This window comes from Oryctolagus cuniculus, chromosome 13 (genome assembly GCF_051225735.1).
Source record: "Oryctolagus cuniculus isolate XC-2025 breed Fujian yellow rabbit chromosome 13, ASM5122573v1, whole genome shotgun sequence".
NCBI classification, from domain to species: domain Eukaryota; kingdom Metazoa; phylum Chordata; class Mammalia; order Lagomorpha; family Leporidae; genus Oryctolagus; species Oryctolagus cuniculus.
The window spans coordinates 76,200,832-76,777,547 of NC_142879.1; the positions used below are offsets into that span (position 1 = coordinate 76,200,832).

Here is a 576,716-nt window from a genome sequence, read left to right on the forward strand (position 1 = left end):
GAATGTGCCTCTCACAAAGGTGGGAATGACTGGATCACTGCTGCCCTGAGCTCTATGGAAGATACTTTATCCCCACATATTGTTCCAAATGATACTGTGGCCAGCAGCAGAAACCAAGATCCAGAGATAGGACTGAGCAGATCTATTGTCCAGTGATCAGCAAAGAAGAAATACATACAACCTGACACTCCATAACTGGGGAGACTGGGATGGATTGGAGAAAGAGTATGAACAGGTACACTGAAGCCCTGTTATCTGTGCCTGACTTGGGCTCTACCTGATCACATGCATTTCTATTATATGAACGAAGTCACTGAGCTCTTAGTTGTGTTCTTACAGCTAGAGCTTTGATGCCTCCAAGAACCTCCTGCCTACTTCTCATGTGTGCTCTATGACTTTCTTATTAGCTTCTGTTGTAAGGTTATAACTCAAACCTCTACATCTCTAAGTCAATGGAATTCATGGAACATTGAGGCCAACAGCATTTTAGGCAACCAACCACAGAAAGAAAGCATTCATCTAGGAATCAGGAGGCTTGGACTCCTTTCATGTCCACCAAAGCTAGAGCTCCAGAGAGACAGAGGCAGAGAGAGAAAGAGGTCTTCCATCCACTGGTTCTCTCCCCAAACGGCTGTAATGGCTGGAGCTGGGCCGATCTGAAGCCAGAAGCCAGGAGCTTCTTCCAGGTCTCCCATGCAGGTGCAGGGGCCCAAGGTCTTGGGCCATCTTCCATTGCTTTCCCAGGCCATAGCAGGGAGCTGAATCAGAAGTGACGCAGCTGGTCTCGAACCGGCGCCCATATGGGATGCTGACACTTCAGGCCAGGGTGTTAACCCACTGTGCTACAGCAAGGGAGGAATATTTTCTGATTGAAAATACTTGGGAATGGGGAAGATGATGGTTGGTAAGGTGCATACGGCAAAAATATCCTGACCTTCTAAGAAGTTCCCAAGGAATCATTCTGTTTCCTATCACTGATGCATTTCGGACTTAAATAAAGACAGATTATTTTCCATTTCCTGTCCTTTAATTGAACCACACAAATGATATCCACCAGTCTTCTCATAGTCTAAACTTCCCTTTGTGTCTCCATTATTTGGTGGCTGGCTCTCAAGGACAGGAAGCAGCAGAACAGCATTCCAAGTCACCCAAGTTTCCAGATATTTCACAGAAAAGTAGGGTAAATACATGCTCCAGGGGGAATACTCTGAAAACAAACAGAGCAAACTCCTGTATAAGACATCACAGATCTGCACCTCATGTGATCCACCCTCTGCCTTGTAGACATATTCAGTGGTTCTCTCATAACCTAAAGGGTTTATTATAGTATCGTGTTAAGGTCCTGGAAGAAGTCAAATGTTCTAGAGAAACATATTTTTGCAAAGGATAATGCATAGTTCTGTTGCCTCCACCACATCCTGTGCTGAGAGAATTGTAAGACCAGTTTCCTGCCCTGGCCTGCGTGCCTGGCTATGTGACTCCATTTTGTTCTCAGAAATCTTTCTGTAGGCACTTATGTTGACAAGGAAAAACACACTGTGCATCCTTAGGATCAGCTCCAGCTGAGGGTCTGGGATGCAGTCCAATAAAACCTCCTGACGCAGTGTGGCAGGGAGGCGAAGTCACCGCACCACAATGGAGTAGAATCAATCCTTGGAGCTCAGGCACTGACGGTGGAGCAGCCCTCTCCCTGGGAAGCTAAAATCCCCTTCTGCTTCTGCCCATTGTCAGAAACATGAAGGAACATGAGTATTAAGCATGTGACTCAAATTTACATATGGCAAACAGAGGAGTGGTGCTTCGGGGGCAGTGATTTGAAATCAAAAGCCAGCACAGGCAATTCTCAAATACTCATGGCAAAGGGAGGAAAGAGGTAACTCCTGAAATCCATGAAATTCTCCCAGCCTCAGATGAACCCTACTGAGGTTTCATTTGCTGCCCTAAATTATGTTTTGCCAAAAAAATCCATAAGTAAAATGAATCAGTACAGGTTTGCTTGATGGATGTGAGAATGGTTTGAATGTCAGTGACATTAAATATGTATCAGTGCTTAAAGGATATGCACTGGCCAGATCCAACCTTGCTCTTGGCTAAACCTCACCCCCTCTTCAATCCTAACCTATAGAACCACCAGAAATGCCACCCACGTTCTTCCCATAATCCAGCAGGGGTTGAGCAGGACAAGGCTGGTGGCCACCTTCTCAACCACTGCTCAGTTCAGGTCTTAGCTTGGGGAGTCATCTGGGAGAGCAGAATGGGCCCATTGAGGGTCACTGACAATACCCACAGTGTGTTCACTCAAAGACTCATGCTAGGCTCTTCAATGAGACTCTCCGGAAAGTTCAAAGTTCAAATTATTGAGACGTCATTACATCAGGGCTTTCAAATTTTAATGACCAGTACCACTTCATGACAAATACCAAATATCTCTTTATACAGCCCAAAAAACATGCTACAGTAAGCAATAATACCTTCCCATCTGTCCAGGAAGTCAGGAGGCATAAACTGTGCTGTTTTCTCAAATGTACTCCCTTGAGACCGGTGCTGTGGCACAGCAGGTTAACGTGCTGGCCTGAAGTGCTGGCATCCCATATGGGCACTGGGTCATGTCCCAGCTGCTCCACTTCTGATCCAGTTCTCTGCTATGGCCTGGCAAAGCAGTAGAGGATGGCCCAAGTCCTTGTGCCCCTACACCCAAGTGGGAGACCTGGAAGTGCTTGGGCCCCTGCACTCACGTGGGAGACCTGGAAGAAGCTCCTGGCTCCTGGATTTGGGTTGGTGCAGCTCCGGCCAATGTGGCCCACTGGAGATTAAACCATCGGATGGAAGACCTCTCTCTCTCTCTCTCTCTCTCTCTGCTTCTCCTTCTCTCTCTGTGTAGCTCTGACTTCTGAATAAATAAAAAAATATTTAAAAGAAAAAAAAACAAATGTATTCACTTGATGGGGACTAATTTCCATTTCTCCAAAAATCAGAATATTCCATTATGGTGGAACCCCAGGAACCTCTTTATTCTCTTTGGTCCTGCCTCAGAATCTACTTCAGATGACTTCCTGGTAGATCCTGCAGCTCTCCATGCACCCTCCATGCTGTTGTCTGTCTTTTGAACCAGTCAAAGCCCTTAAGGACAGCAATTCTTGTGCCCAGTGTCTTACACAGTATCTGACACCTGGAGGCAATTAATTCCCACCAAGTGGATGAAAAACAACCTTGAGTGGAGGACTGAAAGACATGGGTAGGACTGACCTTGATTCTGATCATTTTTTTTCTTTCAAGAACAGTGTTTCTTTTTTTTTTTTTTTTATAGATCTTTATTTATTTATTTGACAGGTAGAATTACAGACAGTGAGAGAGAGAGACAGAGAGAAAGGTCTTCCTTCCATTGATTCACTCCCCAAATGGCCACAACCGACAAAGCTGGGCTGATCCCAAGCCAGGAGCCAGGTGCTTCCTCCTGGTCTCCCACGTGAGTGCAGGGGCCTAAGCACCTGGGCCATCTTCTACTGCTTTCCCAGGCCACAGCAGAGAGCTGGACTGGAAGAGGAGCATGCTGGCATGCGATGCCAGTGCTGCAGGCAGAGGATTAACCTAGTGCACCACAGCACCGGCCTCACAGTGTTTTGTTTTTTTAATTATTTATTTTTATTTGAAAGGCGGAGAAACAAACAGACTGAGAGAGATCTCCTACTCATTGGTGGCTCCTAAAAATGCTCATAATAGCTGAGGCTGGGTCAGGCTGAAGTCGGAAGCCTGGAACTCAATGCAGCTCTCTTATGAAGTTAAGGATCCAACTACTTGAGCCATCACTAGCTGCCTCCCAGGGTGCACATTAGTAGGAACCTGGAATTGGAAATGGAGCTGGGACTTCAACTCAGCCGCTTTAGTATGGACTGTTGATCTCCCAGGAGGCGTTCAAACCATTGTACCCTATGCCCATTCCAATCTTTTTTACACAATGAAGAGAAACAACACTTTGATCAGCAGGGCCTGCTGGCTCTTGCTTCTTTGTCTCCTTTTTTTGGCCACTTTCCTCTAACTTCCTCCTGCGTAATCTTACAGTATGGTCCCCATACAATTATGCCTGGATTAATCTTTGCTTCCCACATCAAGGGGCACACACCAGCATTCTTTTTAGGTTGTATGCAGACATAGAAATTAATAAAGTGGGATATCATAGTGAAAAGTTATTCCCTCTTTAATTGTTTTTTTTTAATATTTATTTATTGGGGCCAGCGTTGTTGTGCAGCAGGTTAATGCCCTGGCCTGAAGCGCCGGCATCCTGTATGGGTGCCAGTTCTAGTCCCGGCTGCTCCTCCTCTGATCCAGCTCTCTGCTATGGCCTGGGAAGGCATTAGAAGACGGCCTAAGTCCTTGGGCCCCTGCACCCACGTGGGAGACCCAGAAGAAGCTCCTGGCTCCTGGCTTCGGATAGGTGCAGCTCCGGCCATTTCAGTCAATTGAGGAGTGAACCAGCAGATGGAAGAGCTCTCTCTCTCTCTCTCTCTCTCTCTCTCTCTTTCTGCCTCTTCTCTGTGTAACTCTGACTTTCAAATAAATAAATAAATCTTAAAAAAAAGAAGACCTCTGGGTCTTCGCACAGGGTGCAGGGGCCCAAGGACTTGGGCCATCTTCTACTGCTTTCCCAGGCCATAGCAGAGAGCTGGATCGGAAGTGGAGCATCCGGGACTTGAACCAGCACTCATAAGGGATGCCAGTACTGCAGGTGGCAGTTTACCCGCTACGCCACAGTGCCAGCCCCGTTACATTTTATTGATCAACAAATGCAGTTAGAAGAGATATCCAGCATTCTCGTTCGTCCCAACAGAAAATTTTTGAGATAAAATTTTACATCTTGATACCGAAAATACTAATTCAGTAGATGCTATTGGTTATTGTAAATTTTTTTTGAAAGATTTATTTATTTATTTGAAAGTCAAGCTACAAAGAGTGAGGGAGAGACATACAGAGAGGTCTTCCATCTGCTGGTTCACTCCCCAGATGGCCTCAATGGCCAGAGCTTGGCCAGACTGAAGCCAGGATCCAAGCGCTTCATCCGGGTCTCCCATGAGAGGAGAAAGGGCTAAGCAGTTGGGCCACTGCCTGCTGCTTTTCCCAGGTCATTAGCAGTGAACTCGATTGGAAGCCGAGCAGCCGGAGCTTGAACCAGCACCCATATGGGATGCTGGTGTCTAAGGCAGTGGCTTTACATACTCTGGCACAATGCCAGCCCCCACTGTAAATATTATCTTATTTTCTTGAAGGTCTGTGTCATGGAGGCCCCTGACGGCCCCTCTTCTTCCTTGATGGCCCCAGACACTGAGTTTCTTTCCACTGTGAGGCTCAAATGAGGGATTTAACATCTCAGCCGCCAGGTCTCTCATGAATCGATGGAGGTTTATAAAACTTAATGGCATACAGCCGATGATTAACAAATTACCATCCATAGAGCTGAAGCCTGCGTTAGTGCCAATCAAAAGCTTCATTCCGTGGCTTACACCAGTGTTAATTGTTTTTTAAAACTGTTGGTGGAGTTAGAGAAAGAGCGTGCCAATGCCAGGTTCTATTTCACTTGAGTGAAGAAAATCAGATTAAAATAATGAATGACAACCCAGGAACCGGGAGGCTTCCTGGGGGAGCTGGTGACGGTCCTCTGGGTCTTAGCATGAGACCTCCTCTGCAGCATAAATAGGGATGCATTTCATAGCAGCCCAGTGTCAGCAAATATGCTTTCAATTATCACTTAAGATGTAACCTGTCAGAGATATTAGTATCACTTGGGTTTAATGAGAATTGATTTTCAGATTGCATTACCCAGGAAGCCTAGGATAATGGAAAGCCCCAGTTCTTTCCTGAGACCTTTGGTCACCGCATGTCTCTCGGTGCCCATGCTCCCCCACATCAGCAGCCACCGGATACCTGAGCTGCCACATGTGGCCCAAGGCAGAGGCCTGCTTTGCTTGAAAGCGATTTCTGATGAATGAGATTCCATGGAGCTGAGCCTGGCATGGGAGTTTTGTTGCAAGATGAGGGAGCCTCAGGAAAAAAAAAAAAAAAACACGAATTAAGGGGTAAATGTTTCACTGGGGTCCACAGACTCTCCTTGTCAATGCAAGGATACAGGGCAGCAGCCGTGTGTTGCCAGGAGAAGCACCCTTGTGCCAAATGCCCACCTCTGGCTCCATCTTCCTTTTCTGAACTGGCCAAGCAGGTCCAGGAGGAGAGGCCATTGTAGATACGGATCAGGTGGTGTAGGGAAAGAAAACACGTCGGATTGCTCAAGTGTTTCCCAAATTTAGATCATTCCTACACGAGCTTATTTTTCCCTTCCTTCATTTTTATTGGCCACAGACTTAGGCTACCTTGACAGTATTGTACTTCATATTTTCCTTCACACTAACGTGGTTATCCTCAGACGTTTATTTTGCAAAGAGAACTTGAATCACTGCGGAAAACTGAGTAGTCTTACTGGCTGGACAATAGAATGTTTTGGGGCTGGCGCTCCTCTTCCAATCCAGCTCTCTGTTATGGCTGGGAAAGCAGTAGAAGATGGCCCAAGTGCTTGGGCCCCTGCACCCACGTGGGAGACCTGGAAGAAGCTCCTGGCTCCTGGCTTCGGATTGGCCCAGCTGCAGCCATTGTGGCCACTTGAGGAGTGAACCAACAGATGGAAGACCTTTCTCTCTGTCTCTCTCTCTCACTGTCTGTAACTCTACCTTTCAAATAAATAAATAAAATCTTTAAAAAAAAAAAAAAAAGAAAAGAAAATGTTTCCTGTTGTAGATGGTTTGGAGGCATGGACCCTGTGATTCCTTAGTTACACCAGGTAGTTGAGAGGTGCTCAAGGTATAGTAACATGATCTACAGCCTTCTGGTTTTTTCTTGTCAGAATCAGGACTAGAAAAGAATTAAAGAGGCACTGTGGTGTAGCGGGTAAAGCTGCCTCCTGCAGTGCCAGCATCCCATATGGGCACTGGTTGAGTCCTGGCTGCTCCACTTCTGATCCAGCTCTCTGCTATGGCCTATGAAAGCAGTGGAGGATGGCCCAAGTCCTAGGGCCCCTGCACTCAAGGGGGAGACTCAAAAGGACCTTCTTGGCTCCTGGCTTCAGATCGGCACAGCTCCAGCTGTTGCGGCCAACTGGGGAGTGAACCAGCGGATGAAAGACACCGCTCTCACTCTGCTTCTCCTTCTCTCTCCCTGTGCAACTCTGACTTTCAAATAAATAAATAAAAAATAAAATGTAGCATTAAGGCACAGGAATAAGAAAATAAACCAAAAATCTAAAAACATGTCCATTCTGTATTGCTTTCCTGGGTGTGCCATAGCACACCTCCTGCAGGCACGGCGGCTTAAAGAGACCTTCTCACGGTTCTCATGGCCAGAAGCCTGGAAGTCAGGCATTGGCAGCACCACGCCTCCTCTGAAGCCTGTCGCCAACACACCCTTCCTGGCCTCTTTCAGTCTCTAGTGGGCTCCAGAGATTTGTGGCAGTGTCACTCCAATCTCTGCCTCTGTTTCCAGACAGCTGTCATCCCTGTGTTTCTTTCCCTCTTCTTAGGAAGACATTAGTCATGTTGGCTTAGGAGCCCATACTATGGTATGACCTCATCTTAATTGATGACATTTGTAACAATCTTATTTCCAAGTAATTTACATGCCAAGGTACTAGGGGTTAGAACACCAATCTATCTCTTTTTTGGGTGAGACAACCAACCCATGAAATACGTGGAAACAAAGATTAGGTGTTAAATGACATTGGGATTGCTGGCTAACTAACAGGGAAGGAGAGATGAATTCTTTTTTTCTTTTTTAAAGATTTATTTTATTTATTTGAAAGAGTTAGAGAGAGAGAAAGAGGTCTTCCATCTGCTAGTTCACTCCCCAGATGACCACAATGGCCGGAGCTGCGCTGATCCAAAGCCAGGAGCTTCTTCCGTGTGGGTGCAGGGGGCCCAAGGACTTGGGCCATCTTCTACTGCTATCCCAGGCCACAGCAGAGAGCTGGATTGGAAGTGGAGCAGCCGGAACTCGAACCAGCAACCATATGGGATGCCGGCGCTGCAGGCGGTGGCTTTACCCACTACACCACATCATGGGACCCATGAATGTCTATAAATTATCCAATCTGTGATAGCAGCAGAAAATGAACTAGAAAATGGATAAGAAAGGCAAATATACAATTTAATTTTTTTCTTAAGGATTTATTTATTCATTTGAGTCTATAAGTTACAGAGTTACCGACAGAGAGGGAGAGAGCAATATCTTTCATCTTCTGGTTCACTCCCCAAATGGCCACAACAGCAGGGACTGGGCCAGGTCAAAGCTAGGAGCCTGGAACTTCATCCAGGTCTCCCATATTGTAGCAGGGGTCCAAGCCCTTGGGCCATTTTCAGCTGATTTCTCAGAAACATTAGCAAGAAGTTGGATTGGAAGCAGAGCAACTGGGACTCAAACTGGAGTTCTTATGAGGTACCTACCGGTGCCACCTGCAGCAGCTTAACCCACTGTACCGCACCCACTGCACCACAACCCCAGCCTCAGTTATTTCATTCTTTATCAGCTGGGGAAGCTTGGAAAAATATTCAAATATCCCCTGCATTTTAGAAATTAGGAGATGATGGAGTCAACCAAGACTAGGGGAGGAATGATGAGTTGGGGTTGTCTGGGGAAGAAGTCAGCCCTCACATGGAGAAGTAGTAGCATATTCCTACAGTAGCAGCAAGGGCAGCCATGGAAGCCAGCCACACCTTGACCCTGTCTTCTTGGAAGCCTCATCTCTGCTGCAGGTGGAATCCTTGCTCAGCGAAGGGACTCTGCAGCCAAGTGAAAGTTTTCTCTGATTCTGAATCAGGAGCAGCAGTGTGTCACTCTCTGGATACTTGTACTCCAATAGAATCATGGATTACAATGAGACAGGAGCCTACACATGCATTCCAGGCTGTGCTGATGACAGCTGGGCACTGTTTTCAATGGCTTATACAAACCCCAGATGGTGGGTGGCTGACCCCTGTCAAGAAACAAAAGATCTCCTTAAACTCAAGTGCAAATTAAGTTCCTGAATTCCTGAGTGCTCTTTTGTAGAAAAAGTAAAGTAGGAAAATATGCAAATCACTTTCTAAAACTTTGAGCCACAAAAATTATTCCTTCCAGTCCACTTGTAATTAGCTCACTGCCTTTTCTCTTTCATTCCACTCTCCCAGAATCTCATGGACATGAAAATCCTGACTGCCAAGACTCTCAAAACACTCTGAATTCATAAAAGTCCAACAGAAAGGAAAAAGGGTAGAACATATTCAAGACTTCCCCTTTTAGATCTTGGCCTTTGCTTATGCTTGGTTTTAGCCAGAGTTAAACTTTACACTCAAAAATCAGAGTCCCAGAGGGTCCTTGCTCGCTTTCCAGCCTGAGTAGCATCATACAGGGTGAACTGTCCAAGTTGGCTTCCCAGAATGTGGAAAGGCTGTGTTATGGAAACACTGCATGGCGCCATGGTAACAGCACTGAGCACACTCCATGCCTCCACAGCTGGCAGAATGTGTGCCCAAGACATCACTGCAAAGGACCAGCCATCCTCAGAGTTGACATTCTTCACTCAAGGAATTTCACTCCCGTGGCCTTTGGACAGCAAAGAGTATAAAGATCTCAAAAGAGACCCCTGTAGGTTTAGGAAATAACAAAGAGAAAGATGGATGGCGTATTCCAGCTCTGTCTTCATCTCTACTGAATATATGCTTTTGTTTCTTGGCTAAAAAAGGAGACTTTATGTTGAACTTTCATGCTGTTCTTGGCACGTTACTTTACTGAGTCCTCCTGGCCCACACACCTGCTATTGTGTGCTGTTGTGGGACATGTCAGAGTTTTTTTCTCATGACATCAACTCTCTCTGCCTTCAAGGAGCTTGCCTTCAAAAGTGAAAAATAGCAAATGAGGCTTCTCCTTGAAAACTCAATCTGCTATTGAAAAATATGAAGGCATTTCAAAAAGTTTGTGGAAAATGGAATTAAAGGATAAGTTTATTTTGATGTAATATATTGTAAAATCCATGCGTAGGAGGGGTCTTCAAAAAGTTCATGAAATGCATATTATGGAAAAACTATGGATGGAATTACAAAAACTTTTTGCACTAAAATTAGCTTATCTTCTGATTCCATCTTTCTATGAACTTTTAGAAATACCTGTTTGTGGAGGGAGTGAAATGATACATCTAACATTAGGATAAATATTTTCCCCCCTCCTAATCAATCACATAGCCATTGTTTGTCATCTAAGGATACAAAACAAAAGCAAAAACAAAACTCTGCTGTCTGTGAATGGATACCCGGTGGTATAAAACTGTATCTCTCCTAGGCCCAACGTACTCCCAGGGTGCATTTTACTGCCACAAGTTGGTGTATGTTTTAGACAATACAAAGAAAATTGTAATGCTGAGTAAGTAAAACACACCCTGAAAAGGGAAGTTTGACATGAAAATAGGACACTATATTCGGAACCGAAAAGAACCGAGTTTTGGATTTTCCACTCTTTTAGATTTGTGATACAACTGCTTCATTCCTCTACAAGTCAGTTACAGTTCTGACTCATTTCAGATACTCAATCTTTTTCCCCTTTAGCTCCAGGGTGTCCACAGCTGTTGAGCACATCTCATGGTCTGCTTCATACTTCTAAGCGGGGCACATTCTTCAAGTTCTTGGGGGTGGGAGGGAGGGTGTGTCTGCTACCTCCTCTGCTGAAGGCATTACTGAAACCAGTTGGGAGTGATATTCTTAAGCAAAGACATGGAGGAGAATGCACACAAATTCTCTCCACGTTGAGCTATTCAGATTAAGAAAGACATGCAACCTTCAATCCACAGGGAATAAAAATCAGAGCCTCAGTAAGTCAATGGATATTGCTTGTGACAAATCATAAGCATTGCATTAGCTAGAGCTGGAATGCTTTGTTGGAAGGTCTTTTAAACTCCTTCCAAACAAATAAATGCCAAGGCCCTTCCTCACCGATTTCACTAACTCTAACCAATACTAACTTGACCCAATAGCGACTTTATTCCTGTCTACTCCAAGTTTTTGGAGCAACTTGAAATAGCCATTCCTTCCACCCTCCCATGACCTGTTCTTCTCCCACACAAAGTGAGAAAGTGAGGAATATCCAACAAGATTCCATTAATTCTGACCCTTCCCGGCTGCTTCATTTTTACCACCTCCAGATCTAAATGTCTCAGTATGTTTTATGTCTAAGCAATTATGCAACTATCCAATTTTTCCCATTCCCAGTGATATGATGCCATGATTGCAAAAAGATCAGAAGAACAAGAAGACAAATCTGACATTTATTGTCTTGTTTTTGATGAGCAATTGATCACTCAAGTGAGATGTTACATTTTTATAATAGGTCATAGGGCTGCAATTGTCTTCTTTGTTGATATGTAACCCAGGGAGACTAACTATATGGTGACATCATTAATGTTTAATAGAAAATTTTGTGTTGAATACCCACTCTGTGCAAACCGTTGTGAGAGATGCTAAGGGCTTATTATCTAGTGGAGAGGAAAACATGCACACAAGAAAATTAACTCATAATAGGATGAAATGTGTATAGGGCCTTGTCAGTGATACAGAGAGTAAAAGTTCAGAGAAGGGAAAGAATATGGTAAACTAGACCAACCAGAAAAGTCTTGGGGGGGGGGTAGTGTGATGAGCCTTGAACTATGGTGGGATAGCAGAAGCTAAGAGGAGAAATAGACACGTTCAACACCACTATGAGAATAAAGCTCTTCCTCAAACAGATGGAAGATTGGCTTTGGAGACTGATGGCACAATACACTACCATGATTTTCAGAGTGTCCATCTTCCATCAAAGAGTGATGCTACTTCCACATGGCCTTACACAATGGAGCCTGGGGCAGGTTGTATTTTCCAATAATGTACACAGCAATGTGTCTAGCCCCACCTGCTCTTCTGGAACCTTGCTACCTCCTCCATGAAGAGGTAGAATCTATTTCCTTTTCCACTGAATTTGGGCTGGCCTTTGTGGGCTGCATTGCACTGGAAAGGATGCTGCAGGACTCCTGGGGCTGAATGGTAACCAGTGATACGGTTTCTGTTCGTTACTCTGTCTCAGGACACTCACCATTGGAATCCAGCTGCCATGTTGTAATAAGTCCTGGCAACATGGCGAGGCCACACGTGGGTGCTCTGGCAGACAAGCCTAGCTCACGTGTAAGCCAGTAACCATCAGGAATCACCAGACGTAAGTGTGAATGAGCTTCCACAGATTGCAGCCCCCAGCCTTCAAACTGCCCTAGCTGACAGCGAGTGAAGCAGGGATAAGTCCTTCCCTGCTGAGCTCTGCCCAAATTACAGATTCAAGAGCAAAATAAGTGTTTTTGTTGTTTTCAACCTCTGTGTTTTGGGGTGGTTTTTTACCTGGTATTTACCTAGTCCTGGGAAAACTCCAGCAGGAAATCAGAGTATCTGAAAATCCAGTGAAGTTGAAGTGACATTTGTTTGAATACTTACTGTTTTTCAATTGCAGTGATGCTGATAATTTTGTTTTCCAGGTGAAATTTCTCACATACGTTGCATTAGGAAGAGTGATCTACTTCCTTTTATCAATACTCTTCCTTCTGGCTCTGTGAGGTTGGTGCTGTGTCCACATTACTGCTGTGGCCTCTTGAGCTTGGCAGTTTCTAAGACATGTCTTTGGTGGATGAGACATCAAACTTTGCATCAAAATAAACAACAACCAAAAAATATTTCCAGTGGCAAGTTTCTGTGTGTTCTTCCATTGTCCTGATGTACTGATGTCAAGACCAGTTGCAAACCTTCATTATATTTTGTCTTTTAAGGAAGATGACTATAAAGAAATTAGGTACGTGAGAACTGGAGACCTTGGCAAGTGTCAATGAGACATTCCTGATTGATAAGGTCTATGTGGGAAGCTGGAATTTAATTCAAATTCAGTCCTAATCTGAAAATAACAGGATGGTGCCCGAATCCCCTTCCATAGAAGAATGGTCCAACATGCAACTCACAACAGTTATCCACTTACTAGAGCACTACAAATTTTTGTTTTGCTTTGCTTTTGCTATTCTATTCACTTAACAGAAAGGGACAACAAACTCCAAAGAAAAGCTAAAAGAAGCTTTAGTTAATACTTGCTTGGCTTCTCCTTCCAGTAGAATTTTAGGTAGGCAATAGTTATGGCAGAGTGGTTAAGGGCATTGCAGTTAGAGCCATGTGTCCTTTTGCCCTGGTTAAATTACTTAGTCTTGGAGAGCCTATCTTTCTTCATCTTTAAGAAGAGGATAAGGCAACTTACCCACTAGTGGCCAAGGCTGTGGCTCAGCAGGTTAAGCTTCCACTTGTGACCCCAGCATCCCACACTAGAGTGCTGGTTTGAGTCCTGGCTCCTCTGCTTCTGATCCAGCTTTCTGCTAATGTGCCTGGGAAGGCAGTAGAAAGTAGCTCAAGTACTTGGGCACCTACCTCTCTTGTGGGAGACCTGGTTGGAGTTCCAGACTTCTGGGTTTAGCCTGGCTCAGCTCCGGACATTGTAGCCATCTGAGGAATGAATCATTAGGTAGAAAATCTTCTTCTCTCTTTGTCTCTTCCTCTCTCCTTGTCACTCTGCCTTTCAGATAAATAATCTTTTTTAAATGACAGTTTACCCATTGGATTGTTATGAAGCTTAGGTGAGAAAATGCTACACGACAAGTACAAGGTCTAACGCACAGTTGGAGCTCAGTGGATGGTAGGGAACATTGCTTTGAATTGGAGAGGAAACACCAGGATTTCTTCAGGTCTTTTGTGACTTTCTAGAATTTCCTTCTAATATCCTGTTAACCAGTGTGACAAAGAATGAGTATCTGTGTATTTCAGCAATGTGATCACAATTTAGCCAACCTCCAATCAGATGAGAGAGTTTGAAACACTCCCTGAAAGACCTCACTAGGGCGAGTATGATGGAAGTGCTCCCATTGTAGGATATGAAGCAAAATATAGACTCATCTTTCCATCAGTATAAAGCGTATCATGAAGAAGAACAAAAATAAAGCTACTTTTAAGGCCTTGAAAATTTTAACAGAGCAGAGATCTTGGTCTTGTACCTAGGACAGTGCCTTTTATCATTTCCTGTGCATCAAAAATACCACGAAACCTCCAGACACTCTGCTCCACTTCAGACTTGCTGAACTCTATGAGTGAGGCCCAGACATCTGAATTTCCTAAAGCTCTCGGAGTGAGTCACACTACAGAGGTGAGGAGTAACTGCTGATCCAGGATGTCCCAAAAATGATGACTGAGGCATTGAGATGGAAAGCAAGGTTTGTGGCTGTACCAGTGGGAAAGGCAAAGCTTGAGAGCTGGGCATTGCTTTCAGGGCTGAAAAATCATTTAACAGAAACAGGCATGGTCCATGATCCTCCTGTTTCATCTTGCTTATAGGACTATCATTCATTCGTTCATTCATTCTTTTAGACATTGAACAAGTATTTGAGTGATTACTTTCTTTTTTTTTTTAATTTATTTATTTACTTGAAAGCCAGAGAGTTACACACAGAGAGAAGGAGAGGCAGAAAGAGAGGTCTTCCATCCTCTGGTTCACTACCCAGTTAGCCACAATAGCCGGAGCTGTGCTGATCCTAAGCCAGGAGCCAGGAGCTTCTTCCAGGTCTCCCACATGGGTACAGGGGCCCAAGGACTTGGGCCATCTCCCACTGCTTTCCCAGGCCATAGCAGAGAGCTGGATTGGAAGGGAGCAGCCAGGACTCGAACTGGCACCCATATGGGATGCCGGCACTGCAGGCGGCAGTTTTACCCACTTCGCCAAAGCACCTGCCCCAAGTGATTACTTATTTCAAAGACAACTATCCTATCACACAGGCACTAGCTAACCCCATTCTACATTACATACATGAAATACAAAGAAATAAATGACAGGATTCCTTCCTCTAAGGGGCTTACAACCTTAAATTAACATTATTATTACCTTAATTATTAAGATTGTTATACCCAGGGGGCTGGCATTGTGGCACAGTGGGTTCAGTCACCTCCTGTGATGCCTGCATCATACAACACCTAGCCTCTCTCTGGGGTTGCATCCTACACTTCAGGGAGTGGGTAAGAGAGACATTTGTTGGACTCCCTTGTGAATGGGCGTGTGATGGTTAATTTTGTGTGTCAACTTGGCTGGACCACAGTGACCAGACATTGGTCAAACATCATTCTGGAGGTTTCTGTGATGGCTTTTGAATGAGATTAGCATTCAGATCAGTGGACTTTGAGTAAAGCAGATTGCTCTCCAAAATATGGGTGGGCTTTATCTAACCAGCTGAAGCCCTAAATAGAACAAACATCTGATCCCCCTCAAGCAAGAACGAATTCTACCAGCAGATGGGCCTTTGGACTGGAGCTACATGATCAGCTCTCCTAGGTCTCCAGCCTGCCGACCCCCCCACCCCCACCCCTGCAGATTTTGGACTTGCCAGTCATTCATAAACACATGCACCAAATCCCTGTAAGAAATCATTTCTCCATATATCGTTGTGTGCCACATAACAATGATAAAAGTGCATATATGCTAGTGATGCCATAAGATTACCTAGCAACATCATAGCCATATTAGTTTGTGTAAGAATACGACACCTGGGGCCGGTGCTGTGGCGTAGCTGGTAAAGCCACCACCTGCAGTGCCGGCATCCCATATGGGCACTGGTTCAAGTCCTGGTTGCTCCACTTCTGATCCAGCTCTCTGCTGTTGTCTAGGAAAGCAGTGAAAGATGGCCTAAGTCCTTGGGCTCCTGTACCCACGTGGGAGAATTGGAAGAAGCTCCTGGCTCCTGGCTTCAGATCGGCATAGCTCCAGCCATTGTGGCCAACTGGGGAGTGAACCAGTGGATGAAAGACCTCTCTTTCTCTCTCTCTGTAATCTGTAATTCTGTCTTTCAAATAAATAAAATAAATTTTTTAAAAGAACACAACACTGCCTACTTATGCATTTTTCAGAATCTATCTCTGTTGTTAATCGATTCATGAATATCCTATTTGCTTTGGTTCTCTTGAGAACCCTGACAGAGAATAGCTGATATATTTTGTGTTTTACCAATCAGAAGCAATTGCTTGGAACTGGGAATTCTGAACTGAAAAAGAGAAAGGAGAGCCAAGGAGAAGGCATCTTGGTGCTACTTGGACAAAGCAGTGACAGTGGACTTCCTGTAACAATGGCAGGTCACTTTCAGATGATGCCAGAATTATGACTTCTTTGTGGCCCATTTTTGTGGTGTGGCTTTGAGAGCAGTTCCTGAAAACTCACCCTATGCTTTCTTCAATTTCTTCTGTCCTACAATGATTCTGTGAGTCCATTTAAAACCCTGTAATAAATCCTTCTCTGCTTAAACTAACCTGAGCAGACCTTGCTCTTTGCAAGTGAACCCTGACCAATATAGCACATTGGTCATTTTAGCTCCTGAAACTCCTATTGTTAGCTGAACACAGGAGTAGCAGTGATCCGACAAAGAACCTTCTATGGGAGCCCACAGTGTGAGAAATTAAGCTGAAGCTCTCAGTAAACAGAAACTCCACACCACTTTCTCCTTCTACAACACAAAGGCTAAATCCACCCAACCTAGATTTCCTTTGTTGCTTACCATACTCTCCACACACAAATAAGGGATAATCCCTTCACTCCAGGATCCAGGACACTAATTTTGCTCCAGGCAATATGAGTAATAATCCCACAATGGTGTCCAAAATAAAAGTCATTGGGTAAATATACAGAGCAAAGCAAACAGGTGCTGCGACACAAACGCTCATAGAGTTGTCCATCAAAAAAAGACTTATAAATATGTCTGCATAGTGGGAAATACGGCTTCTCTTTCCTGGCTGTCCATCATTAGAATCTTATAGAAATTTGAGTTTTCATATTGGCAGCCAGTTCTGTAACGGAAATGTCACTCTGTTTAAACGGACTAATCTTTCCCATCATTCCTTGGGTAAAGAACAAGTCCACCATGATTTCCAGACAATTGTTTAGAGAGGCACAGTTGGGTGGCATGAGTCATCTGACCGTGGAGAGGGGACAGGGATGACCACTGGGCCTGGAATCTGAAAGTGGAGGAGGGGCTGAATCAGCACAGTGGGGAAGGGAAGCATTCCTCACTCCCCCAGTGAGGATTAGCTACTGCGTCAGGTGCAAGGGGATAGGATGAGTTGAGGAAGGGCAGAGTTTGGGGCAAGATTAAAGAAAAAAGAGGGACAGGAGTCAGGCCATGGTGGGCTTTGTGGGAATTTCATTAGATGAAGTGGCAACATGCTCAGACTCACGTTCAGGTTTTGAAAGCTGTCGCTGTAGTGGGGAGAGCACACGAAGGGTGCCTTGCTGGAAGTTCTGCTCTGAGAGGAGTCATGACACATGGGCAAGAGCATAGGGGTGTATGTTCCTTGATACTTAAGTTAAATGTGCTGTGTTTTGTAGTCCCCCATGAGTTCTGAAGGGATAGTGTCAATTCTAGTGGTCTCCAGTGGCTGCCCTAGTCTTCATGATGCAATTTACAGCATTGACCATACTCCTGGGAAGGAAACTACTGGCACACAAATAAATACTATGGATTTTGTTAATTATCTTTCCACAAGGCAAAGAAAAAAAAATCCATGAAGGTACGCCATGAGCAAAATGGTAGGAAAAAATAATATTGTGGGCTCCCCAAATGCTTACTGCTTTGTAGATCACTCTCACCACAAAAATCACCTGTACCTCTCCTTCATAGCACCTGTCATGAGTGTCATTTTGCATTTGATTCTGACAATTCTTTGATTAACATCTTTCTCCCCCACTGAAGTATAAACACCAAGAGCCTGGAAAGATGTGATTTTGCTCTTTCTCTTATGCCTGAACCCAGCACGGTGCCTTGGCACATCATTAATGCTAAGTAGAGATTCATTGAATGAATGAATGAATTTTGAAAAGGAAGAGCGTTGAGGACTTGACTTTAATTAGGCATAAGCAGAAAAGGACAGGGCAGAAGAGTCAGCCATCTACACTTTTTCCAGAAAGCCAAGACCATAGGGCAGAGTATAATTAATTTCCATATGTCCCAAACTCAGCACAGTTTCTGGTACATAGTGATGGGTACGAATCAACATTTGTTGAATCAAATACTATTGTGCCAGTTTCATTTCTGACAGTCATCATCTCTCGAACAGCTTTAAAAAAAAAAAAAAAACTGACCAATCCATTTTCACACATAAAAGGCAATATGCAATGCAGCGTATCCAATGAAAATGAATTGTTTCCCAAAGACATGTTCACTTAATATTAAGTGCGATCAGTCAAGTAAGCACTGAAGAAAAGGAAAAGCTTATCACTGTGACATCAGCTTGTCCTGCTTAAAAACTGCTATGGTGGCAAAGAAAGACTGAGTATTAATTATAGATTCACTCAGCAATGCTAATTGCTACCCAGAGCCAATTTCATCTATATGGCAATGACTGAAAATGAAATATATTATACATATTTATTTACGTAGAAAATTCAATTAATTTTGGTTACACGGGCAATGGCATATTTCAGAGGCAGTCTGGGTGCTGTTGCAGAAGATGTGAAAAGTTGATGTTGGTGAAGTGGATGGAAAGGCTCCCATTGCTCGTCTTGGGACATCATGGAACCTAAATAGTAGGTTTCTTTCAGTCCCATAATACTAGGACTCTGGTCCACCCTACTGTACTATATCATACATCTGCAATTGCATTGGATTCTATATCATTCAGATAGGACAACATTTATAAACGAATGAGATGGGGAAGAAACAAATATAATTTGCTGGTGACTTCAATGAAGAAATTCCATTGCAATATTCATGTTGTAGTTATTTTCAAAATAACTTTAATCATAGGTAACAATGCCACTTTATTTTCACAAGATGAGGAAATTGAGGGAGGGAAGTTTAAGAAACATCTTCCGACTAATAGCAGGGCTGTGAATAAGCCACAAATACGAGTGACGTCCACATTCCCACACCAATGAGATGTGGAAAATACACTGAATGGTAGAGAAAAACCAGTAAGTATTTCTAAAATAGTTTTATGTGTCTTGCAAATAGCACATTTTCATATGCGATACGTAACAGGAATCAGAACAACTTACTTTGTTGTTCTTATTTTAAGGCTACTTTACAAACTAAGAAAAGTTATCTGTCCACCCCCATCCCCAAAGCATGTCTTATTTTGGATATTCATGAGTAACAAGCAATGTGAATACAAGCTATCACTGGAAAGAACATCTGGAAACCAGCGGAATCTTTCCCTTTTCTTCCTTTCCAGTGGTGAAGGCGGTAAAACCTAACCAAACGAACCTTTAGTTCCTTAAGATGTCTCTCTAGAAGCAAAGGAAGAGGAAAAATCAGAATCCGACACCATTTTCAGATTTATTGAGGTGGAAAAAGCCACAGACAAGGACGTAAAAATGAAAGCTCCAAACCTGTCCTGGTACCTTTATAGCCTGTTTTCTTGTTATTAATCACAAGGCCCAAACCTTTGAAGCCATCTCTGTTTTCTCCCCAGGGGGCACTGCCACAGCCTCCCTGGTCACTGAGGCTCTCTCCCTGTGGTCTGCTCAGTTTCAGTAAAAATATTTGAAGCATGTGGCATTGCAATCAAGCTCGTCCATTGTACCTAAAGCAATCCATAGAACAACAAATCTCGTGGTGGTGGTGGTGGGGGGCGACCCTTTTCAAAAAGCAGAAGGGCTGGGTGGACCTAGTCTTAATTGTGTTGTTTTAAAGTAACTTTTTCAGGGCACATGTACAGACCCAGGGATGCAGACATCATGGGAGGAGTCTAATACCTCCAGAAAAGTTTTCCAGGAGTATTTTGTAAAATGACTCCCAACTTGAACATTTTGATTTCTGGACAACAGAGCGCAAATCTTATCAGTTATACTCTCCATCAGGGTAAAACCTGTCTTCCTCCGGCAGCCAACTGCCCAGCAGAGTGCGCTTGGGTCAAACGATTCTCAAAGGGTCTCTTCAAGTCACAATGATGCTAACCTTGTCCCTCAAGGGTCCCCTTGAAATGGAGACGCACACAGGGTTCCATGGAGGTCTTATAAGACCGACTGTAGCACTTCAAGAAGAAATAATCGCGGTCTTGATTGTTTTGGCTCAGAATTTCTACTCTGCTTTGGAGGGACAGGGAAGCCCTGTTCCCCTCACAGAGCTGCCTGCTTCTTCCATAGCCTGCACCCATGGCCAGACCCAGCCTTCCCCCCACATTCCTGCAGCACCTGACTGGCATAGCTCCAGCTAGCTCATTTTACCCAAAAATGTGCAAACAGCTCTTTTTTTTTTTAGTGGGATTTCTCTATGAATTGAATTGATAAATTATTTTGCATTCCTCTGAATTCCCTTTATGATTATGAAAAATAGACCAGAGTATGAAGTTCAACTCTCCACCACATATGAGTGTCTATGCACCCATCCAACATCTTCTTAACCATCCTGCTACCCATCCTTTGGGTTGTCACATAGAACGGACACACCCCATCATCTCTTTCAGAGACTTAGGATGGAAAACGCCACCAGACATTTCCAGAGACTGCGGACACTCAGTCCTGCTCCCTACACCCTTCCTTGTCTTTAATTAAAAAGCAAACTAATAAAGCCAGTTGTGGAAGGCAACCCAAATGAGGGCTCTTAGCCACCTTGGTTAAGCAACGAATTCTTCCCTAGGCATACAACAAGCGTGGTAAAGACATAGAGCTGGGCTGGTGGCATCTGACACACTTCACATTTGTGGAGGCCACACAAGCACCGGTTGACTGGTAGGTTGGCCTGAATTGCTCTCAGCAGCATGTTCCCATCCCCTTCCAGGGCAGCGAGGAGTCATCGGCCTCATAAGGTTGACATTAATGAAACTGGACGCCCATGGGGTGGTCTGAAAGGCAGTGGTCATCTGCATCTCGTCAGCCTGGTGACAGAGCACAAGGGAGCGCCCCCTTGGCCGGCCTCGGCGACCTCCCTCTGCCCCCCACCTTGGGTTTCAGACGTGGTCACAGGCACGGAAGCCTGGAAAATCAACCAGAGTTCTCTGAATCGGAAACACCCATCCCCCCTACATGCCAGCCGACACCCGCGTGCACACACACTAATGACTATTCATTAAAATTTTGCAGGAAAATGTGAAAAGGCTAAACATGAAGATGATAAAGCAAAGGAAGAGCTGGGGGAAGGGATGGACCAGGCCGGCGGCCAGCGTGGAGGGGGTTTCCTTTTCTTTTTCCTCTGCAGTCACCACTGCCGAGACACCTACAGGCGGAATCTCCCGCATCGCGGTGCCAGCTCCCGCCCCAGGACAGGCCTGACACATGACCACCGTTCCCAAGACACGCCATCGAATGTTTCCGAGCGTGGCTTTTATGGCTTCCAGATGGCGAGCGGAGTCTTCCCTGGCCCCGTGGGGGTGGCTGTCTTTTCCCTCTCTCGCCCACGGTGGAGGATCCCTTACACGGATCCTCGAATATCAAAGAAGACGTTCGAAGGAGACGTAAGCACACGGATCCAAGACCTTTCCCCGGCAGTGGCAAAACTTCTGGAAAATTCTGGAGGCTTTTCCATGGAGATTTATGTTCTTTTCTGGGTATTTCCGCTGCTCACCTCTAGAACATTATTGCCCATATGTCGCCAAATTCCTTCACATCCACTGTCTCCTTGCTACAAGCTGAGTTTTGCAATTAGGTTAGATTGAGACCTTATAGAAATTTTCTCCTGAAAGGGATGAAAAGAATTTTTTTAAATTGATGTTATTTCTAAGGAAATCTTGCCCCCTAGCTTTCACATCTCAATATTGAATTCAGCTTAGTGGAAGACTCGCACAGTGTCACATAAACGGATGAATGCCACCATCTAGTGGGTAATTGTCGTATGACACCCTAGCGACGCAGAATCTTTTTCTTAAAAAAAAAAAAAAGTGGGGGCGGAGGAAGAGGTGGGGCGCGGTTCTGGCGCTGTACCCCAGTAGTAGGTTAATCCTTGCTCTGCGGGGCTGGCATCCCAAATGGAGGCGGACTCTAGTTTCAGGTGCTCCACTTCCGATCCAGCTCTCTGCTGTGGCCTGGGAAAGCAGTGAAAGACGGCCCAACTCCTTGGGCCCCTGCACCCGCGTGGGAGACCTGGAGGAAGCACCTGGCTCCTGGCTCCCCTTGGGCTGTTGCAGCCATCTGGGGAGTAAACCAGCAGATGGAAGACAGACGACCTCTCTGCCTCTGCCTCTGCCTCTCTGTGACTCTGCCTTTCAAATAAATAATGTTGAAAAAAAAAAAAGAGAGAAAGAAAAAGAAAGGAAAGGAGGACTATTGGATGTCCTGAGATAACATTAGTGGATTTTTTTTTCCATTTCCTAGTAAACCTCCATTGCACTTATTTGTAGTAGAACTATTTTCTGCTGCATCGGCTACATTTACTTCCCAAAGAGTCCTGCCCATTGTCGCTCATTCAGCTTACAGGATTACAAACAGCAGATGCGCATCTTCTTAATCTTTCCTACCGGGAGACTGGAGATTGTAGAAAGGGCATGTACTTCTGACATGGGCCAGAATTAGTTAGGGCAGCTAATCTATGGCAGCAGCAGGCACATGGACGACTTGAAGGCCTGTGGCTGTCAGAATGCATGGCGAGGGAGCAGAAGCAAGCAGCTTAGTTGCCAATGGACATTGGCTTGCTCGCTGGTGGTGTGATTAGACTTCACCTGTTGACTCAATGGCACCAGTTATTTCCCGTTGCTGAGTAAAGGAAGAGACTAGGTTTCTCCTCCATCGTGAAAAATGCAGACATTTTACAACCTAGAGGGAACTAGGTATGGGTTAAAGTTTGTCCTCTCTGAAGCTCATGTTGAAAATTACACTGTGGTATAGCCGGTAGGGCCGCTGCCTGCAGTGCTGGCATCCCATATGGGTGCCGGCTCGAGACCCAGTTGCTCCACTTCCAATCCAGCTCTCTGCTGTGGCCGGGGAAAGCAGAAGATGGCCCAGGTGCTTGGGCCCCTGCACCTGTGTGGGAGACTTGGAAGAAGCTCCTGGCTTCAGATTGGCCCAGCTCTGCTCGTTGCAGATCTCTCTCTCTCTCTCTCTCTCTCTCTCTGCCTTTGCCTCTGCCTCTGCCTCTCTGTAACTCTGCCTTTCAAATAAATAAATCTTAAAGAAAAATAGCCTTCACTGTAAGTACACATTCAACAGGTGGGTAGCTCGGAAGGCTCTGCCCTCACAGATTCAGGCCGTTCTCAGGAGAGCAGGTTGCTACAAAGCGAGCCTCGTCCCTCACACTTTGCCCTCTTGTCTTCCTGCCCTTGCCCCCCGGGATGGTGCAGCCTCAAGTGGAGGCAGCTCTCCCTCTGGGACTTGCAGCCACCAGAACTAGGAGCCTAACGTGTGGGTGTTCATTCTAACTTGCCCTGTCTCTGGTGTTCTGTATCCCAGCACAAAACACACTAAAATAAGGATGACTGTGAGAGAGAGAGTTGAGTCTGATGCTTCATTCAATCTCATTGCCATGGCTAGCATTGGGGAAACGTCTCAGTTTATACCTTCTTATGGATCAGAAAGTTGAATCTTATAAATGTAGTACTTTTTTTTTTTTTTTTTTTTTGAGAGCAGTGCTGGTACAGGGTAAGTGCTTGATTAACCAGGTTGAAAGAAATGAATGGGGCCAGCACCGTGGCTCACTAGGCTAATCCTCTGCCTTGCAGCGCCAGGTTCTAGTCCCAGTCAGGGCACCGGATTCTGTCCCGGTTGCTCCTCTTCCAGGCCAGCTCTCTGCTGTGGCCAGGGAGTGCAGTGGAGGATGGCCCAAGTGCTTGGGCCCTGCACCCCATGGGAGACCAGCAGAAGTACCTGGCTCCTGCCATCGGATCAGCACAGTGCGCCGGCCGCAGCACGCCGGCCGTGGGGGCCATTGGAGGGTGAACCAATGGCAAAGGAAGACCTTTCTCACTGTCTCTCTCTCTCACTGTCCACTCTGTCTTTAAAAAAATTTAAAAAAAAAAGAAATGAATGAATATGTACTTGTGGTAATAAGAACAATGATTGGACATGTTGAGGTCGCCATGTTAGCCACTGAAACCATGTAGCTTAGGAGATGGGCCTCACTCATTCCTCAGCAAACTATAGATCGTGCAGCCTGGAGGACTTCATCCATTCACCCCCGAAGTGCTTGCTGCTTGTTACTTTGCTCAAGATACTGAACTCAGCAGTGTGGGTGCACAGGAGAATGGGACAGAAAGTGCCTCCACCCCCGAGGAACCTCCCGTGGAAGGCAGACTGGATTCTCAGGGATCTCCCGAGGTGACAGCCGTCAGTGTGGGCCCAGCTCTCACTGGAAGTGTCACTTTTTAATGACAAAGTCATGAACTAATGAAGATGACCGAGTCACAGCTCTGCAGTTCCCACATAAAGCTGTGAGCAAAGTAGAGGAGCTTTGTTACAGTCCATGAGAAAAAGAAACTTCTAGATCATAGGGAACTGACAAGAAAGAAGCACCCAGGTCGTGACCCTTGGGTACCTTAAAGCAGCAGTGAGGGAGAAAGGTGTGGTTTTCCAGGGGTCGTCCAACCCCGTAGAGAACTCCTGTTGTTTCTGACGTTTTTATAAACGAACCCCATACATTTTCTTCTCCCCGTTGTCCTCTACTCTGCACCAAGGAAGGGAGTGTGAATAGTCAGAGTCCAGTGGTCTTCCCAGATTATGAGGCGTGGAAGTGTAGTTTGTCAGTGTTTATTGTAAACTGAACAGATTCACAGCATGGTGACATGGGGAACAGGTGACAAGTGGCTCAACCTTGACCTTGTAGCGCCCCTAAATACATGCTCAAAACTGACCCAGAAAAGAAATATGTTTGAGATGGATTTCAAAGGCCTGCAGTCCTCCTGAGAAAATGGAGAGCTTTCTCTGTGACCTCGCTCCTGAAGCTCACTTGCAGAAACAGACAACTCTAGGACTGTGACAAAGCAAGAAGAGGGGTATGAAGCGACGATAGACAGAGATGGTTCTGTGCGTGAAATCCCAGCTCTCTGCCACATTCAGACAGAGCGAAGTTCACTGCAAAACCTCCACTTCCGTTATAAGTAATTCCTCTGGGGCCCACAGGCCAAGGAAGTGACAAAAGCCAGGCTAACATCTCCAATGGGCCCTTGCAATTCCCCAAGTGTCATATATCAGAAGATGAGCTGCCCAAGTCGGAGACCACCCTTCTCACAAAGGCCATGCAGCACACGGCCTGCAACTTGGCAAGATGCCGAAAAGTAAATCCCAAAGAGATTCCCCAAAGCTACACCAGGAGGTCATTGGGTTGTACTGAGAGAGGAGATCTAAAGAAACAGATTCTTGACAAAGTGGTTTTTAAAATTTTAATTTCCTTATCTTCATTTTATTTGAAAGGCAGAGAGATGAGAGAGAGAGAGAGAGAGAAGTTGAGAGAGATCTTCCACCTGTTGGTCCAGTCCTTAAATTTCCACAACTGGTAGGGCTGGGCCAGGCTGAAGCCAGGCGTCCAGAACACTATATGGGCCTCCCACATGGGTGGCAGAGGCTCAAGTCCTTGAACCATCACCTGCTGACTCCCAGGGTGTGCATTAGCAGGGAGCTAGGTTGGAAGTGGAGGAAACTGGAACTTAAGTCAGGCACTGTAGTACAGGATGCAATTGTCCCTCAGAGGTATCTTAACCACTGCCCTAAAAATGTCCCTCTGATTGGTAGTGTCTTGAATCTCCATTTATTTATACCATGACTCATTCCAAAAGTAGACAAGAAGGAATTTTCCTATTTACTTTTTTTCCCAGGGTTATGTGACTTGGGTAACGTAGATAACAATGACCTCATTACAACCTCTAGACAACTCTCAGAAATATCATGTTATTGTTTTGTATCAACGGGTTCAGAGAGGGTAGGTAGTTTGTCTAAAGCATCACACAAGTAGTAAAAATTTAGCTAGACCCAAAATCTTTGAGCTAAACCCAGTGGGCATGAGAGTCCCTTTCACTATTTCTCTATCAGGGACTTTAATTATTATTTTTTAAGGATTTATTTATTTATTTAAGAGATAGAGTTACAGACAGAGAGAGGCAGAGAGAGAGAGAGAGAGAGAGAGATCTTCCATATACTGGTTCATTCCCCGAATGACCACAATGGCTGGAGCTGAGCAGATCCGAAGCCAAGAGCCAGGAGCTTCTTCCAGTTCTCCAACATGGGTGCTGAGGCCCAAGCACTTGGGCCATCTTCCACTGCTTTCCCAGGCCATAAGCAGTGAGTTGGTTTGGAAGAAGAGCAGCCGGGACATGAACCAGTGCCCATATGGGATGCCAGTGCCACAGGCAGAGGCTCAGCCTACTGCACCACAGCACCAACCCCTACCAGGGTCTTTAGAGACAAAACATTGCAAGGTCTTGAGAGCAGGGATTGAGGGAGAAGGCGTCCTTGCCTAGGGATCTTGTTACGAGGTAAGTGCAAAACCCAGCAATACAGGAGGCCCCGCACGCCTGGGCTGTGGGAAGGATGAGTGTTTACTAAGCACCATGGCTAAGGGCCCTGACAGGAGGTCACCTCACCCTGTTCTGCCAGCGGCCAGTGACAGGCTGCCTATCTGGCTGGAGATACAGTAATTGAGTGTGATCAGATGACAAATAAAGAGGCAAGAAGTTAATGATGTGTTGCCTTGTTAAGCAGAGCTTGCCACGCCTCATTAGATTTAAAAGAGTTATCTGAGACAGGGTAATTATCAGAGACAGTAAAACTGTTGTATAAAAGATTTTTTTAAAAAGCCAGCATCAAAGGGAAATAATTAACTACTTAATAGGGCATCTGCTGAGCTGGTTGGGCCAGGACTCTGTCCTTCCTCCTCTCAGTCCTCCATCATCTTCTAATCCTTTCTCTCTCTTTACCACCCCCCACCAACCTGTGTCCCCACCCAAGTCTTCAGCAGTCCTTGGTGCTGTGGCCCCTGCTCGATTCGGTTGGCAACGGGTATTCTGGGAGCTCCTCCTTGCTGAGAGCCTCCTTTTCACCCTCTGTGTTTCACAGCCATTGCAGCAGCGAGGATGGGACAGGTTGACAGCCTTTGGATGCCCACAGTCTAATAAAATTTATTTCACAAAAGAACTTTTTAAACATTTTTGAAATATATATGTATATATATTTTAAAGATTTACTTATTTATTTGAAAGTCAGAGCTACACAGAGAGAGAAGGAGAGACAGAGAGAGAGAGAGAGAAAGGTCTTCCATCCGCTGGTTCACTCCCAATTGGCCATAATGGCTGGAGCTGCGCCAATCCAAAGCCAGGAGCCAGGAGCCAGGAGATTCTTCCGGGTCTCCCATGTGGGTGCAGGGGCCCAAGGACTTGGACCATCTTCCACTGCTTTCCCAGGCCATAGCAGAGAGCTGGATCGGAAGTGGAGCAGCTAGGTCTCGAACCAGCTCCCATATGGGATGCTGGCACTGCAGGCAGAGACTTAACCTGCTACACCACAGTGCCAGCCCTGGAATATATATATATATATATATATATATATTTTAAAGATTTATTTATTTATTTACACAGAGAAAGAAGGAGAGGAAGAGAGAGAGAGGTCTTCCATCCTTTGGTTCACTTCCCAGTTGACTACAACAGCTGGAGCTGTGCTGATCCAAAGCCAGGAGCCAGGAGCTTCCTCCAGGTCTCCCAACATGGTACAGGGACATAATGGCTGGAGCTGCGCTGATCTGAAGCCAGGAGCCAAGAGCCAGGAGCTTCTTTCGGGTCTCCCACGTGGGTGCAGGGGCCCAAGGACTTGGGCCATTTTTTTTTTTTTTTTTTTTTTTTACAGGCAGAGTGGACAGGGAGAGAGAGAGAGACAGAGAAAAAGGTCTTCCTTTACCGTTGGTTCACCCTCCAATGGCTGCCACGGCCAGTGCACTTTGGCTGGCGCACTGTGCTGATCCTATGGCAGGAGCCAGGTACTTCTCCTGGTCTCCCATGGGGTGCAGGGCCCAAGCACTTGGGCCATCCTCCACTGCACTCCCTGGCCACAGCAGAGAGCTGGCCTGGAAAAGGGGCAACCGGGACAGAATCTGGCGCCCCAACCGGGACTAGAACCTGGTGTGCTGGTGCCGCAAGGCGGAGGATTAGCCTAGTAAGCTGCAGCTCCGGCCAATGGGCCATCTTCTACCACTTTCCCAGGCCATAGCAGAGAGCTGGATCGGAAGTGGAGCAGCTGGGACTTGAACTGGCATCCATATGGGATGCCGGCACTGCAGGCAGCAGCTTTACCCACTACACCACAGCGCCGGCCCCTGGAATATATATTTTTCAAAGAATTCAATAATCTCTTCTCAAAGAAAAACAAAATATGGCTACAGGAGGAGAGGAAACATCCAAGTTATTGTCAACACAGATTGTTTACTTAAGGCCTTGTAGTTGTACGTGGAGCATAGGACAGCACAAGCACACACGCCAGCTGGCCCTCTTAAGACACAGGCAGAAGAGCAGTCCCTTTCCTTTCACTGGCGTCATCTCTGGGTGTTTTTACAGGCTTCCTAAGTGTGAATTCAGGATTCCCACAGGTCTGTGTCAAGCACTCTTCCTTCCCGTCAGGTTCTATTCCTTTAACTCCCTGCTACTTATAAAGAATTGACATTCCTCCATCTACCGTCCCGTTTTCACCATTTGGTGCTTGTCAGTTCCTTGAAATGTTGCCGCCATGACTCATGGCATGGATTTCTTTTAACAGAAGCTAAAAGGCATTGACATCACAATTTAACAGTTGTTTTAAAAAGAGAAAATAAAAATGCACTTGCCAACTTCGAGGATTGTATGTATTATTGAATATTGTACTACGTTTCCACAGTGTGAATTTAGTAGTCTGTGTCATTTTCACGGCCTGAATTTTATTTCTTACTTGAGAAAACAAACTTCATTTCCAAATACTTATTTCATCTTTCTTCGGAATTGTCCTGGGAAGCAAAATAAATACCTTTCCAAAGAATAGCAAAGTCTTCCTTAATATGTCAATAATAATGAGGATAGAGTAGCAGTTTTTAAAATTTTGTGAAAGCTACTGTTATGACGATGGCTTTGGCCGTTTTGCAGATGGTCCACCCGCACTAGTCCTGTAATCAAGGCTATTTTCATCTTCTGCATCATCCTGCCCACTACCCTCCCACTAACTCCAGGGTGACCACTGACCTTCAAGATCACGCCACAAAGTCAAAAGGATTTTTCTTAAGACCAATACATGTAGCCTGTAAACTTTTAACCACAAGAGAAATGTCGTGAAAAAACACATAGAATTCCTTGGCACTGGTGTCAGAGTTCTAACCTATACAGCAGACATTTCAGAATTTGGGGTGCTCTTTACACGTATGCATCAAGCAGTTCAAATGCAGAACTTAGTTCAAGTAATTTAGCTAAGACAGTAGGAAAATATAAATGTTCTTGTCAGATTTTTAAAATTTTATTTGAGCTTTAAATATTTTATTTTAATATAAATTTTAAATTAAATAATGTTTATTTAAATTTTATTTAATTTTAATACAAGTTTCATGTATTAAAAAAATAAATCTTACATTATCAGTAAGTTTAGTAAGTTTAAATTAATACCTAGAACAGTAATTCTTATCCTTTTAGGAGTCATTGTTTCCTTTAAGAATAAGACATCTTAAAATTTCTGAAAAAAGAAGTGAAATGTCTACTCAGGAAAAAAACTGTACAGTTGTGGACACACATCTTTAACTTTATTCAAAGGATTCAAAACCTATTTTACATTCAGAGGGATGGTAAGCTCCTTAGTTGTAGACTATAAACTCAGGCTAAGAGATGTTAGTCTAGAAATACCTAGAAAGAAGCTAGTAAATAAATTCATATTTCAGTCTGTTGTTTAAAGATTGCCAGGGCTTGGAGTGGGACTTTGGTGCCGCTTGGGATGCCCACATCCCCTGTTGGGGTGCCTGGGTTTGAGTCCTGGCTCGGAGTCTAGTTTCAGCTTCCTGCTAAGGCACACCTTAGAAGGCATCAGACCCAGACCCTAGCTCAAGCAGTTGGCTCCCTGACATCCACATGGGAGACTCAGTTTGAGTTCCTGGCTCCTGGCTTTGGTCTGACCCAGGCCCAACTGTTATGAGCACTTGGGGATTGAATCAACAGGGCAGAGATTTCTCTTTGAGCCTTTCTGTCTGTTTCTGTCTCTCTACCTTTTTAAATAAATAAATATTTGTAAAAATCAACAGGAATGGAGCACAAATATGGAGGGGGAAGATTTATTTAAAACAAAATTAATTTAATTTAATTTATTCTAGGACTCGTGTATTGAATGCCTATCTTTGGGTGCCTAAAACAATTTGATTTTTGAAGCACAGCAAAACAAACATAAAAATAAAAGCTTCTCCAAAGACTTTATGTATAATGTGCTTGAAATAGCAGATTAATATATTGAAAGCACTCGTGATAGAAACTGGCCTCAGAAAATTACCTGGTTTCTCCCTCATTTCATTTCTTTCTTTCTTTCTTCCTTCCTTTCGTTCGTTCATTCGTTCTTTCGTTCTTTCGTTCGTTCGTTCTCTTTCTCTTTCTCTCTTTCTTTCTTTTTTTGACAGGCAGAGTTAGACAGTTAGAGAGAGAGAGACAGAGAGAAAGTTCTCCCTTTTCTGTTGGTTCATCCCCCAAAAGGCCACTATGGCTGGTGCTGCACCGACCTGAAGCCAGGAGCCAGGTGCTTCCTCCTGGTCTCCCATGGGGTGCAGGGCCCAAGCACTTGCGCCATCCTCCACTGCACTCCCTGGCCACAGCAGAGAGCTGGCCTGGAAGAGGAGCAACCGGGACAGAACCGGCATCCCAACCGGGACTAGAACCCAGAGTACCAGCGCCGCAGGCAGAGGATTAGCCTAGTGAGCTGCGGTGCCGGCCTCTCATTTCTTTTCTACAAAACATGTAAGGAAGGGTGAGACTTCCTAAGTGGAATGCCATGAGAGATGATGAGATGAGGGAAAAGCGTTAAAAGGTTTATTTTGTTGGCAGCTCCTATATATTTTCCTTATAAATCTACTCATATTTTCCTCAATTGCGAATTATAATGTTTTGAGAATATTTTGTTCCATTGTACATACATATTGCCAGTTGTACGTAGGTTTCTGCCATTGTCCTGTGGGAGAGAAAACTAGAAATCAGAACATTTTCACACTACAAAGCCTGACCTAATTCAACTTCTTTTTTATAGAAGTAGAGAGAGACGTAGTATGACTTGCTCAAGGTCACACAGCTACTCAAGGTCAGAGCCAGGATTCAAATTGGTGCGGCTTCCATTTTCTCTATTATGTCACAGATATGTTCCATGTGGTCCAAAGTAATGTCAACCACAGTGAATTCTTGGTACCAAGTTTACAGCTTGCAACATTTTTTTTTTTGTGGGGCAATCATTGCAACACAGCGGGTTAAGCCACCTCTTGGGACACACTTGATTAGAGTGCCTGGCATCAGATCCTGCCTAAGTTTCTAAAATCCAGCTTTCTGTAAATGCAGCTGGGAGGCAGCAGATGATGGTCCAAGCACTTGGGTCCCTGCCTCCCACGTAGGAGACTCAGAGAGATGAAGCTCATGGCTCCTGGCTTTTGCCTGGCCCAGCCCTGGCTGTTGCAGGTGTTTGAGGGAGTGAACCAATGGATGGACGAACTCTTGTGTGTCACCCTGCATTTCAAATAAGTGAATCTTAAAAAAAAAAAAAAAAACAACACAAGAATCAAGACAATGACCACAGTCATAGGGTGAGGTTTCTTCATGCAAGGATATTGCTGATGCTTCCTGAGAAGAAATGCAATGTTTAATTCTTGACAAGAAATCATTCCACATCTTTATAACCATCCTTATAACCATTGTCATGGTTATAGTGAAAAGTCCAATGCGGAGGAAACAGCACCCACGAATACTGGCTGTCTGGATTAAGCCAGAAGCTGGAGGAAACAGGATAGGGTGGAGGTGGGTAGTGATTATTCTAGGCAGAATCTTATTTTCTCAATCATACCAAGCAGCTCCAGCAATTTTTTAAGGATCTTAATCCTGTGAAGTGAGCATTTCTAGGAATCAGGGGAGAGAGGGAAAAAAAGGAGTGGAACGTTACAGGAAAGGAGGAAGGGAGGTGTACGACCACCTCACCACCTAGCACACTTGTCAGGGCCCAAGAATAAGGATATGCACAGAAGACTTTCCTATTTTCCTCATGTTTGAGAAACGCAGCAGAATTCATTGTGTCTGAGCTTTCCAATCCGTTCCTGCACCGACAGCCATGAGCCAGGGGGCCACAGCTGAGCCATGTGGTTGCCTGGCCCCTTTGCAAAACAGACCCAGTATTACTCATCCTCAAAGCTGAGAACTAATTATGGACACAACCAAAACCCCCAGATGAAAGTGCAGCGGCCACAGCTCTCAGTAATAGCAAGGGTCAGGCTAATAAAAATTAGCATGCATCCTCATTTTGCTTGAGAGACAGTTTCAGAATCCCTAGCCCCATCCGTGTGTCCTTTTGTCTTGGCTTGGCTTTTTATTTCAGATTGTGGAGAAGCAGGTTTAGGGAAGGTTATCAGCTCCACCTCCCTGGAGACACCAATATTGACTAAGACTAAACAAGCAAATAGTGTCAGATAACCTACTAAAATAAAGCAGGGAAAGTCATTATACTTTTACTTTATTGATCCAGTTCCTGGCTACAAGGGGGGGAAAAAAAAAACAACAACTTAGATTGTTAAAGCTGGAAATCTCTGCGGCTGCAACAGCATGTTGTTTAAAAGCATTACATTTATCTGCACATAGAAAACAAGACATTATACCAAGCAGGGCCCCTGCTGAATAGCTGGGCGATCTGCTTAACACCACACAAACAATGCTGCACAGGCTAGGAGGGAGAAAAACACCGCAGGGTGGGACACGTGCCTTTGGAAAAATTGATACACATGCTTTCTGAGTAGATAAATGGCTTTCTTTTGATGTAGTATTTATTCATTATTTTAAATGCCGTTTTTAAGAGAGCAGCATCCTTTGCAGAGAAAGGTCTTGAGAATGAGGTCCATTTGAGTTTTCTTTACAATCCTATTCCAAGCTCATGGAATCCAAATGATTGTGAATGAGTGAGTGGTATCTGTCTTGATTTGTTTTCTGTTGCTGTTACTGAATTCCACAGACTGAGAGATTTGTAAAGAATATAAAGGTTACATGGGTCACAGTTCTGAGTTCTGGAAAGTTCAAGATCAGGCAGTTGCATTGGGTCAGGTCCCTTGTTGGTGTGGGGACTCTCTGTAGGGCAGCACATTGAGAGGAGCCCAGTAGCTTGGGTCTCTGCTCCTTGTCTTGTGAAGCCATGGTGCCACTGAATTAGTATCCCAGCCTCAAAGTCTCATTTAATCTTCACTACCTCACACAGGTCCCTCTTCCAAACATCATGGTTGGATTAAGTTCCTATCCTCTTAATACCTCCCAATGGAGATTAGATTTCTTTTTTTTTTAAGATTTATTTATTTATTTGAAAGCCAGAGTTACACAGAGAGAGGAGAGGCAGAGAGAGAGAGAGAGAGGTCTTCCATCCGATGGTTCACTTCCCAATTGGCTGCAATGGCTGGAGCTGCACTGATCCAAAAGCAGGAGCCAGGAGCTTCCTCCAGGTCTCCCATGCGGGTTCAGGGGCCCAAGGACTTGGGCCATCTTCCACTGCTCTCCCAGGCCATAGCAGAGATCTGGATCGGAAGAGGAGCAGCTGGGACCTGAACCGGCGCCCATATGGGATGCCGGCGCTTCTGGCCAGGGTGTTAACCCGCTTTGCCACACTGCCGGCCCCTATAGATTAGATTTTAGCATGAATTAAGCCTTAGCCATACCTATTAAGATAATATCTAAATGTTAATATATTTCACTTTGACAATCGTGCCAATCTGTAAATCATCCCTAGAGAAAAGGAAAACATGAACTAGCTGGGAGATGAGCTCTTTCCTACTATACAGACACACACAGACACACATATACATGAAGAGTCTTCCAAAGGTTCATCACAGGCACATATTATGGAAAAACTGTGCATGAATTTCAAAATTTTACGTATAATAACCTGTCTTAAGTTCCATTTTCTACAAACTTCTTTTTAAATTTTATTTAATTTTCTTTGAGAAGGAGAGAGAGAGAGAGGGAGCAGAGATACTGTTCACGGGTACATTCCCCAAATGGCCAGGAGAAAACCTATGTGACCTTGATTTTGGCCTGAGTTTTTAGATACAATGCCAAAGGCATTATCTATGAAGGAAATAATTGACAAGCTGGTCTTTGATAAATTAAAACTCTGTTTTGAGAAAGATACTGCCAAGAGAATGAAAAAGCAAGCTAGGTACCAGGAGAAAATATTTGCAAAAGACATATCTGATAAACACAGTTTCCAAAATACACAGAGAATTCTTATAGCTTAATAAAAGAAAACAAACCATTTGATTTAAAAATGAGCCAAAGATCTTTGCAGGCCCCTCCCCAAATAGGATACATGGATGGCAGAGAACCACATGAAAGGATTCCCAATATCGTGTGTCATCAGGGAATGACAGATTAAAGCAACAAGATGTCATTACTCACGTGTTAAAGTGGCCACAGTCCAGAGCCTTGGCAGCATTAGCGGCTGGCGAACATGTGGGCAACAGGAACTCGCATTGACTCCTGGAATGCAACATGCGCAGCCTCTCTGGAAAACAGTTTGCAGCTTCCTACACAGCTGAACACACGTGTACTCTACAAGTCAGCAATGGCACTGCTTCGTATTTACCCAAAGGAGTGGAAACTTTGAGTCCACAAAAACTTGCATGTGAATGTTCATTGTAGTTTTATTCATGCTTGCTAACACTTGAAAGCAACCAAGAGCTGCTTCAGTAGGTGAGTGGATACATCAGTTGTGGGAGGCACAGACAATGGAATATCATTTAGCGTGAGAAAGAAATGAGCTCTCAAGCAATGAAAACACATGGAAGGATCTGAAATTCTTTCAGTGAAAAAAGCCAGTCTGAATCTTGCTGCGTGATCTCATCAAGTAGAGAGGGAAAATATGGAGGCTATAATAAGGACCAGGGGTTGTTAGAAGCCCCAGGGGGAGGAGGAATGAACAGGCAAACACAGAGGACTTCTAGTGTAGTGAGACTACTCTATGTGATACCACAGTGATGAATACAGGCCATTATGGATTTGCCCAAAGACATGGGATGTACAGCACCAACAGTGGATCTTTTTAAGGGTTTATTTATTTATTTTCACTTATTTGAGAGGCAGAGTGACAGAGGGAAAGATACACAGAGAGATCGATCTTCCATCCACTGATATACTCCCTCCAACAGGCAGGTCTAGGCTAGGCCAATGCCAGGAGTCTGGAAGTCCACCCTGGTCTACCAGGTGGGTGGCAGAGATCCAAGCACTTCGGTCATCATCTGTTGCCTTCCCAGATACATCAGACACTTTAGATAGGAAGTAGAGTAGCTTGGATTCAAACCGGCACGGATGCTGGCATAACAAGCCAGCAGTTTTTCTTTCTTTTTTTTTTAACTTTTATGTAATGAATATAGATTTCCAAAGTACAGCTTATGGACTACATTGGCTCCCCCCCTCCCCCGATGACTTCCCTCCCACCCGCAACCCTCCCCTTTCCCGCTCTCTCTCCCCTTCCATTCATATCAAGATTCATTTTCAATTTTCTATATATACAGAAGATCAGTTTAGCATACATTAAGTAAAGATTTCAACAGTTTGCACCCACATAGAAACACAAAGTGAAAAATACTGTTTGAGTACTCGTTATAGCATTAAATCTCAATGTACAGCACATTAAGGACAGAGATCCTACATGAGGAGTAAGTGCACAGTGACTCCTGTTGTTGACTTTACAAACTGACACTCCTGTTTATGGCATCAGTAATCTCCCTATGCTCCAGTCATGAGTTTCCAAGGCTATGGAAGCCTTTTGAGTTCTCCGACTCTCATCTTATTTAGACAAGGTCATAGTCAAAGTGGAAGTTCTCTCCTCCCTTCAGAGAAAGGTACCTCCTTCTTTGAAGACCTGTTCTTTCCACTGGGATCTCACTCACAGAGATCTTTCATTTAGGTCCTTTTTTTTTTTTTTTTTTTTTTTTTTTTGCCAGAGTGTCTAAGCCAGCAGTTTTTCAACCTGCCATCACATCACCAACCTCTCCTCGTTTCTCTTTTTCTGATTTCTTTGTCTCTTTGTTTTAATTTTATTGCATGTGTTTTCATGGGCTACGCCAGTCCTTTACCTTCCTTGCAACCTGTTAAGACCTTTACTTACTCTTTCTTTTCTTATTGAACTTCTCTGCATTATTGTTAAAAATCTCCAGCATGGATTCTGTTGTCTATCGCTCTTGGCCCTCCCTTCTGCTCTCTTTTCCTTTCTCATATTATCACCTGGCGAAGCTTCACTCTCTGCCTGTGCTTCCTGCCCCTGAGCAGGCATTTGCCTAGCGATTAAGGCACCTGTAAAGGTGCCTGTATCCCATATCAGAGTTCCTGGGCTCCAGTCCAGGTTCCACTGTACATTCCAGCTTCTTGCTAATGCACACCCTGGGAGGCAGCGGGAGATGACAGCTCAAGTAATTAAGTCTTTGCCACTCATATGGGAGGCCTGGATTGAGTTTCTAGCTCCCAGCTTCAACTCGGCCCTTAGCACTTGGGGAAGTAAACTAGTGAATGGGAGTGCTTGCTCTGTCTCTCTCTGTCTTTGCCTCTCAAATGGAAAAAAAATTATGCAAAATATGAGTTAGGAAAGCATCCACAAATAAAGAAAGTCAGGTTGAATGTTCCCTCTGGAGAAGACAGGAAAGGTGCCATGGGATGGTGGGACTTACACATTGTTGTCAAATTCTAGCGTTTGGCTTTGATGGGGGCTAAATGGAAATTTGCTTTATAATATTTCATTAAGTTGTCCATTTATGTTTTGTGCAGTTTCAGGCATATGTATTATACTTCATAAAAAATGATAGAATAAAACAAAATTGAGTTTACAATGATCAAGAGTGTTATACTTTTTTTTTTTTTTTGCCAAGTATTTGTTATATACCAAGAAGCCTATCACTAGTGAGTGTACAAGTAAGCCTTTGGTAGTGGAAGAAAATATTGCTGAACAAAGACTTCTTTCTCCAGGATACATTATATGAAACCATATCATGAGAAGAAAAATTTGATGATAAATCTGCTTACAGAAACATAAGCCTAACTTCCTCCCCCCATAACTTCAGGGATGCTAAAACTTCTCACAGGCTCATTCTCCTGGGGGATTTAAACTGTCTTCCATGGTTTTGATGTAGGCAAGAGGTAGCTAGCAAGGAGCTGAGGTCACCAGCCCCTTTCTGCAGCTCCACCTGCTCGGACCAACCTCTGCCCCATCCCATGCAGAGGAAAACCACAGTATAATCAACATGGCTACCAGTTGCTTCCCTCTGATGACCTTTAGCTAATTATAATATAATTATAATAAAATTTCCATGGCTGACACTCCTACTCCCATCATGTCCCTGACACCATGGCACTTCACAAAGTTCCAAAAAAATGACAGGGAAATGGGTAGTGTGCAAATTCTGTCCCTAAACCCCAACCTCTATGAATATTCAGTTAAACCCCAGCCCAGATACCACTCCCAGTGTCTCCAGATCATATAAAAGGATGGCTCCCAACCCATCTGAGTGCAGCTCATTCTTGGGTATGCCTGTACTTCCCCTCCAGCATGTGCTTTTGCTTTGAATGCAAATACATTTTGTTCCCATGTCTCATCCTCAAATTCTTTCTTGCATTGGAGACACAAACCTGGACCCACCCATCCCATGATGGTTGGCAACTGCCTGACACTTTGATGAACAGCCCAAGGGAAAGAGGACCTTATTTGGGGTGAACAGAGGAGGAGTGATGTCTAATCATGCGAATGAATACAGCCCTGTGGTGATTTAACCTGGGTATCAGGTACAGAAAGTGGGGGCAGGAGGGAAGACAGAAGAGAAGAAAGACAGTATCTAAAAAGCAAAGATGATAATCAATCTCTTCCATCCAGGCAAGCGTAGCAAACAGGGTGCCACATGCTCTGTCTACCCTGGAGAGATAGAGCCCACTTTCCTTGAGTAACGTATTCTCAGGGCAAAAAAAATGTAAAAGAAGAAGAGGAGGAGAAGGAAAAAAAAGAGGAGATGGGGAGGAGGAGAGAAGAGGAAGAAATAGTGTGTTGGTAATTTCCTGGGAAATGTAATTTACTGAAACCATTCCCCTGGTGTCGTTTCAGCACATTTGCTTACCATAGGTAAGGGTGGGAGTGACAGAAAAACTAAAAAGAACTGGTATAAACACATTGAAAAGAGAGCCATGGCTTCCATCTGCAAATCCAGCAGGGACGCCCGCTGTGACTTTTCTTCTTGACGTGCAGGATGGGCGTCTTAGTAAGGAGCTTCAGACCCAAAGGACCAGCTCTGGAGAGCGTGGGTTCCATGTTTGCTCTCAGGGCTGTTCTCTGACTTTTGGAATCCCTGTAAGGGTTTCCCGAGGGTGGTCCTGGGTGCTGTCTCTGCCCTATGATTGTGAGAGTCTACGTTCATGTTTCTTCCATTTCCCTTCTCTTCCCCCATCCCCAGCTGCTCCTACTACTAATCCAAACTCCCTCTGCCATATTGTGTCTGAAAGCACAGCTTATCAAAACATAAAGGTAAACTATTTTGAAATTGGCATTTTCCAATGGACTGTTAGTACATGAAATTTTAAGAATATATGAAGTTTTGATCACTTTACCATTAGGTATATTGTCTAATAACTTCTAATTACACTACATGGTACTCTTTCAAGCAGTCATATCCTGGGATGGCTTTTATAGAAAAATCTTATAATCTGTCCAAAATGGGTCATTTGGCATTCAGTTTATTACCACAAAGCCTGATGTGCAAGATAATTTTTATTTGTTGATGAAATCTTATCAAGAAATATATTTGCTGGGGGCTGGCGCTTTGGCCAGCAGGTAAAGCCCCCGCCTACAGTGCCATCATCCCATATAGGTGCCAATTCAAGTCTCGGCTGCTCCACTTCTGTGGGGAGCCATTGCACGGCGCCCTAAAGATGGCGCCGGCTCCTTTCTCCCGGAAGGACTGGCGAGAAACAAACATCTCCTAATAAGGAGATGGCTGAGCTCCCTTCCGGCTTCCGCATTGCTGTACCTATCAATCCTTGCCACTTGGCTGCTTTTGATTGGTGTGCTGATGGCTATAAGAGGGATGGGAGAGGGAAGGAGGCGGAAGAAGAAGCTTGTTCAAGGTTCCTGAATAAACTGCTTGAAGAAGAGTTCGGGTCGTGTCTTCCTTGCTGGTCGAGGGACGCGACAACTGGTGGCCAGTACGGGGAACCATCTCAAACGCGAACTCAGAACTTCCTGCAGTCAGGGCAGCGCTGGTAAGTCCCCCAGGAAAATAAGGTGGGGATCCGCGATAACAGCGGGCAGTCCTGCGACAATAGCGGGAGGATAGCTCTGCGATTAAAGCAGAGGAAGTTCTGCGACAAAAGCAGAAGGAGCTCTGACCCGTGGCCAGGGAAAGAGTACAATATTTGACGGTGGGTAATTCACAGTCCCATCCAATTTTTCTGGCGCTGAATGCGCTGCTTTGAGAAAACAGTTTGAAACTTAAGCCTAGTACATTGCATAGGTTTTTACGTAACTGCGATACCATTGCACCCTGGTATGGGGTTTCGGGAAGCCTTACTATCCCTTCATGGGACAAACTAGGCAGGGATTTGGATTTTGCATTTGAACAGGGTAATCTCGAAAGGGGAGTGAGACCAATATGGAAGTTAGTGCGAGCATGCCTTGAGGATGAGCAGTGTAGTGAAACTATTCTGAGCGGTCAAGCTGCCTTGGAGGAGCTTCAGGAAGAGCGCTCCGAGAGAGCTGCCAGTGAAAAAGGGAAAACTTTGAAGGAGAGTCAGAAAAGAACTAGGAAAAAACTGTACCCCGATCTTTCCGAGTTGCGCAGCCCCTCCTTAGTAAGTAGTACTAGTGCAGAAAGTAGCTCAGAAAGCAGCAGTGAGTCTGAAGAGTGTGGTGATAACAAAGAGTCTGGTATAAAGCAAGTACGGGAATTGAATCGGCAAATGAGGATTTCCAAAAATTACAGCCGCTGAGCCATTACCAGGTGCTCCAAATATATTTACGGATGGGTCAAAAACAGGCTGTGGCCGGCGCCGCGGCTCACTAGGCTAATCCTCCGCCTAGCGGCGCCGGCACACCGGGTTCTAGTCCCGGTCGGGGCGCCAGATTCTGTCCCGGTTGCCCCTCTTCCAGGCCAGCTCTCTGCTGTGGCCAGGGAGTGCAGTGGAGGATGGCCCAGGTGCTTGGGCCCTGCACCGCATGGGAGACCAGGAAAAGCACCTGGCTCCTGGCTCCTGCCATCGGATCAGCGCGGTGCGCCGGCCGCAGCACACCGGCCGCGGCGGCCATTGGAGGGTGAACCAACGGCAAAGGAAGACCTTTCTCTCTGTCTCTCTCTCTCTCACTGTCCACTCTGCCTGTCAAAAAATAAAAAAAATAAATAAATAAATAAATAAATAAATAAAAACAGGCTGTGGGGTTTATATGGTAGAGGCTAATGACCCGGTATTTCATCAGTTTCAGCCAGGCTCACCTCAAGTTGTGGAATTAAAAATAGTTATTGAAGTCCTTAAGCAGTGCTCTTTTGCCTTTAACTTGTTGTCAGATTCCTTATATGTGGTGAACGCATTAAAGATATTGGAAACCGCAGGACTGATTAAACCTTCTAGCCCAATTGTATCCCTAATGTCAGGTGATTGCTCATTGTCTGGATGCATGGGCCGCCTGGGGGAGACCCCAGGTGCTAAAAACTGATAATGGCCTGGCCTATACATCTCAAACCTTTACCACCTATTGCCAAAAAATGGAGGTTCAACTTGTCCATGGATTGCCATACAATCCTCAGGGCCAGGGCATAATTGAGCGAGCACACCGCACACTGAAAGAATATCTTTTAAAACAAAAAGGGGGACGCGACAGGCCAGGAGAAAGAGAGAGGAAAAATTCCACAGGTATCTTGACCTAGAGAAAAGTCTTAATTCGATAACCCTTTCCAACTTGATGGGTTTTTCTCTTTACAGTTAATAAAAACTTAAGCAATGGGCTCATACGCTAATAATCAATTCTTTTCTGTGCTGCTGTAGCTAACTTATCTAATGAGAGTTTTCATGTGTCTTGAAGGTTTCGCATTTTTCTATTGCCAGTATGAGTCTTGATTGGAAAAACTGCACCATGAAGCTGTTTACGTTATATCTTTAATGTTTAAGTGAGTACCTAACTTTGATCAGATCTAGTCCACAGCCTTGGTTAAACGTACTAATTTTTGACTAAAATGGTTTGACTCTCTGATAGTTTAAATTCTAAACCGAGTCTTTCAACTTTGGGGCTTCCAGTCGGATCCCTGGAACTCTCAAAGGGTGGGACTCTAAATTTGTTAAAGTAACAGCTGTTTGAGTCAATTCAAATTATACAAAGTGTATTAAAATGTAGTAAATGATGTCAAATCTATGTTGTATTCATGTTTTTGCTTTTCAGCTAAAGTAGTCTTATAAAAATGAGAGTAAATTCTGTGTATACAAGCCTTTATGTTGTTAACTCAAGTAAGCCAATACAGATTGGTTCAGAAAATTGGGTTAATGCAAACGCCCTTTGGTTTACTTGCTCAGTTTTACATTTACATGTCTTTGATATGCTTTAAACTTGTTTCTCTTAAGGATGAAGATCTTTTCAAAGTTGTAAATATGCACTAGTGACTGTTGCTGCCCAAGTGGTGTTATCCTTATGTTACTTAAAAGCATGGAAATGTAATTTTGACTTTTAATTCAGATAATGGTGTGGTATTCATTAATAGCTCAGTGTTTTAAGTTATCCAGGCGTCGGTGCTAAGTAAAATATGGAAAACATATTATGTGTACTTTTAACATCTTAAATTTGATAAGAGACTTTTAAGTTTGCCAGCATGTATTCTCATAGGTTGTCCATACATGATAATTCAAGACTGTAAAAGTAACTACAGGTATAAAGTTTCAGAAGGTGTGAGCAAGTCATGAAAAGTTGTAAAAAGTTTACGATTTTAAAACATTGTTTACAGAGTTTTCTATAAGTTAAATGTTAATGCCAAAATTACACTAACCTAAAGTTGAAGTCTGATCTTCTGTTATAACAATGGGATTTTTTAAAATGTGTACTAATGTTAGTAATTATCTGGAAATGGTCTCAATTGTAAATCTTAAAATCTGTTGTTGCAAAAACTGTAACGTCGCTTTTTAACAGTGTCTGCTTAATCAGTTACTCTGCCATTTCTAAAGTTAGGTCGTGTAAGCTCTTTTTAACTCTGTTAAATAGTTCTGAGTTATGTGATAATTTCATGTGCTAACTCTTATGTTCAAGGTTTTTGTATTTCTGGTTTACCTAAAAATTCATGTTCTGCCAAGTAAATGTGTACTCTACTGTCTGTTAAGTTATGATTGATAAAAAGTATTAAGTCTTAAAAAGTTATGTTAAATATTATGATCAGATCTGGTCTAAAAGTGTTAAAATCGCCCTGACTAAATGTTAAGGAATTCTATTTTGACCAGATACTCTAAGTTCTCTTGGCACCTTTAACAGACTTTCTGAAAATCAAAGTTCTAAATTCTCTGAACTTTTGGTATCTCCAGAGGGCCCCTGGAGATGTCAAAAGAGATATCTCTCATCTTGCAGAGATAATAACCAATCGGGCTGTTTAGATTAAAAGTGGTGCCAAGATGTGAAATGATGCTAAACTTCAGCTATAAACATGTTTCTTTCTAGCTGCTCCAGTCTCTGGCTCAGAAGCCAGATCCTTTAAAGAGGGACTGACAAAGTCTAAGAAGCATCCCATGGTCATGATTTGCATCACCTCAATGTCCAAACCTTAAGCTTTGGCAGATGGATGTTACCCATTTCTCTGAATTTGGTAAACTAAAATACATACATGTTTCTTTAGATACATGTTCAGGTTTTGTTTTTGCCACCCCACAATGCGGCGAGGCTGCCAAACATCTCTCATTGCCTTCAGGCCTTTGCTGTTCTAGGAACCCCTATACAGATAAAAACTGATAATGGCCCAGCGTATACTTCCAACTCTTTTAAGCACTTCTGTACTAACTTCCACATCTCATCACCGGGATTCCTTATAATCCCCAGGGACAAGGTATTGTGGAACGAGCACATGCCACATTAAAAAATTATTTACAAAAAATAAAAAAGGGGGAATACGGGACCATGGCATATTCCCCACAAAAATGGCTATCACATGCTCTTTTCATTTTAAATTTTCTAATACTGGATAATCAAGGGAAAACTGCAGCTGATCGTCACTTGCATCCTGAAACCAAAAGACAACAAGTCTATGTGAAGTGGAAAGACCCTCTAACTGCTCAATGGTATGGACCTGACCCTGTTTTAATATGGGGACGTGGACATGTTTCTATATTCTCGATGGTTACCTGAGCGACTGGTACGGCAAACAATGTCACAAAGCAGCCCCTCGATCTTCATTATAACATTGCTGATTGGGATCGTTACTGCAGCCGTTATAACCGCCATTTCCATTGCAGCTGTGGGCGCTACAACAGCTGCTATAGCGCTCACAGGGACAGTTCAAACTGCTAATACCCTGAATAATTTGACGGCCTCCGTGGCTGCTGCTTTGGATACTCAGACATCCTTAAATGTACATATAAAGGGAGGCTTGATGATTGTTAATCAGCGTGTGGATTTGGTACAGGAGCAGGTGGATACTCTCTGGCAGCTTGCTCAGCTAGGGTGTGAGTGGAAATTTTCAGGGTTGTGTGTGACCTCTGTTCAGTACGATAACATGACTCAGGCAGCAAATTACTCTAAACAGTTGTCTCAGATGCTCTTGCAGAATTGGTCCGCAGAATTTGACTACACCTTGAAGCAACTGTGCCTTGCCGTGGTCACCATCAACTCCACATGTGTGGATGTCTCCTTCGCATCTGGATTGTCATCCTGGATCTGCACAGCCGTCTCCAACCTGAAGGAGTGGGTGGGACTTGGAGCTTTGACGGGTTGTTGTTACTTGTGTTATTTTGCCTGTGGTGTTTGTGCAGGATGAGGACAGCTCATCGGCGGGAATTGGCCATGATAGCTCAAGCCTTTTATGCCCTTGAGGCTGGACAATCACCACAAGCATGGCTGGCCTTCCTTGAATGCTAGGCATGGGTGCAGGGTGCGAGGCAAAGCACTGCAGAGAGAACGAGCCATTACGTTCTCTGGAAGGCAAGTCTGTCTGCATGTGGGTTGGCATCCCAGATCCCACCCCCGCGAAAAGGATGCTGTTCCAGGTGGATGCCTGGCAGTGGGGGACAGACCCCTACCTTCTCCTGTAATCCTTAGATGCCTGGTTCTAAAACAAAAAGAGGGAACTGTGGGGAGCCATTGCACGGCGCCCTAAAGATGGCGCCGGCTCCTTTCTCCCGGAAGGACTGGCGAGAAACAAACAACTCCTAATAAGGAGATGGCTGAGCTCCCTTCCGGCTTCCGCATTGCTGTACCTATCAATCCTTGCCACTTGGCTGCTTTTGATTGGTGTGCTGATGGCTATAAGAGGGATGGGAGAGGGAAGGAGGCGGAAGAAGAAGCTTGTTCAAGGTTCCTGAATAAACTGCTTGAAGAAGAGTTCGGGTCGTGTCTTCCTTGCTGGTCGAGGGACGCGACACACTTCTGATCCAGTTCTCAGCTATGGCCTGGGAAAGCAGTAGAGGATTGCCCAAGTGCTTGGGCACCCATGTGGGAGACCCAGAAGAAACTCTTCGCTCCTGGCTTCAGATCAGCACAGCTCTGGCCATTGCAGCCAATTGGGGAGTGAACCAGTGCATAGAAGACTCTCTCTCTACTTCTCTTTCTCTCTGTGTGTGACTCTGACTTTCAAATAAATAAATGAACAAAGCTTAAAAAAAAGAAGTGTATTTGCTGAAACATTCTAAAAATGTCTCACTGAGAAAAATTCACTTATTTTCTGAATTCATCAATATAGCTGTCTTTAAATTATAAACAATGTCAATGACTGAAATTGCATCAAATAAGTTAAAAAGACTCTTCAACAGTGTGGTAGAAAAACATAGAACATTTTCTTTAAGTGTTAGTTCTAGTTCTTCCTTTTCTGAATCGGGGCATCAATTGCTTCAACTTCTACCTGCCACACAAAGGACTGTGAAGATCAAATCTTAGTGTGTGAATATATCCTTATCATTGTTTACCAAAAAATAAAGTTTTGACACTATCAGAATTACCAAGTGATTAGAATTAGCAAAAGCATGTGTGACAAACATTAAATTCCATTTAATGAGGCCTGACTTGGGGGTAGTCTGAACAGGAAGGCCGTTGTACTGGAGCAAGTCACATGGCTAGTGGGTGAACTGAGCCCAATATTTCTCATATAGCTCAATTTTGCTTTTCATCTTTGCATCTTTCAACCAGTATTTAAGCACTTTCTTCCTGCCAGGCATTGTGCTAGGTGCCAGGGCATGCAATTAGCTCTAAATTCACTTCCCTTGCTGAGAGCTAGAATATGCAAGCATCTTATGATCCAGCTTGAAAGATACTGAGCTTACAGATAGCTATGTCCTATGCTCTAGGTCAGGAGTTGGCACACTATGGCTCACAGGCCAAAGTTGACTCTTTGATTGCTTTTGTAAATAAGGCTTGTGTGCCATCTCTGGCTGCTTTTGTGATAACAATGGCAAAGTTGGGTAGTCAGTGTGAGAGAGACCAAATGGTCTACAAATTCAGAAATCATTCGATACCTGGCTTTTTATATCAGAAGCTTCCTAGCATCTGTCCTAGAGAACTGGCAGAGCAACCAAAAGGATGAAACCAGGTCACTGAATGACCACATGGAGCAGAGGCGCCTCAAGAATCTGAACCTTTCACCCTTGGGAAGACTATATGAGGGAGAAACAAGCTGCTGCGTCTTCTTTCTTTCTTTCTTTCTTTCTTTCTTTCTTTCTTTCTTTCTTTCTTTCTTTCTTTCTTTCTTTCTTTCTTTCTCTCCCTTCCCTTCCCTTCCCTTCCCTTCCCTTCCCTTCCCTTCCCTTCCCTTCCCTTCCCTTCATTTTCTTTCTTTCTTTCTTTTTGTTTTTGATAGGCAGAGTGGACAGTGAGAGAGCAGAGAGAAAGGTCTTCCTTTGCTGTTGGTTCACCCTTCAGTGGCCGCTGCAGCTGGCGCGGTGGCACTGATCCGAAGCCAGGAGCCAGGTGCTTCTCCTGGTCTCCCATGGGGTGCAGGGTCTAAGCACTTGGGCCATCCTCCACTGCACTCCCGGGCCACAGCAGAGAGCTGGCCTGGAAGAGGGGCAACTGGCACAGAATCTGGTGCCCCAACCAGTACTAGAACTGGGGTGCTGGTGCTGGAGGCAGAGGATTAGCCTATTGAGCCGTGGCGCCGGCCAAGTGTCTTCTTTTTTCATTATTTATTTATTTGAAAGACAGTTACAGAGAGTGGGAGAGACTCACACACACACACACACACACACACACACACATCTTCCAGCTGCTGGTTTACTACTCAAATGGCCACAACGGGTAGGGCTGGACCAGGTGGAAGCCAGGAGCTAGGAACACCATCGCGGTCTACCTCCGTGGGTCACAGAGGCTCAAGTACTTGGGCCATGTGCACTGCTTTCCCAGCAGCATTAGCAAAGAATTGGATCAGAAGTGCAGCATCGGGGCCGGCACATGGCTCACTTGGTTAATCCTCCACCTGCGGCACCGGCATCCCATATGGGTGCCGGGTTCTAGTCCTGGCTGCTCCTCTTCCAGTCCAGCTCTCTGGAAGGCAGTGGAGAATGGCCCAAGTGCTTGGGCCCCTGAACCCGCATGGGAGACCAGGAAGAAGCACCTGGCTCCTGACTTCGGATAGGCACAGCGCTGGCCGTAGCAGCCATTTGGGGAGTGAACCAATGGAAGGAAGACCTTTCTCTCTGTCTCTCTCGCTGTCTATAACTCTGTCAAAAAAAAAGTGCAGCATGCAGGATTCCAACTGGTGCTCCAATGTGAAATGCCAACATCACAGGCAGTGGCTTACACTATGGTGGCTCCTTGTGGAACTTTTTTAAGGCTACAGGGGAATTGCTGTCTCCAACAATTCCCACTAGAAAGAAAACTCTGCAGCAAGAGAACAGCCTACCGAGTGCATTGGGCCTAGCAAGGGTATGGAAGATGGGATTCGGGGTTGGTCTAAGAATGGGGAGGCATGGTGCTGGGTAGGTTACGTGTCAGTCATGGGAGTATACTACAAGTCAGAAGCATGAGGCATCAGAGGACTAATGTCCTTGGGGAAGTTCTGTTGTGGTTACAAGGGGTACTTGGATAAACATAACAAGAGTGGATCTGAAGTTTGTATTGCTGCAGTGTCAGGAACCAGGGACAGTACATGCAATGGAAATAAAGAAGTTCAGAATTCACAGGCAATAAAGGGTGAAAGATAGTTGTCTAACAGCAGATGAGAGCTGAGCTGCCTTTGCAAGAAGATAAAGCACATAATTTGCACTTACATTTTCTACTTGTCGGCTCAAGCACATTTCTCTGGTGTGGTTTTACTGATGCACCTCTCCAAGGTCCTTGCCACTCCTCCATCATCACTGGGTTTGATACACAAGCGTAAAAGGAAACAATTCATACAGCAAAAGTTCCCTAGCTTTGGGGTTAGAGCAAAGAGTAGCAGGATTTAAAAATGTTCGCCCACATGCTTTGGACAGGACCAAGAGCCAACACTCTGACTGGCTTATTTTCAAGACAAAGTCCTGGCTGTTGTTTACAATGTCTTGGTGTCACCTTCAATTACATTATGCAGCTTATTCCTCAGGAACTGAGGCTGGGCCACAGATGACCAAGCTTGGTGGACAAGAGGATGGGAGAGGGAGGAAATTGTTGCCTTTCCATGGAATAAAGATGGCAATGGCCATGAAGTGGTCAGAAGACATTTGTACCCTGAGTTTCCAGAGGGCAGACACACAATGCCACGGTCCCTGGAGAGCTGGAAAGTAGCAGTTGTCCAAAGCAGGCTGGATGTTGCCATTCAGGATGCAGAGGTGCAGTTTGGGAAGAGGCACTGCATCATTGGCCAGTCCGAAAGCACAGCTCTGCCTAGGACTGCACCTCCAGGGAGGAGACCAATGATCACCACAGGCTTGAGGCCAGAAATGTCTGCAGAAAGAAAAGCGGGTATGAGCCCCTCCAGAGCTGCTTTACCACTCCATTCTTCACACCAGAGCTTCACCCACTGTGGATCCAGCGATTCTGACTTTGCTCACAGGCAGCCACCAGGCTTATTCCTTGTTGGTGACTCTTATATCTACATTCTTTCCATGAATGCCAAGTATTAGACAAAACATGGGTTTTTAAGTCTGGTCCTCTGTACTCTGATTCACATGCATTTCCTGTAGGTACAGTTAGATTAACAACAATCTATTTCCCAACCTTGAGGTTTCCTCCACTGGGGAGATAAGAGTGTCTTCTGCATTTTATAAGGACCAGAGGTACAAGATTCTGTGCTGGCTGCTCTGGGGTGTTAAACAATTAAGGGGCTCTGTGACTCCTGCCATCAATGAATTTGTAATCTAGTAAGACATTTCCAAATGATGCAATTCGATGATGCATGGGCTACTTCTTGCTTATGCTAGAGACTCCATGTTAGGTGCTAGTAAGGGTATAGTCCTGCTCTTGATGAGTTCGCAACAGAGTAACTCAAAGACAAGTGGTAAGTGAGGGCAATTGATAACTTCTCAGTCAAAAAAATAAAAGAATCCAACAAAACGGAAGCTTAAGTGTTGGTCTCATGAGAGTGAAACTGATACACCACTTTGGAAACGCACCCTTTAATTAATAAGCAGTGCAAAATAAGGAGTTCACTGGTGTTGGTATTGCCAACAGAGCTGGACAAGGCACGCACATGTGGATGGGCTCAGTCCCTACACAAGAGTGAACAGGAAGCTCTTACGAGGTCAAACCCACTCTGTACCCGTAGACCTAGAGCCAGTAGCTTGCAATCCAGTCTTCTATATGCAACCCCGGGTCACTGAGAGTGGTAACCAGGGGAACAGTGCTTGGAAAATTTGAGGAGGTATCCTGGTATTTTCAGGATAAACATGACTATTCACCATGCAAAACCATCACACAAGGAGAGACAGGGTGACATGCCTCAGTGAGTCTTGTTTTTCCTCCTTCTTTGCTTTTGAAATTTTCCTTTGCTGTCACAACTTCCCAATCTATTTCTCTAAGCCTTTGACAAAATCTGAGAAAGTAGGAGGTCAAAGACTTGAGAGAGAAAAAACATATGCCAATACCACTTAGCAAATTTCCCTCTCAGACATCCACTTCCAACCCAGCCATCTGCTGCTCTGTCAGCCCAGTATTTATAGCCTCTGCTGTGTCCTCATTATCCGGCCCTGCTTTCAACGTGGTGAAAGGCAGCTTCGTCTCCCTCCTGTTCTGAAGCAACAACAGGTTAGAGTTCACTGCTAGTCATTGTGCGATTTCCTTCCATTTCAGAAGTTACGACAAACTTACTCTTAGTCTTGAAAGGATTTGAGTTATGTATGATCAATAATCTGCCACATATTCGGCCTTTGTAGAATAAAAATCACTTCTTAACCTCCCTCTTCTCGTTCTAAGAGACCCTCTCAGATGGACTTAATCATAGTCCAGTAGAACAGTGCATGGGAAGCAGTAGTGTTCAGTCCTATTTTTAAAATGCTGGATTTTGGTTACAATTTGGGAAATAATATTGTTGACCTAGAAAATCACAGGAGTAAGAACAAGAGATACGAACCCTCACAACAAGAAGCGCAATCAGAGCTATTCATTCTGGTCTAGCTGGAAGGCGCTCATCTATAAAAGAAAATGACCCCTCTCAATTTGGGACTGACCCAAGGACCGTGGGTCTGTGGGCCTTTGTAGAAAAACTTCCTGGCAACATCAGCTCCTCCATTCACAGCACAAACAAGCTGGTGGACTGAAGGTCTTTGGCAAGGACTCTGCTTCCTCATACGTCTTTCCCTCTGCTGGGGTCTTAAGTGGCCAAGTTCCAGGTGCTCATTCTTCACTCCATCAAAGGCAAACTAGCAAAGTAGTACTTCCCATCCATCCCGTACTGCTCACAACAGTACCACCCCAAAGCCTCCCTAATTCTCATTCAAACTGGAAACAAGAGCTCCCTAAACACTTGGAGACAGTGTCGCAAACAGCCTAAATCCATCATTTCTCTATTGTTTCGAGATTTTTTTAAATAACAGATCTACTCTGCAGGTGGGGATAGCAAATGGAAATTCTCTATCTATATATCAAGGTGCTCAAGGGGCTCATAGCCAGGAGCACTTGCCAGGTGGCTCCAGATTGGTCCATCGGTGCCTCTTTGTGGCAGCCTTGAAGTGGGGACACAGGGCTTGGCACCTACCAGCTTGGGAGACAGGTTTGCGGGAGGGGAAGCCCCAGAGTTGGGGCAGAGACACTGGGATCCAGAGTGGGTCAGATGGGGAGAAATTCCTAGGCCTCAGCAGCATCCAAGCCTGTGGTTAGAGGCTGGGGACCCAGAGATTTGAAAGACATAGTACATGCTTCTCCAGTTCTTTCACATATTCAGACAAGAACAGGCTCTCTGAGGTGAAGGCACCAGGTAAATGATCTTGGAAGTTGGCCTGGGATGCCCTGGGGACCGTGTAATCTCACCGAAAGCTACAGAGGTGAATCTCCAAACACTGGGGAAAATCTAGAAGAGAGTCCAAAGCATACTGCATTATAATTCTTAAAGGGGCTGAGGTTGTGGCATAGCAGATGAAGCTGCTGCCTGTGACGCTAGCATTCCATATGGGTGCCGGTTGGAGACCTGGCTGTTCCACTTCTGATCCAGGTCCCTGCTAATGGCCTGGGAAAAGCAGTGGAAGAAGGTTGGTCCCTGCATTCATGTGGGAGACCTGGAAGAAGCTCCTGGCTCCTGGCTTTGGCCTGGCCCAGGTCCGGCCATTAGGCCATCTAGGGAGTGAACCAACCGATGGTAGATCTCTCTTTCACTTTCTCTCTCTCTCTCTCTCCCTCTCTCTGTAACTCTGACTTTTAAGTAAATAAATAAACCTTTAAAAAATGTCTCCCTTATTCCAACCATTTTTGTGAATGTGTAAGAAGCAAAGTTATGTTTGTTTATGACATTTTTTAAAAATAGGAAGTAATCTGAATTTCCAACTACTTGGGTGCCAGGTGGGATAGTTCAATAAATTGTGAAAATTTAAGGAATATTGAAAGGTGCAAAAATGTTTTCACATAATTTTTTGTGTTGTGGAGGAAAATTCAAGACAATATTAAGTGAAACATGTAGCATTCTCTGGAATACAAAGCTTAATACCAGTATGGGGTTAGGAAAGAGGGCTTGAATGAGCTAGGTCAGGAACCTCCCAATATTCTGTAAGCTGTGGTTTGTAGCAGTTTCAAGGAGATTTCTTTGTTATAGTCTTTCTTTTCTAAATTTTCTCTAGGAAATTAAATTTATGATTGTGAAGCAAGCTGTTTAAACCCATTCTGTTATCAACTTCATCAAACCTTATAATTTATAAAGCCTGACTTTCCATGACTTAAACAGTTCATACATTGTCACATTTTATACCCAAAGGGCATGGTATTGACCAAGCCAATGTCTCAGTTTGTCCTGTGCTAAGGGACATGAGTCATTGTCTCTTAACATCTGTATTTCAACCGTTGGTGTAGTTGAACAAGGCAGCTTTACACAAACTCTCAAATTTGTGATTTACATTATTTCAATTATTACTGACATGTGAATAGCATTAACTTCTATTCCTGTGGTACTTAAACATTTATAAGGCCAAAATAAATGTATAAATCGACTGCAAAGAAACCTTAAAAGAGACTAGAAAACCTAGTTAGAATTGCAACTCTGTCAACTGCTGGTTGGTGACCTTCTGCACGTTCTTAATCCCTGCTTAGTCTGCTTCTTTCCTGGTCAAATGATAGGATGTTAGGGGTGGTAATTAGTCTTCATTGTTCCGAAGACTCTGAAACACTGAGCAGTTTCTCAGCCTCTTCCCTCTTCCCTCTTCCCTCTGAAGGGTAAGTCTTAACACTGCCCTGAGATGCTCAGCTAGATAAAGCCTTCTCCTAATCCAAAGTATTGTGCACTCTTTAATTAAAATGATATTGCACATCCTGAGGGGAAAACTCAAGCCACTTTCCTTCTCTGCCCCAGGGCTGATGCTGTTCTACTTTGGGCAGGGTTTGTAGTCTGCAGTTTCCACTGCTTTTCTCTTTGTACAGACGTTTGCATACAGATTGTAAACTTTCATCACTCAAGGACTATCTGAGGAGAAAGTTAGAGGAATGGGGAAGGTAAAACAACCATACATGGCATTAGGAGCTTCCTAAGGGAGTCAAGGCCACAGTTGTTTTCCAAGTCATGAACTCTGGAGAATGTCATAGCCCACCATTGGCTGATGCCAAGAACTCAATCCCAGTTTCCCATGTGGGTAGCAGGAATCCAGTCACTTGCCTCCCAATGTCTGCACCTGCAGCAGTCAGAGCCAGGAACCAAATCCAGGCATTCTGATGAATTCTGGAACAGAATCTTCATATCTAGTGTCTTAACCACCAGGCCAAACACCTGCTCCTTCCCCTCTCCTGCCCTTTGCTCTGTTTTATGGAAGATAAGAAGAAATGGAGCTCACGGGTTAAAAGATTTTCCAGTATTCTGAGAATGTGTACCAACCCATACAATCATAACAAAGAAAGAGAAGTAGAAGAGAAAAATATATGTATATGAGTTAAAAACATAAGAAGGGGTAATGCTGTGACGCAGTGGGCTAAAGCCCCAGCGTGCAGCATCAGCATCCCATATGGGCGCCGGTTTGAGCCCCAGCTGCTCCACTTCCAATTCAGCTCTCTGCTGTGGCCTGGGAAAGAAGTAGAAGATGGCCCAAGCCCTTGGACCCTGCACCTGCATGGGAGACCTGGAAGAAGCTCCTGGCTCCTGGCTTCAGATCAGCTCAGCTCTGGCCATTGTGGTCATTTGGGGAGTGAACCAGAAGATGGAAGATCTCTCTCTCTCTCTCTTTCTCTCTCTCTCTCTCTGTAACTCTTTCAAATAAATAAAGTAAATCTTTAAAAAAAATAAGAAATGGGAAATAGAAAAAAGCTAGAAAATGGAAAGCATGCATAGCATATTTTGAAAAGTGCATTTAATTTTACTTATTTTGAAAGATAGAGCTCTTGTCATGAGCCATGGTCAAAGTGGAAGTTCTCTCCTCCCTTCAGAGAAAGGCACCTCCTTCTTTGATGATCCGTTCTTTCCACTGGGATCTCACTCACGGAGATCTTTCATTTAGGTTTTTTTTTTCCCCAGAGTGTCTTGGCTTTCCATGTCTGAAATACTCTCATGGGCTTTTCAGCCGGATCTGCATGCCTTAAGGGCTGATTCTGAGGCCAGAGTGCTGTTTAGGACATCTGCCATTCTATGGGTCTGCTGTGTATCTCATTTCCCATGTTGGATCATTCTCTCCCTTTTTGATTCTATCAGCTAGTATTTGCAGACACTATTCTTGTTTATGTGATCCCTTTGGTTCTTAGTCCTATCATTATCATCAATTGTGAACAGAAATTGATCACTAGGACTAGTAAGATGGCATTGGTACATGCCACCTTGATGGGATTGAATTGGAATCCCCTGGTATGCTTCTAACTCTACTGTTTGAGGTAAGTCAGCTTGAGCATGTCCCGAATTGCACATCTCTTCCCTCTCTTATTCCCACTCATATTTAACAGCGATCACTTTTCAGTTAAGTTTCAGTACTTAAGAATAACTGTGTATTGATTACAGTATTCAACCAAAAGTATTAAGTAGAACAAACAAACAAAAATACTAAGAGGGATAACATATTAAGTTGTTCATCAACAGTCAGGGCGAGGGCTGATCAAGTCACTGTTTCTCATAGTGTTCATTTCACTTTAACAGGTTTCCTTTTTGGTGCTCATTTAGTTGTCACCTATCAGGGAGAACATGTGGTATTTGTCCCTTTGGGATTGGCTTATTTCACTCAGCATAATGTTTTCCAAATTCCTAACAGGGATCACTTTTCAGTTAAATTTAAACACCTGAGAATAATTGTGTGTTAATTACAGAGTTCAACCAATGGTACTAGAACAAAAAAAAAATACTAAAATGGATAAAGTATTACATTGTACATCAACCATCAGGACAAGAGCTGATCAAGTCACTATTTCTCATAGTGTCCATTTCACTTCAACAAGTTTCCCCTTTGGTGCTCAGTTAGTTGTCACCGATCAGGGAGAACATATGATATTTGTCCCTTTGGGACTGGCTTAATGCACTCAGCATGATGTTCATGACAAGAGCCTAGGGTGATTACTGATGCCATAAACAAGAGTGTCAATTTGTTAAGTCAACAACAGGAGTCACTGTGCACTTATTCCTCATGTAGGATCTCTGTCCTTAGTGTGCTGTACATTGAGATTTAATGTTATAACTAGTACTCAAACAGTATTTTTCACTTTATGTTTCTGTGTGGGAGCAAACTGTTGAAATCTTTACTTAATGTATGCTAAGCTGATCTTCTGTATATAAAGATAATCAAAAATGAATCTTGATGTGAATGGAAGCGGAGAGGGAGTGGGAAAGGGGAGGGTTGCGGGTGGGAGGGACATTATGGGGGGGAAGCCATTGTAATCCATAAGCTGTACTTTGGAAATTTATATTCATTAAATAAAAGTTAAAAAAAAAAAAAAGAAAGAGCTACAGAGAGAGAGAGAGAGAGAGAGAAAGATATCTTCCATCTGCTGATTCACTCCCCAAGTGCCTATAATAGCAGGGCTGGGCCAGGATGAAGCCAGGGCAAAGCCAGGAGCCAGGAAATCTATCCTGGTCTGTCGCTCCCCCTCTTCGTGGAGGAACGACACAGGACCCTGCGCTGTTCTTTCGTCTGCTCGGCCCTCCCCGGGTTTGCTGCTGGTTCTTCCCGGGTTGGCTACCGTCCCTTCCACCTCCGTGGAAGGGCGGTTCCCCCGGCCACTTTCCCCACTTCCGCGGGGGAGCGGCACACCACCGGCCAGCTCTCTCGGGGGCTGCACAGGTGTTCCCTCAGATGTTCCCCTCAGATGTTCCCCTTAGATGTTCCTGGTGCATGTTGTCTCTCTCCTCCTTTATAGTCCTCTTCACCAATCCCAACTCTGCTACCCACACGCCGAGTACGCTGCTCTCCTCCAATCAGGAGCAGGTCCTACAGTTTATTGGTTGAACTGGAGGCAGCTGTGTAGAAGCTGTTTCCCTTCTCAGCGCCATATTGTGGGAGAGCAGATGCATAGAATAAGTCTTAATTCCAGTAACTCAGTCCAGTCCGGGTTGCTCCCCACACTGGTCTCTTACGTGGATGACAGAGCCCCAAATGCTTGCTGTCTCCCAGAGTGTGCAATAGCAGAAGGCTGGATCAGAAATAGAGGCAGAACTTGATCCCAGGTACTCCAACACAGTGTGCAGGCATCCCACACAGCAGCTTAACCTGCCATATTACAACGCCACCCCTTAGAGTTTTAGACTTTGAGGTTTTAAAAGTGCTTTTCAAATGAACTCCTCCATTTGATAACTGCATATGCTTGTTAATTCAGTAGAACAGGAAGTTTTATCTTCACTATCCACAGCTCTGAGATGTCCAGAGATTAAATCATTAGACCAAATTCAACCCCACACATTCACTCACCCATATGCACAAAACGCAATCAGAATCATGATCTGAAGCCGGGCATCTTGATTTCTAATCTACTTCCTAGAACAGGGAGCCAAGTTGGAGGGAAATAGAAGAGTTTCTGAAAGTCTCCGGGGGCTGTGCCTGAGCCTGAGCAAGTTTTACAATCTCTGGCTGAACAGGAACATAAAGGTTAATGCTGTATTACACATCTCTTCCTTGTCGTATCAAAATCCTTCAGTCCTTGTAAGTAAGCGCATGCTGCTATATAAATACCAAAGCTGTCTATGTTGCCTTTGCTCTTTATTAACTGCTTGCAATGTTCCCAGCGAGTTTCTTTAAAGCCAAAGCTACAGATCAGTGATTTCATTGGTGTGCATTCATTTATTTGCCCAACAAATATTTATTGGGTTCCCAACATATGCCAGATGTTGTACAATGTTCCAGACTTAATGATGACATAAGACAAATCCTCTTCCCTGTGTGATTTAATGGCACTGAGAGTGGAGTTAAGGGCTCTGGCTAAGCCACTGCCCTTGTTACCATTGCTTCTACTGTCTAGCTATGGCTGTGGTCTCCAAGGATCTACTGCTCAGCAACCCACTGCCTCTCACCTTCCCTAGGGAGAACTTTCAACAGCTTTCTGACACTGCTGCCCGTTCTATTGTGGACAGAACAGGGACTCTTCAGACAAGGAGGCTGGCAGGTGGAATTCCCTCCTCATCCTGTGTGCAGGTTCAGGAGCCTTGACCTCTCCAGCGAAGGGGCTCTAAGGGACAGAAGGCTCCACAGCATCAACTGAAAGTTGTGGCATTAGAAAGTCTAGCTCGAGCCCTTAAGAGCTGTCTTCTTTTTCTATCTCTGCTAGATCCCATAGATCCCAAATGAGTGTCGTGATGCTAATATTTTACTGTGCCTCTTCCTGGTCTCAGTCAGGAGAGGAATGGTGCAAGTATACTCAAAGGGATAAAGACATGGTGGAAGTAGAAGATTCTATATGTTTTAGGCTTGGCTTTTCAAAGCTAAATGCTGTTCCTTTCAGGTGGGGAAGCATGGAGATGTGGGATGAGGGAGTGTATAAGGTCATGTGGGTTGAGGACTTCTCATCTCTCCCAGCCCTTCTGAGATGTTCAGTGCTGTATGTGGTGAGAAGCTACAATGTGAGAACCTGAGATAAATCCTTGGTAATCAGGGGTAAAGAAGAGAGTCTGGGAAAGACCTGAAGGATGAAAGCCGGGGCACACCAGTTTGGTGCCAGGATGATTGTTCAGGTTAGACTGGAACTGTCATTCATTAAAACAAAAATGGATCGGCATTTTCTAGGTGTCAAACTCTATGCTCAATGCTGGAGATGCAAAGAACAATAAGACAGAAACTGCTGTCTTGGGGCCTTTCAATGCAGCTTAGGTTCTGGGGAAAAGTGTCTGTGATGGAAAAGCAAATAAATATTTAAAGAATTCTTTCAAGAAAATTACTATATAGCTACTTAAGACACAGAAAGCAGCAAGACATCCTAGGTGTGGCTGGTGTCCAGACAGTGGTGGCTGGTGTCCAGACAGTGGTAACTGGAGCCTGGGGAATTGATGTCTAGGGGTGCAGCCTGGGCTACACACATAACCAGGGACAGAAGTTGCTCCTGCTTAGGCAGCTTCCAAATAGTCAAAATGCAAGAAAGGGAAATGTCATTAGGCAAGAAAGCGACATCAGAGCACTCATGTGACCCTCCTCTTGGGACTTGCAGAGCTATTGAGGGAGGAATTGAAAGGGGGTGCTGTTCCCCTTTTTGGTGTTCTTGAGGTCTGAGGAAATCACAGGTGCATAGAAAGCAGGTTAAGTTCCCTTTCTTGGAAATCTGAATGGTAAACCACAAAGAGCATGACTAAAAAAAATAAGTAGTTCTATCAGCTAAATCCTAAAGCAAAGTTGCCCTTACTCATTTTGTAACATAAAAGTTGTCTGCAATCTTCATGTCAGTGACTGTAAATGGTAAGCCATCATTGACATCTACTTGGGGGGTCAAAGAATAGACTTCTTGGTTAGTTAAAATTAGGTTGGGCCACACCCAACAGAACACCACAAAATAACAGTTGTTCAAGTAAGGTAAGAGTCTAGTTCTCTGTCACAAGCCTTGGCAGATGGGCAGTACGGGCTGGGACCCATATTCTGATCTTTCCACTTGACATTTTCAGGGCAGGTAGGACTTCAGTTCACAAGGTCCAAAATAGCTTCTGGGCTCCAGCTAACACAGCATTAAGGAAAGAAAGAGAAAGAGGAAAAGCAGAAATGCAAAAAAGGACTCTTCTCGGCAATCTATGCCTTTCAAGAAAACTTCCTGAAAGTCCCACACAACATTTTAATGCACACCTCATCAATCCCAGCTGTGTTAAACTGTGAGGGATGCCGGGAAATGTAACATTTAGTGCCCATGCCCAAACAGAAATTTTGTCTTTAAAAGTGGGAATGGTAGACATTGAATAATAACTGGAAGTCTCTACTACAAGACTTGCCTACTCTTCTTTGTCCTTCTATCTTCAGCTGCTCTCCAACTTTCAAATCTTATTCCACCCATAGGACAAATAGCTTTCAATAGTTTTCTAATGGGATAGATAGGTAGACACATTTGGTAGAAGGAAAGACTAAATAGTTAGAAAGAAGCTAACTAGCTAGCTAGATGACAGACACATGCTTCTGGAGAGAGAGTGAGAGGGAGTGAGAGAGACTAAATAGGTAGATAGATGATGGATAGATAGATACATAGAGAGATAGAGATATAGATATAGAGAGGTAAATGTGGCTAGATCAATTTACCATTAACAATATCCATATTGCTCGTGTGGTACATATAGATACAGATAGAGATCAAGATAGTTTGAGATAGATAGATAGATAGATAGATAGATAGACAGACAGACAGATAAACGTGGCTAGATCAGTTTACCATAGGGAATATCCATATTGCTCATGTGATCACGGAGACTGGGAAGTATTACGATCAACTATGTATGACGTGAAGACTCAGGAAAACCGGTGGTGAAGTTGAGTCCAAGTCCAAAGGCCTGAGAACAAAGGGAACCATGGTGTAAATCCTCATCTGAAGGCAGAAAAAGATGAAATGAGATGTCTGGACTCAAGCAGTGAAGCAGAAAAAAGGGACCAAACTTGTCCTGCTTCTGCCTCCCTGTTCTGTTTAGGCTTTCAGTGGGTTTCATGAGGCTTACCGACTTTGGAGTGTGCCCTCTGCTTTACTTCATTCCCTGATTTCATGTGCTGATTTCACCTTCAGGCATTCTCAGACACATCCCCAAGCAATGTTTAACCTGGGCACTTTCTGGCCCGCTCAAGATGACACATAAAATTAATCACCACCACCCACTTCCACAGAAACCACTTTCCCTCAATAGAACACAACAGACCCTAGCCCTTTGGATTTTGAATGGAGATACACAATTCTAGAACACTCGCGGTGCACTGAGCCCAATGTTAGGCGTGGTCATGCCCTCTGTTCTCAGGAACATGGTCAATGTATTGTGAGAGAATCCAGCTTATCACATGTTACATTACTCTAGAAATGCTGGGTCTTATTTATCTTTTTCTTGGCACATGGTGGCCACACAAGACAAAGGATGTCAGGAAGGATTGTGCCAATTAGAAGCCAGGAGCCAGGAGCTTCTGCCAGGCCTCCCATGAGGGTGCTGGAACCCAGGCACTTGGGCCCTCCTCTGCTGCTTTCCCAGGCAACTAGCAGAGAGCTGGATCAGAAGAGGAGCAGCCAGGACATGAAATCAGGGTCCATGTGGGTTGTTGGGGCCAGAGGTAGAGGCTTAGCCTACTATGCCACAGCACTGGCTCCCAGGAAGTTTTGTGAACATCTACCTTGCTCTTTTCCTCTTCCTCACTCTTTCTTCTTAGAAGCAGAGATAGATAGAACAGAATTGGTGTTGACTGAACATTTCAGCTGCTTAATATTGTCTTAATATTTTAATGGCAGCATTGGTACATGGGCAGCTAACCAGAGTCCATGCCAAGACTGCAAATAGAAAAGATAGTCTTTATCTTCCTGGAGGTCTCCCTGTACTGCCTTCTCTTTCACCACTGGGAGGGCTGGCTGCTTAGTGGGAGGAGTAGGGGAACACTGCTGAGCAGAGCTCTGCTTTCTTGTGGTTAGGACATGAAGAAATGCATGGGTGACATGAGTCGTACTTTGGAAATTTATATTCATTAAATAAAAGATAAAAAAAAAAAGAAATGCATGGGTGAGAGATTGGGGACGCCCCCTTAGCACAAAGCAAGGGTATCTCATATGGTGCCCAAGCAGAGTTTATAAGCCAAGACCTTTCCACTCCTTCTTTCTCTGGAATCCAGTCTGGTTGTTAGAAGGAGAAACCCAGTCCTACTTGAATGCTGCCATGACAACATTTCCCTGCTTTAAACCACTCAAGCTTCAGGCAACATAAGATTGCTGACACTTTTTCCCCCATAACATTTCAAATTATGTCTTCCTGCAATAAATGAATTATTTTGGCTGCTTTTTCAAAAAATTCTGAATCCTCCACCACAATAATTATTTGATAGGTGCTGGTTATTCAAGACACTAATAGAATCTATCTGAACAAGAAAAAGGAATATAAAAGAAAAAGAAAGACAAAAAAGGAGGGAAAAGACAGGCAATAATTGGGGTTATCTGCATAGAATTAGCTTCAGATTTTTGCCAACAGGTCTGTAGGTTGAATTTTTCCAAGAAGAAAATGGACATGGGGCCTGCACTGTGGCATAGCAGGTAAAGCCACCTCCTACAGCGCCACCATCCCATATAGGTGCTGGTTTGAATCCCAGCTACTATACTTCTGATCCAGCTCTCTGTTATGGTCTGGGAAAGCAGTAGAGGGTGGCCCAAGTCCTTGGGCCCCTGTACTCAAATGGGAGACCTGGAGGAAGCTCCTGGTTCCTGGCTTCAGATCAGTGAAGCTCTCTCTCTTGCTGCCTCTCTGAAACTCTCATTTTCAAATAAATAAATAAAATATTAAAAAAAAAAGAAATTGGACACATCCAACTGTTTTTAAACTTAGAGAACTTAATTACACTTCACATGATCTCTATACTAATCCTTTGAGTTTATTTTCTGTTATTGTTAGAAACAAAATGACTAAGAGTACTAAGCCCACACAAAGTGGCTTTCTTATGTCCCACGCATACAGGTCTTTCAGGCCAAACTATGACTTTAGATTGGCCTCTCCCATCTACCATTGTGTAGTACTGCATAGAATACAGCCATCTTTGGAAAAATTTGTTATCTCCCTCTCTCTCTTTCTCTGAGTGCTGCCAGAAGCTAGCATGCCCTACAATGTCCCAGGTAATTTTAGGGCATAGTCTATGCAGATGTGGGGCCATGCATCTCAGTCCTATGGTGCCAGAGACCACTCTGTCCCAACACAAGTCTTCTTCCCAAGAAAAAACAATGATCCAGCCAATGAGAAACAACCGGACTGATGAGCCTGCACATCCAGGTTGGAACACCAGCAAGTTCCTTATACCTGGCCCAAGGTGAGGCACCTGGAGCGGCCAATTTCTCAGGGCCTCTCTTGCCTGCTGTGGTCTCATCCTATGCATTTATGTAAAATGCAGTGAGAATGTTATGTCTTTGCTTCAGGTTTCTGGATTTCTTTCCCATTTTCACCAGATGTGTCCATAAGACAGGCAACAGGTGAAAGCATTTTTAGTAGTTTCCACTTTAGTGTGAATTACTTTTGAATCATGAAAAGTAAAGCCATAGGACTTTCAGTTAGCCTACCACTGGTAAGGTGGGTAGATTTGCAAAGAGCAGGCAGTAGAGTTACTTATTTCATGTGTGTTTGTTTTAATCTTTCACAAAGTGTGGATGCTCCTTCTAACCAATGCTTTGATGGTTTGCCTAGCACCTCCCAATCTAATTGCTTTGGAAATGGTGAACTGTAAGTACCAACAGGTCCTCAACATCTTCTCTGACTGTAGTCTTGGTTCCTGTGTACTGATTTCCAATTCAACCTTTGAAGATGATTCTCTTCCACTGAGCTCAGTTGGTAAGCAAGATTATGGCACTGGCAGCCAAAGTACAAACTTTTTAAAGTGTAACAATTTGCTACTTGCTATACTTTAAGAAAAAAAGCTTGTTTGATAGATTGATTTTTGAAAGAGTTATTACAGAGAGAGAGGGAAAGACAGAAATCTCTGGTTCACTCCCTAGATGGCTGTGATGACCAGCATTGGTCCAGGCTAAAGCCAAGAGCCTTGAACTTCTTCTGGGTCTGCCATGTTGGTGCAGGGCCAAGCACTTGGGCCACCTTCCACTGCTTTTCCCAAGTCATTAGCAGGGAGCTGGATCAGAACTGTAATAGTTAAGACACAAACCAGGACACGAACTGGCTCCCATATGGGAGTGGTGGTGATGACTTAACCTGCTACACACAATGCCAGCCCTTGTGCTTTTTTCTTTAAAATATTTATTTTGTTTATTTGAAAGGCAGAGTTACACAGAGAGAGGGAGAGACAGAGAGAGAGGGAGAGACAAAGAGAGAGATTTTTCCTTCTACTGGCTCACTCCTCAAATGGCTGCAATGGCCAGGGGTAGTCCAGGACAAAACCAGGAGCCTGGAACTCTTTCCAGGTTCATGGCTTTCCTAGGCACATTAGCAGGAAGCTGGATTGGAAGTAGAGCAGCTGGCACTTGAAATGGTGCTCATATGAGATGGTGACACTGCAGGTCACAGCTTAAACCACTGTGCCATAATGCCAGCCCCTACTTACTGTACTTCTTAATGGAAAATCCCAACATTTAAGCTCTTGCTATTATTTTCTTTGATGTCTTGAAAATTCTCCTGGGAAAGAGCCATCTGAATTTTTCTGTGGTCCTCTCAACTTTCAAAGTAGAGATACTTAAAGGGGTATTTTTCAGGGTTTCCATTGTTCAAGGACACACAGTCAGACAAGACCTTGGCAGTTTGCAACAGATTTGTGTTGTTTGCCTTTTTAACTCACAGCCATGGAAGCTTTGATGGTGTCACCAGTTCATCAGGCATTGTTGGTTTTCTCTCGTCTCCTCTCTGCTCCTCTCCACTTGTCATTTCCCTTCTCTTCCCTTCCCTTCCCTTCCCTGCCCTTCCCTTCCCTGCCCTGCCCTGCCCTGCCCTGCCCTTCCCTTCCTTTCCCTCCCCTCCCCTTCTCTCCCCTCCTCTCTCCTTCTCTCTCCTCTTTTCTTCCTCTTCCTCTGCCTCTACCCCTTATCTGTCTCTTAGCCTATTTGAAATGCTTAGTCCTGCTCATTCAGTCCTTGTACACAAGGACCTTGTACACAAGGTCGTGAAAGGAGCGAGGCTGGGTGTAGTGCCACCATTTCTTCCGCCGTCTGTCTCTGTGCCTCACACAGAGCTTCCAACATCGCTATGCTGGGAGAGAGCATCCAGAGGTTCACAACCATAGGATGTGAACCCATAGGAGCCACCATGAGGAGGGCCCAGGGAAGAATTAGTGGAGGCTGCTAGTTATGATGACTTTGTATTTTGGATCTGGATTTGCTGCACCTTTCTCCATAGTACAGCACCAACTCCTTAAGAAATAAGGATGTTTAAGGTCATCCTCTTAACAGATAACAAAGAGCATTTCAAGAAGTGCCATCTGTCTGAAAAATGGATCAAACTCTTGAACTCACAGCATACTAGATATGTTTCTAAATAAACTTAAGACATGGATGCATAATGCCTCTTTTCTGATGCAGGGAATGTGATAATATGAGCATATGCCTACTTTATTATTTGGATAATATTCCAGTATTAATTCCTTAGTCAAGATGTGTATGATTTAGCTTGTTATATGATTTTCAATTTTGAGATTTTATTTAATTTTTCCTTTTTTTGGATTAAGACATTGTTGGAAATTCAGGATATAAAGGACAAAGGCAAAGTTAGCTGTTGTCTTATAATTTCTTTTGAATTTAAAGGGGGAGAAAAGATACATTTCAGTCAAGTATTTAAAAGCTTCACTTTTTTCTAGGCCTATGGCATGAAACTGACATTTTTGACTTGATTATTGCACTGCTGACCAGTATTAGTCTTCTTTAGATTTAATAAAAAATAAAGTAGTCCAAACTTACTCTGCATCTTTGACTACAGTAGGAAGGGACTAAAAGGTGACAAACAGTGAAATTCTGCTTACCACTCAAAAACGTTTAGTTCCTAGGGTTTTGTTTTAAGCAGGGGAAAGTAACTAGCAATCGAATATTTTTGACAGTCTGGTCACTACTAGAATAGAGCAGAATAATAACGTACAGCAGATTTCACACTGGTAATCTATCTGACCTCTGAACTTTGGTGAGAGGATACTGTATTATTTTTAAAGCATGACTTTAGGGCCTGGCGCTGTGGCATAACAGGTAAAGCCACTGCCTGAAGTGCTAGCATCCCATATGGGTACCAGTTCGAGTCCCGGCTGCTCCAGTTCCAATCCAGCTCTCTTTTATGGCCTGGGAAGGCAGTAGAAGATGGCCCAAGCCCTTGGGCCCCAGCACATGCGTGGGAGACCTGGAGGAAGCTCCTGGCTCCTGGCTTCATATTGGCACAGCTCTGGCCATTGCAGCCAACTGGGGAGTGAACCAGTGGATGGAAGACCTCTCTCTCTCTCTCTCTCTCTCTCTGACTCTCCTTCTCTCTCTGTGTAACTTTAACTTTCAAGTAAAATCAATAAATCTTTTAAAAAATAAAGCATTATTTTAATCACATGAAACATATTTCTGGATTCTGGAATTGCAACAACAACAAAAATGAAATACTTAACCCTGGCTGCTGAGTGAGTCTTAGGCACTCTCAATACAGGTTGTCTGAAGAGGATGCTTTGCCCTTCTTCTAGCATGATATAAGGGAACACGTATTGGCTTTAAGATTACATTTATATCCTTCCCTCACTGAATGGCTTTGGGCAAATCGTATCACTGCTTTGAGCCCCAATTCCTTCATTTCTAAATGGGGAATGCAGATAACTGCCTTGCATGTTTGTTCTGATTTGACAGATAATAAGCAACTGAGGTGCCAAAAAAATAATAATCACACTTCCGTTGTTCGACACTTAATTGATCTTGGTGGTTCATTATTATAAGTAGTGTTGGGCTAAACTATCTGATAGCAAGGAGGTTCTTCAATGCACAAGAGGTACCAGGATTTTCCCATGTCCTGTCTGCTCTGGGTCCCTCAGAATCTCACCTTCTACAGTGGCCAACAGAACATGGCCCGTTGGGCTGCATGTGCAGAGATGTGGGGAGCAGGAATGATAAACATGTCGGGGCACAGTCCAGTTGCATGAAAGCCATAGGCTCAGTCATTTTGTGGAATGTGGAAACTTTGTGCTGATGTAGGCAAGGGGATAACTAGAAAGGAGGAGATGAAGTCACTAGTTCCTCCCCACAGCCCCACCAGTGCTGCAGCCTCACCTGCACTGACCAAACACCTACTCCTTTACATGCAACAGAATCCAAACAGCTGCTCCTTCCCATGCAGCAGAGAACAGCAGCTTCCATAAAACCCCTGCTTAGAACCACGGTCAGCCCCAAATAACCAACATGGCTGCTGGCTGCATCCCCATGATGACTTTTGACTAATTGTAGGGTCATCATAATGAAATCATTATGGCTTACACTCCTACTCCCATCATGCACCTGGCACCATAACATTTCTGAGATTTCCAAAATAATGGGTAAGGAAATGGGTGGCACCTCAAATCTGCCCCAAACTCCACCCATTATGAATATTCAACTAAACTCAATCCATACACTACCCCCAATGCCTCCAGATCATATAAAAGGAAGGCCCCAAACCTTATTGAGTGAAGCTCTCTCTTGAGATTGACCACACTCTTGAGTGTGTGCTTCCACTTTGCATGCAAACAAATCCTGCTTCTCTGCTGATCTTTTACCTACATCTTCTCCTTGAATTCTTTCTTGCATTGGAGACAAAAACCTAATTCAGTCACCCCACAGCAATGCCAGGGCTTCTGTTTAGTGGCTCAGGCCTACTGCACCAAAGATTTCTTTGCTGTTTCTTTCCTCTGCTCTGTAACAAAGACACAATTTTAACAGCAGTATCAGCCCACAAGCCTCTTAATTCATGATCATCTCTGTCTGATTTCTTACTGCTCTTAGCATCCCTCTCTGCTTCTGGGTGTGCTTATCTGTCATTTACCCCTGTAAGGGCAGTTACACTAAGCGTGGGAATCTGTACACAGGCCTACGAGTCCTGGGAGAGATGAAGGGATCCACAGCATGAGACAAAGTGAGCTTCCAGGATGATGGCACGCAGTAGGATCGGAGAGATCAAGACATGATGGGAGCAACGTAAGCATGCAAACAAACATGAAATAAACCAAGCCCCAGCACTTACAGAACTCCAGGGAAAGCAAAATGCATGGAGAGGAAGAACAGCAACCAGAGCTTATTACTTGTCATAGCAGTGAATGGCATTTGCCTGGTCGCAGTAAGGTAACACCAAATCCAACAAAATTATTATCAACTCTATTGAGAGGACAGGAGACTAGTAAGTTTGTGTGTGTGTGTGTGTGTGTTTGTGTGTGAGAGAGAAAGAGAGGGAGAGAGAGAGAGAGTGAGCGCTAGGGGGAGAAAGAGAAATTACATATTAAGTTTCTGGAGGAAGAAAACAGTAAAGCAAATTCTGAAAAATCAAGGAGTGAGGATGACTATTAGGCATAGAGGCTAATATGTCCCTAGGGATGCCCACATTCCATATTGGGATATCTAAACACCAGTTTCACTTCTGATAAGAGCTCACCCTGGGAGGTAACAGGTGATGGCTCATGTACTTGGGCCCCTGCCACTCATGTGGGAGACCCAGATGGAGTGCTCCTCTTCTGGCTTTGGCCTGGTCCAGCCCCAGCTGATGCTGGCATTTGGGGAGTGAACCAGCAAATGGAAGATATCTCTCTCTCTCACTTTCTCTCTCTCACTCCCTGCCTTTCAAATATAAATAAATAAATAGGAAAATTTGTTTAAATCCTTTTTAAAAAGTAGCATAAAAATTTTCCCAGAAAGATGAAACTAATTGCAAAATAAAGTGCTAAAATGATTAAGTAAGGGACCATCAATTTGACGTAATGGGTAAGGCCACTGCCTGCAGTGTCAGCATCCCATATGGACACTGGTTCAAGTCCAAGCTGCTTCACTTCTGATCCAACTCTCTGCTCCTGGCTCCTGGCTTTGGATCAGCCCAGCTACAGCCATTGTGGCCATTTGGGGAGTGAACCAGCAGATGGAAGACATCTCTCTCTCTGCATCTGCATCTGCCTCTGCCTTTGCCTCTGCCTCTCTGTAACAGCCTTTCAAATAAATAAATAAGTCATTTTTTAAAAAGAGGATTAAGGGCCAGTGCCGTGGCTCAATAGGCTAATCCTCCACCTGCGGTGCCGGCACACAGGGTTCTAGTTCTGGTTGGGGAGCCAGATTCTGTCCCGGTTACCCCTCTTCCAGTCCAGCTCTCTGCTGTGGCCCAGGAGTGCAGTGGAGGATGGCCCAGGTCCTTGGGCCCTGCACCCGCATGGGAGACCAGGAGGAAGCACCTGGATCCTGGCTTCGGATCAGCACAGTGTGCCGGCTGCAACGCACTGGCACTTGGGGAGTGAACCAACTGAAAAAGGAAGACCTTTCTCTCTCTCTCTCACGAACTCTGCCTGTCAAAAAAATTAAAAAAAAAATTTAAAAAGGGATTAAGTAATTGTTTCTAAGAAATAGGATAGTGTTTAAACAATTTTCATGTATAATTTTAATAAAAATTTGAATCACAGGAAAGAAGCATCCAAGTGAGAAATATCACATTATTTCTCGAATAAATGTCCCTTAAAAATAAACAAGCTTTAAAACTGCTAAGTTGTTGCGTTTGACTTATGTGACATGAATTTCCTTCCCTTATGAAAAATCAAAGGATGATTCACAACAGAAAATTATATCTCCAGCTCTAAAAGGAACAGAATTAAGTCAAAACTAAACTATGATGCACTCTAAAAATGTTTTGTGTCTTTTAAAGATTTATTTATTTATTTATTCATTCATTTGAAAGGCAGAGCTGCAGAGAGGCAGAGGCAGAGAGAGACAGAGATCTTCCATCTGCTGGTTCGGAAGTGGAGCAACTGGGACTTGCATCAGTGTCCACATGGGATGCCGGCACTGCAGGTGGCAGCTTTTACCTGCTGTGTCACAGCGCCAGCCCCAAATTTTGGTTTCTGTACTGAGGTGTAACTTACACACAGCAAAATGTGCCCACTTAAATGGCACGTGATTGACATCTGTGCAACCTCTATCACAATCCTGACAGTCGACTGGACATTTCCATCGCCCCAAAGTTCTCTCCACCTCAACTCAGCAGCCTCAGGCAATCCTCACCCATTTTCCGCTGCTTCGGGTCAGACTCGTTTTTTTCCACGAGTTTCACAGAAATGAAATGAAATATGTGGAATGTACTCTTTCATGTCCGGCTGCTGTCTAATACATTTGAGTGCCATCCGTGCCACAGTGTATGCTGTTCCTTTCATGACTGAGGTTATCCAAGATAAAACCTTTTTAATTTTTTAATTTATTTTAAAAACAGAGAGACAGATATAGATCTCCCATCCACTGGTTCAGTCCCTAAATGCTCACAATGCCTCTGACTGGGCCAGGCCAAAACCAGGAGCTGGGAACGTAATCCAGTTCTCCCATAGGAGTAGCAGGGGCCCAATCACCGTCACCTGCTGCCTCTCATGGTGTGCACTGGTAGGGAGCTGGATGAAAAGTGGAGGAACAGGGACTCAAACCAGGCACTTTGATAGGGGATACAGGCATTCCACATAGCATCTTAACCACTATGCAAATTGCTTGCCCTTGAGAAAAAAAGTTTTGGACAAAATTTGTAACAATGTTTTTTTTGTTTCTTTATTCTGCTAGTGTCTTGGTTACAAGCTCTTACTCCCTAGCAGGCAAACCCTCTCTCCTCAGTCAATTATGAAAGAGGGAACAAGGGACACAGAGCGGAGTCCGCTGCTTCTGGGTAACCCAGCTCAGTTGCTTAGCAACAAACAGAATAACTGTATTAGTTTAGTGCATTCTGAACAAAAAAGTAATCATCTTTTATCCCCAGATAGATAGAAGACGATGTTATTTCAAGTGAAGTGGGGGAAAAAATAAAAACCATGAAAATGGAAAGAAAACACATCCAGTTAATAGAGACCCAATGACACCACCTGTTCTCACACCTCCCGGTCCCACTGAGGACTTGCTCTGTGAAGACCAAGGAATCTGCATTTATGTGAAGTGCCAGGATGTGAGGAACCAGCATACAAAATCATTTACAAAGCACAAATAAACAATGCCAGAAACAATTAATAATTCATAACCGACATAAAGAGAAATATGTTAACCTTTATTATCATTAATACTGCAAAGAATTAGTGACATGAATGAGAAATTCTGTCTTATCTGCAATACCCCCTTGCAGATAGAAAACAAGACTTCCAATACACATCATTCTTGCACTCACCATGTTGAGGAATTGTATTCCATAGCAAATGGCTCGTGTGTATTTTCCTGATTCCTTAGTCTCTAAAAGAATCACGTGCCCTGAGCAGGCAAAGCTGCTGACAAAACTTTTTTCTTTTCCATTTCCTCAGGAGTTTTGCCAACTTGCCATTTCTACTTCCTTCTCATTATCAGTGTCTCCCTCCCAGCACCCAACAATATAATCTGGCAGAAATAGCCCTCCTAAAAAATTGCAGATTTAATGAGCAGAATATCCCCCAGCCATTTAATGCAAAGTGTTTAATAATCAATCAGAAATCGGTTTCACTTAGTTTTACAGGGTTGAAAGGGAGACAAAAACCCGTCACTATCACTTTTCAGTTATTCCTGGAGCTGGTCTCCTCTTCCCGCCTGACATGAGATTTCTGGTTTAAATCGTGCCCCCAAGGGAATGGATATGAAGCTGTGGTCGGGCAGTTTTCTGTCAGTGCCTGGATATCTGGTAAAAGACAGCTTTTGCAGTTTCATTTATCATAGGGGCAAAGTTGACTACCAAATAATTGGGTTTATATATCTTCCCCCTTGGGATTTGTGGGAATGAACTCTCTTGTAAATGTTTTTTTTTTAAATTGCAGTCTTCCAAAAGAAAAGAAGTAGAAGACCACATCTTCCGAGAGTTGCTACGTATACAAGTTTCAACCTAATTTAAAACGTTCTCCTTTTTTTCGGGTTTTGAACCGTTTTGAACCGTACAACGCATCCACTTGTGTTCTGAACTGTATGTGCTGTAAGAGCACACAGAGGCAGAAAAACAGGAAGGCAGGCTCTGCAAAACAGCTCGCAAAACCAAAACACATCCTGGGGCCCCACACAATTCATGAAAATCTTACTGACGCACAGTGCGAGTAAATGCACCTGCCGTTGTAGAACGGAGGTATAACAGCTTCTGAGCTACCAAGTGCTCACAGAGTGGTGCTCTCTGTTTGTGACAGTTTATAGCCATGGTTTCTGCTAAGGAGGATTGTTCAGTTGGAAGAGCAGACCTGATGGAAAAGTATGGTTTTGCAACTTAACAGACTCTTGTTCACAACGTGCCACAAATTACAGCAATATCCTGAAATTGATTCTTTGCATTAAAAGACTTTAAACTCCCAAAGAATGCATCTGTGTTGGTACAGTTTAAACTATGCAAAAGACGAGCAAATTCCCTTTTTATGTAATTTTTAACTTAGTGTTCCCAAGGGATACGTAGCGGTGAAGAAAAAACTAACTTAAGACTTTGGAATAGAGAGATGTTCTGTACAATTCAGATTTTGAGCCAACAATAGTGCTGAGGGTTCATTGGGTTCCATCTCATCTCTTTATCTTTCTGAGTTGTGCTTCCTTCTTTTGTCTCTGCTGTGGGTTTCTGGGGAGACGGTGAGAAATTAGCAATGCTAAGAGAAAATAAGAACAATTCTCTCTGCTGCAGTAATGAAATGGAAATTAAAACACTGCTACACGATTGAGCTATACGAACCAATTACAACCTAAAGCAATAGGATGCCATGATATTAATCTGACCTGAGGATGAGCAAATTGAGGTAGTAGATACTGATAGCAGATCTTTTATGCATAAGACACTATACACACTCATTATGGCTAATAAGTGTTTTGAACTATAGTTCTTAAAGAAACTCAAGGGTCTTCTAAGAAGAGTTATTTTTAGCTGTGTGTCAAGGAAACATGAGGCATGAGCTACATGAAGTGGCTCAGGTGTCTGGAGTGATCTGCCTTGAGCTGGAGCAGTGATCCTGCACACAGCAGGGCCATCTTCTAGAGACAGAGCCACTCAGAATGTTTCCATAATGGTTTTGAGGATTTACTACAATTCAAGTAGTGGAACAGATTGACCTGTGGAATTATTATCATAGAATCTGCGGTTTGGATGAATCTTTAGTGTTCGTGTGTGTGTGTGTGTGTTTAGAAAGCTTTTATTAAATGAATACAAACGTCATAGGTACAGTTTTAGGAATATAGTGATTCTTCCCCCCCAATATCCGCCCTCCCACCCTCACTCCCGTCCCACCTCCCACTCCCTCTCCCATCCCATTATTTATGTGGATTATGAAGACGGATGAGGGATTGAGAAAACCATGAATATAAAGCAAACGTTCAGAAGCAAGGAGCAGTATTGGAAAGCCAAGGGCGGGTAAAGGGGAGCTCACAGACTGCATCTCTGCCAGTCAGGGCCAGGGTTGCACAGTGAGTGGCTGAGGAGTGGATGGAGGGTCAGGTGTTTTTGCTCACAGGGCCTTTGCTCTGGCCGCGGGGGAGGGAGAGCTAACAACCTGACAAGCATGGAGGATCACCCTTGGCCAACCCTAGCTCAGATTTTGCCAAAACATTTCCTATGGGCTGCACCTGAACAAATGCAAGTCTGTGAATATCCTCCAATGAGATCTGTGAGGATAGTACCGGAAGTGGTTTCTTGAGTACATAGATTAGTTAAAAGCAAAGCCAGGATTCCAACCCACAACCCTTCTCTCTCCTGCCTCCCTGCCATGCAGTCTCAGGTATTCTTACAAGCCTGCAAATCTGCTAAAGCTACTGCCAGGGTCAGCACTTGGGATGTTCAAGAGCAGAGTTTCTCCACCTTAGGGGAGATCTTTGCAGGGAGCTTTGCTGCTCACTGTAGGATGCGAGCAGCAAGCATTCCCCGGGCTCTACCCGCTAGATTTCAGTAGCACACTCCTTTGCCGGAACTATGACCATCAAAATATCTTTAGATACCGCCACAAATCCCTTCAGTAGTCAGACTCACTCCTGCTTGTAAACCACACTGGTTGTATCTGCAAACCTGGTGGTGTTGCTCTCCTCTTTGGGTGCTGCGTGTCACCAGAGCCAGGGTGAAGCTGCTGAGGTGTGACTGGGTGTCTGATGTGCACTGTCACTGAGCAGGATGGCGTTGGAAGGACAATACTAGAATCCAAAACCAGCCTTCTCTTACCCTGGCTCTGGGACTTGTCAGCTGTTGGGGTAGCCATGGCAGAGTGGCTGGGGGAAGGGGGTGGGGTAGGGAGTCCCTTCATCTGTATCTGTGTTGAGATCATTTCTAATTCTCACATTTTATTGTGAAAGTGAAATGCCCTTGGACTACACTTTTCCGCCTCAAGGCACCCAAAATGAGACAATGCGGTCACATCCCTCAGACCCTCACCACTGACCACCCCAAGTCTCAGAGTATGGACTGGAATCCAGAAGGATGGAACCTCAGCAAGAAGGAGGATGTGCGCTGCAAGACGGGCTCTGGGTACCAGAGCTGCGTGACACCTGCTCCTTCCCTCTGCCTCTTCATTCTCCTCACTTCCCATAGCAGAGAGCTGGATGGGAAGTGGAGCAGCTGGGACTCATACTAGCGCCCGTATAGGCTGAAGCTTAGCCCTCTATGCCACAGTGCCAGTCCAATTCCCTCCCCTTCCCCTTTTCTCTTCTTCCATTCACTGAAAGAGAGAATATGACCACTAGGAGAGTGCCTGTGTATGTGTGTGTGTGTGTGTGTTGTATTTTAGTTATGATTCAAATATCCCAAACCGCTACTCAACACACTGGACACACACACACACTTACACACACGTATGTATTTCCAGTAATGAATCCACATGAAGTAGTTAGTTCACAAGGCCAAAGAATTAATCCTTTCTAGGAGCTCTCTCTTAGGGAGAGTGACATTCATTCTCCAGCATTCTAGAATCAGAATGTAGGATAAGACCATTGTCACAGGCATGTCCTTTTGCTCTGTAAAGACCTTACTCAAACAGAAACAGTCTGCATCTCACAGTTGGAAAAAAAAGCAAAGAATAAAGAGGGGAAACACTTGCCCAATGAAAATGGACTCCCTTGGAGGCCTATGGGCCTGTTTCAAATAAGGATTAGTGAAAATTAGACAAAAGAAGCGAGTTGCACTTTGGATGCAGTAATTTACAAAAGCAAAGACTCCCATTTCCTCTTTTCTAAGGGGAAGACAGCACACAGGCTAGGATCAGAGAGTGGCCAAAACTGCCTAGGTGTGCTGTGAGCTGAGAATTCAGGGCAGTTACACGGGAGGCATAGTAAGTGGGCTCATATCTGCTGATCTTGATCTATTTTGCACAGCTACATGTAATTTATTAATCAGCAGCGTTCACTCTACCAAGAGGAGTTCTACAGAGAGAGAGATGCTTCGTGCTCCTGGAAATGCTTTTATTTTGGAGGAAAAGCACGCAAAGAATTTGAATAGAAGTCAGCTGCTGGAGCTGCTCAGAGCATTTACATGCAAGCACTGTGAGGTGGAGGGGAAAGTGCAAAGCCCCCAAAGAAACTTATCTTTTTAATTCTGGGTGTTCTGAAGAACTGTATCTCATTGCTGAACAATGCTTGCAACCCTCAGTGCATTGTGTTTGCTTCTCTCACTGTCACAAGCAAAAAAAAAAAAAAAAAAAAGAGGAAGCAGAACCGGTACGAATTCACTGATGCCTGCGGTCTACAGCCTGGGACTCCGGACTCTCCAGGGACCGTTCTGCACAGGAGCCACGTCAATGGGGGAGCGCCACCAGCCACTAGATGACAGCGTTTCACAGCCACAGGACAGCTGGTCTGCGCCACACAATAGAGCATGGTCATCTGCAGTACTGTTCTCTCATCACTGCACGGCGCGGTTTTATCTTCAGGAAAGAGAACAATAATTAAAAGTCTCTGCTATCTCAATCACTTAATATTTGCCTGGCTTTTCTTTCCCTTGGTAATTCTTAATGGCTTAAATCATACGAATCTGAGGCAGGATGAAAAGGTGTTTAAAATATGCTCCAAAACTCCTGCTTTGTCTTCCTGTAGGTCCAGTGGCTTCATAATTGGTAACTTTGAAGACGCCTAAAATTTCAAGTGGGTTTGCTGATGAATTTTGGCTTTGTTTTAGTATGTATTGCTTTGTGTCTCCATTTTGTGGCATTTAAGTCTTTGATTTCTAATTGCCTTGAGAATTGCACAGTTTTTTAAAGTGCTCACTTAAAAAATGAAACTATACAGTTATCCAGTCTTAGGTAGGTGAAGTCCTTTGTAGTTATGACATCAAAAGAGTAAATCATAAGGGAAAATATTTCTAGGCAGGACTGCCCAGATGTATTAAAAATTACAAGTACAATTACTTGGCAAATGGGTATGTAGAAGATCATTTTAAAATTTGGGAATCAAAAGTTTAACAGCCCTCATTTTAAAAAGAGGGAGAGCACACCATCAAGAAGATGCAAATGAGAACAGAAACTAAGAAGAAAATGAGTAAAATCAGAACCAAGCATTTTGTAATGGAAGAAAAGGGACTGAGCAATAAATACAGGGAAGTTGTACAACTACATGAATTAAAGACATTCTGGGAGGCAACATTTTTAGGTAGATTAATTAGCAGAATTGTTTCTTTTTTCAATTGTCAATATTGGTAAGGATGTAGAAAAACAGGAATTTTCCAACATGTCTTATTGGGATTCGAATGCATATGTAATATTAATTTCTGTAAACTCACAATTCCTCATTTAATGGTCATCCTAAGGAAATATTTGTAAAGATTTAGCTACAACGATATTTATTCTAGTGTTCTTTTAGAATCATTAAGAAATAAAAACAATATCTAATCAAATAATGTATTAATGTATTGAGTTATATATAAATAGCAGAAAACTAGCGGCTGCTTAAAATGATATCATAGGTTGTCTTAGCTGATATTCTTCGGGTGAAATCTTCTCAAATGAGAAGAGTTCAAAGGCACATTATTGAAAGGTCAAAGCAAATGCCCTAAACAGCACTCTGGCCTTAGAATCAGCCCTTAAGGCATTTGGATCTGGCTAAAAAGCTCATGAGAGTATTTCAAGCATGGAAAGCCAAGACACTGTGGCAAAAAATGACCTACATGAAAGATCTCTGTGAGGGAGATCCTGGTAGAAAGAACGGGCCATCAGAGAAGGAAGTACCTTTCTCTGAAGGGAGGAGAGAACTTCCACTTTGATTATGGCCTTGTCTAAATAATGTCAGAGTTTGTGGACTCAAGTGGCTTCCATAGCCTTGGTAGCTCATAACAAGAGCCTCGGGTGATCACTGACATCATAAATAAGAGTGTCAATTGTTAAATCAACAACAGGAGTCACTGTGTACTGTTCCCCATGTAGGATCTCTGTCCTTACTGTGTTGTACTATGTGAATTAACAGTAAAACTAGTCTTTAAACAGTACTTTATACTTTGTGTGTCTGTGTGGGTGCAAACTGTGGAAATCTTTACTCAGTATAGAGTTGATCTTTGTATATAAAGATAATTAAAAATGAATCTTAATGAAGAATGGGATGGGAGAGGGAGTAGAAGATGGGATGATTTGGGGGTGCGAGGGTGGGTATGGGGGGAAGAACTGTTATAACCCAAAAGTTGTACTTATGAAATTCATATTTATTAAATAAAAGCTTTCTATAAAAAAAAAAAAGAAAGGTCAAAGCAAGTGAACTCAAGAGCACTTAAAGACCTGAGGTTCAACCAGGTCACGTGGGAGCTGGGAGGGGAATCGAGTCCCAAGACTATTTACTTTATCACCACAGACCTGTGATCTCATGTCCTTGCCTCTTTCTACAGGTCTTCCCTGTTGTCCTGCTCCTAGTTTTAGATCAGCTCGCTTGGCCGCCTCTGATACCTCTGCTTTCTCACAAATTCCATTTGCAAGGGGCATATTCTTCAGATTTTGTCAATTTCCCTGCCAGACTAGACAACAACTGCTCATTATAAAGGCTCCCCACCCCATCTTTGTCTGAGTGACTGGGCTGCTCTGGCTGCTGTAACAAAACACCATATATGGGCAGCTAATGAAAGAAACATATTTCCCACAATTCTGGAGAAAGTGCAAGGCCACACACAAACCAGCTAATCTAGTGTCTTACAGGAAGCTGTACCTTCTCACCATGTCTTCACATACTAGAAAGGGTGTATTAACTCTCTGGAGCCTCTTTTAAGAGGGACTAATCTTAACCATGAAGGCAGCACCCTCACAACCTTATCACCTCCCAATGACTCCCAACTCCTAATACCATCGCATTGAAGGAATAGGTGCCACTCCATGGCAACAGCCCAATTTCAAACTACCAAGAAAGAGAATGCGATTGGCCCAGCTTGAGTCAGATTCAGACCCAGCTGAATTAGGTGGGTGGGAGGGCAGACATGAGGGGCAGAGTGAGTGAAGAGTGGTCTTGAGTTGCGATCACAGAGTTCCTCTTCCAGGACCCATGGGGGAGGAGAAAAGGTAGGGTCTCCAGAGACAAATTTGGGGTCTATTACATAGAGAAATAATTAATGACATAAAGAGGTATTCTTGAGATCTCATGTCCCACATTAGAGAATCTGGGTTCAATTCTTGACTCCAGTTTCCTGCTAATGAGGACCCTAAGAGGCAGAGGTAATGGCTCAAGTAGTTGGATTCCTGCCACCCATGTCAGAACTTGGATTGAGTTTCTGGCTCCTGGCTTTGGGCTCTTGGCTGTTGCAGGCATTTGGTAGTCAATTAGTGAACGGGAGCTCCCTGTCTCTCTCTCAAATTAAATAAAATGATATTCACACTCCACCAAATGAAAAACAAAGTTTATACTAGATATATTGCAGTGCTGATTTAAATAAATACATAAATAATTATAAAAAATACTGGGGGAAGTCTGGTGGTGGAATTATGGAGGACTTTCATTTTCCTGGTTATTATCTCTGTTTTCTGAAATAAACCAGCATGATGTAAGTAATAAAACAATATATACTTTTTTTGCATTTATGTAAGGTGAGTAAGGAGAGAGATTATGGCAAGAGCTGAAGCCCCACTTCCCATCTCGTCTCACTCTGCTCTCTCCCCAGCACTTCTGTGTGTTGCCTCCAACAGTTCCGTCAGGGAGCACAGGGAGGTCCAAGGAAAGCCAGTGTCAGAAAAGACAGTCTCTAATTTTAAGGTTTTTTTTTCATCTTTTAAAAATTATTTTATTTCGTTACCTCTCTCCCTCCCACTCTCCTTCCTTGTCCCTTTCTTTCTTTCCTCTTGGTTTTTGAGATAACATATTTTAAATTCACATTACAGTAAAACAGCTTACTACTTCATCAGATAAGAAGTATAACAAGTAAAAAACAGACCGTAGTTTAGTGGCAGTATAGACATGACTATAAATAATAATTAAATGGAAAGTGGCCATTTCACCCATATACAGTAAATTTTAAAGTAATAACAGATCATTAAAAATATTGTGGTATCACATTCTTAACCATTGGTTTCACAAAGGTATAAACCAAAGTTTTACAAAATTATATTTGCAGCAATACTGATACACACAGACATTTCTCTCTCTCTCTCTCTTTCTCTTTTTAATATTTTACCTCCCACATATAAGGGAGAACATGTGATATTTGTCTTTCTGGGTCCAGCTTATGACACTCAACATGTCACCCAGTTGTGTTCATTTTGCTGCAAATGGTAGAATTTCATTCATTTTTTATAGATGAATAATACTCCATTGTGTATATATACTAGATTTTCTGTATCCACTCATTTGATTGGTCGATTCTAAATTTTGATTGTTGTGAACAGTGCTGCTATAAAACATTATGGTACAGGTATCTCTTTGATACATTGTGTTCAAGTCTTTCGGTTATATACCCAGTTGTGGGATTGCTAGATGATATGGCAAGTCTATTTCTAATTTTTTTAGAAATCTGTACACTATTTCCCACGGTGGCTGCACTAATATACATTCCCACCAACAGTGTATAAGTTTTCCCCTTTGCCTACATCCTTGCCAGCATTTGTTACTCTCTGTGATTTGTGTTTTAGCCGTTCTGACGGTGGTGAGGTAATATTTCATGGTGGTTTTGATTTGCATTTCCCTGATGGCTACTAATGTTGAGCATTTTATCATGTATGTGTTGGTCATTCGTATTTCTTCTTCTGAGAACTGTTTATTGAAGTCCTTTATCCATTAGTCCACTGGGTTGGTTATTTTTTTAGTTGTTGAATATTTAAAGTTGTTGGTATATTTGGAATAATAGTCCTTTGTCAGATTCTTATCATTTGAGGTCAGAAATACTCTCTTCCACTTAGTCTATTCTGCTGTTAAAACACTCAATCGTGGGGTTGGCACTATGGCACAGTGGGTTAATGTCCTAGCCTGAAGCGCCGGCATTCCATATGGGCGCCGGTTTGAGACCCGGCAGCTTCACTTCCAATCCAGCTCTCTGCTATAGCCTGGGAAAGCTGTGGAAGATGGCCCACGTCCTTGGGCCTCTAAACCCATGTGGGAGACCCTGAAGAAGCTCCTGGCTCCTGGCTTCGGATTGATGAAGCTCCAGCCGTTGCGACCAATTGGGGAGTGAACCATCAGATGGAAGACCTCTCTCTCTCTCACTGTCTCTCCTCTCTCTGTGCAACTCTGACTTTCAAATAAATAAATAAATCTTTAAAAAAACCACTTAATCGTATGTTTTATTTCACTGATAGAAGATTTCATCTTCAGAATTTCTATTTGGTTCTTCTTAATGAGTTCTGTCTCCTTAGTAATATTTTCATTCATGTCACTCATTGATTTCCTCATGTTTTAAATCTGTCTATCTGTATTATCTTGCTTCTCATTGAGTTTCCTACAATAATTACTTTGAATTCTGTATCTGTCATTTCATAGACTTCCTTCAGTCAGGGATTTAATTCTGGAGGAGTATTGTGTTCCTTTGGAGGTGTCATGTTACTTTGCTTCATCACATCTTCTGTGTCCCTGTGTTGACGTCTGCCCATCTGGTTTATTCATCCCTTCTTTTCGGAGTAGGTTTTATTGTAGAAGAGTTTATGGTGTAGGTGGTACTCAGGGTATCACTTGGCTTGTTGCTTTGGCTTTGGTCCTGGGTGAGCCCGGGAGTCTAGTCTCTGAGTGATTTCTTTTGTCTTAATCAATGTCAGCAGTGTCTATAAGTGATGCAGTGTCTAGTCTGCTGCAGTTCATACAGATATCAGTGTGGCTTTGAGGTGAATAAGGTTTCCTTTGGTGTGTATCTTTGGCCTACAGAGAGTTCAGTGCTAGTTTCCCTGCAAATGTGATAGCCATGGCCTTGTTCTTGGTGCTGAGGGAGGCAAGGATAGCTTCTTCCTTGTCCTAGTGGCATACCTGAGTAATGGTGGAGCTATAGGACCAATTGCTATGGCTCTAGGACTGTGTAATACAAATGGACCCTTATTCAGATCCTGCTAAGAGAGTCCAAGCGGTGCTGTGGCTTGTAATACTAACAGCCCTAGTACATTGCATAGATTCCAGTGGCTCTAAGAAATTTAAAAGGAATTGTTACAGTCCTGGTGTTGCAGGGTATAGTGGGGTCACTACCCAGATCTCCCAGGGTGGGAGTCAATGTTTTGTTGGGCTGCTTCTGTCAGCCCTAGAAGCTAAGAACGAATCCCCCTTGCTCACATAGAGTGTGTAAGCATGGCTTTGAGGCTAATACTCCAGTTGCAGGATCTCAGGGGATCTGTCCTCTGCCCCACATGTTGCCGTGACTCTGCCTCTGATGCTGGTAGGAGAACAGAAAGTTGCTGTGTGACTTTTTGCCACCATGTATGGCACTCTGCAGGAGGGGTAGAGGGAAAGAAGCAAGGCGGCTTCCCTGCTCCAAGCCCGGCAGTTCCTCAGACCCCAGTCAGCTCTCTAGGCTGAAGTAAAAGTCAGTGGATGACTATGGAATTTCCTTACAGCTGAAACTACGAGAAGTGGGGTGCATGGTGATTTCTCCCCACCTTGGCAGGGTAAGATGGCGGCTCACAGCTGGCAACTGGCTGCACCATGTGGCAAGCTACAGCGGCGTCTCTGTCTTCTCTCCTTTTGTCCCACAGAGTCTTTTTTTTTCCCCCACTGCTTTGCCAAGAATTTCCATCCATCAGAATGCTGGAAATGCAGTCCTCCCTTTGTTCTTTTCACTTCCCAGAGCAGCTTAAGTTAGTGTGGATATACCTAATTCAGCCATCTTGGATACCAATATATACATTTTAATAAAGAAAAAATCCATATGGTAAGGGCACATCCATGAGATAGATAGATATAAAAAGACATAGCTTAGGATTCTTGTTTTTAAAGGTCTATTTGAAAGGCAGAGTGACACACAGAGAGAGGGAGAGACAGAGGGAGGTCTGCCATCTGCTGTTTTACCAAGAGCCTGGAAGAGCTGGGACTAAGCCAAGCTGGAGCTCTACCTGGGTCTCTTGTGTAGATTACATGAACACAAAAACTTAGGTCACTATCTGCTACCTCACAGGTGCTTTTACAGGAAGCTATCTCAGAAGCACAGTAGCTGGGACTCAAACTGGGCTGTGGGTGAACCAAGCAGCAGCTTAATCTGCTGCACAATACACGCTCCAGGTTTATGAATCTAAATTAAACCTTATCAAAAGGTAATCAGCCATGTTAATGGGAGACTATTTTTAATCAGACCACTGTATCATGGTGAGTAATATTAGGGTTATCTAGAAACAAGGATATGTTTGTCCTGAAACTCATTATTTTTCTACTTGGCAGAGGTGGCTGATGGAAATTTAAGAATATACTTAATCTACAGGAAACTTTTCAACACTATTAAGCATTTTTAAAACTTTTAAATGCTTATTCAAATTAGTTATCCTAAAAGCATTAAGAGTACGTGTGATTTTAGAAGAGAAACAGAGTTTTTGAATACTCCAGTAGTTGGGACAAGACTTATGCCAGTAACTATTTGTATCATTTTAAAACACCTCTCCTCTCTCCCTTGCCTGATCCGTTTGCTCTCAAGCCTATTCCTGTCCACACAGTCCTGGTCATTAGCTTTGTAAGAGTTCCTCTACATTTCTCCCAGCACACATTTCAGTTTGCTATCAAGAATGGCCCGATACTCTATAAAAGAATGTTTATCTCCTAATGAAAATTTAAAAGATGCTAAAAGCTCCTACTTCCACTCCATTCTTCCTAGAAAATAAATACCCATTAAAGATTCATTTCTCTGTATTAAGGCAGTGCCCAGAAGCCAGGATTTATGGCACACGTCCCTGGTATAGGAATACATTTAACCAGAAACTCCTGAATGGGAATCCTTCTGCCTGAATGTGTATCCAGTCCCTTTCCTTATGGGAAAGAGGGGGCCCAGTGGTCTTTAAAAGAAAGGAACTTGAGAGTTGAATGGTTGCCAGGCTGCCTCTAGGAAGAAACAGCTGGGATCAGCAGGAAGGTACCAGACACTTGGCAGGAAGCTACTCTGGGCAGGAGACTGGGGAGCAAAGGTTCAGAGGCAAAACGTTGGAAGTGTTGATTTAGCTCAGAGCCGGCCTGGCATTCCCAAGAGGCGACCCTTACCTTTATATTAACTCTCTGGAGTTTCTTACTCTCTCCCTCTAAGTGAATCCAGAGCAGCTGAGGGACCTGGAGCACTGCTGTCACAGAGGAGAGGGTTGAGTGGGTCCGTGGGATCACCAGTGGGCCCTTTGGCTGCCATTGTGGTATCCCCTGGCATGGGGCCAGTTGCTTCTGCCAAGAGTCATAAATCAGCAGTTTCAACCTGTTGCTATGAAGGTAGGATCCACAGATATTTTTCCTACATCCCCCAGCTGGTCTCTGAGCTAATTACGCTCAGAGGAGCCTGTTAATTGTACACACTGAAATGCATCTCTAGAAAACACTGCAATACTTTGGCTGCATTCGGGATTTTATGTGTAAGATTTCGTTTCCTCGTTTAGCCTATAGAATGTAAATCATGGTTCTTCTCCCTTAACTTTGCATGAATACCTTACAAAGCATATTATGGGGTAATGGGTATGCCAAGATGAATGAGACTGTTCTTGTCCTTTAGCATCTTCCTAGCCAGTGTGAATGATAAAGCAAGTGTAGAATTAGTTAATTAATGTGAGAGTGTTCATAATAAGTATTCAGTAAGTGGGATGCAAATATCAGTGGAGGGAGCGATGGAGTGGTAGTGGGATATGTATGGGAGTAAAGAGGGCAAGACAGAATCTTGGAAGATGTCATGAAGGAGTTATCATTTTAGTGATAACCAAATGAAGAATAGAAAGAATTATCAAAAACATAGATGGAAGAGAGAACGTTACTGGAGAACAAACTGGCACTAGCAGAGGCCATTGGCATGAGTCTCCAGGAGTGGCAAATAGTCTATTGTTCTGAGACTACAGGAAGAGCAAACTCAGTTCCTACCATCCTCAAGCATTCTGCACATGTTCTGCTATCAGGAGGCTCTGAAACCTGTCCTTTTGGGATTTATGAAGGCTTTATTACATAGGCAGAATTGATTAAATCATCGGTGATCAAGTTAACCTTTGGCCCCTGTCCCCTCAACCCAATAACCCTGTCCTAGTCTTTCCAGTAACCAGTTCCTATCTTGAAGCTGCCCAGGAGCTGCCAGCCCTCACTTAACCAATTAGCATAAAAAAGGCACTTCCTACTGTGAAGATTGCAAGGATTTTAGGAGTTGTATGCTGGGAAACAGGGATATAGACCAAATATCTATGTCCCAATATTACAACTGGGGAGAGCGTGTGTGCAGGGGATAAATTCTGATAAGCAGGTGATAGGTATTATAAAGTACAGTTAAGAAAAGGCTAAGGAGTATGGAATTCCTGCAGAACAAAAGGAGGGACAACCATGTACAGGGCAAGACTGACTCCGTATTAAGAGACACCCAACTCTGACATAAACAAACCGTGGAAGTCTTCAAGAGAAACAAAATTCAAATCATGTTTACCAACATCTGCAAGGGTATAACATAATAACATCCCAAGGTGCAAACTTGAAACCTAGGAACTGAAGCATAAACAACAACACACCGATTCTGGCATAACCACTGACCTTCCAGGTAAGTCACAACACTAGACCAAGGCTTCCGTGACCAAGGCTCTGTCCAACTCATCACTGACTTCCTTCCGAGATGAAGAGGACTTTCCTCCCCTTCTCTCACTAGTTTCTTATCCTTATTTTCTTCCTTGTTATTGTGTGATATTATGTTAAGTTACCTATACTCGGTAATACGTAATTACCAGTATGTATGTAGCTGATATGCTTTAGTGATTGCTGACTCTGAGTGCCTTAGCAATTCAGCCCATCTGCTACTGAGTGGAACGAGAAAACCTGAGGTCACTGCATACTCATTGAAGCCACACAGCTCATAGCTAAATTAATGTGTGATTAATTACTAATAATTGATATTGTGAAAACACACAACTCGCATAGACAGTCTATTTCTTATAAACAGAATTGCCATTGACAAATGATGAACAATTTCTAATGGTGATTTGGAGAGATAGGGATGCTAATTAAGTGCTAGAGTAAAAGCAAATAGACCAATTACAGGCTTTTTACTTTAGTTTCTACAGTTGACTTAGTTGAATAGGAAATAAATGTCAGGAAGAACAAAGAGGGTTATGGGAGAGACTGAGAGGGAAAAGATACAGAGCTCTTGAGCATATTAGTAAATCAGAAACAACAGAGAGGAAATAGTTGAAGTAGGATCTGGAAGAAGCAAAGAGAATCAAAAGCATAGGTGGAGATTTCCAGGTTAAAACAGACTGAACTCGGGGCTGGTACTATGGCGTAGTGGGTAAGGCCGCTGCCTGCAGTGCTGGCATCCCATATGGGCGCCAGTTCGAGTCCCGGCTGCTCCAATTCCGATCCAGCTCCCTGCTGATGGCCTGGGAAAGCAGTGAAAGATGGCCCAAGTCCTTGGGCCCCTGCACCCACTTGGGGGACCTGGAGGAAGCTCCTGGCTCCTGGCTTCAGATTGGCACAGCTCTGGCCATTGCGGCCAACTGGGGAGTGAACCATCAGTTGAAAGACCTCTCTCTCTCTCTCTCTCTCTCTCTCTCTCTCTATCTCTCTGCCTCTCCTCTCTCTGTGTAATTCTGACTTTTAAGTAAAATAAATAAATCTTTAAAAAAAGATATACAAATCTAAAACACAGCTACTAAAAAAAAAAACAGATTGAACTCAAGCAGCTAGTTTTTCCTCCCTGATAACAAACTGAATAAAAGAATTAAAACACAAAATACATATAAAACCACATGGATAGGGAAACTGAAGTGAAGACAAAAGCAAAAGGTTTTAGATGCTGGAGAGCATGTGAAGAACTGGAAAACTGTCTCAGTGGATCTAGGAAAGTTGAATCTGAAGACAACTGAGAATTATGGAGAGCCAATTCTAGGTAAACCAGTGAAAAGGCCCAGGAACTGGCAGCAGGTACCCAGGAAGCCAGGTAAAGAGGGCAAAATGAAGTAGACTAGTGTGAATGCTGTTGGGGAAGTGAGTTCCCTGGGTTCACTCAACAAGGCCGGGGAACTGCTGTTCATCAACCAGCCAGAAGACTTGGGGAGTCCTATATGAGAAAGAGTAAAGCAGAGCAAGTGTATTGGTGTATGGCAGGCATCACTGATGGTGTGGGTAACCAAAGCTAGCATGCAGTGGCTGAATACACCCCCACCCCTTAATAATGGGGAGCTCCCAGAATGCTATGCACCAAACCCACTCTCTCCCTACAGGAGGGTAGACAATCATTACTGAGGGAAACTGTAAAACACCAGTATGAAGGAGTCCCCAACTGCTAGCCCACCCAAATCAACTTAAAGTGAAGGTCAAATTGACAAGCCCTGCTCATCTGTACAGAGCTTTGGTCAGCATTTTAATCGTTAACTGTTAGTTGTGGGCAGACAGCCAAGGGTCACTAGGTACCTGAAGGAACTGTCTGAATTGGAAAACAGAGTCAAAAACAAACAGAGGAAACAGAGGCTATTCCAGGAAATAATAACTTCATAAGAAAAAACTCCGGAGTTAGTATTCTCAGAGACATGAGCTACGGCACCCGTGCTCCCCAGGAAAGAACAGAATGTAGTAAAGGAGCTCGCAGGGAGCAACACTGACAACAGAAAAGCATCTTTTGGAAGTTAGAAAGCACTGGACAGACATTGAAAGATTTGGTAAAGGGTTGAAAAACGTCCCTGAAAATAGAACAAATTGACAGAGTTGTGAAAGAAAAGGAGAGAAAACAATTTAAAATGAGATGATTAATCCTAATTTGAATATTCTGAGTCTTCAGAAAGGGAGAACAGAGAGAGAAGGAATCAACAAACAGTCTGAAAAAAAAGCCATATAACCAAGAGGGAGGCGCTACCGATTCAAAAGTCCCTCCCAACGCCCAGAAACTGGATGGAAATAGACTGCTGTCAGGGTCTATCTCTGTTAAATTTCAAAATATTGAAACGAAGATGATTAGAGAGAAAGAACTGGTCACATATGGAGAACTGGGATGCAGAATGGCCTGAGATTTTTCAACAGTTTGAAAAAGACACCTTTGAAGTGATGAAGGGTCAAGCACAGCCAGTATAAGTCCATCTCTGTAAACCAACAACAACTTATTAGAAAATGAAATAAAAACAAGATACACACCGTGGCCCCAAATATACAAAATACACATTGATCAAGTTAATCAAGTATGTATAAGACTTCTATGTAGATGGTCTGAGCAAATGGGGATCCATTCCCTGATCTTAGATAAAATGACTTAATATTGTGAAATTTGTAAATCCAATCCAAAATTCTAGTATTTTAGAAACACATGTGGTTGTTAAAGGGTACAAGAACAGATAACTCAGTCTTAAATAGATGAGGAAAAAGGAAGAATTGCTCTACTGGTTACAAAGGTATACCACAAAACCATAGTAATAATAATAATGGTATCATGACAAAGGGAAGGGTAGATTAATTACTAGACGCTTTTGGGGAACTGGCTCACCTTTATAACACTTACTGAGTATATACTAAGTATTTGTTGAATTAATGAATGTGTAGTGAAAACACAGAGAGTGTATTTTCTTGGGACTTTTGAGAAGCAGATACCAAAGTGAGATGAAATGTGCACGGATATTATTACACGGTTGGTTCAGACTTGGAGGGTTCCAGGCTGCAGTGCCATTCATGTGAAGAAGAGTTGCCAGACTAAAGGCAAATCTGAACCCCACTGAAGGTTGGGTAGAGGCGTCCTAGACTGCTTTGTAATCTAAGAAAAGTTTGGCAAGGCTGATAGACAGTCCTCAGACTACTCATTAGGCATCAGAAAAATAGGCTCCTGGCAGTTGGAAGTCTGCGAGGCATTCCTATAGCCACTTAACTATGTAAAATTATAAATAACTTCAAACTCTAGATAGATTAAATAACTAAAATATAAAATAAGATTTATAAAATATAGATTCTGTAGATGAAGATGTGAAAAGTATCTTTGTGACATAAGATGAAAGACTTCTTGAAAATCAGAGTACATCTTAAGACAAAAGGTCTAATAAGCTTGATCATCCCCAAATTAAGGATTTACTTTCAATAAAGGTTATCATGGACAAACAGACCCCTTGACAGAATGGAATACGTATTTCCAAAAATTAAAAGTGGTTACAGAGGTGGGAATTTGGCAGAAGTGAGAGGACACTTTCATCCCATATCAGCGCGTCCGGGTTTAATACCTGGCTCTGACTCCTGACTCTAGTTTCCTGCTAACGCAGACGCTGGGCGGCAGCAGTGATGGCTCCATTGCTTGATTCCTTCAGACGTTCAGCCCAGCCATTGTGGGAACTTGAGAAGGGAGCAAGCAGATGGGAGTGTCCTCTCTCTTTTTGTCTTTCGTTTTCTCTCTCTCTTGCTCTCACTCTCATCCTCTGCCTCTCAAATTTAAAAAAAAAAAATTATTAAAATGATTATATTTAGAATAGTCAAAGAAAATCTTAAGAAAAATTTAAATTTTTTTTACAACTCAATAAGAAAATGGGAAGAAAGATGAATGGGTGTTTTGCAGAAAAGAAAATTCAAAAACTAATGAGGGGGCCAGCGCTGTGGTGCAGCAGGTTAACGCCCTGGCCTGAAGTGCTGGCATCCCATATGGGTACTGGTTCTAGTCCCAGATGCTCTTCTTATGATCCCAGCTCTCAGCTATGGCCTGGGAAAGCAGTAGAGGATGGCCCAAGCCCTTGGGCCCCTGCACCCATGCAGGAGACCTGGAAGAAGCACCTGGCTCCTGGCTTCGGATTGGTGCAGCTCCGGCCGTTGTGGCCAATTGGGGAGTTGAACCAACAGACAGAAGACCTCTCTCTTTGCCTCTCCTCTCTCTGTGTAACTCTGACTTTCAATTAAATAAATAAATAAATCTTTTTAAAAAAAAATTAATGAGAACACAATTCAATACTCAAAATCATTGGCAACAGGAAAATACACAAAGTGTAAATAAAATTATAAGGTCTCATCTATGAGTATTAGCTGGGCAAAAATCACAGAATTGGTTAACGCCAAATGCTGGTAGAGATACAAGAACATAAATAACTCATGATTTTCTTGTGTGAGGTAGACTCTTGTAGCTGTTTTGGAGAAAGTCTTGCATTATTTGTTCAAATTAAATACGCACATAATCTATTCATGGGCATAATATATAAATTCTCACACAGAGATGAAAGAGGAGGCATATATGGATATATTTGTTGCAGAACGATGCTTGTGTTGACCAAAACTGAAGAACCTGGGTAGTTGTCATTGAAAGAGTGCTTAGAAAAAATGTGGCAGCTGCACTCCATGCAGTAACACACATACAGATATCGTGATAATATAGATGGATTTCAAGATTGCTTGGTGAATATAAAACAGGGGGAAATTCATAATGAAATAGATACATGATACAAGCTATGCAAATTTATAAAAATTGGAAGAGTATTTTCAAACAAAAAGGATAAAGGACTGCAGTTTCTGGTTCGAAGTCACCGCGCTGTCCTAGCAAGTCCGTATCCGAAAAGTCTGAAAGAGCGACAACTTTTCTTTTTTTGTAACAGAGGGAGAGGACACAGAGCAAGCTCCTGCCTCCAAAATTAGAGAGACAGACAGGTAAATCCAGGCAGTCACAATTTACCAGAGCAGAGACTGATGAACAAAAACCCCTGTGGGAGCCAGTGCCTGGGCAGGAGAGATGAACTGTAATTGACAAATTGCTGGAGGCTCTGAGCTTAAAAATCCCAGCAGGACCCAAGCACAGGAGCTCTCTCCTCCCCCCATATATCAGGTTTACCTCCAGGAGCTCAAAGATTCTCACAATAATATGACAGAAAAATCCCCTGGGTTTCTGGCAGGAGGAAGGAACATTTTGAAATACTTGAGAGCACTCTGCTCTTACAGGCCTGCCCTCAGGAGAAGCTGGTTACTCAGAGCCGAAGCTACTGATTTAGGGAGTGGAAATACAAACTCCAGAACCACTCTAGCCCTCCTGTCCACCGCAGGGGGAGGAAGAAACCCCGAACAACAGCTATGAAACTCACAATGCAGAGTCACAGGTCCACTCCAAGCTTGACACTTTATCATAGGACTGTAGAATGCTTCCCCTGCACTGGCACCTTACCAGTGCAGTACTAAAGGCCTATTTATGGCAATTATTATTTTTTTGACAGGCAGAGTGGATAGTGAGAGAGAGAGACAGAGAGAAAGGTCTTCCTTTGCCGTTGGTTCACCCTCCAATGGCTGCCATGTCTGGCGCGCTGCAGCCGGCACACCGCGCTGATCTGAAGGCAGGAGCCAGGTGCTTCTCCTGGTCTCCCATGCAGGTGCAGGGCCCAAGCACTTGGGCCATCCTCCACTGCACTCCCTGGCCACAGCAGAGAGTTGGCCTGGAAGAGGGGCAACCGGGACAGAATCCGGCGCCCTGACCAGGACTAGAACCCGGTGTGCCGGCAACCGCAGGTGGAGGATTAGCCTATTGAGCCATGGCGCCGGCCGGCAATTACTTTTATCCAGTACATTGTATCTAGGTATCGAGAAAAATTACCAGGCATACTAATACTAAAAGTCAAAAAAAAAAAAAAAAGAAACCGTAATATAAAGAGACGGAATAGCATCCTTTTTTTAAAGATTTATTTATTTATAAATCAGAATTACAGAGAGAAAGGGAGAGAAAGAGAGAGAGAGATTCCATCCACTTGTCCACTCCCCAAATGGCCGCAATGGCCAGGTCTGAGCCAGGCTTAAAACAGGAGCATCTTCCAGGTCTCCCACGTGGGTGCAGGGGCCCAAGCACTTGGGCCATCTTCCACTGCTTTCCCAGGCACGTTAGGAGGGAGCGGGATCAGAAGTGGAACAGCCAGGAATTGAACCGGCCCCCATTTGGGACGCTAGCTCTACAGATGGCAGCTTAACCTGCTGTGCCACAGTGCCAGCCCCTAAGCATTAGATCTTGATGAGATACAGGTGTTTAAATTATCAGGGCAGGAGTATAAAATAACCGTGATTATGTTTGCTAAGGGCTGTAGTGGACTGAGTAGACATCAGGAAGAGACAGGCAATGGTAAGCAGAAAGATGAAAACTCCAAAAAAGAAAGATGGAAATAAAAGAGCACTGGAACAGGAATGAAGACCGCCTTTGGTGGGGCTTCCTACACTCGAGAGAAAAAAGCCTCTGATCTTGAGGGTATATCAATAGAAACATCTAAAACTGAAAAACAGAGAACAAAGATGGCAAATATACAGAACAGAGTATCCAAAAACTCTGGACAACTACAAAAGTACAATATGTAAAAGGAGGAAACATTTGAAATAACAATAACAGAAAATTTCCCCAAAATGATGTCGGGCATTAAACCACAGATCTTCAGAGAGCACCAAACGGGACAAATGCCAACTCCCCTTCCCCCAAAAAAGTCTACACCCAGGCATATTATACTCAAAGTATAGAAAATAGGTAGACAACCAGTTAAAATATATAGTTGCACATTTCAGCAAGTGCTAAAGTTAGGAAGTAGAATTGTGTTGAAAATTATGTTGCTGCAACCCAGATTGCTGCTGCCCCAACCACACTAATTGCTTAAAATTCAGAGAATGAGCATTTTGTACACCTGCATTCCAATATGCGCTCCTGGCTTCAGCCTGCCTCAGCCTGGTCATTGCAGCCTTATGGGGAGTGAACCAGCAGATGGAAGATTCTCTCTCTCTCTCTCTCTCTCTCTCTCTCTGTAACTCTGACTTTCAAATAAATAAATAAATCTTTTTTAAAAAAAAGAAAATATGTAGAGATGGGGTAAATGATAAGAATTATTCAGGTGAAAAAAGCCCAGGAAAGACCAACTATGTTAATACAGTAAGTGATTATAAATGACAGCCCATCTGAATGACCTGAGCTCATTTTGGAACACCCTTCTCTTCAAGGGACAATGGTAAAAATTATTTCAGTGTGTGAGATTTCTTCCCAAGTTATCAGGGTAGGAATTGGTTCCTGGAGAAATGACATGTCTTAAATCCATATATGTCTCACTTTCTTATGTACTAAAGGGCTTCAGGAAAGGAAATTCCTTCAAACTAAAGATCAGGAAGCCACACAGGCCATTTGGGTTACATGTTCAGGAATTTCAAGGGTTTTCCGTCCACTTACTGAAACTTACCACTTTTGCTGAACAAGTCTGCAGCGGTCAAGGTTAAGTGAGGAAGGAAATCACATTGAGCTCACACTGGAAAGGAGGCTCTGATGGAGACTTTGATGTAGGTAGGGTGGTGGCTGGCAAGGAAGAGTTGAGGTTGCCAGCCCCTCCCCGCCGCCTGTGCTGCAGCCGCCTGGCACCCAGCACCCAACTCCTCTGTTGTGTATGGGGCAAAGAGCAGCTCCTTGAAACCTGCACTTAGCATCAGTGCTGGCCAAAAATGACCGACATGGCTGTCAACTGCGTGTCTGTGATTGCCTTTGTCTAATTATAAGGTCATTATAATAAAATGAACATGAGGGGCACTCCTGCTTACGTCATGCACCTGATGGCTTGACACTTCTGAGATTTCTAAAAAAAAAAGGGGCGGGGGGCAGCAATCAAGCCCCACGCAAACCCACCCGTTATGCATATTCAGTTTCGCTACACTCCCAATACCTCCCTGTATGCCTTCCTTTTTTTTTTTTTTTTTTTTTTTTTTTTTTTTTTTTTTTTTGACAGGCAGAGTGGACAGGGAGAGAGAGAGAGACAGAGAAAAAGGTCTTCCTTTGCCGTTGGTTCACCCTCCAATGGCCGTCGCGGCCGGCGCGCTGCAGCCAGCGCACCGCGCTGATCCGATGGCAGGAGCCAGGTGCTTCTCCTGGTCTCCCATGGGGTGCAGGGCCCAAGTACTTGGGCCATCCTCCACTGCACTCCCTGGCCACAGCAGAGAGCTGGCCTGGGAGAGGGGCAACCGGGACAGAATCCGGCGCCCCGACTGGGACTAGAACCAGGTGTGCTGGCACCGCAAGGTGGAGGATTAGCCTAGTGAGCCGCGGCGCTGGCCTTTGTATGCCTTCCAATCGTAGAAAAGTATAGACTTAAACCTCCTTGAGAGTCTCTCTCTATTGAGCATGCCTATGTTCCTTCCTGAATATATACTTTCGTGTGCAAGTGAATTTTGCTTCTCTGTTGATTTCTTCCTTGAATTCTTTCTTGCATCAGAGACAAGACCTTGGACCCAGTAACTCCACAACAGCTTCATAATAGCGTTGCAGAAGGTAGGATTTTACACTGAATGGATCTGCTAGGTGGACAACAGGGTACCCTCCATGCCCTTTCCCCCAGCAAGTGCAGGTGAAGAGGAATGTTGCTCAACATGAAGAAGTGTGTGCATTCTTGAGAAGCCCAGTTGGATAAAACATTAATAAGATGTCTAGTTGTTTTTGTGCCTTAGAGATCAATTTGTGTCCTTGGTACAAAGGCAACTCAAGGCCCAAGAATAAACAATTCCACCCAGTACAACTCAGTGCTCCTGAAACAGCACTGGAGACTGAGGTTGAGGGAGCACCTCACCCTCTGTGTCCCTGCCGTTCTCCAGCCCTGGCTCTCACAGTCAAAAGCTTTGCTGTATTTTTAAGTGAAGATGCATATTTAAAACATAGGGAAACAACTGCCCACTATTGGTAGTCCTGTATTGGCATTTGGGAATGCAGTGCCAGACCTAATTCTGTCCTCCTTTCCCTAAATTACCTCTCCCTAACAGTGAGGCCCACAACGTAGCTTCAACTTGAACTTTCTGCTGCCTCTGATACATTTCCAAGGAGACATTTTCCAGGTCAAAGCTGTATCTTCCTGAATACTGAAGCACAGTGAGATGCACTCTCGACCCTCCGGTTACTACACAAATTTTCCAGTTTCTATGAGAATGTTGTTAGAATTCCTACAGAGCTTTTCTTCAGAGTCATGCGCCATGCTCACTAGGTTAATCCGCCACCTGTGCCGCCGGCATCCATATGGGCGCCGGGTTCTAGTTATGGTTCCTCCTCTTCCAGTCTTGCTCTCTGCTGTGGCCCAGAAAGGCAATGAAGGATGGCTCACTTGTTTGGGCACCTGCACCCGCATGGGAGACCAGGAGGAAGCACCTGGCTCCTGGCTTCGGATTTGGGGAGTGAAGCAATGGAAGGAAGACCTTTCTCTCTCTCACTGCCTAACTCTGTCAAATAAAAAAAAAAAGAAAGGAAAGAAAAGAAAAAGAAAAAATGACAGGACTAGAGCCCATGAGAGCATTTTAGGCATGGAAAGCCAAGACACTCTGATAAAAACAAACAAACAAACAAAAAACACCTAAATGAAAGATCTCTGCGAGTGAGATCTCAGTAGAAAGAATGGGCCACCAAAGAAGGAAGTACCTTTCTCTGAAGGGAGGAGAGAATTTGACTATGGCCTTGTTGAAATAAGATCAAAGTCGGCGAGCTCAGGAGGGCTTCCATGGCCTTGGCAACTCATGACAAGAGCCTGGGGAGATTGCTGACACCTTAAACAAGAGTGTCAGTTTGTTAAGTCAACAACAGGAGTCACTGTACACTTACTCCTCATGTAGGATCTCTGTCCTTAATGTGTAGTTCAGTGTGAATTAATGCTATGACTAGTGCTCAAACAGTATTTTTGCAAACTGATGAAATCTTTACTTAATATATACTAAATTGATCTTCTGTATATAAAGATAATTGAAAATGAATCTTGATGTGAATGGAATGGGAGAGGGAGCGGGAGATGGGAGGGTTGAGGGCGGGAGGGAAGTTATAGGGGGGAAAAGCCATTGTAACCCATAAATTGTACTTTAGAAATTTATATCTACTAAATAAAAGTTAAAAAAAGAAAAAGAAAGAATGAATGAGAATGAATGACAGGACCAAGTCATTAGTTATCAATAGTCACCTTGAATGTAAATGGCCTCAACTCTCCAGTTAAAAGATACAGGCTGGCTGAATGGATTAAAAAACAAAACCCAACTGTTTTTGCATATAAGAAACACATCTCACCAACAAAGATACACACAGACTGAAAGTAAAGATGGAAAAAGATATTCCATGCTAACAGAAAACAAAAAGATCTGGTGTAGCCATTCTAATAGCAGACAAAATAGACTTTAACACAGAAACTGTTAAAAGAGACAAAGAAGGACACTATGCAATGATTAAGGGATCAATTCACAGGAAGATATGACTATAATAAATGTATATATATATCTAATTATAGGGTATCTGACTATTTAAAAGAAATGTTAATGGATCTAAAGGGAGATATAGACTCCCATACAATAGTAATATGAGACTTCAATACTCCGCTTTCAGCAATGGACAGGTCAAGCAGTCAAGAAAATCAGCAAGGAAACAACAGTTAATAGAGACTATAGACCAAATGGATCTAAGGGATATCTGCAGTACTTTTCAACCTACAGTTGCAGAATACAAGTAGACCTATAGCTAATTACAACAGCATTATAATAAAATGACCTTGGCTGGCACTCTGATTCCCACAATGCACTTGATCCCATGACACATTTCAGACTTCCAAAAAAGGCTAGACAATGGGCAGTACTCAAACCCCAAGCCACAAATCACCCTTCTATGAATGTTTAGTTCCTCCAGAACATATAAAGGAATATCTCTGAATTTCACTGGGCATTGCCCACTGTTGAGTATGCCTGCATTTCCTCTGAAGTGCATACTTTTGCTTTGCTAGCAGTAAATCTTATTCCTCTGCTAACAGTTGTCTACATCTTGTCCTAGAATTCTTTCTTGCAACAGAGACAAGATCTTGGACCGAGCCATCCAATGACAATGTTAGTGCATCCTGTACTTGGTGCTCTCCAAATCGCATAACACAGGATTTCTCTTAGTGTCTGGCACCTAATAGAAGCTCTACAGTTATTCGATGAAGAGTTAGATCCAGGTGCCCTGCTGCCCCAGAGCAATACCCTCACCTTTATACCAGGATCCTGCAAATCTTAAAAAGTATACTTTTAGGGGCCAGCACTGTGGTCTACCTGTGATGCTGGCACCCCATATGGGTGCTCATTTGCATCCTGGCTGCTCCACTTCTGATTCAGCCCCCTGCTGGTGGCCTGGGAAAACAATGGAGGATGGCCCAAGTCTTTGGGCTCCTGCACCCATATGGGAGACCCAAAAGAAGCTCCTGGGTCCTGGTTTTGGACTGGCTCAGCTCAAGCCATTGTAGTCACTTGGAGAGTGAACCAATGGACTGAAGATCTCTCTCTGTCTCTCTAATTCTGCCTTTCAAATAAATAAATCTTTTTTTGAAAAAAAAGACTGACTTCTCTCTTTCAGAAAAATTTACTATTAGGACAGTTCTTTCTCCTGAGTAATTTTTTTAGAAAATTCTTATTTTTTTATCTACCTAAAAGGTAGAGCCAGAGATTAAGATATCTTCCATCTGGTGGTTCACTTCCCAAACGCCCACAACAAATGCCCAGGGCTGATCTAGACAGAAGCTAGAGGCCCAGAACTCCATCTAGGTTTCTCACATGAGTGGCAGGGGTCATAACTTAAGCTATCATCTGCTGCCTCCCAGGTGGCCTCAGCAGGAAGTCAGGTCAGAAGTGGAGTAGCTAGGGCACCCTATGGCACTCTAATATGGGATGCAGGCATCACAGGTGGCAACTTAACCCGCTTGTGCCACAATGCTCACCCTTCTCCTGAGTCATTCACGAGCAGAGATGGATTGCTAGTTTTAAAATCCTAAACTTGCGCCTTGGTTAATATAAAAACTCAAAGGTGGTCCTCCTGATGCTTAAGAATAGCTTAGAGACTAGACCGACATTGGCAAAGAGTTAAAGGACGGTTGTGTAGTGTTCGCATTCCACATGCAACATACTTCATGCTACATGCTGTGTGTCACTTCCACTGAAAACCCTCTCCTTGAGATACTCAGCGAGAACTTTCTTCTATTGCTCTTCCATTTGTGGAGCAGATGATAAGTCATTTAAAAATCTCATTCCATTTTGGGTTGTATTGGAAATCATGTGTTATTTTATGGCATTTCATCTATGTCACCTATTTACCCAAATTATGATGTGAACAGAAGGGCATTTTTGATGAATTGTATTATGAGAGGTTGACTTCTCCTCCATCCTTCTTAGTGTCTACATGTGTGTTTAATTTAATTTATTGCTGTGTTTAGGTTCCTCTCCAAAAGGTCCAACCTGAAAATCCTCCTGCAATTATTTAATCTTACTATACTAGGGAGAAAATGGAGATGTTAGCCATCGGTTTTACTCAGCCCGCTGGCCTTATGCGTCTTGTCTGTTCCACCTCTGCTGTTGCCTTCTCCAGCGTCTACTCTGTTGTCTGTGTGTTTGCTCAACCCAAGGACTTTCTGTGTTCCAGCTGCTGCAAATTAGTAACTCATCTAGAAATCTATACTTAATTATATTAATTAGTTCCATATATAATTACTAAGAGCATCTCATTTTCAGACCACGTTAGGTAGGAGAGTAATTACTATTTCCTTTTGTTTCTTCAGAGCTGCAATTTATGGACTACCTTTATGAAAAAACAGTAACAATCCAGCCATGAAGATACAGCCCTGGATGGTTTATTCTTCTCAGTGCAATTTAATTTACTTTATTTTTTTTAAGATTTATTTATCTATTTGAAAGTCAGAGTTACACAGAGAAAAGAGAGGCAGAGAGAGAGAGAGGGAGAGAGAGAGGTCTTCCATCTGCTGGTTCACTCCCCAGTTGGCTGCAATGGCCGGAGCTGCACTGATCCGAAGCCAGGAGCCAGGAGCCAGGAGCTTCCCCCAGGTCTCAAATGCAGGCGCAGGGGCCCAAGGACCTGGGCCATCCTCCACTGCCCTCCCAGGCCATCACAGAGAGCCGGACCAGAAGTGGAGCAGCTGGGTCTCGAACCGGTGCTCACACAGCCAGGGCGCCAACCCACTGCACCACAGCGCCGGCCCCTGAATTTACTTTAAATAAATGTCCACTACATTCAAGGCCTTGTGATGGCTCCTTGGAGCTATAAGGATGAATGTAATGGTGGTTATATGAGAGCATTTTTTTAAAGTTCATGGGAAAATGGAATCAAATGATAAGCTTAGGGGCCAGTGCTGTGATGTAGTGGGCTAAAGCCTCCTCTTGCGGTGCTGGCATCCCATATAGGCACCGGTTTGAGTACCGGCTGCTCTACTTCCATTCTAGCTCCCTGTTAATGCACTTTGGAAAGCAGCGGAAGATAATCCAAGCCCTTGGGCCCTTTACCCACGTGGGAGACCTGGAAGAAGCTCCTGGTTCTGTGCTTTGGATTGGCTCAGCTCCAGTCATTGTAGCCATTGGGGGAGTGAACCAGTGGATGGAAGATCTCTCTCTTTCTCTCTCTTGCTCTCGCTCTCTCTGTCTCTGCCTCTCTGTAACTCTGCCTCTCACGTAAATAAATAATTTTTTTTAAAAAAAAACAAGCTTATTTTGGTGCAAAAATGTTGAATTTCATGCATAGTTTTTGATAATGCACATTTTCCATGAGTTTGAAGACACATCTATACGTGAATCTCAGCATGTTTTGGTACCAGAATAAAGCTGTCCTTTTCAGTCCGTTTTCCACAAACCTCTTGAAGCGCCTCCTGAGGCTGAGATGGCAATCTGCTGTATCTTCCTCCTCAGCAAGCGCCCTCTGCCCTTCCCTCTGTGTGACCACTGAAGTTTTTGCCAGGAAGCTAACTTTCTGGGAAGGACGTGGCAGGTACTACCTGAAGATGAGCCAGCATACTGGAGTCCAGGGGAAGCCTGGATGGGAGGTGAGCGTTCCTACCATCCGTCCCAGCCACAGCCTGGAGGTGTGGCAAGTTTGCAGTGCACCACAGGTGTGGAACACTGTGTTTGTGGGGCCCATTTATCAAAGACAAGTTTCCCCACTTGTCCTTGAAGTGAAAACATAACTGCAGCAACTTGCAGAGTCTCTTCCAGGGGGAGCCAGCTGAACAAGTTGGCCAAGTAACTAGAGCAAGGACAAGCATACATCCCTGGGCTTGGAGGTGGACCTCTGCGGCTGCATCACTGCCTTGCAAGGTTCTAAAAGCCCTCAAGAGTCAGGAACTGAGTAACAGGAAATCACAGAGCTCCTGCCTGGACTTGTGGGAGAGAATGGAGGGCTTGGGGGATGCTCTGTGTTCAGGGCCTCTCTTGATTTCAGGGTGCTAGAGGTCAGTGTCACTGTTGGCCATAAGCCCTTTGACAATGGGTCCACAGCATCCGTTGAATGGCAGGTGTGTGGCCACATTATTGAAGATTGCAAACTGGCAACAGAGCAAGCTCCATGATAAAAATCTGGGTTACAGCATTGTAAAACACTCTCAGGCATCCTCTTGACAAATGTAACTTGGTGTGAATGATTTAAGAGAATGTAATAGTGTGTAGAAAAAGGAGAGCCATAGCAACAGGAATGAGTTGGGACTGGTGCTATGGCATAGCAGTAAAGCCTGCAGTGCTGGCATCCCATATGGACCCTGGTTCAAGTCCCGGCTACTCTACTTCCAGTCCAGCTCTCTGCTATGGCCTGGGAAAGCAATAGAAGATGGCCCAAGTCCTTGGGCCCCTGCACCCACGTGGGAGACCCGGAAGAAGCTCCTATCTCCTGGCTTCGGATTGATGTAGCTCCAACTTGTAAAAAAATAAGAATGAGTTGTATCTTGCCCTTGGGAAACTTCCCTCCTGTTCGGGGGCGTTTGCTTGTTATGGAATGCAAGGTTCGATGGCTGTTGGTATAAGGAAAATTTGATGTACAAATAAAGGAAGCAAGTCGACAAAATGCAGGAAGCCATCATGGAAGAAATCTGATGTTCATAAAAGTGCCTGTTATTGTACTGAATTTTCTTCCTACTGATCACATCGTGGATCTAATCCCATCGGTGAGATGGCGCCAGGTGCTTTGTTTATTCATTCATTTAATTATTTAATAAATATTTGCAGAAAGCTTATTGTGCCAAGCATTGTTCTAAACTCTGGATATAACAAAGTGGTAAAAAGAAAACCCCTAATCTCATGGAATTTGCTAAGCAAATACAAATTCTCTTTGACCTTTGAATATTTTCATTTCAGTGTATCAAGAGGGCTGGAGAGCGAATGAAGCACGCGACCGACATATCAGTTTAGGTCCTGGAGATTGATGGAGTTAAAGCACTTCCTACAATTTACCTGGCATGCCACTGAACTCTACATAGCTGTTTTTTGCCAAATGAGAAGTCAAGTTACAACATTTTTACAAAGTGTAATCTCATTTTAAAATGCATAGGCATAGAGAAGGGTGCTGTGGTGCAGCGAGTAAAGCCACCACCTACAATGCCGGCATCCCATATGGGCACTGGTTCTAGTCTCAGCTGCTCCACTTCCCATCCAGCTCTCTGCTATGGCCTGGGAAAGCAGTGGAAGATGGCCCAAGAGCTTGGGCCCCTGCACCCATGTGGGAGACCTGGAAGAAGCTCCTGGCTCTTGGCTTCAGATCAGGGCAATAAACCAGCATATGGAAGATCTCTCTCTCTCTCTCTCTCTCTCTCTCTCTCTCTCTCTCTCTCTTTCTCTCTCCTTCTCCTTCTCTCTGTGTGTGACTCAGACTTTCAAATAAATAAATAAATAAATCTTTAAAAAACATACATAGGCATAGAAAAAAACACCAAAATCCATACATTTCAATCTTAAAAGCAACTATGAGATAATGAAGGCATTTCACTTTCTTCTTTAGGCTTTCCTGTGTTTTTTAAAATACTGAATGTATTGCCTTTGCAATAGAAAACACTCTTTTAAAGCTATACAACTTTGCTTATTACTTTAAGAATAAAAGTAATAATAAATAACAATAATAATATAAAATAATAAAATAAACAAGATTTGCAAATAATTTCAGAATGACTCATCATTCCTTGTGATTTCCCTCAAATATTAGATTTTTAATTTTTATTTATTTGAGGGAAAGAGTAAGAGAGGCAGAAGCAGAGGCAGAGAGAGAGAGGTCTTCCATCTGATGGTTCACACCCCAGATGGCCACAATGGCTGGAGCTGGGCAGATCCGAAGCCAGGAGCCAGGAGCTTCCTCCAGGTCTCCCACACGGGTGCAGGGACCCAAGGACTTGGGCCATCCTCTACCGCCCTCCCAGGGCATAGCAGAGAGCTGGGTTGGAAGTGGAGCAGCCGGGACTCGACCTGGCATCCATATGGGTTGCTGGCACTGCAGGCGGAGGCTTAACCTGCTATGCCACAGCACCGGCTCCAAATATTAGATTATATAAGACTATTTTAGTGCTGGCCCTGTGGCATAGTGGGTAAAGCCGCTGCCTGCAGTGCCAGCATCCCAAATGGGCACCGGTTCAGGTCCTGGCTGCTCCACTTTCAATCCAGCTCTCTGCTATGGCATGAGAAAGCAGTAGGAGATGGCCCAAGTCCTTGGACCCCTGCACCCACATAGGAGACCTGGGAGAAGCTCATGCCTTCTGGCTTCAGATCTGCCCAGCTCTAGCTGTTGGGCCATTTGGGGAGTGAGTTAGCAGATGGAAAACCTTTCTCTCTGTCTCCCTTTCTCTGTAACTCTACTTCTCAAATATATGTGTGTGTGTGTGTGTGTGTGTGTATACACACACACAGGTGTACACACACACAGGTGTTGGTATTTAGCCCAGCAGTTAAGATGCCCAGTTAGGATACTGGCATCTCATAACTGGAGTGCCTGAGTACAGTACCTGCCTCTGGCTCCCAATTCCATCTTCCTGCCAATGCACACTCTGGGGAGCAGCAGTGATATGGGTTCCTGCTGCTCTTGTGGGAGACCAGGACTGAAATTCTGATTCCTGTCTTCAGCTTGACTCAGCACTGGTCATTTCAGGCATTTGGGGAAGAACCAGCAAATAGGAGGGCTCCCCCAACTCTCTCTCTCTGTCTCTCTCTTTCTCTCTCTCTCCCTTTCTCCTTCTCTCTCTCTCTCTCTCTCTCTGCCTTTCAAAAAGAAAAATATATATATATACATACATATATATATATATATATATATATACACACACTCTATCCTTGGGGCTGGTTCCAGGACCTTCCTAGGCAAACACTAAAACCCACAGATGCTTCAGTCCCTTATACATAATGATGCCATGTTTGCATATAATCTACACATTTCTTCTGTATACTCTAAATCATTCCTAGATTTCTTATCATCCTGAATATAGTGCCCACACATCACTTCAAATATGTGGATGCAGCATAACACTTAGGGTGTGGCAAATTCAGGATTTGCTTTTTGGGACCATCTAGAATTTCTTTTCTGAATATTTTGTTCCATGGTCAGTTGAATACACAGACAAGGAGCACATTAATATGGAGGGCGGATTGCCTATGTGTTATATTTATACATATGTATATATGAGTGTTTTTGAACCTATATAATACACACTCCATATGCATAAAAAGTTATAAGTGTATAACAAGACCCGGAAGGGTTAGAAATGAGTAGAATTTCCACTCTTGAGTGTTCTCTGCTTGCTGAACTACCATTTCCATCAATCTTCTTGCCCTCCCTTTGGAGAAGGGCGTTCATCTGTGCCTCTCCGGCCAGGGAGGCAGGTGTGTAACATCAGAGGTAAGCGAATGATGGCAGGACCTATGGGTTAAATCCCCACTCTCCAAAGGCTGTGGTAGAAGGAACAACACAGGTCTTGTTGTGAAGTCCAAAGAAAGCACAGGCCTGTAGTCAATCTCCTGTCACCCACAAGGCCATAAGCATTTCTCAGTTCTAATGTTTCTAGGGTGAGAGGGCTTTGGCTATTTATTATACACTGGGGACTAGTAAAGCACAGACCAATTAAAAAGCTGCATTTTCTAGCTAACAAAACAGTGTGTGGTGCCAAGAGACAGAGAAAGCTTTTTTCAGTAAGGTTTGCACCGTCAAAGACACAGAGAGAAGAAGCATAACTTATGAAACTCAGCTAAAAGAATTTGACATAACAGAAGCAGTCTTCCATCCAGAACCCAATTTATTTCAGAAAAAAAAATACTGGATGATGATTTCCTATCAAGTCCATGATCATATTTAATGGTTTCCATGACTTTTTTATTTTTGAATCCCTTATTCATGCATTCCTTTATTTGTTCATTGGTTAAAGATTTACTGAATACCGGTTCATGGGCCAAAATCTGGGCTGGGCTCTGGATCATCTCTTTAGGCTACTTCTGTCTAGACAGAGGAATCTCATTAAATCTGGCCAGTCCATAAGAGGGCTACTATGGGTTGACCTGGATTGTTCGCTGAGTACCAGTTCATGGAACAATGACCCACTGGACTCCTGTCCCCAGATCTACTGCTTTCTGAATTAAAGCAGTAAGAGTGGCCACTAAATTTCTGTTTTATCTCTTCTGCATCACAGATGACTGATAAATTTCTAAGGAATAATTTCCTATAATCAATGAGTATAAGAGGATATGTGACCTGATGAGGAATAAAGACCTAACATAGATTTAGCATTTTTCATACACTGACTGATGTAATCCTTCCAGCAGTACTAAGTGGAAGAACATGAGGATAGATGATTTTGTATCTACTGAAGGAAAACTATTTAAATTCTTATATCAACAGCACAATTGCCACTCCACTTCTTCTGTTAGAATGGAGTGTTACGGAAAATGGGATGGAGAGTTTGGAGTCCTCAGCTCCAATCAGAAGTATAGAGTAATCTACTTAGAACACACTATTTGACATATATGAACACTATTTAGTTATTCCTTTATTCAGTACAATAATTGTCTAACCTGTACTGGTATCTGGGAAGCAAAGATGAATATGCTTCAAGGAGCTCTTAGGCAGTGGGAAATAAAATTGTCTAACAAAATACTTACATTGAGATGACATAAAAACTACAAATAAAATATGTGGATGGTAGGAAAGGGACACACGTGAGGACTGGTAGTAATAACTAGCACTTATTGATGACTTAGTCTCAACTAGGCACTGTCTCAGAACTGAACATATATTAATATTTACATCCCTATTAACACGAATGCTATTGTTACCCCAACTTAATGAACAAGGCAAATGAGGTAGCAAGAAGTTAAATGATGGATTCAAGGCCATTGGCAAAGGTTTCCCACAAGCACTGAGTGTTTCCTTCATGATTTTCCTGGCTATTGCCTGACTGCCCTTTGTTTTGGCTCTTTCTCAGCATTGTGTTTGCACCAAGCAACACTGAAAGATGAGGTGACATCTCCTCCTGGGCAAAGGTAAAATTCTTTACTCACTTACAGAAGTGGGGATTCCCCCAAGGGTTCCTCTCCTATAATGCAACCCACTTTATGTGCAAGCATCCATAGAGGGCTCTCTGAATCACCATGAGACTTGGGGTAAACCAGCTCAAATACAACTGAAGTTACACCTACTGTCATCACAAGTAACAGCATCTTTTGTCTTTGAGTCTGGAGTCTCATGTCTCCAGCCATCATTTTTAAGAAAACTAACAGATCAACTTGACAGCTTGTAAGGAGGATAAAATATCAGACTCTCCATAGTTCTTTTTTAAAAAATGATTTATTCATTTGAAAGGCAGAGGGGGAAGGGGGGGGAGAGAGAGAGAGAGAGAGAGAGAGAGAGAATATGAATCCTTCATCCATTGGTTCACTCACAAAACAGCAATAGCAGCCCAAATTGGGATGGGATGAAGCCAGAATACAGGAATTTCATCCTAGTCTACCACATGGATGGCAGGGACCCAAGCACTCAGGCCATCTTCTACTGTCTTCCCAAGTACATTTTCAATTGGAAGCAGAGAAGCTGGTCTCAAACTGGTGATCTGATATGGGATGCCATCATTGCAAGCAGCAGCTTAACATGCTGCACCACAAACTTCAACCCCTCTGCATAGTTCTTGAGAAGACCACACAGCCAATAACTGATTAAACCTGGATTTGAAACTGAATAGCTTGGCCTTGAAGCCCACAATCTTAAACACTGCTAATATTGCACCAGTGATGGGCAGCTAAATTTTCCTTATTGATTAAAGGCACATTTTGAAAGAGAATGGGGTGTTTGGATGGGATTTTGAAAGACAAATGGGGATTTAGCAGAGGAATAATGAAGAGAAAGCATTCCAGGTAGAGGGAGCAATGGTCTAAAGGCTGAAAGCCAGGATGCACACAGTAGGGTGAAGACATTGCAAGAATGCTATCACAAGGCTGCAGTGCTCAACGGAATTTTTCTGGGGACTGGGGTGAGAGGTGAGCTGGCCAGGCATGCAGAGGCCAGAACATAGATGCGAATGGGTACGTGCTTATCTTATAGAAATCACTTCAAAGACTACAAGCAGGGAAGTGACATGAACAGATTTTTGTTTTCGAAAGATCTAAAATGGTGTGCAAAATAGACTGGAAGAGTCGGGGAGACTAATGGAGAAGCAGCTGGCATAATCTAAGTAAGATGTGACGAGGGCTTGAACTTTGTAGCATGTGTAGTTTAAGTGCCAATATTTTAATTTAGTGCCTAATGATGATAGTAATTAACTTGGAATTACTCCAGCCATACAGTTGTATATTTAGTTCCTGAATCTTCTCATTTTGCAAAAGAAGCGCGGGGGAGTCAACTGCATAAAGTGATCTTATTTCTGCAAAGTCCAGATAGAGGAGACTAATGAGGAGATGCTGGGTCTTTGCCCTCTGTGACAGAGGCACAAACAAATGACAAAAGGAGAGAGGATCAATCTGCTGCCTTCATCTTGGCACAGAATGGAGAAAAGCTAGCAGGAAATTTCTATCCAAGGCAGAGAGTCTCGAGTCTCTCTGAACACAGCCCTCTTAAAACAACATACCCCATAAGCACACAAAGCCCACTTTTCTTATCCCTCTTTTTATAAGAATAGCTCTGGTGACAACGGTCACAGGATTAGCAAGTTTGGAGGGGATCAGAGATAAGTGTGAGGACTGAACATTTCTCTGCTTTGGCAGTGAGATGTGGATGCTCACTCTTGGTTCCTAATGCTCATGTGTCTTGAAGTTGATGGATGGGAAAGTTGCAGTCTAAAATATTGAGGATGGAGCTGTATTTCACTATGCATTGCAGGCAGAGTAAAATAATGCCCCCAAAATCTAAATTAACGATAGTGAAACTAAATAAGCAAATTTGTGGCTAAAAAAACAATAATTCCAACATCAAAAAGTACGACTTGGACAGGATCCCTTAAATTGCCAAACACTCATTAACCATTCTTACCTGCCAAAAAGAGCACAGAACTTGTTGAGAAATCTAATGCCCTCTATTAAACAAGCACATCGGGAGAGGCTGGTCTCGCCCCAGCTGCAGGTGGTAGATGTTAGCTTCTCTAAGTAGATCAAATTCTCCTTGCTGTGATTGATCCAGGCACAGATAGGTGACAAACATTTGTCTGCTGTGTCTGAGGGCAGTGCCTGGAAGTGCTTCACCACCTCCTTGCTTTGAGAAGTGTCTGAAGAGAAAATTGATGCAGAGAAGGGAAGAGCAGAGAGGCAGAGAAGCATGGCTCCCCTAACTCTGAACGTACGTACTGCACACATATGGAAAAGAAAGGTTTAAGAGCTAATGAATGATACCTACTTTTAGACCAAGTCTTAGCAGAGGATAGAGTCTAAACGATATATTTTTAAAATGGCTTAAAAATAATGGGACATCCCACCACTGTGGAGTAGCAGGTGGCTAATGTTGCCTGCTGTTAACTTTTCCCAGTAATAGCTTCATTGATGTTTGTTGAATACAAGCTGCAGACAAAACACTGCTAAGTGATAACTGCCAGGGGACAGTTTATTATTGCAGTTATGGTAATTTATAAGAGTCTCATAACTTATCATTGGTTAGAATGCACATTCCAGTGAAAAATCCTTTAGCATCCTTTTCTTGATTGATTTTGACTCCCCCCCCCCCCCCCGCCCAGGACATCTGAATGAATACATTCTGCATCAAAAAATTGGATTGTTGGGGTGGGCCTTGTGGGACAGTGGGTTATGCCACCATGTGGGATACCCACATCCCATGTAAGAGGGCCTGGGATCGAGTAGTGCTCTTGCTTCTGATCCAGCTTCCTGCTAATGCACACCCTGGGAGGCGGCAGGTGACGGCTCAAGCACTTGGGTCCCTGCCACTCATATGGGAGACCTGGATAGAATTCCTGACTGTGGGCCTGGCTGAGCCCTGGTTGGTGTGAACGGGCATTTGGAGAGTGAACCAACAGATGGATGATTTCTCTCTGTGTGTGTGTGTGTGTGTCCCCTCTCTCTCTTTTGTTCTGCCTTTCAAATAAAAAGAAATAAACCTTTTTAAAAAAAGATTGCCACATCAAAGTTAAAACCTGCTTTTGTTTTTTTGATAAACCAATATGTAGTATTTCATTCTCTATTTTCAGACTTTGTGAAAATTTACATAATTTTAATTGAACTATAGTCCTCATGTGCAATGCCAAAATGGCTACCCGGAGGGCTGTGACCCTGGGAAGAGATCTGGTGCCATTTTCCTCTGTTGTTGTAGCTTCTCTGAGTTTTATCATGAATTGTTGGTGGGCATTTAATATTCACAAATGCTAAGTGTACCAAAATCTTAGGTGATAAGACTTCTTATCTGTGGAAGTATTTTAATTCAGCTCTTTCATACCATAGAGACTTTTCCTTATTTCAGATGATGGTTTGGCATTCAAAATAAAAGAATGTAAAACAGAAGAATGGGAAAATATATCAGCAACTGAGCAGCCACTACTCAAGATAATAAAGAACAATGGCTTCTTATCAGTTGGGACACAGCGCCCTCCTTAATGATCCAGTGGGAACTGGGACCAGGCACCTTTTTGTGCCCTCAGAATCAGACATCTGTCACTCCCTGCTTAGGATAGCCACCCTCGTGACATTGGTTTATTGATATCTGGTTTGCCCATCTGCTTCTTCTGAAAGATAGTTCGACTACATATAGAATTCTAGGTTGATAGTGGTTTTTTCTTTCAGCATTCTCAAGTCATCATTTTATTGTCTTTTGACTTGCATTGATTCTGATGAAAAGTCAGTCATAATTCTCACTATTGACAGCCCATTTTTTAAATTTTTTTAAAAACTCTGAGTCAAATCAATATCTTCACTGACCAGTTTCAGCGATGCTAATGCTTTTTTTGAAAATGCAAACTGTTACTAATATTATCCAAGGAATTTTTTAATTTCAGACATTGTATTCTTTTTTCAGTTATGGAATTTCCATTCTGTCTTCTTTTAGAGTTTCCTTTTCTCTCCTGAAATACCCCTTTCTCTTACCCATATTATCTTCTCCTGTGAATTCTCTAAAAATGGTTATAATAATTAAATTTCTTGCTGCCAATTCCAATAAACTGGGTTTCACTGGAAGTCTGATTTTATTTTTTTTAAGATTTATTTTATTTATTTGAAAGAGAGTTAGAGAGAGAGGTAGAAACAGAGAGGTCTTCCATCCACTGGTTCACTCCCCAGATGGTCACAATGGACAAAGCTGCGCCAATCTGAAGCCAGGAGCCAGGAGCTTCCTCCGGGTCTCCCACGCGGGTGCTGGGGCCCAAGAACTTGGCACATCTTCTACTGCCTTCCCAGGCCACAGCAGAGAGCTGGATCAGAAAAGGAATAGCAGAGACATGAACCGGCGCCCATATGGGATGCCAGCGCTTCAGGCCATGGCTTTAACCCGCTGTGGCGCAGCACCGGCCCTTGGATGTTTGATTCTATTGAGTATGGCTTCTTTTTCTTATTGATCTGCATGCCTCATTGTTTATTATTTCTAAGTTGTGTGCATAAAAATACAATGAAGATGCAAGTATAATAATATTTGACTTTTATTTCCCACAGAATGCAGACTCTTTCTCTCTTACAGGGTGAAGGGCTGGTCATTCAGATTCCTTCTAGAGTCCAGTTGACATGGGTATGGGCAGAAGGTCGATTATTACCTATGTTTAAGTCAGCCCTCACTTGCATCCCACGCTTCTGCTGTCTCTTGGATGCTTTCAATATTTGAGTTTATGAACTTCCATTTTAGATATTTTTCAATGACTTTGGATTCAATGCAGTGGGGCACTGCAATCCAAGCTTTGTGACTTTGTACTACACGTCACCCTTTCTTCACTGTTAACTTTCTGTCAATGTTTGAGGCATAACTGGGGATGTGAGAGTTATTGGCCCAATTTATTTTTGCCATTGGAACACCTCCAAATTCCAGTCCATCACTCTACCCTGCACTGTCATCTACAGATTGGTTGATTTCTTCTGCTCCCTGTGGAGTCCAGGGCAATGCCGCCATACCTCGACCAGAAACTCTTGTCCACAGTAGAAGCTGTCCTGGCTATTGCTTTACCAGTGATGGCCTCACGTCCTAAAATTCACTTCATTAAGTCTTCTTATGTTTCCTGGTTTTGCTAGTCCCTTGGGAAAGTATGACTTTTATTTTCCCTGGGTTTTTCTTGTCATTATGTGAACCAAGGTCTTTCATGTCCTGAAGTGCAAGTCTAAATCAAACATTTAAATAAAAAACTCACAAAGTCACTGTAAGAAAATATGGTAGAATTTGTTTTATAATCCTGGAGGGCAGAAAGTCCTTTCACAGCAAGTCACAGACCTCAGAAGCCTTCAGGAAAATGATTTAACCAATCTTTCTCTCTCTTTTCTTTTTTTCCCTCCTATTCTCTCTCTTCTTACTTACATGCAGTGTTTGTGTGTGCACATAACTTTAATACAGTAAACATACCAAAGTCACATGACAAACTGAAAAGAAAATATCATGTAACCCATAAGGCAAATGTTGCTTTAAAAAGCATATTAAGAGATTTTTATAAAGAATAAAGAAAAAGTTGGGCTGGTGGTATGGCGTAGCAGGTTAAGCCACTGCCTGCAACACCAACATCCCGTAGGGGTGCCAGTTCGAGTCCCAGCTGCTCTATTTCTGATCCAGTTCCCTATGAATGTATCTGGAAAAGCAGTGGAAGATGGCACAAGTGCTTGAGCCCCTGCACACATGTGAGAGACCCAGAAGAAGCTCCTGGTTCCTGGCTTCAGGGTGGCCCAGGCCAAGTCATTGCAGCCATTTGAGGTGTGAATCGTGGATGGAAGATCTTTCTCTCTGTCTCTCCCTATTTCTCTGTAACTCTGCGTTTTGAGTAAATAACTAAGTCTTTAGAAAAATAAAGAGGAAGTTAATGAACAAAGCCAGGTCGTTAACATAAAGATCATTATAAACAGAGTATCGAGATGAAAAGATGCTCATACTTACTGATAATTAAGAATTACAAATTGAACTACGACACTATATCTACCTATCGCCTTGACAAAGGTGCTAGTAAGGGTATGGAAAACCAACGCATGTGCACACTGTAGATGGGAGTGCAAATTAGCACAGCATCCTTGTATGTGTTTGTTTTGTTGTTGTCTTAGGGTGTTATTTGGTGGTGTCTAAAAAACTATAAAATTAGTACGCCCTTTGGCCCAGTGATTTCAGTTCCAGGAATTTATTTTACCTACATGCTGAAAATGCATATAAAAATGCATGTGAAAGTTTAACCATTGTTTCATTGTGTTCCAGAAAAAAAAAAAAAACCTGAAAAATAACTTTAATTAGGGTACTAGCTAAACATTTATAATTTATCATCTCAATGAAATATTCCACAGTGAGAAGAAAATTAAGAAAGCTATGTGTGCCGATGTAGAAAGACCAATAAGGTATATAGCCAAGTGCAAAACTCAAGATATAGAATAATATAATTTTATTTGCCATTTGTATAAAAAAGGAGATGCATGGATGTTTCTGCAGGAACAGTCTGAAAGGTTCACAAGGCATTGTTGAGGAATAGGAGTAGCAGTCTGGCACAGAGAGGGATTTGCTTTTCATTTCATACTGTGTTATTATTTGAATTTTTAAAAATCAAGAAACATGTTATTTTCATACATAAAGGAAATAAGTGATCATTATGTTATGGGATAAGGCATTAGCCAGATTCATTGCTAACTGACAGCCTGGTGTCATATCATAGACCACATCATATTACCTTTTGAATATCATCTTCGAGCTTGTTAGAAAACATTGCAGCCAGAATAGCAATGTATGAATCAATGAGCAGATAAAACTATATGTTTATAGACAGTATTGTGAAAGACGCACACTTGACGAATTTCATAAACAAGGTGCAGATAAATTTAGTAAGCCTAAAGTTCTTAAACTTGGTCTGATAATGGCTATTTTACTGGCATTAGCAAAAACAGCTTATGGTCATAAAGGCTTTTTAAAAGCCTCGATGAACTTTTGCTTTTGTGTGGAACTGATGGATTATTCTGCAAGAAAAAAGGGATACCTTTTCTCACAGGAACCCTGACAGCATGTTGGCAATCAAGGACCATTGCTCTGGGAATCCAGAGTCTGGGATCCTTAGTCTTTGCTTGGTCATTAGCTAGCACGTAGCTGTTACTCTTCCTAGCTGGGCTTTATTTGTAAAATGTTGCCTGGTGGCAAATTACCAAATTATGCAGTTGTAAAAAGGAAAACAAACAAAAAAGATAGAACCAGAACCCTCCACATTTTAGGTTTACTGAAAATTCTGTTTTCTGCGTAACATTCCTAACTCTTATCCACTTCTCCAGAGAGCCCCAGCGATTTTGAACCTGGCCTCTCTTTTCATTTGAGTCTGGGGTTTTGATCATCCCTAGAATTCTTGGCTAACGTTTGGTTTCTTCGATTACAGGAGGTCTATAAAGCGTAGAGACCTGCATTGAACACATATTTCTGGCTTTCCATATTATATAGGACAGACAGATGTATAACATATTTTGCGCCAAATTTTATCTTCTTCATTTAGGAGGGGCAATAGTTCCTTGACGGGTTCACTCCGGTCATCATTTAGAATCGGCTGAATTTTAGCAAGCAGCTAAAATAAAGCCCCATTCTTTTCCAGAAAACTTCAAACAAGGTTCCCCAGCGAGCGCGGGGAGGGCCACGCCATTGTCAGGAAAGCCATTCCCTGTCCGCGTCTCTGATGCTTTGGCCAATTTGCAGCGAATACTCATCGATCGTGAGACGCGCGGGACTCAGCAACCGGGGACACGGTGAGGACGCACAGTGGTTCATTCCGGGGAGTTCGTGCAGCCTTAGAACCAGACCGTGAAAGCCCATTTATCAGTAGGTGAAACAACTGTGCCGGCACAGAGCCAACAGGAGTTCAATTAGGCAGAGACAAATCAGGGGGAAAGGAAGGAGGGGACGGCGACCCGCTTTAAGCGGGAGCGCAGTCTCCTTAGAAACAGACACTGCAGAGCCACCGCAGCTAATGCGCTGCCGCGGCGGCCCCAGCCCCGTGGCGCAGAGAAGCCGCCGAGGAACCACACCCGCGCACCGCCGCAGCCTTCTCCGCTGGAGAAAACCAACGTGCAGCAGTGTGGCGGGTTTCACGTCTTTTAGGACAGAAATGCCGGCAGCTCGCTTTTTAGGGAGTAGCTTGCTTGTTTGGCAACAGAGGCAACCAAAGTACTACTCCTTTCAAACACAGATGAGGTCTTCGTTATGTCAGCTTTCCTTTTCTTTGGATCAGTGGTTTTGTTTTTGAACCAATTAGATAAATGGTGGAGGGACTGGGAACTTGTAATTACGTGTGGTTTTCTCTAATTCTCTAAAAACTCCCCCCCTCCTCCTGTCCCCTTTTTGGGATATTTTATGAGGTACCTGGTCTATTAGTACAACAGTGTGTGTTCTAGAAATAAACAAGCATGTGTTTAATGGAGAGCTTAGGCTTGATTTTTTTTAAATTTATTTTTACAGATAGGAGTATGATGCAATAATAAAAATAAACAAGTGTAGAAAGTGCTACTTTAGAGTCATGGCTTCTACCACTCACCCCTTCCTTCTTAGGAAGGTGACATTGAGAGTAAGGCAAATGTTGGATACTATGAGAACATGATCCACTCAATAACCCAGTCAAACGCTGTGAAATGTTGTGACTGAAAATACAACAAGGAAGCGCAACACAAGAGCTCAAGTGGGAGTCAGAAGAAAAATTCCATACGAGTAACAAGTATAAATTTGTAGAGTAAGGATGGCAATTGAAACGATCTAATGTTCCAAATTACCTGTTTCATTACTCATAATGTGTGTGTGTGTGTGTGTGTGTGTTTATTTGAAAGGTAGAGTTACAGACAGAGAGAGGGAGAGACAGATCTTCCATCTGCTGGTTCATTACCCAAATGGCCACAATGGTTGGAGTTGGGCCGATCCAAAGCCAGGAGCCAGGAGATTCTTCTGGGTCTCCCATGCAGGTGCAGGAGCCCTAGCACTTGGGCCACCTTCCACTGCTTTCCCAGGCCATAAGCAGAGAGTTGGATCTGAAGAGGAGCAGCCAGGACTTGAACCAGTGCCCATTTGGGATATCAGTGCTGCAGGCGGAGGCTTAGCTTACTACACCACAGCGCCGGCCCCACTCTGTGTTTTTTAATCACCCATTTCCTGAAATGGGGCAGTCCCCAGATTGAGGACTCTGATTCTGACCGCTTCGTTTGGCTCCCATGGAGAAGGACCTAGGGAGGATTAAGTCCCTGGGGTGCTCAGCTTGAAAATGGGTGGCCCACACCACTGGGCTCATGTTCAACTCATCCTCCATAGAAGTCATGTTCACAGCATTGAGCCAGGCATTTTCATACTGAATTCTTCCTTGGGTCGTGGAGGAAAATAAATAAGCTGGTGAAGCCGGTGGATGAGCAGACTCACAACCCACTCAGCCAAGTCACTGGTGTGGGAGTGGGGTAGGGGAGGCATAGTTAGGTCCCAGTATTTCTCCCACTTCTGTGTCGTGGTTCCCAGCTCCTCTCCAGAATGATGCTCACCACACTGACTCGTTGAATTTGCTCTCAGGCTGCATTCCCTCCTGAGGAATCCTACTCTGCTGTTTCCCCTCTGCCTGACCCTCTCCCCTGCCACCTCCCAAGTCCAAGTGCAGCTTAGTCTGCCGATTAATCAAGGACTTAAAAGCTTAATGGATGGAACATTTGCTAGGCAGGCAACACACACCCTTGCAAATACAAACCTAGGTAGTTTTTAGAGAAACTGGATCAATGGTGCCCTAGTCAGCCTGGGTATGGAGACTGGCCATAGAATTGAGTGGGTAACCCAAAAACAAAGCCAAACCCTGTTTACCTACAGAGAAGGCTACTGAAGCAGCTAACGCCCGACAGTCCCAGACAGGTGGCAGTGACCATGCCTACTACACAAGGACTGTTAGGGCCAGATCAACTGTTTGGGTTGTGTGTTGCTGCTTCTTACACTCCAACTATAATCCTACTCCATAAATCTCCTTGCAGGCTCACTGTTTGGCTATTGTAGACTGATGGATGGTCCCCAGTTGCGGTTATATTTCATTTCCAGTTTGTGACATATTAATATTTTACATGTTACAGGGATTTTTGGAGTGAGTGCTGTTTTCAGAAAGCAGGAAAGCCCAAGAATCAGTCTGTAGGAGATGTTCCAGGGCCCGTTGCCGCCTTTGCGTTCTGACACACTAAAGGGCTCAGTGCAACGCAGATCCCTGAGACAGTGAGATTTGCTTTGATTCTTGTCTTGAAGTGGGACTCCCTTATTTTATTTTTATTTTATTTTATTTTTTTGCCAGGCAGAGTTACACAGTGAGAGAGAGAGACAGAGAGAAAGGTCTTCCTTCTGTTGGTTCAGCCCCTAAATGGCCACTACAGCCAGTGTGTTGCGCCGATCTGAAGCCAGGAGCCAGGTGCCCCCTCCTGGTCTCCCATGGGGTGCAGGGCCCAAGCACTTGGGCCATCCTCCACTGCACTCCCAGCCCACAGCAGAGAGCTGGACTGGAAGAGGAGCAACTGGGACAGAATCCAGCGCCCCAACCGGGACTAGAACCCTGGGTGCCGGCGCCGCAGGCAGAGAATTAGCCTATTGAGCCGCAGCGCCTGCCATGGACTCCCTTATTTTAAATCCCTAATTTGAGCGATGGCCTGCCTCTTCAATTTCCCAAAATGATGTCAACCTTAAGCAGAAAGTCCTGCTCCAGCCCAGTGATTCATAAAGATTCTTCAAAGCACAAGTGAGCCCCAGATATCAAGTGCATGGTTTTAAAGCTGAAGCAACAAGGGAATAAATAGCAAGATGATTATTTTTTTCTCCCTGCTATCCTCCCACTCGGCTCCCTATTTTCTTGGAATTTTCCCACTGGCTGAAAGTGTAGCTTATACTGTTCAATCCGTGATGGATCACTTCATGGCTGGGGAGAAACGGAGGGAGGGACCCTAGGGTCTCCTTTTCCCAGTCTCACTTCTAACTTCATCTTTGTCCCATCTTACAGCTCTTTCCCATCTTTCTAATCACAGTTACTTTTATAACTGGTGGGGTGTTTAGCACTGCAAAGACAGCCCTGGGAATGTGCATTAGAAGACAGAGCAGGGGCCGGCACTGTGGCGTAGCTGGTAAAGCCACCGCCTGCAGTGCCGGCATCCCATATGGGCAATGGTTCGAGTCTCAGTTGCTCCACTGCCGATCCAGCTCTCTGCTGTGGCCTGGGAAAGCAGTAGAAGATGGCCCAAGTCCTTGGGCCCCTGCACCTGCGTGGGATACCCAGAAGCTCCAGCCGTTGCGGCCAATTGGGGAGTGAACCATCAGATGGAAGACCTCTCTCTCTCCCTGCCTCTGCTTCTCTCTGTGTAACTCTGCCTTTTAAATAAATAAATAAATCTTGAAAAAAAAAAAAAAAAGAAGAAGATAGAGCAAAGATTTGAGCAACAGAAAGGGAAACATCCAGGGTTGTGTGTCAGGGCCGCCTTCTCTCTGTTCGATTCTTTGGGATCGCTGTACCAACTCACATGCTGAAAGGTGTGTACTTTGCTGTTACTCCTGCTTTGAGTGAGAAGATTGCCAAGCTCCACCCTACCCTAGGCAGTAGCTGCTTTGAAAAGGAGGACAGAGCTGTGAAGAACACCGGTTTCCAGACTTCATCAAAGTCAGCTTTGAATTCCAGGCTCTGTTTCTTATTAGGGGGCGAATCAGTAGGTTTTGCTGTGCCTTAAATTTCTGATCCCTGAAATGAGGAATTGCTGAATGGATTGTGTTGATGATGCCAGGTATATATGTTAGGTTCTTTTTTTAAAAAAAAATTATTTATTTAAATGGCAGAGTGACAGAAAGAGAGGAGAGATAACAAGATCTTTTATCTGCTGGTCTCCCCTCAAGTGGCTGCAACAACCAGGTTTGGCTCAGGCTGAAGCCAGCAGACAGGAACTCCATCCAGGTCTCTCACGTGGGTGGCAGGGATCCAAGCATTCGGGTCATCTTCCACTGATTTCCCAGGTACCTTAGCAGAAAGCTAGGTCAAAAGCAGAGCAGCTGGGACTTCAACTGGCGCTTGGGCATGGGATGCTAGCAACACAAGCAGCAGCTTAGTCTGCTGTGCCACAACACCAGCCCTTAGGTTAGGTTCTTAATGTCTAGACCCAAAGAGCTGTTCCAATCATCAGACTGAAACTGTGGTGGGTAAGAAGATAAGGAATCAGATTTCTTTGGAGGGGGCATTCAAACAAGAAAGAGGAGTTGATACACTTTTGGATTCATCCTTTTGGGGCTTAGAGAAGGCTACAGTTTGAACATTTGAGTAACGGAATCCCATGTTTGCAGGAAACCTAAGAAGTGCCATGTGTTTTATGCATGTCACCCTTCCTATGACTCCTGTGTTTGCTCAATGGAGAGAAAAAGGCCCACATACTGTCAAATTAGCAAATAAAATTCTATGTCCCCCTGCTCCTGTTGCTGGCCTTGCCAAACTTCCCAGCCACAAAACCCGGCACACATCTTGCCAAGGTTGATCGTAAATACTGGACAGTAGTGGCAGAAAGTTTCCAAACAAGAAATTTCTCTGTAACCCAAATTATTTGTGATTTAAAAAAAAAAACACAAAATATGTTCCTTGCCTGAACCAATCCCCCTGTTAAGCATCTGCCTTCATCACTCATTTTTATTACCCGTCTAAACACAGACTGTTTCAATGGAGGCCATTTACAGCATACAATAAAACGGATTCATTACTCATTTTCCTCTTATTATCTTTCAATTGCTCTAGCTCTCCATACTGCTTAAAGTGGACATTAGGCCCCAGTAGCCAGTACTTTATGGGAACGCAATTGATGGTAATACTTAACACTCTCAAGCACGAAGACAAGGAAACGGTCCTCCCTAATCCCTGAGCTCACGCTGCATTTCATCACACTGCTTCCATTTTCATCCCATGAAACACCCCATTTTTCATAGGAATTCTCCCTCTCCTTTTTGATGCCGTGTCTCCCTCTGGGTCTGCAATGGTCGCGGGCCTCATTTCTTTAACTTAAACAATTTTCCCTTTTCAAAAAAAAAAAAAAATACACACACGAACACCCACTCTGTGACTCATGTAATTAAGTATAATTTCTCTAGAAACGAGCTGACAACAACCACTAAAAATTTAGTTGGAGATTGAATTGCAGTGGTGCATGCAAGTGATATTGCTTTTGGATGACAGTCAATGCTTAGGTCATAATCCAAATAGAGATAACAGCTCCAAACTATGTGCTGGCATTTATTGCATGGATTATTACCTTCTCACCAAGCCCCTCTATTTCTTTGGGATTGATTCCACTATACTTGTCCCAGCATTATTTTGATACTGCAGTACAGCTTATTAAAATTGGAATTACAGGGTTCTAGAAAAATAGTTTGAGAAAAAAATAACCTACTGGCATTGGTAATTCCATTTAATACCACTTTATTTGCAGATATAAATATTTATGTTTTTATTAATAATAAACATATGGCAGATTTCTCTTGGGAGCTCTAAACAATTTACAAGTGTCATGGTTCCTGTGGATTTGTTCTTCATGTACTTAACTAAACTTAGTAGTCTCATAGAAATCAGGTTCTGGATCCTCCATCTACCACTTACCATCTGTGGGACGTGTTGAGAGGGACACAAAGGATGGTTGTTAAACACTTGCTTCAGTATCTAGTGTGTTCCAAATGCTTCACAAATATTCACTACTGTGTCTGGAACCTTGAGTTATTAGGTGACTGTTATATGACAAGAACCTTTATGTGTTATATTCATGAATCCTTACAACACTCTGTATAGTCACATTATTTTCCATATTTACACATAGGGCTAAAAAATTGCTAGTATGTTTCAGGACTGGGTTTGGAACTCATGTCTGTCTAATTCCAATGCCTTGAAACTTCCCAGCCCACCATGCTACATGTAAGAGACTGAACCCAGGTTCAGAGAGAGTTGTATCTTGGCTTTGGAAGGCATTGGAATCCATGTCATAAACAGCCACACATTCTCCAGAGTTGTGTCTGTTGTGCACCCAACACGGGCATTCATGAACCCCTTCCCAATCTATGGAGGGACAGAGCTATTCCACTAAGTCTTCCTCTACATGGAGCAAAGGGAGAGGATCACTCAAGTAGCAACTGTTTTTCAGTGATTAAATAAGCGACTGCTGCTAGCTTCTAAGAGGATACACTCAGAACTTGAGTGATTTATGGTCCTAGGGGTAGTCAGGGGAGAGATTAACAGCAGATGATGCTGATATAAATTATTGCATGTGGTTGAAAAATACAGGAAAAAATATTGTTAGGGTCAATTTCAGTCATATAACATTTCTGCTTTTCATGACAGAAGTCAAGCATTAGAAAATGTGGTCAAGGTTTAAAATTACTTAAACACTCATTTTCTTAAAAGGTTGGCTTGGGGCCAGCGCTGTGATTCAGTGGGTTAAAGCTCTGGCCGGAAGCACTGGCATCCCACATGGGTACCTGTTGAATTCCTGGCTGTTCCACTTCTGATCCGGCTCCCCGCTAATCCACCTAGGAAAGCAGCAGAGGATATCCCAAGTTCTTGGGCCTCTGCACTCATGTGGGAGACCCAGAAGAAACTCCTGTCTTTGGATCAGCTTAGCTCTGGCCCTTGCAGCCATTTGGGGAGTGAACCAGCAGATGGAAGACCTATGTCTGTGTCTATACCTCTCTCTCTAACACTTTCAATAAAAAAATTTTTTTTCAAAAAAAATCTCGCTTACTTAGAAAGTTAAATTAGATTTCATTTCTATCCTTGAATAAATCATTACAGATGAGATCAGTTTTAAAAATCCAAAGTGTGCGCAAATGAACATCAAGTCATTTTGACTAGAAGGGACATCTGGCGGCATTTGGATTTAGCGCATCTCTCTAGAAATACCACTTACTCATCATTTCAAAATAATGTGGTTGGATCAGATTGAGTTTTGACAGCTTTCTGAGCAACTGATCTTGTCTATTTTATAGGAAGTAGAAAAGGAGGGGGAAAAAATGGAAGGATCCAGGTTATATTCCATCACATTATCTCATTTAATTCTTTCAGCTACTGCAGTGACCCCAGCAATATCCCACCGTTCCATCCCTGTTTCTCCACTAAAGCTTGTGTTTTAGAGCATGTATTGTCACACAAATTTAACATATAGTTGTTTTCCTGGCTGCACAATTGATTCTTCTCAGATTGTCTAACACTCCTTTCTCTCATCCGAAATTCCATCCTTGATTTTACCTGCTTCCTTTTCCTTCTCCCCTACTCCAGCCGGATGTCTCCTAACCAAGAGCTGATCTGCATGTCCCCCTATCACCCACTCTTTCTCAACCTTGAAAATAACTAGGGTACCACCTGTCAGCGATGAAAATGAAACTCCAAGGACAAAAAACTGCTCAAGCTCATCTAACCAGTTTTGGAGCCAGAATTTGAATTTTGAATTCATGTGTTCAACTAATTAAACTACTTAGCTAACATGTAAAACACAAGCCTTTGTATTCCAGAAATGAATCAGTTGCTCAGAAATGAATTTTAAGACCACAGAAAACATATAAAGGTTTTCTAATCATCAACTCTTCGTACATGTTTCAAGGTCTTAGTGGGTCCTGAGCAAAGTATCTGATGTGGGTAGGATTGCAATACATTGGTAGCTTTAATGAATCACAGTTTAAGAGAGAAAACATTTCTACTGGCAAAGATCACAGGCGAAAATATACCAATAGGGGCTGGCGCTGTGGTGCAGTGGGTTAAAACCCTGTTCTGCAGCGCCGGCATCCCATGTGGGTGCCAATTCGAGTCCCGGCTGCTCCACTTCCAATCTAGCTTTCTGCTGTGGCCTGGGAAAGCAGTGGAAAATGGCCCAAGTCCTTGGGCCCCTGCACCTGCATGGAACAGACCAGAAGAAGCTCCTGGCTTCTGGCTTCGGATAGGCATAGCTCTGGCCATTGTGGCCATCTGGGGATGAACCAGCGGGTGGAAGACCTCTCTCTCTCTCTCTCTCACTCTCTCCTCTCTCTCTCTCTCTCTCTCTGTCTCTGCCTCTCTGTAACTCTACCTTTCAAATAAATAAATTAATTAAAAAAAGCAACAGTAAAAAAATTAAAGAGAAAATGTAATTACTCTTTAGCTGAAATCAGTTAAAATCACTTTCATTGTCTATTCTTTCTATTTCTCCAATCTCAAGCCTGTATTTCTGTTTTTTTTTTTTTTTAAGTTAATACATGTAGACCTTTAAGCTGAGACTACTTTCCTGATGCTTTTATTCAGCCAGCAATTCCTCCTGTGAAAGAGGAGGAATAAGGGTGGTATTAGGACAGCCAATAGGTGGTGGATAACAGTCTGAATAGAGTGTTGGGGGACCAGATGATGGCAGGGGAGGGGTGAGGACTGCTCAGCAGGCTGGATCCTGCTGCGATCAGGCATGCTGTCGATTAGCCCTCTCTGTCCCTACTCCTCGCTCCTAGCCTTCCCACCCAAGCATCCTAGAAAGGGAGTTTGCAGACACAGGGGCTCCAGTCCATCTTCACTGCCAGCATCACCCATGCTAAGAAATCATCTGAGCTTTGTCATCAGCAGATACAAGCTCATCTGATGCTGCCTTCTACAAGCTGTGTGACTGAGTGAATTCCTAAACCTCGCTGTTTGTTTCTTCAACTGTCACTCTGCAGATAATAACGGCTTCCCATGGTCTGGTGGAGAATGCAATAAAACGACACATGTAAAAACTCCTTGCTTTCACAAACAATGAGAACACAGTAGATTTTCTAGCATGTGTTTGCTTCCTTCTTCTTTCCAAATCCAACAGAGTAGGAGAGACAAATGTTTCCTAATCCCAAAATGCAAACATATGCTCTAAAAATCACAGAGCTGTCACACTGCATCCTGTAGCCATCAGCATCATACCATGAAGTGGCTAGCCCCGGGGTCTTTCAGGAATACATTTTAAGCCTAAGTCAGCAAGGGAAACTAGGAGATCGGATCAATTTCTCTTTGTGGCACTTTCACCAAAGGAGTCCAGAGAAACTGGTTAACAGATTTCCCCAAGGGTAATCAGAATGTGGGAACCAAACTGGACAGCTAGGAAGCAAAAGAAAGAGGAAAACCGGCCAGATGCCTACTTGCTAGATTTGAGTTTCAACTTTATTAATCAAGTCATTTTCTTGGTTGCACACTCCATTAGAGAACTATGGGAGTTACTTATAAAACACTTAGCCTGTGTTCTTAATATAGCGTGAATAAGCCTGTAACAGTCGTGTAGGGGTACGTTACGCGACTCATTGGTTCCTTCAACAAGGAAGGCGTTTGTTCTCTGCTTTTTAAACACGAATATCTGTGGCGTCTCTTCATGTGCTTCCCTTGTGGTGTGCCGCTGCTGTTCTCTCTTTGTTTATGCTAATGTAATAAACTGTCCCTAGGGAGCTCCGGCTCACCATAATATTAAATAGTCAGCAACACAATCAATTATTTTACCAGCAGGAATGGCTTGTTTACTTAATCTCTCTTTTAAAAACAGTCATTTCTAGAAAGGCATTTAATACCTTACTTATTTTGACAGCATCAGGAAACTCCATTGTTAATCAGAAGCATGTTAAATCAAACAGACATACATAAAGGCAGCAGCCAAGATTTGTCAGCTGGATTGACTTTTACAGCGTAAAGCTGTAAAAACATTTTATAGGAGGGACAACCTTACAACAGCCATGGAAGCGAGCGCTGTGTGATAAAGCTCGACCCAGAGGAATCCAAAGACAGAAATGTGCATGAAATACCCAATTTCATCAAAGTATACTGCTTTCCTAGGGCAGGAGTACTTGGAAATTAAACAGTAATGATAGGAAAGGGTACAAAGAATTAATGAATATATAGAAAAGATAAAAAGTTATAGATGCTGAATCGTGAAATGTATTGGTTGATTTATTTTGACAGGTGCAGTTTAATTTTAATGATTTCAACTAACACTTCGTAGTGGATACTAAAAGCTCTGTTAGGTGTACATTTGTATATGGTAATAAAATCTTGGCAACATGATTTTTTTTTCTGTGAGTCTCAGTGGTTAAATCTGCATTAAGAATAAGTTGTTTTTCAGCTTTGCATCTCAGTGAACCAAAACCACATGGGTCTTTTCTGTTGGAGGATCTGAGGTTTCGGTCCTCATTATTGATCTTACGTTCGGCATATAATTTCTTCCTGAAGAGAGCACTGGGGGCTTTATCTGCTGAATAACCATACCAGCTCAGCGATTTTTTTACATGCCTTCAATATGTCACTTAGCATTTTGTTTCAGTTTCCTGAGAAAGCAAGGGGGGACAAGCCATGTCGTGGTCAAAGAATTAATGAACACCTGTAAGGACATTTACGTCCTCTTCATGAAATAACTCTTTGTGAGGGAAAATGTTATACCATCGGAGAGAAAAGAGCCAGGGCTGGGGATTTCAGAGTGCGAAAATTATCGAGGAATAAAAACCTCCAGAGGGTTAGAATTATCTTCAGACAGACATGGATCACCAGCCAGGCTGTAATACAGCAAGGAAAGAGATATCAAAAGGGAGCTAGATGAAGCCTTCAGGGATTTGGACTCCATGTCGTCAACAAGACTGTGGAGAGGCATACTGTAAAAACTCTGAATCAAATATGATCCCGAAGACTGAATGCAATGGGTCTGTTGAATCAAAGCCTAAAATGTAGACCCTCTCATAATCCCCTACATGGTCTCATGACTCATGATTGCTTCTTGCCCTCAACCACCCTTCCATATACTCTAAGTGTTGCTCAGTTATTATCAACTCTTACAGACTCGAATAGCCAGTTAATTAAGAAGCAAGTGTTGAACTCCTCACTCTGTCACTGTTTCCCTCCTGGTAATAGAGGAGGCGTCCACGTGTGGATTTCTACAATGCTGCAGTTTAAATGCAGCTTCTGCCCCATCGCTTCATTTTGTGCGTGGTAGCTCTGACTCAGAAAATGGCTTGGCATAGTTATAAATGCAGCAGTCTCCCCGATTCGTAGGAGAAGCATCCTAAGACTCTTGCAGGGTGTCTGACACTACAGATAGTATGGAATACTACATATTAGTATTCTATTGTTTCCTATGCATATATATCCATGGTAACACTTCATTTATAAATTAGGCACAGGAAGGGATTAACAACAATAAAATAAAACAATTATACAGCTACACTATGCTATGATAAAAGTTGTATGAAGGTGGTCTCTCTCAAAATATCTTATTATACTGTAGATCTTAGTACCCTCAGCATACAGTTTTTTAAAATTATTACTATGAAGTCAAGATCGTTTACCTTTTCACCCAAAGGAAGGGTTTTTACAGCTTCTCTTTGGCATATCCAAATTACCAGCATCAGTACTCTTGTGCTTTGTGGCCATTACAAAGCAAATTAAATGTTGCTAGAGCACAAACATTGTGACATGTGAGAGAATCCAATAACTGAGAAGGCTATTAAGTGATGAACAGGCAGGTACTGTATCCAGTGGGAGAGCATGCTGGACAAATGGATGCTGTGTGTCCCTGGGGGAATGGTGTGGAGTGGCACAAGGTTTTATCCTGTTACTCAGAAAGGCACACAGTTTCCAACATATATGAATTATTTCTGAAATCTTCCATTTGAAAATTGGGGACCTCAGTGTTCCATGGGTCGCTGTAGCTGTGGAAAGTGAAATTTAGGACGAGGGACCACAAAATACCACCCACCTTGCACAGAAAAAGAATCAGACTTTCGCAAAGTAATGGATAGCATCCTGTCTCACAAGCTCAAGGAACCAATAACCAAGGGTTCCTGCTGATGCTGATTTCTCACGTGCTATCAACACACCCACGTCACATGGACTTGTGTCTCGTCATGTGGACTTGCAGGAGGCTCTCATTCAGGGTGGCTCCAAGTGGTACTGGAAATGCCTCAGGTTCTGCATTTTACTCAATGGTGTTGATCAGGTTTTGAATCAGATGGAATCAGAAATTCTCAACTAACAAATCAATTTGAGCAATAAAAAAGTTTCTTTGGAATAGATCCCAGCTGAGGATCACTGAGTGTAGAAACATGAAACTAACATCAGTTCAGAGGTGAATGCTGATATGAGCAACAGTGTAATGATATAAATGCAAGTGTCAGGTATGGAATTAGGGTTTAAACTGATGGTCTGAGTAAGAGCTCAAAGAATATCAGCTGGGCCCGCACCACCGCTCACTAGGCTAATCCTCCACCCGCGGCACCGGCTCCCTGCGTTCTAGTCCCGGGGGCGCTGGATTCTGTCCCGGTTTCTCCTCTTCCAGTCCAGCTCTCTGCTGTGGCCCGGGAAGGCAGTGGAGGATGGTCCAAGTGCTTGAACCCTGCACCCACATGGGAGACCAGGAGGAAGCACCTGCCTCCTGGCTTTGGATCAGCGCCGGCTGTAGCAGCCATTTGTGGGGTGAACCAACAGAAGGAAGACCTTTCTCTCTCTGTCTCTCTCTCTCTCACTGTCTAACTCTGTCTGTCAAAAAAAAAAAAAAAAATCAGTTGAAGGGCCAGCACTGTTGCGTAGTGGGTAAAGCCGCCGCCTGCAGTGCCAGCATCCCATACGGGCGTTGGTTCCAGTCCTGGCTGCTCCACTTCCCATCCAGCTCTCTGCTATGGCCTGGAAAAGCAGTAGAAGATGGCCCAAGTCCTTGGGCCCCTGTACCCACATGGGAGACCTGGCTTTGGATTGGCCCAGCTCTAGCCGTTGCAGTCATTTGGGGAGTGAACCACAGGATGGATGACCTCTCTCTTTCTCTCTGCCTCGTCCTCTCTATAACTCAGCCTTTCAAATAAATAAATCAATCTTTTTTTTTAAAGAATATCGATTGAACATTTTGCATACAAGGAAAGAGGGCTTTATGCACTGTTGCTTATGGGCAAATTCAACAAAATCTGGCTATGAATTCAGGCAACCAAGTTTAGAAGTCAACCTCGACTTTTAAAATTTAGCCTTGATACAAATTTTATTTCAGGCGTACTATTTTACACTATCACTATGTTTGAATATTCAGGGAACTATTTTCATTTTTTATTTGCTTCTAAATACTAATTATTCACTAGCCCCTTTCGAAGATGCTGAAATTAAGATTGCACATCTTTAAATAATCTGTAATTACTGATCTCATTCATTGATAGAAGAGCAAATGCTTCTTTCTTTCAAAAGGAAAAAGGAAAAGAAAATTCTTGTAATTCCTAGCTGACTTGAAACTAGAAAACCACTGGAGAAACTGGAATCAGAGCACAGAGCTAAGACGTCGTATTTAACATTTATATTTTTAGAAAAGGATTGCATTTTAAATATAGCAGTAATTATCGTATCATGGAGAAGACAGCCAAAATTTTTGAGGTGGTTTTTCTTTTTTCTTTTCTTTTCTTTTTTTTTCCCCGATAGTTGCATATGAGGATGTGGTGGGAAAAACCCCAATGTCAGGCCGGCGCCGCGGCTCACTAGCCTAATCCTCTGACTTGCAGTGCCGGCACACCGGGTTCTAGTCCCGGTCGGGGCACTGGATTCTGTCCCGGTTGCCCCTCTTCCAGGCCAGCTCTCTGCTATGGCCAGGGAGTGCAGTGGAGGATGGCCCAAGTGCTTGGGTCCTGCACCCCATGGGAGACCAGGAGAAGTACCTGGCTCCTGCCTTCGGATCAGTGAGGTGCGCCGGCTACAACGCGCTGGCCGCGGCGGCCATTGGAGGGTGAACCAACGACAAAGGAACACCTTTCTCTCTCTCTCTCTCTCACTGTCCACTCTGCCTGTAAAAAAAAAAAAAAAAACAAAAAAAACAAAACAAAACAAACAAACAAACAAAAAATGTTAGGAAAGTTACCCTCAGCAAGGGAATATATTTTGCCTAAAGTACAATAAAAGTTTGTATAAGGGTGACAAGGGGTATGTTAATTGTTAATTACAGAGCTCATCTGGTTACATAGAAACTGAAGTTACTCCCCCTTTCAGCATCAGCCGTGACTCCAAATTTTGGCTCCCTCACAATACCCAGTTTTATTCGCTTGTAAAATAAGAGGATTAAATATGTTGGTGTTTTGGGTCTGGCACTGTGGTGTAGAAGGTTAAGCCAGTGCCTGCAGTATCCGCTTCCCATACAGGCACTGGTTCGAGTCCTGGCTGCTCCACTTCCTATCCAGCTCCCTGCTAATGAGCCTGGGAAAGCAGTAGAAGATGGTCCAAGTGCTTGGGGCCCTGGACCCACATGGGAGACCTGGAAGAAACTCCTGGCTTCTGGCTGTTTCCTGGTTTCCACCTGGCCCAGCCTTTGTGGTTACTTGGGAAGTGAATCAATGTATGAAAGACTCTCTCTCTCTCTCTCTCTCTCTCTTTTTCATCACATTGGTTCCTGACATTTAGATCATTTACTTTTTTTTCTATCATACATATTTTCCATAATCTTTTTTTAGAAAGCTTTTATTTAATAAATATAAATTTCAAAAGTACAACCCTCCCACCCGCAAACCACCCCATCTCTACTCCTTCTCGCATCCTATTCTTCATTAAGATTCATTTTTAATTATCTTTACATACAGATTTATTTCTTATCTTGCTTTCTCTCATCACTCTGAAGAAGGCCCAGCTTGGGTTTAACTTTTCATTGTTTATAACTTCTCTTTGGACTCTCCATCAGACACCAGGTAGAGTCACTTTTCATAAAAGCCACAAGCTCAGAAAAGAATAAATCTAACTCATCTAAGTTGAAGACTACAGACCCAGGCATTTATATGATTACCCTGGCCTCTAGCCACATTTCCTGTGATACCTTTTAACGCTTTCTGAATATTCAACGCCCCCATTAAATGACAAATATTTATCACTAGCTTTTCATTCTGCCTCTTGGGCTGTAGTTTGCCAACAACAAATGAGACAAGTCTTAAAGTTTTCAGGAGGAGGGAGTGTGGTGCAGTGGGTGAGAAGAAGAGCTGAGAAGCAGAAAAAAAAAAAGCACTTTGTACAAGGATTTCACAGCAGTTTTATTTGCAATGGCAGAACTAAAAACAGGTATTCATAAACAGGTGACTAGATAAACAAATTGTAGAATATCCTTACAGTTCAAGTTATTTAGTAAAATAAATGGATAAAAATAAAATAATTTGTTGTCACATGCAAAAAAAAAAAAAAAAAAAAGAATGATTGTAGGCACAAGAGCACCGACCCAGGGATAACACAAGCACCTCATTTATTTTTATTTATCCATTGTAAGACACTTCCTGGTGCTCAGTTGGAAAGGGCTGGCTTACTCTGGAGCTGGGCTGTCTGGGTCTGGAATCCAGCTCAGTCTTCTGTCCCACGTCATGATCCTGGACAAGCTCCTTATTCTTGTCGTACCTTGGTTTCCTTGTCTGTAAAACAGGGGGAAAGTCTCATAGGACGGTTAAGAAGACTAAGTGAGGCTACCTCTGTCAAGTACTGAGATGTGTATTTGCCCCACAGTGAGCACAAGAGACATATTTGCCAACATAACCACTCAAGAGCCAAGTATGTCACTGGATTTTGCATCATGCTCATTTGTCTACCTATGAAGCACATACAGCTTTTCTGTTTGCTGTGTGCCATTCTTTCAGTCATGATAATCCCTAGTATGAATAAAGCTTTGTAACTTACTAAATTTGAATAAATATTTTTATTGTGTGTGGGTTCTCTAGAGGATCCAAAGTTGTATGCTGCCAATTCTGTCCTTGAGAAATGTGAAGTCTTGGGATAGGCGTTTGGCCCAGTGGTTAAACTGCCAATGAAGATGCCCACATTCCACTTCAGAGTACCCAGGTTCAATACCTGCCTCCGCCTCAGACGCTCAGCTCCAGCTTCTTGCTAATGCAGACCCTGGGAGGCAGCAGATACTGGCTCAAGTAATTGAGTTTCTGCCACTCACATGAGAGACCCAGAGCAGGCTCCTTGCTTTGGCCTGGCCCAGTCCTTGCTATTGTAAGTATCTGAGGAATGAACCAGCAGGTAAGAGCTCTCTTTGTCTCTGTCTCTCAGATAAATAAATCAATCAATAACATAGTTTTTAAGACTTTTAAAAATGGTCAGGTTTATGGGGAGAACAACTCACACTTTCATGAATGCTTTATTATCATAAAGAAGGACCATGATCCACTGCAGAAATGGGAAATAGATTAGGTGCTTCCCGTCCATTGCTCTCCTGCCAAGTAAGGGCAAAAATCCAAGTAGTTATTTCACTGCTTTATCTCTTCCATTTTATTTAACTTCTAAAGACTTAATTTTAATCTTCTTGAAATTATTTTTTCAAAGTGGGGCTCCAGTATTATTATTTTTCTGATTATAAAAGCAATATATGAAAAAGCACTGACTTATCTCCAGGAGGTTAGGGAAGACAGAGGTAGCAGTAATTACTTTCTAGAAAAGAACATAGGAGGGAGAGGGTCTTAGTTATTATTTTTGCTCTTTTGTATTCTTTAAATTGTGTACCATGTGCAAATGTTATGTATTAAAGATAAATTTTTTTCTAAATTAAAATGCATGGTATAGAAAGGCATAAAGCAGGAAGTGAAGAGACTCATCATACTACCACAGACTTAATATCTCATCACTGTGTTTCCAGATGCCATCAAAATCTATGACTCCACAAAAAATGAGATCATGGTATGCACAGTTTTTGAAAAATGATATTTATGTAAAAAATGTCATCCAAAACATATTTATAATGTCTGTATTATGTTCTCTTGTATGCATGTAGCTTGGTTGATTTAATCATTGATTTTATCAACTCCTATAGAAGAATATATCCAAGAGTTCTGGTGGAAAAACCTTTATACTTGCATACTTGGGCCATTGTCTCATTATTTTCTTAGACTTTACTTCTAGAAGTTCAGTGGCTAGACAAAGGATCTATGTGTTGAGAGTTAAAAGAAGCCATAGTGGAAGTAAAGATACCAGCCAGTTCTTCCCAACTTCCCCTCCATGGAAGCAAGGGTACCCTGCAGTTTACTGGTAGAAGCAAAAGCGACAGGACTAGGCTGACACCCTAGTGGAAGAGATGGGGATTATTTACTCCACCACCACATGTCATGTGCCAGGTAGGAAAGTGATGGAAAGGGTGAGACTGGGATTTAACAGTAAATTCTGACTGCCATTCCTGGCTGGATTTCATTTTTGTTTCTCTGCTTTTCAAGGGGGGAGTCCTTATTTCATCTGTGAAACAGCTTTAGTGTTATTTCTATTAATGTACTCAAAATATTAATGTTTTCCTTTATGGGGAGGAGATACAATTTGAAGGGGATCATAATTGCTCTTTTGATCTCCAAACTTGGTGGCACCTTGCACCAAGGAAAGAGGAGAGATGGAAAATATTAAATTTATAAGGCTTGATAGTAACTTCAGTTTTGCTTTTGTTATTTTTCTTTCTCTTTGGAACCTATGAAAACTCAGAATGAAGGAGATTAGGCCACACATTCAAGATTATATAGCTGGAGAAAACCTAAGCAGAAAGTGGAATATAAGCCTGAATGGTGGTTTAGTGGTATTTGTATTACACGATGCAAGTCCAATTATGATAATGTAGAATTGCTAAGGAAGAGACATTAGCTAACAGAGAAGTTTACATTATTACATTTTACTAATCCTTTAGTGGTTACCTTTCCAGTTTCCCACTAATCATGCTTACCTCCAAAATAGGAGGAACATAGTTTGCGTGGGAGCAATTTTGAGCTGTATGTTGAGTTACATATGAATTGACCAGGAAGCTGATTTCCTGCTGTTTAAGTTGTGCAAAGTTTTCATTTTAGGATCTTGCTCCCCTGGACGCTGCAACAAGTGGAAGTTAGGTACCTCTCACTGATGAGCTGTTCTGTGCAATAGAAGCAGAGTTACTGGGAAAGCTTGGGGTAACACCTAGAACAGCCCTGACCTCTGTCGGCCTCCTGCATATGTCAGTTCTAATAGAACCCTTAGGCTTGTAGAGGTTCCACTCTCTACTCTGCAGGTGCTGGTGTGGAACTGTGGCATTATAGTCAGAGAGGACTGCTTTGGTAACTTATGGGATAAGGTTTGTATAATGCTTGCAGTCTACTTAGAAATCTGTTCCAAAAATCTGTGAGCCAAAAATACATTTAAGACTTTTTTTTTTTTCTTGGAAGTGCAGAAGTTTCAAGAGGAAAAGGAAGACAACTGGAAAGTTGGCCTCAAATCCTTCTGGAAACCAGGGCAAGGATCAAAGGAACAAGGTTGATTTTGTTTTCTTTATAAGGCAAAGTGGTCAGTTGCAAGAATCTCTTAATTTCTCATGTGCTTATGCAAAGGAGCCTTCCTCAATTACAATATGCACACCTCTATTCTCATTAAAGACTTGGGAGAGTACCTTGACCTTGAATGTGTTCCTGCTTTATGTGCAGGTACAGATTCCATGAAACTTATAAGTTGTTAAGACATGTTCACTTCAGCCTTATTCAGAGATAGACTTTGTATTTGTTGCATTTATTTCTTCTTTTACTTTGAAACTATTTACTGAGCATCTACTGTGTGCCAGACTGTGTCCTAGGCACTGGGGATGCAGCTATAAATCAATAAGACAAAGTGTCTATTCTCATGGTGTTATTGTACTGGGAGAGTTACAGCTCATGAGGAAGTAACAATATGACACTGACAATGATGATAACTTCTGGGAAGGAAAATACAGTTGTGGATGATCCTGTGCCTGGCTGGGAGACTGCCTGCCTAGCCCATGCAAGAGGTTAAGAGGGCATGGCACACCATGCCTCCAGGGAAAGACCCTGGTTGGGGGCTCAGCACACTGGGACCCACATATGACCTGACAGCTGGCAGGTGGCAGAAACCCCAGGCACATTTCCCCCACCCCCACTTCCTGTTGAAGGTCCTTGTAAAACAGCTCCCGGGTGTGGCCCAGACCCATAAAGACCCACATGGAAGGCTGCATAGGCTATGTGACCTTCAAGCTGATTGGAGAAGTGTAGAGGCGCCAGTATCTGCTTTATCCTATAGAATTAGGGTTATGGCTCTGAGCTAGCTACTCCTCTTTCCCTGTCCTTTAAAAGCTTGTGCCTGACTTAATAAATGGACGTGTTCACCAAAACTTGTCTCCAGTGCTTCTTGTTGAGGAACACCATCACTCCACCATCCTGACAGTGTGGGCCTCACAGGACAAGCCCACATACAGAAGCTTTGTCAGCTGAGATCCTTCCTTGGCTCTACCTAGCCACAGACTGGAGTGACTCAGCTGACAAAGCAGCCAGAGAGGAAGGGGGTGTGGGAAGAAATAGGCTGGACTAGAGTGTAGCTCTGATCCCAGAGAGAGGGGAACTCTCTGGAGAGCTTTGAGCCACAAATGGTGTGATCTCACTCCTTTCCACAGTTGGTTGTATAAGTAGGATCAGGGAGCCCAGTTAGGAGGCCTCTGGTGTGAGCTCACCCAGTCTAGGAGAGCTTGGTGGGCCAGACAAGGAAGGAGCAGAGGTTAAACAGATCAAACTCAGGGCACATTTTGAAGGTGGGGATCAAAAACACTCTTTAGGGGCTGGAATTATGGGTCAGTAGATTTAGCCACTGAGTGATACTCTGGCATCCCATATTCGAGTTCAAGTTCAAGTCCTTGCTACTCTACTTTGCATCCAGCTCCCTGCTAATGTGCCTGGGAAGCAGTAGATGATGGCTCAAGTACTTAAGTCCCTGACACCCAAGGGGGAGGCCCAGATGGAGTTCTTAGCTCCTGGCTTCAGCCAGTCCTAGCCTTAGCTCTTGATTTTTTGGGGAGAAAGCTACAGATAGGAGATCTCCCCTCTTTTCCTTCCCTCTCTTTCCTTCTCTGCCGCTCTGCCTTCCAAACAAATAATAAATAAATAAATAAATAAATAAGCTTTTTAAAAAGCATTCTGCAGCATCTATTGAACAGGACACCATTATTTACTAAAATGTATTATGTAAAATAAGAAATTATCAAACTTGCTATTAAGTTACAGTGATTACTGTTCTGGCAGCTTATGAAAATACCAATCAACTAAGAAAGGGTACATCTGTGTGTAGCAATTAATAATACAATAATATAGTATAGTAACATAATATGAAGACACACCAGAGCAGGACTCTGGAATCAAGTGGGCCACAGATCATACCCAGGGCTCACCCTGTTAAGGAGCAGCTGGTCCCAGAGAAGTGTACATTAATACCTGGCCAATCATGGCAGTGGCAACATTTGGACCACAGCACTGCATGTGGCTTATTGTAGTGTCTCCTGACTCCTTGCTACCTGGTTCTCAGTGTCTCTTCTGTGTGAAGGGGGAACAAGCATAGAGCATTATGGGCCTGGAATAGGTTCAGAGAAATGGGAGAAGGTCTGGTTTGTAGCCACAAAGGAAAAAATGAAAGTGATTTTCCTTTTTTTATTTTTTTAAGAATGAGACTGTGAATCTTGTCGCTCCCCGTCTTCGTGGAGGAACGACACAGGACCCTGCGCTGTTCTTTGTCTGCTCGGCCCTCCCCGGGTTTGCTGCTGGTTCTTCCCGGGTTGGCTACTGTCCCTTCCACCTCCGTGGAAGGGCGGTTCCCCCTGGCCACTTTCCCCACTTCCGCAGGGGAGCGGCACACCGCCGGCCGGCTCTCTCGGGGGCTGCACAGGTGTTCCTTCAGCTAGATGTTCCCCTTAGATGTTCCTGGTGCATGCCGTCTCTCTCCTCCTTTATAGTCCTCCTCCGCCAATCCCAACTCGGCTGCCCACACGCCGAGTACGCTGCTCTCCTCCAATCAGGAGCAGGATCAGCTCCTGGAGGTCATCACTCAAGTTGGCAAGAGGCAGCTGCGTAGAAGCTGTTTTCTCCTCTCCCAGCGCCATATTGTGGGAGAGCAGATGCATAGAATAAGTCTTAATTCCAGTAACTCAGTCCAGTCCGGGTTGCTCCCCACAAATCTCATTCTTTTTATTTGTTTAAAGATTTATTTATTTATCTGAAAGGCAGAATTACAGGGAGAGAGAAAGAGAGATGGGGAGAGAGAGAAATCTTCCGTCTGCTGTTTCACTCCCCAGATGACTGCAACAACCCTGGGAGCTGGGCCTGATGGAAGCTAGGATCCAGGAGCCAGGAGCTTCTTCCAGATTTCCCACACACCACTGGTTTGCAGGGGCCTAAGTTATAGGCCTGCTTTCCTAGGCACATTAGCAGGGAGCTGAATTGGAAGTGGAGCAGTTGGGACTTGAACCAGTGTCCATTTGGGATGCTAGTGCTGCAGGTCATGGCTTAACTTACTATGCCATTGCACTGGCCCTGGGAAAGTGTCTTTAATAAAATATACCTCATGATCACCAGTATTTGTCAATATCTCTGGAGAAATCAGTCAATAGGATGTGTACACACGTGTGTGTATGTGCCTGTGACATTAGTCTGTGTGTGTGTTTTAAAGAATCAGTTCACACAGTTATAAAGGCTTAATAGACACAGTAAGGCAAGTGTTTCGCATAGCAGTAGAGCCACCACTAAGAATGCCCACATTCCATACTGGAACGCATGGTTCCAGTACTGGCTACTCTGCTTCCAATCCAGCTTCTTGCTAATGTGCACCCTGGTAGGCAGCAGGTGCTGGCTCAATTATTTGGGTCTCTACCATCAAAATGGGAGGTCTGGACTGAGTCCCATGCTCCTGGCTTAAGCCTGGCTCAGCTCTAACTATTTTGGGCATTTGGGGTATAAACCAGTAGATCTCTCTCCATCTCTCCATCTGTCTCTCTACCATTCAATTAGGGAAAAAAAAAAAAAAAAAGATTGACACATAGCGAGAAAGAGCACTCCCAGATGCTGGTTCATTCCCTAAATGTCTGGAACAGATGAGGTTGACCCAAGGCTGAAGCCAGGAGCTGGAAACTCAATCCAGGGCTCCCTTGTGGGTGGCAGGAACCCAATTAATTACATGAGTTGTCATCACTGCCTCCCAGTGTCTGTAGGAAGCAGGAGTCAGGAGGCAGAGCTGCGAATGGAACTCAGGCACTATGATGTGGGACACAGACATCTCAATCTCTTGTGCAGACTTCTGCCTGACACCTTAGTTTTTAAAGCAATCCAATCAGGCTTGCTTTGGGATAAAGTTGCCAGTGCACTGGCAAGTAGCCTCACAATGAGAACCCAGTATTAAGAATGACTTCATTTTTTTTTAAGATCTATTTTATTTATTTGAAAGACAGCATTACAGAGAGAGGCAGAGAGAGAGAGAGAGAGAGAGAGAGAGGTCTTCTATCCGCTGGTTCACTCCCCAGATGGCCACAACGGCCAGAGCTGTGCCGATCTGAAGCCAGGAGTCAGGAGCTTCTTCTGGGTCTCCCACGTGGGTGCAGGGGCCCAGGCACTTGGGTCATCTTCCGCTGCTTTCCCAGGCCATAGCAGAGAGCTGGATCGGAAGAGGAGCAGCCGGGACTGGAACCGGTGCCCATATGGGATGCTGATGTTTCAGGCCATCCCATGGCAGCATGGCGCCAGCCCCCAAAATGACTTCATTTTGAATTGTTCTTTGAACCTGGCAAAGTGCTGCTAGAAACTGAGAAAGACTTCGTGATCCCTCCTTAGCATCACCACCAGATTACTACCTCACTAAAATTCGGTTTACCAAGATCGCTTTCTTATTAAAAAGTTAGCAATCCATTTGTGCCACTCCTATTGAGCAGGATCTATACTGCTCTTCCAGAATGACAGCACACCGAATAAATAAGCCTGAAGAGGCAAACCATGGATTCGTGGAGCACATCAGTCACCCAGAAGCCGTGTAAACAAATTTGCTTGCAAAAAACAAAGTCTGTATTGTCCTCTCTCTTCCAAGAAACACTCTAATGAGTTTCGTGCAATCTTTTAAAAAATGCACTGAGGATAATGTCACACTTGTTTACAGAAGTGAGAAGGAGTCACATCACAGCGTAGTTCATGTTCTAGTCAATGCCAAACCCAACATCTGATCCTGTAACATGCACTGTACTCCATCAATGTACAAATGACTGGGGCAGATATCAGCTTCAGGTTCTGGTTTTTATTGCTTTTTCACTACTACAAATTTGCTGAATATTTTTTAAAGATTTATTTATTTATTTGAGAGAGTTACACACAGAGAAAAGGAGAGGCAGAGAGAGAGAGCGTGCGCGAAAGAGGTCTTCCATCCGCTGGTCCACTCCCCAATTGGCAGCAATGGCCAGAGCTGTGCCGATCCGAAGCCAGGAGCCAGGAGCTTCTTCAGGGTCTCCCACGCAGGTGCAGCGGCCCAAGGACTTGGGCCATCTTGTACTGCTTTCCCAGATCATGGCAGAGAGCTGGATCGGAAGTGGAGCTGCTGGGTCTTGAACTGATGCCCATATGGGATGGCGCTTCTGGCCAGGGCGTTAACCAGCTGCACCACAATACCGGCCCCTGATGAATAAATTTTGATAGTTGACAAGGGGCATGAAAGAAAAGCACTAGCTTGATTTTTTTTTTTTAAACCAGAAAATATTGATTCATTCAACACGATTTGTATTGCTTAGAATCAAGAGAAAAAAAAGGTGGAGATATTTCTGTCTCAAAGACTCTTCATGGTTTTACAGATTTTCTTTCTTCAACTTGGTGTTTGTGTCTGTGTTTAGAGGTAAAGGCACAAGACTCACTTAGAAAGCTATTTGGAATTCTGCAGCTCTGTTCTTACTAAAAGCCAAAATAGTTTAAAGCCAGAAAACAAATGCAAAAGCAAATTGTGTCTAGGACAATGACTGGAATAAAGCAGTCAATAATCTACAACGACACAGGTTACAGCACTGCCTTCTAATACGCCTGAGTTAGGAAGGGACCAGCCTAACAGTGTTTAGGAGAGTCATCTTGCCTAGACAACTTCATAAGACAAAAAACAGATTAAGTTCTTCGTCCAGATTCACATGACTCAAGATTCATTCTGGGTCCTGGGACTTTCATTAGACCCTTCCATTTCAGAATTCTACTTTCTTGGCCTTCTTGGACTCTGGTTTGGGCTAGATGTGAACATTCAGTTTATTACTAAAGAAAAATGAAGAGTAAAAAAAGCATTTTAGTACCCAATAAAAATGCCTTACTAGTATCTGGGAGACTCAGCTCCTCTCCATTCTATAAAATAAAATGTCATCTCCATTTCATAGGTGGTAAGCCTATGAGACTAGTAGATACTCCACTGGTATATAAATCCAGGTCTCTTCATTCTTTATTCCTTTTTCCTCACCTCTCTGAACTGCAGTGTTCTGAGTGTCCAGCTCCTGTGAAGGGAAAACAGTTTGTTTAGGATCATGCTAACATTGCCATTGTCTGCTCTTGAAGTTGGACCTCAAAATTACTTACACTTTTAGCAATTGACAAAGATGAAGTATCTCTAAAGTAATAAACATTTGCATCTGTGAAGGCGCTGTTTTCCATGAGAATATAGCTTAAGGCCTTTTAATATACTATCAATCAACTGCTAGCCACATTCCTGTTTTAGAGTATTTTGTGCCTTTACATAAAGATGAAATCATGGAGTAATGGAACTAGAAAAAAAGAGAACAGGAGGAGATAGTAAGAAGGCAAGAAGAATGAAATAGGAATCAGAATGGGTTCAAGACCAGGGTAGTATAGAAGACAAATTTGGGGTATGACATGATTCTGTCCTTCAAGATATAATTATCAAACATGATTGAAAATAATGTAAGCTCATAGTGAAGTTTTATGAACAATTTGTATTTTGAGCAGTAGGCAGAGGAGCAGATGGGGAGCTGGAGCAGGTGGTATTTCTTTAGCCTCTGTTATGTGCCAGTCTCTGTATAGCTCTAGAAAAGACATGTAATCTTCACAATAACTCAGGGGCAGGACTGAGCCTTCTCAGTACCCTTTTTACACAGAACAAACTGAGGGAAGGAGGGGGCAGAAAGAGTGTGAAAGAGAAAGGGAGAGGAGCCGGTGCCGCGGCTCAATAGGCTAATCCTCCACCTGCGGCGCCGGCACACCGGGTTCTAGTCCCGGTCGGGGCGCCGGAGTCTGTCCCAGTTGCCCCTCTTCCAGGCCAGCTCTCTGCTGTGGCCAGGGAAGGCAGTGGAGGATGGCCCAAGTGTTTGGGCCCTGCACCCCATGGGAGACCAGGAGAAGCACCTGGCTCCTGCCTTCAGATCAGTGTGGTGTGCTAGCTGCGGCGGCCATTGGAGGGTGAACCAATGGCAAAGGAAGACCTTTCTCTCTGTCTCTCTCTGTCCACTCTGCCTGTCAAAAACAAAAAAAAAGGGGGGGCGGGAACTACTATGGCAGAGATGGGATTTAAGGGCAAGTCCTCTAGTATCCAAGTGCAAGCCTTTCCATTCCAACATGCTGCCTCCTGGGGAAGACGTGAATGCAACAGAACTGGAAAAGGTCTTCTAAGTCTTCCAGTGAATTCCACACACCAATAAGCACTTCTAGCATTGCTTTGGTATAGCCCAAGCTTCAGACTATTTTTGGCTCGTAACGAATGCGAATTTTAGAATATCCGTGTGCCATGAAATATAATGGCTCTGCCACTTGCTACCTGGCTATCCTTGAGCAATTATTTAAATTTTCCAAGTCAGAGTTTCCTCGTATGTAAAAATGGATCTGTTGACAGGATTTTATGAGGGTTAATTAAGACAAATGCATACAAAGCTCTTAGTACAGAGCCTGGAATGTAACATGTGGGCAGGAAACTTTATTTTTTTGTTTGTTTGTTTTTTTGTTTTGCTGTTGCTGCCATCATCACATTCAAAACATCATCATTAATTTTTCTTCTCCAGTTTAATTCCATTAAAGTCATGGTCATAATTCTCATTAAATTAAACTCAATTCATTAAAAAATAATATTGATATTGCTCATGAACTTGCTCCTCGCCTCGCTTGTCCTTTTGGTCTTCTTCCCCTATGACCGAAAGACCCAAGTCCCTTCAATTTCCCATTCCATAAATCATCCTTGGTTTCTGAGATCTCTAGTCTCATAAACAATGGGAATGTAGCTTAGGGATAAAGAATCCGGGCTCCGGATTCAAACTGCTTGAAGGTTCCAACTCTTCCTAGCTGTACACCCAAGAGGGGTTTGCTTAGTCATTCTCAGCCCCTCTGTTTCTTCATCTACAAACTGGGGACAGTAACTCTATCACATGCACTTGTTGAAGGGTTTGGAAGAAGGTTGGGCACAGAATAATGTCTTCAATAAGTGTTAACTGTTATTAATTCTCTACCTAAAGAAAGTTTGCCCATGGCACATGTACTGTATTGTTCACCTGGATACACCTGTAACTAGGCTTTCAAGGTTTTCAAATTGATGCCATCTCTAAGAAACCGATTTCTCAGAGCATAACTGAAAGGCAAGAAGGGAATAAAAGGGAGGTAGTTTAAGAGTTCTTAAAGGCTGAGGTCAAGGGAGTGAATTACTCTACTTCCACTGGTGTGAAAACTCTGAGACACTAGGAGTAAAAGTTCATGGAAAATGGAATTAAAAGGTAAGGTTATTTTGGTACAAGAATTTGGAATCTGTGCAGTTTTTTTCGTAATACACATTTTTGATGAACATATTGAAGACCCCCTAATATACACGAATTTGAATAATTATTTTTGCACCGAGACAAACCTATCTTCCAATTCCATTTTCCGTGAACTTTTTGCAGTACCCTTGAACATTTCCATTGTTGTGAGGACAAGATTCAAAACCATCTTGTAGGAGTGTCAATTTGTAAAGTCAACAACAGGAGTCACTGTGCACTTACTCCTCATGTAGGATCTCTGTCCTTAATGTGCTGTACATTGAGACTTAATGCTATAACAAGTACTCAAACAGTATATTTCACTTTGTGTTTCTATGGGGGTGCAAACTGTTGAAATCTTTACTTAATGTATACTAAACTGATCTTCTGTAAAAAAAAAAAAAAAAGAAGAAGAAGAAGAAGAAATTATCAATTCCCAACTTGACTCTCACTGGGATTAAACATGACAATAGGTCTGATCTGATTTCATCATCATTTAAAAAATCATCTATTATTTTTCACTTTATGTTTCTGTGTGGCAGCAAACTGTTGAAATCTTTACTTAATGTATGCTAAACTGATCTTCTGTATATAAAGAGAATCAAAAATGAATCTTGATGTGATTGGAAGAGGAGAGGGAGCGGGAAAGGGGAGGGTTGCGGGTGGGAGGCACGTTATGGGGGGGAAGCCATTGTAATCCATAAGCCGTACTTTGGAAATTTATATTCATTAAATAAAAGTTAAAAAAAAAACATCTTGTACTTGAGTTTTTATGTGGGTGAGAGCAGAGTAACGAATGATGACAAATGGATGCATTTCCAGATACAGTAAATGCATTCCTGCAAACCCATTACAGGATCAGCTTCAAGACCACAGGTATCAGCAAACAGGCAAAACTCCTGGACCTTTACATGGGACCCCTGCTCATGAGGGCCAGTTGCCAGTGAGGAGGAGTAAGAGGGAGGGTTCTGCCTTCTTCCACTGCCATGCAAGTCACTTCACAGTAGAAAACAGAGAAAGTCTCAGTTCAGTGTAACCAAGAGGAGTCACAGCAGTCCAAAGTTGGAATGAGCTATCTCTGGAGGAAATGGGGTATGGTGTGTTCACATGGATTGGATGGCCATATGTAGGGACAATTTAGGGAGAAGTCTGGCATGGGAGTGAAGGTAGACCAGAGGACCTTTACATTCATTTAACCTGAGAATATGATTAGATTGGGGCAACTCGTTTTGATCCCTTGGGGAACACATGGATTTCTTTTAAGCCTTTGAATTTATATTTGGCTGTACTAGTCTGGGAGTACTAGTACTCCTTGCTTAGTTTAGAAGTTACAAATTAACAGTTTGGGCTTATGCTGTTAAATAACATCAAGGTTTTGTATGAGAGGGCTTCAAGTTCATGGCAAATTCATAGCATATTTTAAAATTATTCATTTATTATGAGGGGAGAGAGAGAGAGAGAGAGAGAGAGAGAACGGTTTTGCTGCTAGTTCACTCCCCAAGTGTCTGCTCTGGCCAGGGCTGACCCAGGATGAAGTAGGGAACTGGGAATGCAGTCCTGGTGTCCCATGTTGGGGGGCAGTACTCCCCCATCCCCAGTTCTTTTTAAATTCCATTTTTCATGAATGTTTTAAAGTCATCTCCTGTAGTGTATTCTCCCTTTCAAAGAGCCAGGACCATCCCAGAGCCCTTATTTGTGGGAAGCAACTCGGACTAGACTAAGTTACTGGAATTAAGATTTATTCTATGCATCTGCTCTCCCACAATATGGCGCTGAGAAGGGAGAAACAGCTTCTACACAGCTGCCTCCAGTTCAACCAATAAACTGTAGGACCTGCTCCTGATTGGAGGAGAGCAGCGTACTCGGCGTGTGGGTAGCAGAGTTGGGATTGGTGGAAGAGGACTATAAAGGAGGAAAGAGACAACATGCACCAGGAACATCTATCTGAAGGAACACCTGTGCAGCCCCCGAGAGAGCCGGCCCGTGGTATGCCGCTCCCCCGCGGAAGTGGGGAAAGTGGCTAGGGGGAACCGCCCTTCCACAGAGGTGGAAGGGTCGGTAGCCAACCCGGGAAGAACCAGCAGCAAACCCGGGAAGGGCCGAGCAGACAAAAGAACAGTGCAGGGTCCTGTGTCGTTCCTCCACGAAGACGGGGAGCGACATTATTCTGTTGCCTGGAGCACTCTGCTCACACAGGGGCTCTCTGACCCCCTTGCTTGTAACAAGTCAGTCTGCCTCCTCTTCTTCACTCAGTTGTGTTCCACGCCTTCCCCTGCTTTGCTCTTTTCGCTGTACTAACCTCCACGTGACACATTATATAGTAACTGGGTTACCTGTGATCTGTCCTTGGTGAGACGGAGGTGCCAGGGAGCAGGGCTTTGTCTATGTTAGTCTCTATATTTCAGACCCTGGAACAGTGCCTGGCACACAGCCAGGGTGGGGGTCGGGGAGCACCTGGTAAATACATGTTGAATGAGTCAGTATAAGCAGATTTGTTTTTATTTTCCATTAGTTCATTTTATTATGTATCTAGTTTTAAAAACCTTTATCTCTTCCAGGAAGTGGTTTGGGGAGCTTTGACAAATCTTTGAGTATCCCTCCCTCCAAGGTATGAAATGAAAATGAAAACCTCTACAAATTCATCAGCTATATTCATTTTCAGAGGCACTTACAAGTGGAGAATAATCACTCTTTAAAGGGATAAGAGGAAAATGCTTCAATGGCTCATTTTTTAAAATGGAAGTGAGTTGACTTTTCAAAGAAACATGTAAGTATTCCACATGTCTATCACTCAAAGGATGGATGATTTAATATGAATATATTTTGGTTTATTTATTTTTTTTTTTTTGACAGGCAGAGTGGACAGTGAGAGAGAGAGACAGAGAGAGAAAGGTCTTCCTTTGCCGTTGGTTCACCCTCCAATGGCCGCCGCTGCAGCCGGCGCACCGCGCTGATCCTGGCAGGAGCCAGGAGCCAGGTGCTTTTCCTGGTCTCCCATGGGGTGCAGGGCCCAAGCACCTGGGCCATCCTCCACTGCACTCCCTGGCCATAGCAGAGAGCTGGCCTGGAAGAGGGGCAACCGGGACAGAATCCGGCGCCCCGACCGGGACTAGAACCCGGTGTGCCGGCGCCGCAAGGTGGAGGATTAGCCTATTGAGCCACAGCGCCGGCTATATTTTGGTTTATTTATAACCAGAGCTTCCAAGGCATCACTTGTAATCAAGTAGAATTAGGACCTAATTCTTCCCTAACCACTGATATCTATATCCCCCAACACCCTTTTCACTGAAAAATACACTAGTAAATAAATACAAACAAAAAAAAAAAAACAAAAAACCAGAAAGCAAGTCAATATTTATTTCCAGTAGATGGCACTGCAAATCAAGTCTTTATAAATGTAATAAGTGATTTCTTCTATCATGAAAATAATTGTTTATACTGTGGTAATATCATCTACAGCCACTTACATAGTAAAAAGAAATAGTTTGAAGATTTTGATGCTTCCATAAAGCTGGGACTGTACAGCGTCTCCAGCACGGATTTCTTTCTCTCTGTGTGTTTACATTTATATTTCAGTTGGACACTTGTGAAAATATTGGCTGTATATAACATAAATTGCTCACAGTGCTTATATGTGAAATAGTTTTTTTGATGTGAGGTTTTGGTTGCTTATTTTAATTTGTTTAGTCTGTTTTATGTAATATGCCCAATGGGAATCTGTGTACGTTTGTATTGTGTCAAATTCTGCCTAATCTATACCAGTTAAAATATACATAGGAGGCTGGCGCCAGGGCTCACTAGGTTAATCCTCTGCCTGCGGCACTGGCACCCTGGGTTCTAGTCCCGGTTGGGGCGCCCCATTCTGTCCTGGTTGCTCCTCTTCCAGTCCAGCTCTCTGCTGTGGCCCGGGAGGGCAGTGGAGGATGGCCCAGGTGCTTGGGCCCTGCACCCGCATGGGAGACCAGGAGGAAGCCCTTGGCTCCTGGCTTCAGATCAGCACAGCACGCCGGCCGGAGCGGCCATTTGTGGGGTGAACCAACAGAAGGAAGACCTTTCTCTCTGTCTCTCTCTCACTGTCTAACTCTGCCTGTCCAAAAAAAAAAAAAAAAAAAAAAAAAAGATACACCTAGGAAATACCATTCTAAGGTCACAGATTGCATCCCTCACTTGTACAGATTTTTGCTTTGGTGTGTGTGTGTGTCTGTGTGTGTGTGTGTGGACAGATATCATTGGTCATAAAAGTCACTGGATTAGAGAACATAAATGGTTTCAGACAAGGATAACCCACACCCACATGCAACATGACATAACATACATTCTAGTGTCAGTGATAATAGAACAAAACTCAGCTTTATGCGTAAGGGATGTATGGTTGACAGATATTTTTAAATCATTGAACAGTAATATAAGTAATATAGGCTAGAAATGCTACCATATATGTAAAAAGACATGGGATAGTGTCTGGTACAAATTAAGCACTAAATAAATCCTTTCCTTCCTCCTGACTTGAACAGGGTGGAGGAATAAAAGGCCAGTGCATCACAGCCAGCCAGCCACCACACTGTCATTTAACCTGCCTGGACTCCAGTTCTCGCAAGGGTTAGAAGTGAAGCTGCAAGATCTAAAATAGTATGACTAATAAACCCAGATGCACAGTCTACTATGTGATATTTTATACCAGGTTGTGAAGTCAGCACTGTAAGGTTGGCCTGACTTCTCTGTTGGGATATTCTTTGTTAGTGGAAAGAAGCCATTAGCCAAAAACCATTAGTCAAAATCCACAAGTAAACCATCTCAGCTCTTTCAAAACTGCCTTGGGAAGGGCCTGGCACTGTGGCATAGTAGGCTAAGCCTCTCGACTGTAGTGCTGGCATTCCGTAGGGGCGTTGGTTCATGTACCGGCTGTTCATCTTCCAATCTAGCTCTCTGCTGGTTCAAGTCCTGGCTGCTTCACTTCCAATCCAGCTCTCTGCTATGACATGGGAAAGCAGTAGAAGATGGCCCAAGTGTTTGGGCCTCTGTACCCAAGTGGTTGACTGGGGAGAAGCTCCTGGTTCCTTGCTTTAAATTGGCCCAACTCCTTCCATTGTGGCCATTTGGTGGGAGTGAGCCAGTGGATCTAAGATCTTTCCATTTTTTTTTCTGTAACTCTACCTCTCAAATAAATAAATACATCAATACAATATAGAGTTCAGATATCATACTTTTTAAAAAAATGCCATGTATTTTGCTATTTTTTCCTATTGTTGAGGAAAGCCTGAAATACCTTCAAATTATACAAAGAAGCAATAGCAATAAAAGTTCTAGAAATTTCTAGAAAAGTATGAGAAAGCACTCTACCAGGTGATAGTACTGGGTGATACTACCCCTCACTACATTCATTGGACAATCTTTAATTCTTTCAACAAGGCATCCCCATTAACAAACTTTTCTGAAAATCGCTCTCAGGGTATTCTCACCGGGTCCCCAACACTGTTATGTGTCACCCAAACCCCATGTAGGAAATACAGAAACACAACAGTTATCTAAGTGAGGCACAAGCACAACCTGAACAGTGCAGAGCAGTTGGTCTAAGAAGGCCCTAACACCTTTTCCCTTGATTTTTTTTTTCTTTCCTACCCTGGAGCTTATATATTTGCTGTATCAACTTGGCAGAGATGTTAGAAAATTATGGGAAACAATATGTGGCTTCAGAGTGAGGCAGATTGCTAAGTACTCTTAGGAGTTCGTAAAGACTTTGTAGAAGATCTAGTCCAACTTCATTTTGCTTGTGAGAGACAAGTGACTCACAGAGGTCACACAGATAATTAGTAGTGACGCAGGGACTGAGGTCATTTGACTCTCAGTATCTTAGCCACCTGCTTAATTGGGGATAGAGAGTAAGGACAGAGGATGAAAACGTTAAGGGCAGCAGTGTGTTTAGATTTACTTCTTGTGACCCTAGGAGGTTGATGGAAAAAAAAAAAATCCTATCTTATGTAGGATAAGAGAAAACAAATTTTGGATTAAATCTCCAGTAAAGAGAAGATGGCAAAAAATTTTTCAAATAGTTGGTTCTGACCAGCCCCTGTCCTTTTGTGCTAAGCTAGATGTCACATATTTCACTCGGAGTCTTTATATTAAGAAAGCACAATGTCTTTTCTTGTTTAGGACATGTCCTTTTCTCCGTGGGAAGCGATAAGTTAAACATGAAATAAGCATGAGCAAAGTGAGTAACATTTTTCTTGCTATGAGGTTTAATGCAACAAGACTGAAGCAACATCTTTATCATAAATAAAATCAGTAGTACACATACAACTTTTCAACTCTTCCATAATGATTTTTGTCAAGGAACACTTGGGAATACACAAAACATGTGAGAGAGTTTCCAGCTGTTTTTTTAGATCCTAATTATGCTGTATCATCAAACAAAAAGAAGAGCATTTAAATATTTTACAAGTAACAAATGTAATGTTAATATTTTGCATAAGTTAGCCTCATTTACATAAAAGACTTTCAAAGTCCCTTTGAAGGCACAACTTAGATCTAGAGCTGCATTTTAAAAGTGATGAAATTCATGGTTAAGTAATTTGGGGGAGTTTGGGAATGAAATAACATCTCTAGTTAGTTGGTTGATCAAAGGGTTATTTTTTTGCCAACATTTTCAGTAAATGTTAACAACATAGAAATTTTGTGTGGATCGTGGGGTTCCTATGGCTAACTTGCTGAGAGGGAGTGTGGGACGCTTGCCTTGAAAAAGCCTTCAAAAAAAAATTTTTTTTTACCAGTGCTTTATGCTTGGCTAACTATGGGGATTTTTCTTCCACTCCTGCTGCTTTAATTGATTTAGGGCGGATCCCACATCTGGATACCCATATCCCTGAAGTGTCTCGTTCTAAAATAAAAGCGAAAGTTGGAAGGTATTGGAATGGGATGAAGGGGCCAACTTTAATTGCCTCAGGGAATCTCCTAACTAATTTTCATTCGCCTCATTCGTGTCCTTGGCTAAAGGAGAATGGAGGGAGAGTGTAAAAAAAAAGCAAGCCAGGGAACTTTCCAAAAGTCACGTGCAAAAAGCAACATCAAAGTGGAAGGGAATCGAACTTAGAAGAAGTTTACAACAGAAAACGTTGTTTTTCCAGAACAATGAATCATGTGTGAATTATGGTTTCATGATTTTATTTCTTAATCACGGTATGTACAAAAGAAAGTCCAGCTCCCCCACGGTACTTTCTAGATCCATGGGCAAAGTTATACTGGAGTCTTAAGAGACTCAACTACTTGGCTTCAGGTAAGAAAGATAGTGCACGCACACCATTCACGTTTGTGATCCGGTGTTCTATTTGCATTTATTTTTATTTTTGATGAAATAACGTTCTGTGCATAATAATGACCTAAAACTGGTAAACAAGCCTGGAGACAAGCGCAATGGCAGGCTGCAGTTCACGTCGCCACGGCTCCTGGACAAGGACAACGCGTTCTCCTGCAAACAGGAGCCGCCCGGAGGTTCTGCTGGGGGTTGTTCGCTACGCGGCGCCCAGCCAGGCGGTGCACTCGGGGACGCGAGTGCGAAGGGGAGTAGCCAGGGCGCTCTTCGGGCCTTAGACACCAGGTGGGCGCTCTGGAGAGTCGGAAGAGGGGATCCGAGCTCCTGGCTATTCCTGACGCGGTGCGCAGTGCGCTCCGGCAGTGCGCAAGGAGGTGACCCCTACCTGGAGGAGTGTGGTGCGTGGGTTGGGTCCCCCGTACTCCCTCCCCACGGGCCTCCTCTGTATATTGAGGGGGGCATAAGAGGTGACTTCCGTGTTTGGGACCTGGGGCTCGAGGCTAGGGAAGTGTCCAGAGCCAAAATTCATCCACGCATCAGGCTCCACGTGGAGCTGCCTCAGGGCCGAGAAAGGGTGCTCAGGGGTACAGGTGGGAGGGTTAAAGTTTGGGGATGGGGTACGGTGGTTTGGGGAGTGTCGGCTTTCGGAGATCTTCAGGAGAAAGCTCAGAGCTCCGACTTGCTGTCCCCAAGGGTTGGAGCCTGGGGTGCTGGAGGGGGTCGCAGACTCGGGCAGGAGTTTATAAACTGTGGGACAAGACGGAGGGGCCGCGACCGAATCTCTCGGCCCTTCTGGGCCTCAGGAGACGCCGGCATGAAACAGGCGTGCCAAGCTGGGGGACGGCGCTTTAGACTCTGGCGAACCGCTCTCCAAGACGCAAGGACACAGGATTTCCGCGGATCGACCCTGCGCAGCGTTTGGTGGCTGCCAACGCTCGCCCTAGATCTCCTGGCGGAGGGACCCTCCTTTGGATTGCTGCTCGGCGAGTGGTTTCCCGACACGTGGTCCCTCAGTGCTTGGTGTAGAGCCGCTCGGGGCGTGCCGTCGCGGGGAGGGGACCCGGCCGGCCGGGCAGGATCCCGCCGGTCCCGCGCGGCCAGCCCCTGCCCCTGGCACTCACACTCCGTCGCCAGTCCCCAACCTTGCGGACTGGCAAACTCTAGACGCGGGGTCCCTACGGCGCTGGGGTGGGGGTGGTGCAGGGCGGGTGGAGCTGCTAACCCGGGGAAGCCAGTTCACGAGAATTGGGAGCCTGTGGAATTTGACCCTGTGGCACCAAAGCGAAAACAAGGGGGAAAGGTGTCTGTTCTCTGTTTTGTTTCTTTTTTGGGCACAAACGCGTAATCCAGCCCCCTTGTCAGCATCTTCCGAGTTTCTCCCCCAGTAAGGGCGAAGTCGTCTTCTGCAGCTCCGAATCCTGCCTACCGTGGGCGTCGCCAGTTTTTCGTTTGCGTTTCAGCCTGGCGGGGTCCGAGCCTTCGTTCCTCTTGGGGGACAAAGTGCCCGCGGGGCCCTGCAGACGGCCAGTTCTGCGCTGCCTGCGGTGCGCGGTGCACGCCTCTTAGCCGAAGGCCACGTTTCTCTAGGGCTCCGGGGAGCGTTCTTTTCCAATCAGAACCGGTCCCAGCCAGGTGGCCCTCGAGACGCCGCGGCGGGCGGCTACCCGCGCCTCGCCGGGGCCCGCGGATCTCCGTAGGTATCTTCGCTACAGCAGCTCCGACCTTATTTCCTGCCCACCCCCGCGGCCCACTCTCCCCCCAGCTCTGGGCGACTTCCCCAGGAAAACCTCTCCCTGGCCCTTTGGGCCCTCCCTAGGGAGCCAGGTACGGTTGGAATCTTCCTAGAAAGGCGCAATTTAAGCGCGGGCTGGGCGGAGCGGGCGCGGCCGACGTCGCCTTTGGGAAGGGATTTCTCTTCGCTCCGAAAGCTCGCGGGCGGATAAAGCGCAACTTTGGGCACTTGGCCGACAGAGGGATCGCAGACAGAGAAAACGGAGGCCAGGGAAACGCAGAGCGTGCTCTGTCGTCCCTGCAGATAGGTGTGCGGAAGCGCCTGCGATGTGAACTTTCTGCAGATCGTGTAAGGAAGGGAGGGGAAGCGGGGCCCGAGGGGGCCGCGTGGCGTGGACTGCAGGGCTCGTCGGCGTACCCAGGGGCTGGGGGGCGTCGCAGCAGGGGACAGAGCGGGGTGGTCGACCACCTTCCCGCAGTGTGATTGGTTTAAGTTTTGCAAGCGCTGGAAAAGGTCGTTGAAGGAGTTCGCTTGCACACTCACACAGACCCAAAAAAAAAAAAAAAAAAAAATCTTAAAAAAAAAAAAGAGCACCGGGCATGCGCAGAGAGAGGATGCCATATTGGAAGGAGGCTGTAGTGGGAGCCGGAGGACCGGAGCGGGTGCGCGAGGGAGGCGGCGGGCTGGGAGCTGAGCGAGCGAGCGAGCGAGCGAGCGAGGCCGGCGCCCTCACTGGCGACACTCGGGGCCAGGGTCCACGCCCAGGGCAGGACAGACTTCCCCAGGTAGGACGCCGCGTGGGCTGCAGTCCCCGGAGCCCAGCCTAGCCCCGGAGCGGAGCTCCGGCCCGCAGGTTGAGTGCGCCGGTCGGCGTCCTTTTAGCAGCTTAGAAAAAAAGGAAAAGGTGTGTGTGTGTGTGTCGGGGTTGGGGGGGAAGCCCAAGCCCAATTGGGGTGGGGGGTGCGGGTGGGGATGGGGGTGGGGAGCTCGGGACACGGTGGGAAGGAGGCAGAGAGAAAGGCTGGAGGAGAAAGCGACAGCACTTGAGCGAAGCCCCAAACTCCTCTCTGAGCCCCGGGTTGTCATTTTTTTTTTTTTTTTTTTGCTTCCCTCGTCCCCTTCCCCCGCGTCCCTCGGCTAGACTGTGCGGTTGTCCGTCCGGAGTTCCGAAGTGTCCTCCTCCTCCGGGTGCCGCCTGACCGCTCCCGCCGCCCACCTTCCTCGTTTGTGCACTCATTTTAGCGGCGCAGCCTCCCCTGTTCCCCACCCCTCGCTCCCGCGGCGCGCCCACACCGGGGTCTCCCCTCTTTGGCTGTGGGTGTGGAGCCGGGGATGTGTTGGGGGATGGGGGCTTTGACGATCTGAGGGGAGAGAGGGGCTTGGAGGTCAGTTAGGGGGGTCAGAGACCGCGCGGACGTTTGGAATCGCCCCCTTGGAAACATTTGCCTTTGCGGTGGAGATGAAATTGTCAGTAGGAGTTTCGGAGCGTGCTTCGGTACGGGTGCTCTTTTTGTTCATTTTTTTCCCCCTCCTTGAAAGTAAATATCCTGTCGCTTGGGGCTTTCCTGTTTGTCGGCTCTCTTGCGACCTCCTTTCAAAAGCTCCCGCACCTGATCTGGCCCTGGAGTTTTATTATTTTTATTGTTTGATGTGTATGTGTGTCTTGCTGAAATGCGCCAAAAAGCAACTGGAGGTAGACTGCTCGATGGAGCTATTGATTTTTTGCCCCGGGGCGGCGGGAGGGGATTCGCCGGGGAGGGAGGACCCTCGGGTGGGGGAAGTGGCGGATTCGCGGTGGCCGAAAGCGCGTCTAGAGCCGGGTGCGTACTTGGGCTTTCCTCAAAGCGCTGCCGCCGCGGGGAAGGGGAATCTTTAGAAAACCGTGCCAGTTTCAATATGGCGGGCTAAGGTGGCTTTTGACAAACTGAAAATAAAGGTTTTGAGGTGGGAAAAAACCTAACCGGAGTTGCCACCCCTTCGCGTCAACTCTCTTTGGTTACCCCAGGCGCCGCTGCAGCGAATTAAGTGGGAAGAAAGGGAGGAAATGAGTTGCCCTAGTTTTTTCCGCGGTTAGAGTGTCAAGTCCATTGCTCCAGGGGGGAAAAGGCGTGGAGGGGTATCGCGGGCTAGGAGTGACTCGGACGCCCCAGCCCAGGGGCACACGCTCTGGGTGCTTGTTGTGTGGGTGGGAGCCCTAGAGAGCCACCCCGAATGTGTGCGCGCTTCATCTACCCCAGACCCTGTCGAAATTTGACGTGACAAACTGCTGACACGTGGTGCAGCACACCGGAGACAGAGGGCATGATTTATTTCGGTTTTCGAGGAGACCGAATTCGCTCTCTCCCTCTCTGCGCTGGATCCTGTGCTTATGGATAAAGCTGCGAGGAAGTGCTTATTAAGGGAACTAACTGTCCCAAGGTCTTGGGTGCAATCCGGGTGTAGACGCTGGAGGGATGTTGTCGGTGCAGGGGGCGCGCAACGCTTCGTGCTGGGTTCCTGCTTCCCTCCGTCCGCCCCCGAGGTGCGAGATTGGGGGGCCGCGGCTAAGGCGTGGGGAGCACCCCAAGTGGGAAGGGGAGAAGGGTGGAGGGGAGGGGCGCGGAGCGAACCTTAGCCAAATAGCCTGTAGCGTGGAGGTGGAGGAGTTAACCCTTTTACTTTGGGGCTTCGCGCTCTAGGTTTGTGTGGGGAGATGGGCAAAAGCATTGGCCCTTGTTCAGGTTGGGCTGCCCCGGAGAGGTGCGTCCCTGTGCTGCGGCGCGCCCGCGGGCTAGGCTGCGGCCTGGGGTCCTGAGTGGGCGGTGAGGTGCCCATGGAAGACCACCATCGGGGCCTGAGAGGGTCTGGGAGTGGAATTGGGAGTGGGGGAACCGCAGCCAGTCAAGGGAGTGTAAGGAAAGCATGCAAACCCAAGCTGAGAGCCACCCGGAATTCGGGAACCTAGTTTAGCTGGGAACAGGGGTCCCCGACAGGGGTCGCCCGTGGCCAGGGCGCAGCCACAGCCGAGATCGCGCGGCAGTACCAGCCTGAGGGACGGCGGTGAGGAGTGTGTGGGGGAGTGCTGGTGGTGGTGGCGAGGGCCACATGGCGGTGGTGCGCGGTGCCCGGAGCCCGGCGAGAGCAGGTCCCGGGGTGGGGGGGTCTTCTCCGGGCACCTCTCGGCCAGTTGCCTGGGGTCGCTTGCAGAAATGGTGGGGTTAGGTAGGTAGTGTTGGCCAGGACTGCGGTTACCGCAGCAACGTGGTCTCCGGGCGTTTGAAGGCGCGAGTGTGTGTGTGTATTGGGGGGTGAGGGAGACAGGGGTCGATAGGGTCACTTGGATGGACGCTGCGCTGTCCGAGGGACCCGCCCCTTAGCGGTGTCCAGTAGGTGGGCGCTGGGGGCTGGCGGCACTGGGATTGGAGACCCTGAGGCAGGTTTTCCCCTCGGCGGCGGGGCTGAGCGCCGCTTGTTTCTGGGACTCGGTGGGCCCCCTCGGCCCGTGTGGACGCCGCCGAGGTGGTGACCAGCCTAAAATGGCTCTGTGCGGTTAAAACTGCCGTTTTCAACCGCGAACCCCTCCCCCCTCGGCCTCCTGACGCCGCCGCTGGACTAGCGCGCAGTTCACTCCAACGCCCCGAAAACCCGCGCGGTTCTGCACCAGGCTGTGGCGGTGGGAGCGAATCCACAGCCGAGTACAAAGAACATTCCACAGGATTCGCGCAGGGCCAAGTTGGTCTTCTTTGGTGGGGACGAGCCGAGGAGGGCGGGAACAGAGACCGCGCCAGCGTCCCGCCGACCACTGCCCCGCCACGGAGGGAGCTCGGGGCGGCGCCCCAGCGGCGCGGGCTGGGGACTTTTACGCGTACAGAGGGAGGCTCCCCGGGGACACGGGTGGCGGCCGTGCAGAGAGAGCCATGGCCACTGCCACTGGTGCGTGTCCTTGATGGCGTTGGCGGTGTTGGCGGGGCGGGGGGGGGGGTCCCGAGACGACGCCGGGAAGCCTGCGTGCGACCGTTTCCAAACTTCTGGAGACCGGATCGCAGTTTCGCTTTCGGAATTTTTGGGCTCTCTGGGTTCCTCGAGTTGGGTGGGATTCTGGGAAGGGCCGGACGGCCGCTGCTGGTTCCCGTGTCGCGCTGTGATCCGACTTGAAGCGCACACTCCGGCATCGCTCTGCTGTGCCTTCCCTGGACCTTGGCCGCGCTGCGCCGGCGGTCTGGGGCTCCCGAACCTCGCGCGCCGCGGCCGCGCAGCCGCGACTCCTTCGGAGCACAGTGGTGGGAAACCAGTTTCCAGCAGAGCCGAGGCCGCTGGGATCCGGGTCCATCGTCGCTGCCCACCGCTCTCCCTCACCCTTCCACCCTGGCACTGTAGCCCAGGGCCCTGAGGGACCGATTGTCGTGTCTACCCTAAGCGAATGGATCCGGGTTCTAACAGGTTTGAGGGGGAAAAAAAAAACCACGAAAGCAGGCTGGAGTTCCGCCTCTTTTTTCCTCAGGAGGAGGTTGGGGGAGGGGAGACGAGGGTAAACGAGGTGGGGGAGGGTTGAGGCCTTGGTGGTCACACGGAGCAGTCCGATGGATGGACGGTCCTTTGGTTCTGCGTGATTTGCTGTTTTCCCTCCTAGGGAACATTACATTTGTACATACCCCGCTTTTCCCCTGCTATAAACAGCCCCGGATCCCGATTTGAGCTTGTGGCTGGGATCAGGCTCGCTGCCGGCAAGAGGGCGGGAGAAAAGCCTTGCACACTTTGAAGCCCTTTGGGCTGCCGCGGAAGCCTTCCTGCTCACAGTGCCCCAGACACAGGGGGCCTCAGCAGCCCCCCATCCCAGGGAAGACAGCGATGAGGGCCTTGCTTCAGAGGTGCCGGCCGTCCTGGCCCTTAGCATATCCGTTAGCATACAGGCACCCTGGACCCCTAGCAGGCAGTCTGGCTGGAACCTGCCTTTCCCTCATGCTTGCAGGCACTGATCCCGAGGGGTTTTCTCTCGCGGTGTGCGCTTCTGGAAATCATGGACTATTTTTTTTTTTTTTTTCCTAACCGTGTTAGGTAGGTCCCAGAAATAGTTTCATGATTTTTGACTTCAAAAGGCCAGAATAGGCTCCCCAGTCTATGCTGCTCTGTTGTTAGGAGGCTTTCCTGGGACTTATTAAACATCTATCTTGCTCCCCTTGGTGGCTGGCTGCAGCTGAGGCTGCATCATTCTCTGCCTGCCTGGGTCCCCAGAGAGATGCCCCCTGCCTGCCTGGGTCCCCTGAGAGACGTCAGCAAGGCTGTGAGATTCAAGCTGATCCAAGATGCTTGTGAGGCCCAAGAACTCCATACAGTGCAAACCCAAGCTCTCCACGGCCTATGTGAGGCCTGAAAGTTTTTGTCAGGATATAAAAGTTTTTCCCCCTGCTCCTCTTTTCCCCAAATAGCTTGAGCAAAAAACAAACAAACAAACAAAAAAAACCAGGTTGGTGGTGAGCTCTGAATGACCTTCTGTTGCAGTACATGAAGTTTGGGTGCCTTTTCCTCTTTGAATTTCACTATTCAGGCCTTCACCTTAACAGTGTAGTGACTATTTTTGTACCCTGCTGTGAAATATTACCACATGAAGAAGTTTGTATCAAACCCATACTGGCTTCTGTAATTTAAGACATGTTTTTGTGGTTCTTCTAACTGTTCTTATATTGCCTCGGCAGTAACTTATTATTCTTATTGTAGAAATTAAAAAAAAAAATTAGGGATGCTATATATGGCTCGGCAAACCGAAAGGCAATCTGTGCATTCGGTTTGGTGGATCCAGACTCTCTGTAAGGAATACTCCTGACAGAGAGAGGGTGAAGCATCAGAAGGCCAGAGTTCTGGTTTCAAAGATGTGTTAGTCGTGGGATCTGGGGCGAGTACTGTACTCTTCCTGATCTACAAAGTAAGGGTGTTGGACTGGAATCTCCTTTAACCATCTCCGTGTTTCTATGGGGGGCTGTGGATAATATGATTCGGGACATCAATGCATATATGCCCAAGTGAGTCACCTTTTGGGCCACTGGTGACAGTTGTGTGACAGTAGCTGGTGGGCTGTAGTTGCCTGTGTAGAAGGGCTGTTATTGGATTGTAAGCTGCACGTAGATTCATGGGTTCATTTGCACTTGGAAGAGGTATAGGATTGAGAAAATGGAGGCACATAGGAATGTATCCTTCATAGGTAACCCCAGTCATGGCGTGCCCTGGGCTAGCTCAGCAAGTCTCTAATTAGAAGAAATACCTCCGCCAGCGCCGCGGCTCACTAGGCTAATCCTCCACCTTGTGGCGCCAGCACACCGGTCGGGGCGCCGGATTCTGTCCCGGTTGCCCCTCTTCAGGCCAGCTCTCTGCTGTGGCCAGGGAGTGCAGTGGAGGATGGCCCAAGTGCTTGGGCCCTGCACCCCATGGGAGACCAGGAGAGGCACCTGGCTCCTGCCTTCAGATCAGCGCGGTGCGCCGGCTGCAGCGCGCCGGCCGCAGCGGCCATTGGAGGGTGAACCAACGGCAAAAGAAGACCTTTCTCTCTGCCTCTCTCTCTCACTGTCCACTCTGCCTGTCAAAAAAAAAAAAAAAAAAAAAAAAAAAAGAAATACCTCACTTGATGTTGCTGTAGTAATTCCTTAAGTCTAGAAAGGTTCATTCTAAATTGCACTCTATCCTCCCATCCCAAACAGGGGAGGTGTTGGGATCTCTCTGACTCAGGTTTACAGTGGAGTTGGGTGACTGCAACCTTCTGGTAATCCGTGAGAGTCCACTTGGAAGCTCAGGTCTTCCGCTCCCAGTCTTAGATTTGGCCACTGCACAGCCCTACTTGTCTTTTAAGAGTGAATGTTCTTGTGGCTATTTCTAAGAAAAATGGTCTTGTTAGCTGAAACAAGCGTTGGCTGTGTTTAAGTCATTGTAAACAAGGTGTTTAACGGGCAGGACTGTGTGTTGTGAATAAGGAAGATACTGTGCTCAACCCTCTGGTGCAATGAGGAATCTTCTGTGATTCCTATGAGGTTCCCAAGCCCAGTTCTCTAGGACTGGTTTCACAGGTCAGCAGCGCTCCGATGGAGAGATACTCCCATAATGCTTCCCATCGGGTCTGCTGGAGCGGGTTCTAACAGGGGATCACTCTTCACCTCACTGCTGGGTAGGGCCCTTGTGTTGCCAGTGAGATGATAGCTTCATTCAGTTGGCTTCATTCAAGTGATAGGATAGATGCCTTTGACACTGATTCAAGAAAGAACCCATTGTTTCTGCTTCATTCCTTTCTGATTTTCTGAAAAACAAAATTGACACATTTTGGTAGATACAGGACTGGTTGTTAAAATACTTGATGCATTTGGGCAAAGCAGGGCAAATAATGTCAGCAGTTGTGTTCAGAGAAGTCACGTGGACCAAGGAAAATAGGGGGCGGGGGGAAAGACTTTTGAGCCTGGGAATTTTCCCCTGTGGTTTCATTAGCTGAGAAAACGCTGTCTTACAAGATTCATGAAAGTGTGTCTTTTCTGATTTCTGTTAACTTTGGCATTCTGGGGGGAGGGCACATTTCAGTCGAAACTGTGATGTGAATGGGATTCATTTAGGTATAACACTAAAGTTTGAAAGGCCAGATGCACATTACTGTAAAATGTCTCTTTAAATATAGCTTAAATGAGCACGAGGTGGGTCTAGAGATGAATGAAACGATTGTGGATTGTTCTGATTTGAAATTATTCCAAGTATGTTTTCAGTCAACATAGAAACTGCTTGTTTACACGTTAGTGTTTGCCAGATACTTTCTCATTCCTTTGTGTTTGTATTTCACTATTTTATGATAATTTTATCACCTCCATTCTATAGAGGAGGAGCCGAAGGCCCATAGTTCACAGTCTGCATGCAGCAGAGCTGGAATTTGAATCCTGGTCTTACTTTGTCTTGATGTGGTGGCTACCATGCATTGATTGTTTTACTGTCTGTAAGACACTACCAAGTGCTTTAAATGTGTTTGTTGATTTAATCTCTTTAGGTTGGTGCTGTTATCTTTATCTTCTTAATAAAGAAATTGAGTTTTTGGAGAGGCCAGGGTCATACAAATAGGCTTTTTTTTTTTTTTTAAGATTTATTTATTTATTTGAAAGGCAGAGTTAAAGAGAGGCAGAGGCAGAGGCAGAGAGAGACAGAGTAGTCTTCCATCCACTGGTTCACACCCCAGATGGCCGCAGTGGCCGGAGCTGCACTGATCTGAAGCCAGAAGCTTGGAGCCAGGTGCTTCTTCTTGGGTCTCCCACATGGGTACAGTGGCCCAAGCACTTGGGCCATCTTCCACTGCTTTCCCACGTCATAGCAGAGAGCTGGATCGGAAGTGGAGCAGCCAGGACTTGAACCAGCACCCATATGGGATGCCAGCACTGCAGGTGGCAGCTTTATCCACTACACCACAGTGCTGTTCCCACAAATATTTTTTTTTTTTTTTTGACAGGCAGAGTTAGACAGTGAGAGAGACAGAGAGAAAGGTCTTCCTTCTGTTGGTTCACCACCAAATGGCCACTAAGGCCGGTGCTGTGCTGATCTGAAGCCAGGAGCCGGGAGCCAGATGCTTCTTCCCGGTCTCCCATGTGGGTGCAGGGCCCAAGTACTTGGGCCATCCTCCACTGCCCTCCCGGGCCACAGCAGAGAGCTGGACTGGAAGAGGAGCAACCGGGACAGAATCTGGTGCCCCAACCGGGACTAGAACCCGGGGTGCCAGCACTGCAGGTGAAGGATTAGCCTAGTGAGCCAGGGCGCTGGCCGGTTCATTTTTAGTATTAAATTTTGAAATGGAGTCAATCTAGGGCATTTTCTTTTTGTACTTAATTCAGACAGTTGTGGGGGAGCAGATCTTTTAGAGGAATCTTAAATCCTTCCTTTTAAATGATGTGAATATATTCAGTGGCCCTGGATCAGCATAGAATGTTGTTTATGGTCACAAGTATTGACCAGTACAGATCTGGAAAGTGTTGAATTTCTGGAATTTTGCCTTGATAAGAAAAATAATTGGCTTTAATATAAAGCAGTTTTCTCCTGCACTAATGAATGTGAGAACAAGTTTTAAAAGTCCTCCAGGAGCTGGCACTGTGGTGTAGTGGGTTAAAGCCCTGTCCTGAAGCATTGGCATCCCATATGGGCGCTGGTTCTAGTTCTGGCTGCTCCACTTCCAATCCAGCTCTCTGCTATGGCCTGGGAAAGCAATGGGAGATGGACCAAGTCCTTGGGCCCCTGCCCATGTGGGAGACCCAGAAGAAGCTCCTGGCTTTGGATCGGCACAGCTCCGGCCGTTGTGACCATCTGGGGAGTAAACCAGCGGATGGAAGACCTCTCTCTCTCTCTCTACCTTTCTCTGTAACTCTGTCTTTAAACAAGAAAAAAAAAAAATCCTCAAGGAGCCGGTGCTGAGGTGCAGCGGGTGATTAAAGCCTGGGTCTGCATGCCAGCATCCCATATGGCTGCTGGTTGGAGTCCGGCTGCTCTGTTTCCAATCCAGCTCCCTGCTAGTGCACCTGGGAAACTAGTGGAAGATGGCCCAAGTCCTTGGGATCCTGCACCTGCCTGGAAGACCAGAAAGAAGCTCCTGGCTCCTGGCTTCAGATCGGTGCAGCTCTGGCCGTTGTGGCCATCTGGGGAGTAATCCAGCAGATAGAAGACCTCTCTCTCTATCTCTCTCTGTAACTCTGTCTTTCAAATAAATAAAATAAATCTTAAAAAAAAAAAAAAGAAAGTACTAGAAGAAAGCTACTAGAATTTTCCTTTCTTGCAGCCTTGGCACCTGATGATGGTATTTGAGGTTCAGCTTCAATTTTGGTCTTCTGCTGGATTACTTTCTTCCTATGTAGAAAATTGAGACAAAAAATAAGCCACTCTTCCAGGGAGCCCTGTGTAAAGTCAGTCTTAGGTCTGTCCTGAGGTCTCATCAGCTGATTGTTAACTCCTGTGGTACCATTGACCTCACTATGAAGCTTGTGATTTAAAGGGCCTTTGCTCTGTATTTCACTTACTAAAACCAGAGAAAAAGTCAAACATTGCCAAGTTGAAGTGGCTGAATCTTCATAGAAATTAAATTGCCTTCTGATAATTGGAAGCAGGCCACCAATATGTGGGTGACCTGGATAAAGTTCCAGGCTCCTGGCTTGGGCCTGATCCAGCCCTGCCGGTTGTGGGCACTTGGGAGTGAATCAGCAGCTGGGAGATCTCTGTCAATCTCTCTCTCTCTCTACCTCTGCCTCTCTACCTCTGCCTTTCAAATAAATAAATAAATAAATCTTTAAAAAAAAAAGGAGAAAGCACAATTAAATATGAGATCAATAAACTATTGTCTGAAGCAAGTTTTGGAAATTCAGAAACTCTGTTTTTTGGGTCAAATAGTTTTCTGTGTGACTGGCTAAGTTGGTGTGATCTTTTTTTCTTTTGATATATTTTACTTATTTGAAAGGCAGAGTTAGAGAGAGAGAGAGAGAGAGAGAATCTTTCATCTTCTGGTTTACTCTCCAAATGGCCTCAATGGCTGGGGCTGGGCCAGGAAGAAGCCAGGAGCCAGGAGCTTCATCCAGGTTTCCTATGCCTGTGCAGAGGCCTAAGTACTTGGGCCATTTTCTGCTGCTTTCTCAGGCACATTAGCAGGGAGCTAGATCAGAAGTGGAGCAGTCAGGACTCCAAGTGACACCCATATGAGATTCTGGCATTGCAGGTGGTAGCTTAGCAGGGCTTGCTACAATGCTGGCTCCTAAGTCAGGTTAATATTAGATTTCCCCTATTTTCCTTTTATTCCTGTGATGGATAGCCAAATAGAATTTTTGCTTGGCATGAATATATTTTGAAATTTGGTTTAACAAGTAAGAGATGTATTTACTCTCTCTCTCTCTCTCTCTTTTTTTTTTTTTTTTTTTTTTTTTTAAGATTTAGTTATTTGAAAGACAGAGTTACAAAGAGAGAGGTAGAGCCAGAGAGGGAAAGGTCTTCCATCTGCTGGTTCACTCCCCAAATGATCGAAATGGCCAGAGCTGAGCTGATCCGAAGCCAGGAGCCAGGAGCTTTTCTGGGTCTCCCATGCGGGTACAGGGCCATAGCAAAGAGCTGGATTGGAAACGGAGCAGCCAGGACTTGAACCAGCATCCATTTGGGATGCTGGCGCTGTAACCGGGGCTTTAACCTGCTGCACTACAGTGCTGGCTCCGATGTATTTACTCTTACAGCCTTGTTTTATTAGAGAAAAATCTCTTTTTTACAAGGTGCACACTTAACAATTGCAGAAGAAGCATTTGTGTTTGTAGTCATTTTTCTTTTTTCTCATCTCCAGATTGGATAGGATGTTTCCCTCCTAGAGTTATTTTTTTTTAAATATATTATATTCTCAAAAGTAGCCATTCTGCCTGTGTGCTAGGTGAAAATCCTTACTGGTATGCAACAACAGCAGAGAGGATCTGTCACTACATATAAATGGTACCAACTGGTGCATGGCTTAGGTTAGAATTCTTCAATTACAAAAAGACAGACAATTGTAGGAGACTGTTCTAAACAGCCTTCCAGTCACTACTGGTCTGACAGAGACAGCCCGCTATGCAGAGAGCTTGGAGGAACATCCCTGTAAATGGAGCACTATGGAGAAAGCCACAGAACAAAGGGCAAACAGAGCCAGAAGCGGAACTCCCAGCTGTGTTAGGGCCATTGTTTGCATTTGTTTCTGTGGGAAGGAAAGGAGTTTGCCTTCCTAAGGGCAGAGGAGTTCTTAGGAAGGAGATAGCCAGGAGCAAGTTGAGGGTTGATTCTATGATGCTTACCTTGCGGCTGTCCAGTAGGGGTGGGGTTGGGGGACAGCTCATGAATATTCATGAGTCTGTACTTCAGAAGGCAAACATTTACTTTTCCAAGCAGCCTATTTCATTAATTCATATTGTTAGTATTAAATCTCTAACTTAAACTTCATATGCTCAGAGTGATTTTAATCCCAGTTATTCTCTTGGAGCACAGATTCTTTTATTTGTAAACAAATCAACAGGAGGTGCAAAACCACTCCTCCAGCACTAGCTGCTCCTTGTGGGTTTGATCTTGGGCTTATTTTGCTTGGATTAATTTGCTTGGACTTCCACGGTCAGCTCAGCACTGGCTGTGAGCTTCACGTGTCTTCACTCATCTCCCTCACAGCACAAGCCGCATTTTGCATTCGGCCGGATGAAGACAGGGCTTAAGCTTCCAAGTGTAAATAGAGGCGAAGGTTTGTCTTCAAGAGACTTGGCTCTGAGGTTTTATTTTGGGAGGGGTGGGGATTTTTCGGATATTTATTCTGTGTGGTGGACGAACTGCTCAGGAACCTGTGTTTTTCTTCGGGAATTTCTAAGGAGAGGGCTCTTGTCACTGAAGAAGGGAGGGGGAGAGAGGAGGAGAGGAGGGGGAGGAGGAGAATGAGGAGCATCTACAAGCCAGGCCAGCTCTTCTGAGCTGTCATGTCCCCATGCTAATTAAAAAGAAAGGAGCTGAGCAGGATACAGCTGGTGGTGGTTGCCTATTGAAGCTGACAGCTTTCAAGGGCCTTTAAGGCTTCAGGCCCTGCTGTGTGTTCAATCCCTGCCACCTGAGCTCCCCTGAGTTTAACACAGGGTATGTGAGCAGTGGATGCCGTTGTTTTCACAGGAGGTAGGACCCTGGAACAACTCTCTCTTCTGTGGTCTCTGCTGTAATCTACCCTCTACAGCACTATTATGGAAAAGTAGCCAACTCTGGAAGGAGACACCAGTCAATGGCTCCCACACATTGATGTTCTGTAGGTGGTTCCGTGTAGGGTGACTTCAGGCAGTGTTCCTGGGGAGCCTTGCTGCTAGATCCTCCTGGTGGTTCATTGTCTTTAAAATGAACTTGACTGTGCTGTGTTCTTCCTAGCTTGCTGTCAGATGCCCAACACCCTTTCCCCCTTTTGTCTGGCTGTCTTTATAAACTGCAGTGGCTTTGTATAATTGATCAGATTAAGTCTTAGGTAGCCAGTGGGGCATTTAGGGCCACCTGTCAACTGGCCACCTCTTCTCTGTTGCGTGTCTCCTGACCATTTCCCAATCCAGACTCTGACCTCACCTCCCCTCCCTTCTTGGGCTCCCTACTGCTCTGGGTTCCTCAGACTTTCTGGTTTTCTGCAAGCACAGTCTGAGCCCCCTGGTTTTTTAAGACTTTTGTGATCCAGCTCAGACCAGGTAAATCATCCCTTTTTTGAGTTTCTATTCCATTCTAGTCAATGCTGTTTTATTCATTTCCTCTTCCCATATACACCTAGTTTTTTGTTGTTGTTGTTTTTAAGATTTATTTATTTATTTATTTGAGAGGCAGAGTCACAGACAGAGGGAGAGAGAGAGACACAGAGAGGTCTTCCATCCACTGGTTCACTCCCCTGGATTGGGCCCATCTGCAGCCAGGAGCCAGGAACTTTTTTTTTTTTTTTTTTTAAGATTTATTTTATTTCTTTGAAAGAGTTACAGAGAGAGGTAGAACCAAAGAGAGAGAGAGAGAGAAAGAGAAAGGTCTTCCATCCTCTGGTTCACGCCCCCAGATGACTGATTTCCCAGGCCGTAGCAGAGAGCTGAGTTGGAAGTGGAACAGCCAGGACTTGAACAGGCCCCCATATGGGATGCCAGTGCTGAAGGCTGCAGCTTTAACCTGCTGCGCCACAGTGCTGGCCCCAGGAGCCAGGAACTTTTTCCGGGTCTCCTACATTGGTGCAGAGGCCCATTTGAGCCATCTTCCATCGCCTTCCCTGGGCCATTAGCAGAGAGCTGGATCAGAAGAAGAGGAGCAGCTGGGACATGAACCAGCACCTATATGGAATGCCCTGCCACAGGCAGAAGCTTAGCCTACTGAGGCACAGGGCTGGTTCCTGTAGTTTTTGTTTTAACAAGGAAGGCAACCTGATGCTTTTGAGCAAGAAGTGAGACATGAGACTAGCCTTGCATTTGGTGGTTGTGGTTCAAAGGTCAGGAGAATGTGCTCCAAAAGTGATTAGTGATATTAGGGATAAACGCAGGTTTTCTGGTGTTCCTCTAAAAGTCCTTTAGATAGTCAAGTTTCCTGACCAAAGCAAATTAGGGTGCTCTTCTCCACTTTGCATAATGATTTGCAGCTAGATTCCAAGAAAAGAGGAAACTTTATCAGGCATTTAAATAATTTCCTTTCTGAGAGGTGCGCCCAACTTTGGGGATCTGTCCGTCTGCCGGAGGCTTCAAGTACACACTTGAGGTGCCCTCTGCTTCTGCGCATTCCCTGCTGGACTGCAGAGCTCCTCAGCCTGGGGGCTCTTTGGCTGCTGTCTCTCGGGCTTTGCACTGCGTGTTAATCGTCATGGCTGGTGTTTTGGTTGACCATGAGGCGATGCATCTGTAGGCATTTGGAAATTTGTGGCATCTTTGAAGCATTGTTTCTGCACGTCTGGCTGGCATGTGAAGTAATCAATTTATAAAATTCACGCAGAATATTAGGCACTGATTAGCAGACTTTTTATTATGCCTGTCTGGCTTTTGAGAAGGCGTCTTTGTAAGTCCCTAATTTTTGGTTCTCACGACTGTATAAACAACACATGATATGCTTATGTGTGTAATGACTCGCAGATACAAATGTATTGGGGGATATGGCTTTGGCTTAGCTTCATTACAAACTTGGGTGAGTTTTGAGATTTATTCCTGTTAACATTTGTAAGGGAAGTCCTATGCTTGAGGTTCGTTCAGTATGCCAACACCAAATGTGACCACATCTGTGTTGATTGTAGAAACTCTTTTTTTTTTTTTTTAAAGATTTTATTTATTGGCCAGTGCTATGGCTCACTTGGCTATTCCTCCACCTGCAGCACCGGCACCCCGGGTTCTAGTCCCGGTTGGGGCGCCGGATTGTGTCCTGGTTGCTTCTCTTACAGTGCAGCTCTCTGCTGTGGCCCAGGAGTGCAGTGGAGGATGGCCCAAGTCCTTGGGCCCTGCACCCACATGGGAGACCAGGAGGAAGCACCTGGCTCCTGGCTTCGGATCGGCGCAGCGTGCCACCTGTAGCACACTGGCTGTAGCGGCCATTTGGGGGTAAACCAACGGAAGGAAGACCTTTCTCTCTGTCTCTCTCTCACTGTCTAACTCTGCCTGTCCAAAAAAAAAAAGATTTTATTTATTTATTTGAGAGGTAGAGTTACAGACAGTAAGTGGGAGAGACAGAGAGAAAGGTCTTCCTTTTGTTGGTTCACTCCCCAGATGGCTGCAACAGCTGGAGCTGTGCCGATCAGAAGCCAAGAACCAGGTGCTTCTTCCCAATCTCCCACATGGGTGCAGGGGCCCCAAGCACTTGGGCCATTCTCTGCTGTTTTTCCAGGCCACAGCAGAGAGCTGGATTGGAAGAGGAGCAGCCGAGACTTGAACCGGCGTCCATATGGGATGCTGGCTCCGCAGGCGGAGGATTAACATACTGCGTCACAGCCTGGCCCTGATTGTAGAACTTCTTTCACATGCTTATGTGGCCCCAATACCAAGGTTGGTCTTAGATGCTTACCGAAGGGTGGCATTTACCTTTGTGACTTGGATGTAAATTTCTGGTCCAAGAACCACTATATTTATTGCTACCTGGATATGCAGACCTGTTATATTGTTGGGTATTGCCAAGCCTCATCCCAAGAAAGAGACATATGTTCAAGATTGTGCATAGCTGGTCTGCACTTCTGCACTTGAGTTGGAAGACCCATTTGTGAACTACTGCTGTCACTCAACTGTACTCCTGTGTCCTGTGTGCTGTGTGCATGCAAGGTTAGGAAGTGACCGTGTTCTTATGGGAGTGGTTGACTGCTGCCAACACAGCCCTGACATTTACTTCTTGAATGCATGGTGTCCTCAGCGTAACTTATTCCTTAATATGGAGGCAGGAATGGGATTGTAAAAAAAAAATTAGCCATTTCTGTTAGATGTCTGTCTCTTTGGAGTGAAAACCAATGAAAGCTGTTGAAAAATGGCAAGCAAAGTGCTGTCCTCATCAAGGTAAATCAAGCCCTGAGCACATGGTGCATGACAAAATTCCATGAACCCTTTGCCCCACGCAATCAGTTCCTCTCACTGGATGATAGATGGAGCCAGGGCCTGTCTCTTACGAAGTCTGAGTGGTGCCTAGTGAGAGCGGGGAAGACGTGTACTTAGCCATTATTAGCTGAGTGATCTGAGTGACAGGGTGAATATAAATAGAATGAAGCTTGGGTTGATAATAGCGCTTGGCACTTAGCACTGCTTTCCATCTTCATAGCCATTTACAGGTCGGTTGTTCCAGATACTCTTGGCGGTTCCAGGCTATTCACACGTTGCTTCTTAGGGGGAACAGAAGCCATGCTTTCTCAGAGATCAGGTTTTCTTGTTCAGAATTTGCTTGTGTAGCCTTCAGAATCCTTTGAGACTTTTCATTGTGATTGAAGTATTTTGCAAGGTCTTCGCTATAACCGGTTTCCTGTGCTCATCTGGAAATTCGTGTGAAACGAGGCTGTCTCTCTGCGATGGAGACAAGATAGATTGGCAAGGGCAGCAAGTGCGTGTCGAGTTTCACAAACTCTTAGTTTGGACCTTTGCATTTTGTTTTCTAGCTAGAGAATATTATCACAAGAAAAAAACAAACAATTGCAGGGTAGCAAGCCTGAAGTTTATGTTATTTATTCGATAGTTACAAAAAATTGTGTGAGTTTCATGAACTTCCTTCAGGCAAATGTACCTGGAAGGTCTGTGTCACTGGTTTGGTGTTAACTGTCGAGCATCCTTCCTGAGTAGGCAGGCTCTGGGGCCCTGCCAGGATTTGAAGGGAGGCAGGAGTGATGTTCAAACATCGTTGTGACCTCCATGTGAAGTTTCACTTTCTCACCTGAGTTTGGGCCATTCCAGTTGGCACAGTGTGTGTGAAACATTGCTGGTGTCTGATGAGACAAAAATCAAGAGGGAATACGGATATGTTAGAACTGGTTTAGGGAAATAGAATTTGTCGACTCCTAATGTGTAACTGGAAATCCACAGTTGGAGCTGGATGCATCTTTCTTGCTTTGAATTTAAGAGGGAGATCTTTCTTGTAGACTGCATTTGCCTAATGTCAGAGAAGAAACAAACTGAGTGTGTGGGATGGCTACTTCTAAAGCAGTGGCCATAGGTGGGAGACTCTCAGCCCTTCTGTTCTGGAGTATGGGAGGATCCTTTTCTGTGAAAATGGACCAAGCTAGGAGCAAACACTTGCAGTCAGGAACAGTGGGATTTCCTCACTGGATGCCTCAGCAGGTTCTGGATGGTGATTCCTGTAATCAGTAACCTCCACTAATATTCTCAGATAAGTCAGCCTTATTACTGTTACTTATTTGAGAGGCAGAGAAAGAGGGACAGAGAGAGAGAGAAAGACTAGAGAGAACTCGCATCCACTGGTTCATGCCCCAAATGTGCATAACAGCCAGGACTCGGCATCTTTACTGCTAGTCTAAATGCTCACTCCCAGTCAGCTTTTTGTTTGTTTGTTTAAGTTTTATTTATTTATTTGAAAGTCAGAGTTACACAGAGAAGGAGAGGCAGAGAGAAAGAGAGAGGTCTTCCATCCTCTGATTCACTCCCTAGTTAGTTGCATTGGCCGGTACTGTGCTGATCTGAAGCCAGGAGCTTTATTCTGGGTCTCCCATGTGGGTTCAGGGGCCCAAGGACCTGGGCCATCTTCTACTGCTTTCCCAGGCCATAGCAGAGAGCAGGATCGGAAGTGGAGCAGCTGGGTCTTGAACTGGCGCCCACAAGGGATGCCGGCACTGCAGGTGGAGGCCCCACCTGCTACACCACAGCGCAGGCCCCATCAGTCAGCCTTTTAATTCCCCCCTCTGAAACATGAGCAAATGACCAGGAATTGCCTGGCTGTTGAGACGAGGGGTGGATGTTGGGGGGTAGCAGGTTTAGCTGCTGCTCGGGTCACCTGCGTTCATTGTTGGAGCACTGGTTTGAGTCCTGGCTGGTCTGATCCAGCTCCTTGATAATGGGAAGGCAGTTGTAGATGATCCAAATACAAGGACCCTTGCCACCCAGTGGGAACCCTGGATGGAGTTCCTGGTTTCTGGCTTCAGCCTGGCTCAGCCCCACCTGTTGTGGCCATTAGAGGATGGATGGAAGATCACCCTTCACTCCTTTACCTTTTTTTTTTTTTTTTTTGACAGAGTTAGACAGAGAGAGAGAGAGAGAGACAGAGAGAAAGGTCTTCCTTCCGTTGGTTCACCCACCAAGTGGTCACTATGGCCGGAGCTACGCTGATCTGAAGCCAGGAGCCAGGTGCTTCCTCCTGGTCTCCCATGCGGGTGCAGGGGCCCAAGGACTTAGGCCATCCTCCACTGCCTTCCTGGGCCACAGCAGAGAGCTGGACTGGAAGAGGAGCAACCGGGACTAGAACCCAGTGCCCATATGAGATGCTGGCACTGCAGGCGGAGGAAAGTGAGCCAAGGAGCCGGCCCCCACTCCCTTTATCTTAAAACAACAACAACAAAACTAACAAAAAGGAACCAAAACTAACAAAGAGAAAAATAACTTCCTGGGGCTGGCATTGTGGCATAAAAGCAAAAATTATAAAAAAATCATTTAGGATTGATTTTGTACTCATGTATTAAGAACAAGATAGAATGAAAAAAAAATACTATGAGAATTTAAGAGCTGTTTGAAACTAAAATGTGAAACTAAGTAGAGAAAGTTGAGCAAATACCACAGATTTTCAATTAAAAAATAGCTGGGAAAATTAGGTATTTTAAGAAGATCTAATATTTGAGTGAATACTAGAAGGAAAGAAAACGGAGGTGAAGAAATCAGCAGTAATTCTAGAAAATTCTAGAAAATGTCTCAGAACTGAAGAGCATGAATTTCAGTTTGGAAAGAAGCTACTCTGTCCCCAGAGCAGATGGCCGCTGGACACCACTGTTTGAGATTTCAGGATATATGAAGACCCAGGCCTTCGGCTAGTATCAGACAGCAGTGGAGATAGAAGGTAATAGTGAGGAGCCATCCAAGTTCTGGGGGAGGGTCCTTTCCCAAGCTTGGAAGTCTTCACCCCCCTAGACCTTTGAGTAAAGTGGGAAAAAAGGTTAATGGCAGTGTTGGCTGTACAAGGCCTTGGAAGTTTTCCTTCTGAATAAATCCTTTCAACAGGGAGGAGATCCAGGGGATAGGGGGAGGCAGGAGAGACGCTGAAGGAGGGAGGCGAGGTGAGGTCTCTGGGTGACACCTGTGCTCCAGGCCTGGACACAGCAGAGAAGGCTGTGGGAAACATTGCTTCAGGAGGAAGCTCATGAAATACCTGTTTACCCTGCTGTGTGGAGAGGAGCTCTGGACCACTGAGTAGGTGATTGATGTCTAGAGAGTCAGGACCCTGGAAATCATGACTGTGGTTGTCCCCGGGGAGAAGTTGTGTAAGAAAGCAGAGGTCACCCCAGGCCAGCTGCATGGCCCGGCGGTGCAGTAAGGCAGTCACTTCTGTGAAGAGAGCAAGTGTGGCTGCAAGTCAGAAGGGAGTGCTGGTGACCACGTGCCTCATGGGGTAATGACCGGAACTGCAAAGTGGAGAAGTGACGTTTATTCTAGAAACAGTCTTTTCAAGTTCAAAGTGGTTGCCTCTGGGCATAGGAAAAGGGAGATCGCTTTGGGACACGGGTGATTATATATAAACATCATGGAATTATTTGGCTTCGTCAATTAGATGCAGACATGGATATATATAAAAAAAAAAACAGGTCACCTGCTGACAATGAAGGGCATAATGAGAAATGTCCTCTTTTATATTCCAGAGAGCAGAGGCCTCGGAAAAATAATTTTTCCAGGGTACTTGGATCCATTTAAGAGAAAGGCTCAGCCACAAACCACATGAGCAGTTTTTTTTTTTTTTCCCCAAAGATTTATTTATTTGAAAGTCAGAGTTACAGAGAGAGAGAGGCCTTCCATCCTCTGGTTCACTCCCCAACTCCTACAACGACCAGGACTGGGCCAGACTGAGCCAGGAGCCAGGAGCCTCATCTGGATCTTGGCCCAAGTGCTTGGGCCATCCTCTGCCACTTTCCCAGGCACATTAGCAGGGAGCTGGGTCTGAAGTGGAGCCGCTGGGACTTGAACCCATGGCACTCCAATGTGGTATGCTGGTGTCCCAAGTGCAGGATTAACCCACTATGCTACAATGCTAGTGATGCTATGGATAGTTTAAATGAGAGCTTAGAGCCCATACTGAGTACAATAGTAACACTCTAAATATCCTAATTACAAGATTATTTAAAAAGGAGTTCAGTATTTGTTAGGATTGAAATTGATGCAGTAATCTTGGAGTGAACAAAAGAGCCTCACTAACTCAGAGCAACCTTCCTCTGTCTTTTGCTTTGCTGTTCATGGGGGCTGGCACCTGTCTGAGCCCACTTGGCTCTGGGGAGTGATGACAAAGGCTTGACTCTTCCACTAATCCTGCAATCCTCCCGCTGGCTAGGAGTTTAGTGATTTGGCCATGTCTAACTCCAAGGAATGGTGGGAAATGTCTGTGTTGGTTATCCTGTTAATCTTTTTTTTTTTTATTTTTTTAAAGATTTATTTATTTCTTTGGAAGCCATAACGATAAAGAGAAGGAGAAGGGAGGGAGAGGGACAGAGAAGGAACAGGATGGGGAAGCGGGGAGGGAGGGAGAGAGAGAGAGAGAGAGATCTCCCTTCCACCAGGTCACTCTCCCAATGCTTACAACAACCGGATCTCTGTAGGCTGGAGCTAGTAGCCAGGAACTCCTTCTGAGTCTTCCACCTGGGTAGCAAGGAACCAAGTACTTGGGCCATCTCCTGTTGCCTTCCCAGGTGTATTAGCAGGAAGCTGGATTGCATGTGGGGTATGGGGTGCCAGCCTCACAACTGGTGGCTTAAACCACTGTGCCCTGGTGCCAGTCCAGCCAGTTACTCAGAGGGAAAAATGGGTATGAGTGTAAGAGAAGATGGGAGTCTCTGACACATACTAGTTTCTCCCTGTCTGTGCTTCCAGACATGTTGTATTCACAGTAGATCAGATGGTGGTGATAAAGCCTGAGAGACTGACTTCTCACGTCCTTTGTAAATCTACCTTGAATGCGCCCAAGTTTAATTATTGCTTAACCAAGAGGCATCTGGGAATGAATGGCATCCTAGTTTCTGTTTCTCTGACTTTTCTCAAAATTAAAGGAAACTTCAGTGCACTGAAATGAAGCCTTGTGTCTATAAGAGGTTCTTAGTTGATAAAGGTAGGATATAAACAGCCAAAGGGTAGGAATGGATTATTAACTGGGATTCAGGGAGAGAAAGATGAGCTCAGAGGTGCAGTATATTTGAACGTGAATTCCCCAAGTGCTACAAAAGTTAATTCTAAATCTCGAAATCTGCGAGCAGTTAGGCTTGTGGTGTCTTTGGAAGGGAGAAGTCGTTTCAAGAATGCAGGGTTTAGAAGAAATACAGCAAATCGATAGATTTGACTAGGTTATAAAGACATTCTGTATGTCCAGAGAAACCTTGCAAGGGAAGATATTTGCGATCGTTTTGGGAGATAAAATACTTAGGACTCATAAAGGTCCTTGAAAGATGCCAGTGGAGTTAAGATGTGAGAAGGATTGTGAAAGAATTGCAGATTTCAGAGGCAGGCTACTCTTTTGTGGTAATCCACTTGGAAAAGGTGAAAGGCTGCAATGTTTATAGCTGAGCAGAATATTGTGTTTGGACGTCTTCAGGCATCCCTGCTCGTCCAAGTGTAAATGAGTATAGCAGCCCTGGCAGCGCTGTAACAGCACGAGTCGAGACCTTTATATTCTGGTATCTGTTCCCAGTCATGTCACTTCTGGGATTCCCCGTTAAGGAGACATCAGCGATGTAGGATTTCTGGCTGGAGTTGATGACCACCGGACTGCTTATAATGGTGATACTTTAAACAAAACAACTTAAGTCTAGACACGGTAAATAAATTACCCTATTCATATTACAATGAACATTATGCATCCATTTCAAGTCATCTTTTTTCACTTGAGGAAGTGTATGTAATGTTAGATAAATAAGGGCTTACAATGATAAATTCTACATGAATACCCCAACACATACACACACACACACACACACACACAACAGAGACTATTAGGAGGAGATACTACAGATACAAAAGTGATTATGTCCAAGTGTTAGAATTATAACTGATTTTTATTTAATCTTCTATATCATCTTATTTCCCAAGATTTTGACTGACATTGTCTATTTTTGATAGGAAGGCAAAAGGTAAATGTGGGAAAAGTCCAAGTGTGATATGCCATTTGCCAAAGTAAATAAACTCTGCAGGATGTAAAAGAAACTTGTAAATGGAATTGTCATTTGTCCTTGCAGAGTAAAGTGAGATTTAACCCTGCCACTCCATTCACCTGGCTCTCTCTTTGGTGTGTATATCCTTACCCTTGAGTTCTGTTAAAAATGATTGATTTGGTGTGTTTAAATCAATGTTTTACTTTATAATCCTAGGTAACCTCTCTGTAGTGTCTGGTTAGAGGCAAAGAGAAAAGGAATTGAGTCACTCAGGAGTCCTCAGGATTTTATTTATTTGGGGCAGGGATAAAGAGCTCTGCCATCCACTCCTTCTGTACCCAGTTGCCCATAATGACTGGGGCTGGTCCAGGTACAGATCTGGGAGCTGGGAAACTAATCCAGGTTTCTCATACAGATGGCAGGAACCCAGTTACTGCCACCTTTTAAGATCTCCGTTAGCAGGAAGCTGAAGTCAGGAGCCAGAGCCAGGAATTGAACTCAGGTGTTCCAATGTGGGATGTGGGAATAGTAACCATTAGGCTAAACACCCACTCCTGTGCCTTGGACTTTAGCAACTTTTTGTCCCATTTGATAAGTGTCATGTCAGGCACTGATACTTAACTGTTTTATTGATAATTACATTCAGGGACTTTTTTTCAGCTTTTCTAAAGTGGAATGATTTTCTTGAATTTATAAATATTTATTTTTAAAAGATTTATTTATTTATTTATTTGAAAGGCAGAATTACAGAGAGGCAGAGGCAGGGAGAGAGAGGGAGAGAGAGAGAGAGAGAGGTCTTTCCTCTGCTGGTTCACTCCCCAGATGGCCGCAGTTATGGGAGCTGTGCCGATATGAAACCAGGAGCCAGGAGCTTCTTCATGGTCTCCCATACAAGTGCAGGGGCCCAAGCACTTGGGCCATCTTCTGCCGCTTTCCCAGGCCATAGCAGAGAGCCAGATCAGAAGAGGAGCAGCCGGGACTTGAACCATTGCCCATATGGGATGTCGGCACTACAGGTCGTAGCATTACCCATTATGCCACAGTACCGGCCCCATTGAATTTATAAATAAATGAGAAAAGGAAATAGCTTTAGTATGACACATATAACTTGGCTTCTAAGTTTGCTTCTCTTTGAAATTACATTGATATAAAAATATAGCACATTCAATAAGAACTGGCTATGTTAGGAAGTTTGCCATGAATCATTTGTGGACTATTAGTGAGAAACTGTTAATACAGTTCATTTAGGTTTTAAAATTCCTGCGTTCTCTTTAAAAGTAACTTGACATTATTAAAATACAGCTTTTTTTAAGGGGGCCAAGAATTGATGGTTATTGGGGGGCATGGTCCAAACTCTGAAATATGGCTTAGCAAATGCAGCCATTTAGTTGAGCTCTCTGCTGTGACAGCCACTAGCTGCATATGACTATTTAAACTCCAGTTCATTCAAATTAAGTTCAGATCCTCAGTTGCACCAGCTCCATTTCAAGGGCTTAATGACACCATGTAGCTAGTGGTTAATTTATTGAACTGCACAGATATAGAAAGTTTGTGTTTGGTGCAGTGCTTAAAATGTGGCCCGCATCCCATATTAGAGTGGCAGGGTTCACATCCTGCCTCTGTTCCTAATTCCAGCTTCCTGCTGTTGCTCTCCCCAGGCAGCAGCAGGTGATGTCTCTAGCAGTTGGGTCCCTGCCACCCATGTAGGGAGACCTGGATTGAGTTCCCAGCTCCTGACTGCTGCCTGGCACAGCCCCAGCTGTTGTAAGCATTTAGGGAGTGAACCAGTAGATGGGAATCGCCATCTCTGTTTCTCTCTCAAATAAATAAACTAAAGGCAAAAGAAAGTTCCACCGGTCTTGGTCCGTACGGACCTCGAGTCATTCCAATTAAGTAATAAGATCTCAATAATTTCAGGTAAGTGTTAGAGTAGTATTTTGGGAGAGTTCTTCATTTGCTTACTCCCTAACAAGACCTTGGTTAGCCTATGCTAAAGTTAGTCGTATTCTTTGATAGACCTTGGATGAAAGGAGACAAGGAGGGGTTGAAAGAATGCTCATTGTATTGAATTTGGCTCATGTCGCTGAGTGCAGGAAATATTGGTACATAGTTAACTGAAACCCCTGGTAGAGTCGTAGGATTGTGGATTTGGGATGAGTCTTTGATGTTATCTAATGAAGCTTTTTCTTATTTAACTGATGAAAAGTTTGAAAAACAGAGAGGTTAAGTGTCCAGTTTAAGTCACACAGCTAGGCAGTGGCTTTGTCTCTCCCAACTTCCAAGTTCACGGCTCTCTTCACTGGGCCAGCACAACCTTTGTGAGCAGGTCCAGTGTTATAGTTCTATTGTTTCACAGCTTTAGAGACCGGAGGAGTCACTTATAGTAGAATTAACTTTACACAGAAGCACAGAGTGTGTTCTGGACAATAAAGTTCTTTTTCTTTTTCTTTTTTTCTTTTTTTTGACAGGCAGAGTTAGACAGTGTGAGAGAGAGAGACAGAAAGGTCTTCCTTCCGTTGGTTCACCCCTCAAATGGCTGCTACGGCTGGCGCGCTGTGCTGATCTGAAGCCAGGAGCCAGGTGCTTCCTCCTGGTCTCCCATGCAGGTGCAGGGCTCAAGCACTTGGGCCATCCTCCACTGCCCTCCCGGGCCACAGCAGAGAGCTGGACTGGAAGAGGGGCAACTGGGACAGAATCTGGTGCCCCAACCGGGACTAGAACCCAGGGTGCTGGCGCCGCAGGCAGAGGATTAGCCTAGTGAGCTGCGGCGCCGGCCAAGCAGTTATTTTTCAAAAGCCCCGCCCTTGAACCTTCTGTCTATGTCTTTGGAAGAAAAGATCCTGTTTTAATTAATAGACAATTTTACCTTTGGTTTCGAAATTCCATATACTTTAGGAATCAAACAGAACTATTATTTCTTTTACAAAACTGTTTTGGGACTTTGAAAAATATTTTTTTAAAAAATATTCTTTTTGATTTTACAAAGCATGTGGATGGATCAGTTGTCACCGGTAAGACTTACCTCCCTCTCCCCACAAAAAACTCATTGAAAGTAATTAGAAATTCCTGTGAAATGGTTTGCCATTCTCATATTTCAGCTCTGTCCCCCCAGAATTATCAATTTCCATAGGTAGTGCCTAGGTTCCATTAGTTACTGAGAGGTAGCTGGAGAAAGTGAGCTCATTTATTCTAGAAATCGTGGCTGTGTGCTGTGAAAAGATTGCATTTCGCTGGACTAGTTCTGCCGCGTTCTGCTGATGCTACCTTTCAGATAACTCCTTAGCTTGTTTCTTTCGTTGTTTTCCTACGCTGTCTTAGCTCAGGCCCTCATTTGCACTGCCTTGTTTTCAGTCTGTTCCCATCCAGACATCCTGTGTGTCTGTCCTGTGGCTACTGGAGCAGGAATCCTTTGAAAGCAAATCTGGATTTTTGTTTCCTGGAAGGACACCCTACAGTGTCCCCCCAAGCTTTGTGTTCAGGTAGAAGGACACCCTACAGTGTCCCCCCAAGCTTTGTGTTCAGGTAGAAGGACACCCTACAGTGTCCCCCCAAGCTTTGTGTTCAGGTAATGCTTTCCTGAGGCCTTACCCGATCCTCACCTCCATGATTATCATCCTTCCTTTGGCTCACCTGCTCTTCTCACTGTTTTTTTTTTTCTGCAGCAGTTAACCTTCCAACAGGCCATAGAGCTTACTGTTTGTTATTTTATGGATTGGGTATTTTCCACAATTAATATATCATCTCTACTAGGTCAGATCTCCCCTCCTTGTTTCTGATGCCTTTTTTATTTTTAAGAATTATTTATTTATTTGAAAGGCAGAGTTACAGAGAAAGAGAAGGAGAGACAGAGAGAGGGATCCTTCATCCACTGCTTCACTCCCCAAATGGCCACAATGGCTGGGGCTGGGCCAGGCTGAAGACAGGAGCCACGAGCTTCTTCTGGGTCTCCCACATGGGTGCAGGAGCCCAAGGACTTGAGCCATCCCCCACTGCTTTCCCAGGCTATAGTAGAGAGCTGGATCAGGAGTGGAGTAGCTGGGACTCGAACTGGTGACCATATTGGTATGCAGGTGCTTTAGGCGATTACCCCTTGCATGTCTTCCAGTGCCTAGAATGGTGCCTGACACTTGAGCCCTGGGGGAGCAGTAGATAATTGGGAGTGAATGGGAATGATTCTGCTTATCCAGGTGGTCCTGCTTTGCATCCTTCACACAGAGACCCCGTAATCCTGTTTGATCTTTGGGTTTCCTGTTGTCATCGGCTCATCTGGCTGTTTCCTCTTGAGTCCTCATTTGCAGTTCCATTTCTCGTCTGATGTTCTGTTCCACTTCTGCGCATCCTCGGCACCCCCAAGCCCACCTCTGTAGTGACGTGGGTTCCGTTTTGGACTTCTGGATTAGGCTGCTCCGATATGTCAATCAAAGGTGTTTCCATGTTTGTTTCCATTGCCTGTTGTAGTGCCTGGCCTACCTAAATCAGTTGAGAATGAAATTAGATCCCTAGCTCTCACCATTCATAACCACCACCCTGGGGCCAGTGTTGAAGCATATCAGGTTAAGCTGCTACCTGTGACACCAGCATTAAGTATGGGTGCCAGTTTGACTTCTGGCTGCTTCACTCTGATCCAGCTCCCTGCTAATGCACCTGGCAAAGCAATGGAAGATGGCCCAAGTGCTTGGGCCGCTACACCCACGATTGAGAACTTGGATAAAGCTCTGACTCCTGACTGTTGAAGCCATCTGGGGAGTGAACCAGCAGATGGAAGATCTGTCTCTGTGTCTCTCCCTCTCTCTCTGTTAAATCTGCATTTAAAATAAATCAATCTTTTAAAAAAATGATGACAAAGAGTGGGAAATGTTAATTACCCTGAATTGATTAGTATGTGTTGTTACGTGTATTGAAAAATGTTAATTTTTGCTGGTGCCACAGCTCACTTGGCTAATCCTCCGCCGCGGTGCCAGCACCCTGCGTTCTAGTCCTAGTTGGGGCACTGGATTCTGTCCTGGTTGCTCCTCTTCCAGTCCAGCTCTCTACTGTGGCCCAGGAGTGCAGTGGAGAATGGCCCAAGTGCTTGGGCCCTGCATCCGCATTGGAGACCAGGAGGAAGCACCTGGTCCTGGCTTCAGATTGGCGCAGTGTGCCGGCCGTAGCGGCCATTTGGGGGGTGAACCAACGGAAAAGGAAGACCTTTCTCTCTGTTTCTGTCTCTCTCTCTCTAATTCTGCCTGTCAAAAAAATGTTAATTTTTAACATTTTTTTAAAAAGTAGAGTGAATACAAATACCTAACAATTTTTTTAAAGATTTATTTATTTATTTGAAAGCCAGAGTTACACAGAGAGAGAAGGTAAGGCAGAGAGAGAGAGAGAGAGGTAGAGACAGAGAGAGGTCTTCCATCCACTGGTTCACTCCCCAGTTGGCTGCAATGGCCAGAGCTGTGCCTATCCAAAGCCAGGAGCCAGGAGCTTCCTCCAGGTCTTCCACGTGGATGTAGGGGCCCAAGTCCTTGGGTCTTTTACTGCTTTCCCAGGCTACAGCAGAGATCTGAATCGAAAGTGGAGCAGTCGGGACTCAAACTGGCGCTCATCTGGGATGCCAGCACTGCAAGGGGCAGCTGTACCACTATGCCACAGTGCTGGCCCCAAGTTGTTAACAATTTAAAAGGTGATTTTTTTTCTAAATGTAAAAAAGTCATAACTGCATCATATGGAATCGCAAACATGTGGGAGAGGGAAGTACATCTGAACGGTTAAGGGATTGTGTGTATTCAAATCCCTCTCCGCTAATTCTCCAGCTGTGTGATCCTGGGCACGCTATGTCACTCCTTAGGTTCCTTATCTCTAATACGGTGACAGGAAGAAGACCTACATCTCAGGATTATTATGGGGAAGTAAATGAGCTCCTGGGGTACTTAGTAATCACCGCCAAGTGTTGGTGAAATAAAACAAAGGGGAGGGTATGCCTGCTGGCATTCTCACTATTTCTCTTTGTCGTGACAGAGGCGTCTCCTCTTAGCAGTAGCCATCCTGTGATGCCAGCTGCTCCCTGTGAGCATTCTCTCGCCCCGTGCTTGTTGGTGGCTGGGTGTTTGGTTGCACCGACACGCTTGCTTAGCACCCTAGTGGTTTGCTTGCGGATTGTGTCAGCAGTTGCTCCCGAGATCTGGGACAACAGTACTGGGTACTGGTACCCTCTGTGAAGTTCAGGATTAGGATACAGAGCTTGGGAGTCCCCCAGCAGCCTCCCTCTGCACCCCCTGCCTCACACTACCCCCTGGTTGTGCTGCTGTGAGCAGCCCCGTGGGGAGGATGCCTCTGGAGGCATGAGGGGCGGGCTCCTTCATGATGCTTTGACAGCTGACAGTGGGTATTGGTGAATGTTTCCATCTGTGCCAGCTTCTTGAATGGGTTCGTTTTGCTGAAAGAGTGACCACTCTTCATAGATTGGCGTGTCTCTGCTGTGTGTAATTCTGCAGGTCTGTCCTCCAGCCATGTAGGTTATTTTTAGCAAACTGATGTCCATGGGGTGAAATGACCCAACCCTGCTGGTACATTGCTGTTTACTGACGTTTTCCTCAATAATGTTAGATAGAAGCCACCTACCCATTGGACACGACCCTTTATCTGGTGTTGTTTCCCAGCTCAGCTCATTGAATGAGCCTGGGTTCGCATCTTTCCTGGGGATGCGTTTTCCCACCCAGTCTCCTAGGCGCACGCTTCTCCAAGGGCTGAGATGAGCACTTGCTTTACTTGCTTTCTCTGTTCTGAGTGAGCACATGTAAAGGAGTCCTTGGGTATGGTGTGGACCTGTCCTGGATGTGATTTTTCAAACAAATCAAATAAACCATTCTGTGCGCAGCCCTCTGCCTTTGCCCGAAGCTCTCAGGTTTTCAGCAGCAGTCCTGGTTGACACTGTTTTGATGTCTGCCCCTGGGACTGCATGCCCTCATCCTGGCTTCACATGGTGTGCAGGGCCCATGTGCCCAGACAGTGTTGAATGGATGGAGGATAATCGAGTTGTTTACAGGTGTCTGTGGGTTTGACTGTCATTCTGTTTGCCTGTTGCTGAACTCATCGTTGTAGTAGCAAGATGCCTACATTGCTGTTTAATGAACCAGTCTAAGTATGTTTACAGCCCCTGTTTTAAAATAGGTATTTTCCTTTCTCTGTATTTTGATTGAGAACTAGCTTTGTATCCTCCCCACAGTGTCTGGTGTAGTATTTTCTATACAACAGGTGGATAATTATATATGTGTTGTGTTCAATTTAGGTGCTATGTGTTTTGTACATTTCCAGTCTTTTTCTGGCTAGTTTTTTGGCATCAATTTCCAATCCCCACCCCCACCCCTGTTACACAAACGACTTTAACACACTCTTTCATGAATCATCAGTTTTGACAAAACCACACAGTCATTTTCAGGAATAACACCGAAAGGGTGTAGGTGTGTGCAGGTATTTGTAGGGGTGTGTTGTGAGAAGGGTGTGGTGTTCTTAACGGGTATTTTACTAATATGTGCATTGCAGACTGTTCCAGTGATAGGTATAGGGGCACTGCGTTCTTGCTCTGCTCACTCTCTCTTTATGGTTTGGTGTATTTTAAAATTCTATCTGTATGTGAAACCAGAGAGAGCGTTGAATGAATGAAGGATTGAAAGCACCATGTGGTTGTGTCTCCCTGCCAGAGCCTGGGATGGCTGCTTGTTACTGGTGACTGCTGTCACATGGACCTTGATGTTAGTGAACTGGACGGCGTGATTCTGTGAGAACCAGCTGTCATTCTACCTCTTTTTCCATCACTGCATCAGAATAGCAGAGCTATTACAGGGAATGCCATGTTCTCATTTCTGATGTGTAGAAAAGCATACTATTTGCGAATACTGATATTTTGGTTTTGGTACCACATCACTTGTGACACATGAGGACTTTTGATTATTGAACAGATTTAAATTTTTATTTTATTTGAGAGAGAGAGAGAGAGATAGAGAGAGATGGAGGAGTATCTTCCATCCACTGGTTCACTTCCCAAATGCTTACAACAGCCAGGGTTGAAGTCAGGAGCCTGGAACTCCATCTGGGTGTCCAATATGGGTGGCAGGGAACTGTTGCTTCCCACAGTGCATAGGCAGGAAGCTGGAGCAGGAAGCAGAAGAGGGATTCCATCCCAGGCACTCTGGGACAGGAGTTGGGTGTCCCAAATGGTGCCTTAACTGTTGCACCAAATGCCTGCCCCCTGCAGAAGGTCTTAACTGCACTGGGAGCTGTGCGTGGGGTGCTGAGGTTGAGGTGGGTTTGGTGCTCCACAGGATCAATGGAGAGGCAGAGATTGTGACCCAACATCACCATGATGGATTGGGGATTGAAACAGAGGTTCTGGGTTGTTGGTGGGAAATGTGTCCGTCCTTATGGGGGCTAATGTCTGTAGAAAATGGATTTTTTTTCTTTTTCTTTTTCTTTTATTTTTGGCTATGCTTGGCCTTTGGAGTTGACTTTGTGTAGAGATGGACTTGTTAGCCTCTGTTCAGGTATTTTCTGTTCTTAGCATTACACTGCATGCTAAATGTCAATGTCATAGTGAGTTGGGAACGACTTTGGAGAGCTTGCAAGTTAATTAATGTAACCTGCTCTGTTTTTTGTTTTTTGATTGCCTTAGGTAATTCTTCCTACAGGATGAATTAAGACCAGAGGACTCTCTTACTCATCAGGAATGGAGAGCAGTTTGTCAGTTTCCAACATGCAGGATCCTTCATCTTCACCCTTGGAAAAGCACCTTGGCCCAGCCAATGGAGATGGCGATCTTGACTCAGGTAGGATTTTGTTCTCCAGCTCCATCCAGCGTTTTGATGTATCAATCAGTATCTCATGCATTTCTAGATCTCACCTCCTGCCAGAGTGTGCTGTCCTGTTTCTAAGGAGATAACAGCTTTAAAGTTATGCAAAGATTGGGTCACGATTGATATGACTGCGTGAGACAGTGCAGTGAGGTGACAGTTATCGCTTCCGCATCTCAGTGGCTTAAGCCTGTGAATGTTGATAAATCATTACCTTTCTCCAGCACACATGCATGGTGCTCAGTTTAGCCAAGTCGCTGTGTACCATTCTACAGTGCCAATGCACAGGTTTGCTGTGACAGGCGAGGGCAGAGCCGGAGAGTCTTGAACCAGCAGTTCTGTTCCCTAGCTCAGAAGAGACAAATGCCAGTTTTGCTCGGCACTCCTCACTCGGAAGTTAGTCCCATGTTTATGCCACTACAAAAGAGGCAGGGAGATAGAATTTGTCTCGCCTGTGTGAGGGAGAGGGGTGGGAGAATCAGATCTGCCTGCACAAAGGATGCTGCTGATATGAGATGCTCCCCAGATGTTGAGCACATCTTCCAGGAAAATAGGCAACATGAAGGAAATTGAGGTCATGTGAATTTGTCATATGGTATTTTTCACTTTATGAAATCAGAAAGGACATAAACAAACAAAAACACAAGAACCCTGCCTTTGATTGAATTTAATGTTTAAGCCATGGATTTATAAGTGCATCTTTTTCTGAACACACGAGGGATTCATTTACAAAGGCTGCTTAAAAAAACTGTACTCTTTATACATAACTGTAAATCCGATAGGATAACTTACATCTCTGACTTATAAACATTTGCTTTGGGGGATTTATGGAAAATACATTGCTCGTTTACTCAGTGGGAAATTTAACCATTTCCCATGGAAGCTGCCAAATTTGTCTTTACATTTTGACGAGAACAGTCAACGATGGAGATTTCTTGATTGCACTGAACTTCGTACGTTAGAGTTCTCAAATTTTATCTCAATCTGGAAAACCCTGAAGAAGGCAGATGCCTTAATATGTTGAATTTCGTTACTATCCATGTCAAAATCAGCTCAGTTGTCCTCTTTTGAGTTTTTCTAGACAAAGGTAGGAGCAAGAAAAAAAAATCTCTTTTCCCCCAACCATTGTCCCCTAATGGAAACCTGGAAATTCTCTCTTGAGAAGGCACAGTCCCATAGGCTGAAAGTTCACCCTGTCATTCTGTGATTGCAGTGCGGATAAGCCTCTTTAGAAGGTCTCTTGCTTACCCAGAGAGGTTCTTTGTCCATCCGTGGAGTTCCTGAGCTTTCCTTGTACTTTTGCAGTACATCATCCCCACACACCCTATGTGCATTACTGTGTTCCTCTCCTCTCCTCTCCTCTCCTCTCCTCTCCTCTCCTCTCCTCTCCTCTCCTCTCCTCTCCTCTCCTCTCCTCTCCTTTCTAAAATATTTATTTTATTTATTTGAAAGACAGAGTTCCAGAGAGCGGTAGAGACACAGAGAGAGGTCTTCCATCCGCTGGTTTACTCCCCAGATGGCTGCAATGGCCGGCACTGTGCTAATCCGAAGCCAGGAGCCAGGAGCTTCTTCCAGGTCTCCCACATGGGTGCAGGGCCCAAGGACTTGGGCCATCTTCTACTGCTTTCCCAGGCCATGGCAGAGAGCTGGATAGTAAGTGGAACAGCTGAGACTAGAACCAGTGCCCATATGGGATGCAGGCGCTTCAGGCCAGGGCTTTAACCCGCTACGCCATAGCGCCGGCCCCTACTGTGTCGTTTTCAATGTTGAGTTTTCCAAACTGAATAAAAGCTAACTATGCCTGGGCTTTTCATTTTCGTGTAGCCGAGATACATTTAAGTCCGAAGCTCATGAATGATCATCTGGCGACCGGATAATTGTTTGCACTGACAGCTCTTTGAGGATGTGGTTATTCTATGGGAAGTTCGGGGCAAGTGTCATTTCATCCTTTGGGGCATACCACGCGGAGAGCCTACCCTGTACTTCTTAATTCCAGGCTAGTTCCTTGCTTTTGGGTGGAGGATGGCGTACATCATTTAAGGCATTCAGCTCTTTAATAGAAATAATATGTATATTTTAAACTACATTTTTTAAAGATTTATTTATTTTATTTGAAATAATATATATATTTTAAAGTATATCTTTTTTTTTTTTACAGATTTATTTTATCTGAAAGTCAGTTACATAGAGAGAGAGAGAGAAAGAGAGACAAAGATCTTCCATTTGTTGGTTCATTCCCCAGATGGCTTCAGTGGCTGGAGCTGGGCCCATCTGTAGTCAGGAGCCAGGTGCTTCTTCTGGGTCTCCCACATGGGTGCAAGGGCCCAAGCACTTGGGCCATCTTCTTTCTTCTTCTGCTTTCCCACCTGCATTAGCAGGGAGCTGGATCAGAAATGAAACAGCTGGAACTCAAACAGGCCCCCGTGTGGGATGCTGGCGCTGCAGGTGGTGACCCAATGCGCTGGCCCCCAGAAATAATTTTTTTAATTAATTTTTTTTTTTTATAGAGAGGGATAGAGAGGGAGAGAGAGAGAGAGGAAAGAAGATAGAGAGAGAATAAGCTCCCATCTGCTGGTTCACTCCCCAAAGGCCTGCAAAGGCCCATGGCTTAAAGCCAAAGCTGGGAGCAGAGTTCAGGCTTCCTATGAGGATGGCAGGATGCTGGAATCAGGAGCAAAGCTAGGACTTGAACCTAGGCACTTTGGTATGGGATGCTGGTGTCCTGAGCAGTGTCTTAACCACTAGGCCAATCACCCATCCCAGAAACAATACTTCTAAATAGCTCTAAATTTTATTTATAGTTTTCAGATAATGGCCCTGTCTTCTTTTCCTCCCCCATATGGCTATCTTTCTTCTTGCAACTTCTGTATATTCTTTTGGGTGGTGTTACAAAGGCAGGCACTTTAACTTAATTTATTTAAGATTAATCCACTGATTGATTAACTGACTTGAAAAGCAGAGTCAGAGAGAGAGAGAGAGAGAGAGATCTTCCATTTGCTGGTTTACTCCCCAAATGGCTACAATAATTGGAACTGGGCCAGGCCAAAGCCAGGAAACTGGAACTCTGTACTGGGTGGCAGGAGCCCACATATTTGGACCATCTTTCACTGCTTTCTGAGGTGCATTAGCAAGGAGCTAAATTGAAAGTGAAGCAGCCAGGACTTGAACTGGCACTCCCATATGGGATGCTGACATCGCAAGTGCCCTTAACTTGTGCTACGATGTTGAGCCTCAAGGCAGGCTCTTTTGAAGATGAAAGAAGGCGGGGCACTGTGGTGTAGTAGGTTAAGCCTCTGCTTGTGGCACTGGCATCCCATTTGGGCGCCATTTCATGTCCCAGCTGTTCCTCTTCTCATCCAGCTCCCTGCTAATGGCCTGGGAAAGCAGTGAAAGATGGCCCCAAGTGCTTGGGCCTCTGTACCCTTGTGGGAAACCTGAAGAAACTCCTGGCTCCAAGCTTCGGATCCACTCAGCCATTTGGGGAGTGAACCAGCAGATGGAAGACTTCTCTATCTTTCTCTCTCTCTCGTCTATAACGCCTCTCAAATAAATAAATAAATCTGTAAAAAAAAAAAAAATTCCAAAACAAACTTAAAGCATGGTCTGAAACTTTGTAGAGCACAGAGCTGACTTCATTTTGAAACTCAAATTTAGTTTAGAGCATTTAAATTATGAATACCCTGGTGAAGTATGATTTGTGAAATACCTTATTTTTTTTTCAACTTGTTAATACATAAAATATTTTTACTTCTACAGTCACCTGTGTGTGTGTGGATATTTGTTTCTGGGACCTAGTGGGACATGCTTAGGGCTGTGCAGAATCTTGTTGCTTGAGGGTGTTTTCCTGGTAAGAGTTTGCAGATGATGGTCAGATGTTTGGCCTAATAGTTAAAATGCTGCTTAAGGGGCTGGTGCTGTGGCATAGTGGGCTAAGCCTCCATCTATGGCACTGGCATTGCATACGTGTGCCAGTTCATGTCCTGGATACTCCTCTTCTGATCCAGCTCTCTGCCTATGGCCTGGGAAAGCAGTGGAGAATGGCTTAAGTGCTTGGGCCCTTGGACCTGTGTGGGAGACCTGGAGGAAGTTCCTGGCTTCTGGCTTTGAATTTGACCAGCTCTGGTTGTTGAGGCCATCTGGGGAGTGAACCAGTGGATGAAGACCTCTCTCTCTGTCTTTCCCTCTCTCTGTCTGTAACCCTACCTCTCAAATAAATAAATAAATAAATAAAACAAAATAAAGTGCTGCTTTAGACACCCATAGTCCATATCTTAGTGCCTGGATGTGATTCTTGCATTTTCGGCTTCCTGCCGATGTAGATCCTGGGAGATGGCAGGTGATGGCTTATGGAAGGGTTCCTGCTACCCAAGAGTGAAACTTGGATTCAGTTACCAGCTTCCGGCTTCAGCCTGGCCCAGTCCTGGCCCTTGTGGGCATTTGAGGGAGTGGACCAGCAAATGGGAGTTCTCTTTGTCTGTCTCTCAAACCAAAAAAGAAAAACAAACAAAACAAGTTTGCAGATGAGATTTACATATCAGAAGTTCAAGAGCAGGCAAGTTCAGTGCTCTGCTGTTTCTACACTGACTTGCAAGTGATGGACAGTGGCAGGCATTCAGCATTTGGAGTCCTTCATATGTGTTAACATGCTGATCTTTCAACAGCCTGGGGACGTAGCTCCTGTAGTTGACTGCATTTTATAGATGATACGAGGACCACAGGCAAAGTCCCTTGAGTGGTGTGTTAGAAGCGGATTGTATCCTCGGGCAGCCCTTATGCTCTGGAGCTGGTGCATGGACACACAGAGGGGACGTCATCAGGAAATCCTGGCTTGCAAACCCTCCCTGACCCACCCCCACTTAATGGGACTTGGTCATCAATCAGATTCTCTCAATCTTTTCTCCACTTTCCTCTTGTCCCCTGCGTTATGCCATGCCACAAGGCACCTCCCTCACCAGTGACTACACTTGTTAACTGCAGCTTGTCACTGAGAAGGGGCTGGGGTCAAAGGTTTGTTTTCTTCTGTTGTGGTGTTTGGTTCTTCCCACCCTCCACCCCCAGCTGCTGTGATTCCTTGCCGAGGACGTTTCCCTCCAGAAGGAAAACTTGAGCTGCCAACAATGGACTGAGTCTCATGACCAGGTTTTCTTGGTCCTCTCAGAAAGTGCAAATCATGGATGGGATCAATAACTGCCAGCCAAGTCTGTGTGTGAGATATGCACAGTGCAAGGTCACTCCTCCCAGGAGCACTGAGTATGAGGCTGGAACAGGCAGAGGAAATCGCCCAGGAACTGTGGGCCTTCCCAGCAGACAGCATGGGTAGCGTCATTCTGTGATACACAAAGGAGGACATGCCCCAGAATGCTGTAGCTGGAATTCTAGGCATCCTTAGTTGTCGTGATAAAAGCACCCAGAACAATGTGCTGACACGGTGATAAAGAGGTTGCTTCACATTATTTTTATAGGCCTGCTAGATGTAATTTCCTGATGACGTCTGCAGATCGAAGGGAGTTGCATTTAGACAGGGCAAGCCTCAGAGTAGAATTTTGCTGAAAATGTGGGCTTGGTGCATTTTTTGTTTCTTTGGCGTCAGGAATATATTAACTGGAGAACTACAGGCTCTTCTCTTTGGGAAGGAAAGGAGTCGACATTCTTCTTTGAAAAATTCAGATCCTACTCTTCATGCTGGAAGTACTTCTGTGTGACTCGATAGTATTCTCTTGTTCTGTAGCCTTGGTTCAAATGATCGCTTTCTCTCATTAGGTGGTTTTTCGGTGCTTGGTTTCTCTCTCCCTCCCTCCCTCCTTCCCTCCCTCCCTCCCTCCTTCTCTCTCTTTTCTTTTTTTCCCCCATAGAAATACTGGCCACGTGGGCAGCTGGCATAGTCTCAAGAACCTTTGTGTTATGATTTACTGTCCCTGCCCATGTGTAGACGTGAGCTCAGATCCAGGGTTGCTGGCTGGCCCCAGTTCCTTTCTCAGTTGTCGATGCTATTGCATCTGTTTAATATACTCACAGGTGAACAATTTCTAAACCCTATAATAGTATGAACTGATGGCAGTATTTAAAATAAGCAAGGGGGCTAGCGTTTGGGGCAGTGGTTTAGACACTGCTTAGGACAGTCACATCCCTTACTGGAGTGCCTGGGTTTGAATTCCGGCTCTGCTTCCAATTAGCCCCTTGCTCCTGCATGTCCTCGTAGGCAGCAGGTGGTGGCTCAAGCTCTTGGGTTCCTGCCTCCCACAGAGGAGACTTGGTTAGAGTTCCTGGTGCCTGTCTTTGGCCTTTACCAGCCCCTGTTGGGGGCATCTGGGGAGTGAACCAGCAGGTGGATGATCTCTCTCTTTCTGCCTTTTAAATAAGTGCAAATGAGACAAACAAGAAAGATTGAATGTCTTCTTCCTTTCTCGTTTCGTATTTTATCTATCACATAAGAAAATGCTCAGGGGGTTGGCACTGTGGTGCAGCGGGTTAACACCCTGGCCTGAAGCGCCGGCATCCCATATGGGTCCTGGTTCTAGTCCTGGCTGCTCCTCTTCTGATCCAGCTCTCTGCTATGGCCTGAGAAAGCAGTGGAAGATGGCCAGGTCCTTGGAACCCTGCACCCAGGTGGGAGACCCTGAAGAAGCTCCTGGTTCTTGGCTTCAGATTTGCGTAGCTCCAGCCATTGCAGCCATCTAGGGAGTGAACCAGCGGATAGAAGACCTCTCTCTCTGTCTCTACCTCTCTCTGTAACTCTGTCTTTCAAATAAATCTTAAAAAGAAGATACTCAGTAAGATTTGTTTATCCTTTTTTCTTTATTATTCACCTAGTATTTTTAAAGATCCCACTTTGGTTTCATATCTATTTATTATGTATATTTATATCTATTTTGGATAACCACTCCAATCTTATCTCCCACTTTCATTTTTGTTTTCTTTTATTGTATCATTCCTTCCTTGGGTCTAGTGCTTTTTTATTTTCCTAGCTTCTTAAATTGTACAGTTGGGTTTGTGATATATGATTGTTCTTTTTCTTTTTCTTTTTTTTAAAATATTTATTTATTTGAAAGGCAAGTTACAGATAGGCTGAGGCAGAGAGAGAGAGAGAGAGAGAGAGAGAGAGAGGTCTTCTATCTGATGGTTCTGCAACGGCCAGAGCTACACTGATCTGAAGCCAAGACCCAGGTGCTTATCCTGGTCTCCCATGCGGTTGCAGGGCCCAAGCACTTGGGCCATCCTCCACTGCCTTCCTGGGCCACAGCAGAGAGCTGGGCTGGAAGTGGAGCAGCTGGGACTCGAACCAGCATCCAGACTGGATACCGGCACTGCAGGTGGTGGCTTTTCCTACTACGCTACAGCACTGGCCCTGAGGCTGTTCCTTTTTTTTTTTTTTTTTTTTTTTTTAATATTTATTTATTTCTTTGAAAGGCAGAGTTACAAACAGGGAGAAGGAGAGACACAGAAACACTCCCCAGGTCATTGCAACTTACATAGTCTGGGCCAGGTGGAAGCCAGGAGCTTCCTCCAGGTCTCCCACATGGGTGCAGGGGCCCAAGCACTTGGGTCATCCTCTGCTGTTTTCCGAGGCATATCAGCAAGGAGCTGGACTGGAAGTGGAGCAGCCAGGACTTGAACTGGTGCCCATGTGGGATGCCACCATCATAGGCAGTGGCTTAACCTGCTACACCACAACACAGGCCCCAGCTTTTGTTCATTCTAAATCTGCCAATCTTCAATTCCTTTATTGGGTAGTAGTTCTTGGCATTAGTATCCAGCCTTGCTTGCAAAATTTGCCTCATTTCAGATGATAAAATTGTACAAGCTCAAGATTTTATTATTTAAAAAAAAAAAAGGCTATATGGGCTGTATGTTTATTCCAGGTTTCACTCTAAGGTCATCTGCTGTCCAGGTTTCAGTAAGGTTTGTTTTTATGTTTGTGTTTTATGTTTATTATGAAATATACTGTTCCCACACACAATGTTTTCCAAAATAGAACTGCTGCTCATGAACACGTCTGTTAACTTTGGAGTTGTGAAATTTTCTCTTTCTTTTTTTTTTTTTTTTTTGACAGACAGAGTTAGACAGTGAGAGAGAGAGAGAGAGAGAGAGAGAGAAAGGTCTTCCCTCCGCTGGTTCACCCCCCAAATGGCTGCTACAGCCGGAGCTGCGCTGATCCGAAGCCAGGAGCCAGGTGCTTCTCCTGGTCTCCCATGCGGGTGCAGGGCCCAAGCACTTGGGCCATCCTCCACTGCCCTCCTGGGCCACAGTAGAGAGCTGGACTGGAAGAGGAGTAACCAGGACAGAATCCGGCGCCCCGACTGGGACTAGAACCTGGGGTGTGGGCGCCGCAGGCAGAGGATTAGCCTAGTGAGCTGGCACCGGCCATGGAGTTGTGAAATTTTCTTAGTAGCTTTTCTTTTTCTTTTCTTTTTTTTTTTTTTTAAGATTTATTTATTTAGTTGGAAGCCAGAGTTACACAGAGAGAGGAGAGGCAGAGAGAGAGAGAGAGAGAGAGAGACATGTCTTCTATCCACTTGTTCACTCCCCAGTTGGCTGCATTGGCTGGAGCTGTGCTGATCTGAAGCCAGGAGCCAGGAGCTTCTTCTGGTTTCCCATGTAGGGGCCCAAGGACCTGAGCTATCTTCTACTGCTTTCTCATTCCACAGCAGAGATCTGGATCGGAAGTCGTGCAGCCGGGACTCGAGCCCGTGCCCTTAATGGGATGCCAGCACTGCAGGCAGTGGCTTTATCTGCTATGCCACAGTGCCAGCCCCCCTTAGTAGCTTTTCATAGTTGTTTTCCTGACGTCATGGGGGAAATGCCTCCCAGTGGTCCATTTTCAGGGCACGGGGCTGTCCGAGTTCCCTTGGTAAAATGTTTGTGGGTTTTGGAGGTTTCTGTGCATCGGCTGTGAGTATTTGCTCTGGGTTTAGGAGACCTCTCCTCATCCACATCCTGTGTGTGTTTATCTGTTGCCTATTGAATGTCTTTGGAGACTCAGCTGCTTGGGCCATAGCTTACACGTGGCAGACTGAAAAAGGCCTTGTTGTTAATTGACCCTACGTTTTGTATATGGCTTTATTAAGAAAACAGCATGGTTTGATCCACCAGTGCTGGGCACAAGGGTTTTCTCTTCTAAAATTCCATTCTAGGTCTGACGTTAGGGCACTTATGAAGCTGTTTTCTGTAGACCGGCAGAGAGTGACAGAGCTTGCTATTCATCCTGACTCCTACAGTGGAGGCACGGGGGACTCTCTGACCCCATGGCCAACTTTGCTAAATGAGTGTGCGTGCCCAAGAATGCAGGGCCTCCTCTGCTGGGAAAGAGATGGAAATGTAGCCCCAGCGGCATACTCAGCAGCACTCGGGAGAAATGTTGGAAGAATAAAGAATCGCAGCACATGGTCTCAGAGTTGAAGTTGAGAAGTTTTAGCTCTGGTCACCCTTGGTTTGATGCAGTGGAATCCTTGAGTCTTTTTTTTTTTTTTTTTTTAATTTGACATAGTTAGACAGTGAGAGAGAGAGACAGAGAGAAAGGTCTTCCTTCTGTTGGTTCACCCCCCCAAATGGCTGCTACGGCTGGCGTGCTGCACCGATCCAAAGCCAGGAGCCAGGTGCTTCCTCCTGGTCTCCCATGCAGGTGCAGGGCCCAAGCACTTGGGCCACAGCAGAGAGCTGGACTGGAAGAGGAGCAACCGGGACTAAAACCTGGCACCTACATGGGATGCCGGCGCCGCAGGCGCAGGATTAACCAAGTGAGCCATGGCACCGGCCCCAAGGAATCCTTGAGTCTTAGCAGGTGATAGGGACAGGGTTTGTTAAGGCCCCTGTTCCCTGATTTCAGGTACTGGCCTGATGCTTCAGCCTCGGTGTGAATGTTTCTGCTGTGAAGAGTGAGTTGCTCGGCGAGAGGCCCTTGCTGCGGTTTTCAGCAGCTGTCGTCCTCACGTGACTTCTTCCCAAGAGCCCTGCTAGGACCCCTTGCCTTTGTAGACCTGGGACTGAGAACACTTGAGTCAGCCTTTGAAGCTTCCCTAGGGTTGTGTCTGGGTGCAGATTGGCTGGAGGCGGAGGGTTCTGATGAGCGATCCGGGCAGAAGCATGGGACTCGTGGCTCTGAGGCTGGACACCGTGTGACTCTGGGTGATTCCCTCACCTTGCTGAGCTCTCATTTTCTCTTCCCTGAGTACCCCGAATTTGTCAGGGTTCTTGGAAAGATTGCTGAGTGATGTGTGTGAAGCCCCTAGCTGACACCCAAACATGGGACGCTGTGCTGAGAGTGTGTGGTTGCCTTGTGGAGCTGCAAAGGTGGACGCAGGTGAGGGCAGACAGATTCTTCCAGACAGTGTGGTGCGAGCTGAGGCAGACAAGCAGGGTGGACAGAAATTCTAGTTGTTTCACAAGTGCTCCCCCTTGCTTAGTGGATCAGAAGCAAATTGGGTAATGGATGCCCAGCACTGTTTGGGGCAAGATGGGGCAAGACCCGTCTATGCTGCCCTGAGAGGGTTTCTGGAACGGGACTGCTTTCTCTTTGAGTTTGCTTCATCATGTCTCAGCAGTTCTAAACCTCCTGGTGCCATTCTTTTATGGTTGGGAGGGCTGTGGTACCTATTGGCTTTGTTCCTGTGACAGTGAATGTTTGGAGACAAAGGAAAGACTTTCTCTTTAGACAGCTTTTCCTTTCTTTCTTAGACATTCCCGTATGAGTCACTTTGCTGGGGAAAAATTTGAGAAGGCAACTCTGACTCAGAAGCCAGCTTTGGGAGTTGGTGCTGTGGCATAGTGGGTAAAGCCCCCACCTGCAGTGCTGGCATCCCATATGGGCACCTCTTCGAGTCCTGGCTGCTCTTCCAATCTAGCTCTCTGCTATGGCTGGGGAAAGCAGTGGAGGATGGCCCAAGTCCTTGGGCCCCTGCACCCCTGTGGGAGACCTGGAAGAAGCTCCTGGCTCCTGGCTTCAGATAGGCGCAGCTCTGGCTGTTGTGGCCAATTGGGGAGTGAACCAGCAGATAGAAGACCTCTGTCTCCCTCTCTGCCTATCCTTCTGTCTCTGTGTAACTCTGTCTTTCAAATAAATAACAATCTAAGAAAATAAAAAAGAAACTATATGACATAACATTTATGCTGTTTTTACCTTAAAATGCATTATTTGGAGCTTTGCAGGTATATCAAATGATATCAGTAGTCCTCAATATTTTGAGAATGGCTTAATTTCTTTCAGAGACTGGGTGTGTGCATCTGTGCGTATTTTGAGTAGTTATAGTTTTCAGAGCTGCACTGTGCGTTTATTGTAGTTCTCCTTGTTGCTTGTGATGGGAGAAGTGCACTCTGTTGTTCCTGCTGGTGTGTCTTGCCCCTAGAAGCCTGTCCCAGCAGGAGTCAGGAGATGGTGGCCCAGGACTGAGTGGGCAGCAGGGGTGACTGGCAGCTGGCCTGTTCCTGTTGCCAACTTCCTGGTTGGCCTCACACATTTTTGGGTCTCTCTTTTTCTCCCTCTCTTAAAATGACGTTGGAGTCAGTGCTTTCTAAAGCTCCCTATGGTGCTAGCAGCCTTGGCTGTTATTCTAGCTGTTATTCTACAAATTTCCAGCTACACTAAGCTGTCAGGGGGCACATAGTGTGAGCGGAGCACTCTGTGTGCAGGTGGGCACTTAGTGGTCAGTGGTCTCCTCCCCCTTGTCCTCCAGGCTCCCCAAAGGCTGGGGTGTCTCCTGCGGCTAAATTCCAACTAATCTGCAAATAGGCAACAGATATGCCTCCAAACAGGTCTCTTTTCATTTTACCAGGAGCATTCCATGTCACTCTTGATGGTGACAGGGTAATCAGAGCAGAATTTCCACAATGTTTCTTTTCTTTCGTCACCATCTCCCAAGTCAACAAATGGAAGCCTTATAAAGAATTCAGCAAAGTCTTCCTTAGCCATCACATGTATTTGTCTATCGCATTAAGGATTCTCAGGTCTCAGTTGAAGGCCACTGCCTTCCCAATCCTCATTTGACGACTGATGGTCTCTCTTTTTCCCACAGAAGAAGGTTCGAGCCTGGAGGAAATCGGCTTCAACTGGGGAGAATATTTGGAAGAAACAGGTGCCAGTGCAGCTCCACACACATCATTCAAACATGTACGTAAGAGAGCTTGTCTCTTCTCACCTGCCTCTGGAGGGTGGGATGGGAAGAAAGGACCATGCAGGGAGAAGCCAAAGAAGTGTTCCAAAGCAAGGGAATGGAATGAGAAGAGGAGCCCAGCCAAGATGTCTTAGGAATAACACGGAGATATGGCAGTTGGTTTGCTTTGCACACAGAGCACCAGGTCAGGTGGGCAGAGCAGGTTGGTTTGAGTAAGTAGAGTACCAGCCAACTAGGCAGGGAGGTGCAGTGTGTAATACCTTCTTTGTGGATGTAATGGCTGTAAGTTTTTATTTTGGGTTGCATTTTTGACTCTGAAGGGACGCTTCAAAGTTTCACAGCCTTTTGGGCATAGATGATTTGGAGTCCAGGAAATAAACATGCATATTCTGAAAACATTTGGCTCCAACCAAAAAACAATTCTCATGAACACTATTGCTTTGAATAATGCAATAGCATGCCCACCAGAGGGCAAGGCCCAGAAAACAAAAAATTGAGGGTTTAATCAGATTTTTGCTTAGGTTTGAGATATTGGGGATCTGTCATGAGCCAGGAAAAGACTAGATTTCCAGGACTCAAGCTCTTAGGCATTACTGTTGTAATGGAAATGGAAATTTAACTCTGAGAAACATTTTTTTCCCCCACTGGGCTACCCAGAGCAAAGGGTCGGTCTGATTATCCTAAGCAAACTGGGTGACTTTCTTAATATGCTCTTTCTTTTGGCTGCTTGGCTGAATGAGGACGCCAGAACATTGATTCTTTATTTTAATGAAACATTTTATTTTATTTTATTTTGTGGAGGTGAAGTGTTCTTTTGAAAGGGAAGTTAATACCTTATTAAATTTGTGTGACCTTATAAAGGTGAATTATATTCCCCTTTCTCATTTTATACTCATCATGTTATAATTATAACACGGTATATCATGTATTATGAATGTAATTCTGGTTATGTAATAGAAACCAAGAGTTAAATATTAAAACAAAGCAGAACCAATGCTTTCTGGGCATGTGACCAGGGATATGGTTCCGGAAAGCCAAGATGATATAAACATCCTAAGATTTTGGAGTGAATCTGGTAGGTTCCTTAAGGCAGTGCAGGAAAGAGGAGTTGGTTGATAATTTTTCCAGCTTCTCTTTAGCAAGAGGTTAGCACTTTCCCTTTGTGCAGAATTTCCCGGGCTCCCTTTGACTCTGTCAGCTCTCCTGTCTCCCTTTCAGTCACAGAGAGCCCTGGAGGGCAGCAAGGGCAGCTGTCCTTTATGATGCAAAATTTCCCCAGGCCTGTGTGCTGTGCTGAAAGGAGAAGTAGCACTAACTTCCTGGACGAGTGGTTTATAATTCCATCATCTCCTGGAAGCACCTGCTGCCCAGGAACCCCAGATAGGTCAACTTTGGGACATAATGACCCACCAGGCTGGAAAGCTTCTTTGGTCTGGGGAGAAGGTCCAGTGAATGTCAATAGACAAACTCTTACTTAAGAAAAAAGGAAAGAAAGAAAACCCATCCTCTAGGACAGTGCTGAGCACATGGGAACCATCCCAGCTGGGCCCACTAAGCACTGGGCAAGTGTGTAGTCCGAGTTGCGTTGTGCCCTCCAGGTAGAATAGAACACCGGGTTTTGGAGGCTTCACTGGAAGAGAAGGTCGAATATCTCATTCACATATTTTGTGTTTGTTATGTGTGGAAATGATAATATGATAGATACATGGGGAGAGATGAAATGTGGTTTGAAGTATAGTTTCATCTTAAAAATTGTGGCTTCTAGGGGCCAGCGCTGTGGCATAGTGGGTAAAGCTGCCACCTGCAGTGCTGGCATCCCATGTGGGCACTGATTCAAGGCCTGGCGGCTCCACTTCCGATCCAGCTCTCTGCTATGGCCTGGGAAAACAGTGCAAGATGGCCCAAGGCTTTGGGCCAGTGCTCCCACATGAGAGACCTGGAAGAAGCTCCTGGCTCCTGGCTTCGACCAGCACAGCTCCAGCCATTGTGGCCATTTGGGGAGTGAACCCACGATGGGAGACCTCTCCTTCTGTCTGCCTCTCCTCTCTGTGTGTAACTCTGACTTTCAAATAAATAAATAAATCTTTAAAAAAATTGTGGCTTCTAGAGAACTTAACATTATGTTGCTGGCTTGCATTGCATTTCTTTTCTCTTTTAAAAGATTTATTTATTTGAAAGGTAGAGTTAGAGAGAGAGAAATCTTCCATCTGCTGTTTTACTTCCCAAGTGGTTACGATGGATAGGGTTGGGCTAATCTGAAGCAAGGAGCCTGGAACTCTGGGTCTCCCATGTGGGTGCAGGGACCCAGACACTTGGGCCATCCTCTGCTGCTTTCCCAGGCGCATTAGCAGGAAGCTGGATCGGGAAGTGGAGCAGCTGGGACTTGAACCAGTGCTCAGAAGTGATGCCAGCATCACAGACAGTGGCTTAACCACACAACAGCAGCCCATTTTATTTTCATTTTTCTTTTTGCATGTATTTCTGTGGGTGGTGTCGTGCTGTTGTGGGTGGCCAAAATATTCCAGTGCTCTTTTTTTTTTTTTTTTTAGTAGTTCTTGTAACCTTCTCTGAGATCTGTGTCCAGCGTGGTAACCGTTTTTCTACGTCTCTGATTCCCCAAGGTTGAAATCAGCCTGCAGAGCAACTTCCAGCCGGGAATGAAGTTGGAAGTGGCCAACAAGAACAACCCGGACACATACTGGGTGGCCACGATCATCACGACGTGCGGGCAGCTGCTGCTTCTGCGCTACTGCGGTTACGGCGAGGACCGCAGGGCGGACTTCTGGTGTGACGTGGTCATAGCGGATCTGCACCCCGTGGGGTGGTGCACGCAGAACAACAAGGTGTTAATGCCTCCGGACGGTGAGCCACGCTGAATCGCAGCTGATGGGCCTTCCTGGTGGCTGTCCACACTGGGAGGAGCATGTTGAGGACCCCTAGTGGATTTGAGTAGGAAGGTCTTCCCGGCTCTTTCAAAATCGCTTCTGGGGCTTCGGGAGCCCAGGGCGCCCGGGAGGCGGGAGATGGCGGGAGATGGTTTCCCCATGGTGGCGCTGGTCCTGGCCGTTGAGCCAACCACAGCTTGGAGACTCTTGGTTGCTTTCAAGAGATAGGGAAGGGAAGGTTGAAGGAGTGCCGAGAACCGAGGTCATGATTCTGCTTGGTGATTGCGTTGCTCCTTTTACGCGTTGGTGTTGGCATGTTGAACAGGACTGGGGAGCATTTTAAACGGACTTCCTCCAGTAAGTTTTCACCTGTCGTGCGGTGGGGAGGCGGTCAGGGTGGGAAGCCTTTGTAAACGGAACAGTTGAGGAGAAATGACATCGCTATCAAGGGGGCGCTCAAAGTGTGCAGAGGCAAAGATCGATCGGTTCAGTGGCTCCCAAGCACTGGGTCTCTGCTGGGCCAGTTTTATCCCGTGTGTATGGGGCGGGGGAGGGGGGACATGTGGCAATGTGTGGAAGCAACTTTGGTTGGGGGAGGGATGGATGCCACTGTGGATGTCCTGTGGGTGGAGACCTCAGATGCTCCTAAACCTGCAGCACACACAGAATGGCCCCATCCCTAAGGAATGCTCAGGCCTAAGCTGGCAGTGGGGTGAGATGGAGAGACCCTGCTGTGGCAGAAAGGGCTGCATAGACAATTTGTTTAAGGCTGTAGGCATGAAAACTGAGTTTCACCAAGTATTTGGATCTGAGCACCCTGTTGTGTGTGTTTCATTATTTGATTGTGGCAGCAGTGTGGCTTGAAGACTTTTTTTATTTGAAAGGTGCAGAGAGAGAGACAGAGAGAGAGAGAAAGCTTCCATCTGTTGGTTTACTGCCCAGATGTCTTCAGTGGCCAAGACTGGGTCAAGGCTGAAGCTGAGAGTTGGGAACTCCACCCAGGTCTCTTATGTGGGTAGCAGGGACCCAGTTATTTGAGCTGTTACCTGAAATCAGAAGTCAGAGGTGGGTATCAAGCCCAGATACTTTCATAACAGGCAGCTTAACTGGTGCCTTGACTGCTAGGCCAAATGGCTGCCCTGTAGATAACATTTTCAGATTTGGCTCTGAATTAAAACCACCTCTGAAATGAGAAGATATGCAAGGCAACATTTGATTTTTTTTTAAATTTCCCATGACTGATTTCTGGTCTGGCATTAAAAAACCAGTCCTGATGGGATATTGGGAAAATACCAGTTCTAGTTAGAGAAAGAGAGATATATGCCCACCCCGAGCCCAGCTCTTCATACACATGCCCCCCCCCCCCACTCAGGGGGGTTCCATCCAGATGCACGCACACACAAGTATACACACACACACATACTTGGGGACACAGAAAGAGGAGGAGTCTAAAAGGGAGCCCCAGCGCCGTACTTTCATGATTCACTCTTCAGGTTTGACCCTTGAGTAGCTAAATGCCCTTGGGGAGGACGGAGGCCGCTTCCTCTTCACAATAGCTTCTCCCTGAATGGTTTTAGTGAGAAGTTCCAGGCTGCTGCATTGTAACCCGCCCAGATGTAATGGGTTCATTTGGTAAAAAAACATGCTTAGGCTCAGGAAAAGAGGGCAGAGTTTATTAATCAATCACCCTTTCTCACTTGGAAGAAAAATGTGGCAGCAGTCACAGTTTCAGAAACACCATCAAATTTGTATCCTGCCGACTCTGTGCTATTAGGCAAGACACAGACGTGTGTCACAAGACACGCTCAATGTGAAAAATGAGGAAACCCTGGGAAAAGGGAAACCATTAAATGTGACTGAAAGATCTGAAGTCTGTTCAAACAATAACAAGTTATGCTAATTTGAGAATTTCTTCAGTGCTCTTTTTTAAGGAGCTTTAAAAAATTTAGTAGGTAATCAATATGACTTGGAAATCTTTAGTGCAGAGAACACTCAGGAAATAGCAGGTTCATGGGGTAAGAGGTTTTATTGATTGCTGTAGGACAGGATCATTATTGCTTTGTAACCAGAGGCGGCAGTGGTTCCATAGGGAATAGTAGAATCTATTTTTGAACAAGAGTTTTTGTTTGTGTGGTTTTCTGTCTTAGCGAGCTAATATTGTTGTAAATTCTGCAACTGAACTCGGTTGATCTTTGTTGTGGTTAAACTTGAAGGGCCTCGCAGAATATTAATACGATTTACGGCCACCCAGGACACACAGCGTTTCTATCTGGGAGGTGTCCTGGTGATACAGAGATTTTCTTACTGATCTCAGAAATGATCAGAGTGGAATAATGTGGAATAATCTCTGTGCTTGGAGCCAGAGATCTGAGTTCTTATCTGGCTGTGCCATTAAAATAGTTCCTTGGATACCTCCCCTCCCAGTTTTATTATGCTTGAAATGAGAGGATTATAAAGTGTAATCTCCAAAGAGCTTTCCAGTCTGGAATGCCTTGGTTTGCCATCCTTGTGAAGGAGGAAAGATGTGGTGCTAGTTTTCCTGTTTTGTAACATGAGGACTGGAATTCGCTTTAAAATTAGGCTCCATGGACGTTTAGCCCAGGAGTATCTGTCCTAAGCAGAGAAATGAAGTTTCCTGTGTAACTTATTGGGGAATGTTGAGGTTTGAATGGATTAGGGAACAGATGAGCTACATCGGGAGATTCTTGTGAGTGCCATACAGAATCAGAGACTGCAGTTCCCTATTGTGACTCAGAGCTAAGCGAGTTGGGTCCTAGATGGAGTGACCCAGTCGGAGAGGAGTTGAGGGGGGTGGGTAGGGAGGGAACTGCCTGGCAGTGTTGGGGGGGGGTTGCCTGGTATGTTTCGTGAGAGAAGAGAGAGAGAGGCTGGCTTACTTTGCCAGAGTGAGGTTGAGTGGTCTTCCTTCTTCTAAAGTCACTTCCTTGAAAGACAGTGACGTTAGTATTTTTCAGGATAGTTTTACAAGGCACACAGGACTCTGCAGTCCCGTATTTTCCTGCCTCACTGTTAAATTGATCTTCAAATTGTCATTATTATTATTAGATTGAATGCTGTGAGGAGGATAGCAGCGGCCCGGTGTGTGTTACTCGAGTGCCGATTCTGATAGCGTCCGGAGAACTCCGTTCACAAGGACATGTTCCGAGAAACCCGGGTCAGTGGCCAGCTCAGGAGCTAATCAGTACTAATCTCTCGTATTAAATGTATTCAGGAACAGACTCCGTTAAAGCATCACTGAGTGTAGCGGCGGATTATGGCCCTTGGTAGTAGAGTAAAATGTCAAACATTTTGGCTTAGCGAATCAATAAGGCCCGATTTATTCACAGGCGCGTGAAAAACTCGCAAAGAGCAGCTGCCAAATAATCATTGTTTATGGTGATAATGGACGGAAGTCATTTAATCCAATGACTCTTTCATTGTTATTTATTGGGAAGTAGTGACATTACTATCTCTTTAGTGTCTGGGATGGGGGCGTTCTGCCATCCTCGCCCGGGCCTGCTGAGTCCCTGGAAGGAGACTCCCGTAAGACTGCAGGTGACAGCGTGTGGTGGCTCGCCTCCAAATCAAACCCTGAACCTCTACACAGTGGAATATGTCTGTGCACTCTCTCTTGTTGCAGTGAAAGTACTGGAATTACAGTGCCTTAGGAATCACAGTGCCTTAGGAATCACACAGCTAATTTTTATTTTCCCCTTTATTAAAATTTCTGTAATTTGAATTGCAAACTCTGCAGCCTTGCCAGATTACTGCATCAGTTCGTATATGACGTATTGGAATCAAGGAATCTTTATTCATTACATGTTAGGAGGAAGTGTGAAGGTGGCCTTCTGTGGTGTGGGAAGGTCCTGGCAAACTCTTGAGCCTGGGCCCAGGGCAGTGCTGGGGAATTGCTGGTTTTATAGGAGGTGACTGTGGAGGAAGAGTGGCTGGCACGAGGTCCATGGAACTGTTAAGTGATCGGAAACCAGCACTTGCCTGTCCATGGCCACTGGTGGAATTTGGTTGGGTCTTGAGAGATTACTAGTTGTTCAAGTTTGTGTTTCACTATTTAAATGACATTTTCGAAATACCAGGGAAAATTTATCACATTGTTTTCTTTGGTGGTTTTAAATTGTAATGGGAATTCCATTTGCTTATTCATAAGAAAATGCAGTAAAATTCTAAAAACTCCAAGAGTAAAATGAACCCTAACTGGCTAGAGCTGAGAGAGAAAGAGAGTGAGCCTCTGGGCTGGCGCTGTGGTGCAGCAGGTTAAAACCCTAGCCTACAGAGCCGGCATCCCATATGGGCACCGGTTCAAGTCCCGGCTGCTCTTCTTCCTATCCAGCTCTCTGCTATGGCCTGGGAAAGCAGTAGAAGATGGCCCAAGTCCTTGAGCCCTGCACCTTTGTGGGAGACCCGAAGGAAGTTCCTGGATCCTGGCTTCAGATCAGCTCAGCTCTGGGTGTTGCGGTCATTTGGGGAGTGAATCAGCGCAATGGAAGACCTTTCTCTCTCTGGCTCTATCTCTCTCTCTAACTCTGTTTAAATAAATAAAACAATTCTTCTTCTTCTTCTTTTTTTTTTTTTTAAGATTTATTTATTTTACTTTGAAAGTCAGAGTGAAACAGAGAGAGAAGGAAAGGAAGAGAGAAAGGTCTTCCATCCGATGGTTCACTCCCCAGTGGCTGCAACGGGCCGGAGCTGCACTGATCTGAAGCCAAGAGCCAAGAGCTTCCTCCAGGTCTCCCACGCGGGTGCAGGGGCCCAAGGGCTTGGGCCATCTTCTACTGCTTTCCTAGGCCATAGCAGAGAGCTAGATTGGAAATGGAGCAGCTGAAACTCAAACCAGCAACGATATGGGATGCCGGCACTGCAGGCGGTGGCTTTACCTGGTATGCCACAGCACCGGCCCCTAAAACAATTCTTTAAAAAAAAAAAAAAAAAAAAAAGAGTGAGAGCCTTGTTAAACATTAGGTAGTTTGAAGTAAGAGGAAGAAAACACATTGGGATAAGAAAGGGTAAGATGTGTTTGATAATAAGACAATAAGTAAAATAAAAGTCACAGTTATACATTTTAAGAAGTGAGTTGGAGCTGACAATGTGGCATAGCAGGTTAAGCCACCTGCTGCAATGCCGGCATCCCATATCAGGGCTAGGTGGAGACCTGGCTGCTTCACTTCCTTTCCGGCTCTCTGCTAATGTGCTTGGGAAGGCAACGAGGATGGCTCTAGTGCTTGGGCCCCTGCACCCATGTGGGAGACACAGATGGAGTCCTAGGCTCCTGGCTTTGGGCTCTCAGAGTTTGCAGTCATTTGGGGAGTGAACCAGCAGCAGCTAGATGATCTCTCTGCCTGTGTCTCTCCCCCTCTCTCTGTAACTGTGCCTTTCAAATAAATAAATCTTTTTTAAAAAAATTAAAAACTGAATTGCTATCCTATTGTTAAAAATCCATCTTTGATTACAAATATGTGAAAGGAACATGCAGGTAGGAAATAGATGCTTTTTTTTTTCTCCATGGGCACTTAATGGACCTTTTGAAAAATTCGCATGGTTTTGTTTTCTGTTTGATCTGGTGGAAAGCCTGTGTAGACATTCACTGTGGTGTATGTAGATCAGGGTGGGCTTGGATGGTGAATGCACGGGTGAATACATATGTACATGTTTGTATATTTAGATACAAACAGTACTGGGAAGTGATTTTAGTGTGTAGGTTACAATCGCATAATTTAAAAATCTGGATTATCAATGTCTCTTGAAAAATGAGAAGAGGTAGACTGTTGGATCTGCGTCGCCTGTGGCAGTAGTGACTGCAGCACCCCCCCCCCTTTTTTTTTTTAAGATTTATTTATTTGAAAGGCAGAGTTACAGAGAGGCAGAGGCAGAGAGAGAGACATCTTCCATCTGCTGGTTCACTCCCCAGATGGCCACAATGGCCTGTGCTGTGCCGATCTGAAGCCAGGAGCCAGGAGCTTCTTCTGGGTCTCCTACGTGGGTGCAGTGGCCCAAGGACTTGGGCCATCTTCCACTACTTTCCCAGGCCACAGCAGAGAGCTGGATCGGAAGAGGAGCAGCCAGGACTTGAACTGGCACCCATATGGGATGCCGGCACTGCAGGCAGTGGCTTTACCCACTGTACAGCGCCGGCTCAGCCACCCCCCCCCCCCAAAAGCTCATTTGTTTACTCTCTGCCTCTTCTTCCCTGTGCGTGCTTTCTTATCTGCTTGGGCCCTGTGCCCCAGTGCCACGGGTGGAAGCAGGAGAGCTGCCAATATCCTTGTAGGGTCTCTGAGCACTTGACCCCAGGGCTCCACTGAGCCAGAGGGCTTCGCAACCCCATCTCAAAACACTCCCAGTTGGACCACTGCTTGCCAAGGCTCTTGCTAGTTCAAAAAAATGTTCTGAGTAAAAGAATTCAAAGAAGAGTAAGGGGTGAGATTTACAAAAGGAATGCTGGAATAAATAGGCTGCTACACACAGAAGTGAAGAAGTCATGGTGGTACATGTAGCCTTTGGAAGGAAAAGCAGAATGAAGACCAAAAAAATGAAGGGGATTTTAAGGGTCTTCATACAAATCAAAAACTTTTTATGGTAATAGTAGGTGACTGTTTATGAAACAAAAAATGAATAGTCCCTTCCCCTATAAATCATTGTTTGGAGCTTGTATTTGTTTTTGCAGTCACTGGATCCCATATTCAGGGGTCCCACCTCATCTGTGACTTCACTCTCCATGGTTTCAGTGACTCATGGTCTGAAAACATGAAATGGAAAATTCCATTAACAAACAACTGATAAGCTTTAAATAGCACTTATTATAACATTGTTATAATTGTTCTTTTTTGTTAGTGATGACTGTTGATCTCTTACTACGCCTCATTTTGATATTCAGCTTTATCAAGGAAATCAGTGTATAAGAAAGAACATCGTGTATTCGAGATTTGGTACTCTGTGGTTTCTGGCATCCGCTGGGGTTTTTTGAATGCTTCCTCCAAGATAAGGGAGAGGGGATAACTTACTCCTTTATCATCCTGCTCTGTGGATGAACGAATCATGAGTTTTATCTTGTCTGATTACAAACTATTTCTCTCACCCACAAAGTATTTCTGGGGCATGCAGTCCCACAGTACCAGACCATCCACCGTATCCTATCCTGGAGTCAGCCTTGTAAAGTGGCTAGTGTTATTCTTATTTTACCTTTGAGGAAAATGCATCTGTTCTCGGGTCGGGCAGTGTAAGAGAGATTTCAGGCTAAGAGGGAATCCTCTCTGTTCTGACATCTGTGCTTTGAAAGGAGCAGTGGGGTCAGTAAATATTTGTTCGCTGGTTCCGTGACGTCACTAAGGCTTCGGATTAGCGCGTGCAGAAAGAGCTTTAGATGTGACTTCTTGGGATTTTTCTTTTCTTTTCTTTCTTTTTTTTTTTAGGGATAGGATAGAAAGTTCCTTGTCCACAATGTTTTCCGTTTTGTCTTTTTTGGCAGCAAATACACGGAAGAGATGGGGTCTGGAACTTCTTTGCTGAACGGTAATCATGAAATTATGTAAAGTTATGCAAATTATATCAGATGCTATTTGGGTTTTTTTCTGCACTACTTGAAAACTGTAAGCACAAAGCAGTGACTAGAAGATTTTCCTTTTTAGTGCCAGTCATAAGTGAATTTATTTTCTCTTACTTCTCAGTCCAGCAATGGCTGGAATTTAAATCCTGCACGTGTTTGCTTCTATGCGGAATACAAGGGCAAGTTTGTTCTATGTTTCCTTGGCCTCTTGTCTACATCTTTTCCTTGGCCCTTCTGTCCGTTCTCCCCCTTGCCTTCCTTTGTCGAGGGACCCTGGCTTACTGTGTCTGGAGGACCCAGTGCCTGTGCAGACCCAGTTCCTGCTCTGGGTGGGCCCTTGGATATCTGAAGGATCCTTGTCTATAGCCTGCAAGGGAAATCCCAAATCCTGTTTGGACAGAGCAGTCCCTGTGGGCACTGTTCCAAGCTTGACCCTGCCTCTTTGACCTTCTTTGATTTCCTGCTTTGAGCCTGGAGCCCCCCAGCTCCATCTGTCCACTCTCATGCTGCCCACCTCCCTCCAGTCTGTAGGACTCAAGAGCCTCTCCCACTGCCTTTCCCCCTCTGCCCTTCTTTATAAACCTTTCTCGTTCCCAAGACTTCTTATGAAGTCTCCTGTCTTGGCTTGATGTTCCAGGGCCATCCCTCCATTCCATGTCTAGCTCACTTCTGCAGATCCTTGGTGGGAGGTGGTCCTGCCTTTTTGACCACAGCTTTAAAGGCATGATTGATCTGTGCGCAGATTTGTGCCCTGAGCCTAGAAACTTGGTGAGTATGAGATTCAATTCAGAGTCCTGGGAGCTTAGATTCAGTGGCAGCTTTGGTGTTACATAAGTTAGGGCTCTCCAGAATGACAGAACTGATAGAATTTGTACATAGATAGAAAGAAATTGATTTTTCTTAAACCTAGAAAGTTTTTATTTAAGGTATGCAAACTTCATGCATTTCATATATACAAATTTAGAAACATAGTACAGGAAATTGATTTTAAGAAATTGTTTTATGCAACTGTGGCTATCTGGGGAATATAAACTGTGATGGGGAGAATCCATAGGCTGCAGACTTAGAAGAGGTTGCAGGTAGAGCACCAGGCTGTCTGCTGTAGATGCCGGAAGAACCGGTGCTCAGATGACGTCCCAAGGCTACTTGCTGGAGAATTCTCTCTTGCTCAGTAAAGGTCAGTCTTTTGTTCTGTTTAAGCCCTTGATTGACCAAGGAAGCCCACCCACCTTAGGGAAGGCAACCTACTTTGCTCCAAGTCTGCAGGTTTAAATGCTCATCTCATCATAGACAGCGCTAGAAATATCCAGAATAGTGTTGGGCTAAATATCTGGGCACCCTGGCCCCACCAAGCTGACCCATGAACTTAGCCATCACGGTATGGGTTCAGGGATCGAGCTGAGTCAGCAGATCTGTTCTCCTCTGGTGTCACCTTTTCCAGGCAAGGGGAGCTTTGTGTGTGCTTGGAGTCCCTGTACTAGTTTTACCTTCACAGACGATATTCAGTTGATAGTTCAGAGTACAGATGCCTGTAACGGGAAGCTCTGGGAGAAGCACGGGTTATCTTGGAGTTCTATGAACGTACACATGCCAGAGATTTTCTTGAAAGCCAGCACAGAATGTGTGGGAAGAAGAGGGGGAGGCATTTAGTGTGCCTGTTCTCCTGTAGGGCCCTCGTGATTTATCTGAGAGGTAGACAGGTGCTACCTGATTTCAGTGTCCACGTCCACAGCCCCCGCTGCTCTTTTTTCTGTTTTTAAAATTTTTTAAAAGAATTATTTTATTTATTTGAAAGACAGAATTACATAGAGAGGTAGAGCCAGAGAGAGAGAGAGAGAGAGAAAGAGAGAAAGGGAGAGGTCTTCCATTCTGCTGGTTCACTCCCCAAATGACCGCAATAGCCAGAGCTGAGCTGATCTGAAGCCAGGAGCCAGGAGCTTCCTCTGGGTCTCCCACGTGGGTGCAGGGGCCCAGAGACTCAGCCATCTTCTACTGCTTTCCCAGGCTGTAGCCGAGAGCTGGATCAGACATGGAGCAGCTGGGACTTGAACCGGCACCCATATGGGATGCCAGTGCTGCAGGCCCGGGCTTTAACCCACTGCACACAGCGCTGGTCCCCCTGCTGCTCTTTAGAATGCATGACTTCCAGGGGATTTTGCTGATGCTGATGTTCATCCAGTCTGGGTACAAGGTTCTGTGTCACACGTTTAAAAAGGTGGTAGCTAATGTGCCTTCATCCTGGGTCGCCTTGGGCTTCTTTGAAAGCATGCATCTTAACAATTAGACAGCCTCTCCTCAACTCCGCGCGATAGCAGACATGTAAATGGTTTTTGCTGTGAGCACTGCAATTACTCCAGGACAAGAGGGGCCTCCTGCCTGGGCTCTTCCGCTAGAGTCACAAACACAACCCCATGTATTAAGGACCCCTGGAGCTGCCCAATGCCCAGGATCTGGGATTCAGGGTTGCTGCTGAGGGACCTGATTCTCTGCCTCACTCGAGCCCTCAGCACAAAGGCAGCTGCTCCGAAGGCTGCGAATGTTGTGGGTTGGGGCACAGTCACTGTCAGTGGACAGGATAATGGTCAAATTGCTTCTCTCTGTGACCCGCAGATACCATGGATCCTTTTGCATGATGATATATCACTTTGCAGGAGTGTTGAGCCTGTTTTTGGCGTTCCAGCTTGTGATCCTGGAGGCATTTAGTTATTAAGTACAGAATTGGTGAGAATCGTACATTGGCTGGGGAGTCTTTTATAATAGCAAACAAAGCTTAACTTTGTTTTATAAAACCAAAGCAATCCATTTTACATGACAAATGCATGTTGCTCACATGTGTACGTAGCCTTGGAGGTGAGCTGGGTGAGTGCCATGTTGCTTTTTTTTTTTTTTTAAAGATTTATTTGTTTATTTGAAAGGCAGAGTTACAGATAGGCAGAGAGAAAGAGTCTTCCATTCACTAGTTCACTCTCCAGAACATTGGAGATGGCTGCAATGGCCAGAGCTGTGCTGATCCAAAGCCAGGAGGCAGGAGCTTCCTCCAGGTCTCCCACGTGGGTGCTGGGGCCCAAGTGCTTGGGCCATCCTCCACTACTTTCCCAGGCCATAGCAGAGAGGTGGATGGGAAGTGGAGCAGCTGGGACTTGAATTGGCACCCATATGGGATGCCGGCACTGCAGGTGGTGGCTTTACCCGCTGCACCACAGCGCCAGCCCCCCATGTTGCTTTTGTATGTTGCCATTTAGGTGCATACTGACGGCTAGAATTGCGCTGTGTTTATAAAACTTTATGAGACCCCCAAAATTGTGTTTTATTTATAAAGCTATATAAATACAGTTTTATTTGTTTATCTTAGTATTTATTTATTTGAGAGGCAAAGAGAGTGAGAGAGGAGAAAGAGTGCTCCCATCTGCGGGTTCACTCTTCAGATTCCCAGGACGGCCCCTGAGTAGGAGTCAGGAATGCAGGGCAGGTCTCCTGTGTGGGTGGCAGGAACCCAGCCACCAGCAGTGTCACCACTGCCCCTCAGTGTCTGCATTAGCAAGAAGCTGGGGTCAGGAGCAGAGCTGGGTACCAGACCCAAGCACTCCAATGTGGGACACCAGCATCCAATCTGATGTCTTTGCCACCACGCCAAGTAGTTGTCCTTATAGATTTATTTATTTTGTTAAAGATTTCTTTATTTATTTGAAGGGCAGAGTTACAGAGAATAGGGGAAGAGAAAGAGAGAGGTCTTCCATCCGCTGATTTACTCCCCAGATGGCCACAACTGCCAGAGCTGTGCCGATCCGAAGTCAGGAGCCAGGAGCTTCCTCTGGGTCTCCCATGCAGGTACAGGGGCCCAAGGACTTGGATCATCCTCTGCTGCTTTCCCAGGCCATAGCAGACAGCTGGATAGGAAGTGGAGCAGCTGGAACTCGAACCTGCAACGATATGGGATGCCGGCATTGCAGGCAGCAGCTTTACCCCCTACGACATAACGCTGACCCCAATATAGATTTATTTTTATAAAGACATTAAAAAGATTACATTCTGAAAAGCTAGATGTTTTACTTTAAATGATTTAGATTAAAATCTTGATATTCACTAATTATCATCTGTATTTTACCTATTAATCCTATTAGCTACTTTTAGAATATTAGAATAGTAGACCATGTGGACTAGTAAAATATTTAGAAGGAAAATAATATTATTGAAAACACATAATATGATTTAAATTTGATTTTTGCGTCTTCAGTTTACAAAGTGATCTAGATTGGATATAATTACACTTTATTTTTTATCCTTTAGGAGATTTCTTGAAGTAGAACATGAATTATGTGAAAATCTTGAGTTTTAAGTAATGATTTTGCTGAAATGAAGGCAAGGCAAAGAAATCACGTAGAATAAAGATATAATTCTTTATGTTTTATGTAAATATTCATTACTCATTGGAACGCTGCTGACTTGTCAACAGAATACCCAGACAAATGTGAGAATAACTAAAGTTACTCATCTTTGGCATTTTGCCAACTTTCTGTTACCTATGAACTGTAATTTTTGCACACTTTTTTACTGTCATTGTGAAAATGTGCTTATCACAGTAGGATAGAACACGTGATATACACAGCCTGTTTGCTTGGCTGATGACTTTGTAAAACATACAGACTGCATTTGGACTCTTGCCTCAGACCCTGCACATGGTACAGGTACTCCCTGAACTTGAAGTCTTTCCTGAGAGTCATTGGGCATGGATGGATTTAGGAAGTCAGTTTTCACATCCTCATGTGTCGTCTCTTCCGTGGAACTGATCTCCCTGATGGTGTGCACTGGGTACTTTCCTACATCTGAGTCCAATCTCTCTGCTCCCACTTGGAGAAGAAGGTCTCCATGGTACATTGCCCTTAGGTATAAATGTCTTTGTGCCACTGGACACAAACTATCCGTGTTTCAAGTGAAGGTTCCTTTATTGTATACATCATACCCATTCTCCCAAATCATAACATTAAAGCACAACCGTTCACTTTGCTGTGTTTAATCATTATACTTTGTCATGCTGTTTATATTAATGATAGTATATATATATGAGAGAGAGAGAGAAAGAGCACGTGTACTTGGGGAGAGATAGAAAGAGTGCATGCTTCCGTCTGCTTATTCATTCCCCAAATACCTGCCATAGTTGAAGCTGGCCAGGCTGAAGCCAGGAGCTGAGAACCCAATCCAGATTTCCCATGTGGATGGCAGGAACTCATTTATAGGGACTGTCTCCCAGGTCTGCCTTAGTAGAAAACTGGAGTCAGGAGCCAGAGTCGGTTATTGAACCCAGTCACTCTTATAGGAAGGCGTTTTAACCACTAAGCCATGTGGTTGGTGCAATAATAATATTAATAATTTCATCCAAAAATTATTTACTTTTATGATTAAAGAAATTTAAAAAATTTTTTGATTATATTCTGTAAGTATTTTGGTTGTGAAAAAAATGGGATAAAGTGATTAAAAACGTGTTTTATTAGGATAAGAGGTTGGAGGATGAGTTGGTTCTGTAATTTGGTGGAGAAGGAGGAGGCTGATTGTTAAAGTAGCACTGACTCGCATGTATTTTAAAGTGCACAGTGGGCCAGCGCCACGGCTCGATGGGCTAATCCTCCGCCAGCGGCGCCAGCACCCTGGGTTTTAGTCCTGGTCGGGGCGCTGGATTCTGTCCCGGTTGCTCCTCCTCCTGTCCAGCTCTCTGCTGTGGCCCGGGAGTGCAGTGGAGGATGGGCCAAGTGCTTGGGCCCTGTACCCGCATGGGAGATCAGAAGGAAGCACCTGGCTCCTGGCTTTGGATCGGCGCCGTGTGCCAGTTGCAGCAGCCATTGAAGGGTGAACCAACGTTAAAGGAAGACCTTTCTCTCTGTCTCTCTCACTGCCACTCTGCCTGTCAAAAAAAAAAAAAAAAAGTGCACAGTGGAGGGTATGTCATTCTATCGAGTATATTTGTGGGAGCCAGATCCCAGCTTTATTCAAGATGTCACTTTAAGAGTACGCAGGAAATGACATCCTTTGAAACCATTTAAATGAATGAAAACATTTTCAAATGCCAAATTGAAAATGCATGCGCAAGGGACATTGGTTTTCACTCTTCTGGGAAGGAGGTACGTGGGCAAGAAGGTCACAGACTAGTTTTCACAAACGGTTCTTCTTGTTCACCCAGTAGCACCTTTTCCCCGTCATTTAGAAGTTTAGATGTCCTCAGGGCTTTGAAAGGACTTAACACCAGACTCGTGCTTTTGCTGAGTCTCTGTTTAAATCCTCAGGTTGCTGTGAGGTGTCTCTGGCTTTCTCTGAGTGCTTTGCTCACAGGAACACTGGAGCCAGCAGAATGGAGAGCTTGTGTTGATGAGGGAGAAGGCTCTGCTGGCTACCATCACCTATCTCCATCCATGGACTGCCCAGGATTACGGTCGCTGTAGAAATGGGGACAGTGTTGCACCAGTTTGTGAAGAGTTATTTACTGAGGTTCTGCTATCTGTTTGAAAACTTTTTTTTTGGTGGTAATATATGATTTGGTGATAATTAAGCACCTGATATTGAAGCACATTTGTAATGTAAGCAGCTTCTGGCAATGAGACATGCACAGATGATGAACTTGTTTTGGGAAATGGATATTTTGTATAGCAGCTCCCACCACACTTATTTATTTTCTCTGTCTCTACAAGATGGGTCTGAAGTTAATCTGAAACTCATTTTTGGAGACAGGGGGCCGTGTCTTTCCTCTTGTCCTGGCGGAAACTTTTGTATTATTTTTAAATTTTGTTCATTTTGTGAGAGTTACAGAGAGAGGCAGAGACAGATAAATCTTCCATTACCAAGTGGCCACAATGGCTGGAGCTGAGCCCATCCAAAGCCAGGAGCCAGGAGTCTCTTCCAGGTCTCCCACACAGGTACAGGGCCCAAGGATTTAGGTCATCCTCTGCTGCCTTCCCAGGGACATTTAACAGGGATTGGAAGTAGAGCTGCCGGGACTTGAACCATCGCCCATATGGGATGCCGGCACTGCAGGCCAGGGATTTAACCCACTGCACCATAGTGCCAACCTCTCTGTTGAATTTTTAAAATAGATCCTTATGCGAAATGTCTTTAAAGGGCTGCTCACCTGTCATGGGACATTTGTAAGAGGCGGAGGCAGACTTGAGAGTGGAACGTGAGCCCTAACTTCTGCAGCGATCTGTCAGCAGTTACAATGAAAAGTCCTTGGGGATTGTATTATCCTGGTATTTAAGCAAAACCTTGCTCTCTTGGTGGCAGATGCAGGTGCCCTGTGTAACCTGAAGAGCACTGGCAAGTGGGAGGGACCCTCAGCATCCTGCTTTTCCTTTTCCTATATATATATATATATATATATATATATATATATATATGTATATATTATATAATATATACAATATATAATAATATATAACATATATTATATAACATATTCTATTCTATTATATTATATATATTCCCTATATATAAATATATATTTTTTTCCCCAAATGTGAGAAGCCCAATAGTCTCTGGCGTGGGTGGTGACAAAGGGAGTTGAGTTGGCAAGCACTGTGAAAGGGCAGCCTAGAAATATAGTGCATAAGGCTCAGTGCCATCTCCTTAGCTGGGAGCTTATCACTCAGCTCCATCCACTGTCCCCAATACTGATAAAGAATGGGACTTTTATTTGTTTATTTATTTTTTGCTGTGCTCTTGGAGAATTTGGGTCATACTGCCTTTGGTCCCATACTGCCTCCCGGATCCCATAGTCTCACCCACTTTTTTTTTTTTTTTTAAGATTTTATTTATTTATTTATTTGAGAGATAGAGCTACAGTCAGAGAGAGGGAGAGACAGAGAGAGAGGTCTTCCATCCGCTGGTTCACTCCCCAGATGGCTGCAATGGCTGGAGCTGTGCCCATCCAAAGCCAGGAGCCAGGAGCTTCTTCCAGGTCTCCTGCATGGGTGCAGGGGCCCAAGGACTTGGGCCATCTTCCACTGTTTGTCCAGGCCTAGCAGAGAACTGGATCGGAAGTGGAGGAGCCGGGACTCTAACCGGCGCCCACGTGGGATGCCGGCACTGCAGGCGGCAGCTTTACCCACTATGCCACAACACCGGCCCCAGTACTTCAATTTTAAATTTGTGACTTTCTATCTTCCTGTAGGTAAACTAGAGATAATGATAGTGGCCTATAGGATGTTTATGAAGGGGGATTTGTATAAATACCTTCGGGTAGTGCCAAGAAACGTAGATGGTAAGAATGTCCGAGAAACCCAGTTTTTTTTTAATCCTTCATCCTCTGGTTAAGGATAGTATTTTATTTACCTTTTTATTATAATGCCTTGCACATAGTTAAAGCTTAGTAGTTATTTAGTGCTGAATGAAGAAACCTTCTGAGATAAAACAACAAAGCAACAAGGGAATTGGTGCTGGTGTATCTGTATTATTTGTAGTTTTAACTGTGTTCATATAACCGTGACCACATGGCTTGATTTTGGAGCCTAGCGTACATTAGAAGCACTAGATGAGAAGCCGGAGATGACACTGTTGCTCATGGCTCCACGTACCAAGGGTAAATGATAACTGACAAGCTGATTGCGGGGAGAAGAACTGGGAAAAGTGGATATCAGTGTAAGAGCCATCGAGTGCCATTTATGGCAGGAGCAAATAGGGATGGCAGTGCATCTGGCGGGCACGGGTTATTAGGGAGTGTAGTGCCGGCCATTCCATAGTAAAACAGAATAATTGATTTATATGACTGTCGATTCTTACAAAAGTTCTAAATTTATTTTATATCTACCAAATACATGGCAATAGCACAGGCTAACCCTGGGGAAATGGTGCGGAGAAAATAAAAAGGTTGCAAAGAATTGCCAGTCTGTGAAAGATACGTACTCTGTGAATTGAACCGTTTTATTATTATAACTATGATAGAACTTTTCTGAGATATCCAGAAAAAACATGAAAAAGGCTTTTACAGCATAAAAGCCTTTGTTCTGGCTCCTTAAACACTGGTAAAGCCTTAAGCCTGGAGCTTGGGACCAGGAGGCCTTGAGCTGGCACATAGATAATTAAAGAGTTTTGTGTATCAGGATGTAATGAACTATGCCAGTGGGCTCATGGCCCCCTGGGAAGGCACCTCGCAGGTGTGGGACAGATGCTGGGGAACTCGTGCTTGTAGAACATAAGGCCAGATGGGGCCAAGGTTGAGGAACAGCTCTGAGACAGCTCAGGTGTCGCTGAGTTTGATTTCTAATATGCAGTGATAAGATCCCATCAGGTGCCTGCTGCCTCCAGATGGAGGATCCATGTCCCGTGTTGCAGGCCTGCGAGGGAGACTGCCCAGACAGCCAAGACCCTGGTCAGAAGGCTGCATCCCATGGACAAATCTAGAACCTAGAACGAGATTGGAGGCTAGGCTGGGAAACTTAATAAGATGCCTTGACCTTGCCAGTGTGGAGTAGAGCTAGGTGGGAAGAGAGACCTTTGGAATGAGGCATGCGTAATAACTTCCTGGGGCCTGAAACTGCCCACGTGGGTGAAGCAGGCTTGGAAGAGGGAGCAGGTATGTGTTGCCTCTGCCTCCTCTGCTCTAGTCCCGGGTCTCAATGGTGTATTTGACTTCAGGATGTACTGATACAGTGAGAATGTAGGCTTCTTGCCTGTTTGAGAAGTGGCTTCTATTTGAATACAGCCACCCTATAGGTGGGACAGTTTTTGCGTTAGCAGTGGCAGTCCTTCAAAGATAGTCTTTAAAATACAGAGGTCCTAGGCTGGTGATTGATGGGGCGGGCATCAGTGAACTTGCTCAGAGGGTCTGAGAAAGGCAAAAGGTGAATGGAAGAGGCGGGAACTAAAGGTAAGAGAACCCCAACAGCACCCTGTCTGACTTGTGATTGTGTGTGGTTCTGTGCACTTTGAATCTTTTTTTTTTTTTTTTTATTTTTTGACAGACAGAGTGGACAGTGAGAGAGAGAGACAGAGAGAAAGGTCTTCCTTTGCCGTTGGTTCACCCTCCAATGGCCGCCACAGCCAGCGCGCTGTGGCAGGCGCACCGTGCTGATCCGAAGGCAGGAGCCAGGTACTTCTCCTGGTCTCCCATGGGGTGCAGGGCCCAAGGACTTGGGCCATCCTCCACTGCACTCCCTGGCCACAGCAGAGAGCTGGCCTGGAAGAGGGACAACCGGGACAGAATCCGACGCCCCGACTGGGACTAGAACCCGGTGTGCCGGCACCGCAAGGCGGAGGATTAGCCTAGTGAGCCGTGGCGCCGGCCGGTTCTTTGCACTTTGAATTGAACTGGTGGTTCTAGAACCAAACCTCGGTCTGTCTGGGGATTAAACTCTGGGGGCCACAGGGTATAGATGATGCGAGCATTTGGAAACTGAGCTACAGCAGCGTTTCTGGACAGCTGGTGGTTTTGTGTTTAGATCATTTTCACATTTCTGATCTCTGGGGTGAGGGGAAGCAGGTGGGATTCTCTTTGTTGTTGTGATTTTATGAGAAGGGACTGGAAAACGGGTAAGGAGGGTAAGGATTCCGGAGATTGCAGAGTCTGAGGGGAAACTGGGGTCTGAGAGGTGGAGAGAAAGGACCACTTACCACCACTGATTCAGGGATGCCGGTGTCCAGGGCTCTTTTCATTACACGTCATGGTTTCCTCTGTGGGTACATCACCTGATCATGGTGATGAGAAGACGCTACGCTTAACCACTGCGGAGCACTTAAAGACCCCAAGGTCGAGAGGCTACCAGAATGACTTTGTCCAGTGTCCTGCTAATCTCAAGAACTTGAGCGTTTCAAAGAGCACACATTCAGAGCAAGCCTAACAGTGGGAGCGTTGGAGAAGTTGCCTTTACCCCAGGATGGATGTTGGGCTGGCATGGTGCGGGGGGTTAAGCTGCCACCTGTGACACCAGCATCCCATAGGAGCCCAGTTTAAGTCCCGGCTGCTCCACTTCCAATCCAACTCCCTGCCAGTGTGTCTGGGAAAGCAGTGGAAGATGGCCCAAGTGCTTGGACCCCTGCCACTCACATGGGAAGACTCAGGTGGAATTCCTGGATCCTGACTTCTGCCTGCTTCAGCCCTAACCTATGACCACTTGGGGAGTGAACCAGCAGATAGAAGCTGTCTCTCTCCCTTTCTCTCTGACTGCTATCTATCAAATAAATGAAATAAATATTTTTTAAAAGAGGTTGGATGTTAGCATTTAATTAAATTAATAATTTAATGTTCAATGAACTTAATTTAATAATTTAATTAATGATTTATGAGGTAGAGAGAGTAAGAGAGCTTTCATTTGCTGGTTCAAGCCTTAAATGCCTATTATGACTGAGGTGGGCCCATGGCCCAAACTGGGAGCCTGGACCTCAATCCAAGTCTTCCATGTGGGTGGCAGGAGCTCAATTACTTAAGCCATCACTTGCCGCCTCCCGGAGTGTGCACTGATAGGAGGCTGGAATCAGGAGCAGAGCCCAGACTCAGATCCAGGCGGCTCTGATAGTGGATGTGGACGTTCCAGCCAGTGGCTTAACTCGCCTTGGATGTTAAGTATTTTTTAAAAAAAATTTGCCTGCTCCCCAAAGATTAGCAGGCATTTCATTACTTGCAAATGCTTTGAGGATAGAGTGATTGCACAAAGAAAGAACTGTTTGTTTTTTAAAGTGCTAGAATGGTATGCAGCAAGAATTTATAGTAGCCACCCTCTATTTCTAGGGAGATTTTAACCAGAGGAAATACTGAAGAATTGACGAGAAATAGGATTTTATGAGTTTTCTTAATTCTATTTCTGTTTCTCTCTTATCAGCTCACAGAGCTGTTAAACATAGTTGATTAAACAATGTACATTTTTTTTTAAAAGCCCATCATGACATATTTGCACAACGGTTACTAAGAAAGTAATGTACTCCCGTCATGGAGTACAGAACCTATTAAAAGAATCTATAATTTTTTTTTTCCTAAAAGGTAGTTATGTCAAGGCTTTTAGCATTGGTTTGGCTGATTTCTTAGAGAATTATGGGTTGAATAGTGTTGAGACCATCTCATAGCAGAAGCAAAACAAGTTCCCAATCCACACTCACTGCTCCCTAAGAAAGATGCAAAACAAATTCCTGGAAAATCTCCAAAGAAAATAAAATGTGCTTAAAACCTACTTCCTTGTTTAAATGTTTTATTGTTCTGTAGCGATCAAGAGATGATTTATGTGCCGTGTTTAGTATTATTTGGAGTACGATAATCAAATTTGTAAAGTCAAACCAGCAATACTCATTTTGCGTTTTTCATCTATATGTCTAACGTGTAATTTGTTAACCCATCAAAATTAATTTTAGATCCCCGATGTATAGGGCCTTTTAGATTTATAAGTGCTGTTAATGGTTCTTTCAGTTAAGTGTATGTATTTATGTGCCCTTGCTGGGTGGATTTCTCTGAAGGATTATGCGGGCAGGATGTTAACATAAATAACCAACCAGCCAATAAATGTCAATTAAAAATCCTATTAACATGGCTGGCAGCCGTCCTTCAGCAGTTAACTACAGTATGTTTAGATCAAATTTAATTTTTTTTTGAGATGCTTGAGTGCTTAGTTCTCCAATTTAATTCCTCTTTCTACTAACAAAAGAAGCTGGTTTACATTGGAGGGGTACAGATTTACTCTATGTACATGGGAATGTGAGGTGTGCAACTATTATAAAGATCTTTGCGTTGTTTTGAAGAACAAAGGACTTCAATCCTGTTTGAAGGCTGGTCCTGTTTGGAGCAGCCAGGACTCAAACCAGTGCCCACATGGGATGATGGCGTAGCAGATGGCGGCTTAACCTGCTATGTCACAGTGCCGGCCCCAATACAATTTTTTTGTTTTTATTTTATTTTATTTTATTTTTTTAAGATTTACTTATTTATTTACTTGAGAGGTAGAGTTATAGATAGTGAGAGGGAGAGACGGAGAGGAAGGTCTTCCATCCGCTGGTTCACTCCCTAAATGGCTACAACAGTCAGAGCTGCACTGATCCGAATCCAGGAGCCAGGAGCTTCTTCTGGGTCTCCCACACGGGTGCAGGGGCCCAGGGACTTGGGCCATCTTCTGTTGTTATCCAGGCCATAGCAGAGGGCTGGATCAGAAGAGGAGCAGCCAGGACTTGAACCTGCGTCCATATGGGATGCCAGCACCACAGGTGGAGGATTAAACTACTTTGCCACAGCTCCAGCCCCTACAATTGTTTCTAGAATAGCTATTCCTTCCTTCCTCCCTCCCTCTCTCCCTTCTTTCCTTCCTTCCTTCCTGCCTTCCTTCCTTCCTTCCTTCTTTCCATCTTTCCTTCTTTCCTTCTTTCTTTCTTTTTAAAAATATTTATTTATTTGTTTGAAAGGCAGAGTTACAGAGAGGCAGAGGCAGAGAGGGAGAGAGAGGTCTTCCATCCGCTGATTCACTCCCCAAATGGCTACAGTGGCTGGAGCTGGGCTGACCCAAATCTAGGAGCCAAGAGCTTCTTTCAGGGTCTCCCACGTGGGTAGCAGGGGTCCAAGCACTCGGACCATCTTCTGTTGCTTTAGCAGGCACATTAGCAGGGAGCTGGATCAGAATTGGAGCAGCCGGAACTCAAACTGGCACCCATATGGGATGCCTGTGCTGCAGGAGGTGGCTTTTACCCGCTATGCCTCAGCACCGTCCCTAGAATAACTATTTCATCCTTGAAAAACAGCTCAAGATGGGGCTGGCGCTGTGGTGCAGTGGGTTAATGCCCTGGCCTGAAGTGCCCGCATCCCATGTGGGCGCCAGTTCGAGACCTGGCTGCTCCACTTCCTGTCCAGCTCTCTGCTATGGGAGGGCAGTAGAAGATGGCCCAAGTCCTTGGACTCCTGCACCTGTGTGGGAGACCCGGAAGAAGCTCCTGGCTCCTGGCTTCGGATCGGCGCAGCTCCGGCCGTTGCGGCCATTTGGGGAGTGAACCATCAGATGGAGGATCTCTCTCTCTCTCTCTCTCTGCCTCTCCTCTCTGTGTGTAACTCTGACTTTCAAATAAATAATAAATAAATATTTAAAAAAAAAAAGAAAAACAGCTCAAGAAAAATGTGAACATTGTAAAGTTTTGAAATTGTGTCTGTGAGGAGTCTTCAAAACGTTCATTGAGGGGCAGGTTTTTGGCCTTACAGTTAAGCTGCTGGTTGAGTCCCCTTGCATCTCCTTTCACAGTGCCTGTGTTTGAGGCCTGACTCTGCCCCAGCAACAACTTCCTGCTAATGTATATACACCCTGGGAGGCAGCAGGAGACACTCAGAGAGCTGGAATCCTGCCACCAAGTGAGAGACCTGGACTGGGTTCCTGCTTTGCTTTGGCCTAACCCTGGCTGTTGGCTGGCATTTAGAGAGTAAACCAGTGGATGAGAGCTTCCTCTCTCTCTCTCTCTCTCTTCCTCTCTCTCTCTCTCTCTTCCTCTCTCTCTCTCTTCCTCTCTCTCTCTTGCTGGCATTTAGGGAGTGAACCAGCAGATAGTAGTACATATTCTCTCTCTGTCTCCATTCTTCTCAAATGAAAAATAGCAGAGTTTGTGGAAAATGTGTGCTCATTTTTTTGCAGTAAAGTACTTTTAATTCCATTTTCCATGGACTTCTGGAAGCAGCCACATACACCACCTGGAATAGAAATCCCATGAGAGTGGAGAGCTGATGAGTTTAGTTCACTGTTTTACTTTAGGTACCAAGACAAGTCCTCAACACTGTTAAATACTGAGTAAATCACCAGTGCGTAGCCAAACACTCCGTTCCTACCACATTTGAGAAACAAAGGCAGCTCATCTGTTCACTTGATTTATCCCATGGGCCAGGAGAGGGTAGAGGACCAGACTTCCATGTGTGTGGTTATTTATTTCTGGGTACCTTGTTGATATTCAACCTGTTCTATAGTTGCGGGCTTGACTATAGATAATGTAAAAAAAGAATCGGAATTACTGTTTCATTCAACCGAGATTTTCTTGTTTCTACTCCTCTCCCCCCAAAAAGGCTAACAGATTCCTCAGAAGACATTTAATTGTTAGTAATAGCAATTTTGTTTTTAATTTGCACAATAGTGGCTTATAAGTTCCCCAGACCTTTTGGGTAAAACAAATGAAATAGGGCCGTTAGCGGCTATGTTTTTAAAAAGTAGAGATGTAAATAAGCATGTTTTCTCTTGTGATGGAAACAACCGTTCCTGTATGATAATGTTGCTTTGTGGACTCTCATTTCCATTCACTCTGGAAAGTTGTTTGGGCTTCTCATTGCATCAGTCCTGCAAGTTGGATTTGCTCAGGCAGGCACAAGATGCGTGCATAGTAACCATAAGACACTGATGATGGCCTAACAGATGTAACCTAAATCCACGTAATGCCACAGTTTGCTCATTGTTAGCTTAAACACGCATAACACAGTCACATTCACAAAATACTTCCAAAAAGTTCATGCAGAATGGAATTAAAGATAAATTTATTTTGGTGCAACGAATTTTTGAAACTCTTGCATTAAGGGATCTTTGAAAAGTTCATGGAAATGCATATTACAAAACAACTAGGCATGACTTTAAAGTTTTCTGGACCAAAATAAACATACCTTACAACTTAGTTTTTTAATGAACTTTTGAAATTCCCTCATATATATGTTTAGGACCACTTTGTTGTTATAGGGTTGTTTCACTTGGAGACCTTGGAACCTTCTCAATAATACATGGTAAATTCTTTTTTTTTTTTTTTTTTTTTTTTAAGATTTATTTATTTATTTGAAAGCCAGAGGAACAGAGAGGGAGGGTGAGGAGAGAGAGAAATCTCCCACCTGCTGGTTCACTCCCACAAAAACTGCAATGACTGGGGCCGGGCCAGATTGAAGCTAGGAGCCAGGAACTCCAGCCGGGGTCTCCCATATGGGTGGCAGGAAGACCAAGCAGTTGGGCCATCTTTTGCTGCTTTCCCAGCTGCGTTAGCAGAGAGCTGGATCAGCAACAGAGAGCCAGAACTTCAGCCACTGCTCAGTTAAGGGACGCTTATGTCGCAAGCTGAGGTTTAGCCCAATGTGCCACCGTGCCAACCCCAAAGTGGTAAATTATTTTTAGTGAGAGACTATGATCTGTGGACCAAATAGAATTAAGGAGGAAAAAACAATTAATGATGAAAATCTTTGATTTCTTAATTCAGTCTACATTGTTGTGCTCAATTAAAAGCTGGAGCTCTAATAGTTTCTTGCTGTGGTTCACAGCTTTCCTTTTTCTTAATAAATGGCAAAATGCTCTCTTATTCTAATTTGATCACTCTCTTATTTTGGGAAATTCTGACACACCAAATAGTAGACAGAATATATAGTGAATTTCATATGCTCTCGCTGAACTTCAACCTTGATCAACCTTGTTTAGCCATTATTCCTATCAAATTTCCCTAACGTGTATTTTGTAGCAAACTCTAGATTATATGGTATCATTTTATCTGTAAATATTTTCGTAGGTGTCTCTAGAAGAAAATTCTGCCCATGCATATATAGAATCATTGAAAAGCTGTGGTGTGCAAAGAAGGGGCCTTCAGAGAAAGAGGTACTTTTCTCTGAAGGGAGGAGAGAACTTCCACTTTGCTAATGGCCTTGTTTAAATGCTGACGGAGTTTGTGGACTCAAAAGGCTTCCATAGCCTTGGCAGCTTGTGGCAAGAGCCTTGGGTGATCACTGACGTCATAAGTAAATAAGAGTGTCATTTGTTAAATCAACAAGAGGAGTCACTGTGCACTTACTCCCCATGTAGGACCTCTGTCCTTAATGAGTTGTACTATGAGAATTAACAGCAAAAGTTGTTCTCAAACAGTACTTTACACGTTGTGTGTGTGTGGGTACAAACGAAATCTTTACTTAAAGTTGGTCTTCTGTATGTAAAGATAATTAAAAATGAATCTTAATGAAGCATTGGATGGGAGAGGGAGTGGGAGGTGGTACAGGGGTGGGGTGGGACTGTGGGTATGAGGGGAAGAACCACTATATTCCTAAAGTTGTACCTATAAAATTTGCATTCATTAAATAAAAGCTTTAAAAAAAAGAAAAGAAAAACTGTGGCATAAGGTCTGGGGCTGTGGTGTAGTGGGTTCATCCTCTGCCTGAGGCACTGGCATCCAGTATGGACGCCAGTTCTTTTCCCAGCTGCTCCTCTTCCGATCCAGCTCTCTGCTGTGGCCTGGGAAAGCAATAGAAGATGGTCCAAGCGCTTGGGCCTCTGTACCCATGCAGGAGACCTGGAAGAAGCGCCTGGCTTTGGGTTGGCTCCAGCTGATGCAGCTGTTTGGGGAGTGCATCAGTGGATAGAAGACCTTCCTCTCTGTCTCTCCCTCTCACTATCTGTAACTCTACCTCTCAAATAAATAAATAAAGTCTTTAGAAAAAGAAAAAAAGAAGAGCTGTGGCATTCAAAGAAATTTTGTTCATTTACAAAATTGTTTTTCGAAAGCAGAACCAAAAATTGATTTAAGAATATACTGCTAGTCGAAGATAAATCCAATATATCTTCTTCTACAACCTCAAAAAGGAATGTCCTTCTTTTATGTTTTTAATGACTTTCGAACTGAGAATTTGCTTTGTTCTTCTCTTGGTAGACCCAGAATAAATATTTTCTTTTTTTCTGTGAGATTTATTTATTTATTGGAGAGGCAGAGTTACAGACAGAGGTAGAGACAAAGAGAGAGAAAGAGAGAGAGAGAGAGAAAGAGAATCTTCATTTTCTGGTTTACTCCCCAAATGACTACAATGGCCGAGGCTGGGCCAGGCCAAAGCCAGGAACCTGGAACTCCATATGGGTCTCCTACATGGGTGGCAGGGGCCCAAGCACTTGTGCCATCTTCCACTGCCTTCCCAGGCGCATTACCAGGGAGCTGGATCAGAAGTGGAGCAGCAGAGACTCAAACCCACTTTACTACAATGTTGGGCCCCCAGAATGAATATTAGATTAAAATGTGGTAGTTTGGAGTTTAACTCTTGTGACAAAAATGGCTTTGTGTTACTGGAGAGCTGTGGTGTTTCCATGTTTTGCAATGCCCAATGAGGTTGGCACACATCCTCAGTGTCCACAAAGGGACAATCTAGCTATGGTCCTGGAATGACTCAGGATAGCAGTGAGCCCTGAGGAAGTTCATTCTTTGCTATGGATAACGAACTGTATGCTAGTGCTCTGTTCACTATTTTTTTGTTGTTGTACTTGGGGGAGGAGAGAGAGGAGAGCGGAAAACAGAGATAGGAATAGAGAACTCCCATCCACTTAACCATTAGGCTAAATTCCCACTGCAGGTTTGCTATTTTCATTTGCTTTGAGTTCAGCAGTTAGGCCTGCCGAAAAGTCTTCTATCATGGAGACTTTCAACCTGGCGTTTGGATATGGTTGTCTGCACGGGCTTGGTTAAATCAAGTCATGCCTGTAGTTTCTGTGTACCTTGGAGAAGCCCTGCAGTTCTGCTCCACTTTGTTGATTAGTTTACTCCGGCTCCTTTCCCTTCTCTTTGCCCTCCCTTCCCCTCCCCACTAAGTAATTGACCATGCATTCCTTCCTCCCCCTCCCCCACACTGTGTTGGTAGGATGGCCCCATCTGCTGTTTCTAAAGATGAGATGACAGGTTGACCCCTAAGGGCATTGCACCTCCTGTATGTATTGTTTTTTAAAGATTTATTTATTTTATTTGAAAGGCAGAGTTACAGAGAAGCAAAGGTAGAAAGAGAGAGAGAGAAAGAGGTGTTCCATCTGCTGCTGGTTCACTCCCTAGTTGGCCGCAACAGCAGGAGCTGTGCTGATCAGAAGCCAGGAGCCAGGAGCTTCTTCCGGGTCTCCCATGTGGGTGCAGGGGCCTGGGCCATCTTCTACTGCTTTCCCAGGCCATAGCAGAGAGCTGGATTGGAAGTGGAGCAGCCGGGACTCAAACCAGTGCCCATATGGGATGCCAGCACTGCAGGTGGCAATTTTACCTGCTATACCACAGCACTGGTTCCACCCCCCCCCCCTTTATTTCAAAGGCAGAGTTACAGAGAGGCAGAGGCAGAGAGAGTGAGAGAGAGACCTACACCTATTTTGACTGCCTAGAAGCTGTTGTTTGCCTACTTTTTTTTTTTTTTTTTTTTTTTTTTTGACAGGCAGAGTGGACAGTGAGAGAGAGAGAGAGACAGAAAGGTTTGCCGTTGATTCACCCTCCAATGGCACGCTGTGGCCGGCACACCGCGCTGATCCGATGGCAGGAGCCAGGTACTTCTCCTGGTCTCCCGTGGGGTGCAGGGCCCAAGCACTTGGGCCATCCTCCACTGCACTCCCTGGGCACAGCAGAGAGCTGGCCTGGAAGAGGGGCAACCGGGACAGGATCCGGTGCCCCGACTGGGACTAGAACCTGGTGTGCCGGTGCCGCAAGGCGGAGGATTAGCCTACTGAGCCGTGGTGCCGACCCTACTTTGTTTTTGACAGTGAAAGATGGAACACTTTCTCCTGGACTTGGGCCTTGTTGCTGGTGGCCAGGGCTCTGTCTGGAAGGCACTGTGCTTTCACCTGTACCCCATGTGATATGTCAGGGTCCATATAAACTGTAGGATGTCCTGCAGCTGATCAGCAGCAGCTTTAAGACCCTGTGCTTTCATCTGGGTAATGAGAGCCTTTAACCTGGAAACCAGCTCGTCCCGCCATGGGGCCTTTCTGGGTCCTTGCGTGGCGCCTGCTGTGGAGACTGTGTGACACACTGAGCCATGGGGCGCACAGAGGGTTTCCACGAGCCTGTGCCTTGTTGCTGGAAGCCGGGAAGCATTTACATTCTTAAGCTGGTGACGTGCTCAGTGCTCCTTTTGAATGAAAAAGCTTCCCTGCACAGGGCAGCTTGAATGTCAAGGCATGCAGTTCCCCGACTGACTTTGGTTTCTATACAGTCAATGATCCAATGACTTGAGGACTCAGTCTAGTTTGTGAAGAATGACAGACAGAGGAGTGGGGATGATGAGCATCATAACTCTGTACACTAAAGCCGGTTTTAGAGCTGCTAGAGAAAAATCTATCAAAAGATACATTTCTGGTGGGAAGATATTGTGGCAGCGCGCCGGCCATGGTGGCCATTGGAGGGTGAACCAACGGCAAAAGAAGACCTTTCTCTCTGTCTTTCTCTCTCACTGTCCACTCTGCCTATCAAAAAATTAAAAAAAAAATAAAAAATATATAAAAAAAAAAACAAAAAAAAAATAGAAGGAAAAAAAAACTGTCTTGAACTCGTGGCCTTTTTTCCCTGAAGTTAAGAACATACCCATGTCTTTGTTTACGCTAAATTAACTCTTTTGTATGGAATCGGTTTGAGTATGAAGCAGAAAACCAGTTCCATCTTCACAGTGCCAAGCTTGGAAATTAAGCAAGCATGCTTGGGTCTTAACAGCATCTGTCCAAAGAGTACTCCAGGGAGCCTGTTGGTCTTCAACAGCTGGTAAAGAACTGGTGTCCGAATGATGTAGGGACTGTGTGTCACTCGAGGTGGGAATAGAACAGAATGTCAGAAAGCATGGACATTTGATCAGGTCATTCCAATGAAGTTCACACATGTCTCCTTCATTTTATCCTCACTGCTGGACTGTGGGAGGCAGCAGGAGACAGTGGGTTGGCTTAGCAGGGCATTGGAGTAGAGGTCTGCGTTCGCTTGAATGTGGCAACATAGAAGGATTCAAATGTTAGTGGGAAACAGTGAGTCCAGACATGGTGAAGCAGCATGTGCCGTGGTCTTAAACTTGGGAGATGAGGAAGAGCCATGTTTTGTTTGTATTCCAGAAGGCGTTTCAAGATGTGACTGTGATATAATCTGAAAACCAGAGTGGCCATAACTGCCGGTGTCCAGGAAGGGCTTCTGTCTTGTTTTGTCCTCAGGTATTCTCAGGACAGGGACAGAGGAGCCAGTAGGAGTTTGAATGTGGACAGTTAGGGTTCTGATGGCCCCGCCAATGGACCTTGGAATAGAATAAAAGTGATACCCTTCCAATGAAGCCCTATCCCCATCAAGAAGAGCAGGCTACTTTTTATGTCTGGGAGCCTAATGACAGGAGTTTGGGAAAGATACCTATGCAGTTAGTGGGGCTTTTGAGTACCATGTCATTTTGTATATTTATAAACTGTTATACACATCACAGTGGTTTTTTTTTTAAGTTATTTGTTTGAAAGGCAGAATTAGAGAGAAAGGGAGAGACAGAGTGAGAGAGAGAGGCAGAGAGAGAGATATATATTATCCATCCCTTAGTACATTTCAAAACCAGCCACAATAGCCAGACTGGGTCAAGCTGAAGCCAGGAGCCTAGAATTCCATCTGGGTCTCCCACACAGGTGGCAGGGGCCCAAGCACTTGGTCCATCCTCTGCTGTTTTCCTAAGGACATTAGTAGGGGTTAGGTTGAAAGTGGAGTAGCTGGGACTCGATCTGGGGCTCATATGGAATGCTGGTGTCTCAGGTGGTGGCTTAACCCGCTGTGCCCCAATGCAGGCCCCTAAGCCACAGTTTAAATAGGATTGGCTACCCCATTAACTTGCTGTACTTATTAAATCAGTGTACAAATTAATTCATGGTGCATATTGTCAGTGAAAAGAAATGGCTCATTTTATCCTTTTCATTGGGTTAAATCTTATCGGGTACAGAATGTGCTCTAGCAATTTAGTGTAAATAGTTGGGTCTAAAGGTCAGTTGTCTCTGCTTCCCTGAGTGTTTTTCATGAATACCTTCTGTCTCTGTTTCTTCTTCACTTACCTTATTCTTCAGTGCTCAACTTTTCTGTCCATTGTTGTGCCAAAATTGCACTTTGGGGTCATGAGCAGCTCTGTCAGTGCCAAGTTCAATGATCTTTTTTTCTGGTAACATTCTCACGGACCTATTGCATTTGTCTGCCATTCGAGTCCTCTCTCCCCTTTCTCTCAACTTTCTGCTTTCAGTTCCCCACCATTTCCTATCCTGAAATCTCTTCACATCTGATTTTCTGCTGTCTCACTTTCCTACCTAACAGTACCACTGTTTTAATTTGCTAGCATAGCACAAGATAGCACACAGCTTTCTCCAAACAGAGCTTTGGAGTGTGGGGACATGGCTCTGTGTTTATCTTCTTTTTACTGCACAATCTAATCCTGGGTAGACTGCTTGTGTCCAGCGAGGGGCTATTATAACACTCTTGCAAGAACCAAGTATTGTTACTGTATCCTGATGGACCTCTAGCTAATTCTAGTGTAGAGAGATCAGTGAGTAGAAAAGTAGAACATAATTATGCAGGGTAATAGGCTTTTATGACTCAATTAACATATTTTACACTGTTTTATTGTTTTAAGGCAATATTTAATTTACAGATGACTTAGGAGTTTTAGAAGAGTTGGAAATGAGTTAGGATGGGTTGAATTATTAAATACTTCAGTTGTTTGTGTATGTGTGCCTGATGCTCTATACCATAGGGTAAAGAAGCATTTGTTCTCCCTTTGTGATCTTTCCTGTCTAAGTGACTGGGTCCACTGCAAAGGTCAGGCCTGTGTATCATGCCTTAAGGTATCAGCCTAAAGCGTTCTGAGAACAGGTCCAGTAGCTAAGGCAGTCAGCTGAGTAGGCTTTCGCTCACAGTCACTGGCTGGTTTTAGGTTTCATCCTTTCTTCCTTTATAGTACAAGGACCTTGCTATCTTTCGTGAAAAATGTCAGTTCTGACTTGGTTTGGATTTTAGCCCCTTTATGGAGCTCCTATACTATAGAGCAGGATGGGTACCTTTTCCGAGTTAACGTGAAACGTTTTGTGCACACGCACTGTATGGTGTTTTGTCTGTCTGTTTTAATTTTGACTGTGGTGGTCGGCAGGGCCTCTGTAACAGCCCGGCATGTGTGCTTCCTTCTGAACCTTGTGGCAGATAAGGGCAGCAGAGACTGCTGTTGTCACCAGATTACACCACTGGGCTGGGCCTGCATTTCATGCCTTCTAAGACAGTGAGACATAATGGAAGGTATCGCGTTATGTTTTTTATTCCTGATGTTTTAAATTTTTTTTTTATTTATTTGAAAGCAGGGGGAGAGAGAGAGAGTGAGCTCTCATCCACTGGTTTACTCCCCCAAATGCCTGCAACAACCAGGATTGGGCCAGGTCAAAGCCAGGAGCCAGGAACTCAATCCAGGTCTCTGGTGAGAGTGGCAGAGACCCAAGTACTTGAGCCATCATCAGTTGTAGAAAGCTGGAATGGAGAGCGAGTCTGGAACTGCAAACCAGGCACTGGGGTATCTGGGGTGCAGGTGTTTTAACTGCTGCGTCAGATGCCACCCCTATTACTGATTTTTAATTGTAAAATGCAAATAATAGTGTTTACCATTTTCACCATTAGAGTGCATTCTGTGACACTAAGTATGCTCACATTGTTGTGCAACGCTCAGCACTGCATCTCGGAGACTTTTCTGTCTCCCCTATTGAAGATCCGCAGCCGTCAAACACAGCTACCCATTTCTCCCCGCCAGCCAGCTACTATTCTGCTTCAGTCTCTGTGAATTTGACTACTCAAGGTAGTCTCTATCCTCAGCTTTGTCCAGTTCTCAAAAATCCAGTTCCTCTTCCCACGTCCATTTCTTTGGGACATGTTAAAAATTGTTTCCCAGGCCGGTGCCACGGCTCAGTAGGCTAATCCTCCGCCTGCGGCGCCGGCACACCGGGTTCTAGTCCCGGTTGGGGCACCAGATTCTGTCCCGGTTGCCCCTCTTCCAGGCCAGCTCTCTGCTGTGGCCAGGGAGTGCAGTGGAGGATGGCCCAAGTGCTTGGGCCCTGCACCTCATGGGAAACCAGGAGAAGCACCTGGCTCCTGCCATCGGATCAGTGCAGCGTGCCGGCCACAGCGCGCTGGCCACGGTGGCCATTGGAGGGTGAACCAATGGCAAAGGAAGACCTTTCTCTCTCTGTCTCTCTCTCTCACTGTCCACTCTGCCTGTCAAAAAAAAAAAAAAAATTTGTTTCCTGGGAAAAACTCCTGGATGGATGGCAGGTTTGAGGTTTTGTTCCTCATATCCCTGGCAGTTCACAGTCGTCCGTGATGTGGAGCAGGTGAAAAAAAAAAATCAAACTGAATTGTACAGGCAACCGTAAAGCGCTTGGGTTCAGATGTCACACAATGGAAGATGGCAAGTCATGAGAAAGCAGTTTTCAAATTCAGCCGAGTCATTGCGTGTTGGTGAAGAGCCATGCAAATCCTTGTGTTCTGCCATCCAGAGAATAACACTGTAGAATTAAAGTCTATACTGGGCATGGGCCAGCATTTTGATTAGCAGCTTGCTGTTGTGGACTGAGTATGATCATAGTTATGGAATTTTTTAAAAGATTTATTTATTTATTTGTTTGAAAGTCAGAGTTACACAGAGAGAAGGAGAGGAGTAGAGAGAGAGAGAGAGAGAGAGAGAGAGAGGTCTTTCATCCGCTGGTTCACTCTCTAATTGACCACAATGGCTGTAGCTGCACTGATCTGAAGCCAGGAGCCAGGAGCTTCTTCCATGTCTCCCACATGGGTACGGGGGCCCTAGGACTTGGGCCATCTTCTACTGCTTTCCCAGGCTGTAGCAGAGAGCTGGATTGGAAGTGGAGCAGCTGGGACTCATACCAGTGCCCACAAGGGATGCCGGCACTGCAGGTGGCTGCTTTACCTGCTACGTCACAGCGCCAGCCACATGGGATTTTAATGATGTGTCTATGCTCCTGTTCAATTCCATTTTGCTACACTAAGAATACGGAGATAATTCCAAACTGAAGTGTGATCAGCTGTGAGTTGGAGCGTCTGAAAAATGCAGCTACTTTGAAAATGGGAGGCAGCACGGGGCAAGCGGTATTATGTGTGCAAGTATCAGGTTTCTGGTTGTGGTTTGGGCTTTATTAAGCAGGGGGCACACAGTGGTTTTCTGTACCTGGTTTTCCTGGCCAGCTGTATGTGACAGTGACCAGCTGTGCCAGCTTTGGGTTACATTTAAGCGTTTTCTCCTTATCCGTCATTATTTGAGCCCATCATCTTGTCAATCAAAGGTGATGTTACTAGAGGTAAACCACAAGCTCTCAGATGCTATAGGAAGAAGTAGCAGAGAGCATGGAATATTCCTGCTCTCCTCTGTGGAGGCCGCCGCACATGACACAAGGTTAGGAGTGAGGTTTTTCAATGAATGCTGTCCTCAGATTTTATTTACTTATTTATTGCAAAACTCAATTCTCTCCTTTAGGTGTTTCTGTAGCACTGCACTTCCTATTGTCATTCTTTTTTCTTTTTTTTTTTTAAATTAATCTTTTTTTTTTTAAAAGATCTATTTCCTTATTTATTTGATGGGAGAGAGAGAGAGAAAGAGAGAGTCCATCTTCCATCTGCTGGTTCACTCCTCAAATGCCTGTAGTAGCCGGGACTGAAACAGACTGAAGCCAGGAGCCAGAACTCCATCTGGGTCTTCTGTGTGGATGCTGAAGGCTCAAGTGCTTGGCCCCTGATCCACTGCCTTTCCTGACGCATCGGCAGGACGCTGGAGTGGAAGTGGAGTAGCCGGGACTCGAACTGATGCTGCAGTATGAGATGCTAGTGTCCAATGTAGAGGCTTAACCCGCTGTGCCACAACTTCCACCTCCCCCACTGCCATTCTTAAAGATGAGTTTTAAGGAAAAAAAAAAAAAAGGACAGCAACAGCAGCAAAAATGGGTGGGAGAGGAAAGGAAAGAAAGAGAGCAAGCACACACCCACAAGAGGACATCTTTGTCACCTGCTGCATTGGAGGGGATGTGGGGAGGTGCCTAGAAGTGTTAATTATGGAGGTGAAACCCAAGGGAGCATCTCTCAACACCTCTGCTTTGGAAATCCACCTTTAGAAGCTTCAAACTTGTTCATTCACCAAATATTTAATCTGTGCCTGGCTTTATTATAAGTCCTTAATTTGAAGTTTGATTTGAAGACATTATTTGGGCTCAAAAGATTATATTTAAATTCATCTCTCCGTATTTTATTTGTGTTAGTCCTCTGTTTTCTTTCTTTCTTTCTTTTTTTTTTTTTTCTATCTCAAGCTGATAACATTGTCATAAAGCAAGAATAATGGGGCCAGTGTTGAGGTGCAGTGGGTTAAGCTGCTGTCTGTGACACCGGCATCCCATGTGAGCACTGATTTGAGTTCTTTCTGCTACTCTTCCCAATCCAGCTCCCTGCTAGTGCACCTGGGAAAGCAGCAGAAGATGGCCCGAGTGCTAGGGCCCCTGGCACCCATTTAGTGGAGTTCTGGGCTCCTGGCTTGAGTCTGGCCCAGCCCTGGCTATTGTGACCATTTAGGGAGTGAACCTGTAGATGTAAGATCTTTCTTTCTCCTCTCTCTCTCTCTCTCTCTCTCTCTCTCTCTCTCTGTCACTCTGCCTTTCAAATAAATAAGCAAATCTTACAGGAAAAAAAAAAAAAGAGTACCATCAGAAAAAGTTACTTTCCCTAGTCTTTGTATTAGTCTATTTTCTCTTGCTCTAATAAAATACCCGAAGCTGGGGATTTCGGAAGAAAAGAGCTTTGTGGAGCTCACAGTTTGAGGCCTAAGTGTATGATTGGGCAGCCCGATCTTTATTGACTTGAAAGGCAGCGTTACAGAGAAGCAGAGAGAGAGAGGTTTTCCATCCTCTGATTCACTCCCCAAATGCCACAACAGCTGGAGCTGGGCTTGTCCACAGCCAGGAGCCAGAAGGTTTTTCCACGTTTCCCATGTGGGTGCAGGGGCTCAAGGACTTGGGCCATCTCCTGCTGCTTTCCCAGGCGATGAGCAGGGTGCTAGATTGGAAGTACAGTAGCTGAGTCTTGAACTGGTACCCAGTGTCTCAGGCAGTTACTTTACCCAGTATGCTACAATGCCAGCCCTTAGTTTAATTTTTAAAAAATGAACTTACCAAACAGTTTTTACCTTTTTCCATCCCTTGCCTCCCCAGGTAGCAAGCTGTGAAAGAGTAAGCTTTCCGAATTGCTATTAAGGCAAGTGACACCATGTCAGATTTCTTTCATCTTATCTTGCTTTGGAGTAAACACTGTTGTCTTAGTAGCACTCGTATTTGTAGCATTCCTCTTATACATTTGAATATGGATTTAGATGCCCATGCAGCCACTCTTATTTTATTAAAGCTCAATGTTGGAAAAGCTTGAAAGAATAGATTAAAATCTCAGTTCTGTAAACTTGCAGTCAAGTGTAATTTGACGCAACTCAATGTCCATCAGTCACAGGCATCAACACAGGTCACTTCTGTAGGTGACCACCTCTTTATAGACAGGGTAGGCTATAGTTGACCTGTAGTTCCTGGAAGAACAGTAACTGTTCCTTCTTTTCACTCAAGAATGCCTGTGTGAGGAGGGTGTTAAATGGGGATTAAGAAGCTGGTTGGTTAGGTTGCCCACTTTCCATATGGGAGTTTGCATTCAATTCCTGTCTCCACTCCGGACTCCAGCTTGTTGCTGAGTCCGACCCTGAGAGGCAACAGTGAAGGCTCAATTCCCTGGGTCCATTTCACTTGCTTAAGAGACTTGGGTTCAGTTTCTGTCTCCTAGCTTAGGCCTGGCCAGGTCACAGCCATTGAGGTTATTAGGGGAGTGAAACAGTGGAAGATGAGGTTGGTCTCTCTCTCTCGCTCTCGCTCTGTCTCAATCAATCAATCAGCAGGTAGATAGATAAATAGAGACATAAATAAGCAAGTAGGCATGTGGAGTTCCATGTGAATCCAAAACCATGATTCTTTGGAACCTTAGTTACTTTGTGAATTGGAAGGATTTCACTAGATCATAAGTCTTCAGTGTTGGTGATAGGGTAGAAGTCGAGGAGTACATGAATGACTTTTTAAGAAGACACAATTCAGACTTGACACAATGTGTGCATGTATGAAGCAGCACGTGGTTCCCTGTTAATATGTGTATGTACAATTTTTAATACGTCAGTTCAAATAAAAGATGCCCACTGGGGTTTCCATAAGGTTAAAATGAGAAGTGGGCGTAGGAGACAAGTGCTGCTCCACCGGAGCTCTGCACATGGGGGTCTCCTTCTACCTTCTAGTCCGCCATCCCCTCCTGGGGAAATGCCTGCATTTCATGGACTGAAGTCACTTTGCTGCTCCAGCAGTCCATGTTTGTAAGGTAAAGACCACTGGATTCAGGAGCATAAATGAATGCACACATTTCCAGTCTGTCTTTCAAGGTTATTGTACTGATCACAATTTTCACCTGTTTTTCCCTCTGCAAATGGATAGTGAGAATTGTTTCCCTATTTAAAAATAACCCATTGACAGATGTGTCATGGTTGGGCAGTGTGCTGAGAATTAATTGTTTGTCCCGTGGAGTGATGGAAGCAGAGATATGATGCTAGCAGACAGGAGATTTATTGGATGGAGCTCACACTGTCATCTTTATTTCCGTACAGTAACGTGGTTTGTAGTGAAGGTTAGATAGCACCTGTCTCAGAGTACAAGTATTAAAGAAGACGCAGGAATAGTCACTAAGCAGGTTTTTAAGGAAAAAGAAGTTGCCCACCCTTGCTCTGGGCCAGGTGTGGCGAGAGTGGAACTGATGCTGGGCTGGGTACAAGGTGTGCAGATCCGAGCTGCACCGGGGCAGGGTTTTACAGATGACCTCAAAGGGCTGCCAGTCTCCCTTCTTGCTGAGGACCCTTCAGTGAAATGAATCAGATGCAGGGAAAAAGCACCAGAAGGCAGAGATGCGAGACTTTGTTTTTGCTCCTCTGTTTTCCTGACAGCAAAAAATATTTGGCTTTGTGGAAGCAACAAAAGTTAAGTGAACACATCTGCCTAGGGAAGGGACACGTTGTAGAGGAAATAAAGGGTTGGGAAAGAGAGAGAGAGTGATAGATGGAGAGAGAGGGAGATACGGGAAGGGAGAGAGGGTGAAGAGCTGCTTTGTTGTGTTTTTAATGTGAGATAGAGATACAGGTGGCAATAGAGATTTGACAATGATCTTTCATCTGCTGGTTCACCCCCCACCCCCAAATGCCCACGATGGCCAGGGCTGAGGCTGGGAACTTAATCCAGATCTCTCACTTGGGAGGCAAGGATCCAATGACTGGAGCCATGACCCGTTGCCTCCTAGGGACTGCATTAGCAGCAAGGTAGAATCAGGAATGGAGCCAAGACTTGAACTTAGGAACTCTGGTTTGGGACACAGGCATTTTAACTGGTGTCTTAACCACTAGGCCAAATGCCCACTCCAAGAACTGCCTTAAACTCAGGTGGCTTGATGGAATTTTCCTCGCTTGCTCAATGATGATGACTACCAATTAGCATGTCCTTCTAGAAGAATCCACGTCCATCTTCCTAGATGACCCTGTGTGGAGGTTGCATGGTTAAACATGAAGAGGTGGGTGGTGGTTGTCCCTTAAGGTGATGGTCTCAGCTTCCGTTTCTCCTCCGTGTGGGGACTACAGGGATTATTTGATGTTTGATCTGAAAGAAGTCAGGTGGTGCAATTCAAATTAATGGTAAGTTTGTGCAGAAGTGAGGCTGGGCCTCACAGGGAGGCAACCTCTAGGGGTTGTGGTCATCAATCCTAGTCACCTTCTTGGGCATGGGAACAAACAGGCCTTGGGTGATTGCAACCCTGGCTGCCCTTGGAGTTCTCCCAGCCAGGCCCCCAGTTACCACGAAGTAAACGTAAGCCAGCCTTGTTGTGCCCTTGTCGTATCTGACTACGTAATCAGTGAGCCTTGGCCCACTGAGTGTTGAGGCAGTTAGTTACAAGGCAAAAACACCTGCAACAACCACAGCACCTCCTCACCCCCTTGGCTTTTGGTTTGTGCTTCCCTGCATGCTCTTGGGTTCCCTTGCCACTCCTGTGTGTGTGGACAAGTCCTGGGAATCTATCCTGTGCTGTGGCCACCACTGCAAACCCACGACTCACAAGAACCTCTCTACAGGAAAGCTCATCTCCTGCTAATGAACTTAAGGACAAACAGGCATCAGCCACATGTCAACAATTGCCCTTTCTGGCTGTCTGTTGTCATTTTAATCTCAGCCATTACTTTGACTAGTTGTCTGTGCAATGCTGCTGTAATTATACTGATAGTTGAGGTAGTATTTTGGACCTTCCTACCTCTATGATATCTGTTACCTATAAAAGAGCTACACGATGAAATTATGTTTAGAGAGTTCATAGGAAGAGGGGCCGGCATTGTGGTATAGTGGGCTAAGTCTCTGCTTACGATGCTAGCATCCCATATGGACGCCAGTTCAAGTCCTGGCTGCTCCACTTTGGATCCAGCTCCTTGCTGATGTGCCTGAGAAAAGCAGTGGAAGATAGCCCAAGTGCTTGGACCCCTACACCCATGTGGGAGAACCAGATGAAGTTCCTAGATTTGGCTTGCCTAAGCCCTAGCTATTGCAGCCCCTGAGAAATGAACCAGTGAATGGAAGATCTCTCTCTCTCTCTCTCTCTGTCTCTGTCTCTCTCTCTCCGTCTCTCTGTAACTCTGACTTTCAAATAAATAAGTCCTTAAAAAAAAAGGTTCATGGGAAGAGTAGAAATCAAGATAAGTTTATTTTGGTGTGAACAAAGTCTTGAAATGCATATATAGTCTTTTCATAGTTCACGTTTTTATGAGCTTTTTTTAAAAGCCCTCATACGTGTGGAGTTCAACACTTCTTGACTCCAAAAATAAAGTTATCTTTTAATTCCCTTTTCCATAAACTTTATGAAGTACAGTAGCAGATGTGTGTTGCCTCTTAGCCTCATGCAAATTCAGGAGCAGGCTGGGAGTTCCCGGGAGAAATGAGAGATGAGATAAGCTTTCTGCTTTGCCAAGGCTTGTGGGTCCTCTCGGTCTCATGTGGCAGGTGTGTATCCTGGGAGAGATGCTTCAGTGATTGTCCGGACGGGGGTTGCCTCCCATTCATGACTAAGCAAGAAGTTGCTCAGTGGAGTATAAATCAGCAACAACAAAGTCCTGTCTGGATATAGCTCATTGTAGAAGGCAGCCTTATTCTCTGTGTAGTAAAAATAAACAGGAGGCTTGAAGCATTGCACATGTAACCTTTTCTTAGTCACTTTTTTTTTTCTAGTGTTCATTTTTTCTTCTCACTTGGAGGACAGAATGACAGAGAGAGGGAGAGGAAGAAGGGGGGGGGAGAGGGAGAGAGGGAGAGGAGAGGAGGAGGAGGAGGAGAGAGAGAGAGAGAGAGAGAGATCTTCTTTCCATCTGCTGGTTTATTCCCTGCATGGCTGCAACAGACAGGGGTGGGCCAGGCCGAAGCCAGAAGCCCAAACTCCATCTGAGTCTGCCAGGTGGGTGGCAGCGACCCAAATACTTGACCTATGTTCTGCTGCCTTCCTAAGATGTGTTAGCAGGGAGCTGGATCAGAAGCAGAGTCCCCAGGACTCCAGCCGGTGCTATAGTATAGGATACTAGCGTCCCAGGGGGATGCTTAACCAGCTACAACCAACATGACTCCTGCCTTGCTGACCTTGATCTTACAGATTTTTTTTTAAGGTACAGATTTCTGCTCTTCAGGAAACTTTTATATTTTAAGCATAAAGAAAAGATGACCTAGAAAGCAAGTTCCTTCTGGGCTGATTAAGATTTCAGCACTGATGTCATCATAAAGGAAGCTATTTTATTCTCAAGGCTACAATGGGATGGCTGTGTGCAAAAAAGTGAAAGTGGATGTAAGTCTCACACGCTGGATGAAAACTAAAACAGATCATCACAAGTTTTGCTGTGAGAGACACTGTTAAAGGAATGAGAAGACAAACAACAGACTGGGAGAAAATACTTGAAAATCGCATGCCTGACAGAGGAACTTGTTTCCAAAATAAAAAGGACTCTTAAACTGCAGTAGGCAGGGGCAAGTGTGTGGCACCCTGGGTTAAGCCACTGTTTGCAGTGCCAGCATCCCATAACCGGAGCACTGGTTGGAGTCTCTGTTGAGGCCCTTTCCAGCTCATATGCCTGGGAAAGCAGTGGAAGATGGCCCAACTGCTTGGGCTCTTGCACCCATGTGGGTGACCAGGATGTAGTTCCAGGTTGCCAGCACTGGCCATTGTAGCCATTTGGGTAGCAAATCAGTGGATGAAAGCTCTCTCTCTTCCTCTGCCTCTCTGTAACTCTGCTTTAAAATAGACAAATAAATCTTTAAACAAAAAACCACAATGAAATAGGATTAGACACCTATTAGGATTACTAAAATAAAAGATTATTGACAGGGGCCAGTGCTGTGGCTCAGCTGGTTAGGCTACCTCCTGCAACACCACCATCCCATGTTGCTGTGGATTCGTTCCGAGAGGAGGAGCGCGGTGGGGGCAAGAGCCGCAGAGTCACCACACAGACCCCGGGAATCGGGTGAAAGCGGGCCAGAGACGAGCAGTGCTCAGACTCCTTTATTTCAGTTGGTACAACAGCTTATATAGCTGAGGCAGCCAATCCGGTAAGGGGCGGTTTACGCCCTAACCAATCACAGCCTGTTGCCAGGCAGGTTCCGTTGCCATGTGATTTCCAAAGCCATCCAATCACAGCCTGTTGCCAGGCAGGCTCTGTTGCCAGCGGCCATCTTGGCATGGCCTTCTTATTCCACCACAATTAGACACCTATTAGGATTACTAAAGTAAAAAGATTATTGACAGGGGCCAGAGCTGTGGCTCAGCTGGTTAGGCTGCCTCCTGTGACACCACCATCCTATGTGGGTGCTCATTTGCGTCCTGGCTGCTCCACTTCTGATCCAGCTCCCAGCAAATGCACCTGGAAAAGTAATGGAAGGTGGCCCAACTCCTTGGGCCCCTGCACCCATGTGGGAGATCCAGATGAAACTCTTAGTTCCTGGCTTTGGCCTGACCCAGCCCTGGCCATTGTGGTCATTTGGGGAGTGAACCAGCAGATGGAAGATCTCCTTCTCTGTCTCTCCCTCACTCTCTCTCTGTAGCTCTGCCTTTCAAACAAATAATTTTTTTTAAAAAAATCCACACTTTATAAAAAAAATTACTGACAAATAACAAGTGTTGGCAAAGGATATGGAGCAGTGGGAACTCTTGTGCATTGCTGGTGTTCATGCAAAGTGGGAAAGCTGTTCTGCAAATGCATTTTACAGCTTCCTTTCAATTTAAACATATTCTTGCTGTATGACTCAGCAGTTCTACCCTAGAAAAATGAAAACTTACCTGGCATATAAGACCCACGTACAAATGTTTATAGCTGTTCTATAAATAGTTGTCCCAAACTAGAAAACCAACCGGGTCATCTTTTAGCAAGTGAGTGGATAAATAAACCACGGCACATCTGTGTGATAAACTATTGGTCAGCAAAAAGATAGAGTGAGTAGTTGATATAAGCAACCACATAGAAGAATTGCAAGGATATTTTGTTGGTTAAAAAGCACTTGTTTAAAAAATTGCATGCTGCTTGATTCCATGTATGCGATGCTCTTTAAAAGGCTGAGTTACAGATCAGTGGTTACCAAGAGTAGCAAGGCTGTGACTGCAAGTGATCCTGAAACAGTTTTGTTGGGGCGGATGATGGAACTTTGCTAGATCCTGTTGGGGATGATGGTAATGGCAATCTCTACAAGTGTGAAAATTCATGGAGCTATGCTCCCAAGAGGTCAATATTATTGAATAAGACAACGTAGAGAATCAAAGGGGCAAGTCTAGTGATTTCTTTTGTTAATGCAAGTGGCATGGGGAAGATAGTTGGATGCCAGGAAAACTTGATTTACCCCAGCTAGCTGGTGGCTCCCTTGAGAGAGGTGAAGGAACGCACTTGTTCCTGTTGAGGGATGGTGGGGTGGGAGGGAGGTGATGCTCCCCCTTGTGGTAGTTGCCAGGGTACAGAGACAGCCTCAATCTTGTCTTCTGTTTACAATTGCGTTCCTGAAACAGGACCCAAAGAACTACATGGAGAAACTGGAATGTGGCTCACTTCCCCAGGGGGAAAGAGAAAGGGATCAGAACTTTCAAAAAATGTATTTATTTATTTGAGACACACACACACACACACACAGAGAGAGAGAGAGAGACCTCATTCACTGATTTACTTTCCAAATGCCTACAAAGGGGGCCTGAAGCTAGGAGCAAGGAATGCAATCCAGGTTTCCATGTGGGTGGTAGGAACTCAGTCACTGGATCCATTACTGCTACCTCCCAGAGTCTGCATTATCGGGCAGCTGGAGCCAGCAGCTAGAGCCAGGATTTGAATCTAGGCCTTTCTGTGGGTGTTGTAAGCACGAAGCCAAACGCTTGGTTTGATTGTAAAGAGCACATTAGAAAGAAAAGAGAGATTGCTTTGAGACAAGGAATCCAAGGCATGGCTTTTTTTTTTTTTTTTTTTTTTTTTTAAGATTTGTTTATTTATTTGAAGGGCAAGGTTACAGTGAGGCAAAGGCAAAGAGATGGAAAGAGGTCTTTCATCTACTGGTTCACTCCCCAGATGGCCGCAATGGCCAGAGCTGTGCTGATCTGATGCCAGGAGCCAGAATCTTCTTCAGGGTCTCCCATACGGGTGCAGGGGCCCAAGCACTTGAGCCATCCTCTACTGCTTTTCCTGGCCTTAGCAGGAGTTGGATCAGAAGTGGAGCAGCTGGGACTTGAACCGGCGCCCATATGGGATGCCAGCACTGCAGGTGGCGGCTTTACCTGCTACACCACAGCGCTAGCCCCAAGGCATGGCTTTTAAATGATTCTAAAGATTTAGATACATGAACTTTTCAATTTCCAGTGTGCTCTGTAGAGATTTTAGGACATGATTCAAAACTGAGGCTGATCAGATTCCCACACACTGCTGAAAAAAATTAAAGAGTAAGCTCCAAAGTCTAATATGTGATTTGAAGTCTGCTTTATTTCGTGATCATACAAATAGTTATCACTAGTCTTCATACTGCTACTAAATATTTATTGGGATGCCAGGAGTGTTGAGGGTGGTGAGTCTAAGCTGCTTGTGGAGATGTGTTCAGAGCCAGAGCTTCTGAACAAGACAGACCAGCCATTCCCAGGGTTCGCTCTTGCAGCTCAGGGGCTGTTGGGAGTGTGTGGGGCAGTAAATGGTGACTGGATGCTGCTAGCATCCCCTGCACAGGGGCGAAGGCTGTAGGATTTCCTGCAACCCCTGGGTGAGTCCCCTGCTGGGAATTGTTGCTTGTGACCTTGCGATGTTCTGCTAGAAGCCAGGGTGCAAAACCTGTGTGTAGTGAGGGGTGCCTGGAACCTCTTTCAACTCTTCAGTGGTTGTTCCTGTATAGTTGTAGAATGCATTCATTTTTCAAGAAGGCAGCTACTTATTGAAGAAAGATTGCTCTTTGCTTGTTTGGATCCTTCACAAGAGTTGTTCAGTCTACTAAAAAACTGTCTTTCCCCTGAGCACAGTGTCACGGGTGGTATTTGAACACCTGTCACACATGTATGAGAGGACATTTGTTCTGGTGGCATACTGGGCTGTTTTACCAAAATAGCCTATTGTATGGTGTGGTGACTATAGTTAACAATAATCTATTGGAAACCAGAATATTGCTAAGTAAGTAGAATTTTAAATGTTCTTTTTTTTTTTTTAAAAGATTTATTTATTCATTTGAAAGGTAGAGGCAGAGATAGAGAGAGAGGTCTTCCATCCATTGGTTCGCTCCTCAAATGGCTGCAACAGCTAGGGATGAACCAGGTTAAAGCCAGGAGCTAAGAGCTTCTTCTGGGTCTCCTCTATGGGTGCAAGGGCCCAAGGGCTTGGACCATCTTCTGCTACTTTCTCAGGCACATTAGCAGGGAGCTGGATCAGAAGTGGAGCAGCCGGGATTGGAACTGGCACCCACATGGGATGCTGGCACTGCAGGAGGTGGCTTAACCCGCTACGCCACAGGGCAGGCCCCTAAACCTTGTTTTTTGTGAAGCACCTGCGTGAGGTATTTAAAGTAACAGAAAGCTGACCAGTACAATTACTGTGTTCTGTCTTCTGGTGGAGTGGAACCTGAGCATTTACAAGTCAGAAACACACTTTATTTCGCTATCAATTACTTTCCGTTTGTTTTTCTGTTATTTCAAAGTTTGGGTGTTTTCGTGATGAAGAAAACATTATACTTGCAGGTAGGATTTGTTGCCCATACGCGTCCTTTCATGACAGTAAAGGCGACCTTGGAAAGTGTTTCTGTGAAGACAGAGCGTTTGTGCTGGTGTGGTTGAGAAGCTGGCCAGCAGAGCTGGAGGGTTCAGTGTGGCCAGAGGTGCTCCCATGCCTTGAGAGCCTAGAAGACCTTTCTGCTTCTCCGAGGAAAACTTTGTTTCCTACTTTGCTTTGTGCAGCGTGCTGAAAGTGTGCTGCGCCTTCTCCAGTCCTGCGTCGAAGCCGTGACTGCAGTGTTGGCTGGTTTTGGAGATGGGCCCTCTAAGGAAGTAACTGAGAACATCAGGGTGGTTCCTTGATCCTGTAGGGTTAGTGTCATCATAACAAGAGACACCAGAGAGTGGGCACCGTCCCCTTTTCTCCCTCCTCTCTCCCTGTCTCCTAATCCCCCAACCCCTTTCTCCACAGTGCACACAGAAGAGATCAGGTGAACGGACGCAGTAAGGTAGCCCTGGCCGCAAACCCAGAGGAGAGACCAAGATAGGTCTTGCGGGAAATGAATTTCTGTTGCTTCAGCCACATGGTCTGTGGTGTTCTGTTACAGCAGCCCGAGCAGCCTAATACACAATAGGTTTCTTTTAGCTGGTGAAAATAGCCATTCCCTGGGCCTCTGGTGAAAGGGAGTTATGACCGTGTCTGCGTAGGACTCTGGGCGTGCTCCAGGTTGAGAGGTAGCTTGGGCAGTGAGACCTGAGTGTGGCTTCGGGGCCTCGTGCTGCAGTCTGAGCTTGGTCTCTTGGTGTCAGGAGCTCTTGCCTGGTCTCTATTGCCTATTTGTTTTCACTCCTGCCTGTCCCTTCTCCACTGTTGCCTCTTACCACCCTTAGTCCTTTATTTTTCAACCTTATGTTGTTACTGAAACACAGTTTTGGCAAACACTTATTTTCCGATGAACCGAATACACTGTTGGGATAGTTTTTTTCTCAGAAACCACATCAAAGGTGTGTGTGTGTGTGTGTGTGTGTGTGTAATTATAATGATAACTCGTACTTGTGAAACATCCAGTCGGTTTAGGAAAGGAGAGTGCTCATGAAATATCACTGTGTAGAGACAGCCACTGTCAGCATTTTGGGATTATCCTTGTGGACAGTTCTCTGTGCACGCATGGGGCACACAGAGTTTTACATTCTGGAGACCTTGGATACCCTGTTTTGTGTCTTTGGCAGTACAGACGAGAATATAACATTTTAAATAGGTGTACAGAATTCTGTTGTATACACACACACACACACACACACACACACACACTGGGATGGATGGACCTCATCTCTATTTGCTGAGCTTTTGGGAAAAAAGCATACACGTATGTACATGCATGGATATATACACATGCAACACTCCAAAAAGTTCATGGGGAAAGTATATTATGAAAAAACTTCATGGATTTCAAACTTTCGTTTTAAAGATTTATTTATTTGGCCGGCGCCGCGGCTCACTAGGCTAATCCTCCGCCTGCGGTGCCTGCACCCCTAGTTCTAGTTCCGGTTGCTCTTCTTCCAGTCCAGCTCTCTGCTGTGGCCCGGGAGTGCAGTGGAGGATGGGAGACCAGGAGGAAGCACCTGGTTCCTGGCCTTGGATTGACGCGCAGCCACTTGGGGGGTAAACCAACGGAAAAAGGAAGACCTTTCTCTCTGTCTCTCTCTCATTGTCTACCTCGGCCTGTCAAAAAAGAGAAAAAAAAGATTTATTTCTTTATTTGAAAGGCAGAGTTACAGAGAGGCAGAGAGAGAGAGAGAGAGAGAGAGAGAGAGAGAGAGAGAGGTCTTTCATCCACTGGTCCACTCCCCAGATGACCACAATGGCTGGAGCAGCACCGATCCAAAGCCAGGAGCCAGGAGCCTCCTCTTGCTCTCCCACGTGGGTTCAGGGGCCCAAGGATTTGAGCTATCCTGTACTGCTTTCCAAGACTACAGTGGAGAGCTGGATTGGAAGTGGAGCAGCTGGGACTTGATCTGGTACCTATATGAGATGCTGGCACTATAGGTGGAAGCTTTACCCGCTGTGCCACCGCATCAGCCCAAGATTTTAAACTTTTTTGCACCAAAATAAATTTATCTTTTAGTTCCATTTTTCTGTGAACCTTTTCCAGTACCCTGATTGTGTATTTCAGATATGATGTAATAGTGGGAGTGTATATGTGTGTATTTATGTAAATACGTACTTTTTTTGTTAAAGGAAAAAGGTATTCTCAGGTAAGGTTCTTGTTTTTTAAAAAAAAAAAAAAGATTTGTTTATTTGAAAGACAGATTTACAGGGAGAGGTAATGATAGAGAGAGAGGTTTTCCATCTACTGGTTCACTTCCCAAATGGCCGCAGTGGACAGAGCTGAGCTGATCCGAAGCTAGTAGCCAGGAGCTTCTTTCAGGTCTCCCACATGAGTGTGAGGGCCCAAGTACTTGGGCTATCCTCTGCTGCTTTCCCAGGTGCTTTAGCAGAGAGCTGGATCAGAAGTAGAGCAGCCAGGACTTGAACCAGTGCCCATATAGGATGCCAGCACTGCAGGCCAGGGCTTTAGTCCGCTGCACCACAATGCCGGCCCTGCAAGGTTCATCTACACTTTGAGTATCTCTATCGTCCACCTTGTTTCAAGTGGCATTTTATCATTATTTTTAAAAAATTAAAAAAGCATTTTTGGGTATATCACACATGAAGAAAAAAGAACAGAGGTTAAACTAAAAGCTGCCTTCACAAACCTGTATTGCTCTGTACATGCTAACATTTTGACATAAATCAAATTGAAAAATTAGTACCAGTTGAGGCCCCGTAGCATCGAGTCCCTTGCTTGCACCCTTTCTCTTCAGGGGTAAGCTCTCTGCTGAATGTGGTGTTCATTTTTGCCGTACATGTTTTCGATTGTGTTACATCACTCCACAAATAATATATAATGTTGTATTTCACTTTCAGACTTTACATGGATGATATCAGTATGAATAGTTCTTCAGTGTGCTCTCTGTGAAATTTTCTACATGGAAGATATTTAATTTTTTCCACATTTTCACTATTATGAGTAGCACCACAATGACTATGCTTGAGTAGTATTTTGGTATTACAGTAGAGAAAATTTCTCTGATTATAATAAAAAAATTGTTTTTCATAGTGCTTACATTCTAACTAGAAGCATGCAAAAGTTTAAGCTTCCTAACAACATTGTTAGCTTTTAATTGTTGCCCATTGGACAGATGTGAAAAGCAGTATCTTTTTTTTTTTTTGGTGAATTTTTGTCTGTTTTCTCCAGTTACTAGTATGGTTTATGTCTCTTCATCGGTTTGTTGGCCATTTGGGTTTTCTATGCCCATTCTACTATTGGCCATTCTCCCTACCCCATTTTCATATAGTTTATATTATTATACCTGTCCTTTGTTTTTCTGCCTTTTCTAAAAAGGATTATTTATGTATTTGAAAGGCACAATGATATATACTGAGAGGAAGAGACAGGAGAGATCTCCCATCCACTGGTTCACTTCCCAAATACTTACAACAGCCAGGGCTTGGCCAGGCAAAAGCTGGGAGCCAGGAGCTCCATGGGAATTTCCCACAAAGCACTTGAGCCATCATCTGCCATCTTTCCAGGAACATCATTAGGGAATTAGATGGGGAGTGGAGGAGCTAAAACTTTAACTGGCACTGCAAGTTGTAGCTTAACCTACCGTACCACACCAGCCACTACATGTGTGTGTGTCCTTCTAGAGTTTATAAAATATTAAAGATCTAATCAATCTGGAATAGATGCCTGTGTGTGGGACAGTTGTTCAATGCTAATTGCTTTCATCTGGAACCTTTCTCTTTTAGTACAGACGAGTACAAATATGACCTCTTCCCAGGTGGACTAGGATGTGAAAAAGTTTAGGATGTACCGATCCTAGTTATTCCTGGTTCTGACATTCCACATAAATGTAGAGGTCAAACATGTCAAATTTCTTGAAAAACCTCACTGGAATTTTGATTGGAGTCATGTAGAACTTACAAATTGGGAGACTGAAAATTTTATGATGCTGAGTTCAGTTTATTTTTATTTTAAAGAAGCATCACAAATGTGAGCAGTTGTAGTAGTTTTTACAAACTGTCTCATTTGAAAGGAGGTGGAGGGGCTCCTATCTGCTGGGTAAGTCCCTAAATGCCTATAACGACTGCAACTAGGCCAGGTCAAAGCCGGAAGCTGAGAAGGAAATCCAGGTCTCTGGGTCTCCCACGTGGGTGTCAGGGACCCAAGTACCTGAGACATCACTGCTGCTTCCTGGGGTGTGCATTAGCAGGAAGCTGGAATCAGGAGCAGAGCTGGAGCTGCAGCCCAGGCACTCAGATATGGGGTACAGGTGTCCCAAGTGACATCTTTATTTGTTACAGAGAAAGAGAGAGAGAGAGAGAGAGAGAGAGAGAGGTCTTCCATCCACTGGTTCACTCTCCAAATGGCTGCAATGGCCAGAGCTGAGCCATTCTGAAGCCAGGAGCCAGGAGCTTCTTCCAGGTCTCCCACACGGGTTCGGAGGCCCAAGGACTTGGGTCATCTTGTACTGTTTTCACAGGCTATAGCAGAGTGCTAGATCGGAAGTGGAACAGCCAGGACTCGAAACGGTGTCCGTAAGGGATGCCGGCACTGCTGATGGCAGCTTTACCTGCTACGCCACAGGGTTGGCCCCCCAACTGGCACCTTAACAGCTAGGCCAAACAGCCTGCCCCCGCAGTTCCATTAACTGTGAAAGACTCAGTGCTAAATGTTGAACAGCATCCCAGATAAGGGACAGAGCCCTACCCTCAAATAGCTCACGGTTGACAGCTGTATCTTAGGAAGTGGACCAGACAGAGGTGCACCATGCTGGAGGCAGACTCCAGTGATTGTCCTAAGAAATACATAGACGTTAGGGGCCAGCGCTGTGGCGTAGTGGATAAAGCTGCTGCCTATAGTGCCGGCGTCCCATATGGGCACTGATTGGAGTCCCAGCTGCTCCACCTCCAATCCCGCTCTCTGCTATGGCCTGGGAAAGCAGTGGAAAATAGCCCAAGTCCTTGGGCCCCTACATCCATGTGGGAGACCTGGAGGAAGCTCCTGGCTCCTGGCTTCAGATTGGCTCAGCTCCAGCCATTGTGGCCATTTGGGGAGTGAACTAGTGGATGGAAGACCTCTCTCTCTCTCTCTTTCTCTGTCTCTTTCTGCCTCTCCTCCTCCTCTCTCTGTGTAACTCTTTCAAATAAATCTTAAAAATAAAATACATAGACGCTCATGGAAAGAGCTCAGAAGACACCAGCACCTGAGCATCAGGTTGTGTAATGATTTACTGAAAAGCTCCCTTGTGTGCTGTGAGCTTGCACATTTTACCCCGACATGATTATGTCCTGAGTCATCGTTGTGACCCTCAAATGCTTTAGTGAGACGTGGACTCCCTTCTTTGTAGAAGGGGAGAGGCACTTTTCTTCTTAAAATCAGAGCCTCCCTGCTCTTGCCTTCTGCAGAGATGGCTAATTTGTTTTATATATGAGTACTCCTGTAATAAAACTTGTCATCTTATTAATTAAAAAGAATGGGAGCTGAGTCCTACGGGAGCTCAGTTGCGGGGAAGAGCATTCCGTGAACTTTTAAATAGGAATGTTCCTTTTTTTTTTTTTCAAGATTTATTTATTTATTTGAAAGGCAGAGAGAGAGAGAGAGAGAGGTCTTCCATCCATCCACTGGTTTACTCCCCAAATGGCCACAGCCAGAGCTGCACTGATCCGAAGCCAGGAGCCAGGAGTTTCCGGGTCTCCCACGTGGGTGCAGAGGCCCCACTTGGGTCATCTTCTACTGCTTTCCCAGGCCATGGCAGAGAGCTGGATCGGAAGTGGAGCACCTGGGACTTGAACCGGCACCCATATGGGATGCCAGCACTGCAGGCGGCAGCTCTACCCACTGCGGCACAGTGCCGGCCCCAAATAGGAATATTTCTTAGGCTGTGCCTTCAATTCTCTTTTCCGTTTCCAACCAGTAAAGGAACTGGGTGCTTGGCAAGTTGAATAGGTTCTCCAGTGGGAATTGCGGAGTCTTAAATGAAAGAGCATTGTGCAGTTACAGAATCCATAATTTTATTCACCCAATGACACATGGTGTTTTGGAGCTGGCATGGGTTAACCGAAAAGGTCTTTGGGATCAGAATGAGCCCCAAATCGAATCTCTGCTTATACTCTTTAATCTTAGTTTTCTTCATTTGAAAAATAGGGACACTGTCACTTAATATCTAAGAATGGTGCTAAGAATGAAAAGAAATCACCCACGTTGTAAAGATAGTGGCTACTAGCAAACGTGGCTTTTCCTTTTCCCTGCAGTGTATTTTACTTCCTATAGTGAAATGGTTCGTTAGCTAAAAAAATGCTGGAAGGATTCTCCAGGAAAAAAGAGGGAAGGAAAGAAGGCTTCCACGTAGAAGCTTGTTTCTTCCAGTGCTCAGTTGTTCTCTGGATGTGTTGGCTGCCAACCTGAGACCCACCGGTTTGCTTCATACGTACCCGTGGGGCGAGATAGTAGAGAATGCTTCGCAGAATGATTGGAAGTCCTTTGAGAAAGAACTAGATAAACGTGAGTCATTAATTAATTTTTAAGAGTCAGCAGCTGCACACACAGGCATCTAGTTTGATAGGAAAGGAAAACAGGTTCAGTGAGTTTAAATTGCCTTGCATGTGTGACAGCATATTAAAGTAATGAGGGCAATTCATCTTGCCAACTTGGGGGCTGTCAAGCGTTCATTTCTCTCTCCCTCTCCCCTTCTCTCCCTCTCTCCCTCCTCCTTCTCCCTTTTCCCCTCCCCAGTTTAATTCCTATGGATTTTATACTATAGAAGGATGAAACAGCAGACACAGCCAAACTTCATAGTGCACCATAACCAGATATCCACGACTGTTTCTGAAGCTCTCCCAAGACAAGTGTACCATTGAGAATGTTTGTTTTTTCAAGGTTTGGTTCACAGAAAAAACAGACCTGTGTCCCGTTCAGTTTGAGCTAGGCTGGTTGGCTGTCACGTTCCCTCCGGGACCTTGTGCTTGCATGGGGACCCTGTTCAGTTTTAAACTTTGATTTTCTCTCACCTGAATGAGCCAAACTAAATGCTTTTATAGACACAGAGGAAATCATTATTGCAGTGATTTTAGGAAAGGCAACTTGCACAGTTCCCAGGTCTGTATTCTTCCTTGATCCTCAGCCTGCTGTGAGTGTGATGATTTTGATTTAATAACTTCTTCACAAGCAGATGTACTTTTTTTATGGATGTATTGCCTCGCCTCAAAATTCTGAGGTGTACAGTTTACCATGATCTTCTGTGCACATGGTTAACGAGTCCACCCCATGTGTATTCTGTCTCCAGGTCTCTGACTTGGTCTACCATGATCCATCTTTGTGACCGAACTTTGATGACTTTCTTTCCATTCCTCAGATGTGCTAAGTTCAGTTATGCCCCAGGGCCTTTGCATGGGCTGTACCTGCCACCTAGAACTCCTTGTCTCAGATAATTGTGTGGTTTACTTTCGCTTCAATGCTCTGATAAAATCACATGTTTCCTCCCCTCCCCTCCCCTCTCCTTTCCAAGACAGTTGCAGAGAGAGAGAGAGAGAGAGAGAGAGAGGTCTTCCATCTGCTGGTTCCCAGCGGCTGGAGCTGGGTCAATCTGAAGCCGGGAGCCTGGAGCTTCTTCTGTGTCTCCCATGTGGGTGCAGGAGCCCAAGCACTTGGGCCATCTTCCACTGCTCTCCCAGGCCATAACAGAGAGCTGGATCAGAAGTGAAGCAGCCAGGACTTGAGCTGGTCCCCTTATGGGATGCTGGCACTGCAGGTAGTGGCTTTACACAGTACTAGCCCCCAAAATCTCATATTTTCAGTGAAGACTTGGGGAGCTATGTGTACAGTCTGCCCTACCTTGGCAGATTTATTGCTCTATAGCATATATATATATAATATATATATATTTTAATCATCTGACATGCAATATATTTGCTCCTTGACTATTCCTCCCTGCTAGCCTCGAATAGAAGGGCATGGAGACAAGAACTCTCACTATTTTCTCACTGAGCTTCCTTGGTACCCAGGAAAGAGAGATTGAGTAGATCTCATGATTGAAATGTCATATCATGGCTGAGGACATTTTTAACAGAGCAGCTATGTTAAACTACTAATGAAAGGTAAATATTGTTTAGTTCTTTAAAGTTATAAAATTGGGACTGAGCCTGGGTACTTGCTAAACCTCTGAGTACTTGGTCACTCACTGTCCTAGGGATTCAGGTCATGGGTATCTAAGTAAGGGGGGAAAAAAAGAATACCATAAAGCACTGAAACAAAATGCTGTATATAGATACAAAGTATATCTGTGGTTTTAAAATGTCATTGGGTGAGTCAGAAAAAATGTCTAAAAGGACTTCTTAGGTGGGGTGATAAAGAAAAACCAAAAAGGTTGCAAAACCTTGATCTCTAGGCAGAGGGCATCAGTGAGAACAGGTATGACAATATTGGGGAATGGCTTCTACATCCCCTGAACTTGCTAATGGAGGGTTTCTTTTCTTGATGTTAGCCAGAATTTTGTCCTATATGAAGTAATTCTAGTGTATTGTATTTTCATCATAGTTCTCAGAAGAAGCTTGTCCAGATGATACATGTTTTGTGAGATTGTGCTTGCGTTTTGGATTATCTTCCAGTTACAACGAGGGCAATCCTGGGTTTTGGTGCCTTTGAGTTGCTTGTTGATCACAAAATCAAATCTTTTTTCCATTCAGAAACATAACATTTGTCCTCCACATCATTCTCACCAGGGTTCTTCATGCATTTGCTTGTGAATTTAATAGAATTGGACACCTAGTATTCGATGTCATTTTGGTACCTAAATTGGTACTTTTCTGAAGCAGTTTTCCAGAGGAGTCTGACTCTGATCCTATAAATTCTCCTCTGTTGACAAATATGGCCGTGAGATTACAGTATTGCTGATAGGTACATTTTTATGTTATTTTCTAATGATGGGGACTCGTGACTACACCGGCAAGCTCCCGTTCGTTTCAACAGTCCACTTTGTCTGCTATGTTGACAGCTCTGCTGCAAGACTGCCTGATGCTCCCAGTCAGAGCCTAGGTTGGATCTAGCATGTAGTTCTGGAATTTGTGTTTCCAGGTCCTGGAGTTGGGGTGAATACTACTTCTGGTGCTTTCTACACTGTGGGGCTACTTTTAGGTCAAAAAACTTCCAGGATATAATATTCCTTCACATCTAAATACACATCTTCTTTGGTTTTGAAATTGTTAACCTTTTTTGATGAGTAGCATCCTGAAGGGTTGTTAGGACTTTGCTAAACTGGCCATCCACCAAATATAAATAGTTAATGTGGGCTCATCCTGTGAGGCCCATACTGTCTGGATGCTGGGGTGATGGTGTTCTTTGACAAGAAGCACTGGAGACAGTTTCAGTGAACATGTCTATTTGTTAACAGACAGGCACAAGGTTTTATAGGGCAGGCAAAGGGGAGTAGCTAGCTAAAGGTAGCAGTGCTAATTCTATAAGGTAAAGCCAATACTGGTGCCTCTATGCTTCTCCAATCAGCTTGAAGGTCATGTAGCCTACGTAGCCTTACAGGTGGTCTTATGGGTTTGGGCCACACACCCGGGAGCTGTACAAGGCCCCTCAGCAGAAAGTGGGGGTGGGGGAAATGTGCCTAGAGCTCCTGCCGCCTGCCAGCAGTCAGGTCATGTGTGGGTCCCAGTGTGCTAAGTCCCTAACCAGGGTCTTTCCCAGGAGGTATGGTGTGCCATGCCCTCTTAAACTCTGCATGGGCTAGGCAAGCAGTCTCCCAGCCAGGCACAGGATCACCTACATACTGATAATAATGAATAATAATAATGATGATAATAATCATCACATACTGATTCTTAGTTGTGATTTTCAAAGGGAGAGTTTGAGAATCAGGTGAGACTAATGAGGGTACTTGGAAAATAGAATTAAAAGATTCCATTAAATTATTTGGAAGCAAAAAGTAGTTTTGAAATCCATGCATAGTTTTTTTTGCTTCATAATATGCCTTTTTCCTTGAGTTGTTTTTTTTTTTTTTTTTTGAAGTTGCTTCACATGCTTGGATTGCAAAACTTTTTTGCACCAAATTAAAGCTTATCCTTTGGTTAAATCTTTTTCATGCTCAGTGCCTCAAAGGTACCTCAAAGAACAAAACATACAAACCCTCCCACACACACACAAAAAGAGAATGAACCATACAAATTAGAATATGGAGATGTAATAATAGGACAGTGGAAATGATTAACAGGGAGGCCATAACAACTAGTTTTTTCTTTTTCTCCAAGGCTGGGACCTTGCTGGATGAGCAGGTGTTACTGGGAGACAAATTCAGAGGTGATAAAAGGAAGGCTTTTTAGTGATCATGATGTATAAAACCAGAAGTTTGTAATCACTTTGATTGTTTAAATGGAAACTGGGTTATCTCATGTGGACATCCCACGAGTGGCTAATCTAGTAAATTAGTGGCATTTAGACTTTTTTGACTGTCACTCAGCACACGCACAAAACAAATACTTCCCTGGAGAAGGAACCCTATGTGGTGTTGTGTCGTGTGCAGAATAGTGTGGGTGCTCCCAGCAGTCTACAGTATGTGAACCACTGCCCTTGCAGCAGTGACTAAATTCAAGTTGAGCTCTGATCCAATCTGCCTGGGGTCCTTGGGAGAAGTGGAGAATCTGCCATAGACTCATGCAGAGGGATGACCCACCCCGAGAGGATGCTGGGATAAGTCAGCCTTGGTGCAAGCCAAGAGCTCTTAGGAGCCACCACTCTGCTAGCGCCGTGGTCTTAACATTTCCAGCTTTCAGAGCTGCAAGGACACTGATTTCTGTTGTTTAAGCTGTGGTCCAATCTGCAGCACTTTATCATGGGAGCCCTAGCAGACTAGTGCACATTGTGTTATTTTCTTCGTCATTCTGTTTTTTTCCCCTCCAATAAGGATGCTAGGCAGACACAGTGGATGGAGTTCGTGAGCTACTATGTATGGAAGCCTTGATTTTGAAATAAGTATCCAGACCTGCGTGGCTCCAGTTAATGTTCAAGGCTCTGATACTGAGGAACACACTCTGCCTCTTTTAAGTGGTGGCTCCATGTATTAGTCGGCTCTTTGTTGCTATCACGAAACACCGGGGCAGCCTCATGTTGCAAGCATAAGAGATTTATTTGGGCTCCCAGTTCTGGAGGCTCACGGTGCACGCTTAGGTGAGCCCCACTGGTCCATCCTCTGGAGACGTGTTCTTGCTGGCAGAGTCCCCAGGTGACACAGGGTATCAGGTGGTACAAGATGGGGAGCTCACTTTTCTGTCAATAGTGAGGTCTGTATAAAGCCAGCAGAACTCAATCGTGTGGTCTCCAGTCTAATGACCTAACCCGATCTAATGATTCCCCAATCTGATGGATTCCCATCTCTAAACACCACAGTGGGATTAAGCATCCTCCCTCTTAGTCCCCCACAGCTATGACTTGGGCCGGCACTGTGGCATAGCAGGTAAGGCTGCCGCTTGCAGTGCTGGCATCCCATATGGATGCCAGTTTGATTCCTGTCTGCTCCACTTCCGATCCAGCTCTCTGCTATGGCCTGGGAAAGCAGTAGAAGATGGTCTAAGCCCTTGGGCCCCTGCACCCAGATGGGAGACCCAGAAGAAGCTCCTGGCTCCCAGCTTTGGATCAGTTCAGCTCTGGCCGTTGCGGCCATTTGGGGAGTGAACCAGCAGATGGAAGACCTCTCTCTCTCTCTCTCTCTCTCTCTCTCTCTCTGCTTCTGCCTCTTTGTAGATCTGCCTTTCAAATAAAAAATAAATAAGTCTTTAAAAAAAAAAAAACAGGTAAAGACTATGGCTTCTGTCTTGGGATGTCCATTTTTCCTCCTTAAATCCAGGGCTCTGGGGGAAGCCCTCTGCCTTCTTGTGCCATTGAGGGGGTTCCCTTGGTGACCTCTATGAAGAGGTCCAGATGGCTGGGGACAAGGCCAATGAAGAACTTAAGGGTTGCCAAGGGGGTGTGTGAATGGGCTTGATGAAGTGCATTCTCCACCCCTTGAGGGGATAGCAACCCCGACGGATAGCTTTTCTGCAGCCTGGTTAGAGACCCTGACCCAGAACCAGCCAGTTAAGCTGCTCGTGGATTTCTGACCCTCAGAGACTGTGTGACCCAATGAGCATTTGTTGTTGGAACTAGTAACTGAATTTGGAGGTCATTTGTTCCACTCTGAAGGAGGAACTAGTGTGTGACCATAAACTCTTAGAAACATAATATTGCTAGAAGGGGGATTGTTTTGGGAAATTGATGTTAGAGAATTAATGACCATGGAAGCTGTTCACTGGGATCAACCGCAGGAAGAACAGCAAAAACATCCTCACAAGCAAGGATTATGTGCTGTGTAAGCACCTGAGCACCTGGTACCTTGTTAATCTTGGCACAAAGACATTTCACTGTCCACAGAATTACTTAAAAGGAGATATGTGTTCAATTCTCACTGCCAGTTTGGTTCATACATGGATATAACCTTGCTTGTCCATTTGTTAACAGACGGGCACAAGGTTTGATAGGGCAGGCAAAGGGGAGTAGCTAGCTCAGGGTAGCGGGAGAGGGGAGAGAGGAGAGTAGACTTAAATTGTCTCCATTGTCTGTAAGTGTGTACTCCATACTTGCGCATCTTGCTAATTAGCAGCAGTATTTACATAGGCTTAGCATGTGTCAGGCTTGGTTCTAAATGTTCTATGTTACGCCTCGCTGCAAGCCTGCGAGATGGGGACAGTGGTTATTACCATTGTACAGATGAGGAAACTGAGGATCAGAAAAGTCACACAGCTAGTGAAAGATTCGTGTGTGTCCTGGACCTGAACAGTCTGTATTAGTAACAGTTTGAAGCTATTTGGTGTATGTATTAGCCAGGGTTCTTTAGAGAAAAAGAACCAGCAGGATGGAGCTACCTAAAGAGGTTTATTATAAGGGATTGGCTTATGTGATCATGGAGGCTGCTGAGTCCTGATTGCTGGCTGAGTCTAGAGGCCCAAGGACCATAAGAGCTACTGACCGGTACAGTTTAATCTGGTGGCAGGCAGACTGGAGACCCAGTGGGAGCCAGTATTTCAGTTTGAGTCAGAAGGTAGGCAGAAAGCTACTGTCTCAGCTTTTTTTATATATTATATATATATATAATATATTACATATATTTTATATGTGTATATATATATATATATATATATATACTCCCCAAATGACCTCAGCAGCCAGAGCTGTGCCGATCTGAAGCCAGGAGCTTCCTCCGGATCTCCCACATGGGTGCAGGGACCCACAGAGTTGAGCCATCTTTTAATGCTTTCCCAGGCCATAGCACAGAGCTGGATCGGAAGAGGAGCAGCTGGGACTTGAACTGGCACCCATATAGGATGGCAGCGCTGCAGGCTGGGGCTTTAACCTGCTGCACCACAGTGGCAGCCCCTGTCTCAGCATTAAGACAGATGGGTAAGAGGGATTCTCCTTTCCTTGGAGTTGTGTCAGCCTTTTTGTTCTATTCAGGCTTATGCCTGATGGGCTGGGGTCCACCTGCACCAGGGAGGGCAGTCTGCTCTATGCTTAGTTTCTTGACTGAAATCTTCATCTTAGCCAGAAATGCCTAGAATAATGGCCCAGCCAGATTGGTTCATGGTATTAACCCTCAGAGCGTATCATGGTGTTTGATACTCTTGGTAAATTGGATCTGATTCTTTCTGCCCCGTTTAGATCGAATGCCCTTGCTGTTTCACAGAGCTCTAGCTACAGAAAGGCTGGGATGATGCAGGTGCCTCTTGCTTCAAGGGTACTTGAGCTGTGAACTGTGGAGATTGTATCACTGTGCAGAAATCTTACAGGCAGTGCTTGTTCCTTCTTCAGAAGGCTCTCCTGCGTGGTTTGCACAGTTGCCCAGGGGCTCGTTATTGTGGGTTTCCAATTGTGGAGCAATAACACAACAGCAGACTTGGGGCTAGTAGTGTGTTGCGGATCTTTCTATATCTGATGAATAGGAAATTCAGCCCCTTTGCAACTAAGAAAGTGGAAAACAACGAAAGCTGCTCTATGTTAATATTTGGATTAGCCCTATCTCATCTACCTCATATAAGAACTTGTCTTTCTTATTCTGTTAAAGATGAAAACTAGTTTGGAAATAAGAGTGAGACTTAATAGGTGATGATTCTACAGACTTTTACTAAATGCTCTGATATATATGTATTTGAATCCATAATAATTTCTTTTTTAACATTTATTTATTTAAAAGGCAGAGTTACAGAGGCAGAGAGAGAGAGAGAGAGGGAGGGAGACAGAGAGCGGGACAGAGAGAGAGAGAGAGAGAGAGATCTTCCATCTGCTAATTCACTCCCCATATAGCTACAATGGCCGGAGCTGGGCCAACTTTAAGCCAGGAGCCAGGAGCCAGGAGCTTCTTCTGGGTCTCCCACACAGTGCAGGGGCCCAAGGACTTGGGCCATCTTCCACTGCTTTCCCAGGACCATTAACAGGGAGCTGGATCGGAAGTGGAGCAGCCAGGACTCGAACCAGCACCCAGATGGGATGCTGGCACTGCAGGCAGAGGCTTTACCTGCTATGCCACAGCGCTGATCCCTAGAATTCCATTTTCTTCTTGACTTACAAGATGTGCAGGTTTAGCAGGGCTCAGCCCCTTGCTTGGAAGTGGCGTATGGTTGCTATGAGGGCAATCTTCCTAGGCAGCCTGGCTTCAGGTCATATTTGGGAATGAAATTCAGTGTTTCATTTAGCTTCCATCTCTAAAGGTGGGTGGAGGACTTCATGTCATGACAGTTCAACCTTTTGACAAAGCCAAACTTGGAAACATTCCCCAATTCAGGAAAGTCCGTCCAGTTTCACTGCTATCGAAAAACCTTCTGTCTTCTGGAATTAGGTCATGAAGTACATTTACCTGGTAAGTAATTAAAATCTCAGTCTCAGGGTTTGAGGATTAATCATCCGGGAAAAAAATAACTCCAGCTAACTTTCTCTTCTGGGAGGCTCAGTAAATACCGTTTTGATATGCTCACACCCCTTATAAATAAGCTCACCCTATAAATGCAACAGGCCATTAAGCAGAAGAGAAAAATCTCAGAGCAGTTCCAGGCTGCCGATTTGCTAATTATTGATGGCTTCTTACATCAGGATGTACGACTAAAACCGCTAAGTTGCTTACACACTGAGGCACTTTCTGGCCTCATTGTCTGGTGTGTGGGATCTAGGGCAGAATTCCTGGGTTCTCAACAGTCGTCTTTTCTCTGTTAATCTGCTCCACTTCTGGCTTCAGCACTCCTGTCCCTCCCAATCTGTGCCGCCCTGATGTCCCTTGTGTGTATCTTGTGAGAATGTGGCTAGCAGCCTCCCGGCTTCAGCAAATGCCCCTCTTGTTCTGTAGGAGTAGACTGGCTGCTCTGGAAAGTGGCCGTTGTGCCTGAGATCCCCTGAGCACCTGCATGTGTCATTATCAGTGCAGTGACCTGCGGGAAATAGTGTACATTGCCTATGACTTATGCTTTAAGCATAGTCCAGATTTTTAAGTGGCTAAAAAAAAAAAAAAAAGAAAGAAAACACCATTGTGAGTCAGGCAAATGAAAATATTTTAGCCAGTGATTTACACAGAGAAAAGAAATAATTTGAGTGAGTTGCAAATGATCTTTCCAGGAGTTGTTGCGCTAGCCCCTCTTCAACTGCCTGCTGACTCCAGCGCTCAAATAAATCCTTTTTTAAGAGGCATTAAAAAGTGCAGTGACAAGTGTAGTTACAGCAGATAAATTTAGCACATGTATTTTATCTACATAATCTGATTGTAATTTATATATCTCCAGCCTAGATAAAGCAAAGCCATTCCTTAGTGCCAAATTTTTCTTTTTGTCAACATGATGTGAGTGGGATATTGACTTTAAGTGAAGGGTAGTGATGAATCACAGCAGCCTGCCGGGAGATCATTTATTGCTCTGTGTAGCAGAGTGCATGCTGGTGGAGCTGTGAGTGAATCAGGAGAAACTCAAGTGGGTTAGTCACTCTTGGGTGACGATGGATGATATGAGGAATTTATTAGCCAAATTCTCTTCTCAAAAAAAAAAAAAATCGCTTAACATTCTTAGCGGGTGAATTTACAAAGAGAAAAAATAACAAGTTGCCATCCGTGGAAATATCTGGTAGATCCCAGAGTAGAGTGGAGCCAGTTGGATGTCATCATAAAAGATAAACAGCCATAAATAGCCACTGGAAATGTTTAACGCTAGATGAAGCCTGTTAAGTTCCAAGAGGGCAACTCTATCCTAAGTAACTCAGGTGTTTGGTAGACTGGGCAGAGGAGATTTGTCCTATATGCAGCTGCACAGATTGTGTACCAGTTTTTTTTTTTTTTTCTGTTTGTTTTTATTTAGAGTTAAGGGGCTGGCGCGGTGGTATAGTAGGTTAGGCGCCAGCATCCCATATGGGTGCCACTTCGATTCCCGGCTGTCCACTTCCAATCCAGCTCCCTGTTATGGCCTGGGAAAGCAGTGGAAGATGGCCCAAGTGCTTGGGCCCCTGCACTCATTTGGGGGACCTGGAAGAAGCTCCTGGCTCTGTTGTGGCCATTTGGGGAATGAACCAGTGGAAGGAAGACCTCTCTTTCTGTCTCTCCTGCTATCTGTAACTCTGCCTCTCAAATAAGAATAAATAAATCCTTAAAAAAATTTACAGTTAAATGCTGTTTATTTTTAGGGGAAACTTTATAAGCCAGCTTAGTGCCCTTCTCACACTTGGCCTTTGTCAGTCTACTTTTCTCTTACCAGAGCTAGTGTGCAGTCAAGATCTTTGTAAAAAGCAGTTCTAAAGAATTTCCATTTAGGAAGGAAAAAAAATCAGATCTTGGCAGAGGCAAATGTCAGCAATTCCTGCATTATCCACTCCTTTGGTCCACTCTCGTGGCTATTTTTCTTCATTAGAACAGATTGAGAGTGGATTGCCTTATTAACATGTTTGGCATATCAAATAACATGTTGTAAATGACCTGTCACTGTCAAAGCCTTTCCTTGCTTGAGGAGTTAGGACATCAATAAAGTCCTCCTTTCTCAATCATGTCCTCCTTCAACTCAGCAAGAGAAGTGTGTTGAAAATGGACTGCGTTTACTGTGAGCGTGTGATGGGGCCGTGTGGGAGCAGTCATCCTGCAGCATTGAGTTCTCAGTGCCTGCCATTGGACTGGTCTGTGCATTTATTTATTTGAAAGGCAGAGTTACAGAGAAAGAGAGAAGGAGGGACAAAAGAGAGAGAGAGAGAAAAAAGAGAGAGAAAAAGAGATCAATCTTCCATTTGCTGGTTTACTCCCCAAATGGCCACAACAACTAGGAGTGGGCCAGGCTGAAGCCAGGAGCCAGGAGCAGCATCTGGGTCTCCCACATGAGTGGCAGGTGCCCAAACATTGGGAGTTGTCCACCTCTGTTTTCCCAGATGCATTAGCAGGGAGGTGGATTCGAAGTGGAGTGGCCTGGACAGTAACTGGCACCCATATGGGTGCCAGAATTGCAGGTGGCAGCTTAACCTGCTGTGCCATTACACTGCCTCCTGGTCTTTGCATCTTGTTCCAGCTGGGGCATTTCAACCCCCGGGCTTTGATAGCATGGTGTCTATTTACTGGAGAACCCTTTCCATGGATCAAGGAAACCTGTGATATTTAGCTAGATATCATGCCAGCGTTGTGGCATGGCAGGTAAATTGGCTACCTGCAAAGCTGACTTCGCATATGGGTGCAGGTTCATGTCGCTCCTGCTCTACTTCCAGTCTGTTTCCCTGCTGATGGCCTGGGAAAAGCAGTGGAAGGTGGCCCAGGTGTTTAGGCCCCTGCCGTCCACTCGGGAGACCTGGATGAAGCTCCTGGCTTTGGCCTGGCCCAGCCCTGGGTTCTTGCTGCCATCGGGGAAATGAACCACCAAACTCAAGATTTCTCTCATTCTGTCTCTCTCTTTAACTTTGGTTTTTAAAATAAATAAATCTTTTTTTTTAAAGTTGGTATAAATGTTTTAAACTATTAATCAGGAGCTCTGTCTAAACCAGTATTTTCCAACCCAGGAGGAGTTTTCCTTGAAGGTTACATTTGGCAACATCTGGAACAATGTTTGGTATCATACTGGAGGAGTTATTATTGGTGTGGGCAGGTAGGGGCTGGGAATACTGCTAAACCTTTACAACATACAGGGCAGTTCCCCCAGAACAAAGAATTACCTGGCCTGAGATGCTGCAGTGCTGAGCTTGGGAAATCTTGGTCTACACTGCTGACGATTTTCCGGCTTACTAAGGGCGTATTTAGGTCTTTTGGTCTTTACTGATTTTCCTGGTTGAATTGTTTTTGGTTTTTCCATTATTATAGACATGTGTCTCCTACTTTTTCTGAAATGATTATTATATATGTAAAAGGCTGTAGGATGTTTAATGAATTATTATTATTTTTGTAGTTTTTTTCTTTTTTCTTTTTTTCTTTTTATTTTTAACTTTTATTTAATGAATATAAATTTCCAAAGTACAGCTTATGGATTACTATGGCTTCCCCCCAATAACGTCCCTCCCACCCGCAACCCTCCCCTTTCCCACTCCCTCCCCCCTTCCATTCACATCAAGATTCATTTTCAATTCTCTTTATATACAGAAGATCAGTTTAGCATATATTAAGTAAAGGTTTCGACAGTTTGCACCCACATAGAAACACAGAGTGAAAAATACTGTTTGAGTACTAGTTATAGCATTAAATCACAATGTACAGCACATTAAGGACAGAGATCCTACCTGAGGAGTAAGTGCACAGCGACTCCTGTTGTTGACTTAACAAATTGACACTCTTGTTTATGGCATCAGTAATCACCCTAGGCTCTTGTCATGAGTTGCCAAGGCTATGGAAGCCTTTTGAGTTCACCGATTTTGATCATATTTAGACAAGGTCGTAGTCAAAGTGGAAGTTCTCTCCTCCCTTCAGAGAAAGGTACCTCCTTCTTTGATGACCTGTTCTTTCCATTGGGATCTCACTCATGGAGATCTTTCATTTAGGTTTTGTGTGTGTGGTTTTTTTTTTTTTTTTTTTTTTTTTTGCCAGAGTGTCTTGGCTTTCCATGCCTGAAATACTCTCATGGGCTTTTTAGCCGGATCCACATGCCTTAAGAGCTGATTCTGAGGCCAGAGTGTGGTTTAGGACATCCGCCATTCTGAGTCTGCTGTGTATCTCGCTTCCCATGTTGGAGCGTTCTCTCCCTTTTTGATTCTATCGGTTAGTATTTGCAGACACTAGTCTTGTTTATGTGATCCCTTTGACTCTTAGTCCTTTCATTATGATCAATTGTAAACAGAAATTGATCACTTGGACTAGTGAGATGGCATTCGTACATGCCACCTTGATGGGATTGAATTAGAATCCCGTGGTATATTTCTAACTCTCTACCGTTTGGGGCAAGTCAGCTTGAGCATGTCCCAAATTGTACATCTCTTCCCTCTCTTATTCCCACTCTTATATTTAACAGCGATCACTTTTCAGTTAAGTTTCAACACTTAAGAATAACTGTGTATTGATTACAGAATTCAACCAAAAGTATTAAGTAGAACAAACAAAAAAAATACTAAGAGGGATAATGTATTAAGTTGTTCATCAACAGTCAAGGCAAGGGCTGATCAAGTCACCGTTTCTCATAGTGTTCATTTCACTTTAACAGGTTTCCTTTTCGGTGCTTGGTTAGTTGTCAGGGAGAACATATGGTATTTGTCCCTTTGGGACTGGCTTATTTCACATTCAGACTGGTTAAGCCACTATGGAAGTCAGTCTGGAGATTCCTCAGAAACCTGAATATAACCCTACCATACAACCCAGCCATACCACTCCTTGGAATTTACCCAAAGGAAGTGAAATTGGCAAACAAAAAAGCTGTCTGCACATTAATGTTTATTGCAGCTCAATTCACAATAGCTAAGACCTGGAACCAACCCAAATGCCCATTGACAGTAGACTGGATAAAGAAATTATGGGACATGTACTCTATAGAATACTATATAGCAGTCAAAAACAATGAAACCCAGTCATTTGGTGGAGGAATCTGGAAAACATCATGCTGAGTGAATTAAGCCAGTCCCAAAGGGACAAATATCATATGTTCTCCCCAATTGGTGACAACTAACTGAACACCAAAGGGGAAACCTGTTGAAGTGAAATAGACACTATGAGAAACAGTGACTTGATCAGCTCTTGTCCTGACTGTTGATGTACAATGTAGTACTTTATCCACTTTAGTATTTTTTTTGTTCTAGTACCATTGGTTGAACTCTGTAATTAACACACAATTATTCTTAGGGGTTTAAATTTTAACTGAAAAGTGATCCCTGTTAGGAATCTGGAAAATATTATGCTGAGTGAAATAAGCCAGTCCCAAAGGGACAAATATCATATGAATGTTATTTTAACATGAGAATAAGGGTGTATACTTGTATTCCTATATACAAGTTCAGTAGGATAAGTAGCTAGGGTAACTCTGTGCTATAGACGGTGCCTAGTAGCTGCTGAAACAAGTAAGCCTGCAGTCTCCATGGCTTGATGCTATGATTTTCATTTATTTCTCATGTCACAGTCCAGGGTGAATTGGCAGGCACTCTTTGCTGCACACCCCCATTCATGGACCCACCCTGGCATCTTCCATCTGTGGCTTTTGCATTCTCTTTAAGTTACGGCTTCTCCTCCATTAGCCAGAGATGGGAAAGAAAGACCTTGGAGAAAACCCAGCTTCACTTTTCAGTGATGGGAAACCATTTGTATGGCTCCAGCAGAGATGCACGAGACCTGAGGAGTCAATGTGAAGACCAGGGCCAAGCATAGAGTGTGTTCCTAGTGTTGGTCAGTCAACAAATCTTTCTGAAGTTCCTACACCAGAGAGATGAAGACTGGTATTCTAGCTGAAGCGACAGTCAGTGGGGCGGAGTTCTTGAAGATCAGCCTTTTGTCCTGTTGGGGTCTTCAAGTGACTGGTTGGGACCCAGCTACATTGGGGAGGGCCATCTGCTTTCCTGAGTCAGCAATTCAGATGTTCACATCAGTCAGACACACGCTCACAGATATACTGTGCTTGCCCAAGTATCTGGACACCTGCAAGGTCAGTTGTGTTGACGCATAAAATCAGCTGTCACATCCATTTGGATATCCTTTTCTGGGAGGTGCTTTTTGAAGTGCCTTGCCCTGTTTCTATTTTTTTTTTCTTTTTCCTAATGAATTGTAGGAGTTCTTTGTTTATCCTACATTCATTGTATGTTACATGTACAGTTGGATAGTTAACAAGGCAAGTTTCTATAGTGTAAGGGTTCACAGGGCTCTGGTAGGTAGGGCATTTATGGGCTCACAATGTAAAAAAGTGGACAGTAGGCTGGGCTGTGCTACAGGTTCCCCAGCATGCTAGCGTCTTATACCGCCTGAGAGCAGCGGATCACATGACGTGTTAACACAGCTGGAGCGAGTGAACCGCTGGGGTAGCCAGGGCTGTTGTCCATCCACCTCTCATTCTTCCTGTTGGCAATGTTGGGCCAACATTCTCATGGACATTCTTATGTCACTGTCCCCTCCATCACTGGCCTGGGTCTTGTCTCCTTTCTTTTTTTTTTAAGATTTATTTTATTTATTTGAAAGACAGAGTTACAGAGAGAGGTAGAGACAGAGAGAGGTCTTGCATCCGCTGGTTCACTCTCCAGATGGCCACAACAGCCAGAGTGGCGCCGATACAAAGCCAGGAGCCAGGAGCTTCTTCCGGGTCTCCCATGTGGGTTCAGGGGCCCAAGGACTTGGGCCATCTTCTGCTGCTTTCCCAGGCCACAGCAGAGAGCTGGATCAGAAGAGGAGCAGCTGAGACTAGAACCAGAGCCCATATGGGATGCTGGTGCTTCAGGCCAGGGCTGTGCCACAGCGATGGCCCCGGTCTTGTCTCCTTTCATGCAGCATTACCAACCCTTCTTCTAGGTCTCCTCTGTAATGTTACTTTAACTTTTTAATTTTTTTTAAAAGAAAATTTCTATATTATGGTGCTTGTTAGGTATATAACATGTCTTTAGTTTTTGTTTAAGCTATCTATTTGAGAGGTAGAGAGACAGAGACACACCGAGCTCTCCTGCCTCTGGTTCATTCCCCAAATGCTGGGGCTGGGCTAGAGTTGAATCTGGGAGCTGGGAACTCAATCCAGGTCTCCCATGTAGGCGGCAGAAACTTAAGTCACCACTACTGCCTCCCAGGGTCTGCACTGACAGGGAGCTGGAGCCAAAATTGAACCCAGGCACTCTGAAATGGGACAGGGATATCTTAACTGGTGTTTTAACTGAGAGACCAACACTCACCCCCAGCATGTTTTCTCACATGTTCTAATATAAGGACTATTATTATTGTTGTTGTTGTTGTTACATAGCTTTGAGAATTCTTTCCCCAAACCCTAGTTTTGTTATTTTCGATACACAATTTTGCAAAACGTGAAGCTTTTCAGAAACACATGTGATATTACAGCAGAAACTCCTGTTTCTTAGGATTTGTGGTTTGTAGTCTCGCTGTCTAAGGATTTTTTGGTGAACAGAAATTATTATTTTACTAAGCTGAATTGATCGATCTTTTATGCTTCTGTTTCTAGTGAGAAGCCGTTTCCTGCAGCTGGATGGCATAAATGTGTTCTCCATTACTGTCACCCAGCAGCTCTGTCACTGTGTCTTTTACAGTTAAGTTCTTAGTTCAGCTGGAATTGATTTCTGTGCAGAATGTGTGGTGGAAGACTAATTTCTTTTTTCTCCATATGGATAAGCAGTTGTCTCAGCACCATTTATCCAAAAGACTCTTCTCTCCCCACGGATTTGTGGTGCTAACTCTAGCTATTAATCAAGTCCAAGTTCAGATGAGTTTGTTTTTTCTCCATTTCATTGGTTTGTCCCTTCCCTTTACTAATGCAAGGCCTGTAAAATTATTATAGTATTACCACTGCTGTTAGCTGTGTAGCGAGCTCCCTATAGTTGGTATTCTTTCAGGATATTTTGACTATTCTTGGCAAACTCTTCTTCCATATGAATTTTTTTTTCAGAAAAAATTATCTCTTTATTTGAAAGGTAGAGTGATGGGGAGAGAGAGAGAGAGAGAGAGTGAGAGATCTTCCATCCACTGGTTCACTTGCTAAATGGCTGCAACAGCTAGGTCTGGGCCAGGCTGAAGCTAGGAGTCAGGAACTTTATCCTGGATAGCAGGACCCCAAGTACTTGAATTGTCTACCATTTACTTTCCTAGGCACATTAGTAGGAAGTTGAATTGAAAGCAGAACACCTGGGAGTCGAACTGGCACTCTGGTATATGACGGTGGCCTTGCAAGTGGTGGCTTAACCTGCTGTGTCACAACACTGGCCTACCGTTTAAATTTTTGGGTTGGATCATCTAGTTCTACAAATCAGACATGTTGGGATTTGGATTGAAAGGACCTTGACTAGATCATTTTTGGGAAAATTTACATCTTTATACTATTGAGTTTTCTAATCCATGAACATAGTACATTTTATATCTTCTTTAGTATCTTTCTATAAACTGTTATAATTTGACCTTTTACCTTTTGCAAAATTTATTGAATTTCATGTTTTGGAGCTAATGTAATGGCATGTTTAAAAATTTGTGTTTTTGTGAATGTTGAATATATATTGCTAGTTTTATGGAAATTGTGAGACTTCAAGGAAATTTTGCTCTAGGGTGTGCCATATTCACTGCCTATTGTTATTAGGGATGCTGTAGGATTGGTTATTTGAGTTCTTGTCCCCATACCTGTATTGAATACCTATGCACTTCTAATTTCAGCCAGCACTTGGTTGTATTGTATAAAATGTTCTGAAGCAGTAACAGTTAATTTCTTAGTTTGTCTTCTTCTCTTTCCCTGCCTTTTCTTTCTCCCTCCCTTGCTTGCTTCACTTTCTGTATATGATTTTCCCCATGGTGCTAGGACAATTCCTATTTTAAAGTGTTTCTTAATTTTATGCCTTCTAACATTACCTGAACTTCTATTTCCCACCCTTTGGTGCCTTTGTCTTATGGGAGCTCTACAGTAGTAGTTAGCGAATGTTTTCTGTCCAAGTTCAGTTAGTAGATGCTTTAGGCTTTGTGAGCTATGTAGTCTCTCTTGCATCTGCTCAGTTCACTGTTGTCAGATGAGAGTAGCCCAAAGTGATATGTAAATGAATGAGCATGACTGTTCCAGCAAACTGTATTATTTATGGACACTAAAATTTGAATTTCATATGATTTTCGTGTCATGAGATAGTGATTTTTCCAACCATTTAAAAATGTAAAAGCATCCTTGGTTCTGGGCTTGCAAATACTGGCACGTGGAAAGATCTGGCCCTCAAGTCACAGTCCATAATCTTATAGCATCCTGTATGTAACTGACAACTAAGTTTCATTCCATGAGCTTGTCATTGACTGATGTTTGTCTAGCGGCTTCTTGTTGGTCCCTGTGGTCATAATTTGAATCTTTGTAGTATTAAGGTATAGCTATATTTTAATAGTGGACTGTCTTTGTAAGTCAATTGGAAAATGAATTCAGGTTAAGTTGATGTGAGTGTTGAGTAAATAGGCAGAACTCATTAAATGTATGTTATAGAGAAGGCTAGTTTCTTTCAGATGCTAATGAGAATCATGTATAAATAATTGAGGCAGCCCTCACAAATGGTTTGTGTGGAGCCTCTCCACAGTACCCCTGCTTTGTTATTGGCATGGAAGCTAGGATTTGGCAAGGGTAAGTGATTTAACCAGAGCTGCAGACTTTGGACTATAACCTGTTAAAATCCAGTGCTATTCCTACTTTTATCACATTGCCTCTCCTGCATCCATATAGTTAGAAAATTTGAATTTCCCCAAAGGATTTAACTTTTGGACAATCCATGGTGCATTGTTTGTAGGCTGCCCAAATCTGTCAGTTATATATTTGCCTTTTCTCATGTTAATTTTACCCATGCCTGGAATATGTTTCTTTATCACTGGATGATGGCTGATTTTACCTAATACTTAACATAGTGGAGCAGCCTGAAGGTGCTGTTTGCTTATGAAACACTCATGGAGCACTTTGCCTTGAGAGACTATGTGCTTGGTGCTACAGATGGGTACCAGTAAAATATCACCCCATTTCTCACAGGGATATTTATAGTGCAGTGAAGGAAGTCCGCAGATAGTTCATAAAAGAGAATGAAGGAGCCTGGGGAGGGAGACACTGTTGAGTTATTGTCTTGAGTGTATAGGAACTAGAGTAAAAGCAGCTGGATATCATTTGTAGAACATAGCACATGGGCTTTGACACTGACTGTCATTTAATAACCATGCCCAGGACTTTACATGTTGAAAGGGGAGGATTTCAGGTGATGCTGCCTAATTGTAGGTTGTTCTTGAAGGGGTATTTTTGAGATTCAGTAATTATCCAAGCAAGTAACATGTGTACTTTTTTTCACAATTCATTTTTTCCCAGTTTTCTTCACCAGAATAACTTCTCACATACTACCTTGTTCATAAACAGGCACTCCATCTGTAGAAAGAGTGGGACTCTGAGCTAGGAGCTGACACCCCAGTTTTCATTGTCATGAAGAACAGCAAGGATAACTATTTTTTTCTATGCTTTTTCTGGAGCCTCTCTTCCCAACAATGCAACTGACCCATTTGTTCTTCTCACGTAATTAGGAGATGATTGACAGGAAGAGCTGCCTTCCCTGAGGCATGTTAAATTGATTAAATTTGGCCTAAACTGGCCTTGTACATTGGTAATAAAGCTTGACCCAAAGCAGCCTGCATACTTAAGTGAACAATAGCCTAGCTTAATGTGTAAGCAGGCTGTAACCTCACTTAAGAGCATACTCCTGCAGCCAAGCCACCGAACCTCAGTCAATAACAGCAGCTGAAGCCTCAGCCAATCCCAGGCAGACGGCTGCCACATTATACCCAAAGAAGAGCACGGTGACCTGTACCGTTAAGACAACCTCTGTATATGATTCCAGTTTGTCTGGCTATTAAATTTAGCTCATGAGATGGGGGCTGGATTCTAAGCCATCTTGAGTCTAGAGTGTTGCCTGATTCTAGAATCTTTGCTGCTTAAGTAGACTTTGGTAAATTTAACTGGACTTAGGTTCTTTTTGTTTTTTCCCCAGTAGGCACAGAAATAGGACTTGCCTTATTCATGAATGTGGATTAGTAATACGTTGGTTCCTGGCAGTGTCTAACCCCTTTTTGTATTTCCTAGGAAAGATTTCCTTCTTTCCTGAACTGATTTCTGTCATCACGTCTGGAATTAGAAGTATTTTTTATGATAGATGGCATTGGCAGGATATTTAGGCATGGTTCACATACTACTCAGTAATTTTTTATATCTGTAGACTCAGTGAGTTGACCTGGCAAGCCATTCCTCACAGCCGTATTGCTCTTACTGCAAATGTGTTAGGAGGTTCTGAAACTGATTTATTAAAATTCCCTTGGAACAAATCAGTTCAATTTGAGAGTTCCTTGTGATTGCAGTGAGAAAATGTAGTCAGTCTCTTGCCCAGGCTCCTTCTGTTTCTTGCTGCCCCAACAGGAGAGCCATTTCTGTGGCCCCAATGTAAGGACCGGTCACTGACCGTGGTCCCTCCGCCCTCTGTCGGCATCTCAACAGCGTGCAGAAAAGAGGACTGGGATGAAAGGAGACTGCAAAACTTTGGATTTTCTTTACTCCTGTATAATCTGACTTCTTCTGATGTCATCAAACAATTTGAAGTTCCTGTCTGGTTTTGGGGGGGAGTTGACTGTGTTTATATTACTGATTGAAAAAATCATCCTAAAATGACGCTACACATATTTTTTTCCTTTGTATTCACGAAGGAAGTACTCTCAAAAAACATAAGAATTGTGAGAGAGGCGTGCGTCTATATTCATGCTATTTGGGGCTGATTTTAAATCTTAAGAATGTATTGGGTTAGAGTTATTGAAATGCTGGGTAAGCTGACAAAAACGCCAAGAGCTTACGATTATTGGGCAAGTGAATTCTAGGTTGCGGTTAGAATGAATGTCTTAGTGAGGTCCTGTTTTATTACACCAGGCCCCCCCCTTTTTTTTAAGTCTCAAATTATCCTATCTTCCCCTGGTGGAAGGAATAATGGTTACAAAATGAGTAGGAAATTTATTCCTCTTTACTCATCTGGTATGAATTGTTTCTCCACATATGTTGATGAATTACTGCTTCCCAGGCTGACATAATCGTTGTTGTTTTGTTAAACAACTATAAATCTCATCTAATATGGTGTTAGTGTTAACAGGAAGAAAACTGTAAGTTAGTATCTGTTACATTTCAAAGCTTAAAAATAATTGTTAGTAGTAAGGCTTCGCTTTTACTAATGTAATTTGGTCTTTTGCAATTGATAGAGGAAAACTTAGGGAATTTGTCCCAGCTCTGTTTACAGCTAACTTTTTCAAGAACTGCCACATGCAGTAATCCAGATGAATTCTGTTTGTGCAATAAAGCAGGCAGAATTTATAGCCAGCATTCAAAATGAATTACTGGCCCTGCAGGAGTGGCATATTCTTTTATAATATTCTAGCCCTTTTGCATATTTTTTATTGAAATATTTTCTGATGTACTATGGTAGCATTCTTGCTTCGTTTTCAGAAGTACAGAGGGATTAGGCTTTTAGCTGAGTGGTTAAGATGTTCATATCCCATATGGGAATACCTGGGTTTGTCCACTGGCTCTGGTCACTTGACTGTAGCTTCCTGCCAATGCAGACCTGGGGAGGCAGTGGTGAAGGCTCAGGTAATCGGATTCCTGCCTTCCCTGTGGGAGACCTGGAATGCATTCCTGGTGCTGGATTTGGGCCAGGCCCAGCGGTCACCATTGTAAGCATTTGGGGAGTGCACTAGTGGATGGGGGCGCTCTATTTGTCTCTGTCTATGCAATAAATAAATACTTAAAGAATTACAGGGGACAAAATCTGAATGACTGAGGCTTTCAAAGTTTACTAGTTATTGAGACGAAAGATGTATATGGATTGAGTGAGTGAGTTAGTCTTATTACTTCTGGTGGTTAGAAACCAAATGCAGCTATTGGTTCAGGCACTGGGACTGCTTGACTTTTGCTAAACTGTGGGGAGCAAGGCATGCTGTAGTTTCTGCTCTCTCTGAACAGTTTTCTTTTATTAGCAATCTGATTTATGGCCTTGAATCATGATTCTGGAACTTTGGATATTCCTTATAATCAATCACTTGCACTAGATCATCATTCTCTTAAAAACAAAACCCAAGCTGTTCAACTTCTCAGATATCTTTGCTTATGGAATAGCCAAGGAAACTCCTGTTTGTCATGTTCAGGGACTTCACTGGGATTACACTAGGGATCAAGGATCAACGTCACAGCCAACTTTGGGGCTGTGAGTGCTTTACTCAGCTATCAGTATTATGGTGTAACATTTGATGTATGCAGAACTAATTAATGCTAATTAATTTCCACAACATTCCCGTTGAAGCAGATACTATGATTGGGGTAATGTTAAACTTTCGAAGATTAACCCACATTGTAAGAACTGAGTTTATTACTGCAATATATCAGCTATTTGAGTGGAAAAGGTATGTGCCTAGAGTCATATTTGCAACAGTAACTGCTGGTGGCAGGGCAGGGACTTTGGAAAAGGAGATGGGCTGAGATGACAGGCAAGCAGTGTTAGGATAGAATTATGAAGGCGTATCTTGTGAGTGCAGAAATGGAAGCAAGTTGCAAAGGTAGGTCCTAAAATTACCTTGCCAGAAGATTTCTTCTGTTTTCTGTTGGTTTTGAGTAGACCGTGTATTATCTGACCTGGAACTCTAATCAACCTTTGCTGGGGACTCTGGTAAGTCCTATAAAAAATTCTTGTTGCTTCCCCAACAATACTTTACCTCTCCTGTTTCTGTTGTCAGAGGACAGTCTAGTCCACATTCCCAGACTAGGTTAACACATAGTGTTCCCTGCCCAGGCCCAATTATTAAAATAAAATTCCAAACCGGTGATTTTTTCCCCTCTATGGATAATATTCCATTATAGCCCCCTCTCATTCGTCAGCCTTGGGAAGAGCAGGGCTGAGGACTTTTAGGGTGCGTAGAGAGGCATGACTGAGATGGTGTGTAACTTTTGAGGAGCCTCTTTCAGGAAATGCCAGTTTGAACGTCTCAGAACAGTAAGGCTTGGCGTGGGAGCCAGGGCTCTTCCCCCATCGGTACAACCTCTGTTCCCGTCGAGGCGACGTGGACACCTGTGGCTCGGGTTCTGTGACTCTGTGACCCAAACGTTCCCGGCTCCTGTGTGCCAAACCTCAGTGCCATCCCCACCCCATGTTGTGTCACTGATTGCTAATGAACAGAAATATAGATAAAGTGCAGGCCTTACTCACCTTTCAGACTCATTGACTACACCCGGCCTGGACCACAGGGCGGTCTCCCATGCCTGATTTTCTGCCTCTTTGGCGAGTTCAGGTGTTTTTTCATTTCCCCCTGGAATGATTAGAAGAGGCCCCTCAGGGCCGGCGCCGCGGCTCACTAGGCTAATCCACCGCCTGTGGCGCCGGCACACCAGGTTCTAGTCCTGGTCGGGGCGCCAGATTCTGTCCCGGTTGCCCCTCTTCCAGGCCAGCTCTCTGCTGTGGCCCGGGAGTGCAGTGGAGGATGGCCCAGGTGCTTGGGCCCTGCACCCCATGGGAGACCAGGAGAAGTACCTGGCTCCTGCCATCGGATCAGTGCAGTGCGCCGCCGCGGCGGCCATTGGAGGGTGAACCAACAGCAAAGGAAGACCTTTCTCTCTGTCTCTCTCTCACAGTCCACTCTGCCTGTCAAAAAGAAAAAAAAAAAAAAAAAAAAAGAGCCCCTCAGCCCACCAGCCTTTCCCTAGCATCGCTCCTCTCCGAGTGATCTTGTAGGGCACAAGTAAATTTCACAGGTTAACTTGGCACACGATGTTTGTTATGCCAGCAGTGCGCTTTCCCAATATTTCATCGAATGAATTTCTGTACCTTTAAAGCTCGATTTTCCAGCTACCTTAGACGGGAAGCCATCCCTACAGCTGGCCTTGGGGCCCCTGAAATATTTGGGGTTTGCCTCTTCCCTCTTCACTGTCCTATTCCTACCACCGTACTACCATCTTCCTATATTTAGCCGTGAGCTCCCTGCCACGCCCTGCACAAAGACTTTTGCGTGGGTTACTTCACTTCACTTAATGTCCAGCTGGTGAACACTGTTAAAAAGCTTATTTTATAGGCAAGAAAACATACCTAGGGAGCTTAGGTGGCTTTTCGAATATCATCCAGACTGTGCAGGATGGAGCTGGGTTCCAGTCCAGGCTGTACCTTCTGGAGCCAGTGGTCTGGCTAACTGCCGAAGCTTTGGACGAGCAGTAAGAGTAGGATGGGGGTGTGTGCATGTGGACACTCTCGTGATTGTGGAGCCTTGGCAACTCCTAAAGCTGATGAGAGCGGCTGACAAGCCGGAGACTCAGGAGAGAGTTGCAGTTCATGTCTCTCGACCGTCTGCCGTGGAACCGGGAAGAGCTGATGCTGCCGATGAAGTGCAAGGCCCCTCTGCTGGCGAGTTCTTTTGTGCTCTGGGAAGGCCAGGTTTTTGTTCTACCCAGGCCTTCAACTGACTGGATGAGGCCATAAGTGTAAGGCTCATTTCAAAGCACCCTCACAAAAAACATCCAGAATAGCATCTGATCACGTTTGGACACTTTGGCACGGCAAAGCCGATGCATACAACGGTTGCACAGATGACAGTTGGTTCTCTCTGTGGGTCTTGCATCTGTGGATTTGACCAAACACATATACAAAATTTTGCAAGGGGCTGGTGCCGTGGTACAGTAGGCTAAGCTTCTGCCTGTGGCATCAGCATCCTACCTGGGTGCTGATTTGAGTCCTACTGCTCCACTTCTGATCCAGCTCCCTGCTAATAGCCTGGGAAAGCAGTGGAAGATGGCCCAAGTGCTTGGGCCCCTGCACTCATGTGGGAGACTGGAAGAAGCTTCTGCCTCTTGGCTTCAGATTGGCCCAACTCTGGCCATTGCAGCCATTTTGGGAGTGGACCAGTGGATGGAAGACTTCTCTCTCTGTCTCTCCCTCTGTGTCTGTAACTCTGCCTCTCAAATGAATAAATAAATCTAAAAAAAAAAAATACTTGGGAAAAATGCATCTATACTGAACATGTATAGACATTTTTTCCTTGTCATTTCCCAAACAGTACAGTATAACAGTTTACATATTTTTAGGTAGTATAAGTGGTGTTAGACATGTGTCTAGGTTATATGCACTTATACTGTTTTATGTAAGGGATTTAAACACCCATGGGAGGGTTTTGGTCTTTGAAGAGTCTTAGATCCAGCTCGCTATGGCTACCCAGGGTGGACTGGATATCAAGATCATGTTCTTGTCAATTTTTTTTGCAAGATGGCCTTTTTTCTTTCTCTCTCTCTCTCTCTCTCTCTCTGTGTGTGTGTGTGTGTGTATTGTGTGTTTAAGCATATACCTAAGAACATTGGGAATAATTTGAATGGAGGCTCTTGCTCCAGCAAAGAAAGTAACTTTATAGAAAGAAGTAAGTCAAATAGAGAGGGAGAAGAGAGACCTAGGAGAATAAAATCTTTAACGAGCAAGTGCCTTATTCCATTGAACTTAAAGCCCTGGACTTGTGTGATATGTCAATTCCATCTTGACAGTTTCTCTGCAGTGGGAGTTAATAAAAGAGCTGTGGGAAATTTTTTTCCTAGTGGAAAGGGAGAAAAAAAAAGTTGCTGCCTCTTTGGAAGGGAATTCTTTAAATGGAAGAAGATGTTTAAAGCAGTAGCAGAAATGTCTATAAAACTGAGATACTGGCAGGTGGAGAAGAATGGGAAATGTACAAGAATGAGAGAATTCCATGTTTTATTGGGTAAAAATATCTAACCAGTGAACAACGATAAGGTTTTAAATTTCCGCTTAAGAGTTTTGCAGCTTATCTTCCAGGCTCTTAAAGATATGCTGCAGAGCAATGTGGTTTATACTTTGAGAATGTCATAAGTAGTCCTTGTCTTCATGGCTTTTCTATTGTTAATCTTGGTTGTTTCTAGGGCTGCGAGAGTCTGGAGGACTTTAGAGAAAGTGCTTGGTCCTGTGGGAATTAAGGTACCCTTGTGGAGTACCTTAAAAAAAAAAAAAAAACAAAAAAAAACGGTGTTTCTTTAACCCCTGCTGCTTCTCTTGTCTGTAGTGAGCAGTGTGGGGATTACCTAGTGGCATCCAGCAGGAGAGCTGCAGAAAAATATTACTTGTCCATTTCTACTGCACAAGACACTAACTCCCGCATCTTAAATGAACCCATCCCTGACTGTCTGGGTCATATAGGCTCAAATTGCAATAAGTGTTAACTTATATAAGCAGTTATAGACTAAGGAAATAAAAAACAAAAACCCAAAAGATACAGAGGTGTATTAGTGACTTCTTGTAGAATGGGTGGAATCCTATTGCAATGAAAGGTCTTTGTAATGAACATTTATAGTAATAGTGGCTCTCCATCCACATTCTGTTAATTCATCAACAGAATAGTAAAACAGATAACAGTTTATCAAGCCGTCTGATCTGTCTGCGACAGAAATTCATCAACTGCCTACAGTGTGCCAGGGATGCATCCTACCTACAGGGTTACATGTTACTGCTCAAGACAGAAGTTTCATTGGAGGAGAAAGAGAGAGAGGTGTACTTAGGCCAAGAGTTTACAAAAGGCAGATGCCATTTTTTATCTCCTGGGGACAGCTGCTGGGCATTTGGGTATGTATTTTGGTGGAAGGATTTTTTTCACCTTAGGCTTTCCCTGCTGGTAAGATAAGCATAGGAAAACAGCCTCGATATTAAAAAGAATCAACAGTTAATTCAGGACCACCACAGGCCAAGCAGGAGAGGAAGCGCCCATTCCGTAAGGAATCCAGATGAACTTGGGTTGGGTCCTGCTCACTCACCCTGTCCCAGGGACCTCCTGGCATCATCGTGGGCCACCCTTTTGTCCTAAAAGTTAGGGCCACATGCAGCTGGTGCGGCTCTGTGTCTATGTGGGTAGAGCAACAGTGAAAATGATGTTGGAAGGGAAATTGTCCACCCCTCACTAAGATTCTTTCCCCAGGCTGGAATACATATTGAGCGAGCTGTAACAGTGCCCTCACGTACAGCAGGCAGTTCCACAAGACGGAAGGAACCCTGTGTTCCTGGCACATCTGTGAAACAGAACCACCTGTCACCCTGGATCCGCTCTCTTTGCACTGGTTCCAGAGAGAGAGACTTTAACTTGTTAAAGGTGCCTTGTACATTGCTGCAGTAGATAGGCACTAAAGCACTTGCCTTAGCAGGCAATTACAACGCGTTTTCATAACTAAGATGTGACACTTGCCTGAATAGTAGGGATAACTGAACTGATGAAAAGTACACTTGCCAGGTTGGTGTGTAAGTGCGTGGGAACCTGGTTTGAATTCTGAGTGTTGTGAGTTGTTTTTCTTGTTTGTCTGTGCCCTTGTGCATTCCATGAAGAGAAAGAAGAGCTTAGTATGGATATGGAAGAAATCTTGATTATGGGAACTTTTTTTTTGCGGGGGGGGGGACAAGCAGAGTTGGACAGTGAGAGAGAGAGAGGCAGAGAGAAAGGTCTGCCTTCCATTGGTTCACCCCCAAATGGCTGCTATGGCCGGCGCGCTGTGCCAGTCCGAAGCTGGGAGCCAGGTACTTCCTCTTGGTCTCCCATGAGGTGCAGGGCCCAAGCACTTAGGCCATCCTCCACTGCACTCCCGGGCCACAGCAGAGAGCTGGACTGGAAGAGGGGCAACCGGGACAGAATCCAGCACCCCGGCCGGGACTAGAACCTAGGGTACCAGCGCCACAGGCGGAGGATTAGCCAAATGAGCCACGGCGCCAGCTGGGAGATTGCATTTCATCACCATGTAACAAGTGATCAATTTCCTAACAGTATGAGGCCAGGGAATTGAAGCCAAAGATGAATTTCCATGGCAGTTTATATTAGAAGTTCTGGGCCGGCGCCGTGGCTCACTAGGCTAATCCTCCGCCTTGCAGCGCCGGCACACCGGGTTCTAGTTCCGGTTGGGGTGCCGGATTCTGTCCCAGTTGCCCCTCTTCCAGGCCAGCTCTCTGCTGTGGCCAGGGAGTGCAGTGGAGGATGGCCCAAGTCCTTGGGCCCTGCACCCTAAGGGAGACCAGGAGAAGCACCTGGCTCCTGCCATCAGATCAGCGCGGTGCGCCGGCTGCAGTGCAGTGGCCATTGGAGGGTGAACCAACGGCAAAGGAAAACCTTTCTCTCTGTCTCTCTCACTGTCCACTCTGCCTGTCAAAAATAAATAAATAAATAAAGAAGTTACTTTCTGTAATATATTCCATTTTGCTACCAGTTTTTAGATGCTTGAAGAAGTGATCACAATGACAATATTAGCATTAACACCCAAGGTGGACAGGGGCAAAAAAGAGACCAGAGGTCTATAAAATGTCATTATAATCTAGAAGAATTTTTACTCTAATTGTAAGTTTTAAAGTTAATAAAATATTACTGCAGGATTTTAGGCTCATGACCAAAATTCTATGTCTTTGACTTGATGTATAGGTTTACTGAAAGTTAATTTGAAATTGCAACAAATTGTTGACCTGATAAGAAAATATCAGCATAAAACATTTTATACATGTTATTCAGCAAAGAACGCTTAGTATATGACACAAACATTGGAATGTATTGGTCCTGGTTGATTGCATTACTAAAGAACGCTTTGGCTCACCTGAGTAAAATATATCTGGAAGTTTCTGTCTAATCCTCAGAACCATTAGAAGAAGTGGTTGTCATTAAAAGTCAAATAAGACTCCACAGTAAGCTCATTTAAATAGAAAATGACTCTTATGACTCTTCTGTTCCCATTCCCACTACAGAGGGTCAGCATTCATAATGATCAAAGTTCTAATGATGGTGGTATAAATATTAAAAACTCAGATTACATAGATTATTCTGAATTTCACCATTTATTTTTCTTTTTACCCTCGTGCCATCATTATATGGGATCTCATTTGTTCCCCCAATTCCTAGATAATATCTTTGTTAATGCTATTTTTAGAATAAAATGAGTTATTTCTGCCATCATATACGAATATTTACAACCAAGCCTCAAGAATTTGAATGGAAACTTCCTCCAGCAATCTGTATATAATAATTATGTAGGAATGTGTAAGTGTGTGTGTGTGTGTGTGTGTGTACGGACACAGTTTTGGTGACATTTTCTGCAGCTTAAGCCTTCATCTGTTATTAATGGCAGGGATACTTTTATATCTGTGTGTTTGAAGACTGACAGTGTGTAATGTAGCCCACTGCACATAGTAGGAGTGTCTCCTGTTGAATTGTTTTATGCCTTTTTTTCATTTGTGGGAGTCATTTAATTTGAACCCTATATGAAAAATTAATATAGATTCTCCTTTAGAAATCTCCAAGGGAAAGGACTTGATAGTTTTTCCTTCCAAATAGTAGAGTGTTTCTGTTTATACTTTGGGATTTATTTCCTCCTGTTTTCTTTGCTTAAGTCAGTGTTAAAACATCTTTTCCTGGTTGAGTCAAAGGCTGCTGTTGGGAAGCCTGTGTTCTCTCGTGAGCCAGGAGTTCCAGTGGATTGAGCACCTTACTTGCCTGTTTCCTCCAGAGACTCATTAAAATGATAGGGACGGAATAGCAGACACACAGAGCAGCCGCACAAAGAATGGGAGGGGAACCAGTGTAGAAGGTGTACTTCCGGATGTTTCTGACAGGCAGAACCCTCAGGAAGTGACTGAGTTGATGGCTTGATGATTGATGGTGGGGGCTGCTGCTACCCAGACACATGTGGGGCTGCAGCTGGAGGGGGTCACTTTGGAACCTCCAGAGGCTCAAGACTTTGAAGGCCAGGTGGGTGAGGGTCTCGGGTCTGCTTGTAGTCAGATCACTTCATGGACTCTTCCCACCCCCACTGGTACAATAGGACCAGAAACTGGATGTCTGTCCCCAGGCTAACCCCTGAATGAACTGACAGCTTGTCAGGGGAGAACAGTGGACACTGGTTTTGAAGCTTCTTAGGAAGGGGTCGCTGCAGTGCCCAACCTCTGAACTGGACACACATCTCTCCTCCAGGTCCTCCGTTGTCTCAGATTTAAATGTGGTGACGGAACTGCCAGGACCATGTCAAGGCAGTGAATTAAAAAATGTGTCACCCCTCAGGGACAGCACCTCACAGGAGAGTAGTTGGCGGATTGGAGCTGTGGGAACAACAGAAATCTTCAGTGGCCTTCCAACATTTAATGTGTGGTTGGTGTGTCAGTTTGAAGGGAGAGGGAGAGATAAATGGTTGTAGGACACGAGTTAGGTTTCCTTTGGAGCAAGGTCACACTCCTCACTTTGAGTCTTTGAAGAGAAATGTTTGGCAGAATAAAAACTTACAGTTTGAAAATTTCTAGTGAGTACGTGGGGGTAGGGTGGGTTTTTGGTGCCCTGCGTTAAGCTGCTGCTTTAGATGCGCACATCCGATTTCAGAGCCCTTAGATTTGAATCCTGGCTCCATTCTCTGTCCCATCTTCCTGCTAATGAGGCAGCAGACAATAGCTCACATAATGGGGTCCCTGCCACCCATGTGGGAGACCTGGACTGAGTTCTGAGCTCCTGATTTCAACCTGGCCCAGCCTTAACCGGGAGTGAACCAGAGGATGGAAGGTCTCTGTTTCTGTCTCTCTGTCTAACTTTCAAATAAATAAATGAATAATAGTGGACACCTGGAACACTGCTGATCAAGTGCAGTGAATTCTAAGGAATTCCCAGGTGACTTTTAGTACCTGGAATTTAATCAGAATTGACTTGATTAAAAATAAGTCCATCGACTGAATTGTAAGTGTATTGTGCTTAGATTTTATTTTATGGTGATGTTTATCATAATAGGTTTATCACTTGTTTGAGAATCTAGAGCCTTGAGAAGTAAACGTTGATTGAAACAGTTCTTCCTTTAGAATTAGCAAAAGTCCCGAGAACTGGTTCCTCTATATTTCTTTAACCTCAAATGGCCTGTGTTCTTCTATGGCTTTGTGGATATATTTTCTGTGGAGAGCAATTTATCTAGATATTCTGTGGCACATAAAAGTTGACTTCAGAGTCTTATACAGAAATATATTAAAGGGAAGTTTGTAGGATCTGTGGAATGTAAGGCTCACAAGATGTGAATTTCAGAGTCATCTCCAATGGTCATTTGGTGTGATGTAGACAATTTTATTTCAACATTGCACAGTGTCTTTAAATATAAATTTCAATGTTGATTGTATGCATGTTAGAAATAACCCTTAAGTGGAAGACTGAACTTCTCATAATACATATAGGCATAAGTTCTGTCAAACGCGGGAGTATTTGTTGCTCAACTGTGATAATTGTTGTATTTTTAACGCTATAAAACACATACTTAACTGGCTACAGTTACTTTCTATGCATCATGCCTACATCTTAAATTATTGGTTCATCTGTTTACAAAAACTTGCAAGAGTCTTAGATCCTAGTGAGAAAGACTGTTCTGTAAGATTGAAGGCTGAATATTCAGGAGTAGGAAACTAGCTCTGCTCTTAGTGTCTTCACTTTGGGAGAGTTAAGAGCATCTACCTCACAGCATGGTTAAGGGGATTAAAATAGGAAAAAAATGAAAAGTCTTTGTAAAGCATAAAGTGAGTACAGATTTTTACTAATTGATCTACCTTTGTTTTTGTCTTAATAATCTTAGTTATGGAGGAGAGCTAATTTTAAAAAGAATGTAGCATCCAAAAATGGCCCATGCATTTGCAATTGACAGAAGAGAACACAGCTTTTTGCTGCAGAGCTATTTATTTCCATGGGAGTGTGTATGTGTAAAATAAAAAAGGTGGTATTTTATTTGGGAAAAGTCAAAGCCAAAGGGATGAGTTGTTCTTTGCTACAAGTGTGGCAGGGGGTAGAACGTTGTTGTTGTAGTACAGCGTAGAGCTGGAATTCCGAGCCCTGCTTGCCTAAGTACCTACCTTCTCTGTTGGTTTTCCTCCTGGCCTCATGATCATTCACGGGTAGTGGGCAGATATTGACTGAAAGGACAATTAGTGATGGAACTGACACCATTGCCTATTCTGTGAACACTTCTGCCCAAAACTGTTCAAAGTTTCAAGTGGGGGTTTGTGGGAATGGTTCAATAACTAATGGAAATATGTGATTATTTAATGCATACTTAAAACAAAAGCTACTGTTTACTAATTGTTTGGTGTATGCCAGGTATTGTTATGTTTTTAACAAGTTATCGCTAAAACTATTTTATAAATAAGGAAAGATTCTAAGGGAAATTGAGTGAAATATTGAAAGTTGTACATCTGATGATGATGACAGAGCCTAGCGTGGAACCCAGTCCTACCCTACACCCCATGGTCATCTTCCTTTTGAGCTAGAAAAGATTGCATCAGGCCTCTCAAGAACCCAAGCAATGCAAAACCACTTGGGTCTGGGCCCTTTAGGAAAAGGCTGAATATCCAGTAGATCTTGGGCCCCTCCCCACATGTGCTGTGAAGATCAGCATCACAGTGTGCACTCGTGGAATCTGGGGCAAGCGTGTTGCTCTCACAGGTGCTGACTTTGCAGATATCTTAGTGTCCTGAAAAGGTTCAGACCCTCAGGCATATGGGTGTATCCACACGGAACCTTTGGAGATCTGTAGATTGGGAGATAATGCCAAGAAGGTAGGTTTTCCTTGGGTTCTGAGTTCTAAACCTTTACAGATTGTTGGCCTCCAGGGTCCGTTGGTTCCAATTTTTTTTTTTTTTAATACATTCTCAAATGTATTCCTTGCTTCTTCACAGTGCTGTCATCCCTTGTTTGGGGCCCTGTCACTTTTGTACTCAGTTGCAGAAGCCTCAAGTTACCTGCTTTTAGACTGGTTCTGTTCAAACTTTCCTACTGCCAGCTTGTCTCCTGCAGTGATTTCCTGGTTATTAAACATCGATGCTGACTGTCTTGAGTGGCTGTGGTTATATTCCTCCTACTAGTCATTTCCCGTAAAGCAGTCTGTCCAGTTTTCCATAGTGTTTCTCCATTTCTCTTGACTCCACGACTCTTGTTAGCAAATGTCATTTCCTCTCACTCTGAAAATCCCTTCTCTCCCTGTGTAAAATCTAGGGCCTGGTTTTCTTTTTCCACCTGAAGCCCTTTTCTTTGATTGCTCTAGCCAGTGTTGATCCTTTTGTCCTTGGAAACCCCTGGATTATATACTTATTTGTTATCAATGAGAAGGGTAGATTGGAAGACTTTTAGGATCTGATTCTTTAACTTCCTTGATGTCCAGGCCCATGGTAGGTATGAGGTCACCACTTGTTGATGGATTTGTTGTCCCAATTTTGATGTCAAACACAGAGCTTAAAATTAAGAAAACTGTTGGAACAACACCTACGTACAGGAAACTGTGATTTGAAGTTTATTTGATATCTCACTGCTCTGTTGAAGTGGTTTTTTGTGTTTTTTTTTTTTCTCCTTTGTCTCATCAGCAATCAAAGAGAAGTACACAGACTGGACAGAATTTCTCATACGTGATTTGACTGGTTCACGGACAGCACCTGCCAATCTACTGGAAGGTGTATGTATTGTTCTTATACGTCTATGTTATTTCTGAAGCATCCGGTTATGTGAATTCAGACCTAACAGCATCTTTGCATATATCCTTCTGCAGATACATGTGTGTACCTCTATCCAAGTAGCCTAACTTCCTGTTTGGTCCTGAGTTACTTGGGTGACTGATTCAAATGGCATTGGTGTATCTTCCCCTGTGGGATGATCAGTACATGGGAAATTTGCTTTATTCCAATGCATTTTAAAATAATACTGTGTTCACAGATCTTTCCAGAATTCCATAAGGTTAAGCTCTTCTCCTGTATTAATGAATACAAATAAAATTCTGTAACTCTTTTGATCAGTTGACAACTAAGCATATGTATGCACTTAAGCCATCCTTTTGAGAACATTGATAAGTAGTTCTGTTAAGCAATGCATTTTAGATGCTTAAGTGCAAGATCTGAACACAGATAATAATAATTGAATTAGCATCCCTCATAAAAACAAGAGGAGAAATGGCTGACCATACGTAAATGTAGTTTCAAGGTACTGAAGAAAAAATAGTTTGACCTGAAATTTCGATAGTTCGTTTGAAAATAATTTTGGGCTGAAACATTTTAATGTTCAGTATATATAATAAAACAGGAGGAGAAAGGTACGGTGTCATAAATAATTACTGAATTGCCAAATTTGTTGTTTAAGAGTATTCCTAAGAAGGGGAAAACTTAATAAATAGCAGGGAAATAAGGTGTGAATTTTGACGGTATCATTATTGTCTTAACCTTGGCTTTCCCTGTGCTCACAAGTAATATTGATACTTCAGAGCACCACTGTGTAATGTACAGTTATGGGTTTTGTTTTGTGAACATCTTGCCTGGCGTATTTGTTAAATATCTTTATAGATATTATTTTAATTGTTTGGTTAACAAATCCAAATGATGGTTGTTCACCCTTCCAAAGGGACAAAATTGTCTTATTATGTTAATTTTCTTTTAATGTATTTGCCTACAGGGCTGGCTGAACAAACACCCTTTTCATATGCTAACATATGCTAAGAAGGCTTCTTAGAAGGAGCTCTAATTGTATATTCTCTAAACCAATTATCAGGTTAAGTGTGGAAATAACTTTACATAATAGTCTAATTTAGCTCATCATTAACGTGTCTTAGACATGTCATCTACACATAGTCATACTTTGTGCACGTAATCCAAGTATAAGATGATCTTGGTTAATAGAATAGTGGCCATTCTAAGACGAATGTCTGTTAAACAGTCTTGGTATAAATGTTTGGCCTAAGCTCATTATATAGACAGACATCTTGCTAGCATACGATTTCTAGCTCCAGGCAAACTGGGTATAACTGTTCTTAAAAGCATGCTAATTTCAAACAACTGCAATTTTATCTGGGAAGGGTGCTTTGTTTGGTGAGAACGTAGCCCAAACTGTTATTTTCTATTTACTTGTGACTTTTGTTGTTGGATGCAGAATTGGGTACATGAGTGTGTATGAGGGATGATGGGTGGGCCATGGTTGTGTTGAGGATGGGGGGTGGAGGGGAACACCGGACTGTTTGCCAATAGCTTGGATGATGGTGTGAAAAAATATTATCTTCTGCTGTCATCTGTTTCCATGAGAACCTTAAAATAAAGTTTAAAATAAGGAGTTTTGCTTCTGTTTAAACAGCCTCTGCGAGGGAAAGGCCCTATAGACCTCATTACAGTTGATTCCTTAATAGAACTTCAGGATTCTCAGAACCCTTTTCAGTACTGGATAGTTAGTGTGATTGAAAATGTTGGAGGAAGATTACGCCTTCGCTATGTGGGATTGGAGGACACTGAATCCTATGACCAGTGGTTGTTTTACTTGGATTACAGACTTCGACCAGTTGGTTGGTGTCAAGAGAATAAATACAGAATGGACCCACCTTCAGGTAAGGGCCAAAGCTTTTACTGCTGGAAAGTGTTTCAGGGAAAAACAAAAAAGGTGGTATTTTCCTGGATGTGTCTCTGGAGAGAGCATCAGCTCTGTGATACCTTTTGTGTCCAAGTACGTGAACATGAAGCACGTGAAGTACAGAGTCCTTTCTACAGAGAGGAGAACCCAAGAGTTCCAGCAGCAGTGTTCTGCAAGGAGAAATACTGTGGGAGCTTTAGCAAAGGGGATCCAGTGCCTTTGAAACCACTGGCTCAGAGATGAAAGCTGCGGCAGCTTGGATTGTGAGCATGTTCTGCATTTATTCTTCAGGGATTTTGAGAGTCTTGCAAGAAGATTCCAAAATCATCATCCATCCATCCATCCATCCGCCCATCCGGTCATCCATCTACCCATCCATTCATCTCCGAACTTCCTATCATCCATTCATCAAAATATCCAAACCCTGTGGTCCTCATTATAGTAACCATTCTGACCGGGAAGTAGCACTGAGAACATCATCAAGCTTATTTTCCTGGCACATCGCAGATTTTCGTTAGCTTCAAACGACTTTGCCCAGGCTTAGTTAGATTGAAGAGTGCGTGTATGCTTTCTGACAAAAATCTCAGTATTTACAAAATAACCATTCTTGAATATTTACCATGTGCCAGGTGATTTTACATCTGCTGTGTTGTTTATTTTGATTCCAAAAAACGTGTTGCACGTTTGGGGTGAATTTTACTTCATGTCAGAGGAAATTGAGACAGGGTTAAGTGATTTGTCCAAGGTCACCCAGCTTATAGGTGGCAGGTGTTGTAATTCATATTACCAAGGCCTGTGCCTCTTTGACCCCACTCGCCCTTGCTCTCTCTGCTCGCCTTACCAAGCTTTGCATGGAAAATCTCAGAAAAAAAATGTTGAATTGTTTTTTTTTTCTTTTTCTTTTTAAATGCTGAATTCATATGGAATTAAAGATTCCAGGAAGAAATGTTCATTGCTTTCTGAAATTGCCGGTTTTCTTTCTGGGCAGTTTTATAGGAGCATTTGAAAAAAGAACTATTTGTCTTTATTATAATCACCAGAGCATTGTATTTCTCTGCTGGTTGCCACTGTTAATCTTGAGTACATGCGGGTGAGGAGTTTTATTTAAGTTTTATTTACCTTTTCTGTCACTCAAAGTTCTCAGCGGAAAAAAGCTTCCTGGTTCTATATCCTGTGTACCTGCATCTGTGTTAAATTTGACAGGTGTAAAGATGTGTGGTATGGCATTTTATTATATTAGTATTACTGTTGTCAGCATTTTGAGAAGAAGCCAAGAAATCCATTTGTACCCTGAGTAATTGGGACCATGATGACAAGCAAAGGGCCCGTTGGTGTCATGGGAAAAGACTAGGTTTGCCTTGGGATTCACAACCTTGCAGGGAAAATTTACTTTGTGGGGAAAGTTGAGTATATAAATCTCAGCTTTGTACCTAATTGCTGTATAAATTTTAGGGGAAACATATACTTGCCAGTGTAAAAATTTATGGCAAAGCAAAGAATTTCTAGTAGCTTCTTATATTCTCGGTGGTGCTTCTTTCCTGGGAAGTCATAGGACTCGCATTCAGAAGCAAGAATGGAAAAGTGTCCCTGTAGAAACTTAAAGGTATTTGTTCATCAGCTCTCTCCCTCTTTAGATAATTTGGTCTTTTTGTCATATAAGAATCAATTATGCTTGGGGCCGGTGCTGTGGCATAGTGGGTGAAGCTGCTGCCTGCAGTGCTGGTATCCCATATGGACGCCAGTTTGAGTCCCGGCTGCTCCACTTCCAATCCAGCTCTCTGCTGTGGCCTGGGAAAGCACTGAAAGATGGCCCAAGTCCTTGGGCCCCTGCACCCAAGAGGGAGACATGCAAGAAGCTCCTGGCTCCTGGCTTCAGATCCTCGCAGCTCTGGCTGTTGTGGCCATCTGGGGAGTGAACCAGCTGATGGAAGACTTCTCTCTCTTTCTCTTTCTCTCTCTCTCTCTCTCTCTCTCTCTCTCCCTTTGCCTCTCTGTAACTCTGCCTTTCAAATAAATGGATAAATCATTTTTTTAAACGAATCAATTATGTTTATTTACCTTAGAATTTTCTGGACATGAGTTGTCTATTTCTTTGATGAGTTCACAAGGGTCTCTAAAGACTGGAATAGGCTCCCATTGTCAAGAACTTCCTCAGCACTTTTTTTTTTTTTTTTACAAAGATCTATTTATTCATTTATTTAGGTGAAAGGCTGAGAGGCAGGGAAAGAGACTGACAGAGGCAGAGGTATCTTCCATTGCTGGTTCATTCCCCTAATGGTTCCAACAGCCAGCACAGAGCCAGGCTGAAGTGCGGAGCCAGGAACTCCCTGCTGACCTCCCACACAGGCGGCAGGAGCCCAAGTACCTTTGCCATCTTGTGCTGCTTTCCCATGTGCATTAGGAAAACTCCATGGGAAATGGAGCAGCCAGGACTTGAACCAACACTCTCATATGAGATGCCGACATCGCAAGCCATGAGTTAATCCACTGTACCAGAGTGCTGGTTCCTTTCCCCAGCATTTAAACTGTCAGCAAGAAGATGACATATGGAAAGAAGAAAATCAAAGTCGGAAAGACGTTGAAAATGTGGCTTTCTGTTTTCCTGTGTTCTTCAAATGCAGTAGTTCTAAGATGGACACTGGAGTCTCTCAGCCTGGTTCAGTGGTGTATCGTCATGGAGAAGCAAGGCACTTACTACTTTGGTTTTACACATGGGAGCAGAACCTAACACTTGAGACTTGGGTACATTAATTCCCAGTCTCAGTCTGACTTGTACAATTTACACAACACCACCACTTCCTTCACTGAAACATGGGAGGGAATAAAATTTCTGATTTGTGTAGAAAGCATTAGGCTGATATATTCCCAAGCACCATTAAACCAGTGAGAAATGTTCAACACTAATTGTTGGTGAGAAGTTAGAAGGATGGTGGTAGAAGGGAAAAAATATAGTGTGGATATACTTTTTTTTTTAAAGATTTATTTATTTACTTAAAAGTCAGAGTTACACAGAGAGAGAAGGAGAGGCAGAGAGAGAGAGCAAGATCTCCCCAGGTCTCCCACACGGGTGCAGGTGCCCAAGGACTTGGGCCATATTCCACTGCTTTCCCAGGCCATAGTAGAGAGCTGCATCAGAAGTGGAGCAGCCAAGACTTGAACTGGCGCCCATATGCGATGCCAGCACTACGCCACAGCACCAGCCCCTGTATATACTTTGCAAGTCAGGCTGTGTGGGCTTACCCTTTGCTCAGGAATGAAGCTCTGTTGTGCACACCCAGTAATGCCAACACCATTGTCAAACATTATCATAATTCTTCCTTGAACTTCAGTTATTCTTTTGCCCTTTTAACGGTCAGACTACTTCTCAACAGAGAGATGTCATAGACATAGAAATTGCTAACAGAAAGTAGCAAGGAAGTTAGTCTTCAAAAACTCTAGGCAAATGTGCTAGGATCCACACGTACATAATCAGTTGAGCCTTCCAGCGTCTGGGCTGAATGAGCAAATTACATTTTGGTGCTTGGGTTGGGAGGAAAGGGAATTGAGGAGAAGCCACTTCACCCTGTGAAATGGAAGTAAATGATATCTTTGCAGGGCTGCTGAGTGCATAATGTATATCAAGTGATTGGCATTTTCTGGGCATTCAATCTGCGATCAGAGTAGTACAGACATACTTTGGTTTTCTAAGAAATTTCATTAGGTCATTGAGATGAGAAGTCACTGAAGAGACCCCACTTGCTGTCCTTTTTCTAGATGTTGGAGAGGAACCTTTTAGATATCTTTACAGAGTGATGAAACTTCTTGAGTTTTTTCTTCCTTCTGTATTTCTAGAACTTTTTTTCCCTTTTTTTTTTTCCTGTTCAGAATCCTTCCTAGCTTGTTTTTTTTTTTATTTTTTATTTTATTTTATTTTATTTTTTTGACAGGCAGAGTGGACAGTGAGAGAGAGACAGAGAGAATGGTCTTCCTTTGCTGTTGGTTCACCCTCCAATGGCTGCCGTGGCCTGTGTGCTGCGGCTGGCGCATCGCACTGATCCAATGGCAGGAGCCAGGTACTTATCCTGGTCTCCCATGGGGTACAGGGCCCAAGGACTTGGGCCATCCTCCACTGCACTCCCTGGCCACAGCAGAGAGCTGGCCTGGAAGAGGGGCAACTGGGACAGAATCCGGTGCCCCGACCGGGGCTAGAACCTGGTGTGCCGGTGCCGCAAGGTGGAGGATTAGCCTAGTGAGCCGGGGCGCCGGCCACTAGCTTGTTTTTTATTTGTTTAAAATGCTTGTCTTAGGTAGTTCCTGGAGTTGGGTAGTTTCTGAATCTAACTTAAATGCTTCCTGCCTGCCTATTTCATAGTCTCAAAGACTTGATGCTTTCTGTCAGGGCTGCCGTAGCGACATGCTGCCACAGACGTTGTGGCTTAAGCCACAGACATGGATTTTCTCGTGGCTCTGGAGGCTCGTGTTTGAGATCGGAGTGCCAGCATGCTCAGGTTCTGGTGAGGGTTCTCTTCCTGGTTTGTAGATGGTCGCCTTCTTACTATACTCTCACCTGGTAGACTGAGAGTGAGTCCTGATCTTTCTAGGACAGCCCTCTCTTCTTAAGGGTTTCACACCCATAACCTCATTAAACTCTAATCCTCTTCTGAGTGCCCTACTGCCATACCATCACGTTGGGCAGTAGGCTCCAATATAGGAATTTTGGGAAGTGGGACACACTTTCAATATTTCCCAGCATTTTCCAATATTTACTGTCTCTTAATAACCGTGAGTGGTCTCTCTTCCCTAGCAAGAACCTGGTGGAGAAGGAAGGAAGAGAGGTTTAGGGTTGTGGAATATGAAAGGGATAGCCCCTCTTTATTTGTGATTATTTTACTCATCCCTTCTTCCTGTATCACTTATGATAAAACCTGCTGAGTACTTGCATGAGAGGATATTGCTTCATTTTCTTGTAGGTGTCTAGTTACAGATAAGTCAGAACACATCTTTTTTTAAAAAATTTATTTTATTTACTTGAAAGGCAGAGTTACACACACACACACACACACACACACACAGAAATATTCCATCTGCTTGTTTACTTCCCAATTGGCTGCAACGGCTGGAGCTTCACCCATCCGAAACCAGGAGCCCAGGAGCTTCTTCCGGGTCTCCCACATAGGTGTAGGGGCCCAACTACTTGGGCCATCTTCCACTGCTTCATTAGGCACATTAGCTGGGAGCTGGATTGAAAGTGGAGCAGTCGGGACTCAAACGGGCGCCCATATTGGATGCTTGCATTGCAGGCGGCAGCTTAGCACATTACGCCACAATGCTGGTCCCAGGACACGTCTTAATTGCTTCTGACGTCTCCACAAACAGAAATTGACACAATGCACTCTGGTAAGTTATAGCTGCACTGCAATCATCTCAGGAAAATGTTTTATGTCCTTTTAATGATGCTGTTTATTGTCCATAAACTTGCCAGCATAGCCAGAGTGCCCCTGTCTGCTGACAAATACTGGGAAATGCTGCTTAGTGCTGGTGCCATTGTGTAGGTGTTCAGCCTAATGCGGGTGGTGAAGCAGACTGCATGTAGGTTTCAGCTTTTCAGAGAACATTCTGTTTTGGGATTTAATATCCTCAGAAAAAAGACACAGATTTTTTTTTAAAGATTTATTTATTTATTTGAAAGGCAGAGTTACAGAGAGGCAGAGAGAGAGAGAAAAAGAGAGATCTTCCATCTGTTGGTTCACTGCCTAAGTGGCTGCAACAGCCAGAGCCAGGCTAATCTGAAGCCAGGAGCTTCTTCTGGGTCGCCCACGTGGGTGCAGGAGCCCAAGGACTCGGGCCATCCTCCACTACCTTCCCAGGCCATAGCAGAGAGCTGGATCAGAAGTGGAGCAGCTGGGACTCGAACCGGCGCCCATATGGGATGCCAGCACTGCAGGCGGCAGCTTTACCCATTATGCCACAGCGCTGGCCCCAAGACATGGATTTTTAAGCTTGTGGGACCGAGCCAGAAATCACCCAAAGCCTGGGCTACTCATTGGGTTTGTTTCTGGGATGGAGGCACAGAGAACCAGCGTCTCCTATGTGGACGTGTCAGCTCTATGAGGATTACGGGGTTTGATGATTCTTTATGCCATGTGTGAGGCTGGGGTCAGAGGGACTCTGCCAGCCCTGCAGGGACCCACATGTTGCTGCGCTGAGTTCTGATAGTTGGACTTAACTTCAGTGAGGTTGAGCTTGCATCCCTAGTGCCCTGGGTCGATTTCCTGTTGTGCAGTCTTTTACCCCGTTGCCCGTCTCAGGGGCGCCCACCCTCCATGACCACAGACAAGGGCATAGCTAGTTGCGGTTCCTGTTTGTCTTTTTCCTTCCTTTCCCCTTTGTGTCTTCAGACCCTGCCTTTGGTCTCGGCTTTGGACATCTGCGTCGTTTTTCACAAGTTGGTCCTTGTCCTACAGTTCCTGTCCGTTACTCCCAGATGGTGGGAAAAGTCGGCTTCTTCATGTCCCACCATGAAGCCCATCCTCTCAAATGTGCTGTTTCTCTCCTGAGCTCCCGTTCTTGAACAGCTGCATCAGAATGCTCTGTCATTTGCTCCCTGGAGCCCCTGAGTTGCCAATCTCTTCGCTAACATTTTCATGCAGTGCACTTGAACCTGAGCCATTAGCGCGTTCCAAGGTATCCTTCACAGCCTGTGGAGCAGTCCATAGGGCTCTGTGAGCTGGGCCCTTTGCTACTTTGGGGGACCTTGTGACAAGCAGTGGCTTCCTTCACACCCCCTTTCTTACCCATAGAGGTGAAGGAGCGGTTGATTCAGTCTGCAGAAGTGTTGATTGTGGTCCTACTGTGTGTCCCAACATAGTCAGACGCTATGAAGGAGAATCACATTCTGTTTTTATTCTGACATAGAAATGCTAGCTAGGAAAATAAAAATTCTCAGAGGTTGCAGAATCTACACGGAACGCTGGAAACCCGAAAGGATCACAGACAGTAAATATACATAGAGGGTATTTTGTCGTGAATAACCCTTTGGGTATCTGTGTAACAAACAATGGCAGTGGGTAATACATTGAAAACTTTGCTAGTTCTGGCCAATCTTAACACCTGACAGAATCATGGCAGAAAAGCCTAAATAAACCTCTAAAACAGAGGAGCTTAAAGCTCAAGGTGAGTTCAGAAGCTATGAGGATGAAAATATATAGCTCCATGCTAAAAAGCAGACATGCAAGAAATTAAAAATATAACCCCAAAGGCTGAATGTTACCTTTAAACTGTGCTTAAATTCATATTCATATCCTAACTGTCTGTCTGAAGTAGCCTGGGTTGATATAGTGAAGGTATAAACAAATCTACTTCCAGTGAGTGCTTCTGCAAATCCTATTTTGATAAGGTCTTAAATCTGTTGAGATCAGGCCATAAAATTCTCCTGCAGTTTCAGCAATAGGTAAAAACAGTGCTCAACAGTTTTTTTTTCCTTTTAATTTTGCATTCAGACTGCGTAAGCCCCATCCATAAATATCTCACCCCCACTGCCTGGGAAAAAATATGGGCAACATGTGGTGTTAGCAACATTTCAAGTGTAAATATGAAAGTTGGTTGGTAAATTTTAATTTACCTTTTAATAATTTTCTGACTTACACGGGCTATTTTTAGCACAGGAGAGCTTAGAGATTTAGTGAAAAATATGTTGTAATAACTGCAAATGTCAGACAGGAGTCATTTGTAGTTTAGAAATTTATCAGATAATAAGTTCTTCATCAGTGGTTATTGCTGCCTAGGTGATATGTGGATTTTTGGGCCGTGGATGACTGAGGGTTTTGCTAATGTGATTAATCCCATTAAATTACTTACAGAATGCCAACAAAATACATACAAATATTCCCCGAAGAAGAGCACTATTAAGTTTATTCTTCGTTTCTGATAGCTGAATCCCAAGTTGCTGCTTAATTTTCAGAAGATCCTTTTAGCAGGTGGCTGTTTACGGTGGGCTGGGTGTGCACTCTGATGGGGCCTGGATGAAGGCCTGGAAGATACAAATTAAAAAAAAGAACCACCCAGGAGGACATTTTAGTCCTTAAACTCTTATGTGCTTTGCTGTTGATACAGAAATCTATCCTTTGAAGATGACCTCTGAATGGAAATGTGCTCTGGAAAAATCCCTTATTGATGCGGCAAAGTTTCCTCTTCCAATGGAAGTGTTTAAGGTAAGATGCCAGCTTTTTACAATCGATCCACTCTGTGCAAGCATAAACTGCTTATGAAGTTTTCTCTATCACATTGCTTTCCCATGATTTAAAAACCAGTCTTTTTGGTCACTTTCCCCTTTAAGTGTTAATCACTTTATCTGTTCTGTTTTGCTATTTTGGGGGTGTTTTTCACAAAAACTTGTATTCCACCATGCTGATTAAAAGTTTTTAAGTTTATTTTGTTTGTCTCTGTAGTCTATCACTGTGGGAATCTGCTTTTTAACTTTCTCACTTCCTAAAGTCTCATTTTGTTGTTTGTTTGGTCAAAATGACAGAAAGTGATGCTTCACGTGATGGTTCCATGTTCTTGATGGTTCAGGAAGCTTGTCCTGAGTGTCTGTGGGGTCCTAGGCTGTTGTACCATTAGCTCATACAAAACTGAAGGGCTTCATAATACATATCTTAACTGAAAGGGATTGCCAGGTACTAAGCGCTTTTACAATTATGCATCAAACTTCTCTGTTCCCACCGTCTTCAGAGAAGACTGGGAGCAGGGGTTGGTTCTGTGGAGGGGGCTGGGTGGGAGCATCGTGGTGTCTGGCTGCTGCTGGGGGATTATTCGATGAGCCCTGATGCACCCCAGGTCCAGGCATGTTTTTGCGTGATTAGTTTCAGAGCCGTGGAGAATTCTGCAGCAGGAATTGGGTTGGCTCTTGGCTTTTCTGCTGAAGGCTTTCATTTGGCTCTGCTGAATATGTAGTTACTTCTTGTTCATCAGCATTTTGTAGCTTCCATATCTTTGTAGCTGTTGAGTGGTTTTGTGTCTTTAAAAAAAAAAAACAACTCTTTACTATAGTTCTGATCGCTTTACTATAGTTTTGATTAGAGTTTAGATGGAGGTAAGATTAATGTGGGTTTTTCATCTGACATCTGAACCTGGCACTGCTATTTTAAAACTTCTTGTTGTTTGGATTTTAGGGTAAAATACAGCTTGCGTACCCCTCAAAGAGATGCCAAGGCTGGTGCAGCTTAGCTCTGCTTCCGCCTGTGGTCTGGGGTTGTGCATTCTCCCTCCTCAGTGTACTGCACTATTGCTACACTGGTCTTTTTTCTTCCGATGCCTTTTGTCCATTGTGTTAAATTCTTACTCGTCCTTCAGACTCAAATATAAATAAATATAAATTCTCTAAAAGACTGTTTTTCTGGATCTCATGCCGCTGAACTCAGGGGGTGTGAGCCTGTGGCCCCAGCAGGAGTCCTCATGGTAGTCTGTTCTGTCACAGTTACTCATAATCATTGGTGCGATTTCTTGCATGATAGCCATCTTCTCTGGCTTAGTGTTGACGCTCCAGTCAGCTAAGGGCCATGTCTTTCTGGTCCATCTTTGGAAACATAATTCCTTGCCCATAGTAGTAGTCCATAAATATTTGTCAAATAAGTAGACTAATTCTTGAACATCCATATGTATTTAACTCATTGGCTTTACCAATTTTGAGTTAATGTAGATTAAATGGATATGCAGGCTTGTTATTTAGAACTGTGAATACTAAGACTTGAAAGGTTAATATATAACCATTAATAATCCTAATATATTTCTAATTAAAACTTAACAAATCCATTAAACATTTATGGAGCAGCTATTATTTGACCTGATTCTAGAGTTTAATGCTTTGTTTCTATTTCCCAAAATGCAATTACCTTCTTCCCTCACTTTTAATTTCTTCCTATGAGAACTCGGACTATTATTTTGATAAAGTACCTGAGCATTCTCATCGTGTTCAATATTCTGTTCATAACTGAGAACCGCTTTAAGATGCTGCGTATTGCTTTTTGGGCCTAGTACAAGGCAGGGTGCGTAGGCTTGGAACTTCATAAATAAAGCTTGGTTGCATTGAATTGTATGTGTTCTTAAAGCATGCAAGGTAGTTCTGGGAGGAGGGGAAGGGGCAGGTTGTTTTTAGCCATATTTTGTATGGAGTGGCTATTTGTGTGTTGAATTTTGAGAGCAGGAGCATAAGCAGTTCCTTTTCCCTAAGCTGCTGTAATGAGTCACCATGGTGGCTTGGGGTAGCAGGAATGTGTTCTTCTGTACTTCTGGAGGCTGGGATTTGAAACCAAGATGTCAGCAGGGCCGCCCTCCCTCTGGGGGCCCTGGGGGAGAAGCACTTCCTGGGACTTTTCTAGCGTCTGGTGGTTGCCTCCGCCTTTGACATTTCAGGGCTTGTGGCAGTGTCACTCCACTGTCTGCCTCAGTCTTCACTTCACCTTTTCTTCTCGGTATGTCTGTCCAGATTCCTGTTTCCTGTAAGGACACTGGTCATCTTCTTTTTAAGATTTATTTATTTTATTTGAAAGTCAGAGTTACACAGAGAGAGAAGGAGAAGCAGAGAGAGAGAGAAAGAGAGAAAGAAAGAGAGAGAGAGGTCTTCCATCCGCTGGTTCACTCCCCTATTGGCCTCAATGGCCGGAGCTGTGCTGATCTGAAGCCAGGAACAAGGAGCTCTTCCAGGTCTCCCACACAGGTGCAGGGGCCCAAGTACTTGGGCCATCTTGTACTGCTTTCCACGGCCACAACAGAGAGCTTGATTGAAAGTGGAGCAACTGGGACTTGAACCTGCGCCCATGTGGGATGCCCTTACTGCAGGAGGCAGTTTTACCTGCTATGCCACAACGCCGGCCCCAGGTCACTAATTATCCTGATCGAGTATGACCTCATCTTGACTTGGCTGCATCCACAAAGTCCCTACTTGCAGGTCACATTTACAGGTTCAGGTAGGTAGAGTTTTTTAGAGGACACAGTTCAAATGTAGTGCCACCAATATATTGTGTGTGTTCGGTAATTTAAGGAATAACAGACTAGCATTCTACCGAGAGTTTCTCTACTTTAGAGAAATTACATGTGCATAGAATGAGGATCAAACTATCTTAGCAGTTGCTTCATTTATTTAAAAAAAAAAAAAAAACAGAAATTTTCTCTCTAAATTTTAGAAGTTCAAACAACTGATATTCCCTTGCAGGGTTCAAAAATAGAAGACACACACACACACACACACACACGAGTTTTTTTCTTATCACCGTTTGATCATCACTGTTTCTCAGCAGGCAGACTTATTTCTAGTTTCTTTCATTATGGTGAAAGGAATATGTGTCTGAATTCAGCAGTGAATCATCTGAGATGCATGTTATTATGGAAAATTGCCATAGTGTTTGCTGTGACAAGACAGAAGTCAAAGCTAAGCGCATTTAATGGCCAGAGATGAATGTATTTCCAAGCAATTCTTTTTATTATTTTTAGACTTTAGAGAAAATGAGTATTTTGATGGAATGAATCTCATTATGCTGCAGAGTTTCTCACTTTGGGGGATGTGTTTGCCACCTGTGTTGTTTTTGGTGTGTCCGTGTCTGTGCATACAGTTGGATCAAGCTCGTGTTCAGTTTTCCCCATCTGTCTTGAATCCCAACAGAAATGCTGTAAAAGTAAGGTCATAGTTACTATTTCTGTTATTTGCTTTTGATTTTGAGAGTATATTCTGAATAGCATTGAGTTTACGGGGAATTTACTGCCAGAGTTTACTGGGAATTCTGATTTAATTTGGAAAATACAGATAATCTTCAAAATGTGTACTCTGTTAAAAGGTAATTAATGAAATGATTAGAAAAAAAAAAAAACTGAGGGGAGAGGTGGGCGTTTGACCTAGTAGTTAAGGTGGCAGCTAAGACACTTCACATATACGAGAACCTGGATTTGACTCTTAGCTTTGTTCCTGATTCAGCTTCCTTCTAATACAGACCCTGGGAGGCAGCTAGACTAGAATTCAGCTAGTTCAGTCCCTGCCACAGCGTGGGAAACCTGTAATGGATTTGTGGTTACTGGCTTTGGCCTTGGCTCTGTCCTGGCAGTGGTGGCTGTTTGAGGAGTGAGTCAATGGGTAGGCACTCCATCTGTCTGTCTGTCTCTCAGAAAAAAAGAGAATCAAAGAGAGATTTAGAAATTTCATCTTATTGAAAATAATGGAATTTTCAAGTGGCCAAGATAGATAAAAAGTGCTTTCTGAATATAGGAGTAGCTTACCATGCCTCAACCATTAATACTAAATACCTGGTTTCCTTCTGGAAGTCTGGCTTTTGGACAGGTGAAAATCAGCCTGAAAAAAAATCAGTCTGAAAAGATTTCCCAAAACTATCCATATTTTAACACTAATTGACTCTTCAGAAATAATCAGTATATGGAGGTGCACATCATTGTATTCTCACTGGGCTTTAATTTAGAATAGTCCTGCCTTCATCACACATCTGGATGATTGTTAGCTCTCAGAAGAAAACAAAATCTGTTTTGTAAGTATCAACTTAAGGGGCTGGCGCCGTGGCTTACTTGGTTAACCCTCCGCCTGCAGCACTGACATCTCATATGGACACTGGGTTCTAGTCCCGTCTGCTCCTCTTCCAGTCCAGCTCTCTGCTGTGGCCCGGGAGGGCAGTGGAGGATGGCCCAGATGCTTGGGCCTTTGCATGGGAGACCAGGAAGAAGCACCTGGCTCCTGGATTTGGATTGACGCAGCGCCGGCCTTAGCAGCCATTTGGGGAGTGAACCAATGGAAGGAAGACCTTTCTCTCTGTCTCTCTCTTTCTCACTGTCTATAACTCTACCTGTCAAATAAAAAAAAATCAACTTAAGATATCTTAACCAATAGCTACAACCTTGTGCAATCCTGTTGTACTTATCTATTTTTGAAACCTCTGTAAGCTATCACCTTGATCTTCAACTGCCAACTAAAGCAAAATTTCCCAGTTTCAAGAAAAGCTTTTTATTTTGTCATCATAGAGAACCATTAGGATGGGTATCTCTGAGTTTGTTTCTGCCATCAAACAATGAAGCTATTACAGGATTGACTTGGTTTTTTGATCAACAATGCCTTTCTTACTCTGGTTATCCAAGTCACTGTCTGCCTAGATACTAAGAGATATGGGGGAACTTGGAAGTTTTAAAAACAGAGCCCAGGAGGCTAGAAGATGACTGTGGGTATTACTGAAATGCTTCCTATGGCCACCTTCATGCGTCACCTGTAGTTACTGTGACTCTTCATTTTCTTCAGGTCTTGTAAATCTTAGTCTGCCCCTGTGATCCCACCTGTTTGCCAATGTTGAACTGTAGAAGTTTCCCCCACAAGTCACATATCCATCAAAAGGCTAGACAAGTGAGAAGCAGCGCTTCCCAATGTGCCGGTTCATGGAAACCAAGAGTCCTGGGGAACACAAGTACTCTCCTACCAACTCTGTTCATGACCACACTTTGGAGCAGTAAGGAACGAACACATTTAACATGTCATTAACATACGTGATCTGTTTTATCCCATACAGAAGGAACGTTGGCCAAACGTTTTGTTTTCATTCTTTACATAAAATGTTGAAAATCTGAGTGTTTGAGATTCCAAACAAGCTATGGAGAGATTTGCAGGAGAATGAAGGAAATTGTAGTTAAAGACAGTGGAGCCTGGGTGCCTGTGTTCTCCTCACACCTCTGTGTTGGGATCCCCTGTTTGGCCCCCACGTTTGGTCATTCGCCAGGACGTAGATGTTGCTATACTCATGGGTACAGTTTCTTCCAGTGCGAGGATGCAGCACAGTCAGCAAGGGTGTGTTCCAAATAAGGCAGCTCTTTAGAGCCTTGGTGCTCAGGGTTGTTTTGGGATCCGATTCTGCAAGTACCTTGTACCCTAGCAGCTGCCCAAAAGCCAGACTTCCAGAAGGAAACTGGGGATTTAGTATACACTCCATCGTTGGCAGGAAAAGGTGAGGCATGGTGAACTACTCCTATTTTCAGCAAACGTTTTGTATCTGTCTTGTCTACTTGGAAAATAAGCCCTGCTTCCGTCTCTTTCTACAGGTCTCTGCTTAAAATCAGAAACACTACACTGTAGGGCCATCTCCCCATCTGTGTGCTCTGCCTACCCCCTGGCTTTCTTTGTTTTCCTTATTCCTTGCCTTACTGTGTATTAATTTTTTTTTTTTTGCATTTGTCTGTTTCTTAGTAGAATGTGAGCTCCAGAGAACACAGTGTTTATTTTTATGATTGCTTTTTCCCCAGTGCCTTGAACAATGCCTGGGACAAGGGAAGTTCTTTCAACAAATATTCATGAATGGATTAGTGAAGAAATTTGTCCACAAATTAACTTAGAAAAACAAACACTTGGGAATGGTCTTTAGTACAACTTTAAGTGAACCTCCCAGGTGTGGTTCTGATAATAATGGGGATGCCCATGGAAGAGGAAGAAAGGGTGATTTCACAGGTAAGGTAGGTAATTTTATGGTGAACTAAAAATACTCCAGGGCAGCGCTTGGCTGAGAATAGGAAGGCGTTGGGAGTGACAGATGCATTGAAATCAAGAAAAACATCTGAGCTTTAAAAACAACAGCAAAACATCGTGTCCTAAGAATTCCCATTGCTCCCAAAATGAAATGCCAAGGTTTGATTCTTGCTGGAAATGATCACTAAGACTAGGCTTAATATTGACTCACACGTGTCATGTGAGAGTTGAGTTTTTTTCCCTTTTAAAATGTGCATCTCATTACCACTTTTGATTCGTACAGCAAACTGCTGCTATGCTGTTGTATATCGTTTGCTCATTACACAAACAGATCAATGGAGAGACAATGAACTTGAAGAAGGAGCTCAAGAGAGAACGGTTTGGTTCCATGACAGAGCTGACACTCAGTGCTGCTTTCTGCTTTGTAGCCATAGCCAGTTTCTTCTGTGCTTCCCTGTTGTTCCTAAAATGACACACGTTCTCAGCCATGTGTTATACCTGAACAGGTGCACTGTGGTTAGGTGGCAGCCACCTGTTGCTTCTGGGTTATTTCCTTTGATTTGAAGCTGAGAAGAGGGGTATGTGTGCGTGTGTGTGTGCGTGTGTTTGCAATGATGTGTACACTAAATACCATAGCTACCATTCATTCCATTATAGCCTTCCTAACCAATTCCTAGTCAATATTGGTGGCTATGGGGGAGTTTCTTTTTTTTTTTTTTAATATGGATATATTTTATTTATTTGAAAGACAGAGTTAACAGAGAGAGGTAGAGGTGGAGAGAAAGGTCTCCATCCGCTGATTCACTCCCCAGATAGCCACAATGGCTGGAGCTGTGCTGATCCGAATCCAGGAGCCAGGAACTTCTTCCAGGTCTCCCACGTTGGTGCAGGGGCCTAAGGACTTGGGCCATCCTCCACTGCCTTCTCAGGCCATAGCAGAGAGCTGGATCAGAAGAGGAGCAGCTGGGACTAGAATTGGCACCCATATGGGATACTGGCATTTCAGGCCAGGGCTTTAACCCGCTGCACCACAGCACCGGCTCTATGGGGGAGTTTCAGTAGAGCTAAAACCATGTAACTGAGGCTTGTACTGAATTGGCACTCACAGCCTATGGGGAGTATGCCTGGTATGAGTGCAGTCATGTACCAGGTAATGACATTTCAGCCAATGAAGCGGCTTTCTCGGGACAGTGGACCTATAAGACTATAATAGAGCAGAAAAATCGCCACCTCCTAGTGACTCCGTAGCCATCCTAAAGTCATAGTGCAAGGTGTTGCGTGTGTTCATGGGGAAGCTGGTAGAGACAAACACACGTGGCTGGTTATCTTAAAAGTATAGCAGGGCAGTTATGTGTAGTACGGACAGTTGATCATGATAGCAAACAACAGTTATGTGTTACGCCGTTTACTGTACTGTTCTCTTTATCACTGTTCTAGAGTGCACTCCTTCTAATTATAAACAGAAGATTTCCAGGTGGCTGTGTGGCCTAGCAGTTGACATCTGCATCCCCTATTGGAAAGCCTGGGTTTGAGTCCCAACTCTGCTGCTGATTCCCACTTCCTGCTAATGTGAGCTCTGGGAGACAATGGTGATGCCTCAAGGAGCTGGGTTCCTGCTACCCATGGGGGAGACCTAGATTGACAATGTTCCTGGCTCCTGGTGGTTTGACCTGGCCCATCCTTTTGCTGTTGGGGTCATTTAGAAGTAAACTAGGACATGGGAAATTTCTTTCCCTGTCTTGCAGATAAATAATACAATTAAAGAAAGCTTAGTGTAAAAAAAAGATCCTGTAATACACCAACAACACTCTTACCAATTTCAGGTTTACAATGTTTTGATTGCCACATCGAGTAACCAGTCCACCTATAGTAGTATCAAGATTTATTTAAGAATATTCTGTCACATATGAACAGTGACAGAATTGTATAGCCATAATGACAACAGGGACACTTTTTTTTTTTAAGATTTATTTATTTGAAAGTCAGAGTTACACACAGAGAGAAGGAGAAGCAGAAAGAGAGAAAGAGAGAGAGAGAGAGGTATTCCATGTGCTGGTTCACTCCCTAATTGGCCCCAATGGTTGGAGCTGCACCGATCCAAAGCCAGGAGCCAGGAGCTTCTTCTGGGTCTCCCAAGGATTTGGGCCATCCTCCACTGCTTTCCCAGGCCATAGCAGAGAGCTGGATCAAAAGTAGAGCATCTGGGACTTGAACTGGCACCCATATGGGATACCAGCACTTCAGGCGGTGGCTTTACCCACTATGCCACAGTGCTGGTCCTGCACTTTTCAAAATATCCTCCAATATCGCTAAGTAATACATGACCTGTCCTTTGCTACACTACCCAGTCTGTTGGTGGTTTCCTTCCAGTAGCTCATTTTTATGTCATCGTTGACATAGGTATCCGTCAAGTAGATCTACGGTTGTGTGTGTGTGTGTGTGTGTGAGAGAGAGTGAGTTTGTGTGTGTGTGTGTGTGTGTGTGTATGTAACTGATAGGTGTTAAAAGGTACCTACCCTTGAAATGTATGAAGAAAGCGCTTGGAACCGTGGCACGGCAGGAAGTTCATTCTCGTTTGCCCCAGTCTCAAGCTGTGCTGCAGTGCTCAGTTCTCCGTACCTTGCTGTCCCCATTTGTAGGCGGTTAATATGTGAAGAGAAGGGGCAGTAGAGACAAGGCTGACTGATGAAGGCAGGTCTCTGTGATGCATTATTTGTTCTTTACACAGATAAACCTAAATAAAAACATCTGATACACACAGTTCCACTCCGTAAGAGTGTTCAGTCTGCTCAGAACATCGAGAACTCTGCATCCTGTGATGTCCTTTAGTTCTTCTTTTTTTTTTTAAAGCTTTGAGTGATATATTTTTATCAGTGTGATGATAAATTTAACCCTTCGGAGGGAATCTCTTCTGCACATTAGCATCTGAGAACAAGGAGGTAGAGGCTGGTGAGAGAAGATGGAGTGTTGCAAAGAGAGAAAAGCCTTTCTTTGTCCTTGCAGATGGTACAGCCAAGGGGGTAAGAAAGGAAGCGAGCTGCTCTCTTCTGATAGATTGTGAGGTTGCAGTTTCTATGGTGACTGATTTCTTTTTCTCTTATTCAGCAACTAAATACAGCAACAATAAGACGCTTGTAGCTAAGTTTGGCCTTCAGGTAGGATACTTAGAGTCTCCCAGAATTTGCTTTAGGATCTTTGTGTAGAGACAGAAGTTAATCTCTTTGTCCAAGTCATTTAGCAGGAAATGTTAGTGGAATACGTGGTTGATCTCTCCCTTCTCATCAGGTTACATCCAAACGATGATTCTTTTACAGAATGTTTTAGCAGTCAGTCGTCTTGTTATGAGGCTGGTTGCTGACTGCTCCATTGTGAGTTTTCTTTTTAAAATTTTTTTTTTTATTTCAGAGGGAGGGAGAGTGGAAGAAGGACAGAGAGAGAGAGAGAGAGAGTGAGAGAGAGCGAGCGAGCGAGTGAGCATTCACATCTGCTGGTTAACTCTCCAGATGCTCACAGAAGCCAGAGGGCCAAAGCTGGGAGCCCAGAACTTAATGCAGGTCTCCCATATGGGTGCCAGGAATGCAGTCCTTGGAGCCATCACCACTGCTTTCCAGAGTCTGCATTAACAGGAAGCTGGATTCAGGAGCTGGGTATTGAAGCCACACACTCCGATGTGGCTCAAAGTCATCTTAACCAGTAAGCCAAATGCGTACCCTCACTCATGAGTTTTCTGCCCAGTGGCCCATCCCAGGCTGTCCTCCACTTTGAGCCAAAAAAGCAGAACTTCTGCAAGGTCCCAGTCTTCTGACCTCCTCCTGCTGTGCTTAGGTCTCTGCAGACCTGAAAAAGGTTGCTAAACGAATCTCGATGGGATGGGTAGTCACACAGTTCAGTTTACTCAGTGCCCACCCGTTGCTACTTACAGAGACAATGGGTAGACCTTCTTTCTGTGTCTCAGATCCTTGAACTGAACCTTGTGAATTGCATATCCAGAAAGGACTATAGGGGCCATCTAGTTTTTATGGGTATTGCAGAAAATCTCATAAGAGATGCAACCAAGAGGGCAACTTTGGTCAACCAATAAGTATTAACTGTAAAAAAAAAAAAGCCCCCAAATCCAAATATACAAAGAGCTCCCTGCAACAATTGTTTGATCACAGGGTTGAGCACTGCAGTCTGCTCCATGGTGACTTGCCTTTAATTCTGAACATTAAGAATTTAACAATATCATCAACTTTCAGCTATCTGCTCTGCAAATTATCGCTCCCAAGTGGCTCCTGTTTACCACCGATAATTCTGGCTCCTGCCTGTTATCTACAGTTGCTGAGAAGGAAGATAATATTAATGTGAAGTTAATGTCAGTGGTATATGGGGTGTTGGTGGGTGTGTGTGGGCAATAAATCTCTTGTTTTTAAAACCAGACACTTTTTGAAGTGGCTGTTGTCCCATATTCTAATTGTTTTAGACTTTTTCTATTCTACTCTTCCTTAGTAAGAATCATTAAGGATAGGTTATAATACTTTCATCTATGGAGAATTTTCTTGTGGGCTTTAATATTAAATATTCTGGATTTAAACCACCATAAAGTGGTACAGAGGAGTTCCTCCACTCCCGCCTTCCCTCCCCGCTTCTAAATACAGAAGGATCTTTTGCAGGTTAGGCCATTCTTTTAATGTCTGTAATGCCTTTTATGAACAGATAGTTGCAAGTAGCGGTGTCTCAGGTGGGAAAAGCAAGGTAAAGAGAGGTCTGAACTCTTCTTTTTTAACTCAAGGCCCTCGAGGTTTAAGATCTAATAAGTGTGGGACCCTCCGTAGCAATGTTTTTGTGACCTTGGCCTCCAGTGTCTTCCCTCTTGCCCCGAGGAAGGGCACTCTGAGCAGAAATAGCTTGTTTTGCTGGATGTAAATGGAAGGTGTGGAAATTGTTCAGTCCTGTATTTTCTCTCTTCGCTGTCTCAAACAGCCACCTTGCTGCCAGTCTCCTTTCTTTTTTATTTTATAAGGTCACGGATACATTCCAGTCTGCTTCCTGCTTCATCTCCAGCCCCATTAATAAGCAGAAGGGTCAGCATAAGCAAATCAGGCAAAATTTCTCATGAATATATATTCTCGTGGATGTTCTGTGTTTACCTTGTTTCTAAAAAGGAAATAGTGGAAAACTGAGTAGAACCTCTGAATATGGGGCTGGCATTGTGGCATAGCACGTTAAACTGCCACCTGTGACACCGGCATTCTGTATGAGCGCAGGTTTGAGTCTGGCTGTTCCACTTCTGATCCAGCTCTCTGCTGATGTGCTTGGGAAAGCTGCAGAAGGTGGCCCATGTGCTTCTGTCCCTGAACCCATGTGGAAGACCTGGATGGAGCTCCTGCTTCCTGGCTTAGGCTGGCCCAGCCCTGACTGTTGTAGCCATTTGGGGAGTAAACCAATAGGTTTCTCTCTCTGTCTGTCCCTCTCTCTCTGTAACTCTGCCTTTCAAATAAATAAACTAATCTTTTAAAACAGAACCCCCTTAGTAGCCACTTGGAGGATTATGTAGATCTCAGCAGGATTAATGTTTTTCCCTTGGCATTCTAATTTTCCTAAAAGTAACTACAGTAACATCTGTGTGAGTGCACAGTATGCAAAAGGATTCTTAATTTTGTTGTCTTGCTTCTGATTTTGTACAAATCCAAGTACTCATTGAGTTCAATAACAGTGATTCTGAGAATGGGGGTCTGTACACTAGGGGACATGAATGAGCATGGCTGCAGTGCTGTGTATCCTGGCTTCCTGGGTGGTGTTACTCACCCTGGGAACATCTTTGAGATAATTACTGACTGTTTCTGATCCCTTGGGTTAGCATCAAAAGTCAGAGAAAGAGACCCATAATTGAGAGCATGGGCAATTTCCATGCACAGTAACATTCCTTCTCCAGTGGGAAGTGTTGCAGTAGATTTAGTGATGACTTCTAATTGTTGAGCACCAATAGAGTGGCAGGTATTAAGCCAGGCATTTTCCATATACCATTGCATTATCCACACAATAACCTGACACGATAGGTGTTCCAACCTTAACAGTTGAGACCCAGGAAGCTCAGGGCTCAGAAAAATTCGCTTATTTTTGTGGCAAGGACAAAAGCCACATTGGGGATCTCCAGATCTGGTTGGATAACCTCAGTTTGACCCCTATATGTGTGTGCTGGGGCTGAGTAGCTCTGTTCTGGGGACTGAACACATTTCTCACCTGGAAACGGGTTGGTTAGTTAAAGCCTAGGGCAGCTGTGATTGGAGGGAGACTCTGGAGACCGGAGATGTTGTTATTCTGTCTGCCCCCAGGGCCTGCTGGCAATGGGGCACTTTCTAGTGTAAGGTCTTCCCCCACTCCAGGCTGAGCATCACTGAGGGGCTCAAGAGCTCCCTGTGTTCAGTAGCCACAGTATCAGTGTCCACAGGGGGTAGAACAGAAAGTCAGTCTCCTTTCTCTGACGGGTGGTATCCACAAACCTGGGGACACTTCGGGGACCTTCAGTGCCCTGTGTCATGTTTCCATGACAACAGTTGAGCCCCTCACTTAGGAGCAGAGGGATATCCCTCAGCCACTGTGTCTACTCCATTCTACCAGTGGGTGTGGAAGCTGGGAGGGAAGGGGACCCAAAGAGCTGCTGCCAGGCCCTTCTTGAGCCCATAGACTGCCCACAGCATTGCCATAGAAACAGGAGAAGCCATCCTAGCTTATAAGAAAAGTTAACTAAGCAGGAAAGAGAAGAGTGCGTTGCTGTACTGTGCACCACAGAGTTAGCTCTGGGTGTCTGCTAAAGGTGCCACAAGGAAGGTTGGAATTTTTTGCCACTTGGTAAGTGTTTTTATGGTGCTGAGTGTTGTTCAGTGAAAGACATTTTCATTGCTCTTGGGTTTTCACCATCTAAGACCAGTTTCTGGACCTGTGAAAGAGGCCGAGGATCATTACTGGTTACAAATCAAGCAGTTCCAGCTGCAGTGTCTAATGCTACAGCACCGCGTTTTCTCACTGCTATTTTTTAACTTGATTGAATGCACAACCAGTAGATAAAATTACTATTTACAGCTGTTGGAGAGAAATGGAAGTGCGTATCACGGTTTAGTTTATAGATTTTTTTCCACTGCATTTTTTGGTTATAAATATTTCACTGGCTATATTTAGACAGTGTGGTGGAATTGAAGTGTAATTATACTATTGATTTAATAAATACTGGCATCCTAATGTCTGTTTTCCGATGAAACTAATATTACAAGCATAATTTCCTGATGAACGTATAAGCACTTGATCATTAGTACGACAAAAAGAGGAACCATTTGATAAGTGGCATGGGACTGTTTTATTTAGCATGACATGTCACGCTGATATGAATACAGGAATTAAAGTGTATTTTATTATATATCAATTTGAATATAATACTAATTAAAACCTTCCATTGGCTTCACTGAAGCCTATTCTTAGAAATTATGCAGATTAATTGGGGCCTTGACAAGAAGCATGTGCATTATTTTGAGCTCCCTGTAGACCAAAAAAACTGGCACGTTGGAACTGAAAAAATCATGCTTGCAACAGTATTGTGTAAGTACAATACACAAAAGCATTTTGGTACTTCAGAAAAATTGGGGTGGGGTAACTTGCATATCTGTGTTTTGCCTCTTTTATTTCATATCAACATATGCAAAAAAGGAAGAGGCAGAATTAAAACTTGAAGCTCAGATCGCTGCTATAGAGGGTAAAAATTCCTGTGGCCTCCAGGAATATTTCTGGGATATTTCTGGAGTCTGATAGGCACACACCACCTTTGAAAATTATTTATTTATTTGAGAGGCAGAGCAGAGAGAGAACCTTCATCCGCGGGTTCACTCCCTGAATGTTTACTGTGCCTGGGACTGGGCGAGGGGCTTGAAACTGGAAGCATGGAACTCAGTCCAGGTCTCTCTGGTTGATGGCAGGAGCCCAATTACTTCGAGCCCTCACCATTGCCTCCAAGGTTCTGCACTGGTAGGAAGCCAGGTCAGGAACTGGGGCCAGGAATTTATCTCATGTCGTGGATGTGGGTCGTAGGTGTGTAGTGCATTTTACTAGCATCACCTGCATTTTCTCAGGTTAATGTGGAGATGAGTTAAATTCAGGTAGGCATGTGGGACACCAGTGTTCTTTCTTTGTCTTGTCTTTCTTCTGACTGGTAGTTTTCTGTGGTAGATGAATACTCATCATAATTTGTATATTCCTGGAGCTTTATCAGTCGGCCAGGCAAGTTTGGGTTGCTGCATACTCGCAGGGTCTGCTGTCAAGACACTGTGTGGCCGGCATGTTTCCTAGAGAGCTGTGTTTGCTTCCTCCACCCCTGCCCTTTCCCCAGTGTGGCAGCCTCATCCAAGGCAGCGACTTCCTGGGTGGCTGGTGTTGACAGCTGTGGATGGCCACGGGGTAGTGTGTCCAGGGTGTGTTCTGAGATTAATGCAGCCTACTGATCCCTACTTCTTAGGTGAAGAGAGACATAATCGGAACTGCAAAGCCAGAACAGCCAATACAAGTACACTGGGATTTGTCCAGCGTAACACTTAATATTTCTCACTCTGCACAGAATTTCGAGCTTCTCGGTGTCAGGATCCACACCATCTCCTTTCCCCTTCACTCAGTGTAGATCAGTGCTTAATACACTGTGTTTAATATCAGCGACAATTGTGGGTTTTGTAGCCGGCCACATTTGCTAGAGTAACCACGTGAATCCCATGAACCTGTCTTGGCTAATGCTGACAACGTTCAGAGGAAATAGGTGTCAGGAAGAAGTGCCTTCTTGTCCACGTTTCTCAGATCTTCATTTCTTTTGGACACATGCAAGTAGTTAGTACAGGTAGCTGTTCCTTGTTGATGAAGACTGTGGCTGGCAGTTGATAAACACTTTGGGGATACTGTTAGTGTCAGAAATCCGACTTTGCCCCAAAGCTATTGAAAAGTGCTGTGAATTAATGACCAAAATGAGAGGCTTTAAGTAAATGATCAGTTTTAATAGTTATTACCTTTTCACTTGGTCACAACTTTGTTTGAAGTAAATGCTTGGAATCTGTGGATTATATGAAGGGGTTTTATTTGTCTTTTTTTTTAATTATTGGTAAAAATGCAAGGTGCTTTCCGACTTGCTTCCCAGCCTGTTATTTAATCTGATGGCTAGGTCACAGACTTAGGGTCAGGGGGCTTAGCTCTGAATTCTGGCTCTGTGTCCTTGCTTATGTAACTTAACCCCTCTGTTTCTTAATTTCCCCACCCCCAGAGTCTGTGATGGCAAAAATGATTCACACAGGGGAGTTGGTGCTTTCCAGTGTTCCCCACCTGGTCCATTGTGGTCATTTGCCACCACCTGATTGCAAACCCAGTCACTGTGTCTAAGGAGAGCGTGGGAGCTGCTTGGCTTCTGAGGGGAGTGTGTATCTGGTGAGACCTGAGCAGAGAGAGGAAGCTGGTGTATGCAGAATCCCTTTTCCAATGCCATTTGATTGATAATAAGATCCCTCGAAGAGAGATTGCTACTGTAGCCTCCAAAGACAGTCCTCCAGGAGAGTGAATGGCATTTTATGTTTGATCAATATAAAAGTACTTTAGGGCAGAGATAAAAATGGATAGTGACGAATGTTCATGGGAATGGCAGTGCTGAAGATTATTAAAGAAGAGTCCGTTTACCTGGACTCCAGTACATTTCAGTGAACGCCATTTCTTGCATGTGGCAGATTGTAACTGCACTGAGGATTTAATAATATATCCTGATAGCAGGGAGATCATCATTCATGATCCAATAATTGTGATGTATGAATGATTCTGTGCTTCGGCAAAAGCTGGAATGTCTTTGAGACCACAGCAAATTTTTCCACTTTCTATCAATAGATAACCAGTTGTGAATCATCTTCAGGAGCCAAGAACTCTGTCTCTTTAACATTGAGAGTGATTAGCTGGATGCCTGTGTAAGCAAATGCACACACTCTAACTGCTTCACCAGCCCAAAGTAGATGGTCTGGGGGTGCACATTTGATTTTCAGTGAGATTATCTACACTGTTTCTCATAGACTACTATGAATGTACATTTCCACGCACAGCTAATGTTGGCTTATTTGGAAATTTGCTGTTGTTGAATCCTTGCATCATCACAAAAACTTCACGTTTCTCAAGAGTATCAGATACCTTCTTTTCCTTTTGGATCCTACTCAGATGCCTTCATTCAGTGTTTAAGGTCCAGCCTCCCATACTAAATTCATATGCGCCACCTTCCTAGAATCTTCTCTTTATCATTCTGAATTGCATACTTCAAATATTCAAAGCAACATTCACTCCTAGGGACTGTTTGACTGCCATGATCACAACAGTCCTTTGTTGTATTCCATGGAGCATTCGGTATCCTACTGTGTAGTCCCTCTATGGTTTCTGATGAAGGCTTATTGAGTGAATCATAGAACACAGAACTGAAATGGATGTCAAGAACTTGTGTCTAGTTTTTGTTGTCATTTCAGGTTTAATGCAATACATATTTATGGAGGTCTTTCTTGGATGAACCACATAGCATAAATGGGTTAGTTTGGCATTTGCTAGGAAGTGGCTTACTTCTGTGTTTCTCAGAGTCCTCCAAGATCTGAGGCTCCGGATGCAAGCTCCTTTGGAAAATATTATCCCTCTCTTGCAGCGAAACGTTTTTGACATCCTTGTTCATGAATAAAGTCAATGTTAGATTAGTGGATTTAATCAAACCCTTAATCATTATGCATTTTTACTCTTGAATCAAAAATTTCCATTATGTTGATTTACACTGGAGACTGATGGGGTATCTACATGGTCAGAGAAGGATTTTTAAAAATTCTGATTAAAAGTTATCTTCAGAAAGTAGAAATTAGGGCTGGAAGATAAAAGAATATATTGGAAGTTCAAAGTTCACAGGAAAGTACAGATACTTGTGGTATTTGTGCCCAGGTTCCAGGTGCCTGTGTTTGGGTGCTACTACCTCTCAAAATGTCTGACTTCTTTTTTTGGTGTATTAAATTAGAGAGTTCAGGGGTTTTGAATAGTTTGAAACAATAACAGATGTGTTTCTACAAGTAAGAGGGTTCCAGCTTATGAATTGTTTTTATTCACAACACTTCTGATGGCACTTGTGTGGGTTTTTTCTACAGCAAACAGATTCTCTGACTCTGAAGACCAACAGCATCCTACGATTCAGTTCAGTTCTGACACTAACCAAGCCCTGGGTAGCACAGACCCACGGGTTAAGGGCTCAGTTCCACCAGATTGCCTTCACTTTAGACACCAAAGACAAGTCCTGGGCCTTTTGTACCTCATCTTCTTCTTTTTAAAAGATTTATTTATGTATTTGTAAAGCAGAATGGCAGAAAGAGAGAGAAATCTTCCATTTGTTGGTTCATTCCCCAAGTGGCCACAACAGCCAGGACTGGGCCAGGGCAAAGCCAGAAGCCAGGAGCTCGATCTGAGTCTCCCACATGGGTGTCAGGGGCCCAAGCATTTGACCCATCTCCCATTGCCTTTCCAGCTGCATTAGCAGGGAACTGGATGGGAAGTGGAGCAGCCAGGACTTTGAACTGGGGCCCAAATGGGATGCTGGTGTTGCAAGTGGCAGCTTAAACCTCTGTACCACACCACCAGCCCCCTTCTCATGCTTCTGATGGTTATAAATCAGGGTTCTCATCACCACCGCCTTGGACTTTGCAATTGGCTCACAGAACTGAGGGAAAACCGTTTACTTATATTTACTGGTTTATTGTAAAGGATTCTATAAAGAATGCGGGTAAACCACTAGATGTAAGAGGTACACAGGTTGAGGTCCAGAAGGGTGCCACGCATAGGCATCCCTGTTCCCATAGAGCTGGGGTACACCGCTCTCCTGGGTATGTTGACCAACGGGGAAGCTCTCTCCTATGGTTAAAGGTTTTTATGGTGGTTTGATTATGTAGGCTTGGTTGATTGACTCATCGGGAATTGGTAATTAGCTTTAATCTCTAGCTTCTCATTCCTCCCCAGAGATTAGAAGCTGGGCAGAGAATTGATGGGTGCAACTTTTACATCATAGTGTTTATGTTTGTGGTCATCAGGCCTGAAGATGCATAGGCATCTCCCAGGAGTGACTTCATTAGAACAAAAGATGTTTCTAATCATCCAGAAAATTCTAAGGGACTTAGGAACTGTGTTCCAGGAACCAAAGACCAAATACAGATTTCACACACAGCTGAAGCTTAGTGCAGGTTGAATATCCCTTATCTGAAATGCTTGGGACCAGAACTGTTTTGTATTCCAGATGGTGGAATATATGCATAGACTTTACAAGTTGAACATCTTTAACAAAAAAAAAAAAATCCGGATTTAGAACTGCTTCAAAATGCAAAACTTGATGGGTGTCACATTGGGTTCTGGGCAGCTATGACCTGTGACAACAAGCTCGTAGTGCAGAGTTCCTGGAGCCTGTTTTCAACCAGCTCCTTGTGGTAGAACTTGGAATCTGGGATACAGGAGGGCTGGGGACTTGGCTCAAAACTTCGGTCAGTGGTCAGAGGCAAACAAAGAGCCTGGGGCTGTTGGTCAAGTCTGTTTAGACAGCTGGCTGCGCTCAGAAAGCGAAGAACAGGGCAAAAGTGTATGGAACAGAGATTGGGCACACCAACTGCAATGGAGAGGAGTCAAGTGGCAGGTAGACCAGAAGCCCAGATTGCTTTCAGGCCACCTCTCAAGCAGGAAAAAAACCATGAGGCACAGAAATGCAGAGAGAGCTATGGCAACAGAGACAGTCAGGCTGAGGCAAGAGGCGACCCCTTTCCTATGATCAGTGAGCTAGATCTCAAGGCTCTTTGGCCTTGCAGCTGTGGGTGTTGAGAGGGAAATGCTGAAGCCTGGAAGGGTATCAGCAGCAGAGAAGGAAACAGAGGCATCATGAGGCATCCCATGCATCTGCGCCACTTATTATGGCTACAAATGTGTCCTTAGTGCCGGAGCCATTTCTGTGTCATCAAACAACTTGATAAAGTCCGTTTAGACTTGGTGAATGCATTCGGGCCAGTTTTATTATAGTATAATTTAAAAGTAATACCGCTTTTCAAATAGTAAAGGATTTTGTGCTTACAAGGAGGAAAATATTTACTTGCAAAATCCACAAATGTGACTTTGTTCCCACTGAGAGGTATTAGGGGCTTTGGTTGCTGACAGAAGCGTTAATTAATACAAATGTCGGTTAGTCATTTTTGGTTTAATTCTTCTGTCACCACATCTGCGGATTATAGCTCTGGCATTGTGGTTGGTATGTGTTTATACGCATTAACTCTCTATACCATTGCATTTGATTTTCTTTTTCTTTTCTGACCCACCTCCCCTGGCTCCCTTTAAAAGTAAATGCTTTATTTGTGGCATAAACAATGAAAATCATCACCTACACCTAAGAGTATTGCCGTGTGCTTTTCCTTATGCATATAATTTTTATAAAGAGTTGATTATAAGATCTTATGGAATTTATACAAGTAACAGCGTGAACAAAGAAAGTCATCACTTGCACCTAAAGATATTTCCTTTTGGTTTTCCTTATGCTTATAATTTTTATAAAGTGTGATTGTATGTTCTCAAGGAATTTATACAGGTTGCAGCTTGAGCAATCAAAGTCATCCCTTGCACCCAAGAAAATTTCCTTGTGCATATAATTTTTATAAAGTGTTGATTGTAAGTTCTTACGGAATTTATGAAGATGGAGAACATGCCAGTTCCTTTGATTAGTTTTCGTCATATTTGACTGCAGCCCTTCTTGCTGTGGTTAACCCCCTTCCTAGGAGGTGGCACTATGTGCTCCACCGAAACCTAACAGTTCTTGTGTATCCCGGTGCATACAGCTCTTTGCAGACTGCACTGCGGGTGTGAACATTGGAAGAGTCCTTGTGTTCTGTACCCCCTTTGGGGAAGCACTGGTGCAGTGGAGAGTGTGATAGACAGTTCCTCCTTTTGGGTCTCCTGTTGGAACGTGATATGACCAGCTCTGGAAATTGAAGGTGGAGTGATGAGCAGACACAGCTCACTTGGGCTCTGTGTGGCCCTCAGATATAGAATGTCATCACTGAAATAATTAAAAATCCACTTTAGGTTTGCAGAGAAAAGAAAGTAAGTGATCGGCCCTTGGATTTTTTTTTTTTTTAACATTTCGTGCCTAATTGATGTCTTTGGAAGAAGTAGGATTTATCTGCAGTTATCATTTCCTCAGGGACAGACTGCAAATTCATTTAATTATTCACTACTGTTGGTGCAGACTGTGTTATGAGGAGACCTCCATCTGAGCATGATCAATTCTGGTATCCAGAGTCCAACCAACCTCATCGATTGCTGTATGGCTAACATGGATGTTGAAATTTGTTTTCCTGGGGAGAGAGGAAAGCCCAGCTCTCCCACACAAGGTTGCTGCTGAGTGGGTTATAAAGCTGGCAGATGCCCATTACAAAGGGGATGTTTCCTCTGTGTGCAGTAGGAATCAGGTTCTGATTGTCTCCAGAGGTTCTGGATTCTTATGTGCACACATCTGCAAGATCTTGGGCTCACTGCTGTGACTGGTAAGCCATATACTCTCAGACACAGAGGGTGGGGGGAGACTGTTACCCACAGGGTACTCACAGAAGCCCTTGTGTCATAACTTCCGTAGCAAGAGGCCACATAGTCCTGCTATGTGTGTGATGCCCGATCACCTCCTTTCCTCCACTGTGTTACTTCTGATGGCACTTGGGAAGATCAAAGTGATATAATGTGAATTTTTTTTCCTTAGTGCACATTTAAGCATGGCCACAGAGGCTGGTTGCTGCTCCCTTGGAATAGCTATTTAGCCTGCAGAAAAGAATTAAGCCTGCAGTATTTTGCAATAATTAGAAATCTGAAGCGGGGAGAGTGAATGATTTCCATCCCATCTCAGTTGCCCAAGGAAATGCTCAAGGACAAGTTGCCAAGTTAATTTCACAAGAACATTGCTTTCACTATTTTTCTCTTCCTCCCTTCAGGATCATGCAGATTTGCGAAGCCATTTCTTCACAGTTGGGATGAAGCTAGAAACAGTGAATATGAGTGAGCCCTTTCACATCTGTCCTGCATCAGTGACCAAGGTGGGTTTTCCTCCCTGGTGCTTTTGCCTTGACCCCCAGAGTGGATCAAGTAAGACTTTCAAATCAAAGCCTATTTTCATGAGAGGATACTCGGCAACACCGAGGAATCCAAAGGAAGATAGCTGTCTCTCCAGCCCAGTTCTAGTCTGAGTAGTCGATGAGTGAGTCTGATTAGATGCCTCTCTTCTAATGGATAGGGCGAGTTGTCCTTGTCTTCTGATGGCTGTCTCCAGCTGTTGTAATCTGCAGTGTTGTAATCACGGTAAGAATAACTTGCCCCTGCTTGGATGGTGGTGATTAGAGTCTGGTTTTGAAAATAGTAAAAAGCAAATTCTGCCCTCTGTGAGCTGGCTTTTCTGCCTCCCTTTTCTCATCTGCTTTTATAGACTAAGGCAAAACTTACACTTCCTAGATTTATAGTCCAAATGAAATTATTGTTTCATTTAAAAGCATTTTTTGAAGATCTGATATCATTTTGTAAGATTAGAATATCCTGGGGCCGGTGTTGGGGTGTAGTGGGTTAAGCAGCTGCCTGCAATACCAGCATGTTATATATGCTCCATTTCTGATCCAGCTCCCTATTAATGAGCCTGGGAAAGCAGTGGAAGATGGCCCAAGTGCTTGGGCCTCTTCACCCACTTGGGAGACCTGGAATAGGATACTGGCTCCAGCTTTGTTCTGGTCCAGCTCTGGCTGTCATGGCTATCTGGGTGGTGAACCAGTGAATAGAAAACCTCTGTCTCTGTAACTTTGCCTTTGAGGTAAAAGTAAAATAAATAATAATAAAAGATTAGACTATCCTTTCCCCATAAAAAACAAACTCAATGAATTCACTTATAGTAAAATCCAAATTGCCAATTTCTACCTTAAACATCCTCTTGAAATGGCGGGACAAACCAAGAAATTTAGCATTCTTAGCCAATGTGTATTTTAGTTAATGGCCTTTCATGTGTTTTAGTGGGAGAATTTAATTAAAGATTTGAAAGTCAATTCCATTTTACTTTCTTTTTTTGAAGGAACTATAATTGTTCATGCAGTGATTAGTGTTTTAATGTCTTTTGTGTCATTTAAAAAAATTTATAATTTGGTAAAATTTGAGAAATGTAGTGGTGATAATCTATACAAAATGGACAATGCTTACAAAGAAATGCTTTTTTCTTTTCTAAATGCTTTTTCTTCAATGAATAGGAATTATTTTTATAACTTATTTAAAGAATAATAATTTATGTAAAGAAAAATATATTGGCTTATGCTTTGTATGATATCATAGATTGGAAACTCACATACTTCCTTCATCTGGCACCCACTAAAAATGTTTTTATGGAACTGGCCTTTGTGTTTCTTTACTGTGGCTTCTGAGAGTTGCTGTGTATTTTTGCAAAAGTGCAGACTTGTACCTTGTTGAAGCCTGGCCAGAATTTCCCTCTATTCCAGCAGCAGGTAACAAAAGTGATGCCAGCTGCCCATTCTTCTGGAAGTGTATTACATTGTCCTCATTCTGAAAGGCTAGGATGTCAATTTCACCTGGTATTTATAAAATAAATGACACAGAGCTGATGGGCTTATTAATAAGCCTGTCAGTGGTTGCCTCTCTCTCATTTTTATACCTTTAAATAATCATAATATGTAATGTTTGGATGTGACATACTAATTATAGTTGGTTTCAGGACAAATATCTTTATCTAGATGGATAGATTTCCAGTGACAATTATTTGATTTTCACAACAAGCAATTTTCTCTCTAAATAGAGTTCCTTGGAGAGAAAGAGAAGGTATTTTCACACTTTTGGCCCACACTTTCATTTCAGTTTTCTTTGTTCCAAACATAAAATACGTAATACATAAGTCATTCTGTTTCATGTATACTTTTTCTCTCTTACTGCCCGTGTGTTGTAACGATGCCTGTTGGAAGTGTGTGCTTCTGTCTCATTGAAGCTGGGTAGGCACCTCGCCAGATTGAAGACTCATCTCCGTGTAATGAGGCATTAGAATATTCCTACTTTAGAAGATATGTACAATTAAATGTGTTTCTCCACACGCTGTAAAATATTTCAGAGTGCTATGTTTGAGAATCATATGTAGCACACTGCTATCATTATACATCATGATGACGATCTTACTTTTCTACCCTGTGGTTTTTCTTTGAAGATATAAATAAACAGTATTAAGGAAACAGGAGAGAATGCAGACAAGTTACATGGATCTGGTATTAAATGAGCAACCTTGATCAGTACAGCACAGTTTCGTTTTTGGTGTTCCAAAATGGAGCAAGATATTGACAGATGACAATGATGATGATGACATCATCTGTGTAGATAACATATATTGTATTGTTTAGATGAGTGGATACTGGAATTAGAAGTCTTGGGTTCTGTTTCCATTTTGGCCAACTCTAATCTGTGCAGTCTTGGGCAAGGTGGTTAGCTGCTTTGGGATTCCTTTATGAGAGCTGAGGGTTCTGTACCATTTAGGACCATGGACCCTGATGGATTTGATGAAACTTAATAAGGTTTTCCTCTAAAGGGTGTCCAAATGAATGCACCTTTTAATGGGTTTGGGAAATCCTACAGAGCCCCTAGTTCTAGGGTCCTGTGGTGCTGAGAGAGGCTGCCACCAGAATTACATTCTTTTTGTCTATGTGTCTATGTGAGTATGTGTGTGTAGGTTTGATAGAGTAGATCACAGTAATTTAACAAACATCTACGGAGCACTCAGGCAGGATTCTGGGAACAAAGAGAAAGCCCCTGCTTTTACAGAGCATACATTTTAATTGATGGGACAACAGCAATAGAAAAAATTAATGAGTAAATAAATTTAGTATGTCACATGTTAAGTGCTAAGTAGACAGATACATCACAGAAAGAGCTAATGGAACATTGGGATGGAGGGAGGAGGAGGATTTCCAGCAGGGCTTTGAGGAACAGCCTCCTTGGGAAAGCGTCATTTGGCCCTTTGCTTTCTAAAGTTGACTTTCAAAGGTAAAAACAATCCTGTGGCAATAGCATTACAACTGCTTGCTGGAATCAACATGGAGAAGAACAGAAGTACATTTCTTCTCTTTAGCTTTGAACTTAAAAGGTTGCTTCCTTGTAAGGAGGGGCTAGGAATCCAGTTTAATAAGTTGTGTAGTTTCTTAAGGAAGACTGGTTTATGTCTGTTGAATTGGGAAAGTAGTCTTTTTCTTCCAGGCTTGTTTTACCTGGGGCAGTTTTAAAATCTATCGTGACCTTCAGTGTTCTCGTCCATCTGATTTTGCTATCTTTCTTCTTTTAAATCAACTTTTTTTTTCCTACTCATATTTCTTCACTGATTTTTTCTTATTTTTATTTGCTATTTATCCAGTTCCTATGCATTTATTATTTATTATTTATCCTTTTCTATGCGTTTGAGAAGACTTTTGCTGCATCAGAAAAAGACCACTGTCCTTGAACTACTTGAAATCTGTTGAGGGAGACAGATGTGCTGTCAGTTCACGGGAAGGCGTGAGAATTTTCCAGAGAGAGGCTTGAGTTTGATAGTTTGGGAACACAGAGTAAGGTCCTTTCTTCCAACCAGATCAGCAGTATAGAAATTGGAACGCATTTTGAAAAATGCACTTGGTTTTGATGAGGTAACAGTGGAGTTGGGATGTTGTGGTCTGTCAGACACTGAGTAAGGATAGACTTGGTGTGAATCATTTCCTCTTTGGCAGAAGAGGTGGAGTGTTTGAGGGATATGTTGCAGGAAGAGGCAGGACGTCTCCCAAGCCGGATCTCGGAGGATCTTGAATGATCTGGTCTGAGGAGTTTGGTGCTTGCTGGGGACACTGAAAAATGGCTTTAACATTCCACTCTCCATCTTGGCTTTCATCTGGGCTGGGGTTTGCCTGTCTTATTTTGCCTGTTGGTTTTTCCTCAAGCTGTGGCCATTACTTCCCTGAGTCTTTGTTTTTTGTTTTTTGTTTTCCTTGTTTTCTAATTATTTATCTTTTCCAGTCATATGACCACAATGATAAACTCTGAATAATTTTACAACCAGGTTGTGTCAATTCATGCTCAGATCATTTTGAGGAAATGTATTGATTATCTGTGGAAGCTGTGCTAATATTTCATACTAACAGAATTAATGCTTGACTCTATTTGTTTTTTTCTTCCAGGTTTTTAACAATCATTTTTTCCAAGTGACTATTGACGACCTAAGACCAGAACCTAGTAAGGTCTCAATGTTGTGCCATGCGGATTCATTGGGAATTTTGCCAGTACAATGGTGCCTTAAAAATGGAGTCAATCTCACTCCTCCCAAAGGTTTGTATTCTGAAAACTGCAGGATTTAAGTGAATCAGGAGGGTGTCTTTTTTAGTTTTTAACAGGTTCAGGATAGTTCATATATATAGCTCTGAGAATATAATAATATTTGCTTTCTCCCTCCCTCCCTCCCTCCTGCCCTCCAGGAAGATCTTATTGTCATGGGAAAGGTGCCTTTGTTAATCTGGAAGAGTTTATGCTGTGAAGAATTTAGATGTGTTAGAAACAAAGGAGTCTTCTTAGTTCGCTTGACATAGGCATGGATTACAGTGCTACCCCCTGGTGAGGTGTGATGTTGGACTTCTTGGTCAACTTCTGTTAACCTTATTTTCCTCATCAGTCGCTGTATGATGGACAGGCAGTGGTGCTGCCATTGTATGCTAATAGAATTGCAGTTTTGCCCAGTGACTGCGGTTAAAGACATGATAATGTCTGGGAAGTTTTTTTTTTTAAAGATTTTATTTATTTATTTGAAAGGTAGAGTTCCAGACAGAGAGATGGAGGGACAAAGAGAAAGGTCTTTCATCCGCTGGTTCACTCCCCAAATGGCCATAATGGCCAGATCTATGCCCATCTGAAGCCAGGAGCCAGGAGCTTCCTCCGGATTTCCCACAGGTGCAGGGGCCTAAGCATTTGGGCCATCCTCTACTGCTTTCCCAGGCCATAGCAGAAAGCAAGATTGGAAGTGGAGCAGCCAAGACACGAACCAGTGTGCATATGGGATGCCAGCCCTGCAGGTGGAGGCTTTACCTGCTACACCACAGCACTGGCCCCCTGAGAAATGGTTTTTTAAATTCACCAAAATCCTGGTAAAGCATTGCTTTACCTTTTTAGATTTTTTTTTTACTCTCATAAGTCGTATTTTCTCCAGGGCCCAGTTACTCCCAGATATCCAACATATGATGTTATAATACATTAAAAGAATTAAATTGAGTAGCTACCATACTTATAATTTAATAACGTGGTTTGTTGGCCCCTGTAAGTCTCAGGTTTATTCAGGAAGGAGAGCAGTAAAATAAAAGGTTAAAATCTGAGGAGGAAAATAAAGGGCATGGTAGGAAATTGAAGAAAGATTAGAAAAATAAACATGGCAGGTATTACTAGACAACCTCAAATAATAAGAATTTTTTTGTAATAACCTTTTCAACTGTCTAGAGATCCATTTACTTGTGGTGTTAACCACATTGGAAGAGCAATTTAATATCCCCAGGTGATGCCTGGTAGGCATCGTATGCTGAATGCATCACTTGATTGTACTGTACCTAGCTCACCAATAACCTAACTGTACTCCACTGGCTTTTATCCCCATTTTTCCTCCATGTTCATCCCCAAGGAGGAGAGGCATTGGAATATTTGCATTTCCACTGCTTGCAGTGGGGCAACCACGGCATGCGGTCTAATGATAATAGGGTGAGCTTTCACATAACTGTTGACCATTTGCAAGTGTCTAACTAAATTAGTTCTCACAATAATGCTATGGGGAGACCTAGTTGCAGAGAGTGTATGTGAGATACCCACGGTCAGGTGATCCTCAATGTCGGGCAAGAGGCCTGGCTCCTGAGTCTGCATTGTTGACAGTGAAAAGGACTTCAGTTCTCTGTGACATAAGCCAAAGCGCTCTGCATCACTTTTCAGGATTGTCACATGGGGACACCCATGGATAGGAAATGTTATTTGTAGAAGACTGGGTCATGTTGGTTAGTACCTTCCAATAAGGAAATCTCAATGATAATTCTTTTAAAACTCTTAAAGCATTGAAGATGTAATAAATGTCTTTAGTACAGGAGCCACTGATAATCTGTAGGAGTTATCTGGTGAACATGGGACTGTTTTCTTGAAATAGTAAGAGTTTTAACTGATACACTAGGAAGAAAAAGATTCAGGAACTGATGGAAAAATGGACAAGGGATATGGACCGATTAGTACACAAGGGAAAGCAGTGACTGTTATACAGGCTCATCATAATATTTGAATTACAAATTAAAATCATATTGAGATGCTAGGTATTTGCCGGATGTGGTAGAAATCCAGGGCACAAGGAACAGAAGAAGTTAGTTTTGTTGAGTGTAGAGGAGCAAAGATTCTTGGACTTCCCTGATGAGATTGCTGATGGGTACAAACTGGATAAAAGGTAGCTTGGCAATATTTAGTAAAATTGTAGATGCAGTTGCCCTTGACTCAAGAATTCTACTTCTGGAAATTTCTCCTAAAGGCATATATACATACTATGCATACAAGGTTGTGTCTTTCTGCAGTATTATTTATAATTGCACAAGACAGAAAAATCCAGGTGCCTGTTAGTAAGGAATTGGATTCCATCTATTGATTTTGGTTATCTGTCTATTGAAAACTGTACCACTTTTGAGGAGAAAGAGACTGATATGGAAAATTCTCCGAAATATTCTGTGAATGCTAGACACCAGGAGGTGTGGTGAGATGTGTTTTTTGTTAGAGAAGGGGTAAATAAGAGTGTGTATGCATTCAGTGAATGCACTGTACTGTTGAGGTTTTTGCTAAAACCATGAGTACTGCTTCAATGACAGATCGTTGATCCCCAAAAGATATTAAATGGGAAGTAGTTTAAGAGACCGAAGACATTTAGTATTATTGGAGAGTTGTGCAATGAACATAGATTTTCCCTTACACGGTTTTAACTATTTCCACTTTTTTAAAAAAAGTCTGTCCCCAGACCTTAGAGAAAGGTAGTCTAAAATAGACTGGACACAAACTTTTCAGAGTGGCTGTCCATGTTAAGAGTTTTCCTGGTCAGCAAAGGATAAAACCTTAGAGATTTTACCCCATTAACTTAAGCACAAAAAAGGTCAGTGTTATAGGAGCAATGGAAAGTAATAAAAGAAGTAAATAAGTAAGGCAAGCTGATCCTACTGCCTTGATTCCGTGGATGCTAACTAACATTTCGCCATGCTTGAGTCTGATTCTTATAAAATGAATTGTGAGGCATTGTAGATGGAATTGAAGCCAGACTCATCCTGGGCTTCTCAGTTTCTCACACCCTATATCTAACCCAGCAGTGAATCCTGTCCACACTGTCGGAAACTGACCACGCGGTCAGGCCCAGGCCACCCCGAAGTCTCACCTGGCAGACTCCCGTTTTCCTCGTGGACTCAACACAGCAGTCAGGCGATCCCATTAGAACAAAAGCCACATGTCTCCTTCCTCTGCTTAGACTGTGGAATGGATTAATTTAGAAAACAGGCATAATATTTTATTATTTCTTTGTTACATACAATATTTTTTGTTAGAAATTTTCTGTTGTGCTCTATCCTTTGTTGTTGTGAATTAGGTTCTTTTCTTCTTTCAGTATCTTATTCACTGCCATTGGTTCATGCAGTAGCACTGATTTTCATATACTTACTTCATAGTCAGCAACTATGTAAGTTGTCTGTCTTAAGAACAGTTTGTATAAGATCTAGATCATCTGATTCTTGAAGGTTTGATGGGACAACTTGATAAAACCATCTGGAGTCAGCACTATTATTGATATTTCTTAAGTGTGAATTTATTTCCTTTCATGATCATAAGTTTTGTCAGTATTACCATTTCAGTTTTGGTTATGTATAAATACTTGTAGTGCTATCTATTTTAGCTATATTGTAAATTTTATTGTCAGATAATATGGTCAAGTTAAGCTCATTAATTAAATTTTGCATCACTATGTTTTTGTTTGCTCTACAAATTTTCAAAAGCAAAATGCTTTCCCATGGAAAAAAGAAAAAGTCAGTATGTCTGACTCTCCATGTTGGTTTGTTTCCTTATGTGGTTGGTGATTTTTTCATTGTGAATGATTTCTATCTAATTGGAAAGCAGAGAGACAGAGAGAGCGCGCTCTCTCATCCACTGGTTCACTTGCTAAACCCCTACAAGAGCCAGGGCTTGGCCAGCCAGAGCCAAGAGCTGGGAACTCAGTCCGGGACTCTCCTGTGAGTGGTCAGGACTCTGCTTGAGACATCACCACTGCCTCCCAGGGTGTACCTTGTCAGAAAGCTGGGATGGAAAGTTGAGCTGGAACTTAAACCCAAGAACTGTGATACAGGATTCAGATGTCCCACGCATGCCTTAACCACTGTGCCCACTTTCCACTCCTGGGACCTGGTTTGCAGTGGTGGTTATTATTTAAATAGTAGTTCCGTGTGTCCTGGATAGGTATAATTCTTTCCACCTAGTTTTCTATGATGATCAGCCTGCTGTTCTGGGGCTGTCCTTGAACCTTCATTTGTTAAACGATTGTTCCCCAGGGCCAAGGGTTTTGATCTCTTTTGTTCAGTATCCCAGCCATCAAAAAAAATGTCTGATCTATGCAAGGATCTGGTCTTTAAGGGGTGAAGGGCTGACTCTTGTACCAGTTTCTCAGTCTGTTGCATCCAGAATCATGAAATTGGACTCTACGTCCGTGTGTCCCTATGGCGTGGAGGGAGGAGTGACAGTTCCTGTGGCTTTCTTCTCTTAACCAGAGGCCCAGGCGTGAAGCAGCCATCTCTGCTGTTTCTCTGTTTCTGTGCGTGCAGCTGTCTGGAGCAGGCAGCCTGTCGTAGTCTCAGGTCCTGCTGCCTACCTCCTGGAGCCAGGTCACCTTCTGCCCTTCGTGAGCTCTTGGGCTTCTCAGCTCTGACTTTTCAGGAACTTTTTTTTTCCTTTGGTATTTGGGGATTTTCTTCTCTTTTGAGTTTGGCTGTGTAACTTTTAAAATTTATTCCATTGGGTATCGGAGAGGAGCCTATCATAGTAGGACATCTGGTTCCTGGACTTTGGAAGTATGGCTCTCCAGTTCATTCTTGAGAAAAATGGTTGCCTTTGATTGGAATGAAAGTTGGAGTCATAAAACTTTCTGGGTCATTTTTAGTATCTGAAAATTATTTCTGATTGTTGAAAAATAAGGATCCTATCTGTTCACCTTTCCCGAAATCACTCTTCATTCCTCAGGATTTTTAAGATGCTTTTGTTAACAGTTGACATTTATATGAGATTAGATTCTGTCCTGATGAAACCTAACGTAATGTCTGTAATTCAAAATAATAGGTTTAGCATGCCCCCAGAGTGGGAAATATGTTATGTCATGCTGTAAGTGATATCAAATCCAATATAATTATTATTCTAAAAGTGCCTGGCTTGGGTTTATACTAAATTGACTTATTTTTCTCATCTTTATTTTTCATTATTTTTTTCCCCTGCACCAAACAATAACTCAACCGGGAGTGAGTGAAGGTATAAATTTTAAAGATCCCTGTTAGGTACCTGTTAAGGCTGAACTTCAGCTGAGGATATGGAGGTAGCTGGAAGATTGCAAAAGGGGAGCTTTTAGCAAATAGCATGAATGAGAAGAAACTCTGTAGTCAGTTCCTGTTTCAGGCCCTGCCTGTGAGCCTGTGGGGTATCAAAACCTCCTTCATGAAACACAGAGAGAGAATGTTGAGGAGGGCTGGCTTCAGAATAGATGGACTGGCTGCCCTCTGTGCAGTGTGGCTTCCTCACTCATGCCCTGTGGCACCCATCCCTTGAGGCAGTATCATGGAGTTCATGGCCTCTGTAGCTATTCAGGAAGTATTGATTGTTTCAAAAACACTAAGAGCTTGGGTTGAAGGTGGAGAGATCAACTTTCAGTCAGAGAGCAGGAGGGCATTTGACAAGTGCCCTGTAGAGCTGCCCAATGAGTTGTGGAACTCTGCTAAAGAAATGAAAACCTGCTCATCAAACCATGAGTTCTCTTGTGTCGTCTTTCCTTTCTATGTCAGGATCCTGATTTTGCTGATCTTTAAAGATTACTGTATCACTTTGCCTTTCCGAGGGAGGTTGAACTAAAAGCTAAATAAGCTTGCTATTTACTCACACTGTTCCAGCATTTAATAAAGGAGACACTCTCTGAAGCAAAGATCTCTCTGTTTGCTCGTCACTCATTCCGAGAGAGAGCCTTTGCGAATTTCCATGTCTCTGTCCATCCTTGCCTTTGCCAGGCCACGTTGGGAGGGTCAGGCTGTTGCTCTCAGAAGCTAGAGCCCAAGAAAGCTGGGCCAAGGATAGACATTTGGCACAATGGCTTAAGTTGCCCCTCGGGACACGCACATTCCATATCAAAGTGTCTGGTTTGACTCCTAGCCACTCCACCTCCAGTCCAATTTCCTGCTAATGCAACCTGAGAGGCATCATAGGATGGCTCAGGTGCTTGGTTCCCTGTCACCCACATGGGAGACTTGGATGAAATTTCGGGCTCCTGGCTTCACCCTGGTCTGATCCAGGAATTTGTGGGCATTTGGGGAGTGAACCAGTGGATTAAAAAATCTTTGTCTCTCTGCCTTTCAAATAAAATGCAAATTTAATTAAAAAGCTGGATCAGTGTCTTTTCTATCTTTGTTGTTCCAGCAACTAACCTCCCCAGGGTTCAGCAAAGTGGAGACAGCGGTGAATAGTTCTTGAATAAATTGCAGTTCCTTGTTTTAGAAAATGCTCTTGCTTTATTGGTTCAGCTAGCTTAATTGTAAAAGGATTTGTTAAGGGCTGAGTGTTTGGCAAGGCAGCTAAAGGCACTGCTTGGATAGCCACATCCTGTATGGAGCCCTGACTAGTGTACACCCGGGTAATTAGGTCCCTGCCAGCCACATGGGAGACTGGATTGAGTTTCTAGCACTTGGCTTGGCTTGGCCTAGCCATGAATTTTGTGGGCATTTGGGGAATGAATTAATAGATGAGAGACAGACTCTCTCTCTCTCCCCTTCTTTCAAATATATAAAAATAAATAAATTTTAAAAATTTGCTTAAAGATTAGTTTGTTAAAAGGATGTACCGAATTACAAATCTGATATGTACTCACTTGTTAAGAGTTTTAAAAAGCTGAGAGCAACTTTTAGTATGTATTCTGTCTGATTTCTGTTTGCTTATGTCTACAACTTTGCATACCTACTTAATTATTCTATGCACACTGTTTTGTGAACCATTGTGTTGCTTATTTATTGTTGTGTCCTGCCAGAATATCTTCTACTTTAAATGATTCTGCAGAGAACAGCCATGATTTGTGGATATTTAAGTGCTTTCTTTATTTAAACACTTCTCTATTGTTCATGTTTGACATTCTCATTTCTGCTTTTATACATAGAATGTTTGCACAATTTTCCTCTGAAGACTCCAGAATACAATTTCTGCTTTCTTTCCAGCGGTTTGCCCTGTTCCAGCCCCACTGTCGTTCTTGGTGATGCAAGAACGCTCCAGATTCACTCTGGGGCTTGGGCTTTCACGATCAGTGGTCTCTATTCTGCGCATGCGCTTCCTTACTTCCTTAGCTCGTTGATCCCCTTTGCCATGGATTACCTCCTCCTCCAGGCCTCCCTGGCCTTTAGTCCTAGGTGCAGCATCCCTGGGTACCTCCTCTTCCTTCTCTGTGACATTGTGACTCTCACTCTTTATGTTTCTGCATCTTCTGCCTCCTCTCATCAGAATGTAAGCCGTGTGCAGTTAAGGATTTTTTTGCGGTAGTACATTTCTGTATCCCAAGGATCAGAACCATGCCTCGCACCCAGCATACACTTGATCAGTATTTCTGAGTGAAGGAATATATGTAGGAGCAAGTGTCTAGATTGGAGGTTGGGCACATTCTTGAAGATTTGGACACAGGACACAGATGTCCAAATTGACATCTGCAGTGGTTCTTTGAGTTATATCCCAACCCTAAATGCATTGAAGTATCTCTTTACCAACAGCTTTTCTAATAATGAATTATTAGGATTGTTTTCCATTTTGCCAGTCAAGTAGACACCAAATATGTTATTCTTTTGCTTTTTATATCTTTTATTATGAGTGCATTTTTCATTTAAAATTTGTATTTTATTTATTTGAAAGGCAGAGAAGACAGAGAAAGGGAGAGAGAGAGAAAAATTGTCCTTTTGCTGGTTCATTGTCTAAATGTCTGCTCCCAGCTAGGGCTGGGCCAAGCACAACCAGGAGCCCAGAACTCAACCCGGCTCTTCCACCTGGGGAGCAGGGACCCAAGTTCTATAACTGTCACCTGCTGCCTTCCAGGGTGCACATTAGCAGGAAGTTGGAATTGGGTGCTTAGCTGGGACTGGAACCTAAGCACTCCCATATGAAATGTGTGCATCCCAAGTGGAGTCTTGAACACAGATCCAAACACCTGCCATTTGTAGTATTGTTTTAAGTAACCACCCAGCACAGGGAAGATATTCCTGTGTATCTCTCTTATTGGGAGAAATATTTTTGTAAATTATTCCCCTATCCCTATCCCATGCTGCAGGCAAGGGGCATGAGACCACCGTGTTTATTTCAGGAGTGCTTCTGATTCACTTCATGCTGAAGAGAGGCCAAGCTTCCTCTAGAAGCTGGAGTAAATCAGGATTATGTTGGTAAAGAAGAGGGACTATGGCTGTGGGGAGGCAGCCATGGTGTATTCAACATGCTGAAGAAACTGATCCTTGGTTGATTGGCCATTGGTTTGCTCTTCTGTTAAATCAGAGATGCTATGTTTTCTAATAATTTGTATTGAAATAATTTCATGATCATTGTTGAAAACGTGGAAAATACAAAGAAGCTGAAGAAAAATGTAGTCATGAGTCTTTGATATTTGTGATTTTTTTCTTACATTTCCTCTGATCCTTCCGTATCTTATATAAATTAATTTTTTTATGTTTAGGTATCTTTTCATCGAAAGCCCTAGTACTCACTTTTTCATGACTTTTTTTTTGACAAAATACGCACAATCTCATGCCTGCGTGGCATTCTGTGGACTTGAGTATGTTTTGTATCATTTCCTACTGATGGAAGATTCTTTTGTTTTTGTTGTTTTTTTTCCATAGTGCAATCAATTGTCATGCCCCAAGTCTCTTAATGTTAACACTCTTCTAGTTTTTAGGGTCATTTTTATGAGATAGGTTCCCAGAAGTAAAATTGTTATGTCGAAGGACATGAAAATTTTACTGCCAGATAATTTATCAAAAGAATTGTCCATTTACACTGCCAATAGTCATGTTTGCAAGTGGAGCTATTTTATGTCAATTAATTTTTGTCATCTAGAAATGGGTCATCAGCCTCTTCCCTTTTGGAACTGTAACAGTTGGAGCTTCTTTCAGAATAAACACCAATAAAAGCTTAACCAACTCTAGCTCTTGTGGTTGATGGTCTCCCATGGCAGCTTGTTGCACATTTTAATAGCCTGAGGGGTTTTGTTTCCTTTTATTTTCTTCTCCCCTCTGCTGTTTTCCCCCCTCTCTCCAGGTTTCAAACATGTTTTCCTGGCCACAGTTAAGCCTTAGTTCTTGTTGTTTTGTCTTTGTTGATTAATGAGTCTAATTCACCCCTGTTGTCTCCATTATACAATCCGCAGCAATTTGTTTTTATGTAGAAGTTGTTTTCTGAGCTGTCACAAAACTGCCTTACAAAGAGAGCTCATTATCAGCCCAAAGGAAACAGACTTTAAGTAATGAAGTGACTAAGAGAAGGAGGAGGAGGAAAAGTCTGTACTGTTCCAGTGTTTGAGGAAGTGAGCGGATTCTAAGGGCAGAGTCATTAATTACAGTTTAGAAGATACCCAGCAAGACTTAATTATACCTGGAAATTATCAGATTAAAAGTGGCTCCCCACGGACTGAGGACCGGCTGTATAGAAGGATGAGGAATGACATTTTCTGACGTGGGTTAAGTCCATTGGAAGTTGATTATAGAAAACCCGGCTAAGTCGGAAAGGTTTATCCGAACAGATACTGACCCTAAAGAACATGCAAATGCCATGCTCTTCTGAAACGACGTTACTGTTAATTCACGTGGGTGCTCCTGTCTGCCCTCCCCCCCATGATCTCATGACGCTTTCTGCAGCCCATATGCACTAAGGAAGTAGCAGAAGTCCAGGAAGGGGATATCAGGACAGAAGGGAATCTTGACTGTCACACACATCAGTTTGCCAAAAATCCAGGACAGCTGGGATCTTCGTGTGTTGCAGGCATTTATGTTGTCTTTGTGGGTTGAGCTGGAAGGTCTTCCAGAGGCTCAGCTGGTTACCCAACATCTCTTTTTCTTTCTTTTTTTCCTTTTTTTTTTTAAAAGATTTATTTATTTATTTGAAAGTCAAAGTTACACAGAGAGAGGTGAGGCAGAGGCAGAGGGAGAGGGAGAGAGAGAGAGAGGTCTTCCATCCAATGGTGCACTTCCCAGATGGCTGCAATGGCCGGAGCTGTGCCGATCTGGAGCCAGGAACCAGGAGCCAGGTGCTTCTTCCCAGTCCCCCATGCGGGTGCAGGGGCCCAAGGACTTGGGCCATCTTCTACTGCTTTCCCAGGCCATAGTAGAGAGCTAGATCAGAAGAGGAGCAGCCGGGACTAGAACCAGCACCCATATGGGATGCTGGCGCTTCAGGTTAGGGTGTTAACCTGCTGAGCCACAGTGCTGGTCCCCCAACATCTCTTGCTCCCACCTCATCACACTTTTCTCCTTGGAGAAGAGGGGGAATTGACCCCATAGAGGAGAAAATCTGAAGTAGCAGCTGTAAAACCATGGAGTAGCTGTGGCTCTGGATTGTTGAATGCATCAGACAGGGTCTTAGAGGTGTTCTCTTTGTTTCGGGAATTTGTAGCTGAGGAAAGTCGGGCCTGGAAGATCTAGTTCACTTTTACCTCGGTCCATCTAGTAACCCACAGAGCCGGGTCTAGGCCCCGATGGCCTGTTTTCAATTTCAGTTACCTGTGCACTGTTAGGTAACTTCTCACCAACCCAGTGTGAGGTGTCTGGAGTCAGTCTTCAGTTCTTCATACGTGAACATGAGGACTTGCTCCAGAACACTGCCGCAGAAGCCGCACTCAAAGTGCAGGGTCCTAGAGTTGTGAACAGACTCACATGACAGTACCTTGTTGAGGACGTGGACTGTTTTGTTTAGAAATATTCGGAGCGAATTTGATTTGGTCCATTCTAGAAACTTCTGATGTAAGAGCGATTTAGCCAGGGGTGGGTGGTGGGCATGCAACTCCGGAGAGAAGAGTTAAGGGGAATGGCTGCCGGAAGACTTGAAGAACCAGCGTCTCTCTGCCTTCTTGGAAGGAAATGAGCTGTCAGTGCTTGTAGAATGGAAGTCTTAAGAAGGAAGGAGGGCCACCCTTGGTGCTCACGGTTGACAAGGTATGGAAGGGTCAAAGGTGGATCTCTGGGGCCACAGAGGAATAGCTGCCTTCTTGGTTGAATGCCCGCCGTCCACTGTGCTTGCTTCATGACAGTAATTACCGATTTTGCTTCCTACACGGAGGTAGGATGCAACTGGTGTCTTGAGTTTGTTTCGTGAAAAAGTTCTGTGGACACTAACTGTGAGATTTCCTGAAAATGTCTCCATCTCAGGGGGGATTTGCAGTTGGAGAATTTATGACAATGTGGGGAAAGGAAATGGCAGCAGTTGGGTCAAAATGTACTTAAACAATCGTATATAGATTTGTTCTACGTGCACATTGGCCCATAAAGAGTGCACTAGGTACAACAACACAGTTTCGGCTAATCATAGTTGGTCTGTAGTTTCTTGTTAGCGTTCAGGATATTTTTAACTTCTCACTCCCTTCTCCGTGGTATGCCTGCTCAGTGACTTGTCGTTGTGCAGGTGATTCTCCTATGAAGAGGTATTCTACTGCCTAGGATATGCCTCCCCTGGTTATGAATCAGAATGGTTTTCTTCCATGTCTTGCTGTGTTGGAGAGAGATGCATAATTCATCCCTCCTCCAAAATGAAGAAAGGCAGGGATTCATACAGGGAGGGTTGAGACAAGTCACTTTGGTATGGTCGGTATTTAATTGAATTCATTGTATAGAAATAGTTGTTTTTCTAGATCTCTTCCCTCTACATCTCTGATCTGTCCCCAAAATCTCACCAGAGAGGCCCATCGTGCCCAGTTGTCTTTTTCCTTCCTCCTCTGCAGTTCAGTTCCAAGGCAAGGTTTGCATTCCTCCGCTCCCTTCCTATCTTTCGGGGCTGCTCTATCTCCCAAACCCCTGCTCCTCATTTGCCATCTGATCTGCCTGTTGTTTATTTTTTAAAAAAAAATCATCCCCCAGGCTGGTGTTTTCAGTGAAGTCTAATCATTTCCTCGAAGACACTGAGAACTCAGAATTTACATGAAGGAGGTATCATTGTCTGTTCCTGTGAAGTGGATTGTGAGAATGTGTTCTGTGTCACATTCTGCTTCAGCTGTTCTCTTCCCGGTAGCAGGTTTACCCACTGGCAGGTGCCAGCAGGGCCGTACAGGTCAGTTTGAGCCTTCCTCAGGCTTCAGGTACCTTGTGATTATGATGGTGTCCCTTACCTATGTGTAGTGCTGGTAGGCTTACAAGTGTTCATTCTTCGGGGACCTGGATTGGCACCTCTTATTATCCTAATCACTCACCTGCTTGAACCTTGCTCATTTGTGTGACGTGGTTTTTGTGTCTGTGTTTTGTTGTTCACAGGCTACTCTGGCCATGACTTTGACTGGGCAGATTATCACAAGCAGCACGGGGCAGAAGAAGCACCTCCATTCTGCTTCAGAAATGTAAGGCTTCCCTCTTGCAAATGTTCTTCCTCTTAAATTCTGTAAGTCACAACTCTTTAGTGAGCCAATTTGGAGGACTGCTAAGGCCCTTAGGTTCACAAAGCTCCCATAGGTTTTGAAAAGTCCTCCTACGTGTTAGGAGCCTGGGCTGTGGTGACACAGGGGGTCATCCATCAACTATTAAGTGCATGTTAGCTTCGACAAGCTCAAAGTTTATTTCTCTTTTAGGAAAGAGTCCAAAATATTCAGTGGGTGGCTCTCATGGTGGTGTTGGGTTAGTTTCATCATCCAGATCCAGGCAGCAGATGGGAAAGCGACCAAAGAGAAGGTATCCTAGTTCCAAGCCCTGTTGTCTGATAGTGACAGCTCTTCTGCTCACCTTCCACGTGCGAGAATGAGCCTCTGAGCTGCCATCAGTGTGGCCAGGGAGTAGATCCTGGCTGGCTCCTGTTCCCTAGCTGTGAGTCTGCCCTATGGAAGGCAGGGGACAAATTTGAGTGGACAAAAGCCACCTGTGCCATTAGATATGCACTTGCTCTGTGATCTCATATTGACAAGCCTTGTTAGTAGGAGATTCTTTGTTCCACAAGTTCACTCTTCAAATAAAACCTTACTTTGTTATTACCTTAATAATAATTGATTACTAGTAAAAGGTACCTCTGTTACTGCCAGCTGCTACCATGTTTGGAAAAGTTTTTTGGTATAGGAATAGGATTTTTGTGATACATAAAATAGCAATGAATGTATATACAGGTGTGTGTCTGTGTAGTGACAGGAGGTGGTTTTAGAAAAATATTGTAAAATTATTAGTTTAAACTCCAGCAAACCTAGGAATTCTGAAAGGGGATGGGAATTATCTCTGTTTTAAGAATGAGGCACGATTGTATAGCCCAGTGTGTTCACCATCCTTTTTGTTCTCAAAGTCAAGCGCTCCCAAATCAACGACTTGTTTTCTGAACCCGCGCTCCTAGAGCTGCTGATTCCTTGCCGCCCCCACCACTCATCTGTGCAGCACGGAAAGAGAGATGGGGGGTGCTTGGCTGAGTCGAGAGACGCCCAACCCTACACATAAGTCAAAATCTGATTTGGGAGAATTCAGGAGGTTGATTACTGGGTCAGCTTGTACTCATAAATGCAGAAACAAATCAGCGGTGAAGTTGGAAATCAGGACTCTGTAAATGATTACATGACCTTTCCACGGGATGACATTGCTTGTGCACAAAAGCACTTTCTCTCTAGCACTGAGGAGCACGGGATGTGTGTTCAGGTGAGCTGACAGGGAGAGCTGGGAATAACCATGCTCTTTAGAGAACAGCCAGTTTGCTATGAAGGCTTGCTGAGTCCACTGCTACCTTCCTTGACTTTTCGCTGTGCTGGTATCACCGCCGCAGGATCTGCTGGCCTCCTGCCTTTCCTGTAGGACAGCCTGCCCAACAAGAGAAGTATTCCTTCCTGTACTCCTTGGCCTTGGAGGAACACATCCTCGAGTTCTCTATTTATGGAGCTACTTGGATGCCAACAGAGTTCCACGAGAGCCTCTTTTGTGTCTGTCCCCCGCCTCCAGTCAGCCAGGAGTCATCCAAATGGCTTTTAACTGGGAAAAAAGTAGTCGCATCCCCAGGTGGCTTCTGGGCTTTCTGGGTTTAGCTACCAAGATCAAGTCTATTTTAATGACTTTGCTGGTATACTCATTAGGAATGCCTTTGTTTCTGGCTGTCTGTTTATCTTATAGACAGGATTGTTGCTGTCCGCCTGTTGGCATATGCATTGCATTACTGGTACTTTGCTGAATTTGTTAGTTGGCTACAAGTGCTCTTTAATGGACTGCTTATTATGAATTCATTTTTTAATCACACATCTCATGTGTACTAGAGGACTGCAGTGTAGGGTTGGATGCATGGAAGACATTTCCCCAGGGATGTTTAACAATCAGAGGCAGTTAGGAAATGGATTGACACAGCCAAATGCTCAGTAAAGCAAACTCACAGGTAACAGTTTTGCTATTGATCCTTTATGAATTACCCTCAAGCAGTGAGCTGAAACGAAAATAGGTTATGTGGTTGTAGCTTTTCCCTTATTAAATAGGATAAAATGCGTTTTAACTTACTTAGAAGTTTTTCAAGCTGCCTATTGAGTGGTATTATCAGAAAGAAGCTCAATACATAATATGTGTGGATGAGGCAAGATGACTTGCAGGAAACATAGCCCACTTAGAATATCTTTGGTTCTTATTTCCAAAGAAATGGAAGAAAAAGGAGCATAATGGATTTTCTTGAGGTGCACTGGGTAATTTTTTTCTGGCTATTTAATGTTATCTTTTAATAAGTATTATACAAAGACATGTAAATGTGAATTGCCTTGATATCTTCCCATAAGTCACATAAAGATGTAGTCTTACAGGAACCTATTTATTTTGGCTTGTAGGTTTTAAAATAAATATAATCATATAGTATTGTAACATGTGTGATTATAATCATTGGTGATTTTGGAAAATTTTATTTTCATTTTAAAATAATGTTAGAAGGGACTTTTGCTTCCAGTGCTGGCTGAGTAAGTTCAAGTTGAATTTACCTTCCTGTGTATAGCAGCTTTAAACTCTAGACACGTTACCAAAAACTACTTAGTGGAGAATGAACAAAAAACAGGCATGTTCTGGAGGGAAGCAGGCTGTTGGAAGAGAGGAAAGCATGGGGGTGAGTGTTCCATTTTTTAGCCTGAGTGTGGCCAGAGTGGCCAACATGTGGGCTAACCAAATGAGTGACATGAAACTCAGTCCTTCTGGCCTAGTGAAACAGATTATAATATTTGGGCAAACACAGGTACTGAAAAGTGGGGGAGATGTAGACAGGAGAGAGCCTGGAGGGGGCCCTACCTAGCTCCTTGGTTGATCCCCAAATCATGTGGTGCCAGGCAGACTCCAAGAAACGTAGGTAAGAATAAAAAGACTGAACTGAGATTTGAGCTACTACCTGATGCAGAGTTTGTATTTTGAGACTAACCATGTTAGTTACTTGCTAAAACTGAAGAATTGACTGTTGGCTAAAATATAGTACAATTCAGAGTCTCTCCAGTATAACATTATAATATCCATGTTTGAATCCAAAAGTTGCTGAAGATGTGAAGAAATTAGAAAATCAGAAATATTCTCAATATGAAAAATAATCAGAGACCAAACCAAGCATGGCCCAGATGTTGGAATCCACAGACAAGCTCATATCTTTTTTTTTTTTTTTTTTAACTTTTGACAGGCAGAGTGGACAGTGAGAGAGAGAGACAGAGAGAAAGGTCTTCCTTTGCCGTTGGTTCACCCTCCAATGGCCACCGCGGCCAGTGCGCTGTGGCCGTCACACCACGCTGATCCGAAGGCAGGAGCCAGGTGCTTCTCCTGGTCTGCCATGGGGTGCAGGGCCCAAGCACTTGGGCCATCCTCCACTGCATTCCTGGGCCACAGTAGAGAGCTGGCCTGGAAGAGGGGCAACCGGGACAGAATCCGGTGCCCCCACTGGGACTAGAACCCGGTGTGCCGGCACCGCAAGGCGGAGGATTAGCCTAGTGAGCTGCGGCGCCGGCTGACAAGCTCATATCTTAAAGCACCTATAATAGCTAAGCTTGATGATGTAAAACAGGACTTCTTAAAGTGTGAGTAATAGATCAATTCCATCAGCCTCATTTAAAAATTTGCTGGAAACACCAATTCTCTGACTCCACTTGTAATCAACTTTGGGGTATAGCCCAGCCGTCTGATTTTTAAAGACTAGGCAGGTGATTCTAGTACAACCCAAAGTCTAAGAACTGTAGACATAAAGAAAAATATTCACATGATGAACCAAAAAGATAGGATGTCCCAGAGAAGCCCTTGAGACTATTAAAAAAAGAGCAATTCTGAAACTGAAAAATACCACCTGAGACAAATAAATTTGTTGAGGTGGCTTAATAGAAGGATGGAAATGACAGAGGAAAGAGTCTGTTGCCTTGAAGATAGAAACTGTTGTATCTGGAGAACAGAGAGTAAAAGGTTGTGAGGGCAGAGAAAAAGTCAATTGGATTCTTAGGGCTCAGAGGGACAGTGTCATGTATAATTGGAGACTCAAAGTAAGTGGCTGAAGGTAAAAACTGTCAGTCCACCAGAGAAGACATGTAGCTGACAGAGAAACATGGGACAACTACTCTGTCATTAGTCAGTAGTGAATTATTAAATGACTGCAATAGTGCGAGTGAAACCATAAGAAGATACCACGAGATACCTATCAGAAGGGCTACATTTTCAGAAACTGGCAACACCAAGTACTGACTAGGATGTGTAGTAACTGAAACTCTCATATACTGCTAGTGGGAAGGCACACTAGCCTAGGCTCCTTTGAAGCATTTGACAGCTTCTTAGGAGAGCAAACATTCTCTCACCATGTGTTCCAGCAATCCCCTTCCTATGGCAAGGAGAACTTAGTGTTATGGGTGGAGTTCTTCTCCAGATTCATGTGTTACTCCTCCAGTACCTTAAACTATGCTTGTATCTAAAGTGAGGTCCATAGGGTGAGCCCTAATCCAAAGTCAATTCGGTCCTGGGAGAGATTAGGACTCCAACAGATGCAGGAAAGGTCCCACGAGAACCCAGGGAAGTGACCACCATCTACAAGCCAAGGAGAGAGGCCGCAGAAAGAGCTGACCCTGTCAACACATTGATCTGTTCTACCTCCAGGACCAGGAGAAAATAAATTTCTGTTGTTGAAGTCACCCAGAGCATGATGCTTTATTGTGGTAGCTTGAGAATATTAATATCCTTAGGTGCACACATACACACTTATGTGTGAATGTCTGTAGCGTTGTTATTCCCAACACTGACAACAACTGCCTGTCCTTTCACTGGTAGATGGGTAAACTACCAGCCATCAGACAGAACAAACTACGGATACATGTGATAGCACTGGGGAATCTCAGATACATTACGCTGAGAGAAAGAAGCCGGCCTCAAAACGCCACATCTAATAAGATCGTGTTTATATGACATCACAGTATAAAAAGGCAACATTATAGGAACAGAAAACCAGGTTTGGGGTGTCAGGGAGGGTCTCAATACCAAAGGACCCCTGAGTGCAAGGCTGTTGGGGGTGAAGGAACTGATTAGTATCTTGATTTTGATTATGGATGGGGGCTGTAAGTGTTGGCCTAACATCCCTATCCCGATGGAACACCGTGTCCCAAAGAGTATACCTTACCCTGCGTAAAACCTTAAAAGTGAATTTAAAAAAAAAATTCAGTATGGGTACACAAAACAAAAAAGAAGACAGATTTCATTTGAGGTTTCAGATGAAAGAAAACAAAGGGAACCCATCACCAAGCAGACCTGCACCATGAGAAATGCTACAGGACACCCTCCAAATTTCCTTCTCAAGGAAAATGAGCCCAATGGATACTTGATCCACCTGCTTTTGCACCCTCAAATATGCCCAAGTATGATTTTAGCAAGGAGTAGAGGAGAGTAGAAGAAATGACGTGTACTTCAGTAAGCCTGTAGAAGTGTGGGTGAGTGTGGACCCAGAAGTGGAGAGTATACTCCTAGTCTCACTAGTAAGCAACCACCAGACCCAGCATTGTCCTAATTTTTGGTGTACAGGAATGAGTGCTATAAGCTTCTTTCCTCATGAATGGTGGGGAAGACAGACATACAAAAGCCTGGGTGTGTGGCCAATAAGTCACATGTGCGTGCGTGTGCGCGTAGCACGTGTGTGTGTGTCCGTTGCTTCACGTGGCCAGGGCTGCTCCTTCCTGTTATCCTACTGCTGTCGCTGCTGGCTCAGAGTTAGTTCTCTTTCTCTTTCAGACATCGTTCAGTCGGGGTTTCACAAAGAACATGAAACTTGAAGCTGTGAATCCCAGGAATCCTGCAGAACTCTGTGTGGCTTCGGTCGTCAGCGTGAAGGGCAGGTTGCTGTGGCTTCACCTGGAAGGTATGCAGTTACTCGTCCTTTGGGAGAACTCTGGGCCTGTCTGTAAACAGCAGTGTACAGAGGAATTCGAAATTTCTCGGAAGTGGCCCCTCTGACTTCCCTTTTATTGCAACCAATCTTAAATTATTCAGTGTTCTTAAATAAGTGAAACTAATCAAATATGAATTCACTCAGAGGCTCTTATCTTAACTAATAATTTCATGAGTTGAGATGCTGGTGAGATAATTATGTTTGGAACACAGTGGTCTTTTTTACATCTGTGATTATAAAAGCTAATGTCACAACCAGATTAATACAAGTCACTCGAACTGATATTTGAGGTCTTGGTTATTATGGGAATAAATTATATATTTACATTTTAATATGAATAATACTCTTTACTTTGGATTCTCCTGTAGATGCTTAATTTTTCCTTAAAATATTGAGGATGACAGTCAACAGAATTTCAGCTTGTTTGTTCAATGGTGTTAATGCTCTTCTTTGTAGCTATGGTTATTCTTTCCATGATTTATAACTCTGTAGTTTTAGGTTAAGGTTTCATAGTACTAGTTATTTAAAAAGTGTATATGCAAAAAAGAGAGAGGGGAAATAGATAATAGATATGTTAACTCTCCTGGTCAATAATTTAAATCTTATAGCATGCTCATACCACCACTGGAATAGAAAGTGTGGAAGGAAAATCAAAGAATTGATACCAGCTTCTCCACCCTTACTTCCTTAATAGGCAGAGGCATGGGAAGGCTTTAGATCAGCCCACAGTCTAATTAACACCATAGCCCAAGAGTGTGGGAAAGATAGACAGCAGTCACCTCAGCTGACCTCCTTGTGTTGTTTATTCCTGGCAAATAGCGTAAAATATGACCGCGGTTTAGTGTTTCAGAGTCCCTTTGAAATAAATGGAAATTCTCAAAAAGGTTGATTGCTCAGTAGGGTTTTTAATCGCATGGCCCCTACTGAAAAGGAAGGCACAAGCAAGTGGCAGTATTTCCAGAGCTACAGGAATAGAACATGACTATTTTCATTGCTGCCTGTAGTAGGAGTCAACTGCTGTTAAGAGAAACAAGATCCCTTTGGTGATTTCTAATCACTAAATTTAACCTGCTCTCTAACACTATACTAAGCTGTGTTAATGAAGTTGGAGTTTTGCTCCCATTATTAATTTGAAAACAAAAATGGTGAAGTTAGAAGCTCATGTTTCAATCGTTATTATTTACTACATTATGGTTAAAAATTCTGTGGCAGTCATTATTTATTTAGCAGTTTCTACTTTCAGTGTGCTTTACAGCTGTTAATTACCTAACACAAACAGCAGTAAGAGTGTCCTGATTTTTATAGATGGAGAAACCAGCTATGCCATTAAGCTCTGCCTGGGGTTCGATTTCATTACTCTTGACATTTTCTCTGCTGCTTAATTCAGCAGACCCTACAGCTTCCCACTTCTTAAAAAGACTGATGAGCAACACTTAGTGTAGATTCAACATTTTTGACAGCGCTTTCTCCTTTTGCTTGCAAAGAAATGAAAGTCAGCTCATGTCAGTTCTTTTTCTCACTCCCTGGAGTGCTTTCATCATGATGAAAATTAGTTAGCATTAGGAAATAGATCAGAAAATACACTGTCCATATTGTCAGACTTTACTCATTTAGAATACGTGTTTACAAACAGTCTTTGATACTACCTACCAGATGCTATACATGTTATCTCTTGAATATTATCTGGAATTACTGACCATCAATCCTATCACTTAAAAAATAGATTACACACAAATAAGGTAAAATTCCAGTCTGTTGGGTCTTGCTTGAATTTTTTTGGTTGGTTGGTTTGTTTTTGGGCCTCACTGGGCTGATGTACATTGTTTTCTTTACCCAGACCAAGGGATAAAGCAACAGGGACTCATCGTGGTCACTCTGCGACTGTTAAATTCTTTTATATGATGATGATTCTGAGTATAGGCCATTAATTGGGCACTTTACATTTCTAAAGTGCTTCATGACAATTTTATTAGTTATTTTTCTGCATTAAATTGATTTGAAGCCATTTTAACGCATTGCTGATTGACCACTTTTAGGTCATTAAAATGATCATTTCTAGTTACTGTTTGACCCATTTTGAGGTCCAGTGTCTCTAAAAGCGGCTTTTGTTGAAAGGGGAGCAATGAATAAAATAAATGAGATTACTGTGATATTATTTTGGGTGTACATTTGAAAAAGGATCTTCAGGTTTCGCAGACTGCCGCTAGGAAGGACAGTTCTGGTGGCGGGGTTCAGTGTTCTGGAATGCGTCTTGTGGTGCTTTCGCTCATCTCAATATTCGGTATTCAGTCACCTCTGCAAATACGAACGGTAGGAAGTCACGTTCAGCTTTAGTGCCTCTAGCACTATAGCTCGCTCACCGGTTCACATACCCAGGTCTGCCTTCCTACAAACCAAGTGACTTTATATTCACGTCGACGCGGGCGTTTTCCTTGCTCTCACAGCTGTTCGACCCGCTGAAGGATTTACATCTTCCTTGGCTTCTCTTGCGAGATCCACTGGCTCAGAATCCTTTTCCCTGGACATTTTACTAAATATAAACCCAAGCAAGACTTCACTTTCTGCCTCAGATGAGAGCTCGTAGAATTCTGGGTTGCATTTCCAGAGGTTAACAGATGGCGATGGATTAACAGAATTTTGAATAGTTTCTTACGGCTAGTTTGACAACAGAAATTTTATGGAAATTTATGGAAAAAAAATTTAGTTTTAATAGATGTGGTAAAATGTATGTAACATAACATTTAGCATTTCAGTTAAACCTTTTTAATGTAGAGTTCTGTGACATTAGGTACATTCATATTGCTTTGCAACCATCTTCACCATGCATCTCCAAATCTTTTTCACCTTGCCGAATGGAAACTTTGCACCCATTAGACACAACTTCCGATTCGCTGCTACCCTCAGCCCCTGGCCCCAAGTCTTTTTTAAAAAATTAATTAATTAATTAATTAATTATTTGAAAGAGTTACACAGAAAGAGAAGGAGAGGCAGAGAGAGAGAGAAAGAGAAGTCTTTCCTCTGCTGGTTCACTTCCCAGATGGCCACAATGACGGAGCCAGGAGCTTCTTCTAGGTCTTCCACGTGGGTGCAGGGGCCCAGGCACTTGGGCTGTCTTCCACTGCTTTTCCAGGCCATCCCAGAGAGCTAGATGAGAAGTGAAGCAGCAGGGACTCAAGCCTGCACCCATATGGGATGCCAGCACTGCAGGTGGCAGCTTTACCTGCTATGCCACAGCGCCAGCCCTGGCCCCAAGTCTTATACTTTCTGCTTCATTGACATTGACTAACCTAGGTATTTCATATGGCTGGAATTGTACAGTAGCTCATGAAAATTATAAAGTATTTTATAAAACTGATTGCTTTGCAAGATTTGTTACTAATAATAGTTTCAGGTTTCTAAACTACAATTTGCATGCTGTCTTTTTGATCCTCACAAACCTGGCTACCTTATCATCAAGAATATTAAGATATATAAATCTCATAGTTTCTTCTGAATGAAGGAGTTAGCTGTAAAGTCGTAACTCCTGATTCCTAGTTGTACAGATACTCTGTCTCAGATTTGTCTTTCCAGCTTACTTTCTTTTATGAAATTCTTTTGGTTGCCAGTATTAGACAATATGAGAAAAATATCTATAGTTGATGGTCATCTGAACTAAAAATAGAAAACTGAAAGAAAAATCTGTAGTCCTCCCAGGATTTTTACATGTTAGAATGTTGTTGAACAGAAGGCAATAAGACAATTAGTAATGGCTCAAACCAGTGCTGCGCCAACTTACTGGGCCTATGAATTACCTGGGAATCTTATTAAAATTAGATTATGATTGAGTGAGTAGAAGGTAGAACCTAAGATCCTTCATTTCTTAAAAAAATTTCTTTATGGTGCCTAATTAGCTGATCTGACATCACGTGGCAAGGGATTAAATATTTGTTTCAAGCAGCAAAAATCTAGGGGTAATTGGAGAACAGCTGATTGTTGGCTAGAGGACTTTACTCAGTAGCAAGGCGCCTTCTACCTTTCTGCTCCATCATCCTTTTAGTGGGGGCATTTGTCCTAATTACACAACAACTGCCTCCAGGCATTGTCCTCGTGTTCCAGGAAGCTAAAGCCACATCATCTGTCTCGTTCTGAAAGCTGGCTTACAGGTTTCACCAGTGACACGTGCTTAAGTCTCATTGGCAAAAAGGAGTTCCACGGCCACCATGAACTCCAAGGAAACTGAGTGATGTTTTCCAGCCTCTAAAGGAAAAAGAAGATGGCAGGTTGGCTTTTGGGCAGCCAGTCTATAGTGTCTGCCACATTTTTCAACACATGTGTCACATGTATCCCAGAGAGTAAGGAGGCCCAGAGCTGGCCAGCAGGTTCAACGAAAAGGATGCCGTCAACTAAGGCACGTATATAGATAGGGAAGGGATTGAGCACAGAGGTACTGATGGACGCGTGGGAGAATTGGCAAGTCAAGTATTTTCTGTGACTTCTAGCTGACAACTCTGCCCTTCAGTTGCATCTCCTCCTGCAGAAAGCTTCTGTTCTTGATTGAATGCTTGATTATGATCTTGATGATAATTTTACAGTTTCTTGATTGTGATGCTGTTTTCTGGTTCTAAAGGTGCAAAAAAATACTTCAACAGACTGTTGGCCGTTTTCGGTCCTGGCAGTGCTGAGTCCCAGTGGAAGACACGTGTGCTTAGTGAGACCCTTACCCATCAGAGCAGTATGGGGTCCCCACTAAGGTGTACTATTTCTGATTCTCTGAAGAGAGCACCACTTTACTCTAAGAGTCCAATGGAGTAGAAAATGACCTTGAGAATAGTCAAAGAATTTTAAATTGTTCTTCACTTACAAAGGTGCTAGAAAATGGAATAAGATGTGACACCTTTTTCCCCCCCTTTTTAAGATTTAAAAAATTATTGGAAAGAGTTACAGAAAGAGTGGTCTTCCATCCTCTGGTTCACTCCCCAGGAACCAGGAGCTTCATCTGGGTGTCCTATGTGGGTGGCAGGGGCACAGACACTCGGGCAGTCTTTTGCTGCTTTTCCCAGGCCATCAGCAGGGAGGTAGATCAGAAGTAGAGCAGCTGGGGCACAAACCAGCACCCATGTGGGATGCCAGCATTGCAGGAGGCAGCTTTACATGCTGTGCCACAGTGCCAGCCCCAAAACAGGACTCTTAGTGCTAGTACTTATTTCTGACCAATCCAGCTTCATCTATATTTGTTTGCCCAGGATTAACTAAAGCCTTAAGTAGTCTGGGTAGGGTGTTTAGCCTCCAGTTTTCTTTGCTAGGGAAATAGTCTCTGGACCCTGACTAAAAGGAAGGGAAAATGCTGTATCTTATCTGTGTGTCCATGTCAGAATGAAGAGTTCCGTTTCCCTCCCTGCTAAGGGATGTGGGGATATGAGCGAGAGCCAGCTGAACGCTGGGCTGAGATGTTGCTGTCAGATGCACCTGTGTTCAGCCCGTGTTCCTGCAGGGACACGTCTTCTAGAGAAGCCAAGTTGGATGCCGTGGAGCGGATAGGAATGAGCTGACACAGTTCTTCAAGTGGTGATGTTAGACTGGTGTGCAAGCCACTGTAAGTGATAGGGGATTCTAAAATGTGCTAGGCATTTATAGGGAAGGGAGGGAGGGAGAGAGAGAGACAGAGACTGACAGTATCCAAGGTGTAGAATCACAGAGACTGGAAGAGGTGGCATTTGGGGTGAGACTTGAAGAGTGGGTGCTCAGGGGAAAAGATGTCAAACTTGCCAATGAGATTTCAATTCTTGGTGACCCAGGAGGAGATGGGGCCTCATTAAAAGGAATCAGGGACTCAGGTTTAGAAGGGAATGGGGATACAGGTTTAGAATGGAATATGGGTATTTTAAGATGTGGATAGCATTCCAGGTGAAGATGATTGGTCAGCAGCTACAATTTGGACATTTGAAATCCTGATCAGAAGCTACAAAACATATGGGCCCATGGGACCGGCGCTTCAGCACAGTGGGTTAACGCCCTGGCCTGAAACGCCAGCATCCCATATAGGTGCTGGTTCAAGACCCGACTGCTCCGCTTCCAATCCAGCTCTCTGCTATAACCTGGGAAAGCAGTGGAAGATGGCCTAAGCCCTTGGGCCCCTGCACCCACTTGGGAGACCTGAAAGAAGCTCCTGGCTCCTGGCTTCCGATCAGCACAGCCCCGGCCATTGAGGCCAATTGGGGAGTGAACCATCTGATGGAAGACCTCTTTCTCTCTCTCTGCCTCTCCTCTCTCTGTGTAACTCTGCCTATAAATAAATCTTTTAAAAAAATTTAAAAAAAAATATGGGCCCAGTGACCATATACTTTGTTTAACTGATACTGTCAGCAAAAGAGGTACTAGACAGTGTGCTTGGGCTGCTCCCTGGTGGCTATGCCTGGCTGGAGCTAACTGACAAGCGCTCCAGGGTCTGTACTGCGAGGTTCGCATCCCTGTGGCCTGATAGAGTGGGGATGGGAATTGGGAAGCAGGCAGGATCCTGTGTGTGCAAAAGTGGAGTCAGTGAGTTGAAACCCAACAGCAAACCACCCTGTGAGGCCAAGGACACACCTGCTCCCTGCTGAATCCGATGCAGCCTCTCGGGTGCCTGGCCCCATGGCTGTGCTGTGGGGTGAATGAAGCTATGCAGGTGAGCTCAGGGCCTTGTCGCTGAAGGGAGCTGCCAGGGCTTGGCTGAGCAGGGCAGCACCCCTGGGCACCATTTATAAGATGGGAGGAAACACTGCCCGTGTCCTAAGACGATTGTGACGTTAACTGACTCGTGGAAATCAGTTAAAACCATTTTAGACCCATAGGAAAAATTTAGTAATGGTCTCTATTATTTTTACCCTCGTTATTATTCATATTAATGCCTTGCCTAGAAGAAATGTACACGTTCTGTGTTCTCGAGCATTAAGTATTTTAGCCTATTACCTGGGGCAGGAATTGCTTTTAGAGGACAAAGGTTGCAGTGACTAGCAAGCTTCATTACCACTAAATTATTCAGCTCTTTTAAAACAGTTGCTGCCGTGGTAAGAGTGTTTTGAAGAGAGCATTAGAAGTGAGTGGCAGACAAAATCATGTTTGGAAATGAGGAATCCTGTTACAAGTTAAAACAGGTGGGGAATTTGCAATTAATGGTTATGTCATTTTTCAAAGATGTATTTATTTGAAAGGCAGAGTTACACAAAGAGGAAGAGACAAAAAAGAAATCTTCCATCCACTGGTTCATTCATTCCCCAAATGGCCACAGTAGCCAGGGCTGACCCAGGCCAAAACCAGAACATCCGGGACTCCCATGTGAGTTCAGGGGCCCAAGAACTTGAGCCATCTTCCGCTGCCTTCCCAGGCCTATTAGCAGGGAACTGGATGGGAAGGGGAGCAGCTAGGACCGGAACCTGTGCTGTCTGGGATGCCCACATTGCAGGCAACAGCTTAACCCGCTATACCACAACACTGGCCCTGTATTTAGTGTCTTTGAATTTAGTTTTATTTTATTTTTAAAGATTTATTTATTTATTTATTTGAAAGTCAGAGTTACAGAGAGGCAGAGGCAGAGAGAGAGAGAGAGAGAGAGAAAGAGAGAGGTCTTCCATCTGCTGGTTCACTCCCCAGATGGCCTCTGGCTGGAGCTATGCCAATCCGGAGCCAGGCGCTTCTTCCAGGTCTCCCATGAGGGTGCAGGGGCCCAAGCACTTGGGCCATCTTCTACTGCTTTCCCAGGCCATAGCAGAGAGCTGGGTTGAAAGTGGAGCAGCTGGGACTCGAACCGACGCCCATATGGGATCCGGCACTGCAGGCGGTGGCTTTACCTGCTATGCCACAGTGCCAACCCCTGTCTTTGCATTTTTAATTTATATACAGAATGATGACTCTTAGGATTTGTTATCAGCTTCTTTCTGTTCTGGTTTGTTTTAAAAAAATAAACATAATAATAAAGAATAAAAATAAAAACATGAAGAAGACCCAAAGGGTGCATATCTGTGTAGAAGTACTGAAATTTAAATTCAGTCGACTTAGCTCAAGGCATCGACATATGCTATTAGCAGTCCCTCATGATAGTTACTTTTCTGCTGCCCACTGAAAGGACATCAAGAGAAAATGAAATTGTCCCATAATCAATAACAGCCAAATACGCTCCATAAACTTCCGCCTGTGAATCTGTGCTGTGTATAGCTTTGGAAAGTGAGATTTCAGAGTTCAGGAATTGGCATCCATTACACACTGACAGGCCCATTATATGCAGGACCCCATCCCTGCCTGGTTCCTCATTTCTGCGGGCGCCGTGAAGAGCTCTTTAAAAAGCCAGTGGCCTGTCTGCATAGGTGTTCACAAACGAGGAGCAGTGACGATTCAAGAGGACATAGGATCTCTCCTTTGCCAGTCTTGAGAGATGCCTGGCATTTTGGAATGGTCCACTGGCGTTTTCTGGTTAATTTGGGTTGGGTGTCTGTGTCTTGACTACGGTGCTACAGGATTCACACACAGGCTGCTGGGCTGGCTTCCCTCTGTGCTCTGCCTAGAATGTGGCCCCGCCACCTACAGGAGGACCCCTCTGCTGGCTAGCCTTGTTGGGGTCATGCCCCTGGCGGCTCACCTGTTGCTCTCACCTGCTGCATTCTGTGTGTTCTGGACAGGGATAGGGGGAGGGCTTAGTGGGTTAGTGCATAATCCCCATCTCTTGCTTTGATTGGTTATTTCGTGTGTGTGTGTGTGTGTGTGTTTTAACTTACAGCATGAACGTTTTTCTCCATTCATTTGTAATTCTCATCTCCAGGTTGTTTCCAATTCTTGCTTCTTTGCTGCATTTGATTTTCCCTGGCCCCACCTTCAAAGTCTCTTTTCATCTTCTCCAGAATCCTGGGCCCAGCGGGTTACTCTTCCCGCAGACCCCTCTTTTCTCCATGAACTATCTTGGTTGCGCTTATTCACACAGAAAAGCCAGAATTTTTGAAAGTTCTTTTCTCTAGTGCCTGAGCACAATCTCATCTCTCTCTGTGACTTCAGTGGCGTGGAGCGGGTGACCCACAGTCACGGCGAACTCAGCCGTGGCTTCCATTGTTACCCACTGGCAGAACACGTGCACTTGGCTACCAGCATCCCCAAAACTGAGTGCATGAACACTCTGGCTACTTTGGCCTTTTCTTCGAGGGTCTTCCCTCAAACTGAATGGCAGCATTATTTTACCCAAGTTGGAAACCAAATTGGAAACTCCACTGCCTCCTATCACCACTAGTTACTCCAGGTCCCTCCTCACTGCCACACACCACTTCAGCTTTTGTTCCTTGTTCTCATGACATCAGTACTCTCCCCACTGCACTCTGTGCCAACTTCATGAGGCTCCCAAAAGTCATCTCTGAAATACAGTCCTTGCTTTCGTCCTCATTTTCAGTGAGCCTGTATTTCTTTTGGAGTAAAGATGAAATTCTGTAACGTGGGACTCAGCAGCCTTGCATCCTGGGTATGTGCTCTTGGGTATCTTAGGAATTTTAGATCTCTTTTATTTGTACACACTCTATCCAGTGTAACTTATCCTAGAGTCTACCTTGCAGAATGGTTGAAGAGATTGGCTGAGTGGCATCTGTAAAGTGCTCACCATCATGGTTGGCACATGATAGTAAGAGCTCAGTAGATGGAGCTTGTAGATGATGTTATTCGAGGCAGCACCTTTTCTTTTCAGATTTGCCACTCTGTAGGAGCATGTGCCCCAACCAGTGGGACCTATTCCTGTCTGTGCATCACGCACAGTGCAGTGTTTATACAAGACATTCTGTGCACTTTGCTCGCTAAATATTTGCTGGCTAGGAGGAATAAATAATATGTGCATTTCTGAACAAAATAGCAATTTTACAGCAGTTCCCTTGGAACTGCTGTTTTGCCAACCAAAATTTGAGACAGTGACAATTTATCTTTATAATCTAAAATTTAAAAACTCCTTGATCAATGTGTGGGTATGCACTTGGCTCAGTGCCAAAAAAAAAAAAACATTCTGCACAACATAATCAACAAGAGTCCTATTGAAATACATATTCCTGGAGCCCACCACAGACCTGGTACATCAGATTCCCTGGGAGCAAAATATGAGAATCTACATTTTTGAAGTCCCCTTCCTTGAATCTTCTGCACACTGGAGTTTGCAGACTATTCTAATAAGGGCCCCTTAAGCCTTCCGTTTATTCGTGAAGAAGTCAGGAGGCTAATAAGCATTTTGCAGACACTTGCGAAAAACGAGACAAGGGAAAATGCAAATGTGGAAATAATTGTATTTCAGGACAGTGTGGGTCGCTTGCAGATCTTTAAAAGCAGGCATGGGCTGTGTGCAGCTTTTGTGGGAGAAGCTGCTTCAGCAGATCAAGATGTGGGAGCAGTATTTCCTGGACAGATCGAGGAGGTGGCCCCAAAGGGGGAGCTGTCTAGGGGACGTGGCTTTCAGTACCACCACATGTGTGCTCCTCAGAAAGTCGGCGCCTCTGAGGTTCTTGCTGGATGGCAGTGGAATTGACTCTGGCTCTGTTAAGTAAAATGGAAATGAGTTTGGGAGGCTCTTGATGAGAGAATGGGGAATCATCTCTGCGAGGACTTGTCAGAGGGCCCAAAGCAAAGGTTGGTTCTTTTTTTAAGCTGCCATTGAGAGGAATGTGACTTCACAGTGACCGTGTTCTCACTCTGGAGGCCAGACCCCTGGATAGAAATCCTGAGCTTCCCCCGCCTGCCTTAGTAGTGGGAATTCTGCAGAAGGGCTGTGGGACCCTAATCGGAAGGAGTGAGTGGTCTCTTCCCCTTCCAAAATAACAACAATAGTAATAATAGTAACGATGATAATAGTAATGTGGGGAGCAGCCCGGACTGGACTGAGTTACTGGAATTAAGACTTATTCTATGCATCTGCTCTCCCACAATATGGCGCTGGGAGAGAAGTAAACAGCTTCCACACAGCTGCCTCCAGTTCAGCTAATAAACTGTAGGACTTGCTCCTGATTGGAGGAGAGCAGCGTACTCGGCGTGTGGGCAGCCGAGTTAGGATTGGCGGAGGAGGACTATAAAGGAGGAGAGAGACGGCATGCACCAGGAACATCTAAGGGGAACATCTAGCTGAAGGAACACCTGTGCAGCCCCCCAGAAAGCCGGCCGGCGGTGTGCCACTCCCCTGCGGAAGTGGGGAATGTGGCCAGGGGGAACTGCCCTTCCACGGAGGTGGAAGGGATAGTAGCCAACCCGGGAAGAACCGGCAGCAAACCCGGGGAGGGCTGAGCAGACGAAAGAACAGCGCAGGGTTCTGTGTTGCTCCTCCACGAAGAGGGGGAGCGACATAATGGTGCCGTGACTCGGATATGAAGCCTAGGCAGGGTTTAGTGTCGTTCCTCCACGAAGAGGGGGAGCGACAAGTAAGAATAAGGAAGAGGAGGAGAAGGATTTAAAAAAGAGAACCATCCTCCTCAAGTGCTTACCAAGGCTCTGCAGCCTAATTGCCCACACTCAGAGCCTCCATCTTCCACTTAGCTGCTGGCTGACCTTTTCTTGACTCAGCTTACTCATCTCTGAAATGGGAATGAAAATAGCCCTGTCTCTGAGGGTTGTGAGGATTAAACGTTTCAGTGCTGTGAGTTGGCGCTTAGGTGAATGGAGCTCTTTGCACACACACAACTTTAACTCTGTCTCTGTTGTTTCCCTTCAGACTGTTTCCCTTCATCCCTTGGTCTTATCAGTCACAATGATGCTCATCCTGTTTTTCCTTAGGAATCTGGCTCTGGAGCTGGCAAAGGGATGCTTTAAGAGCTTGCCTGTGCAGAAGCATTTGCAGAGGGTCTCCAGCATCTGGTTCTTGCTTGCTCCTGGATAATCAGACTCACTTCTCTTCTAGTGTTTTCCCTGTTCATCTCACACTCGGACCTGTCAGCACCTGGTCCACCTTTTAATTTCCAGTGGGGACATGAAACAAAGTTAACTCATTTCCTCAAATGCCACTTAACCTTTCTTTCCATCCCAGCTTTAAACAGAGACAAAGAGGTTTTGTCAATTCTGTTACTGAAATAAATGAACACCCTTGACCTTCCTCATGGTTGATCCAGCCTCTGTCCCCTCACATCCCTCCTGCCTCTGGGCCTCTGGTTTCCCTGTAAAATCTCCACTCTTCAGCTTACCCATTCTTTTTAATTATTTTTTTTTTAAAGATTTATTTATTTATTTGAAAGTCAGAGTTACACACAGAGAGAAGGAGAGAGAGAGAGAGAGAGAGAGAGAGAGAGGTCTTCCATCCGCTGATTCACTCCTCAGCTGGCTGCAAGGGCCGGAGCTGCTCCGATCTGAAGCCAGGAACCAGGAGCTTCTTCTGGGTCTCCCATGTGGGTACAGGGACCCAAGGACTTGGGCCATCTTCCACTGCTTTCCCAGGCCATAGCAGAGAGTTGGTTCAGAAGTGGAGCAGCTGGGACTTGAACCAGTGCCATGTGGGATTCCTGCACTGCAGGCGGCGGCGGCTTTACCCTCTGTGCCACATCGCCAGCCCCTCACCCATTCCTGTTCTCTGTCTTCTGTGATTCACTGAGAGTGAATCCATCATGAATGAATCCCTCATGTCTGTAGGAGTTTGATAGGATTGTGGTCCAAGCAAGACACTTCAGCATCCGGCCAAGTAATCTCCTTTTTCCATCCTGATGTTCTGGATAGAGCAGGTCATCAGGTGTTGCAGGTAGGTACCCTGTACCATCCGTGGGCAGCAGCTGTGAACTGGTCTCTGCAACCTGAAAGTCCAGTAGAACTTTGTGATCTGCTGCTTTCAGGACAGGAAGCAGGCCTCAGGAGGTGGCAAATTGCAGAAATATTGTTAATATTTCAGTGTGATTCTCATGGATTTCTAAGCATGTAAATTTACTGTATGAGTTTAGAAAGTCTCTTGTCTTTTGGTAGCAATGAAGTGATTCACTGTGGTTGTTTTGGTTTGTTTTTTTTTTTTGTTTGTTTTATTTTGTTTTTGACAGGCAGAGTGGACAGTGAGAGAGAGAGACAGAAAGGTCTTCCTTTGCCGTTGGTTCACCCTCGAATGGCCACCTTGGCTGGCACGCTGCGGCCGGTGCACCGCGCTGATCCGAAGCCAGGAGCCAGGTGCTTATCCTGGTCTCCCATGGGGTGCAGGGCCCAAGTACTTGGGCCATCCTCCACTGCACTCCCAGGCCACAGCAGAGAGCTGGCCTGGAAGAGAGGCAACCGGGACAGAATCCAGTGCCCTGACCGGGACTAGAACCCGGTGTGCCGGCGCCACAAGGTGTAGGATTAGCCTATTGAGCCACGGCGCCAGCCCACTGTGGTTGAGTTTTAATTTGTCTTACGGGAACTTGCCCTTCATTAATCTGAGCCCTTGGCAATACCTCATTATATAGGAGATTCTTCTTTCTTCTCTGGATATCTTTGCTTGTCTTGTTATTGTTGTGGGGCTTGTGAAGGTGGTGGTTGCAAAAATAGACAAAAATTCAGAAAAGTATCTTTAACTAGATTCTCCATTCCACTTCTGCAGCACCCCCAGCCATAGCCACCTAATTTTTTTTTGTTTTAATTTTATTTATTTATTTGAGAGGTAGAGTTACAGAGAGAAAGAGGGAAAGGCACAGAGAGAGGTCTTCCATCTACTGGTTCGCTCCCCAGGTGGCAGCAATGGCTGGAGCTGAGCTGATTGGAAGCCAGGAGCCTCCTCCGGATCTCCCACACAGGTGCAGGGGCCCAAACATTTGGGCCATTTTCCACTACTTTCCCAGGCCATAGCAGGGAGCTGGATCGGAAGAGGAGCAGCTGGGAATTGAACTGGCACTCATATGGGATTCCAGTGCCATAGGCAGAGGCTTAGCCCGCTACACCACAGTACCAGCCCCATCTACCTGATTCTTTTTCCTAATGGATACCCTCTTTGTTAGTATTTTTCATCCCCTTCCAGATATTTTATGCACATGTGAATATATGTTATTTCCCCCTCTTAAACAGGTGGTAGGTAGTGTTCTGTATTTGCACAATTTCTGCCTGTCTTTTCTTTTTATTAGCTTCCCAATATAGTTTGGAGATCTTCACATGTAACTGTATAAGAAAATCTCACTTTTTCATAAATGCACAATATTCCTTCATTTGAAGGTTCCCTAATTTCCTTAAGTACTTTCCCATAAATGGAGATTTAGGTTTCTTGATGGTTTTTGAGGTGGTTTCCAGACGAGAAGAAACAAGGAGAATACATACTGGCTGAAGGCAGCCTACACAGAGTCAGAGATTGAGCATGGTTTTATGATGTTCAAAAGGAATTTATCGGGGCCGTTATTGTAGCATAGTGGGTAAAGCTGCCACCTGCAGCACCGGCATCCCATGTGGGCGCTAGTTGAGTCCCGGCTGCTCCACTTTGGATCCAGCTCCCTGCTATGGTCTGGGAAAGCAGTAGAAGATGGCCCAAGTCCTTGGGCCTCTATACCCGTGTGGGAGACCTGAGGGAAACTCCTGGCTTCTGATTGGCGCAGCTCCGGCCATGTGGCCAATTAGGGAGTGGATGGAAGACCTCTATCTCTCTGCCTCTCCTTCTCTCTGTGTGTAACTCTGACTTTCAAATAAATAAATAAATCTTTAAAAAAAAGGAATTTGTTTATAAAGAACAATGCAATGAATTTTAGTGGCACATCCAATTTTGCCTGTGTACTTTTGGAAATTGTTTAATTATTAAGGAGATAAAACCTTTATCTTAAAAGATTCTGTGCATCTGATCAGATGCATTCGTATTGATAAGGTAGAGAACTGGTACCCATCATTCAAAATGGGGTTTGAAATGCTTTGAGGTCAAGAAAACTTCCTTGGGAGATAAATAACCCACTTTTCCACTGGTTTTATTTAATAGATATCTTAATGGAATGGATTTCTGGTGGGAGGAAGGCAGCACTATAACTCTGATGAAAAGGTGGCTGACACATCTTTGCTCATAAATATTTGTGTAATTGAACAGGAAGCTTGATCAAAGAATTGTAAAGTATGATAAAGACAGCTGTGGCAATATATTAATGTATACATTGTACAGAAGTGTATATATTAAAGCAGTCATGTACACAATGTTTAAACTCAAAGAAGATTGGAAGATGAAAGTCATAATTTAGGAAGGAATAAGCTGTAAGGTTCATTTTATGCTTCCTTTTGAAGTACTGCTTCTAATGACCTTGAACATTTTATTTGATTCTAAACATAAATCTGGAAACGCAAAGGTCTTTAGGAAATCAGTTTAATCTGGTAGCAGAATCATTGAGAAGGCAGGAGATGCTGTTTTTTGATTTTGAAGAGGAGAAAATGACCTGGTGTGAAAGGAAATAGCCTGGAGACCTCTTTGCTGGAAGCCCTGGTGTGCCAACTGCCCTTTAGGAAAGGGAGACCCACTGGGAGGGATTGTTTGCCTTTCGTCTGTTTTTGGAATATTCTTTGTTGCTTATTTAGTAATTTCTTTGGCAGTTAGGTTAAAGATTGATGGAGTCATATTATACTAGACAGAAACAATTTCTCTTCATTTGACTTTGTGCGAAAATAAACCCTGTAAACCGCCTTGCATTCCTTTCATTAATATGCCACTCAAAGTATGGGAAGTTAGGATTGGCAATGTTGAGCGTGGATTTCTTGCAGGAGAAATCAGAAGTTCAGAGTGACACATGGTGATGATAACATGCGTGTATAAACATCTGTCAGTGTGCAGAGCAGTGTCTGTACACCAATATATTGGTTTAACACTCAATTAGGAGCTGACACTCACCAACTAACTTTCTCATCATATCTGCTTTGTGTTAAGCAGTGGGACATAGGGAGCCCATGAAGCTAACATTGGAGGTGGGACCATTTTCTGTTTAGCTGATGGCACTTAGCACGCAGGTTAGGAAAGGAGATAGGATTCAAAATGCATCAGACGTTATGTGATGATCTGAATGTGTGATAGGGTTTGCTGTGTTATTTTTATCTTGGTTCACTGTGAAGAAAACAAAGCAAAGCAACAGCTATTGGCTGGAGTCACCGTCTATTATTAGAGATCTTATATTTTGATTATTGGTCCAAGAATGTCTTCTCTCAAAGTATTTTGTCTTAAGAATTAATGATTTCATGTAGCACTTTGTTGGAGCCAGTTTGCTGAGTTCCACATTTATTCTCTAAGGAGGCAAAGCTCCTTGAAACTTTTGCAACCACTATTATCCAGATTTCTTGTTTCTGAATTTCTCAGCTGCAATGCTGGTTTATCAGAAGTATTAGTTATTGTGATTACAAAACAGGGTGTGATAGGCAGGTTCCACTGAAAAGATTTTCCCACATAAAGAGCTTTTGTGTGACATAACCAAAGTCTGCACACCATAAAGTGAGTTCAATGGAAGTGACTCCAGTCAAGCTGATGAGTGAGTAAGGAATTGTCTTGTCTCTTGTCTGCGCGGCTTGTAATTGCCATCGCCTTTTACTGGATGCATTTAGCTGTGATGTTTGCCTTTCTTTAGTTGAAGGTTGATCTTTGGTGTTGGCTGAAGTTTGTCATGGCGGCTTACTACAACTGTTCCTGTGGCTCGCACCCCACGCTCTGTCCCATTTCATCAATTTCAAGGCTGTTCTTAGGATAGGGACTGCCTTCCCTTTCCAACCTGTCTGCCCAGATGCCAACATTTGCCAAGGTTTTCCTCACTCCCTCCCCTTTAGAGGAAAGTATCTGTTTTTTTCCACCTCCTACTTTTGTTGAATCCTCCTGCGTTCTCACTCTCTCATATAAAACCTTGAGTATTTGGGTCTGTCGTGAGACTACAAACCCCTATAATGTCATACCTTCCATGTTGCTGTTATCTCTTTTTTTTATCTTTCAGAGGAATGTTTTTTTCAATCTGAGGAATGTTCTGCTATTTGTTTTACTTCTCTTTCTTATTTGTACCCATGACCTTGTCTCTTCCCAATGCAGGCCCGCAGACTCCTGTCTCAGAAGTCATTGTGGATGTGGAATCCATGGACATCTTCCCCGTGGGCTGGTGTGAAGCAAATGCTTACCCGCTGACCACACCACACAAGACAGTCTGTAAGTGTTGCCTGTGTGTGATCTTGGTGAACAGATAAGAAAGGCACAACCCAAAAATGAAAATCAAAAAGGTTTGGATTTCGGCCGGCTCCGCGGCTCACTAGGCTAATCCTCCGCCTAGCGGCGCCGGCACACCGGGTTCTAGTCCTGGTCGGGGCGCCGGATTCTGTCCCAGTTGCCCCCCTTCCAGGCCAGCTCTCTGCTGTGGCCAGGGAGTGCAGTGGAGGATGGCCCAGGTGCTTGGGCCCTGCACCCCATGGGAGACCAGGAAAAGCACCTGGCTCCTGGCTCCTGCCATCGGATCAGCGCTGTGCGCCGGCCGCAGCGCGCTGGCCGCGGCGGCCATTGGAGGGTGAACCAACGGCAAAGGAAAACCTTTCTCTCTGTCTGTCTCTCTCACTGTCCACTCTGCCTGTCAAAAAAAAAATAAATTAAAAAAAAAAAAAAGGTTTGGATTTCTCCATGGAACACCGGTACTCTTGTTGTCTGGGTATCCTTTAAGCATGTGCTTGAGCTCAACAGTCAGAGTGAAGTCACAGCCAGCAGGAAACTGAAGGTTACGGGAAGGAGGCAGACAAGCACATGGAATCTCCGCTTTGGTGTTTTTATTTTTTTTAATACAGTCCATTATTTTGATTGGGAAAAAATTTAATTTAAGAGGCTGTATTTTCTTGTTACAATTTAGCTCTTTCTAAAGAGCTAAATTTTCTTGTGAGATTCTCCCTAAAGTTAAAGGGCTCATAATTGGTCCCAGCAGTTTATTTAACATCCTGACAAGCACTTAACCTCCTCTTAGCACTGACTAATTTCAGCTGCAGTTTAAACAATGTATTACTTCACATCCTTTTGATACAAGAAATACCACATAAAACCAATACTAACAGTTAAACAATCCAGTGCACACATATACACTGAAATAATATAACATATTTTAATATATTATAGATGATTATCATGAAATGGTACACTGTAAAGATTCAAACTTAACACACCTTTGCATTTATTATTTTGTTCTAATGTCTATCAACAAATATTATTTAAAATTGTGGGTACTTGGGGCCAGCATTGTGGTATAGTGGGTTAAAGCACAATGGGTTAAGGATTCACTGCTGCATCCCATGTGAGTGCTGGTTCAAATCCCGGCTGCTCCACTTCTGATCCAGCTCCCTGCTGATGCTCCTGGGAAAGCTGAGGAAGTTGGTGCAAGTGCTTGTGCCCCTGCCATCCATGTGGGAGACCCGGATGGAGTTCCAGGCTCCTGGCTTTTGCCTGGCCTAGCCCGAGCCATTGTTGCTGTTTGGGGAATGAACCAGCAGATGGAAGAGCTCTCTCTTTTCTCTTTCACTCTCTCTCTAACTGGTTTTCAAATAAATGAATAAATCTTAAAAATAATTGTGAGTACTTCCACCCTTTGTGACAGACTGTATTTCTAATACTCCCTTTCTGGAATTTATCTGCCAGCTTTCCTCCTTTCTAACAACCTGTCCCATGGCACACTTCTGTGGATTCTCAGAATGTGGCTATAAACCAAGTTCCATCTCGTGCTTGGCCTCATCGTTCCCAAAGTCAACAGATTTGAAGGGTTGCCTGCTCAGTATTCACTGAGTACAGGAGTAGGACATGACGTGCGTGAAATAGAGTGGGCAGTTCAAGTTCTGGAGAGGTGGATTATAGAGAGGGATTCTTCTCTCCCTGATAACATCCTACTCAGTGCACCCAACCCAGTTAGAGTAATAGCTTTTCATTTTAAGCTGTTCCTAGAGCTTGGAGCATAGAATAGTCATTTTGGTATCAGAGACACCCTCTTCATCCTAGTGTTGCTTTTTCTTATCTCGCCCAGCCAGCCTGGCCAACAGTCAGATCCTCCCTGGGATCTGTCATGGGGTTGAGGCTCAACCCTCTGTGTCGTTCAGATAGGACCTAGAGGCCTAGAGGCCTGTATCCTCTTCCTTCTTCCTTCACATGGATACGGGAGGTTGCAGGTGCCTTGGGCTTTTCTGATGCAAAGTCACATGTGAGTTAAGGTAAATATAGTAACATTTCCTGTTTGCTCTATTACTTATTTTTTTATTTAAAAATTATTTATCGATTTATTTGAAAGAGAAGACAGACAGATAGACAGAGCTCTCCCATTGGCTGGTTCGTTCTCCAAACGCCCACAACAGCTGCAGCTGGACCAAGCTGAAGCCAGGAGCCCAGAACTCAATCTGAGTCTCCCACATGGGTGTCGGGGACCCAAGTACTTGAACCGTCATCTGCTGCCCCCTCAGCGTGTGCACCAGCAGGAAGCTGGACTCCGGAGCGGCGCTGAGACTCAGTCTCAGGTGCTCTGAAACTGGCTGCAGGTGTCCCAAGCGATGTCTTAATCACTGTGCCAGACACCCCCACCATGCAGTTTCCTCTTGGTCTTGCATTTTGCTCCCAGGTCTGTTGGCTCCCAACCAGACCTGCAATCAGACCTCCTCACCCTTATTAATAAAGGCTGAGTTGGACAACCTACTCTGTACTCATTTTTCAGCTTGGGAATCACAAAACTTAAACTTTTTGTTATAGTGCCAATGAGAATTAAATACCAAATAAAGTCCAAGGTGCTTGAAATTTTGTTAATTCTCTTATCTGTTCTTGTAAATACTTCCTACATGTACATCTTGCTTAAAAGAGGCTAACTCTAATAAGCCTGCCAGACGGCTAACATTTTGGAAGTTTGTGCTTCTGTTGGAAGATGCAAAATTATCTGAGCCAACATTAATAGGTGCCAAAAGCTCTGCTGTATTTTTCTTACGGTGATCCTAATTGTTCTAATTCAGAAAATCAGTGCTTGGTGGATTATAGGCGGCCACAGTTGCTAGTCACCAATTCTCCTTTCAGCATGAAAATGTTTTAGTTCGAATGCATGCCTGTGGTCCTAATTTGGAGTGTGCTGTTAAGGTAAAATTTTCACCTTATCACAGTTTCTATGGGGAAAAAAAACGTTCTGGAGAATTGTGCTCGCAACCGTTTGTCTTAATATGTGCATTTATTCCAGGCACAGGATGCACACTCTTTTTCTTTCTTGTTAAAAGCACATTTTAAAATAAAGTAGCCAGTGTAGGGATAAGATTAAATGTACCAAGTTCTATTCAGATCTCATGTCTGATGACTCAACTTTTTTCTATACTATAAGAAATTCATATAAAGTTGTGGCTTCATTGAAATAGCGTCATTGTTTTAAATTGTTCCTTTAAAAAGACATTTTTATTCTAAGCCAGCTTTTAAAAATGTTATCTGCCTCACTGCCAAAGCTGATTTTCTTTTTCTTTTTTCCTTTTTGCCCATCACACAGCACAAAAGAAGAGAAAGATTGCAGTTGTGCAACCAGAAAAACAGTACGTTGTTGTTTTGTTTTTTTCTTTTCTCTCAGAGTTACATAGTAAACTGTAGAATGTCTTTATGGGGGTCAGAAGCATGACTTTTTATTAGGGAGTTAGCTTGCAATTAGCTCAGTAATAAAGGTGATAGCAATGTGTAGCTGTTGTTACTTCTTGTGCACCTGTTGTATGCAAGATACAAAGGCTGTTGCCAAAAGGACCCTACAGCTTAGATTGTCATTTCTCAAAGAGCCCAGTCTCATACACAGAGAGCAGTGGCTGTCATCTCAATGCCCCCAGCCACCCCGTGTGGCAAGTGCAGTGCGCGTGTACAGCCCCTGCCCCCACCCTTGAAAGGTGAACTGCGTCTGGCCTGCCTCCCTGGCCACGGTCAGGCCTGTGTGGGGGATGGCTTCAGTCTTACTGCAGCTCTGCCACTTTCCACCTGGATGAGTTTGAACAAGTTGCTTCAGTCCCCTGCATCTCAGTGTCCTCATTTGTAAGACACCTGTTCCTAATGGTTCTTATAAGGATTAAATCAGATCACATTAAAAAAAAAAAAAAAGAACTTGTGGGACTTAGATTGTTGGGCAAATATAGGTCCCCACCCTGCATTTCACTTTTAAGGAGAAAAGAGATGTTAGGGCAGAGTGTGTACACAAAGGCAGTGTGTTTTTGAAAAGCTGTCACTGCTGGTGGCATCTCTATACATTGAAAGACACTTAAAATAGACTAAAGGGTACGTTCCATGCCACGTGGTTCTGTTTTCTTAAGTTCATAAAGTTATATGAATGGAAAGGGAACTGAAAACAGTGTTTTTCAAGTTTGGGATTTAAAATGGAATAGAGCAGTGCTTTGGTTATTTGAATGAGCATGAGAGTTTTGCGGCTACTTTGTGTGCATTCATTTCTAAATGCAGTGTATCAGGTTAATAAACAGACTCCACTGCACTGGCACAGCATTGAAGTAGAACATTTACTGCCGTCCCATGACTGAGTCCAAATTCGCACTCCTGACTTTACGTCTGCAGTCCGTGGGCTAAGGGTGCTCACCCTTTACACTGATCAGCCACCCAGAGAGCTCCAAGAGACACGGATTGCTTTCCCTGACCCCAGATTTCTGATTCAGGCTGCCTGTGGTGGGACCTGAGGCTCTGTATTGGTGACCCTGATGCTTCAAGTTTGAGAGGCTGTAGTTGGAGAACTACTGCCATAGATGACCCCGCTAAGATCTCTCGCACGAACTTCGTTTGAGTTTATGTAGCCAAATTTTGGATTCTGTACTTTCTGGGCAGCCACAGTATTACCTGTGGATATACCCGATATACCTCTCTTTGCCTAAGGCCCCATGTTAAAAATATTTTTTCAGCAATTTTTTAAAATTTAACTGTAACAGATTTCTGTCTTGGAATAAGCCTACTTCACATATTCGGAATCACAAGTTCAATCGTTTTCTTTTAAGATCGTTTTTTGTGTGGCCATGATCCACATAAGCACGGGGATCAGAAATCAAAGGTAGTGGAAAATGGTTTTCAATTAGGCACTGAAGTGGAAAAGTGCGACTTGAAGTGTAAGGTAATGTTTTCTTCATGCCTAAGATATAATGGAAGACATTATTCCAATTCTGTAACAAGAGACCAGTCGGGCAGCGACCACACTCATGGAACAGTGATGGCCACTCAGCGACAGATGTTCGTAGGGTTTTCAGGGTCATCAGAAGCGACTGAAAATAACTCTCCTGAAGTAATCTTCTTTTATGTGGTCTTATTGCTGGTGCTTCTATCCACACCTGCTGTCTTGAGATGCTCTTATCTTGGATTTATGAAATGGTCCCTCACGTGATTAACAGACTTTGGAATGTGATATTTTCTCCTGTAGTTGGTGACCCTTTGTAGTTTTGTTTTCTCTACTGACAGATTACCATCCACAGTGCCTGTAGAGAAAATACCTCATGACCTGTGCTTATTCCCTCACCTGGACACGACAGGTAAATGATACCACTGAGGACTGTCTTCTTCTAACTTGCACCTGTGACTGTGGACATGTATATATTTTTAGTTCAGTAGGAGATTATCTCAACTTTGAGCGTATTTATTTATTTATTTATTTATGGGATAGAGTTACAGAGAGAGGGAGAGACAGAGAGAAACGTCTCCCATCTGCTGGTTCACTGCCCAAATGGCCACAACAGGAGGAGCTGAGCCTATCAGAAGCCAGGAGCCAGGAGCTTCTGCCAGGTTTCCCACATGGGTGCAGGGCCCAAGGACTTGGGCCATCTTCCACTGCTTTCCCAGGCCATAGCCGAGAGCTGCATCAGAAGTGGAGCAGCCAGGACTTGAACCAGCGCCCATATGGGATGCTGACCTTGCAGGTGGTGGCCTAACATACCACACCTCATCTCAGGGCCAGCTCCTTTGTAATTTCTTCTTCCTTCCTTCCTTCCTTCCTTCCTTCCTCCCTCCCTTCCTTCTCTCCTTCCCTTTTTTTAAAGATTTTATTTATTTATTTGAGAGGTAGGAGGAGCAGCCAGGACTAAAACCGGTGCCCATATAGAATGCTGGTGCCACAGATGAAGGCTTAACCTACTGTGCCACAGCACTGGCCCCTCCATTGTAATATCTAAGCTAAAATTTCCATGCTATTTTATTTTTCCCCCTACTTCTTGATCAGTATCTCTAGATAGTTCTCCTAGTCTGTGGGAAAAAGGGTGCATGGGCTGCTTTGAAATTCCAAGCCAGATTAGGTCTGTGGATCATGAACTACCCTGTGGAAAAGAGTTGAAAATATCATCATTAGGCATTTTTGTGCCAAGTCCACTTGGATTTTTATACTTAGGGTGAATACTTAAGTCCCTGCTGGCTTTTGGATTGCTCCTTAAAACCCTCTGAATTTGAATAGCTGGTTATGAACAATATATGTTATTTCATGTGTAGAGTTTTATGTCTCACAGCAGCCTTGGGAAATACAATTGTCAGTTACGGTTTGATGACCGAATCTGACAATAGACATTTGTACAATAAGTAATACTTGATAAGGAATTTTATTTCCTAAACCAAAATGAAACCTGTGTTGGATTCTAGGATTAAAGGAACTGGGAAACTGCTGTCAGTTGAAATTTTCTTTGTAGTCAAAAGAGAGTTTTGTGAGTAGACTTGAGTAAAATTGTTTTTTACTGAAGGAACAGGCAAGGTAATCCTGCCAAAAAATGTCCACAGAAATGAAGCCATGTCCTTAATTATTTTTGCCTGTTGTATAGAATTGAAACTTGAAGGTGATTTTTAAAGAACTATGTCAGCTATGCTGTCATAGCCTGTAATTGTTAGTTTGCTCCTTTTTCTCTTATATCTACAAGAGTGATATTTTTATCTCCTACCAGTTGGTTCTTTGCTGAAGTCTTTATGAGAACAAGTGTTCTTCGACTATTAACTTACCATCCCAAATGAATAACCATATTTATGCAGAAATAACACACTGTTGGTTAGCTTAGGGAAGAGCTTAGAGAGGAGCAGGGTTAATCTGGGGAGTGAGTCCCTTAGCCACAAGTGAAACCTCATCCTATTTGTAGACATGAAGAAACCGCAGAGGGAAATCCCATCATTTCGTTTTCTTACATTTTGCCCATGGCAGCTGGAGACACAGCAAGGAAAACAACCTGCCCTGTTCTCTGAGTTGAAAGAATACTGAGAGTAATGCAGATTTCAGCCACATGGAGGGAACATTTTACCTTCATCCGATCAGTGAAATAAGGCCATTTAACAGTATCTGGTGTTGGCCTTGGGATAGCGGAGGGGCCTACTCTGTGCTCATAGGGGTCTGTACTCTTACTCATGAAAGCACCATTGGCATATTCCGAAAACGTAGAAACAACTGAGTATCCACCCATGAGAGAAGGAGTGATGAAAATATATTGCTTGTGTGTGTCTATGATAGTGTGTGTTGGGGGGAGGGGAGGGGAGTAAGGTTTATGAACTTGTGTCGGAAATGACAAATAGCAAATTCAGGGGAGTGGTTATTTCTGGAGGGCAGCTGGGAGGCGAGAACCACTGGAGCACACAGGCAACTGAGCTGATACTCAGTGGTTTTATTCTCAAGATGCATCGTCATACCTGAGTCGTCATCTGTCTTGAATACTGCATAATCAGTGTAATAGATGTAAATAAATAGGAATAAATCATAACCGAAAACTTTCTGTATGTATGTAGTGGACAAAGGAAACAGAACTTCTGCAACATTATTGTAGATATACAGTGTCCTGAGATGAGGGCGCAATGGACCTTCCTCCCAAGGAAGAAAGTCCTGTTTTTCTCTGCTGTGTCACAGTTTGGAAGCACAGCAGGGCCTCCTGATTAGAGGCCCAGCAACCCTGGCTCTCACAGTTGCGGTGACCAATCTAAGCCCCGTGTCTTTGGTAACTGCAGAGTCCCCGTCTGTCAAGACATCAGACAGCCCCTTGAGGTAGTTTTGCTGACAAAGTGGATTAAGCATGCATCTTGCGGGGTGGGAGGGCCCTCAGGTCTGGAGTTGTGACCCTAAGCATCCACCATTTGCGCTTTCCCTGCAGGAACCGTGAATGGGAAGTACTGCTGTCCTCAGCTTTTCATCAACCACAGGTGTTTCTCAGGCCCTTACCTGAACAAAGGAAGGATCTCAGAGCTACCTCAGTCCGTGGGCCCAGGCAAATGTGTGCTGGTTCTTAAAGAGGTGAGGCACGTGCACACTCACACTTGCTTATTTTATCGGGATCTTTTCGCTGTATCTCCAGGAGACATTTGCACCAGCTCAGTGCACAGCCGCCATGCAACCCCTTTCTTTGAATCCTGGGACTTCGGGAAGTGAAGGTCCACACGTGGAAAAAATGCTGTTCTTTCCCATGGACGAATCGAATACACCACAATCGAATATGCCAAGGACAAACAGTCTTCCCATTGAGTTGGGGGAGAAATGTTGCCCTAGATTGGGCTAGAAGTGCTTTGGGAAGACAGACAAGTGATAGGGTGTGGAGGGAGGGCTTAGGGTTGAGAACGAGTCAAGATTTCGTGAAGAGGGGAGCAGCCCAGTAGGGCAAGAGGGTCTCGGGCAGTGTCGAGTGCTGTTGAGAATGGGGGGCTACATGGCCAGATTGCGGACGGCACCTTTTTATCTCCCATGTCTCCACAGCACCTGGCCATGGGAAGTAAAGGGCAATGGTCTGGTCAGCTCTGGCCACATTCATGAGGTCTGTGCCTGGGCTGCATCCAGGCCAAGCCTGAGGCCACACACCCCTTGGAGCGGGGTTGCCATTTCTCTCCCTGCCTTTGGGAGGCGCCCTTGAGGGGACAGTGGATCCTGGCCCTGCTGAGTGGGGTCTCTATGCTGCCTTTTTGTAGCTGAGCCCCAGACGGTGCTTGGAGAGAGATCGGAGTCTTGGAACAGCTTCTGAATTTTTCTTGGAAGGCTATCTCTGCCCTTCCTTTCACATGCATCAGTGGGGGCCGTTCTCTTAAGACAGAGGCCGCTGCATAGATCTCCTTTATTGCTGCTGCACTGTGGTGGATGTGTTTTTAATTCTGTGGGCACTACAATCCATGTATCCATGGAACAAGGAGCCAGGGACTGTCTGAACCACTGGGTCAGAAAATAAACAGTCTGGCCTCTGCCTGCTTGGGTTTCCCATTCCTGTTGGGGAGATAAATGAATCCAAACCCAGATGTCCAGTATCCTCAAAGGAGGCTGGAGCAGAGGAGAGGAAGTGACAAATACATGACACGTGGTGTTTGATCTGACTTAGGCGAAGTGAGCAGAGTGGTGACTGCATGGCCCGCGCAGGCCACACCTGGGTGGACATTCAAGGTGTATTTCAAGACGGATGATGGTTATGTTCTTATGGCTGCAGCATAGAAATCTAGACTGGGAATAAGCAATAGTTTAAGAGGGGTGTGCTGTGTTTTGGAAAGAAAAGCAGAAAGGAATCTGGCTTGCCTGATGCTTCAGTGGGACGCAGGGCTGAGCATGAAGGATGGGACCTGATGCAGTCTTTTTTTTTTTGCTTTTGTTTTAAGATTTATTTATCTGAGAGGTAGAGTTACAGGCACAGAGAGAGAGACAGAGAGAGACAGAGAGAATGAGTTCTTCCATGTGCTGGTTACTCCCCAAATGGCCACAATGGCCAGAGCTGGGGCAGTCCAAAGCCAGGAGCCAGAGTTTCCTCCAGGTCTCCCATGTGGGTGTGGGGGCCAAAGCACTTGGGCCATCTTCTACTGCTTTCTCAGGCCATTAGCCGGGAGCTGGTTAGGAAGTGGAACAGCCAATGCTCAAACCAGTGCCCAGACAGGGATACCAGCGCTGCAGGCAGCGGCTTTACCCACTGTGCCAGGTAGTGTCCACTGTGCCCACTAGCCCCAGGACCTGATGCATTTTCAGCCACTTGCACTTGAAGCTCTGGATGATAGGGACACTTGAGAGAGACACCAGGCTTAGATCTTTCCCGCAACACAAGAACTTCCAAGTGGTCTCAGATGTCGTGCTACTCAGAGAAGTCCCATTAGTGATGTCAGAGGGTATGTGTGCCTTTTCCAGGCCATCGGTGATTGTAGTAGTTAAAGATTTTGCTACATTGAGAGGGGGGGAAAAGTCTGTTTTGGAGAGAAAAATGGAGGTTACTGTTTAGAAGAGACCTGTAGGGCAGTGATGTAGTTTATTATCCAGAAGCAATTAGCATGGAGAATGTTTCACTGGGGGTCTTATCCCTTAAGAAGCTTCCAGCCAAGTGGGCAAGACCGACCAGCAGATATGTGCCTTGGCAGGTGCTGTACAGATACCGAGATAGCAAGCAACTGTTCACAGTCTGTGTGGATGCTGATTCAGCCACCTGCTCCAGGTAGAGGGTCAGGTGTACACAAGGCTGGCGCATCAAGCAGCCAGGGAGTGATGGAAAGGAAACAAGAGAGGGTGGTAAGAGCACCTTCAATGTAAGGCCCAGAAAGGGTCCAGAACTACACTGAGAACCTCCTGGGGGCCTGGCCATTGTGCTGGGGTTACCGGGCCCATGCTGACTTTCTCACGTAGTGACAGCTACTTGCATTTCAGGTAGCTCACCTTAACACAGCTTGGCATTCCAACTGGAAATCAGCACGGATATCACACTCTGCTTAAGGGCCACATAGGTTCCTTAGATGACAAATCTGATAGTTAAAAAAAAAGTGAAAAAAGTGATTGGAGGGGAGGGCAACACGCCTTGGAAAAGGGTCCCATGATCCAGGCAAGTGCTTGGGCCGCTGGTTCACTCCAACTGGACGAGTTGGCAGAGACTGTGGAGCTCTGCAGAGAAGCTGGTTCCACGAAGACGTCGAGCCTGTCATGGTAGGAAGACAGGCTCTATGGTGAGAACCGACTTTCTTCAGCCCCCCACGCTCTCGGGCTGGGAATGGGTTTCTGCAGTGGGAATGGCCTCTGCCTGTCCTGGTGCCTGTTGGCATTGGGAGTGATAGGATGAGGACCCAGAAACTGACAAAGCCATGGTGAGCAGCTGCGTTTCTTTGAGGCCGCCTGAAATCCTGTTTCACACGGCAAGTTCCTCCTGTTAAAGTGAGGGCCTCCTTTATCGCCAGCTGCTAAGACACAGGATGACCTTGGCGTTCCTTCGCTTTAGGACCTGGCTCTTTTACTCTACTCAAGGTTTTACTTTTGAGTCACAAGTAGTTATCCCTGGTCAGTTCTCTGGAACTTTCCAGCAGCCAAATTTAAAAGCCAGGCCGGAGCAGTTTTGTGATGACAAAACTCATTTTTTTTTTTTTTTTGGCTAATATTTGAAAAATGCACGCAGCAGGAAGAGAGGAGAAAAAAAAAAAGAAAAGAAAAGAAGCCAGGGCTTCCGTTCTGTGAATGCAAGAAAAATACAAGTTCCACCAAGCCAATATTTATGCTAATGTTCTTCCTTCAGCCAGCAGAACCTCTGTATGGCTTCGAATTTCATTTTACTTAAAGAGAACGAGGTAATTGAAGCAACAGCGGAGGGCGTTGTTTTTTGGGCCACTGGTGGCATTAGAGATTTAACAACTTGGATGTGTTTAGAGAATGTAACATGAGCGTTGTTTTCCCCTGTCTGGTCTGATGGGCGTAGATAATGTCTGGGGGGTGTGGACGCAGAGCCGCCCTCTGGAAAGGTTACACGCCGGCTCAGACGTGGGGTCCTGAGCTCAGAGAGGCCCATGTGCTGGAGGGGAGGAAGTCTGGCCACAGTGGTCATTAATCTGTGTCACTGCTCACTTGCTGGGTTTGAGATTAAAGGTGGCTTGGAGGAACTGGCCTCAACTCCAGAGGGGGCGCTCATCGAGGGGAGGGAGACAACCTGGAGGAAGCCAGGACGAGAGTCAGCAGGTGCTTCACTCAGGACCCCCTAAGTGAACTCAGAATGGGGCTGCTCAAACTGATGGCCCCTCGTACGCTTTGGCATTGATGAGCTGTCTGGGCTTGCTCCTGTGGCGGGTGGAACCTGTTAGTACAGACAGTGGCCACCGTGTAGTGTTCATCATAAATCAAGCCCAGAGCCTCTTCAGGATCCCTGTCCATCAAGGTCATCCTTTTCGCTGTTCCTGCTTCCTCCTCCAGTGTGTCAGGGTCCCCGGGATGATAAACAACAGCTCTGTGTAGTATCATGAGATTGTTTGCATCATGCAGCAAAGAGTTATCATTGTGTTCTAGTAAATCGCAGAAAGGTGTGCAGGCAGTTTTTCCCTTAATACATTATGTAGCATTTCCTGAATCACCAGGCCTGTGGTGCTGCGTATGCTGCGTGTCAGGCTGCTGTGTAGGATGCTCCTGTCTGTGCCAGCTGGTGAGTGAGCCAGCAAAAGGCACTTACTCAGATCGGGGTGACCTGTGCTTCTAGATAGATGAGCATAAGAGAAGACTGGCCCTGCACCGGTGCCAACAATGACTCTGGAAACACCCGCCGGGGAGGCATGATAGAGACTCTGCTTTATTTTTTTATTATTATTTTTTTTGACAGGCAGAGTGGACAGTGAGAGAGAGACAGAGAGAAAGGTCTTCCTTTTGCCGTTGGTTCACCCTCCAATGGCCGCTGCGGCCGGTGCGCTGCGGACAGTGCACCACGCTGATCCGATGGCAGGAGCCAGGTGCTTCTCCTGGTCTCCCATGGGGTGCAGGGCCCAAGCACTTGGGCCATCCTCCACTGCACTCCCTGGCCACAGCAGAGAGCTGGCCTGGAAGAGGGGCAACCAGGACAGAATCCGGCGCCCTGACCGGGACTAGAACCTGGTGTGCCGGCGCCGCTAGGTGGAGGATTAGCCTATTGAGCCGCGGCGCCGGCCGAGACTCTGTCTTTAAAGAGATGCCTCCCAGGAGAAAATGCTAGGGTGGCTTCCAGAGATTTGGGGGAGCATCAGTGCTGTTTCTCAGAAATCACTTGGTTTAAAATATGTGCCGGTGCATAACCTGTTGTTTTCAGGTAGAAAGAGAGAGAAATCATTTCTAATGGGAGGTCTTCAGGGGTCCCTTTCCCGCCGTGTTCACCCCACGCTCAGGTCTGTTAGCGGTGGCCGCTGTGTGGTTGCCTTACCTCCACAGCAGACGTGACCTGTGCTTTTTGGCCTTTTTGGCGTAGGGTCAGGAGTTTCAGAGAGGAACCTTTATGGAGGGGGAATCGACAAGTTGTATACTTTTCTCTTGAAAGGTAAATATAGAACATGTGATTTTCCATTGCCTCTTTTTTTTTTTCTCTTGTTTTCCTCTTCTGGGTTTCAAAGAAGGCTTAGGACAAAGCCACGTGAAGGCAAGGCACGCAGGGCACTTACTGAAGTGCCAGGCTTCCGTGGGGCTCCAGCCGTGAGTCTCCACCCTCGTTAGCTGCGGGTTTGTCAGAGAAACTGATGAGAAACATGGACTCTCCTGTAATCATGAGGCTGAGCACGATGGTGTAGACCAGCGAGAGAGGAGAAGTGAGGTGGAACAGAGCTTCTGCCCTCAGAGAGGAGTCTTGTTCCTGATGTGAAAACCGCATGCATGCCCATGCCCTCACTCCACACTACCCCGCTCATCTGTCTACTCACCCATCCACCCTCTAGCCAGCTTCCTGCCCATCCACCTGGATATCACCTGTCTACATCTTCATCAATACCTCCATCCACCTCCCTTCCTTTCTGCCTACATCTCATCTGCCTGTGTCTAACATCTACATCTGCCGTTTATCTATCTTTTGTCTGTCGAGCGCATCTAAAAGTGGCGCGTTGATACTCTCATCAGCGGCCTCATCGTGGAGCACAGAGGTTTAAGTCTGAGCTGTTGTTAAGCCTTTTCAGGTGTTCAGGAGAGAACAGTTGCAGCTGAACATTATTTTCAAAAAATGTAGAAGCGATTCAGAGCTGCAAGCATGGTCTGAGATGTCAGAATTTGGGGGTGCTAATTGGGCTGCCGAGCAGAGACTGGGTGCCCACTCTTTTGGGCTGGGATCTGCTTCTGTGGTCTTTTCTCCTTCGGTGACCGCAGAACAAGCACCAGTAACTGATGTCGGGGAGACCGCAGGAGCCGGTACTGGTCTCTGCGTGTCTCTTTTCATCCATCCACAAAGCTCGCTGGGGTCTTCCAGACACAACAGCCCTCTCTAGAATATTCGAAACATTTAACCTCCAAGAGAAACTGAGCATCTGCCTTGTCCCAGATACCCTTCCAGCTCTGAAAACACAGACATACAGGAAACCTCATTCATTCATTCGTTCGTTTGGGCCCTACGCAGTCAATGTGGCAGGCACTGTGTGGGAGAGCCAGGGGTCTCACGGTGAGCAAGAACTGTGAGGTCCCTGCCTCAGTGAGCCAAGAGCCATACGGCAGAGAGGAGGGAAGGGGTATCCTCTCCGAGACCCCCATAGGCCTGCCCCATTCTCATAAACCCACACCAGTACAGTGCATGAGCAGAGAGCTGTGTCTGGGTCACAGGTCTGGGTTGCAGGTCTAAGCGATGGGGAGTCAGCATGAATCATTGTTACAGGCTGCTGGTAAGTCTGGAACCCATGCCACTTGTTGCTTTGCAAGTACAGGGGTAGGCAAAGTCGTCTTGTTAGAGAGGAGCCCGGGTTCTGTGCCCCTTTTCCAGTCATTTCATTTCCAGTCTCCCTTTTACTGTTGCTTCCTCTGCTTTGTCCAGCTCAGGGCCTGGTCACAGCCCCCTTTCCCTGGCTCTCAGGAAGTGAGGAAGGAAGTCAGCTCACCAGGGGCATCTAGCAGTTGTCTCTGACTTTGGGGGTCCCCCCGTGAAGTACAGCGGAATTAAGCCAGTCAAGGGAGATGCGATTTTGAACTCTGTAGCAGAGGCTTCAAACACTGAGCATAGGATCTTTCTGAAGCAGACCACTGCTGTCCCGAGGGGTCTGGGCCTTGCACCTGCCCTGGGCTAATTCACTGGTGGGTGCGATAAGTGGGAGCAGGAGGTGCCCAAGAAACCTCGGGAGTTCCACAAAGCTGCACCCTCAGTTGCTCAGTCTCAGAGGGTCCTCGCCTGGAATTCAGTGGCCCTTAGGTCAGTGATGTGAGTCCTCCCCAGATGCGGTGACTGCCTCTCCGGCTCACTTCCCAGTTTGGAGCTTTCAGGTAGGGCCCAGAATTTGGAATTTGGCTTCAGTTGCTGAGGGAGGGGGAGGAGGGCTGGCCAAGGTAAGGACTTGCTCCGAGTGAGAGGAGAAAGCCTCTGAGCAGAGGATCGACCTACGCTGCCTCGGGGGCCTGGATCACACTGGCTGTCGTCTTCATGAGCGACTGTGCAGGGTGAGGTAGGGGCAGGGCGGGCAGCATGGACACAGGTACAGGGTAGAATAGGAGCAGAACACAGAACTGCCCCTCCTCTGGCAATGCAGCACTCCCAGTGTCCGTGCTCAGACCAGTTTCAGGGAGATGGGGACGCAGTCCCATTGGATTGGAGGAGAGGGGAGGAGAGAGAGAGAGAGAGAGACTGCAAACTCCTCCAGGTCTCTTCTCACGAGAGCACTAATGCATCACAAGGGCCCCATGCCATGTCTTCTAGCCCAGATCACCTCCCAAAGGCTTCCCCCCAATACCATCACCACGAGGAGTACAGCTTCCACCATGTGGGGTTTTTTTATGGAAGGGGTTAGGAGGGAGGCAGGTAAGGCATAATTTAGTCCCTAGAAGAAGGAAAAACTCAAGGCCCAAAAGAATATTCCAGAAAGAGGTTCAGGATATAGGCTGTTTTGCTGATGGTAAGCCACGAGTTCAAGAGGGCTAAATTACAGAAGGGTTTGGGGAGCGGGGAGGGGTTTGAGACTGGGTCTGGCCAAGAGAGAATACACAGCATGCGGGAACTGGATCCTGAGCAATAGAGATGGCCATAGTGTTGGTGGGCTGCTGGTGACTGAGGTGGGTGAGGATTCAGGACATGATGAGGGTCTTCCATTAGTCGGGGGTAGGGGCCCGGATTATGGACAATTCTGGAAATTATAGCCTCTTTCAGGAGTGGACTCTGAACAGGTCGAAGGGATTAAAAAGCAGGGGGGACGTGGAGGGCCTGACTACCTGAGAAGCAGCACTGGTGGGGGCTCCTTGCTGCTGGCCAAGGATAGTTCTCTCTAGGGGTGGTGGGTTGCCCAAGGAGTCACATACATAAAGAATGTAAACACAGGGCACACAGTGGCTCAGGAGTTAAGACACCTCTTGGGATGCCCACATCCCCTGTTGGAGTGCTTGATTTCAGGTGCCAGCTTTGCTACTGATTCCAGCTTGCAGCTGATGCAGACTCTAGGAGGCAACAGATGCTGGCTTAAGTACTTAGGTCCATGCCACATGGGAGACCTAGACTGAGTTCCTGGCTCCTCTGGGCTTTAGCCCAACCCAGCCCTGGCTGCTGTGGGCATTTGAGGAGTGAACCAGCGGATGGAAGATCTCTCCTTCTCTGTCTCTATCATTCTGTATTTCAAGTAAACAGAAATGGAGGGGCTGGCATTATGGCACAAAGGGTCAAGCAGTGACCTGTGACTCCAGCATCACATAGGAGCCTTGATTCCAGTCCCAGCTGCTTTGCTTCTGATCCAGCTCCCTACTTATGCATGTGAGAAAGCAGCAGAAGATGGCCCAAGTGTTTGGGCCCCTGCCTCCCATGTGAGAGACCTGGGTAGAGTTCCAGGCACCTGGCTTTGGCCTGACCCAGCCCGGGCCACTGTGGCCATTTAGAGAGTGAACCAGTGGATTAAACATCTTTTTCTCTTTGTGCGAATGTGTAACTCTACCTTTCAAATAAGTAAATAAATCTTTAAAGTATACATATGTATTTTGGGAAATAAAGAATGAAAATAAAGGCGGAGATCAGAGTTAGCCGAAGTGACCAAGTTCTAGATTTGGATACCTCAAATTATTATTATTTTTTAAAGATTTATTTTATTTATTTGCAATAGTTACAGAGAGAGGTAGAAAGAGAAAGTCTTCCATCAGCTGGTTTACTCCCCAAATGGCTGCAATGGCCAAAGCTGGGCCAATCCAAAGCCAGGAGCCAGGAGCTTCTTCTGGGCCTCCCACATGGGTGCAGGGGCCCAAAGGCCTGGGCCATCCTCCACTGCTTTCCCAGGCTATGGCAGAGAGCTGGATTGGAAGTGGAGCAGCCGTTACTCAAACTGGTGCCCATATGGGATGCCAGCCCTGCAGGCCAGGGCCTTAACCTGCATGCCATAGCACTGGCCCCTGGATACCTCAAATTATTATTGTTATTGTAAAAATAGTTTGTGACTAGAAACAAAGGGAGAGTTGAACAAAATGGTTGCCATAAGATAATTGTTTGAGAGTACATTCGCTGCCACCATGGCACTACCCTGGGACATATGCAAAGCTGTTTTTGAGAAGAAAAAATGAAAACACCCACTTCTAAGGGGTTTTCTTTTCAAAACTAGCTTTGTGCTTTTCTCTGGCTTCCTTAGAAGGTTAAGTGTGCAAGAACAAGGTTCCTCTTTGGTCTTACAAGCACAGCTTCCTTCATCTCCAGCTTTTGATGGTGTGCCCATGTCAGGTTTTTCAGCAGTGATGTCACCACAACACAGGTGACAAAAGCATGGCGTGACCCAGGAGAAAGACACAGCACTGCCGCCATTCTTCTGAAACCCAACCTCTCCTCTTGCAAAGGAGCCATTTTTTTTTTCATTCATATCCTGCATTTCAGTGCCTCTGCCCTGCCACTCAGGGGCGCTGTGGTGGTAATGGCAACACCAAGTGCTGAAGTCTGTGCCTTCTCTCATTTTATTCCTTTCACAACTTTGCACATAACAGAAGCCCTGTTGATGGAGAAATTCCGAGTAAGCAAGAAAAATACTTATGGGTGAAAAAAAAATAAAAAGCTTTTGTAAACTTAGCTCCATTCACTCTGAGTTTGAAGTTGAAAAGAGGAAATCTTTTAGCCTATGAGAATCCTCACCGTGCCTTGATTTCTAGGAAAAGTTCACGGTAGTAACCTTAGCCCTTGAATAACTCCCAAAGCAGACAAATCTGTTGAAATGGAGTGAGTGTGCAAAAGAGGCTCCTCCTGGCCTAGACTTTTTTCCTGACCCCTGAAGAAGAATGTTCTCGTTCATGCCCCCCCCCCGGGGGGGGGGCTGGGCTGCCTTGGGACGTCTGACGGCAGAGGGGTCTCTCTCCAAGGTCACCTGAGTTCCACAGATTGCAAACCTACAAGGCCCAGTATCTTTTTCTCATTCGGTCAGAGTCAGCCTCTTGGAGCAAGACCCTGCTACCCCAGTAAGTTGATCACCTGCACTTCAACGTTACTGCAGATTTAGTCATAGCATAGAGTTGAGGTTGGGAATCTCTAAATTTCAGTGTTTTGTAAAAAGTTTTCATGACAAAGAATAGGAAAGCAAATCATGGTTTAACAATGATTTCAAAACGTGAGCAGAAGAAAAAGACCCATTCTATTTGCATAATAATCTTTTTTGGACACTGACGTGGTGGTGGTGTTGCACATGAAAGGGAGGGAGGGGAGTGAGGGGAGGATGTTGACTTTTATGGGGTGGCTCAGTGAGCCAGGAACTATCTGATGTTTGGTCCTTTTTTTGCTAAATTTTCCATCCAGCACCCAAGCTCTGTTCTTGTCTCTTCGTCCCTCTCCATGCCCTCCGCTCTGCTCCCGTATCCTGATCTGCCCACTCCTGAGCACATTTGGGGCCTGGTGGAGCAGAACCAGAGGCAGACACTGTGCAATCATTTTTGGGTCCCTCTGGGACCAAGTGCTGATTGGGTTTGATCATGAGGTCACTGTGTGGTGACTGGACAGGAACCATGATTTGGGTAGCTGAGAATTCCAAGTGACCATGAAAGAATCTAAAAGTATAAACTACTCTTTTGACAAGTCAGGTTATGAAAGGGACACAGTAACTTGAAAGTCAGGGAGTTTCAAATGAGAGTTAATTTCCAAAGATGCAAGACAAGCACAAACACGAGCCAGGGGATGGAGAGGTAGAAGGGACTGGTCAGGGTTACCCCACTGTTTGATGAGGACCGCACTGATAGCAAGAACGGGGGACTTTTGAATATTCTTTTGAGGCCAAGATGTTTCCTTGTGTATTTGCCCTCAGATATAGTAAATCAGATAAATGGCAGTAACCCCCATGTACGAGTGAGGAAAGACAGCTAAGCATCTTGCCCAAGGACCCATAGCTTCTAATGAATGGGACGACTGGGATTTGGACCCAGATCTGTCCAGCTAGGAAGGTCATTGCTTCTGCAGGAACATGTGTGTAAAAGTATGTTCTCAACAGTCATTTCATGAACTCCAGGAAGTTCAGTGAGGCATTGTTCTTTCCCGTGAGTTTCTTTCTGGAGTCATTCAAACCCCCTTTAGCAGTGTATTGGGAATACTCTTCATTGTTTCACACCTACGATCCTGATAGTTAGTTGGGGGCCAGGTCCTGGCTTACACTCTCATATCAGGACCATAAAGAATTGAATCTGGACCTTTTGCAACATATGGTAGTTTAGCTCAATTCTGTATGGTCTTAGCAGCTATTTTCTTAGTTATTTTCATAGAGTAACTATAATACACTATGTGTCATGTGCACAGAAATTATTCAGCTTACAATTCCAGAGATTTATAGAGAGCCTGCTGAATTTGGAGGCGAATGATGTGGTGTTGGGAAAAGCCGTGGGAAAAATACTCAATATCGGATGCTTTTTATAATTTAATTGCTGCCTGTTCCCAGACTGAATTAAACTCTGGAAGGCATTTTCTTTTCACAGTCACAAAAATGCATTTCTATATGCAGCAAATAACACGTAGCTCTGGGGGTTTCTCAGCTAAACACAATGAAAAGAATCTGTTGAAATTTTATTGTCTGTTGATAAATACTTGGTGTGTTATTGCAGCCAGTTCTAATTAGATTTATTTTAAACTCAGTTTCTGTAAATTGTTCTGACAGTAAACAATAAAATCAGATGATTATTCTAATGCAGAAAACATAAAAGTACCAAAACTGCTTGTACTGCCTTGTTGTGGTTTTTGTTTGTTTTGTTTTGTTTTGTTTTTAGAGCCTTGGCTGAAGCATGTGTCTTATTTTGGGTCATTATGGGGCCTTGAAACACAGCAAAATGCTATTCAAGCCAGAAAGGACAGTTGCCACATGGACTGCATAGCATATTTGAAGATGGAATCGTTTTGTTATAAAATTATAAAGTTTTCAGAAATAAATCCGGGTCCAAACCTGAAACATGAAAATCACATTCATGAAAATCACAGCATGCCGGTTCTGCAGACATATTTCCATCCCATTGTACTGGGCCCAGCAGAGGCAATAGGCGCTTTGGCAGTGATGCTACTCTGCCATCTCACTGAGGCATCTTTCTCAGTTTCTCAGTGGTGCTTTGCTCTAAAACGTGAAACCTGAGCTCTGAGCCTGGTGTGTTCCTTTATACCCTGTCTGAACTGGAGCAGATTTCAGGAGGGACAAGTGCCTAGCGGAGCCTGTGATCACATAGCAGGTGGCCCATTTACTGAAAGCCAACCCCATAGATCTAAGTTCTGTTCCAAACAGCAGCAGCCTGGACTCTCCTTGGAACTCAATAGATGTTAATAGCTGGTGATTGTTTATTGAAGGGTAAGTAGGCCAGGGGGTCCGCATTCCCTGTGCTTCATCAGAGAAGCAGGTTGAGGTTGACAAGAACATCTCATCTCCCCGCAGCCTGCCATTGGGAATCTCAGCGTGGAATTCTGTGGTCTTTCTGGAAGCAATGAGCAGATAGTATTAGACCTGGACTTGGGAGTAAGCAGGTGGCTTTAGGAAGTGTGATGCTGGATGGTGTTAGGTGTTGCAGGCTACCCCTTGAAACACTCAAGTCTCTGAGGATTGTTCAAGTATTAAATGTCCATAAGTTGAGCCAGCATGTGGTGGATTTTGAACACATTGTTACCATCCTTACAGGCACCTGAAATCCCTCTGGAAGCATTGGCCCAAGAATGTTGTCTGAGTTTCAGTGGCTCCTTATGAAATCTACTTTAAAAAATAAAAGAATTTTCAGTCTCGTATCCTGCTGAAGAATCACGGATTGGTCTTTGGAGGAAATCGTTCAGTTTTTCCGTAACCGGAAGAATTACTGAGATTGTACCCTTTCTCTAGCGGGCAGTTCTCACTTTCACAGCCCGAAGGATTGGATTTTACCATAGTTTTTAATCCCTGGATGGTGACTGAAGCCAGTGTTGGCTTGGAAAGTGTTCTGTTAAGCTTAATCACAGCCCTTCACTTAATTAGGATATGTAGCGCACACTTCTCAAGTGTCAGCCGCGTGGTTTACAAAGCATTCTTGTTTCAGCAGGAATGAAGGCAAGTGTAGTTCACTGCGGTTATTTTTTCCCAACAGGTTCTTAGCATGATCATCAATGCAGCCTATAAGCCCGGGAGGGTATTAAGAGAATTACAACTGGTGGAAGATCCACAATGGAATTTTCAGGAGGAGACCCTCAAGGCAAAGTAAGTGTTTGAGAGTCTGCAAGTTAGGGCTCTTGTAATTCTTCCCCTGCTGTTTTGAAACTGTGGCATGCCTCTTTTTGAAATGGCCCCAGAGGAATGGAAGCAGACTGGAAGACAATTCTTCTGCAGTTCTGTGTACTACAAGTCAGCTTTAGAAAGTGTGTGGAAAGGGGCAATTAAAAGATAAATGTAAAATGGTCCATGGGCTGATGTTAGGGTGCAGTGGATTAAGCCACCTCTTGGCTGAGGTCAAATCCTGCCTCAGCTGCTGATCCAGCTTCTTGCTAGTGCACATCCAGAGAGGCGGCAGAGGATGCTTAAGTACTTGGGTCTTTGCCACCCATGTGGGAGATCCAGATAAGTTACTGGCTCTTGCATGCGGCCTGGCCCAGCCCTGCCTGTAGTGGTCATTTGGGGAGTGAAGCAGTAGATGGAAAATCTCTCTCTCTTTCTATCATTCTGCCTTTCAAATAAGTAAAACAATATACATAAAGTTTAAAAAAAAAAAAGAAAGAGAAAGCACACTAACTTAGCAGTGCCAAGATGGAATCATTTAGAAAGAAATTTTTAATGTGTAAGGATACAAAAAATTTGGAAATCTATACATAGATGTTTTTATAAGTCATTTTTCATGAACTTTATGAAGATGTCTCATATACGTGGATTTCAGAAATTTTTTGTACCAAAATAAACTTCTAATTCCATTGTCCACTGACTTTTTGAAGTACCTCTGAGGGTTGCATTAAGCCTCGGATTTCTGCATTCAAGTAGAGATTTTCTTAATGCTTTTTTCATGTTAAACATTCAGAATAAAATTTACTGTCTTCCAAAGCCAATAGATAATTTGTTTTAAAGAAAGGGTATCATTACTAAGCCATATGAATTAACAGCTCTTAGTATTTGGTATTATAAAGAGTTTGTGTCACATGCAAAGGTTTTCTATTCTGGGAGTTGACTGTTTAAAAAAAAAAAGGAGCAAGTGTGTCTGTGGTTTGAGTTGAGCAAAGTGGCCATGAGTCTTGGAAATAGGCTAACATTTTGCCTTGCCTTGCGTTTCTTGACCTTGTAGTGGAGAGCAGGAACTGTATCAGTGCACTTGAACTTGGTTGTTTAGGAAGTACATAAAAAAAGACATATTTCTGAAGATAATTTTGTGTTGAATAATTGATATTTGGAGAAGGCTTTTGATGTCATTTGTGATTTTCAAATAGAGATTGTACTGGTTAAATTCTTTCAGAACAGTGTCTGAAAATACCGTTGGAATGTAACATATGAGAAATGATGCCTTGTTTAAAAGCGTTTGTTGTTTTTTTTTTTTAACTTTTGGAGTACACCTAGGGTCTTCTTTAAAGAAGGTACCTGTCCTATTCATTGTGAAAATTGAGAAATATTAAATAATGTTATATAGTTAACTCATACTGCCTCTCAGACTTTACTGTGTCTTATTTTTTAAGGATTGATTTGTTGGGGCTGACCCCATTGTGTCTCCTTTGAACAGCTCTGTAATTTAAGATTCTGGAAAAGTCATTTAAGGTGTAATGATACTCTGACAAATCACAGAAGGTAAATGTTAATGAGGGGGAGGGTCTGAAATAAGGGGAGGGATGTTGCCCTTCTTTCCCGACAGATAGTGCAGTGGGCTTCACCCGTAGCTCAGAAGTTTTGTCTGATATTCTATTTTTTCTACTTTTCAGTGGAGATCAGAAAAAGAATAGAAAATTTTCTTTTTTTTTTTTTTTTTAAGATTTCTTTATTTGAAAGGCAGAGTTACAGCAAGTCAGGGAGAGAGAGAAAGAGAGAGACAGAGAGAGAGGAGAGATATCCTCCATCTGTTGGGTCACTCCCCTAATGGCTACAGTGACCAGAGCTGGGCCAGGCCAGAACCAGAAGTTTCATCTGGGTCTCCCACATGGAGTGGAGGGGCCCAAGCATTTGGGCCATCTTCTGCTGCTTTCCCAGGTGCGTTATCCGGGAGCTGGATTGAAAGTGGAGCAGCTGGGTCTTCAACCGGTGCCCATATTGGGATACTGGCACTGCAGATGGTGACTTAACCTGCTGTGCCACAGCGCCAACCCCGGAACATTTTCTCATAATGTCCTGTTAGTAGTGATAACAGAAAATTTGAGTGTGTGTTTATATGGAGATGTTCTAGTTTTATGATATTTCTGTATAAATTAATGTAGCCCAAATATGCCTGATGGATATGGAAATAGCCCAAGTACAAGATGTACTTCCATTAAAATCCTGCCTGTTCCTAAATCAGCCAGAAACTTGTTCCTGATACCACAGTGACAGGGAGAGTTCATTTTACAAGTGTTTGCACTCATTTTCATGTTACTATGTCGATCAGAGCTTTTATTAAATCTAGCCCGATACAATCAAAACAGATATGGTGAAATCTTGCCTTGCTGAATTGTAAAGGCAGCATATTACCTGTTATGTCAAAGATGGCAGTAAATTCCATAGCAAAACCTTACACAGCAACTTATAATAAGAAAATGCCTGTCTGAATGGGTTTTTAGCGATGCTAGATCACAGTGGTGTCTCGAGGCGGCTGCTGACGATGACAGGTTTGCAGTCAGCAGAAGCCTTCCCACAGAGCATCCTGCACCGTCACCCCTCTGTCTGATGCAAAACGACAACTCTGTAGATCTTGACAACTTTGCTCTTTCCTTTGGTGCACAGGAGAGGAGAAAACGCTGGCTTCTTCCCACTTAACTGAAAGGCGAAAGTGCTTTCTGACATGAATAAATTAACGTAGCAGAGGAGAGGGCTGCGTGGAAGGCATTCAGTTGTCTTGGCTGGTTATGGGAGCTGGAGTAAACCACAGAGTGTTGCCAGGAAGAGGGGCCATGAGGCTGTCCGTAGGGCAGTGTGATTGCTGTCACTTACATCTGGGATTTCTGATTGGTTTTTTTCCAGCTCCAGAGACTAAAGACTAATTTACTTGACAGGATAAAGTACCTGTGAAAAAGGCTTGACTTGTAAATATAAAATTTCTCCCTATTTTGCCAACAACCATGCCTTTTATAATAAACTAGAAATCCTTGCAATATTTTGAAAAGTTTTTTATTATGGTTACTGGCACTTTATTATAATTTGTTATAATTATTGTCACTTTTTTGGAGGGCAGAGAGACCAGAGTCAGTGACAGACCAGTGGAGATTGCTCCTCCATCTGCTGGTTCATTCCCCAAAATGCCCACAACAACCAGGATTAAGTCAGACCGAAGGCACAAGCCCAGAACTCAATCCCAGTCCGTCTCCCACGTGGATGTCATGGACCCAAGCACTTGAACCATCACCTGTACTACCTCCCAGGTGTGCATGAGTGGGGAGCTGTATCAGAAGCAGAAGAGCCAAACCTTGAACGAGGCACTGTCATATGGGAGTCAGGTATCCCGAGTGGCATCTTCACCACTGTGTCAAATGCCTACTCCTTTTATTGCAGTCTTTGAACATGGCAAGGTTCAACATCCATCATATTATCAATCTTGAACATGCATTGAAAAGCAAAAACATTCTAGCTGTAGTGCCAAAGGAAAAAAAAAATGGATCGTAATGTAACATATTTCAGCTGTTCTAAAAGAAAAAGCTTCTTTCTTTCTGATTAATTTAAATATATATACTAAATTAACTGACCTTATTTTGGACTTCAGGAGGAGGAATTTAGGTCATTACCTTCAAGGGATTTCAAAAAAAGAAACCTCTAACTGTGTATCTAGAGACATTTAAATATGTTTCTCCATATGCTATAGAATTTTCTGGAGGAAAAACATATTATATTAACTCTTCTTTGAATGGCTTGCTTTGTAATAATCCTTGTAAAAGTAAGGTGGAGGCTTAATAGATTTTCCAGTCTTTTGTTAACAGTTATTCAGAATACTTAAGGTGGAACTATTCTGGCACAATTCCATGTGAATTAGACTTCATAGTAACTTAGACAGAAGCAAGGAGATAAAATCAAGTCCATCTTTAAGTAGAGTTGTGCTCATCTCTTTGGAAATACTTCGGCTTTTCATTTTCATAAGCAGTGGCTAATTATGTAAGTGCTTTTATGCATTTGATTTTTTTTTTAGCTTTTTACTCAAGCCTGTGTTTTATGAACAGTAAGATCTAATGTTTGACTATAAAGTGATTTATGTGAGAAGGGATTGCCAAACTCAGAGACTTTTCACTGAAAAGGATCTTGTTTGTTCATTTGTTGACTTGTTTACCTTGCTCAAGTGGGCGCAGTTTGCTCTCCTGAAAACGCATGCGTGGAACTTTACATGCAGCCAGCAGATGAGCCCATCTAATCGAAGAGAAGGCTGCCTCTCTCCTGTATGAACTTAATTAAATGCATCAGTTTACGGCATGTGTTTCTGGTACAAATACAGATGAGTTAAGGGTGCTCTGAATGAGAGAAGTGTTCTTTCCTAAAAGTAGCACACACAAATCGTTTGTTGACAGAGTCCCTGTTATTTGAAATGCAGGAGGAAGCAGGAAAGGAGAGAAAAAACATCTGAAGCATCAAGTGCCATAAGACTTTAAAAACCAGCAAGCGAGCTGGGGCTTTTGACACCACTTGGGACAATCCCATTCCATATCAGGGAACCTGGGTTCAAGTCCCAGCTCTGCTATCTCACCTTCCTGCTAATGCACCACCCCCACCCCCACCTGGAAGCAGCAGGCGATGACTAAAGTGATTGAGTCCCTCCCACCCCTGAGGGAAACCCAGATTGAATTCTGGGTTTCTGGCTTTGGCCTGGTCCAGCCACAACTGTTGTGTGCATTTGGGAATTGAACCAATGGATGGGTGACCTCTCTCCCTCTCTTCTTTCTCTCTCTGTCTCCCTTTCTCTCTGTCTTTCAAATGAATAAAAACCAAGCAAAATGTTTAAAATTTTTTTAAAAAATCAATGAATCATTATATCAGACCTAGAAGTAAGAGCTTATTTTGTTGGTTTTTTTTTTTTTTAATTATTTATTTGTTTGAAAGGCAGAATTACAGAGAGTGGGAGAGAAATCTTCCATCAGCTGGGACACTCCACAAATGGCTGCAGTGACCAGAGCTAGGTCAAGCCAAAGCCAGGAGCCTGGAATTCCATCTGGGTCTCCCACATAAGTGGTAAGGGTCAAGTACTTGGGCCAACTTCTGTTGCCTTCCCAGGCACCTTAACAGGGAGCTGGATGGGAAATGGAGCAGCCAGGACTCATATCAGCACTGAGATGGGATGCTGGCACTACAGGGAGGACTCAATCCACTGCACCACAACACTGGCCCTGAACATGTGTTTTGATTAAAAGCAAGATCATGCCTTGGGCTGCTAATGAGAAGACTTATTTTCTTATATACAAAGCTTCCCTATCCCTGCAGGGTGTTCAGTATTTGCAGGTTTGAATTCGGCTTGAAGAACTGGACTTTGTCTTCCACTGTCACACTTGTGTCACTCTCAGACAAGATTTTGTGTAAAGGTCTTGGTATCATTTTGAAGACAAATGACACAACTTAGGCCAAATGGAAGCTATCTCATTGAACTATGCAGTTAGTTATGAACAGATCGTTAAACCAGTGTTGGGTTTTTCACCCTGTATTCCTTTGGACTCAAAATCTATTTTGATTTTTCTTACCTCTAATTATAGCTCCTTGTTTCCATCTTTCTTCACCCCTGATAGAAGCACTCACATGTGGAAATAAATCCCTACTTTCTGAATGAATTGGCAACTCATGCACACTTCCTTAATGTTAGTAAGGAGGAAAAACTTTTTCTCTACATGCTTATGATCTGTGACTGGCGTCTTGCTCATGAAATCAGAAGAAGCCAGGCGAGCAATATAAAAAGCCAGGGGTATTTATGCATCCAAGGTGCATATGCATGTGAGTGCTCAAAGGGGTGGTAAGAATTCAGGGTTTATATACCTAATCAGTAGAGAAAAGGGAGGGAGGAGAAAAGGCTTCTGTGAGAAGCCTTTGGGAAAGATAAATTGGTCTCCAGGAGAACGAATGGGAGATAAGAAGGTTTGTGATAATGTTTGTTTGTGTAGGCGTGAGTGCTGTTTCCGGCTTCTTCATGGCCTGGAGACTTCCCCAGAGAGGGGATTGCTGGTAGGCTGCCTGTTGTCTTTCTCCTGGGAGTAGAAGCTGCCCCAGAGGGAATTTATGCAGGGCCTCTTTGCTCAGAAGTCTCTGCTTTCATGGAGATAACGAGAGCCCCACGAAGGCTTCTTTGTGCATTTGTGCAGTTTCAGATGTCTGAAAACCATCTCGATTCCAATTATGGGGTTCTGGATGGGTCCCCATGTTGACAGCCAGGAAGAGCACCTCCTGCCCCCGCTGCCCTCTGTGGGTTTGTGACTGCCTTTACCATTTCAAAGTGCACCCGTTCAGCATCTCCTTGTGCGCTCAGCTGGTAGAAGATGACTTTCTTACTCTCCGAGGACTGCCTGAAATGAAAGATCTTTCTGGACATCTTCCTTACAACTGTTCATCAGTTCCAACCCGGGGATCTTTTCCTTGCTTCTTCCATTTTCCTTCCTCCTTTCTGAGAGTATTTCTCAGTTCAGGGAGTTTCCCGTTGTGTACTAGCTCGGCTGTCTCTTTTAATATTTTTCTCTTATATAGTTTCCACAGGACTTGGCCATATGTGCTCTTGGTGTTTGCAGTAGCCTTGCTGGGCCATGTGATAGATGATAGAAGTGTTCTCCCCTCGGCACTGCCACTGTCAGTATAAAGTGAACGGCTTTATCCCGTGCTTTTTGGTTATTCTCTTCACGGATGTTGCCTACAAACATATGTCGTTAGTACACTGTCAGGCTTTTGTGGCTGGTGAAACTACAGAACAGATTCTTAGTTTCTCTATGGGTGAAATAAAGAGCTAGGAGACGCTGATGGTGGCTTTGGGTCATCTCTCGGTTGTTCTGGGTGATGCTCCCCCATGTCTCCATGGTGGCCGTGTAGACCTCAAACCACTATGTGTGCTGTCTTGGAAGATAGTGTAGGATGTATGTGAGCCCCCTGATGGCTTTTCTTTGACACAACCAGAATTGCGATTTTACATAAATGCAGTTGTACCATTAAATTCCAGAAATTTGGTCAACTCTTAGCACTTCCTTTTCCTTTCTTTTTTATAGACCAGTATCTTCATCTGTTCAGTATAGTATGTCTTTGAAAAAAAGAGTTGTTTGCCCCAATTTGCCAACCAGCTCCCAAATAATCCAGTTTATTGGTTCAGAATGGAGTTAGACATTCCAAAAAGTTTATGCTTCACATTTTGATAATAGCTGAAAGTGTATGTGTGTGCTAAACAAGTACTGCTCAAAAATACACATTTGATGGAAAGTATGTTATATGGTAAGTTTAATATACTTCGAGTCATTCTTTAATTACATGGATTTATAGCATGTTTTTTAAGTGTTTGTTTTGCAGCAGTCTCAAAAACATTGCAGGTCTAGAATAAACGTACTGTTCTTTCTCGTGGTAGATTTGAGAATAAGTTCTAGGCATGATGTTCCATCACCCCCAAGTGCTTGTGTGTTTTCTACAAATAAGGGTATATCCCTACTAATCACAATCAGAAAGTTAATACTGACCACCCTGAAGTCCTCAGATTCCACTCAACCGATAGTTACCCCAATATCGGCATTTCTGTTAAACACATCCTGGCCAGAATCACATGTCGCAAGGCATCGCCATGTCTCATTCATCTCTTTCCTCCAGATGAGTTGCTCAGGCTTTCCTGGGTGCTTGTGACCTTGGCATGCTTGAAAACCATGGTCCATTTATTTTAAGAGTGCTACTTCATTCTGGGTTTCTCTGAGGTTTCCTTATGCTTGGATTTTATTGTCCATCTTCAGCGGGAGTATCACCAAAGAAGCATTTTCTCTTTACTGCCACCTACCTGGCGGCACACGGTTTCAGTTTATCTCCTCACTGATGCTGACTTTAGTTTCCTAATTAGGTGACATCTGCCATGTTCTCCACTGGAGAGCTCGTTTGTGTGGAGGTACTTGATGCTTGTAAAGATCCCTGTATCACCGACCTTTCAGCTCATTCATTCCCTTACTTACATTGGTACAAATTGTTGGATTCCTGTGTTATTCGTGGGCCATCATGCATTCTGTCGTCTCTGATTTTGATGCATAGATTGTCCTGGGTTTGGTCAGTGGGAGCCACTTCAAGCTGGCTGCTGCGTCCCTTAGACATCACCTCTGTCATTCTCTGATAGGCCTTTTTACCTTTTGCCCCAATAAGAGGTTCTGGTCCATTTTCTCCTGTCCCAACCACAGTCCTGGAATTCAGCCACTTCACCAAGTGACTCTGATTTTTCCCCTCTGGTTTTGTGCTGAGTTTTTCTTTTTTTTTTTTTTAGTGGAAACAAAGACCAGGCATTAGATGAGCTCACTGCTGGTAAGGTCACTGTTGCAGACTCTTTCGGTGGACAGAGTGAGACTGTCTGTGTACGGGCATCTCCCTGTATGTACATCGATGTGTGTGCCTATGCAGGCGTGTGTAAAACCATGTGACATTTGTGGTGTTTCTACACCTATTGGATCAAGAGTTCCTGGCAACTCTTCCTATTCGGAGAGTGACTAAGCCTGTCCAGCTTAGATCACGTTGTCCGTGCCATTTGGACACAGTAACACGCTTTTACTTACAAGTTCAAAACCCAGGTTTTCAGATACCAGCCAAGGGCCCACCTGCATGTAAGCTTTGCCTGCAACCTTTCTATGCGCACTCATGGTCAAGTCTAGGCTCTGACCCCAGTGCCAGGCTTCAGCCCAGCCTGTTCCTGCCCTATGTTTGCAGCTCCTGCCTTTGGCAGTGGAAGCCTGACTTAGGCTCTCCAGCTGCAGTGCGTTTATTTGATGAGGCCCCACTATCACCCCAGTATTCTGATTCCCTTGACTCCCCACTCTGTGCAGATGGGTGGTCCCCACATCGCCGCGTCGCCACCATGCTGCCTTGCATGCTTGGCCTGTCTCAGGTTGGGTTCCTCTCCAATGGGTTTCATTAGGGAGGGCCCTTGGTCCCAACAGTTCTGGAAGGCAGCCGAAGACAGCAGGATTGGGCAGATGGAGAGGTCTGATAGGCAGCTCTGGAGTTGGAAAGGCCTTCCTGGTTGACCCAGCTTGGGCCTGAGTAGCCAGGCCTTTATAGTCACTTGCTGGATGGGCGCTGTCATGGAGAGACGGGGGCAAAGCAGCTTTTTGAGGCTAAGGCAGATACCGCAGGGTCGGCAGCTGAAGGCTGTCTGCCTGCCGGCCTCCCTCCCAGCAGCTGGACAGGGAACCTCTTCTTCCCCAAGGGGCTCTCCTCCCACCCAGCCTGTGTGCCATCCTGGCTCAGTTCCTCCCCGCCACTGCCATGGCTGCTACGTGGAATTTTGCAGAAACGGCCATCAAGGGAAAGGAGTGTAGTTCATTATTTCAAACTGTACTATAATTCCCGTCTTCATACATTGTGGATGGACTTTTCCTAACCATGAAAGATTTCACTACAGCACCTGCTTCTGAGGAACCATCCCAAACTAGGGATTCAAATTAAATAAAGAAGGTCATCCTTATTCCCCTTTGCCACAGGAAACCTCCGCTTCTCCCAACCCCCCTCTGGTGTGTCAGGGCACACGCGGGCTGCTTGGTCATTTGGAGCTGGGCAGACATAAATATCTTCTCTTTGAGCTGTTGATCTGCAGTTTGATGTCTGCCCAGGTTTTCATGTTTCTCCTGCTTTTTCGTGTCTTGTTGTTTCATTTGTTCAGGGACTTTAAGAATCTTGGTATTGAGCTCTTTTAAGCAGAACCCCCTGGGATCATCAAAGATGTAGAGGATAAAACTGCAAGGGAAGGTGTACCCGGAAAGTGTTTTTATTTTATGTTGCCGGTAACCTGAGGGATGGACTGTGTTCACCGTGTTGCACTGTTTTAGTCAGGAAACAAAACAGAAGCAGTGAGTGGGAACCATCCAGAGGTGAATCCTGGAGGCCGTCCCTGGGGACATGGAGAGGGAAGTTGCTACACGTAGGGTCAATAGGGGTCTTAGAAAAACCCACAGTTGTGCAAGACTGTAGGGTTTAAAGCATGCTTTTACCTACAAAGGATTGCTTTTTAGTTCTTACGACACAAAAAGTCCAGGTTGCAACATCAGAGAAATTGAAGAAAAAGGAGTATGAGGGGCTGAGATCTGAAAGACCAGCGGATACATATAAAGAGTGATTTTTCAAGTTACAAGTCTAATGTGTTTGCTGTTGATACTTTAAAAGTGACATATTAGGGGAAAATATATTTTTCCAGTCCTTAGATATTTTTTCAAAAAATTGAAGTAGACTCCATACCAATTTTTTTTCCTATGGATTTCTAACGCCCTATGATTTGTAAACCAGATTAGCTTTTGAACTTGGTGTTTTATTTGCCAGTGACAAAAGTGATGGGCTCCCTGTTTTATACCCAAATTTGCACACACTGCTTGTCTGATGTTCCTGTTGGATTTCACAGTGGATTGTTGGACACCTGTGAGAGCATCTTCACCATTCTGTTAGGCAATGGCAGCTTACCTTGCAAGTTCATTCCTCTTCAAAAACTAACACCAGGCCAGCACCGTGGCTCACTTGGCTAATCCTCCGCCTGTGGCACTGGCACCCCGGGTTCTAGTCCTGGTTGGGATGCTGGGTACTAGTCCCGGTTGCTCCTCTTCCAGTCCAGCTCTCTGTTGTGGCCCGGGAGGGCAGTGGAGGATGGCTCAAGTGCTTGGGTCCCTGGGAGACCAGGAGACCAGGAAGAAGCTCCTGGCTTCGGATCGGCGTAGCGTGCCAGCCATAGTGGCCATTAGGGGGGTGAAGACCTTTCTCTCTGTGTCTTTCTCACTGTCTATAACTCTCTCTCTGTCTCTCTCTTTCACTGTATAACTCTGCCTGTCAAAAAAAAAAAAAAAAAAAAAAAAACACCAGTGTTACCTGCCAAGGTTCCCTCTTCCTATTGTTTTTATGCAAAATAAGTTATTGCCGGTTTCAACTTGCAAATTAAGAGCATACATTGAGAGGAAAGCTTCATAGGTACAGCTGGACTTTGGGTGTGCTTTAATGTAGTTGAGAGGCAGAGAGAGAAAGAGAGAGAGAATAAACTACGACCCACTAGTTCACTTCCCACATGCCAGCAACTTCTGGGACCAGGCCAGGCCACAGGCTGGAGCCAGGAGCTCAAGTCTGAGTCTCTCTTGTGGGTGGCGGGGACCCAATTAACTTGAGCCTTCACCACTGCCTCCCAGGCAGTGCTGGCAGGAAGGTGGAGTGAGGAGCCAGAACCAGGTATAAACACAGGCATTGTGTGACACAGGACGTGGAGGGCCTACGTGGTGTCCTAATGGCTAGGGCAAATGCCTGTGCCAGTACTGCGGTTTTGGTGTGTTCACCTGTGAGCAGCCTCTGAGTTTCGTGAGATGTGAACCGAACAAAGACCTATGATCAATTGCCAGTTAAAAAGTTGACCATCGCTTTGCACCTGTGATATCCTTGAACCATGCACTGAAAGGTGGTTGAAACCAGTTTCCAAGTGCTCATGTTTCAACCAGCCATTATTCAGATCCAATTCCCGTGAGTATTTGAGTAAAGGCACAAGGACCTATTTTCAAACCATCCAATCTGCTTTTTGCAGATCTAGTTCCAAGTTTTATGTTGGTGATTTCATTGTGCTTTTTCTTGGATAGAACATTCTTTTTTTCTCAAAAGTGCTGAATGCCATATGACAATAGCTAAATTCTAGAAGCACTCTCACTTTAAATTCTTTGTCACATCAGTGGGTAGAGAGAACCAGGGAGATTTAATTTTCATTTTTCACTGAATAGTTTTGCTTCATGAAAGTAATATTGCCCTCTCTTCTGTTGCTGTGATTTCATGATTAATTAATATTTAAGTTTCATGGCAGTAAAGTAACCATTTCTGTAAGCAATATTCATTGTGTTTTTGGGATTCTCTTACCATAAAATCAGTTATTGTGGATAAGTTAAAAAAAAAAAAAACACACACACACATTGAATTTCCAGGTCTCATTTTTCCTGGCATAAGGAAAACAGATTTGGAGAAAACTTCAATACCCTTAGTGTAGACTGGCCTCCCCCTAAGAGGAGAGAAAAAGCTCAGAAAGATGACCTCAGACAGTTATTAGAACTTGTAACCAAGAGAGCTGCAGGTGCAGCAGCGGCAGCTGTGACAGGCAGGAAGGGCAGCCTTGGATCCCCTGAGCTCTCACAGTTGTGGCCGTGGGCTCAGGCTGCCCTGACAGAGTACCGCAGGTGGGAGGTTTTAGCAACAGACATGTCCATGTGTTTTTTCACAGTTGTGGAGGCTGCAGGCCCATGAGCAAGGGCTGGGGTGGTGTCTCCTGAGTCCTCTTCTCCCTGGCCTGTGGGTGACTGCCTTATCCCTGTGTCCTGGCATGCCTCTGTCTGTGTGCTCACAATCCTGGTGTCTCTTCCTCTTCTTCCAAGGCCGCCAGTGCTCCTGGGTCAGAGCCCACCCTTAGGATGCCCTGTTCCTTCATTCCGTCTCTAATTGCAGTCACAGTGAACTGAGGGCCCCAGTGTATGAATCTGAGGGGACACAGTGTGGGGCATAAGAAGAGTGAGGGTCTCCTGTGTGAGGTCCCTTGGTCAGATATACTGCTTTGATAATTGGTTGTTTTGTGTTTTTTTTTGTTTTTTTTTTTTTGGGTTAAGATTTATTTCTTTATTTGAAAGGCAGAGTTACAGACAGAGAGGGAGAGACAGAGAGAAAGGTCTTCCATCCGCTGGTTCATTCCCCAAATGGCTGTAGTGGCCAGAGCTGGGCTGATCTGAAGCCAGGAGCCAGGAGCTTCTTCCAGATTTCCCATGTGGGTGCGGGGCCCATACACTTGGACCATCTTCTAATGCTTTCTCAGGCCATAGCAGGGAGCTGGATAGGAAGTGGAGCAGCCGGGACACAAACTGGCACCCATATGGGATGCTGGTGCTACAGGTGGGGGCTTAACCTGCTACACCACAGTGTCAGGCCCCTGATGATCGGTTTTAACTAGAAATATGTATTTTATTATTCCTAATACACAAGTGAAAACCAGGACTTCTCAAAGAGCATGGAGTAAGAAGTGATGACCTCCATGACGATTGGTGTTCCCAGTGTCTGTTCTCTGGGTGTTGAGACCTCACCCACTGTCACGAGGTTAAGATCTGAGTCCCTGAGGAACTGCTGAAGAGGTGCACGTTCAGGAAGGATTGGGTTTAGTGCTTTGTAGAGAAGACACTAACACCACCATGGGAGGGCCTGGAGAGCAGATGGCTGCTGTGGAAGCAAGTTTTCACGCACGGAGCCACCCATCAGTGTCCCAACAGGGACAAGTGGAGAGGTTACTCAGATGGGCAGGGTGTGGAACGTGGTGTCGCCATGTCACATTGCTCCTTTCATGATTGAGAAATGCAGAGACCTTTTTCTTTAAAAACAAAACAAAACATTTGTTTATATACTTGAAAGGCAGAATGACAGGGAAAGACGAGAGAGAGAGGAGAAAGATCTTCCATCTGCTGGTTCACTCCCCAGACGGCCACAATAGTCAGAGCTGGGCCAAAAGATAGATGCTAGGAGCTCCCCTAGCTAGGTGGGTGGCAGGGACCCAAGCACTTGGGCCATCATCTGCTGCCTTCCAGGGTGTGCTTTAGCAACAAGCTTGGTTGGAAGCACACAACAGCAGAGTCTCAAGCCAGGCTCTCCTGTGAGCATCCGCTGCGGTGGCTTAACCCACTGCACCAGGACACCCGCCCAGCAGCTTCTTCCTCGAATAGTTGATGGTTCACCCGAGGCCCATCAGGGTGTGGTCCCTGAAGCCACTTGCCAGCATCTGTGATGCCAGAGTTCTTACTCAGACTGCCTGTCTCCTGTGGCTGCTCTGTATTCTGAGTTTTTGTTTTTGCTTCCTCTTTATGAAACTCATTGTGTTCTTCCCCGTTTAAATGTGACCTTGCTTACCTATCACCAGGTGCCATTTATGAATAATGCCAGTTGTCCCCATTTCAACATCATATGCTGTCTTGACAAAGATATCTTTCCCGTTGTCTGAATTTGTGTGGCTTTCAAAGCAGAATTATGATCCCATATGCACTCAGACTTTTCAAAAATGAAATATTACAGCCCCAGGAAAATGCCTATTATATTTTGTTAACGTCATCTGGAGAAGCATACCCATTAGGTATGCGCCATACGCTACTCATCATTGGTATGAATTATATAGAGCACAGTGAGAATATGCTAAATGGATGTCTCCATTCAGTGGATTCTGGCTTAGCACTGTTAGCACATATTTTGTGCATAAGTGAGATCATTTTTTAAAATTAGTGTTGTGAAATCCTAAGGAAATAGAAAAACAAATGGAACTTCACAGAGTCCTCTCTGCTGTTAGAACATGCAGTGCTGCTTTCAGAATACGCGGTTCACCTTCGCTCACAGTACTAACGTGGTCTTCTCGCTGCTTTCCCGTCCTTGTTTTCTAGGTATAGAGGCAAAACGTACAGGGCCGTGGTGAAGATTGTGCGGACATCCGACCAGGTGGCCAATTTCTGCCGCCGAGTTTGTGCCAAGCTAGAATGCTGTCCAAACTTGTTTAGTCCCGTGCTGGTTTCTGAAAACTGCCCCGAGAACTGCTCCATCCACACCAAAACCAAATACAGTGAGTACAAATTGTGAAAAAATATATATACTGGATGAACATAGGCCTCCACTGTAGCATGATGGATTTGGCTTGTGTCTTGCAACTTTCTGAACAATTTGGTGCTATGGACAAGTTCTATAAGATTTGTTGCCTGGCATACTCAGAAGGCCCTGGGGGTGATTAAAAAACAGGAGGAGTTATCATTGTTAGGCCTTGGAAAATATGAAAAAGCGTTAAGTGTTGTGAATTGTGGTAGATTGATTGATTGATTCGGAAGCTGTGTGAGTGGAAGACATACATAATAAAACTGGTTGGTGATGGCTGGTGACCTCCTGGGTTACTTTCCCGGCCTCTGCACTGACTCTTCCATGCCCTTCTTCACACGGGGGCTACATCCTTATCACACCTCGTATCTCCCCACCTTAGACACATTCCTTGTGTCTCTCACGAGCAGAGTCCTCCAAGGACTCTGACGCTGCTCGCTGCCTTTGCTGTCCACCATGAAGCAAAGCCAAGTTCATACTTGCTGACACCTTTCTGACCTTTGCCCTTTATACTTGCCTCTTCCACCACCAATCCCTGCCCCAGTCACGTTTGGTGACCTCTGTCTTGGGCTGGTGGCCTCTCCCAAGCCTCTTCCTCTGTTTTCCTGACATTCTTTTTCCACCGCGGGGCACCTACCCCAAGACACCCCCACCTCGGATATCTTGAGCTCAGACCTTTCTCGGATCCACAACTCCCGAGCTTCTGCATCGCCCTTACTGATTTCTAACCCAAGCGACAGTCACCTGGAAGTCAGCTCCGCCTGTTGGAGACCCGTGCCATGTGGATGTACCCTCCGAGCTGCAGTCCCTTGTGGTTGGTCACCTCGTGTTTGAGAATCAGGAGTCTAAAAGTCCTTGAGACAGCATTCGGTGTGTGACGTGCCTTTTGCGATGTCTGTGGCTGTGTTTCACCCCCGTTCCTGTGGAAGTGTGGCCACCCTGTCTCACGCTGGGCCCCGTGTCGGCCTCAGCAGCCACAGGTGTGTTGGGGGAAGCACATCCCCTGCTTTTTGAGCAACTTGTTTCCACGTGACCTTACCTTTGGCCCCAGAGGAATTCACTGCATAGCTGCTCTTGCATAATACTAATTTTTTAAAAATATAGACTTGGCTGAGGGTTACACTTGGCCTGAAATGTTGATCTTAGAACTGGGCTTCCGTGGACTTCTAGGACAGAGGGAGGAAGAAAGAAGGGGCAGAGTTAAACACAACCGAAATCCACGTAAAGATTTTTCTAGATTTGGTATTATTATAAAGCTTCAAAACCCTAAGATCCCTAGGGTTCACTTCCCATGAATATTATCGCAGTTTGAACCAAAGCTCCCCGGGAGAGTCACCGACAGTGTTTTGGTGGGATTGAGAGCAGTAAAGTTAGGGCTTACCCGAGACTGTAGAAGTGCACTGAAACCTGTGATTGCGATCGCCAAAGCCGGTCTGATCACCGGCATCCCGCCCCTGGCTTACCACAGCTGCTTGAGGTTTCAGGGTGTGAACAGGCGCTCATTCATTTGTACCTCAAGATAACCACGAACGGCACCCCCCCCCCCCCGCCACATTCATTCCATAATCTTTGTCCAGTTTGTGCTCATCAAAGATTGTGGTCCCGCATGGGATGTGAGGTATTGTCCCAAGCTCTCCTGCAGTCAGCCCAAAGGTTGATGAGAGCATTTGACTTCCCAGAGCAGGTGCACTTTCTGTGGGTTTACAGCAGTTCCTATAGCAGCCATCCTAATGACCCACATGCCAGTGAGAATTTCAGGCCCCCAGGACACCTACACTGGTAGTTCTGTGGTCTCACTTTGCAGATGAGAAAACTGAGGTGTATAAAGATGAGGCAAGGCGCAAGGAAGCTGGGGGTACAGCAGCATGGGGATGCTCTCCACCCCGCCTCACTGGAAACCAGGACCTACGTGTTTCGATGCTTTCTTTTGGCTGCCTCCATCCGTGCAGGGAGTTACCCAGTGGGACTCACAATTAGTGAGTCAGCCGCCTTGATCGTGATCCTGGCTGAATACTGCTGCCTCCTTAGTCATGGTTTTAATTAGTTGACGGTGCACCTGATGTGTAAAATACATTAGTCGTTAATGTAAGTAGGTAAACAGTTTCAGACTGATGTGTGAAGTGTTAATGTGTACATACGAGGATACTGCAAAAGGTTCACGGAAAATTGAATTAAAAGATAAAGCCTGTTTTGGTGCAAAATAATTTTGAAATCCATGTTTACAAGAAGCCTTCATAAAATTCATGAAAGGTGCGTTTTTTGAAAAAAATAAAGTCATGGTTTTCAAAATTTTGCACCAAAATAAACTCATCTGTTAGTCCATTTTTCTATATTTTTTCCAAACAGTGTTTCTTAAAGGTATGCAGGCAAGGGTGTTGGGCGATCTGTTTCAGAAGACAGGCTCCCGCTGTGGGAAGCTTTACTGTCTTGGATACAACCATGATGAAGGAGTTCTGTCAGAATAGGATTCCGGGGGAGGGGGCCTGGGGGACAGCAAGCTAGGAGGTTAGGTCACATATGAAATTATCTGGGAGATTTGTGTCATACTTGTATTTGAATGCACATTTTTGGAGTAAGCTGATCCCTCTCTTTTTTTAAGATTTATTTATTTATTTACCTGAAAGAGTTACAGAGAAAGAGAGAGATATCTTCCATCTGCTGGTTTACTCCCCAAGTGGCCAGGTGGCGGTAAGAGCCAGGGCTGAGCCAGGAGCTTCATCCAGGTCTCCCGTGTGGGTGGCCAGAGCCCCAGATACTTGGGCCATCTGCTGCTGCTTTTTCCAGGCCATTAGAAGGGAGCAGGGTGGGAAGAGGAGCAGCCAGGACACAAACCAGTGCCATACAGGATGCCCGCGTCACAGGGGGCAGCTTTACCCACTACCCCACAACACCGGCCCTTAAAAAGTTTTTAATCATCTTTCCTTCTACAGCCTATTATTATGGAAAGAGAAAGAAGATCATTAAGCCCCCAATTGGGGAAAGCACCATTGAGAGCGGCCACCCTAAACCAGCCAGACGAAGAAAACGACGAAAATCCATTTTCGTGCAGAAGAAACGGAGATCTTCCACCGTGGACTGCACAGCAGGCTCTGGGGAGGTAAGTTCTGCCCTAGAGCACCTTCCAGCCTGCAGCTTTGACGCACGGCCCTGGCTGGCAGGTGGCCCCGCCTTACAGCAAGAGCTGCCTCAGGTTTGCTGCAAAATGGTCAGAAATGCAGACTAAGAAGCACCCCCCTGACTTGGTGGAGGCAGAGTTAGCGTACTCAGCTCAGAAAGGGACCCTCAGCTGTCCTGGTGCAGTGGGTTGCCCTGAGCCAGCCTGGAAAGAAAACAGCCATCACCAGGGGCCTGCGTGTGGCTGCTGTTGCCGGCCACCTGGATGCCTCCGGCCAGCTCCCTTTACGCCTACTGCCTTTGAACACATTTTCCTTCTTCCCAGGAGAGTGAAGAGGAAGATGCAGACGCCATGGACGATGACACCGCCAGCGAGGAGACTGGCTCCGAGCTCCGAGACGACCAGACGGACACCTCATCTGCAGAGGTGCCCTCGGCCCGACCCCGCAGGGCCGTCACCCTGCGGAACAGCTCAGAGCCTGCACGCCGGCCTCCCGTGGAAAGAGCCCGAAGGGGCCGCCCAGCGCCAGCCACCTCCTCCGTGGAGGAAGGGGAGAAAGGCCTGCCTGCCGAGCCAGAGGGGGCAGAGGTAAAGCACGGGGAGTATCACTCGTGCCACACAGCTCAGAGCCGCGATTGGAGGGAACCTGTTCGAAATGTCAGAAACAGCAGCAGCCTCAGGGCTGGAGGCAGGAATGGCGTCTCCTTTTCCTGGTGGCTCTAACACCACCGGGGGTATCTTCTGAGGTTTCCGAAACGCCATCTCTGCGTCTTCCATCACCCTCTGCCGTGACAGGGACACCTCTGTGATGCTGTGAAATAATCAGTGGTTCAAGGCCTGCCCCCAGCCCGCAGGTTGCCTGTGAGCTGCTGGAATGGTCATTGGCACTATCGTCACAGGTCAGCGGGGACAGCTGGGTCTCCCTTGTATACACTGCCTGTGCCCCTTACCAGTTCTTTTCCCTCTGTTCTGAGGTGCTTCCTGAAGAAGCAGGCCCAAGAGTCCCTGGGTCAGGATTCAGAAACGGCTGCCCCTGTGGCCAAGTCATTACCGAGGGGAAGTGTAAGAAACTCCCTAGAGACTGGAAGTTTCTGTGGTTTGTTCAAGTGCCCAGGGAGGCAGTCGCTCCCGGTCTAAGAAGACAGCTCAGGCCCAGAGAGTGTTACAAGGGAGCATGCTGGCCATGCGTGGGTGTAGTGAGCATCACCTGCCTGTTTCCTCTGCAGGAAACGAAACAAGAAGAGGAGGAGGAGAGACTCGTTCTGGAAAGCAACCCGTTAGAGTGGACGGTCACGGACGTTGTGAGGTTCATTAAGCTCACGGATTGTGCCCCCTTGGCCAAGATATTTCAGGAACAGGTACAGTGGCTTGCTGTGTGTTTATTGTTCTATGAGATGATTCCTCTTTCCCTACCTGGCTTCCTTGTGACTGTCAAGTAGGAAGTAGACATTCAAGTGCTGTTGACACCCAAATGAGGCTCTTGTTGGCACTGCTGGGAGACCAGGCTCCCTGTGTAGCCCCCACTGAGAGTTCCCAGGCAGGGAGGCATGGGAGAGCCTTGTTCCTGCTCCTTGCTGGCCTCGGTGACACCACGGCAGGGGTTGGTGTTTCTCCACCAGGCTTTTGTGACATCACCAAGACGGGACAGGGGAGGGGATGGGGTGGAAGGCTGGGCTACACCCGCGGTTTGCAGCAACCCCAGAGAAGGGATCTCCTCACTGCCAGGTGGGAGTGAAAGTCCCAGCCCTCCACTTGGCTTTCTGAGATGCCACCTTGTTGCAGGGTTTGGGGTGCCTGGCTGCACCCTGGCTAGGCTGGAAATCAGAGCTGCCTGCTGGGCCTTGGCTGGTGTGAGTCAGGCTAGGGCTGGTTTCTCTGGGGTGTTTGGCTGCAGGAGAACTGTTGGTGTCTGCAAGGTTAGGGTCTTGCTAGCTCACCCCTATGCTGGACCTATGTGGAGAGGCAGGCCTTCGCAGGGGTGGTCTTTCCATCAGTGTCTGATGGCTGTAGGCTTCTCTGGCTCCTTGGGCATATGAGGCACCCAAATGGACAGCAACAGAACTAACCTGATGACACTGGCTCAGGTCCTGAGATCTCTGCCCCTCCACTCTCTCCTCTCCATCACTCAGGGACATCTTCCACTTCGTTTGTAGACGACATCCAAGGTTATTTAGCCATGCTTAGTTGGAAAAAATAGGCAAAACATGTCTGTCTGCATTGCTTTCTCCATAAAATATTTTAAATCCTATGACATTGTGATGGATCAGTGCAATCACAGTTGGTGCAATTTATACCTTAAAGGAGTGTATGATCTAGCAGATGGATCCACCATCGTGAGCTAAGACGTAGGATGCATGACAATGGGATAAGAAACAGGAGAGATTTTATTTACATTTTCTCAAAAATTAGTATGTAAACAAATTGCTACTTCCTTCACACATATACCATTATTTAAATTTATTTTATTTATTTGAAAGGCAGAATAACAGAGAGAGAGGGAGAAATATACATGTTTATTATATACATTATATATTGTGTGTGTGTGTGTGTGTGTAAGAAAGAGAGAGAGAGAGAGATCAAACTTCCATCCGCTGATTCACTCCCCAAATAGATGCAATGGCCAGGGCGCTGGGCCAGGCCAAAGCCAGGAGCCAGGAGCTTTCTCCAAGTCCCCCACGTAGGTACAGGGGCCCGAGGACTTGAGTCGTCTTTCACTGCTTTTCCAGGTGCATTAGCAGGGAGCTGGATCAGAAGCAGAGCAGCCAGGACTCACACCAGTGCCCACATGGATGCCAGCATTGCAGGCAGCAGCTTAATCTGTTATGCCACATAGCCAACCCCCACACTTAACACCGTATTGTATCTTTCTTCCCTTATTGTGTATGAAGATGTCAAGTTTAAGCTAGGGCTCTTGGTGTTCAATTTCTCAAAATTTGTTGCAAAGTCCTATAGTATACATAGCTGTCTCTCTAAGACTTTGTGTTAAAAATACTTTTTTTGAAGTAATAAAGACATTTTATTCAGTCTCATCTTAGATTATAGAAACTGATAGTCTAGAACGATTATATTTCGGGTGATAATAAAATCAGGAGAAAAAACATGATCTCTGATTTTCCACGCATTCAGGGATTTTGAATTGTGAACAAGGAAATTAATGCAGTTCCGGTCCACCCACCCCCCTGGGAGAGTAGTTCTTTGAGTATTCAAAGGCCTCCCACCCTGTGTGCAGGAGGTGAAGTGGTTCCTCTGAGCAACCTCTGGACTCCTGCAGACACCTGGGAAAGTAATGCCACAGTGATGAACGAAGGCCAGAGGCCAAGGTCACCTCCTTGCTTTCTGACACTCACTGCACTCCCTCTCCAGGTAGCCCCGAAAAGCAGACAGGAAGAAGCTCAGTGAGACTTGAAGAACCTGAGTGATGAGCTCATGCCTTCAGGGAACTGTAAGAAGTGCAAGGGTTTAGGCAGCTGTGGCTTGCCAGTGAGCCACAGCTTCATCTTGAAAATAAAAATAAGTGGCAGGTGTTTGGTACAGCCATTAAGATGCTGCTTGGGACCCCTACATCCCATACCGGAATTCTGAGGTTCGAGTCCTGACTCCACTTCCAACTCCAGCTTCCTGCTAATGCGAACCCTGAGTACCTGCCACCCACATAGGAAACCCAGGTTGGATTCCCACCTCCTGGCTTTCGGCCTAGCCCCACCCTAGCTGCTGAGGGCATTTGGGGAGGGAACCGGCAGATGGAAGAAGCCTCCTCGTCTCTCTCAGTCCCTGCCTTCCAAACGAAATGAGAAAAAGTAGAATTGTTAAAGGAAAACAAAAATAAGGTAACGGAATGAAATCCTGTGTAAAGCATTTTTCTAGTCCACTATTTATTGATGTAGCACTATAAAAATACTGGATCCAGATGCATGAGTGGTTTTAAAACGCTAATGTGTGTCTCTTGATTCCTGTGTTCCTTCAGCATGTACTGATTGAGTGGTGCCTGCCAGGTACCTTGTGTCCAAAATGTGGACGTGCCATTTGGCATTTTATATCAGTCTACAGTTTGTTTTTATTTTATTTTTGTTTTTAGGCTCAAAAACCCACTTTTAGCTAAGAAACATTTTTTCAGCTGAGGCAAAACAAAGGACAGGTTTTCTGACTTCTAGACTGCAAGTTAGGTGCAGGAGCTCAAGACCACTTGTGCTGTGCAAGGTTAGCAAGCTGAAGGAAGTGAAACAAAGGGAATTTAGGGGAAAGACTGGGGAATTCGGGGAAATACTGCTTGTGTGAAGTCTTCCTCTCTTGCGCACCTAAGCCCGGTGGATAACAGTACTGTAGAACATTTCCTGAGTGCCCGAGCTACGATTTCTAAAACACACTATGTTACTGGCACATTCCCATTGGTCAGATCAATCGGTAGGCTGAGACCTCCCTCCAGGTGCCTCTTCCACAATCAGTGACAGCTTGGTCCTTCCTGCCTACTCATTTCTGTTATGAGAGAGAAAAAATAAGTAGTCTTTAATTGATAATAGCCTTATGCTATTTAATTCTGCATTTCACATTGGGCAATTTCACCTGTCATAAAAAAAAAAAGCATTACCTGCTGGGCTGTCTGAAGTGCATGGGCACTTGAGTCCTTTTCCCTTCCATCAGCCCTTTAATTACTAATTTTTACCAATTTGGTCTATCCTCGTTTAGCCCAAAGGGCAAGGCTCCGGATTGGTGAGGCCTCCAGGGGGTCACCACAGGTGTCCTCTGAGCTTTGACAAGAACCAGGAGTCTCCAGGCTTGCTCGTGCACGGGACGCTAATAGCTGTGTGACTGTTAGAATCACCGGGAGCATTTGCAAAAAAAAAATTATAAACTTCCCATTACCGGCATACATGCCTTTTATTTCTCAAATGTTATGGCAACTGCTTAAAAATATCTATACACTATAATTTCACGCTGCAAACATGGGCATTATGCAGTAAAACCCCACACATCTGTAACTATAAAAACACAAAACTCCAAGGAATACTTTACCTATCTGCTTTCATCTTTCCGAATCAGTCTGCTTATATGCGATAAGCAGGTTGTCCAAATTAGGGGTTGACTTTAATTTTAAAATTTCAGGATAGCTCTTAGGTTTAGTTCAGATGCAGACTGTTCCCTCTACATTCTCTTCCAGACCTGGATACCTCCATGAAGGAACTACTCGCTCTCTGCTGAACTCACTATCAAAACAAGTTGAATTTTGCCATGCGCTAAGCGCAACTTCCATATTGTATATTTTAGCAGATTTAATTTCTTTCCAATTAATAGTGATATAAAGTAAAACTAAATTTTGTTTATCTTCAACATGAGAGTTGAGTCTCCAGCAATTCTGGATTCCATAGAATTATATTTCTAAAACATTAAGTCAGCTGTGAGGCCTGCTATGTTATCTGTGTAAACCTTGAAAAAAACAATAACTTCCAAAATAAAACCGAGCCAACATAAATGGAGAGAGATGACAATATGGAATTCCTCCTTTGTTCCCTGTCTTGGACAGTGTCACGCTTGCTTTTCCTTTTGTCTGTCTCTCCGTGCCACCCCACTGTGAGGTGCAGTGGGTGTGGGCTCCTCAGTCTGCAGTGTAAGTGAGCAGGTGGGGCAAGCTAGGTCTGTCGGCCGCCACACCAGCCAGGGTCCCTGCAGGTCCCCCACTGTCCTTCCACACCCGTGACTACCTGACAGGTTGTAACCCCAGTGCCTTTTAGCAAATGCAGTGGAAGTCAGAGACTTCTTCTCAAAGTGGCTAAGAGCTAGGAGACTGGCATTGTGACATAGCGGGTAGAGCTGCCACCTGGGACACCAGCTTCTACCAGGTGCTGGTTCATACCCAGGCTGCTCCACTTTTGATCCAGCTCCCTGCTGATGGCCTGGGAAAAGCAGCAGAAGATGGCCCAAATGTTTGGCCTCTGCCACTCACGTGGAAGAAGCTGACCCAGCTCCAGCCATTGTGGCCATCTGGGGAGTGAACCAGCAGATAACATATCTTTCTCTCTGTCTCTCTCTCTCATCCCGCTTTCTCTATAACTCTGCTTTGTAAATAAATATTTTTTTTTTTAAAAAAAGCCCCAGGCATTGTATTTTACATCCTTTAGGGAGGACAGAAAATGAGTTGAGAACTCAGAGATGGCAGCCAGAGACCCTCGGGTGGCTCAAATCCGGACAAGCTGCATTTTGTCCGCTGCCGCCCTTAAGGTCTGAAGTCCAATTGTTGGTTAATTCTTCTCTGAGAAAAAGCTGGGTGAAGAGTCCCTGCACTTAACAGGTTAGTCTTAAAGGCCTCCCCCTCTCAGATCTGTACCTACCTGTGAATGGGAATTTCTTGGCAAACAAAATGCAGCTCCTCTGTTCTTACTTCTTGGCCCCAGATGTTCAAGGGTTTCTGTATGGAATGCAGTGGGACCCAGGAGACAGGGGGTCAACCAGCTCTTTCAGGGAGAAGTTCAAAGGTGGGGACCCCATGCGCTTCCATTTCAGGTGGTCTGCAGTTGACATTCACACCACGGAGTGTGAGCTCCCCACCCCCACACCCACCCACTGCACCCTCCAACCTGCGACCCCTTTTATACTCAAGGTTCTCACCTCCTGCTCGGTGAGCAGGAAGAAGTCTGGTGGGAGGGGTCCCAGAAGGGGTCCCGCCCATGTACTCCTTTCCTTGCGGAAATTCTGAAGCCAGGAGGAGAGATCGTGCTGGGCCAGAAAGGGAGCCTGGTGTGACAGCGTCAGAGAAAATCCCACCCCGAGGCCCGGTCATTGTGCTGATGGTCTCCCGTCACTGGAAGGGCTCTCGGTGTCACTCCCCTGTCCCCCAGGCCGCAGGGGACAACAGTCTCTCCTGTGTTTCAGCGAGGGAATCAAAGAACACGGTGTGCCTTTGAGAAGTTCTGTCTTGAAGCTCCCCACTCTCTGAGGCAGGCTTATTGTGGGGTTATTTTTCTATTATTTAATTTTTTTCCCCCGCTCTTGTCATGGGGGTCTCCTTTTGAAATAGGCACTAAGCACAAGGTGAGCCGGGCTTGACTGGGGAATGTGAAGGATGACCTCACCGTGTCCTAGTGTTGAGCTCATTAGTTCCCACCATTTGTTTGCTAACATCATTCTGCAGGGCTCAAGCTCAAGTTGGCAAGTCTCATCAGCTGCACACCTCATATAGGTTAAAAGCAAACAAGAAAATGGATGCAGTACATCTGGCAGATTGGAACGCACTTGCTTTTGTGGTTGTTAGCCTTCCTTTAAACAATGCCATTCTCAATTCTTTCGTGAATGTGTATTTTAAAATTGCTAACCAGGCTTCTGATGGGCATACCTCTGCCATGTGAACATGCTGGGTGCGCTGAGCCAGATCTGTTTTATAATCCTTGTCCACGGGTTCCAAAAGGGAAAGCTCAAACGCATATATTGCAATAAAGTTCTCCACTCGGCCAATCCCAATCTAAGGAGACATGGTGGGGGGGGGGGCTTCCAGGTATTCCAGGTGGAATTATCCCTGCTTTAAATGCTGCTTCCAGATCTCCCACCTTTGCCCTATGCTTTTTTTTTTTATGTTAGCTCCCACATATAAGGTAGAACATAAAGTATTTCTTTTTTTTTAAGATTTATTTATTTATTTGAAAGGCAGTTACAGAGAGGCATAGACAGAGAGAAAGAGAAGTCTTCCATCTGCTGGTTCACTCCCCAAATGGCAGCAACGGCTGGAGCTGCACCGATCTGAAGCCAGGAGCCAGGAGCTTCTTCCAGGTCTCCCACATGGGTGCAGGGGTCCAAGGACTTGGGCCATCTTCTACTGCTTTCCCAGGCCATAGCAGAGAGCTGGATCAGAAGTGGAGCAGCTGGGTCTCGAACTGGTGCCCATATGAGATGCTGGCACTGCAAGTGGTGACTTTTGCCCGCTATGCCACTGTGCTGCACCTCCCCGCCCTATTCTTGCCCTTTAGCAAATCAACCATTATTGGAGCACACATTTATGTGCTTGCCTTGTGCTGTGTTAGGTGAGTGCAAGAGGAGAATGAGACCGTCTGATGATAGGTTTTCTTTCAGTCTGGAGAGGACTGGGCGTTCTGCACAGGGCCTGCGACTCTCTGGCAGATTATGCAGACGACTTCTACACAAGGCACTCTGTTCCACACGGGCTGAACACCAGGCAGAGAGCACGGCCCACAATTCCGAAGGCTCACACTCCACTAGGGACAGTGGGCAAGACACACACAACTGGCAAAGACACAGACCAGAATAAACTATGTAACAGCAGGCGAGGCGAGGTAGTAGTTTAAGCAGAGAAATCCAGCAAGAGATTGTGTGGGGCTGGTTCACCAAAGATGATGCCATCTGCAAGAGGGCCACTGGGAGGCCCTGTTCAGCCAAACAAAAGCAGTGGTGAGGGGTCTCTGCACGCTGTCCATCGATCTGTCCTTCCTACTGGATAACAGGGCTTTTGCCCCCTATAGGGCAAAGTTGGTAGTGCAGACCCTAGGTGGAAATGCTGTGTTCCTGGAGCTTTAAGGTCAATGACTCCCTCCTACTTCACCCTGGGGGGACCCTACAGTGCCTTAACCCGCCCCCTTCCCCTTGCACTTTCTATGCCTGGAGGGTTTAACTCTTCCTGCAAGGTTAACTCTCTGCTCTTGAAATCTGCTTGATAGCTGTGACCCTACAGTGAATTACTAGAGTGACCACCACTGTCAAGTTCTCATCTGAAGGGGTGAAGTTTCTATCTGAGGAACTGGAGACCTTAAATTAACCCTCACCACCATCTAGATGACCGTTTGTTTTGAGTCTATGAGGGCACTTAGAAAGGTTATGGGAAAATAGAACTAAAAGCCAAGTTGAAGGGCTGGTACTAGGGCTCAGCTACTGCCTGTGACGCAGGCATCCCATGATGGTTCAAGTCCTGGCTGCTCTGCTTCCAGTCCAGCTCCCTGCTAATGCACCTGCAGAGGCAGTGGAAGATGACCCACATTCTTGGGCCCTTGCACCCATGTGGGAGACCAGGATGGAGTTCAGGGTTCCTGGCTTCAGCCTGGTCGGTCCAGACCTGGCTGTTGCAGCCAGTGACTCTCTCTGTTGCTCTGCCTTTCAAATAAATAAATATTTTTAAGCAGTAATAAATAAAAGATAAATTTATTTTGGTATAAAAATATTCTTTTGGAGCAAGTGTTTAGCCTTGCAGTTAAAACAGCTGCATTCCACACCATGGTGTCTGGGTTCAGCTCCTGTCACCGGCTCCTGACTCCAGCTTCCTGCCAGTGTAGACCTGGCACTGAAAACTCAAGAAGCTGGGTGTCTGCCACTCACCTGGGAGATCCGGATTGAGTTCCCAGCTAGCAAGCAACTTTCACCCAGCCTGGCCCCAGCTGCTGTGTGCATTTGGGGGAGTGAACCAGCTTACAGGAGGATTTTCTGTCTTTGTCAGTCCGTCTCTCTGCTGCTCAAGTAAAATAAATAAAAATTTTAAACCCATGCCTAGTCTTTTCATCACATGCATTTTCCATGAAATTTTGAAGACCCTGTGTACAGACAACTTTAAGTAGAGTGAACCGGTGTATTCCTCATGCCTTCTGTGCAAGATGCACATGAAAGAATGAGGGTTTTCTGGGAGCTGAGGATTTATGCCTTTTGGCTCAGCTGACACGCAGCAGAGCTCTCCCTGTGGGAGCCCAACACCACTATTTGTGGTGTCCGGGAATTCCCTGTTCTTTGTCCTGGCCTCTCGTGCACTTTCTGAATTCCCTCTCATTCTGACCTTTTACCCATCTCTTGACCTAATCTGGAGTTTAACACGGCCAGTGCTACCCATGTATTCATTCTGAAGGAGCCCCTGGTGTTTGCCAGGCGCACCATACATTTTTCTCGGTGCTGAGGATAGAGCAGGGGAAAGCAGTAACCCAGCAGCAGTCTCTTGCGTGGTTGATACCTTCTCCAAAGGCAGGTACAGCGTTCCTCTTCCAGGAGGCCTTCCCAGATTCTCCAGTGGGCAAACACACCCCAGCACCCCGAGTTCTCCGGATGCTGAGATGCTGCGTGTCTGTGGTTACTTGCATCTGGGTTTCCCCTCCCCAGATGGAGAAGGCAGGAGCTACCCACATCTCACTCATTTTTGTATCTCCAGTGTGTTGGTTTCTCACCTCACCTATGCTGATATCTACTTGCATAAAGATTTTGTGAATAAGTGAACACAGCTTTCAACTGTTATGATCAGCGCCTCCTCAAAGGCTAGGATTGGATTTAGGGAGGCATTCCTTCTCTTCCTGCCTGCCTCCTTGGTCACGGTGTATTTGTTAAAATGTGGAAATCTAAAAGCATTGCAGAAAGAAAATCGGTGAGGAAATAATGGAGTTGCGTCTACGATGCAGGTGCACTAGAATGTTCTTATTGAGAAGTGCTTTATGCAGCTACGTACCGAAGGGCATACACAGGGTCTGTGCCTACAGAGCGTGCTAACGGAGTGCACCTGTGGGAAAGCCCCCACCACAGTAGAAGCATCTAAGGGCCCCTTCCCTAAGTCGTCTCCTTTATTCCCTCCGGAGGTGCATGCTATTCTGAATTGGGTGTTTATCGTATTCCTGTTTGATTTTTCTGTTTTCACTAGGGGATGCCAAAATCTTTTCCAAAAGAGTAGAACCAACTACATTCCCACCTGTCGGGTAGGGGGATTTCCTTGACCATAGACATCTGTGTTGGCACTTGATAGTGTCACAGGTCTTAATTTCTGTGGCTCTAAAATGATCTGTTATGGTGAGCCCAACGTGCATTTCATTGCTTTTTGATGAAGTTGAGCATCTTTTCCTAAGTTCTCCATTTTTGTTTAATTTGTGAAATAGCTACTTAATGCCTTTCTGATGTAGATTTGTGGTGCTCCTCCATACACCAAATAGTACTGCCATTTTTGCTACTGATTTTTGTCCAGTTTGTAGTTGGTTGGTTTATACATTTTTTGGTGTCCTTTAATGAATTCCCCAGACATACCTCAATTCTGGGCAATATCTCTTAAATAGCTCAGTTTTATGACTCCCTAATAAATCTCCTTCCTTTCAGTCTCTCATACCTGTTCCATCTGCATTTCATTCTAATAGATTGTGGTCAATATTAACTTTCAGACACACTTATCTACCTCAGAGCACTAGCGTGTGATTTCTTCTTCCATATCTCAGAAAAAGTTCTATCCTTTTTTCTTAAGAATCACTGTATTCCTAAAGTTGTACTTATGAAATGCATGAAGTTTGTATTCCTTAAATAAAAGTTTCTTTGGGGAAAAATAGAATCGTTTTTTATTATTTGAAAAGCAGAGTCACAGAGAGAGAGAGAGAGAGAGAGAGGAAGAAGGGAGGAGGAGGGGAGGTCTTCCATCTGCTGCTTCACTCCCCAAATGGTCACAACTGCTAGGGCTAGGCCAGGCTGAAGCCAGGAGCTTCTTGCGGGTCTCCCATGTGGGTGCAAGGATCCAAGCACTTGGACCATCTTCTGCTGCTTTCCAGGCCATAGCAGAGAGCTGGATCGGAAGTGGTGCAGCTGGGTCTCAAACCAGAGCCCATATGGGATGCCGGCATTGCAGGGGGGAGGCTTAACCTGCTATACCACAATGCCGGCCCCAAGTTCTAAGTTCTTCAATGGCTGTCTGAACCCACCACAAGTTCCACCGCCAGTGTCTCCCCATGTTTCTGGAACACTATGTTCTGGTGAACTTCTTATATTCCTTCCATCCATTTTGCCTTAATAATTCCCATGGTCCTTCAGGCCTCAGTTTAGGCAGTGTCTAGTATCTGGGGCCTTTCTTGCCATCTCTCTAAGACTGGCTTAGTTACAGTCCTGTTTGAGCCCCTGACTGTCTGTGCAGTCATCTCCCACTGACGTCATCGTCTGTTTACTGTTCTGCCTCCCTGCAGAGTCCTGGAGTCCCCTGGGAAGGAATCTCCTTTCTCCATGTGATATTCCCTAGAAGCCGTCAGAGTACCTGGCACTTAGTAGACGCTCAATGAATGTTTGTGGCACAAACGAAAGGAGCTGCATCCTCCACTTCAGTGTGGTGCATGCGCGTATTGACTACCTTCCCTGAGACGCTAGAGAAAGAGTTAAAGGGATATTTTAGGGATTTTTTTTCCTTTGTAGTTGAATCTCCGTGTTCAGAGATGGGCTTCCTGATCAAGTGTAACTGTCAAGAACTAAGCTGTAATTCTTGCTCCAGACTTTAATATTCAAAAACCACAATTCTCATTCCAGCGCTGTCTGAAACTGGCCATGTGATCATAGAACAGCTGGCTTTTCCAGCCACGAATTTCCATCTCAAAAATAAACGTCCACCCCCTAAAATAAGTTTCAGTTCTGTTCTATCATAACTGATTTCATTGAACAGGATGGTTAAGCCACCTGCACCACAGTTTCAGAGCATTTGCCTACAGCCTACTTCAAATGCATTTCTCTGAGGCCCACGATACAAGACTTTATGTCCCTATGCCCACACCCTCTCTGTCCACTTGATATGCTGGGTGTAGTGGAGTTGGCTAACAGGTGCCAGGCCAGGGGTTGTTTTTGTTTACTTCATCGATTTGAGCTAAAACACTACTTTTCAGTATGTCCAATTCCCCCTTAATACAGTTGGTCTTGTCGGTAGCACCTGCAAATAAAGTAAAGCTATAAAAGCAGTTTTTCTAAACGAGCAAATGATACAAAGATAGCATGAAAATTTTACTGACCCTTTCGTTCATTTATCACCTGCTGGCAGTGTGTACAGAAGACAAAACTTTAGTTTTACTTTGTGGTTTAATAAGGTCACATTTGTGTCTTGGTGAGACCTGGCTTATAGCTTCATGCACCATAGCTGGTGCTCACCGGTAAGCACGAGTAATAAATCACACAGCACTGGCATCGAAGCTTCTTGAGCTAATGCTTAATTTTTATTGCTGCCGTACCAACTAGGGTAGCTTTTGAACCTGAACTGATCATGAATTTTGCATATCCTTGACATCAGTCTTCTCAAGGCTACCACTTGTACATGTTTTGCTTTTTCACTTCAGGTATATTCAAGACAGCCTAATAAGCCATACATTTAAGAAATAAGCTCCCACAGGAAACTTGTGGCTAGGTGATGTTTGAAACACATGCTCATAACGCTGTCCCCATAGTGTTGAATATTTGTGGTAGTGGTAGCCCTGGGAATATTTCCCTTAGTGGCAGAAATCTGGTGTGCCAAGCTCAGTTTATGCTGTCCTTCTCCCACTTTGTTTGTTTGTTTGTTTTTTAAAGATTATTTATGTGAAAGAGTTACATAGAGAGTGAAGGAGAGGCAGAGAGAGAGAGAGAGAGAGGGATCTTCCATCTGCTGGTTCACTCCCTAGTTGGCCACAATGGCCAAAGCTGCACCGATCAGGAGCCAGGAGCTTCTTCCAGGTCTCCCACGTGGGTGCAGGGGCCCAAGCACTTGGGTCATCTTCTACTGCTTTCTCAGGCCACAGCAGAGAGCTGGATTGGAAGTGGAGCAGCCAGAACTAGAACTGGTGCCCATGTGGGATGCCGGCACTGCAGGCGGTGGCTTCACTGGCTACGCAAGAGCGCCAGCCCCCTCCCACTTACTTTTGCCATTGCTTGTGTGGGCCTACAGTCTCTCTGGGTATCAGTTATTTCTCCCTGGAATATGAGGCCTTGGTCTTGCGAGAGGGCACCCTGGTTCAACTCTGCAATACAGTCGAATGACACTTAGTGCAGGCCAGAGATGTCCAAGGTGACGATCTTAGGGCTTTGGAGTGAGGCTTGCTATCCTGCTTCCTACAGCAAATTCAACGTCATTGTTTAGTAAGTCTCTCATGTAGTAGAAGGGCTAGAAGACAGAACAGGTAGCAGACCTGAATGTAAGCAGCACCTGCTCTGGGCCGTGTTGGAATGTAAGCGTATGGATCTGTGTGCGTGTGTGTTTTCCTCTGTGGGACGCTGTGCTGTGTAGTGGCTTCTCTGTCTTCAGCATCTTCTCTTCTCACCCTTTCCTGATGGTGAAATGTCAGACCTTGGCAGGGAAGTAGGACAGGTTCTTTTTTAGTCAAGAACCTTTTTCTAGTGCTCACATTAAGTTACAGGATAGCACAGGAGGGAGCTGGCTTTAGGGGGGACAGGGGAGGCAGTGGAGGTGTTTTCATGCTTAGGTTGATAAGCCCGGATAACAATTCGTGCAGCAGGTCACATGCCCCAGCTCTTGTACCCACGCGGGCAGGCCTGTGAAGTTCAAAGTTGCTAGAATATTCTCACCACAAGGATTTTATCAACAAAGAGTTTAGACGGCGATCGAGTTGGCATCGCTACCAGCAGTTTCCCAAATTAGATCAAACCGGAGCAGTCTCTTCCCATATCTGGCCCGTGCTGAAGCCTCCTGTGAGGAAAACGCATTCCCCGGGTGCACCTGTCCCTTCTCTAACCTGCCTTTATGTCCCCCCGCAGGACATCGACGGCCAGGCGCTCCTGCTGTTGACTCTTCCGACGGTGCAGGAGTGCATGGAGCTGAAGCTGGGACCTGCTATTAAACTGTGCCATCAGATCGAGAGAGTTAAAGTGGCTTTCTACGCGCAGTATGCCAACTGACTCTGCCTCCCGGGCGGGCGCCCCCGGCCTGGGGGAGGCAGCATTGGCGAAGGTTTTCGGGACTTGCTTTTCCCCAGGATCGGTGAAACGGCACATAACACAAGTATCACCAAAAAAAGCCGGGACTTCCCTCATCCACCAGCTCGTTGACTATTTCCATGTTTCTAAAGCACACCAGAGTCCCACAACAGAAGCTTCTGGCGAGTGCGGATTTTGATTCCGAGTTGTTGGACCGTGTGGGATATGGAGAGCTGCTTCGTACAGCTACATTTTGCCTTTCTCCACCCCAAACCAGGCAGCTTTCTTTGAACAAGGTGTCCCAAACTGATCCCTGCATTGGTTTGAAAACCAAGACAGGCGCAGTTCTCGTCTTTTCTAACGTGACTGAGGGACACCTTTGCTGGTAGCTTTTGCTATAATCATTCTCAGGCACATTTATAGATACATCTTTCCTATCAACACACGTGTGACTGTAGGTTAGTGCTACACGCTGTCACTGCTGTCACGGTCCGATCTCGGTGGCAGCTTCTTTCTCCGACACAGCTCCGTGGTGGTTCAGGGTGTCCTTGTAAAAAGATGTGTCAAACCTTCATGCCTTTTAGGAAGGAAGGGGGAGTGGAGGAAGGCTGGCTTCTCATTGCAATGCCATGGTTTTCAGGAGCGATCGAAGCCTAGAACCTCTGTAGGGATGGCTCCATCTGCAGAATTGCAGGCAAGCCTGCAGCTCTCTAATTGAATTGTAACCGCATCGAATGACTCCTTTAGGGAAATGTCCAATTACAGATGGAAGGGGAGAGCGTCATTTCAGAGTGCAAGACTGGGAAGAGAGTTTGGAAGAAGTGGATTGCCAGAGCAGCGAGAGAGTCCTCTTCAGCATCCCTCTGTTTAGTCCACCTTGGCTCACCCCATATGCAGTGGGCGTGAGGAGGAGATATGACTGCCCAGTGAGCCCTGGATCTGGGGTCAGCTGGTTCTCTCCCCGGCTTTGCTCATGATGGACTCTGTGGTCTCTTGGGTAACTTCTTGTCGCTCTGGACCTCAGTTCCTATAAAAGGACAGCAGGTGTGGGCACTTGGGAGCCTGGCGGTGAGCACACACTCTCGGGCTTGCAAGGAAAGAGTCCAGATGTGTGGAAGTGAGACAAAGAAGGAGAAAGAGCTATTCCTGCAGCTCACTCTGGCTTTGAGGTTGCTTTCAAAATCTCGGGGGCGGGGGTGGTTTTGTTCGATCCACTAAGTCCTTTGCAGGAGGTCTGTGGTTCTGAGAATTGGCTGGCCTGTTGTACCAAGCGCTTCACCTGTGAATTCTCATGAGTGACTTCAGTGCGTGCATTGAAATCCAGAGAGACTGCTCTGTTGTAGGCTTTTGACCACGATGACCCTGGTCTTCTCTGGCTGGAGTCTCCACAGTTCCGGCGACATTGTGTTGTTGGCCTCGTTTCCAGCTAGCCACTCCTCTTCTCTGTGACATTTTAAGACTTGATGATTACCTGTTGAACTCTGAAAACTCTGATTACTGATAATCCTTCTCAACATTCCACAATGGTTGGCAGATGAAAACAGGAAACAAGTGTTTTGTGTTTGAGACGTCTCAGTGCCCCCTACAGCCATTGTTGTCGGTGGCTTAACACGGTCGAGTTATAAGCATTTGGTGAGTGGATCTGCCTGGAGACTTGTGATGGGAAGAGACAGCCGAGACGATGCCTGCCAGCCCCGCTGTGATGATGGAGACGTCTCCAGTGATTCGTGGTGGGCTTGCAATCGGATGCCTTTCTTCTAAGCTATACAGCTTCGTCCTGCCCTCCGCCTCCCACCCCTGCCTTCTCAGCCGCTTGCTTTTGGCCTTAAATGCTGGGTCTTGTGGAGTTAAACTCTGGCAGACGATTGGAAAGGGTATCCATTTCGAGATTTGGCATTTTCCCGGCGCTGACTCTTTCTGATCTTTTCACTGTGGCCTTTTCAAGTGGAGCTATTTCTCTGTTGCATGTGAAATGGGAGTGAGGGAGTGTGGTGGCTACAACATAACGTTGCACCTGCTGGGCGAATGTCACCTCCTCGTGCCTTTTACCAGGAATGGCATGGAGGAGGCGGTGCTACACCAGAGTGAGAAGATCTTCCGAGGATCTCTGGAGCCCACCCATGGAGCACGAGGACCGCCTACTGGGAGGCCCAGACAGGGCACAGCCACCATAGTTGGGAGTCGCTCTTGTTTCCATGGGGCCAGATGTCCATGGCTGTCCTCAGCCTTCGGCCGTAGCATCTCACCTCCATCTCTGTCTCCAGGGGATCGGTTGCTTCAGCTTTGTGGGGGCCCAGTGAGGAAGAGGAAGGGGCTATACTCCTGGCAGAAGACCCAGCTCTGTAGCCATCATCATGTGTAGGGGGGTTTTATGTGCCCTGTCCCCTGCCCTCTGGGGGCACTGAGAGGAACTGCACAGCCTAGGAGGTGCTTTTCAGCTGACATTGCTGGCATCTTCCTGAACGTGGATGTCTGCGGATGAACTCGGATGCCTCGGGACTGCGTTCACAGTAGCTATTACACCAGCAGCAGTTCTGTGCGGGACGTGTAAGGTGGTCTTCAGTTTCCCTGTGGGATTCTCTCTTACCAGCTTCCGTCTTAAAGACAAGGCCGCCACCGAGGAGTGCTTTGCTGTGTTGTGTGACCTTCTCGCTGATGGCAGAAAATGTGGATTTTTACACCTGCATTGCAGGACCCACAGAGCCCTAAGCCAAGTGTTTCTTGATCTCAGAACCAGTGAGTGACGCCCTCCGTTCCTTCCCCAGGTGGTTCCATTTCTTCTTCATCTCTCCTTGGTCATACTTCAGAACCAGTGTGCTCCTGGGCTGGGTACGCGCGTGCTGCTGCTCTTTACCTCCTAGAATGGGCCGAGCAGACACCTGTCATCCGTGTACCTCGTGTGTAAGCTGAGAAACCGCAATGCCCCCTCGCGTATAGAGACGAGAGCCCCTCACTGCATCCCACTCGCCTCCGGCTCACGGAACCTGGTTCAGCTCCTAGCCACTTGGCTCAGTGTGCACTGTGTTGTCAGTGTCCTGTCCGGGACAGACATGACAAGCCGAACAGGAGCAGGGAACTGTGGCGTTCCAGAGCTTCCGTGCTTTTCAGAGACAGCACCACTTTCCCTCTGACGGGCCTCCATGGCACGGAGAACTCACCTGTCACTTTCCAAATTAGATGGCACGTTGATTCGCTCGGTATTGGAGCGGTACAAACTGGTAGGTCCCTCTGCCTCCTTTGATCCTGTTTGAAAGATCCTTTCGTGTGTCCACTTTGATTTGATCATCAATAAATTAAAATGATCCAGATCTTCGACACTGCCACCTGTGACCCTTCCTGTGGTCTCTCGGAGGTTGATTTTGATCAGCCTTCTTTCTGAAGGTGGGTCTCGGCTCTCCTAATTGATCTCATGGAATTTTTGAGTATTGCGCGAGGCGAGTGCTGGGATTTGCCTCTCTCTTTTCTCCACACACCCCCTTCTAAGAGCTGTCCTACCTTCGTTTTGGAAGCACGGGGGGTTTTCATACTTATTTTGTAGAACACTCATTTATATTTATTTCTGTATATAGAACTTAAGAACAGTAGTGTTAAATCTTCGTTGTGGTTTGAGCATCATTGCTGCTTCTGGGTTAAGATGGTGAGTCTAGGCTGTAGTAACTCTGTATTCTGTCTTTAGAAAGCTGTGATTGAGTGTGCAATTATTTGAAAGGAAAAATAGTAAATTAAGATATCTGTAGTCTGTAAGAAGGAATCCTTGGAGAGAGAACATACTGCCCTTGTCTTTTTTGGTGCAATAATTAAATAACGATGGAAGGTTATCATAGCAGCTATTACATTTAATGATTCTTCTCTTTGTTAACTGTTGTTCCCTGAAAATTACTCCCTTTCACTTGGTTGGATTTTTAAGTTGATTAATTCTCATGGCTTGTACAACTAGAGTAGTTTACAGATTTCTAAAAGATAGGATACAATTGAATTGTCCGACTCTGACCCACTTAACTTGCCTAAAACTAGTAATCGTTGACATACGATACTGCTATGGGTGTGAGTTCAAAGCCTCTGAAGCTTCGAAGATAAATGACACTCAGAGCTTGAATCTTTCCACCTTACTGGTTTGGTTTTACACAGCTGGGGTGCAGCCCCACTGAGTATGTAGGTCATGTCACGTTACCAAGGCAGAGCAGTGCTTCTGTGAGCCCAAGAGATGCACTGGAAGTTCAAGGACAATCATTAGCAGGAAAGCACCTGATAGTAGGAAAATGGAGGCAAGAAAAAAACGGCAGAAGAAAAGAATCATCTCACTTGTTCCAAATGGGAGCTGGCATGAACCTAGCTGTGAACCTTGAAAGCCCTTTTGCTGTCTTGCATTCCAACTTGAATAGTCTGTATTGGAAATTTGACTCATACCTTGTGTCTGTTTTGGTGCATAAAAGGGAAAAATTGGTGTCTTTGCTTTTGAAATTGGCAGGACGAAGGGCATGCTGTTAGTTTGCTGTAAGATTGTATTCTGTATATATGTTTTCATGTAAATAAATGAAAATCTATATCAGAGTTATATTTTAATTTTTATTCTAAATGAAAAAAAAGCCCTTTTTACTTGAAAACAAATTGTAAGCCACATTGTTAATAAAGTCAAAATAAATTCTCTTGTGGTCTTTGTGTTGGATGTTATTAAACATTCAGAGTGTGCGGCGGGGTTATTTTGTGCTGAAATGCGTGGTTCTTGCCGTGTACCACAGAGCACCAGTTGCTAGGTTATAAGTGGTTGTGGCTCTCAGAGTCTGGGTGAGCTTTCAGGGTCACCTCCCAGCTCTGAAGCTTTCTGCTCAAGGAATTTGTATTTATTCTTTGTCTTTAAGACACTACTGTAAATACTGGCATGACTACCTCTCACCTTCCCATTTTTCAGTCCTTTTAGTTATGCTACAGGTACCCAATGGCTTTCGTAGAAAGACGGGTTTGTTTCTCTAAGAGCCGCGATTGAATAGCCGTGCCTACGGTATCATTTCCCCGTCAGTGCCACAGATCTTAGGCATCAGAGCTGAAAGAGGAAAAGATCCCTTTGGCGTCCTGCCCCAGTCACACTGGGATCCATGAGCAGAGTGTGCTTTTTTCCCTTCTTGCACCACAACGGTGTGTGTTACCTAACGGCAGAGAAGAGGCGATGGGGGCAGAAAAACACGAGTAGGTGATGGGGGTGGAGGACTGCTGAACAATCTCCCCTGTCTGCAAACCCAGGCGATCCCAAGTATCCATCTTCAAAGACGAGGCTTCTTCCGAAAGTTAATGGAAAAACGGAGTTCAGTGAAAAGTTTATTGGGGTGCAAAAGTTTTGAAATCCAGGCATGGGTTTTTTTTTCCTCATATGCATTTTTCATGAATATTTGAAGAGCCCTTGCATTGTTTTCACCCTGCTGACAATTAAGTGCCAGATACAGAAGTATTGTTTTAGCTTTGGAAACTGCTCCGAACAGCAAAGCTTTAATGATGGAAGCAAAGCCTAAGTGGACAAAGTGGGGACGCACCGTTCATTTTTTTCCAAAATGCACCACAAACAAAAAATTCAGGGTTGATCATTATATTGCCATTTGTAGTTGAAATTCTTTGAGACAAGAAATTTAGAGATAGACTGTATAACAGAGTAAAAGCTGAACACTGTTCCAACTCTTGATTAATTGAATTAATCAAAGCCATATATATATATATATATACACACACACACACACATTCACATTGCCTCTAAAATACACTTTTCTGTAAGCAAGGCTGTTTGCAGCTTTCAGTTCCCTGGACGCCCCTTGCCCCTTTGTACTGGGAGTGTGCTGTGACAATTTTAAGCCTGTGGAGAGAGCATAATGCTCACTGCAGGTTTCAAAGACTCCATTTAAAAAGTACTGTTTACTAGGACGCGACCTTGGGTGATTCCGTGTGAAGACTGGACATTTTATCAGGGAAGGGAAAATACTACAGCACAAATAGCGGGGCCACAAAGGTCCACCAGGAAATCACTTCTTCAGGAGGTCTTCATGATGTCAGCTCCAGTCCGGACTGTCACCACACACCATTTAACGTAGTTCATGGCTGTGTTTGAAGGTTATCGCTTCGATTCTTTAGTGTCCTTTCACTGACGTGTCTAAATAAAGAGAACTCCTGCTATCCTGAAATCAGAGAAATAAACAAACCGCTGCCACTCTAACTGCCCACCAACCCCTAGAATCCTTTTGCAATGATTATTGCCATCCTTGAATGACTGATGAATCATCCTGATGATTATTGCCATTGCTTGAAATTGTTGAAATGGCAGATGTAATATGGTTAGGTCTTTAATTTAGAAAGTTCATGGGGAAAATGGAGATGAGGGGTGAGTTTATTTTGGTGCAAAAATTTTAAAATCCATATACAATATGTACTCAACCGTTTTCTAGGGCCAGCCTTGTGGCCCGTGGGTTAAGCTGCTCCTTGGGATTGGGACATCAGCATCTTGTATAGAATTGCTGGTTTGGGTCCTGACTACGTGGCTTCCAATCCAGATTCCTGTTAATGTGCCTGGGAAGGCAGGAGGAGGTGACCCAAGTCTTTGAACCCTTGCCACCCATGAAGGAGACCAAGGGAGAGTTCCTGGCTCCTGGCTTCTGCCTCACCCGGACCTAGCTTCTGTGGTCATTTGGAGGTGAATCCCTAGAGGAAGATTCATATTCATTCTATCTTGCTTTTTTTCTAAGATTTACTTATTTATTTGAAAAGCATAGTTACATAGAGAGAGAAGGAGAGGCAGAGAGAAGTCTTCCATCCACTGGTTCATTCCCCAAATGGCCACAGCGGCTGGAGCTGTGCCGATCCGAAGCCAGGAGCTTCTTCCTCGGTCTCCCACGCGGGTTCAGGAGCCCAAGGACTTGGGCCATCTTCCACTGTTTTTTCAGGCCATAGCAGAGCTGGATCATAAGTGGAGCAGCCAGGACACAAACCAGCGCCCATGTGGGATGCCGGCACTGCAGGCCGCGGCTTTACCCACTTCACCACAGCATTGGCCCACCTCTCTCTCTCTCTTTCTCCCTTCCTGTCTCTCTCTAGCTCTGCCTCCCAAATGAATAAATACTTTTTAAAAATAACTTAATTTTCTCCAAACTTTGAAATACTCTTGAATGAGAGATGTAGACAGATATGAAACACCAACTAGGAGAAAGTACAAATATCACATGCTTTGCTGGGCTTAAATACTTGTTTTACTGTTTCCCAGGTAACAGAAATGTGTTTTCTTTTCTGTAAAAGGTAGGTAGTAGTCATCCATACGTGACTGACGGGAGGATTGGATCTTAGAGGAAACTTGTGTGAGTCTAAGCAGAAATTTAGTCCATGGCAGATGACCGAGCGTTTCACCAGGTACCATCTGCTCCTAGGCCCTTGGTCCCTTACACATTTTAATGTCCTGGCCACCACTGCAGTTGCCACCTTCACATCCGCATCAGCCCGGGACCTCTGTCACCCAGACCCAGTGCAATGAAACCCTTGGGTGCTGCCCCCACTTCTGTATTCAAAACAAGTACTCACCTGGGACCCAGGAATCCTGACATTAAAATTTGCCTAAACCCTCCTAATTGGCAGAAAAAGCCCTTTGGCTCAGGCAGATGCACTCCCCAAAACAGAACTATCCATTATATGTCCAGCCTTCTGACCCCTTTCTCAATAATACGGAGAAGACGTTCTGGCATTTCTAGCTTGTTTACTGCAGAAGAGCGTCTGGGAGTCACCGCAGGTAACCATTGCCCCGGCTCATAGCCATTCCTGGAAGAGTACTGAACGCTGGATCAACAGGCGAGGGCCCAGTGTCATGAGCATTCCCACAGCCAGTCTTAGATCCTGTCCTGCTTGATCTGACACGCATATCTGCCCCCACAAATGTCTACCTCTTGTCTTCCTGTAGACATTGGCCATGTGCCATAATTCCTTCGGTATATGAACTCTGCTCCTGGATCAGAATTTATATTTCCCTGCCCAGGCTGTCCTGAGATCTAAATCCAGTTACTGTCATCGAAGTGATGGTGGGCCAGAGAGAGCTCTATCTTGAGAATGATGTCATTTTGCAAAGCACTTGTATCAAGTTACGTTGTTCTGCAATGGTTCTCTCATGGGTGTGCTATATAAATCAGAACTAGGCTAACACTTCTGCTCTTGTTAGTATCAAGCTCACAAGTACATTGATCATCTTATTTGCACTGCTCCATAGTATTGGTGTCATCGTACCCATTGGACTTGGTTTACAGGAATACTGGCAGAACACATGCTTGTCCAAGGGTGTAAGATAAATCCACCAGTATTTAGGGGCCTGCCATCACAGTGAAGTTGTTGATACTCAGTAGAGAAAATCTGCTGCAGACAGGTTCTGGGTAACTAGGTGAGTATGATGACCTGCTCTCTGGATGTCAACCACTGTCCCTCAATGATTGTTGCTTATGCATGAACTCCTGCAATGACGAGGCTGGGTCCAACAACATAAACTCCTTCCCAACAAGGCTGATTTAGACACAGTCATAGCTCAGTGTCCAGAGTTCCAACAGCCATGACCCTATTACAATGCACCATCCTTTGGGGAAACCAGACAGCCACCTCATTGCAATGGACATCTTCCATCGTAGTGAGGAAGTGATTTGTCTTTATCAAAACTGATACCTAGGGGCCAGCACTGTGGCATAACAGGTGAAACCACCGCCTGCAGGGCTGGCATCCAATATGGGCACCGGTTCGAGTCCCAGCTGCTTCACTTCTGTTCCAGCTCTCTGCTATGGCCTGGGAAAGCAGTGAAGGATGGCCAAGGCCCTTGGGCCCCTGCACCCATGTGGAAGACCCAGAGAAGCTCCTGGTTCCTGGCTTTGGATTGGCCCATCTCTGGCTGTTGTGGCCATTTGGGGAGTGAGCCAACAGATGGACGACTTCTCTCTCTGCCTCTTCCTCTCTGTATCTCTGCCTTTAAAATAAATAAATAGGGGCTGGCACTGTGGCGTAGTGGGTAAGGCTGCCACCTGCAGTGCCGGCATCCTATATGGGTGCCAGTTTGAGTCTTGGCTGCTCCACTTCCAATCCAGCTCTCTACTATGGCCTGGGAAAGTGGTAGAAGATGGCCCACGTCCTTGGGCCCTTGTACCCATGTGGGAGACCCCGAAGAGGCTCCAGGCTCCTGGCTTTGGATCAGCCCAGTTTCAGCCATTGTGGCCATCTGGAGAGTGAACCATCGGATGAAAGACACCTACCTATCTATCTATCTATCTATCTATCTATATCTCTGCCTCTGCCTCTCTGTAACAACTATGCCTTGAAATAAATACATCTTTAAAATAAATAAATAAATCTTTAAAAAAAAAAAAACCTGATACCTCTGCTGTTATTAGTTTGAATTCTCTGCCTTCAAAATGTCTATCCTCAAGGCTCACAGAGTGCCTGATCCATTGATAAGGTTCCCACATAATATTGCCTCAGGCCAAGAGATCTTTTTTATGGCAAAATGTATTATAATTATTCCTTTACTATAGTTGTAAAAAATTCATGTTACTATGGAGTTTTTTCATATAACGTTGGATTTGATGGTCTTACCATGAACTCCGTCACCCAGAAGCAGCCAGCCTGATTGCCCAGTGCAACTGCTAGGGCAGCCGCTTGGAAACTGCATCTTCTCGGAGTCGGATGCTTTCCTCCTTTTTGCTACATTTGCCTGAGAGTTCAAGGCACAGACAGATACAGATGATGGAAGCAGAACGGGCCTGTCTTACCACTTACTCCCAGTGACTCACTTGTTGACTATTTCCCCTATAGGACCCAGGTTGTCACTGAAATGGAAGCTGTGGCACTACCGTTGGCAGCTAACACCCTCTTATACCAGTGTATCAGGAAGCAAAGAGAACAATGTGCTTTGTTGGCACAAGGAGCTAAGGCTCTTACTGCACCGTGGGGATGGGATGGAGAGTGTCAGAGACCCAGGAGGTTTTATCAGGGCATCTCTTAGTGTCAAGGTGGTCACTGGTCATTGACTGTGGCCATGACTGTGTCTGCTCCAGCTCACAAAACAAATCTGTTAGATGAGATAGACAGAGACCTCCAGACCGAAGACAGGCAGGGCCCGCACTATGCCGCTCGTAGGCAGGAGGTAGCTGTAGAAGATGTGATGATTCGATGCCCTTCAGCATCCCTTAGGATTAAGGGAATGGAGTCTCTGAGGGGGGAATGCTGTAGGCAGGCATGCAGGATAAAATCGATCAGGTTTGTGAGCTGCAAGACCAGGCCTCCACCGTGCCCTCTGTGTGACCTCATACCCCTACCTGACCACACCTGTGCATCCACCCACCGATCAGACTAATTAACCACTCCCCTTTGGAAGTGGATTAAAGGCCTGGAGCACAGAGGGCCAGCCCCTTTATTTTCCTTCACTGCCCCGGGCCTTTGTGGCACATGGCCTTTGGGCACCCGCCCCATGCTTTCTGGCCTGTGTGCTCCTCCACATGGCTGGCTCCTGGTGCTCAGTGTGAGTCCAGATTTCCCTTTCTCTTTTAGATAGAGCCCTCATTCTCCTATGCATTTTTCAAAAGTTTAAAAACTTGGGGCAGGTGCTGTGGCATAGTGGTTAAAGCCGCACCACATGCAGTGCCAGCATCCCATATGGGCTCCGGTTCGTGCCCCTGCTGCTCCTCTTCTATCCAGCTCTCTGCTATGGTCTGGGAAAGCAGTAGAAGATGGCCCAAGTGCTTGGGTCCCTGCATGCATGTGGGAGACCCAGAAGAGGCTCATGGCTCCTGGCTCCTGGCTTCAGATCAATGCAGCTCTGGCCATCACAGCCAACTGGGGAGTGAACCAGTGGATGGAAGACTTCTGTGTGTGTGTGTGTATAACTCTGATTTTCAAATAAATAAATAAATCTTATAAAAAACTTGAAAAACCCAGCTGCTAGCTGTCTCACCCTCCCCCAGGACGAGGGCCAAGCTCAGTTCTGCTTCTCTCACACCCAATGTAGTGGCACCCTCAGCCCCTCTGCACTCTGCATTCTTGGCGAGTTACCTGGCAAAGCGCTGGTTCCTCCCATCATTTCTGGATTCAGATGAAGCGCTGTGGTGTAGAATGTGGCTGTTTGGGTGACAGAACGTGGTAGTACTAAGGAGTTCACCTTCAGTGGGGGTGACCTTGGATCAGTGACATGCGAGATGTAGGCAGCAATTAACTGCTCGTGCCATCCTCTCCCCATGGGCTTTCCCCGTGTGGTGGCTCTGTACAGGGATGTCCCACATGTTGGAGCAGTACTTGCGCCTCCTGGTGGAAGCCTGGGCAACTCTAGAACACCATTTGCATTTAGCTTTCCTCCTTCCCTGCCTAACTTTTCCCAGTGTGGGATGATTTTTCCCCGCCAAGAAAGGCATCAACTGAGCTGCGTCTCAGAATCTGTTTTCTAGGGAACTCGGCTGAAACAATAGGCATTTAGAAGTAGCTATTATTATATTCACATATGCAATGCACGAATAATAATAACCAAATATTCTGGTGTAACTCAGCAGTCATCTGGAGCCTGGGAAATCTCCCAGACTTCTATAACTGGGACACTCTTGACATGAGCCTCTTTTGGAATTTAAGGCATAAGCTAGAGATTAAAATTTAAGATATTCTTTCCAATTGTCAAAGTAATATATATGCATTACAGAAAAATTGGGAAATAAACAATATTATAAAATTGACCCATTATTTCATTATGGTCAATTACCATTTTTGTATCTATGAAAATATGATGAAAATCATTTCCATGTGTATTTATAGCACAATATTGAAATCAAACTATTTATACCATTTAAAAATTTTCCCATTTTTTAATAACCATAACTTAACCTGATGTAATAGATGTGTATGTACCATTGACCCAGCTTCTGAACATACCATCATCTTGTCATCTTTGCTTCAGATTTATGTATTTTTATCTTGCAGAGTTGGAACTTTCTTTATCTTCTCCCTGCTTCTACTTCCTTCGCTCATATTTCAGAGGTAGCCACTAGTGTGGTTTTAGTGTTTTGAATTCCTAAGAATAATTTTTCTGCTGTTATTACATTTATACAGAGACATAATAATGTATTCTGCTTTTTTATGGGTTTTCAAATTTTTAGCAACTGTAACTTGCATTGTACTGCTTCTTGTATCATATTGTAATTTGCTCTCTTTGCTCAGTCCTCTGTTCATGACACTTACACATGTTTATATCTGTATATCTAATTTTTAATTTTCAATGCCATGTAAGTTCCCTTGATTATGCCATGATTTATTTGTCCATTCTACAATTTGTAGACCTTTCAATTGTTCTCAGTTTTTCCCTGCTTTAGAGTGATGCTATGAACACTTCTTTTTTTCCTTTAAAGATTTACTTATTTATCTGAAAGTCAGAGTTACACAGAGAGAGAAGGAGTGGGAGAGAGAGAGAGAGAGAGGGCTTCCATCTGCTGGTTCACTCCCCAGATGGCTGCAACTGCTGCCGATCCAAAGCCAGGAGCCTCTTCTGGGTCTCCCACCTGGGTTCAGGGGCCCAGGGAATTGGGCCATCTTCTACTGCTTTCCCAGGCCATAGCAGAGAGCTGGATCAGAAGTGGAGCAGCCAGGACTTGAACCGGCACCCGTATGGGATGCTGGCCCTTCAGCTTTACCCGCTATGCCACCATGCCAGCCCCCTATGAACACTTCTATAAACATCTTTTTCTGAATGCTTATATCAGTGTCTCTGAAGGGTGTTTCTAAAGGGGAATTCTGGGTCCATAGACTTGGGACCCTTCCAGCTTTACTGGATGTCCCCAAGGTTATACTCATGGGGATACCAGTTTGCATTCCCGCTTGAATGCATGAGCCTTGTCCCTGCTCCACATCCTCGCCCACAGGCAGCTGAGTTTATAATTATTGCCAATCTGATGCATGCGGACGATAACTCAAAATAGTTTTGATTTGTATTTAACTCACCACTGGTTGTTTAAAAAATCTTTTCATCAGGGGCTGGTGTTGTGGTGCAGTGGGGTAAGCTGCCGCCTGCAACCTCAGAATTGGGTATCAGAGTGCTAGTTCAAATCTCAGCTGCTCTGCTTCCGATCCAGCTTTTGCTAATGCACCTGGGAAGAAGATGGCCCAAATGCTTGGACCCCTGCCTCCCACATGGGAGATCAGGATGGCGTTCAAGGCTCCCGGCTTTGGCTTGGTCCTGCCCCTGCTGTTGCAGCATTTGAGGAGTAAACCAATGGACGGGAGATTGCTCTCTCTCTCTAACTATCTTTCAAAAAGTAAATAAACCTTTGAGAAAACTCATCAGCTTATTGACCATAAATGTTTTTTATTTTGTAAATTGCCTATCCATAACCTGTGCTCACTCTCATTATCTCTTCCCCACTTATCTCCCTCTCCCCACCCCAAACTTCTTCCCCATTTAGAAAACATATTTTAAAACTCACTGGTTGGCCAGCGCCGCGGCTCACTAGGCTAATCCTCTGCCTTGCGGCGCTGGCACACCGGGTTCTAGTCCCGGTTGGGGCGCCGGATTCTGTCCCGGTTGCCCCTCTTCCAGGCCAGCTCTCTGCTGTGGCCCGGAGTGCAGTGGAGGATGGCCCAAGTGCTTGGGCCCTGCACCCCATGGGAGACCAGGAGAAGCACCTGGCTCCTGCCATCGGATCAGCGCGGTGCGCCGGCCGCAGTGTGCCAGAAGTGGCGGCCATTGGAGGGTGAACCAACGGCAAAGGAAGACCTTTCTCTCTGTCTCTCTCTCTCTCACTGTCCACTCTGCCTGTCAAAAACAAAACAAAACAAAACAAAAAAAAAAAAAAACAAAAAACAAAACAAAACAAACAAAAAAAAAAAAACAAAAAAAAAAACCTCACTTCTTGGCCTGCGCCATGGCTCGTTTGGCTAATCCTCCACCTGTGGTGCCGGCACTCTAGGTTCTAGTCCCTGTTGGGGTGCCGGATTCTGTCCCGGTTGCTCCTCTTCCAGTCCAGCTCTCTGCTGTGGCCTGGGAAGGCAGTGGAGGATGGCCCAAGTGCTTGGGCCCTGCACCCACATGGGAGACCAGGAGGAAGCACCTGGCTCCTGGCTTCGGATCAGTGCAGCGCGCTGGCCGTAGCTGCCATTTGTGGGGTGAACCAACAGAAGGAAGACCTTTCTCTCTGAATCTCTCTCTCTCACTAACTCTGTCAAAAAAAAAAAAAAACTAACTTCTTGATATTTATCCCATGTTAATTATTAGCACTGTGACAACTTCTCCATGCTATTATTGTCTTTTGATTTTATTCTGTCCTTTGTACTTAGAATATTTGTCTTATTTCAATGTACTTCGATATATCCATCTCTTTATGGATTTTGGTTTCATTCTATTGTTTAAGAAGCATTCTATATTCCTAGGACATAACATTTATTTATTTATTTATTTTTTTGACAGGCAGAGTGGACAGTGAGAGAGAGAGAGAGAGAGAAAGGTCTTCCTTTTGCCATTGGTTCACCCTCCAACAGCCACTGTGGCCGGCGTGCTGCGGCCGGCGCACTGCGCTGATCCGAAGGCAGGAGCCAGGTGCTTCTCCTGGTCTCCCATGGGGTGCAGGGCCCAAGCACTTGGGCCATCCTCCTCCACTGCACTCCTTGGCCACAGCAGAGAGCTGGCCTGGAAGAGGAGCAACTGGGACAGAATCCGGTGCCCTGACCGGGACTAGAACCCGGTGTGCTGGTGCCACAGGCAGAGGATTAGCCTCTTGAGCTGCGGCGCCAGCCTTTTTTACTTTATTTTAAAAGTTTTCTTTCTTTTTTTTTTTTCCCTCAGGCTTGCTAGCATTTGATCTTGTTGGTACAATTATGTGTCATTCAATGTGGTGGCCACCATTACACTCCTGTCATCTAAATGTTATCCCTACTGGGCAGCTTGGCCAGCACCTGGCAGTGGTTTTAATTCTTGCTGATCTGCTGAATGTGGAAATGGTGTGGTAATGGAAGGTGTGAGGCAGCTAAATTGCACTATTCTGGGGCAGTGTTGTAGCACAGCAGGTTAGGCAACTGCCTGTGATGTTGGCACCCCATATGAACTCTGATTCAAGTCCTAGCTGCCTTGCCTACTATCCAGCTCCTGCTAACACACTTGGGAAAATAGCAGGAGATGGCCCAAATGCTTGGGCCACTATCACCCATGTGGGAGGGCCCTGTCACCCACCTGGGAGATTTGGATGCAGTTCCTGGCTTTAGCCTGGCCCAGCTCCAGCTGTTGTGATCAGATTGGAAATCAGTGGTTGGAAGATTTCTCTCTCTCTCTCTCTCTCTCTCTCTCTCTCTCTCTGTATGTGTATGTGTGTGTCCCTCTACTTTTCTAACACATAAATAAATCTTTTTTTTTTAAAAATTGCCCTTCCCTATCTAAACTGCCTGGGGTTTATCCTTTCCCCCACGAGCTACCCTTCTACTTGAATCACAATTCAGGTTTACACATCTGTATAGCTCTGGCTCCAACTACAGCTTCGTTGGTCCGTTTGTCTGACCTTTCCCCATTACCACACTATGTAAGTAGTATGGCTTTGTAACAATCCCTGATAGTGTATAAGGAAACTCTTCCTTTCTTATTCTTTATAATTGAAAGTTTTCTTGACTTTCCTTGCTCTTCTGTTCTTCATTATGAATTTTGGATTCAAAGTGTTCAATTCCATAGAAAGCTCTACTAGGCTATGGGTTGAAATTGCATTACATTTGGAGAAAAATTGGGAGAAATATATCACATTGAATCTTTCCATCCTGAAGATGGTATAATTCCTTGTTTACTGATGTCTCTTTAATGTCTTTCAGTAAGATTGTGATGTTTTTCTTCATCCGCATCTTGCAAATAGAAGGGTACTTTAAAAGTTCATGCAAAGTGGAATTAAAAGATAAAATTATTTTGATGCAAAAAATGTTTTAAATTCATGCAGTTTTGCTTTTTTGTGTTTTTTGTTTGTTTGTTTTTTGACAGGCAGAGTTAGACAGTGAGAGAGAGAGAGAGACAGAGAGGAAGGTCTTCCTTCTGTTGGTTCACCCCCCAAATGGCTGCTACGGCTGGCGCGCTGCGCCAATCCGCAGCCAGGAGCCAGGTGCTTCCTCCTGGTCTCCCATGCGGTGCAGGGCCCAAGCACTTGGGCCATCCTCCACTGCCTTCCCGGGCCACAGCAGAGAGAGCTGGATTGGAAGAGGAGCAACCGGGACAGAATCCGGCACCCCAACCAGGACTAGAACCCCGGGGTGCTGGTGCCGCAGGCAGGGGATTAGCCAAGTGAGCCGCGGCACTGGCTAATGCAGTTTTTTTTCGTAATATGCATTTCACATGGACTTTTTGAAGTACTCTGGTATTGTGTTAAATATATTTCTTAAATGTCTTTTGACTTTTGAGCTATCTTTTTGCTGTTATGTTTGGTTGGCTATTGCTAAAACTGCTGACTTTTCTATGCTAATATTCTACCCAGCAGGTTCAATTAACCCAACAGGAAGGGATTTTCATCCTAAACTTTTTTTTTTCTGGGATGAGAGGATTCTTTTGTCCTTAGAGATGTGTTTTGCAAATTCACATTTAGTGGGAGGTTTCATTTTTTTTTTATCTATGTCTCCTTCTCTGTTGTGTTCATTGTATTTGTTTCTACACTTCTTGAGAGCCAAGTAAGCAGAGCCCAGCCTTAGATTGTTGGGGAGGGACCATTCCTGCCCTGTGCTGACAGTGACTATCCAGTCACTGAACCAACGCAATGGTCGGCTTAATTCACGTTCCGGTGGCTAAGCCTTGTCTTCATCCTCTTGTTCCCCTACACCCATTCCACCAGGATTCCCAACCTTGACCACCGACTTACTCAGTTCTACATTTGGAGAAGTCTCACCTCAGCTTTTGGCTTCAATTCTGTCCCATCTCTAAAAGATCACTTTCACTCCACAAGACTTGGACTTCCAATTACAACTGTTTGGGTCCTACCCCAGACCCTGGACTGCCTTGGCTTCTATTTCATGCAACACTCAGTGTTCCTGTACCTTTTCTGTTCCAGGAAGATGTTTACCTTGCTTTTTTAGTTCTGCCGTGTCTTATTGATTTTCTTATTCTATCTGTCACTGTTCAGTGTTTAGAACAGTGGACATATGTCCAAGGTTAAGCTTACAGAGCCATCTTGATTACAAGTCTGTCTTTGTTACCTATTAAAAGAATTCTCCCAAGCAGCAGGTGGTATTAGAGCTATTTAGACATGAGATTTTTAGCCTGTGTGAAAAATGCATACTGGCGTGTCGTTCTTTTAAGTTACGATTCCCAAAATGCTCAGCTAGTTGACATTTCTAAATGTCTCTTCTGCATAGTTTAACTCTTAGTAAAACCTCGCTTTTTTTTTACAAATGGTTTTTAAAAAACTACTTTGCATATCATCCCCTTTGACATCTTGCCATAAATCCCTGTCGCAGACAGGTATAAACTTGAGTGGAGTAAATGCTTCTACCTACCACGACTTGAGTAAGGTGGTCTGTTCCCCCTTCCTTGTTGGCCCAAATGGTTACACAGTGATCCCACAAACACAGACATTATGCAGCATGCCACCTACCAACTGAACCCACTTGAACATGTGCTCTTGATCTGTAAATGGGCTGGTGATGCATACGTGGGTCCCTTTTGTACCCACAGTGCTATATAGTCTATTTAAATGAAGAGAAATGAAAACAGTGTATGAAACATTTAATAAGCATATTTGAAGCTAATGTCTTGTGATAAACCTAAGAAAATGTGAATTCATGTAACAAAAATCTTGCCTATCTTTCGTGTGAGATGCACCGTACTGCCAACGGTAGGGAGAAAATCACTGTCTTGGTGATTAAAAGGACAAAAGCCACTGAGAAGGGAGGCAGATCATGCACAGAAAGAGCTGTCAAGTTAAACAGGAGCTGATGTGTGTGCAATGAGCATTCAGGCGGTAGCTAAAGGAGGGACGTGATGCGTAAGGTCTTTTCAGATCTTCCTTGTACAAGATCTCCGTCCTTGTTATTGGCCTTAAAGCTGGGATTTAAAGCTCAGATGCCCTTAAGGGTCAGCCAGGAAACACAACTGCGTGCAGTGGACTGGTGGAGATGATGGGGAATCTGGAGGGTGCACCTGCCCATGAAGGGGGTGTTCTCCGGCCACCTCTCTGTAACATCGTCCACCAGCTGTTGCCTTATGTCCTGATTTTCCAAGAAGAGCCAGAAATCCAAAATTTTATGCCAAGCCTACAAATGTTTTTATGGTGGCAAGAAATTCAAACCTTTTGCAAATGATGATAGCTACAGAAACTATCCACAGCTGGATTCTGAGCCCTTCACCTGCTCAAGCTCATGGAGTTCTTGATGTGGAGGCAGAGTACGTAATAAATGTGACATGTTTACCTACGTAGTTTTCATTCCTAGTGTCACTTTTGTTGAGGCAGGCAGATTTTTCAAATCTGCTTTGACAGTCATGCAGTGTTTTTGTAATACGCATTTTTTCCTTGAACTTTTTGAAGATCCCTTGTATACAAAGATTTCAAAGTTTTTTGCACCCAAATACATTGATCTGTAATTCAACTTCTTAGGAAATTTTTGAAGTTCCCTGTACACACTGTTTTCCTCTATACATGCACACAAGTTTCTATTTAGTTTATAAATTACTCACTGTGAGATATTAGCAATTATAAATAATAAAACAATTATAACAATGTACTGTCATAAAAGTTCTATGAATGTGATCTTTCTCTCCTGAAATATCAAAGGAAGATATTTTCAGACTGGTTGAATATGGGTGACTAAAAAATATGTGTGTATATATATATATATATACACATATATATATGAATGTCCACCAAAGGATTGTGGACAATAAAGAAAGTTCGGAACAACCTGGGGCTGTGGTTATGATGCGGTGCCTGCAGTGCTGCATGCTGCCATCCTGTGTTGGAGTGCCAGTTCAAATCCTGGCTGCCCCAGTTAGAGTACCACTCCCTCTAATGGGAAAGCAGCAGGAAGTGACCCAACTGCTTGGGCCACTGCCACCTGTATGGGAGACCTGCACGGAGCTCCAGGTTCCTCCCTTGTGACCGTCTGGGGAGTGAATCTTTTTGTTACTCTGCCTTTCAAATAAATAAAATAATTTTAAAAAAAGATTTATTTATTTTAAAGGCATAATTAGAGAGAGAGAGAGAGAGAAAGAGAGAGAGAGAAAGAGAGAGAGAGAGAGACTCTTCCAGCCACTGGTTTACCCTCCAAATGGCTGCAACATCCAGGACTGGGCCGGACTGAAGCCAGAAGCTTCTCCAGGGTCCCCCACGTGCATTCAGGGACCTGAGTTCTTGGGCCACCTACCGCTGCTTTCCCAGATGCACTAGTACGGAGCTGGATCAGACGTGGAGCCACCAGGACTCAAACTGGCACCCATATGGGATGCCGACACTGTAGGCGGAGGCTTAACCTTCTATGTCACATTGGCACCCCCTAAAATAAATTTTTAAAATATCAATGTCTGTATCAAAGAATTGCTTAAATAAAGTGTTATATGGCTGTACATTAAAATGTTGTGCAACTTTGAAAAAGAAAAAGTTAGATATTTTTCTCTAGTGATAAACTATACCCATGAGATGTTATGTATATTAAGTAGGTTATCAAATGTTATTATAATATGATCATTTTTGTGTAAGAAATAAAATACACACACACATATCTAATTTACATTGGTGTTTGCCTAAAAAACCTTGAAAAGCATAAAATAGTCACAGTGTAATTTGGGATTACAAAATTATGATTATTTACTGTCAGAATAGATAGCAATTATATTTCTATTAAAAGATAGAAAAGGAAGCCGGCGCCATGGCTCAATAGGCTAATCCTCTGCCTTGCGGCGCCAGCACATCAGGTTCTAGTCCCGGTTGGGGTGCCGGATTCTGTCCCGGTTGCCCCTCTTCCAGGCCAGCTCTCTGCTGTAGCCCGGAGTGCAGTGGAGGATGGCCCAAGTGCTTGGGCCCTGCACCCCATGGGAGACCAGGAGAAGCACCTGGCTCCTGTCTTCAGATCAGCGCAATGCGCCGGCCGCACTGCGCCAGCAGCGGCGGCCATTGGAGGGTGAACCAACGGCAAAAGGAAGACCTTTCTCTCTGTCTCTGTCTCTCTCACTGTCCACTCTGCCTGTCAAAAATAAAAATAAAAAAATTAAAAAGATAGAAAAAAAACTTGTTAATCCTCAACAGTCCCTCCCTTTCACACACTAGTATATGTGGTTTCATTTACCAGTGCTGTGCCAAACTCTCATCCACTTTGGAACCATTGCTCTCATTATACCTTAGCAACTGTTTGCGTGGCCTTTTTTTTTTCTTCTGTGTATTTTCATGGTCTCCCCAGCCATCCAAGAAACCCTGGAGAACTAGTTCTTGGTGTCGTTGAATCTTTGCTCAGCTCATAATCCTCTATCACACCAGGTTAGAAGTTGTCATTCTCATTTCACAGAAGCAACTGAGTTGTGAACAAGTTGGGTGACTTGTCTGAGATCACACAGCTTGGTTCTGCCCTCAGCATCTGGAGGTTTAATAAGCACATGTTGATCAAAACTAGAAGGGGTGCGGTCAAAGGCTTGAAAAGCTTGAGATAAGGGAGAGGAGGTTGCAGAAGGAAAGAGCAGATCAGGTTGTTCCTTCTTAAGAATTCAGGGATTTTAATCGGTGGCAATAGGTGGGAGAAGCTCTTTCTCTGTTCCCCTTCTTGGCTGCTGTGGATAACTGTCTCAGCTGCAGCCCCAACCCTGCTGACTGCGGTGTGGTGTTAACTTGGTGGCCCTGTATTGACACTGAATATTTCTATCTGGAATCTGTTCTCATTTATGCTGTCAACTTCCATGACGGGCTAAAGGTCTCACTCTGCAAGCAAACTGTACAAATCCCATTAGCAACACTAACCACATTTGAGCAAGTGGCTCCCCATGCTCTCTTTGAAACTTGACACCCTTTTATGTAATTTAGCATCTGATGAGAAACAATTGTGGGAAACAAAGTAATCCTCTTACAGGGACACCTCCTTATGAAAGATGCAAAAGTAAATGCTTCATTCAGTCCTCCGGTGGCAAGATTGCTCCAGAAGAGATAATTTGTGTTTCCTTTTAGAAAATAACCATCAGAAGTGATTAGATCTGCATAAGGAAAGAGGAAAAAATGGCAGCAGCCAGTGGCACCGATGAGAAATTTGGGTGATGATTAAATCTAATCACAGGTGCCAGGTGTGACAAGCTCAGGTCAACTTCTCGAGTCAGAATTCTCCTCCATGATGTCCTGGCCACCATGTGCTTCAACTCCAGAGAAGTAGTACAAAATGGTGTACTAATAAAGTAACTAACATGCACCAAGTAGTTCCTTGTGCCAGGCACACTTTGAGGTAATCAACCTATCTGAATTTCAGCTCCTAAAAAAAAAAGAAAGAAAGAAAAATTTAATTTTATTATTTATTTGAAAGACAGAGTTACAGAGAGAGGGAGATACAGAGAGAGACAGAGAGACAGGTGTGTCTTCCATCCATTCGTTCACTCCCCAGATGGCCACACGGCCAGAGCTGCACCAATCCGAAGCCAAGAGCCAGGAGCGTCCTCCAGGTCTCCCATGCGGGTGCAGGGGCCCAAGCACTTGGGCCATCTTCTGCTTTCTCAGTTACATCAGCAGGGTCAGCTCCCTTTCATATACTTCATACTCTCCCTCTCTGCTTTTTTTTTTCTTCCTTTTTTTTCCCTTCTAACTCTTATCACTCTCTAACATCCTACAAATCATACTTCATCGTATTTATTTTCTATCTCCCTTGCCAAAGTGTAAGTTCCAAAAAGGCAGGTAACATTGCTATTTTGCTCTCTTCTGCTCTATCTTTAGCAACCAGTTCAGAGCAGGTGCTCAACTAATGCCTATTGAGTGAATAAAGGAGCTGAAATCTTTCCATGCATTACCTTCTTGAACCGTTGTAACAATTCTTTGAAGTGGCCTATCTGAATGCCCCACCCCCTTTACAGCTGTAGAAAGGAAGTTTAAGAAAATAATTTGACCATGATTAGAAAGATTAAGTGTCAGAGAGTCAGGATTAGAACTTAAGTCTCCCTAAGTCCAGAATGTTCTTACTTAGTCCCTTAAGAGGTGTAAGATAGAAGAACAAGAGCTTGTGTTAGGGTAATAAGCAGATCTTTTTGTAGAAGGATTGTCTCACTCCATTTTCAGAACCACCAGACTACATTGGGAGGATATAGTGAAGTTAATAGCCTTTTCTAGACTAAAAATATTACATCAGTAACATCTACCAGTGCTCCTAAAAAGAGCACCTGTCAAAAAAGAAAATAGATTAATTTACCATCTAGCAACAGAGTCCTGTGTGGCGAGGACTGGTGCAAAGGAAGAACAACATTTATGGAGCAGGGGCCATGTGCCAGGTCAGTTATTCACTCCATCCGCCATCAGTTCTGGCAACAATTCTGTGAGGCTTTGGGCTGAGCTGTTTCCCTCTCCCATGTTCACACAGAACCTTCAGTTTATCTAGGCAGTTCCCAGTTCTGGCTATTGACTTATCTTCCTCACCATATAGTGAGTTTCTTGAAGGTAGCCACTCTATCTTGTTCCTTGTTGAAACACCTGACTATACTATGTTGCCTTGCCCCTGGCATTTAATAAATGTTTTAACAATCTGAATTATGTACTGACTGTATACTGCCCAATTTGGAAAAGTGAATTTAATAGACTGTAGAGATACGAGATCATCACACATGAAAGATTTGGAACATCAAAGAAGATACAATGTAGTCCAACGCTTGACCTTGTGGTAAACATGTTCCGAGAATCAGACTTAAAAGAATGTAAGGAACATCGTGGGCTGAGTTGAGTGCTCCAAAGATTCATTTCTTTAGCCATTTATTTAGTACATTCTAATTGCTTGCAGTGTATCATGAGCTTTCTTGAATGTGGAATGAAATGGCATAATCCTTGGCCTCTGGGCATATGAATTCTAATGGAAAAACCAGGGCAGTGTAGTGTGTGTGCTTTGAGTACCTACTCCACTCTCAGTACCTTCTCTGAAGCCTGCTTTACTTATAGCACCCTTTCTTTTCTTTTTTTTTTTTAAAGATTTATTTATTTATTTGAAACTCAGAGTTACACAGAGAAAGGAGAGGCAGAGAGAAAGGTTTTCCATGCGTTGGTTCACTCCCCAACTGGCTGCAATGGCCAGGGCTGTGCTGATCCAAAGCCAGAATCCAGGAGCTTCTTCCAGGTCTCCCACATGGGTGCAGGGGCCCAAGGACTAGGGCCATCTTCCACTGCTTTCCCGGGCCATAGCAGAGGGCTGAGTAGGAAGTGGAGCAGCCAGGTCTCGAACTGGTGCCCCTATGGGATGCTGGCACTGCAGGCGGTGGCTTTATCCCCTACGCCATAGCGCTGGCCCCTGATAGCACCCTTTCTGTGTTACATGACCAGATCAGATTGGAGCAGCAGTTGGTTCTTGGCCAATTCTATTATAGCAAGCTGAACCTGGAGTCACAGAAACTGAAACTGGTGCCACAGCAAACAAAAGCCATCTCCACATAATGTGACAAAATCTGTGGGTGAGTAGAGGAAGCTGATTAGCGAAGAGAGAGGGAAGAAGACCATGGGTCTGTCTAGGGCCAGAAGCCGTAGGAGCAGAGGCTGAGATGGGGATTTGCTCAGGTGAATCTCCTACCGGAAGCCTATAAAGAAATGGGGCCGGCGCTGTGGTGTAGCAGGTAAAGCCATTGCCTGCAGTGCCGGCATCCCATATGGGCGCCAGTTTGAGACCCGGCTGCTCCACTTGCAATCCAGCTCTCTGCTACGACCTGGGAAAGCAGTAGGAGATGGCCCATGTGCTTGGGCCCCTGCACCCATGTGGGAGACCTGGAAGAAGCTCCTGGCTTCTGGCTTCAGATCAGCACAGCTCCAGCCATTTCAGCCATCTGGGGAGTGAACCAGTGGATGGAAGACCTCTTTCTGTCTCTTTGCCTCCACCTCTCTGTAACTCTACCTTTTAAATAAAGAAATAAATCTTGAAAAAAAAAAAAAAGACACCAGTTAAGATGCTTGTGCTTGTATCCTGTATCGTTTTGAATCCCAGCTCCAGCTCCTGACTATAGCTTCCTGTTAGCACGCCCTGGGAGGCAGCAGATAGTGGCTCAAGGGCTTGATTTCCTGTCACCCCTGGGGGAGACCTGGACTGAGTTTCAGGCTCCTGGCTTTGACCAATCCAATCTGGTTGTTTATGGGCATTCAGGGAGTGAACCAGCCGATGGAAGATTCTCTCTCTCAAAACACATTTTAAAGAAATAATTAAAGTTCAGATAATGCGTGTTTTTTTTTTTTTTTTTGCATTGTTGTAGTTTTTGGGGGCAAGGAATTATTTCCAGCTTTATTTAGTCTGTTCTGTTGTTCTATGCCCTATTTTCAGTGGCTGATTAAGCAAAGCAAAAGACAAGTTTTTTTTAAAGATTTATTTATTTATTTGAGAGGCTGGGGTCGGGGGAAAGGAGGGAATGAGAGAGAGAGAGAGAATATGATCTTTCTTCCACTGGTTCATTCCCCAAATGACAGCAACAGCCAGGGCTGGGCCCAGGACCTGAAGCTCCATCTCCCATGGGCAAGGGGGTGGCAGGGGTCTAAGCCCTTGGGCCATCTTCTGCTGCTTTTCCAGGCACATTAGCAGGGAGCTGGGTTGGAAGTGGAGTAGCTGGGACTCTAATGTTCCTATATGGGATAACAGCATCACAGGCAGTGGCTTAACCCATGGTGCCACAATGCCAGCTTCAGAAGTTAGTTTTTATAACACAATCTAATGTACAGTGCATCCTTTCTTTTATCCTTGTCAATGGATATTGTCCAGATATCTTGTGTAATTTACAATTATTCTTAGCAACTTAATTATTTTGTTAAAATTTATATATATATATATATTTCCCAACTTTTATTTAATAAATATAAATTTCCAAAGTACAACTTTTGAATTACAGCAGTTTTCCCCCCATAAGTAACCTCCCTCCCACCTGCAACCATCCCATCTCCCACCCCCTCTCCCATCCCATTCTTCATCAAGATTCATTTTCAATTATCTTTGTATACAGAAGATCAACTCAGTATATACTAAGTAAAGATTTCAACAGACTGCACCCACACAGACACACAAAGTATAAAGTACTGTTTGAGTATATATTTATTTTATTTGGAGAGAGAGAGAGATCTCCCATCTGCTATTCTAATCCCCATATGTCTTTGACAAGCAGGGTTGGGCTGGACTGAAGATAGACCCCAGAATTGAACCAGGTCTCCCACCTGGGCGGCAGGGTCACAAGTACTTAAATCATCACCTTCTGCCTTCCAGGGTGAGTGTTAGAAGGAAGATGGAACTAGGAGCTGAGTTGGAGTTGGAGCCCAGCACTTGGACTTAGGATACCAGTGTCCCAAGTGGCATCTTGATGGTTGCGCCGAAACCACCTCCTCAACAATTCACTTCTTTAAATCTGTCAAGGATTACAAATTTGCATTAGAACCTCTGCTGAATACAAATTATGCCAGGAGGATCTTGAAGTTGGGGATTAGCAAAGAGTGCGCTGAGAATTACAGTCTCAGGAGATCAGTGAGAAAAAAGCATCTGTTTCAAATAAGTTTTCTTTTTCTTTTTTTTTTTTTTAAGATTTATTTATTTGAAAGTCAAAGTTACACAGAGAGAGAAGGAGAGGCAGAGGGAGAGAGAGAGAGAGGTCTTCCATCCTCTGGTTCACTCCCCAATTGGCTGCAATGGCCAGAGCTGAGCAGAGCTGAAGGCAGGAGCCAGGAGCTTCTTCCGGGTCTCCCATGTGGGTGCAGGGGCCCAATGACTTGGGCCATCTTCTACTGCTTTCCCAGGCCACCGCAGAGAGCTGGATCAGAGGTGGAGCAGCCGGGTCTGGAAACGGTGCCCACATGGGATGCTGGCACTGCAGGTGTGGGCTCTCGCCACTATGCCACAGCACCAGCCCCTTGATAGCCTTTCAAACGTATCTTGAGGTTGTCTGTTTCATTTCTGGTCATCCAGATCTACTGTGAAAGTGTGACGCCTTCATGATCTCTCCAAGTCACTCTCTCTAAATCATCTGTGTTCCCTGCTGCCCACAGCGCCCAGGGCCTGGTTGCCACATGCTTGTTAGATGGGACGGCACTGAGTAGCACTGCGGAGGGTGTTTCTCTCACACTCCATCCCTTGATGAAGCGTCCCCATTTTGTGTCAACATGTGGCATGACCACACGCCCTGTGAAGTGGTCTATGTCTTCTGCAATGACGAACAAGGAGTAGATTAATGAACCAGGGGGTTGGAAATTGAAATGTGAATTTTAGTCTGGGGAATCAGTGTTACTTCTCAGTTTTAGATTAGAAATATAATGGAGTCATGGAAAGAGATACATCATTCAGATGTAAGAACTGAAACTCGAACAATTTTCATAAAATCATAAGTCTCCATCTTCAGTATACAAAGATCAAACTGGTTTCTTTTTTTTTCTAAAAAGTTTCTATTTCATGACATTAGCATCCATATAGGCTAATATGCTTACATTTTCAAAGTATGTTTAAATTCTATACAGCTTACAGATGGCAGCTCAATCTTCTGACTCTCGTAACTAAGATACTAGGGGTCAGCATTGTGGTACAGCAGGTAAAACACTGCCTGCAACATTGCCATCCCACATCTAAGTGCCAGCTAGAGTCCTGGCTGACCTGTTTCTGATCCAGCTCCCTGTTAATGCACCTGGGGAAGCAGCAGACAATTTCTCTAGTATTTGGGTCCTTGCCACCAACACCAAGATGAAGTTCCTGGCTTCTGGCTTTGGCCTGGCACACCCCCAGCCATTGCAGCCATTGGGGGCATGAACCAGCAGATGGAAGATCTCTGTCAATCTCTCTCCCTTCCTCTTCCTCACTCTGTATGTCAAATAAATAAAATAAATCTTTTTTTTAAATAAACCAAAGCTTAACAGCAACATCATCATCATCAAAAACATCTACTGAGCATTTAATCCTTGCCAGGCCATGTGCTATCTTCTTGTTGGGCCTAAGAGTGATGACCAGATGCCAGCAGCACACATTGGGTGCAAAGATAACATAGAGTTCATGGAAAGGGGTTAACTTGCAAGCAACTTACACTATCTCTGACTTCCTACCCTGTGGTTGAAATCAAGCACAAACGCATTGCGTACTCTGCACAGTGTTTAAGGAACAAAGGAAGCCCTGCCCTGAGTATGCTCTACACAGTTAGAGTTTGGGGAGTCAGAATTCGATGAACAACAGAGGTTTCCTGGAAAGGGGAGATGGCGTTTTTAGAGGGAACAGACTCGAGCTGAGCTAACTCAGACTCTGGGAGCCAGCTTGTGGCCTAACCCTCCGGATAAGCCTTTTGAATACCCAGATTTGTCATCTCACCTCAGTGCATCATAGGATTACCCCATTTAATCCACCAACAGCTTTATGAGGCATTCTCCATTCCTACTTCCATTTCACAGATGAGTAGACTGAGACATAGGGGAGTTAAATAACTAGCTTATGCTCATCGCCTGGTAACCGTCAGACCGGGGACTTCATTCTAGTTCCAAAGTACATGCGCTTGACCTCTGTAATGTATTGCCTCTTAAAGCAGAATCTAAATAAGCCATACTATTTGCATACAGATTGCTTCTAAATTTTTATGTATTTACATTATAATTATTATTATCTGTTAGATATGTTCATTGCTAGGCATAGTTGAACATGTGCTGGCTGTAATGGGTGAAGAAAATAAAGTTGACAAAAGCTGCGTCATCTCCCCTTTTAATCTGCGCTCTCTGGTTTGAAGAACTGGGACTTTAAAGAAGGAGCCTAAAAAAAAATCTTTCAGGATCTAACAAGCCAGCAGCTCAGCATACTGCAGAAAAGAGGATTTTCAGCAAGCAGCTCTGGGTAGGCATTCAATAAATACTTGCTGACTGGATGGAATTAGACAAACAAATTTTCATGATTGACACGACATGGGAACTAATTGCAAAACCTATTTGAGGAACAACTTGATGGAATAAAGCAAAATTAAATGGACCAATGGGAAAGCAGTATAATGATATTGGAGTCTGGTAGTTGTTTGGGCTGGAAGGGAGCTGAGGAGAACATTGTTAAATGTGGACAACGTACAGGCGAGGGCCGGATAGAATTTCATTGACTTAATAGTTTCTGAAAACTGTTTATACAGATGGGGTATTAAATGCTGTGGAAATTGTTTCTAGTCTCTGCAAGCGAGTTACTGCAAATAATGCCCACGTAACCTATGTGCATTTTAATGCCATTGCAGCATAGAGCAAACGCAAAATAACTGCATCTCCCGCATTTTATTGTTTCAGCATGAAAACAATATTTAAGATTCCATTCTTGAAAATTTTACTGTAATGAGATGAAATCAAACAGTTGAACTTCAAGGGAGGGAAGGGACATAACATGGGAAGATGTTTGAACAGTGGTAATGCTTGGCTTGTATTTTTGAGAACAAACTGTGGTCCTTTCAGTTTTCAATTGAAATGCAGCCCTCTGAGGTTCTCTTGGTGCTTAGGAAGTCAAATTGTCTTATTAAATTGTGTGGAAATTGACAGATTCCAAACAAATAGAGAGAGTGATCTTTGGAGAGTGCACAATAATCTGGCAATATGGAAATTACAAATTATAATATTTCCCTCCTGAGTAAATGAAATATGCAAAAGAACAACTGCATAATACAATAGAGTTTCTGTAGTCCCTGGATACCTACTGTTAGCAAGCTATTTTATCACCATTGCAGATTTCCTCAGTTAATAATGAAGGCACAAAATTCAGATGAAAATGAATTATAAAATTCCTTTAAAGTTCAGTTTTGACAGTGCCACTGGGAAGTATCGAAAATGCTCTGGCAACTAATGACATAAAAGTCTGTGTACCTTACTGAACATTCTGGTGTCTCACTATAACATTCTTATTTATGTCAGAATTTTTGTCTGTTGTGATCCATAGTAATCTTGGGCTTAGGGAAATAGAAAAACATAGCTCCACCATAATTATTTTTATAACCTTGATGTTCTCATAGTAAGATTGTATCTCATTGTGTTTATTTGTGGGATACGATGTGGGACTACAACACCAATAATGATTATTAATTCGTTCTATGGTCATTCTTTGGTGAGTGTTCCCTACTCACAAGTCAATGTTATGAGAGGTGTAGCAAAGAGGAGCACTTGGTCTGCATTTATAGTCACAAAGTCAAGTTCAGATTCTCAACACAACAGTCACTGTAAGATCCGTGTCCTCAGCCAACTTCTGCTCATTCACAAAGCACACACATTTTCCTGTTTCCTGCTGACATGCCTTATCAATTTCACTGCTCATCAATATCGCCCATAGTGAAAGGACCCAAAGAAGGGGAAACTCACATCAACAAAACCTACAGGGAAAGATCTGAATCGTGGGAGCGTTGAGGATTTCCCTATTTTCTTCGTGTGAATAACCCGTAATTGTCTTATTTAATGGAAGTGTTCACGCCCAAGGTTTATCAGGTAATTCTTGATGTGGGCAAACTTTCTTTGTTTATTTTCAACTTGCAATTGCCAATTCCATTACTATTTTCTCTAAAGCTGTGTGTAGGTTTGAGTTTCTTCTCATTTGAAGTTGAAATCTTATGTTTTTCAGCTACACATCTTCTAATGAGTCACATAGTATTTACACAGAGGCAAGTCAACCGAAGGGAAACTTCTGGAATGTGTACATAGGCAAGAGGCTAACACTGAAAGACTGTACCAGAGGCAGCACCTAAAGACAAACCAACTGCCCATGTCCTTGCAGACCATCAAGTCTCCAAGCATCAAATGCTAAAACCTTAGCCAGGGAGACCTCATGTACTTTTGGATAGATGCAGAGCTGGTCAAAGCAAAGACAAATCGAGAGCAGCGTGAAGGACTTTTATAGGAACTGTCAAAACCAGAGCAGCTCTTTTCAGGATATCCTGTTGAAGTTTATTCTGTATTCAGGTTTGTATTCCTCAGAAGGAATGACAGTAGCAAGCTGCCTCTAGTAGTTGTAAGATATGTGAAAATAAATGTTCAACGAATTGAAAGGGGAGTCTTCGGTAAATTTTGGGTGCACTGTTCAGAATTTAATTCAGGAAAAATGGATAGAAGTAAATTGAAATTCAGAAATCACTATCCTGGACTAACTTTTAGAATTTGTTTCAGTAAACAGCTATTACATGACAATCTTGCCATGTACCATAGGTGACCAGTGATAGGAACCAATTCTCAAAGACCAACACAGTAACGTGACAAGATCAGTGAATCAACTGATAAGCAGAGCAATCAACCTAGATTAAGAGAACTGATTACTGGCTCCTCTGGAGTGTGAACAGGAAGCTGCTAATTTTTAAAGATGATTTGGTTAAGGTAGGCTCCAGGTTGAAGATAGGGCTGTACAGGGTGGGGTGGGCTTGCTGAGTATAGATGGAGGCAGTGAGCACAGGTGAAAGTTCAATTCAAGGTCAATGTCAATGTCGCATGCATTGTAGCTGGAAAGGCACATTGGTGAAATCCCACATAGGTCTCTATAGATAAACATGGGGATGGAAGTGAGGATGAAGATGGAGATGGACTAATGACAAAAAAATTAGTTTCAGTGTAATATGAGGATGATGTACTGTTGCAGCTGTACTGACCTCTCCTGACAGCCTTGGAGAGGGACCATGTCTGGCAATCACCAACATGAACCTGCCACCTTCTGGTCTAGACCATTTGTACACTTTCTCTTGGCAATTACAACTTTAAAGTTTCAGAGTCCTCTAATTAATACCACCTATAGCTGAGTATCCAGCGTAACTCCTAAAACACTCCTTTTGTTCAGTGTACTCTTGTTTGTTGAACTGGTTTCCCTACTACTCTGTAGCCCCCAGAGACCACAAACTGCATACATGGTCCCCTTTCTGCATCTCCAAATCAAGTGGCAGAGTCTTCTATTGGTGCTCCAACCATTCTTGTCCACATTTTGGTCTGATGTGGGCCCATGTTGTATCTGCATGTACACAGCAGAGAGGATAAAGACTCCAGGCTTCCTTGACCTAATTAGCAATCTAGAGCCTATACCACCCCCAGAATTGCTCAGCAAGAAAACAGCCCTAACATCTTCAGTTCCCCAGTTCAAAGTCTTTGATGCAATTTAAATGGAGGGACACCGTATAGTTCATTTAATTACCCTGCCATTTTAACTGAATGCTCTTTGACTTAATTTTATCTCAATGAGTATAAAGCGTCGAGAGACTCTCCCATAAACATGGAGCTGCCTCTGACAGCTTCTGGGAAGGAGCCCCAAGGGGCAGTGGATGGTGATTTACAGAACACTAACAGTGCTGCCGAACAGCTTTGGCACCAGAAGCTTCTGGAGCTTAATTACTGACTTGAAAATTTAAGCCAGAGCTAGGCATTAAGCAGTGCCCACCAGAGGAAAGGAAAGAAAGAAAGAAAAGGCATGATTGCATAGCAAACAAAAGTCTCGCAAGAGGACGCTGGTATTATTCTGTGTCTATGGCCTATAAAATACCAACCTGTAAACTTCCTCATTCTTTCCATATCCAATTCTTCTATGGCCTACATTATCCATATAAAGAGACCTGACGCCTCTGAATCCAAATGAAGTAATCCATCTAGAAGGCGTTAAGAGACTTTCTCTGAAAAAGATGTGAGGATTTTTATTATTGTTATTATTCCTTTCAGGGAGTCCCTGTATAAATTCCAGAAATCTCACTAAAAAAAAAAAAATGCATACTTTTAATTCTGTGAGCCACCTGTTCCCAGCCTCCCCCACCCTCACTTAATTATTTAAAATACCTAGCTGTATTTTATGGAGATTCAGAATTCATCAAACAAAACACATAAACAAGCCCACAAATAATGCTGACTTGCTAGCTATTTTAAGAAATAACTATTTAAAGGGGAAGGTGTTGTGGTGTTGGGAGTAAAGTCATTGCTGGCATCCCATATAGGTGTTGGTTTGAGTCCCTGCTGCTCCACTTCCAATCTGGCTCCCTGCTGATGTGCCTGGGAAAGCAGTAGAAGATGGCCCAAGTGCTTTGGCCCTTGCACCCACATGGGAGATCCAAATAAATCTCCTAGGTCCTGGCTTTGGCCTGGTCCAGCCCAGCCATGTGGCCATCTAGGGAGTGAACCAGCAGATGGAAGATCTCCCTCTCTGTCTTTCCCCCTCTCTCTGTAACTCTGACTTTCAAATAAATAAATAAAAAAAGAAATAACTATTTAAAGATTAAGGCTTTTCTCCCCTTCCTATTTCTTTGACATGGGAAACTGATTTTCATTAAGAGGAACTGGATAATATCACCCCCTCTGAAAAGGTCTTCACTTTATGGGAAAAGGATGCCTCACTTTTTGCCTTCTGTGATCAGCTGACTGTACTTTGAGAATTTAGCAGCTTTGAGCCTGAGGATAATATTCCAGAAACCAGCCTTGAATTTTCTGCACTCCTTAGGAGAGGTGCAAAACTCAGGTGAATGGAAGTCAGATTTCAAAATGTCTACAAATTCTGTAACCTGCTTTGAGCAGCCAAACTAAATCCACTGGGGAATCTCTACATGTGGGAGCGAAGGCCTCTGGGAAAGAGAAACTACTGAGGAAATGATGGCTTAGCCCTTTTTCCCATTTCCCTCACTTCCCTGCCCCTAGGTCAGCCTCTGGCCATATTATGATACCTGTAGTTCCTCCTGATGTGGCGCCTCTGTCATTTCTTCCCACAGTTAGTGCCACTGCCTTCTCTCTGGTTGACTGTTGGAGCATTGTTCCCATACCACCTTCCCAGGGGAAAGAGTCCCTGGCTTGCCCAGGGGCTTTAGCTGCCTTCCATGGAGGTTTCTTGTGCTCTTCAATCTCATCCTATCATCCCAAAACTCTGCTCAACTGACGTTTCAATGGAGAGTGCGTTCTACAGCTCTTGAAAGACACCTCTTGATTTCTGCAGCTGCACAACCTAGCACAGAACATGCTCAAGAAATATTGACTGACAGTCTTAGTCTTTTTGGGCATCTATAGCAAAATACCATAGGCTTTGTGGCTTATGAACGACATTTATTTCTCACCATTCTGGAGACTGGAAGTCTAACATCGAGGGGCCAGGAGACGTGGTGTCTGTTGAGGGCTCACTTTCTGATTCATGGACGGTGTCTTCTTGCTGTGTCCTCACATGGCATAAGGGGTGCGACAACTCTCTGGTGCCTCTATTATAAAGGCACTCTGCACCCAAAACCCAATCACCTCCCAAAGACCCCCCCTCCTAGTACTGTCACTTTAAGGTCAGGTTTCATCATAAAAATTGGGGGACTGGGGAGAAGGAGGGAGACACAGACATTCAGACCACAGCACTGACAAACAGAATTCCAAGCCATGACCTAATTTTGCATGCCACCATTCTGTGTAAATAATATCAATATGTAATATATAGAGATATAGAGACATATATGCACACATAGAAAAATACCTGTTACCAACACACTTTGCAAGTCATATAAAAATATATTACTAGAGAGTTGGTGAATGCTGACCAGAAATGATTTATCTTCTCAGAAGATAAAAGAAGAAATCGGATATGATTCAGAACGACCCCCATTCCATCCCCCAGGTATGTGAATACAGCACGAAATGGATAATAGGGAAACAGCAATGGTGAAAAGCTGCTGCCCAGGAAAGACCTTCCCTAGGCAAGGCTTTGAAAGAGGAGAAGAAATCATTTAACAGACAAAACTGTGCTCTGCTACAAGCCTCCCTGGCAGATTAAATGTATGAGTCGCATTGCCCTTAGTGGGCTCATTGTCCATTATCCCACGGAGTTCTGTGATCCTTGTAGCACACTGTGTCAATTACATGCACCAGGATTTATGTCAAACTTGCCAAGAGCCAGAAATTGCTCTGTGAGATGGTGAGCTAGAAGAGTGGACTCCCGGGTAGAAACAGTGGAGGATGATCTTTGCTTTCTATGATGTGTATGAACATGTGTGTGTACATGTGTGTATGTGTGTGTAGAAATTGGACTAAATAGCTTTCAATAGCCTTGCTTTTTTTTAAATAAATTCATTCTGTGATAGAAATACTCAAGGGAGGTAATTTAGATCAGTTAAGTAGACATTTACAGCTTATCAGAAAGCACTATGTAACAGCACCAATCACAGACTCAAAATGGGCCCCCATCTTTTTTTTTTTTTAAGATTTTATTTATTTGAGAGGTAGAGTTACAGACAGTGAGAGAGAGAAACAGAGAGAGGTCTTTCATCTGCTGGTTCACTCCCCAAATGGCTGCAACAGCCAGAGCTGAGCCGATCTGAAGCCAGGAGCCAGGAGCTTCTTCCGGGTCTCCCATGCGGGTGCAGGGGGCCAAGCGCTTTTCCAGACCATAGCAGAGAGCTGTATGGGAAGTGGAGCAGCCAGGACTAGAACCAGTGACCATATGGGATGCTGGCACTGCAGGCGAAGGATTAACCTACTGTGCCACAGCCCCATGAGTCCTCTTGGTACATCATTGCCACTTGACCTTGAGGGTGTCTCAGTGTCTCTCTGGGCTTTAATTCTCTCATCAGTACGAAGAGGACTTTGGATGACCTCTTTCTGCCTGCAAAATTCTGCAGTACTTAATAGCATTTTAAATATAATGGAGATTTTAATTTTGCTCTTTAAGAGTTGTCTTGTTCTGTGTAGATGGTTAATAAACAGTAGGTTACTGGCTTCTAACTCTATGGTTTAGGAAGTAAGATTTCTACCATAAATGTATTTAGAGACAACTTAATGGATAGAAATATAAAGGGAATAGTGAACATTGGATGTGAAACACTGAATGCTCATTTTGCTACATCCTGTGTGACACAGATAGCTCGGTTCAATAAATATATATTTACCCCGAGCAAAATCTTCACTATCCAACTTTTAGAAAATGCAGTGACTAACATGCTAGCTTCACTTTTAATTTTGATTTTTTACTACACATTTCCAAAGCCACTATAAGCAAAATACTATGGATTCAAAAATGATTCTTACTTTCATAAGGCTCTGTGTTCTCGGCAATGAGTTAAAAGTGGACGGTGTACAGAACACTGCATTTTTGCTGTGACTTTTATGAATGTGAACATATTTGTGATCACAGATTGGAAATCACTGAGTGAGTGGGCACAAGCAGTAAAAAATCTAGAGATTTATTTGTCAGTATGGAAAGAAATGAGCAGGGAAAGTTGGGGGGCAGTCTATGCCTACATTTTATAGATGAACAAATGGATGAAAAAAGGACTTATATTTTACTACAAAGTGAATTAATGGGGTGGGAGAAAGATTGTGATTTCTGACTATCTTATTTGATCTCCAGCTCTAAAACATTAAAAACCCTGTGTCAGACCTGGGCTCATTGCTCCAGTAACCTGTATCCTGGCTAAAAAGCTCTCCACACCACAGGTCCTGAGCTTGCTGGAAGGAATTTTAGTGTAGTGGGAAGAAAGAATGACTAGAAATGGGTTTTTACAAACCTTTATGGTTCTATGAGTAAACAGAGATAATCGCTCTCCAAAGCCCTTCTTGCAACCCTTGAGTTCAATTATAGTGTGGCTATAATTCCAGAACTCTCTGAACTGCACCTACATATTATCCTCTGCACAGATCTTTAACTTTAACAGCTATTCATTAGTTCAAGAGACCTTTGCTTTTATATGAATCACAGTTTAGTGGGCATAGAAAAAGGTATTCATTCTCCACAGCTGCCACTTTATTGGAACAGTTTTTTTTTATTATTATTACACGCTAACCTTTTGAAAACGAGACAGAAGTGTCAAAAGTCTTATTAGATATTCTCTGAAAAGCTGTTGCCTTGTTTTTGCCTCTTGATTTATAAAGCAGTTCTTCCTGTTATATGTAGAGCCCCACACTTTAAAGGGGAGATTATCTATAATGAACACGGCACAAATGCTAGCATCAAGGGAAAACAGAATAAAACCCTTTGCAAGGCCATCATGCTGGTAAGGGGAAGCATATGAAAGGGACCCAGAGTGTCTTTATTCCACAGGAGAGTGTAAGAAAAGAGATGGCAAGACAGTGAGACTCCCCCTGCATAGAATGACCTTTGAGTATTACTTTATTTTATTTTTAATTTATTTGAGAGGCAGAGAGAGAGAAAGAGAGAGAGAGAGGAGACAGAGAGAAGAGATCTTGTATTTGCTGGTTCACTCCCCAAATGACCACATCAGCCAGAGCTGGGCCAGGCTGAAGTCAGGAGCCAGGAATTCCATCTGGCTCTCCCACATAGGTGGCAGGGACCCAAGCACATGGACCATCTTCTGCTGCCTTCTCAGGCACATTAGCATAGAAATGGAGGAGCCAGGACTCAAACCAGTGCTCTGACATGGGATGCTGGCTTTGCAGCCAGTGGCTTAACCCACTACACCACAAATAAGAGCCCTTATATTAGCAGAATTTCAAGAAATGCTTGTATGCTCCTTGGAAAGGACTGAAAACTGAAGAATTTGGATGCAACCAAAGGTTTTGCCTAGGTTCCAACAATCACTAACTCCACGCTGGGAAACAGGCTGCATTCAGATACAGATCTGTAAATTGTTAAATCAGAGAGTGTTTCATAAAAAGTACAAAAATAGTGTTATATATTCAATCACATTATGCTCAATAAAATATTAGTAATAATTTTCTTGGTAAGAGTAAAATTTTGTACTGCCAACAAATAACCAATTATCAAAATTCCAGCTTGTCCTGTTCAAATTTCTATATGTATTTTGTGATGTACATGAGGTATTTGTATTCAAATACATGTTTTTGCATAGGATAACATATTTAAAATATATATGGGAATAGTACTATATGAATATGTAAATATGTATATGTTTTCATGTAACTCATGTTTGTATAATTTACAAGTAAATACTGGTTAATCATACTTTGAAAGTATACAATGAAAACCATGGTTTCCTTTAAGTTTAGAAACCACTTGTAAAGGCCAGTGCTGTGGCATAGTGGGTAACGCTGCCACCTGTGGTGCTGGCCAGCTTCTCATATGGGCTCCAGTTGGAGTCCCAGCTACTCCACTTTCTATCCAGCTCTCTGTTATGGCCTGGGAGAGCAGAGAAAGATGGTCCAAGTCCTTGGACCCCTGCACCTGCGTGAGAGACCTGGAAGAAGCTTCTGGCTCCTGGCTTCAGATTGGCGCAACTCTGGCCATTGCGGCCATTTAGGGAGTGAACCAGTGGATGGAAGACCTCTCTCTCTCTCTCTCTCCCTCTGTAACTCTGTCTTTCAAATAAATAAATCTTAAAAAAAAGCACATGTAGGGGCTGGTGCTGTGGCATAGCAAGTTAAGCCTCCACTGCACGGTTGGCATCCCATATGGGCACTAGTTCAAGGCTCAGGAATCCAGCTCCCTGCTTATGCACCTGGGAAGGCAGCAGAGCATGGCCTGTACCAAGTGGGAGACCTGGGAAAAGCTCCTGGCTCCTGGCTTCTGATCATCCCAGCTCTGGCCATTGCAGCCATTTGGGGAGCGAAACAGCAGATGGAAGATCTCTCTGTCTCTGTCTCTGTGACTTTGTCTTCAAATAAGTAAATAAATCTTAAAAAAAAAACTCATATGGAGGAACGAATATTTCCACCAAAGCCAGAAGACCCTAACACTAATCCTAGTTCTGCCATTAAGACATGCTAATTTAAATGAGTCAGATAATGGTACTTTGGAGCTGAAGAGTGGGAAGGCCATGCCCTATGCGGAGTTTCCACGAGGATTAGGGGACCTATGATTCTGACTGCTGACTGCCCGACATTCTGCACAGGAGACCCTCATTCACAGTGGCCATTAGAAGGGATGTTTGAGGGGGCCGACACTGTGGCATAGCAGGTAAAGCCATATGGGTAAAGTGCTGGTTCGAGTCTTGGCTGCCCCACTTCTGATCAAGCTATGGCCTGGGAAAGCAGCAGAAGATGGCCCAAGCCCTTGGGCCCCCACAGCCATATGGGAGACTCAGAAGAAGCTCCTGGCTCCTGGCTTCAGACCAGCGCAGCTCCAGTCGTTGCAGCCAATTGGGGAGTGAATCGGTGGATCGAAGACCTCTCTCTCTGCCTCTCCTTCTCTCTCTGTAACTCTGACTTTCAAGTAAAATAAATAAATCTTAAAAAAAAAGAAGGGACATTTGAGGTCACCTGGCCCATCACTTAATTTTCCAGGTGAGGAAGCAGAGGCAAAAGAAGAAATTTTGAGTTACATTTATGAAATATAGAAAGATGGAATCCAAGGATAATGTGCCTTTTCCATGAACATTTGAAGATCTCTTATATTCGAATGAGTCATGGAAGAGCCACCACTGGGCTCCACTTGGTAGGGCTTTTGAGATCTCACTTTAGCTTTGGTGATAATTTCTGATGATTAATTTGTTGTAGTAAGCATTCCCAGAATTTCTCCGAGTATCTCCTTCTACTGTATTGTAGAAAAGGCTATGCAATCTGAGTGCAAACTTATCTTCTGTGTGACTCACTCTTGTTCAGTGTTAATTTCATATTTCTTGATGTTTCATTCTTCCTTCCCACTGCCTTTGATTCTTCCATGTCAGGATCATTCTGGAAAGACTGGAATATTAGAGGCTGGAACTCCAAAACCTCTCAGGTTCCAGGATGCATCAGAAGCTAGAAAGAGATGTCTGTGCTTACTGATTGGAAGCAGCCAGGACTAAAGGGCAAGTTTGCTCTAAATTAGTGAATCTGAACTTTTGGGGAGTGGTCTCTTCTCCCTCTGAGAAAATTCTGGGTTATGTTCCTAGAAAATGCATCTGTGAGCAAGTACAATATTTTACTTAGAATACCAGGGATCATGTAACTTCAGGAGTGTATGTCTTAAAAGAATATTGCTCTTCAATTTCTAGCTCTCGCACTCTCTGTTTATGAATACCAAGAAGAAGAAATCCAGTGCATATGTCTTGAATATTCTCAACATCCTCATGCCCTTATAGATGGATTTCCTCTTTAATGTGACTTGGTGTCATTGGTGATGAAATAATATATGCTTTAAACACATTCTTAGGGGCCAGTGCTGTGGTATAGCACTGTGGCACCACTGCCTGCAGTGCTGGCATCCCATATGGGTGCTGGTTTGAGTCCCGGCTGCCCCACTTCTGATCCAGCTCTCTGCCATGGCCTGGGAAAGCAGTAGAAGATGGCCAGGCCCCTGCAAACACGTGGGAGACCTGGAAGAAGCTCCAGGCTCCTGGCTTCAGACCAGCATAGCTCCAGCTGTTGTGGCCATCTGGGGAGTGAACCAGCAGATGGAAGACCTCTCTCTCTCTCTCTCTCTCTCTCTCTCTTCCTCTGCTTCTTTGTAACTCTGCCCTTCAAATAAATAAATAAATCTTAAAAAACAAAGAAATAAAATCTTATTTTTCTATTTCGATCAGTACATACCACCAACACCTAGGAAGCTTCCAAAGGTATACAGTGTTCACATAAGCATTGTTATAACTTCATTTCTCCTTTCTCCAATCTCGATCATTACTCATTTTAAAATCTGGTCATTTGACCTAATTTCTTAATTGGTTCTAATTGTACTTCATGTGCACCTGTTCTGGAAGATGTGTGGCAATGAATATCTTTATAACTAATGGAAGGTACTTAACATGTGTTGATTGCTTACAGTATCAAGCACACAGTGCCATTGCTTTTCTTGAATCATGTCACTGCTTTTTGTAAGGTTACCACTAGGTTCAATGTAAATGCTGTTATGTTAGAGACAAAGAAACTAGAGCTCAGAGAATGTAAATAATTAAGGAATGAGTTTAGGTTTCCAAACTCCCAGTCCCCATTCCTAGCAATCCCCGGGCCAATGTGGGACTTCCAATACATTACTGAACTCTCCACTTTTTGGGTTTTGTTATCGGTAAGCATGCCAAGCTGTCTGAAAGAGGTGATTAGAGGGGGAGGTTTTGATTGTGGTGATGCTGTCTGTTATGCTGACACAGATCTAAGTTTTATGTATGAGTTAGCCAAATTCTTCTCCAGTCCCTTACCCTCTGACTATAGTTTTTCGGTGTGCTGAACTTTACAGTAGTAAAAATTTGTAGCCCTGAAAAAGTATAATTGTAACCAGCTCCCAAAGCAAGTTATGGAAAAGCCATTCTAGTTCCAAGTCCAAAGAAAGAGAGAAATGTGAAAAACCTATTTCCAGAAGGGTCTGCCAGTTTATTTGGAAACTTCAGGTGGCTGGGTAGACCATCTGGGGTGCTGCCAACCAACAGCATAGAACCCTCAAACTTGCTCTATTATTGGCTTACAAAGCTGAGTGAAAACATGATGGTTTAAGCAGGAAACAAATCTTAAATCCAAACCAATGCTTGTGAACAGTAGTCATTTTTCATCATTTTTTAAAAGAAAAAGTGTGTGTGTGTGTGTGTGTGTACATGTGCACACACACCCACTTGTCTCTCTGCTCATGGTAAGATTGAAACTTGGGAGTAGATATAAGTTAATGCAAATAGTCAAGACTCCTCTGAGACATGATAAGGATAATATGTGGAAGGGGATGGTGTTGGTTAATGATGACAAAGAACATAAATTCAAAGACAGGAGACTCTTTGATAGCACTCATATATTATGAACCCATGAAAGCCATACATAAAACTCGCGGCTAGGTAGTGTCAAGTGGAATAAAATCTGACATAGCAAATAAATTTCAGTGTGCAGCCACTGTCAAATGATACTATTTTGAGTTATATAAATAGAGCAATTAGTAGTTACTTTGAAAGATTAAGTAAAGTGATTACCCTACAAGCAAATAAATTCTGTCCAGTTGTTGATATCTGGAAGAAGAAATGAGATCATCTTTTTGTACAACTCTCCCGTCTTTGTTAGACAGAGGCATGGTCATGACAAAGGATACATTTGGAATGAAGGGGAATTTAAAGTCTGATTGTAGATGAGACTTCACAGAATTTCCAATATCAAACTGATAAGCACAGATCTGTTGTGAAGCCACATGGATGCCTAGAAAGAACAGCAGGTGTGTGATTCAATTATAAATATTAACTCTTAACAGAGGCACTGTGTAGTATCCAGTGTGATCCAACTGTGAGAAGACAAGATTAGAGACGACATGATCTGAATTTCGTTTTCATTCCAAAGATCTTACATCCTGGCTTGTTTGTACAGTTGCATGAAGAAGGCAGGTTTGCTCAATGGTAGACTACCTTACAATGGCATAGTATCAGTGCCACTCAAACAATCATCATACATTAGCATTTGAATCTACTTTCGATAACTAATCCATCACTACTTAAAAGGTTGGCTGATCTGGAAGGCAGTATTACTCTTTATTTGGGAAACTCAATTTTGATGAACAACTCCCCAGTCCCACTTAAAATCTTCCAGTGGTTTCTCATGTACATGGGAAGAGACCATTTCAATATCATTTCCCACTATCTCTTGTTTGTTTTACTCCAGCCATACTTCTTTTCTTTTTCATTGTCTTGTATGTACCCAGCTCCCCTTGCCACAGGGTCTTTGCACAGACCATTCTCTCCTATCTTAGTCTGTCTACTGTTGTTAATAACACACTATCATAGACTATATAAGTTACAAAGAAACTTTATCTTTGTTTTAAAGATTTACTTTAGGCCGGCGCCACGGCTCACCAGGCTAATCCTCTGCCTTGCAGCGCCGGCACACCGGGTTCTAGTCCCGGTTGGGGTGCCGGATTCTGTCCTGGTTGCTCCTCTTCCAGGCCTGTTCTCTGCTGTGGCCAGGGAGTGCAGTGGAGGATGGCCCAGGTGCTTGGGCCCTGCACCCCATGGGATACTGGGAGAAGCACCTGGCTCCTGCCATTGGATCAGCGCGGTGCGCTGGCCGCAGTGTGCCAGCCGCGGCAGCCATTGGAGGGTGAACCAACGGTAAAGGAAGACCTTTCTCTCTGTCTCTCTCTCTCACTGTCCACTCTGCCTGTTAAAATATAAAAAATAAAAAAAGATTTACTTTAATTATTTGAAATACAGAGTTACAGAGAGATGCAGAGACAGAGAGAGAGATGGAGAGGTCTTCTATCCACTGGTTCACTCCCCAGATGCCACAATAGCCAGAACTGAGCTGATCCAAAGCCAGGAGACAGAAGCCTCCTCCAAGTCTCCCATGTAGGTGCAGGGGCCCATGTACTGAGGCTATCCTCCACTGCCTTCCCAGGTGCTCTTGCAGGGAGCTGGATCAGAAGTAGAGCAGCTGGAGGTTGAACCATTTGGGATGCTGGCACTGCAGACTGGGGCTTTAACCTGCTGCACCACAGTGCTGGCCCCAAGAAGTTTATCTTGACTCATCATTCTCATCCAAGGTTGAATGGCTACATCTGGTAATGGCCTTCTTTCTAGTGGAGTCCCAAGGTGGTGCAAGGCATCACATGTGAGTGCGGGTCTGTATATTCTGGTATATCTCTCACTTCTATTAAAGCTACCAGTATTCAGCCATGGGGGCTCTACCCTGATGACCTAGTCTAATTCTAACCACTTCCCAAAGGTCCCACCTCTGAACACCATAGTTGGATGAAGTCTCCACCCTCTTAACCCTTCATATGGGGATTATATTTCAACAGAAGTTTCAGAAGGGCCAAAGTCTAGCATACCCTCAGTCTTCCCTGCATAGTTAACCACTCAGCATCCTGTGCACCACAGCTCAAAGAGCATTTTCCCAGAGAAAACCTACTTGTTGTCATTTTAGAGCCCACCAAGAGTATGGCAAATTCTTCCATGATACAGTATCATGGTGCAGTGTTACTTTCCTTTAGGGTGCTTACCTTGATTTGAAATCATATGCTTATGCTTTTAACAATTTGATCATTTGCTTTGACTGTAAGCTACATAAGAGAGGGGGCTGAGACTATGGCTAGTACTTTTAAGTGCTTGATAAATGTTTCTAAAGGAATATATGAATGAAAGATTGGACCAAGTGCTAGATTTTCTGAGAAAGATGAACAGAGAAAAATGGTTTAGATGATTCACTGAGCAGATAATTCAGGGCACAAAGATATACATCCTTCCCTTATTGGAAAACAATTTACTTTCTGGCCTTTATTATTATTATTATAAACAATTGGGGAAGAAAGATTCTAGGAACATGGCAGAATAGGAAGCCCAGAAACATGACTCCCTCACCTAGAAAGCAATAACTCTGACAGAATCCATCTGACGTAACTATTTTGAAACTGGAGTCTATTAAATGATTGAAATTTCCAACAGAAGATACAGACAATACACACAGTTAATTTCCCCCAATTTAACTGAAATTGTGGCGGCACTGCAGTAGCAACTGTCCCTTCTCCACTCCAGTTCCATGGTGGCCAGCTGTGCATGTATCCTGGGTGTACCCTGCATATAGCTTGCAGGAGCTGTGGTGAGTAGATGGGTCTCAGGTCTCTAAATATTTGGGATCGTGCTCTGTCTTCTGATTGCTGATTCTAATCATAAAGTTATAGATGAAGAAGCATTGGCCAGTGTTGTTGTTCCTCCTCCTTTGAAAGCCCTTCTCCCTCCACATGAAGGGACTTCCAGGAGATTTAAAGAGTTGGTGGCCTGGGGCTGGTGCTGTGGCGCAGCGGGTTTACGCCTTGGCCTGAAGTGCTGGAATCCCACGTGGGTGCCGGTTCGAGACTCTGCTCCACTTCCAATCCAGCTCTCTGCTATGGCCTGGGAAATCAGTAGAAGATGGCCCAAGTCCTTGGGCCCCTGCACCCACATGGGAGACCCAAAGGAGGCTCCTGGCTCCTGGCTTCAGATCGGTGCAGCTCCAGCCATTGCAGCCAACTGGGGAGTGAACCATTGGATGGAAGCGCCCCCCTCATCCTCTCTCTGTGTAACTCTGACTTGCAAATAAATCAATCTTTAAAAAAAAGAGTTAGTGGCCTTACTTTCTACCCTCTTAGCTTTTCTCTTTCTCTCCCTTTGGGAACCAAACATTAAACTTTAGGACATTCAAAATCAATTGCATATATGGAAAAATTAGAAAGTGACTACACATGCCCAGGGAAAACTCAGAAAAGACCTGAGGGGTGAGCTTGTGCCCTCATGGTTAAGACACAGGTTGGATGTTCACATCCCACATCAGAGTACCTAACTGCGTTTGAATCCCTGCTCAGATCCTGACTCCAGTTTCCTGATAAAGTGCACCCTGGAAGGCAGCAGTGGTGACTCAAGTAACTGGATCTCTGGCATCCATGTGGGAGACATAGGTTAAGTTCCTGGCTCCTGGTTTCACCTTGGCACAGCCCCAAACATTGCAGGTATTTGGAGAGCGAACCAGCAGATGGGAGCTCTTTTTCTCTGCCTCCCTAAATAAATAAATAAATACATTATTATAAAATAAAATATCTGAGACTTTAAATTTATAGCTCAAGCTGATGCTTAGTACTAAAACAGACTATAGAAATAAAAAACAAAATGATAACAAAAACTGGGAAGATAATCTGATTTCCAGAATTAGCACATATCATGAGATTAAAACCGTCAGTTTTCAACAACAACAACAACAAACCACAAGGCATATAATGAAACAGGAAAGTAGATCTTTCAAAGTAAAAACAAAAAATTACCAGAAACAGACCCTCGAAAAAACCTAAAGACAAATCTTCTACACAAAAGAAAACAAAAAAGACAAGATGTGTAGAAAGTTGAGAAAAAGAGGTATGAACAAATAGAAATATGAATAAGTAGACAGAAAACCTTAAAGGGAACCAGCAAGAAATTCTGGAGTAGAAGCTACACTAACTGAAATTGAATGTTCACTAGGAAGATTCAAAGGCAGATGGGAACAGTCACAATAAAGAATTGGAAAACCTGAAGAAGGACAATGGAAATTATTGGGTCTGAGGAACAGAAAGAGAGATGACTGAAGACACATGAACAGAGCCTAAGTGATGTGTGGCGTACCGTCAAGAGGGCAATGTGGGGCCGGCGCCAAGGCTCACTAGGCTAATCCTCCACCTGCGGCGCCAGCACACCGGGTTCTAGTCCTGGTCGGGGCGCCGGATTCTGTCCCGGTTGCCCCTCTTCCAGGCCAGCTCTCTGCTGTGGCCAGGGAGTGCAGTGGAGGATGGCCCAGGTGCTTGGGCCCTGCACCCCATGGGAGACCAGGAGAAGCACCTGGCTCCTGCCTTCGGATCAGCGTGGTTCGCCGGCCATGGCAGCCATTGGAGGGTGAACCAACGGCAAAGGAAGACCTTTCTCTCTGTCTCTCTCACTGTCCACTCTGCCTGTCAAAAAAAAAAAAAAAAAAAAAAAAAAAAAAAAAAAGAGGGCAATGCAGAAATAGGAAAACCTGTGCAGGGGAAGAAAGAGAAAGGAAGAAATCATTACTAAAAACATCCCATGATGGAAGTCATGAATATAAACCAACCAAGTCCAAGCAAGATGAACTCAGAGACTCACACCAAGATACATTGTGATCAAAGACAAAGAGTCTGAAAAGTAGCAAGGAAGAAGTGATTCATGGTATCCACGGGTCGTCAGTAAGATTATCAGCAGATTTTGCACCTGAAAATGTGGAGGTTAGAGACAGTGGGATGATATATTCAAGGTGATAAAAGAAGCAAACTAACCATCAAGAGTACCAGATTTGGCAGAACTGCCTTTCAGAGGCGAGGGAGAAATTAAGAAATCAAGCCATTTGCAGATAAACAAAAGCTGAGAGAGTTTATGACCACGCTACTTCTCCCATGAGAAATATTCAAGGGTGTGGAATAAAAGACACTAGAGAGTAACTTAAAGCTCCGTGAAAAATGAAGATCTCCATAAAGATGATGAAAGTACCCACTGCAGAACACCAAGAAAGAAAAGTCACTCAATGAGGGCAGAAGTCAGGACAATGCCTTCAGTCTCTAAAGGGTACAAAGAGGAGGCCAACTCCCAAGGGTGAGGGCAAAGCAGAGAGGCCAGGCTCACCGTAGAGGACGAAGGAAGGCAGAAGAATAACATGAACTCACTGCTGCTGTTGGAGTCTCTACCGCAGTGGCTATTAGTTAAAACCTCACTTCTAGAGATAAAATGACAGGAAAGATAAAGAAACCTGCTTGGAGGTGCTGTTAATATCACCTCAGCTTATAAAAGGAGCTTATTTCTACTGTGTTCTTTATAGGGTCACTGTTTAATAGATACGTCATGCAAGTCACATAAGTAACTTTATGCTTTATAGTAGCCCTACTTAAAAAAAAAGCATAAGAAATTGATTTTTATTTTTTAAAAATATTTATTTTATTTATTTAAAGACAGAGTGACAAAGAGAGAAAGAGAGAGGTCCTCTATTCACTGGTTCACTCCTCGAATGGTCACAATGGCTGGGGCTAAGGCCAGGCCTAAGCCAGGAACCAAGATCTCCATCCGGATCTCCCACATGGGTGGCAGGGACCCAAGTAATTGGATCACCTGCTGATTTCCCATGTACATTAGCAGGGAGCTGGATTGGAACTGGAGCAGCTGGAACCCAAAATGATGCTCTGATATGGGATGTTGGCTTTGCAAGCAGCAGCTTGCCATGCTGTCCCATAATACCAGCCCCAACAAATTAATTTTAACAATGCATTTTATTTTATTCAATACATTCAGAAGCACTAGCTTTTCAGCATGTGGCAACAATTATTAATCTGAAGACAATGGTGGCTTCAAGATGGCACCTCCTCCACCACTATATTTGTGACTTTTGTTCATCCTGATCCAAATTAGGCCCACTTCGTCTACTTCATTTGATTTTCACTTAAGTCTTTGGGATCCTCATGTTGTGTTGAATAAAGTGCCTTACGTGTGTGTGTGTGTATGCGTGTTTTAAAGATTTATTCATTTATTTATTTGAAAGGCAGAGTTACAGAGAGGCAGAGGCAGAGAGAGAGAGAGAGAGAGGGAGAGGTCTTCCATCTGCTGGTTCACTCTCCAGATGGCTGCAACAGGCAGAGCTGTGCCGATCCCAAGTCAGGAGCCCAGAGCTTCTTCCTGGTCTCCCACTCAGGTGCAGGGGTCCAAGGGCTTGGGACATCTTCTACTGCTTTCTCAGGCCATAGCAGAGAGCTGGGTTAGAAGTGAAGAAATGGGACTCAAACTGGCGTCCATATGGAATGCCAGCACTGTAAGCGGCGGCTTTACCTGGTACACCACAGTGCCGCCCTGTGCCTTACGTGTTTAAATGTCTCCCCATTCACGTAAGTGAATTCTGCCTGTTATTCATGTGCTGGTTGGAATCCTGCTAAATATTCAAAGAAGAGCATCTGTAGAACTCCTAAACTAACACACACAGATTCTCTCTCTCATTCATTCTCTCTCTCTCTCTCTCTGTCTCTCTCATATCCTCTTGCTCTTCTGTCTAGTTTCCTCTTGCCTATTCTTTTAAAGTATTTAAAAGTATTGATGTTGAATGTACTTACATTGGTTCTACTCAGATTTAACTGATAAGGGGAAAAATCATATGGACAAACACATGCGCAGAATAGCAACCCAATAGTATGAAAAGTTGTATAAAATTTTCAGTGGATAGCTAGTCATATGTGCAATTTAATATAATTTTGTTGTTAGTTTAATTTCTTCCTTGATAGGTTTTAAGGCTATTCTAACACAATGAAGCAATTTTTCTCTGTACAAACAATGTAGTGTTTACTTTTATATTCTTTCTTCCACTCTGGAAAATGCTGAATAATCATATTTTGAAATATTTCCTCTCCCCCATTTCCTTCATTCTGCTCTTTTGGAACACCAATTAAATACATATTGAAGCCTGTTCATTAATTTTCCTTGTTTCTTAGCTGCAAGCTCTAAATTTTTATTTTGTCTAATGGGTTTTTTTTTATTAGCTTCTAAATCATAATTTTCTCTTTGACAGTGTCAAGTTAGAATTTATCTTAAGTATTTGATTTTATATGATTATGAATATTTGTGCAAACATATAATGTACATATATGTATGTGATTATGATGTTTATATATGTATATATGTGATTGAGTATATTTATTTGTATATGTATATGATTATGTATATTTATATATAAAATTTCTACTATATTCTTTTTCATGGTTACTTAATCGTATTTCATTTCTGTGTACCTTTGTCTAGTAATTTCTTGCCATTTTTTGATGACACCATTTCCCCCAAAACATGCCTAGTTTGAAACTTCACAAAATTAAATTGATTTGCAGAAAATTCATATGATTGTTAACTTCTGGTAATGTCAATTTTGGCATTGGATTTCTTCATTTATTATAGAATTTAGGATTGTGTAATACCATAGGAGGAAGTTTATGCTCGATTTTTGGTGTTCCTTTTCTTTCACTTTCTACCTGGAATTTACATAGTTTTATATACTTACATTTTCCTCCACGTGGCTGCTATTGTTCCTGGCACAAAACTATATTTTATTATGTTAATTAAGGCTATTGATCTTAGAGATCTCTCAGATCCCTTCCTGAAGGAAGCGAATGCAGCAGTCTTTAGGGTCACTTTCTTGCCTGAGAGTGTGTGTTTGTCTTTTCGATGCCTGAGCTCCCAGTTTCCAGCTGGGACCTTGCTCCAGGCAGCAGGAGGACAGCTGCTCCTATCAGCTCCCAGGGAGATGTTCTCACCTGGTAAGAGGGAGAGACCTTCACCCATGCCTGTGGTCAGTGAGACTGGCTCTGGCCCTTCCTCCAAATCAGGGGGAGCACTTTTTGATAACTCTTTCCTCTGGGGAGCAGAGTTCCCTGCTTGGGTCTTGGGACCCTCAGCTTCAGTCCTGCTCTCTGCTGTCTGCTCCTATTCCTCTTCTACTTCAAGAGAAGCTCATTCTGTTGCTAAGCCTATTAATGCCTCTTCACATTTGCGGTGTTTCTATTTTACCTGTGAATGCCACGTTCAAAGGAGGTGACGTATGCCACAGCGTGGCCTGGTTGTGTAGTTGTAATTTCAAGTCATCTTTAGTTTACATCCCTGTTTGGCTATTCCTCATTGCCTATTGAATACAGTACATCCTCTTCTTTTTTTTTTTTTTTTAAACACTTACTCATTTATTGTTTGAAAGGCAGAGTTACAGAGAGGCAGAGAGAGAGAGAGAGAGAGAGAGAGAGAGAGACAGAGAGGTCTTCGATCTTCTGGTTCACTCCCCAGATGGCAACAATGGCTGGAGCTGGGCCTATCTGAAGCCAAGAGCCAGGAGCTTCTTCTGGGTCTCCCACATGGGTGTAGGGGCCCAAGCACTTGGGTCATCTTCCACAGCTTTCCCAGGCCTCAGCAGAGAGCTGGATTGGAAGTGGAGAAGCTGGGACTTGAACTGGTGCCCACATGAGGTCTGAGGCAGTGGCTTTACCCGCTACCCACAGCACCAGCCCCGTTGCATCCTCTTTGACATAACATTCAGATGCTTCGCAATGTAAGTTCAACACTGCTTTCCAAACTGTATCTAACTCTCACATGTGCATTTTAAGCCCGTCAGATTTTGCTCACAGTTCCTGAAAACTCTTTGCATTATCCTGAATTTGTATATACAGATCTTTTCTCCTGGAAGACTTTTTATGGTAGAGTATATTGCTCATTCAAAATTCTCACTACTCTGCCAGGTCTTTCTGGACCCTACAAGGTCTTTCTGGATATTTTTCTCATCCACTGATCTCAGGAGTTGACCATTTGACTTGCTTTGCCAATGTATGTGCTCGTAGGGCAAGAACTTCAAGAATTAGCATGAGGTTCCCCTATTGGTATTTGCCCTGAGAATAGCAAGTCTCAGATGGTAGCCACTGTTCTTTTTTTTTTTTTTTTAAGATTTATTTATTTATTTATTTGACAAGTAGAGTTAAAGACAGTGAGAAAGAGAGACAGAGAGAAAGGTCTTCCTTCCGTTGGTTTACTCTCCAAATGGCAGCTACGGCTGGTGCGCTGTGACAATCTGAAGCCAGGAGCCAGGCACTTCCTCCTGGTTTCCCATGTGGGTGCAGGAGCCCAAGCACTTGGGCCATCCTCTACTGCTCTCCTGGGCCACAGCAGAGAGCTGGACTGGAAGAGGAGCAACCGGGACTAGAACCCGGTGCTCATATGGGATGCCGGCGCCGCAGGCGGAGGATTAACCAAGTGAGCCACAGCGCCGGGCCCCAGTAGCTACTGTTCTAACTGGGTCCTGAAATAAAGAAGAGAGCAGGTCTGGCTGACCCCGCTGATATGCAGCACATGTGACTGTAAGCCACTGAGATTTGGAAGTTGCTTGTTACTGCTGTGCAATTTGACATATGAATCAGAAACTCTTCAACCAGTGTGGCAGAACAAAGAAAACATGAGTTTTTAAAACAGATAGACTCACACTCAACTTTTAAATAATTTTTTATCAATAACATCTTTTTTTTTTTTTTTTTTTTTGACAGGCAGAGTGGACACTGAGAGAGAGAGAGACAGAGAGAAAGGTCTTCCTTTGCCGTTGGTTCACCCTCCAATGGCCGCCGCAGCCGGCGCACCACGCTGATCTGAAGGCAGGAGCCAGGTGCTTCTCCTGGTCTCCCATGGGGTGCAGGGCCCAAGCACTTGGGCCATCCTCCACTGCACTCCCAAGCCACAGCAAAGAGCTGGCCTGGAAGAGGGGCAACCGGGACAGAATCCAGCACCCCGACCGGGACTAGAACCCAGTGTGCTGGCTCCACAGGTGGAGGATTAGCCTGGTGAGCCGCGGCGCTGGCCCAATAACATCTTTATAAAAGAAAATCCTTTCACCTCCATGAACTTGTTTCCACACAGGAAAATGAGGATTAGTATAACTTTCAAAGGTCATTATGGGGATTAGTTATTGTCCAGGTGCAACACCTATATAGAGAAGGCCCTCTGTTAAGGTGGCTTTAATTATAATTTTTGTTATTATTTTAAAGATATATTTATTTATGTGAAAAGCAGAGTTAAAGAGAGAGAGAGAGAGAGAGAGAGAATCTTTCATCTGCTGGTTCACTCCCCAAATGACCACAATGTCTAGTACTGGGCCAAGCTGAAGCTAGGAATTTCACCCAGGTCTCTCACATGGGTGGTAGGGGACCAAGTACTTGAGCCATCTTCTGCTGCTTTACCAGGCTTATCAGCAGGATGCTGAAATAGAAGTGGAGCAGCCAGAACTCAAACTGGAGCCCATATGGGATGCTGGCTTAACCTGGTGGGCTACAATGTGGGCCCCTAATTTTTATTAATACTACTTTTTGTTGTTGAATGCCACTTGCTCCACAAGGAATGACACTAATTCTGTCACAAAGATTTGTTTCTCTGGATATCGCAAAGAGAACAAATCAAAACTCCCAGGGAAACTTCCCTCAAACGAGTTTCCTGAAGGACTTCCAGTCACCATCAGGGAGCACCCCAGGGCACTGCACATTGCTGCCCTCTAGGGGTAGCAAGTGAGATGACCCCAGTAGAGATCAGAGAAGCAATAGATGTCTGCAAGCAGCAGCTATTGCAACATGAACAATGGAAGCTGCTATGACATAACAGCAACAGATCTGTTATTTATTGAGCACTTGTATGTATCAGGCGCTGTGGATAAATCACTGGCTCATCACAACAACTTTGTAAATCAAGTTATACTGTATACACAGTTCAGAAAAGGTGCAGAATGGTTAATCACTTGCCCAGGGAGATGCAACTATTATGAGGAAGAGCCTAGTCTTAAACATTAAGATGATTAATTAACTCTAGAAAGCCTTTGTCTTACAGCTACGTGGTATTGGCTGTCTCAGGCAAAATTGTATGCTTGCAAAATCTGCTAGAAAATTACTAACAACCAAAAAATGAAAAACACAAAGTTGTTTGCTCCCATCTTGTTCTTTCCAGTTGTGAGCATATAATTATCCTAAAAGCAAATAGAGTTTCTGTACTACAGGCACAATCAAAACCATGTTCCTTGGTCCTAACAGGAAAGAATAGAAATGAAATCAGATTCTTTGTTGGCACAGCTTACAGACCATGCTTTTAAGATGCCATCTTCTCTTGTGGTCAACATTTGCTCCCGTAATTACTTTGAAAAGGAAACAATCATATTTAGGTAGTAGTTTTAGACACTCAGCCCAAGCACGGAATCAGGGTGCCCCTAGGCCTTTCTGCTACCTTAATGATATCCACATTTATGAAGGAGACTAATGACTAAAATTGTTATCAACATTTACAGTGAAAAGATTGTAAGTTGGAAAGTGGACTTCTCTCTCTTCTTTCTAACCGATTTCTTTGCTCAAGGTATAAATGCCTGGAGTATAAAGGGAGACTGGTAATTCTTTTTCTGTGTTTTATATCCACTGATACTTGTACTGAAACTTGAGCGTTACTTCCATGGCAGGGAAAGGTTACATGAAACCATCAAGAGCTTGTTGAGGAAATGGCTTAGCCGGGACACTTCACTAACTTGAGAAGTGGAATCTTCAACAGGACAAATCATGAAGTGTTTTCATACGAAGTGGGTGTACATATGTCATTTTGTTCCACCTCAGCAATTGCAGTGGCTGGGAAAAAACTTCTCCTGCTTGTATGTTTCATGGCCTGTGATGGCATTTTCCAGAGAGGCAGTCAAGTAGTTAGTGTCAGGTAGCCCTGGAAGAGTTGCTTCAAATGGTATCACTGCTGCTGACTTCCCTTTAGATCCTCTGGCGATACTGCGGAAGCCCTGTTTGCTCACAGGGACTTGATGGACAAAGGGAGTTCTTACTCAGAGACAAAGGTAATGCCACAGTTGGAAAAGGATCTTGGTACACATGAACAAAAAGCAAGCATAGTCAAGGCAGCATTCAGAGTTCATTCCTGTACTTTTTGAAAGTGTTTCCCTAGGTCTGGATGTGGGCTCTCAAGGGGATTCCTGAATCATCGAAGGATTTCAAGATGGCTGATTCCTTGCAACTAACAAGGTGGATGGTGAGAGCTTGGCAAGTCTTGTTGGCCAGTCTTCTCCAACTTTCCACACTAGGGTTCCTTGGTAGTCTGCTTTATGGCAATATACTCCATCCTCCCATTTGCTGAAGGCAGTAAGATATACTGGTGACAATTTTGATGATTCCTAACTAGAAATTTTTCCAACGGAACTGAGATAAATATAGGCCCATTTTCAGAAATGATAGTATCTGACAATCCAAGAGTTACTAATGATGGTGAAAAGTGGCCATTTTCCTAGTAGAGATTGAGGGTATGAGAGGTATAAAAACAGAAGCGTTTCAAAGCCATCTGTTCAGAAAAGACTGCTAAACTCATTGTCCAGCTAAGTCAATGTGGATATCTAAAGACATTTACTGGGCTCCATAATATTAGCCAGGTTTCTTTATCAACTTGAGTGTGATGGATCTATCCTATATGTGATACAACTCTTTCCACACATTCCAGGGCCACCCTGTCATTTATGATCAAGTCTACCTCTAATTCTTCAAAGAAGCTTCCAATCGACTTGAATGTGCTTATACAATCTACATAAACTTGGCCTTGAATAAATGTGAGTCCCCGTTATTTTACAAAATAAAATTTCATTTTCTGTTAGAAGCGTAATTATTGAGCAGCCACTAGGTGCTAAATTCTTGGCTAAGCACTTTTCATAAGCAGAAATGTAGGAGTTATTATTATTATCCTCAATTTTCTACACAAGAAAACTGAGATTTATAAAGGCTAAATTACCTCTTCACAGTTAAAAAGCTAGAAGTGACAAACCCAGTCTGCCTTACCACAAAATCCACATACTTTCTTCTATTGTCATGTGCATTAGTAAGAAATCTGCAGTTAGGAAAGAGTAGAACAATCACTCCTGGTCCCAACATATCTCAGCAAAAGTTCTGTCTATTCCCTTCCGTACTTCTCCTCCATGCATAATTCACTGTGATTGCTTTGCTTTGGACACAGGTACCCCATGGGCTGCATGTGCCTTCAATAAGGCAAAAGGAATAGCAACTACATTGCTGAGGTAGCCCAGAAATGCTACCCAGAAACCTTATAAACCTTTACTCACTTAAAAAATAACAACAACAACAAAAAATAACCCAGAGAGACAGTAAGGAATAAATGAAGACTTGAGATTGTTTGAATTATGTGATGACTAATTTCTAATTCTTATCTCTACTTATCTTTCTGAATTACTGAGGTCCTACTTTCCCAATTTCATCAGATATCACAAACTCTAGGGTTAATGACCCTTTGATACCCTAGAATATAAAATTCCTCAAGGATAGAAAACATTTTTGAGGAAGAAACACACACAGTCAAAATTAGGTTTAGTCCATGCTTATTTGTGTTTTACTAAAAATTATTTATTTTCATTTATTTAAGGATAGAGATCTTTCTTCTGTTGCTACTCCCCAAATGCCTGTAACAAGGTGAGAATGGGGCAGACTGACACTAGGAGCCTGGAACTCATTTGGCGTCTCCCATGTGGGTAGCAGGAAATCAAGTCATTATTTGCTGCTTCTCAGACTACGCACTAAGAGGAAGCTGGAACTGGAATTGCAGCCAGGACTCAAACCAGGTACTCTGTTATGGGATACAGACATCCCACGTGGCATCAAAGACTTGTTCCTGGCTGTTTTTCCTCTTCATATTTATGGCTTTATTGAGGCATAATTGATATACAAAAATCACACATATTAGATGCTTTTGATTTGATGACTTTAGACATCTACTCACATCTGTGACACCATCACCACAATGATGGTAATAAATGCCTATATAGGATTCCACCCTGATAGGCAGTGGATGACACACGTGATGCGACTCAGAGCCTGTTCCTGTGGAATTCTGTTCTGTACAACAGTCATTAAATATGGGGCTGTGAGTCTCTGTTCATTGGTCTGTAGCAAAGAAAGAAAATAAAAGTTCATCCTAAAAAACAACTAAATTCGTCCTATTTACTCTTAAATATGTTCTGTCCTACTAGAGAGTAGAGTTTTACTTTTGATGTCTTCACTTGACCAAGATATTAAGTCACTCGTATAACGATTCTCCAGATTTAAATGTTACTGTTTGATAAAGTAAGTAAGATCTAGGAATCTGTGTCTGTGGCTTTCACTGAGCTCAGTGCAGACATGAGGCCTGGAGAGGAGACAGCAACACCAAGGACATGGTAACAAAACAGCAGCGAGTGCTGTACAGGGTGCTCACTTTATGCCATGTGCTGTCTGAAGGGCTTTACAGAGAGTGCCTCATTTCTTCCCAATCCTCAGAGGATTTTTGCACTAATAAGCATTCTCATTTCCTAAAGCAGGAACTGAAGCTCAGAGTTCTAGAACTCTGAAGTTCCCGTGTTCTAATAACCGTGACCTACCTCAGTTTTCAATCGAATCCCACAGCTGATGTCTGGAACTCAATTTGCAGAGTAAACGTGATTGGAATGTTTTGTACTTCCTATTCATCACTTGGTTCTCCTCAAAGACTACGGCGGCTGGTCCATGCTATTATTTACTATGCATGCAGCTTATTCAGATTTTATCCGACTTGATTTAAGCTACAGAGGCTGCACGTATTCTTTGGAAATCACTCTTTCTGTCATCCCTGTGCTAACACCCAAGCAACACAGTCTGCACAAAGATCCATCTGGCGAACTTGAGGGTTTGTGTGCCGGGTGCTGAAGTTGAGAAATGGGACTCTTTCATTCCCTTCTCCACCCTGGTTACTGATTGCAAGTAGACTTCCCAGTGTGGAAATCAGTTTCAATATTTATTCAGAACCTGACACTTCATTATTGTGTTCAGGAAGCTGCACAGTGTACTTTTCCTTCTTCCCTTCTGTATGTTGGCACCAAGCTCAGTTGCCCCAGATATGGATGGAAAGAAATACCCTTTCTCAAAAAAATTCATTAAAAAAAAAGCCTTAAAACATTTTTAGAATAATATTAATCCTCAATGAAAATGCTCTCTGTAATCTGTATGCCATGGATTTTTTTCTCTCTCTCTTGTTTCCAGCATGTTTATGGTGCATGAGAACTAGGGCTGGCTCTCATCAGAGTTGGCGGGACTTCTCGTTCTTTTCAACATGCAGTAAAGATCCAGCACGTTGCCAAACACCATTACACAGCCTAGAAGGCTGGGAATTGCATGGCAGTGGGCTACCCATTATATAATGAGATGGTAGAAGCTTTTGTATTATTTTCTTCAAGATAAATTCCTGTCTCTAGTTACACCCCTGGGATCCTTGTCTTTGCCCTATGTCGGGCAGGCCCCACAAATAAGGGGCAAATCCACCTATGCACAAGAGGTTGACCTTGTTGGTTAACTTAAGACATTGATGGTGCTCAATGCAAGACTGTTTCTTGGCTTACATGTTTTCATGTGATTGTGAATAATTCATTTACTTTCAAATCCTTAGTGCACCATGTTCTTTCCAGGGATGGTTCAATAAGAATAAACACAATGACAACCATATGTTCTGAATTTTTGGAGTAGCGTTAGTTTAAAATGGTTTATTGAATTGTCTCAAAAGTACTCTGAACTTCAAAAAGTACTTGTTTTGAAAATACAGAAGCAATAGTCAATAGCCAAGAAAACTATATGTGTTTCCCATTTTTAAATAAGCATTTCAGGTTAAAGATGGTTCCATACCTGCCAATGCCCCTTGACTGAGTGTATGAAGTGTAGTCCCCCCACAGCAGTGGAGGGTTTATGGATGTGGATAATTGTGCTAAGAATGTTGACCATCTTTATCTCTTTTGAGCATTGCAACATTCCCTAGCCAATTGTTACATTGTTACTATCATTTCTCACACTTTACAGATGAGAAAATGCAGCCTGGAGATGTGAAGTCTTTTACTCAAGATATTATACCTAAATAGTGGTTGAATCTTGATAGAAATTTCAGAGCCCTTGACCTTAACCCCACACTCTAACTGCATGTCTACAAGAATTTGGGTTGTTTAACAAATCTTCTATTGTTTTCAATTCTTGAATTGAAAGCATTCTTTACTTCCCAGCCCCTTAAACTACCACTCAGCAACCTGGCAAAGGACTTGGTTTGCAACTCCACAGTCCATTGCTATGGGTCTTTTTGTTTCATTCCCTGCAGCTCCCACCTAGGGATGGCTTCCAACTGTGGGTTTGACACATGTCAAGAACAAGAAACTTATGAAAGCTGATTTGTGTTGGCAGAGGAGCGGGGTTTTAAAGAAGCCCCTCACTGTGCAGATTTCAATCCAGCCTTCATATGGCAGAAAAGAGAAAGATGGACTTGGGAAACGCATGCTTGCTTCGTTGGCAGATCTCAGGAGTAGAGATTTTGGTGGGGAGCAGACTCAGAAACAAAGACACCCACTACACACCCACCGCCTACTTTTCTTCTGCGGTGTGCTTCCACTCTGCTGTTCTGCGGAATGAGTCATACTGGCTGGGTGGCGGGTGTCTTCCTCTGAGGGTGCATCTTCAGGCACAGTCAGGAAAAGCAGTGTGTGCATGAATCTACACAATGTATTTTAGTAGTAGTAGTAGTAGTAGTAGTAGTAGTAGTACTAGTAATCAATGCAGACTTTCTTCTGCATGGTTAACGTTTATTCTTCTGGGTATTAACGTTTTAAGTGTGGCTTTGCCTTCAAAGGCAAATTCCCCAAAAGTATGTTGTAGCAATAATGGAGGTTGTAGTACAATGTGTAGGTCACTCCAATTGTGTTGGAGAGTGCCTGTGTCCTGCAAGACTCCCAAGTAACCCTGGAGAAGAGCTCTTTCCACTGTGCTGAGGTTAACTGAGAATGAGCATCACTCTTCAAGGAAGGGAGACACTATGACAGAGCTCAAAAGACCATCAGCCAACAACCCATTCAACACCTGTTTTAGTTTTCAAATAAAGAAATTGAGCCCAGATGTTATAAATGACTTGCCCATAGCTAGAAAATGTGTTACCAGTGGCTGAGAAAGGTTTTTTTTTTTTTTTTTCCCTTATGGATGAAATCCAGTTAATCTAACTCCCAGGCCAACAGCAATTCTCACTACTCCCCACTTCCCACCCACTACCACAGAATTAGTGTTACTGGGTAGATTCATTCATTAATGCAATTATGTATTAAGTTTTATCTTATAATCTATGGGTTGACTCAAATCAGAACATCTAGAAAACCTTTAGCCATCATCCCATTTATCTTATCACTAAATATTGACAACTCTACCCTGTAAACATCTCTGAAAGCAATCCCTGCCTATCATCCTTGCCATTACCTTACACCTTCTGACCAACCTCCTAATAGCAAACTCAAAGAAGGACATTTCTTGGGATGAATGTTTGGTGCAGTAGTTGAGACACCACTCAAGATGCCTACATGCTATATTGGAGAGCCTGGGTTTGAGTCTTGCCTCTGCTTCCAATTCCAGCCCTCAGCTAATGCTCTTACTGGTAGGCAGTAGGTGATGATTCAAGTAGTTGGGCCTCTGGCAGCCATGTGAGAGACCTGGATTGAGTTCCTGTCTTCTGGCTTCAGCCTGGCTCATCCCTGGCTGTCATAACCTTTTAGAGGAGTGAAATAACAACCAGTGTATGGGAGATCTATGTTTGTCCATGTCTATCTGTATGCGTGTGTGTGTCTGCCTTTCAAATACAAAATAAGTACATAAAAATTTAAAAATAAAATTATTAAAATGACTTTTATTCAGTTATGTAACAAAATGCACCAAGAGGCTTCACTGAGCTCCTTAGGGGAACCCATAGCTTGGGGGACCATAGCTTGGGAGACCCATAGTGAGCCAGACTTGGGTTCTACACAAAGGTGCTTACAGTCCAGTGGGGAAGACGAGTGTTTCAACACAGTGAGACATGTGGATTTTTGAAAGCAAGCAAGACAGTACACAAAATTCTTGGATGGCCAGAGAAGGCTTCTTGGAGAAGTGTTACTTGAGATGCAGATGATGAGCAGGACTTTGCAAGATGGGGGACTTTGAGGGGTGTAAATGGCAATTCAGGAGAGAGAAATGGCCTGTGCATATGCCATAAAATAGGAGGAAAATGGCAAGTGAGACTGTAGGGGGAAGTGTGGGATGTAGATAGGAAGTGAGGAATGCAAAAGCTGGAGAAGGAAGTAGGGTTTATTCCCAGGAGGGTCTTAAGGCCATCCACCAAGGCAAATTCCTCTGTAGGGAAGAATTAGTGCTCTTCTTCATTTTTAAAGATTTATTTATTTTACTTGAAAGTCAGAGTTACACAGAGAGAGGAGAGGCAGAGAGAGAGGGAGAGGGAGAGAGAGAGAGGCCTTCCATCTAATGGTTCACTCCTCAATTGGCTGCAACAGCCGGAACTGTGCCAATCCAAAGCCAGGAGCCAGGAGCTTCTTCCGGGTCTCCCACGCAGGTGCAGGGGCCCAAGGACTTGGGCCATCTTCTACTGCTTTCCCAGGCCATAGCAGAGAGTTGGATGGGAAGTGGAGCAGCGGGGACTCGAACCGGAGCCCATATGGGATGCCGGTGCTTCAGGCCAGGGTGTTAACCTGCTGCACCACAGCCCCAGGCAGAGTGGACAGTGAGAGAGAGAGACAGAGAGAAAGGTCTTCCTTTTGCCGTTGGTTCACCCTCCAATGGCCGCCATGGCCTGTGCGCTGCAGCTGGCACACCGCGCTGATCCGAAGGCAGGAGCCAGGTGCTTCTCCTGGTCTCCCATGGGGTGCAGGGCCCAAGCACTTGGGCCATCCTCCACTGCCTTTCTGGGCCACAGCAGAGAGCTGGCCTGGAAGAGGGGCAACCGGGACAGAATCCGGCGCCCTGACCAGGACTAGAACCCGGTGTGCCGGCGCTGCAAGGTGGAGGATTAGCCTATTGAGCCGTGACGCCGGCCGAATTCAGTGTTCTTCTAAGACAGAAGTTGTGTCAAAATTGGAGCTCAAGGAGACTCTGTATGGGAAAGGGTGCACCTGGGAGCAGGCCATCAAGAGCCAGTTATGATCGGAAGATGTGGGCTGGAAGGAAGAGCAGATACTGGGCTCTTGAGAACACATCCACATTGTTTTTGGGTCTGCTCCATTGTCTGATTGCAGGGGTGCCCAATAAAAATGCACATGTGAGCATACCCTAGGAGTTGCTTTCTTATGGAAGAAAAACTCCCACTCAACATTTTGGTTAGTATCACTTTTACAGAGCCCAGCTCAAGAGGTGTTGTTACCAAATAAAGATGCTGATGTAGTTCATACTTTTGGCCTTGTATCTAATTGCTCTGGCTTTTCTAATGTGGTAATGCAGATTGAGTCGTTTAAACAACAAAAATTCATCATCTCCCACTTCTGGAATGGGAAAGTCTCAGGCTAAGGGGTTGGCAGGTGGGCAGGGTCTGTTCCACCCCGGTCCTCCAGCGTCTGGTGGTTTCCTAGCAATCCTTGACATCCCTCAGCTTGCATATGCATCACCCTGGTCTCTGCCCTCCTGTCCACATGGCCTTCTCCCTCCGTGTGTGTGTCCAAATTTCTACTTGTTAAAAGCACAACAGTCATATTGGATTAGAGCCCACATAAAGATTTCATTTTAAGTTAATTTTCTCGGTACAGACCCTATCTTTAAAGAAGTTCACCTTCTGCGAGTGTTAGAATTCCAATACATATATTTTGGGGAAAGATGCAATTTGAACCACAGCTTTCCACATGTTCACCCCATACAATGGCACCAGAACAAGCTGGAGCGTGATTATATGCACTTGAATGAATTCACAATCATAAAGGGACTATTTAGAGATGATAGAGGCTAGTGGTTTTCAAATTTTTAGCAGTTTGGGTACACAAAAATGTATCTTGTATATAACCATGGAGTACTTCAGGTTGAAGCTGGGTGTGGGCTGGGTGGGAAAAGAGAGGAACTAGAACTTTGCTGTTCACTGCCCCCCCACCAAAAGCCTCAAAGCACCTGTGCAGGAAGTGGGTTTTCAGTGAAATTTTCTTATTCATTTATTTATTTATTCTTTATTCATTCAAGACCAGGTTCATTTTCTATGTCCTTTTGAGAACTAGATGGGGAAGTCATACCAGAAAACTCTTGAAAGTGGGTAATTTGATTGAGTTCAATTTCAGTACACACGAATTGAGGGCCGGCTACATGTGCTAGTAACATAAAAGATATCTCTGTTCCAAAAAAAAAAAAAAAAAAAAATCCCCATTTCTTTAGATAGGGATGCCAGTTACAATGTCTCTGGAATGTCTGTGCAGCTTGATGAGTTATGATAGCTTTCTCAGCCTCTCTCTTTATGGGAATGGCCAAACTCTTGGTGCCACATTCCTCCACTCCTTCTTTTTTTTTTTTTTGACAGGCAGAGTGGACAGTGAGAGAGAGAGACAGAGAGAGAAAGGTCTTCCTTTGCCGTTGGTTCACCCTCCAATGGCCGCTGCTGCAGCCGGCGCACCGCGCTGATCCTGGCAGGAGCCAGGAGCCAGGTGCTTTTCCTGGTCTCCCATGGGGTGCAGGGCCCAAGCACCTGGGCCATCCTCCACTGCACTCCCTGGCCACAGCAGAGAGCTGGCCTGGAAGAGGGGCAACCGGGACAGAATCCGGCACCCCAACCGGGACTAGAACCCGGTGTGCCGGCGCCGCAAGGTGGAGGATTAGCCTATTGAGCCACGGCGCCGGCTACCTCCACTCCTTCTGATGATACTACCTTGCTGATGAAAAGGAACATAGGAAAACCATGGAACCTACCCCCTCCCAAAGTTGCAGCGTTGTGGTTATTAGCAAAAACAGGCATGTAGTAACTGCTTTAAAGTGTTATACTATTTACTCTTCCTCTGTACCTGACTTTACATGTAAACATTCACTTATTTAGTTTTTAAAAAATTTTAAAAATGATTGCATTTGAGAGGCAGAGAGACAGGTGCAGAGAAAGGGAAAGATAGCCAGGAAGTAAGTTCTCTTATTTGCTGGTTAACTCCCTAAGTGTCTCTGATGGCTGGGGGTGCGTTGGGAGGAATCTGAGAGCTGGGAACTCAACTCAGGTCTCTCACATGGGTGACAGGAACCCAATGACTAGGGACATCACTGCTGACTTTCAGGATGTAGCTTAACAAGAAGCAAGACTCAGAAACCAGAGCCAGGAATCAAACCCATGTGCTCTAAGGTGGTGCGCAGGCATCTTAGCTGGTAATCACTAAGCTAAACCCTTGTCCCTTGTTCATTTTGAATGGAAGACTCTACGGGGAATCAGAGGTCTTTGGTGGCACTTTAAAGTTAGAATTTTTGTTTCCTTCATGATTACTACCTATCTTCTCCAGAACTTTATTTAATCCCTTTTGCATACAAAATTTTATTAGGATAACTAGCTACAAAACAAAAACATAGCCTACAGGAATGTGCTGATTCAGAGTCCTCTGGAAATATGACTCAAACACTGAGCCCGCAGTCAGGGAGACTGGATTACAAAGCCGTTTACTGAAATCATCAATCTCTTCTCTTTTTTTCTGATCCCTGGAGTATAAACTAAGCACCCCCACCCAGGGAAGGGAGAAGAGCAGCATGAAGGTCCCACCCTTCCAGGAAATTCCAGAGCACAGTCCTTTGAAGTGAGGAAGCGCTCTCCCAGTCCCCTTACCCATGAGACACTGCAGTCACACCCCTGACAGAGGGGAGATCCCCTGCAGTCTTTCCCATCGTGCTATGAATCACAGATCTCTGTTTCCATTCCGAGCACAGGTTTTGACTGGAGATGGAGAAAAGGTAGAAAGACGTCAGATTGGGAGAGGTCGCTGTGATGTTCAAAGAAGCAGAAAGCGGAGGCGGGGGGCACCACTAACCTACTTTACAATTCCTCCTGGAGGAAGCAGGCTCCACACCACACACAAGCAGGAAGACACTGTGAAGAAATACTGAGCCTGAGCCGATAGGAGGAATCCCTCTGATCTCTGGATGCTGTGGAATTTTTAGCAAGAGCCACAAGTAGGAGCTAACTCCTTCAAGGCTGTGTTTCCCTGGGCAACCAAACACTGACAACCTCAGGAATTTGCACTGTGGGAAGATACCTTAATAAGCCTCCATGTTACACAAGGTAGCCCTTGTCAGGAATGGATCTGGCCATGGTTAGGAAACCTGAATTTGGATTTTGGGAAGTGGAGACATGAAAACTTTCACCGGAAATGGAATTGTTAACTGTGATTCAACCATTGCAGGCCTGTGGTACTAAGAAAAGGAAAAAGGTCAACAATTCTGAGAAGATAAACATACGGCTTCGGAGGGTTGTTTGTTCCATTAGTAAAATTCAGACATGACTTTTCCTTTGAGTCCCAGGGAGATTTCTAAGTGATGCCTTTGCATGTCTGAGCAGCCAGTGGGGGATCTGAATGACAACACAGGCCCAGTAAGGATGTTCTTCCTGGAGTTCTTGGGCTATGGCCTGAGTGTTTGTGTCCCCCCACAATTCATACATTGCGATCCTACCCTACATGATCAGGTGGTAAGAGATGGGCCCTTTAGGAGATATTTAGATAATAAGGTGTAGCCCTCGGGGATGGAATTAGTGAACTTATGTAAGACTCCAGGAAGATCTCTCACTCCTTCCACCACGTGAGGTCACAGTGAAAAGGCATCATCTATGGATGAAGATCTGCAGGGGCCTCGACCTTGAACTGCCCAATCTCCGGAATTCTGAGGAATGCATGTCTGTCATTTGTGAGCCAGCTGGTCCGTGGCATTTTGTGATATCTGCCTTGGGAACTCACAGTAGTGAGTGATGGAGCTGGCAGAGAGCTGGCACACTGGGGAGTGGGAGTTCATCTGGATGGGACCTATGTGGAGTGCTCTTTCCCATGTTGCTCTATCCTTGTAATTCTTGAACTTCAACCTGAACAGAGGTACTTTCTCCTGGAGCAAGAGGAACCCTGGGACCAGGGATCCCTGGCATCCATAGAGGAAATAAATGGAGGAGGAAAGGGAGAGACAGAAGAACGCAGGAGAGCAGGGTGAGGAGTCCTAGACCTGACCCAAGGACTGACTTTGACTCCCAGGCAAAGTTCCTGGTGAAGTTCCCAGAGTGGTGAAGCCTGGTCCCTGCTAAAGCTGGGATGGTCTTGTGTGCTTTTATTGTTAACATTTAACGTAAGATGAGTTTATTAATCTCCCTTATTATGAGGACAACACATATTTGGGAATGAAAGTTAGAAGCCCTAGAACATAAGAGAAAATCATAAATTTTTCCTATTTAGAGACAGCCCCAGATGAAACATATGCTTATCGTTCTAAACTTTAAAAATGACTTCAAGAGATGGAGTTGTGGTGCAGGCAGGTTAAGCTGCTGCCTGCAACATCAGAATCCCTTATGGGCACCAGTTTGAGTCCTGGCTGTTCTACTTCCTACCCAGCTCCCTGCTCATGCACCTGGAAACGCAGCAGAGGATGACCCAAGTCCTTGGGCCCCTGCACCCATGTGGGAGACTTGGATGAAACTCCTGACTCCTGGCTTTGATTTGTCCCAGTCCTGGTCCCGCTGGACTGGAGTGAACCAGTGGGTAGAAGATCTCTCTCTCCCTCTCTCCTTCTCTCCTTCTCTCTCTTTATCTCTCCTTCTCTCTTTCTAACTCTGCCTTTCAGATAAATAAATCTTCTTTTTTAAAAGACATCTAAATACATTTCACACAAGAGGGGCATCTGAATTCTGATTTTGGCACTGAACAATATGTGATGACCACTTTTCCATGTTAATATAAACAGATGATCTTTGTCCTTTCTCATAGCTGGACTATTAGATGATAGAGTAATGATGGACTGAAATTTTTTAGCTAGTTGCCTATTAAAGGGTATTTTTGCTGCTTATGGTTTTGTTTTTACAGTATCGCAGTGGACACCATTGTGCTGTTGCCATTGTGCGTGTGTACTGATCTTGGTTAGATGATAGTTATTAACTTTAAGGAATTAGTCCATGTGACCATGGGGCTGTAAAGTACAAAACCTGCAGGGTGGGTTGGTTGATCAGAGACCTAGGAAGGAATCAACATTTCAATTCCAACCCCTAGGTCATCTGCTGGTGAATTCTCTTATGCTCTGGGGAGGCCTGCTTTTTTGTTGTTGTTGTATTCAGGCTTTCAACTGCAGGTGTGCCCATATTAGGGAAGTCAATCAGTTTTATTCAAAGTCCACCAATTTATTGTAAATCTCTTCCAGTAACACCTTCCCAGAAACATCCAGAATAATATTACACCATGTATCTGGCACCATGGCCCAGCCACATTGACATGTTAAATTAGCTATACCAGGAGGGCTGAGGTTTGAAAGGATGTCTGTATTTATTTTGGCTACTCTCTTTCTTTCTAATCTACGAATTTGGTCTTATGCCATGTATGATTTTTTAAATAGCTTCAGATCTGGCTACATAGAGATTTGCAGGAACACTGATGCTGCTCTTGATAAGAAGAAAATGTGGCTGGTGAGAAGACTCTAGTGAAGTGAAAGGCCTTGCAAAGCTGAGCCATGCATTTCCCTCCTTAGAACCACCGTTCAAATGGCAGAGAACGTGACCTTGGCATGTGCCACTTTGGAAAAACCAAGCCATTCTTTCCAAGGCCGATATTAACAGAAAGGATTCGTGGAAGTGGAAGCTCCGTGACTCTGATCTGGGCTGCTTTCAGGAAATGCACTTAATAATTTATTCTGGGTATTTAATTAAGAATCAGAATTTACTGTCTCATTCTAATTACAGAAGCCCTTACATATTACAAGTCAATAAACAGATGAGTATGTTCTCCACATTTGTTCCTAGTTTTAGACATTTGCAAAACTTCCAACATTCCCAGTCCTTGATTGGAATCACCAGAGAAGATCCATTTATGAGCCTGTGTCCAGCCAGTTGGAAATGCAAAGGAAATTCAGGTAGATTGAGTGAATTATAATTTTGTAACCTGACATTGGCTCAAATTAGCAGAGATCTGACACTGAACATGCAGGATTTTTGTGAACAAAAGGCTACATTGGGATTTGAATTCCTGTTGTGACCCATCTGTTTTCCTTTGAAATGTACACACACATCCATGGATTTACAGAATCCCCACCATCACCACACATACACACAAAAACATGAAGGCACCTCAAAAATTCATAGAGAATGGAATTGAAACATGTTTATTTTAGTGCAATTTTTTTTCAGGATTTATTTATTTATTTGAAAGACAAAGTGACAGAAAGGGAGAGACATAAAGAGAGATTTTCCATCTGCCAGTTCACTCCTAACATGGCCACAATAGCTAGAGTTGAGCCAGGCTGAAGTCAGGAGACAAAACTCCATCTGGAGCTCCTCCACTGGACCATGATACACTGCCTTCCCTGTTACATTAGCAGGAAGTTGGATCAGAAGTGGAGCAGGCAGGACTCGAGTCAGTGCTCAGTTAAGGGAGGCTGGCATCAAGCAGAGGTTCAACTTGCTGAGCCACAATATTGATCTCTGGTACAAAAACTGCTTAAATCCTTAAAGATGAAGCATCCTCAAATAGTTCATGAAAAATGCATATTGTGCAAAAAAGTATGGATTTCAATGTTTTTGCATAAAAATGAACTATAATTTCTTACGTACCTGTTTTCATTTTTTTCATTTGGAAGTAAGAGAAATAGAGTGAGAGAGCCAAGAGGGATCTCTAATCTGGTTCACCTCCAGGTGCATGCAATGGGCTGGGCCAGGCCAAAGTTAGGAGCCCAGAACTCAGTTCAGCTCTCCTTATCAGATGACAGGGACCTAAGTACTTGCTTGACACCTCCCGCCTCTCAGGATGCAGGTGTCTCAACTTGTGTTCTAACCACTGTGCCAAACACCTGTCTCCTAAATGTATTTTTATTGCATTTTCCATAAACTTTTTGAAATATGCTCATGTGTGTATTATATATAAATTATACACAATTTAGTTTAATCTATTAAGTATACATAATATATGTAGATTTATATGTCTAAAATATCATATATTTACCTGTAAAGCATACACATGTAGTTTATGCATTTTATATATACAATTTGCACATCTGTAATCTGAAAATCCAAAATCCAAAGTGTTCCAAGATCCAAAATTTTTTGGACACCAGCATACTACTACAAATGGAAAATTTCACACCATGAAACTCTGTTTCATGCACAAAATTTATTAAAAATGTTGTATAAAATTACCTTCAGGCTGTTTGTATAAGGCATACATGAAATCTAAATAAATTTTGCATTTAGACTTGAGTTCCATCCCCAAGCTGTCTCATTATGTTGTATATGCAAATATTCCAAAGTCAGAAAATCTGAAGCATTTCTGATGGGGATATTCAGTCTGAATACTTAAATTTAATTTAATTTTCCATATGCACTTGTTCCTTCTCCATGCTTTTCTTACCTCTACACACCTGTGGCATTTTATGAGCAGTGGGAAAAAATAAGCCAACACTTACTGGATGTTGGTAACAATATTATTAAAAATTGGTATTAACTGAGGGCTTATTGTGTGCTGTACTAAGAAGTTCACACAGATTTCTTCTTTCACTTTTTATTTAAATTTTAATTAATTTTTAACAGATTCAGTATGACTTATAGATACAAGTCTAAGAACATAATGCATGATGGTACTCCCCATCTCCTTCCCTCCCTCCCATTCTCCTTCCTTCTACCCTTTTTCTTGTCTTTTTTTAATTGAGACAACATATTTTACATCTACATCACAGTAAAAAGGTTCAATACTTCACAGATTAAGAGGTTTAATCATGAAAAGCAAAAAGACTCTAGTTTAGTGGAAAATAGATTATGTCTATAAGCAATAAATGAATGCATAAATGACCATTTCACCCATATATGGCTTTGTCAGTTAGTTATTATAATTTCTTTTAATGAAATAGAACCAATGAAAATGTAACATCTAAATATTTCCTTTGTGGTTACAAGATAGTAATTAAATTCATGTAGATTTTAAGCCATTTCCTCTCAACAGCTTAAGTACGGGAATAATTTTATGCAGATAGCAATGCAAATAATTATGTATTACATTTTTTGTACTCTGTTACTACAGACAAAGGGAAACATATGCTACTTGTCGTTTTGAAACTGGTTTATTTCACTAAGTATAATGGTTTCCAGTTGCATCCATTTTGTTGCAAAAGACAGGATTTCATTCTTTTTTATGGCTGTGCAGTATTCCATAGTGTATATATACCACGTTTTCTTAATCCAGTCATCATTTGATGGGCATCTGAGTTTATTCCATGTCTTAGCTATTGTGAATTGAGCTGCAATAGACACGGGGGTAGAGATCACTCTTTCATGCACTGATTTCATTTCCCTTGGGTAAACTCCCAGGAGTGGAGTGCCTGGTTCATATGATAGACCTATTTTCAGTTTTTGGAGGTATCTCCATAATGTCTTCCACAGTGGCTGCACCAGCTTGCATTCCCACCAAAAGTAGATTTGGGAATCCTTTTCCCCACATTTGCTCCAGCATTAATTGTTTGTTGATTTCTGTAAGTCATTCTAACTGGGGGGAGGTGAAACCTCATTGTGGTTTTGATTTGCATTTCCCTGATGACTAGTCACACATTTCTTAAAAGATTATCTCAACTCCTAATTTTGACTACAGATCTATCACCCCCCCCCCCCTTTTTAAGATTTATTTTGTTTATTTGAAAGACAGAGTTGTAGAGAGAGGTAGAGACACATGGAGATAGTGAGGTCCTCCATCCCCTGGTTCACTCTCCAAATGGCTGCAATGGCCAGAGCTGGGCTGATCCAAAGCCAGGAGCCAGGAGCCTCTTCCAGGTCTCACACATGGGTGCAGGGGCCCAAAGACTTGGGCCATCCTCTGCTGCTTTCCCAGGTGCATTAGCAGGGATTAGTAGTGGAAGGCCAGATTTGAACCGGTGCCCATGTAGAATGCTGGCACTGTAGGCCAGGGCACCTGCTGTGCCACAGCACTGGCCCCCTATCACCTTCTTACACTTTTTTTTCTCTTTTACTAAATTATGAAATGAAATCTCTCTCCCATGACACTGCTGCCCTTCATCATTTAGCCCATTTTGAACTCCAAAGAGTCATGGATTGTAACAGAAAGTGAGACCTTAGCTCTCTATCTTTTCTTTTTCTGGAGAAAAAAACCTGAGAAATAACATTCACTGAAACACTCAGATTTTAGAAATATTGAGGATCAATTCAGTTTAAAAATATACATCTAGCCTCATCAAACTAAGAGCGGCTTGCAAATAATGACTTGTGATTTTGCCTAGTTGATTGATTACTTCCTAAATTTTGCCTGACACTAAAGAAAAAAAAATTCCTAGTTAGGTTGAAAATGAACCATTTTTAAAAAAATTTATTTGACAGATAGATTTAGACAGTGAGAGAGAGAGAGAGAGAGAGACAGATAGAAAGGTCTTCCTTCCATTGGTTCACCCCCCAAATGGCCACTAAGGCTGGTGCTGCACTGATGCGAAGCCAGGAGCCAGGTGCTTCCTCCTGGTCGCCCATGCGGGTGCAGGGCCCAAGCACCTGGGCCGTCCTCCGCTGCCTTCCCTGGCCAGAGCAGAGAGCTGGACTGGAAGAGGGTGCTGGACTAGAAACCAGCACCTATATGGGATGCCGGTGATGCAGGTGGAGGATTAACCAAGTGAGCCACAGTGCCAGCCCTGAAAATGAACCCTTTTTTGGGAAAATGAACATTTCATTCTAATGTGTAGGGACTTCTAAGGTGGGTTTTTTGAGGTTCTGAACTTTTCTTCTCATCCTTCATTGCCAAGACCAGCGAATGACTTAAAGCCCCACAGCTATAGCAGAAAGACCAAAAAGGGCATAGCAAGCTGATACTGTACAGGACGAATCCTCAAGTGTGGAAACCTTGAATGGACTCCAGGCCAACGAAATCAGAAAATCTGTATGAAGCATCATCTTGAGTTTAATCTGTAGCAGTGGACCCAGACAGGACTGAAATATTTGCAACTGTCTGGGGGCATGAGAATGGGCTGGCTCTAACAAGGAGCACAACATACTGTACAGACATTATCTCATCCTGTCAGGGGTGGCATTGCATATTATTCCCATTTATCAAGAGAATGAGCAAGCTACATGCAGGCCAAGCGACCTGTGTTCTAGGACATTGGCGTTTAGTCTCCAGTAACGACAGTAGGCCAAGAGCCATGTTGATTCTTTCTGTATTTCACCTGAAGACAGGGCTTCCTTCAGGGGAAGCTCACTTTTTTGCTTTTCTTTTTTAAACAAGTCTGAACTATGAATTAGTGGTGGAAGGGTGGATGAATATGATTTCTCTGGCTATCAAGAGAAATGAAGGAGAGTTTGAGGACCCCCAGGAGTGATTATATTATGTAATTGCTAAATAAACCAGCAAATCCATAATCTCCTTTATTTTAAATCTTTCTCTTCCCAGAGCTACTAGTAGTTGCCATTTATTGCTTCCTCTATTAATGTTGGACAAAGATATTCATACTAAGAAAATATATTAATATAGCTTTATAAAAGAACTAACAGCAGTTGAGAATCCAAAAATCCTTTTATTTATTTATTTATTTATTTATTTATTTTGTACACTGGTTCTGTGACCCTAAGCACCTTCTCCCAGTCTCTACCTGTTGAAACTCTACCCGTTCTTCAAGGACAATGCTGAAGCCATTTACTCCAGGGGAAACTTCTCAAGTGGTCTCATTAGCCCCTGAATTCTCGTAGCATTTTATAACTCCTGTATGGTGCTGTGTGAAATCATTCCTTGTGTTTGTCTTGCTTCCCCTTCTAGGATGTAAGCTTCCTAGTAGCATTCCTTTCCTTCTTTTGTCCCTCCATCCCACCCTCCCACCCTCCCTCCTTCCTTCTTCCTCTTTCTCTTTCATCTCTTTGACACAATGAGTCATGGATGAGGTAGATATTCACTATGTGTTTGTTGAATTCATTAAGTTAAATCTCAGAGTTGGAACAGCCATAGAGTTATGTAGCTCAGTTTCCTACTTAATGTGGAAATGAATTCTAAGGACACAGAGATGGGAGATGCTCTCTTCTGCCTTGTGGAGTTGTCACTAGCAGCAGGGCACATGGCTAGGACTCTATTTTACACATTTCCCAACCTCTACAGCATCCAATTGCAGTCATATGGTTAGCTCTTGCTAGAGGATGTGTTCAGAACTAACATGGGCCAGGTTCTCCCAAAAACACTTGCATTTTTCCCATTTGCTTTCCTTCCACTGGCTGGATGCAGAGAACTCCTAGGCTAGTGGCCAGTGTCACAGATCGCAAGAGCTTGGGGTCCCGGGTTGCCACATGGGGAAAAAAAGGATTTGTTGGGGGCCAGTGCTGTGGTGTTGCGGGTAAAGCCGCTACCTGCAGTGCTCACATCCCATATGAATGCCGGTTGGAGTCCTGGCTGCTCCACTTCTGATCCAGCTCTCTGCTATGAAAGCAGTGGAAGATGGCTCAAGTGCTTTGGCCCCTGCACCCACATGGGAGACATGGAAGAAGCTCCTGGCTCCTGACTTTGGATCTGTGCAGCTCCAGCCATTGCGGTCATCTAGGGAGTGAACTAGTGAATGGAAGATTCTCTCTCTCTCTCTCTCTCTCTCTCTCTCTCTGCCTCTACCTCTCTGTAACACTGTCTTTCAAATAAATAAATAAATGTTTTAAAAAAAGAATTTGCTGACCAAGAACACCAGCATTGTTTGGGCAAGAAATTTCCATTGTGCCAAGCCATTGAAAATTTGGGAGTGGTTTTGTTCAAACAATGTCTATGTGTATATGTATATATGTGTGTATATATATATATATATATATATATATATTTAAGGGAAAGAGTTTATTGTGGGAAACCCGACAGACTGGAAGGAAGGGCCAAAGAAGGAAAAGAGGGGGAAAGAGAGCATAAGAGAGAGAGAGATAGAGAGGTCAGGAGATGGAGAGAGAAACACACACACACACATGTTCAGGTACAGGTCCTTTTAAGACTTCACCCAGGGGGCGGGGCAGAGAGGTAGGAGCCAGGTGGGGCTGACACCGGTGGTTGGGCCATGTACAATGCCTCTATATAAACGTCGTTGAATATTTTCTTTGATAGACCATTGGCTGTTTTTGCTTTGATGATTATGAAGCCTTCCAGTGAGCTCAAAGCTACCTTGTCATAAGTAACTCCAATCCATGGCCTCTTGTTCTGCCTTTTCAATCCCCACAAATCTATTTCCTCTTCATGAAGTTACCTGTTCCGTTATTTGACAACAGGTTGCATATTAGCTCTCAGATGCCATTTTTCTTCTCTTTGTTTATTTCTGCAATGCACAATGACATGTGGTGATGGTTTAGTCTCAGAGCCTTGGAGCATAAACACACTCTCTCCTAAAGACGCTTCTCTGTAACTCTTCAGAATATCAGCATTGGCTCCAAGGCTCTTACAAGAAGCATCACCCTAAACTTGGACTGGAACCTAAACTATCTGAGTCACACTCTTATTCCAAAGAGTAACAGTGAAAGGGAGAGGGAGGGAGAGGGGGAGGGAGAGGGGGAGGGGGAGGGGGAGGGGGAGGGGGAAGGAGAGGGAGACTTGGTTGTATACTGGGGAAAATAAAACACCTAAAGAGCCCCCATTTTAAGAGAAGAAATGAATTGACTGAAGATACAGCACATCATAAGCACGTATTCACACTGCAACCATTGTTGATTCATTCAACAATTCCTAGGGTGCTCTGCGTGGACCATGGCCTGTTGTGGAGCGTCTGAGATGATACTGAAAAGGCTGCTTTTAAACTGAAGCGTGATTTAGCGACAATCGTTGCTTTTAAGCTGAAGCAGTCACAGGCTGCAAATTCTGAGACTAAACTATCTGTGAAGTGCCGACCCGATTCAATTTGTCCCACAGATGTTTTGCAAAGCCCAGATGGCAGTTAGGACGTGCTGGCCAAGCCCAAATGCAAAGAATTTTCCTTTTCTCCCTGCACAGCAATTCTTTATCCTTGTAGAGGATCTGCCGAGGATCAAGGACCGTGGGTAGAGCTGAGCCTGGTGTTAGTTGTTTTATTCAGCTTATGTTGAACAGCAGAATCTTTAGCCTTGTACTCTGTGTGTCCCTTCACAATAATTACTGTGTCTGTGTGCATTTGCTAACGAGCTGCAGAGTGCTTTTAAAATCATCATCATCATCAACATAGGTGGCTAAAAGTACCTCAAAAATTAAAACATCGAGCCGCTTCATATTCATTATTCAAAAACAGCTGTCTTTCTTCTGTAAACTGGGTGTGCTATTTTTTTTTTTTTAAAGAAAACTCTGGTTAATATGAACTCGGTTGTGTCCAAGCCCATTTTGCTGTCAGTGTCTTGCAATTTAAATGATGTGGATTTACTGTTCCGTTGAGAGGACTGTAGAAGTAAATAATCATTCTAGTTGCTCTGCTTCTGGACATTTTCAATGGCAGTTATGGTGAAGGGACAAGGACAACTGATCGCTCAGTGTGCACTAAAAGAAATGGATCACTTGACAAGATGGTGCCACTGGTTCAACAGGACGATGCTTTAGGAAGCCCCAAGAGAACAACATATGTTTTGGTTTAGCTGTTCCTGCATCCTCTCTCAGTACTAAAGAGAGATCTTTATCCAAGAAGATTAATAGCTTTAATTAATTAATTACCATAATTCATAATTTCCAAATAATTTGCTAGACTTTGAAACTCTGTGGAACCCTTGTTTTATTTTGTTTTTGTTGGGGAGAGTCCAAAACTGTGAGTTGGCAAAAGGATGAACAACTATATTCGACCCTAAGTTGCTAGGCATACTCTCATACTCTGGGTGAAAGTATGAATGGGGACAAATGGGTTAGAAGTTTATGAACAATATGCTTCATCATTTAAAACTTGTACATTTCTGACCCAGGAGTTTAGGAGTATAAATTTGATCCCATGAAACACTTAGGCAAGTATACAAAAGTGTATATAGAAAAAACTTCATGGGGTACACATTTGACTTATTGTTAAGATGCAGACTGGGATACCTGCATCCATTAAGTACCTGGATTTAAATCCCAACTCCTCTCTCCATTCCAACTTCCTGTTAATGCACTCTCTGGGAAGCAAAAGGTGATGGCTTGGATAGTTGGGTCCCTGCTATTCATGTGGGAGACCCACATGGAGTTCCTGGTTCCCACCTTTGACCTCTGGCCCTAGGCCATTGAAGACATTTAAGGAGGAAATCAAATCATGGAACTGCTCTCTTTCTCCTCCACCTATCTCTTTCTCCTTCCCTCCCTCTGCCTCTCAAAGAAATTAAACTAAGAAGTTGGAAAACTTGAAGTGGTTTTTCATAACATGCATACCGAATGATAACTGATATGAGGTGTTTCTGTGCTAAGGATTTAGCAGAGGCAGAGAGCAGATGGGTCTCTGCCCTTCATGTATCAGTATGACAGATTTGCAGCCAACACTGACATTGCTTGGAAAAGTCCAGTCCACTGACTGGGTGGAATACGCTGATAGCTCATTATCTCTGAGCTACTGCCCAAGTTACTTGGCATGAAGTTGGAGAAAGACAATAAGCAGAGAGTAGATAAGGTCAGTCTGACTTGAAAAGCAGTGAGGGTTAACCAGCATACTGGGAGTTCCACGTGGGAATTCAGGTGAAGACTGTGGTAGAACTCACAGGAAGATGAACACTAAAAGAAAATGGAGTTATTTGATATTTTTTGCTCATTGTCAATCTCTTACCTATATGGTGCTTCATCTTCATTTTTTTTAAAGTTTTTTTTTTTAAACCTTGACTTTCAATTACGTAACATCATTCTTACCTCTTCAGAAAACATTTCACACATTCTTGGAAAGAAGATTGTTCCATTGTCTACCATTTCACCCACAAACTAACGGAGGCTTAACAAAACAAGACAAGGGTATGAGATTTCTATCTGCAGCTTATTTACTAACTGTAGACCCCCCTGCATTTCCTGTGTTTGAGAAGGCTGAGATGAAGAATGTAGTCCCTTCCTAAGGATGCCACACACCTGTCCTCTTGATTTGAGGGATGGTGCTGTTGTTGCCTGTAACAGTAGCCCAGTTAGAGTACCAGGTTTTTGGTGTACCATGATGAAAAACTTTGTAACTTATTTCCCCTTCAAAAACCAAATGCATCTTTTGCATAGCTAGGTACAACATCAGTGTGTGTGTGTGTGTGTGTGTGTGTGTGTGTGTGAGAGAGAGAGAGAGAGAGAGAGATTGTTAATTTAGAAAGGCAATGATGCTATGATGTTAATGTGGTCACCTCTGCAATGTAGTGGGAAATTTCCCATCAAGAAGCAAGGAAGGCACCCAGTCAACAGATCATGTCTATTTAGTGTCTAAACAGGCCACCAAAGACAGCCAACTTCAAGGAGATGGCTTCAGAAGATTCCCAAATCTCTTCTTTGGGAATATGGGAAATCACCTGCAATTCATCTATTTGTTTTTTTTCTGCCAGTCTCTTTAGTAGTTCAGTTTCTTTTTTGTTTGGTTTTCCTTTGGGAATCTTTAAACCATCTGGAATGTCACCTGCACTCCAGGACTTACGTTGTATAAAATTGCTTCGGATTAGCTAAGGAGAAATGAATGGCTTTGAAAAGATACCATAGTGAACTGCACACACCAGCAGAGGGTGAAATGCCTGTCTTTCAATGGAGGAAATGGTGGGGGTGCCTCAGCCACCTGGTTTAACTCCTTTGTTTTGCAAATGAGGACACCAAGAGGAAAGAGAAAACGGCTCACTTAAGGCCCCAGGGCATTAGAGACAGAAACAGGCTAGGAGGATCTGATTCCTCATTCAGAGGTGATTCTTCAAGAACGTACTGATTGAATCCGAAAAGGAGTGTGATTAGGGCAGCTGAAATGTAGGAGGTTGCCATGTGATTAGCAGGTCAGTCAAGTGGTAAATATGTATTGAGCACCCTCCACCTGTGCTGTGGTCCTGGGCATGGGGCAGTGACTACAAATTCTGTGGCAGCTCATGGATTTTCTAGTCCACTGGGAGAGCATGAGCATTAAGTAAATACTTACCAGTGTATTGAGGGTTAAGAAGAGGGAGTGTTATGAGCACATGAGAGGGGAACAGATCTACGTAGTCCTGGACCTTTGCTTCTGATTTGGCTGAAGTCTCCTGTTTCACTGACAGGTGCATGTGCATTTCCCAGGGGGCCTGCAACCCCTGGTCAGACAGGTTGCCAGGAGAGTGTATGTAAATTATCTGCTACAAGCCTTCTAAGCCAGTACTATGCCCATTTAGTGGAAGAAGAATCTGAGGTTGATTTTTTCAGGGCAGAAAGGCATAGAGGTAAAAAGGGCCAGGTGGTGTGAGTGAGGGCAGAGCTTGGGTACACTGAATCTGGACAGGTGATTCAAAGCCAAGAGCAGCAGGTAGGTGCTGTTCCTGGAGCCTGGGGCCACGCCCTCTCCTGGGCCAACAGGTGTGTTGGCAGAATGGCCCAGGAAATACAGTCTACCTCTTGAAGTTCTAAACTGCCCAGACACTGAATGCCACACAGCTGCCTGGGAGTGCAGGGTGCTCCAGCTCCTACTGGTGACAAATGAACTCCTCACATCCCTTCCTTACACTGAGGAGGTATTTTCTCCCAGGACAGCGGGAAGCTGAGCAATGTGGGAAGAGGGGCCATTGCCATTTTCCAAGAAGCCCTGGATTTGGACCATGAAGCCAGCTGCTGTTCTTCCAGTGCAGCCTTGCTTTTTAGGTGCATTTTGGGGCCTTTTTGAGCAAGGAATAATGGATTGTTAATGAACAGGTGATGGGGATGATGCACAACTTTCGTGGAAGGGAAAACAAAATGCAAAGATGCGAACATCTCACCTTCTCCTCTTTTCCAGAAGCTATTTGAGGTGTCTGTTCTCTTGCTTTTTTTTTCTATTATTCTTGACGGCTGACATTTATTCCTGACTGGTGACATTTATTGAACACCCACCATGTGCTATCGCAATGCGTTTTTATATCAAAATTATCCCAGGGAAAAAATGGAAGAGATGTTAGTGGCATTTGTATTTTCCAACAGTAGAATGTGAAGCACTGTAGTAATGATAAAACAAATAAATGAGAAGGGCTGGGCTCCCTGCTGGTTAATTCTTATTCCACAAAGATAAGAGGTTAAAATCCTGCTTTATTTGAATAGCGGTCTCCACAGGGTTGAGTTCTGTTCCACATTCATTAGTTAAGATGAATACGGACAGAACTTGGTTATAATGGGACGAAGTGCTGCTTTGCAATTTTTTATTGGTATGTAATTTCACCTATCATAAAATTCACTGTCTTAAATGTAGTTTTAAGCTTCTTTCCTTTTCAAGTGTACACTGATGTGGTGTTTAGTGGATCCACAATGTTGTACAAATATCATCGTTATCTAGTTCCTGAAAATTTCCATTTTTCCCCAAAGAAGCTCAGTGCCTGCTAGCAATTACTCCTTGGCAACCACTCATCAGCCTTCTGCCTCTATGGATGTGCCTGTTCCAGATACTTCATAACCACGTAATCATGCAGTGTAGGGCTTTTTGCATCTCAGAAAATCACTTCATGTTTTGCAGTGTTCCTCTGTGTCGTAGTATGTGCAAGCACCTCTTTCCTTTTGGTGGCTGAAAAATATTCCATTTTATCTATTTAGCACATTTTATTTGTCTACTCACCAGCCAAGGGACGCTTGGGCTACTTCTTCTTTTGGCCTATTATGAATAAGGCTGCTCTGAACAGAGGTGTCCAGGGCTTTGTGTGAACATTTGTTTTCAGTCCTGTTAGGAATAGACTTAGAAGTGGACTTGCTAGATGGCACAAAAACTCCACGTGTAACTTTTTGAGGAATTGCTAAGATGTTTCTTAACAGTGGCTCCACCATCTTACACTTCCATCAGCAATATTTTAGGGTTCTAATTTCTCTACAATCTTGCCTACACTTCCTATTTTCCTCTCCCTTCTCCTCCCCTCCCCTTCCCTTCTTTTTATTTTCTTTTCAATTATAGTCACATTGTGATTTTGATTTGCATCTCTGTAATGACTGTTGATGCTGAACATCTTTTCACATGCTTTTGGGAATCTGTGTATCTTCTTTGGGGAAACATCTATTCAAACCCTTTGCCTAATTTAAAACTGGAGGGGTTGTTTGATCACCGCTGCATTGGTCTTTGTATATTCTTCATACTAGACTCTTACCAGGTGTGTAACTTGCAAATATTTTCTCTCATTCTGTGGATGTCTTTTCATTTCTTATTTGTCATTAGAGCCTTTGGTTTTGAGCTCTTCAAGGACTGATGAGCTCAACATGATCACAGACTCAGGATAACATTTGGCAAGAATGGTGGTTATAAAAGAGATCCAGCAAAAACAGTATAGGTGGATCTGGGAGATACACTCAGAATGCCTCATTAAAATGCTTTTGGGGAAGCTTTGGTTTTTTTTGCTTCATTGGCCTAGTGGTTAAGATACCACTTGAGCGGCCAGCACCGCGGCTCACTAGGCTAATCCTCCGCCTAGAGGCGCTGGCACACCAGGTTCTAGTCCCGGTTGGGGCGCCGGATTCTGTCCCGGTTGCCCCTCTTCCAGGCCAGCTCTCTGCTGTGGCCCGGGAGTGCAGTGGAGGATGGCCCAGGTGCTTGGGCCCTGCACCCCATGGGAGACCAGGAAAAGCACCTGGCTCCTGGCTCCTGCCATCGGATCAGCGTGGTACGCCGGCCGCAGCGCGCCGGCCGCGGCGGCCATTGGAGGGTGAACCAATGGCAAAGGAAGACCTTTCTCTCTGTCTCTCTCTCTCTCACTGTCCACTCTGCCTGTCAAAAAAAAAAAAAAAAAAAAAAAAAGAATACCACTTGAGATGCTTGCATCCCATATTGGAGTGGCTGCATTCAAGTCTGAGCTTGGCTCTGGATTGCAGCTTTTGGTTAATGCAGACTCTGAGAGGCAGTAGTTGATGGATCAAGTTCTTGGGTCTCTTCCACTCATGGGGCAGACCCAGACTGAGTTCCTGGCTCTTAACTTCAGCCTGGCTCACGCCTGTCTGTTGAAGACATTTGGAGAATGAATCAGTGGATCAGATATTTCTCTGTGTGTGTGTGTGTGTGTGTTTGTATGTATGTATGCTACTCTCTTAAGTAGCTGAAAACACATAAACATTAAAGAAAGGCTTATACCTTTTTGCAATATACTCATGTTCAGTTTTCCCAAGGATGAATTTGAAGACTGTAGCTCATTTTAGCCACCTGAAACTGCAAGGCTCATCAATATTTGTGCTACACAAAGGTCTTGAAGATTGTATTTTATGATGTGCCCTGGTCTATAGTATGGGTCATTCTTGATGAGAACCTTACCTGTCCCAGTTGTACTCACTGGCATTTGAATAAAGATCCACTGTGCCTTGTGGTCCTATTCTTAGTTAAGAAATGGCCAACTGAAATCACCATTGATATGCTTTCTTCTTTGGTTAGTTAAGTACAGGAAAAACCCCAACTTCGTGTATAAGGTCGAAAGTAAGGAAAAGATTACCCATATGAAAACACACATGCATACATACACACACACACAGGGGGGAGGGGGGGCATCAGTGCTAGATCTACCCTTTTCCAGGATTTTTGAATAATGACCCTAGGTATCAGTTTTCTACCTGGAAAATACCCAATATTGAACACATTTTTTATTCTTATTATATAAAAGGAGCTTTGAAAATTAGGTGTTAAAGGATTTCTCTAAACTGAAACATGCAATTGGCCATTGACTCTATCACTATTCACTCACTCACCTTTAAATGGCGATGGAGAACTAATCACTGGGGAAGCCCCATGAGCTCGGGGAACTCACTGGTCAGTAAAACCCCAGGATCCTTGCCTACAGGGAGTGTGCCATCTGAAAGGAGGCTTCCAAATCACGGGAGAATGGCACTCAAAGATTTTTGAAGCCTTTTGTAGATGGAGTGCACACTTGAAACAGTCACACAAATAAAAATAGTTATTCAATGTGACAAATGCTGTTAATCGTGATCAGATGGTCCTCCATGAAGGTTTTCAGTGAAACATCTGACTTCTGCAAGAACTGGGGGTGTCTCTTGCCCCTCTGAAGGAGTTACAATGCCAAGGTTATTTAAAATTGAAAGGTCCTATGGGTGCTAATGGTTGTATCCTCAAAGCAAGGAGTGATGTTCAAGAGGGATTTTTGGTTTCAAGCTTTGTTTTCTTTTTTTTATTTTTTGACAGGCAGAGTGGACAGTGAGAGAGAGAGAGAGACAGAGAGAAAGGTCTTCCTTTTGCCATTGGTTCACCCTCCAATGGCCGCTGCAGCCGGCGCGCTGCGGCTGGCGCACTGCGCTGATCTGATGGCAGGAGCCAGGTACTTCTCCTGGTCTCCCATGGGGTGCAGGACCCAAGTACTGCCATCCTCCACTGCACTCCCTGGCCACAGCAGAGAGCTGGCCTGGAAGAGGGGCAACCGGGACAGAATCCGGCGCCCCAACCGGGACTAGAACCCGGTGTGCCGGCACCGCAAGGCGGAGGATTAGCCTAGTGAGCCGCGGCGCCAGCTAAACTTTGTTTTCTTATTAGAGACCAAGAAAGAGGCAGACAGAGAGACAGAGCTTCCACCTGCTGGTTCACATCCCAAATGCCTGCAACAAACCCAGGAGTCTTCCTGGTCTCCCAGGCATTTCACCCCTGCCTCCTTTGTTCTGCACTAGCAGGAAGTGGGAGCCAGGAGCTGACAGTGGGTATTGAATCTAGATATTGTGATATGGAACACGGATGTCTTAACCATTAGGTCGAAGTCAGCCTTTCCCAAGGGTGGTTTTAAGGCATATTAATATAAGACTCTTAGGAAGAAAACAATGGATTTGTAAGTTGATTGAATGTTTATTCAAAGTAGGATTATCCCATCAATGTTGTTATGAGGATGGCATCAGGTGATGGTCTTACCCTTTTGAGGCTCTAAGGGGCACAGGCTTCTTGATCTTTGCAAGGGGCTGGAATGTGGGAACCCAGAGACCTGATTCTTCTGACCCTGGGCAAGGCTCACAACTTCTTTGAGTTTCTTTTACCATTTGCAAAAAAAGGATAATAATAATTGCTTTCAGAGGTTGTTTAAAGGTTAGAAATAATGATAATAAAATTCTTGTACATAAAAAGCATTCAATGGCATGACAACACTGCCTTGATCATAGTAGATGCTCACTAAAATTGTTCCTGGCCTCCTGCTCTAAGTGCTTGTACAATAAATAAGTCAAGGAGAACCAGGTTTTCTATCAAAGTCATCGTGTAAAGGCAGAAAGCCATCAGCTGTCATTATTGTTATTGTTGTTGGCAACACACATTTCTCCCGTGAACTGCCCAATAAACAAAATTAAACTCAAACCAGAAATGCCTTCTTGGGAGTACAATTCTTCATGTTTTGACATTGTTGATTGTAATGCGTGAAGCATTGCCATAATAACAAACACTTTACAGGCATCCAGCTTATGAACTGGATCATGGATTTGTATTGTTTATAAGAACATTTAAGTTAAATGGAGGCAAATCATTCTGGCTCATGGTTAGGCCATTGCCCTCCCTTGACTGCAGTCGGAGACTGAGCCCAAACTGTGCTCCCTTCCAGGCATGGAAAGAGACATGGACTTTCCCTTGATTTGTTTCCAGGAAGGAGGTTGAAATTATTTCTAGCATTTTTTTACTTCCACCTTTTGTCTGTTGTCTGTTGTTAGACTCTTTAAAAAAGATTTATTTATTTATTTATTTAATTGAGAGAGTTACACAGAGAGAGAATGAGAGACAAAGAGACAAAGATGGGGGGAGGGGTGGAGGGAGAGAGAGGTCTTCTATCCTCTGGTTCACTCCCCAGTTGACTGCAACGGCCAGAGCTGCACCAATCCAAAGCCAGGAGCCAGAAGTTTCTTCTGGGTCTCCCATGCGGGTGCAGGGGCCCAAGGACTCAGGCCATCCTCTACTGCTTTTCCAGGCCACAGCAGACAGCTAGATTGGAAGTGGAGCAGCAAGGACTCGAACCGGCACCCAGAGGGGATGCCAGCATTGCAGGTGGTGACTTTACCTGGTATGCCACAGTGCCAGCCCTTAGGCTCTTTGTAAAAGAAAGTAGCGACACCTCTATGAGGAGGTCAATAGATAAATACTACGCAAAATAAAAAACTAGGCTTAGGATCAAATCATCTGCATCCTTGGCAGTTTGAACTTCAGGATTTTGCTCTCTAACTTGATTAATGAACTATTTCTTGAAAGGATTAAAAGTAATTTTGAGTAGAAAATTTTGGGGGCCGGCACTGTGGCACAGTGGGTTAATCCTCTGCCTGCAGCACCGGCATCCCATATGGGCACCGGGTTCTTGTCCCGGCTGCTCCTCTTCCAATCCAGCTCTCTGCTATGGCCTGGGAAGGCAGTGGAAGATGACCCAAGTGCTTGGACCCTGCACCTGCCTGGGAGACCAGGAAGAAGCCCCTGGCTCCTGGCTTCGGATTGGCATAGCTCCGGCTGTTGTGGCCATTTGGGGAGGGAACCAACCTTTTTCTCTGTCTCTCCTTCTCACTGTCTATAACTCTACCTCTCAAAGAAATAAGTAAAATCTTTAAAAAAATAAAAATTTAAAAATATTTATATATACGTAGAGTGTAATTTATAAGGAATATGTCAGTATTATGATTACTATCATTTTCAACTCTTGCAGCAGAGTTAGACTGGATAACTTTGTGTAATTCCAGTTTTGGACAATTTAGAAAAAGACAATTGATATTTTGCCAATTTCCCCAATTACCCAGGAGCTGGAGGGCTGTCTAGAACTATAGATGGAAAATTTTCTAGAAAATGTGTGTGTGTGTATGTGTGTGTGTCTGTGTGTCCATCCAGGAGAGAAGGAAAGAACATTAGCAAATGATTACCCATGGAATTTTACTTAATGATATAGTTAGCAGATCATGGGAGTTTTGCCTGGCCTCTTTTGGCAGCAGGCACAACCTGCCTTGGGTACAACTGGGCATCTTGAAGTGTGAGCGACAATCAACACTCTCCTAGGGCATAAGTGGAGGAGACAAGAGGTGAGACCTAGAATTAGGAAATTCTAGTTACATGAAGTGTAAAAAATGAACTCCAATGTCCATTCAGTTCTAAACTTCCATGTCTTGATGATTCTGTAATTTTCAATTCTAGTTAGAGGAATGGCTACACAATTTATTGTTGTCAGTCATTCTGACTCTGGTCAAAACCACAGGGGGGTAGATATCTAATATTCATGGGCCATGGATGAAAACGATGTGAATTATGAACAAACTGCATGGATTTCAAAGCTGGTTTTGCACCCAAGTCAGCTTATCTTTTAATTTCATTTTTTCACAAACTTTTCGAAGTGCCCTCAAAGATGTTAGGATGTTTTGTATGTAAGGAAAGTAAAACCTTCCAATAGTGGCTTTATGGTGAACATTTACTTTTCGTTCAGACTTGAAGTCCTGGAAATCAATTTTCAGGTTGGTGCAGTGGCTCATGGGAGTCCTCAAGGACCAACAGTCATCCCCTCTTTCTGGGCTTGCATCCTTTCAGTGAAAGCTTGCACCTGCTTGGTTCAATGGCTTGGATCTTAGGCTCATGGCTTCATATTTGCAAGCTAGCCCAGACCTCACTGTAGAAATGACTGCTCTGCCCAAGAACAAAGGGGGCATTCCCCCATTACTCTTTTTTATTTCTTCCAAGAATGAAACCTTCTGTAGTCGTTCACCAAAAATCTCAGCAGAATTTCTTTCTAGTCCAGGGGCTGGGGTGGGGTCCTGTGCCCATGCCTAGCTGTGAGAGAGGCAGGGAGTTTGAGAAAATGTCTAGTATTTTCAACTCTTATGGGAGAAGTTGGACTCTACCAGAAAGGAAGCTGAGTGTGGCGTGCTTATGGCTTCAGTGTAGGTAGGCAATCAGACATATTATCAGGAGCTGGGAACTACACTAGAAACCTTTTATAAAAATTACATTTTTTTATTTATTTGCAGATGAGAGAGAGAGAGAAAGAGAGAGAGAGAAAGAGCAAAAGAGATATCTTCCATTGGTTAGTTCACTCCCCAGATGGCTTTAATGGCCAGGGCTGGGCAAGGTGAAGCTGGAAGGCTAGAACTCCATATAGGTCTCCCAAGTGGGTGGCAGGGGCCCAAATATTTGGGCCATCTTTTGCTGCTTTCCCAGGTGCATTAGTAGGGAACTGGATTGGAAGTGGAGCAGTTGGAACTCGAACTGGTACTCCTATGGGATGCCATTGTCTCAGGCAGTGGCTTAATGTACTATGCCATGATGCAATCCCCAAACTAGAATACTTTACTACCCTATTTGGCATCACTTCCTCTTTATCATAGAAGTGTATGGCTCCTGGCCGGAGCCGTGGCTCACTAGGCTAATCCTCCGCCTTGCGGCGCTGGCACACCAGGTTCTAGTCCCGGTCAGGGCACCTATTCTGTCCCGGTTGCTCCTCTTCCAGGCCAGCTCTCTGCTGTGGCCAGGGAGTGCAGTGGAGGATGGCCCAAGTGCTTGGGCCCTGCACCCCATGGGAGACCAGGATAAGTACCTGGCTCCTGGCTTTGGATCTGCGCGGTGTGCTGGCTGCAGCGCGCCGGCCGTGGCAGCCATTGGAGGGTGAACCAACGGCAAAGGAAGACCTTTCTCTCTGTCTCTCTTCCTCACTGTCCACTCTGCCTGTCCAAAAAGAAAAAAAAGTGTATGGCTCCTGTTCTCCAAATCTACTGAGGCATTGACCTTATTGAATAATAGTTATTACATGAAGGTGCTTTAAAAAGTTCATGGAAAGTGGAACTAAAAAGATAAACTTATTGTGGTAAAAAATGGAAATACATACATTTTTTTCATAAAACACATATTTTATGAATTTTGGAAGTATCCTTATGTTGTAGAAATTGTTTTATGGGAATCTTACTTTATTGGTGATGGTTTTATTTCAATTGCTTCCATGAACTCTGGGTAGCAACATTCCTAATGTATTTTAACTTTGATTATTTTTCAATCACAGTATATTTTTTTTTAATTTATTTGTTTGAGAGGTAGAGCTACAGAGAGAAGGAAAGACAGAGAGAAAGGTCTTCTATTTGCTGGTTCACTCCCCAAATTGCCACAACAGTGAGAGTTGAGCCAATCTGAAGCCAGGAGCCTCTGGATCTCCCATGCACATGCAGGGGACCAAGCACTTCGACCATCCAGACAGCTGGATGGGAAGTGGAGCAGCCAGGTCCCCAACTGGCACCCACATGGGATGCTGGCGCCACAGACGGAGGCTTAACCTATTATGCCACAGACTGGCCCCAGTCACTGTATTTTTTTTTTTTGAAGATTTATTTATTTATTTGAAAGGCAGAGTTAAGGGGGAGGGGAGACAGGGGGCAGAGAGAGAAAGAGAGAGAGAGAGGAAGAGAGGGAGAGAGAGAAAGAGAGAGACAGAGAGACAGAGAGGGAGATAGGGGAAGAAGGGGAGGGGGGGTGGTGTGAGAGAGAGATTTTCCAATTGCTGGTTCTCTCCCCAGATGTCCACAATGGCCAGGACTAGGCCAGGTTGAAACCAGGAGCCAGGAGCTTCATGCAGGTCTTCCATATGGCTGGTAGGGGCCCAAACACTTGGGCCATTTTCTACTGCTTTCCCCAGACCTTTAGCAGGGAGCTGGGTCAAACATGAAGCAACTAGGACATGAACTGGTACTTATATGGGATGCCTGTGTCATAGGCAGTGGCTTTACCCTCTGTGCCACAATGCTGGCCCAATCACTGTTTTAAAGTATTTTCCAGTTGGATTCTAGGATTTGGTCATATTCAGCTGTGAACTTTGTGGTGTAGAGGTCTAAGCTGCTGCTTGGAACACCCATGTACCTTATAGGAGTGCTGGTTCGAGTTTCAGCTACTCTGTTTCCAATCCAGCTTCTTTCTAAAGCACCAGGGAAGCAGCAGATGGTGGCCCAAGTACTTGAGTCCCTGCTACCCACATGAGAGACCCAGATGAAGTTCCTGGTTCCTGGCTTCAGTCTGGCCCAGCCTTGACTATTGTAATCATTTGGGGAAAGAACCAGTGGATGTAAGCTCTTTCTCTCCCTCTCTCTGTCTCTTCCCCTCTGTCTCTCTGCCTTTCAAATAAATAAATAAATAAATAAAACATCATATTCACTTTAAAACTCAAATGGAATAATTAACTCAGAGCACTTCTTTCCCTTGTGTCATTTATCCTCACTGCCCTTCCACCCCTAACTTTGAGACCAGACTGACGGTTCCAATCCAGAGCCATGGGTTGGGGAGGGAGAGAAATGGTCTGCTCTGGAGCACTCTGCTGTGACAGCTTGGGAGCAGGGAAGGAGGGAAGACAGATCTAGAGATGGCCGTCCAAGGTGAGATTGAGGTCCCCTGCTTCTTGGTTCTCTTTCCTGATCTAGCTGCTTGTCATTAAACTCATTAGCAATGTGTGGTGGCTCTGATAGGCCCTACTGCTGAAAGGGGTCCAGTGCCCTTGGGAGACTAGTTACACACTTCAGCAACCTAAGGCTAGTGTCCTGTGTCTCATTCTTCTCTTGCACATACTTTAGTGCATGTGGTAGAGACTTCTGCATGCATGTAGCTCTTAATACCATCTTTCCCCTGCAGTCCAATTCTGGGTCCACAGACATGGGCAGGATGCACAGTCCACAGCTCTCTGCAATAAGGTATTGATTTTTCTGTGGCTGCTGAAATAAATGACCACAGATTTGGTAGCATAAAGCCACATAGTTATTATCCTACAGCTCTGGAGATCTGAAGTCTGAAATGTATCAGACAAAGCTAACATCAAGGTGTCGGCTGAACTGCTTTCCTTTTGGAGGCTCTGGGTGGAGCCCATTCCTTGTCTTTCCACCTTCTAGAGGCCAATAGCACACTTTGGCTTGTGGGCACATCCCTCCAATCTGTGCTTTAGGATGGAGCTTTATCCTCTGTTCAGTGACCTCATGACTCCCCATTTCTGTACTCCCTCACTCTGCTATTCATAGCAAACCCTGTACTGGGACACCGAGCCCATTGGTGGTAGACAGCCATTAAGATAAGGAAGTCTCAGTGTTCCTTGTTTAAAAAATAGACTTCAGGGACTGGCATTGTGGCACAGCAGGTTAAGCTGCCACCTGCCATGCTGGCATCCTTTATCAGAATCCCAGTTCAAGTCCTAGCTGCTCCACTTCCAGTTCAGGTTCCTGCTAATGTTCTTGGGAAAGAAGAAGATGACCCACCTGCTTGGGCCCCTGCCATTCATGTGGGAGACTGGTATGGAGTTCTGTACTCCTGGCTGTGACATGGCCTAGCCCCAGCTGTTGAGACCATTTGAGTAGTGGGCCAGCAGATACAAAATCTCTCTCTGTCTCTCCCTCTCGCTCTGGCATTCTACCTTTCAAATAAATCAAACAAGTTTTTAAAAAACATATATAGACCCCAAATTTATAATGGACTTTTTAGAGTCTCCTTCCTAATACACATACACACAAACACCTTCTTAAGAAACATAGCACTTCCCACAAAAGAGGATTCCCTTTCTTACTACCGGCCATTCCTTTCCATTGCTTCAGGGGCCAGGGAAACATAGAAGGAAATATTCTGCACCACATGCAAGCTTGTCCTGAGTGTTATCATCATCGTCACCCTTTGTACTTAACTCTGTCCTTCTGTCTGGACATCCAAGAGTGTTAGAAGGAAGCTCACCAGAGCACATTATTCTGTCTAACAGGACTGAAGGAGAAAGGCAGATCCATGTGAACAGAGAATACAAAATGACCTATTCATGAGCTCGAGTTCTATTTTTACCTTTCTTGACACCTCTCATTGTTTAAACTAACTTCGCCTTCATTCTTTTGGACTCCTCAGTACTTCAATGAATGATAATGTGCTTGAGTTTCCATAAGCTCATTAGAACATTACACCTTTGCGGTTCAACTGCTATTTTTATATCCTGATAGCTATAATCAAAGCGCGGGGATTACTTAAGCTAACAAGTGATGATCCATCCCAATAGAAATGTAAACAGAACTTTCATTCATCATTTTGCTAATGGTTCTTCCCCAGTACATTCATCAGCCTCCGTTCCCTATTTTGCCCTAATAAATACACTGAATTGTTTTATGACTTCTCCCCTGAGTGTTAATAGAAGAAGGGGGTTATGATGGCTCCCATTACACAGCTACATAATGGAATGAGGAACTTGTGCAGGTTTTCTAGCTGAATTAATGCCAGTCCCCCCCTCACCTCGGCTCTGCTCTCAGCTCAAATCCCTCCTCTGGCACCCTCAATTTCCTTTAGTGTTCAGCATGAATCGTGTGTTCACATGGACATGCTTTGAATTGGCAAACCATCCTCCTCCAACAAAGGGGTGTCCCTGATGTCAACAGATGGGAAATAGAGAAATTGGCAAGGCAAGGTCCTTTGCCTTTACTGCTTTGCAGTAAAGATGAAAACCAATGCTCATTAGCTTTGTCTGGACAGTAATCTCCATAGTAAGAGTGGATATTTGTCCATGGATGATATATAATCCAGGCAGGTTAGTCAAACTCCTGATTTAGTGTTTAGATTTTTCTTTCCCTGCAATCTGGTACTGTTGTAAGCATGACTGTATCAGGCAGCTGGGGCCTCCATAGCAAACTACCACAGATTGGGAAGCTTAAGCAACAGGAATTTACTATTTTCTCAAGACCCTGGAGACTAGAAGTCCTGGATCAAGCTATCAGCAGGGTTTGTTCCTTCTGAGGCCATTCTTGACTCGTAGTCATCTACAAATCTCTCTTCTGTCCTCTTGTGGTCTTCCCTCTGTGTGTGTGTGTGTGTCCCAAGTTGTTTTTCTTAGTGGTTGTAAATTTTTATTTTGACTCAGAAAATGGTCCATTACTAATATTGTTGGCAAATATGACCTACTTAAGCAAATGAATTGATTGTAATATTTCACAAAGAATACTTTGATGAGAATATAGTCTTTGCTTCCTTTTTTGTATAAAAATGAAATTAAAAGATAAATTTATTTTGGTATAAAAAATTTGAAATCCATACATAAGAGAGGTTTTCAAACAGTTTATATAAAATGTGTATTACCAAAAAAACTATCCATGGATTTCAACTTACTTTTGCACCAAAATAAAGTTATCTTTTATTTCTGAATAGTTTTATATGAACAGCTCATGTACCAGCTATAGTTTACTTAAAATATTTATATATTTATTTAAAAGACATGGAGAGAGAAAGATTGAGAGGGAAAGAGAGAGATAGTCCATCTTCTGGTTCACTCCTCAAATGCCCCAAGCAGCTGAGGCGTGGCCAAGTCAAAGCCAGGAACCAGGAAGCCTATTTGGGTCTCCCACTTGGGTGGCAGAGACCCAAGTTCTTGAGCTGTCTCTAGCTGCTCCAGCAGGCTCATTATCAGGAAGCTAGATTTGGAAATGGGGCCATGATCTATCCGGAGAGTCTGGTACAGGACAAAGGCACCCCAGAGGCATCTTACTGCCCACCGAGCTATAATTTGAGTATTTCCCCTATGTCTATGACAAATATCAGTAAGGTATGATTAGAAATCTAATCTTTGGTTATAAGAACACCACCCAGATTGGATTCAAGCCCAATGTAATGACTTCATTTTAACCTAAGTATCTCTTCAAAGATTCTGTCTCTCAAATTACAGGTACCTTCTGAGACACTGAGGGTTAGGTGTATTACCAGTAAATTTTGGGAATGACACTCTGCAGGCCATGACCACTAGGCTGGGGCTTGATCACAAGGCTTGAGAACACTTTGGGAAGGAGAAGAGAATTGCACACACTGTGCAGCAAATGATCCAATTGCTTGCTCTGCTGATGAAGCAAATGCCTGTGGCTTCCACATGCATGAAAATAAAGGCAGCTTTATGCAAGATAAATTGGACATAGAATTTTAGACATCCTGGCCAGCCTACACAGGGAGGGTATTAGAATTACATAGCTAGAGTTTAAAAATTTCAGACTTGGGCTCTCTTGTGTGTAGTCCCCAGGATTGGCAGCTTTACAGTCCCTGGTTTCAGGGACTGTGTTGATGCACAATCAACCAAATGGAAAATTGCAGAAATAAGCAAATTTTAAGTTTTAATCGTGCCATGTTCTGAGTAGTCTGGTGAAATCTTGAGATGTCCCCCTCCCTACCATCCAGCCTGGACTGTGAATCACCCCTTTGTACAGTGTATCCATGATATAAATGATACCCACTCGTTACTGTCCGCCTGAGTTATCAGAATCTCTAAGGAGGTATCACAGTACTTGTGTCCATGCTGGCCACTGGAATATGCCCTGTGTAAAATGCTCCCTTTAAGAGAAGAGGTGAAAGTTCTCAACTTAAAGAAAGAAAAAAATTAGGCTGAGATTGCTCAGTTCTGTCAATAATCTTCTACCCTTGAAGTTGTGAAAAAAAAAAAAAAAAGAAAGAAAAGAAATTGGAGGCCAGCAACTGTGGTGTAGAGGGTCAAGTTGCTGCCTGCAATGCTGGCATCCCATATGTATGGGTGCCATTTGTAGTCTCTGCTGCTCCACTTCCAATCCAGCTTCGTGTTACTTGCTTGGGAAAGCAGTGGAGGATGGCCCAAGGGTTTGTGTCCTTGCACCTGCAAGGGAGATCCAGAAGAAGCTCCTGGCTCCTGGCTTTGGCCTGGTCCAGTGTTGGCTGTTGTGGTCATCTGGGGGAATGAACCAGTAGATGGAAGATCTCTCTCCTTCTTTCTCTGTAACTAATTTTCTTTCTTTCTTTCTTTTTTTCTTTCTTTCTTTCTTTCTTTCTTTCTTTCTTTCTTTCTTTCTTTCTTTCTTTCTTTCCTTCCTTCCTTCCTTCCTTCCTTCCTTCCTTCCTTCCTTCCTTCCTTCCTTCCTTTTTCTTTCTTTCTTTCTTTCTTTCTTTCTTTCTTTCTTTCTTTCTTTCTTTCTTTCTTTTACTTGAAAGAGTTATACAGAGAGAGGAGAGGTAGAGAGAGAAAGGTCTTCCATCCATTGGTTCACTCCCCAATTGGCCGCAAGAGCCGAAACTGCACCAATCCGAAACCAGGAGCCAGGATCTTCTTCTGGGTCTCCCATGTGGGTGCAGGGACCCAAGGACTTGGGCCATCATCTACTGCTTTCCCAGGCCATAGCAGAGAGCTGGATGGGAAGTGGAGCAGCAGGGACTCGAACCGGAGCCCATATGGGATGCCGGTGCTTCAGGCCAGGGCGTTAACCTGCTGCTCCACAGCACCAGCCCCAACCTGTAATTCTTTCAAAATAAATAAAAATAAATCTGTATGGGCCTGGTGCTGTGGCATAGCAGGTAAAACCTCCACTTGCAGTTCCAGCATCCCATATGGGTGCCAGTTCGAGTCTTGGCTGCTTCTCCTACTCTTTGCTCCTACTCTTTGCTATGGCCTGGAAAAGCAGTGGAAGATGGCCCAAGTCTTTGGGTCCCTGCACCTATGTGGGAAACCTGGAATAATCTCCTGGCACCTGGCTTCAGATGGGCCCAGCTCCAGATGTTGCAGCCATTTGTGGAGTGTGCCAGCAGATAGAAGTACTCTTTCTCTCTGCCTCTTTGTAACTCTGCCTTTCAAATGAATAAATAAATCTTTAAAAAATAAAGGAATTGGCACCAGTTTTACTACTGGACCTCAAACTGCAAGAATTATATGGCCACCATGTGTGATTAAGTCATCAGTGAAGACGGAAAAGGCAAAAGGGGTCAGTATTGTTATCAGATTCAAGAATCCCCTGGGAATATTGGAACACATAAAACCCCATGGATGAGGAGGACAGGGGAACTACTGTATACTTTTTTCAGTGGAAGCCTGGAATTGCAGCAGCGTCTCTGACTAGTAGGTATTAAAAACTGTCACTCCAGAGAAAATGAGAAGAGAGCCAGGTTTGGAGAACCATTCCTGTGTGAAAGGATTTTAAACACTGGGGGGCTTAATGACTGATTGCCCTGAGAAGCCGACAGTTCTTTAGGTTCCTTAATAGCATGGCCTCTTTTAAAGATAGTAGAGATATGGCCAGCATTGTGTGGCTACTGGTTAAGCTGTCACCTGCAAAGCTAGTATCCCATTTGAGTGCTTATTCAAGTCCTGGTTGCTCCATTTCCAATCCAGCTCCCTGTTGATGCACCTGGGAAAGCAGTGGAAGATGCCCTCAAATACTTGCTTTCCTGTTACCTGCATAGAAGATCTTCATGGAACTCCTGGTTTTGACCTGGTGCAGCCTTGACAGCTATGGCCATTTGGGGAGTGAACCAGTAGATGGAGGATCTCTCTCTCTCTCTCTCTCTTACCTCTCTGAAACTCTGCTTTCAATAAATAAACAAATATTTCAATTAAAAAAGACAGTAGAGGGGAACAAGCACAGTAAAGACCAAAGGAGAAAGTAAAGCAGAGAATAAAGACCTCAGAGCTCTGAGTTACAGAACAGCAGCCAACCTTTTATCACATGAACACTCATCTTTCTCTACAAATAATCCAGTGTCATTTGTTGAGAATTTTTTTCTTCTCTGACCTCCATAAAAAAGGGAAATACTTTATTATATTTTTTGAAGTTGTGGGTGGAATGAACATTTTCAAAATTGCCATTGCCATTTGCTTGGCTAGGTTGATGCTAGTCAACAAAATCAAGCATCCTTAGTGGACCACACAACTATATGTCACCAGGTCTGCCACCGTGGGTTGGTGCGTAGGCGTGTGTCGTGTTGCCTCTTAGCACAGCAGGCAGAGCACAGTAGGTGTTTAGCATGTCTGTTGAGCGAGTGCGTTGTGTTTCAGTGTGCTTGATAATAGATGTGAGCGTAGATGGTAGGAGTAGATTCCCAAGAAAGTCTTCCGAGGTTCAGGGCCACACAAATTACATTGTCCTTTCTCCGCTCATCTCCTTCGCACCACAAATTTTTTCACATATATTAAACAGACTAATTAGGGGCCGAGGAGGTAACCCAATCGGAGATCATCCACAACCATAACTAGGACAAATAGAGGTCAGTTGCAAATGGCTGAGCTCACAAATCCTCCGCTTCTGGTTCTAGCTCAGGGGTGGGGGTGGGATGTGTGTGTGTGTGAAGGGCTCGGTGAAGGGCTTGGAAACAGAGCTGGAGCCATTGCCAGTTTGTGAGTTCTCTTTCCAAACCCAACCGGCTGTCAGCCGCACAACCACAAAAAGTGCAGTACAAGGAGGGGGGTCAGAGTTCAAATTAAATCATTGGATTTTTGCCTTGAGATGTTTTGCCTGTCTTTGACTTCAAACATTCCGCTTCTCCTGGCACAGGCTCTGTTAAGAGAGGCTTTAAACTGGAGGAGGTTTAAAAAAAAAAAAAAAACTTCATAGAGTGAGCAGCAAACAATGCATCTATTTATGGGCTAAGTGACTCTCCCCTCCCCCACGCAGACACGGGAATGCAGTCAACAATTTTTCCAGGAGAAAGATTTTCCTGTCTTTTTAAGGGAATGACAAACACTATTTTTTTAAAGTCGCTTGTGTCCTTACCATAAAATAACAGTGCCGTAGATCACACTAAGTGACGGCTCCGCATCTTACAAACGTTGAGACGCGGCGCTGCTGCGCGCTGTTACTCTGTTTCGCTGCAGAGCAGCAGACACGGACTATATTAATGATTCATGCTTGCCTTGGCAGAACATAATGTATACTAATCATAAGGAAGCAGGGTCCAAGAGCACTTTAAATGCATTTGTCCAGTTAATAGTTTGACTTAATCTGATATTTCATTGGGTCGCCGACCTTTTCATTGTAGGAGAAAATGTGTGGCTGACACCCTGGTGAATCAACAGAGGGCTTCCTGGTTACCAAGCAACGTGCTGCTTAAGCTTTACCTCTGCATAATTTTGCCGAGACTTCTGCTCTTTTCAGGGGAGGAACCTAAGTGTAGCCCTGTGCACTGCGTGTGTGTGTGTGCGTGTGTGACAGGGTAGGTGGGGGTTGGGGAGGGGAGACACCACAGGCACACAGCAACTCATTTATGCTGCTTTTTATAGGCATTAAGCAATGAGCTCCCATAATAAACAACCATGCCAGAGTTAATACTCAATAAACAGTATGGTTTATAAGCAATTAGGGACCCAAATCTCAAAATTAAGACAGTTTGGCAGAATGAGAGCATCTACTCTAAGAATGCTTAGTAAGAGATGTGGCTTGTTAGAAGTGTCATAATTCTTCCTTTAAAAAAGCAATTAACAGTTTGGTGTATTTTGGTCTGCCAAGCGCAGAGTTCCTTAATCAAATGTGAACAAAATCAAAGAGCCACTTCTCAGCATTACACAATGGACAGTCACCCGGAAAACATAGCCTGTTTGTTTATCACCCTGAAAATCCATCGAAGACATCAAGATGAGGCAGATAAATGCATTTTCTTCAGATTTGCAAAGGAAGACAACCAGCTGCTTTACTATTTTGCTAATGTCTTTGCATTCCTTAGTAACTTTGTAGATTACAAAAATCTCCTACGGTGATTGATAGGAAGCACCACACACATGTGCTCTGTCTTGTCTTTTGTGACAGTAAACGTAACTGTCTACTCTTTATCTTTGTAATCGCAGGGGCACCACTGCCACTTGCTGGGGTGATTTGAGATCTTTTCCAACAGGATTCCAGTACTCAGTTGCTGGTTGCCATTACTGACTGTATCTAGGAATATTGAACTATTTAAAAATAACTTTCAAGCGATGTATACATCCAACGCTATGCACAAGGTCATGGAAAGCTGGACAGAGACTGATGCGTTTCCTCCCTCAGGGATCTACCAACCCGGACAGATTTATAATCAACTGTGCCTCTCCTCTCAAAGCACCTTGAAGGAAGTATGTTGTAGAGCAATACTGTTTGCCTTCCAAAATCGCTTATTTGACTTTTAACTCCACCCCCCCATGTGAATGATTTTAAAAATTAAGAATGGAGAGAAATGTGTCAAGAAGAAGAAAATTTTAATGTGTATGTCATAGTTGGAAATGTCAAATTAAATGCCAAAGTTAGAATTTGACTCATCGTTCACCTGTTCTCATCAGCTTTAGGCATTTTAGAATGTTGCTCTGGGAAGCGCTCTGTTGAAACTCTTCCTCTTATAATATTAGCTCTTTTATTCAACTGAAAAGAGTGGGTAGTACAGCATAGCTGTATCCATACTTGTCAGGTTAGAGGCACCAATTTCATCTGTGCAGGAACAAATTTAAATAGATGATGTCTTTTCTCCAGCGATCTATGATTCAGCAAGTCACGGAATTCTGAAAATTTGTCGTGATGCATTAGTTGGTTTGGAGAAGAAAAATCAATATGGAAAAAAAGCAATAATTAAGAACAAAATGAGGTCTAGGACTTCATCAAGAGACAAGAGTAAATATCCAGGCTGAGAACCAAGCTTCAGATGAATCAATTTTAGAAAAACTTCTAAGCAGCCGGCGCCGCGGCTCACTAGGCTAATCCTCCGCCTAGCGGCGCCAGCACACCAGGTTCTAGTCCCGGTCGGGGTGCCGGATTCTGTCCCGGTTGCCCCTCTTCCAGTCCAGCTCTCTGCTGTGGCCAGGGAGTGCAGTGGAGGATGGCCCAAGTCCTTGGGCCCTGCACCCCATGGGAGACCAGGAGAAGCACCTGGCTCCTGCCATCGGATCAGCACGATGCGCTGGCCGCAGCGCGCCAGCCACGGCGGCCATTGGAGGGTGAACCAACGGCAAAAAGGAAGACCTTTCTCTTTGTCTCTCTCTCTCTCTCTCACTGTCCACTCTGCCCGTCAAAAAAACAAACAAAACAAACAAACAAAAAAACACTTCTAAGCAAAACTTTCAGGATATTCAATTAATTTTGAGTCCTAGACCAGAGCACTATCTAGTATAGGCTGAAGAAATCCTGTTCTACTTTGTAGTGACAGAATTTAGAAGGCCTCTGTGTCAACATTTCAGTAGCATCCATTAAAATAAGTTTAAATAGGCTTCAAGCCAATATATCCAGTTAAGTACAGGTAGTCTTCTAATCAACACGGATGTTTGCATACTTTGTCTATTCCATGAGCATTTATAAATGCAAAACCCAGATATTATTCTCTGGGGTGTTTGTAATAACCCTTCCCTTTCCTTTGCCCCAACTCACCTATATTTGCTTTTTCAATTCTGGACATAAGAAATGTGGAATTAAGATACATGTGGAATCTTAAAGACTTGGGGCCAGTGTTGTAGTGCAGCAGGTTGAGTCACTGCCTGGAATGCCAGCATCCCATATGGGTACTGATTGGAGTCCCAAGTTACTTTCAGTTCCTGCTAGCGCACCTGGGAAAGCAGCAGCAGATGGCCCAAGTACTTAGGCACCCTGCTGCCCATGTAGGAGGCCTGGATGGAGTTCCAAGCTCTTGACTTCAACCTGACCCAGCCCTGTCCATTGCAACCATTTGAAGAGTGAACCAGCGGACGGAAGACCCCTTTCTCTCTCTCCATCTCTGTAACTTCCTGCATTCCAAATAAATAAATGAAATCTTTAAAAAAAGACTTATTAAGGAAAGTTTGGAGGATTAACTGGAGTCTGAAGAAATAGGACTCTGGAGCTCAACTCATAGTATGGGGTACATCATCAGCGTCTCCCCTCAAAACAGCTCCTTGTAAAGGCGCCCATCAATGCAGAATTCTATAGCTAAGAATGCATTCTTTTGACATTAAACTATGCTGGTCAAGAGAATATCCATTAAGCCACAACCATTAGCCGTGATTAAGCAGGTCAAGTCCTTTTGAGCATACCATACCAGGAGTCTGCGTGATTGTTGATGAAGGAGGTAGGAGAGCTATCCAGAGTAAAAATGGTCCTCCTGGAGTGCCTAGGGAATTAAGTTGAATGGACAACACATAGGGTAGGTTAGGACTTGCAAAAGGAGATGAGGCAGTATTGAAAGCAAATCACACTTTCTTGAGTTGTTCTCCGAGGATTTGTCTACTGGCCAGGTCTCCCGTTTCAGAAAATGTTGAGTGAAGTTATTCAGTTCCTGGACAATTCCTAAGTTTGTTTCCCCTTATAGTTAGTGTAGCTGTAGCAGCACTGAATTCTCATCTGGGTGAATAGCAAGATTTATTGAAGTGAGAAGCACAGTAAATATTGACTGTGGCAATGCGGAGGTCAATATTTACCTCCAGGGACAATAAATCCTGATATTCACTGAAACATAAAGTCAATATTTTGAGGGTGGTGTCAGTTGCATCCTAAATGCGCTGGCCAGAAATAGCTGGAAACGTTTCTCTAAAGACTGTACATTTCCTAAGCCTTGCTATTTTCCATTTCTGTTAATACCTGTATTTTTAAAAAGTAGAGGCATTGAGAGGTTGGAGGACTAGCACTGCTTTCTTTTTATTTTTGAAAAAACAAAGATACATTGCCCAGCCAAAACACATCTACCATTTCATCTCTATTTTTGAACATTCTTTATTTTAAATTTGTGGGCTGGGATTTTTCCCCTTCTATGTGACAAATGGGGAAGACATGACAACCCGTTGGCCTTGCCCATTACTGCGCACGGGCTGGGAGGGCAGTGGGATTTGGGGGTGGGGGATAGCTCTGAATGGATTCATGTCTGAAACAGAGCTTTTCATAGGTCAGGCTGTCGAAGTCTGTTTTATTCTCACCAGCAGCGATGTCCATTTACTCATTGATTTTTCCATCTACTTCCTTTAAATGTAGCTTTCCTTCCCCTGATTAATTATTAAGCCATTGAATAAAAAGCAGTCTCCGAGAGAGTTTGTTAAAGGAGATCTGCCCCACTAGTCCACTGTTTTGCATAAATTGAATATTGTCTGTCTTTTTGAGAGTGATGCCTTGATGCCTCTGCAAACTTCATCTCAGAGACATGACCAGTTGTTGATTTGTGACCCAGCTCTGTTCAGGGCAATTTAAGGACCAGGAACATGGGCATAGCACAGACAACAGCTGCAACAGATAAAAACCGCATGTCTGCTCCTAGCCAACCCCCATTGCCCACAGAACTGTTTTCTCTCCCTGGGAAGCAATCTCTTCTCCCCTTTAACAATTCCCTTTGTGCTCACTGATGTTCTGTAGCCTCATATTCATGGTTCAAAATGACTGACAAGTCTTTGAAAAGCAACCTCTCAAGCAGGTGTTCAGTACAGTGGTTAAGATGCTGCTTGGATGCCTGCAATTCATTTTGCAGTGCATGGGTTCCAGTCGTGGCTGTTTCCAGTTAGAGCAACCTGCTAACATGCAGCCTGGGAGGCAGTGGGTGCTGCCTCAAGTAGTTGGGTGTCTGCTATGGGAGACCCAGATTGAGTTATAGGCTCCTGCTCCTGTTGCAGGCATCTGGGGCATGAACCAGCAGATGGGACATCTTTCTGACTATTGCCTTTCTGCTTTTCAAATAAAACAACAACAACAACAATAAGAAAATACCACCATGTGACAACTGAATATTCAATAGAAATGACTGATTTCTTTTCTTTCCTGAGAAAGGCTTTGGTGGAGGAAAGAGAAAATGGGTGCCTGTAGGGAAAGCATGGGAAAGAACTCTTGGTGAGGGGGAATGGTATAGGGCTGGCTTTTCTAGGACTGCCAAGGTGGGCTTCACTAATCACAAGCAGAGTTTGAGCAAATATCATGTGTCAGGCATTGTTTAAGTACTAAACATGGATCACTGTACCCATTTCACAGATTGGGAAATGGGGGCAGCGGGGATAAGTAACTTGCCTGAAGTAGCAAGTCTAGGTAGGGAGCTGGGATTCAAGCCCTGGCCATGTGCTAGTTTGGTTCCTGGTTGTGTCTCATGGTTCACCCTCAATTTGCATCATTTTTCTTCCTTCTTTTCTTCCCTATTTCCTTTCTGTGGCCCACCTTCCCGTGTTAGCTGGGTCATATTGGTGAAGGATAGCTGGGTCCATCTCTCTCAGTTTTTGTTCACTTCAGAGTAAGGTTGAGCCTGAGTACTCTCCTTTAAGCTTGGAGTCCTTGCAAGTTACCATGGGATAGGCAGGAGCTATAGGGGGAAGTCCAGAACCAAGCCAGAGCCTGAGAACCCTACTAGGAAACTCCACACCAGGACAGTTTCTTGCATGTTGGATTTGGGAGGCTCTGGGTGAGCATTGCTTTTTATGACAGGAAGAGGGGGAAGAGTGTGGAAACATAAATTAGTTAAATGGGACAGATTCACACAGTAGAAGATCTTCCCATGTAATCCATGAGCACTGATTTCTGATTTTAAAAGGAATCTTGTGAATTCTCCTCTCTACCCCTGCTCCTCTCAGGTGGTATTAGCTCCTGACAGAAGTCCCCTCCCAGTACCCAGCCTTCTGTAATGATCTACAAGAGAAAGTAATTTGGAAAATCCCAGCCCTTTTTACCAATGTAGGATGTACCAAAGGAGAAACCACAGGCTCAGACTTTTGAATACAGAATAAGAATGTTCTTAGTACCAAGTGGGTGTCACTGAGTGTTTTTCTCTCTTGTTTGTGGAACTGTTGAGAACAGATTATCCCAGAGGACAACACTGTGCTAAGAATCCCGTAGTATACAATGTGGGGACATGGCTACAAGGTCTCAATCACTATCAGAAGACTGGGGCAAATTTAAAGGCATTTGTTGGGGCTTTCCTACGCAGGTCTCCTCCCGTCACTTCTTCCCATGGCATTTGTGATGATGGTTTGTTAACACGCCACTCAGCATATGCAACTGTGAAACATTCCTATCAATACATTGCTTGTTTCATGAATGAAATGAAAATAGGTATAACAACTTGAAAAAGTAAGTTGTAATGCAAATGTCCTTCCATGGATGAGTGAATGGATGCAGAAATGTGTTGCATACCCACCAACAAAAGGCTGAAGTATTATTTGGCTTTAAAAATGAAAGGAAATCCCATTGCAAAACATAGAGGAAACCTTGAGAACATTATGTTAGGTGAAAGCAGCTAAGACAAATACCCTGTGGTTCTTCTTCTCTGAGGCATCCAAAATAACAAAGTTCACAAGGATAAAAAGTTTAATGGTGGACGCTACAGGATAGGGGAAGGGGAGAATGGAGATTGTTATTTAATGGATACAAAGTTTCAACTTGGCAAATGGAAAAGTTCTGAAGATTTGTTTCACCATGTGAACAATACTAAACACTACTGAACACAATTGTACATTTAAAAAGGGTTATGATGACAGACTTTATGTTCTGTTTTTTACCACAATAAAAACTACTTTTTTTAAAAAATGAAGTTTCAAGTTAACTTTTCTTTAAGAAAAGAAAATGTTATCAAAATATTAAGCAGAAGGAGAGCAGCACATTGGAAGCAGAAAGGAACATTTATGGAATGAATGGTTCTGGATGACAGAGGCCATGTGCGTGTAGAACTGTTTAAGGACAAGCTTTCTAGGCTCTGGTTTCTTTCCAGATAAATGGAGGGAATTAGGAAATGAAGGAGTCCATTTGCTTTAAACCCGGAAGGATACGACTCTTGTGAGAGCAGCTTTGGTGGACGCTGAGTATTGAGTGTGCTTGACTTGTTAAGTCCTCTACCTCCTTTCACCACTCACCCTGAGATATCAGCTTTATTAGCATGACCGTTTATATCGAGATCAGGAAATTAAGGACCAGCAAGTGAGGTTAAGTAAATTGCCACCCAGCTGGTGACTGTAGGCCCCCAATCCAAAACCCGGGTCATTCATCACGATTATTTACTGCACCATTAACTGCCTCTTGAAAGGTTAACTTTGATTAATCAGACTGCTTGTGTATGCCCATTTGTTCAAAAGCTTCAAGGGCATCTATCCTGCTATCAGCCCACGTTCATTTCTCAACCTTGTTAACAGACATACAATAGGAGCCTTCATCAAATGTCTCACGGAAATAAAGATACACCGCACTTCTGACATATCCACAATAGGACCGATTCCTAAGACTCTTGTATTAATTAATAATAGCGAGTCACCTGTTGGAAACTGTTCACAATTCCTTCACAGCACAGCAAACTTACCAGTTTGTCTTCCCTAAAATTCACATTTGTCTCTGTTTTAAAGACTGAAATGTTTGTCTGTTGTCTTCAATTCTTCTCCCATTCTCTTACTAATAAGAACGATACTTCTGAGATAAAATCCGTAAGCTTATTTCTTATCTTCAGCTCTCCATGGAGGCGATTTGTGATCTGTTTTCTGTGGAAGAGTGCAGCATGCATATGTGCTCCCATGTTGGAGCATCTTTATTGTTTTTTAAAGATTTATTTATTTATTTGAAAGGCAGAGTTAGAGAGAAAGAGGCAAAGACTGATGTTTCCTCTGTTGGATCACTCCCCAAATGGCCACAACGACCAGGGCTGGGCCAGGATGAGGCTGGGAGCCCAGCACTCCATCTGGGTCTCCCACGTGACTGGCTGCTTTCCCAGGCACCTTAACAGGAGTAGTCTGGGTTGGAAGTAGAGCAGCAGGGTTATGAACTGGTGCCCATATGGGATGACAGCTTCGCAAATGATAGCTTAACCCACTGTACCACAGTCCCTCCCTGGTTCTTTCATTTTATTTATTTTTTTAAGATTTATTTATTTATTTGAAAGTCAGAGTTACACAGAGAGAGAAAGAGAGGCAGAGAGAGAGAGAGAGAGATCTTCCATCTGCTGGTTCACTCCCCAGATGGCTGCAATGGCTGGAGCTGAGCTGATCCGAAGCCAGGAGTCAAGAGTTTCTTCCAGGTCTTCCCATGCAGGTGCAGGGGCCCAAGGACTTGGGCCATCTTCTACCGCTTTCCCAGGCCACAGCAGGGAGCTGGATTGGAAGTGGAGCAGCCAGAACTTGAATCGGTGCCCACATGGGATGCCGGCACTGAAGGCAGCAGCCTTACCCATTATATCACAGTGCTGGTGCCAGGTTCCTTCGTTTTAAAAAATATGTAACGGTTTTACTATGTGAAAATCAACAAATTAGTAGTTTAGCAGCTCTTACTTTATCATTTGTTGGTATTACATAAATTTTCTTAAACACTGGCTTACTTACTTCTGATAATTTTTTCCTCTATATTTTTAAAAAAAAACTTGCCTTTTTTTCTTTGTTCATAATATCCTGGAGTTTTAATTTCTTTTAGTCCATAGCCTCCTGGATACTACGCTTACTTTTTTTAAGGTTTATTTATTTATTTGGGAGGCACAGTTTATAGAGAGAATGAGATATACACACATACACACATACACACCCACCCACACACACACACACACACACAGAGAGAGAGATCTTCTATCCACTGGTTCACTCCCCAAATGACTGTTATGGCCAGAGTTGGACTGATCTGAAGTCAGGAGCCAGGAGATTCCTACGGGTTTCTCACAGGAGTGCAGGAGCCCAAGGACTTTGGCCATCTTCTAGTGCTTTCCCAGGCACATAAGCAGAGAGGTGGACCAGAAGCGGGGCAGCTGGGACTTGAACCAGTGCCAATATGGTATTCTGGTATCACAGGCAGTAGTTTCACCCACTATACCAAAATGCTGGCCCCTGGATACTGTTCTTAAAAGGTGATGATGTTGTGTATATTCTTAGTGTAGTACTTATGTGTGCGCTAATACTACTTCCTCTCCATTCTAAGCACTGAAACTGATACCAAGGTAAGTCACAGGTTAAATTCTGTGATTAATAAAGTCAATTTATGAAGATGTTTTGAGGCATGAGGTCTGCTTGTTACTTCTGATAAGCATCTTCCTATAAGTTTTTGAATCTCAGTTTGGAGCACACAATTGTGTCCTTCAGTTGTGTAGGCATTCAGTTTTAGCTAATAACGTTTACCAGATCTCGTGAGCTGTGACTTTCGCTTGGTCACCATAAGCTGTCGATGGAGTCCTTGACAGGGAATAGTAGGACTCTGTGGGTAAAATGACAGTGCAATAATTATCTGCATTTGTAAATTGGTGAAAAATTAAAAAATAGACCATAAACCTTAGAGTATTTTAGAAAGTAATCACGGTGTTATTGTGTAGAAAGATGGAGTCATAAAGGGTAATAAATCCTAATCAACTAATACCATTTGGCTCTTGGTAAGACTCCCACAGTGGTAAGACTGATATAGGCAGAGAAGTAAATATTATTGTCAAACCTAATTGACACTTTCTAAAGTCTACAAAGGAAAAAACAAATCAGCAAACAAACAAATATTAGGTCTGGCATGAGAACAAATGTGGAGACAGGAATCACAGGAAAGTTTATTGTTTGACCCTATAGGAAAGCCTAGAAACTCTGGCCTGATGTGTTGGGAAGCAGAGTTTACTTCTTCCACTATATTGTTCATACGGCAGTACTTTCAGGTGCTTTGTATTATGGGGTTATTTTTAATTCTAACAGTAACTTAGCTTTCTGAACTTCTGAATTGAAACTATAATGTGTAATGAATCTATTGAAAATTCATTTTGATTTATATGAATTAATATTCAGCATAATCATAGATACTGCACTGTATAATTTCACAAGATAATCAATTCTTACAGTTTCAGAATTAATTTTTGCAAGTCATACATGCACCCAGTGAATGGATCAAATACCTATAGATTTCAAAGCCTCATATTGAGAAAGAGCTTGTATTAGGTGAGCTTCCCCCAGCACACCCTGAAACAGGATCCATGTCAATTTCTAGGAAGTAGGAGTAGAGAGGTGGGAAAGTGGGGAAAGGAAGGGAATGGAGTCAGTTTTGGGAGCATTCGTGACGAGGGTAACACTGGCAGCTCTGGGAGATGACGTGCAATACTACTCAGCAGGTCCTCCCAGGGGACCTGCACCCTGGACTGCTCATCCTCCAGTGCCCGTGAGTTGCTGGGAGTGTGCATCACTGCCCCCAAACATCTGGACTGCCCTATGTGCACGAGAAAGAGCTCTCAGGTGGGAAGTCCCGGGGACAGTCAGAAGCAAGTGATCAGCACGTTCCCAACAGGCGAGGGCCAGGGGTGTGAGTGGGCATCACTGTCATCTGAGAGAGAGCTGCAGCCTGCCCTCATCTTCCTTATCCCCATTCGCTCCAAAGTTTTACTTTTTTGCCATTTTCTTTTATATTTCCAAATTACAGGCTTACACTGCTACTTATTATCAATTTTAAATAACACCTGTTGAATTTGTTCTTATTTGAGGACTTAGCATCATTACACCATATCCTTTTCCATTTCCTTCCTCTTCCCCTATCATTGTAATGATGGCATATGTCAAATTTTGACTATGTTAACCAATTAAATAATACTATATAGTGATTCTCACTAATGGGTGAAGTGGTGTAGTTTGATTCCATTTCCTACCTTACATTCCTTTTTTTTTATTATTACAGGTAATTACTGCCTTGTTTTTGCATTTGCTTGGTGGTTTTGTGCTGCATAGAGTGTCTGGAATATAAGCATAATACAAATTCAGAAAACACAAGCTGCTCCAGGAGAAGTGCTGGAGCTGGGGCTGAAATCAGGACAGCAAGATCTGGGGATGGAAAGGAGAAACACTTGGGCTTTGCTGATTGTGGTAAAAACACATGCAACATAAATTACGTTCTTAACCCTTTTATGTGTATAATACAGTAGTGCCAGATACGTGCACCATCTTTTGCAATACATCTCCGAAAGCTTTCCATCTTTGAAAACTGTAACTTGGTATCCACTGAACAACTCATTTTCCCTCCCATACAGCCCTGGCAACCACATTTCTTCTTCCTATCTCTGGGAATTCTACTACTTTAGTAACCTCATGTAAGGGAAATCATGCAATATGTCTCCGTTTGTGTCTGGTTTTGTGTGTGTGTGTGTGTAAACTTCTTATTCCTTACAGATGTTCTAATATATCTGGCCTATACCTACTAATAACTAATGCTCAAAGACAATTCCAAACAATCTCTCAGTTCCATCTTGTTGTCTACCCCCACCCCCTGCTTGCTCTCCTCCTCATCATAGGGAGTGTCTTCCAAACCCCATTCTTCTATTCTTGTTTATTCTCTAGGATGGTGCAAAGAAGAATAGCTCTGCCTTACCTGAGGTCCCTTTCCCCCACTCCTTGCTTTTCTTTTCTTGATTTAGTTCCTAGTTAAGGTGGTTGAGATAGAGCACCTCCTTCCTGGGAAACTATGCAGGGCAGGTGTGTACTTGAGCCATCAAGGGTCTCCCCAGAGAAGCCATTCTGACTGGATGCGGGTGTCTAGGCAAAATAGGAATGACTCAGGCTAGACCTATAAAGTTCAAAGCAGAGTTTACTTCATCTGCTTGTTCTCAGCCTTTTGTCTAATACTGATGTCTTCTCTACTGAATGCCCCCAAGTTAAGAGCATCATAGGTTCAACTTATTTAGAGAGTGACACTCTTGTTGGGGAGAGGATACAGATAATTACCAGACTACAAGTCTTCAGGAGCTCCATTGTCAAAAAATTTGCTCCTTTTCAAGGTGCCTGAAAAACTAAACCACAGCATGACCCAGAAATCCTGTTTCTGAGTATTTACCCCGAAGAACTGAATATGGAATCTCAAACAGATATTTGCCCATTCATGTCAGTTGCAATAGTCAAGAGATGGAAACAAGCTAAATGTTCAGCGTTGGATGAAGAAATAAAAATAATGTGATAAATATGCAATGAAATATTATTCAGTCATAAAAATAAGGGAATCTTACCATATGCTATAACATGAATGAACCTTGGAGACATTATGCTAAGTGAAATAAACCAGACACAAAAGGACACATATTGCATGATATCTCTTACATGAGGTTACTAGAGTAGTCAAATTCCCAGAGATAGAAAGAAGAACTGTGGTTGCCAGGGCTGTATGGGAGGGAAAATGAGTTGTTCAGTGGATACCAAGTTACAGTTTTCAAAGATGGAAAGCTTTTGGAGATGTATTGCAGAAGATGGTGCACGTATCTGGCACTACTGTATTATGCACATAAAAGGGTTAAGAACGTAATTTTATGTTGCATGTGTTTTTACCACAATCAAGCAAAGCCCAAGTGTTTCTCCTTTCCATCCCCAGATCTTGCTGTCCTGATTTCAGTCCCAGCTCCAGCACTTCTCCTGAGTCAGTTTGTGTTTTCTGAATTTGCATTATGCTTATATTCCAGACACTCTATGCAGCACTTACATGACTTTTACTAATTGTTTGACGTGCAGATGACTTTCTCTAGGTAGGCGTAAAGCTCTACTGGTCAGGTGCTGTGGCTCGTGAATTTTGTAACATAAGCAATAGATATACTAGTGGGGCAATACTATTACATCATAATTTTAGATTAATTGAATTAGGTTAATGGTGATTAGCTTTTCAGATCTTTAGAGAGTAAACTTGCAACCTTCCTCCATACTATATTTGTGTTTTAAACTCTGATAGTTGCCATGAATTTCTTTCTCATTGCTCCTTGAATTCAGTAGCAAGTTGTTTTAAAAACAAGTCTTTCGGGGCTGGCGCTGTGGCTTAGTGCCGACAGCCACTGCCTGCGGTGCTGGCTATCCCATAAGGGCACCAGTTTTGAGTCCTGGCTGCTCCACTTCTGCTTCAGCTCTCTGCTGGGAAAGCAGCAGTGGATGGCCCGAGTCCTTGGGCCACTGCACCTGCATGGGAGATGTGGAAGAAGCTCCTAGCTCCTGGCTTCAAATCGGCGCAGCTTTGACATTTTTGGGTATTTGGGGAGTGAACCAGAGATCTCTCTCTCTCTCTCTCTCTCTCTCTGCCTCTCTGTAACTCTGCCTTTCAAATAACTAAATAAATCTTTAAAAAAATAAATCTTTCCTTTCATGCCTTTTACATATTAATCTAAGCTCTCTTTGCATTTACTATTTTTTAGGTACTATTCAAAAAGAAAACAACTATCTGGACACTTCTCTATAAACACCCAGTTAGAAATCCAACACCTGAAATTAAGGACAGTTTTGACATTAACAAAAGCAAATGATACTTTCCCTAACTCTTATTTTTCTTCTAGCTCCCTTTTGAGAAATCCTATTCTGAAAAGAAATAATACCATTCTTGAAAGAGTCATTGATATTTTTCTGACCAAGACACCTTTAATAATTCATTACCACCAATTATTGTATGGTGTTGAACTTAAGCATTAAAAAAATTAGTGGTATTTTTTAGCTAATTCCTTAGTGGAATGAATCAATTATTATTTTATGCCATTTTTGAAAGAAAAGAATGGCCCAAAGTCACAGCATGAGTATATGTATATTTAATATTTATAATGCATATGTATTATAATCAGTATTTATTCCTTAGGAGAATAGGATAATGTGAGAGCTGATGAACAATAAAAAGGAAATATACACAACTCTGCGTAATTTGAGAAGGTGGCAAGTGAGAGTTTCTTATGCATGTTTGTTCTCCTCACTTTGCTTGCCATAAGGACTGTTGCATCCTTGATATTTTATGGGACGTACTGCACCATCTTAAGGATAGAACTTGGTTTGACAACATGACAACCATTAGATAATTGTGGAAAACTCTACACCCGTCAGCCAGAAATCCAGTGAACAGGGGTAGATCATATATTTTAATATTTAGCTCTCATTGTCAATTGATTAAGTTTTTTGATTCAAATTTTATTATATAATTGCTGTGTTTTGCCCCAGATGACTTTTTCTTGTTGATTTATTGGGGTTAAAGTTTTAAATCTACTGTTTTAATTGTTGTCAGCGATAGTTATAGATTACATCATGAAGAAGCCAAAAATGAAGAGTTTGTGTAAACAACAGTGAACAAATAGGTAGAGCAATGAATGAGAGGCAGAACATCCTACTAACTGTTCTTGCACAGTGACAGTGGGTAGTATATATACACATTATTGCTGGAAGTTCTACAAATTTAATTTGGAATATAAGATAAAGGAAGAATCCATTGGGAAGCCCTTCATCAATTATAGAAGCTGCAGATAGATTAGGAAATGAAGATCAGGATCAGAAATCTCTAAGCCAGAGCTTCCTAAGTGTGTGATGTCTTTGAGAAAATTCATTGATACTCTTTGCACATCTATATTCCTTTTGTCAGCTTCATATTTCTTCTCTCTGAGGCTTCAGCTTACCAGAAATGTCATGAGACCTACAAGATAAATGCTCCGAAAGGTTCCCAGAGGAAAAACAGAGTGCATCCATCTAACGGGGCACAGTTTTTTAAAGTCATTGCTATTGTTATGCACCAAGAATAACCAGCCAAATTTCCCCATTCTATTAGAACAGCCCAGCATGCCTCACCCACCTTCCAAGGCTAACCCTGACTCAGCAAGCTGAAGTCTTTCCTTTAAAAGTGATACTGAATTGATTCCCAGGTAAAGCAGGAGACGAAAACAAAATCTAAGCTTGTGACTTGCATAAAGAGAAAAGATTACTTCAAACTTGTGTGTTGCAGCTCTTGGGATTATAGATAGAAAGACTTTTCATCTGAATAGGATGCTAAAACGTAAGGTGGATGTGAGGGTCGCGGATGAAGATGAGGTGGTGTTTGCTGATCATAATTGGTTTGCAGAATTTCCAGAGGCAGCGTCATGAAATGACGAGAGCATTTCTGTAGGCTGGAAACCTGACCCCAAGGCTGACCCACTGATTTTCCCAGGTCAGGTCACTCACGGCTTAGCACTTGTGTCCCTGTCCTTAAGTCCCCCACCTGTGTGTGTGTGTGTGTGTGCGTGTGTGTGAAGTGTTTTTTGTTGTGGAGAAGGGAGTAGGTAGAGACTAAAAAAGGACAATGCTTGTAGAAATACCACATAGGAATGGGTATATATAACAAAATCTGCTCCCGCATGAGAAACATTCAGCTTCCCCCAAATATCTCATGTGCTAGTCAGTGAATTGCAGTGATAGAATTGATTGAGCAGTGTCTTCTATCCATGAGATATATTTGATACCTTGACTGGTTATAACTGTGCGAATTTTTTTTACTAGGATCTAAGATCTGGTACCATGATTGGCCCCAAAGCCACGTTGCCTATGAAGCTGAAAACCCTATTTGAGCACTCGGGGTAATGTGGAAGTAATATACTTCCCTCCTTGTTTGCTCTTTCTTTGTTCATTCCTTATCTTCAGTGTATCAACCCCACTGCTTTTATAGGGACTCCGTCCTTGCCTTTGTCCTGCTAACAATTACTATAGAAATTCTCCTCATGCATTTATTCACTGATGACAGACATGGACTTCTCCTGACATTCTCGTTTCACTCTGTTTTATAGGTGGAGTAAATTCAGTCACAAAGCTGTCAGTAGACAGCAGGCCATTCCTTGTTTCTCATATTGAAATTGATGTTCAACATGTTGATGTAATGTTATATATTTATATAAATGGATTAGAGATAGTGAATTTGTATAAGAGGAATTAACCTATAGTTTAAGAGTTTGAGTTGCATAACAACTAGATTTAAGGAACTTGATTCCCACACTCCTAGAGATATTATCAAGTCTCTTAGGAAGTAATATTGAGATATTGCCTAAAGTGACATTCAAATTTTCCCTCATGTTCCTCTTAGTCAGACTGTGACTGGCAGTTCCTACTTAAATGCACACAGTTGCTTCTCTGACATTATTATTTGTTGTTGTAAATAAAACTAAACTAAAAATAAAAAGTCAAACTGAAGGGAAAAACCAAAAATACCTTGATTCAATATTGATAGATTGTATCTTGGTTATATGTTGATGTAATACTAAATTATCCTAACAGTTATTAAGAAAGTCTTTCCTTCATAGGATTTTAGGGAGATTACATCAAACAATATATAGAAAGCAACTAGCACAGTGTTTGTCACATTCAATGCTCAGTAGATAATAGTGTTCTATATCATCTTTTTATAACATACACCTGTACAGGAGTTCAGCTTTCAGTGTCAAACAAACCAAATAGAACTTCTAGTCAACCTGTGCTTTGTGGGTCCCATCTGAATGTGGGAGTGAGATGGCCATTTAAAGAAATGGTTCTGGTATCAATCTGTTGTCCCAGGTTCAAAGTCTGGCTGTGTTGCTTAAGACCTTTGTGCCTTGTAATCTCCGTGTTTCAGTTTCCCTGTCTGTAGTCTCTGTGAGTAACTGCTCTGTAGGGTTCCTATAGAGATTAAATAGGACACTTTATGTAAAGCACTTTGCAAAATGACAGACACACAATAATTGCTCAACATATTCTAGCTTGTGTCATCTAATGAATGGAATGATAGAATTCTAGTTGAAATCTTTGCCTAATAGTTTTTTTAACCATATACAAATAATATTTTTCCGAGGAAACAGGAGAATGAAATAAAATGAGCCTACAGTTAAAACTATAGTAATTACAAGTTTATGAATTTTAATCAATTAAAATATGTATAAAATGCCTGCAATGTGTAAGTGATATGGTCTTGGAAAAGTCTTGGGGGCATTAGTCCCACATAGAGACATAAAGAACATTGCCTACATAGAGACATAAAGAACAATACCCACCAGAATAAGATGAAGGACAATGTGCTGGCCTTGTGATTGTTGTATCACAAGTAAACACAAAAGTAATAGAGTCCTCTGGATATGTTTTTTGCTACATGAATTTTTTCTTTTTTGTTTCTCTGTTTTCCCAGCATATGACAACTTGAGAATCGATTCACAGCCTTCTCCCAGACACTCAAAGTTATCATGCAATGTCTAAGTTAAGAGGCAGCTTTTTAAATCTTTTTAACTTTTTATCATAAATATGTTCATATGCAAGAGGGAATAGTAAAATGAATTTCCACACGCCTACCACACAGACTCAACCATTATCAAAGTTTTGCCACTTTTCACCCACCTATCTTTCCTCTTTCCCTTGCTGAAGTATCTTACAAACAGGGACTCGAGAGAAGAGAGAACTTCAATCCCAGTTTGTGTTATATGGCATTATGTGGGCTAGTCTAAGAGGAAGTGGGAGCGTTGCAGAATGAGAGGAGAGAGAGAGAGAGACAGAGAGAGAGAGAGAGAGAGATTGATCTTTTGCCTAATGATTTACTCCCCAGATGCCTGCAATATCCTTGGCTAGGCCAGGTCAAAGCCAGGAGCTGGTAACTCAATCCAATTTCCCCAGTGAGTGGCAGCGCTCAAATACTTGAGTTATTATCTTGTTGCCCATCTGGTGTGCATTAGCAGGATGTTGGATAGAAAGTAGAGATGGGACTCAATCCCAGCACTCTGATGTGGAATGTGTGTATCCCAAGAGGAGGCTTAATCCACTATGTCACAAGACCTGTATCAACTTGGTTTCTTTAAAAACTAAGAAATATGTCAAGATATCTCAAGGCTCAATGTCTTAGTCTTTTTTTTTTCCTGCTGTAAGAATACCTGAGGCTGAATAATTTATAATGAACAGAAATTTGTGGTGGACATTGTAGCACAGCATTTAAGTCACTGCTTGGCGTGCCCACATCCTGTAACGGAGTCCAGGGTTCAAGTCCTACTTCTGATACAGCTTCCTGCTAACACACAAGTACCTGAGTCTCTGCCTACACAGGACACCTGGGTTGAATTTTGGGCTCCTGGCATTGGTTTGGCCCATCCTCAGTTGTTGTGGGCATTTCTGAGTTCTCTGTCTGTCTCTGCCTCTATTGCTCTGCCTTTCACATGAACTTAGAAAAAATAACAATGGAAACTTATTTCTCAGTGTTCTGGAGGTTGAAAAATCCAAGATCCAGGGGCCCAAATATGGTAAGAAAAATCTCATTTAAAAAGGTGGAAGGGTAAGGCAGCATATGTGAGAGAGAGGGGAAAAGTCCAAACCCATCTTTTTAGGAAAGCCCTCTTCCCATAATAATAAACCCACTCCCATATCAACATTAATCTAGTCTTGAAAACAGAGTCCTCATGACCTAATCACCCCTTTATGTCTCATTTTTCAATATTGTTGCAATATATTGAATTTGCAGTACCTAAAGTTTGGGGGACATTTCAAACCATAGCACAAAGCAGTAACTGTAGGGTATCTGCATACTGAAGGCCAAGATCTGCATGTGAGAGTCTGGGAGGAGACTTCCTGGGCAGGAATAAAAACACCATCCCAAGAGTGTGCGTAGGCTAGGGGAGCCAGACTGGTTTAACCACTAAGACCAGGAAAGAACTGAGTCTCCAGGAGCACAAAATTTGCTCCTTGTTAAATCTCTAAGAAATAAAGATATTTTCTTAGAGAACCACAATGCCAGTATTATAATTAACACAAGTGTATCAACTCTGATGTTATCTAATGCCAGATCATAATCATATTTCCATAATTAGGAGGTTTTAAAATATTTTATATGACTTATATTTTATAAAAATGATTTTATATTTTATATATTATTTCTATTTTTTGAGACAAAGAGAGCTAACACACAGACATGCAAAAAGAACTGTCACCCATTGTTTTCTGCCCCTAAGACCGCAACAACTAGGCAAGGTCAAGAGCCAGGAATTCAGTCCAGGTCTCCCAAGTGAGTGGCAGAGACTCAACCACCTAGCAGTCACCACTGCCTCTCATGATCGACTTCAGCAGGAAGCTAGAACTGGGAACCAGAGCCAGGCACTCCTGTCAAGGATTTAGGTGTGTTAGTCACTAGGCCAAACATCCGCCCTCAGTGAGGAGCTTTCTAAGTTTGACTTATTTGTAGGGCATTTAGTACATAGGTCAGTTTATATCAGGATTTTTAAAAAAAGAGTGGAATAGAATAAAATATTGGAATGCATCACAAATACTAACTTTTTTTTGCAAGACTTTCATGTATTCCGCTTGTGACACAGGCACTCCATGGAAGCTCCCATTCCAGCCCCCGCTGTTCCACTTGTGATCTGTCTCTTGGTGAATGCACCAGGGAGCAGCAGCAGATGGCCCAAGTGCTTGAGCCCTTGTTTCCCACATGGGAGATCAAGGAGAAGATCTTGGCTCCTGGTTTCTGCCTGGCCCAGTCCTGGCCATTGTATTCATTTGAAGAGTCAACCAGCGGATGGAAGATACCTCTCCCCTACCTTTCTCTCCCTCTCTCTCTCCCTCTCTCTCTCTATCCCCCCTCCTAATCGTCCTCTCTATCTCCCCTCCTACCTTCCCTCCCTCTCTCTCTTTCTCTATCTTTGTAATCCTGCCTTCCAAATAAATAAATGAATCTTTAAAATATATTGTTTCAACTATATACAAATGTACGTTATTCCAGGGACTTTCCAAGTGGATTCTTCTCTTCTTACTTTTCTAGGTACTGTTTTGACTAGTAATACTAGTCAAAATACTAGTAATACTGTTTATTAACTCAGTGTTTTAGCATAACAAAAGGATGCCTATCTCTTCTCTAGACATTTGTTACTGGATGTTCTGGAAAAAAAAAAATCAGTGTTTCCATCATTAGATTAATAGTTGATGAGGTGATAAAGAGTATGGGTCAAGTGAGCAGTGTTACAGCAAACTTCACATCAATTACCATTTGATCTCATTCTGCTGGAAAATGATCCAAAGTAGAGGTGGAGGCAGCCCTGAGTGTATTCATCAGAGCTTGGCATCTCAGTGGTGGTATTAAGGATTATAGGGAAGGTGGGAGGTGCAATGCCCACACTAATTTTGGATTCCCACAAGCTATGAGACCCCAGACATCCAGAAAGAATCCAGCTCATGTTCATAATGAGACAGAAACGTCAAGGACATTAAGAAATTGCCTTGCTCACTAGTTTGTTCTATAATCCAAAAACAAGGGAAAGGTCACTGTATTTATTTGCTAAAACTGCAATAGGAAAATATTGCAAACTAGGTAGCTTAACCCAACAGATATTTATTTTTTACTGTTCTGGAGCCTTCCATTTTCCCACAACCTTCCTCCCTTGTGTGACTGAATCTTTCTCTACATCCCCTCTTCTACCAGGTCTAAGGACACTAATGAATGGATTCAATACTTACTTTAATCCAATATAACCTCATCAACCATCTATGTCTGCAAACATGTTATCTACAAATGAAGTTCTACATAGCATTAATGTTGAGGGGACACTAATAAATACACTGCGGTGACAAAAAAATTGTGCATGATAATAAAGATTTAGAGCATGGACTTACAATGGCTCAAATGACTACTCTGGGTTGTCTTGTCAATGAGAAAATCTGATTTAATTAGTCCAGGGAGAGGCCTTTGCATTGGTATTTTTATTTTTTTAACTTTTATTTCATAAATATAAATTTTCAAAGTACAACTTTTGGATTACAGAGGCTTTTGCCCCCATAACCTCTCTCCCACCCGCAACCATCCCATTTCCCACTCCCTCTCCCATCCCATTCTTCATCAGGATTCATTTTCAATTATCTTTATATACAGAAGATTAACTTAGTATATACTAAGTAAAGATTTCAACAGATTGCACCCACACAGACACACAAAGTATAAATTACTCTTTGAGTAGTAGTTTCACCATTAATTCTCATAGTACAACACAGTAAGGACAGAGATCCTACATGGGGAGTAGGTGCACAGTGACTCCCATTGTTGATTTAATGATTGACACTCCTATTTATGACGTCAGTAAACAACCGAGGCTCTTGTCATGAGCTGCCAAGGCTATGGAAGCCTCTTGAGTTCACAAACTCTGATCTTATTTAGACAAGGCCATAGTCAAAGTGGAAGTTCTCTCCTCCCTTCAGAGAAAGGTACCTGCTTCTTTGATGGCCTATTCTTTCTGCTGGGATCTCACTCACAGAGATCTTTCATTTAGGTCATTTTTTTTTGCCACAGTGTCTTGGCTTTTCATGCCTGAGAAACTCTCATGGGATTTTTAGCCAGATCTGAATGCCTTAAGGGATGATTCTGAGGCCAGAGTGCTGTTTAGGACATCTGCCAATCTATGAGTCTGCTGTGTATCCCGCTTCCCATGTTGGATCGTTCTCTCCTTTTTAATTCTATCAGTTAGTATTAGCAGACACTAGTCTTGTTTATATGATCCCTTTGACACTTAATCCTGTCATTATGATCAATTATTCACTGAAACTGATCACTTTGACTAGTAAGATGGCATTGGTACATGCCACTTTGATGGGTGTATCAGTATTTTTAAAATTCTTTAGATTCTTCTGATATGGAGCCAGGGTTGAAACCACTGAGATTTGTGTTTTTTTAAGGTATCTTTTGGTAGTGTTTGGTAATCTAGTACTGAATGTTTAGAATATTTGCCTGTGTTGCTAAATTCTTAAGACTTTCATAAGGTAGCACGTCTTCAACCTCCTCCATTCATCTCTCCACCTGTGTTTGATATGGAACAATAAACTCAGAAGCCAATCATAATACTCAAAAATCACATATGAGGACAAATAAAAGTAATGGTTAAATAACAGTTCATTTTTCTTCAATTCATTTTCTCTATGAAAGGGTTGTCAATTCAACTGCATTCATGAAACAATCCTCAAATTTTCATTAATATCTTTTTGACAAGTTGCTAATACCATGGTATTTATGAAACACCAGAAACCTATTTTGGAGTGACAACTTTCTCTGTTCTCAATGTGTTAAAAAAAAAGAGAGAGAGAAAAAAAGCAACCCTGAAATAGATGGAGAAAAAAGTCTTCATGACATTTGAAAAATGAGTGAAATATATTCATTGTCAAAATGTTCTTTCAAATACAGGATTTATAGTTAATGCCATTATTTAGACAAATATCAGTATTGTGAAAGATTATTAGAATACAGGGACTGCTGGAATTTTGTTGGAGTCCTCAGTAAACTAGATTTAAACTACCTTGATACTAGAATGTCTCTACCTTAAAAGTTGGATGCTCATAGAATAATTTTTTCTTTTATTCAGTGGAGAATAAGTGTTCTTTACAATGGCCGAATGAGACCCAATTTAGACCCAAGAAAGGAAAGTTCAGAAGTTAAAACTATTTTAAAATACCAAAAACTAAACTGAGAGGCAAGGTAAGTTCTAGAATAAACCCCAGAATGCCAGTCAACTGGACATATTCGCCTGGCTGTAGAATGTCTGCCTACTTGCGGCTTATGAGGATTTGCAAGGATATCCTAAGTCTTCCCAACACTGCAAAGCTGATATTGCTAAAGAGCAGCGGAGTCTGTGCAAGGGAACGTGCAGGGAGTCTGCAGAATCCTAGAATAAAACTGAAAACATTTACAGCAGAGGTTTTCTAAATTGGCTATCGGGCTTCATAAAACCTGGGAACACAGATGTATCTTTATTTCACTTTTTCAGAAAATCTGTTGTACTTACAAGACTTTCTCTCTGTTCTTTACAGCCCACAAACTAATTTGCGGTGTGTGTTCATCTTAAGTTTAGACCACAATGACTTCGGCTTCTGCTGATGCTATCGTTGCTATAAAATTCATTCCTACTCATGAAGAATAAAACATCGAATGTCTTCCTTTGTAATCGGTTCTGCCTGGGGTTACTGCAGACCGAACTGGCACATTAAGTCCCATCTACGTGCAGCATGCTCCTGGCTGGCTCCACTCCACTGTTAGCATCAGGAAACTGCAAGGTGCTGTCTGCTCTTCAACACATCTGAAACTTCTCTCTTTTTTTTAATTTTATTTTTATTTTTTTATTTTTTGACAGGCAGAGTGGACAGTGAGAGAGAGAGAGAGAGAGAGAGACAGAGAGAAAGGTCTTCCTTTTTGCCATTGGTTCACCCTCCAATGGCCGCCGCGGCCAGCGCGCTGCGGCCGGCGCACCGCGGCCGGCGCACCGCGCTGATCCGATGGCAGGAGCCAGGAGCTTTTCCTGGTCTCCCATGGGGTACAGGGCCCAAGCACCTGGGCCATCCTCCACTGCACTCCCTGGCCACAGCAGAGAGCTGGCCTGGAAGAGGGGCAACCGGGACAGAATCCGGCGCCCCAACTGGGACTAGAACCTGGTGTGCTGGCGCCGCAAGGCGGAGGATTAGCCTAGTGAGCCGCGGTGCCGGCCCTGAAACTTCTCAAAACAGAAGTTTCTAATTTTAATGTTGTGTTTAATTTTTCTCTTTTCATCTCTGCAGGGGTGAAATCCAGAGCCATTGTGCAGGTTAATCTTTCTGAAGATGACATTACCTACTTGGTAAACTTGAAGTAGAGGAGGAAATGCAGATATTCCACTAGATACAATAAATATACCTAAGTTGGCTCTGTTAGACCCCTAATGCCCCTGAAAACAGGAATTTTTTTCCCTCTGACCCAGTTTTCAGATGTACAGATTGAGGAAGGTCACAGAACCAATGATTTGTTCACAGTTGCATAATAGCTAGAAGAAAAGACAAAATACAGTGAGCTTTCATCCCGGGAAGAAGCATAAGATATATTACACTTGTGATGTGATTTAGCTCCAAAAACAAATCCTAGGATTTGATCCTCCTCAGCTTCTTCAGTGAAGTTTGGAGAAAATGTTTCATATTAGAAACCGTGTGTCAAGAACTAAGGGAAATACTGCATTTAGAATTTAGGCTTGGGAGTAAGAAAAAAAAAAACTTGTGTCACCTTTGCCATTTTAATTGGTATTGTTGATTGTTACGTAAATTCAGTTCATGGCCAAGGGTATGGGAGATATTAGTTTTCCTCTCTCTCTCTCTCTCGGCTCTATTTTAGCACTGATGACAGTACCATGTCTGAGTCAATACAGGGTTTTGGACAGACCACCATCTTACTTAAGCAAATACAGAATCATTCAAATCCTTTGACTCCAGTGAAAACAACAAGAAGAGCAGAGACTCATGTGTTCTTTGGTGGGCAACATTGGGATTGTTTTACAAGAGGAATTGAGGGTCCTATAGACGGGAGCAAGTCTTCGTGGTGATGCCTCCCCTACCAGGTGTTCAAAATAAACAATATTGCTTTGTAACTCAATAACTGGTCAACCAACCTAACTACTATTCAGCCAAAAGTTTTCTATTTTCTTCCATTGGCAGAGTCATCTCATGATAATCTCTATGAGTAGCGTCATTCTGAAACAAAAGTACAAAATATAACATTTAAACAAAAGACAGAAATACTGCCTGTTGAATACATCATCCAGATATTCCATTAAATAAAAATATTAATTGGCTAGGCATAGATCAGGAGTTAGTGGAATTATTAAGAGTTGGAGTTGGCCGGCGCCGCAGCTCAATAGGCTAATCCTCCACCTAGCGGCACCGTCACACCGGGTTCTAGTCCCGATCGGGGCGCCGGATTCTGTCCCGGTTGCCCCTCTTCCAGGCCAGCTCTCTGCTGTGGCCAGGGAGTGCAGTGGAGGATGGCCCAAGTGCTTGGGCCCTGCACCCCATGGGAGACCAGGAGAAGCACCTGGCTCCTGCCTTTGGATCAGCGCAGTGCGCTGGCCATGGCGGCCATTGGAGGGTGAACCAATGGCAAAAAGGAAGACCTTTCTCTCTGTCTCTCTCTCTCTCTCTCACTGTCTACTCTGCCTGTCAAAAAAAAAAAAAAAGAGTTGGAGCAATATGCTGATTTATTGCTCTCCTTTTTCTAATACATTAGTGTTGTATACTTATTACATGTTATTCATATCCACAAGGAGTCTTCAAATGTTTAAAAATGCATATTATGAAAAATTATGTATAGGTTTCAAAATTTTTGCACCAAAATAAACTTATTTTTTAATTCCATTTTTAAATGTATTTTGGGGAAATGTCTTAGTACATATACTTCAGTGTGACAGTTTTAGGGGAAGTGGACCTAAGTATGGTTGCTTGGCTGAGTTGAGGACTTCAGGAAACCATAAAGCACATGGAGAGGCAGGCACTTGAAAACTGGGTCAAGAAAGAGGAAGGTGACAGTCAGGGCATCAATCAAGTTGCAAAAGTTCTCTGCGCCTAAGGACCAACATATAATTAGAACAAGTTACAGGCTAAGAACTCAGACTGGTAAATTTTGGAAAGTATTAGGGAGGCGGGAAAGGCCTACCTTAGTAAACAGAAGGCTGAAAAGACTGTTCTATACTTGAGAGGATAGATTTATAGGGAAGTGTGGAGACATCTGCATCAATTTTACAGGGATTAGGAAAAGAGTGAAATCCTACTCTTCCACAAGACCCACGTTCTGGAATTAGAGGAGCTAATTAGGCGGTGCAGTGAACACTGTCACCAGGGTGTTCTTGGCAGGAACTTTAGCCCCCAGATACAATGACTGGTTCTCTGGCTACTGCAGGTACATACTGCACATCTAGTGACCATTTCAGAGGGGTTCTGCCTTTATCAAGTGCTCCTTTGAACCACTTGCCAATAGATATTTGAACTAAACATTCAATAGAAAAGTCCAGTTTTGAGATTTGGGAGCTCCCTGTAAATAATATACGTCTTCTGCTCTTGAGCTCTATATCAAATGAGAAGTAAGACAAAAGAGTAAGGCAAATACCAAGACTACTAAGAATGTGGCTGTACCTGTGGGTGACTGGGTTTCATGCTATTGATGGAATAGACTTACTCACCTTGTCATAGCATCTCTGGACTACGACAAGCCTCCTACCTAGACAACTTGCTGCAGGTAGATAGCTTCCTCCCAAGAGAAAGGGCTGGGAAAAGGCAGCAAATAGATTCTAAAGAACAAATAGATTGAACTAAATTATTCTAATCATGAATCTACAGAATATGTGTACATGAGAATTGAGGCCTTTAGGAGAAATACAGGGGAGATTTGAATGACGTTGTCAGATTAACACAAGACACTTTTTGTAGGTGTCTTTTATGTTTACTGTTGATATTTTAGTTACATAATGCCATCTATGGAATTGTTTGTTGAGGGACCATGGACCCAAGAGAATATATGGATAGGTGTTAGGCAATCTTTGCATTTCACAAAATTATTTATTTGCTAAATTATTTGTGTATCACTTTAGGGGGAAATTGCATTACTCTCATCTGACTCTTAAGTGACCTAAAATGTATCAGGGTATCTTGAAAAAAATCGTGGAAATACTGTAGGAAAAATTTATGCACCCATTTCAGAAATTTTTATACCAAAACGTACATCTTTTATTTCCATTTTCCATGAACTTGTTGAATTTTTTCCCTCTGTGCAGATAGAAATGCCAGTGAGAAGCAGCTCCATGTAAGGTGATAAGATGATGCCTACCAGAAAGGATATTTTAAAGAAAGGCAAAAGTTGAAATCCAGAGCACTCTAGAGACTGTGATTTTAATCATGGGGGTTATTTTGAGAATATTTTTTACAACATTTAGATATAGATTCATGCTATCTAGGGTGGGTTGTGGTGTATGCATCTTTTAAATACAGGATTTTAATATCTGATTCTTTCATTTGCTGTAGGAATTTCCATAAGTAATTTTTCAGAATTATTTCATCTAGGTGGTTAATTTGAAGCCAGAAGTTGTGCCTTTCTGGATGTGTACTGTGATGCCTTCTGTTTAACAGTAAACGTTCAGGGACAGGAGTAAGAAGTTAGCTGGAAAGAGGCTGAAGCTTCACAATTGCCCCCTTCAGAGACAGCCCTTGCCTCAGTGGAAGTCATGGTCATCTGGTGGGCTCGTGCACATTCCAAAGGCAGGGTGGGCCCCATTCCTCACTCCTTATTCAGAGAGTGGAAATCCAAGAAAATTCTTGGGTGCTGGAAAGATTTCTTTGTTCCCTTTCCCTTTCTTACTCCTTCCCTTTCTCTCTTTTTTGGACTCTGTCTCCTCTCTGATTCTCTCACCCAGAAGATGCAGTACTCAATCTCCCCTGTGTTTCTGCTCCCTACCCTGCCCCTCTGAGGGTTTTCAGGGATGATGACAACAATAGGGAAGCTGACAGGAAACAGATAATCAGGAGAGAATTGTATATGGAACTAGCTCTACAGAGAAACAAATGAACTTCATCCATCATCAACTGCAGTGCTAGTACTAAATGCATATTTAGAATAAAAGGTAAATGGTAAGGATTAGCCAGGCACTCAACATTCAGGAGGGATTCTGCTGCAGCCACTTTTTAAAGCACTTGAATTTCTCAATTCCTTCCAGACCTGTGATTATTTGGTCTATATAGCTAAAAAGGATTTGCCTTTTGGTAACTACTGGGTTGCATAGTGCTGCTCCAAATTCAGGTCCACCTGGAACTTCAGAAAGTGACCTTATTTGGAAAGAGAGCTTTTCCATTTTAATTAGTCAAGATGGGGTCACAATGGAGTAGATTGGGCCCTATTACAATGACTGATGTCCTAATAAGCAGAGAAGAGGAGACAGAGGAGAATGACATGTGAAGATGGAGACATACTGGATTGATGCTTCTACAAGCCAAGAAATGTCAAGGATTGCTGAAGAGCATCTGAAACTAGGAGAGGGGCATGAACAGACTTTCCCTCACAGTCGTCAGAAGTGACCAAGTCTGTTCACACCTTGATTTTGGACTTCTGGCCTCCAGAACTGCAAGAAAATATGTTTCTATTATTCTCAGTCATTTAATCTGTGGTACTTTGTCATGGCAGTCCTAGAAAACTCATACAATAACTGCAGAGAAAAGTTGATGTGCTCGTGGTTTTAACAGTCATCTGCAGATTTTCCAATATGGTGGATGTTTTATTTCTTACCCATGGAATGGAGTTAGACTCAGGGAAGAGCAGATCAACATGGAATGGAGAGGAATAAGGAGGTGAGAAATGGGGAAACAGGGCAGAGGTAAGACAACAACCACAGAAGTGTAAGATGAGAATTGGAAGAGTATACCAAGGAAAAGCAGGAAAGATACTTCCAGAATCCTCAGGGCAGATCCAATGGTATTAAGGATGATCACTGGCATTTGTGTAGTGCTTACTGTGAGTGGACACTTCCTGCATATCAGCTCATTGAATTCTTCCCATACCCTGTGTTTGAGGTAGGGACTGCCATCTTCCCAATTTTGTAGATGAAGCATAAAGAGGTTAAGTAACTTTTCCATGATCCCTTGGCCAGTGATTGAAGAGTCAGGATTCATACCAGATGGTTGGCTTCAGAGCTCCTCATTGGATGCAGCATTCTCTCATTCAGCGTGTTTAACACAGACACATTCTTTCACAGTGATATTTCAAGGTCTGTTCATAGTCTTTGAGCTGTCTGTTCTAACAAGGAAATGATGTCTAGGTACCAGGCACCTTTGCTGAGTCAACTTAGCTCTGCTGAGTCATTACCGCTCTTTCAGGAAGACCTGGATAAATCTGAAGGAGAAGCATGATCACCCCAATGCACCAACTGAAGTGGAGGCCACCTTTCTGCATTGTCAATTCCCACCTTTGTGCTCTACCCACTTGTGCGGCACGTTTACAGGATGGCAGGGAGAGGCATACAATCCGCCAGAGCAAGCTCTTGTCTTTTTTCTTGTAAGGACACTGATCCCACTTATGAGGGCTGCCTTGCGAACTAATCATCTCCCACAGCTTCATCTCCTACTACCATATCATTGGGAGTTAAGATTTTATCATGTGAATTTTGTGGGGGACCCAACGTTCAGTTCATAATGGAGGAATTGTTAGAGATCTGAGCTCTCAGGGGCGTGAAGTGGAATGGATAGCCTCACGGGGGAAGGACATGGGATGGATGAGCTGAGGGATATAGCAACAACTCATCTGTCCCAAATATGTATCCAGGGTTAGTTCTAGAATACTTCTGTCATGTGAGTAAATTTATTTCATAGATGTGTCAATAGACTGAGGAATTCATAATCAACCTGGATGGGGGAAAGAACCCAAAATATCCATATAGTGTCTTAAAGGATTGATGGCAGCCACAGGGGCCTAGAATGTGCCGTGCATTGTACATGAGTAATTGTCAACTGTTCACATCAAAAGATGAGGACTAAAATAATGACAGCCAGAGTCCCCTTAATTACTTCTTGATCCTGCCTCTGAACCCATAAATCCTTTTCTGTAGCTGCTTACATGAGCTACAGAAGAGGGGGAGACTCGTCCAATCAGTGTAGCCACATGGGCTGTGCTAAAGGAAATGCATTGTCTAGACATATATTGTGTGCTGTGGCTTTTGGGGGAAGGAGACAAAGAGAACAAATGAGTCATCAACAGATTTCAGACAATTTGGTCCTGCTCAGAAAGCCTGAAAAGAAAATATAACAAACAAAAGGGGGCAATGAGAGAGAGAGCATGTTCCTCCTGTCTCTGAAAGCTAAAGGTCTTCAATAAGAAATGGAAAAAATGGGTTGAAAATGGGGATGAATCATCTTAAATGGCATCCCAAGGAAATTGGCTTGACGTTTCACAGGGGAAATGGGCCCTATGAAATTATTACAATAAAGGCTTTGATATAATGGTATAATGGTGTGTATGTGTGTGTGTGTGTGTTTGTTGAGTGTGTGTGTGTGTGTTGAATTTCAAATGCTGACGAAAAGTAAGGTTATATAACATCCAATGTGGGGGATGACACTTGAAACAGAGGTTATCAGACCTCTGGAATGTGTTTATATTTAGAAAATGTTTTTAGGATCTAGAAAGACAAGGATGAGGAACTTGAATAATCCCCCCCTAAGATCAAATCATATGAAATAAAGTTAATTTTTCTAGCACCAAACCAATTAGTTATCTCCGGTGATACCAACCTACTCAGACTGGTGCTGTATTTTCCCTTATGTAATTGAGGCACCCTGCCCTCTCATCTTTGGGCTTGCAAATCACTTTTAGAATATGTTTCCCACATCTGAGAACATTTTAGCATCCCTGAATCCAGCCTCTGAGAATTTCCAATGATCTCTGCTTTTTGAGAAGGCGCTTATTATTCTGGTTTCTGAATATTACAGAGCAGCTACTTGGAGGCACTTATCAGAGTGCTTCAACAAATTATCTTTCAATCAATTTTTAAAACAACAAAAGCAAAATGTCTAAATTGTCCATGGACAGCTGGATGGATTTTCACAATCAATAGCACCAAGGTAACTACTGCCGGGTAAGGAAATTAGGAAACAACAACACGCTCCCCTGAGTCCCTTTCCAGGCCACATCCACTTCCTGCTCCCAGTTTTAAAAAAAACACTCCTGGCTTTTATCACCATCAAGTAATTTTGTCTAATTGTAAACTTCATAAAGATGGAACCGCACACTGTGTTCTTCTTTACCTGCCTTCTTCCATTCAAGTTTCTATTTGTGGGATTTTTCAAGTTGTTTGATTTATCTGTGCTGGTACATATTTAAACCTCTCAGTCCCTTTAATCTTTGTCTCTTTACAAAGTCTTCTTAGTCCTATTTATTCACTCATTCTGGATATTCTTCTTGTTTCCAGCTTTAGCTGTTGTGAACAGTGTTTCTAAGAAGATCCTTGTATACAAGTGACTCATTGAGAAAATTATTTTTCAGACACAAAAAAGACAAGAATGGGTCTCTTTTTTAAAAAAAAGATTTGTTTATTTATTTGAGAGGCAGAGTTACAGGCAGGGAGAGGGAGAGGCAGAGAGATCTTCCATCTGCTTATTTACTCCCCAATGGCCACAATGGCGAGAGCTGGGTCCATCCAAAGCCAGGAGCCAGGAACTTCTTCCGGGTCTTCCACGTGGGTGCAGGGTCCCAAGCACTTGGACCATCTTCTACTGATTTTCCAGGCACATTAGCAGGGAGCCAGATCAGAAAAGGAGCAGCTGGGGCTTCAGTAGGCACCTACATGGGATGCCGGCACCGCAGGCGGAGGCTTAACCTACTTTGCCACAGCATCAGCCCCTAGAATGGGTATCTTGAATAATTCTGTTAAGTCTTTGGAGGAACAAATGCACATTTCTATCTCTCGAAGTGGGGTTGTTGGATCATTAAGGCACACCACAAGGCATATTCAGCTTTGTTAGATAACCTCAAATCGATTTCCCAAGTGGTTGCACTAGTTCACACCCTCACTAGCAGTGTATGAGGGTCACTGTCCACTGCCGCTCCCCGTCTTCGTGGAGGAACGACACAGGACCCTGCACTGTTCTTTTGTCTGCTCGGCCCTTCCCGGGTTTGCTGCTGGTTCTTCCCGGGTTGGCTACCGACCCTTCCACCTCCGTGGAAGGGCGGTTCCCCCTGCCTCTTTCCCCACTTCCGCGGGGGAGCGGCACACCACCGGCCGGCTCTCTCGGGGGCTGCACAGGTGTTCCTTCAGATAGATGTTCCTGGTGCATGTTGTCTCTCTCCTCCTTTATAGCCCTCTTCCACCAATCCCAACTCTGCTACCCACACACCGAGTACGCTGCTCTCCTCCAATCAGGAGCAGGTCCTGCAGCTTGTTGGTTGAACTGGAGGCAGCTGTGTAGAAGCTGTTTCCTCCTCTCCCAGCGCCATATTGTGGGAGAGCAGATGCATAGAATAAGTCTTAATTCCAGTAACAGTCTAGTCCGAGTTGCTCCCAGTTGCTCCCCACAGTCCACTGTATGTTTTCCCCACAATGTTCTATTTTTTTCCATTATATTTGTGGCCATTCTATTGACTGTATATCTAATTTGCATTTCTCTGAGGACTAATCATGTTGGGAACTTTTATATATACTCCTTGGTCATTTGGATATTTTCATTGTCAAACATGTATTCAAACCTTTTGCTCATTTTTAACACTGGCATTACTTTCTCATAGATTTACTTGTAGGAATTACTTTACACATATCTTCCTGATACAAGTCTTTGGTTAGTTATATGTCCTGGGGAACTCTTTTCCAACTTTATGGTTTCTTTTTTAACAACTTAATTCTTTGAATTTTCAGACTATCTTAATTTGAATACATGCTACTATATAGATCTTTTATTTATCTTCAGTACTACAATATAATAAAGAACAACTAATCTTCCTGTCATTCCACTCAAAGCTATCACTCTGGATAACAAAGAAAACTCCCTTTTCCAAATTTTCTCCAGTATGTGACCAAGTTCTCTGGAGAGGAGGGAAGAGAACCTGCTAAGCACATACCATGGGAGGGAAACGAAACTGAATATCATTTGACAGAGATTCACGGTGTGGCAGCTCAGTTTCAGAGGAAAGCAGGGTGGAGTTATAAATCAAATGAGCTGTATGACCTTTTAAAGAACATTAACGTTTTGCATAGGTCAACTTATATGACCATAGAACAATTCAAAGGAGGATTCCAAAATTTCATGGAAAATTGGGATTGTCGTTTAACTTCCTGTTTGTTTTCCAGGAAACTTTTGAAGCCCTTGACACTAAAACCAGGAAATTGACATCAGTATACTTGTTAAATTTTGTTTTTAGTATTGGTTTACCTTTACTGCCATACAAGGTTGCGACCATCTCTAAAGAGGTGATTGTTTTTATGCATCTTTGGATTCACAAATAAGTGGGTGGATTTTGTAGTCAATTCAATAGATTATTTTTTTAAGACTTATTTATTTTACTTGAAAGTCAGAGTTCCGCAGAGAGAGAAGGAGAGTCAGAGAGAGAGAGAAAGAGAGGGGTCTTCTATTGGCTCATTCACTCTCCGTTGCCCGCAATGCCTGGAGCTGTGCTGAACCGAAGGCAGGAGCCAGGAACTTCTTCTGGGTCTCCAATGTGGGTGCAGGGCCCAAGGCCTTGGGCCATCTTCTACTGCTTTCCCAGGCCACAGCAAAGAGCTGTACAGGAAGTGGAGCAGCTGGGACTTGAACCGGCGCCTGTATGGGATGCTGGCACTGCAGGCGGTGGCTTTATCTGCTATGCCACAGCACCAGCCACAATTCAGTTATTACTATGTCTGGTGAAATAGCTTTCCTCTGGCTGAAGCCACTATGTCCTCTTAACTGTCAAGTACACTGGTAGGCCCCATGAGCAAAAGTTAAATGTAGGCTAACGTACTGGATGAGAAAATTCTAGCACCAAACCTCCATCCCATTATTTTCTCTCGCTGCCATCTTAACCATTCACAAGTGCATTATACACTACTCTGAATCTTATCTCTAACATCCATAGAGTGTTGGATGATTGTCCCCAGGTGGTTAGTGAGAAACAGTACCTACCTATTCATGCCAGTGACAGAAATCATACAAATAAATGTCTTCAATTTCCACAGTTCTTCAGAGATTCGGACAGGCAACACAAATTAAAAATCTCCCTTAGGCAAAACCAGGAAACCGATGTTCCTGTGCAATGATGAATCTGTCCATTTCCGGTCGCCAAGCTTCAGTTCCTGATCCTTGCATGTCTTTTTCCTTTCTGCCTATTGCCCATCTCTCTGAGCACAAATGCTGACACTTCGATTAGATAAAAACAAGATGAGATAAACTGTTCTACCAAATGGAAAGCCTAGATGAAGGGCAATCTATGAAATGGAGGGGGTTATTTAGGTAATGAATTGTCAGTAATGTACTCAAGATCAGAGCAATTTTGAGTGATTTTTCTCTCCAAACTGTAAAATGCTAATGGAGAGTTCAAGATAAATTTGCCACAGGCTGGAATCTTGGGTTATGTAATCCTGGTCATTGTGTGCATGTCACAAGATTTTCTGGTATTTTAGTTTTGTCTGGTGGTGAAAGATCAAAGACATGTTGATTATGAAATGATACCCTCTTTGATAGCCCAAAGGGATTTGCATGTGGACTTAACATTTCTGACTGCGTTCTTTATGCTTTTGTCACTCAGAACATGTTTTTTTCCCCCCAAGACACTCTTTCAAGATAGGATTTCTTCACAAGCTACACATAAATAAGTAGGAAGTATAGACGCACAATGGCAAGACACTGGGAAAACCAAAAAGAAAACCACCAGCCACACACCCTACTTAACACCAGCTGGGGCAGTGGTTGAGTGTGAGAGCTGAAGCCAGACTGCCTGGGTTCAAACCCCAGCTTTGCCACTTGCCTATTGTAATTCCTCAAGGAAGAACAAAAGCTTCCTGTGCCTCAGTTTTCTTATCCATAAAATAGATACAAAAATGATCCATCTAGAGGTGTTTTGGTGACTTGATTAGTTAATATAATTGAAGTGCCTAGGTCATTCTCTGATATAATAAGTACTGTGCTCATCCTGTTACTATTATTAGATATTAAAGAGAATTGAAAAAGACTCTGTTAGATAGAAGGCAGGAAAAGTTATTTTTCCATTCTTGATGATGACAATGAAATAAATGATTTATTTCTTTCCGTTACCTGGAAGGTGATGACCTATTAAAGCATACAAATCCAAAGAGGATTCTAAGGTCTAATGCATATTCATGGTAAAGGAAAATAAGATTAAATATGCAATGTTTGTTTGCTCTATAAACTTTTATAATTAAGGCTAATTAGTCTTTTTGATAAGCAAAAATTGCTTGTATTTAAGGTACACAATGTGATCTTTTGATAATGTATGTATTATGAGATGATTACCACAATTAAGCTAATTAACATATCTATCACCTTACTCAGTTACCATTGTGTGTGTGACAAAAACATTTGAGATCTGCACATTTCAAGCGTTGACTACAGTATTATTAACTAGAGTTGCCAGGTGATACTTTAGATACCTAAAGCTTATTCACCCTGTGTAAGTGAAACTTTGCACTCTTTGACCAACATCTCCCCAACCCCGTTTCAACCCCTATTCCACTCTCTGTTTATATGAGTTTAACTGCTTTAGATTCCACATATAAGTGACACCACACAGTATTTGTGTTCTTGTGGCTTTTTCACTTTGCAGAGTGTCCTAAAGGTTTATCCATGTTGTTGCAAATGACAGAATTTCCTCCTTTTTAACAACAAATAATATTCCATTACTCAGAATGGGAAGTCTTTTATCCCTCCATCCATCCTAAGACACTTAGGGGTGAGTCTATATCTTGGTTATTGTGAACAATGCTGCAAAAGAACACGGGAGTGTAGATCTCTTAAGTGTATCAATTTCATTTCCTTTGAATGTGTGTGTGTGTGTGTGTGTGTGTCCAAAACTGGTCTTGCTGGATTATATGGATAGTTCTGTTTTTTTTTTTTTTCTATTTGAGGAAATGCTGCACTGTGCGCATAATGGCTGTATAAACTGACATTCCCACCAACAGTGTACAAAGATTCTCCATATCTTCATCAAAGCTTACTTGTCCTTAACAGGCATGAAGTGTACCTCACTATGGTTTTGAGACACATTTCCCTGATTATTAGTGCTGTTGAGCATCTTCATACAACTGTTGATTATTTTTAAGGACTTATGAAAAGGCACCTCCTCATGTCCTTTGTCTGTTTGTTAATTGAGTTACTTGCTATTTACTTACGTTTCTAATATATTTAGATACTACATCTTATCAAATGTTTTGTTTGCAAATATTTTCTCTTATTCTCTTATGTTGCCTCTTCTCTCCATTGTTTCCTCTGCTGTGAGGAAGCCTGTCAGTTGTAAGTGATCTTCTTCATCTAGTCTTGCTCTTGTCTGTGCTTCATATCCAAAAAAATCATTGCCAAGGCCAATGTTTTCTGGTAGTTGTTTTGCAGTTTCAAATCTTATGTTTAAACCTTTAATCCATTTTGACTTTTTTTTAATGTAGTGTGAGATAAAAATCAAATTTCATTCTTCTGTATGTAGCTATCCAGTTTTCCCAACAAAGAAACTATTATTCCCCCATTGTGTGCTCTTGGCACATTTGTCAAACATCAGTTGACCATAAGCAGGTGGATTTATTTCTAGGCTCATGATTTTGCTTCACCGATGAATATGTCTATTTTGGCTTCTATATTATACTATTTTGACTACTACAGATTTATAGTATAATGTAAAATCAGATAATATAATGCCTACAACTTTGTTCTTTCTCAAAATTGCATTGGGGTCTTTTGTGTTTCTATGTGAATTCTAAAAAATGTCATTGGGATTTATAGGGATTTCATTGAATCTGTAGATTGCTTTCATCAATATGGGCTTTTTAACAATATTAATTCTTCCAATCCATGAACACAGGATATCTTTCCATTTATTTGTATCTTCTTCAATTTCTCTCGTGTATGCTTTATAATTTTCATTGTACAGATTTATTGCCTCTTTGGTTAAATTTATGGCTATGGTTTTTGTTATTATAAGTGGAATTATTTTCTTGATTTCTTTTTCAGCTAGTTTGTTCTCAGGGTATAGAAATGCAATTGATTTTTCTACATTAATGCTGTGTCCTGCAACTTCACAAAAATTACTAGTTCTAACAGATCTTTTTGTCAAGTCTTTAAGATTTTCTACATATACGATGCTCTTATCTGTAAACAAGTATTTTATTTATTCACTTTGGGTGACTTTTATATTTTTTTCGCTACATGCTCTTGCTAGAACTTCCTATACTATTAAGAAGCATCCTTGTCTTGATCTTGAGCTCAGAAGATAAACTTTCAGCTTTTCACCACTGAATACGATGTTAGTTGTGTTTTTTTAAAATATGGCTTTTGCTATATTAAGGTACATTCCTCTGTACCTAATTTGTTGCAAGTTTTTAAAATGAAAGGAGATTGAATTTGTAACTTTTACTGTTTTATACTTCCTCACATTTTCATGTTGTTAATTAGTGTCCTTTCATTTCAACTTGAAGAACTCTTTTAATATTTCTTGTACATCAGGTCTAATGGTGATGAATTCTCTCAGCTTTTGCTTTCTGATAAAGTCTTTATCTCACCCTCATTTCTGAAGGACAGCTTTGCTGGGGATAGTGTTTGTTGTAGCATTTTTTTTTCTTTTGCACTTTGAATATTACACACCATTCTCTCTTTGCCTGCAGGATTTCTGTTGAAGAATATGCCAATAGTCTTACATAGGTTCCCCTGAGAAATGATCCGTATTTCTTTTGCTACTTTCAAAATTCCCCTTGTCTTTGACTTTTGAGAACTTGATTATAATGTATCTTGGTGTGGAAATGTACTTAATTTATTTGGTTTTCCTTGTGCTCCTGAATCTATATTGTTTCCCTCTCCATATTTGGGAAAAGTTCTGTAATTGTTTCTTCAAGAAAACTTTCTGCACTCTTTTCTTTCTCTGCTTCTTTTGAACTCCTGTTATGTATATATTGGTTCACTTGATGGTGTCCCATAATTCCTATAGACTTCCATTCACTCTTTTTATTTGATGATTTACTTACTCACTTATTTTTGTACTTCTGACTGGGTAATTTCAAATGATCTATCTTTGAGCTTGGTGATTCTTTCTCCTGTTTAATTGAGACTGCTGTCGAAGTTCTCTATGGATTTTTTCAGTTCATTCTTTGTATACTTTATCTCCAGACTTCCGTCTTTTTTTTTTTTTATGATTTCTGTCTCTATGTTGAACTTCTCAGTTTATTCATGTTTCATTTTCCTTATTTCTTTTACTTGTCTGTATTCTTTTACAGATCATCAAGCATCTGTAAGTTAACTACTTTGGATTCTTTGTCAGTTGATTGGTAGATCTACATTTCTTTATAATCAATTACTTGTGATTTATTTTATTAATGTCTATGCATTGGAAGACGTAAGTGACTCTTGCAGTCTCTACAGTCTGGCTTCAAGGAGAAAGTCCTCTAACAGTCAATCTGTCTAGATATTTTGGGATAGCTGCTTGGTAGTGTGTGGATGGGTTTGAAACTAGAGTCATCAGGTAGGCTGGCCTTGTGCCTGGGTCAGAAGACAGGGGGTCTGGGGCTACAGAATAACACAGCTCTGGGGTGGACCCAGAGCCTAAACTCACAGGAGCTAACATAAAGCTTGAATTCATGGCCAAATGGGCTTTGACTATTCTCCTTCCCCCACATGAATCTGTGCTGCACAGGCTTATGGAAAGCATGATGTGAGTAAGACAGAACTATCCTTCTATCTGCCCAATTCTTTTCTTGCTTATGTCTTCTACATAGATGTTACCATCTGTGTCTTGGACTTCTTACTTTAGTAAGAGTGTTTTCATGTGTAGATGGTTGTTCAAGTAAATGTTCCTATTTGGGGATGAGTACTGGAAGCTCCTATTCTATAATATTAATAGTGGCTCCAATTTCTTTGTTTTTTATATATAAAATGAGGAAAATATCCATAGAAGGTAATAAAATTAACAGCCCAGGAACTGTTGACCAGAAAACCCACATATTTGGATGTGCATTCTCAGTTTTGATTATTGCAAGACAATGCTGCAATGTGAGTTTGTGAAAAAAATCATAGCACAGAAATCAATGATACTGGGGATACACTGATATTCTCCATACCTGAATACCCTTATTAGTGACTTCAGCTCACATCATTCCCTCGAGTTTTCCCCTAAAGTACAGAATTATGGATATTGTTGTCTGCACAAGCATTTCCCCAAAATGTTAAAGAAAAAGAGCTGGTGTTGTGTATAATCTGACAGATCACCATCCATTTTTCATATTCTAAGTGTCAGATCATGCTAACCTATGTCTGGGGTCAAGTCACAGCAACTCCTGAGCAATTTCCTTTTTGTCACAAGTCATTAACTTCCATAATGTATAATCACTTCTATTTGTCCTAAAATAATAACAATCATACTAATAGTGCCATGTAGCTTTTAATAAAGACATTATCTGTGTGAACAGCATTTGAATTCATAGCTTTATTGCCCTTAATCTGTTCCTTCCTTAATTTACCCATTCATCAAAAGTTCCCCATTCCTGACAATTTTTCATCTGTACCACTTATGTCTGCCACAATTACTTTAAGAATAGCTTTGAAGGGAAGTAAGGAAATGCTAATGTCAAAATACAGCAGTGTGATATGTGCATTAGAGTCTTGTGATGTGCACTGCTTGGATACATTATATAAGATACTTTGGATGATTAAAAAGGGAAAGTATAGGTTGCAGAGAACATGAGATTAGTGAACAAACAAAAACTCATGGCTTTTGTCATTGCCTTGCCCATTCTCTGGCTCTATGACATAGGAAACATCCAGTAGATATCTAAGCAGACAAATCTCCCTGCAGGAGGGTCTTTGAAAATTTCACTGTAGTCCTTTTTGACTCCTGTAGTAGGATATAGAGTAATAATGGAGGTTAGGCATTGTAAACCTGCAAAGAATGGGCCCGTTTCACTGGAGCTAACATATTTCTATTGATGAAGGAGTTTTACCAACCAACCAACCAACCAACCAACAAATAAAAAACTTTTGTAAAGTAAAATCATGGATTGTTGTTAGTTTTGGTAATCTATCTTGTAGGAGAGTAGGCTACCCCAATGAGAAATTAAACTCAGGGCAGGGACAAATTTCAAGCTAGAATAAGCTTCAGCAGTCAGTTACTTTGTGGATGGGACCCATGAAGTAGGTGACTTTTGTAAGGTCATATAGTAAGTCAAGGAGAAAAATCAAGAGACAAAATTGCAACTCTATATGGTCCCCTCAACTAGGTTATGTATTTATCCAGCAGATTATTTCAATTTTTATAAATAAAAACATCTGTAAACTTTTATACACATAATTAACTCTGCCGGATGGTGTGACATGGTTAAAGGTGAGACTATGTAATTAGATAAGCTGGGTTTCAAGTTAGGTCCCATTACTGAGCTCTGTGACCCAGGGCACCTTACAATCTTTACACATCACTTACTAACCTGTAAAATAAGTGTGGTAGGTTTTTAACGGTCTAATGCCTGTCTAACATAGTGACTGGGGGAGCTGTTTTCTTTTCAAAGCTGAAATATATAGAGGACTTCAGATGAAAAAGAAAACAGTCTTCTAAAATATGTGCTCTGAAGAGACCTGGAATTTGTTAACCTTTTTTAATTTCCCAAGTAAGAAGGCTTAGATGTTGACAAATACTATGCAATGTCCCTTGACTTCATGTGTCTACAATAGTCGTTAGCAACCCAGCTATGTCCCATTTCAGTTCTTTGCTCATGTATAATTGCCAAGTTTCTTGGGCTTTACTAACTTCTGGAAACATCCCAATGCAGCTGAGTTTGAAACACAGATAGGACCTTTGTGACAATCTCCATGGGGAGACAGGGAAGAATAAGGATTGAATAAATGCACTCTGAGTCAGGATGTTCTGTGGACAAGGTGCCCGAGACTAACAATATATTGAGCTTTGGAGGGTGTGGTGATGATTAAATGAGTTAGTAGATAAGAAGTGTATCATTTAACACTTGGCACACACTCAGCCCTCGAGAAATGACAACCATCAGTATTAATATCCGTTCCAACTTCTTTACTCTTCAAATATTATAACCAAAACCCAGAGAACTTTGGCATTGTGCCAAAGACCACACAGCCAGTTAGTGATTGAACCACAGACATAACCCAGATTTCCTGAATATGAAGAAGAGATTGATTACTGCCTCTGGTCAGAGAAAATAAATGAGTCTAAAGATGTGATATCATCAATCAACATTCTCAAACAGCAGTGATCTCTCTTGATTCCAAATATGACTATGAAATGTAGAGTAATAATGAATTGGAAATGCTTTTCCTTAAGCTTGTATAATGCTGAAAAACTTTCCTCAAAAAATTCAAACTCATGTGTTAGAGAACTGGGCAAAAAAAGTCCCAAAGACATTAAATTATATACTGAGTAGTGGTCCCTACAGGGGCATCTTGAATAGGAAAAGAAAAACATCACTTGTTGATAAGAAGATGGAGCCTAGAGAGACATTTAAGCCAAATTCCATAAAGTCAGGGCTTATATTAATTCATTGTCTCAAAGAGTCTCTGGAGTCTGAAAGAAGACAAACATATTTCAGTTTCTTTTACATTAAATGTCTGGTTGTCCCAGACATTATGAGATTATAAAGTTCATGACACTGTAATAAGACAGAACTTCATAAAAAGATAGGATTTGCTTCATTAATGTGGCTGGTGACAATATGACATTACATGGCTCTTTATTGCCATAGGAAATGGCCTTGCCCACCGGCATGCCACGGCCACCCGAGACTATCTCATGAGAACTGAATGCTCCTGTCTTTTCTCAAGTCCGTGTTCCGTGACATCATGTTGGTAAATTCTAAATCAGCCATAGTGGGAGAACTTACATCACAGCAATTGGCAAATGCTCCAAGTCAGATGTTTCTTTTTCATACCACTGGGCCTACTTACATTTATTGTTCTTTCTACTTATCTGTATTGTTCTACCTTTTTTTTTCTTTTGATAGGCAGGGTGGACAGTAAGAGAGAGACAGAAAGAAAGGTCTTCCTTTCCCATTGGTTTACCCCCCAAGTGGCCGCTGTGGCTGGTGCACCGCGCTGATCCAAAGCCAAGAGCCAGGTGCTTCTCCTGGTCTCCCATGTGGATGCAGGGCCCAAGCACTTGGGCCATCCTCCACTGCACTCCCAGGCCACAGCAGAGAGCTGGCCTGGAAGAGGGGCAACCGGGACAAAATCCAGCGCCCCGACCAGGACTAGAACCCTGTGTGCCGGCGCCGCAGGCAGAGGATTAGCCTAGTGAGCCACAGCACCGGCCTGTATTGTTCTACCTTTGTCTTAGGTAGCAAGGAGGGGAGGGAAGAAGGAGGGAGAGAAAGAGATAGAGAGATAGAGAGAAAGGGGGGAGGGAAGGAGGGATGGAGGGAGAGAGAGAGAGAGAGAGAGAGAGAGAGACTTTTTGTAATAGGTAGCAGGTGCAATTCATGTGCCATGAAGATTTAGGGGTGACTTTTTAAAAAACATAATCTCTAAAATGTATTCAGAAAAATCTTTTCAAAGCTGGTCTCTCCTTGGTTTCTTAACCATTAAAAACATTTTTAAAAAAGATTTCTTTATTTATTTGAAAAGCAGAGAGAGAGAGGTCGGCGCTGTGGCCTAGTGGGTCAAGCTGCCACCTGCAGTGCTGGTATCCCATATGGACACCTGTTTGAGTCCTGGCTACTCCATCTCCAATCCAGCTCTCTGCTTTGGCCTGGGAAAGCAGTAGAAGATGGCCCAAGTCCTTGGGCCCCTGCACCCACATGGGAGACCTGGAGGAAGCTCCTGGCTCCTGGCTTCAGATTGGTGCAGCTCAGGCCATTGCAGCCAATTGGGGAGTGAACCAATGGTTGGAAGACCTCTCTCTCTCTCTCTGCCTCTCCTTCTCTGTGTGTAACTCTGACTTTCAAATAAACAAATAAATCTTTTAAAAAAAAAGGAGAAAGAGAGAGAGAGAGAGAATCTTCCATTTGCTTGTTAACTCCCCAAATGGCCACAATGGCCAGGGATGGGCCAGACTGAAGCCAGAATCCAGGAGCTTCTTCTGGGTCTCCCACGTGGGTGCAGGGGCCCAAGCACCTGGGCCATTTTCCATTGCTTTCTCAGGAGCATTAGTAGAGAGATGGATGGGAAGTGGAGCGGCCGGGACTCAAACTGGCATCCATGTGGGATGCCGGAACTATAGGCGGAGGCTTAACCTTCTACCCACAACACCAGCCTTATTGGTAGCATTTTAATTATTTTTACTTATGTGAAAGAAAGACAGAGATCATCCATTAAGTGATTCATTCCACCAAATGCCTGTAACAGCCAGGGCAAGCCCAGGCCAGAGCCAGTAGCCCAGAACACAACCTGATTGTCACACTTGAGTGGCAGGGACTCAACTACTTGAGTTATCACCTGCTGTCTTCTAGGGTGTGCATTAGCAGGAAGCTGGAGTAAGGAGCAGAGCCGGACTCTAACCCAGGCACTTCAATATTGTATGGAAGTGTCCTGAGCAATGTCTTATCTGCCATACCAAATACCTTCCCTGGTTTATTAACCTTATCTAAAACAGAACAGCACAACTACAAGAACAAATCCTTTTGGGGGAACAAAAGCTAGCCAGTAAAATACAAAAGGCTCAGAAATGAAAGTTAGAAACTGAAAACCATGTATCAGGAGGGGATGGCTGGATTTGTGCCCTTTTAGGGCACTGAAATCTGGTGAGAGTAATACAGCCACGGGAGACCCACAGTCTCATGATTTAAATGACAGACCTCCAACTGCTGGAGTTTAAAAAAGGCTCGATGAATCACACAGCACAGCTCATACACTATGGAATGTCCTGGGCAGGATCACAGGGACCACACAGATGACATTAAAATGTCTCTTTCATGACGGCTACAAAGGTGAAGTGGGGGAATGTTAGACAGTTCTGCTAATGGATTGGAGCTCACCTGCTCAGGTGTCTGCTGCGCTGTAACAACTTGGGCCTCCTGCCAAGCACAGGAGCTTCCTGCAGACCCTGGATGATCAAAGGTGGGAAGAACTGAACCAAGCAGGGCCCACGCCTTCTCCTATACGAATCATAAATCTCTTCTACCAGAGAAGTAAAGGACACAGAGAGGATGTTACATTAGCAGAAAATTCCTTTCTACGAAAGAAAGCATGGGAAATGTAAGTGTCCCCTGAACCCACAAGGTCAACTGAGAGTAAATGTATTATGGGTGTTATGAGCTCAGTTGACAGGGATTCAAGTTCACATCCAGACCAGTGACTTGCCAGCTATGTGACCTAGCAGGAGTTCTCCACTCTTTAGCCCTCAGCTTGTCCATCTGTGAGCTGGGATGGTAACAACCCGGCTGTGAGATTCAATGGAGTACTATGCAGACTGACTCAGCACGGTGGGTGGGCGATGGCAAACACCCACTCCATGCTGGCTAGAATAAGAATGAGTGTGTGAGGTGTACTGTGTGTCACCTTTGGGTAAGACCAAGGGTAGTGCAGTTCATCACTGAGACTATTTGTTCAATGAAAGCCTATCCAGTTTCTAAAGAAAAGAATGCAAGCTAAGTGTAATCAACTTGATTAAATCCCATGATGATGAGAAGAGTAACCGCCATTGTATTTTTCTGTGGCGTCATAGCCATTGAATTAGAGAATTACGTTTTTGCCAAAGAGAATCTCCTTAGTGCCAGATTTTAGTAGGAGTAGGACACCAGCTTTCATCAAGGTTGATGAGTCTAGGGTTTCGGGCCCTTGCTGAGCCGGCCTGCCTTCAGCTTCCTTCTCAGTCAGCCTCCAGCATTTGCTGGCTGAACACCAGTCTGGGCATGAGGACAGCGTGCCCAGGCTTACCTGGAGCTGCGCAGTCAAGGAGTAAGTGAGAGGCCCTGTGTGAAACAGCAAGCACTTCACAAGTCATACCTATTTTCCTATTTTTTAAATTTGAAATCTAGATCAACCCCTTAGCTATAGTTGAAGTCCTGTTAAAAACTGTTTGAATCAATTCTTTCTTATTAGAATGGAGAAATAACCATATAGATTCCATTTATTAATTTCCTAACAACAGGCAAACCTTTTCACTTACATATGATAAATTTTACAAATTAGTGGGACTGTTCTTAAAAAAGTCCTGGAATAAAAATAATTGTACAGTGTGTTTCCTAGGGAAAAATACTTAGACATTTCAATAGACTGCTGCTTACTGTTAAGAGAGGGTGGTGGAGATTTCAAGATAGCATCTATTAAATGGGTAAAGCTATGCTTACAAAACCTTTTAATGGAGAAAAAGATGGAAACTGAAGCTCAAAATGACATCCTAGATAAGCCATTGTTTATACTTCATTTGATAACCCCTGGTTGCTTTTTTACAAATTATATGGTGAGATTTCATTATAAAAGCTTAATAAAACACTGCCAGGCATTATGAAAACAATTGTTACCATATCTGTCCTGAGTTGAAACAGCTAAGTTAGTGAGCACAGAGGATCATTCTGGTGGGTATATTCAGAGCTGCATTTTAATTCTATATTGGCCAAGGAAAATACCATCAAGGAAGAATAAAACTGCTTTCTAGGCACTCTTATCATAATACACACCTGCAATAAAAAGCAATCCATCTTTTGATCATGAAGGTGATTTTCTGAGTATTATTTTCAATTCTTTGTTGAAAAAAGTACCCCCTCTCTCCATTAACCTTCTGGGAGAAGATACGTTGCCCTGACAATTTAAGCCACATCTTAGAGCCTTCTGTGTAATTTACACATTTCAAGTTTGCTAATGGGTTCTTTATGATGAAACTACCATAGACAGAAAATCTTTCTTTGAATCTTCATCTTGAAAGAGATGTTGAAAGAGAAAGGTGAAATCCTCCACAGCTACTACTAAAGAGAGGGCTACATTAAACTGTGACTAAATTAAATGGAGTATGCTTTTGAAAAGTCACATCTTTACTTAGAAACTTAATGACAGAAGCAAAGAGGATCTCAAATTCAAACTCAAATTTCTTTTTCCTCCCAGCATTTTCAGATTAATGCCGAGAAAATATATTGTATGCTAAAGATATACCTATGTAATTGAGCAAGAGGCTCTAATATTATGTAAGAGGTAATGTAATTTCCCACTTTACTATATTGATAGCCCTGTTACAAAGGTTACTCAAAGGAACCCTGGAGACCTGAGTGATTTACTGGTTCTACACACCTTTCCCAAGGTGGCTACTTTATTTAACATTTAAATATGACTGTTCTTAATTAACAAACATCCACCACTGCAACAGCACAATGCTCATTTTGCTTTCCCTCCATTATTTGGTGTTCATTCTAGTGAAGCATTTTTGTGGTATTGGATTTGATCCTCCAGGGTGAATAGTGGACTAATGCTCAGATAATGTGTCTATGGGATCCACAAATGATAGAGCCAGAGCCCAGTCTGGTCTTCGGCCTGCTTAGGTGAATAAAATTCTATTGGAACACTCATTTGCTTGTGTATATCCTTTCCTGGGACTGCCCTGGGTCTGCAAGAATGGACTTGAGTAGTTGCCCCAGAAGTTGTATGGTATGGAACATATTCACCACCTGACCCTTTTCAGAAAATGTTTTCTGAGATTTGGTCTATTGATTGAAATTACTGACCTAAGAGTATATTTCTTTGTGACCCTTAAAGTAAGCAGCAAAACAGAGGGTTGCTCTTATTAATAACATTGCCCTTTATTGTGCCAAAGAAACGAAGGACAGAACTTAATGAAGAGGTGTTGGGGCCAGCGTTGTGGCATGCCGGCACCCCATAAGGGCACCAATTCAAGTTCTAGGTGCTCTACTTCCGATCCAGCTCCCTGCTCATGGTCTAGAAAAAGCTGTGCAAGAGGGCCCAAGTGTTTGGGCCCCTGCTACCACATGGAGAATCCAAATGGAGTTCCTGGCTTCTGGCTTTGGTTTGGCCCAAGCCCTGGCCATTGTGGCCATCTGGGGAGTAAATCAGCAGATGGAGTTGGGAGATCTCATTCTCTCCCGCTCTCTGTAACGCTTTCAAGTCAATCAATCAATCCTTTTTTTGTTGTGTGTCACTGTAGATGCTTTATCACAGAAGAGGGTTGGACAGCATCAGGAGAAATAGAAACTGAAAAGTACATTTGTTTGAGGGAGAAAATGACATTTGGAGGTCCTTTAAGAAGCAAGTTGATTCTGCTATGAAAGTCAAGTTTAATTAAATGAGTTGTGCTTATTTGCTTCTCTAGGTAGATAACGAAAGCTTCTGTGATTTTCTTTTCTTTCTTTTTTAAAGAGCAGCCATTGCTTCTCTTCATGAGTTTCGAAATGAGTACCATTGCCTTGGGATCATTACCTTTCAGGTAAAACCATAATTGTTTCCATTCATCCTGGATTTCCCTTTCTACATTTTATGATCAGGTGTGATGCTATCTGTTAAACAGATCACTCAGGTGTAATTTATTGCCATTTTTTGTATTTACTCCTCCATTATGTATTTGACAAGTATATTATGAAATGTTTGATGTGATCATACATATTTGTTTATCTTCTCACTCTGGTTGCTTCTTGGTAAACTTCTTTGCTAGTTACTCCTCATTTTCTAGTCTCCTTAGTGTTCAAGAAGTTGAAGTTCAAGTGTTGAACTTCCCTTTATCACTCACTATGTTGATGATCTCATCCAGGGCTGGTTTTAAAAGTCATTCACTGATGATTAATACATTTATGTTTGTAGCCTGATTCACTCTGGTGTATTATAATTTTCTATATCAATCGTATTAGTCAACACTCCCTTTATGCAATATACATCTCAAACATAACATTTCCTAAACTGGATCCCCAGTCATGAAGGTTTCTTCTTCTTCTTTTTGTTTTTTTTTTTTTTTTCTTTTTTTGACAGGCAGAGTGGACAGTCAGAGAGAGAGACAGAGAGAAAGGTCTTCCTTTTGCCGTTGGTTCACCCTCCAATGGCCGCCGCGGCCGGCGCACTGCGCTGATCCGAAGCCAGGAGCCAGGTGCTTCTCCTGGTCTCCCATGGGGTGCAGGGCCCAAGCACTTGGGCCACCCTCCACTGCACTCCCGGGCCACAGCAGAGAGCTGGCCTGGAAGAGGGGCAACCGGGACAGAATCCGGCGCCCCAACCGGAACTAGAACCTGGTGTGCCGGCGCCGCAAGGCAGAGGATTAGCCTAGTGAGCCGCGGCGCCGGCCGAAGGTTTCTTCTGTGTGTTCATGTGACTGAGCTATTGGTGTTCAAATGTGTGGGCGAACATTGTTCTGTCTGTTCCTATGAATGTGTTTCTGCATGTGATTGGCATTTATGTGGGTAGACTTGAAGAAAGCATTTGCCCTCCCTGGAGTGGCAGGGCCTCTTCAAATCAGGTGAAAGCCTGAAAAGAATAAGACTGACCTCCTTTTAGCAGGAAGGAATTGTACAACAGTCAGCTCCTGGACTTCAACGGCAGCATTTGGCTAGTCCATGGGTCTCTTGCCTGCTGGTCCATGCTACTGGTATTGGACTTGCCAGTCTCTTTAATCATGTGAGTCATGGGGCTGGCACTGTGGTGCAGTGGGTGAAAGCCCTGGTCTGAAGCACCAGCATCCCATATGGGTGCCAGTTCTAGTCCTGGCTGCTCCTCTTCCGATCCAGTTCTCTGCTATGGCCTGGGAAAGCAGCAGAAGATGGCCCAAGACCTTGGACCCCTGCACCCACGTGGGAGACCCAGAAGAAGCTCCTGGCTCCTGGCTTTGGATCAGAGTAGCTCCGGCCATTGTGGCCATCTGGGGAGTGAACCAGTGGATGGAAGACCTCTCTCTGTCTCAACCTCTCTCTGTAACTCTGTCTTTCAAATAAATAAAAATAAATCTTTTAAAAAATAAAATAATAAAAAATAAAAAAATTTTAAAAAATCATGTGAGTCACATCCTTAAAATATATCTTTTTATTTATTGATTTCGTTTATTTGGAGAACCCCAACTAGTATGTTAATCTTTTTCCTGAAATATATGAATCCTAGAATCTTCCTTGATCCAGTTAAGAACAGCTCTGTTCTTCTACTTGCACAGGTCAAAAACCCTTGAATTGCCCTTGAATCTGTTCTATGTCTCCTATTCTACAACCAATCCATCAGCAAATTCTCCTACTGGCTTTATCCACTCTACCACCATCACTTTGGCAAACCTCTATCAAATTAATTTTGAGCACTAGCTCTTGTGACTGATGTCTCCCATTGCTTCCATCCTTGCCTCCAGCATTTTTCAGGTTAATGCCAATTGTGTAATCTCACAGAAATCAGAGGGAACAAAATGAACTATTACTACAAAAAAGTTTCCAGTAACTTTTTTTTTTTTTTTTTTTTTGACAGGCAGAGTGGACAGTGAGAGAGAGAGACAGAGAAAAAGGTCTTCCTTTGCCGTTGGTTCACCCTCCAATGGCCGCTGCGGCTGGCGCACCGTGCTGATCTGAAGCCAGGAGCCAGGTGCTTCTCCTGGTCTCCCATGGGGTGCAGGGCCCAAGCACTTGGGCCATCCTCCATTGCACTCCCAGGCCATAGCAGAGAGCTGGCAACTGGGACAGAATCCGGCGCCCGGAACGGAACCCGGTATGCAGGCCCTGCAGGCGGAGGATTAGCCTATTGAGCCATGGTGCCGACCCCAGTAACTTCTGATCTTACTTGGAATAAAAGCCAATGTCCCTATTGTGACTTCTTTGCATTTTCTAGAATATTCCTCACATAGTCCTCCTGAGGGTCATTGTATTTACTGTTTCCGCTCTGGAGAATGGAGCTATGTGCTTTATCCACAGAGCTATGTGCTTTATCCTCTCTCTTTTTTTTTTTTTTTAAAGAATTATTTTTTATTTATTTGAAAGAGTTACAGAAATAGGTAGAACCAGAGAGAGAGAGAGAGAGAGAGAGAGATCTTTCATTCCACTGGCTCACTCCCCAAATGACCACAATGGCCAGAGCTGAGCTTATCCGAAGCCAGGAACCAGGAGCTTCCTCAGGGTCTCCCACGCAGGTGCAGGGTCCAAGCACTTGGCCCATCTTCCACTACAGACTAGGGCCTTAACCTGCTGCACCACAGCACCAACCCCTGTTCTCTCACTTTCAACCAGTTGCTCAGGTGTTATTTTTCAAAGAGGATTTCCCCCAACTCCCTGATTAATAATTGGCTCCAGCCCCTGTATCTTGTATTCCCTAGCTCCCTTCCATGCCCTATGTTTCTCTACAGTCTTTATCAATATTTTATATCCTAAGGAATTAAATTTGGGGGGCATACTCTTTCCTTACTTGGTAATAATGTATAAAAATCACAGATACTCATTAAAGCACATAAAATAATTATGTATTATTTTGCATTACATTATTATTTATTTCTACTACTTCCCTTCCCTCCTACCTCATTGGAAAATCAACCTCATGAAGTCAATGAATGAGCTGTTCTGCTCATTGTATCTCATCAATAATACCTGGAACAAAGTAGTTGTTTAATAAAGAATTTTTGAATAAATATCTTGACTGCCTTTATACAAGGTTCTTTACTAGGTTATTGGGTTTTCTTATTCTTTGACCATTTATAATTTGTACCAATAAACATTTTTCTAGAACATAACAGAAGATACTTTTCCTCCATGACTAGGATGGAAAGTGATCAAAGATATACTCAACTGAAATAATTCAATGTGATGTGGAGAATTGTTTGGTTAAGAAAATGTTAAAGGAGTTCAGAGAGGGGAATAAAGCAGTAGAGGAGAGGCACAAAGGAGAAAAATGAAGGACAGTTGGGGTTCTAAAATGCACAGGCTAAATAGAAAAGGACATGGAGAAAAACTGTTCTATAGGGACTAGCTCAGGGGCCTGGGTGATTATCCCTTGTCCTTTTGAACGATCCCTTGTAATCTTGATCTACCTTGTTGCACATCATAGAATTTAGCCTGCTTCCTTCTCTTCCTTAAAGATGTTCAGCACCACCACCACAACCAGTGTTTCCATTAAATCCAGAGGCTCTTTTTCCATCTGAGTAAAGGGAGAGCATTGTAGGGTTATGTATCCCCCAAAAATATGGATCAGAGGGCTGGGAAACCATTGTACATATGAGCTGCAGTAGTGCAGATGTGGAATGGTGGGGGTTTAGATTAAGAAAGGAATAATGAGAAGGAAAAGAATGGATGGCTGGGGATAGAAGCAGAGGGAAGATGATAAAGATGGTCAGGGTTTGGTGATTTGACTGGCTGCATGCAATTAAAAGAGGAAAGGTGATCTAACTAGTGGAGATGGAGAAGGAAGAGTGATTTTTTGGCAGCTCATGTGTATTCAGTGGTTATGTCTGAGACATATTCTATTCAGGGTGACTGTGGAACAGTCAAATGCACATGTTTTTATAGCTCCTTGTGCATGTAGTGATGACATTTTGGGCCTGGAGTTAAAGCTTTGAGAGCTTTCTACTTAGCAGTGACAGCTAAGGCAATGGTAGCATAAAGGGTAAGAATGTAGGGGCTGGCACCGTGGCTCATTTGGTTAATACTCTGCCTGTGGTGCCAGCATCCCATGTGGGCACCAGGTTCTAGTCCCAGTTGCTCCTCTTCCAGTCCAGCTCTCTGCTGTGGCCCGGGAGGGCAGTGGAAGATGGCCCAAGTGCTTGGGCCCTGCACCTGCATGGGAGACCAGGAGAAAACACCTGGCTCCTGGCTTCAGATCGGCACAGCACCAGCCGTGGTGGCCATTTGGGGAATGAACCAACGGAGGGAAGACCTTTCTCTCTCTCTCTCTCTGTCTATAACTCTACCTGTCAAATTAAAAAAAAAAAAGGATAAGAATTTAAAGAAAAGGAATGAGATTTCAAAGACAAAATTTTTGTGGAGACCCAGAGTTTGATGTCAGAATCAAAGAAAGGAACCAACAAGGAAAATAGGGAACTGAGCAGTTAAACACATGGGAGGCAAGTTAGAGACAGGAGATTTGATGGATGTCATTGACGAAAGTTTCAGGAGAATGAGAACCAAGAAAGCAGACGAGCCATGGATTTTGCCAAGATAAAGTGAAGGGATCTAGGTAAAGTGAACACGTGAAGGGGTTAGCTTTAACCGACAATTTTTCCTCTGAGGAAGGAGGGAAGAAAAATGATCTCATTGGTGTTAAGGTTGGAGAAAGTGCGACAGTAGGAAAGGAAGCAATTTTGTCAAGGCCATTTAGCCGCTCAATGAGAGCAGTGGGAATTGGGCTGCTCTGTAGGACCCTAACCAGGAGGCCCTTTAGTGCACAGGTGTGTGCTCCAAGGCTGACTGCCTGGAGGTGTGATCCTTATCCTCAGCTCTTAGAAAAAACGAGAGCTAGTGCACCAGGCAAGCATGGGCGGTCACTGATTTGTTTCTTAGAAGCTGGCCCCTTCTCTGCAGCTGGAAGGAAACGGAAACATGAGTCCTATCATCACTTTGAATCACTGAAAATCTCTGGCGAATTTTCTCAGCAGATGGGGCATTAATATACAGATTCTCACCACAAAGCCAGCAAAGACGATACATTTAGCTGACAGATCCTCCATTCCCCCTTCTGCTTCCTCCCTCCAACGTGCCTCTTTCCCCCTTCTTTTCTCTAAAATCATATGCATGCCTGGGCAAGGAACAATGGGCCCTGCCATCTGAACGTTTGCTCAAAGCTGTTCAAAGAGGATCTCTTACGAAAGAAAAGGAAAACATGTGTAGACCCATTGCCCGGCTCCGGCTTCTCCTTTCTTTGGATGGATGGGAATTCTGTCTCATTTAACTTTGTTGATTTTGGTTCCTCGTTTACACCCAAGGACGAGAAGAGATGTTATCTTCTCTGGGAGCCAGATGTGAGAGAGCCTCCTTTACGCTGTGACCACCTGGAATCCAGACTCCGTGCTTTCTCATAATCCACTCAAGCTCACAATGGAATCCTACAGATTTTGATTTTACTGATGCTTTCAAGAGAATTTAGAGATGAAGAATGTATTTGCATCCCACAGAGGAACATGTCATGAAATCCATCCCCTGAAGAAGTTGCGTGCTATTTTTCCATTGGAGTTCATTCTTCTCTCCAGTGAATACTCCTTTGAGCAAACTTTCCAGGGGAGGCTTTAGCTTCTACTCCCTCCAAGATCATTCTCTGTCTTCTATGTTCATTGTCTTAGTAGAATAATTTAGCTCTCTCTGCTTCTCCAATTTGCAACTTCCTCTATAGAGAACAAAGGGCATTCTTAACACCATTTTTTACACCAGTTATGCTTGCATAGGATATTGAGTCTCAAAATCCTTTTGGGAAACTCCTACTTAGGTGATCAATCTTTGTCATTGACTTTACACCAGATACCCAGTCACTGTTGGAGAACAGAGAAGCAGCAGAGAAGTTAGAGAAATATGGCTATTGGGTTCAGGTGAAAATCGTATGTTTTTGACAAAAGTAGTCATAGAAACAGAGAACAAAGGTTTATTACAATGAGAACAAATTAAAGGCAAAACATTTCACTTTAAAAACTGCTGGGCGAGACAGATCTGGTGATGGCATGGTCTTTAAGGAAATGACAGGCTATTGCAGCACTGTAGAAAGCTACAGGGATGAATAAATTAACTCAGGTAAGTGTCTTTTTTTTAAATTTTTTTTTTGACAGGCAGAGTGGACAGTGAGAGAGAGAGTCAGAGAGAAAGGTCTTCCTTTTGCCGTTGATTCACCCTCCAATGGCCGCTGTGGCCGGCGCACTGCGCCGATCCGATGGCAGGAGCCAGGTGCTTCTCCTGATCTCCCATAGGGTGCAGGGCCCAAGCACTTGGGCCATCCTCCACTGCACTCCCTGGCCACAGCAGAGAGCTGGCCTGGAAGAGGGGCAACCGGGACAGAATCTGGTGCCCCGAACGAGACTAGAACCCGGTGTGCCGGCGCCGCAAGGCGGAGGATTAGCCTAGTGAGCCGCGGCGCCGGCCCAGGTAAGTGTCTTTTAAAAACAATGTAGCCTAAACAAGTTCTATTAAACACTCTCTTGTGCATATTACAGGGGATCAGTAGGCCTATAGAAAGTGGAGTTGAGAGATCATACTCACTTTCTGAGCTATGCTGGAGTTCGGGTTTTACACATGTGAGTACATACACACCATGAAGGCAGTCTTGCTCATGTCTCTATCACATGTGCTTTTCTTGTGTTCTCTCTGAGAGCCTCAGTTTTCCCTTCAAGGGCAGGATGCCACATTTTGATCCATATGTAAAAGAAGTTTGAATTACAATTGAGATTAATTAATTACAGTTGTAGGGAGTACAGCCTTCTGCATCCGCAGGTTCTGCATCCGTAGTTATGGCCAACCATGGATTCAAAAGATTTGAAAAAATCTTTCAAGAAAGTTCCAAAAAAAGAAATTTGAATTTGCTTGCCACACTGAATCCATGTGAGCAAAATTATGTGTAGGCATTGTATGGAGAATTATGAGTGGTAGAGACGTTGTTCAAAGTATACAGGAAGATATGTGTAAGTTATATGCATTTTATATGAAGGACTTGATTTTGATACATGCTAGGAAGATGTGAGTGTGCTGGACCCAATCTTCCTCTGTATGGAGGGACAACTCTATGCATACTTGTGACTGTATCTCTCAGGTAGAGCATTGGACTTATGGGGTTTCATGTTAATGTTAAAGTTTCTCAAATTGTGGATCATGAGATCAATTTTTTGAGTTTTAATCACTTAAAAATGAATTAAACTAAATGACAATATAATGGCTTACCATATGGATGGAATATATTGTTCCATGAAACCTTTATCCATATTCAATATATCATGATGTAAAGTGTGTTTTTTACTGTAGGTCATCATTGGAAAAAAATGAGAAACATTAGATAGAGTGGCAATCACATGTTTATATAATGTGCAAAAAGTTTTCTTAAGAGTATAAGACAGAGCTTTTTTTCTACACATGTGCAAAATCATCATGACCCTACAGGGGCTTAGTAGGTTATGACTAACATTATCATATACAAATAAAAAATACAGGATGGGAAATATCACACTGGTTCTTTAACTTTATTTTGATTTCTTTGGAAGGCGTAGAGACAGAGATTGAGAGAGAAGCAGAGACACAGAGAGAGATCGTCTACCAACTGGTGCACTCTCCAAATACCTGCAAGGGCTAGAGGCCTGGCACTTAATCTCAGATGTTTGGCAGAGACGCAACTACTGGACCATCTTCTGCTGCCTAACAGAGTGCATATTAGCAGGAAACTGGGGTCAAAAGCAGTGCCTGGCACTCTATTAGAAGATGTGGGTGACCCAAATGGTTTCTTAACTGCTGTTCCAAAAGTTGCCCTCATAGTAATTTTCTATAACTACTACATTACAAAACATTTGCTACTGTCATGCAAACCTACATCAAGGGGTATACTGGGACATGATGAAAAATTTATTTATTTCTATGCTATGGGTCATATAAATTTTAGGGTATTCATTGCCAAGTGTAGGGTATTCACGGCAACAGAGAGTTCTACCCAGACTACAATCCATTGCTGAGGAACAATCAAGTGAACTCTGACAAAATGTAGTCCCTCCAAGCATGCTACAATAAACTATAGTATTCAAAAAGGGGTCATGAACACACACAAAAAATTACAAACCATTGTTACAGAGAGAAAGAGAACTGCCATTTTTATCTACCCAGTTGGCCTTGGCAGATAGTGAGGAAATCCCACCTGCTCTTTCCTTAGTGCTGGTCCATGTGGACGTAATTGATAGCACTTTCTGGAAGCTAATGTTAAGACCAAGTTTAGGGGCCGGCGCTGTGGTGCAGCAGGTTAACGCCCTGGCCTGAAGCGCCGACATCCCATATGGGCACCGGTTCTAGTCCTGGCTGCTCCTCTTCTGATCCAGCTCTCTGCTGTGGCCTGGGATAGCAGTAGAAGATGGCCAAGTCCCTGGGCCCCTGCACCCACATGGGAAACCTGGAGGAAGCTCCTGGCTCCTGGCTTTGGATCGGTGCAGCTCTGGCCATTGTGACCATCTGGGGAGTGAACCATCGGATGGAAGACCTCTGTCTCTGTCTCTACCTCTCTCTGTAACTCTGTCCTTCAAATAAATAAAATAAATCTTTAAAAAAAAAAAAAGACCAAGTTTAAGGTGTGAGATGCTGGTTACAGATCAACAGCTGCCATGGGAGAGGGGAAGCAGGGTTGGACAGAGGATGAAAGTGCGATGCAGCACAACAAACTCTATGGGAACTCTGGGGCAAGTGGCCTCATGAGAGTGGCTTGTGTCAGGAAGAAATGGCCTTTCTACTCAATGACAACCTTAGCCATCAGGTGCAGGCTGTCTCTAGAAGGGTGTGTCCTCAGGTTGGGAGACTCTCTGTGGTTTAAGCCAGTCCTCAAAGAACTAGGGACTGTGTACTGATGATACCCCATGGCGGTTCTTCCTTGATGGGAGATTGGGAAGTGTTTCCACCACAGCTCAAAAAACTACACATCTGTTCATGAACTGAGGACTGGCTATAGTTGCAAAGGCAACTGGAGCACCTAGACGGCAGAAGTGCAGAGAATTTGATTATCCTTGGGCAGTGCCATCTCATTCACATATTTTATTGCATTGTCTTCTAGTTGTTATTGGGAGATTTCACCCACACAAGGTAATAAACCATTCATTTATTTATTGAACACGTAGACATAAAGCACCAAACGCTATGTTGGTGAATTTTCATGAGAAGTCCTTTGCCAAGCAAACTCATTCAGTTTCTGGAAATTGACTAATATTTATCCATGAGAAACATTAACAATTGCTTCACATTTCATGAGCTTACAGAGCATACATTATCTTATCAAATCATTGCAACCTCTTGACGTGGAAATCATCAGCATCACCATTTTGCAAGTAAACTGAAGATCAAAAAATTTATGCTACTCTCTAAAGATCATAATTAGGTGGTGGGTATGATAGGCTTTGTCGTTTTTCCTTCTGATTTTATATAACTTGTTCTCTTTATGCAATGTTATTTTGTCCATACAGAAAGCTGTACTCCACATCTTTATAATTTCTGCATCTTGTTCATTTTTATATGAAACAGGTCTAATTATTCTTCTACATGACAGCTCTCACACCACTAAGAGATAATTTCTTCCCTATGTCTTCATGTTTTCACACAAAATATCCGGTTTCCTTTAGTTAACTCCTACATATTATGGTTTTATGATCCCCATCTTTTCTCATTATAGTCTCTTAATGCAATTGAAGTTAATATGGTTCCTCTTAAAGCCTCCTCTTAAAACATAATGCACAGAGCCAGTTTGTGTCCCAGCTGTTCCTCTTCCAATCCAGCTCTCTATTTATGGCCTGGGAAGGCAGTGGAAGATGGCTCCAGTGTTTAGGCCCCTGCACTAGCATGGCAGACTGAGAAGAGGCTCCTGGCTCCTGGCTTTGGATTGGCTCAGCTCTGGCCATTGCAGCCATTTGGGGACTGAACCAGCAGATGGAAGACTTTTCCATCTTGCCCTCTCTCTGTCTGTACTCTACCTCTCAAATAAATAAACAAAATATTTTTAAAAAATAATATATATACATAATGTGCAGAATTTAATACAATAGCATAATGCAACATTAATTTGTTCATGTCTTTTATTTTATGGGCATTGGCACACTATGTGTGCAGACTAAGAATATGTTAACTAACCTTTGAGGAGTCTTAGCTAATTTTTTAACTTACATTGAATTTAAGGCTCAAACACCCAGATCTTTATTTATTTGATAAAATAACACTTCCCCACTCTAGACTTGGAATTTTGTTTATCCATACTAAGCTTCATTCCAGGAGCCAGCATGTGGTGCAGTGGATTAAGACATGCCCTTGACATGGGCATCCCATATAAGCACCAGTTTGAGTCCTGGCTGCTCTACTTCTGAACCAGGTCCCTCTAATGCACTTGGGAAAGCAGTGGAAGATGACCCAAGTACTTGTGTCCCTACCACTCACATAGGAAACCTGGATGGAGTTCTGGGCTCCTGCCTTCAGCCCTGAATAGCCCTGGCTGTTGGAGCAATTTGGGGAATGAATTAGCAGTTGGAAGCTCTCTCACTGTCTCTCCCTCACTCTGTGTAACTCTGAATTTCAAATAAACAAATAAATAATCTTTTTAATGTCATATAATTTTTTTAGAAAGATTCATTTTAGCCCAGAGTTTCAGCTTGTCTCAATTCATTTGGTAAATATGCATTATTGAGTGCCTGCCACAAGCCAGGTGCTTTTGAATTTTGACTTTTCCATTCAATACATTAGTCAATCATTTAGCTTTTTGCCTGATCCAAAATATAATTTTATGTGCTCTGTATTTACTTATCCAACATTTTAATGAAAGCTTTGAGTAGAACAAAGCTAAGGACCAAGCTGACTTCTGGCCACTTCTGATTTTTCTAGAAGATTAAAGCAACAATGCTTTAGTTAACACCTTTTGGGAAATCAGTTAGTTGTGACTTCTCTGTGGAGCAGGTATCAATACATATTCTTCGTTTTGTCCAAAATATTTTGTCACAGATTTTGTCAAATGTCTTACTGGATTTCAGATACAGTTGTCCTTAATTCTACCTGTGATAAATCCTATCAAGAAATTAAATATGTTAATCTGGCAAGACATGTTCAGCCCAACCTCAGTGGTTTGCTTTGGTATCCAGGATGTGTTTAATTAGTCTGGTTCTCTGTTGGCTCTGCCTCTCCTTTCCTGAAATAGTCCTAACCTAAGAGAGGGCACGGGAAGTGGATAATTATTAACTATTCCATATTCAACTTATATGTAACTCTCCCTCTACACAATGTACATTTACCTCTATTGGTAAATAGAGTGTGCTATTGGGAGATCTAGAAGCTTCATATGTTTCGCCTATATTGCATATTTGCGTTACAAGGTAAAATGTTTTATGTATTTTTTTTAAATATATTTTTTATTTTTTTTATTTGACAGAGTTAGAGAGAGAAACAGAAAGGTCTTCCTTCGCTTGGTTCACTCCCCAAATGGCCACTATGGCCAGAGCTGCGCCGATCCGAAGCCAGGAGCCAGGTGCTTCTTCCTGGTCTCCCATGTGGGTGCAGGGCCCAAGCACTTGGGCCATCCTCCACTGCCCTCCCGGGCCACAGCAGAGAGCTGGACTGGAAGAGGGGCAACCGGGACAAGAACCCGGCGCCCATATGGGATGCCGGCACTGCAAGGCGGATGATTAACCAAGTGAGCCATGGTGCCGACTCCTAAACAAATATTTTATAAAGGTGAATTAAAACCCCAAAACTAGTACTACTGCCTGATAAGATTATTTGGTCTCCTATGTTCAATTGAATCAGAGTAGCTAGTTGAAAAATACCAAAAAAAGTTTGTTGAAATTAACTCAGTCTGTAAGGTGCTGGTGAATTTAAAGCAAAAAAAAATGACAATGTTCTGGAAAAACATTGATGAGGGGTTTGTGTAAGTGGCAGGGTGTGATTAGTAACTTTTTTTGGTAGTATTTAGCTTTTTAGGAACTGAACTCCCTTCTAGTTTTACTTTCAACTGTTTTAAGTGCATTAGTTATCAAAGAACAGAGTCTTCCTTAACTAAAATGCATGACAGGCTATGATAAGTGATATTGAAGGCATGGAAATAGTGAAATTGGAATTTGGGGTGCCATATGATATCACCATATGCTTATTAATAAATTCCCAATATTAATAAGCTTGTGTGGGTTCTTGCCTAATATTCAGAGAAGAATTCTGAATACTGGTATAAATGAACGAGGCAGCATGGTACATTTTAAAGCTTTTATTCAGTGAGAGAAATACATAAGAGAGTGAGAGCTTTATCTATAGGAAGAGGTAAATCTGGGTTCATACCGAGTACTAGGAACCAGCCATGTGAAGGAGCATCTGGACCAGGAAGCGTGGGGCAGATGGCCCAAAGGCCACGCGCCCTGGAGGCACAGGGCCGCAGCAAGCCCTGTGCTGGCAAAAGGCCAAAGAAAGGAAGGGGCAAGCACACAGTGTCCCAGGCTTTTGATCCACTTCCAAAGGGACTGGTTAATGAACCTGATTGGCCAGTGGGTGCACAGGTGTGGCCAGGTAGGGGCATGAGGTCACAGAGGGGCACGCTGAAGGCGTCTTCCAACTCACATACCTGATCAAGTTTGACCAGTATGCCTGTCTACATCAATAGCACATAGGGGTCCAAAGGAAAGTGTTAACATATTCTTTGGGATGCAGAGAGTAGGAATGTTTTTCTTTTCTTTTCTTTTTTTTTATTTTTTGACAGGCAGAGTGGACAGTGAGAGAGAGAGACAGAGAGAAAGGTCTTCCTTTGCCGTTGGCTCACCCTCCAATGGCCGCTGCGGCCGGCGTGCTGCAGCCAGCGCACCGCGCTGATCCGGTGGCAGGAGCCAGGAGCCAGGAGCTTCTCCTGGTCTCCCATGGGGTGCAGGGCCCAAGCACTTGGGCCATCCTCCACTGCACTCCCTGGCCACAGCAGAGAGCTGGCCTGGAAGAGGGGCAACCGGGACAGAATCCGGCGCCCCGACCGGGACTAGAACCCGGTGTGCTGGCGCCACAAGGTGGAGGATTAGCCTAGTGAGCCGCGGCGCCGGCAGGAATGTTTTTCTTAGACCTGTGACAGTTCAGGTGCTCTTTGGATAGCTGTTAATCTGGAGTTTCTTAGGTAGAGATGGCCAGGAGATGAATGATATAAGTGAAGTTCTAGAAGCAAGGAAAAGTTGATGGTGTTGGAGATTGGTAAATGGGCAGGTTTGAAAGTCAAAGTTACAGAGAGAGAGAGAGATAGAGAGAGAGATCTTCCATCTGCTGGTTCACTTCCCAATTGGCCGCAATGGCTGGAGCTATGCTGATATAGAGCCAGGAGCCAGAGGCTTTGTCCAGGTCTCCCACGCGGGTACAGGGGCCCAAGGACTTGAGCCATTTTCTACTGCTTTCCTGGGCCACAGCAGAGAGCTGGATTGGAAGTGGAGCAGCTAGGATTCGAACCAGTGACCATTTGGGATGCCGGCACTGTAGGCAGTGGCTTTACCCACTATGCCACAGCACCAGTCCCATACAGCTTTTGGAATAGAGCAGTTCTTCCCCTCATATCTGCCCTACCACCCCAACTCCTGTCCTACCTCCTACTCCCTCTTCCATCCCATTCTTCATTAAAATTCATTTTTAATTATATTTATATACAGAAGATAAACTCTATACTAAGTAAAGATTTCAACAGTTTGTACCCACAGAAACACACAAAGTATAAAGTACTGTTTGAAGACAAGGTTTACCGTTAATTCTCATAGTACAATTCATTAAGACAGAGATCTTACATGTGGAACAAGTGCACAGTGACACCTGTTGTTGATTTAAAAACTGACACTTTTATTTATGATGCCAGTAATCACCCGAGGCTCTTGTCATGAGCTGCCAAGGCTGTCGAAGCCTTTTGATTCCACAGACTCTATCGGTATTTAGACAGGGCCATAAGCAAAGTGGAAGTCCTCTCCTCCCTTCAGAGAAAGGTACCTCCTTCTTTGATAGTCCCTTATTTCTACTGGGATCTCACTCATAGAGATCTTTCATGTAGGCCATTTTTTTGCCACAGTGTCTTGGTTTTCCATGCCTGAAATGCTCTCAGGATATTTTCGGAGGTTTCATACAATATTTCAATTACAAAAAGAGACAAAAATGTGCTTCAGTTGATTTTGTAGTCAATCCTGCTGCTGTTGGCCATGAGAATATGTAAAACATTCCCGAGGAGCCCATCACCGAGTCAGCAGCCTTCCCCCCAGCATTTTTCTCCACCTTGCCTTATTGAATTATAGTTCCCTCTGACATCAACTCCAGGTTCTTTGATCTTGCAATGGAAACTGACAAGTGACCAACCTGCAATCCAGACATGAATTATGTGCAGAACAATGGAGACAGCATGGCAGGAAGAGATTCCAGCAAATGGCTCTCCAACAAGGTGCTGAAGAGAGGCATGGCCACTCCTCTTGGTCTTGTCTCCCATGGCACACACCTTTGATTGCATTTGGCTTAGTGCTCTGCACAAACCCAGTTGCTTATTTTGCATATGACATGCTCAGAATGGCAATGTTGCTTACTACCATCTCCCCAAGAAAGTCCTATATTGTTCATGCTGGGCTATATGGGTTGAGAAAGTCCCTAATGGAAGAGTAGGGGGTGATTTGCAGTTAGGGTGTGGACATTCCTTGCTCCTGATTGGCTTGGAGCTGGTGATAGATAAATGTCAGGTATGAAGGACTTGACTTTGTGAGACCTGTTTCTACTTCCTCACCTCCAGTCCAGTGACTGCAGAAGACTCCAAAATTCAGTGCTGTTAAAACTGCAACAAGGGGCCGGCGCCATGGCTCACTTAGTTAATCCTCTGCCTGCAGTGCCGGCATCCCATAAATGGGCACTGAGTTCTAGTCCCGGTTGCTCCTCTTCCAGTCCAGCTCTCTGCTGTGGCCCGAGAGGGCAGTGGAGGATGGCCCAAGTGCTTGGGCCCTGCACCCGCATGGGAGACTAGGAAGAAGCATCTGGCTCCTGGCTTCGGATCGGCACAGTGCCAGCCGTAGCGGCCATTTGTTGGAGTGAACCAACGGAAGGAAGACCTTTCTCTCTGACTCTCTCTCTCTCTCTCTCTCTCTCTCACTGTCTACGATTCTACCTGTCAAATAAAAAAAAAAAAAAAAAAACTGCAACAAAATTGATCTCTGTTGAGAATCCACCCTGTGGGAGAGGTCTCAGTCTTTTCCACTGGGCATTATGGTCGGTAATCAGTGGGTTAGAGTCACTTGAAGGCTGGCTCGCCATGTGCCTGGAATCTTGGTTGGGAGGCTCAAGACACTGGGGGCCAGAGCTTCTGGGACTCTGGAAGCTCTGTCTTTCTCTCTAAAACAGTGGCTTTAAGGTAGCCAACTTCTCCCATGGTGGCCCAGGACTCCAAAGATATGTATCCCAAGAGAGATCTGGGCAGAAGTCAGCCACAGAAGTCATGGGGTACCACTTCTAGTGCATTTTATCACAGGTAAGTCACTAAGATTGGTTCAAATTGAAAGCAAGGGCAATTACTATGAAACTTAAAAACAACACTGCTAGTCGAACAATACCCTATACCTGGTTCGGTTGTGTGAGTGCAGCTTGTTGAAATCCTTACTTAGTGTATACTAAGTTGATCTTCAGTATATGAAGGTAATTGAAAATGAAACTCGATGAAGGGCGGGATGGGAGAGGGAGTGGGAGAGGGGAGGGCCACGGGAGGGAGGGAGGTTGGGGGGGGAGCCACAACAACACAAAAGCTGCACATTGTAAATTCACATTTATTAAATAAAAAAAAATAACTATATAACAAACAAACAAAAAAAAAAGAAAAAGAACTTAATACTTTACCCTTTTAGTATTTTTTATGTTCTACTTAAAACTATTGGTTGAACTCTGTAATTTTTTTTTTTTTTTTTTTTTTAAACTTTTATTTAATGCATATAAATTTCCAAAGTACGACTTATGGATTACAATGGCTTTCCCCCCATACCGTCCCTCCCACCCACAACCCTCCCCTCTCCCACTCCCTCTCCCCTTCCATTCACATCAAGATTCATTTTCGATTATCTTAATATACAGAAGATCAGCTTAGTATACATTAGGTATGGATTTCAACAGTTTGCTCCCACACAGAAACATAAAGTGAAAAATAATAGATGATTTTTTAAAATGATGATGAAATCAGAGCAGACCTATTGTCATGTTTAATCCCAGTGAGAGTCAAGTTGGGAATTGATAATTTCTTTTTTTTTTTTTTTTTTTTTTTTTTTTTTACAGAGGATCAGTTTAGTATGCATTAAGTAAGGATTTCAACAGTTTGCACCCCCATAGAAACACAAAGTGAAATATATTGTTTGAGTACTCGTTATAGCATTAAATCTCAATGTACAGCACATTAAGGATAGAGATCCTACATGAGGAGTAAGTGCACAGTGACTCCTGTTGTTGACTTTACCAATTGACACTCCTGTCTATGGCATCAGTAATCTCCCTATGCTCCAGTCATGAGTTTCCAAGGCTATGGAAGCCCTCTGAGTTCTCCGATTCTTATCTTGTTTAGACAAGCTCATAGTCAAAGTGGAGGTTCTCTCCTCCCTTCAGAGAAAGGTACCTCCTTCTTTGATGGCCTGTTCTTTCCACTGGGATCTCACTCGCAGAGATCTTTTGCCAGAGTGTCTTGGCTTTCCATGCCTGAAATACTCTCATGAGCTTTTCAGCCAGCTCCGAATGCCTTTAGGGCTGATTCTGAGGCCAGAGTGCTATTTAGGACATCTGCCATTCTATGAGTCTGCTGAGATTCTCACTTCCCATGTTGGATCACTCTCCCCTTTATTTACTCCATCAGTTAGCGTTAGCAGGTACTAGACTTGTCTATGTGCTCCCTTTGACTCCCAGTCCCTTCACCATGACCAACTGTGAACTGAAACTGATCACCTGGAACAGTGAGATGGCATTGGTACATGCCACCTCGATGGGATTGAATTGGAATCCCCTGGTATGCTTCCAACTCCACCACTTGGGGCAAGTCAGCCTGAGCATGTCCCAAATTATACATCTCTTCCCTCTCCCATTCCCACAACCATGTTCAACAGGGATCACATTTCAGTTAATTTTCAACACTTAAGAATAACTGTGCATCAATTACAGATCTAAACCAGTCATATTAAGTAGAACAGATAAAAAAAACTACTAAGAGGGATAATGTATTTAGTTGTTCATTAACAGTCAGGGCTATGCTGATCAAGCCACCATTTCCCATAGTGTCCACCTCACTCCAACAGGTTTCCCTCTTGGTGTTCAGTCAGTCGTCACCGATCAGGGAGAACATATGGTATTTGTCCCTTTGGGACTGGCTTATTTCACTCAGCATGATGTGTTCCAGATTCCTCCATTTTGTTGCAAATGACTGGATTTCGTTGTTTCTTACTGCGGTATAGTATTCTAAAGAGTACATATCCCATTAACAGACAAAGGGTTAATAACCAGAATCTACAAAGAGATCAAGAAACTCCACAAAAACAAAACCAACAACCCACTTAAGAGATGGGCCAAGGACCTCAATAGACATTTTTCAAAAGAGGAAATCCAAATGGCCAACAGGCACATGAAAAAATGTTCAAGGTCATTAGCCATCAGGGAAATGCAAATCAAAACCACAATGAGGTTTCACCTCACCCCGGTTAGAATGGCTCACATGCAGAAATCTACCAACAACAGATGCTGGCGAGGATGTAGGGAAAAAGGGACACTAACCCACTGTTGGTGGGAATGCAAACTGGTCAAGCCACTATGGAAGTCAGTCTGGAGATTCCTCAGAAACCTGAAGATAACCCTACCGTTCGACCCAGCCATCCCACTCCTTGGAATTTACCCAAAGGAATTTAAATTGGCAAACAAAAAAGAGGTCTGTACCCTAATGTTTATTGCAGCTCAATTCACAATAGCTAAGACCTGGAACCAACCTAAATGCCCATCAACGATAGACTGGATAAAGAAATTATGGGATATGAACTCTGTAATTAATACACAATTACTCTCAGGTGTTTAATTAATGCTATAACTAGTACTCAAATAGTATTTTACACTTTGTGTTTCTGTGTGGGTGCAAACTGTTGAAATCTTTACTTAATATATGCTAAGTTGATCTTCTGTATATAAAGATAATTGAAAATTAATCTTGATGTGAATGGAAGGGGAGAGGGAGTGGGAGAGGGGAGTGTTGTGGGTGGGAGGGAGGGAAGTTACGGGGGTTGGGGGGGAAGCTATTGTAAACCATAAGCTGTACTTTGGAAATTTATGTTCATTAAATAAAATAAAATATAAATATAAAAAAAGAAAGAAAGCAAGGGCAATTAGACGCTCTTCCATGAGAAGAATGGCAAAGGATTTGCAGATAATTTGGAAACCATCCCATTTCTTTTGTTTCTTCTCTTTATTTGCCCCACACATCTTGACATCAATGTCCCCACAGTGATGGGGCCGTTTAGCTTCCAACCTACTGACTGGCTCCTGGCTCTTGGCTTTTTTTCTTTCTGGCTTGGCCTTGTTCAGTGTGCCTGCTCCATCACTGTTCTTTTTGTTTGGTTTTGTGGTCTCTCCTTGTTAAGAAGGGTAATTTCTAACTTCAGCCGCAATGTGCAGGAGAAAGGATTCCGGATTGTGAAATTTCCTCCCCTCCAAGATCTCAATAGGAAAACAGTTGAGAGGAGAGAATGTGAGTAACAATCTCATACAAGTTCTAAAATTATCCGGAAGCTCCTGAGACCTCCCTATATGTGGGCCTTAAGCCTGAAGCATTCGAATGTGGCAGGTGTACAGGTGATTTTCTGAAGCAGTCAGCAACCCATGGACAGCGTTCCTTCCAGACAGAACTTTTCTCTATACATAGGGGCAGTGCCTTTACCTGGAGAATTGACAAATCTAGCTCTGCTTGATGTGGTGGGGGGTATCCAGGATCCAATTTGTTTCATGCCAACAGTCCCTTGTAGCTTGCACTGGACTGAGAATTAGTCACATAAAGCAAATTTAGTGCAAAGAAAGTAATTCATAAAGCCTGGCCCTCCTGTGGTTCGTGGACATCATACCTAGGCTTGCTTCTTGTAAGCAGAACGTAAACAGCCCATTCGAATTAAGAGCTTGATGAGAATCCACATGCCTGTAACCAAGGTAGCAGCAGTGGCTGCAACAGCCTCAGAAAGGAACTGAAGATTCCATTATTTGCCTGGTAGTCATAAAAGGGCTCCTTTACAGCTGTGATCTGACCATGTGGAGAGATTCCATTGTATTTTAAATTTTAGGGCCGACTTTCACAAACAGACATTAAAACTAATAGCTGTGTGCCTGGTGCTTTGAAAGCAAAGGGTGTATTAAGGCAGGATTTGTGCAAAGCTCTTGGGGAGTCACACCAGAGAGAGGAAAATGAACATTTAAATGTAAAAACAAAAAATGTCTCCATGCGGAATGTCATTACAAACCAAAATGAAGAAAAAAATCTCTCGTAAAACAAACAGTCTTCTTTATTGCATGGCCTTAGACTGCTCGGGGCTGGTCATCCAAGAGGCATTCTCAATGATGTACTGTGGGAAAGGTTGGGAGGAGGGGTGAGCAGGGAGGTGGGGATTGTGCAAATGTTGTACTGTACGTCTACCCTGGGTCAGGGCTGTTTTGGTTTCTTACATGGACTGTAGGATGAAAAGTGGTTATTCATTGACAAACAAAGCCAAATTTGTGAGCAAGAGAGTGATTCCATTCAAAAGCTCAACAAGAGGTCAGAACCTGTGAGAATTGAACTCACAAGACACACAGGCAAAGCGGGTTATTCAACCCCACCTCCGCACACACACTCAAACAGCCTATTCTCATGTCCACAAAATGTACACAACGTTCATATAGCTTGGGTGATGACTGATTGAGTGCGAGTTTGGGAAAGAAAGGATCTGAAGGTCTCATTGAGCCACAGTGTAAAAATAACCACAAAACCTCAACATGGAGCAAAGAACATTAAACATAAGAACAGGAAACATATTTTATTCTCAATAAAAAATTCGGCCCTCCCCCCACCCTCCCAGAAAGCTAGTTAACTTAATTTCTCTGCACCACAAAATGAGAATTCTCTCCTTTCTTCAGCCCACACCTGTGAAATTGCAGAGGACTTTGCAGCTGAAGTTTCTGTCAGGACATTTCTTCTCACACATTCTACTCAGAGAGAGGTAGGTTCCCAAGTTGGAACCCACAGTCTACTGGGGGCCAGGTTACCACTGTGGTCCTTAAACCAGGGGGATCCTGAGCAGCCTTGTGCCAGGTGGACCCGTGCCTTCCCCGCTGATGTGTTTATACCCTATAGGCGACATTTGTCTTGCTCAGACGACTGAGATTCTAATCTCTTCTTGGGTTGTGCAAACAGCTGAGCCTCTGTCTCCTCCGAGGCTCCCTGTTAGAATGAGCATATCTCAGCCTGTTTGGAGGGAGCCCTGGAAACATCCCTAGTCCTTGTCCTTAGTCCTTTCTTCTCCTGAGGAACAGCACCCTTTCCAGCTAGTGGCTGACAGTGGTTTCATACTGGTTTCCAAAACTTGCCTTGGTGTAGATTTGCCTCCAGGATAGATCAGATGCCCTTAGAATGTTGGACTTTGCACTGTTGACCACTCTCCCACTTGGAGCCAGGGCTGAGTTCTTCCAGCACAGATCTAGCCTCCTCCATGGCTTTCTTCCCTCCTCTAAGGAACAAACAAGAATAACAAAAGAAAGTTGAAAATGAGAATTTTGGCTTGTTTCTCCACTCTACCTATCAGAGAATGTCTTCTTTTCTGAGAGAGAGAGGATTTACAGTGGAAGGTAGACACCCACTCCACTTTGTGTGGGAAAGAAGGAGCAACCTCAGACCTGGCTGAGGTTCCTGTGCCACCCCAATGTTAACAGGTAATAGAAACACCCATAAAAGTCTTACACAATTAGTTGATCACAGCTGTGATATGGTAAGTGTGAAATGAACAGCTGTTTTCTCATTTTCTTCTGTAGTTCCTTTGGGTCCCTGGGAAGGTCTGAGCATCACGGGTCCAGCTCCCAGCTTCCAAGGAAAATGTAAGGAGGGCTTCTCTTCCTGTTCTGATCTCATTCTCCCAGCTTGGGGGAAGTGAATCAGGCTAGAAAGAGAATTTCTTGTTTTTCTCTAATAGCTTCCTTTCAAAGAGCATTTATTTTTACTATTATTTTTTATTTATTTTTTTGACAGGCAGAGTGGACAGTGAGAGAGAGACAGAGAGAAAGGTCTTCCTTTACCATTGGTTCACCCTCCAATGGCTGCTGCGGCCCATTGATCCAAAGGCAGGAGCCAGGTGCTTCTCCTGGTCTCCCATGTGGGTGCAGGGCCCAAGCACTTGGGCCATCCTCCACTGCCCTCCCGGGCCACAGCAGAGAGCTGGACTGGAAGAGGAGCAACCAGGACAGAATCTGGCACCCCAACCGGGACTAGAATCCCAGGGTGCTGGTGACGCAGGCACAGGATTAGCCTAGTGAGCCGCGGCGCCGGCCTATACCACATTGTTTAAAATTGGGTGGGGGCCAGTGCTGGGATTCCAGTCCCGGCTGGGGCACCAGATTCTGTCCTGGTTGCTCCTCTTCTAGTCCAGCTCTCTGCTGTGGCCCGGGAGGGCAGTGGAGGATGGCCCAAGTGCTTGGGCCCTGCACCTGCATGGGAGACCAGGAGAAAGCACCTGGCTCCTGGCTTTGGATCGGTACAGTGTGCCCGCTGCAGTGGCCATTTGGGGGGGTGAACCAACAGAAAAGGTAAGACCTTTCTCTCCGTCTCTTTCTCTCTCTCTCTCACTGTCTAGCTCTGCCTGTTTAAAAAAAAAAAAAAGTTGGGTTGCATTAGTGATTGGGGACAGATGATGTAGGAGAGCACAGAGGATTTTTAGGACAATGCTACAATATTGGTGGATAGAACTCGCAGACTGTTCATACAAACCCACAGAATGTTCCATGCTAAGACTGAGCCACAATGTGAACACTGGACCTTGGTTGATAATAGTATACTGATGTAGAGTTATCAGTTGGATTCTGGGGCAGGATGTTGACAATGGTGGAGGCTGTGTGTGTGTTGTGGTAGGGTGGGAGAAAAGGATGTATAAGAACTCTCTATGCATCCTTCCCAATCTGGCTGGGGGCAAAAGTCTGCTCTGAGAAAAATTAAGGCTATAGGGGCTGGCATCGTGACATAGCAGGTGAAGCTGCCACTTGAGATGCTAGATCCCATATGGGCACCCGTTTGTGTCCCCACTGCTCCACTTCTGTAAAGCGATAGGAGATGGCCCAAGGGTTTGGGCCCCTGCTGTCCGCCTGGGAGTCCTGCATGAAGCTCCTGGCTCCAGATGTCAGCCTGACTCAGCCCTTGCGGTTGTAGCAGTTGGGGAGTGAACCAGCAGGTGGAAGATCTCTCTGTCTCCCCACCTCTCTTTGTAGCTCTGACTTTCAAGTAAGTATATATATACTTTTTAAAAAATAATAAGGCCATTTAAAAAGAGAAAAATGCAGACTACCAGTTTTACTTTATGAGTTGGAAAGCAAGGGATTCAACGGTCCCTTGGACAGTCCTTTAATCACTGCATTTTTTTAACTTTTGGTCTCATTATTTATTACTCACACCTGCTTATACCAATTGTGAAGATTTCCTGAAGCTCTGCCAGAAATTGTGGCTTTCAGAACTGCTGCAGCCTTTTTCTCAAGTAATAGATTAGAAACTCTGGCTTTCTTGCGATTTTTTTTCTCTGTTTCCCTCACTGTTGTGGATAATTCATTTCGGTCCTTCTTTGCTATCATTCAATGAGGCTGCGTCTGAGATGGTAAAAGCTTGTGCTCTGTCCGCCACCTTGAACTGGGACCAGCAAAGCATTTTTAAAAAATAAGCACCCCAGAGTCCCAGTCCCATACGTACTGAATCCGAGTCATAGGCTGGCCAGAAAAACATTTATATGTAGATAGATAGATAGATAGATAGATATAGATAGATAGATGCTAGATAGAAACTCCGTGGTGACTCTGAAGCACGTCTTCCACTGAACCGTTAATTGGAACCCTGCCCGTCACATGAAGCCCCGGCTCTGAGCCACTCCCAGGATCGCACGTTCCTGCCATCCTAGGCACCTGAACCGTTTAAATTTTCCTTTTGCCCTCCACAACATCTGCTATTTGCTTCTCTTTAAACATGCTCGAGGAATTGCCTGCATTTCATACCTCGACTCCCTCACTTGATAAATTGTATTCATTCTTCATTCTGTCTTTGATGGAAAACCTTTCTAGCTGGTCTCCAGCTTCCAAAATGGCCTGCCTTTCAGAGACTTGCAAGAATGGGCTCTTGATAAAACAACATTGAATTACATGAGAATTTAGCTGGGTTATATGGATTACCACAGGGGGAAGAAGGTCAATGCTAGCAAATAGCTAAAAGTTGCAGGAGATGGAAGAATGGCTCTCCTTTTCAGTCAATCAGTGGTAAGAGATTAAATGTTTCTTAAAAATGTGATGTGCACACACTTACTTTCTCTGTTGCCATTTCCGTCTCGGGACCCTCCCACATGTCCGTAATTTTCACCTGTGCCTTTAAATCTAGTGCAACCCTATAGCTCAGCAAAGAGTCTACCATTTCATTCCCTCTGCCATCAGCCCAGCTGTGTGTTACAAGACAATTAACCTAAAGAAAAGTTTATGCGTTGGGAAAAATGCAAGTGCCATTCACCGTGTTAACCATGCTGAGCTGAACGTATAGAGCTTAGTGGTGCCATCCTTTGGATTCTGAATGTGATAACAAAGACAGAAATAGATTTAGATGTCAGGAAGACAAAGGCGTGTTTGTTTAGACATATGTTTCTGCCGTGTCTCCTGGGGAAAGCTTCCTTACTGTTCAGCCATAGGACAGGGCTTGCACTGGGCTCAGGTGAGTGAGCCTCTATGTTAATTTACTAATTAGCTTCAGGGACTTAAATTTTAGTCATCTTGAATGCAAAACTTGGTGCTTCTCAGTGTGCCAGATGCTTTCACAGATGAAACCCTGCAGACAGAAATAATTTTTCCCTTGGGGATGAATTTTATAAGCTGTTATATTACTTTCTACCTGGTAACGAACCCCTTTGGGTTCTATACATTTTGTAGCTCTGAACTATTTTTTTTTTTTATTTCTGTATTTTAGCCATCACAGGACCAAGAAAGTCAATCCGTTCAATTCAAACATTTACCAAGTGCTGACTCTGTTTCCAAATGGAATCAGAATTCCACAACTGGGGAATTGTCTTATCTATTTTTGCAAATGCAGCAATAACTGCATGACGGAGAGGTGGTAGGCGACTGACAAATATTTGTTGCATCATTGATGAATCGTAGGAGAGCACACGGAGGAAGTTTGTTGAACAGTATACTGCCAGGGTTTCTGCCCACGCAGAACTCACAATCTAGAGCAGAGATTGTATGCTGATGAGTTAACAGGGCCAGGAAAGTAGAAGCAAATGAAGATAGTTTGAATATAAGAAAAACAACCACCATAAATACATTCAACCTTTGTCTGTTTTACAGATGTTTTGTTGCAAGATTATAAAAGAAATATGTGTAATAGCAGACATTGTATGATCAACTTAAAAATGAAAAATAAAATTAAAATATTTAAATGTTTAACAATCACATATTAATATATTTTAATATGTAATTCATTGTCCTTCTGATTTGAATTTTATGTCTTTTTAGTTTTAGTTTACAGGGCATTAGATTAGGGCACAGAAATAGGACAGCTCCTTTTTAGGTTTGTAGTGAGAGGACAATGTCTGGTCTTGTGTCATGTGTTGCAAAGTGCAAACCAGAATTCAGCTTTAAACCTTTAATAGGCAGTGACATTTAGTTTTATGCAGTCTCATAATGAAAACCAGCTGTTCACAAATATAGGTATTCTGCATGCGGATAGATTCTTGCACAGTAATTTTTATAGTTAAAGTAACTACTCTTAAGATATTTGTACAATTCTGCTTTTCCAACATCATTGTATTTACTTTTCAAGGTAGTACAGTACAACAACTTCTATTTGTAGCTTTTAAACTATAGATGTTAAATCACAGTGTGAATTGAACACTGAGTTCATTCCATAAACCTTGAAATCAGATTTTTTTTCATTTGCCATTCTGTCTTGAAATCTACAATATTGAAAGTGCTTCCCTTTCATTTCAGGAAATGTATTTCAGAAAGCAAAACTGAGGTAATAACTCCTTTTGAAATTACATTTGAACACCTATGTAGAGAGTTCAAAGTTGTTGGAATGGGTTAATGTCATCCCAAAAGGCTAAATCTTTTCATTTTTGGCTGATGAAATGTGATGAGATTTCTTTCTTTGGACTTCATTAACATGTCTATCTTTTCCAAAAATTAATAAAAGTCTCTTTGTCATTGTGGTACAATCAAATCACCTGACCTCCATGTTATAGCCATGCCATATTTTGAGTCCAATTAGTATGAACTGTTTGTTGTTTTCAACCTAGTGGTGAAGAATGTTCTAGATGTTGAGCTTTTAAAAGTTGTAACATCAGGGTTGGCTCTGTGGCTTAGTTGGTTAAAGCGCCTCTAGTAAAGGTTGTAGCGTGGATAATTACCGAGTGAATGATGTAACAATGCCCTTGCAAGATACACTGCCCTTGCAAACTGTTCCCACCTTGAATTTAAATCTGGTAGCAAGTCCAGCCTTCACCGTGGCCATTCCAAAACACTATCTGTAGTCCAGTTTACTAATCAGGACCCAATTCACTTAAAGCTTTTAAGACATTTATTTTCCAAAGCAACACAATATGTTATGTCCTGCTGTCTCAAAAGTATCATGTCTAAACGTTGAGATCAAATTTTGATCATATCAAATTTGGACAGGAAGAATGGAAAAATACAGCTAACTGAGGGCTATTATCTGGGCTCACCTCAGCTGTAATAGAAAATATCATACATAATTTATCTTTTCAAGCAGCTTGTCCTGAATGTTCTCAGCTTTACTGTCAGCAGTCAGAGCACAGTTGTCTCTGGTTAGACTTAACATTTATAAAAGTTTGTTTCCTGTGTACGGCTGCTATCCGCAGATGCTCTGTTCTGAACCCACCATCAGAAAAGGGTTTGATACCTAGGCAATTTTTTTAAACAATATATATACCTGTGTCCCTGTAGCCATGCTTATTTTACTCATATTATGTACAAACCACTTGAAATTTTACTTTTTTATTTCATTAGGTTTTTCAATATCATTCAGGTGAAATTTAGCATACACTAGTTAATACATACATTAACTTTGATAATATTTTTGTTTTCCTATTAAATATATGGGACTATTCTTCCCTTTGGGATAAAAGTATATTCTTTAGCCATTTTTCTTTTTTCTTTTTTTCTTTAAATTTATTTGACAGGTAGAGTTATAGACAGTGAGAGAGAGAGACAGAGAGAAAGGTCTTCCTTCCATTGATTCACTCCCCAAATGGCCACAATGGCCGGCGCTGTGCGGATCCGAAGCCAGGAGTGAGGTGTTTCCTCCTGGTCTCCCATGCGGGTGCAGGGACCCAAGCACTTGGGCCATCCTCTACTGCCCTCTTGGGCCACAGCAGAGAGCTGGACTGGAAGAGGAGCAACCGGGACTAGAACCCGGTGCCCATATGGGATGCCAGCACAGCAGGCGGAGGATTAAGCAAGTGAGTCACAACGCAGCCCCCAGCCATTTTTCTTAAAATCATTATCCTCTTGATCTGTTTTCTTTGATCAACTTTTCTTGGAAACATTAGTTCAAGGAATCTCTCACTTTCTTCTCGACTGTAATAAAAATCATAGGGAAGGCATGATGATAAAAAACAAAAGCCTAGGATCTCCACGAGGTGGGAAGAAACCAAGTGATGCCAGCATTGCTAGTGATGAAGAAACTCACCTGAGCAGATAGAGCAAGCAGAGATAGGACCTATGGAACACACTGCTACCTGGACTGTGATCTCAGGGCATGGCAGACTGTGATTACCTGTAGTGGCGGTCCCTTCTCAGTTAAGGTGACCGTTGCCATATGCTTGCAAGGGAGCAGTGGGCAGGACAGCCAGAGACTGTCCATTGCATATGAACTATAATTCAAGAAGCATACTTATAAATGGAGTGTTTTCTCATTTAGGATGAGTTTTCTATGGTCCAACAGTTTTTCCCTGATGGGTGATCTACAAATCCGGGTAGAGCTGGGGAACTTTCACCTAGGGAGTCTACACAAAACATCCTGGGACCATCCTCCACCCTTCACACTGGGAAATATAGGCAGTGTGACAGAGCATGGACAACTGGAGTGGTAATACACCAGCTAAGGGTTGCAGTAACAACTTGGCTCCAACCAGCTGTGTTCATTGAAATAAAGGTTTGAGGTGCTACTCATGAACTGCCTGACATTCACAACAGTTGCACAGGTTACCTGAATAACATTTGGCATTATAAAGAATTAAACTTATTCTCAAAAATGTGTATGTGTGCGTAGCACTCACGTCTTTTATTTTCTGTATGTTGATGCTTTGACATCTTAGGGTCTTGTTGACACTGGAGGGACACCCCTGTCACTCTCACCTGCCACAGCCCTTAGCCAATTCCTCACATGGTAAACAATTCACCCAAGAATACAACTTTTATACCAAGCACCGAATCTAGGGTCCACAACTCCAAGCACCTCCTTGGTGGGCTCTCACACTCTTGGCCACTATCCCCTGTCCTAATCACCTCAGAGCCAGGTACCAGTCAACTGAAACCAGAGGAGCAGATGCCCCAGAGCTGGCTAAAACTGTTCAGGCTAGCCAATAGATCAAAGCTGCTTATCCTTCCTGTTCCATGCCTCCCCACAGACTCCACATAGAGCTTCCTCCCTCCCCTGCTCCTGATTGACTCCAGTGGTTCACCATTGCCCCTCCAAGGCATGTCCCGTTTTTCAGGGATCTGTGAATAGAAATCTTTCCAACGGCTGCCATCTCCTTATTTGTTGCCCTCATCATACCTGAAAATACTAAAACCTGTGTTTTAAGGGAATATAGAGGGGTTGGTGTTATGATGTATCAGGTAAAGCTGCAGCCTGCTATGCTAGCATCTCTTTTGGGTGCCAGTTTGTGCCCTGGTTGCTCCACTTCTGAACCAACTCCCAGCTAATGTGCTTGGGAGAGCAGCAGAAGATGGCCTGAGTCCTTGGGCCCTTACCACCCAAGTGGGAGACCTTGATGAAGCTCCTAGTTCCTGGTTTTGGCCTGGTCCAGAGCTGTCCATTGTGGCCATCTGGGGAGTGAACCAGTGGATGGAGGATCTCTCTCTCTTTCCTTCTCTCTTTCTCTCTCTCTCTCTCTCTCTCTCAAGTCTGCTGTTAAAAATTAAGTAAATACGTTTTTTTTTTTTTGACAGGCAGAGTGGACAGTGAGAGAGAGAGACAGAGAGAAAGGTCTTCCTTTGCTGTTGGTTCACCCTCCAATGGCCGCCGCGGTCGGCGCGCTGCGGCCGGCGCACCGCGCCGATCCGATGGCAGGAGCCAGGAGCCAGGTGCTTTTCCTGGCCTCCCATGGGGTGCAGGGCCCAAGCACCTGGGCCATCCTCCACTGCACTCCCTGGCCACAGCAGAGGGCTGGCCTGGAAGAGGGGCAACCGGGACAGAATCCGGCGCCCTGACCGGGACTAGAACCCGGTGTGCCGGAAGTAAATACGTTTTTAAAAGGATGTGGATAGAGGGTGTTTGGAATGGCAGTTAAGATGCCACTTGGAATTCCCACATTTGAGAATTCCTTGTTCTACTTCTAATCCCAGCTTCCTGTTAATGTGCACCTGGGAGGCAGCAGATAATATTTTGAGTCCCAGCCACCCAGATAGGAGATTTGGGTTGAGTTCTGGTCTCCTGACTTTAGCCTAGCCCAGCCCCAGCTGTTGCAGGCATTTGGGGAATGAAGCAGCAGATGGAATATCTCTCTATCTGCATCTCTACCTATCAAAATAAAAGCAAACAAACAAAAAAATGAACAAGTAAGGCAATGTGAGGGCTAGCTGTAATATGAGTCATACCAATTTTACATGAACAACTAGATGTATGTATGTATAGCCAACACCTAAATGATGAATAGTTTTATATTTTTAAAAACAGTTTAAAAGATTTATTTCCATTTTCTGAAGTTTAAACTTAAAAATTTTATCTTAGATAATTTTAAATAAATATTTCGAAATTGGTTAAATATTTCATTATTTTAGAGGAAAATAACTTCTTGGAAAATACATGAAACTAATGTTAATTTGTAAAACTTTATGTTTTTAATTATAGCATACTTAAATTTTTTCTGCCACACATGTTATTTTTAATCTCTTAGATCATTGCTGTCAATAAAATAGCATGACTATTGATTATGAAAGCATAATTAATGAAATTTTTTTTTGACAGGCAGAGTGGACAGTGAGAGAGTGAGACAGAAAGAAAGGTCTTCCTTTGCCGTTGGTTCACCCTCCAATGGCCACCATGGCTGGCGCGCTGCGGCTGGCGCACCGCGCTGATCCAAAGGCAGGAGCCAGGTGCTTCTCCTGGTCTCCCATGGGGTGCAGGGCCCAAGCACTTGGGCCATCCTCCACTGCACTCCCGGGCCACAGCAGAGAGCTGGTCTGGAAAAGGGGCAACCGGGACAGAATCCGGCGCCTTGACCAGGACTAGAACCCGGTGTGCCGGCGCCGCTAGGTGGAGGATTAGCCTATTGAGCCGCGGCGCCGAGCTAATGATTTATTGAAATAAAGTCAACAGAAAAAGTTTGCTGGAATATATATAAAATAATTTATGAATTGGGGCCGGCGCAGTGGTGCAGTGGGTTAACACTCTGGCCTGGGGCACCGGCATCCTATATGGGTGCCTGTTCAAGTCCTGGCTGCTACACTTCCAGTCCAGCTCTCTGCTGTGGCCTGGGAAAGCAGTAGAAGATGACCCAAGTGCTTGGGCCCCTGCACCCGTGTGGGAGACCCAGAGGAGGCTCCTGGCTCCTGGCTTCGGATTGGCACAGCTCCGGCCGTCGCGGCCAATTGGAGAGTGAACCATCAGATGGAAGACTTCTCTTTCTCTCTCTCTCTCTCTCTCTCTGCCTCTCCTCTCTCTGTGTAACTCTGACTTTCAAATAAACGAATAAATCTTTAAAAAATAATTTATGAATGATCTGTCTTCATTTTATTACTAATTGAGGCATCATTGGCTTACTCATAGAACACCCGGGCTTATACTACAATAATTAAATTCAGTTGTCTTTGGTATTTTGATGACTTTCTGTCAGATGGAGACCATAGCTTTACCAATATTTTAGAATTCTGTGATTGGGTTGCATATTTGTTACCACAGGAATACAGAGCGCATATCCTTTAAGAGTGTGTTTCCGGCCGGCGCCGCGGCTCACTAGGCTAAGCCTCCACCTGCGGCGCCGGCACACCGGGTTCTAGTCCCGGTCGGGGCGCTGGATTCTGTCCCAGTTGCCCCTCTTCCAGGCCAGCTCTCTGCTGTGGCCCTGGAAGTGCAGTGGAGGATGGCCCAAGTGCTTGGGCCCTGCACCCCATGGGAGACCAGGAGAAGCACCTGGCTCCTGCCTTCGGATCAGCGCGGTGCGCCGGCTGCGCTGGCCATTGGAGGGTGAACCAACGGCAAAGGAAGACCTTTCTCTCTGTCTCTCTCTCTGACTGTCCACTCTGCCTGTCAAAAAAAAAAAAAAAAAAAAAAAAAAAAAAAAAAAAGAGTGTGTTTCCATTATGACTTTTAAGTATTTAGCTGGATGGTACACAGACCTACGTTGGAACTCTTGCTTGAGCCCCATAAATATTTGAGTGGATTTGCAGACGTATACTTTTCCCCCCTCCTCAAACTACTCAGCATCCCCCAGCCATTTCCTCTTGCTAAATGCTTTCTGAGGTCTCTTCATGCCTGCAATCCCAGACTTGCCGTCACCTCCAGCAGAGGCTCTTCCCTGATGATCCTGGCGCTGCAACAGCTTCCTGGTTTCCTTTTCTCCTCTCTTGCATCATCAGCAGATATATCCACATCTATACTTTTGAGCAAGGAATTCAATTCAGGTCTCTTAGGTGGGCGGTGGGTGCCAGCAACCCAAGCACTTGATCCATCCCCAACTGCCCTCAGGGTGCACATTAGCAGGAAGCTGGAATTAGAAGCAGGGCTAGGACTGGAGGCCAGGCACTGTGATAGGGGATGTGTCCATCCCAAGCACTGTCTTTTACCTGCAAGGCCCACTGCCCATCACCACATTTTTAATGACTTAAAATATTCCTCAATGTGTAGCCAGGAATGAAAATCACTGCCCAGGGTTGCTCTTGCTTGTGTGCTCATGGAAACATAAACAGAAATGTTCAGAGAAGCCTTGTCTGTAATGGCAAGAAAAATTAAAAATTACCAAGCTATACAGCATTAGAAAAATGGTGATACAATTTATGATATATTTATAACGTATACCAAACTCTACAAGCCAGCTAAAATAAATTACATAGAGCTACATAAATCACCATGGATAAACTCCCAAATACAACAAGCACAAAAAGAAAGCTACAGAAAAAAAGGTATAATACTGTATTACTTATTTTTTTAAAGAGGCAAACAAAGGTACAGAATTATACCTAATTTATCATTACATACATAACACCTGTAAATAAATCTAAGCTTTAAAAAATTCTTGGGCTAATAAACATCAATTTCAGGAAAGTTGTCATTTTTAGAAAGGGAGAGAGACAGGGATTAGACACCTCTGCTTTGTTTCTTGAAAAAGACAAGAAATAGCTAAAAATGTGGGAAGATATGATTAACAGAAAGAATAGAGTTTGTTCTCTCTACTTCTCTGTGTCCTTGAAATCTTCCGTGACAAAAAGAAGTGAGAAATTTACAGTGCTTATGGAGGTACTAACAAAAAGGCTTGGATCATTTTTGTTAGTCGTCTGGACCTTCCACTTTTTAAAGCAACTATTGTCTTAACTTGCTTCTAACTGTTTAGTAACTAGGAATACAGAGAAAATGTGAGAGTCATCTAGCTTCTTGTCACACTTTAATAAAGAAATTTTTGCTACTACCTCCTTGGTTGGTATTGAATCCACTTAAATTCTTTCATTCTCAGAAAAGTTTTAACCACAGCCCTTATCTCTATACTCATGACTCGGTCATGCATTTGTTGATTTATTCAATGAGTATCCGTCGGACACACTTATAAAGAGGGGAATTTTACTGAACAAACCCTTTTTACCCTCTCCCTCAGCCTCATCTGCCTTCGGGTCTGAAATTAAAATACTGCTTTTGCTGTGTTCATGGCAGATTCATTTCAGATAACTCAAAGAATGCCACGGTTAGAATCTTATTCATTTTTCTATTCTCACCCATTTCATGAGATGTGATTTAAGTTCCCAAAAGACCCCTACATGTTGGTAACAGAGAATCTACACAGAAAGGCTGAGGGACCTGTGTGAAATCATATAGCAACGGACTGACAAGGAGGAGACTGGCTGATGCTTCCAATTCCTCCTTTAAAGCCAAAGCTCTTGTTGTGCTGAGGATTTCTGGGATGTGTAGGATGTACTAAGGTTCCTGCTTCTCAGGGACTCAGACTGTGTCTGTCCCTCCTCCACACACCTGTCGCCTGTCCCTTCCATTATTCATGTTTGCTTTTAACAGTGCCTTTCTGTTTCATGTTGGTGGATACTCGGCACTATCCCACTGACTTAAGACATTTAAATTATCGGGTGTTATTCTTTCCCTATCTATATTTCAAGTTGGCTTAACTTTCAGTTAGCTGCTGGTACCTCTCCTTGACATACCCCTTGCTTTTAAAAAACATGAAGAAAAGAAAATAAAGGAACATTTTAAAAACAACCATTCAGATAGTACGTATTCCCCCAAATTCTTCATTAAATTCTTCTCAGTTAATTTGCAAAAGGAACTCTACACAGGAAGCCACGAAGCCCGTGTGAGAAAGTGTACCTTGTCTCCTTCCAGCTTAGCAAGACATATGAGTACAAATTAGATAAAACCTGGGAAACTGCAGTTTTATGAGGGGCGAGGGATGATTCGAGTCAGAGGCTTACTTTTCACTCAAGTGTGAAAGAAACAAAACTTTTCAGGATTAAATTGGCTGGAGGGAAATGTCATGCCAACATGTGTAAAATGACAAGGGACAGCTGGCTAGAAAGGCGTGAATCAGAGACCAGCCTCACCTCCTTGCTGTTGAAATTGCCACCAGAATGCTTATAAATAGCTCTCTCTGTTTCCCAGTCCTGTCGGGGAGAGAAGTGGGGATTGAAATGAAAGCCGCCACTGTCTACAGCTCAGAAATGGACTCAATGGTTTCCTTGTGGAAGGCCCGGCTCCCCAGCCTAGAAACGCGGGTCTAATGGGCAGGATGTACCTGGGGCTTGGTCAAGCTGGGATATTAGGTTTGCCTGGGCAACAGGGGCCTTTGGGGGCCGGTGTGCAGAGGGCAAAAGTGCTGTAACGGCTTAGCATGCATGGTGCACTGGCATTGGTTGCCACACTGCCCTAGTCTGTACCTGAAACTTAGCCACTTATAAAGAACAGAGATTTATTCTTCACAGTTTTGGATGCCGGAAAGTCCAGCGTCCAGGAGCTTGCCCCAGGCAGACCTTTCTATCTGTGTCATCCCATGGCTGAAGACGGAAGAAGAGAGGCAGTACACAAGAGATTCCTCTTCTTAGGAACACATTTCTGCAATAACTAACTTCCTCTCGTGCTAACAACATGAACCTGCTGGGGGAGCAGTGCATGCTTGAGCTGATCCCTTCTTAAAGGTCCCGCCTCTCAACTCTGTTGCATTGGTGAATAAGTTCCAACACTGGAACTCTGAGAGACATGGTCAAACCATAGCACCATAGCTGGTAATGAAAGGCTATCCAGAGCTCAGTGAGAGCTGTCTGTCACACCAGCCTGTGCTGGCCTGAGGTTTCTTTAGATCTCTGAGCTGTTGCTTCCTGAGTTTGGATAGGAGGGCAACACAATCCTGGATGGATGTTCACAGCGTCTTCTGAAATAACTCCCCCTCTGTGACTTTGGAGTTAGCCAAATTTCATAAGCCCTGGGGAATTTTTTAAATTTTAATTTTTATTTATTTATTTTTTTGAAAGGCAGAGTGGACAGTGAGAGAGAGAGAGAGAGAGACAGAGAGAAAGGTCTTCCTTTGCCGTTAGTTCAACTTCCAATGGCCGCCACGGCCGGTGCGCTGTGGCCGGCGCACCGCGCTGATCTGAAGGCAGGAGCCAGGTGCTTCTCCTGGTCTCCCATGGGGTGCAGGGCCCAAGCACTTGGGCCATCCTCCACTGCACTCCCTGGCCACAGCAGAGAGCTGGCCTGGAAGAGGGGCAACCAGGACAGAATCCGGCACCCCGACCGGGACTAGAACCCGGTGTGCCGGCGCCGCAAGGCGGAGGATTAGCCTAGTAAGCCGCGGCGCTGGCGGGAATGTTTATTTTTGAGACAGACAGTATAGAGTCCCCAAATGCTTCCAGTCCACTGGACTGGTGTTCTTTGATGAAAGAAATTGCGGCACCCCCGTCTGTTCATTTCTCTATAATCTCTAGAAAGACACATTTCTAGAAGGTGACTAATAACTGTTCGATGGCGGGATAGCCATGCATTTGTCTACCTGGGGCCCAGGGAGATGTCTCTAGATATCAGAAAGTTTCCAGAAGGGGTAGGCTCAAGGCAGGCTGTGAAAGGACCTTGTTTCTGTGTTTAGTGCACTCATTGGCTCAGTTCACAGCCAAGTTGATGCCAGTGAGGGAGCAAAATTCGCTTCAGGAAAGAGGCACTAATCGAACCCAGCGAATGTCCATTATTGCGTCATTCTGTGCAACCCACTGATGCAACTCAAACAAGGCAAGTGTAAATAATATGCATCTAGAGTGGCTCAGAGTTGAAATAATCCCAAGCTGCCCTGGAAGTCCTACAAAAGTGTGCATTCCTCCCCCTCCCCCACACCAGATAACTGCAGAACAAAGTAAAAGGGGGAATAACTCCTCTCCACTCACATTGGGAGGCTGGTTGGGAGGCTGCGAACCCGGGGTTCTAGACCTGGCTCCTCCATTCACCTGCAGTCCTCCACTGACTCTCGGACAGACGACAGAATGAAGGGTTGAATGAGGGGAGGGCACAGCTCCTTCTAGCCTTCGTGGTTCTCATTGATCTTCCCCCGATGATTCCATGTCAAAGGCTGCTCAGGGCCAAGAGCGCCCCCCTTGCAGCTTCCCCTACTGCTTGTGGCCCTTTTTCTTTCCCTCCCACATCCACTTAATGTTGGTGTTGTCAACTGCTGAGCTAAAGCAGCTGTTTCCTTCGCTGACTTCACTTCCTTTGGGCTGTCAACATATGTCCTGCTTACCATGGCTCTGGGGCAAAGCGTTTATGTTTGATTAACTCGGTTTTAAAACACACCAACCATGCAGGCACTAATTCTACTGGATTTATCTGTCAAGTCAGTAGCTTTGGACAAACAGTACAACTCTTAGATGGAAATTATCAAGGCTGTCTCTGTAGCTTGGCAACAAAGGAAAGGTGATATTAGATGGGATTTTTGTTTGTTATAATCCAGACTATAGATTGCCTCTTTAGGACCAAAGATCATCCACAGGGGTGCTTTTAAGTTGTGTGATTCAACAAAAAGAACCCATCTATATTCTGAATCTGACCAATTACGTTTCTACAGTTTATCTTCTTGGGTTTTAAATACTTTTCTCTAAAAAAAAAAAAAAGAACTTTAAAAACGTAGTTTTATGATGAATCAAAGACTGCCGCTGTGCCTTAAGC

At 43.9% G+C, this 576,716-nt stretch overlaps 1 protein-coding gene, 1 long non-coding RNA gene and 1 pseudogene across 20 annotated transcripts; 2 read left to right on the top strand and 1 right to left on the bottom strand.

Annotated features, from left to right (window-relative positions):
- Positions 1 to 33,482: 33,482 nt before the first annotated feature.
- On the bottom strand, positions 33,483 to 69,407 carry LOC103350891 (uncharacterized). Of its 2 annotated transcripts, none has more exons than XR_016219777.1 (4): positions 69,353 to 69,407; positions 58,753 to 58,870; positions 34,605 to 34,710; positions 33,483 to 33,724 (listed from the first exon to the last, which is right to left on the bottom strand). It is a non-coding gene; the product is annotated as an uncharacterized LOC103350891 (long non-coding RNA). The 2 variants fall into 2 exon arrangements; XR_016219776.1 differs by having other exon boundaries at positions 33,483 to 33,824.
- On the top strand, positions 63,230 to 63,405 carry LOC127483589 (cytochrome c oxidase subunit 7C, mitochondrial pseudogene; annotated as a pseudogene).
- Positions 69,408 to 146,182: 76,775 nt separating the features above from the next.
- Positions 146,183 to 405,406, top strand: SFMBT2 (Scm like with four mbt domains 2). Of its 18 annotated transcripts, none has more exons than XM_051821569.3 (21): positions 146,183 to 146,402; positions 177,338 to 177,491; positions 189,521 to 189,615; positions 192,241 to 192,481; positions 275,665 to 275,753; positions 277,412 to 277,658; positions 285,773 to 285,870; positions 307,163 to 307,264; positions 311,399 to 311,546; positions 323,978 to 324,060; positions 329,879 to 330,005; positions 346,957 to 347,070; positions 350,393 to 350,435; positions 352,312 to 352,403; positions 354,978 to 355,117; positions 368,249 to 368,358; positions 382,848 to 383,023; positions 385,980 to 386,146; positions 386,489 to 386,752; positions 387,391 to 387,522; positions 400,601 to 405,406. In XM_051821569.3, exons 2-21 carry the CDS (start codon positions 177,392 to 177,394, stop codon positions 400,739 to 400,741), a joined length of 2,709 nt encoding a protein of 902 aa, XP_051677529.3. In that variant the 5' UTR covers positions 146,183 to 146,402; positions 177,338 to 177,391; the 3' UTR covers positions 400,742 to 405,406. The 18 variants fall into 18 exon arrangements, with proteins under 18 accessions (XP_051677529.3, XP_008266278.4, XP_008266281.4 ...); XM_008268056.5 differs by lacking the exon at positions 146,183 to 146,402 and adding an exon at positions 146,431 to 146,533; XM_008268059.5 differs by lacking the exon at positions 146,183 to 146,402 and adding an exon at positions 146,532 to 146,789.
- Positions 405,407 to 576,716: the final 171,310 nt, after the last annotated feature.

Coding starts and splice junctions, on each gene's coding strand:
- SFMBT2 (XM_051821569.3), top strand. CDS start 177,392: ATGGAGAGCAGTTTGTCAGTTTCCAACATGCAGGATCCTTCATCTTCA. Junction 383,024..385,979: donor CCACACCAAAACCAAATACA/GTGAGTACAAAT, acceptor TTCCTTCTACAG/CCTATTATTATGGAAAGAGA. Junction 386,753..387,390: donor CCGAGCCAGAGGGGGCAGAG/GTAAAGCACGGG, acceptor TTTCCTCTGCAG/GAAACGAAACAAGAAGAGGA.